The following is a 575,463-nucleotide window of genomic DNA, read 5'->3' as shown; positions in this document are numbered from 1 at the left end:
ACTAACTCGCTACTCACAATTCGCATCTAATTGGCTTGACGCGATAAAAGGAGAGTGCAATAGTCCCGTATCCCATTTGTGTAACATAAATACATGGAAACATTTCACCTGTAGTTACAGCCACTGTTAAATGTTTGTGTGTAAACATATAAAATGTTCTTTGGAAAACAAAAACCACCAGGTTCTTGCTGTGCGACTGACTTCTTTTTAAATATTATCTCAGAGAGGTTGGGCATTTGTATACATCACCGGCAGTGTACCCTCCCCACATGAGCTTTTAAATAAATTTGGAAGCTTTTAGACTCACGCCAGCAGCCATATGCTTTGACCCTTAGTCTTCATGGCAATTAGAGGTATGTACTTTTTCCCCATATAGTTACATACAACGTCAGACTTGATTGAAGATATGTATGTTCAGTGACGCAATGTGCGCTTGTCATACAGTCGTTCTCACCTTTCATGACAGCTGGATAGGAGCCATTCCCGGCTTCCTGAGTCATGTCTACACAAAGCTCCCTCCAGCCTGAACTTCGCCCCCGAGCTGCGGATAAAGTGACAGGGTGTATGCTGGTGCTGGTCGCCGGTGACTTTAGGTGCTGACAATTTCTTGCTCAGATGAAACGTTGGGACATTATGGTGCTGACAGGTGAATGTGGGGACAGTGAAAGGAGAGCAGGCAATCTAGGTACAGGCATAGGTCTCGGCCCTCAGTATGAGAGTCTCCGCTGCCTTCCCATGACATTTATCACATAAAATTCTCCGCCATATTCAAACTTCAGCGTAATTTGGTGGTTGCTACAAATTATCATCATAAAATAATGGTTCTAAGTTTATTTAGTTAAAAGACAGCTAAAGTAGAAGCTGATCCACTATAAGAGCATCCACAAATGGATACGTAAAAGTGGGGTAACTGCCGCACGCACTATGCTCGGAGAAGAGCGTGCGCCGGTCCACGTGGCCAAGTTTAGCTATGGGGCCCAGAATTGCACAGACCCGCTCCTATATAGTAGCATGTTTCTTCCATTCCTATAGAACACAGGTTCTCAAACTCGGTCCTCAGGACCCCAAACAGTGCATGTTTTGCAGGTCTCCTCACATAATGACTAGTGAAATAGTTAGCTGCACCTGTAGATCTTTTAAAATGTGTCAGTGAGTAATGAATACACCTGTGCACCTGCTGGGTGACCTGCAAAAAGTGAACTGTGTGGGGTCCTGAGGACCGAGTTTGAGAACCACTGCTCTAGAACATACAGTGATGTCACAGATGACTGCTGTGCCCAGACCTCCCCATCCTGTCATACAGTCTATGGAAGTTCTGCTGAGAAAAACACAGGAAACATGACTTTATCCTTAGACAGGACGTCTTAGTCCACAGAACACAACAGGAACCTCCTAGGGAATTGCTCTGTCTCCACTCAGGCTCCTTATCTGAGGCAGCCTCCACTTCCTTCAGCTGGCTTCCTGTCCTCACACAATCAGGCGGCCTCTCCCATCTGAGACTCCCATCACCCTAAAAGGCTTGGGAGAGCAGCTACATATACTGTCTGTACAGGTTGAGTCTCATATCCAAAATGCTTGGGACCAGGGGTATTTTGGATATCGGAATATTCCGTATTTTGGAATATATGCAAACCATATTGAAATGTCTTAGGAATAGGACCTAAATCTAACCACAGAATGCATTTATGTGTTATATACAGCTTATACACACAGCCTGAAGATAATTTTATACAATATTTTCAATAATTTTGTGGCTCAAAGTTTGTGTACATACATGAAATTTTTTTATGTTTCATATACACCTTATACACAGAGCCTGAAGGTCATTGTATACTTTTTATTTTTAATATTTTGTGCCTTAAACAAAGTTTTGTGTACATTGAACCATCAAAAATCAAAGGTTTCACTATCTCAGTCATGCCAAAAATATTCCGTATTTCGGAATATTTTAATATGGGAGACTCAATGTGTGTGTGTATATATAATATATATACATATATATATATATATATATATATATATATATACACACATACACACACACACTCACACATTAATCGTGTTTTTATTTCCTTTTCAACATGGCTAATTACCTAGGTATGACAGCTGCAGCAGGGTACACAGAATACCGTGAATAGTATCAGACATAAATGTAGTGGGTTTTTTTTGCCTTTTATCATCTAGATTAAAAGTATATAATACACGTCGTGTGTCATTAGACTCATTGGACCAGGGCTGGCCAAAGGGAGGGACAGGGGGGAGACACGTGCCTGGGGGCCAAGCAAGTCAGTGAGGCCTCACCCGGTGTGTTGACCTCACAAAGTCGCAGAGGGAGGAGGTTTCTCATTGGTCCCGGGATGGGCGGCTGCTTTGTGTGTGAGCCGCGGCCTGGTACGTAACAATGACCGGCGCTCATCAGTGTTTATGGTAAGGGTATAACTACTTCCGTATTAGAGTGTGTAATGTGCAGACCCTCCCCCTCCCTGAGGAGCTTGTGTAGGGGGCAAACAGGCTTGTCACTACTAGGTGTATCTAAATCTGCTAATGAGGAGGGACTCAGGGGACACTGTCTGAACTTCGTTTGGTTAGTCATAGAGAAATGACACTTGTGCACTGTGATATACGCTTCCTATATAGCAATGACAAATCAGCATATCTGGGGGATACCCCTGCTCCAAGGGAAGGCTAGTACACTTGCTGTATGTCAGATTGGAGAAGTGTTTGAGGGTCTCTCTCCTCTCATCCATCACCGCGGTATTAATGGTTAGAGAAGCTGCTATTATTTGTCTGCTTTCTCACCCCCTTTATTGTTTAAACATTTGGGCGGGGGCCATACATTGGGGGAATAACGAAGGAACTGCCCTCCCCTGCTAATATTCACATACAAGTCATCAAGTTGTTTTTGGACAGTGCTTGGTGCTCATTAGCACAATGTGTCTATACAACATAAAACTTGTTTGGATACAGTTGTATCCGCAATGCAGAGATGGGCCTCTCCGAGGGCGACGCAGAGATGGGCCTCTCCGAGGGCGACGCAGAGCCGGGCCTTCTCCGAGGGCGACGCAGAGATGGGCCTCTCCGAGGGCGACGCAGAGCCGGGCCTTCTCCGAGGGCGACGCAGAGACGGGCCTTCTCCGAGGGCGACGCAGAGACGGGCCTTCTCCGAGGGCGACGCAGAGACGGGCCTTCTCCGAGGGCGACGCAGAGACGGGCCTTCTCCGAGGGCGACGCAGAGACGGGCCTTCTCCGAGGGCGACGCAGAGACGGGCCTTCTCCGAGGGCGACGCAGAGACGGGCCTTCTCCGAGGGCGACGCAGAGCCGGGCCTACTCCGAGGGAGACGCAGAGCCGGGCCTTCTCCGAGGGAGACGCAGAGACGGGCCTTCTCCGAGGGAGACGCAGAGACGGGCCTACTCCGAGGGAGACGCAGAGACGGGCCTTCTCCGAGGGCGACGCAGAGACGGGCCTTCTCCGAGGGCGACGCAGAGACGGGCCTTCTCCGAGGGCGACGCAGAGACGGGCCTTCTCCGAGGGCGACGCAGAGACGGGCCTTCTCCGAGGGCGACGCAGAGACGGGCCTTCTCCGAGGGCGACGCAGAGACGGGCCTTCTCCGAGGGCGACGCAGAGACGGGCCTTCTCCGAGGGAGACGCAGAGACGGGCCTACTCCGAGGGAGACGCAGAGCCGGGCCTACTCCGAGGGAGACGCAGAGCCGGGCCTTCTCCGAGGGAGACGCAGAGCCGGGCCTTCTCCGAGGGAGACGCAGAGCCGGGCCTTCTCCGAGGGAGACGCAGAGCCGGGCCTTCTCCGAGGGAGACGCAGAGCCGGGCCTTCTCCGAGGGAGACGCAGAGCCGGGCCTTCTCCGAGGGAGACGCAGAGCCGGGCCTTCTCCGAGGGCGACGCAGAGACGGGCCTTCTCCGAGGGCGACGCAGAGACGGGCCTACTCCGAGGGAGACGCAGAGACGGGCCTTCTCCGAGGGAGACGCAGAGACGGGCCTTCTCCGAGGGAGACGCAGAGACGGGCCTTCTCCGAGGGAGACGCAGAGACGGGCCTACTCCGAGGGAGACGCAGAGACGGGCCTTCTCCGAGGGCGACGCAGAGACGGGCCTTCTCCGAGGGCGACGCAGAGACGGGCCTTCTCCGAGGGCGACGCAGAGACGGGCCTTCTCCGAGGGCGACGCAGAGACGGGCCTTCTCCGAGGGCGACGCAGAGACGGGCCTTCTCCGAGGGCGACGCAGAGACGGGCCTTCTCCGAGGGAGACGCAGAGACGGGCCTTCTCCGAGGGCGACGCAGAGACGGGCCTTCTCCGAGGGCGACGCAGAGACGGGCCTTCTCCGAGGGCGACGCAGAGACGGGCCTTCTCCGAGGGCGACGCAGAGACGGGCCTTCTCCGAGGGCGACGCAGAGACGGGCCTTCTCCGAGGGCGACGCAGAGACGGGCCTTCTCCGAGGGCGACGCAGAGACGGGCCTACTCCGAGGGAGACGCAGAGCCGGGCCTTCTCCGAGGGAGACGCAGAGACGGGCCTTCTCCGAGGGAGACGCAAAGACGGGCCTACTCCGAGGGAGACGGGCCTTCTCCGAGGGCGACGCAGAGACGGGCCTTCTCCGAGGGCGACGCAGAGACGGGCCTTCTCCGAGGGCGACGCAGAGACGGGCCTTCTCCGAGGGCGACGCAGAGACGGGCCTTCTCCGAGGGCGACGCAGAGACGGGCCTTCTCCGAGGGCGACGCAGAGACGGGCCTTCTCCGAGGGCGACGCAGAGACGGGCCTTCTCCGAGGGCGACGCAGAGACGGGCCTTCTCCGAGGGCGACGCAGAGACGGGCCTTCTCCGAGGGCGACGCAGAGCCGGGCCTACTCCGAGGGAGACGCAGAGCCGGGCCTTCTCCGAGGGAGACGCAGAGCCGGGCCTTCTCCGAGGGAGACGCAGAGCCGGGCCTTCTCCGAGGGAGACGCAGAGACGGGCCTTCTCCGAGGGCGACGCAGAGACGGGCCTTCTCCGAGGGCGACGCAGAGACGGGCCTTCTCCGAGGGCGACGCAGAGACGGGCCTTCTCCGAGGGCGACGCAGAGACGGGCCTACTCCGAGGGAGACGCAGAGCCGGGCCTTCTCCGAGGGCGACGCAGAGACGGGCCTTCTCCGAGGGCGACGCAGAGACGGGCCTTCTCCGAGGGCGACGCAGAGACGGGCCTTCTCCGAGGGCGACGCAGAGACGGGCCTTCTCCGAGGGCGACGCAGAGACGGGCCTTCTCCGAGGGCGACGCAGAGACGGGCCTTCTCCGAGGGAGACGCAGAGACGGGCCTTCTCCGAGGGCGACGCAGAGACGGGCCTTCTCCGAGGGCGACGCAGAGCCGGGCCTACTCCGAGGGAGACGCAGAGCCGGGCCTTCTCCGAGGGCGACGCAGAGACGGGCCTTCTCCGAGGGCGACGCAGAGACGGGCCTTCTCCGAGGGCGACGCAGAGACGGGCCTTCTCCGAGGGCGACGCAGAGACGGGCCTTCTCCGAGGGCGACGCAGAGACGGGCCTTCTCCGAGGGAGACGCAGAGACGGGCCTTCTCCGAGGGCGACGCAGAGACGGGCCTTCTCCGAGGGCGACGCAGAGCCGGGCCTACTCCGAGGGAGACGCAGAGCCGGGCCTTCTCCGAGGGAGACGCAGAGCCGGGCCTTCTCCGAGGGCGACGCAGAGACGGGCCTTCTCCGAGGGCGACGCAGAGACGGGCCTTCTCCGAGGGCGACGCAGAGACGGGCCTTCTCCGAGGGCGACGCAGAGACGGGCCTACTCCGAGGGAGACGCAGAGCCGGGCCTTCTCCGAGGGCGACGCAGAGACGGGCCTTCTCCGAGGGCGACGCAGAGACGGGCCTTCTCCGAGGGCGACGCAGAGACGGGCCTTCTCCGAGGGCGACGCAGAGACGGGCCTTCTCCGAGGGCGACGCAGAGACGGGCCTTCTCCGAGGGCGACGCAGAGACGGGCCTTCTCCGAGGGAGACGCAGAGACGGGCCTTCTCCGAGGGCGACGCAGAGACGGGCCTTCTCCGAGGGCGACGCAGAGCCGGGCCTACTCCGAGGGAGACGCAGAGCCGGGCCTTCTCCGAGGGCGACGCAGAGACGGGCCTTCTCCGAGGGCGACGCAGAGACGGGCCTTCTCCGAGGGCGACGCAGAGACGGGCCTTCTCCGAGGGCGACGCAGAGACGGGCCTTCTCCGAGGGCGACGCAGAGACGGGCCTTCTCCGAGGGCGACGCAGAGACGGGCCTTCTCCGAGGGCGACGCAGAGACGGGCCTTCTCCGAGGGCGACGCAGAGACGGGCCTTCTCCGAGGGCGACGCAGAGACGGGCCTTCTCCGAGGGAGACGCAGAGACGGGCCTTCTCCGAGGGCGACGCAGAGACGGGCCTTCTCCGAGGGCGACGCAGAGACGGGCCTTCTCCGAGGGCGACGCAGAGACGGGCCTTCTCCGAGGGCGACGCAGAGACGGGCCTTCTCCGAGGGCGACGCAGAGACGGGCCTTCTCCGAGGGCGACGCAGAGACGGGCCTTCTCCGAGGGCGACGCAGAGACGGGCCTACTCCGAGGGAGACGCAGAGCCGGGCCTTCTCCGAGGGAGACGCAGAGACGGGCCTTCTCCGAGGGAGACGCAAAGACGGGCCTACTCCGAGGGAGACGGGCCTTCTCCGAGGGCGACGCAGAGACGGGCCTTCTCCGAGGGCGACGCAGAGACGGGCCTTCTCCGAGGGCGACGCAGAGACGGGCCTTCTCCGAGGGCGACGCAGAGACGGGCCTTCTCCGAGGGCGACGCAGAGACGGGCCTTCTCCGAGGGCGACGCAGAGACGGGCCTTCTCCGAGGGCGACGCAGAGACGGGCCTTCTCCGAGGGAGACGCAGAGACGGGCCTTCTCCGAGGGCGACGCAGAGACGGGCCTTCTCCGAGGGCGACGCAGAGCCGGGCCTACTCCGAGGGAGACGCAGAGCCGGGCCTTCTCCGAGGGAGACGCAGAGCCGGGCCTTCTCCGAGGGAGACGCAGAGCCGGGCCTTCTCCGAGGGAGACGCAGAGACGGGCCTTCTCCGAGGGCGACGCAGAGACGGGCCTTCTCCGAGGGCGACGCAGAGACGGGCCTTCTCCGAGGGCGACGCAGAGACGGGCCTTCTCCGAGGGCGACGCAGAGACGGGCCTACTCCGAGGGAGACGCAGAGCCGGGCCTTCTCCGAGGGCGACGCAGAGACGGGCCTTCTCCGAGGGCGACGCAGAGACGGGCCTTCTCCGAGGGCGACGCAGAGACGGGCCTTCTCCGAGGGCGACGCAGAGACGGGCCTTCTCCGAGGGCGACGCAGAGACGGGCCTTCTCCGAGGGCGACGCAGAGACGGGCCTTCTCCGAGGGAGACGCAGAGACGGGCCTTCTCCGAGGGCGACGCAGAGACGGGCCTTCTCCGAGGGCGACGCAGAGCCGGGCCTACTCCGAGGGAGACGCAGAGCCGGGCCTTCTCCGAGGGCGACGCAGAGACGGGCCTTCTCCGAGGGCGACGCAGAGACGGGCCTTCTCCGAGGGCGACGCAGAGACGGGCCTTCTCCGAGGGCGACGCAGAGACGGGCCTTCTCCGAGGGCGACGCAGAGACGGGCCTTCTCCGAGGGAGACGCAGAGACGGGCCTTCTCCGAGGGCGACGCAGAGACGGGCCTTCTCCGAGGGCGACGCAGAGCCGGGCCTACTCCGAGGGAGACGCAGAGCCGGGCCTTCTCCGAGGGAGACGCAGAGCCGGGCCTTCTCCGAGGGCGACGCAGAGACGGGCCTTCTCCGAGGGCGACGCAGAGACGGGCCTTCTCCGAGGGCGACGCAGAGACGGGCCTTCTCCGAGGGCGACGCAGAGACGGGCCTACTCCGAGGGAGACGCAGAGCCGGGCCTTCTCCGAGGGCGACGCAGAGACGGGCCTTCTCCGAGGGCGACGCAGAGACGGGCCTTCTCCGAGGGCGACGCAGAGACGGGCCTTCTCCGAGGGCGACGCAGAGACGGGCCTTCTCCGAGGGCGACGCAGAGACGGGCCTTCTCCGAGGGCGACGCAGAGACGGGCCTTCTCCGAGGGCGACGCAGAGCCGGGCCTACTCCGAGGGAGACGCAGAGCCGGGCCTTCTCCGAGGGCGACGCAGAGACGGGCCTTCTCCGAGGGCGACGCAGAGACGGGCCTTCTCCGAGGGCGACGCAGAGACGGGCCTTCTCCGAGGGCGACGCAGAGACGGGCCTTCTCCGAGGGCGACGCAGAGACGGGCCTTCTCCGAGGGAGACGCAGAGACGGGCCTTCTCCGAGGGCGACGCAGAGACGGGCCTTCTCCGAGGGCGACGCAGAGACGGGCCTTCTCCGAGGGCGACGCAGAGCCGGGCCTACTCCGAGGGAGACGCAGAGCCGGGCCTTCTCCGAGGGAGACGCAGAGCCGGGCCTTCTCCGAGGGAGACGCAGAGCCGGGCCTTCTCCGAGGGAGACGCAGAGCCGGGCCTTCTCCGAGGGCGACGCAGAGCCGGGCCTTCTCCGAGGGCGACGCATATGAACACTGGGCAGGGAATTGAAAGATTTGGTATAAAACAAGAAGCACTAACTTTAACAATATATTTAGTAAAAGATACAAGGCGGCTAGAAAAATCCAAGGGAAACCCTGATACTTCCGTATTTTATTTGTGCCTCAAATGTACCTGTTGTGCACGCATTGGAAGCAGCCATTTTTCTGCGCTGAATCCTAATACAATAAAATGATAGCTAAAGTCTGATTGTTCTCTGGGCAACAACCCCACGTCTTCCCGTTCAACTGCTTTTTCTGTGCTACAAACCTGACACCAGACTCACTTGTCCTCTTCGTCTCTCTCAAGTAACTTGAATTTGTACTGAGTCCACTGTTGACACAAGTGCTTTCCTCCGTACACAGGGCGCGTTTCACTCGCCAAACAGTTGTGAGTAATTTGAGACAGTGCATGGGATGAATGGTTGGAATAATCCGCCCTGTATTTATAGTTACAGGTAGTTGGGAAGACAGCTCTCCTAGTCTAATCACTATTGTACTGTGCTTTGTAGGTTTTACATGGCGGCTGCCTTATTGCAGGATTATAACATTATAGAGATATTATGCAACTGCTTACCAGCAAATCTGAGATCTCTTCTTGCACACATAAAACCGCGCGTTAGAGACATTACTGTGCGCATTATATGCAGGCACTAATGAGCAGGGTTTGGTATTAGCGTTTCATCTTGCACTTTGATACCGGGATACGATGTTGGTGATAAGAAACTGACAAGACAGTCGGAAACTAATTCATTTCATAAAAATATTATATATTGTATCTCTTGTAGAAAAATTGTTAATTCTGTGTCTAAAGGGCCTATTAAGGTTTTTTTTTTCATAAAAAAATAATGTAGAAACTACCATTTCTGCATAATTATATGTATTATATGTCTTCCCGTACTAACAGACCAATGCAGGACATTTCACAGAAATCTCCAGCTGAAGACTAATTAGCGACTGCAGCCCCTATTGTCAATGGGGACGGCGATGACCCCTATGTACTGAACCCCAAAAGGCAAAGCTTATATGAGTTTGGCCCCGTTAGTTTACGCCATCTTCAGATGGCGTAAACCACTTTAAGCCTATGGAGGATTTACTCACAGGACAGAGATTTTCCGATCCCTCTCCTGCAGAATACATGGGTGCTCTGCCATAACAATATAGTTCATGCCTGGTCCATGTTAAATACCCCATATGCTAGTCTTATACAGACAATAGCATAATAGTTTGTGAACACCGCATGCTGTATACAGAGCAATGGTCTCTGCAGTTGGGCAATATAAAATACAACATAGGTATAATTTATAGGGACAAATATTTCCAAAGATAAAACGTCATATACTGTAGAAGTGGTGGCATGTAGTGGTGGCTGAGGGCAACGTATTCTCCTGGTCAGAGGCTGAATGAAACGTCCTTACACCAATTCTTCCCAAGCTTACTTGAAATGTCTTTTCTGCCCAACACCTGAAGCACATACATACATACATACATACATACAGTATAGGTCAATGGCATTAGTCACACTTAGCAATTCCTCTAGTGATATTGGGTCGCTTTCAGTGGCGGTTCTAGGGTTGGGCTAACAGGGCCATCGCCCGGGGCGCCGGCCCCTAGAGGGCGCCACTGAGTCCCCAGAAGGTACAAAAATAATAATCCCATAATATAAAAAAAAAAACCAGCACCGGGTAAGCCCCCCCCCCCCCCCCCCGCGTTGCCAGGCACCTGCTGATATTTGTTATCAGCGGGCACCCAGCTCCCTCCCTGCAGCGGCAGCCGAAGCTCACTCCAGAGCTCCGGCTCCCGCATAGAGCACTATGGGAGGGATGTCATGACGTCTCTCGCATAGATCCGTGGTGGAGCCGTGGTCGGACTGACGGCAGCGGACGCAGGAGCTGCGCCTAAGGTAAGTATTGTGTTTGTATTTTTTATTTTTCAGAAGGGAGGCATGGGGGCATTACTACTGGGGGCATGTTTATAAGGGGGCATTACTACTGGGGGCATGTTTATAAGGGGGCATTACTACTGGGAGCATGTCTATAAGGGGCATTACTACTGGGGGCATCTCTATAAGGGGTCATTTCTACTGGGGGCATTACTACTGGTGATATGTCTATAAGGGGGCATTACTACTGGGGGCACTACTATAGGAGGGACTAATGGGGGCATTACAACTTTGGGCACTACTATAGGGGGCACTCCTACTGTGGGCACTAATATAGGGGACATTATTACTGGGGCACTACTACTGTGGGCATTGTATTAGGGGCACTACTACTCAGTACTGTGGGCCTTGCATATAAGGGGCACTAATTTGGGCATTGTGTAATAATGTGTGACGTAAATTGAATTGGGGATACTGTATTATAAAGGGAATTACTGTGTGTGGCACAATGTAATATACAGGGCATTATTGCGTATGGGATAATGTGTTATACAGGGCATTACTGCATGTGGCATAATGTGTTATAAAAGCCATTACTGCATGTGGCATAATGTGTTATACAGGGCATTACTGCATGTGGCATAATGTGTTATAAAAGCCATTACTGCATGTGCCATAATGTGTTATAAAGTGCATTACTGTGTAAGACATACTGTGTAAGGCGCATTACTGCATGTGCCATAATGTGTTATAAAGGGCATTACTGTGTAAGACATACTGTGTAAGGCGCATTACTGCATGTGCCATAATGTGTTATAAAGTGCATTACTGTGTAAGACATACTGTGTAAGGCGCATTACTGCATGTGCCATAATGTGTTATAAAGGGCATTACTGTGTAAGACATACTGTGTAAGGCGCATTACTGCATATGCCATAATGTGTTATAAAGGGCATTACTGTGTAAGACATACTGTGTAAGGCGCATTACTGCATATGCCATAATGTGTTATAAAGGGCATTACTGTGTAAGGCGCATTACTGCACATGGCAATTATTCACTACAAGGGGAGAGCTTGAGGGAAGCCCAGCACCTTCATAAGTGCTGGGCACGCCTCACAGTGTGATGAATTGGGGGTGTTCCGCAAGGACACGCCCCCTTTCTGGAAGCACGTGTGCTTTCAGTGCGCGCAGAGGAACGTCATCTACAAAAAGTTTTTTTTTTTTTTTGTGGGGGGGGGGTGTGTGTGTGTGTGAACTTTCGCCCTGAGCTCCACAATGTCTAGAACCGGCCCTGGTCGCTTTGCATGGAGTGTGGGTGGAGCCAGGGTGTGCAGACATATTGTAATGAGATCAATCACAACCAAGCTGCACGTTGCTCCGCTCCCTCCACCACACTGCTCTGCAGCCTCAGTTTCTGGAGCAGAGCTGTTATATGCACAGTCCTATTATTACATATGGTGTCAGTGTGCTCCAAAATCAGAGCAGCGCCGCCTATGTACATCGGTACATACAGCTCTAAGCTCTTTCCACCATCATAGAACATCAATGTGTCTGCGAGTGTCCTTCTACATTTCCTATAATTATATGGCTCTATCTTTCTTCAGTGTATTTGTGTTTTCAGCAAAGCTTTTATATCATCTAGGCAGATTGCCTCATATGTCCTAATAGTCCCAATTTGTGTACCCCATAAACATTGAGTCCTATAGCAGTAAGGCTGCAGGGGGGGGGGGGGGGAGTGTGTTTGGGAGGGGGGTGAAATATGGCCCAGTAATTCTTAAACACATTTTTGGATGTCATGGTTGGAATTGGGGCCCTTTTCTTCTGGCATTTAGAGCTCGGTCTCTTGGTTTCCTGGCATGGACTACTCGAAAGCCTGACCCGCGACTAACTCAGAGGGCGAGTCTGGTGTAAATGTCGGCATAAATGGGATTCTCTCTCTGGAGACTGCATTATGTCAGGTCACCTTTGTACTTGTCCCCCAAGAATCGGTCATGCATAGTGAGGAGCCTATCCAGGGAAGAACTACAATTATATAATGGTCCAGTGTATGTGGAAAGTAGAATAGGCTCTCTATTACTAGAGACCTTATCCAGACAATTCACATGACACAGCGCCCCCTACCTGCAGTACATACCAGCTCATCCTGTTAGTCTCATCTGTGTCACAGCTATTCATGTCTAGCAGCTGGCCGTCCACAGGAACGCAGACCCTAAAACCTGCCCAATCCCTTTCTGTACAGCAGGTTCAGCCAACTTCATCACAAAAGGAAAAGGATCATTGTAGGCACAATTTAATAAATATAATAAAAAAAAACACCAGTGGGAGAAACTCCATTATCTGCATATACTGTATTGCCCTAGACAATGAAATCAACACTGCAAAAAGATTTTCAATTTGTTTAAAATAATAAAATTAGTCCCATTAGGGCAGCGGTCATGTAGCTTAAACTGCACCTTCGTGCCGCTGTGACATCATTGAGACACAGCCAATGGGCATGGATCTAAGTGACTGTCCCAAGTTCCAGCCCCTTTAACACTCATGCCTGAAGGAGAGAGAGGTGGTCAATTGTGAAAACTGGTGCACAAGTCCAAAAACTGTACAGAGGGCTCAGGTCTTTGGACCATCTCCAAAAGGAGAAGGGACCCGTTTCACTCCACATCTCCGGAGCCAAAAGGCCTCTCAGGGAGGAAAAAGGGAATCCTCAGGTCCCCTTTGCCGAAGCTAGCAGAGACCCCATGACATCGCTGACCCTGGGGCAATTGTGAAACCTGGTGCACAAGTAATAGCCGCCATACACCAACAACAGATTGCCGCGATCCTGCACCCCGGCATCTCTGGATCGGTGAAATCCAACATGTTGTATTTCACTGATTTGCCAAATCACGAGCAAAATATGATCGTGATTTGCAAATCGCTGAATTTAACATGTATCATTTCACCGATCCTCCAACGGATCGTGGAACATCGATGGCCGCCAGTCAGCATTTCCTACCGGCTCGGCTTTTCCAATCCCATCGAAGGATCCGGCGATCCTTCAGATAGTGTATGGGGGGGGCCTTAGCTCTGGATAACATTTGTTGTAACCATAGCAACCAATAAGTGGAATTGTGAAGCACAGGGTAGAAAATAAAAGACAACATGATTGGTTGTTACGGATCACAAGGTTTTCATACGTGTCGGTGAATTGTTCGGGAGGACAGCACACACTCCAATATGGGATTCATCATCTGAATGGAACATCCAGTATTATTATTATTATTTCCACAAATAAACGTATAAAGCTCAGATCGAGCTGAGATTCTTCACAGAGGGTCCAGAGGAAAATCCCCCATGAACACAATAACCCAATTTCCTCTGCGGATTATATTTGGGTGGGCAGCCATGCGTGAGCAGAGCCAGGGGCCTGGGAGGGAGAAGTTGAGGCTCTCTGTAAGAGCAGAAGTTGCCTCTGAGGAAGATGTAGAGGACGTCTCCTCATGTGCACAGGACACATTATTAGATCTTCAGCTCAGTGCAGAAATTCTTCTACTAAAATAATTAGAGGACATTTAAAATAACATCTTAATAGAAGATCCAAGTCTCTATGCAAAGATAAAAATAACATTGTTTACTAGCTCAGATTTAAATGGGCGGAAAATACAGAAATATAATTTTAACACTTTACTAGTTGAAAAAAATATGTATGAGAGAAAATAAATTAGGAACCAGTGACATCACTGAGAATGCAGCCTATACAGTCACTAGGAACCAGTGACATCACAGAGTGTAGCCTATCCATTCATTAGGAGCCAGTGACATCACTGAGAATGCAGCCTATCCAGTCACTAGGAGCCAGTGACATCACTGAGAATGCAGCCTATCCAGTCACTAGGAACCAGTGACATCACTGAGAATGCAGCCTATCCAGTCACTAGGAACCAGTGACATCACTGAGAATGCAGCCTATCCAGTCACTATTAGCCAGTTACATCAGAGTGTAGCCTAACCAGTCACTAGGAGCTAGTGACATCACGGAGAATGCAGCCTATCCAGTCACTAGGAGCCAGTTACATCAGAGTGCAGCCTATACAGTCACTAGGAGCTAGTGACATCACTGAGAATGCAGCCTATACAGTCACTAGGAACCAGTGACATCACTGAGAATGCAGCCTATACAGTCACTAGAAACCAGTTACATCAGAGTGCAGCCTATCCAGTCACTAGGAGCTAGTTACATCAGATTGCAGCCTATACAGTCACTAGGAGCTAGTGACATCACTGAGAATGCAGCCTATCCAGTCACTAGGAGCCAGTTACATCAGAGTGCAGCCTATACAGTCACTAGGAGCTAGTGACATCACTGAGAATGCAGCCTATACAGTCACTAGGAACCAGTTACATCAGAGTGCAGCCTATCCAGTCATTAGGAGCTAGTGACATCACTGAGAATGCAGCCTATCCAGTCACTAGGAACCAGTGACATCAGAGTGCAGCCTATCCAGACACTAGGAGCTAGTGACATCACTGAGAATGCAGCCTATCCATTCAAGGAACCAGAGTGGGTACATAGTGGACTGGCTGCATTCTCATGAATTATGGTTCAGTACCACAAATGGCGGTCTCCAGTTTATGCAGGTAACAGATAGGATATTTACTAAAAGAAACATTCAACATAAAATCTTGCAAAGAGATTTACAACCTAATTCTGTCTAGTAGGAAGATAGGGCCCTGGTTTATCACTGTGAGACTGCAATAACAGCCAACACTAACCTACAAACTGTAACATCTCAGCTCAGGGCTGGCTTCTCAGTGACAGGACGCTGGGCTGCCGAGACTTACAGCGAACCCAGGTGATTCAGGGGGGAGTCCAGGAGACTATGCCTGCTCGGATATAAATAATAGGTCCCCTCAGACAAGCCCCTTCCGTCTCAGTGGCCCTGGTAGGACGAGGCGTTAGGGCAATCAAACCAAAGCATTGCCTCCTCGGATTGTGCCAGGACTGCACCCAATGTCTGTATGTACCCTGTGCTGCCAGCTCCTAGGCTAGGAACAGGAGGTGGTGTCCTCTAGTTACATCTGTCAGAGGGCATTACCCACATTAACAGGCAAACACTGCACAAATACATACCCACATACACTCGCTGCACAGATATACACCCCCACCGACAGATTTATTGCTGAGACATACACCCCCCCATGAAGCAGATAAATACCACCACAACTGTCGGACATTGCACAGAACTTGCCTCCCCATTGCACAAAGCTACCCCCCACTGCCGGACATTGCAGAGAACTAATCACCTCTACTGGACATTGCAGAGAAATACCCCAACTGCCTGACATAGCATAGGAACACCCCAACTGCCAGACATAGCATAGGAACACCCCAACTGCCTGACATAGCATAGGAACACCCCAACTGCCAGACATAGCATAGGAACACCCCAACTGCCAGACATAGCATAGGAACACCCCAACTGCCAGACATAGCATAGGCACACCCCAACTGCCTGCCATAGCATAGGAACACCCCAACTGCCTGACATAGCATAGGAACACCCCAACTGCCGGACATAGCATAGGAACACCCCAACTGCCGGACATAGCCTAGGAACACCCCAACTGCCGGACATAGCCTAGGAACACCCCAACTGCCGGACATAGCCTAGGAACACCCCAACTGCCTGACATAGCCTAGGAACACCCCAACTGCCTGACATAGCCTAGGAACACCCCAACTGCCTGACATAGCCTAGGAACACCCCAACTGCCTGACATAGCCTAGGAACACCCCAACTGCCTGACATAGCCTAGGAACACCCCAACTGCCTGACATAGCCTAGGAACACCCCAACTGCCTGACATAGCCTAGGAACACCCCAACTGCCTGACATAGCCTAGGAACACCCCAACTGCCTGACATAGCCTAGGAACACCCCAACTGCCTGACATAGCCTAGGAACACCCCAACTGCCTGACATAGCCTAGGAACACCCCAACTGCCTGACATAGCCTAGGAACACCCCAACTGCCTGACATAGCCTAGGAACACCCCAACTGCCTGACATAGCCTAGGAACACCCCAACTGCCTGACATAGCCTAGGAACACCCCAACTGCCTGACATAGCCTAGGAACACCCCAACTGCCTGACATAGCCTAGGAACACCCCAACTGCCTGACATAGCCTAGGAACACCCCAACTGCCTGACATAGCCTAGGAACACCCCAACTGCCTGACATAGCCTAGGAACACCCCAACTGCCTGACATAGCCTAGGAACACCCCAACTGCCTGACATAGCCTAGGAACACCCCAACTGCCTGACATAGCCTAGGAACACCCCAACTGCCTGACATAGCCTAGGAACACCCCAACTGCCTGACATAGCCTAGGAACACCCCAACTGCCTGACATAGCCTAGGAACACCCCAACTGCCTGACATAGCCTAGGAACACCCCAACTGCCTGACATAGCCTAGGAACACCCCAACTGCCTGACATAGCCTAGGAACACCCCAACTGCCTGACATAGCCTAGGAACACCCCAACTGCCTGACATAGCCTAGGAACACCCCAACTGCCTGACATAGCCTAGGAACACCCCAACTGCCTGACATAGCCTAGGAACACCCCAACTGCCTGACATAGCCTAGGAACACCCCAACTGCCTGACATAGCCTAGGAACACCCCAACTGCCTGACATAGCCTAGGAACACACCAACTGCCTGACATAGCATAGGGACACACCAACTGCCTGACACATTCCAGAAAAATACCCCCAGTGCCGAACAAACTGCAGAAAAATACCCCCCAATACTGCCGGACAGATTGTAGGGCGTAATAGGAACAGATACCCACCAGACACTCCCAATGCCCACCATACACTGCCTAACTTAGGCCTAAATAGCAGGCACATACCACAAAATGACCCCACCATAAAAAAAATTGTGGGTGATGCATCACTGTACATTGGAAATGCTTTCCCACAACTGCCCAGCATGGTATCCACTTGTTCCCATATCCACCCCCCCCCCCCTCCCCCCCCTTATCATATTGTGCAATACACAAGGCATTAGTGTGTTTATGTTACCATACTGTCAGTGCGCATTACACATAACACTAACTAATGCCAGGTTGTAAGTGATAACCCCCCCCCCCCCCCTCAGTGTGAGAGCCAGTGAGCAGGGAGCACAGAGCAGGATGTAGTGATAACAAACCCTCCTCCTACAATGGGGGTCTCTGGGTAGGGTGCTGAACCTATGACTGTCACAGGAAGACTGGCTATACAGAGATTACATGAGCTTTATCTTGTTCCCGCACATCTGGGCAAGCTGAATTTGGCAATGGTGTTTACGCTTATTAAAAAGCCATTTTAGGGCAGATCATTTTCCAGTATGAAATGAAGCATTAGTTACTTTGTCAGGAAAAGATAAGAGGACAGATACCGGAGCAATTACAGTAGGGAAATGTTTTCTTTAAACTTCTGTAGTGCAGCCCAGATAGCAACAATTATACAACTTTGTGGCCATTTCATGGATTGTCCTCTTCAGGGGCCTATCCATTAGCAGATATAATGAACGATATATCGTTCAATCGTTCATTTTATCTGCTAATGGATAGGCCCTGAACGATGATAGATGCGCACTCCCGCGGACGATAAATCGCATCTATCATCTCTCCAACATGTTGGTCAATTATCGCATATAGCTGTACGATATTAGCAATATCTGGCAGTTTATATATGCGGTAAACAACAAATGACGAAAGATATTAGTAGCAGCTACAGAGCGCTGCCGAGAATCCACTCCCTGAATGATGTCATGCAATATCGTTCGCCAAAATCTGTCATTACATGACAGAGATCGTTCAACACAGCCAGCGGAATTTTCAAGGGATATCTTTTGTCTTTCAATCGCTCAGAAATACATCTGCTAGTGGATAGGCCCCTTTACTTTAGAGATATTTGTTCTACTATAGAGACGCAACTAAACAACGTCTGGGTCAATATTTATATCCCCCGGTACCTTACACCATACTAGTAACGGTCGGCAAATCGGCTGATCGTTACCATACACTAGCAATCTACAGCCCCAATTGGTAGGTAAAATTCAGCAACGTGATTTAGATTCCAATTTGGTGGAAATTGGCGAACCCCGTACATTGCAGATATTTTTACACAATCATCTGTAAAAAGGGGAATTGCCCCAAACGATTGCTGATGTATGGGTCCCATTACTGCGACAATGTGTGCGCCCATTTTCTATAGAATCATTGTAGCCTTTGGCGTTCGTATTCCTTTACGCTGCCATTGCAGGAAGCAGCCGGGAGAGCAATGGCGCCAATTATGGATTATTTTCTCTCCGTGGTCTTTCGGCCCCGATACAGGTAGTTAGTTTTCCAAACAGTAATTTCTTGTTTGAAAAGCATGGAAAAAAAAAAAAAACAATCATAGAAAGGGTTAATATCAGTGTAATGTAGCCTGGTCTTTACAAGGTTAACATCTGGGGCCAGGCAGCCCCTGCATTTACACCAAACCTCCAGCCCCCTCTATAAATAGTCTCTCTCCTATTATGTGAAATGTGCTGTCCTGCCTTCATTTAATATTCAACATGATCCGGCTATTAACCCACTTCTGCTCATTAGTAACTGAGGACATTTGCACTCTGCACAGTGTGTAACTTTCTGTGAGCAGTCTGCATGAACGAGAATGGCAGCTACACAGGATACATTTTATACGTGTTTTCTGGATGGGCTAAGAGTTGGCCAACGTCTCATACTGGGTGCAGAGTTCCCCCCCACTGCTGTACAAGTGCATACGGACAGACCTGACACAGGGCCTGATTCAGAGCCACTTGTTCGTTCCGAGCGATGTTTGCCCAACTGCGCATGCGTACGGATCGTAATACGCATGCGCGAACCACTTATTGCGGCCGAAAATCGTTTGCTCGCTAAATAGCGAATGCCTGCTAATATGAGTGACAGGAGGAGGCGTATGTGGGTGGTAACAGGGGAAGGTGCTTGAAAACGGGGAGTGGAGATCTGAACGCAGGCGTGCTTAAAGGTCAAAACGGGCGCTTTATGGGTGTGCATAATTAATACAGCAGCGTCATTGACCACGTCACTGGGTTATTTTATAGTCAGAACTGCTCGCATGATTGCGGTAGGAAAAACCAAAGACAAGAATAGCGAGCAGTTCATACGCTGGTCGATGTACTCGATTAATCTAATAAATAGCGGACATGACGTAGGATGCGAGCGGCCAGGGGGCGTAGTTTCCAAAAAAACGACCGCAAGTTTTGTTCGCTCGTTCAGACCTAGAGGCGTGAACAGACCTCAAAGAGCGAACGGTTCATTTGAATAGCCACCCCTATTTTCAGAACGAACGACCGCAAATAGCGTCCGGCTCTGAATCAGGCCCACAAAACCTTTACCGGGGGGCAGCAAAGCAGCCAGATTATTGCAGTGAACGGAAAGATCTCCTCCTCCCCTAGAGGTCAGACAGGAATATAGATCAGGGAAGTCCAATTAGTGGCCCCCTCGATGCTTTCTTGTGTGTCACTCACCGTCCTTAAAAGCTCTATATAGTCTGTATAAGATCTTTTCTTGGCCTACAGAACCTAAAATCCAGCCCCCTTCATGGAAACACTTAGACATGAGTGATTTTTAGGTGAGCCAGTCCATGCTACAGAGATAGTGCAAAGACCAGCACATTTACTGGCCTAGAAAGGGACATGACACATACAGGCAAAAAGGACGGCCGTCTTTACCTTTATCCATTCACATCATTATTACCCCATTTCCACCAAACGTATAACCCGGGATATTGCAGGGCAACCTGGGCTGAAGTTTGGTGTGAAAGGGGGGGGGACATAGGGGACACATGTACCGGGCCCCGAGACTGCGAGGGACCCCAGCATCCCCCCAGAATCCCTGGAGCCCAGTTCATGTGTCCCACTAGCCTCTGCTGTATTCAGCAGGAGACACAGGAGAGGGAGGCCGGCTGCCTGGAACAATAAAGTTCTGTTTTGACCCAGGTCAGTGCGTGTGAAATCATGACATCACGCCGTTGGGTCAGATAGAACAGGAGCAGGCTGCAGGTAAGTGGTGGTCGGGTGGTGGTTGTGGGGGCTGGGGAGACACGGTTCGGGTGTTGGTTGGGGAAGCGGGAGATGAATTGGCAGATGGGATGGATATGAAAGCACAGGGCTGGAGAAGCGCTGGGGCTGTGAGGTACAGGGGCTGAGGCTGAGAGACACCTGAGCTGTGAGACGCAGGGGCTGAGGCTGGGAGACGCAGGGGCTGAGGCTGGGAGACGCAGGGGCTGAGGCTGGGAGACGCAGGGGCTGAGGCTGGGAGACGCAGGGGCTGAGGCTGGGAGACGCAGGGGCTGAGGCTGGGAGACGCAGGGGCTGAGGCTGGGAGACGCAGGGGCTGAGGCTGGGAGACGCAGGGGCTGAGGCTGGGAGACGCAGGGGCTGAGGCTGGGAGACGCAGGGGCTGAGGCTGGGAGACGCAGGGGCTGAGGCTGGGAGACGCAGGGGCTGAGGCTGGGAGACGCAGGGGCTGAGGCTGGGAGACGCAGGGGCTGAGGCTGGGAGACGCAGGGGCTGAGGCTGGGAGACGCAGGGGCTGTGAGACATAGGGGCTGAGGCTGGGAGACACTGGGGCTGTGAGACATAGGGGTTGAGGCTGGGAGACACGGGCTGTGAGACATAGGGGCTGAGGCTGGGAGACACTGGGGCTGTGAGACATAGGGACTGGGGCTTTGAAACATAGGGGCTGGGTGGCCAACCTACATGCACTTTACCAACTGGAAGGTGACATGGGGCCCCAAAAACATGTGTGCCGGGCCCCGAAATTTCTGTTGCCGGCACTGTATCCAGGAATTCGACACGGTCCCGTGTAACGGTTATCCGACCCGGGTCACGCAAAAAGCCGCTGATTGGAGCACTCAGAGATGTCATCTCCAGGCGCCCAGACAGCAAGGCTAATTCTGCAGATGCAGGAGTCAGGGAGCTGCTGGCAATAAGGGGAGAGGGAGAGATCCGCAAACAAATGACAGGTACTGTACAAGATGCGACTATATCACAGGTTCTCAAACTCTGTCCTCAGAACCCCAAACAGCGCATGTTTTCCAGGTCTCCTCACAGAATCACAAGTGAGATAATTAGCTCCACCTGTGGAACTTTTAAAATGTGTCAACGAGTAATGAATTTACATGTGCACCTGCTGGGTGACCTGGAAAACATGACCTGCGTGGGGTCCTGAGGACAGAGTTTGAGAACCTCTGGACTATATACAAGAACAGTGCACAGATCCGGCAGCACTCAGGAACTCTGGGCTATACACGGATAACGTTGGCCCTGATTAATGCGCTGCAGTGAGCAGTCACCACCCACTTTTTATGTGCTCATCTTTGTAAAGCTGCAAAAACACACACACAAGTTGTGCAGGGTATACAGTGTGAACGGGGTCTACCCGGGAATAACCCGGGTCCAAGGTGCAGTGTGAAAGGGGTCTGACCCGGCTGTGACAAGGGTCGGAATAGTGTCCGATAATCGGGGTCAGATCCCGGAATTTTGTTGGAAAAGGGGTATTCGTGTTCTGTCCCGTTACTTCCCAAACACAATATTTCTCACTCAAAATGCCCAGCTATCGCTTTTTCTACGTTACAAGAAACCTCCTAAACTACCTGCAAGTTTCCCCCAGCATAAAAGCACACAATCCACTCTCACCTCAACATGGCATTGAACCAAGATGTCAGGGGAACACAGCTGTCAATCTGATGGCACAAATAGTGCTTTACACTGGCAGCCAGGATCCCCAGATGGGCAGAGTGACCCACCAGGGCATAAAACTTAATGCTGCTTGTCAATGACAACCTGCAAACAAGTTACAGAAGCTTTGGCAAAACCATCAATCTCTGCAACATGAAAAGTAAAGTATGTATGAGTGATGCTGGTGGTAGAGTATTGGAAAATATAACAGAATATTATATATTTAAATAGGACACAATATTTTATAGGGAGAGCTCTGTGGAATTTATATTGATTTAACCTGCAAAGTATTGCAGCATAGGGTGAACAAAACTGATGCAACTGTCATCCGTAGGTGATGTATAGATGGAGAAAATCACTTCTAATTGTATTTAACACTCACTATAAACATTGAATGAGCAAGTCTGCCATCTAGTGGATATATACCTAACTTCATGCAAGTGATTCCCCAGAAACAATTATACACAGTGTATTAGTACTCCGTACTCTTATAATAGATACAGAAAGGAGAGGCCTGCTCTCTCGGTCACACAGAAGAGGGCGAGTACATATAACAAATCGTTCACTTTATTTCTGATGACATCTTATACATTAACTCTTACAGTAAAAGGTTCGGTTACATAGCAACCTGTTGCCACTCATCGTCAGACACGCGACACATCGAAATTTCCTATCGCAACATTTGTCCATCAGAACTTTCTTGGTTTTATATTAAGACATATTTAAAAGCATTGGCCCAGCATTTAAGCTCAGACAGAACAAATGAGATATACACTGAATACTGCAATGAGAATATATATATATATATATATATATATATATATATATAAAATGGGAATAGATTTAAATATTGACACTATTAGCAGCTACCTCAAACACTGAAATACTCAGGACATTGCAAAGGACCGTCTTTAAAAATGGCAAAATTAAAATATATATATAAAAAAAAAAAAACACCACAAGAGAGGGGACACTAAAAGGTGAAGACGCGCAGTCCTCTATACACCGAGAAGAGATGAACTGTATGTAGAAATGTAACTTTTTGGTTGAGTACTGGGTCATTGCTAAAAATACAACTGCTTCTAAAACACAAACATTTAAGGAATCTTCTTCAGAAAAATATTTTGGCTAGAACCAGGGTTGCATAAAATTGGATTTTTAAAATAAATAATAATAATAATAAAAAAAAAAAAAAACCTGATTTGATTAAATAAGTTGTTTTAATTAAATTTTTTTTTTTTTAGTAAACGTTTAAGAATTTAAAACGTTTACTTAAAAAAAATTGTTTAAAAAAAAATCCTATTTAAATCCCAAAAAACTGATTTAAATCAAAGAAGTCAGTTTTTGATTTTTATTTTATTTTTTTTTAAATCCAATTTTATGCAACCCTGGCTATAACTGTGTTTATGCCGAATGAATGCAACATGGAACAACAGAGTGTAAAAGAAGATAAGACACATAAAAACAGCGTCACCCGATAACAAGAGTATAATAGTTTTATCAAGGGCGTGGGAACTTCATACACATAGATCTTGTATGAATTAAAAGTAAAATATAGTCATGGGTTTACCGGTTCATTGGCTCTGTCCTCATTGACCATTTATATAATTCATTATGATTACTCTACGTCTGTCTATTATTACTGGTGCAATATAGATCTCTATTAACGGACTTGTAGAAAGGCACTGGGAACGTGTTCAGATCCATACATGTTACACAGTATGAGGTTCTCCATAATCACCCGTGACCAGCAGCAAAGCCCCCAAGTTGAGGTATTGGAGTTTAACGAAAAGAGAAACATTTGTGGTACATACACTCCAGTTTACCAACCAAACCAGTCAAAAGGACTCTGCTTCTGATTACAGTGTAACGTGACCGGCACAACTCAAGGCCCACACCTTGTATGGGAAACACGACCTTCAGTCCAAGTCCCCTGAAGCGGCTTTTTGTAATGCCATAAAAATGTCAACTATTAAAAAAACACAAATAATTCAATACTTACTTTAATGATTAAAAAAAAAAGAATATGGCAAGACGGCTAAGAGTGAATACAGTACGTCACAGAAACAAAAAAAGTCTTTGCAGGCAACACTGGCTGGAAATAGTAAAAACACTTAATGGGTAAAAAACTTATCTAAAGTATATACACATTATCTAATTGGGCTATGACGGCGGCCATTTCGTCTCTCAAGGATGAACGTCATCATTCATTACTTTACTAGGTTTGATGACAACACACAAATAGATATGCAAAAATGAAACATTTAAAAAAAAAAATAAAATTACAATATTTCTTTGAAAATGAAAGTATAAGCTATGTCCAATGTGGAATGTACTTACAGCAAATACGTTATCAGGGCTCTACAATAAAATTCTTTTTATAAAAACACTATTTGCCCCCAAACATACAGCCCCGCTCGCCAAGGACAAGATCTTCAAACAGAGCGGGGGGACAATTCTTCCAAATATCAGACAGGCATTTTCAAATAGACCAAAAACTCATTCACATGTTCAACAGCAAACCCTGGCGGGGAAATAAAATTGGGCAGATGTCTGTAGAAGCCTAAAAGTCCTTACGAAGGACAAGATTCATTTGTTGAATTTTAAAGGGTACCCAATGGCTTTTTCCAGGCACTCTACTAAAGACCCCGCGGAAAGAAAGTCTCTCTCCACTTCAACAAACTTTATGTAGATGGTCTTAGGGGACACCCCAGGCTCCACCTTGCAGTTCTGCGCTAAGAATCCGTTGATACTAGCCCACTCTTTGCTTTGGTTCTTTATGGTGGACTGAAAATGGAAAAACAAGCACTGCTGTAACGTTATGCTCTCGGCAATTCCAAGGTAGCAATAGTTAATTTTAGGAGTTATTGTATCGGATTTCGAGGCAAGCGCTGTAGGACTTTCACAATTCCCATCATTGACTAAATCGACAACTGCGTTGTCAGCCACGGGCTTATTCCTCAGGTCCTCATAGCCGATGGCGTAGAGACCTGGGCACTTTGGAATACCACCAGGCAAGAGGTACTGGACTATGTCCCCCCCGATGGGCTTGGAGTGAGCTATGGGAATCCAGTCAGTCTCCATGTGCAGCTCCAGACACCGCGCTTCACTAATCGTAATTTCCAAAAACTTGTAATAAACATTTTTCCAATTCATCTTCTGCACTCTGGTCATAACCACCCGGCCTTCCGGCTTCTCCGGATTGAAGTACTCTCGCAGGCGCTTTCCCAGGGGAACTTGGGAACTTATTTCTGCATAATGGTATCGAATATCCTCTTTCCACCGCGTGTTGTAACCGATGCCAAAAATTGCTAGTTTGTTAGAGAGGTGCAACCTGGAAAAGTCTGTCCAGCTTTGAAAGAGCTCCCATTTCAGCTGGACGGACTCCAAAATGTGCATAATAGTCTGCAGAATCTCTCTTTTCCTGCAAATAGAATACATTCATTTTAAAACACACAACATATTGTGGACTATGTAGCAAGCATATTCAAATACTGTAACTTTTTACTATACAATTCAGAAAAATGTATTTACCATACACAGGGCCTGCCCCCACAATTACTGTCCACATTGCAGGTACTGACTGCCGGAGCTAGTGGCTTCCTACCGCGCCAGCACCATCCTCCACATCATCTATCTGACATCAGGGAATTCACGCTGCCACACGGGAAGCGATTAGAGCTGACAGTTTGTTCCCTGACATTATATGTGATGTGGCAGGATGGGGGGGGGACCTCTTATACCTTTACACAGTTCGGCTAGTTCAGAAACAGCACGAAGACAGCTTAGGCAGACTAAAGTACCCGTCAGCACTGTTTGATGGGAGAGTTGTGCAGAAAATATAATAGACTATAGAGAACAAAACAGAAGTAAAGGACATGCACTTTAAATTTAAATCAAAATGTAAGACTTTAGTAACTCAATTAAACTACTAAGCATATATAGAAATGGGCATCACAGCTGGATCTCCGCATGAATAACTGCCAACATCTAAGGAGTCACAGAGTCATTACAACAGGTGTAAAATTGGGATCCTAAATGGCTTAAAAGGATTGACAATGACAGCATAAATGGATTCATACTAGTTCAGTTACTATTTCAGTCTACCGTTAGTAACAATAGGATGACAATGGAATGACAGTCCCTGACAGTCCCCCCATCTCTTGGTTAGAGAATTTCAGCTCTTATGTTTTTATAAGGGTCATTTCTTTAGGATTCTTCACAGAGCAAGGAAACCCAACACAGAGCACTCCCATGGACAGCACCAAGCCAGAAGCTCTACCCGTAGTGTTCCAAACTGAAAGTGACCAGAGCAAACTGCTGGCATCTGACCTGTCACCAGGCACCGTGATTAGTAACTGCACCCTAGTATCATCACCCTAAGCAGGAGTCAGTAACCCCAAGCACACGTGCCAGATGTAGGATCGGATGCAGGGTTGTGCCGTTGAGCTGGTGAATGTGGGGGTGAGACCTGTGGGGTGAGGGAAAGGGTGAGGACCTGTGGGTGCATCAGATGACCGCCTCTGCCCTATGCGTGCATCAGATGACCGCCTCTACCCTATGCGGGGAGGTCACAGTCCGTGCGCTCCAGGGAGGGCCAGAGGAGGAAGTTTGCTGTCCAACTGCTTTGCATGGCCTCCAGTATAAAAGGGAAGGGTGAAATTTGGCTGACATGAGGAGGGCATTTACGCCTTTAAGCACAGGTATAGAAGGGCTCACACAGGAAACTCGGGCTCGTCATGCTTGTTTTTTTTTATGTCATTTATGCTGGTCTCATTTATTTTTACTACGTCTAAAGATTTTTTTAATTTTTAAACTTTTGTAACGCCCAATAGCGAAGAGCCTGATAGCTCTGCCCTGCACAATAACGATAGAAAATCTGGCGATACCTGGACCCAATACAGACGACACTGGATTTTAGAGTAGCAGGGTATAGTCTACCTGGACCTCCCGTACCCTGCCATTGGGCCTCCTCAGCACATAGATAATTCCAGCCATTACTCTACCATGAACAGGACAAGGGTCCCGTAAGTATTTTGTGCCCCTACGGTGGTCAGTCTTCGAGCGTGCAGGCTCCATCGAAAAGGAATGCAAAACGTTCACTTGAAATTATAGAGCCGCCACTCGGTAGTAAATCCCCGGCAGCCGATCGGCAAATGGCTAAGTAGTCATATATTTTATGGTTCCCCTTTTCATATACTCTCTAATTAAACTGAAATTGTGAAGAGGCCACTTACTGTATATCCTCCACAGAGTCTCTGTTCTTCGGGGGTCTCTTCGGAACACTGATCTCCTCTGAAAGAGAAAGATGAAGACGAGTCAGAGAGGAAAGAACGACAGAGTCTCTCACAGAAACACTGTAGCCTTCATGTCCCGATATTGGGGTGAACGTGATAAGTGTCCTAAGGTTGCTGCCACTACGCTCCACCTGAGCCCTATGACGGCACAGCAGCCACTATAATAAAACTGGCCTTAGACACGAAAATCATTTGCACTTTGAAACAGCGGCACAACGGAAATGATTCCATAATTCAAATCAAGGGGAAGTAATGAAAAACAAAAAAGTGCATTTTTAAAAAGGTAGCTCCCATTGCTCATTCCCTACCCCACCACCTTCCCCAATGCAGGAGAGGCCAACTAACCAATGAGACCTGAGCAAGTACCAGGCAGAAATGATTCACGAGTCAGCGGGACCCTCTCAAATTTTGGAGTCAGGCTCCGTACACTCCTGCAGTGGGCTACGACTGTGGTCAAACCTCGCAGAACACGGACAGAAGAGAGACGGTAGGGAGAACTTTTCTCTATGGTAAATTATTTACAATTATCTTGTGCCCGGTATAAGAGAGGTCTGCGTATAGATGCGGAAAGGATGAGTGTGAGCTACCTGGCAGAAACCGCTACACCTATTACTACAGGAAACATTTTATTCTTACCAATTGGGAAAATGCTTTTAGCTGTGAACCTGATCTTATATATTTTCAATTCAGCGATTGCTGTTCTTTAATATCCTACAGGGTATAAGCAAGATGAAATTCATTCTAGAGACGGAACTTGGAGAAATTGCAATTTCCTTATGTCTAGGAGCAGCCCGTTAGTTTCACACAAGACAAAGCGCAAAGCGAATAGAATATGACCACACACTTCCCTGCAATCATTTCTGTGACTTGTAGACTTAATAAGCACTGCAGCAGAAAATACCAATAAACTAAAGGATTTTGTCACCATTTTCAGCTCCTTCTCCTCCTATGTAAGAGGTGGGATTGTGTCTCAGTGCTCCTCTGCACCATCCCATATGCACGCAAACGTTCACTACCCCAACAAGCAGGCATACTAATATAGAGATAAGTGATAGGGGGAATAATATTACAGTACCGTCATTAGGGGGACACGGCAGTGGCTGCTTCTGGACCACCCAAGGCGCTAAAAGAAACAAAATATATATAGAGAAAATAAAGAAATGAAAATATACCTTGCATGATGGCTCAGAGCTTTGGGAAGCATTTTTCTGCATATAATTAATATTCATGAAAAATGTAAAATGGGCTAAAGGATTCCAGAAAAAGTTTAATTTTACAGAACATCTACCCCCTCCCAGGTTGGCCCCTCCCACTAACGCACCCCTGTCGGCACAGTCAGCTACCCCCTTCTCCAGGGCTCAGCATCATAGGGCGATGTAAAAGAGTACACCAACCATTGTAGCGATATTATCACGCTGACAGGACGACAATGGAGGCCGTGTGACCAGCGCTATCAGGGCACGGCATAAACCTACACCTCCTAACACCTCAGCAGGAGCCAGCTGCTCAGGGAATATCAGGGACTCCCAAACACTCAACCGTGGTTATGAAGCGCTTCGCAGTAATGACACTGTCAGCTGGCGTAACAATGTTTTACATGAGAATGATCGGCTAATTTACAGACACTTCGTGCACTACATATAACCAAATCTGCAATAGACAGAGCGCAGCCTCTGATGCAGGGCGCGGATGTACCAGCCAATCATACTGGGTCTCTGCACTCAATGGTCTAAGGCCCAAATGCACAGATACATTGGGTTACAATGAGCAAATCTGCATACACTTCCCTAACGTACAAGAGTCAGCAGCGACCTCACACATCAAATTGTTATTGGTCATTTTTTGTACTCTAAAAACACCAGGGGCCAAAGTTACTAAAAGTGAGAGTTTTTAGAAGTGACGATGTTACCCACAGCAACCAATCAGATACTAGCTATTATCTTCTAGAAGGCGCTAGTTAAAGGTTACCTCTCACTTTAGTGAATTTAGCCCCAAGAGTGTGGAAACTGGGTGATCCTTACCTTAGATATTCCTTTTAATGTTGTAATTAATGTGGTCTTTGCATGAATATATAGGAAAAGATCAGTGTACGCTGGAAAAAGGTTTGTTATGTACATCAGAGTGAATATTGCACTCCCCTTCTATTTATGGTAAAATTGCATTGGACAATATTGCACCGTTGCCCGTCAATTTCACCTTCACGCCGGCTGATGCCAGGGTTGAAATAAATGTCCAAAGCGAACAAAATCAGACTAAAGTGCCGGCCGTGAGGCTTTGCCGACTTAGCGTGACGCCAACAGCCTCACGCCAGTTCTCACGACTAAACACCTACCGTCAATCTCCGACTTAAATGCTTCCCGGTAAAGTAAACGGCGCGCTGAATTGAACCGCCCCCAAGGTGAGTAATGCACCAGACTATCGACGGTGACTATATCATATCCACACTGGTATACACAATGGTATCCATTTCTGTACATGTTCTTGAGAGCCATTGGGAAAGCAGCGGGAGATAGGACACCCCAGAAAATGTCCACCAACGACGGAGTGCGGTACAATAGCGTCCAATGGGATTTTACCATAAAAAGAAGCAGAGTGCAATATTTGCATCAAAATAGTTTTCCACTGTACACTATGGGGGTCATTCAGACCCGCTCGTGAGCGCCAGTACGCTCGCAAGCGGGTCGATGTTCCCCCACTGCGCATGCGCACGACGGAGGGAGCTCAGTCGTGCGCATGCGCGAGACCTGGCGAGCGACGGGCTCTCCATCGCTCCGGGTCTCGCACCAAAGGGGACGTGCTGTCGATGTTGATTGACAGCACGCCCCCTTTGGTGGGCGTGCCGGGGGCGCCTACCGTCTCAAGCCGGCCCCACTGACATCACTAGTGATGTCAGTGGGAGTGATTTTGGCTCTGATAGAGCCAAAATCACTCCAGGGCCTGCGGCAGCGAGACCCTACCGCAGGGTCTCCGTCGCAAGCCCGATGGTCGCGATGGTCAAGACCATCGCGACCATCATCATGGACGCTTGCTATAGCTGTGGGTGGTAACCCACAGCTATGCGATCGTCCATGAGGACGCTCCAAAAAAATGTAGGACGGCCCTGATTCAGAGCGAGCGCTCTGGTGAGAGCGTTCAGCTCTGAATCAGGCCCTATGATCATGTCTTATATTTCCCCATAAATTCAGCGATAGACAACATTAATATTGAAGAAATTTTAAGGAATAAATTAGGTTTAGGATGACCCCCAATTTTCCCATAAACTGTTAGGGCATAGTGGCTGATTTGTTCCCTTTGCTGATCCCCATCAGTCCCTCGGGCACTAGTCACGCTTGGATTTTCAGTAATCATTGAGTGTGTCTTCTCACCTTATATTTTTATAACATGCTAAACGCTACCTGCCCAAACTGCTTACATCTAACCGGGTGGCATTAGACAACGTCGTCCTTACTGGTTCTCCAACACACAGAGTAAGATCCAACCAGATTTGGTGCAATGGCATTTTATGATAAATGTGTAAAGGCCAATTTATATGTTCGACAACTCCCTGATGTAATGTGTGTTGCCAGCAGTTACACAACACACAGTATTTTGTGGCTGCATGCGCTTAATGGTGATAAGAAGCTACAGTCAGCGCTGCCCGCCATGTTCTGCCTAGTACATGACCGGCACACTAAAACAGAGGACCTGCGCGTGTGTTCGGTGGGAACCCCGTCTAATGATACTGGTGAAAAACACAAAAGGTGGCCGAGTGCATAGGAAGCCGATTCTAACCATAGTCCGGCTGTGAAACAAAGCAAAACTGGTAGGCGGCAGTAGCCGTAAAAACACTTCAGTTTGCGCCAGTTTTTATAACTACATTCAAACTGCGGTTACGTTTACACCCGCTATACACATACACACACATATACACACACACATATATACACACACCAGTGGTCCAGTAGAACCGTTGTTTCACTTTACACAGAGAAATGTTATTGGACAATAAACCTCTCTTATAAATCTTGTAACAAATAGAGACATTGTTGGGACACACTTTGGCAGAACTCACCTGGCTCTTCCGGCCTCTTCCCAATCTCTTCCACTGCCTCGTTGCCCGCGGTGAAGACTCCGGACTGCAGCTCTGTCTGTTTGCGTAGCTCGCCGGCATTGGGGTATGGCGCAGGTGCCAAGTATGAAATGTTAGATTTTTCTACTCCTGTGCAAGTGTGAGAATGTTTTATGCCATTTTCTGTTAACTAGACTACAAACGCCTTATAGGTAACACTATTTAGTTTTTTTTTTAAATAAAATACTGAAAACATGTGAATTAATATTCTGAGTAAAGTACAGTCTTGTAATGTAACCATATATAACAGGACAGCAAGTGGCCTGGATTCAGGATGGGGCGATGTTTATGCAGTTTGGATCTCTGTTATAGGTCAGACTATAGTAGGAAACAGACTAATCTGATCTCCCCATCTAAGAGAAATCCTGGTAATAGTGATAGCAGTTGGCATCTTACCCAAATCCTCCCCTGGGAAGCCTTGGACCTCCTGGCTGTGGTTTCCCCAGTCCTCCTGTGAATAGTCCTCCATGGTACTACCGTCCGATTCCATTTCCTGGTACAAGCCGCTGCTGTTGATGAGTACGGGTTGACAGGGCTGCGTGTCCCATCCCCCTTGTCCAAACACCCGCTCCAGCTGCTCAAACGTATAACTGCTCTTCCGTTTCCCAACACCGCGCTCTTTTACTCGGCTGTAGCACCGGCGAAGAGTCTGAAACAAAGAGAGAGTGTTTATAATACCCAAATCTGAGCTGTCCAGCGCTACACGGCACATCAGGAGACAGTGGCGAGGTATTCCAGGCGGCAGGAGCGGCAATGTACAGTAATACGGCTGCACTCCAGTCACACGCACTGCACAACGACACGCCATTGCTTGCAGAAATAACGAACGATAAACCATGCAATTTCAACAACGCGGTATTTATGTTGACAGCTGTTCTCTGTCTTCTTAAAACACAGTAGCCCCCTCTACTGGGGTCACAAGGGAAAATACAAGACGGGGGTAGAACCATAGCCCGTATACAGCGCACAGCGCTCTATTGGAAGCTGCGCAGGAACGCCCTGGCAGACAGGAATTTATTTTCTCGCTGGCTGTCATTTACATGAGTGCGGCCACTATTCTCGTATACCGTAAAAACCACTGTACAAATCACCATGCAGGATTTCAGCACTCTGACCCCATTTAAATGAACCTTCACCTTATGCTCAGCTAGAATTAGTTTATTGACTCATACCATCATTGGACTGATCACAGCAGCACAAAGTATTTTAGTCAGTATGCTTATCCCGTGAAAGGCAGCAACAGAGTTATGTACCGGAGTAAGTAGTGGCTTCCAGCTGCACAGAGTATATCAGGAGATGAGTGATGTGTTAAGCTGGCCATGCACCTGCACGACCAGCATTTACCCACGACTCACCATCCGACTCCCCGAAGCTCCCTGGCGGTCCCGGCAGCATATTTGTTGTTTTTCTGAGCACAGGATCTGTCGTATGATCGATCCTGTGCCTCACTAGGGAAACCGTCGTAGAAATTACTTGAATTGCCGCACGATGGATCGCATGAACAAAATAAACGGCACGATCTGCACACGATACGATGGACAAGATGTGCTGCACATCTGATCAGAAGGTCAGATTATAGGAGCTGCGGGAGCGCGCATCGGATCTCATCTTACTAAAATAATACACGATTTTCACAAGATCCATCGTATGACACGTGGAAAATCGGGCAATCGGCCCAAAATTGTGCAGGTGTATGGCCAGTATAAGTGAGGACAGGGCTGCATGTGACAGGGGCAGTGACATGATGTGAGGAGGGGAATGGAGGCACAGACTGATCATTATACAGTGGGAGGAGCAGGGTCCCCAGCAGCACAGAGTATGTCCGGAGGTGAGTGATGTGTCAGTGAGGACAGGGCTGCATGTGACAGGGGCAGTGACATGATGTGAGGAGGGGAATGGAGGCAGCAGGAAGCCACAGACTGATCATATATAGTGGGAGGAGCAGGGTCCCCAGCAGCACAGAGTATGTCAGAACATCAGTGATGTGTTAGTGAAGACAGGGCTGCATGTGACAGGGGCAGTGACATAATGGAGGCAGCAGGAATCCACAGACTGAGAGCTATATAGTGGGAGGAGCAGGGTCCCCAGCAGCACAAAGTATATCAGATATGTAGGGAGACTGTGGTGTCAAATGAAGTTTAGCGCATCCTGAAGGAAAAATAGAATAAATGCACTGAATTCAGGACACTGCTCAGGAATGGAAGTCAAACTTAAAGAGTTTTCATTAAGATTTTGGTTCTAGGCTCATAATATTCCTCCATCCTTAGAGAGTGCAACTTCAGGACTCCAAGGGACTTATTTACTGAATGTCAGGTTCTAAAACCCAGCTCTTCCGATCGTGTTTATGCTTGAAATGTAAGAGTGCAATGCTTTTACTAGTTATGCCTTGCTTGTAAAATCATTGCCATTTTAAATAAACATGATCAGAAGCATCAGATTTTAGACCCTAATGGCTTAATCAATAAACCCCCAGTTTCAATTTTAAAATGGACAGGCTGGAAGAATCCTGCATTATTCCAATATTGGAAAATATATCCACACCCTCCCATTAACCAATATATCCGCATTGAGCCACCCACCTTGTCCACCACTCAAGCTAATAGCGCCCCAGTCCTCAATGTCCAATGACTACACACATTTGCCAATGTTCCCAATCTTCACAGATACACGCCTGTCACACATCCCCGGGTGTTTGAAGCCTCTTCCATGGAGAGACTGGCAGATGCTGCGGTAATTGTTCATGACGGTTCACTTATATTTTAGGCTTAAATGTCAAAACTGCTTCCCGCCACACCTCTATCCGCTGCTCTGTCCCACCCAAATGTCACAACAGCTTCCCGCCCCCTCTCTATCCGCTGCTCTGTCCCACCCAAATGTCAAAACAGCTCCCCGCCCCCTCTCTATCCGCTGCTCTGTCCCACCCAAATGTCACAACAGCTTCCCGTCCCCTCTCTATCCACTACTCTGTCCCACCCAAATGTCACAACAGCTTCCCGCCCCCTCTCTATCCACTGCTCTGTCCCACCCAAATGTCACAACAGCTTCCCGCCCCCTCTCTATCCTCTGCTCTGTCCCACCCAAATGTCACAACAGCTTCCCGTCCCCTCTCTATCCACTACTCTGTCCCACCCAAATGTCACAACAGCTTCCCGCCCCACCTCTATCCTCTGCTCTGTCCCACCCAAATGTCACAACAGCTTCCCGCCCCCTCTCTATCCTCTGCTCTGTCCCACCCAAATGTCACAACAGCTTCCCGCCCCCCCTCTCTATCCGCTGCTCTGTCCCACCCAAATGTCACAACAGCTTCCCACCCACTCTCTATCCTCTGCTCTGTCCCACCCAAATGTCACAACAGCTTCCCACCCCCTCTCTATCCGCTGCTCTGTCCCACCCAAATGTCACAACAGCTTCCCACCCCCTCTCTATCCGCTGCTATGTCCCACCCAAATGTCACAACAGCTTCCCGCCCCCTCTCTATCCGCTGCTCTGGCCCACCCAAATGTCACAACAGCTTCCCGCCCCACCTCTATCCGCTGCTCTGTCCCACCCAAATGTCACAACAGCTTCCCGCCCCCTCTCTATCCGCTGCTGTCCCACCCAAATGTCACAACAGCTTCCCGCCCCCTCTCTATCCTCTGCTCTGTCCCACCCAAATGTCACAACAGCTTCCCGTCCCCTCTCTATCCGCTGCTCTGTCCCACCCAAATGTCACAACAGCTTCCCACCCCCTCTCTATCCGCTGCTCTGTCCCACCCAAATGTCACAACAGCTTCCCACCCCCTCTCTATCCGCTGCTCTGTCCCACCCAAATGTCACAACAGCTTCCCACCCCCTCTCTATCCTCTGCTCTGTCCCACCCAAATGTCACAACAGCTTCCCACCCCCTCTCTATCCGCTGCTCTGTCCCACCCAAATGTCACAACAGCTTCCCACCCCCTCTCTATCCGCTGCTCTGTCCCACCCAAATGTCACAACAGCTTCCCGCCCCCTCTCTATCCGCTGCTCTGTCCCACCCAAATGTCACAACAGCTTCCCACCCCCTCTCTATCCTCTGCTCTGTCCCACCCAAATGTCACAACAGCTTCCCACCCCCTCTCTATTCACTGCTCTGTCCCACCCAAATGTGACAACAGCTTCCCGCCCCCTCTCTATCCTCTGCTCTGTCCCACCCAAATGTCACAACAGCTTCCCGCCCCCCCCTCTCTATCCGCTGCTCTGTCCCACCCAAATGTCACAACAGCTTCCCACCCCCCCTCTCTATCCGCTGCTCTGTCCCACCCAAATGTCACAACAGCTTCCCGCCCCACCTCTATCCACTGCTCTGTCCCACCCAAATGTCACAACAGCTTCCCGTCCCACCTCTATCCTCTGCTCTGTCCCACCCAAATGTCACAACAGCTTCCCGCCTCCTCTCTATCCTCTGCTCTGTCCCACCCAAATGTCACAACAGCTTCCCACCCCCTCTCTATCCGCTGCTCTGGCCCACCCAAATGTCAAAACAGCTTCCCGCCCCCTCTCTATCCGCTGCTCTGGCCCACCCAAATGTCACAACAGCTTCCCACCCCCTCTCTATCCGCTGCTCTGTCCCACCCAAATGTCACAACAGCTTCCCGCCCCCTCTCTATCCGCTGCTCTGTCCCACCCAAATGTCACAACAGCTTCCCGCCCCCTCTCTATCCGCTGCTCTGTCCCACCCAAATGTCACAACAGCTTCCCGCCCCACCTCTATCCGCTGCTCTGGCCCACCCAAATGTCACAACAGCTTCCCGTCCCCTCTCTATCCGCTGCTCTGTCCCACCCAAATGTCACAACAGCTTCCCGCCCCACCTCTATCCGCTGCTCTGTCCCACCCAAATGTCACAACAGCTTCCCACCCCCTCTCTACATCTCCCTTGAAACACCTCTGGTGCAACAACCTCCAATAGCTCTCACAGTAGGTAAGTCCAGGTAGATGGGTAACACACCTATGGATAGGCGAGTATGGTGGTCAGGTTGGTGAGTAAGCCCCTTTAGAGGGCTTCTTTCCGTATAGTACGTTGTACCTACGTTACCCTTCTGGCACTTGGCGTGCGACCAACATTCCTAAATATTCTTGATTTAAACAATTTGGACAATTGTTCCTACACCTCATTACATTCCGTATCTCAAAGCTGAGCGCTTTGTGTTACTTACATCCTTCATACTGAATGGATACTGAATACTCACTGGGATTAAAATTATTCAATTCACTGTAAGCGAGACTTTACTCCAGAAGCCATTAATTGGTCAAGGAACAAGCACTCGCAGCGCACTGCACGAGAACACAGCACACTGACCCCTGACGCGTGCCATAGTGCCAGCATCTTACTGCTAGTCACCAACCCATTAACTTCACAGTCAACTGACTATTTTAAACTTGTAATTATGTATTGAATAAAATTTAAACTGTTGGAAATCAACATTATTGGACTGTTATTGGGCGCTTTGTATTTATAATACAGGTATAACACCCCCATGTACATAAATGTATAGATAGGGGTTAGTGTGTGTGACAACCCCTATATAATATATAGCAGATATAGAAAAATTTATATGTTATACAGGTTTAACACCCCCTGTATACACATGTATAGATGGTATGGGGTAGTATATATACATGCCCTGAATATTATACATGCCAGGTACAGATAAGTGTATATACTACAGCTTTAACATCATAACCCCTGTATAATATATAGCAGGTATATATAAATGTATATATTATACAGGTATAACATTCCCTGTATATACATGTATAGATGACACAGGGTAGTATATATAACATGCCCTGTATAATATATATGCCAGGTACAGATAAATGTATATACTACAGCTTTAACAACCCCTATGTAATATATAGCAGGTATAGATAAATGTATATATTATACAGGTATAACATCCCCTGTATACACATATATAGATGATATGGGTTAGTATAGGCGACATCCTCTGCGGCATAATATACAGATGTGTCCACATACATCTATCCTCCATGCGATACAAGTTGCGTTGCACATAACGCTTGAGTGCCATGTGACTTGGAAGCGCGAGTGTTTTTGTGCAACTTTTTCTATCCAAATGCATCTAATGCACACAGCAATGCGAATAGGACACACAAGCAGCTCCTGCTTAAAATTATATGTGGCGTGCCTATATTCTGTGTGACTACGGTTGTATCTGCATGGGAAATGCTATGTTACAGTGTCAGCAGCTGTATATGCATGTGAAATGCTATGTTACAGTGTCAGGGGCTGTATCTGCATGGGAAATGCTATGTTACAGTGTCAGGGGCTGTATCTGCATGGGAAATGCTATGTTACAGTGTCAGGGGCTGTATCTACATGGGAAATGCTATGTTACAGTGCCAATGGCTGTATCTGCATGGGAATTGCTATGTTACAGTGCCAATGGCTGTATCTGCATGAGAAATGCTATGTTACAGTGTCAGCGGCTGTATCTGCATGTGAAATGCTATGTTACAGTGTCAGTGGCTGTATCTGCATGGGAAATGCTATGTTACAGTGTCAGGGGCTGTATCTGCATGGGAAATGCTATGTTACAGTGTCAGGGGCTGTATCTACATGGGAAATGCTATGTTACAGTGTCAGTATCTGCATGGGAAATGCTATGTTACAGTGTCAGTGGCTGTATCTGCATGGGAAGTGCTACGTTACAGTGTCAGTGGCTGTATCTGCATGGGAAATGCTATGTTACAGTGTCAGGGGCTGTATATGCATGGGAATTGCTATGTTACAGTGCCAATGGCTGTATCTGCATGGGAAATGCTACGTTACAGTGTCAGTGGCTGTATCTGCATGGGAAATGCTACGTTACAGAGTCAGTGGCTGTATCTGCATGGGAAATGCTACGTTACAGTGTCAGTGGCTGTATCTGCATGGGAAATGCTACATTACAGTGTCAGTGGCTGTATCTGCATGGGAAATGCTACGTTGCAGTGTCAGTGGCTGTATCTGCATGGGAAGTGCTACGTTACAGTGTCAGTGGCTGTATCTGCATGGGAAATGCTATGTTACAGTGTCAGGGGCTGTATATGCATGGGAATTGCTATGTTACAGTGCCAATGGCTGTATCTGCATGGGAAATGCTACGTTACAGTGTCAGTGGCTGTATCTGCATGGGAAATGCTACGTTACAGAGTCAGTGGCTGTATCTGCATGGGAAATGCTACATTACAGTGTCAGTGGCTGTATCTGCATGGGAAATGCTACGTTGCAGTGTCAGTGGCTGTATCTGCATGGGAAATGCTACGTTACAGTGTCAGGGGCTGTATCTGCATGGGAAATGCTATGTTACAGTGTCAGTGACTGTATCTGCATGGGAAATGCTACGTTACAGTGTCAGTGGCTGTGACACGGTAATGTAGCATTTCGCATGGAAAGATACACCTGCAGTCACACACTAACTATAGGCATGCTTCATATTTTACTCAACAGAAACTGCTTGTGCGTCCCATGTGCTTTGCTGTGCGAATAAGACTCAACTGAAGGAAAAGTCGCACAAAAGCACGCTTGGCGCTAGCAAATCATGCCACGGCTTGGCACGACTAGGTTTGCTGTTTAATGCGCTAGGAAGTAAGAGATACCAGGTATAGAGTGTATATAACACACCCCTGTACATAGATGATATATGTGACATCCCCTGTATAATATATACTAAGTATAGATAAGCATGTATAATACAGCTATAAACACCCCTGTATATACGTATGTGTATATACGTATATGTATAGATAAGCGGTAGTACAGATGAGCTCACATACATCTATCCTCCGTGCACTACAAGTTGCGCCACACAACGCGGGAGCTTAGAGTGACTTGGTAGTGCTGAGCCTTTTTCGTGCGTCTTTTTACCTTCAAATGCGTCTCATTCACACGAGGTGAATAGATAGCACAAACAGCTTCTGCCGATTAAAATATTATGCAGCATGCCTATATTATCTGAGCGAGTGCGGGTGTATCTGCACGTGACATGCTACGTTACCGTGTCAGCGGCTATAACACTAACGTAGTGTTTAGCATGCAGATACACCCTCAGTCACACACAGAACATAGGCATGCTGAATAATATTTCAATCAGGAGAAGCTACTTGTGCTATCTATTCCCATCGTTGTGTGAAAAGACGCATTTGAAGGTAAAAAGACGCACGAAAAGACACTCAGCGCTACTGAGTCATGCCACGGCTTGGCGCGACTAGAGGGGCTGTTTAACGCACCAGCAGTACCCATCTGTATGTGTGACATCACATGTGTAATATATACACCAGGTATAGAGAAGTGTGTATAATACAGGTATAACACCACCTGTACACACATGTATAGATGATATGGGGTAGTGTATGTGACACCTCCTGTATAATATAGATACCAGGTATAGATAACTGTACTGTATATAACACAGCCTGTACATATATGTATAGATGATATGGGATAGTATATGTGCCATCCCCTGCTGTATAACATAGACACAGAGAAGTGTATATGCCACCCCCTGTACATACATGTATAGATGATATGGGGTAGTATATGTGACACCACCTGTATAATATATATCAGGTATAGCCAAATGTGTATAATACAGGTATAACAGCCCCTGTACATATGTGTATAGATGATATGGGGTAGTGTATGTGACACCTCCTGTATAATATAGATGCCAGGTATAGATAACTGTACTGTATATAACACCCCCTGTACATACATGTATAGATGATATGGGGTAGTGTATGTGAACCCCCCTGCTGTATAATATAGATAGCAGGTGTAGAGAAGAGTGACACCCCCTGTACATACATGTATAGATATGGGGTGGTATATATGACCCCCTGCTGTATAATATAGATAGCAAGTATAGAGAAGAGTGACACCTCCCTGTACATACATGTATAGATGATATGGGGTGGTATATATGACGCCCTGCTGTATAATATAGATAGCAGGTATAGAGAAGAGTGACACCCCCTGTACATACATGTATAGATGATATGGGGTAGTATATATGACCACCTGCTGTATAATATAGATAGCAGGTATAGAGAAGAGTGACAGCCCCTGTACATACATGTATAGATGATATGGGGTAGTATATATGACCACCTGCTGTATAATATAGATAGCAGGTATAGAGAAGAGTGACACCCCCTGTACATACATGTATAGATGATATGGGGTAGTATATATGACCACCTGCTGTATAATATAGATAGTAGGTATAGAGAAGAGTGACAGCCCCTGTACATACATGTATAGATGATATGGGGTGGTATATATGACCCCCCCCCCCGCTGCATAATATAGATAGCAGGTATAGAGAAGAGTGACACCCCTGTACATACATGTATAGAGGATATGGGGTAGTATATATGACCCCCTGCTGCATAATATAGATAGGTATAGAGAAGTGTGACACCCCCTGTACATACATGTATAGATGATATGGGGTGGTATATATGACCCCCTGCTGTATAATATAGATAGCAGGTATAGAGAAGAGTGACAGCCCCTGTACATACATGTATAGATGCTATGGGGTGGTATATATGACCCCCTGCTGCATAATATAGATAGGTATAGAGAAGTGTGACACCCCCTGTACATACATGTATAGATGATATGGGGTGGTATATATGACCCCCTGCTGTATAATATAGATAGCAGGTATAGAGAAGAGTGACACCCCCTGTACATACATGTATAGATGATATGGGGTGGTATATATGACCCCCTGCTGCATAATATAGATAGCAGGTATAGAGAAGTGTGACACCCCCTGTACATACATGTATAGATGATATGGGGTGGTATATATGACCCCCTGCTGTATAATATAGATAGCAGATATAGAGAAGAGTGACACCCCCTGTACATACATGTATAGATGCTATGGGGTGGTATATATGACCCCCCCCCCCCCCCGCTGCATAATATAGATAGCAGGTATAGAGAAGAGTGACACCCCCTGTACATACATGTATAGAGGATATGGGGTAGTATATATGACCCCCTGCTGCATAATATAGATAGGTATAGAGAAGTGTGACACCCCCTGTACATACATGTATAGATGATATGGGGTGGTATATATGACCCCCTGCTGTATAATATAGATAGCAGGTATAGAGAAGAGTGACAGCCCCTGTACATACATGTATAGATGCTATGGGGTGGTATATATGACCCCCTGCTGCATAATATAGATAGGTATAGAGAAGTGTGACACCCCCTGTACATACATGTATAGATGATATGGGGTGGTATATATGACCCCCTGCTGTATAATATAGATAGCAGATATAGAGAAGAGTGACACCCCCTGTACATACATGTATAGATGCTATGGGGTGGTATATATGACCCCCCCCCCCCCGCTGCATAATATAGATAGCAGGTATAGAGAAGAGTGACACCCCCTGTACATACATGTATAGAGGATATGGGGTAGTATATATGACCCCCTGCTGCATAATATAGATAGGTATAGAGAAGTGTGACACCCCCTGTACATACATGTATAGATGATATGGGGTGGTATATATGACCCCCTGCTGTATAATATAGATAGCAGGTATAGAGAAGAGTGACAGCCCCTGTACATACATGTATAGATGCTATGGGGTGGTATATATGACCCCCTGCTGCATAATATAGATAGGTATAGAGAAGTGTGACACCCCCTGTACATACATGTATAGATGATATGGGGTGGTATATATGACCCCCTGCTGTATAATATAGATAGCAGATATAGAGAAGAGTGACACCCCCTGTACATACATGTATAGATGCTATGGGGTGGTATATATGACCCCCCCCCCCCCCGCTGCATAATATAGATAGCAGGTATAGAGAAGAGTGACACCCCCTGTACATACATGTATAGATGATATGGGGTAGTATATATGACCCCCTGCTGTATAATATAGATAGCAGGTATAGAGAAGTGTGACACCCCCTGTACATACATGTATAGATGATATGGGGTGGTATATATGACCCCCTGCTGTATAATATAGATAGCAGGTATAGAGAAGAGTGACAGCCCCTATACATACATGTATAGATGCTATGGGGTGGTATATATGACCCCCCCCCCCCCCGCTGCATAATATAGATAGCAGGTATAGAGAAGAGTGACACCCCCTGTACATACATGTATAGAGGATATGGGGTAGTATATATGACCCCCTGCTGCATAATATAGATAGGTATAGAGAAGTGTGACACCCCCTGTACATACATGTATAGATGATATGGGGTGGTATATATGACCCCCTGCTGTATAATATAGATAGCAGGTATAGAGAAGAGTGACAGCCCCTGTACATACATGTATAGATGCTATGGGGTGGTATATATGACCCCCTGCTGCATAATATAGATAGGTATAGAGAAGTGTGACACCCCCTGTACATACATGTATAGATGATATGGGGTGGTATATATGACCCCCTGCTGTATAATATAGATAGCAGATATAGAGAAGAGTGACACCCCCTGTACATACATGTATAGATGCTATGGGGTGGTATATATGACCCCCCCCCCCCGCTGCATAATATAGATAGCAGGTATAGAGAAGAGTGACACCCCCTGTACATACATGTATAGATGATATGGGGTGGTATATATGACCCCCTGCTGTATAATATAGATAGCAGGTATAGAGAAGAGTGACACCCCCTGTACATACATGTATAGATGATATGGGGTGGTATATATGACCACCTGCTGTATAATATAGATAGTAGGTATAGAGAAGAGTGACAGCCCCTGTACATACATGTATAGATGATATGGGGTGGTATATATGACCACCTGCTGTATAATATAGATAGCAGGTATAGAGAAGAGTGACACCCCCTGTACATACATGTATAGATGATATGGGGTGGTATATATGACCCCCTGCTGTATAATATAGATAGCAGGTATAGAGAAGAGTGACACCCCCTGTACATACATGTATAGATGATATGGGGTAGTATATATGACCACCTGCTGTATAATATAGATAGTAGGTATAGAGAAGAGTGACAGCCCCTGTACATACATGTATAGATGATATGGGGTGGTATATATGACCCCCTGCTGTATAATATAGATAGCAGGTATAGAGAAGAGTGACACCCCCTGTACATACATGTATAGATGATATGGGGTGGTATATATGACCACCTGCTGTATAATATAGATAGTAGGTATAGAGAAGAGTGACAGCCCCTGTACATACATGTATAGATGATATGGGGTGGTATATATGACCACCTGCTGTATAATATAGATAGCAGGTATAGAGAAGAGTGACACCCCCTGTACATACATGTATAGATGATATGGGGTGGTATATATGACCCCCTGCTGTATAATATAGATAGCAGGTATAGAGAAGAGTGACACCCCCTAGATATGTCAGAGTGGGGGAGGGGGCACACAAAGCCCTGGCCCCGGTGTGAGGAGGGGGACGCTGCTGGCGGGCCGGGGATACAGTGCAGAGGAGCAGCCTCCCCCCCATTTACCTTCATCCTCTCCCGGCACTGGCTGGGGGTCCTCTCGTAGCCCAGCTCGGAGAGGGCCCGGGAGACCCGGTCGTACATGGCGGGCCCGGGGGCCTTGGTCCCGAAGATGGTGCCGGCCCCCTCCAGCTGCTGGTACCGCGCCTCCACCAGCCGCTCGTTCCCCCACACGGCGATGAGTGCGTTCGTCTCCGCCGGGGTCCAGGACATGCCCCGGCAGGCGGTGGAGAAGGACACGGAGGGGGAGGCTCCGCTCAGGCCTGGGGGGGCCGCGCCGCCGGTCACGCCGGCATTGAGGGGGGATGAGCGGCTGGGGGTGGACGGGTTGGACATGGAGCGGTTACCATCGCTGAGCCCCGGGGAGGGCGGCGATAAAACTTCGTTCTTCGGGATTTTCAGACAAGACGAAGCCTCGGACGGAAGCTCCGAATTACAGGGCGCCGCCATCTTCCCCCTTGTGTGCGGCCGGAAGTGACGTGTGGGGGGGGCAAGACCAAGGCCCACACAACTGAGGCGCCGACTGGGGGAGCGCTGGGTGGCTGGCATGGTCCGGGCGGGAGAGATCATGGGTGGCAGTCATGGCATTGTCTGCCATGAGCACCCGCCGGAGTCCTGTCACATCTAGCTTCGTACATAGCCCCGCTCCCCGTCATCGCACTGTATAGCCCTGTGCTGTGGCTCTCATGCCTATATACACGTGTATAATGACCTCTTTTACCTTATTTCACCCTTATTCATAGTCCTGCTTCCCACATTTACCTGACTATTTATATCCCTACACATGGCTATTTACCTCACTATATAACTGTGCTTGGCTCTATTTCCCATACTTGGCTCAGTATATTCTTATACATGGCTCTATTTCCTTCACCTACCTCAGTATATTCTTATACATGGCTCTATTTCCCATACTTGCCCCAGTATATTCTTATACATGGCTCTATTTCCTTCACTTACCTCAGTATATTCTTATACATGGCTCTATTTCCCTCACCTCAGTATATTCTTATACATGGCTCTATTTCCCTCACTTACCTCAGTATATTCTTATACATGGCTCTATTTCCCTCACTTACCTCAGTATATTCTTATACATGGCTCTATTTCCCACACTTACCTCAGTATATTCTTATACATGGCTCTATTTCCCTCACTTACCTCAGTATATTCTTATACATGGCTCTATTTCTCACACTCGCCTCAGTATATTATACATGGCTCTATTTCCATTACTTGCCTCAGTATATTCTTATACATGGCTCTATTTCCCACACTCACCCCAGTATATTCTTATACATGGCTCTATTTCCCACACTTACCTCAGTATATTCTTATACATGGCTCTATTTCCCACACTTACCTCAGTATATTCTTATACATGGCTCTATTTCCCACGCTTGCCCCAGTATATTCAAAAACATAGCTCTATTTCCCACACTTGCCCCAGTGGGATGCAGTCAGGAAGCCGACGGTCGCAATGCCGACCGCCGGCTTCCCGACTTTCTAATCCCGGCAAGGTACAAATGACAGGCGTCGAAATCTCGACTTCTGTCATTAGACCTACGCCGGGAGCCCGACACCTGGGCTTACCGATCGAAGGTAAGTCGGGCACGGACAGGGAGGGTTAGGTTAGGGGCTAACGGGGGGGGACTTAGGGTTAGGCATCCCTCCCCGGGAGACTAGGGGAAGGGGGGGTTTAGGGTTAGGCACCCCCGGGGGAGACTTAGGTTTAGGCTGCGGGGAAGGGGGGGTTAGGTTTGGGCACTTAGAGGGGGTTAGGCACCCCTAAAAGAGGGTTAGGGGGGGTAAAAAAAAGGTTAGTTAATACTTACCTTTTGTAGCTTCGGGATCTTCACCCCTGCTGGGCTTCCACTGTCGGGATTGGCCAGCGGTAAATCATACTGATTCCGCCCCAGTATCTTATACATAGATCTATTTCCCACACTTGCCCCAGTAAATTCTTATACATAGCTCTATTTCCGTCTCTTGCTTTATATTCTTATACATAGCTCTATTTCCCACACTTGACTCAGTATATTCTTAGACAGCTATTTGCCTCACTAAACAAAGCTGTATTTCATACTTCCTCCTAACTGTCAGCTGTGTTTGAAAAATGACAGTAAAGTTGGGTACACATTGGGTGATATATCGGCCGAATGGGCGACGATATGTCTGTGAAAGACATCGTACATAGATATATCTTATCTGCTCTGCAGTACAGTAGATGGGCCATATATCGCAGCATCTCCGACAGCCCAAATACTTGCTGCAGGAACCACCAGCGACTGACTGCTCAACTGGGCAGGCATTGAAATGCCTGCCCAGTGGTGATGTCAGGGAACACACAGCGAGCGGCTGATCGGTAAGTCTGTATAGTTTACCTGATTGGCTGCTGTGTTGGCGGATCCATCGGCACAGTGTGTACCCAGCTTTAGGAGCTGATTGGTTGGTACTTTATCTCTCCAAGGCTTAGTACATCTACCCCTATACATAGCTATATTGCCCACATTTACCTCACTATATTTTGATATATAGCTCTGTTCCTCACATTAATCCTTCTGTACCACAGGTTCTCAATCTTGGTCCTCAGGACCCCAAACAGTGCATGTTTTCCAGGTCTCATCACAGGTGAAATAGCTCCACCTGTGGATCTTTTAAAATGTTTCAGTGAGTAATGAATACACTTGTTCCAGGAGACCTGGAAAATGTGAACTGTGTGGGGTCCTGAGGACAGAGTTTGAGAACCATTGTTCTATCCACAAAACATGGAGAACTGGAGTTTAAAACCCCCTGGTCTACAGTTTTATGAGGATGTCCCGCTATCTTTTCTGACGGTGATTTTGAGACCAGACCCTTTGCCATTGCCCAGATTTTGGGACAAAGATGCAAAAGAACAAAGAGGGCCTGATTCAGAGATATTTTCACAGCTGAGCGATTATCGGTAAACTGTATGCATCTACATTGCACAGCGCATGCGTTAAGGTATATTACTGTCGTTGCTCGCAGTGACTTTACTCGCAGTGTGATTGACGGAGCGTTTGTGGCGAGTGGTGTCCTGACTGTTTTCAGCTCGTGTCACATCCTCACCTGCGATCCCGTACGCAGTGGAAATGGCTCTGGTACCTCAGTTCCTGCAGCCATTCTGAGTAGCCATAGTTATTTTATTATTACATTTTATTTATAGGGCGTCACAAGTGGTCCGCAGCGCCATACATACAGTAAAGGGTAGACAACATTACAGTAACCAACTTATAAACAGCACAAGTAACAATTAGCAACACAATTCTCCATACACAATAAAGCTGGGAAGGCGAAGGCTGTCATAGAAGTGCTAGAGAAGAAGGCTGTGAGACGGTGGGGAGGAGGACCCTGCTCCTAGGAGCGTATAATCTAGGGGAGACTGACAGGACATGAGGCATGAGTGTGTAGAGGGGGACCTGAGTGCATGAAGTAGGCGAGGTAGAGATGGCTAAGGCGGGAGGGACAGAGACTTGGTGATGGTTATGTGGTGGAAGGGAATGCCTTGATAAACAGGTGGGTTTTAATTTAGGCTTGAGAGCCCCCAAAGCCCGAGAATGTTGTGGGTTTGGGGGGTATGATCACACCCACCCCCCACAGGCAGAGTAAAGGAGACTGCTGCTGCTCAGTGGCAGCGAGCAGTCTCACTGGTCTCCCACTGCAGCCTAGCACACAGCAGCGTGTGCGGGGCTGCTGAAAGGTAAGGAGGGGGGGGGTGCCCTCTCTTGACGCCCCTGCCAACAGGTCCTGCAGCTTAGGTTAGCCACATGGGTGCTAAGCCTGCAGCCTTAGTATATTTTTATTTATGACATTGGTTGCAGTTTGCACTGTGTGTGCTTTAGCCCAGTCACCTGTATATGAGACAAATTGGAGTGTTTCTGGTAGGCTGGTAAACTGAGTCAGGCAACGAAATTCATCTGTTTGTATGTGACATCATCAACTATTGAAGGAGAGTGACAAGCAGCCAAATTCACAACATGACTGGTGCCCAAATTGCCAACTCTGCACTGGTCACCCATACAAGTGGGCAAGTTTACAGACCCAGCCTCTTGTATAATGTAAATGACTGGGTAGCGCCATGTAAGAAGCATTTCTGGTCTACTGAGCAATTTACAGTGATATATAAAATGATCGTCATCTTTATAGTTTTTTCACCTTAGAAGAGATAGACTCAGTATAGCCCCTATGCATCCGTATGTGTAAGGTCTGGTGCAATAATAGGTGTTTATTAAGATGTCTAAACCAAAGCCATCATGTTGAAGCTCTTGGGTAAGGCAAATGTCTTGTGTAGTCGTCTTACAGGTAGTGATCGTGTCTTGGGCAAGGATGTCACCTCAGACATTTCGGGCAAGTTATAAATAAATATTTTATATAAATATTAAGCATCCTATAAAAGTATGTGCAAGTGGACTGCAGCAGATATTGGAGATATTTGCTGCTGTCCCCTATTTTCGATCGCAAAGGCAAATTTGCTAAGCTTGGTCCGGATAGCTAACGCCATTGTAGCTTATAAAGTACAAAACACAACGTTTTCCAGGAGAGGGATCCAAATGATTATTTCTCAATACTATTCGCTTACACGTGCGTGGTCTGATGGCTGCGCATGTGCAGTATCTCGGCTGGGGTCTGAACTCATTTTATTCCTAACATTGCAGAGACAGACTCCTATCGGTGTCCCTGTATGTGACTTTTGATACATTTGAGCTTGAAACTTTGGGCCTGATTCACTGCGCATCGCTATTGCGATTACGCCCAGAGCTCGGCTGCAAAAATATGGTAATGAATGCAATTGCAAAGCCGTCGCACAGTAATACCTTCCAGTCCTGCGTATACATCGGGAACATCGACTAACATCAGCCCCTCACGCACAATTACAGCAGCCCTGACCTTACTCAGAAATTGCTAACCTCATTGTACACAGTGAGTACTCAAGCCGCGTATGCCGTGGCAGTGGCTAATTTATGCACGCTTATGCAACAGCGTTCAAACGGACAGGCACGCCTGCGTTTCTCTGACCACTCCCACATCACCTCCAGTCACTCACTCTGCGATGGCTTTCTTTCTGCATGAGTTATCGCAGTGCGATCACAATGCTAACTCACGCACACTATGGTGCATACTCATACGCATTACGCACCATCGACCGATCTGCCTACGCTGTTGCAGTTGTGATCCGTGATGAATCAGGCCCTTTATTTCTCATTATTGCGATATGCAGATGATAAGAAATTATATAATTGTCGGACCAGGTCCCGATAATTGGACAATATGTCCCTAAATGAGTAGACAAACTGATTAAGAATTGAGTTATAAACTATAAATGAGTAAAACCCGACCTCTCTGCTCTACACAAGATCTGCGTTTCTCATACACTCAAATCACATGCTCCCATTCACGATTACAGGACTTTTATCTGGCTGCACCCACTCTGGAATGCTCTCCCACGCACAATAAGGGGTATATTTACTAAAATGCGGGTTTATAGAAGTGGAGATGTTGGCCATAGCAACCAATCAGATTCTAGCTATTTTCTTTTAGAAGGTGCTAGATAAATGGTAAGTAGAATCTGATTGGTTGCTATGGGCAACATCTCCATTTCTATAAACCCACACTTTAGTAAATATACCCCTTGAAGGTATAGAGACTAGACTTTCCTCTAGTCTCTATACCTTCAAGCGTTCCCTGAAAACTCACCTCTTCAGACAAGCGTATCAAATTCCAGAAGCACCCACATAACCTCTATAAATTATTCTACCCAACTACTTCCCCCTATATACAGTCCACACATAACTTTACATATTTTCTCTTTCCACACTTTCACATCCTCCTGACCCCAGGCCAACATTACTGTGTGACTGGATCGTACATCCCATCAAGAGCCTCTGCAATCTGGCTGGACCGCTATGCAATATGTAGCACCTATCCTTGTGTATCACACTCCTATTTCCCTGTAGAGTGTAAGCTTGTGAGCAGGCCCCTCTTACCTCTATGTCTTTCTGTTATTACCTAGTCTTGTTTTATTACTGTTCCCAATTGTAAAGCGCAATGGAACATGGTGGCGCTATATAAGTAACCGATAATAATAGTGTGGCCTTACAGAAGCTTTAGAAAGCAGTTGGTGACACGGACATAGATGGTAATTCAATCTTTTGCAACCAGGTACTAGAAAGTCTTATTTTCATTCCCCATTAATAGGGCATACAGACTGACTAAAGAAATTGTAGATGATGGTGAAACTCTGTCAGATGTTATACCATCAAACTAATATTTTAATGCAGCAGAAGGCTTCTGTAGGAAATAGACACCTGCATGCATCTGCGATCCGAGTGCAGCACCCATAGTTTCTGCCTCTGATCACCATTGGTCTCGATAGTACAGGTTGAGTCTCCCATATCCAAAATGCTTGGGACCAGGGGTATTTTGGATAACGGAATATTTCGTATTTTGGAACAATTGCATACCATAATGATATATCTTGGGAATAGGACCCAAATATACACACAGAATGCATTTATGTGTTATATACACCTAATACACACAGCCTGAAGGTAATTTTATACAATATATTAAATAATGTGGCTCAAACAAAGTTTGTGTACATACATGAAATGAATTTATGTTTCATATACACTTTATACACACAACCTGAAGATAAATTTATACAATATTTTTAATAATTTGTGCCTTAAACAAAGTTTGTGTACATTGAACCATCAAAAATTAAAGGTTTCATTATATCGGCCATGCCAAAAAAATTCAGTATTTCGGAATATTTGGAAATGGGAGACTCAACCTGTAGCTGCTTTGGCCAGGCTGCGTAAGCCTGGCTGTCTGAACTGGACATCCAGGTCCAGGAAGTGTGCGTCCTACGATGCAGACCCTGTGCTCGGCGCACCTTCAAAACGGGCGACACTCCCCTGTTTTATAGAATGGTCATTATGTCTGGCCCCAAACACAGCAGCATGTCAATCATGCTGCGGCTAAGGGGGGATTAAATACCAGACCAGACACTGTAATATAGATTCAGAGCACAGTAATTCCAGGTAGCCAACTGGGTTCAAACAGCAATGCTGGCTGATGCTGAAGATCTGACACCTGTCTGGTGCATGAAGCAGGCTTAAGTAGTATGCAGAATGAACAGGTCCTGTCTGCATTTGGCCAAGGGCTTAAAGGATGGGCGTGCGCTCCCATTTTACCATTGCTGCTGAGTACTCCAAAGGCAGAGTGCCAGACCCTGGTAAATACCCCGGAAGGTACAGAGTGTGACAGTACACCCCCTCTTAAAGGTGGACTCGGGACATCGTAAAAAGGTCTTAGGAAATTGTAGATGGAACCTTCTCAAAAGAACAGGGGCAAAGATGTTTGCTGCATCCATCCAAGCACATTCTTCTAGGAGCCCCTGGTCTCTACACTCGACCAAAAGCTGAAGTCTCCCTCTGGAAATTCTGCAATCAGAAATTTGCTTGACTTCAAACTCGCACCTATGTTGGGTCTTGATCTCTGGTGGTGAACTAGGGCAGTAAGAGAAAGGATTAATAGTTTCCGCAGAAGATCTATTGAGACTTCCTTTGACTTCATCTAAGATTTTAGTAAGTAAGGGGTTTCTGTACTAAGCCTTGGATAGAGATAAAATGGATGGAGATTAAGTACCAACCAATCAGCTCCTAACTCACTTTACAGTGTGTGTTTGAAAAATGACAGGAGCTGATTGGTTGGTACTTTATCTCCATCCACTGTATCTCTCTCCAAGGCTTAGTACATAGACCCCATAGACATTTCTGGATCAAAGGATGGAGGAGAATAAAAAAAAAATCTTGGAAGAAGAGGATGGGCTCCATATTGACTTGATTGGAGCTTGGATCCGGAGTGGAGACAGGAGCAGAATGTGGGACCGTTTGCTGGTATTGAAAAGATGCCGGTCATAATGGGGTGTGACTCATGAATGGAGGAAGGTGCAGAAAGTTCAGACTGTGGTAATTGAGGGAGACGAGGTACGTCAGACACTGAAGCCGGGACTGGAGGCGTACGAGGACACAGAACCTTCAGGCATGGCAGGACCCTCTATCGGACAGGCAATGGGAGAATGCAATCTGGATGGCGTCAGAGGTGGAACGAGCTGGAATATAGGCAGAGAGATAGCAGGTTGGACCATGAAAGACTGCAGCAATGCAAACAAGGGAGCACAGTAACTAACACACAGCTAGGCTGTGTAACACGTTGCACTGGCAACTAAAGAGCCTCTTGACAGCCCTTTAGTACCCACAGGCAGTGCAGGATTGGTTGCTAGCCCTCCAGCCCAAGCTGCAAGCTTATTGGTTGAAATAGACATGTGACCTGAATCCAAGATGGCGGCGCCCAGTGATCGATAGCGCTGCTCAGGAATGCACTGCCTGCTGTTCTGCCAGCCACTCTGCCCGATCTCCAGGCCCAGGATCATCTCCAAAAGCCAGGACTCCTGCAGGTAGGGCCCAGCCAGAGGGTTCTGAGAAGTAGGGTCCGCGCTGCCCGCGGTCCTGGTCGTGACAGTACCCCCTCCTTTAGGAATGGCCTCCGGACAGTTTTTGAGTTTCTTCGGATTTTTGGAATGGAAATCACGGATCAGACGAGGAGCCTGAACATCATCTGCTTTCACCCAAGATCGTTCCTCAGGGCCGTAGCCCTTCCAGTCGAGAAGGTATTGCAGTTGACCATAACGGAACCTGGAGTCCAAAATTTGTTTAACCTCGAATTCCACTCCTCTCTCTGTCTGAATTTTAGGAGGCGAGGGTTAAGGTTTTGAGAAATCGATTGAGAATTAAAGGCTTTAGCAGGGAAATATGGAACGAATTAGGAATTCTAAGGTACAGAGGAAGTTTTAACTTGTAGGCCACAGGATTGATGATATCGGTGATAGGGAAAGGACCAATAAAGCGAGGGGCGAACTTCATGGACGGAACTCTGAGTCATAAACTCTGAGTCGAACACCTGATCGCCCACCTTGAGACTTGGAACGGCCATTCTTCTGTCAGCCCCAAATTTGTACCAGTGGGATGCTTTTTGAAGGGAGGAATGCACTTGAGTCCAGATCTTAGAGAAATTTTGTAGAGTTGTAGACGCGGCCGGAACATCGAAGATAGATAAGTCTTTAAACTCGGGTACTCTGGGGTGAAGGCCGTAGACGATGAAGAATGGAGTCTGTCCAGTGGAAGTGTGGTAGGAGCTATTGTGTGCGAATTCTGCCCATGGAAGGGAGTCGTACCAGTTGTCTTGAGATAAGGTCATATAAATCCTTAGGAATGTTTCTAAGTCCTGGTTCACTCTCTCGGTAGATCCGTTGGTTTGGGGATGGTATGTCGTAGAAAATTTTCATTTGACCTGCAGCATGGAACATAAGGATCTCCAAAATTTGGCTACAAACTGGACTCCACGATCAGAAACGATTTCTGCAGGGAGTCCATGTAGGCGAAAGATATGAAGAACGAAAAGTTGGGCCAACTCAGAAGCTGTGGGTAATTCTACCAAGGGAATGTAGTGTACCATTTTTGGGAAGCGGTCAATTACCACCCAGATAGTGGAAAAGCCCTTGGAGATTGGTAAACCAGTGACAAAGTCAATCGACAAATGAGACCAGGGTCGAGTCGGAGTGGAGAGAGGTATCAGGGCTCCTGCTGGTGGTTGTCTGGGTGTTTTATGCTGGGCGCATAGGGTACAGGAGGAAATGAACTCAGCAATTTTGGACTTCATGGCGGGCCACCAGTAGAATCATCGTAGAAATTCTAGAGTCTTGCAAATGCCGGTATGCCCAGCAAAACGAGATTTATGTGCCCAAGTAAGCAGAAGTTTACGAAGGGTAGGAGCAACGAAGGTTTTCCCAGGATGTGGGTGGATCTGGATGGAGGCAAATACCTTGGATTCCAGTACGGTGGTCTCTTTTAAAGCTTCAGAGGAGGTTCCAGAGGAAAAAGAACAGGAGAGAGCATCTGCCTTCTGATTTAAGGAACCTGGACGAAAGGTTAGGGTGAAATTAAATCTGGAGAATAAAATTGCCCATCTGGCTAATCGAAAGCTGAGACACTGAATGTTCTTTAAGAACAGTGAGTTCCAATGGTCGGTGTAGACAGTAATGGGAAATTGGGCTCCTTCGAGGAGGTATCACCACTCAGTAAAGGCTGCTTTGCCTGTCAACAATTCTTGTTCCCCGATTGGGTAATTCCTCTCTGCAGGCGAGAATTTTTTAGAGAAGTATCCACAAGGATGGATTCTGTTATCCTCAAATTTTTGCGATAGGACCGCTCCCACAGCTTCGGACGATGCATCTACTTCTACGAAAAAAGGACGATTGACGTCGGGCTGCCTTAGGATGGGTGCAGAAATGAATGCCTGTTTCAGCACCTGGAAGGCTGTTTTCCGCTTCAGTGAGCCACTGTGAGGGATTAGCACCTTTACGAGTTAGTGCCAAAATAGTCGCTACTAGGGTGGAAAAGCCTTTTATAAACCTCCTGTAATAATTTGCGAACCCCAAGAATCTCTGGACAGCTTTTAACAAGTTGGGGCGGGACCAATCCAAAATGGCTTGCACTTTCTTGGAGTCCATCTGTAATCCTGATCCAGAGATGATATACCCTAGAAACGAAATGGGGGGTACTTCAAATATGCATTTTTCCAGATTGCAATATAAATTATTCTCCCTCAGGCGAAGTAGGACCTCCTTCACATGTGAACGATGTTGAGAGAGGGAAGAGGAAAAGATCAGGATATCGTCTAAGTATACCATCACTGAAACATACAGCAAATCTCTGAAAATTTCATTCACGAACTTCTGAAAAACCGCAGGTGCATTGCAGAGCCCGAATGGCATTACCAGGTACTCAAAATGTCCATCTCTGGTATTGAAGGCGGTTTTCCATTCGTCGCCTGAACGAATTCTAATGAGATTGTACGCCCCTCGTAGATCCAATTTGGTAAACACTATAGCACCTTTGACATGGTCAAATAATTCAGTGATATGGGGCAACGGATACCGATTCTTCACTGTGATGTCATTCAGGCTCTGATAATCGATATAGGGTTGGAGGCCCCCATCCTTTTTTGACACAAAAAACAAACCGGCGCCTGCAGGGGAAGAGCAAGGGCGGATGAAACCCTTTTGGAGATTTTCTTGTATATATTCAGACATCGCTTGGGTCTCAGGTAACGACAGTGGGTATATCCAACCGCGAGGAGGAGTCTTGCCAGGAACCAGGTCAATGGGACAATCCCAGTCTAGATGTGGAGGTAATGCTTCAGCCTTGATTTTACAGAATACATCAGAGAAAGGTTTATAATAGATGGGAATCTGTGAACTTTCAGAGATTTGAACCTTTTTAATGGGTTTAATACACGGCAGACAAGAAACATAACAGGAATTCCCCCAGGACAGAACTTGCATGGAGCTCCAATCCATACGGGGGTTGTGCTTACATAACCATGGATATCCCAGAATAACTCTATGGGAAGCCTTGGGAATAACTATGAACGAAATGAGTTCGGTATGAAGAGCCCCCACACGAACACGAACGGGCTGAGTTTGTAAGGATACTGTGCCATTGATGATTTGACAGCCATCTACTGCTGATAAGGTGATGGTCTGGGTGAGGGACCTGACAGGAATTTGGAGTTCTTGAACCAGGTCTGCGGTCATGAAGTTCTCTGCCGCTCCTGAATCAAGGAGAGAAGAAACGATTTGAGATCCTTGTTTAACTTCCAATAGAATAGATAAAGTAGATCCGTTTTTACTGGGAGACAACGACATAACTCCTAACCTGGTGTCTCCGGGGCCAGTTAGGAACGAGGGTTTCCCGGACGCCAGGAACAGGTGGCAACCAAATTACCCGTCTCTCCACAATACATACATAAATTCTCGCGGCGGCGGCGTCTTTGTTGTTCTTCCATCGAAAGTCTGGCTCGATTAATCTGCATAGGTTCGTCAGCTGAGACTTCAGGTACAGAAGTAAAAGGGGGGTTAGTAGCTCGGAACCGTTCACCTCTGTTCTTTTCCGCCTGCCTCTCACGATAACATAGGTCTATCTTATTGCAGAGGGAAATCATCTCATCAAGCTTTGTCGGAAAGTTCCGAGTAGCGAGATTATCTTTCAGTCGATCAGAGAGACCATTCCAAAATGCAGAGACCAGGGCCTCCTCATTCCACTTTAGTTCCGAGGCCAAGGTCTGAAATTGTGTAATAAATTGGCTGACCGGCCGACTTCCTTGACGGAGACGCATAATTTCTGTGGAGGCAGATGAAGTTCTTCCCGGCTCATCGAAAATCCTCTGAAAGGACGCCAAAAAGTCGGTAGTTATTCAGCAAAGGGTCAGACCTCTCCCAGTCTAGGGCGGGACCGGACAGAAGGGAGACAATGTAGGCAACCTTAGATTTCGCGGTAGGGAATTTCGATGGTTGGAGAGAAAAATGGACGTCACACTGATTGATGAATCCGCGGCACATCTTCGTATTCCTGTCGAACTTGCTAGGTGTTGGTAGGTGTAAATGCAATGGGGAAGCCGGACCGGCAACAATCGGAGGAACTGGCAGATCAGCTGTTGCAGACATGCTCACCGTCACGAGGGAAGCCTGCAAAACGTCTTGTCAGAGAGACATGTTTTGTAGGATTTGTGCTAACTGAAATTGGGAGGCTTCTAGGCTTTCGAGCTGGCTTGCGATACCCTGTAGAAGGTCCGCACTAGAACCCTGTCCATTAGCCGTATCCATTTGGCCAGTGCAAACTGTCAGGACTTGATTGGAGCTTTGATCCGGAGTGGAGACAGGAGCAGAATGTGGGACCGTTTGCTGGTATTGAAAAGATGCCGGTCTTAATGGGGTGTGACTCATGAATGGAGGAAGGTGCAGAAAGTTCAGACTGTGGTAATTGAGGGAGACGAGGTACATCAGACACTGAAGCCGGAACTGGAGGCGTACGAGGACACAGAACCTTCAGGCACGGCAGGACCCTCTATCGGACAGGCAATGGGAGAATGCAATCTGGATGGAGTCAGGTGGAACGAGCTGGAACATAGGCAGAGAGATAGCAGGCTGGACCACGAAAGACTGCAGCAATACAAGCAAGGGAGCACAGTAACTAACACACAGCTAGGCTGTGTAACACGTTGCACTGGCAACTAAAGAGCCTCTTGACAGCCCTTTAGTACCCACAGGCAGTGCAGGATTGGTTGCTAGCCCTCCAGCCCAAGCTGATTGGTCAAAGTAGACATGTGACCTGGATCCAAGATGGCGGCGCCCAGTGATCGATAGCGCTGCTCATAAATGCACTGCCCGCTGTTCTGCCAACCACTCTGCCCGATCTCCAGGCCCAGGATCATCTCCAAAAGCCAGAACTCCTGCAGGAAGGGCCCAGCCAGAACGCTCTGAGAGGTAAGGTCTGCGCTGCCCGCGGTCCTGGTCGTGACACATATACTATGAAAAAGGGTGTTTTTGTGGAAGATTCAATGAAGTGGTTGTTGGCTTGAACTCCAGCCAAGACAAGAGACTTGACCCAGTTGTCTTAATTCGTAGTTGCATAGATTGTGAAGTAGGTCTGATTTTTGGCAGAAGAGAAATTTTAATTAATCTGTAGAATCTTACATAATGATTTCCAGAATTTGAAGTCCGATTGAACTACATGGTTCGAAAGTATTTCTTGAGAGCTTTTGTGGAGATGTAAACTATCTTAGATGAAGAGAACAGCCAGATATGAACTACTAGTGGAATAAAGTGAACACTTTTTAAAAATGATACACTATGACCCATATTTTGTTGCCTCTTACTGGGCTGATGAGCTGTAATGAAGTCCATGGCGAGATGTATATATGGCCTATTACAAATGGATAAACGGTGACGGGATGGAAGGGGTGCCTGTGGGAAGGAACCTTGTGTTGTGGTCAACTGAACATGGTGCTAGGAAATCTTTTACTTTTGTTGGAGACAGGGCCACCAGTACTTCCAACAGATGAGTGATAAGGTTTTTTTGGACTCCTGCATTGTCCAGAGAAGTAGGAGGAGTGAGCCTACTGTAAAAACTTTTTTATGTAACCCAGGAATTACAAAGGTTTTCCTGTATAGAAGAGTGGCAGAGAAGGTAGTTAACGTTGTAAGATGGCACCTTGCTTCAACTATGGGTCAAGTTTCTGGCGTGTCCGAATCTTCTGTAACCTATAATGAACCGAATAAGGCTTTTGTCTTCACTTGTCATCAGGTCTTTAAGTCAGGTTAAAGTGTGAAAAGAACAAGTACCACATTGCTTGATGGGGACTTCAAATGAGCATCTGAAGATACAAAGCAATTGTGGAAAGTGCAGACTGTCACCATAAAGTGGGATCCCTCATGCAAGTATCTCCACTCCTTAAGAGCGAGCTTCATAGCCAGGAGTTCCTTGTCACCAATGGTATCATTTATCTTTTGCGAAAAGAGAATATGTTGAAGATCACTGGGAGAGAAATGCTCCAGACCCTATGAAGGAGGCTTCCACCTTACAGAAGTAATGATGTAAAGTGTCAGGTGCTTACGTACAGAGGCTGTGGAAAAACCTTTTTCAAGCTCAAGAGACTTTTGGTGACCATACCTTGGGTTGACATTTTTCTAGTGAGAACGTTAATAGGTTCTATCAAGGTAGCGTGCCCTCGCAAAATTAGTGCAGTGTACTATATATCGATACAATTGAAGAGGCAAGTGGATGAATAGTCGCAAAGAAAGAGTTAATTGGCCTGTAGACTAGAAGATATCAGCCAATGCAGAACAGATTGTACTTTCTCAGAGTCTATTTGGAGACCAGACTCTGGCACGATATACCCTAGGAGCGGCATTCTATCCTGTTCAAATATGCATTTTTCTAACTTGCAGAAGAGTTGATGCTCCTGCAGATGAGACCGGACTTCTGCAAAGTAAGCGGGGTGTGAAGTGAGAGCTTCACAGTGGATGAGACACTAAAACGCATCAGTACAGTAGATTTCTAAAAATGTAATTAACATAATTTTGGAACACTGGTGGCATTTCAGAGGCTGAATGGCATCACCTGATATTCATAGTGGCCATCTTGAATATTAAGGGCAGTCTGCCTTACTTATATGGATAAAATGATAAGCTCTGAGGTAAATATCCCCATCCTTTTTCTTATCAAAGAAGAAGCCAGCTCCAGTAGATGAGGAAGGACAGATGAAGCATTGCTGGAGATTCTCATATGTAATCTGATATCGCCTGTCTCAGGAAGTGAAAGCAGATAACTCTCCCAAGTGCCTGAAGCTAGGATATGACGGCTTGCTGAACTTCCCCGTCGGTTGTGAATCGCCTTCCACCCAGATAATTCTTCAGTGGTCCAAAGAGATAGAAATCACTCTGTGCCAGGTCAGTGCTATAGGGAGGATGGTCCAGTACCTCACAATGGTAGCGTCGTAACAACTCATACGTGCGGTTGGCTGAGCGTGGCCTGGCATTATCGTGCAGCAATATGATGCCTGTTTGCAGCCAACCAGGTCATTTTAGATAAATTGCCCTTTGCAAATGGCTCAGTGTGTCACAATAGCAGACAGCATGCACAGTGTCTCCCTCGGTGAGGAAATCAACAAGAAGCACACCCTTGTCCCAAAACACGGTCACCATGACCTTCTTTGCTGATGGAGTTTTGAATTTCTTTGAAGGCGAGTACGATGCATGTTTCGATGTTGTGGATGCTTACTTCGCCTCTGGTGTCACATGATGCCCCCACGTTTCATAGCCTGTAACAATACGCTGCAGGAACTGCCCTCCCTCCTCATGGTATTGCATCAAGTGCATGAGAGACATTCTCATCCTATTGGTTTTTCCTCTACCCAAGTTGCTCATGAATGATGTTGTGCAGAGCACCCACTGAGATTTACAGTTCGTCAGCAATATCACTAACTGTACTTTGTAAGGCGCTGCGGAACACTTGTGGTGCCATATAAATAAATGATAATAATAACTGGAATGCGTCTGTCCTCCTGAATCAGACCTTCAATGCGGCACAAATTGTCATCTGTGGTGGACGTGCTTGGCTGGACGGATCGCTGCTCATCTTGTACGTCTGTCCTGCCGTTATCAAAGGAAGTGCACCAAACCGTGACATGACGTTATCGCTGTACACCTCGACAAGTTGGTGATGAATTTCAGCTGCTGATGTGCCCTTTAGAAGCAGAAATCTGATCACACTACGCACCTCAATGTCTAATCATGTTTCCGCCAGCTCCGCTATCAGCTGATGTTGGGACAGTGTGACTGATATGAGGCGCAGTCTAATGGCCCTAAAGGGAAGCAGTGGTCTACCTGCTCTGGCCTGGTGGGAAATTAGAATGAAATAGAGAACATTACACATGTGATAGATCTTGTTACCTTATTTATTGAACCACCCTCGTATATGTACTGGGCAATGCATAAAACAAGTATTAACAACAATAAGACAGATTTTTCTCATTGTCCTAGCTCTCCCTAACCAATCTCTGTGTTATTAATGCTAATAGTTTTCATTCAGCAGGGGCTGGTGAATACTTTAGGCAAATTGCAAAGTTTCACTTTGCCCACTTGGAAATGATAAAGTTGTGTTCATGGTCCTTAATCCTTCCTGGTTAAACCATTTAATTATCCCCTGTAATAGTTTACAATAAAAGCCTGGGGATTTGCTGCTGACATTGTTAGACCCCAAGTATGTGACAATTCAATGTATTACTGAGCAAACAATTCCCATTAACCCATTATAGCACCTAAGATCTGATCATCCCTCTGACCCCCCGGTCTGTAGCTAACAATAGCGACAAAGGGACTGACTGATTAATTCAGGCCAGATATAATTAGGTTGCATGCTTGTGAAGAGAATTTTTTAAAAAAAGCTATTAATTAGCCAAATTAGAGACAATCCAAATGATTTCCTCTGTCTTGTAGGGCATATCAGAAGCTATTATGCTGATTTTTTTTTTCAACGTGATAAACCATCATTAGGCATGCATTATTCTGTTACAATGAATAATGAAAACTACAAGTAATCATTACACCTCAATACAAGTACGCTATTCTCAGCACACAGAGAACTTTTACTGAACTTACCTCTACATGAGGTTAATGTTTCCCATTAGGTTAGTGTCTTTCTAACAGCATAGAGCTTCGTAATAGATTTATGTAACTATTTTTACAATTAAAAATACATAAACTTTTTTTTTTTTTTATTTAATTTTTTTTTTCCAAATTCCAAAAAACATATTCAAAATACATTAGAATATTAGGACAATGTATATTTGTATTTTAAATAATTCCCATTCTGTATCAGTTGATATTTTCTTTATTGTTTTACTAATAAATAGAAAAGGAATCTATACAACCGGTATGAACAAATCTTTGTTATCACAATGAGGGCCTGATTCTGAGCCGGACGCTTTTTGCGGACGCTCGTTCAGAAAAAGGGGCCGGCTATTTAAATTGAGCGCTCGCTCTTTGCGGTCTGTTGACGCCTCTATGTCTGAGCGAGCGTCTGAAACATGCGCTCGCTATTTTGTAAAGACGCCCCTTGGCCGCTCGCATCATACGTCATCTCCGCTATTTATTAGATTAATCGAGTACATCGAAGGGCGTCTGAACTGCTCGCAATTCTTGTGGTCGGCTTTTCCTACCGCTATCACTGCGAGCAGTTCAGGCTAAAAGACAACCAAGTGACGTAGTCGATGACGCTGCTTTGTTAATTATGCACACCCATTAAACGTCCGTTTTGACCGTTTGGCACGCCTGCGTTCGGATCTCCACTCCCCGTTTTCAAGCACCTTCCCCTGTTACCACCCACAAACGCCTCATTCTGTCACTCAAATTAGCAGGCCCTTGCTGTTTTAGGAGCGCACGATTTCCGACCGCAATGACTGGTTGGCGCATGCGCATTACGACCCATACGAATGCGCAGATGTGCGAACATCGCTCGGAGCGAACGAGCGGCTCTGAATCAGGCCCTGAATCCGCATTAGCTGAAATAGTAGTTAGTTATAGTTTAAAAACTGTTAGATGATGTTGAAGTTTATAGACCGATTTTACCCTGGAAATCATTTTATCACACACTAGTCATCTTACAAAGATGCAATATATGATAAAGTACTTATTCTTCTGTGTTAAGAAGTCCCAGCTTTCACAGCCCTTTATCTGAAATGTATGTTGATATAAGCAATAACTATGTGAGTGATACAGAAAATATTTAATGCGTCTTAGTCGGACAAAAGACTGTGACATAATCTTTCACCTCCCGTTCCACAATCACTCTGTATCATTAGCAGTAAAGTATAGTGACATTGAAGCAAATGACTGCTTTACACATCAAGATAATGAGGCAATGTGTATTATAAACTGTCCAGAAGTACCCCGTGTGTGTTGTGAGATGGGAGGACGAATTACTCCACAGCCTGCACCCCACTTTGCAGCTGCTCCCCTCCCCAGCGGAGATGACTGGCCTAAGGTGTTACTGCCTCATTTGGGAGAGGGCTCAGCTGGGGCTGCAGTTGATAAAAAGGTCCGTGGAGAGAGGACAGAACAAAAGACTGTCCTGATACAGTGGCTGAAGCATGGGGGGGAAATACATGAATGTGGGAACAGATGCTATGTAAGAAAGCTGACAGCTAAACAACCGCGGTGGGATTCAGATTTGCTTTAAATTAGATAATTTCTTTGTGAAGTTTAAATGTAACATAATAACCTCCTATTCTTCCTTACAGTCCCACTGGTTTTATTGTGTCACAAAGAACAAAATTAAAGTCCATTTCAAGAAATGAAAGGTAATTAAAATGACGTTAAGCTACCAACTATTCTTCTGATTCTGAAACCAGACATTATTAATGCCTATACAAACTCAAGCATCACATTACCTCTACATTAGTTAACTATATTAAAAACATTAAATGTATATTAAGGTATTTTGACTGAATCTGATGTTTGCAATACAATATAAATCTATTATATAAGTGACTTAAATTTTGTTTCTACATATGTACATTGGAGACAGGAGGGAGGCTGCGCCACATCTCTCCCCTCACAGTTCTCATTGGCAGTCTGCTAGACACCGCCACAGCTCCACTCCTCTCACATACCAACACCTGCAATGGCATGCCCACTCAAGCAACAGTGGGAGTGGGACAGAATTGAGATAGATTGGGGGAGCAGATGAAAAAGAAACGGGGAAGGAGGGAAGGCGATGAGACAGAAAGGGTGTAGGACAGACACACCAGTCAGTGAATTGAGCTGGCACTATCCCACACATGAGGCTGGAGAGACACGAGTTACATGATGCTGGAGAGACTCAGGAGGCTGGAGAGATGCAGGGGGCATGAGACTGTAGAGACACGGGTGGCATGAGGCTGGAGAGACATGGAGGTATGAGGCTGGAGAGACATGGGGACTTGATGGAGAGATGGGTGGCATGCTGCTAGAGAAACATGGCATGCAGCTGGAGAAACATGGGTAGCATGAGGCTGGAGAGATAAACCTGTGCATGAGGTAGAAGAAACAGGGTGGCATGAGGCTGGAAAGATAGGTGAGGCTGGAGAGACAGAAGGCATGAGGTTGGAGAGACAAAGGGGCATGAGGCTGGAGAGACATGGGGTGGCATGAGGCTGGAGAGACATGGAGTCATGGGGCTAGATAGACATGGGGCATGTGATAGGAGAGATGGGTGGGGGTATTAGGCTGTAGAAAAAAGGTGGCGTGAGGCTGGAGAGACACAGGGACATGAGGCTTGAGAGACTAAACATGAGGTAGAGACATGGGGGCATAAGGCTGTATATTTGGGGTGGCATGAGGCTGGAGATAGACCTGGCCATGAGGTTGGAGAAACACTGGGGTATGGGGCTGGAGAGAAACTGGAGCATGAGGTAGGAGAGACGGGCCATGAAGCTGTAGAAATTGTGGCATGACATTGGAGTGACAGGGTGGCATAAGGCTGGAGACACGGGGGCATGAGGCTGGAGAGACACATGGAGCATATGGCTGGAGAGGCATGAGGCTTGAGAAGTGGGGTCATTATGTTGGCGGGACATGTTTTGGCATGAGGCTGAAGAGACACAGACCTACCTGGGCATGAGGCTGGAGAGATACAGGGTCATATGGCTGGAGAGACACGGGCATGAGGTAGAAAAGACATGGCATGAAGCTGTACAAACGGTGGCATAAGGCTGGAGAGACATGGGGTGGCATGAGGCTGGAGAGACGGTGGGGCATGAAGCTGTATAGACAAATGGGGCCATGAGGCTGGAGAGACACAGGACTTTGAGGTAAGGGATGGAGAGCATGAGGCTGGAAATACACAGATGGCATAAAGCTGGAGAGGCACAGTGGGGAGGCATGGTGTTGGAGAGATGGTGGAGATATACATGAGGTAAGAGACTGGGTGGCATGAGGCTGTAGAGACAAGGAGTCATGAGACTGGAGAAATGAGCATGAGATAAGATACAGGGTGTCATGAAGTAAGAGAGACACGGCATAAGGATAGAGAGACATAGGTAGGGGCATGAGGCTGGCGAGACAGGACATTAGGTAAGAGAGACACATGGGGGATTGAGGCTGTACAGAACATTGAGGGATGGGGCTGGAGAGACACGAAGGCAATGAGATTATATGGCGGTCACAATAGCTAGCAATAAGGTACATGATGGGTCAAAAATCCTAGTAGATAGATGGATATAAATATATATATATTGCACCCTAGATTTGGAAGTGGTGAGTGCCGTGGATCCAAAAGGCACTGCTTAGACATGGTAGTAATCACACAAGTGTTTCTTTGTTTTGACATATACATCAATCTCAACAATAAGAGTTTTGTTACAGAACTAATTTTTAACAAGAAGAACTACAAATTGTTGTGCTCTAACACAATAACAAACTCCCCAGTGCTCCCCTCTACCTAGATGTCTGCTGCTGCTGCCTTTAACATCTGCATGCAGGTAAGACTGAACCCAAGTAACAAGCATAGCAATAAGCATGACTATTTATAGTATAGAAATGCATTTTTATATTTAGTGTAGGACTGACCAGAAAGGGAAGACTTCGGAGTGAGATGGTCAGTTTAATATGTATTGTAATCTATGGAAATAACATTCTCTGTATATAACAAAGAGCATAGCTGTAATATAGAGTACCGCATGAAATAACTCGCATGCAGGATGGATCCATGGAATCGTTGTTTACAGCAAATTCTGGGCCTGATTCAGAGCCGCAGCGAATGCCTGCTATTTTGAGTGACAGAATGAGGCGTATGTGGGTGGTAACAGGGGAAGGTGCTTGAAAACGGGGAGTGGAGATCAGAACGCAGGCGTGCTTAAAGGTCAAAACGGGCGTTTATGGGTGTGCATAATTAAAACAGCGTCATTGACCACGTCACTGGGTTATTTTATAGTCAGAACTGCTCGCAAAATTGTGGTAGGAAAAACCAACCACAAGAATAGCGAGCAGTTCATACGCTGGTCGATGTACTCGATTAATCTAATAAATAGCGGACATGACGTAGGATGCGAGCGGCCAGGGGGCGTATTTTTTCAAAAAACAACCGCAAGTTTGGTTCGCTCGTTCAGACCTAGAGGCGTGAACAGACCGCAAAGAGCGAACGGTTGATTTGAATAGCCACCCCTATTTTCTGGACAAGCGAGCGCTAATTGCGTCCGGCTCTGAATCAGGCCCTCTGACCCCACCACCTGCATGTCACAGCAGAAAGATTTGTCAGACCAGGCAAAAGTTTTTCCAGTCTTCACCTGCCCAGTGTGGGTGAGTTTGTGCCCAATGTACCCCCAGTGTCCTGTTCTTAGCTGACAGGAGAGGAACCCGGGGATCTGTAGCAGCAGGATCGAGATTCGACAAGCTGTGCGCTCGCAGATGCTGTTGAATGGTTCCTGTCTGGCACCACTCTGCGGTCACTTAGATCACATTTCTTCCCCATATTAATGTTTGAGCTGAACGATAACGGAACCTCTTGAACATGTCTGCCTGTTTTTATGAATTGAGATGCTGCCTCATGATTGGCTGATTAGATATTTGCATGAACAGGATTTGCCAATGAATGCAAAGTGTTGTTGAGTAACTATAGAATAGATTGTAGAAATAGTAACAATACTGATTACCATAGATACATAAAATATCAATTATGTTGATTGTGTTAAAAAATACCTTAATAGTCAGTACAGGGGTGTTTTAAGAGAGGAGAGGGTCCCTATGCAGGCTCAGTGCGGCCCCCTCCTCTCTGACAGCGCAGTAGATTCTAGATTGGTGCCAGAGTCTACTGCACATATGTGGGTTTCCGGGGACATGACTACTGCGCATGTGCAAGTCACCGGGAAAATGGGCGCCACGCTGCAGAGCAGTTATCTGCAACTGTACTGAGACATCCACTTTGGGCCTGCAGCCTAATCCTACCCCTGACACCCCCTGCAGCCTAAGCCTAACCTATCGCCCTAATCCTAACCCTCCAGGCAGTGCCTAACCCTAACCGTCGGCATCCTCAGAATGTTGACATTTCACAAGGTGACATTTCAGATGTTGACACTGTAAACATGCTCACATGCCGAGGATGTTGACATGGAGCCTGTCGACATGTTGAACCATTTTCACATTTTAATGTCGACATTGTTGTGTCAGCATTATGATTGCCGATATGGTTACTGTCGATCATCTGACTGGATACCGGATGAAGGCAGTGTCATATAAATGACAAAGAATATTAGTGACTGGGAAATAAAACTGCTAGTGAAATATGATATGTTGTAGTTGTATACGCTGTGAGCTGTTTTGGCAGTGTCATTAGTGGACTATGGTGGGCAGTGGCGGATTTTGGCTAGGGTCTGCGAGGCTGCAGCCCCCCCAGCAAAATCCACCACCTCATTATAGTCAGCAGTATTCGCAAATACGCGCTATAGTGCGTATTTTACCCGATGTCGGGCACTGGGGACTCACTTTTAGAAAGTTCCCGGGTCCCCGGGGACGTGCTGTGCTGTGGCCAATCCCTGACAGCTGGCTGCAGCACAGCGCGCCCCCCTGAGAAGGACTCAACGCTGTCTGTTAGAGCAGCCAATGAGAGTCAGATTGACTCTCATTGGCTGCTGTTGTGGAAAGCCATGCTGGGATCAAGTGTCTGATCACAGCATCGGCACAGCATCCGTGCCCGGCGCTGGGACAGTGTTTGTTCCCAGCGCCAGGTAAGCCACCATGGCGGGTACCTGGTGAAGGGACCGCCTGGTCCCTTCCACCAGTGTCGGCGGTAAAGTGGCGGCGGGCGACGCTTGGCTCCAGGTGCAAGCTGAGCGGAGCTCATTGCCCGGAAGCCAAGTAGCGGCGGCGGTTGTTTGGCACTGGTCGCGGTCCAGCAGCCAATAGGAGGCAGACGTGATGAGCCAATCGCGGCTCGCCGCATCATAGCCCCGCCCACTCGCTACGTCTTGTATAGACACTGCTGAGCGGGAACGTTCAATCCGGCGGCGGAGAGGAGGAGCGAAGACAAGTGAAGAGAAGAGCGGCGCGGCAACAGTTCCAGTGGCCGCGCAAGAGGCCAGAAGACGGCGCCGCTGGCCAGGATGATCCAGCGGCAGAAGAATGAAGCTGGGGACCGAAGAGGACTGCAGGGGTGGAAAGGAAAAGAGCTATCGAAGCTCCCCACCCGCAGGCTCTTCCACCGTACAGGTAGGTGGCCTTGGGCCACCGTTATTTACTCCTCCCTAGACCACCAGGGTTGTCGGGCACTAGGCCCGTGGGATATATTCAGGCAATAGGCATGCGGGTATATAGGTGGGCACAAGGCCCGGGCTACATAGGGGGCATTAGGCCCAATTGGAGGTGTGAGTGACCTGGGCATTATGCCCAGGTCACTAATAGGTGGACCAATACTGGGGGCAATGCATAGGGGGTAAACTACTGGGGGCAATGCATAAGGGGGAGATTACTACTGGGGGCAATGCATAGGGGGACTACTAGGGGTAATATAGGGGGATTACTACTAGGGGTAATGCATAGGAGGATTATTACTAGGGTAATGCATAGGGGGAATTATTACTAGGGGTAATGCATAGGGGGATTACTACCGGGGGCAATGCGTAGGGCGTCAACTACTGGGGGCAATGCATGGGGGGGGCTACTACTGGGGGCAATGCATAGAGGGACAAAAGGGCATAAATGTGCGGTATAACGTGTAAAGGCTGGGCACGGCTGTGTGGCATCATTTGTAAGGGCTATTACTGCATGGCATAATGTGTAAAGACCGGGCATTAATGGGCGGCATAATGTGTAAAGACCGGGCATGGCTGTGGCATAATGTGTAAAGACCGGGCACTGCAGTGTGGCATAATGTGTAAAGGGCATTAAGGTGCGGCATAATGTGTAAAGGCCGGGCATGGCTGTGTGGCATCATTTGTAAAGGGGTTAGGGGAGGTCTGAGAGGCATATGGGGAGCTCTAAAGCATAAATTATGATGGGACCCAGAAATGGTCAGGTAGGACCCCATTTTTTAAAGTGGAGGGTCCCTGGGACCCACATATTTTGTCACTCACTGCGATCACTAGTCAGTGCAGTCTGTGACAGCGCTGGCTAAACTGTGACTGGCAGTGGCTCCCTATTGGAAGCGCCACCTGCCAGTCACATACACAACACAACAGGCAGCTCCAGGGGGAGGTATCTCCCCCCCCCCTGCGACTGCCAGTCCAGGCTGCTATTGGCAGAGAGCGGCTTCCAGGAGGAAGCCGCTACTCTACCTGTCCGCCAGCCCTAACCGGCTCCTAGGGGCTGCAGACGATGCAGTCCTTTGGATGCCGGTGGCATGCGCGTGCATGGCTCCCCGCCACTAGTGTGCATGCGCTGTTCCCAGCTCCTGACAGATCATTTGCACAGGCATCGGGACTCGGCCAGGAGGAGCGGGTGAGTAATTGTAGCCTCACGATTTCAGAGGCGGCAGCCCCCGTCATCTAAGAGGGTAGGAGCCGCTGCTGATGGTGGGTAAAGAAACTGAACATACGTGACATGGATACATATAACATGCAAGAAGAATGAAACTAATGAAGAAAAATCACTGAAATAGATGTAATTATTAAATTTTTATAGATAAGGTTAATCTATATCTATAATAATGCTGTAATGGTTGTGTCTGTACATAGAAATGTTTTTGGAGAAATATACTCCTTGGGACTGTGGGCCTGATTCAGACCCGCTCACAAGCGCTTGAGCGCTCGCGAGCGGGCCGATGGTGTGCTCTGCGCACGCGCATCGGCCACACTGCGCGTGCGCAAGCCCCGGAGCGAGACAGAAATTCTCTCGCTCCAGGACTCACTACAAAAGCGGCGGCTTTCAACGGTGATCGACAGCTCACCCCGTTTTGTAGGCGTGGCGGGGTGGTGGCTTCACAAACGGAGGCGTTCCCATGCGAACGCCTGCCGTTTGTGGGTGGCCCCACTGACATCACCAGTGATGTCACCAGTGATGTCAGTGGGAGAGCTTCCGGCTCTATTAGAGCCCGAAGCTCTCTGGGGCTTGCGGCCTCAGGACCCTACCACAAGGGTCTCGTCGCAAGCCCCGATGGTCGCGATGGTCTTGACCATCACGACCATCATCCTGGCCACTCGCAATAAAAAAAAATTGCCCTGATTCAGAGCGAGCTCTCTTTCAGAGCGTCCGTCTCTGAATCAGGCCCTGTGTATGAACTAAGGAGACCAAAAATTTTTTTCAGAATTTTTGTTTGTCTGTTTGTTCCGGCATCACGCAAATATTACGGGATGAATTTAGATTGCGTTTTCAATATTGTATAGCTTAGTCACCTAGAAAGAAACTGAGGTATGTATTATCTTAATGTGACATCATGGAGAGGAGCAATAAAGGAGAACCAGACGCTTGCCTCCCCCTGTGTGCCATCAGCTAATTACAGCTGGCGCATTGGCAGGCAGTAGCAGACATGGATAGACAGCGCCAGCACAATTTGAATCTGGTGCCAGTCGCGAGCCAATTGGAGCTTGCGGACCGGCAGCCAAACAGGAGCCGCCACAGCTGATTGGCTGCCAGTCTGCGAGCTCTGATTGCCTCGTTACTGGCGGTGCTGTCTCTCCATGACTGCCTGCCAGTGCGCCACTGTTTGCAAGCATGTTAGCAAACAGGGGGGTCCTTTTCAGGATCAGTGGAATGGGGTTATAGGCGAGGACAATGTAAACAAATAAAGGCTGCAGATTTACTTCAGGGTCCAGTCTTCAACCCGGGCAACGCCGGGTATCCCAGCTAGTATACAAAATATACATTTATTGCACACCCGAATGCAAACAGTTATATATGTATGTAGTAACAGTTATATGCTATTTCACAGGAAAATCCAACTATATATTATGCACTAATCAGGCAGCTTATCTTGACTCATGAAGTTGCAGTATACATGTCAATCCAGTAGATGGCGCACCAAGACAAATACTACATATCATAGAGTCGCTTCTCATGTTACTTGCAACATTCAGTATTACTGTAGGTTCAGTAGCAACTGATTTGGGATCTACAAGATAGTGCAGCTGAACTCACTTGACTCTGCCCAAGTTATGCAACGGAACCCGATTTAAAGTCACCCCTCTACAGAGGAACCTACTGTAATTGAGGCACAGATTCTAACAGAATCTGGCGCAGGTGGTACTGTTTGTACCACAGATACCCCTTATCCCCAACAATTTTCCTTTTCAATTCAAGCAACTGTAGTTTCCAGTACGTGCCTGCTCCACTGTGACGATCAACAAGTCACAGGGACAAACTCTCAGGGCTGCAGGCGTAGATCTCAGAACCAGCTGCTTCTCGCATTGGCAGCTTTATGTGGCTTGCTCACGAGTTAGTAGCCCCAAGCATCTTTTTGTGTTAATCCCTGAAGAAAAAATTGCAAATATTATTTACAAAGACATTTTGTGATCAATGTCTACAATATAAATATACATCACAATATTAGATGCCACTACTGTCCTTGTAAAATCAGTTCCGCTGAGCAATAACAGACATCCATGCGAGCGAAGCTACAGGCAAATGCTAGTAAAACAATATTTAACCTGAAACAGTGTAATAGATGAAATGTATGAATAGATTATTGCTGAACCATCCATATACAGGGCACAGCTATGGGGTACAGCTCTCCATAACTACAACAGTCTTTGCTGGCATTTATGTCCCTTTGATGTGCGTCATTAATAAGACAAAGCACCTAATAGAATTTCTGGAGACTCTCATGGAATGGTGGTTATTTCAGCAGCTGGGGCCACAGGAAAGTTTAGAAGTATGTAGAACTCTCTCTGCGCCCATGGTGGTTATTTCAGCAGCTGGGGCCACAGGAAAGTTTAGAAGTTTGTAGAACGCTCTCTGCGCCCATGGTGGTTATTTCAGCAGCTGGGGCCACAGGAAAGTTTAGAAGTTTGTAGAACTCTCTCTGCGCCCATGGTGGTTATTTGAGCAGCTGGAGCAACAGGAAAGTTTAGAAGTTTGTAGAACGCTCTCTGCGCCCATGGTGGTTATTTCTACAGCTGGGGCCTCAGGAAAGGTTAGAAGTATGTACAACGCTCTCTGCACCCATGGTGATTATATTTCAGAAGCTGGGGTCACAGGAAAGTTTAGAAGTATGTAGAACGCTCTCTGCGCCCATGGTGGTTATATCAGCAGCTGGGTCCACAGGAAAGTTTAGAAGTATGTAGAACGCTCTCTGAACCCATGGTGGTTATTTCAGCAGCTGGGGCCACAGGAAAGTTTAGAAGTTTGTAGAACTCTCTCTGCGCCCATGTTGGTTATTTCAGCAGCTGGGGCCACAGGAAAGTTTAGAAGTTTGTAGAACGCTCTCTGCTCCCATGGTGGTTATTTCAGCAGCTGGGGTCACAGAAAACTTTAGAAGTTTGTAGAACGCTCTCTGCTCCCATGGTGGTTATTTCAGCAGCTGGGGTCACAGAAAACTTTAGAAGTTTGTAGAACGCTCTCTGCGCCCATGGTGGTTATTTCAGCAGCTGGGGCCACAGGAAAGTTTAGAAGTTTGTAGAACGCTCTCTGCGCCCATGGTGGTTATTTCAGCAGCTGGGGCCACAGGAAAGTTTAGAAGTTTGTAGAACGCTCTCTGCGCCCATGGTGGTTATTTCAGCAGCTGGGTCCACAGGAAAGTTTAGAAGTGTGTAGAATGCTCTCAGCGTCCATGGTGGTTATTTCAGCAGCTGGGGCCACAGGAAAGTTTAGAAGTTTGTAGAACGCTCTGTGCGCCCATGGTGGTTATTTCAGCAGCTGGGGCCACAGGAAAGTTTAGAAGTTTGTAGAACGCTCTCTGCGCCCATGGTGGTTATTTCAGCAGCTGGGGCCACAGGAAAGTTTAGACGTTTGTAGAACGCTCTCTGCGCCCATGGTGGTTATTTCAGCAGCTGGGGCCACAGGAAAGTTTAGAAGTATGTAGAACGCTCTCTGCACCCATGGTGGTTATTTCAGCAGCTGGGGCCACAGGAAAGTTTAGAAGTTTGTAGAACGCTCTCTGCGCCCATGGTGGTTATTTCAGCAGCTGGGGCCACAGGAAAGTTTAGAAGTTTGTAAAACGCTCTCTGCGCCCATAGCGGTTATTTCAGCAGCTGGGGTCACAGGAAAGTTTAGAAGTTTGTAGAATTCTCTCTGCGCCCATGGTGGTTATTTCAGCAGCTGGGGCCACAGTAAAGTTTAGAAGTTTGTAAAACGCTCTCTGCGCCCATGGCGGTTATTTCAGCAGCTGGGGCCACAGGAAAGTTTAGAAGTTTGTAGAACTCTCTCTGCGCCCATGGTGGTTATTTCAGCAGCAGTGGCCACAGGAAAGTTTAGAAGTTTGTAGAACGCTCTCTGCGCCCATGGTGGTTATTTCAGCAGCTGGGGCCACAGGAAAGGTTAGAAGTATGTACAACGCTCTCTGCACCCATGGTGAATATATTTCAGAAGCTGGTTCACAGGAAAGTTTAGAAGTATGTAGAACGCTCTCTGCACCCATGGTGGTTATTTCTGCATCTGGGGCCACAGGAAAGTTTAGAAGTATGTAGAATGCTCTCTGCACCCATGGTGATTATATTTCAGCAGCTGGGGTCACAGGAAAGTTTAGAAGTATGTAGAACGCTCTCTGCGCCCATGGTGGTTATATCAGCAGCTGGGTCCACAGGAAAGTTTAGAAGTATGTAGAAAGCTCTCTGAACCCATGGTGGTTATTTCAGCAGCTGGGGCCACAGGAAAGTTTAGAAGTTTGTAGAACTCTCTCTGCGCCCATGTTGGTTATTTCAGCAGCTGGGGCCACAGGAAAGTTTAGAAGTTTGTAGAACGCTCTCTGCTCCCATGGTGGTTATTTCAGCAGCTGGGGTCACAGAAAACTTTAGAAGTTTGTAGAACGCTCTCTGCTCCCATGGTGGTTATTTCAGCAGCTGGGGTCACAGAAAACTTTAGAAGTTTGTAGAACGCTCTCTGCGCCCATGGTGGTTATTTCAGCAGCTGGGGCCACAGGAAAGTTTAGAAGTTTGTAGAACGCTCTCTGCGCCCATGGTGGTTATTTCAGCAGCTGGGGCCACAGGAAAGTTTAGAAGTTTGTAGAACGCTCTCTGCGCCCATGGTGGTTATTTCAGCAGCTGGGTCCACAGGAAAGTTTAGAAGTGTGTAGAATGCTCTCAGCGTCCATGGTGGTTATTTCAGCAGCTGGGGCCACAGGAAAGTTTAGAAGTTTGTAGAACGCTCTCTGCGCCCATGGTGGTTATTTCAGCAGCTGGGGCCACAGGAAAGTTTAGAAGTTTGTAGAACGCTCTCTGCGCCCATGGTGGTTATTTCAGCAGCTGGGGCCACAGGAAAGTTTAGACGTTTGTAGAACGCTCTCTGCGCCCATGGTGGTTATTTCAGCAGCTGGGGCCACAGGAAAGTTTAGAAGTATGTAGAACGTTCTCTGCACCCATGGTGGTTATTTCAGCAGCTGGGGCCACAGGAAAGTTTAGAAGTTTGTAGAACGCTCTCTGCGCCCATGGTGGTTATTTCAGCAGCTGGGGCCACAGGAAAGTTTAGAAGTTTGTAAAACGCTCTCTGCGCCCATAGCGGTTATTTCAGCAGCTGGGGTCACAGGAAAGTTTAGAAGTTTGTAGAATTCTCTCTGCGCCCATGGTGGTTATTTCAGCAGCTGGGGCCACAGTAAAGTTTAGAAGTTTGTAAAACGCTCTCTGCGCCCATGGCGGTTATTTCAGCAGCTGGGGCCACAGGAAAGTTTAGAAGTTTGTAGAACTCTCTCTGCGCCCATGGTGGTTATTTCAGCAGCAGTGGCCACAGGAAAGTTTAGAAGTTTGTAGAACGCTCTCTGCGCCCATGGTGGTTATTTCAGCAGCTGGGGCCACAGGAAAGTTTAGAAGTTTGTAGAACGCTCTCTGCGCCCATGGTGGTTATTTCAGCAGCTGGGGCCACAGGAAAGTTTAGAAGTTTGTAGAACGCTCTCTGCGCCCATGGTGGTTATTTCAGCAGCTGGGGCCACAGGAAAGTTTAGACGTTTGTAGAATGCTCTCTGCGCCCATGGTGGTTATTTCAGCAGGTGGGGCCACAGGAAAGTTTAGAAGTTTGTCAAATGCTCTCTGCGCCCATGGCGGTTATTTCAGCAGGTGGGGCCACAGGAAAGTTTAGAAGTTTGTCAAATGCTCTCTGCGCCCATGGCGGTAATTTCAGCAGCTGGGGCCACAGGAAAGTTTAGAAGTTTGTAGAACGGTCTCTGCTCCCATGGTGGTTATTTCAGCAGCTGGGGCCACAGGAAAGTTTAGAAGTTTGTAGAACGCTCTCTGCGCCCATGGTGGTTATTTCAGCAGCTGGGGCCACAGGAAAGTTTAGAAGTTTGTAAAACGCTCTCTGCGCCCATAGCGGTTATTTCAGCAGCTGGGGTCACAGGAAAGTTTAGAAGTTTGTAGAATTTTCTCTGCGCCCATGGTGGTTATTTCAGCAGCTGGGGCCACAGGAAAGTTTAGAAGTTTGTAAAACGCTCTCTGCGCCCATGGTGGTTATTTCAGCAGCTGGGGCCACAGGAAAGTTTAGAAGTTTGTAGAACGCTCTCTGCGCCCATGGTGGTTATTTCAGCAGCTGGGGCCACAGGAAAGTTTAGAAGTATGTAGAACGCTCTCTGCGCCCAAGGTGATTATATTTCAGAAGCTGGTTCACAGGAAAGTTTAGAAGTATGTAGAACGCTCTCTGCACCCATGGTGGTTATTTCTGCATCTGGGGCCACAGGAAAGTTTAGAAGTATGTAGAACGCTCTCTGCACCCATGGTGGTTATATCAGCAGCTGGGTCCACAGGAAAGTTTACAAGTATGTAGAACGCTCTCTGCGCCCCCATGGTGGTTATTTCAGCAGCTGGGGTCACAGGAAAGTTTAGAAGTATGTAGAATGCTCTCTGCACCCATGGTGATTATATTTCAGCAGCTGGGGTCACAGAAAACTTTAGAAGTTTGTAGAACGCTCTCTGCTCCCATGGTGGTTATTTCAGCAGCTGGGGCCACAGGAAAGTTTAGAAGTTTGTAGAACGCTCTCTGCACCCATGGTGGTTATATCAGCAGCTGGGTCCACAGGAAAGTTTACAAGTATGTAGAACGCTCTCTGCGCCCATGGTGGTTATTTCAGCAGCTGGGGTCACAGGAAAGTTTAGAAGTATGTAGAATGCTCTCTGCACCCATGGTGATTATATTTCAGCAGCTGGGGTCACAGAAAACTTTAGAAGTTTGTAGAACGCTCTCTGCTCCCATGGTGGTTATTTCAGCAGCTGGGGCCACAGGAAAGTTTAGAAGTTTGTAGAACGCTCTCTGCTCCCATGGTGGTTATTTCAGCAGCTGGGGCCACAGGAAAGTTTAGAAGTTTGTAGAACGCTCTCTGCGCCCATGGTGGTTATTTCAGCAGCTGGGGCCACAGGAAAGTTTAGAAGTATGTAGAACGCTCGCTGCGCCCATGGTGGTTATTTGAGCAGCTGGGGCCACAGGAAAGTTTAGAAGTTTGTAGAACGCTCTCTGCGCCCATGGTGGTTATTTCAGCAGCTGGGGCCACAGGAAAGTTTAGAAGTTTGTAGAACGCTCTCTGCGCCCATGGCGGTTATTTCAGCAGCTGGGGCCACAGGAAAGTTTAGAAGTTTGTAAAACGCTCTCTGCGCCCATGGCAGTTATTTCAGCAGCTTGGGTCACAGGAAAGTTTAGAAGTTTGTAGAACGCTCTCTGCGCCCATGGTGGTTATTTCAGCAGCTGGGGTCACAGGAAAGTATAGAAGTTTGTAGAACTCTCTCTGCGCCCATGGTGGTTATTTCAGCAGCTGGGGCCACAGGAAAGTTTAGAAGTTTGTAGAACGCTCTCTGCGCCCATGGTGGTTATTTCAGCAGCTGGGGCCACAGGAAAGTTTAGACGTTTGTAGAATGCTCTCTGCGCCCATGGTGGTTATTTCAGCAGGTGGGGCCACAGGAAAGTTTAGAAGTTTGTCAAATTCTCTCTGCGCCCATGGCGGTTATTTCAGCAGCTGGGGTCACAGGAAAGTTTAGAAGTTTATAGAATGCTCTCTGCGCCCATGGTGGTTATTTCAGCAGCTGGGGCCACAGGAAAGTTTAGAAGTTTGTAAAACGCTCTCTGCGCCCATGGCGGTTATTTCAGCAGCTGGGGTCACAGAAAACTTTAGAAGTTTGTAGAACGCTCTCTGCGCCCATGGTGGTTATTTCAGCAGCTGGGGCCACAGGAAAGTTTAGAAGTTTGTAGAACGCTCTCTGCTCCCATGGTGGTTATTTCAGCAGCTGAGGCCACAGGAAAGTTTAGAAGTTTGTAGAACGCTCTCTGCGCCGATGGTGGTTATTTCAGCAGCTGGGGCCACAGGAAAGTTTAGAAGTTTGTAGAACGCTCTCTGCGCCCATGGTGGTTATTTCAGCAGCTGGGGCCACAGGAAAGTTTAGACGTTTGTAGAATGCTCTCTGCGCCCATGGTGGTTATTTCAGCAGGTGGGGCCACAGGAAAGTTTAGAAGTTTGTAAAATGCTCTCTGCGCCCATGGCGGTTATTTCAGCAGCTGGGGTCACAGGAAAGTTTAGAAGTTTATAGAATGCTCTCTGCGCCCATGGCGGTTATTTCAGCAGCTGGGGTCACAGAAAACTTTAGAAGTTTGTAGAACGCTCTCTGCGCCCATGGTGGTTATTTCAGCAGCTGGGGCCACAGGAAAGTTTAGAAGTTTGTAGAACGCTCTCTGCTCCCATGGTGGTTATTTCAGCAGCTGGGGCCACAGGAAAGTTTAGAAGTTTGTAGAATGCTCTCTGCGCCGATGGTGGTTATTTCAGCAGCTGGGTCCACAGGAAAGTTTAGAAGTGTGTAGAATGCTCTCTGCGCCCATGGTGGTTATTTCAGTAGCTGGGGCCACAGGAAAGTTTAGAAGTTTGTAGAACGCTCTCTGCGCCCATGGTGGTTATTTCAGCAGCTGGGGCCACAGGAAAATTTAGACGTTTGTAGAATGCTCTCTGCGCCCATGGTGGTTATTTCAGCAGCTGGGGCCACAGGAAAGTTTAGAAGTTTGTAAAATGCTCTCTGCGCCCATGGCGGTTATTTCAGCAGCTGGGGTCACAGGAAAGTTTAGAAGTTTATAGAACGCTCTCTGCGCCCATGGTGGTTATTTCAGCAGCTGGGGCCACAGGAAAGTTTAGAAGTTTGTAAAACGCTCTCTGCGCCCATGGCGGTTATTTCAGCAGCTTGGGTCACTGGAAAGTTTAGAAGTTTGTAGAACGCTCTCTGCGCCCATGGTGGTTATTTCAGCAGCTGGGGTCACAGGAAAGTATAGAAGTTTGTAGAACTCTCTCTGCGCCCATGGTGGTTATTTCAGCAGCTGGGGCCACAGGAAAGTTTAGAAGTTTGTAGAACTCTCTCTGCGCCCATGGTGGTTATTTCAGCAGCTGGGGCCACAGGAAAGTTTAGAAGTATGTAGAACGCTCGCTGCGCCCATGGTGGTTATTTGAGCAGCTGGGGCCACAGGAAAGTTTAGAAGTTTGTTGAACGCTCTCTGCGCCCATGGTGGTTATTTCAGCAGCTGGGGCCACAGGAAAGTTTAGAAGTTTGTAGAACGCTCTCTGCGCCCATGGCGGTTATTTCAGCAGCTGGGGCCACAGGAAAGTTTAGAAGTTTGTAAAACGCTCTCTGCGCCCATGGCGGTTATTTCAGCAGCTTGGGTCACAGGAAAGTTTAGAAGTTTGTAGAACGCTCTCTGCGCCCATGGTGGTTATTTCAGCAGCTGGGGTCACAGGAAAGTATAGAAGTTTGTAGAACTCTCTCTGCGCCCATGGTGGTTATTTCAGCAGCTGGGGCCACAGGAAAGTTTAGAAGTTTGTAGAACTCTCTCTGCGCCCATGGTGGTTATTTCAGCAGCTGGGGCCACAGGAAAGTTTAGAAGTATGTAGAACGCTCGCTGCGCCCATGGTGGTTATTTGAGCAGCTGGGGCCACAGGAAAGTTTAGAAGTTTGTAGAACGCTCTCTGCGCCCATGGTGGTTATTTCAGCAGCTGGGGCCACAGGAAAGTTTAGAAGTTTGTAGAACGCTCTCTGCGCCCATGGTGGTTATTTCATCAGCTGAGGCCACAGGACAGTTTAGAAGTATGTAGAACGCTCGCTGCGCCCATGGTGGTTATTTCAGCAGCTTGGGCCACAGGAAAGTTTAGAAGTTTGTAAAACGCTCTCTGCGCCCATGGCGGTTATTTCAGCAGCTGGGGTCACAGGAAAGTTTAGAAGTTTGTAGAACGCTCTCTGTGCCCATGGTGGTTATTTCAGCAGCTGGGGCCACAGGAAAGTTTAGAAGTATGTAGAACGCTCGCTGCGCCCATGGTGGTTATTTCAGCAGCTGGGGTCACAGGAAAGTTTAGAAGTTTGTAGAACGCTCTCTGTGCCTATGGTGGTTATTTCAGCAGCTGGGGTCACAGGAAAGTATAGAAGTTTGTAGAACTTTCTCTGCGCCCATGGTGGTTATTTCAGCAGCTGGGGCCACAGGAAAGTTTAGAAGTTTGTAGAACGCTCTCTGCGCCCATGGTGGTTATTTCATCAGCTGAGGCCACAGGAAAGTTTAGAAGTTTGTCGAACGTTCTCTGCGCCCGTGGTGGTTATTTCAGCAGCTGGGGCTCATTGCTAACGTTTGCTGTCTGACACAAAAGCTCATACAGAACTCTACGAGATGCAAGGGGTGAAGAATTTGCATTGCGCAGAGTTTTGCACATACTGTACTTTGCATTGGCGGCGATACTTACACTGGGATTACTTCTGCGTCATCCAGTTATGTACGTGTACCGGCCGCCTCAATACCTTAATTCAGCTACTGCAAAGTAATCACTAATAAGTACAAATGTGACACCTGAGATAAAGACATCCCCCCCGTCTGTCCCTGCACTTCTGTAAATGACAATAACAGGGTTTTCTTGACATTCTGCCATCTGCTGTCTGCTCTTAGTATTGCATTTGTTATGTATAGGGAAAATGTAATGTAGTGCTGTATCGTACAATATATCTTTTTGACGCGGTTTGGGACGATATTATCATACACATCGTATAGTTTGTATACCCGATCCGTCATTCCCAGCGGTCACAGCACTATATTGTATAGCACATACAGATCAGCATTCACCAGCTTGACGTCACTTGCATTTACTGTGAAGATTGGCACCGAACCTTGGCGTTGGATTGAACTGGCTGTGCCTTGAAGGCTGGGTTGCCTGTAGCACAATAACATTGCTACTCTCTATGATGATCATTGCAATGACAGATAGAGACACAATACATTGATTTTATTTTAATGAGTTAATGTAGATTATTGCTTATTGTTATATCTATAGAACAAGCATCTACCTCTATCTGCTTTTACTCACATCTCCCGGGGTATCTCATATAACTGGTGTCACTCTATAAGCAAGAACAGCGACATAAAAAGAGTTTGTGTATAGGAGGGGATTAGTATCTTACTACGTCTGATGATATATTGTCTGGATTATGTGGTCTGCTAGTTCTTTATCGGAGTGACCCAGGTGCACAGCAGATGTACCCACCAATTATTGTGCCTCAAGTCACCACCCCAGCGATGACCAATGAGGTCAATTCGTCAATATGCCAGGACACATATATAATACTGAGGAGGGGGTGAGAAGCGTTAGGTCATATTTTAAGGGTTAGAACTGTGATTGTATGCTAATGATTTATCTGCTCCCCTTTAATGACAATAAATATGCTCATAAAGGAAGATATGAAAAGTAACAACACAAGATATGTAATGATACTTTATGTTTCAGAAACATTTGGAAAATATTTAGTCAAAATCAACTTTATTTGCTTTCCAAAGTATTGCAAGAAAGCTCCCTGGTGCCCCCGTTTGAGAGATCCCCATGCATCACTATCTAATGCTATAACAGTATGGGATTATATTTATTTACATTTATTTATGTACCACCAGCATAATAAGGACTCTTATTAATCAAGGTCCGTGCTTAGATTTTGCATAGCATATTATAGAAGCTGCAGTTTGAAGCCCCATCTGGCTCCCTGCTGAGAGGGGGGGGGGTTGCTAGGGATCTTGCTGGATGTGTATAAATGAAAAGTAACAATGTTTTGTTTCTTATTTGTAACTTTTGTGGACTGTGGGCCTGATTCAGAGCCGGACGCTCTGACAAGAGCGCTCGCTCTGAATCAGGGCCCTCCTATCTAAAATTGAAGCGGCCTCCTGGCCGCTCACATAGCTGTGGGTGACCACCCACAGCTATAGCGAGCGGCCAAAAAGATGGTCGCGATGGTCAAGACCATCGCGACCATCGGGCTTGCGACAAGACCCTGCGGTAGGGTCTCGCTGCCGCAAGCCCAGGAGTGCTTTTGGCTCTATCAGAGCCAAAAGCACTCCCACTGACATCACCAGTGATGTCAGTGGGGCCGGCCCCAGACGGTAGGCGTTCCCATGGGAACGCCTCCGTCTGGGCAGCAACGCCCCCGGCACGTCCACCAAAGGGGGCGTGCTGTCACTCACCATCGACAGCACGCCCCCTTTGGTGCGAGACCCATAGCGACGGCTTGGCCGTCGCTATGCGGGTCTCGCGCATGCGCACAACGGAGCTCCCTCCGTCGTGCGCATGCGCACTAGGGCACCATCGACCCGCTTATGAGCGCTCAGCGCTCGCGAGCGGGTCTGAATCAGGCCCTGTGTGCAATGCAATGTGCTACCATGAATTTTGATTGCGCACATCCTCGAGAAGGTTGTCCAACATCGCTTATTTTCCTACGCACTGTTGGGCGCTGCCGTTCCGACCGCCCCAACAGTGCACTTGGTGGACATCGCCAAGCACTGAATTTCCCCCTAAGCTTCTAAGCTTCTGATGCAATACTCTGCTGTCTGAGAAATCCCCGGGGAACCTCCAATATGGGATCGTTAGGCACAAAACATGTGCTAGCAGACTCCCAACAACCTGCTTGGTGTCTACACACTTACAGGGTTATACCAGTGGTAATGCATATTGTATAATATGTATTATATATGTGCAGCACATGATTTGATTTGTGATTCATTTCTTTTATACATCCAGAAAAAAAAACACTTAATATGCAGATCTCTGATTTGCAGATCCTAAATTGTGTATCAAATCTGACAGCGGAGTCCAGGATGGGGTGTAGTTTGCAAATAGTAAACTGTAATTTAATTACATTGGAAAGTAGAGTTATATTTAATGTCATATGTATAATATAATATGAGCCACTAGAGGGAGCAGCATGAAGTCCATCAGATGGTACATAAAGGCATGACTTCTGTCTCACAGCATGAGTGTTATCATATAAACCAGGGGTGACCAACCAGTCAGACGCAAAGAGCCCAAAAATATCTGTAGTCAAGTTAAAGAGCCGATAGCATGCGCTAATGGTATCACAAGGCTACGCCCCATTTTTGTGCGCACGCTTTTGGTATGACATTTGCAGGAGCACCTGTAGCTGTGCACCTTATGCAGGGCCCCCTGTAGCTGTGCCCCATATGCAGGAGCACCTGTAGCTGTGCCCCATATGCAGGGCCCCCTGTAGCTGTGCCCCATATGCAGGGCCCCTTATGCAGGAGCACCTGTAGCTGTGCCCCGTATGCAGGGCCCCCTGTAGCTGTGCCCCTGATGCAGGGCCCCCTGTAGCTGTGCCCCTGATGCAGGGCCCCCTGTAGCTGTGCCCCTGATGCAGGGCCCCCTGTAGCTGTGCCCCTGATGCAGGGCCCCCTGTAGTCGTGCCCCTGATGCAGGGCCCCCTGTAGTCGTGCCCCTGATGCAGGGCCCCCTGTAGTCGTGCCCCTGATGCAGGGCCCCCTGTAGTCGTGCCCCTGATGCAGGGCCCCCTGTAGTCGTGCCCCTGATGCAGGGCCCCCTGTAGTCGTGCCCCTGATGCAGGGCCCCCTGTAGTCGTGCCCCTGATGCAGGGCCCCCTGTAGTCGTGCCCCTGATGCAGGGCCCCCTGTAGTCGTGCCCCTGATGCAGGGCCCCCTGTAGTTGTGCCCCTTATGCAGGGCCCCCTGTAGTTGTGCCCCTTATGCAGGGCCCCCTGTAGTTGTGCCCCTTATGCAGGGCCCCCTGTATTTGTTCCCCTTATCCGGGCCCCCTGTAGTTGTTCCCCTTATGCAGGGCCCCCTGTAGTTGTTCCCCTTATGCAGGGCCCCCTGTAGTTGTTCCCCTTATGCAGGGCCCCCTGTAGTTGTTCCCCTTATGCAGGGCCCCCTGTAGTTGTTCCCCTTATGCAGGGTCCCCTGTAGTTGTTCCCCTTATGCAGGGCCCCCTGTAGTTGTTCCCCTTATGCAGGGCCCCCTGTAGTTGTGCCCCAGCCCAGTACTTACCTCATCCGGTCCACGCTCTCAGGGATCCCGCTCCTGATGCTGCTGCCACGCTGACTGGATCTACCTAGATGCAGCAGAAGCGCAGGCTCCTCACATGTTGGGTGACATCATGACGTCACTCGCGCTTTGCATCACTGGGAACGCTGGCCTTTGAAGCGATCAGCGACCGGCGAAGTTCCAGTGGGGGTCTGCCGAACCAGGGGCCACATAAGAAAAAAAATAAAAATCCACATGCGGCTTGAGAGCCGAGGGTTGGCCACCTCTGATCTAAACAATAGGTTAATAGTACTTTGAAAAATATTGTTTCATAATAATTTTGACAAATATAACCATATTAATGTCTTTATATGTTTTTTTTTATTTTAAAGTGTCAAATAATTTAGCACATTTTTAAAAATTATATTAATAGGTAAAGAAAAAAAAACATCCTTTTAAAATAAATCAATCATGGAGAATGTAAGTATATACAATTAGGCAGCATAAATCAATTTCTGGCCGGGCAATGGGATTACAAAACATACTTGTCAGAGCTTCATCTCCTTTTGATAATGTTGAGGCTTCAAATGCCACGTCATTGTAGAGTCAAGTGGACGCATAGAGAGGTCAGGCCACCTCTGTCACTGTGATCGGGTCACGGCCCCAGACCCTGAGGGTCTGCGCTGTCCACTTTCCAGGCAGGACAATGGCAGAGCTGGAAGTGTGTGCTTAGGACGCCCTCCTGGTGAGATTGTAATTAGACCAGACTTAAAACAGAGGGGAGATTTCTATTGTCTCTGGGGCTCATTTCATTGGAGAGTTGATTAATGATGTTGGAAAGAGTAAATGAATATAGAGCTGAGGGGGACGACCACACAAACCTCATCTATATCACAGAGTCCCCCATGGGAAGTGTAGTGTGATCAGGAATAGTCTGACAGGAGCTGGCATCAGCTGGCTGATAGAGACAGACAGGAGAAACTTCAAAAACCTCTGCCAGTGTCTTAATGTGTGCAGTAATATTAACATGGCTAAATCATATACGCTCCAGGTTATTCCACCAGCTATGCTTCTAAATGATCAAATCTGTCTCTTTTACTGTATTTTAAATATTTCCACATTTATAAACTCCCCCCTCTGTCTACTACCAAGTCCGCCATACTTCCATATTGTTTTCTCACACTTCCACCATTCTCCCCCACTGCCACCATACTTCCCTCAATGCCACCATACTTCCCTACTGTCCTCTCACTCATCCACCCTGCTTCCCTATTGTTCTCTCACACTTCCACCATTCTTCCCCTACTGTCCTCTCACTCTTCCACCATACTTCCCTATTGTCCTCTCACACTTCCGCCATACTTCCATATTGTTTTCTCACACTTCCACCATTCTCCCCAATTGCCACCATAATTCCCTATTGTCCGCTCACACTTCCCCCATACTTTCCTACTGTCCTCTCACCCTTCCACCATACTTCCCTATTGTGCTTTCACACTGCCACCATACTTTCCTACTGTCCGTTCACTCTTCCACTAAACTTCCCTATTGTCCTCTCAATTTTCCACCATACTTCCCTACTGTCCTCTCACTCTTCCACTATTCTCCTCCCACTGCCACCACTCTTCCCTACTGTCTTCTCTTCCACCATTCTCCCCCCACTGTCACCGTACTTCCCTACTGTCCTCTCACTCTTCCACCATTCTCCCCCCACTGCCACCATACTTCCCTATTGTCCTCTCACACTGCCACAATTCTTCCCCCCACTGCCACCATACTTCCATATTGTCCTCTCACACTTTCACTATTCTTCCCATACTGCCACCATACTTCCCTATTGTCCTCTCACACATTCACTATTCTTCCCCCCACTGCCACCATATTGTCCTCTCACACATTCACTATTCTTCCCCCCACTGCCACCATACTTCCCTATTGTCCTCTCACACTGCAACCATATTTCCCTATTGTCCTCTCACACTTTCACTATTCTTCCCCCACTGCCACCATACTTCCATATTGTCCTCTCACTCTTCCACCCTACTTCCCTATTGTCCTCTCACGCTTCCACCATTCTTCCCTCAATGCCACTATACTTCCCTATTGCCCTCTCACACTGCCACCATTCTTCCCTATTGTCCTCTCACACTGCCACCATACTTCCCTACTGTCCTCTCACTCGTCCACCATACTTCCCTATTGTCTGCTCACTTTTCCACTATACTTCCCTATTGTCCTCTCACACTGCCACCATACTTCCCTCAATGCCACCATACTTCCCTATTGTCCTCTCACTTTCACTATTCTTCCCCCCACTGCCACCATACTTCCCTATTGTCCTCTTACACTGCAACCATACTTCCCTATTGTTCTCACACTTTCACCATTCTTCCCCTACTGCCACCATACTACCCTATTGTCCTCACACATCCACCATTATTCCCCCCACTGCCACCATACTTCCCTATTGTCCTCTCACACATCCACCATTATTCCCCCCACTGCCACCATACTTCCCTATTGTCCTCTCACACTTTCACTATTCTTCCCCTACTGCCACCATACTTCCCTATTATCCTCTCACACATTCACTATTCTTCCCCTACTGCCACCATACTTCCCTATTGTCCTCTCACACTCACTATTCTTCCCCTACTGCCACCATACTTCCCTATTATCCTCTCACACATTCACTATTCTTCCCCTACTGCCACCATACTTCCCTATTGTCCTCTCACACTCACTATTCTTCCCCTACTGCCACCATACTTCCCTATTGTCCTCTCACACATCCACCATACTTCGCTATTGTCCTCACTCTTCCACCATACTTCCCTATTGTCCTCTCACACTTCCACCATACTTCCCTATTGTCCTCTCACACTTCCACCATTCTTTCCTCAATGCCACCATACTTCCCTACTGTCCTCTCACACTTCCACCATACTTCCCTCAATACCACTATACTTCCCTATTGTCCTCTCACACTGCCACCATTCTTCCCTATTGTCCTCTCACACTGCCACCATTCTTCCCTATTGTCCTCTCACACTGCCACCATACTTCCTACTGTCCTCTCACTCGTCCACCCTACTTCCCTATTGTCCTCTCACACATTCACTATTCTTCCCCCCACTGCCACCATACTTCCCTATTGTCCTCTCACACTTTCACTATTCTTCCCCTACTGCCACCATACATCCCTATTGTCCTCTCACACATTCACTATTCTTCCCCCCACTGCCACCATACTACCCTATTGTCCTCTCACACTTTCACTATTCTTCCCCTACTGCCACCATACTTCCCTATTGTCCTCTCACACTTTCACTATGTCACAATTGGTGTCTGCGAGTTACCTGTCTCAGGTGGTGATCGGGTTTCAACGGAGGCCGGCATGACTGGAACCATGGGTGATGTAGATAGCTCTATTTACGAGACTTGTGTAGCAGTGAAAACTGCCTTTGATGATAAATGACAGGAACTGGAGGAACCGGACTGGGACCGGCAGGAAGACTTGTTGAATTGAACTGATGAGCTTGGAACTTGACTCTGGACTGGAACAACGTGGACTGAACTGAGGAGCTTGGAACTTGACTCTGGACTGGAACAACGTGGACTGAACTGAAGGGAAGTCAGGTAATGCTGAGACGAGGGCTAAACAGGGTAATCTGGAATTTCTATGACAAAGGCTGGAACTCAGGTGCAGGCTGGATTGGATAATAGGGAATAACAGGTTTCAGGAAGGAATGGGTAGGTTTGGGAATTTTAGGTTCAGGGAGGGAGTAGGTAGGTAAGAGGGGCAGGAGTCGATCCACAGCAGGAAGCAAGGCAGGGTGACACGATGCAGGTTCACAGAGTGCCAGGGACCAACCAGGAGTAGGACTAGCAGCAGAGCACAGGCCAGGTATTGCTGTAACAGGACGACTGGATGCCAGGTATTACTGGAGCAGGTTTTCGGGATGCACCAGGGGTTGCTGTCAGCAGATTTACTGGATTGCCAGGTTTAGCTGTAGCAGGTTTTCTGGAAGCACCGGGGGTTACTGCCAGCAGATTTACTGGATTGGCAGGTACAGCTGTAACAGGTTTTCTGGATTGCACCAGGGGTTGTTCTAGCAGGTTTCATGGATATACTTGAATGCAGAAACAGCATGAACCATACACCACAGGAAGACGAGATGTTCAGGCCCAGAATGCTATCAGGAGAGGATATATATATCATGGGTCTGGCAGCAATTGGTGGATACGGACAGGTGGTCTGGCAGTAGCATTCTGAGTGGTGGAAGGCACAACATGCAGAGGGAGTATTCATCTCTGCAGCTCTGAGAATCAGAACCACACCTGCAACTCCAATCAGGGCTAGCAGTGCGCACAGACAGGAGAGACCAGGTGCAATAATCACTGTGACAGGAATGCATAGAGAAGTCAGAGCAGATCCCCCAGGAGAACTACAAACACAGATCCATGGGACAGCTGACAGGGGTAAGTCTCGAGGCAAAAAGGTGACAACTAGACAGGGTCGTGACACACTATTCTTCCCCCCACTGCCACCATACTTCCCTATTGTCCTCTCACACTTTCACTATTCTTCCCCTACTGCCACCATACTTCCCTATTGTGCTCTCACACTTCAATCATTCTTCCCCCTTTGCCACTATATTGTCCTCTTACACTTTCACCATTCTTCCCCCATTGCCGCCATACATATGTGTACACAATACACCTATCCTTTTTGCGCCATATGGCATAACGTAGTTGCTTTACCATTGGTAACAATTCCTATGCTTGCGTACTTTTTCCTGAATTTTGCATCTAAGTGCCAAATTCAATCAGTTGTGAAAAGACGCTTTTGGCAAAAAGTGTTCGCCGATGCGATGTTTTTTTGCATATCGCGCTATCCTATGCACGTGCAAAAACTCCATAGGCAGATACCGTACCAGCAAAAAGTTTTCACCATCTCAGAGGCAGGTGGTAAAATGTGCAAAATCCCTATTTTTCTGTAAAAATTTGTCGACTTGGGGCCTGATTCAGAGGCGCTCGCTCTGAATCAGGGCGGGGTGTTTTTTTTGATTATTCCGGCCTCCAGGCCGCTCACTAACCTGTGACCATCGGGCTTGCGAGGAGACCCTGTGGTAGCGGCTCTAATAGAGCAGGAATCTCGTGACGTCAGTAGGGCCGCCCACAAATGGCAGGTGTTCCTTCAGGAATGCCTCCGTTTGTGCAGCCACCCCCCTCCCCGCCTACCAAACGGGGCGAGCTGTCGATCAACATCGACAGCCGCCCCGTCTTGTAGCGAGCCCCGGAGTGAGTGAAGTTCTCACTCGCTGCAGGGCTTGCGCACGCGTCGCGCATGCGAAGTGTTCCACCATCGACCCGTTTGCGAGAGCATAGCGCTCGCGAGCGGGTCTGAATCAGGCCCTTGGTTCAGAACCCTTTGGACACCCCTCTATTGACTAATTAGGCAAAAAAAATTAAGATTAGCTTAATTTCCCCTAATAAAAACATGTCATTTTTAGGATGAAAATGTAAAAAGTGTTGGAAAATGGGGCTAAAGTACTTGGTCTGGTATTTTGGGGGGCTGTATGGATGGTACAGGTGTTTTTTAGGGTATGCAGTCGGGAAGCCGGCGGACCTAATCACGACAGCCGGCTTCCCGACTGCTTAATCCCGGCGAGGGTTAAATGACAGGCGTCTTAATCTAGACGCCTGTCATTTTACCAACCCCGGTAGACCGGCGCCCGACATCCCGATCGAAGGGACACCGAGCGCGGATAGCCGCGGGGGGGAGGGTTAGGTTTAGGGTTCCCGGGGGGATTTAGGGTTAGGCACCCCACCGGGAGGCTAGGGTTAGGCTAGGGGATGGGGCGGTTAGGGTTAGGCACCCCAAGGGGGGACTTAGGTTTAGGCGGTGGGGAAGGGGGGTAAAGTTTAGGGACTTAGAGGGAGGATTAGGGTTAGGCACTGGGTGGGAAGGTTAGGGTTAGGCACCCCTAAGGGAGGGTTAGGGTTAGGGGGTAGAATTAGGTTAGACAATACTTACCTTAGGACGATCGGGATTTCTTCCTCTGCCAGGATGCCGCTGTCGGGACTCCAACCGCTGGGCAGGGGTCCGGCGGTAAATCATACCGATTCCGTTTTTTAGGATTGCAGGTGGCTGCAGCAGGTGAATTTTTTTATTTTTAAAAAAATGCACTTTATAGACACAAAAATATACTAGCACCCATTTTAATGTACCCCCAATTTAACTACAACTATATTTTTTTCCAAAAGAAATTTCTTTATATCATTTTTCCACACTTATACAAACATGCATATAACAGCCATTTGACTCACTTTAAGAACCCAAAATACTTTTTATTAGGGCTATTAATACACTTATATATTGATTTCCAGTGTGAGTTACGCTCTTTATGGGGTACAGACTGATTTCCACAAAATATGCTGTCCTTTTTCGCTTGTTTCGCCATTCGCAGTTTTCGCACATATACGTTTTCACCTGTTTCGCTTGTAGTGTAGTAAGTACTTAGGATTAGTATTTTTGTTGTAAAGGAGTTGGTATAAAGTTGAACATTAAGCATAACGCTGTGTGGCACGAGGCCTAGTGTGGGTCACTCGTATCACACTTCTGTCTATTGTCTTTTTACCCAGATTGCGTACTTTCTCTTGATTTTAAGTTGTTATAAGTACTAGGTACTTAGGATTAGTATTTTTGTTTCAAAGGATTTGCTGTAAAGTCACTTATTTTTTTTTTACTCAAATAGTTTTTATTAGAGAAAAAATGTTCCAGTACAAGTCCAAAAAACATTAATAAACAGTAGTTTACAATCATAATGGCAAAAATGTTACATTGTTTGTTGTAATATTATAAAATTAAATATGAAATAACATAAAATAAGAAGGGAAAATAATAAAGTCGCATGTTTTTAGAAAAAGTTGCATAGTACAGCTAAGTCATAAAGTGCGTGGGACTATTTGGCATGATTTGAGGATAGATGTATTTACACATCTGTACTTCCATATTGTCCTCTCACACTTCCGCCAATCTTACCCCCATCTTCACCATTTGTCCACTAATGCTCTCTGCCACTACACCATTTCTCCACCCCCCACTCACCTCTTACACTTTCTGAAGTGTCCTTGAAAAAAGTTGACTGATATGTCGATTTCAATTTGATACTTTTTCACATGTATTTGGAGAGTGCTGGTTATTTTCTGATTTCTACAAGTGGAGAAAAACTTTTTTCCATACCGTGCACCCCTCCTGTATATCCGAAAGTGGACCGCACAGTGATTCTTGTTCCAACATACACAAGGATTTACTACAAATACTTGTGTAACCAGGTCTGAGGAGGTGGGCAGCACACCCGCGGAATGCGTAACAGGTTTATCCTAGCTTTCCACATGCCAAATACAAGTTGATTTATTCCTATTCACCACTGTAACATCAGAACCATGCATCTATATTTGTGATTAACTTTTAATAAACTTGAAGCAATTTCAATTCAATTCAGTAGTACTGACTTTATACTTGGTAGAACCTGCATAGGGACTCTGTATTATTGGGTGCTGTTTTAAGCAGTCCTGTAGTTTGAAGGCTTTTGTATAGCCTAATATCTGGTGACGGGGTATAACACACATCCAATTTCTGGTGGTTTGCGTATAGCAGACCTCCGATCTCTGTTGTCTAGTTTATAGAAAACCTCCAGATTTATGGCTAGTGTATGACAGTCTATTGTAGCTAGTCTTATGCAGGCCGCCAATCTCTGGTGGCTAGTGTACAGAATACCTCCAGATTTATGGCTAGTGTATGACAGTCTTTTGTAGCTAGTCTTATGCAGACCTCCAATCTCTGGTGGCTAGTGTACCGCAGACATTCAATCTATGGAGCAGACCTCCAGTCTCTGGTTACTAGTGTATGACTGACCTCCAAGCTCTGATGGCTAAAATATAGTAGATTCTCTGCTGTCTTATGTGTAATAAACCTAATTACAGCAGACGTTTAGCCTTTAGAGGCCCTTATTCACTGGTGGCTAGTGCCTAGATCACTAGCCACTCTCTAGTGCTAGTGTATAGTTCACCTCCAGTGCCTGGTGGCTAATGTATAGCCGATCTCTGATCTCTAGTAGCTACCAGATCTTCAATCTATGGCTAGTGTATAGCTGAAATCTAGTGTCTGGTAACTAGTGTATAGGAGATCACCTTTATCTGTTGCCTGGTGTATAACAGATCTCCAACCTCTTTGCCAGTGCTGGCTAGTTTATACAGAAAGCCCCATCTTTGCAGGCTGGTGTATAGTAGACCTCCAGGTCTGCAGCAGACTGTCAATCTCTGAGGACTTGTGTATACATATGTCATGGCCAGGGTTTCTCGGCATGGTAGTCACCGGGTATTACCTGTGCGGTCGTTATGGCGAGGGGTCTCTGGCAGCGGTGCTGGTGTTTGGCAAGGGGCATTGGCTGCGCGTGGTTCTGTGCGGGCACATTGTCACTAGGCCTGGTAAGGTCTGGCGGTGTTTCCGTTCCATTGGCATGGGCGCCGCCATCTTGCCTGCGGCCATGTGATTCCGGCTGTCCAATCCCGGTAGGTCATGTGCTCATTCCAGCCAGTCACAGCGCGGCACTGAGTATTTAGGAAGGTCCAGAGCCTTCCTTCCTTGCCAGTGCAACGTGTTTCCCAGCTGCGGCTGAGAGAGGGTACCTGTGCCTTATCTGCCTGCCTGCCTGTTACACTATTAGCCTGAACCTTGCCTGCTCCAAGCTGCTGGACTTACCTTGCACCCTCCATATACCTTCTTACCTGCCTGAGTACCTGAACCTGCTGTTTCCTTGCACCTTGCTTCATTTCACTCCCAGCTGGACTTCACTACCTCTGCCTGCATCAGTTACAGCTCATCATACCTGCATTCAGTTACAGCTCATCATACCTGCATTCAGTTACAGCTCACCATACCTGCACTCTGTTACAGCTCATCATACCTGCATTCTGTTACAGCTCATCATACCTGCATTCAGTTACAGCTCATCATACCTGCATTCAGTTACAGCTCATCATACCTGCATTCAGTTACAGCTCACCATACCTGCATTCAGTTACAGCTCACCATACCTGCACTCTGTTACAGCTCATCATACCTGCATTCTGTTACAGCTCATCATACCTGCATTCAGTTACAGCTCATCATACCTGCATTCAGTTACAGCTCATCATACCTGCATTCAGTTACAGCTCATCATACTTGTATACTGGACTGTTCCTGCCTGTCAATATCTGGAAATATTCTCATTAACCCCCACTACAGTTATCAAGTGCACTTTAGTGCTATACCTGGACTTTTTATTTTGCCATTCCCATGTCTTCTAAGTCACTTATTAAAAACTCCACTTTTTCATTTAAGTCTGCTTCTGTGTCTGCTCCTATCACCACCCCGGGTCCACAACAAATTCAGAACCTCACAGCATACCTGTATGATACATATTCACCTTCAGCTATGCTCTGCTCTGAACCTTTCTTTTTACCCCAAGAGAGATGGTTTACTATACTGTTTCCTTTCTGACTCCATTAGCAAGCTAGAGTACCAGAGATTTCCGCTAGATGTTACGGGCAGCTCCAGGTGTCTCTTCCCCCTAATAAGCAAACAGCAGAGCAATAGATCTTTGGAATGTCAGACCCCCCCTCTTTTTGTCAATCTCTCACGCTTCCTAACAGGTTCCCCTATGTCACCTTCAATGGTAGCTTTTCCACCAGTCACCCCTCCTGCACTTTAATTTCTCTATCTATGCCTTGGTTGTGCTCACTGAAGGATTGCATATAACTAGTGAGGGATTAGCACTGGCAGTCTGAGGTGCGGAGTCTGACGGTTTCCCTGGTATTCACCATGGAGCACTGCAAGACAGTATGGACTTTGCTTGTGGGAGTCCGTAAGTCACGTCCCTCTAAAGTCCACCTTCATGTAGCTAACTGGGATTAGTTGAGGAGACCTGGAATCAAAATAAGGAATCAGAATCCGAAGGGAATCGTCAGACAAGCAGAAGGTCGAGGAACATTGAAGGAGCCAAAAGGCCCCTATTGAGTGAGTTGGTGAGAAAAAAAACAGTTTCCTGATGACATTTCCCCCTCTTAGTGGTGGGCTCTGAACACACCACAAATGCTTTATCTGAAAATTTGAAGTGCAAGTTCTTGGGATGAGGAGCATGAATTTCAGAAGCTTTACTCCAGGCTAGCTCTATGGGGCCAAACCTTATCCAGTGAACAAGTAGAGACTCTAGTTAGAGAACTTTAATTTGTTTTCATACTCCTCCTATTGGTGAACTTGAACAGTACAGGTGGAGAAGGTCTAGAGTAGGGGTAGACAACCCTAGGCAATAGTTCCACAAGTTGGCACTTTTCTTCTTTCTCCTTCCCTCACAGTGAGCACCCTTTTGGCAGACTATACCCTCTCTAAAATGAAGAACCAAAATGTGGCCTGCAAACCTAAGGAAACCTGGTCCCCCGGGGAGTGATCCACTGTTAGTTCTACTAACAGTCAAATAACATTTCAAAATTCTGAAGCCTTGCTTTGTCTCCAGACTACAAATGATCAACATATCCTCAGCAAATTAGCTTAAAAAAAAAAAGAGGACAGGACATGCTTAGTGCCCATCTATACATTTTATAAATGTTTGTGTATGTTCTTATTTTGGTGGCACTTTTTTGGCTTGTAAAGTTGAAAATCTAGCATCCATACAGAAAAATGTTGCCCTTGGTTTAGAGTACCTATTCAGGATCGAGGCCTCGAGCAGACACACATGGAAGGAATTCGGAATACGTAGTAAGGGTGGTAATTCCGACCAAAAGGCCACCGGATTTATTCTCTGGATGATTCTGCGGGGTCCGATGGAGGAAGGGGCACATTTAACACTTGGAACCTTGAGCCCGAGGAGGCATGTGGAGCACCAGACTCTGGGCCTAACTCCGAGGTGCCTCTTTTTACGCAACTACTTCTTTATGCTAATGACCTCGCCAATGGACTACCTACAGTGATGCCCACCAGCTGCGGAGCTAATCCTCAGATGTGCCTATCAAGACGCACCATGGGAGATTGCCCCAGCTCTATAGAGGCACAGAATCTTTGTCTGAGCATGGCCGTCAGTCTCAGTGCAACTGCAGCAAAATACACAGTCGCTGATCATGACAAGCCCGCAATGTCTGCCTCTGGCTAGCCAAGCCCCTGTTACCACCCAGCAATGCCCATTGAAATGGCCTCTCTCTGCACCCAAATTCATTCTGTGGCTCCCAGCGGTAACCATCAGGACACATGCACAGTGAGGCTCGGACGCATGCGCAGACTGAAAATATCAACCGCTTGCGTGTGCGGCATCGACATAGCGCGATCCTCTGATTCATGCCCTCTGGCTCCAATAGCCAGTTTTCCAGGTGCGTGGCCAGCCCATGAAATGGGCATAATTAGCACTTAACAAGTTCTAGTCTGCCTGATGCAAAGTGCAGTGTGTGTAATACAGAGACATATATAGGGCTAGCCATTACAGTAAGTGTTTAATGCGGCACTAGGGCCTGAGATGAATTTGCTTTTTGTTCCCGGGTGTGGGCACCATTCACAAGTATAAAGCTGGCCACACATCTAAAGATTATCTGTCCAACCAGCCAACTAGTTGATTGGTTGGAATGAAAATCTGGTAAGGTATACAATCAGCAATTTGCTCCCAAACACTGGAAAATGGACCAAAACTGTTGTTTGAACAAATAGTTTAGATCAAACATTTAACAAACTTGTCTGACCGACCATTTTCATCTGTTTTCTGGCATTTAGGAGCAAATTGCTGATCATCAGTTACTCCCATACGTTACCAGATTTTCATTCCAACCAATCAACAAGTTGGCTGGTTGGATGTAAGTTGATCTAGTGTGTGGCCAGCTTTAGTCCCCTGCCTTGCAGAGCAAGGTAGCGAGCCTTTGGGAGTGAAAGAATAATCTTCCCTAGATATATATGTACACCTAGGTCTTGTATACTGGATAGTATATGTCATAGGTTCTCAAACTCGCTCCTCAGGACCCCAAACAGTGCATGTTTTCCAGGTCTCCTCACAGAATCACCAGTTAATTAATTAGCTCCACCTGTGGATCTTTAAACTGTGTCAGTGAGTAAATGACTGCACCTGTGCTCCTGCAGGGTGACCTGCAAAACGTGACCTGTGTGGGGTCCTGAGGACCGAGTTTGAGAACCACTGGTATATGTAATACATTATTAATAATTAACACTTTAGATGGTAGTGTTTCCCAAACTCAGTCCTCAGTGTCTCCTAACAGTGCACGTTTTCCATATCTCTTAGTGGGTGCACAGGTGTAGTCATTATTGATACATTTTAAAAGATCCACAGGTTGTGCTAATTATTTCAGTTGTGATATTGTAATCTGTAAAACATTAACGATATCTATGAATGATAACGATATAGTTCAACGATAAATCGTTCATAGCGTTCAATTTTATACAGTGAACGACCAACGATGCGCGTTCCCTTATGGATGATAACGATATCTATGGTCGCCCGTACATGCAGGCCAACTTGGACGATTTCATCACAATTTACATGTTCAGAGATGTGGCAGGATGACTTCACTGAAGGGGGATCAAGTTTAAAATGTGAGATTTCTATATCCCATCAGAGATCCCTCCCCCCGTCTTTAAAAGGCAGGGCGCGGTTTGGGCGGTGGGGACATTGCAGAGCGAGTAGACGGAGAGCGCAGATGTGCATTGTGTATCAGTGTGCTACGCTGGATACAATTATATCTGTGCAAGTGGCAAATATCTGCAAGAGTCTTTAACAATTATATTTCTGACCAGCCAAATTACTTCTTAATGCCACCAGGATGGCAACATTTTCTAGGGAGAACACTGAATTATTATTATTTATTTATTAACAGTTTCTTATTTAGCGCAGCAAATTCCGTTGCGCTTTACAATTTGAATCAACATTAACATTTTACTGGGTTGTAATAGACATACATACATACAGTACATACGTAAAAGACATACATAAAGGTAAGAGGGCCCTGCTCGCAAGGTTACAATCTATAGGGAATGAATTATGCAATAGAGCATCGCTGCATTTACAGAGGAAAGGCCCATGCCAGAGGTTGGCCAGTCAAGAGAGAAATAATGATGCCACATTGGCCTTTTCAGAGACAATATTCCCCGGAAGCAATTCAAAGTGAATGGTGCACTGAATCCTTGGGATACCTTCAGATCTCCCTCATATATACAGAAGAATTTTATATCCTGTTTTGGGAAGCTACAGGAGCTTCTGGCGGTTGCTCTGTTGGAAGAGACCTTGTGCCAGATCTTGGAGAAATTGTATAAGCTGCAGTTGATTTTCTTTCTGCTTGTCTACTGGAGAAACAAGGTGCTTGTGTAAATCTTTAGGACACCAACTCCCAGCTGAAACCATTTATTTTTGTCCAGAGTATACTATCACAATTGTGATAACTGAAATATTCAATACAACGAGTGAGGGACTAGCGTTGGCCGCGTCGAGACGCGGAGACTAACAGATCCCCCAGTCTGCACCATGGACCAAGCACAAGGCGGTATGGACTTTACTGGCCGGAGTCAGAAGATTGCGACCCTCTAACTGCCTCCTGCTGTACATGTAGTCAGCTGGGATTAGTGGACAAAACAGGGAACCACAGTGCAGAATCAGGATTCAAAGGGAATGGTCAGACAAGTCGATCACAAGTTCATAATTAGAGAGACAGGCAAAGAGGATAGGTATACAGACAAGATAGCGGTGCTAAGGAAGAGGCAAGTTCTGGTACACAATATACTGGGATGTAGTTTGGAAGCCGACGGTCTAAATCCCGACCGCCGGCTTCCAGACGTTCTAATCCCGGCGTGGTACTAATGACAGGTGTCTAAATCTAGGGGGGGGGGGAGGGTTAGGTTTAGGGCTCCCGGGAGGGATTTAGGGTTAGGCACCCCCCCAGGAGAGTTAGGGCTAGACACCCTCGGGGGGAGGTTAGGGTTAGGCACCCCCCCAGGGGACTTATCTTTAGGCGGCGGGAAAGGGGGGGTTAGGTTTAGGCACTTAGAGGGGGGATTAAGGTTAGGCACTTGGGGGGAGGTTAGGGATAGGTACCCCTAAGGGAGGGTTAGGGTTAAGGGGGGGAATTAGGTTAGTGATACTTACCTTAGGGACGATCGGGATTTTCACCCTTGCAGGGCTTCCGCTGTCGGGATTTGAACCTGCGTCCGGCGGTAATACCTACTTCACCCAACATACTGTATCTGCTCAAACAGAAGCAAAGGAGTAAAATTAAGGGACCTGATATTCTGGCAGCATCTTGCTCCAATGAGGTTTATATAGGAGAATCTCACACTGGACCGCAGCTGAAGACAGGACCACCGGAGCTCTGATATACATCAATTGTAACTTAACAAAGTTATATATCACATCGAACCAATGCGATATATAGTGAAAAGTAACAATTCTATTTTCATTTTCTTCATGAATATACGCCACAGTTTTTTTCAAAACTTAAGGTCGAAAACATCCTCTATGCTGAAAACGGTCTAATGTGATCTGATTATTCAGAACTGGGATCAGCTAGTGATTGCTGGTCCTCCTTCACCCATCAAAAGAGCATCCTAAGCTGGTCAGGAAGATAAATGTATTTAGCCCTTGGCACGTAGGGGTGTATTCAGTGCATGTGTCTCACCCAGACAGCAGTAAGACATCATATATCACTAAGGTATCTACTAAAACACTCTAATAACTAACAAAGCAAACAAGCAGTTTTGTAATTAAACTATTTAAAAAAACATTATGTTGATATTCCACTTATATTTTTATTTGTAAAACTAATTTACAAACAGAAAATCTTATAAAAAAAATACTCTGGGGGAGATTTATCAAAGCTTGGAGATAGATAAAGTACCAACCAAACAGCTCCTAACTGTCATGTTACAGGCTGTCTTTGAAAAATGACAGTTGGGAGCTGACTGGTTGGTACTTTATCTCTCTCCACACTTTGATAAATATTATACGACGTGTGAATAAACCCTGGATATTGCCGTAAACATTAGGTGTGCCCAACAATGTTATTAACTAAAATAATTATTTGCACAAAGAGATGAAATAAAGTGTTTAGCGTTTTGCATTAGAAAGCTTTTTAAATTAAACAATCGCAGCTGTTTAAAATCTAAATAATAAGCGGATGGATTTGTAATTATGCGTCTCTAATTACCGGGGATTACTCCTTTCAGTGTGCGCTGTTGTGCTACGGGCATAAGATCACATTAATTCTCAGTATGAGATGATCTCTCTCATTAGACAACAAAAAGTGCTCTGGCGTCTGAATGGGGACGTTTAGGAAGTATTCTGTTATCCCTAATAATAAACAAACATGGCATTAAGCTTACCCCATTGTTTACAGAAAGAGTTTCTTTGTTGTTCACTTTATAATGTTCTACTTGATTTTTAACATCAAATAAATCATCTACTTACACCTCACAGTAAATAACAAACGGGAGCCCCTCACTCAAGCAATTATTAATGCCTCTGTAGTCTACGTAGCGACTTGGATGACTATTATTGTTAGTTATATTTATATAGTGCCAGCATACCCCACAACTCTTTACAATTGGGCCGTTCTGAAGGTCTCTTCATCGGGGTCTTCACACTGCTGATTCGCATGGCAGGTCCCAGCTTTTCATCCCTCCTGGTTGTGTGTGTTATCAGCGGACGCTCGGCTACTTCTCTCCCCCCGGCGGTAGCCGGAGGACGGAGCTCACTCCTGAGCTCCGGCTTCCAGGTCCCGCAGTAAACTATATTGGTGCATACACAAGGTCAGATTTTTCTTCAGATCTGAACGATAACGATTGAAAAAATCGTTCATATTTGAAGGAAAATCTGACATATCTGACATGCCTGAACGATGAACGATGCGCGTTCCCGATGGTCAGATAACGATATCTGACATCTGATGTGTTTGCAGTCAGACTTGGACGATTCCATTCATTTTAATGCAGTAAAAAATCGTTCAAATCTTTGGTAAAATCGTTCAAATCGTTCATCCTACAGATCTGACAAATCTGACCGTGTGTATGCTCCGTATCTAAGAAATGCCATAAATAATATGCATTGTCTTATAAAATAATGAGTCACACTTATAGCATACAATCAATCTAAATTTAAATGATTCTAATATGTACCTGGTTATATAAATCAGCTTACACACTATGGAATATACATCTATGTGTAAATAAATATAGTTGATTAGAGTCTATCATTAAACGTTCCATTGTATATTGTGCTGTATATATGGATTGGTTAGTTTTAGGTCCCTTATTTCTGATGATGTCCTACATAGAAAGCACAGCAAAGTGTTCAAATCTTTAAATAATCTTATTGGAGGTATAAAGTGGAAAAGTATATTTGGCAATCTTGGAACTCGGGCTGAGTCTCCTAATTGAAGGTGAAGTGCCTCCGATGTGACGGGATGATGGGCCGATATATATGATGACCACAGACCTCCTGCTGATCCCAGTTAAAGCATAAAGTAATCCCACTGAGTTGGATGTCCTTGGCCTGTGCTTGCTTTATAATATAGATACCGAGGCCCTGATTCAGAGCCGGTCACTCTGACAGAGCGCTCGCTGTGAATCAGGGCCGGTCTATAGCGGCCAGGAAGATGGTCGCGTTGGTCAAGACCATCGCGACCATCGGGCTTGCGACGAGACCCTTGTGGTAGGGTCTCATTGCCGCAAGCCCCAGAGAGATTTCGGCTCTAACAGAGCCGGAATCTCTCCACTGACATCGCTTGTGATGTCAATGGGGCCGGCCCCAAACGGTAGGCGTTCTCATGGGAACGCCTCTGTTTAGGCAGCCACCCCCCCGGCCCGCCCACCAAAGGGGGAGTACTGTCATTCAACATCGACAGCACGCCCCCTTTGGTGCGGACCCAGAGCGACGGATTGCCCGTCGCTATCCGGGTCTTGCGCATGCGCACAACGGAGCCGGCTCCGTCGTGAGCATGCGCTCTGGGCCACCATCGACCCGGTTGCGAGCGCTCAGCTCTTGCGACCGGGTCTGAATCAGGCCCCGGGTGTGTGCATCAGTACAGGATGGTCCTTCTTTGTTTCTGCGCACCAAAATATGTTGTAAAAGGTTGTCCAGAAGGTTGGATTTCCCCCATGCCCCGACCTAGGCGTCAGGGGAACGGGGAACTGCAGCAATCAAACTCAGATGTATGGGCACTTAATGCTGGGTACACACACTACAGATCGGTCAGCAGAGAACATTCCTTTATCCAAGCGGCCGATTGGTTAGCTATACACACTTACTCGCTCGATATGTCTGGCCTGACATCACACCTGGGTGGGCATTTAAATTTGCTGATCCAGTTGTGATGCCAGTGTCTGTGGTCCCTGCAGCAAGTATACGGGTGGTCCCTATCGACAAGTGTGTACCCAGCATAAGAGTTCATTGTTTTGCAGAAAGCAAAAACATTGTTGCAACAAAGACTTTTTTGTCTTTTTAAACTGAATTGATACTTAGCTGAAATCCTCAGCCAGAAAATACCTTAATATAGTCTTATTTTTCCACCAGAGGGCAGCAGAAAAGTTAATAGTGATACATTGCAAATAATCTTACTATAAATTTGGTTCTATTAATCTAAATAAAAATGTGCATAGCTATGACTTAGTGCTTTTATTGGTCATGCCAGTCTTACTGTGGTTCCATTTCGGGTGGGATCCTGTCCTGATCCACCAGTCACACTACGAGCTGTCCTGATTACAGCGAGGCATCCTAGCGGATTGTTATCATAATCTCGGATTGAAATGCAAATGAATTAACTTATTTTAAAGTTCTCATGACCTGCATTTGAAACCATTTTATTTACTCTTCAATGTCTGGTTAGTAGGATGTAATACAATTAGATAATTTAGTTTACAATCTCAGGAGTGGAAGGTGCACAGCTCGTTACTGGTTGTCTCCAGCCGGGGACATTAGATGATGGATATTTCTGTTCTTGTACAAATGAAGCGATCATACAATATGTCATCCTCATTTCCATAAGGTTTCCATATCTTTATCTTGGGGTATCCCATCCCCTGAAGTCTAATTCTTTGTTCAGTTCATATATTTGTCACTGGTGTCATTAAGTATTTACATAATAATTGTCATCACGGCCATTTGTCACTGATTCACACCCTAATTAGGTGTAAAAAAATGTTATTATTTTTTAATTGATATCTTTCTGTTTCAGTGAAGTTGATCATATTTTAAAACTATATTCTATACCAAAGAGAACAATCAGATTATAAATTATCAAATATCTAATTACATGCAATGGACTTAGTGTAGTCAATGTATCATGGTCTAGAACGTTACATATCACTGATATGGGTATAATAGTTTCAGTCTACAGACTCGGTCAGACAGTCTGGTGTAATCTTAGAGGAGTTTAGCCTGGTACAGATGGAGAACAGTTTATTGCAGCAAAGAGCATGCTGTGACCTAAAATGACTTATTTTTCTAAACTGATCAGAGACTGTCAAAACATTGCACAGATTTTCCATTGTAGCCATGGTACATGATTTGCTGCAATAAACTCCACCCCATCTGTGCATGGTGTCACTGAAGTTTATTGAAACAGATTGGGTTTAATCTACAAAACATGTAATAATAGTTAATTAACTGGAAATTGTAAAAACAAAATGCTGATCAGGGCCATAACAAGAGAGTGTGACAAAGATAAGGGCCATAACCAGGGTGCAAGGCCAAGGCGGGTGGCATGTTGGCTCCCCCTATAGCATTGTATACTTTGCGGGATAACTGGAAAGGCAACTTGCTGCAAGGAAGTGCCCCTTCTTCCTCCTCCTTGACTCCCCAACCCTTGTTGTGTGATGGTGCGGGTACTAGTGATCCAGGACCGAGCCTGTTGGGGGGCCCAGGCCAGCTGCTGAGGTTAATGAAGATCCACCTTTGCAGCGCTTCACTGGGCTACACATGGTATATTACAATGAGAGTTATGGTAAGAACTTACATTTGTTAACTCTCTTTCTTCGAAGTCCATAGGGTCCACAGGGAGATCCAGATCCATCACCTACACCCCAAGATCTCCCTGTTTAGCCTATGGACCCTGAAGAAGAAATTTTACTAATTGTAGCCCATAGGCTACAGCATCTACAGCAGGGGGCCAAACTTCGAAATGCTCAGGTTCTAAGAGGGCATGGTCAAATCCGGGAGACGCACCACGTCCCTTCTGAAAAAAATCTTTTTCTTCTTCAGGGTCCATAGGCTCCACAGGGAGACCTTGGGGTGTGGGTGGTGGATCTGGAATCCAGGTCCATCACCTACACCCCAAGGTCTCCCTGTAGACCCTATGGACTTCGAAGAAAGAGAGTTAACAATGGTAAGTCTTAGCAAAACTCTAATTTTACCCCAGCAGTGGGGTAAATATTACTAAATGCTGATGCGGTCATTTCACTCTGAGCACATCGCAAGGGGCCGGCTCGTCTCGGAGCCCCTGGCCCTGCTCATGCTATTTATTATATCTACATCCTGCAATACGGTTTTGGGTGCTAATATTGTGCCCAGATTACACTGCAAATGCGATTATTGTATAATGGGCCCCTTAGTGTGATAGGTATATAGAGATTTGCAAAAGCGAAGACAAGCTTTGACAATAGTTATAATGTGTATATATGTGGGGCATTTATATTGCCATGCAGCTGGCACTATGTGCAAAATGGGATTCGTCCACCTTGACCTCATTTATTTTCTGCTTCTCAAGAAGCATCCAGCTCTGCAACAATGACATATGCACCACGTTTACACCAGGAGAAAACCGAAACATTTGCACTTGGTATATGTCAGGGGTAACAATAGCATAGAGGCAGAAATGCAAAAAAAAAAAGTAGTAATGGAATTAAATGAATTACATTATCTATCCCTTTAATGGTCAAATGGGAATTTCCTTGACTGCAGCGTCCCAAATGCAAGTTTCCTTTTAAATAATGTAAATAGAGGACATTGCTACCAATTGTCGTAACCATCAGTGTGTATTTTGTAACAGACTGGAGCACCCACAAGAGAATCCTGATAGGCGCCTATGCGCCTGGGTCCACCACGGTTGCATTAATAAATGCAAAAGTCACATTTACCAATTAAAATATAATTATATACAAACAAAAAATACAAAATAAAAATAAATTAAATTCAATTAAATACAAATTACCATTGTCTCCTCCTTATACTAGCTACAGATGCAAAGACCAATCATGTGACTTTCGCAGGATCATGTGATGTGATAGGATATTATTAGTCCCCAGTCTCGTAAGATCACATTATTATAGTGATGTCATTTCCATTCTTATGAACTCTACAATTCTTCCCTGAGAATCACAGCTATTAGCCTATTCAAATGCCCAAAATACATCTATGCGCAAATTTACTTCTAACTACAAATGTTACAGATTATACTAAAGGTTAACATATTAATTTAAGAGCATAAACTATTTATTGCACATTATATCACACTTATGTCAACTACAAAGAAGGCAAAATAAACTGGTAAAGTATTTAGATAACAATAGACATGGCCTTGTATGGTGACTATATAATCTGTGTGTGTAAATTGCTGTGTCTGTGCCTTGCTGTGTAATAATAAGTGTGTTCTACACTAATTAGGGGGATTACATGGCAGTATTATCCTGCGTTACTGGTGGTCATGAATAGGGTGTTTGGACAAAACACTCCAAAGTTACAGTATCCTCTTCTTACCGCAAGCAAATAGCTGTGCTAAAAGACGTTAACCGCAGTCGGATATAATGTATTTGGACTGAAAAAAAAGCAATTGGATGCTCTGCTGGTTAGTTTACAAACCCAGCTGCCCCTGTGAATTGCTTATCTTGGTAACAATGGAGCCGGGACATGATAATTTGGTGTGTGATCACTGACACTCCTCCGTCTTTGTTCCCCCTTCAGACCTAATATCCCAAGCCCAGATGGGTTAATACATAATGCAGACATGCAAGTAATTGGCTCTCGCTCAGATATAGACCCCTGTCTCTGTGATCTGCTATTAGGGGTCAGGAAAACACCCCTTCCACCTAATTAAACACAGCTTTCAATCCTCCTTCCCAAATGATGTTCTGCCTCTGAAGTCACAAAGCACACATGAGCCTCTACCTGTTGCCCTCAGTCTAACTCTCTTTTGGGACGAAGATCTCCTCCTCCCTCAGGCAAGGCTGGTCCACGGGGGACCGACAAGTAATAAATTATGGCTGGATACTCTGAATTAAAAGGCAAAAATTGGCTGTTAATAAACCCCTGACTGGTTATTCATATCACTCAACATAAAGGCTTTATTGTGTAACGAACTGGCCTGAATACGGCTACACCGGGATTACACGCACTTCTCTTTGTTTGTTGACAAAGTAAACGCAATGTATTCATTTCTAAAGAGTTAATTAATCTGGAATTATTTGCACACTATTGTGATACAAATACAATGGGGTAAATTGTAACAGTGTACATAGATGTTATCTCAGTTATTTGGAATTCTGAAAAGAGCCTTTAAAAAAATCTGTTTTATTTATATCTCAGTCTATAATATCTTAGTTTATAATCCGGTCAGTAGTATCAGTGACAGCAGCGTGCAGGCGACGTTTGATAATATGGCATATTACGCAGGTGTTTAGCGCTACCAGTGGTGGGTGAGAAAGTACAATGGACCAGTAAGACCAGTGTGTGCCTCTATCCTGTGATAACAATGTATTATACATGAAATAACAAAGTACTTTACAATAAAAGGCCCCTTATTTATAACCCCCCCCCCCCCAAAGCAATGTTGTTGATTCCACGGGGCCCATTTATAATCATCTCATTTGCAATGCAATCTGGGCACGATATTACCGCCCATGATCACATTGCAAAAAGCAATCATAGCGCAGGACTGTATTAGTCCGGCGCTATGATTGCATAGCACTGGACTGTCCCTGCGAGGTGCCAGGAGCGCTTCCGGGGTTGCTGCGCATGCGCGGTCCCGACCCGCTGACTCCACATGTGCAGCCGCCATTGCCGGGGAGGGTTCCGGGGGGTAACCTCTCCCAGCTAATTATGCAAAGTGTAGCCCATAGGCTACAGCGGATAACTTCATATTCAGCTGCGGGGGCCAATCTCTGCCATGCTTAGCAGTTGGTAAATTTGGCAGCATCGCATCCCCCATAGAAAGCTATGGGGTAGGCGGCTGCCAGCGGTAATGGAGGGATCACAGGAGGTATCGGAATTGTCTGCTGCAGCCTCTCCTTCATACATCTGGGGGGAACTTAATATTTGCAGTTAGCCCCACCTAAATTGGTGTTTTCAGGGATTAAGACGCAAATTAACATCAAGAGTTGTGACCACATAAGCATTGCTCTCAGATCACGTTTTAGAGATATCAATGGTGGAGCACAGTTGGTTAAATCAAATTGACTGAGGCACTAATTAAGTCACTTTTGCTCAATTATGGATATCTCTTAAACCTGAACTGTTGGCGAGCTTTGAGGACCGCGTTTGGGAGTCTCTGCACTATGCCATGCTGCCTCCAGCTCACATTATGCTACAGTGTAGTGCCTCCAGTTCACATTATGCTACAGTGTAGTGCCTCCAGTTTACAGTATGCTACATTGTAGTGCCTCCAGTTCACATTATGCTACAGTATAGTGCCTCCAGTTCACGTTATGCTACACTGTAGTGCCTCCAGTTCACATTATGCTACAGTGTAGTACCTCCAGTTCATGTTATGCTACAGTGTAGTGCCTCCAGTTCATGTTATGCTACAGTGTAGTGCCTACAGTTCATGTTATGCTACAGTATAGTGCCTCCAGTTCACGTTATGCTGCAGTGTAGTGCTGCCAGTTCACATTATGCTACAGTGTAGTGCCTCCAGTTCATGTTATGCTACAGTGTAGTGCCTCCAGTTCATGTTATGCTACAGTGTAGTACCTCCAGTTCACATTATGCTACAGTGTAGTGCCTCCAGTTCACGTTATGCTACAGTGTAGTGCTGCCAGTTCACATTATGCTACAGTGTAGTGCCTCCAGTTCACATTATGAATCTCTACTGCTATTCACCTCCCTGAGATCTCATATCTGGTAACCTGCAGGCTGCAGCAGCATCTGTGAAGGAGCATCTGCCACACATAAGCCATAGATGTGTGCGCTCTGCTCCGAAGCAACTGCAGCTGTACAATCCGTATACTACTGGTTTTGACCCGACCAGATGAACAGTTGTGCTACAGATAGAGATCGATTGACATTGGTGAGCTTCAAACCTGTCTACCCAATCTCCTCTCCTGGTGGGTGGTACAGCCCGAGATCCAGTATCAGAAGTCTTTCATCATCCTTCTTACGTATAAGAAACAGAGGATAAGAAGCTTTTATATCATGAAGAGTTTTTGGAATGATGTTGGCATAGAAAATAAAGGTAGAAAGAAATGTTCAGAACTGATTGCTCCCCATTAATCCAGCCACACAGGCTTAGGTCAGCTGGGAGATGATTGGTATTGGCCTATGTCATCGTCACATCACACTAATGGGGCCCAGGGACATTGTGGCCATCCAGGTAATGGACCTGTGAGCCGAACGGCTGAATCTTATCCAATTTGGGCACCGACAGTTGTGTAGTGAAGTCAGACAGTGATGCTGTCACTCAGCACTAAGGTTCAGCCTGAGTGTGGTCAGCTGTGTAATAATAACCCGTGAACACTGTACATTATAGATTGTAAGCTCCACAGAACAGGAGGATGGAGCAGTGTCCCTGTATTCTTCAGAACCAACATGACGGTTTCCTCAACCCAAAGGGGAGAGCTGTGACGGTTCTGATATGTGCAATAGACTAATAATACTTAATTTTACATAATACAAGTAATACTGATGATCTTATCTGTAGTAACATGTCAACAAAGTTGCTACTAGGGTCAGCGTTTTATTTATTTCTACATTCTTTGGCCGTTACTGCCCTAATTGTATGGCATGCCGACGGATCAAATCCCAGCGGACCAAATACCGACAGTGAAAGACAGAAGAGTTAAAATGCCGAACGGGGCTCATAAGTCCCCTAACCCTCTCCTTATCTTAACCCTCCCTTAGTGGTGCTTAACCCTAAGACCCCCGGGGTGATGCCTAACCCTAAGACTACGGGCGTGGTGCCTAACCCTAAGACCCTTGGGGTGGTGCCTGACCCTAAGACCCCCGGGGTGGTGCCTAACCCTAAGACTCTCGGGGTGGCGCCTAACCCTAAGACTCCGGGCGTGGTGCCTAACCCTGAAACTCCCTTTGTGGTGCCTAACCCTAAGACCCTCGGGGTGGTGCATAACCCTAAGACTCTCGGGGTGGCGCCTAACCCTAAGACTCCCTTAGTGGTGCCTAACCCTGACTCCGGGCTTGGTGCCTCACCCTAAGACCCTCGGGGTGGCACCTAACCCTAAGACTCTCGGGGTGGCGCCTAACCCTAAGACTCTCGGGGTGGCGTCTAACCCTAAGACTCTCGGGGTGGCGTCTAGCCCTAAGACTCTCGGGGTGGCGCCTAACCCTGACTCCGGGCGTGGTGCCTAACCCTAAGACTCCCGGGGTGGTGCCTGACCCTAAGACTCTCGGGGTGGCGTCTAGCCCTAAGACTCTCGGGGTGGTGCCTAACCCTAAGACTCCGGGCGTGGTGCCTAACCCTGAAACTCCCTTTGTGGTGCCTCACCCTAAGACCCCCGGGGTGGTGCCTAACCCTAAGACTCCCCTGTGATGCCTAAACTTAACCCTCCGCGGCTAAGTGCTAGCGTTCCCCGCTAAACTACGATCGGGATAATGGCAAGTCAGGCTTTCGGCGTCTGGATTCTGTTAGGCGTCGGGATTTAGACATCGGTATCTAGATGCCTTTTCGGTCTTTAGCCGTCGGTATATCATCCGGCAGTATGGCGACTACATCCCGTCATTTATAGGTGAGACATTGATATGCAGCAGGTGCCGTGTTGCTGGATGTGGGAGGTCTGGTCATCCCTAATATCTATAATACTCAATGAGTCAGGGGTGCTCGCAGTGGCGATGTCTGACGCAAGCGGCCAATGCTGTCAGTCTGTGCTAGCGCTAAAGTTGCAAGCGTCCCACTGGTTACCGCCGGGAGACAGAACGATTATGGACACAGGAGGTGGGGATTATAGTGTGGGGTCCTGGGAGGTAACAGGGAGGTGGCTAGCCAGATGCGAGCGTGTCGCTGTCTAAAGACGCAGTTGCACTGACGCGTTCGCCCGTGTACAGGCAGCGAAATTGCTCTTACCATAGGACTGGTGCAATCTTTGCTTTTTCGGACGATGGTGCAGCGTTGATGCGTCTTAGTATGCGCCGCGACGGAATAGCACTGCAGCCAGTGGGCGTCCCCATAGGCTCAGAATCGGTCACAGCATTAGCATGCAGACGCCGTTGAAGAAAAATCCGTAGCCGCGGCCTCATCTGCGTGCGCCTCTTAATCAGGCCTATTTAATAATTGTAGTTACCCCTAGGGTTAAGTAACTTCAGTTCTGTTCCCTATTTTTATAACCAGTATAATCTTCGTCTTGGAGTGTCTTGTCCCTCAGGATGTAGTTTGGAAGCCGACGGTCTAAATGCCGACTGCCAGCTTCCAGACTTTCTAATAATTCCGGCGTGGTACTAATGACAGGCGTTAGGGTTAGGCACCCCCTGGGGGAGGTTAGGGTTAGGCACCCCAACTGGGGGACTTAGATTTAGGCAGCGGTGAAGGGGGGCTTAGGTTTAGGCACTTAGAGGGGGGATCAGGGTTAGGCACTTGGGGGGGAGGTTAGGGTTAGGCACCCCTAAGAGAGGGTTAGGGGGTAGAATTAGGTTAGTGATAGTTACCTTAGGGACGATCGGGATTTTCACCCTTGCCGGGCTGCCGCTGTCGGGATTTGAACCGTCGGCCATGCGTCCGGCGGTAATACCTACTACACCCTTGTCCCTCTGGTCACTTATCCGGCACTTACTCTGATCTATAATGTGCGTCCTGTTACTTCTGCATCATATACATTGGTAGTTTCCACCGTCTTTTGTAGCGATTCCTCCGGGGATGACAATCCGTCACACCTGACATTGCTGCACTTCACATGACGTTGCAGCTGAGCGTGGCAGCTGGGGCTCGGTAGGGCTCCTGCCAGGGACTGTTGGAAGGCAGGTTTGCCCACCGCGGATGGGGAAGGCTGGTGTCTCCTTTGTGTGTTCTGTGTAATTAGAGACAGCAGTATGGGCAGCTAAACAGAAGACTGCAGAGACAGCAGTGAGGATTAACGTGGGGCGCGGGCGGCTGTGCTCTGGGGGGGTTCCCAGTGGTCTTATATATATAAATTATTACTTGTATAAATACCATAGAACTCCTATTATACTGGCACATTCTGCTACACTGTATCTCCTTTGCTAAGAAGAAGCAGGGTGAGTCTGTAACAGTGAAGCCAGAAGATAATGAACCTATACAAATGCAGATTTTCCTGATGCAAATAAAATCTATATTATTGTCATGTACAGTATTTATCTTTTAAAGTACAGTCAGCTGAAATACTAATATTATTGGTAGTTTAGACAGAGGATGAGAAGGCAGATCCTTCATAAAGACAGTAAAAATAATCATTAAATCGCTTCCATCAGATTCTAGTAGAATGAGAACAAAAGAACAAAAACTCTATTAAAGTTCTTATGTGGGTTATTGCCGGCCTATGTTTGTACTCTGCTTGGCAGGTAATGGTTTTCTCAGGGGCGTAACTAGGTATCAGAAGCCCGTATAGCAAAAGTTTGTAAGAGCCCCTATGTACCACCCACTGGTAAAAAATGTATATGACTCATGTAACTTTGACAAAGAAGATGGACCCCCCTAAGCTCTGGGCCCCAGAGCCGCTGCACCCCTTGCACCTATGGTAGCTACTAGTTACGCCCATGGGTTTTCTTCTTACTTAAGTCGCACGCGGCCATTTAAATGTTTGGTGTAAAAATTCTGATTAGTGCCAAAATCTGAGCAGGAACACCTGGGGAGTGTGTAATACTGAAGTCTATATTGCACATTACTATGTACTATAAAAATATATTTAGTGACAGGCATGAGAAGCCCATTTGCCCATTTTTAGGATACTACTCTGACACGTGCCACAATGGTGGTGGCACCATATGGGACAACTAAATAAATATATACTATATCTAAATCAGGCGCAATTAAAATATTAAAGCAGTGGGTATTTTAACAACTGAATCATTAACTACACACCTTAACCACTTTGCAGCTCCCAATAAGATTTCTGGAGATCCTAATATAAACAAACATATAAAAAAACAATAGAGAGCGCAAAAGGTGGATAAGGACAGATTAATTTAATATATTAAGAATTGTTAGAACATACAATTCAACATAATTCATAAGTGTAAAAACACAAAATAGCCCAAGCAAAAAGGCAAGATTGATGCTTGAGATATATAATGGGAGAAATATAATAAAAAGATTTTATATGTATATATATATATATATATATATATATATAATATACACATATACAATTTCCTTTATGGGAAACACACAAAAATAAGCAGTCCACCAAAAAGTCTCTCAATAATCCGGTATGCTTGCCTATACATCCATTTGATATGGGACAAGGATATTTAAATGCCTCTGTTAGCCAATTGCTGATAGTATCTTTTGCCTCACTGCCATGAATGCACCTCACCCCCACTTATGAATTTTAATTACCAGTGGTATCCCGGAACAGCGGGAGGGGGGGGGGGGTCGGTGGGGTGCAGGTTCCCAGTGAATCATGCTCCCCTAGATGTTTTAGACAGCAGCCATCCCGATGTTGGTGGAGCCAGGTCTGTGGGAGCAATATGTCACGGCCAGTGGATGAAGGATCAGCGGCTAGCAGCAGCCAAGAATGGTAACTTAGTACACCATATGGGACAGCCTACAGGTGATAGGGTGGCATCGTACTAGTGTGGCGAATGAATTAATGGGCGAAAGAGATTGGGTTGGTTGCTGAGAGTAAAATGTCCAGATTACTCCCAATTGTGATCAGTGTTTTAAGAAAATCCAGATGGTAACTCCTTGTATGGCCAGACATGATCTCTCCTTCACTTTGCAGTATAGTACCTGGGCCAAGCTACGTCTGTGCTCTCTCGCTGGATAGAAGCCCACACTCTCGTTGGTAGCTGATGTTCTGTAGGGTTGTATAGGGCGGACAATCTGGCACCAGTTTGTAAAAAAATGTTCTGTAGGTCACTAATTATAAATAGACCCATGCCATCAGAGCCACTTATTAGAGTAGTTGCTCACTCAATCCAGGGTGGGAGACATCGGTCAATGAAATATAAACATTTATTTTAGTGCAAGTTATTCTACGTTTCTGCTCCTGGTCTGAGATAGGATTGTGGTGTTTCCTGTGGGAATGTCTCGCATTTTCTAGGAGTAAAGTCAGATTGAGGAGCTGCTCACCTACATTACTGCGGCCCAATGCCCTTCATGAAATCCACATAACCTATACATTTAAGGGACAAAGAGGAGGTGTCACCTGTGTATGTAAAGGAGTTGTCCCCTTTGGGAGAACTCTTGCTCTTTATGTCCTGTTCCGTACCAAACCCCCCCATGTAGCAATTTCCCCAGCTGTCTCATTATGTTACACTAACGTGTTACACTAACTAACGAGCATCTCCCAGTTACCTGATGATGGAAGCCAGTGCTGCTTATGTCAATGCAGCCATCATAGCGCACAGAGAAGACTGCTCCATCCAGTTCGATACGACAAAGCGGAATATAACACTTCTATTCCACTTGAATGACTCTGTTCTACTTGAATGGCTTGTAGTGTACAGAATGAGTGTTCCGGCTGTGTGAGTAACAGAACTCCCTGCGTCTTCTATCTGTGTGTCAGGTAATGGCAGGGCTGGAGGAAACACAGGGGGCAGGAGATAAAGAAGTAGATTTTCCTAAAGCGAAGAACCCTTTCAAATTTTTTATTTAATTGCTCACTATGTACTGTGCTGGGAGAGTGGTAGTATTATAAGGGGTCTCCACTTTGGGGAACATAGAATTCCATACCACCATATAAATCATAACACTTGAAAGGATGCATCCCTTAGTGTGTGTGGTGAGAGTAAGAGCCACTGCTTGGCATCACTGTGTAACCAAGCAGTGTACTTCATACCTGCAATAACTCAAGTGCTGATAAATAAAATAGCTTGTTCGCTTTCACCCCTCCCTAGAAAGTTTTGGGAGAGGTGGTTCTCTATCCTGCATGATTCTGATCTTGTGGAATCTGGCTGACAGGTTTGTCAATGTGATTTGATTTGAAGACATGCACTGTGCAGCTTGGGAGATTTGTAGACACGGACGGCCTGTCAAGTAGCAGCAGATTAAATGACATGCTCTGCATTAAAATTGTAGCTTTTGGTCTTTATCGCATCCAGTTAGAAAACAGTGCCTGATTCAGAGATGTAATACGGTATGTAGTTATGAGACCAGTGGACGCATGGCCGTCGGTCTCAATACCGACAGTGTAATCCCGGCAAGGGATCTAACATGGGCATCGAAATATCGACGCCTATGTTAATCCCGACGCCGAAACTCCGATAGGACACCGGATCGATCGTCCCAACGCCGGGGGTAAGTATCCACGTAGCCGGGGATGGGGAGGGTTAGGTTTAGGGACCCCTCCCGTGGGGACTTAGGGTTAGGCACCCCCCCTGGGGAGGGTTAGGTTTAGGCACTAAGGGGGGGAGGTTAGGGTTAGGCACTAAGGGGGGAGGTTAAGGTTAGGCACCCCTAAAGGTGGGTTGGGGGGGAGGGTTAGCAATAGTAAACTTACCTCTGCTGTCGGATCTCCTCCAACGAGCTGCCGGCGTTGGTATTTGAACCGCCGGGCTCACGTCCGGCGGTCAAACATACTGATTCCCTCTAATACATTATAGCTGTGGTCCCGCACGCGGCTGCTGTGCGAAATTATGCTGATACTGCAGCCGGTCGGAAATGTATTGAGACGCCCACCGGCTGCTTTGCAGATCCAAGCAAGCGTGTACAAAATGCGCAGCCGGCATTGCAGGTTATTGGATAATCGCCCATCTGAGTAGCCTTATGGTCATGCAGAATGGCCGCCTGAACTGAGATGTCGGAACCACTGTATCTGCGTACGGGAACGCAGATGCAGGTTACAACGCCCCTAACCCGAAAATGGCCGGGATACGCCTGTGTTTTTTGCCGAGGTTACCTACCCCAAATGATGCCTGACTGTCAATCACTTTGCAAAGAAATCCTCACTGCAAGCAGCATCGCAAAGGTATCCTGGCACGTGCGCAGTGCGACCCATGACGCATGCACATTAGACCAGTGATCGCTCAACTGCGAGAATATCAGAAAAGCGTACATCTCTGAATCAGGCCCACAGCCCAAAAGATGTAGGAAATGGTTTCAGATGACTATAACGGGGTAGGGACTTCATACAATAACAAGCGTCCCGGCTGTTCCAGAAGCGCAGTTTCCCACGTTGCTTTCCATTTGGGGCGCAACATGAGTACGGCTTGAAAAACACTTATCCACACGAGATGTTCATTTTTAAGTTGCAGCAGATTGTCAGGGAAACAGTAACCTAAGCAAATCTTCACGCCTTTATGAGAATGGCAATTATAGTAAGTGATCCTTTAGAATCACTCCAGCACCTGTGTCCATCGCCATGCCTGTATCTGGCTCCTCTGTCCAACGCCATGCCTGCATCTGGCACCTGTGTCCATCGCCATGCCTGCATCTGGCACCTGTGTCCATCGCCATGCCTGTATCTGGCTCCTCTATCCATCGCCATGCCTGTATCTGGCTCCTCTGTCCATCGCCATGCCTGTATCTGGCTCCTTTGTCCATCGCCATGCCTGCATCTGGCACCTGTGTCCATCGCCATGCCTGCATCTGGCACCTGTGTCCATCGCCATGCCTGTATCTGGCTCCTCTGTCCATCGCCATGCCTGCATCTGGCACCTGTGTCCATCGCCATGCCTGTATCTGGCACCTCTGTCCATCGCCATGCCTGCATCTGGCACCTGTGTCCAACTCCATTCCTGTATCTGGCTCCTCTATCCATCGCCATGCCTGTATCTGGCTCCTCTGTCCATCGCCATGCCTGTATCTGGCTCCTTTGTCCATCGCCATGCCTGCATCTGGCACCTGTGTCCATCGCCATGCCTGCATCTGGCACCTGTGTCCATCGCCATGCCTGTATCTGGCTCCTCTGTCCATCGCCATGCCTGCATCTGGCACCTGTGTCCATCGCCATGCCTGCATCTGGCACCTGTGTCCATCGCCATGCCTGTATCTGGCTCCTCTGTCCATCGCCATGCCTGCATCTGGCACCTGTGTCCATCGCCATGCCTGCATCTGGCTCCTCTATCCATCGCCATGCCTGCATCTGGCTCCTCTGTCCATCGCCATGCCTGTATCTGGCTCCTCTGTCCATCGCCATGCCTGCATCTGGCTCCTCTGTTCAACGCCATGCCTGCATCTGGCACCTGTGTCCATCGCCATACCTGTATCTGGCTCCTCTGTCCATCGCCATGCCTGCATCTGGCACCTGTGTCCATCGCCATGCCTGCATCTGGCACCTGTGTCCATCGCCATGCCTGTATCTGGCTCCTCTGTCCATCGCCATGCCTGCATCTGGCACCTGTGTCCATCGCCATGCCTGTATCTGGCTCCTCTATCCATCGCCATGCCTGTATCTGGCACCTGTGTCCATCGCCATGCCTGTATCTGGCTCCTCTATCCATCGCCATGCCTGCATCTGGCTCCTCTGTCCATCGCCATGCCTGTATCTGGCTCCTCTGTCCATCGCCATGCCTGCATCTGGCTCCTCTGTCCATCGCCATGCCTGCATCTGGCTCCTCTGTCCAACGCCATGCCTGCATCTGGCTCCTCTGTCCATCGCCATTCCTGCATCTGGCTACACCAACAGCTGCTCACAGACATCCTGAGGCTGGAGGTAAGCAGCGATTCCTACAGAATAACCTCACTATCAGGTCCGGTTATTTGGCTTGAAATGTCAGTGATTAATGAGTGTTTCTTCCTCACCTGGTCATCGCCACTCCAGCACCTGTGTTAGGCTCTCACTGCACTTGTGAAAACCAACGTGACTCTTTCTAAAAAAAAAATCACCAAGTTGTAATCAGGTCTATTGAACAAGAACATCGATGCTTTCAAGAGCAATGAGAACTAGCTGACTTGTGCAGTAAAATGAGAGGTTACTTGTGTAACTCGTGGTCAGAGTATTAGTGACAACACTATGAAATCCACCGACTCAGTAGGGTGGCAAAAAGAAGACAAGATTAGTTGAAAGATTTAAAGTCTTCGCTTATAAAAACAGCAAGGTGTGTTTCCCAAAGTCCGTAAAGAAAATGAAGCAGTTGCAAAAGCCAGTCTGCGCTAATGGTTAAAAAGATGCGTTACAGAAGGCGAATTCATGGAACAATCCATGGTGACAGCAGCTGAAGTCTTATGCCCCTATAATGGCCAGCCTTTTAGGGACATTTCTGTGTTGCTGAATGGATTGGTAACATTTAATATCACTGAACAAATAATGGATAAAGCACAGATGTTATTGGCGTGACAGGTAGCTGGCTTTATCTGTTCTGTTCAATAACTGAATTATTACTGGATATCTTTCCTCTTCATGATAATACAGCCAGTGAGAATATATTCAAAGAAATAAATGACCTCCTAAAAAAGTATGACCTTCCATTGTGAAAATAATACCCCCTTTTCCACTGCCGCAGTACCCCAGGTTATTGGCAGGTCTACCCGGGTCGCGACTCGGTGTAAAAAGGTCCTTGAAAAAAATCTGGACCTGGAAATCTGATTCTGGTCACTACCAGGGTTGAATATGGGAAGGACCCGGGTATCGGTGCTGTGTAAACCGCATGGCCCTGGTCACGCCTCAAACCAGCAGATTGGCTGGTCTCATTGGCGTTTGGAGATTACGGGCAAAATTTACTAAGCGTCGGGTTTTAAACCCCAGTGGTTTAGCGGGAAATTTGCAATTCGCAGATTTACCAAGGCCGAAACTGCTCCAAAACCACAGTCAAAACACATTTTAGAATAGAATAGAACAGGGCTAGGGCTAAAATTACTACGTCAGCGGTTTTGGTGTCATTTATAAACCGCCATTAAACCGCCACTAAACAGTCGTGGTTTTGAACCCGCCGCTTAGTAAAGTTTGCCCTCCATCATCTCCAATCATTCAGTTTAACACTGGAAGAGTTACACAAGACCCGGGTCCGGTGTAAACGGCTGGACCCTGGAAATAACTCGGGTCCAACCCCCGGTGTGAAAGGGGTAAAACCTGGATCCAACCTGTGCTCAGTGTTCCGGGTTGGAGCCGGGTTTTTTGTGGAATTGGGTGATTAGACAGACGGGGCTCCTGCAGTGACATGGGAGCTTAGTGGATGTGTGACTAAGCTGTGATTAATGGTGGGTACACACTACACGATATGCTCCCTGAGCGATATCGTGTAGTGTTGTCCCCGGCAGGCTGTGCTCAGTGTCGTTCCATGACATTGAGCACAGCCGCTGAACGATATCATTAACGATATCGTTCAGCGCCGGGCTCTCTCCCCCATTCCCCAACATGCAGCAACCTGACGAGATCGTCAGGTTGGCCTGCATGTCAGCCCGATGAACGATGACGACGAACGACCCGTGGGAACGCGCATCGTCGTTATCGTTCATCGTTTTGGGGTTAAAAATGGACGATAAAGTGGACGACTGAACGATAATGATATCGTTATCGTTCAGTCGTCCACTTTATCGCCCAGTGTGTACGCACCATAAGCTGTTCTCAGAGGATCCCTGGATTTCTTGTCAATGTTTTGAAGCGATTCTGGTTAATATTTTGAGAAATCAGATTTTTTTTTTTATTTAGAAAAGAAAGGACAGTCAGCAGATAAGTTGGATGATAGCGACTGGCTTCGAGATTTGCGCTTTATGGTAGATATTACAGGACATTTAAGCGAATTAAACTTGTGACTTCAGGGAAGAAATCAGATTGTTCCTGCAATGTATCACTGGCTTTTAAAACTAAACTCGATTTGACCCATAATCCTAGGATTATCAATGGTCAGGGACGCTTCCCCTGATAGCTGTCAGCATGCCTCCGACCTGAAGGAGTTACTTTCTTATACTGAAAGCAGGTGCTAAGATTTCCAAACACGTGCAGATGACGATTGCTCCTTACTTCGCTTTCCTTTGGTGATGGCAAGGCACATAGCCCATTTATTAATGATCGCATTTTGCGATGTGATCAGGGCATGCAGTACCGCCCATGATCGCATTGCAAAATGCGATCATAGCGGCCGGATGTATTAACCGGCACATGCAGGGAGCCCGTTCCTGCGATGTGGCCGGAGTGCATTCGGGACTGCACATGAGCCGCGCCCATTGCCGGCGGAGGGATCTGGGAGATCCCTCCACTGGCTGATATGCGGTAAGTCCCCATAGGCTACAGCGGCTAACGCTATCTTCAGACGGCGTTAGCTGCTGGGGCCAATATCGGGAATGCTTCGCATTCCGGATATTGATAGTTACATTTGGCAGCATCGCATCCCCCATAGAAACCCATGGGGGAGGCGGCTGCCAGTGGCAATGGAGGGATCTCCGATACCTGCTTCGGTCCCTCCCTTCATATATCCGGGGGATACTTAGTATTCGAGGTAAACCCCCGAAAACGTGTGTTTTCGGGGATTCTACCTCAAATATTGAATGATAAATGGGCCCCATAGTGACATCCAACGGAACTTGTAGAAATTCTGTGTGATTCATTACTGAAAGAAAGATATAGCCAAGTTGGTATCCCAGGTCTTTATTCATATTTGCCAAGCACATTTTCTGATATGCGACGGTCACATACCTTATTTCCGCTAATGAAAGCTAACAGAACAAGGGTTAAGAATGACACCAGCTGTCACCTGTACTGAAAATGACCCTATCCCAAAAACACAGCGCTGACATCAGCAAACTTGTTTCACAAAATATGGCGCCAGTTCCCTGGAAAGAGAACGTCAATTTCTAAAGACCCTTCCTCCAATTATAGTAGGAACCAATGTGTCAGAAATTATGGGTTGGGTATGTTATGTCGACTAGAACACTGCAGCCAATGTTGTCAGCACCACAATGTCGATCCTCGTTAAAGTGCTAATTAAAGCATTTTAATCATACTTACCGACATTCTTAAGCTGGCCATCCGCTATACAATTATCTGTCAGATATCTGTCCAATCTGGCTGGTTGGAATGAAAACCTGGTAATGTATGAGAGCCAATGACAATCGTCCATTTGCGCACAAACACTGGAAAATAGCCAAAAATGGTCGTTCAGACAAATTGGTTAAAACAAACAAATTTAACCAATTTGAACAATTTTTTTTTCCTTTTTTCAGTGTTTAAAACCATATGATCGATTGTCATTAGCATTTTAACAGGGTCGACATCATGGTGCCCGGATTATGGTGCCAACCAGTACATTGTCTCCGATATCTGCTGAGGTCCTTACAATTCCGACAACAGCCACAGCCGTCATAGGAAGCTGTCAGATTCACCACGTTTCTGGAACGTGTATATGGCGTTAGCCACTGTAGCCTATGGGATACATTTCGCTAAATTTAGTGGGAGAGATTTTCTCTGGGAACTTCCCCGGTAGTGGCCGCCGCACGTGCGCGGTCAGTGGATACAGGTGATTCCCACGATGTGAGTGACTTAACGCGTGGTGCATCACTTCTGTATATAAAGTGGGGTATTCCCAGGGTCTCAGGCCCGACTGGGGAATCCCCACTGCAAAACATTGAAGTGATACACCGCTAGCGTAAGAGACTCATTTAGCGTATCTTACACTATTAGCATAAATTACACAATATGCTGATTTATGGGCATCTTAATGTACCGGCAGCTCTTCATATTACGCAAATCTCTTATTTTTATATGGATATCATTTACGCCTATTTATTATGTTGTAAAATTCCATCCAACTACATGAATGTAGGGTTGCCGACCTCTGATGGTTACTGACTATTCTATATCTTTTTTTCTTTTTTTTTTTTATTAAAAGGAAACATGAAATACGTATAAAGGGCCTGATTCAGCAAGGGAGAGAATACATGCACTCGGCTGATGTTTTCGCACTGCGCATACGTACACATCGCACTGCGCGTTAGCGAACCAATCACTGCGGCCGGGTAATGGTTCGCACTGCACATTCAGTGCGTACGTAGACCCCTCCGATGTTGGCCGGCCGAAAACAGGCGAGCCTGTGCGTTGGGACGCCGTTACTGGGGCGTACCTAATTAAGGCAACGCGTCTGCATACGCAGCCAGACGACTCGATGCGCGCAGGAAGTGGCCAAAATCCTGCGCCAGGTCAGGTCATCCTCTATTGTGCTTCTGGGTCCGATGGTTCTCGATGTTACCGATGTTTGCGCTGGTCTGTGTACAGATTGAGCATTGTGCCGCGTATGCCGTGCGTATGCATTGATCAGCAGCGGCCAAGTGCGCGACTTGCTAAATCAGGCCCCAAGTCTTCTGAAAGAGGTAATTCCTCCAGGAGCTATACTGCCCATTACCACCCTCCTCCAGGAGCTATACTGCCCATTACCACCCTCCTCCAGGAGCTATACTGCCCATTACCACCCTCCTCCAGGAGCTATACTGCCCATTACTACCCTCCTCCAGGGGCTACACTGCTCATTACCACCCTCCTCCAAGGGCTACACTGCTCATTACCACCCTCCTCCAGGGGCTACACTGCTCATTACCACCCTCCTCCAGGGGCTACACTGCTCATTACCACCCTCCTCCAAGGGCTACACTGCTCATTACCACCCTCCTCCAGGGGCTACACTGCTCATTACCACCCTCCTCCAAGGGCTACACTGCTCATTACCACCCTCCTCCAGGGGCTACACTGCTCATTACCACCCTCCTCCAGGAGCTACACTGCTCATTACCACCCTCCTCCAGGGGCTACACTGCTCATTACCACCCTCCTCCAGGAGCTATACTGCCCATTACTACCCTCCTCCAGGGGCTACACTGCTCATTACCACCCTCCTCCAAGGGCTACACTGCTCATTACCACCCTCCTCCAGGGGCTACACTGCCCATTACCACCCTCCTCCAGGAGCTATACTGCCCATTACCACCCTCCTCCAGGGGCTACACTGCTCATTACCACCCTCCTCCAAGGGCTACACTGCTCATTACCACCCTCCTCCAGGGGCTACACTGCCCATTACCACCCTCCTCCAAGGGCTACACTGCTCATTACCACCCTCCTCCAGGGGCTACACTGCTCATTACCACCCTCCTCCAGGGGCTACACTGCCCATTACCACCCTCCTCCAGGGGCTACACTGCCCATTACCACCCTCCTCCAGGAGCTATACTGCCCATTACCACCCTCCTCCAGGAGCTATACTGCTCATTACCACCCTCCTCCAAGGGCTACACTGCTCATTACCACCCTCCTCCAGGGGCTACACTGCTCATTACCACCCTCCTCTAGGGGCTACACTGCTCATTACCACCCTCCTCTAGGGGCTATACTGCCCATTACCACCCTCCTCCAGGGGCTATACTGCCCATTACCATCCTCTGTAATAGGATCATGTTATCACATTGCTGTCACCCAGGCTGCAGAAGTAGGGCATGGGGGGGTCCATCCAGAGAGTTGCATGGTAATGCCAGTCTCGGACCCTTGCTGGTCTAACAGGGATGGTTATTGGGCATGTGTGCCTCTGGGGCTATTTACTAACATGGTTCAGATGAGCACATGCTGTATCTAACGCCTGAGCTTATTGCAGTGATAGTATTACATACACGCGCCCTCTTAGGTCTGAAGCTGCAGTACTGGGGAAGATGAGCCGGGATCCCTGATTACAGGGTGCAATGTACAGGGAGAGACAATCCTCTCCATTAAGGCGTAGAGGTTACCACCATCCATTGTGCCATTTTGTTCCTACGCAAAGCGATTATCCCTCCTAATTAGCATTACAAAATCTTTTTGCCTTTATTTACAATAATGACTACTGGAAAAAAAAAAACACGGCTGCGCTAAATGACAGACACATCCTCTAATTTGGATGCAAATGGGATGAAAACAGAGAGACTGATTATAATAATACAGGCCATAATTATCCCAATTTCTTCCCCAGATTTGCAAACATTAACTTGCCCTATAAATCCCGGGATTCATTATCGGCCCTATTTTATTTTGTGCAAATAATAAAATAAAAATAGGGGTCCAGCTTTGTAATTATCTGGAACAAACATATTAACTTGTTAGTGGGATTCCAATTGTTTCTCATTTGTATACTACTCTTTACTCATGAACTTTATATTAAGTGGTGTTTTGCTGTACAAAGTTAAAAGTTCATACGATAAGAGAGTTAAAAATACTTAACCAAAAATATATATATTCCCCTCCTTTATCCCTCAAAAAAAATAGGATCACAAAAAACAAGCCTGTGTCCCGATTCCTGCTCCTTCTTGCTGAGTACAGATTTCTAGTGTGAAGGGTATACATAGGGGTCACAAAGATTTGTACCCCGTGCCCTAAACCACAACAAATCTACTATCATGTGACTCCTCTGTGATGCGCCAATTGCTCACTCGCTGGCAGAGCCAGTAAGTAGTAAATAATGATATTCAGACACATCAGCTCACAGAGGTCGTGTCACGTGATAATGTTAATTCTAACACCCAGCGCCTGTCACAACCTGTCCAGTTCCTGTTTCCTGTCTGGGGTGTCGCTCTCTGCTCTGGGGCTTCTAGCATGCTCTGGTCTGTATCTCAGCAGTTTGTTGTATGAGCTGAGTGTGCTAGAAGCACCAGAGCAGAGAGCGACACCCCAGGCAGGAAAGAGGAACTGCACGGGGTGCGACAGGTGCAGGGTGCTAGAATCAACACTAAAGGTGCATACACACGTAACGATTTTTTGAACGATTAAACTGTAACGACGTCTTTATCGTTCAAAAAATCATTCAGTTCCTGAGTTATAACAATGAACGAAAATCGTTCAAGCGCGCCCCTGTTTGTAGTTTGTAGTTCATTTCAGACTGACCAACATAACGATTTTCATTAAGGGAAGGAACATTTTTCGTTCATCGTTGTAAAAATCGTTCATTACACTTCAAAAAATCGTTCACTTTTCAAGGGAAAATCTGACAGATAATCGTTGGTTACAAAATTGTTACGTGTGTATGCACCTTAAGTGATCTCTAGCAATGCCATGGCATGCTTTATATGGCTCTACACTTATACCGTGTACAATGTACTAACTTTCATATGGTTAGGTATTACACAAAGCACTATACATCCAGACTACTGGAGAGGATTCTATAGAATATGTAGTATTTTAGTAACTTAGGGCCTGATTCAGACCCACTCGCGAGCGGCTGTCCGCTCGCAAGTGGGTCGATGTTCTGGACTGAGCATGCGCACGACGGAGGGAGCTCCGTCGTGCGCATGCGCCAGACGCGATTAGCGAAGGAAAGTCCTTCGCTCGTTGTGTCCGATCAAAGGGGGCGTGCTGTCAATGTTGATTGACAGCACGCCCCCTTTGGTGGGCGTGCCTCCCTGACGGGGGCGTTCCCACGGGAACGCCTCCCGTCAGAAGCCGGCCCACTGACATCACTAGTGATGTCAGTGGGAGTGATTTTGTCTCTGATAGAGCCAAAATCACTCCGGAGCTTGCGGTTGAAAACCTCAACCGCAGGCTCCGGCTCGCAATTTCGATGGTCGCGATGGTCTCGACCATCGCGGCCATCACAATGCACGCTCGTATAGGCTGTGGGTGGTGACCCACAGCTATACGAGCGTCCAGGAGGACGCTCCATGAAAATGGAGCCCGGCCCTCATTCAGAGCGTGCGCTCTGCTCAGAGCGTACGGCTCTGAATGAGGGCCTTAGATCTTGTACTTCATACACTTACAGATAATTTATCTTCTATCGTCTTATATTTGTCTGTCTTTTGCTTGCCAATCCATGGATACTTGAAACAGATTTACTTATCTCTTATTTACTTGTTATATCAAAAACCCAAGAGAGACTAATTGTATATAGAAAGTCTCTGAGGCAGAGGCACTGGGGATGTAGCGTAGCTCAGATTCTTTCACTCAGACCACTGACCTCAGTTGGTTTTATTTATTTCTTTACACATTTAGGGGTCTATGTACTAAGCAGGGTTAGGAGACAGAGTGAAAAGTGATAAGGTACCAGCCAATCAGCTCCCAACTGTCATCTCACAGGCTGTGTTTGAAAAATGACAGTTGGGAGCTGATTGGCTGGTACCTTATCACTTTCTTATCACTTTTCACTCTGTCTCCTAACACTGCTTAGTAAATAGACCCCTTAGTTTTTTGTCATGATATTATTATGTATATATTTAACATTTGTGTTTCATTTTGAATTATTATTACCTTCAATAATTTTCTTCTATCGAGTTAATTTTGATTATTTCATTAAATAGCAGGTGAATAGACTTGTGTTTGTCTAGTTTCAGAAGCACTTAGCATAACATTAATCGTTCATTGTGTATAAATGAGTATAATTTATGATAGTATGAGTCGCTGTGTTATGGAGAGTGACCAGCTCACATTAAACATGAGACCGTGCCATCCCATACAGGTCCGGATATACTGCAGTGATTCCCATTAAGGTTATGTAGTGTCATCAAGAATGAGGACATACATAGGTCCTGTGTAATAGTATCTTAAACCTGTCCTCAGGTACAGTGCATGTTTTCTTTATCTCCTTTAAACAGACCAGGTTGTTTTACCTGTAAACTAAGATACCTGTTATGTTGAGACAGTCTTCAGCTTCCGTTTTTGGGAACCAGTGCTTTCAGTGGCTGACCACCTCCAAGATGTCTGCCTGCTTATTGTAGCGCTAATGTGATGCCTCTTGGCGAGCTTCGGGTGGCTCCTCTTTCCTTTGCGGTATCCGAACTATAGACAGTTATAAGGTCGACAATGTCTAGATAGACACCAGATATTAGACAGGCAATAGGTCGACAGGGACAGAATATTGACACAATAAAGGTTGACATGTACAAATGGATGACAGGGTCAAAAGGTCGGCACACAAATGGTTGACTTTTTTTTTGTTAGGGTTAGGCACAGGAGGGTTAGGGTTATGCACGTACCGGAGGGTTAGGGTTAGGCACTTTCTGGAGGTTAGGCACTTACCTGGAGGGTTAGGCACTTAAAGGAGAGTTAGTCAGTTACCGGAGGGTTAGACACTTACCGGAGGGTTAGGCACTTACCGGAAGGTTAGGTTTAGGCACTTACCGGAGGGTTTGGGTTAGGCACTAGAAGGGACTGTTAGGGTTAGGCACCAGAAGGGTAGGTTAGGTTTAGGCACCAGGAGGGAGGGTTAGGCACTTTTCAGAGGGTTAGGGTTAGGCATTTACTGGAGGGTTAGGCACTTACTGGAGGGTTAGGCTCTAGAAGGAACGCTTATGGTGAGGGCAGTAACCCAGACAGTTACGGTTAGGCACCAGAAGGGTGGGTTAGGGTTAGGCACTTACCGGGGGGTTAGGGTTAGGCACCAGGAGGGAGGGTTAGGGTTAGTCACTTACCGGAGGGTTAGCCACTTACCGGAGGGTTAGGGTTAGGCACTTACCGGAGGGTTAGGGTTAGGCACTTACCGGAGGGTTAGGGTGAGGCACTTACCAGAGGGTTAGGGTTAGGCACTATAAGGGACGGTTAGGGTTACTCAACAGAAGGGTGGGTTAGGGTTAGGCACCATGGGGAGGGTTAGGTTTAGGCACCAGGAGGGAGGGTTAGGGTTAGGCATTTACTGGAGGGTTAGGCACTAGAAGGGACGGTTAGGCACCAGAAGTGTGGGCTAGGGTTAGGCAACAGAAGGGAGGGTTAGGTACCAGAAGGGAGGGTTAGGCACCAGAAGGGTGGGTTAGGGTTAGGCACCAGAAGGGAGGGTTAGGATGAAGGTTATGTTTAGAAAACCATTTGTGTGTCGACTATTTTTGCGATTACCTTTTGACCCTGTTGAACATTTGTACCTGTCAACCTTCTTCCATGTCAACCTTTACTGTGTCGACATATTGTCCTTGTTGACCTTTTGTCCCTGTCGAACTATTGCCTGTCTGGTGTCTATCTAGACATTGTCGAACTTTTAACTGTCTATCTTTTATAGCGTAACCCTCCTTCGCATGCCCTGTGGGCAGTGGACAGGGTTGTTGTGAGTCTGTGCGGTTTCTCCTACCTCCTGTTGTGTGATTGGTGTGCGCCTCCTGGGGGCTGCATTGTGCTTGGTCCATTGCTCTGCCGGCTCCCAGTGTGTAATGTATGTGTAGGGCGTAAATTCAGTACACTCCAAAATCAGACAGGGCGCATCTCAACATTTTAAAAATAGGCAAGACGCGGTGCCCTGCCAATTCACCCTGGCAGGAACACTAGCTTTGTGACTTTTCTTTAAATTAGGAACCAGTCGTTCCATACATGAATTGAAGCTGTCACCTCCGCCAGCAGAGAGATTGTGATTAGCCGGTAAGTTTATAATAGAGACAATAGTACAGCTTTCTCTTAATTCCTCTGGTTTCATTTAAGAAACACTGATGCATTTCGTCAATTGGGCATTGACATTCTGAAAGATCTATCACATACTGTAGTGAGAAGCTCTGGCTCACGTGAGTGATATAGATCCTGAATTGTGTGATACTTGCAGATTAGTGCTTTATACCGTATAGCTATGTATCCACTGTCACACTGCACCTGATAGATTATCACAACTGTGAGTTTAAGTCCTAGGGACAACCCAGTAATGACCAACGCATAGCACTGCATGGCTGTCGCACCATTTTCCCGGTGACCTGCGCATACACAGTAGACTCTGGAACAGCGCTAGAGTGTAGTAGTGCCCAGAGTCTACTGCTGGACTCAGGGCCTGATTCAGAGCCGGACGCTCTGACAGAGCGCTCGCTCTGAATCAGGGCATTTTTTCTTTTTTATGGAGCGGCCTCCTGGCCGCTCGCATAGCTGTGGGTGACCACCCACAGCTATTGCAAGCGGCCAGGATGATGGTCGCGATGGTCAAGACCATCGCGACCATTGGGCTTGGCAATGTCAGTGGGGCCGCCTCCAAATGGCAGATGTTCCTTCGGGAACGCCTCCGTTTGGCCGGCCACGCCTCCGGCCCGCCTACCAAACGGGGCGAGCTGTCACTCACCATCGACAGCTCGCCCCCTTTGGTGCGAGACCCACAGCGACGGAGCGCCCGTCGTTATCCGTGTCTTGCGCATGCGCACGACGGAGCCGGCTCCGCCATGCGCATGCCCAGTGGGCCACCATCGACCCGGTTACGAGCACTCAGCGCTTGCGACCGGGTCTGAATCAGGCCCTCAGTGCGCTGCCGGCCACCGGGTAGAGAAGAGGAGGCCCTGGACAGATTCCTCTCTTAATACGCCCCTGCATGCAGGGTAAATACTGGCTGCTGTTGCATGTAGCCCACAAGCATTTTTATTCTGCAATTTCGATTTCAGTTTGGACACAGCCCTTCGCACATCTAAAGCTGGCCATACACCAGGCCAGCTTTCCTCCATTCATCCAGTTGGTTGGGTGGTTGGCTGGTTGATTGGAATGATAATCCAGTAATGCATGGGAGCAAATGACAATCAGCATATTGCTCCCAAACTCCAGGAAACACCAAAAAGGTCATTCAGGCAAGTTGGTTATATCTGTTTGATTTAAACAACTTGTCTGAATGACAGCTTTCATCCATTTTCTGGTGTTTGGGAGCAAATGGCTGATTTTCATTCCAACCAACCAACCAACCAACCAACTAGTTGGATGGTTGGAGGAATGTTGGTCTGGTGTATGGGCAGCTTAATGCTCTGTTCACATGTTAAAGCCCCCATACATCAGCAATCTGAAAACCACAATTGAACAATTTGAAGATTTATTGCCCAATCCTAGGATTTCCCAATCTAGCAATCTGCGCCCATACATTACAGATCTTTTTCAGTGATTTGCAGATCGATTGCAGCAAACACAGATCTGCCAATCTTGAAAGGATCCATCATTTTACTGGTAACGGTCTGCAAATCTGCTGATCATGTCCATACACCAGCAATCTACAGCCCCAATTCATCTGTGACATCCAACATGTTGGACAATCTGATTTAACAATTCCAATCACTTTTTGGTTGCAATCTGCGATCTGTGAAGCCTCATACATTGCAGATTTCTATACACAATCGATTGCAAATTGCAGAATTGCCACAATCGATTGCTGATGTATGGGGGCCTTAACTCTATCCCCAACTCTGTATCAAGCCCAGAATCATTAGCTCAAAAAGGAATCAATTTAAGGGACTCTACAAAAGTGAGACTATGAGACTCTGGATAGTACAAATGTATAGTCTGACACAGTCAGTCCCTAAGCGACTTAGCAATAGAGGAAATACTCTTGGGGTACATATTAGGACTCTGAGTTAATGACAATGGATTTTCCTCTTCCATCTCTGGTCAAATTACACTTAAGCAGCATCAGTGAACCCTCATCCAACCGTTCTCATAGCAACTGATTACTGCACCTGGACAAATTCCGATTTAATTAGCTGTTTCCAAGACAGATCTGAACTTTCGAGGTAATCCTTTAATTCTCACCAACATCTAATTATGTTTTCATAGTTCTTCCCCTAACACCAGACCACGGTGAGGCAGAACCCGTCACTCTTAACTCTGGGACTTTGATTAAAGTTTGGTTGAAAAGTTTACCAAATTTTCTATTGGTATGTACTTAGGGCCTCATTCAGTACAGACTGCAATTGCGATCGAAGCTGCGAATTCGCACGCAACGCAGCTGCGAAAATGTTCTAATGCTTGCCAAAGCACCGTCAGCATAGGGACGCCCACTGCTGCTTTCTCAACCTTGTTTTTCTGCGTATACATCGATACCATCGACGCACATCGGCCCATCACGCATCGGCCAGTTTGGAGGTGTCTTGCGCTCTGGATTTGAACCCTAGTATGTTAGGGACCTACCCGACAGAGGTTACCCGGATGTGGTGGGTAGGCCCATAACCTTGGCCAAGATTATGCCAAAAACCTCTATTCAATGCAGAAATTTATTTATTTATATACAATCAGTTAATTTGGAGTTGAGCACCTGTATTTCTTCTTTTTGTGCATATATCAATTGTCTCCATAGGTAGCACCTCCAATTATGTATATATACAGTCAGGTGCATAAATATTGGGACATTGACAGAATTTTCATATTTTGGCCTCTATTCACCACCACAATAGCTTTGAAATGAAACAAACAAGATGTGCTTTAACTGCAGACCTTCAGATTTAATTTGAGGGTAATTGCATCCAAATCAGGTGAACGTTGTAGGAATTACAACGGTTTCTATATGTGCCTCCCACTTTTTAAGGGGCCAAAAGTAATGGGACAAACTAAACAATCCTAAATCTATCTTTCACTTTTTAATACTTTGTTGCAAGTCCTTTGCAGGCAATTACAGCCTGAAGTCTGGATCGCATAGACATCACCAGACGCTGGGTTTCATCCCTGGTGATGCTCTGCCAGGCCTCTACTGCAAACGTATTCAGTTCCTGCTTGTTCTTGGGGCATTTTCCCTTCAGTTTTGTCTTCATCAAGTGAAATGCATGCTCAATCGGATTCAGGTCAGGGGATTGACTTGGCCATTGCATAATTCCACTTTTTAGCCTTAAAAACTCTTTGGTTGCTTTTGCAGTATGCTTCGGGTCATTGTCCATCTGCACTGTGAAGCGCCGTCCAATGAGTTCTGAAGCATTTGACTGAATATGAGCATATAATATTGCCCGAAACACTTCAGAATTAATTCTGCTGCTTTTGTCAGCAATCACATCATCAATAAATACAAGGGAACCAGTTCCATTGGCAGCCATACATGCTCACGCCATGACACTACCAACACCATGCTTCACTGATGAGGTGATATGTTTTGGATCATGAGCAGTTCCTTTCCTTCTCCATACTCTTCTCTTCCCATCACTCTGGTACAAGTTGATGTTTGTCTCATCTGTCCATAGGATGTTGTTCCAGAACTGTAATGGCTTTTTTAGATGTTGTTTGGCAAACTCTAATCTAGTCTTCCTGTTTTTGAGGCTCACCAATGGTTTACATCTTGTGGTGAACCCTCTCTATTCACTCTTGTGAAGTCTTCTCTTGATTGTTGACTTTGACACATATACACCTACCTCCTGGAGAGTGTTCTTGATTTGGCCAACTGTTGTGAAGGGGTTTTTCTTCACCAGGGAAATAATTCTTCTGTCAACCACCACAGTTGTTTTCCGTGGTCTTCCGGGTCTTTTGGTGTTGCTGAGCTCTCCGGTGCGTTCTTTCTTTTTAAGAATGTTCCAAACAGTTGATTTGGCCACACCTAATGTTTTTGCTATCTCTCTTATGGGTTTGTTTTGATTTTTTTCAGCCTAATGATGGCTTGCTTCACTGATAGTGACAGCTCTTTGGATCTCATATTGAGAGTCGACAGCAACTGATTCCAAATGCAAATGTCACACCTAGAATCAACTCCAGACCTTTGACCTGCTTAAGTGATAATGAAATAAGAGGGAATAGTCCACACCTGTCCAAGCTTTTGAGTTGATAGTCCCATTACTTTTGGCCCCTTAAAAAGTGGGAGGCACATATAGAAACCGTTGTAAGTCCTACACCGTTCACCTGATTTGGATGTAATTACCCTCAAATTAAATCTGAAAGTCTGCAGGTAAATCACATCTTGTTTGTTTCATTTCAAAGCCATTGTGGTGGTGAATAGAGGCCAAAATATGAAAATTCTGTCAATGCCCCAATATTTATGCACCTGACTGTATGTTCAAGTTGTGCAGTCTGAGGTCCATTTCCTATGGGGATGCTATGCTGGCAGATTTACCAAGTTCCAGAATCTATGGGGGATGCTATGCTGTCAGATTTACCAAGTTCCGTAATCTATGGGGGATGCTATGCTGTCAGATTTACCAAGTTCCGGAATCTATGGGGGATGCTATGCTGTCAGATTTACCAAGTTCCGAAATCTATGGGGGATACTATGCTGTCAGATTTCCCAGATTCCGGAATCTATGGGGGATGCTATGCTGTCAGATTTCCAAAGTTCCGGAATCTATGGGGGATGCTATGCTGTCAGATTTACCAAGTTCCGGAATCTATGGGGGATGCTATGCTGTCAGATTTACCAAGTTCCGGAATCTATGGGGGGTGCTATGCTGTCAGATTTACCAAGTTCTGGAATCTATGGGGGATGCTATGCTGTCAGATTTACCAAGTTCCTGAATCTATGGGGGATGCTATGCTGTCAGATTCACCAAGTTCCTGAATCTATGGGGATGCTATGCTGTCAGATTTACCAAGTTCCGGAATCTATGGGGGATGCTATGCTGTCAGTTTTACCAAGTTCCGGAATCTATGGGGAATGCTATGCTGTCAGATTTACCAAGTTCCGGAATCTATGGGGGATGCTATGCTGTCAGATTTACCAAGTTGCGGAATCTATGGGGGGTGCTATGCTGTCAGATTTACCAAGTTCCGGAATCTATGAGGGGTGCTATGCTGTCAGATTTACCAAGTTCCGGAATCTATGGGGGGTGCTATGCTGTCAGATTTACCAAGTTCTGGAATCTATGGGGGATGCTATGCTGTCAGATTTTCCAAGTTCCGGAATCTATGGGGATGCTATGCTGTCAGATTTACCAAGTTCCGGAATCTATGGGGGATGCTATGCTGTCAGATTTACCAAATTCCGGAATGCAAAACCATGTATGACCAGGAGTCCCGGGCACAGGAGCGAGGCGGCAGCTGACGCGGCCACTTTACTCCCTGCACATCGCAGGGAAGGGCTCCTCTTGGCCCTTTAGTACATTTGGGCGCTATGGTTGCATTCTGCAATGCCATCATGGGCGCTAATATCACACCCAGATCTCAATGCAAATGCAATCTTTCCCCTTATTTTTTCCAATATGTATATATATATATATAAATTATATATATATATATATATATATATGCACTATTGAGACCTCTCTTAGGGGCCTATTCATCACACTAAATGGTCCGGTAACCATGCGGAAACACTAGTTTCTGCATATTTAAGGTAACGGCCCATTCATCATCAGGGGTCCGACAGAACCGCCTGATATTCGGAGTTTGCCTGCGAGAACATGCACTATCTTCAGATGACGCTTGTTCTTGGAAGCCGGCAAAGGGGACAGGTAAGTATCGCTGCTACTTCCGTAGCATCGTTACTAATCGCAGGGACATCTGCTTTTCCGAGCAGCTGTCCCCGCACCGGAGCAATGATGAATTGCTCTGGTAATAAGTTTTCCCCGCGGCAAGGTGAATACTTCATCATCGGGGGCCATACGACCCCCGATGATGTAGAGGCCCCGTTTTTTTAATTTCCATTATACCGTAATCGTACTTAGCAGATTTAGAGCAGAACAAGGTGCACGGTGGACCAAGCTGCCCAGATTTGGTTGTTCGGTGACTGGTAGCTCAGTGGCTCATGACCGGACACACACATGCACATTACAGTCATTTTCCCCATGTATGGCACTACATAACCTTTGTGACACCTTAGATATAAATAATAATGATAATGTCTGATACAAATCTGATCAATCCCCAGTCTGATCACTCGGCACCAGTGGCGGGCTGGGCCGGGGGGCAGGGTGCCATGTGCCCCTCGGGCCGCAGCGTCATGCGGGCCGCGGGCCGGTGCAGTCTGTGTCACTGTGACACAGACTGCACCGCGTGTGTAGCGCTGACCGGACGGAGTTCGGTCAGCGCTACACAAGTGACAAACACACAACCTCCGGCTCCGGCAGCTGTATGTTTGATCAGCAGCCAATGAGAGTCTGTCAGACTCTCATTAGCTGCTGCTGCGCTCACTGCAGGAGCCCCTCCATCTTCCGACTCCCGCAGTGGGCAATGGGAGAGGCGTCATGACGTCATATGACGTCTCTCCCATAATGCAAAGCGGCCCGGCCCGGGAAGGACAGACGGAGGAGCGGATGGCGACGGCGGGAGCGGGGATTCAGGTAAGTGTTTTTTTTGTTTTTGTTTTTTATATTACGTGTGTCTACTGGGGGGGGTCTGGCACTACTGGGGGCACTACAAGTAGGGGACTACTACTACTGGGGGCACTACAAGTGGGGACTACTACTGGGGGCACTACAAGGGGGAGGGGACTACTACTGGGGACTACTAATACTGGGGGCACTACAAGGGGACTACTACTACTACTGGGGGCACTACAAGGGGGGTGGGGGACTACTACTACTGGGGCTACTACTATTGGGGACAGTATAAGGGGGGCACTACAAGGGGGGGACTACTACTGGGGGCACTACAAAGGGGGGAGACTACTACTGGGGGCACTACAAAGGGGGGGACTACTACTACTACTAGGGGCACTACAAAGGGGGGGGCTACTACTACTGGGGGCACTACAAAGGGGGGGGACTACTACTACTGGGGGCACTACAAAGGGGGGGACTACTACTGGGGTCACTACAAGGGGGGACTACTACTGGGGGCACTACAAGGGGGGACTACTACTAGGGGCACTACAAGGGGAGGGGACTACTACTGGGGGCACTGCATCGAGGGACCACTGCTGGGGGCTCTATATAAAGGGCAATACTGGGGGTACTGCATAGGGGGGAGACTACAACTGGGGCCACTATTTAAGGGGTATTGCATAAAGGTTACCACTATTGGGGGCACTGCATGGGGGGTGGACTGCTACTGGGGGCACTATATAAGGGGCACTGCATAGGGGGTACCACTATTAGGGGCACTGTATAAGGGGCTTACTACTGGGGGCACAAGGGGCACTGCACAGGGGGGAACACTACTGGGGGCACTATATAAGGGGCTTACTACTGGGGGCACAAAGGGCACTGCATAGGGGGGATCACTACTGGGGGCACTACTGGAGGCCTGCATAAGGGTGTTCTCTCCTGTGGCACACGGGGGCACTGCATATGGGCACTACGACAGGGGGCTGCCCCTAATCTTTATTTTCACCTTACATTAATCCCATATGGACCCATCTCCTCCCTGGAACACTTGAGGGGGGGGGGGTGCCGTAGCACGCACATTCTTCGGGCACCCTGGCTACACGCTACTCCTCTGCCAGGGCCGCCTGCATGCATTTGCCCCCCAGGCTAAAAGTTGCCAGCCAGCCCCTGCTCGGCACATGGTGGCCAGCCGTGGTCTGTGATATAGCAGGGGTCAGGGTTATGTATCATCACTATACAGCCCACACTCTACACCTGAGGAAAATGGTGTTTAGGCTTCTTCTAAGAATTCAACCCACCCGTTTCCCTGCATTGTGTTTATTACTATAACATGGCCAGAGACGCAATAAGTGATTGGCTTCCGGTGAAATATTAATTTGGTGATTATTATTATTATAAGAGTTTCTCATTTGGTTTTCTAGACCTTTCAACCTGAGCAGCGCAAGGAATCTTTATGGGTAATTCAGATTTAATCCACACTTATCCTCCTTTTGTCTCAGTAAAAGGAGTTTAGAATTCAATATTTTGACATCATTTTAACTCCATTAAACTTTAAAGAACCATATGCTGACATTTGTTCCTTTAAGTGCTGGGTGAATTCTGATTTCATCTGTCTGATTGTTCAGTTGACATAAACCCTGACTATTAATTGACCGGATTAAAACATTTGCATTTCCTTCGTATAATACACATTTGCTCTGCTTATTGTCATTTCAAGGCAGTGTTCTGAATATATTTGAATATATCCCTAAAACCCCTATTTAAGCTTAATGTATGAGGAGTGCGCCCTGGCCATTTACTTGCTGTGTATTTACTAATTGTTAGGTAAATAATTTCTCATCAGTAGCCCATACTTGGTGTTAATAAATTAAAATGGCCACACACCAGCTGATTACGCTGTATGACTCTAGGGCCCTATTTATCCTGCATTTTAAATGCTTTGGGGATATGATGCAATGGTATATCTATAAGGGGTGCAGAGTGTGCAATCCAGGGAGGTCCACACCGCATACCCTGCACCCATATATAGTTATACTCACCTTTCCGCAGGCTGCATAGTGCTGCTCTGCAGAGCTATCAGTAAAAAAAAGCACAGGCAAAATGGCCGCACCCATTTTTCCAGAGACTTGCCCATGCACAATAGAGATGTGCCATTTTCCCGGAGACCCACAAATGGAGATGGCCTTAGCTATTGGGGTCAAGCTCTGGGGTTAGCTAAAGGGATCAGCTCTGGCACACTTTGCTTTTCTGGAGCTTGGAAACCCATGGGTGCTCCGATCGAAGCTTGGGGGACTGCAGCAGGTAACTCCCATGTCTGTGGTGTCCTGCCCCCCTGCATACATTCAGGGGATGCCTGAAATTTGCATATATCTCCCGTAAACTGGTGTTTTCGGGGGTTATCCAGCAAATTTCTCGTGATGACTATGTCCCTCAGTGTGATCCTACTGCTCATCTCTGGGATGACCTTCATCACCGCAGAAACAGATAGCACTCATTTTACAAATTAATGTTGATCGAATCATTGGATGGCGGATGCCACAGGTGCAGCGTGTGACCGGATTTACTCATTCGTATGGTATCAGTCACCGATTTGTTCTCCAGATTTATACCCACAATGCAGCTGAATATAGACTGCTTCTCCAGCATGGGCACCCGGCTGAAGACATGGGTGCATTACTTGGGATTGTGACATGTCCACAGTCCTCGAGTTCCATGTCTAACGCCTCAGAAGCTCTAGGTCGCACCCAAACTTATTCCACTAAAAACACTCTTGAACTGCCACTTGCACCAGTAGTATGTGCAATTGACACCTATAGTCTGATTAAGACCCCATGAGCCCTTAGAAATAAAATTGTTTTAAACTCCCTTCCACCCTAAATGGGCACATCCACTAGCAGAGTGTGAAACGACTGCACGATTACTGCATTGTAATCGTGCAGTCGTTTCAGTCTGTGCTGTGCCCACACTGATCGATCATTCTTTCAGTGTAGGCGCCCTCCCTCATCCCCCAACATTGCCAATCTGTCGATATCGGCAGATTGACCAGCATGTTCGGGCGATGATAGATGTCAAAAATGACCAGCGGGAGCGCGCAACGCTGGTCGTTTTTGACATTTGCATGCCCGATTTATGCCCGATTAACGAGCGATTGAACTATAACGATGTCGTTATCGTTCAATCGCTCTGTTTAATCGGGTAGTGGATGTGCGCCTTAACTTTGTTATAATTAAAAAAATGCACCTCCAGAATAGGGTACAGTAATCCCTCAATCCCCAGTGATTCCAAGTAGGAGTCTACGGTGCCTAATGGGTGATCTGGCTCACCACAGTGAGTGTAGACTCAACTCCCACCTTCCCAGAAACTGGGACTGTCCCGTCTAATGGGGAAAATTGGGAGGTATTGTTTTTTATTTTCAGATCACTTTGAGGAAGAGCAAATAGATCAGTTCGGTTCACCTGGCGACCTGCAGCGATTTGCAAGGTAGCTGAGTGCGTGAGTCACTCGGGATAACTTCCCACGTGAAGAGAAATTGATAAAATCGCTGCCTTACTTTAAAATCCTGTATGATCTCCAATTCACTGCAATTGTTCCCAGAGAGAGCTGCTCATCGCTCAGACGCCTGCCTGAGAAGATGTTCGATTTCTCCGGTTATATATTAGGATTTCACTCAGGAAGCACAATCTCAGCATTTTATTTTCGGAATTATCGTATTTCCTCATCTTTGTATGCACAGCAGATAGCAGGGTCAGAATGACGAGCCAATTAATTAGCATTTAGCATGCTCAGATTAGCTCTGTTAATTAGCTAGAAAAAGATTTAGTCGAAAAGGACATATTTCAGTATAGAAGTACTTATGTGTCTTGTACCATGGTAAATCCAGCTGTTTGTATTCTTCTGCAGGTTATGGTACATGTTCATAAATAATGGAGAACCGAAATGCAGCAAAATACTGTATCAGCGGCCCAAAGGACATTGGGAAAACCATTGAAGCACTCGTTGAAAAAAAAAAGACCCCTGCAAAGTAAAAACATTGTGAGCTCTGTATATCAAACTAAGGGCCTGATTCAGCTTAGGACGGAATTGCAAAGATGCACGCAAGCTATAGATATATGATGTATGCACGCAGGCTATAGATATGGATGCACGCAAGCTATAGATATATGATGTATACACGCAAGCTATAGATATATGATGTATGCACGCAGGCTATAGATATATGATGTATACACGCAGGCTATAGATATATGATGTATGCACGCAAGTTATAGATATTTGATGTATGCACGCAGGCTATAGCTATATGATGTATACACGTAGGCTATAGATATATGATGTATGCACGCAAGCTATAGATATATGATGTATGCAGGCAGGCTATAGATATATGATGTATGCACGCAGGCTATAGATATATGATGTATACACGCAAGCTATAGATATAGGATGTATACACGCAGGCTATAGATATATGATGTTTACACGCAGGCTATAGATATATGATGTATGCACGCAGGCTATAGATATATGATGTATGCACGCAACCTATAGATATATGATGTATGCACGCAGGCTATAGATATATGATGTATGCACGCAGGCTATAGATATATGATGTATACACGCAGGCTATAGATATATGATGTATGCATGTAGGCTATAGATATATGATGTATGCATGTAGGCTATAGATATATGATGTATGCACGCAAGCTATAGATATATGATGTATGCACGCAAGCTATAGATATATGATGTATACACGCAAGCTATAGATATATGATGGCTATAGATATATGATGTATGCACACAGGCTATAGATATATGATGTATGCATGCAGGCTATAGATATATGATGTATGCACGCAGGCTATAGATATATGATGTATACACGCAGGCTATAGATATATGATGTATGCACGCAGGCTATAGATATATGATGTATACACGCAGGCTATAGATATATGATGTATGCACGTAGGCTATAGATATATGATGTATGCACGCAAGCTATAGATATATGATGTATGCACGCAAGCTATAGATATATGATGTATGTACGCAGGCTATAGATATATGATGTATACACGCAGGCTATAGATATATGATGTATGCATGCAAGTTATAGATATATGATGTATGCACGCAAGCTATAGATATATGATGTATGCACGTAGGCTATAGATATATGATGTATGCACGTAGGCTATAGATATATGATGTATGCACGCAAGCTATAGATATATGATGTATGCACGCAAGCTATAGATATATGATGTATGTACGCAGGCTATAGATATATGATGTATACACGCAGGCTATAGATATATGATGTATGCATGCAAGTTATAGATATATGATGTATGCACGCAAGCTATAGATATATGATGTATGCACGTAGGCTATAGATATATGATGTATGCACGTAGGCTATAGATATATGATGTATGCACGCAAGCTATAGATATATGATGTATGCACGCAAGCTATAGATATATGATGTATGTACGCAGGCTATAGATATATGATGTATACACGCAGGCTATAGATATATGATGTATGCATGCAAGCTATAGATATATGATGTATGCATGCAAGCAGCTTTTCAATTCCGTCCTTGCAATTATGGTAATGCAGCAGGAGACATCGCGCCTTTTGCGTGCATTACTTATCCATGCTGCATTGTACAACGCAGCATCGGACAAGCTACAGGAACATCGTCCTGCTAAGTGCCAAGCCGGTCGCCGCAGATGAGAGAAAGAGGTCGGGAAATCTCCATCAGCCGATGGAGATCCTGGCCTCCCCTCCCCCCCAATAGCGGCAACCGGAAACCGTCGCCCCCCCCCTTCTGCCAATATGCGTGTGGGATCACAGAACGGGTCAGGAGTTGGTCAGGAATCTGCGCAAGCAACTTAACATAAATTTACATACCTACCAGCCTTAAAATTGCCCTAATTGGAGAAGTGTGCACACAAGAAGGGGTCATGCCAGGGGTGTGTTCAGTGCTTCCAAAGTGCACGGCTCCACCCATTGCCCGAATCTTTACATAACAACACCCCTTCTGTCACAGTTTGTATTGTATATTGTGCTACCAAAACATTTGTTGTGAGCTCAGGTTACCCATATTGATAGGTTAGCCCAGCGCTATGACTCGGAGGTTCCAGAGTATCACACGCAGCAGATTAAGATGGATCCCTAGTGCCCAGCATAGTGTTAAATTAGCAGCACAAGTGTGCAAGTGTTGCCAGTGATTAGACCCATGCACCTTAGCAGTTATAGCGAGACTTCACCTAATAAACAGTACTAGGTGATTGTTCCTTGTTCCTACTGTGAACATACTACACAAAACCCCTGTTAGTGACTATGGGGCCTATTCATCATTACAAAAAATCGATTGAGGCAATTAGGTTTAGAATTATTATTATTTATTACCAGTTATTTATATAGCGCGCACACATTCCGGAGCGCTTTACAAAGAATATTTGGTCATTCACATCAGGCCCTGCCCCATTGGAGCTTACAATCTGTGTTCCCTACCACATGCTCACACACATACACACTAGGGATAATTTGTGTTGGAAGCCAATTAACCTAACAGTATATTTTTGGAGTGTGGGAGGAAACCGGAGCACCCGGAGGAAACCCAAACAAGCACAGGGAGAATATACAAACTCCACACAGTTAGGGCTGTGGAGGGAATCGAACCCATGACCTCAGTGCTGTGAGGCAGTAATGCTAAACATTACACCGTCTGTGCTGCCCAGAATGCGAATGGAGTTCTACATAATTACTGGAGGAATTAATAATTCCTCCTCCCCATCAGTATCTATTCCGAAAAGCTGTTTTTGCGATGACAGCTTTTCAGGAAATAGATACTTTTCCCTGCCTATACCTACCTTACCGCAGCTGTAATCAGTGCTCTACCTTACCGCAGCTGTAATCAGTGCTCTACCTTACCGCAGCTGTAATCAGTGCTCTACCTTACCCCAGCTGTAATCAGTGCTCTACCTTACCGCAGCTGTAATCAGTGCTCTACCTTACCGCAGCTGTACTCAGTGCTCTACCTCACCGCAGCTGTAATCAGTGCTGTACCTTACCGCAGCTGTAATCAGTGCTCTACCTTACCGCAGCTGTACTCAGTGCTCTATCTTACCGCAGCTGTAATCAGTGCTGTACCTTACCGCAGCTGTAATCAGTGCTCTACCTTACCGCAGCTGTAATCAGTGCTCTACCTTACCGCAGCTGTACTCAGTGCTGCGCATGCGGCGTTACGTGCAGCACTGATTACAGCTGCGGTAATACTTTTTTTTTTTCTTTTTTTACTTTACTGTGTTCTGCTGTGTCAGAGCCGGAACCGGAGGAAGGACCAGGGAGCGACGGAGCGAGGACCTGCCCAGCTAAAAGCAGGTATATCCCGCTGTACGCCACCTGAGAGTGGCGTATAGTAACACCATCAAATTCCGAAAAAACATAATTTCTAATTCCCATACTAATGTACTAATGTATGGGGAGTGTGGAAATTAAAGCAGACGGACTTAAACAGGAGCTATCAGTGATATCTCCTGTGCTAAGTGTGTTAATGAATACTAAAAAAAACAGTAAGGAAAAGATCCTTTAAATCCGTTACTTTAGTGTTAATGAATAGGCCCCTAAGCCTTTTGACCGTTGGCTAGACCTTGACAATCCTTCTTCCTGCTCCCTATTTGTGATTACTATGTACTGAACTTTCCTGACTTCTGACTGTGCTGTGCTTCACCCTTTTGCCTGCCTCATTGCAAACCACTGTGTACCGAATACTGAAACTGGATATTGTCTGATTGCGATTGTGACAGATCCCTAAAATCAGGACTGTCCCACCCATATCAGGACCCTTGGGAGATATGTTTTTCTTTTTTGTTTTTTTGACAGCTTACTAAATTTATAGGTTTGGCTGCTACAGACTTATACTGTAGTGTTAGGAAGATATAGAAGACTTCCTATGCTTGTAGGGTTTGTCTAGCAGTGTGTCAGGCTTCCTGGATGTAATTACATTGTATGGGTGTGCTCATTGCTGTGTCTTGATTTGTGTGTGTCATTACTGCGGGGTCGTGTTTTTGGTTACGGTTACTGTGACATCACATATTATGAGTGTGGTAATTTTGCTGTCGTGCGTTTTGGTTTTTGGCAAATATACTGCTGAATATCAAACATATATTATTATGCACTGGGAAACAGTACCTTGTATAAAGCAGCGGTTCACGATATTTTTGCTGGGACCAGAATTATATCCATTAATCATAGTTATGTTTTAAATGATTAACTAAATTCTTTTAAACTTACTGTTGTCTACAAATGAATTACATATATAGTAAAACATATAATAGATAGGGAATAGGAGCCTTGGAAAGAGTTGGTAACGAATCTCAGTCTAGTTAGCATGGCAGCCTTGTCTTAGGCCAGGTGTTCCCAACCACGGTCCTCAAGGCACACTAACAGTCCAGGTTTTAAGGATAGCCATACTTGAGCACAGGTGACTTAATTAGTACCTCAGTTATTTTGATTTAACCATCTGTGCTTAAGCATGGATATCACTAAAACCAGGACTGTTGGTGTGCCTTGAGGACCGAGGTTGGGAATCACTGTCTTAGGCTAAGAACCCCTGTTATACAATGGAAAGTGCCAGAAGAACCAGAAGTGATGATCATAATATAATATATAGATGTGTCCTCATACAAGCATGCATGGCATATTTAGGCTAGGTCAGAGGTTCCCAAACTCGGTCCTCAAGGCAGCCTAACGGTCCAGGTTTTAAGGATATCCATGATTGAGCACAGATGGTTGAATCAAAAGACTGAGGTACTAATTAAGTCACTTGTGCCTGAGTATGGATATCCATAAAACCTGGATCGTTAGGGTGCCTTGAGGACCGAGTGTGGGAACCTCTGACCTACCTACGCCATGTGGCTCGAGACGAGACGTGAGTGAGCCACACCGAACGGTTTAGAGTAGCGACCTGTTATTTGCACTACAGACGTAGCAAGACGCCACTGAATCTGTGCCAGAGACGCCGGGCTGTGACATTAACCGCACAGGAATTAATTTTAAATATGGGCAAAATCGCAGACGAAGCGAAACTTGGCATTGAAAAAAGCCGGTGCGTCTGCATCGTAGCGCTTCGTATACAGAGTCAGACTCAGCCGCACATCAGATGTACAAGTGTCGCACATCAAATGAATCAGCGCAGTCTTGTTAGGTCGTTTTGTTGTATTGCAGACATAGGCCCTCATTCAGAGCCGTACGCTCTGAGCAGAGCGCACGCTCTGAATGAGGGCCGCCCTCCATGAAAATGGAGCGTCCTCCTGGACGCTTGTATAGCTGTGGGTCACCACCCACAGCCTATACGAGCGTGCATTTTGATGGCCGCGATGGTCGTGACCATCGCGACCATCGAAACTGCGAGCCGGAGCCTGCGGTTGAGGTTTTCAACCGCAAGCTCCGGAGTGATTTTGGCTCTATCAGAGCCAAAATCACTCCCACTGACATCACTAGTGATGTCAGTGGGCCGGCTTCTGATGGGAGGCGTTCCCGTGAGAACGCCCCCATCAGGGAGGCACGCCCCCGGCACGCCCACCAAAGGGGGCGTGCTGTCAGTCAACATCGACAGCACGCCCCCTTTGATCAGACACAACGAGCGAAGGACTTTCCTTCGCTCGTCGCGCCTGGCGCATGCGCACGACGGAGCTCCCTCCGTCGTGCGCATGCTCAGTGCAGACCATCGACCCACTTGCGAGCGGACAGCCGCTCGCGAGTGGGTCTGAATCAGGCCCATATTCCAGCCAAAAATATACAATAAAAAAATGATCCATGTAATCGATCTCGAGTTGATCATTCTCAGGCATACCGACCATCTTGAGCAGGGGTGTAAATTCTGTGGGTGCAGGGACCACTTCCACCCGATCACCTCTCGCCGCATTACTGGCCGCGCAGTCAGTTCTGGAAACAGCCACAGTACTGGACATACAAACTTGAAGCAGCCTATGACCGGCTTCACAGCCCTAATGCTCCTAAGTTTTCGGGTAGTCCCCCGGACCCCTAGAAGAGTGGATGGATCTCTCACATTCCACCCACGTCCTTTTGAAGTGGGCAGGATGGGAAGAATAATACAGCGATTAGCGGGTCTGTAGGAAGGGGGCGGTCTGACGGTGAGATTCAATGAGAATAGCATCATTTTAGCCGAGCCCCCTACTCACGGTAGTTGCAGGGCCTAAAGTCATATAGGGGCCCATCCTAACTAAAACAACGATGGAGGTAATTAGGTTTAGAACTGGCATGGCGTTCTACCTAATTACCGGAGGAATCCATCATTCCTTCTCTCCATAACTATCTATTCCGAAAAGCTGTCATTTTTGCGATGACAGCTGTTAAGGAAATAGATACTTTTCCTTCTCTACTCTGAAGCTGGCCACAGACATAGCGATCTGCACATGATCAGCCGATGTGTACGATTTCCCCTGAAACTCTCCCCGGCAGCTCTGCACACGATCTGCACACGATTTGGTGCCCAATCTTCATACGATCTCTCCTGCATCCAGACTGTCACAGTGCATCGCCTCCTAGATTGTCAGATCTGCCCTACTGCACGGCAGATCTGACGATGCGATGTGCGAACAGCGGGGACGCGCATCGTGATCGTGAGTGGGGACTCACGATTTACTCAGGATTTGGCCATATCTTACACGATTTGTCCTCGTCGAAATCAGGTAAAAAATCGCCATGTGTGTGGCCAGCTTAATTTTCCGCAGCTGGAATCTGCGCTGCGCATGCGCTGTTACATCCATAAAACCAGCGCATGCGCAGCACTGCCTACAGCTGCAATATTTCTGTGTGTCCCCCCTACCCCTCCCCCCCCCGTCCCCCACTTACCTGCCCGCTGCAGCCGCCTCCGGCTCCATCTGCTGCTCTGACACTGTGTTCTACAGGCAGAACACAGTACAGTTTAGAACAAAAAAACTTTACTGTTCTCTGCCTGGAGAACACAGTGGGCCTGATTCAGAGCCACTCGTAAGCGGCAGCTCGTTCGCTCTGAGCGATGTTTGCCCAACTGCGCATGCGTACGGATCGTTATACGCATGCGCGAACCAGTCAGTGCGGCCGAAATTCATGTGCTCGCAAAATAGCGAATGCCTGATAATTTGAGTGACAGAAAGAGGCGTATGTGGGCGGTAACAGGGGAAGGTGCTTGAAAACAGGGAGTGGAGATCCGATCGCAGGCGTGCTTAAAGGTCAAAACGGGCGTTTTATGGGTGTGCATATTTAAAACAGCAGCGTCACTGACCACGTCACTGGGTTATTTTATAGCCAGAACTGCTCGCAAAATTGTGGTAGCAAAAACCAACCACAAGAATAGCGAGCAGTTCATACCCTGTTCGATGTACTCGATTAATCTAATAAATAGCGGACATGACGTAGGATGCGAGCGGCCAGGGGGCGTAGTTTCCCAAAAAACGACCGCAAGTTTTGTACGCTCGTTCAGACCTAGAGGCGTGAACAGACCGCAAACAGTGAACGGTTCATTTGAATAGCCACCCCTATTTTCTGGACGAGCGAGCGCTAATTGCGTCCGGCTCTGAATCAGGCCCAGTGTCAGCACAGCCACCGGAGCCAGAGGAGAGACCAGGGAGCACCGGAGGGAGCGGAGGAGGACCTGCCCACGCTGACAGCAGGTAAGTGTCACCTGCTATACGCCACCTGAGAGTGCCGTATAGTAACTCCATCAAATTCTGAAAATACATAATTTTCGGAATTTGATGAATACCATAATTTCCATACTAATGTACTAATGTATGGGGAGAGTGGAAATTAACGCAGGGGGACTTAGCAAGGAGATATCAGTGATATCTCCTGTGTTAAGTATCTTCATGAATACTAAAATAACGGTAATTAAGGAAAATGTCCTTGAAAACTTTATTTTAGTGTTGATGAATAGGCCCTATAGAGCCTGGCTCCACCTACATCCTCCCTGGGCTTCTCTGGATAAACCATGCTGCAATGCACTGGGTACAAATAATTATATACTGTATTTTGCATACAGGGTAAATATTTGCTGCTCCCAGTGGTGACACCCGGTGCGGATAGGTTTGTATTGCTTTTTACCGGGGCGCCAGCAAAAAAGGGGGCGCGACCTCACGGGTAGGGGGGCTCGCGGCCCAAACCCCCATTTTAGTCACTCCTGGGGTCCCGGAGATGTGGACAGCCTCTGTGTGCAAATATTTGAGTCACATATATAAAATAAAATTAAGCCAAAATATTGGATTTGGATGGGCTGATGTGGAATGAGTCCTTTGTGTGTTCATTAAAAATCGCTCCTACGCTCCCCTCTCCGCCCTCAGTTATCTCAGCAAAGCTTTGAACGCGTTTCTCGTGATCTCAGGAACTTGGTGACCCAAATTGTCTGTCGCACACCCCACGTATACGCTGGAGCCTCTTCAGCACACGTTTATTTTATTACGCAAATTTGCAGTTGTAGCCTCTAAACACAATCAAAATCCCATTGGACTGGATAGGACATCCTGATCGCCACAGCAGAATTTGGTCTAGCACATGTCCCCACGCGTCACTATGCTGACAGGCCATCGCGGTCTCCTGTCATTTGTACAGTATACCCATCCCGTTATAAAACACGTGGTTTATCATTGTAAGTTTTGTTTGTGTGTCGTCTTTCTTGCCAGTCCTGGCACTTATGTGTATTGTATATCTGGCAATCAGTCACCGTGGTCTCTCCCCGTCTCCTCTCCATCCGTCTTTATCATTCTGGCAACATCTGCATTAAAGTCTTCAGTTTCATCAGTGGTGGTGCAGCAGCCTAGAGTACTCTCCTTTCCTTCCCCAGGCCGGACAGCAGCCAGGAAAACAATACAAATGGTCATTAGCGGACAATGGATAAGAAATGAGAGTGGACAGAGGAGATAATGGTAGACAAGTCGTGTTTGTAATGAGAGCGGACACTAGCACAGTGGAGGGAAGTGTTGAGGAATCGATGGTGACATAAAGTAATAACGAGAGAGGAACAGAGCAGCAATGGTCTGCTGGGGAAAATGTACAGGACAAATGGCCCTGTCTGATCCTGCTTATGTGACAGACATAACGGGGTACATTTACTAAGATGGGAGTTCTATTTAAGATGTGATGTTGCCCATAGCAACCAATCAGATTCTACTTCTCATTTATCTAGCACCTTCTAGAACATAATACCTGGAATCTGATCGGTTGCTATGGGCAACATCGCTTCTTAGTAGAACTCCCATCTTAGTAAATTGACCCCTTACTGACTCTAGGAATGTGTGTTACATGCATAGTAAATCTGTGTAACTGGGATCATATAGAGGATAACTGGGCCACCAACAGCACATGGGTCATCTTCCAATCAGCAGCGCTGTGCCCGCTATCTGCCAGTCACATTATCTGGGCGCTTAATGTTATTAAGGTTGCAGTATTCAGCAAATGTGACCAAGTCACTGAGCAGGGTTCAGTGAGGTCCCATGAGGACACGATGGCCCCTATTTATTAATGCACGCTATTGCAATGCGGTCTGGGCATGACATTACTGTCCATGCATTGCAATATGCGATCACAGCGTCCGGATGTATCATCCGGCACATGCAGGGATACAGGCTCACGCTGACTGCACATGCACGGCCGACATTGCCGGGGAGGGTTCCGGAGGATGTTGCTAAATTTGGCAGCGTCATATCCCCCATAGAAATCTATGGGGGAGGCGGCTGCCTGCGGGAATGGAGGGATCAGAGCAGGTATTGGGGGATACTAAATATTTGTGGTTAACCCCTGAAAACGAGGGTTTTATCCCTCACATATACAATGATAAATGGGCCCCCTATGTGTAACATGAACAGCGGCAGGGCTAGTTATGCAGGTAACACTAGTAACTACTGGTCTATATATCAAGCAGTGATATCCTCTTTTTCCATAATTTTTGGCAGAAAAATAGGGGTTATCACTGCTTCCTGCTATTTATCAAAAGGAATAGCGCAGATAAATGTCAGTGACCTCTTGCAGTGTCCCCGCAGCCTGTTATGTGTCAGTAAGTTACCTGACTATGATATCTATCCTCATTGCAGAGTGTGAGATATATCAGTGACTTCTTGCAGTGTCCCCACAGCCTGTTATGTGTCAGTAAGTTACCTGACTATGATAAGCTATCCTCATTGCAGAGTGTGAGAGATATCAGTGACTTCTTGCAGTGTCCCCACAGCATGTTATGTGTCAGTAAGTTACCTGACTATGATATCTATCCTCATTGCAGAGTGTGAGATATATCAGTGACTTCTTGCAGTGTCCCCGCAGCCTGTTATGTGTCAGTAAGTTACCTAACTATGATATCTATCCTCATTGCAGATTGTGAGAGATATCAGTGACTTCTTGCAGTGTCCCCACAGCCTGTTATGTGTCAGTAAGTTACCTGACTATGATATATATCCTCATTGCAGAGTGTGAGAGATATCACTGACTTCTTGCAGTGTCCCCACAGCCTGTTATGTGTCAGTAAGTTACCTGACTATGATATCTATCCTCATTGCAGAGTGTGAGATATATCAGTGACTTCTTGCAGTGTCCCCACAGCCTGTTATGTGTGTCAGTAAGTTACCTGACTATGATATCTATCCTCATTGCAGAGTGTGAGATATATCAGTGACCTCTTGCAGTGTCCCCACAGCCTGTTATGTGTCAGTAAGTTACCTGACTATGATATCTATCCTCATTGCAGAGTGTGAGATATATCAGTGACCTCTTGCAGTGTCCCCACAGCCTGTTATGTGTGTCAGTAAGTTACCTGACTATGATAAGCTATCCTCATTCCAGATTGTGAGATATATCAGTGACTTCTTGCAGTGTCCCCACAGCCTGTTATGTGTGTCAGTAAGTTACCTGACTATGATATATATCCTCATTGCAGAGTGTGAGATATATCAGTGACCTCTTGCAGTGTCCCCACAGCCTGTTATGTGTCAGTAAGTTACCTGACTATGATATCTATCCTCATTGCAGATTGTGAGATATATCAGTGATCTCTTGCAGTGTACCCACAGCCTGTTATGTGTGTCAGTAAGTTACCTGACTATGATAAGCTATCCTCATTGCAGAGTGTGAGAGATATCAGTGACTTCTTGCAGTGTCCCCGCAGCCTGTTATGTGTCAGTAAGTTACCTGACTATGATATCTATCCTCATTGCAGAGTGTGAGAGATATCAGTGACTTCTTGCAGTGTCCCCGCAGCCTGTTATGTGTCAGTAAGTTACCTGACTATGATAAGCTATCCTCATTGCAGATTGTGAGATATATCAGTGACTTCTTGCAGTGTCCCCACAGCCTGTTATGTGTCAGTAAGTTACCTGACTATGATAAGCTATCCTCATTGCAGAGTGTGAGAAATATCAGTGACCTCTTGCAGTGTCCCCGCAGCCTGTTATGTGTCAGTAAGTTACCTGACTATGACAAGCTATCCTCATTGCAGAGTGTGAGATATATCAGTGACATCTTGCAGTCTCCCCGCAGCCTGTTATGTGTATCAGTAAGTTACCTGACTATGATATATATCCTCATTGCAGAGTGTGAGATATATCAGTGACCTCTTGCAGTGTCCCCGCAGCCTGTTATGTGTCAGTAAGTTACCTGACTATGACAAGCTATCCTCATTGCAGATTGTGAGATATATCAGTGACCTCTTGCAGTGTCCCCACAGCCTGTTATGTGTCAGTAAGTTACCTGACTATGATATCTATCCTCATTGCAGAGTGTGAGATATATCAGTGACTTCTTGCAGTGTCCCCGCAGCCTGTTATGTGTCAGTAAGTTACCTGACTATGATAAGCTATCCTCATTGCAGAGTGTGAGAGATATCAGTGACTTCTTGCAGTGTCCCCGCAGCCTGTTATGTGTCAGTAAGTTACCTGACTATGATAGCTATCCTCATTGCATAGTGTGAGATATATCAGTGACTTCTTGCAGTGTCCCCGCAGCCTGTTATGTGTCAGTAAGTTACCTAACTATGATATCTATCCTCATTGCAGAGTGTGAGATATATCAGTGACTTCTTGCAGTGTCCCCACAGCCTGTTATGTGTGTCAGTAAGTTACCTGACTATGATATCTATCCTCATTGCAGATTGTGAGATATATCAGTGACCTCTTGCAGTGTCCCCACAGCCTGTTATGTGTCAGTAAGTTACCTGACTATGATAAGCTATCCTCATTCCAGATTGTGAGATATATCAGTGACTTCTTGCAGTGTCCCCACAGCCTGTTATGTGTGTCAGTAAGTTACCTGACTATGATATATATCCTCATTGCAGAGTGTGAGATATATCAGTGACCTCTTGCAGTGTCCCCACAGCCTGTTATGTGTCAGTAAGTTACCTGACTATGATATCTATCCTCATTGCAGATTGTGAGATATATCAGTGATCTCTTGCAGTGTCCCCACAGCCTGTTATGTGTGTCAGTAAGTTACCTGACTATGATAAGCTATCCTCATTGCAGAGTGTGAGAGATATCAGTGACTTCTTGCAGTGTCCCCGCAGCCTGTTATGTGTCAGTAAGTTACCTGACTATGATATCTATCCTCATTGCAGAGTGTGAGAGATATCAGTGACTTCTTGCAGTGTCCCCGCAGCCTGTTATGTGTCAGTAAGTTACCTGACTATGATAAGCTATCCTCATTGCAGAGTGTGAGAAATATCAGTGACCTCTTGCAGTGTCCCCGCAGCCTGTTATGTGTCAGTAAGTTACCTGACTATGACAAGCTATCCTCATTGCAGTGTGAGATATATCAGTGACATCTTGCAGTCTCCCCGCAGCCTGTTATGTGTATCAGTAAGTTACCTGACTATGATATATATCCTCATTGCAGAGTGTGAGATATATCAGTGACCTCTTGCAGTGTCCCCGCAGCCTGTTATGTGTCAGTAAGTTACCTGACTATGACAAGCTATCCTCATTGCAGATTGTGAGATATATCAGTGACCTCTTGCAGTGTCCCCACAGCCTGTTATGTGTCAGTAAGTTACCTGACTATGATAAGCTATCCTCATTGCAGAGTGTGAGATATATCAGTGACTTCTTGCAGTGTCCCCGCAGCCTGTTATGTGTCAGTAAGTTACCTGACTATGATAAGCTATCCTCATTGCAGAGTGTGAGAGATATCAGTGACTTCTTGCAGTGTCCCCACAGCCTGTTATGTGTCAGTAAGTTACCTGACTATGATATCTATCCTCATTGCAGAGTGTGAGATATATCAGTGACTTCTTGCAGTGTCCCCACAGCCTGTTATGTGTCAGTAAGTTACCTGACTATGATAGCTATCCTCATTGCATAGTGTGAGATATATCAGTGACTTCTTGCAGTGTCCCCGCAGCCTGTTATGTGTCAGTAAGTTACCTAACTATGATATCTATCCTCATTGCAGATTGTGAGAGATATCAGTGACTCCTTGCAGTGTCCCCACAGCCTGTTATGTGTCAGTAAGTTACCTGACTATGATATATATCCTCATTGCAGAGTGTGAGATATATCAGTGACTTCTTGCAGTGTCCCCACAGCCTGTTATGTGTCAGTAAGTTACCTGACTATGATATCTATCCTCATTGCAGAGTGTGAGATATATCAGTGACCTCTTGCAGTGTCCCCACAGCCTGTTATGTGTCAGTAAGTTACCTGACTATGATAAGCTATCCTCATTCCAGATTGTGAGATATATCAGTGACTTCTTGCAGTGTCCCCACAGCCTGTTATGTGTGTCAGTAAGTTACCTGACTATGATATATATCCTCATTGCAGAGTGTGAGATATATCAGTGACCTCTTGCAGTGTCCCCACAGCCTGTTATGTGTCAGTAAGTTACCTGACTATGATATCTATCCTCATTGCAGATTGTGAGATATATCAGTGATCTCTTGCAGTGTCCCCACAGCCTGTTATGTGTGTCAGTAAGTTACCTGACTATGATAAGCTATCCTCATTGCAGAGTGTGAGAGATATCAGTGACTTCTTACAGTGTCCCCGCAGCCTGTTATGTGTGTCAGTAAGTTACCTGACTATGATATCTATCCTCATTGCAGAGTGTGAGAGATATCAGTGACTTCTTGCAGTGTCCCCGCAGCCTGTTATGTGTCAGTAAGTTACCTGACTATGATATCTATCCTCATTGCAGAGTGTGAGAGATATCAGTGACTTCTTGCAGTGTCCCCGCAGCCTGTTATGTGTCAGTAAGTTACCTGACTATGATATCTATCCTCATTGCAGAGTGTGAGAGATATCAGTGACTTCTTGCAGTGTCCCCGCAGCCTGTTATGTGTCAGTAAGTTACCTGACTATGATATCTATCCTCATTGCAGAGTGTGAGAGATATCAGTGACTTCTTGCAGTGTCCCCGCAGCCTGTTATGTGTCAGTAAGTTACCTGACTATGATAAGCTATCCTCATTGCAGATTGTGAGATATATCAGTGACTTCTTGCAGTGTCCCCACAGCCTGTTATGTGTCAGTAAGTTACCTGACTATGATATATATCCTCATTGCAGAGTGTGAGATATATCAGTGACCTCTTGCAGTGTCCCCGCAGCCTGTTATGTGTGTCAGTAAGTTACCTGACTATGATATCTATCCTCATTGCAGAGTGTGAGATATATCAGTGACCTCTTGCAGTGTCCCCGCAGCCTGTTATGTGTGTCAGTAAGTTACCTGACTATGATATCTATCCTCATTGCAGAGTGTGAGATATATCAGTGACTTCTTGCAGTGTCCCCGCAGCCTGTTATATGTGTCAGTAAGTTACCTGACTATGATATCTATCCTCATTGCAGAGTGTGAGATATATCAGTGACTTCTTGCAGTGTCCCCGCAGCCTGTTATGTGTGTCAGTAAGTTACCTGACTATGATATCTATCCTCATTGCAGAGTGTGAGAGATATCAGTGACTTCTTGCAGTGTCCCCGCAGCCTGTTATGTGTCAGTAAGTTACCTGACTATGATATCTATCCTCATTGCAGAGTGTGAGATATATCAGTGACCTCTTGCAGTGTCCCCGCAGCCTGTTATGTGTGTCAGTAAGTTACCTGACTATGATATCTATCCTCATTGCAGAGTGTGAGATATATCAGTTACTTCTTGCAGTGTCCCCGCAGCCTGTTATGTGTCAGTAAGTTACCTGACTATGATAAGCTATCCTCATTGCAGATTGTGAGATATATTAGTGACTTCTTGCAGTGTCCCCACAGCCTGTTATGTGTCAGTAAGTTACCTGACTATGATAAGCTATCCTCATTGCAGAGTGTGAGAGATATCAGTGACTTCTTGCAGTGTCCCCGCAGCCTGTTATGTGTCAGTAAGTTACCTGACTATGATATCTATCCTCATTGCAGAGTGTGAGAGATATCAGTGACTTCTTGCAGTGTCCCCACAGCCTGTTATGTGTCAGTAAGTTACCTGACTATGATATCTATCCTCATTGCAGAGTGTGAGATATATCAGTGACTTCTTGCAGTGTCCCCGCAGCCTGTTATGTGTCAGTAAGTTACCTGACTATGATATCTATCCTCATTGCAGAGTGTGAGATATATCAGTGACTTCTTGCAGTGTCCCCGCAGCCTGTTATGTGTCAGTAAGTTACCTGACTATGATATCTATCCTCATTGCAGAGTGTTAGATATATCAGTGACTTCTTGCAATGTTCCCACAGCCTGTTATGTGTGTCAGTAAGTTACCTGACTATGATAAGCTATCCTCATTGCAGAGTGTGAGATATATCAGTGACCTCTTGCAGTGTCCCCGCAGCCTGTTATGTGTCAGTAAGTTACCTGACTATGATATCTATCCTCATTGCAGAGTGTTAGATATATCAGTGACTTCTTGCAGTGTCCCCGCAGCCTGTTATGTGTCAGTAAGTTACCTGACTATGATATATATCCTCATTGCAGATTGTGAGATATATCAGTGACTTCTTGCAGTGTCCCCGCAGCCTGTTATGTGTCAGTAAGTTACCTGACTATGATAAGCTATCCTCTTTGCAGAGTGTGAGAAATATCAGTGACTTCTTGCAGTGTCCCCACAGCCTGTTATGTGTGTCAGTAAGTTACCTGACTATGATATCTATCCTCATTGCAGAGTGTGAGATATATCAGTGACTTCTTGCAGTGTCCCCGCAGCCTGTTATGTGTCAGTAAGTTACCTGACTATGATATCTATCCTCATTGCAGAGTGTGAGATATATCAGTGACTTCTTGCAGAATCCCCGCAGCCTGTTATGTGTGTCAGTAAGTTACCTGACTATGATATCTATCCTCATTGCAGAGTGTGAGAAATACCAGTGACTTCTTGCAGTGTCCCCGCAGCCTGTTATGTGTCAGTAAGTTACCTGACTATGATATCTATCCTCATTGCAGAGTGTGAGATATATCAGTGACTTCTTGCAGTGTCCCCGCAGCCTGTTATGTGTGTCAGTAAGTTACCTGACTATGATATCTATCCTCATTGCAGATTGTGAGATAAAAAACAAAACCTTATCATCTCCTTTAGGAGTCATTAGGGGTGATGTTTAGGCAACTCCCGTGTATGGTAGGGGATAGTAAGTTGCAGGGAGTTGTGGCAGTTCAGCACTCATTGAGCCTGTATGGAAGGTGAGGGCTAGTATCCAGTATCAGGGTCATTGAATTGACTTTGGGGGTCTATTTAATAAAATCAGCGATACACAATTGCATATTGTCAGCGTTTTGCTACATGTTCACATAAAATTACTCGAAGGGACATTACTATGCGCAATAAGGACCTGTCCCAGTGAGGAGAATACTGGCCTTCATTTACAAAAGGTGGTAAATGATACTTTCTGCAGAGTGTGCCTGATTCAGACCCGGTCGCAATCGCTGTGCGCTCGCAACCGGGTCGATGGTGGGCCAGTCGTGCGCTTGCGCGAGACCCGGATAGCGACGGGCACTCCGTCGCTCCGGGTCTCGCAACAAAGGGGGCGAGCTGTCGATGTTGAGTGACAGCTTGCCCCCTTTGGTGGGCGGGACGGGGGAGTGGCTGCCCAAACTGAGGCGTTCCAATGTGAACGCCTCCGTTTGGGGGCGGCCCCACTGACATCACGAGTGATGTCAGTGGTAGAGATTTCGGCTCTATTAGAGCCGAAATCTCTCTGGGGCTTGTGGCCACGAGACCCTACCACAAGGGTCTCATCGCAAGCCCGATGGTCGCGATGGTCTTGATCATTGTGATCATCTTCCTGGCCGCTCGCTATAGTTGTGGGTGGTCACCCACAGCTATGCGAGCGGCCGGGAGGCCATTCTAAAAAAAAGACCGGCCCTGATTCATATCGAGCGCTCTGTCAGAGCGTCCGGCTCTGAATCAGGGCCTGTGTGCATGTGTCTACCAGCACTTGCGTATAACTGGTGCTCCTTAGGGAGCGATGGACTACAGAGCAGACAGAGGACTGTCTCCTAACCTGCTCTTCTCCAGTGCAAGCGCCTAATTTGCCATTGAATGTAATTAGGAGGGGGGGGGGACTGCAGCCGATATTAGCTGCAATCCCCCATTTTCACTCGCAGTAGCAGACTCTATAGGTTACTATGGGGGCTGCTGTTTGAGAGTCACCACACTGCGCAATGCAAAGCATTCAGGAGCTTGGCCTCGGTAGCTAACGTCATCTTTAGATGGCATCAGGCATTGTAGCCTATGGGCTGCTTACCTCAAAAGTTACCGGGAGGGAGAGATCACTATAGTTACTGGGATAGGGATCTGTGTGCCCCATAGACAGGATATATAATAGCTGGCTGCAAAAAATATATTACCGATATGTGAAGTATATTATCTAACCATCAATTATATTAACTACTGCAGTCGTGATTTACAGCGTATATTACATACAGCAGCTGTGACATATATTATCCAATCTGTAGATAAAAAAAAAATCTCCCATCTGTGGTGCAAGCAAAAGTAACACATGGTTCCAAGTTTCTGGAACAATTTACTTGCAGGAACGGTGTTCTCTTTAAGGTACAGATGTTCACGAAATAAAAAGTCTGAATATTGTTATGTATCTGTGAAGAGGTATATGGAAATATCTCCAAATATCTATCATTTAACGGCACGAGGGGACATCTGTTTAATCTCATTATCCCCAAATAACAGCCAGGCATCACTTATCTAACCAGGGATGCACGGGCTGGACGCACATGTATCCCTATGTATCAGTCAATCGCAATGTTAGATACTTACAATGATCCTCAGATAATGGAAACGAGTACATTAGCAATCACCGGCCTGTCGCACAGATTATGTGTCCATTGCAGAAATATAATTACCAGCCTTGGATGGGGCTTATCCCAGATCCTTGCGGTAACTATAGAAAAGAATTGCTCAGTTATGTGACTGGGAGCGAGAATCCTCTTAATGAAACACCAGCGGCTGCGAGACACTTACATAAATCAATGCTGAGTATTGCGGAACAGGTTAGATTGTCAGCCTGCGCCCCAGCACTTAACTCTTCCTCTGCTCACGTATTAGCTGGGAGATGAAGCAATAGGAAAGTTTGGCCTCATGCACACGAGAGGTTAAAAACATCTGTTGCAGGTATTACATGTTCCCCGGATGCTATATGCTGGTAGGTTATTGGATTGTGACAAAAATTACCACTAGCGTGTACAGTATGTGTGTGCGCACATGTATGTTAGGAACTTTAGACCTTCCTCCAGTACAGTAGGGACTGAAACTAATTACCTATGTTCACTGTATAGTGCTGCTTAATTAGTGGCGCTATAGATACGATAATATAATAGTATATATATATATATAATATCGCATATACTGTATAGTGCCACTATTTTTCTGTATAAACAGGAAAATATGTATCACTCTCTACATAGTATAAAATAAATGTTTTAAATAGGGAAATAAGATAGTGCACCTGAAAAAGGGCCATGGCCTCATGGGGAAGGGCCAGGGAAGAGATAGGGGAGGCCAGGAGATGCTGGGGATAAATAGGGACATAATATAGTGCACCTGAGAGAGGGCCATGGCCTCATGGGGAAGGACCAGGGAAGAGATAGGGGAGGCCAGGAGATACTGGGGATAAATAGGGACATAATATAGTGCACCTGAGAGAGGGCCATGGCCTCATGGGGAAGGACCAGGGAAGAGATAGGGGAGGCCAGGAGATACTGGGGATAAATAGGGACATAATATAGTGCACCTGAGAGAGGGCCATGGCCTCATGGGGAAGGGCCAGGGAAGAGATAGGGGAGGCCAGGAGATGCTGGGGATAAATAGGGACATAATATAGTGCACCTGAGAGAGGGCCATGGCCTCATGGGGAAGGACCAGGGAAGAGCTAGGAGAGGCCAGGAGATGCTGGGGATAAATAGGGACATAATATAGTGCACCTGAGAGAGGGCCATGGCCTCATGGGGAAGGGCCAGGGAAGAGATAGGGGAGGCCAGGAGATGCTGGGGATAAATAGGGACATAATATAGTGCACCTGAGAGAGGGCCATGGCCTCATGGGGAAGGGCCAGGGAAGAGATAGGGGAGGCCAGGAGATGCTGGGGATAAATAGGGACATAATATAGTGCACCTGAGAGAGGGCCATGGCCTCATGGGGAAGGACCAGGGAAGAGCTAGGAGAGGCCAGGTGATGCTGGGGATAAATAGGGACATAATATAGTGCACCTGAGAGAGGGCCATGGCCTCATGGGGAAGGACCAGGGAAGAGCTAGGAGAGGCCAGGAGATGCTGGGGATAAATAGGGACATAATATAGTGCACCTGAGAGAGGGCCATGGTCTCATGGGGAATGGCCAGGGAAGAGATAGGGGAGGCCAGGAGATGCTGGGGATAAATAGGGACATAATATAGTGCACCTGAGAGAGGGCCATGGCCTCATGGGGAAGGGCCAGGGAAGAGATAGGGGAGGCCAGGAGATGCTGGGGATAAATAGGGACATAATATAGTGCACCTGAGAGAGGGCCATGGCCTCATGGGGAAGGGCCAGGGAAGAGATAGGGGAGGCCAGGAGATGCTGGGGATAAATAGGGACATAATATAGTGCACCTGAGAGAGGGCCATGGCCTCATGGGGAAGGACCAGGGAAGAGCTAGGAGAGGCCAGGAGATGCTGGGGATAAATAGGGACATAATATAGTGCACCTGAGAGAGGGCCATGGCCTCATGGGGAAGGGCCAGGGAAGAGATAGGGGAGGCCAGGAGATGCTGGGGATAAATAGGGACATAATATAGTGCACCTGAGAGAGGGCCATGGCCTCATGGGGAAGGGCCAGGGAAGAGATAGGGGAGGCCAGAGGATGCTGGGGATAAATAGGGACATAATATAGTGCACCTGAGAGAGGGCCATGGCCTCATGGGGAAGGGCCAGGGAAGAGATAGGGGAGGCCAGGAGATGCTGGGGATAAATAGGGACATAATATAGTGCACCTGAGAGAGGGCCATGGCTTCATGGGAAAGGGCCAGGGAAGATATAGGGGAGGCCAGGAGATGCTGGGGATTATTAGGGGCATACTATAGTGCCCCTTGAGAGAGCGCCATGGCCTCATGGGGAAGGGCCAGGGAAGAGATAGGGGAGGCCAGGAGATGCTGGGGATAAATAGGGACATAATATAGTGCACCTGAGAGAGTGCCATGGCCTCATGGGGAAGGGCCAGTGAAGAGATAGGGGAGGCCAGGAGATGCTGGGGATAAATAGGGACATAATGTAGTGCACCTGAGAGAGGGCCATGGCCTCATGGGGAAGGACCAGGGAAGAGAGAGGGGAGGCCAGGAGATGCTGGGGATAAATAGGGACATAATATAGTGCACCTGAGAGAGGGCCATGGCCTCATGGGGAAGGGCCAGGGAAGAGATAGGAGTGGCCAGGAGATGCTGGGGATAAATAGGGACATAATATAGTGCACCTGAGAGAGAGCCATGGCCTCATGGGGAAGGGTCAGGGAAGAGAAAAGGGGAGGCCAGGAGATGCTGGGGATAAATAGGGACATAATATAGTGCACCTGAGAGAGGGCCATGGCCTCCTGGGGAAGGGCCAGGGAAGAGAGAGGGGAGGCCAGGAGATGCTGGGGATAAATAGGGACATAATATAGTGCACCTGGGAGAGGGCCATGGCCTCATGGGGAAGGGCCAGGGAAGAGATAGGAGAGGCCAGGAGATGCTGGGGATAAATAGGGACATAATATAGTGCACCTGAGAGAGGGCCATGGCCTCATGGGGAAGGGCCAGGGAAGAGAGAGGGGAGGCCAGGAGATGCTGGGGATAATTAGGGACATAATATAGTGCACCTGAGAGAGGGCCATGGCCTCATGGGGAAGGGCCAGGGAAGAGATAGGAGAGACCAGGAGATGCTGGAATAAATAGGGACATAATATAGTGCACCTGAGAGAGTGCCATGGCCTCATGGGGAAGGGCCAGTGAAGAGATAGGGGAGGCCAGGAGATGCTGGGGATAAATAGGGACATAATGTAGTGCACCTGAGAGAGGGCCATGGCCTCATGGGGAAGGACCAGGGAAGAGCTAGGAGAGGCCAGGAGATGCTGGGGATAAATAGGGACATAATATAGTGCACCTGAGAGAGGGCCATGGCCTCATGGGGAAGGGCCAGGGAAGAGATAGGGGAGGCCAGGAGATGCTGGGGATAAATAGGGACTTAATATAGTGCATCTGAGAGAGGGCCATGGCCTCATGGGGAAGGGCCAGTGAAGAGATGGGGAGGCCAGGAGATGCTGGGGATAAATAGGAACATAATGTAGTGCTCCTGAGAGAGGGCCATGGCCTCATGGGGAAGGGCCAGGGAAGAGATAGGAGAGACCAGGAGATGCTGGGAATAAATAGGGACATAATATAGTGCACCTGAGAGAGTGCCATGGCCTCATGGGGAAGGGCCAGGGAAGAGATAGGGGAGGCCAGGAGATGCTGGGGATTAATAGGGACATAATATAGTGCACCTGAGAGAGGGCCATGGCCTCATGGGGAAGGGCCAGGGAAGAGATAGGGGAGGCCAGGAGATGCTGGGGATTAATAGGGACATAATATAGTGCACCTGAGAGAGGGCCCTGGCCTCATGGGGAAGGGCCAGGGAAGAGATAGGAGTGGCCAGGAGATGCTGGGGATAAATAGGGACATAATATAGTGCACCTGAGAGAGGGCCATGGCCTCATGGGGAAGGGCCAGGGAAGAGAAAAGGGGAGGCCAGGAGATGCTGGGGATAAATAGGGACATAATATAGTGCACCTGAGAGAGGGCCATGGCCTCATGGGGAAGGGTCAGGAAAGAGAGAGGGGAGGCCAGGAGATGCTGGGGATAAATAGGGACATAATGTAGTGCACCTGAGAGAGGGCCATGGCCTCATGGGGAAGGGCCAGGGAAGAGATATGGGAGGCCAGGAGATGCTGGGGATAATTAGGGACATAATTTAGTGCACCTGAGAGAGGGCCATGGCCTCATGGGGAAGGGCCAGGGAAGAGATAGGAGAGACCAGGAGATGCTGGGAATAAATAGGGACATAATATAGTGCACCTGAGAGAGTGCCATGGCCTCATGGGGAAGGGCCAGGGAAGAGATATGGGAGGCCAGGAGATGCTGGGGATAAATAGGGACATAATATAGTGCACCTGAGAGAGGGCCATGGCCTCATGGGGAAGGGCCAGGGAAGAGATAGGGGAGGCCAGGAGATGCTGGGGATAAATAGGGACATAATATAGTGCACCTGGGAGAGGGCCATGGCCTCATGGGGAAGGGCCAGGGAAGAGATAGGGGAGGCCAGGAGATGCTGGGGATAAAAGAAGAGGAAGCTACAAGTGATAATTATAATAAACAGGAAAACTGAGAGGCCCAAATAGTGCCCCCCTGCCCTGCGGTTGCCCTGTGCCATGGCACTGGTCGCACTACCCTAGTTACGGCCCTGGCTCAGCCTCGCCCACAGGTATCCGGCAATTGCAAGTTGGTGTTAGCAACACAGCAGATCACTCTCACTGGTTTGGCTCAGAGACGATGGAATGTGTGAGTGGAGAAACGGTAGATGGAGCCTCCGTGTGTCCTGCTTGCTGTTATGGCCGGTGGGTTGATGCCCAATTGAAGCAGCTTTATGTGGTGGGAGCCACTTCAATGACATACATACCTATTACGGCTCACAAATATAGTCGCGCCAGTCTCTTGGCTCATCTAGTCTGCCCTTTCTTATGCCTATCCCAATCATGTTTAAATTGCTGTATTGTCCTAGTCTCTTCTCACCTCTAATGGGAGGCTATTCCACTTATCCACTACCCATTCCATTAAGTAATGTTTCCTCAAATTTCTTTTGAACCTCCCTCCCTCCGGTGTCAGTGCATGTCCGGATGTTCTAGAACTTCTTTTCCTATGAAGAATGTCTCCCTCTTGTACTTTGTTATCTCTTGATATAGTTGAACGTTTCTATCATGTCCCCCCTTTCCCTTCTCTGCTACAAACTATACTTATTAAGATCATTTAGTCTTTCCTGGTAAGTTATGTGCTGTAGGCCAATCACCATTTTAGTTGCCCTTATTTGTACAGTCTCTAATATTTTTAAATCCAGGGCCGAAACTAAGATTTTTGTCACCCGGGGCAAGGCCCCCCTTCCTCCCCAGAACAAAAAAACCCAAAGAGGACGTTCTTCTGTGCACACCTCCAGCGTGCGCACTTACGAAAAGGGAGTCTAGTTTTGTGATACAGTAATGCCCCTTACACATTATGCCACACTGTAATGCCCCTTAAACATTATGCCACAGTAATGCTCCTTACACATTATGGCCCTCATTCAGAGGCAGTCGCAAGAAGCGACCGCTTGCTCTGAATGAGGGCGGGCGTTTGTTTTTTCTAGTGCGGCCTCCTGGTCGCTAGCTAAGCTGTGGGTTACCACCCACAGCTTAGCGACCGACCAGGTTGATGGTCAAGACCATTGTGACCATCGGGGCTTGCGACGAGACCCTAAGGACTCTGATCGAGCAGGAAGCTCCCCACTGACATCACTGCTGATGTCAGTGTGGCCGCCCACAAAACGGTAGGCGTTCCTTAAGGAACGCCTCTGTTTGTGAAACCCCCCCCGCCTCGCCTACAAAATGGGCCGAGCTGTCGAGTTTCTCTCTCGCACCGGGGCTTGCGCACGCTGCGTGTGGCCGCTGTGTGTGCGCATGACCATAACATCGACCCGGTTGCGAGCATGCAGCGCTTGCGACCGGCTCTGAATGAGGTCCTATGCCCCTTATAACACATTATGCCACACCGTAATGCCCCTTAAACATTATGCCACAGTAATATCCCTTACACATTATGCCCCTTATAACACATTATGCTACACATCATTGCCCCTTATAACATATTATACCACACCATAATGCCCCTTAAACATTATGCCACAGTAATAGCCCTTACACATTATGCCCCTTATAACACATTATGCTACACAGCATTGCCCCTTATAACATATTATACCACACCATAATGCCCCTTAAACATTATGCCACAGTAATAGCCCTTACACATTATGCCCTACCTCTTCAGCAGCCTCTTACCCTCCTCCTCTAACAGCCTCTTACTTTCCCCCTCTCCCCTCCATCAGCCTCTTACCTTGCCCTCCGTTTGCCTGCATCAGCAGGTGTTGATTTGGAGCCGCACTGGCAGGCAGCCGTTCGCAGCCCTTGAGAGACACAGCGCTGCTGTCATTCTAATGTGGCACTGGTCGCGATCCAATCGTAGCTCGCGGAGTGACAGCCGCTGCTGATCGGCTGCCGGCCCAAAAGCTCCAATTGTCTCGCGTCCGGCACCACATTAGAATGACAGCGACGCTGTGTCTCTCAAGGGCGGCTGCCTGCCAGTGCGGCTCCAAATCAACACCTGCAGCCACCTGGAACCCCCATCTCCTAGGTGCATTTGTCATGTCCGGGGCACGTGCCCTCCTAGCCATTTGTGGCCCTGTAATAGGAGATATGGCATCCAGAACTGAACACACTATTCAAGATGCGGCCGTACCAGTGACCTATGCGGGGGCATTATTACTTATATATTCCTGCTCCTGATTCCTCTCTCTATGCAACCAAGCATCTGACTAGCCTTTCTCATTGCTTTCCTGCTTTCATGTCATCTGAAACAGTGACTCCTAGATCCCTTCCTCCTCTGTAGTTTCCATTATAGTACCCTTGATAGTATATTCAGCCTTTGGGTATTCAAGACCCAAATGAGTGATAAAACTATAGTTGCCAAGTTTTTGACCATTCCTGCAGTCTATCTACTGTAGGTCCTCGATCGTTTGTTTTACCACTCCTGGTATGTCTACCCTGTTGCCTACCTTTGTGTCATCTGCAAAAAGTCATACTTTCTCTTTAATACCGTTTGCAATGTCACCAACAAAGATATTATAAAGCACTGGTCCAAGTACAAACCCCTGGGGTATTCCGCTGGTAACATTTCCCTCCTGTGAATACGCTCCATTTACTACAACTCTCTGTTTCCTATTCTGCAACCAAGTTCTTATCCATTCAACAATCTTAGAATCCAGTCCCAAGTTTTCAAGTTTATTTATCAGTCTGCGATGTGGAACCGTGTAAAAAGCCTTACTAAAGTCTAGATAAGCTACATCTACGACCCACCCTTATATCTATTACTTTAGTCACCCAGTCAAAAGAGTCAATAAGATTTGTTTGGCATGATCTCCCCCCAGTAGACCCATGCTGTCTGGGACCCTGTAAATTGCTGGATTTGAGATATTCCACCACTCTTTCCTTTAACAGTGTTTCCATTATTTTCCCTACTACTGATGTAAGGCTCACTGGCCGGCAGTTACCTGCCTTATCCTTGCTTCCACTTTTGTGCAGTGAGATTACATTTGCTCTTTTCCAGTCCTCTGGAATTACTCCTGTAGCTAGAGACTGGCTGAATACTTTGGCTAATGGTGTTATCAGCACCCCTTTTAGCAATTTTAGCATCCTCTGGATGTATCCCATCTGGCCCCATTGATTTCTCCATTTTCAGCTTTGTGAGTTCTGTTAGGACCTTCACCTCTGTAAATGTCCTCTGTAAAGGAGGGCCATGGCCTCATGTAAAGGGCTATCTCAGATGGCCCTTTCCCATCTCCTTCTGTAATGAATACTGAGCAAAAATATGTACACTTAATATATATTATATATATATATATATATATACACACTACATATATATGCTGTGCAGGGATGGGACAACCGAAAAGACTGTGGGCCTGATTCAGACCCGCTCGCGAGTGCTATGCGCTCGCAAGCGGGTCGATGGTGTCCCAGTGCGCATGCGCGAGACCTGGATAGCGACGGGCAAGCCGTCGCTCCGGGTCTCGTACCAAAGGGGGCGTGCTGTCGATTTTGAGTGACAGCACGCCCCCTTTGGTGGGCGGGCCGGGGCGTGGCTGCCCAGACGGAACGCCTACCGTCTGAACGCCTACCGTCTGGGGACGGCCCCACTGACATCACAAGTGATGTCAGTGGGAGTGCTTTCGGCTCTGTTAGAGCCGAAAGCACTCTAGGGCTTGCGGCAACGAGACCCTACCACAAGGGTCTTGTCACAAGCCTGATGGTCGCAATGGTCTTGACCATCGCGACCATCTTCCTGGCCGCTCGCTATAGCTGTAGGTGGTCACCCACAGCTATGCGAGCGGCAAGGAGGCCGCTCTGAAAAACAAGAAGGACGGCCCTGATTCAGAGCGAGCGCTCTGTCAAAGCATCCGGCTCTGAATCAGGCCCTGTGTGTGGGGGACTTCGCCAGGACAGCAGTTAACGCAACCACAGTCCCTGAGAATTTTTTTGCTGAATAGCTGGGAAAAGAATTGAGACTAAAAAAAATATTGTGTCGATGTTGCCCAAAAAATCTGCTTCCCGTCACTTGCCATTTCTTTGATTTATAATCTTCTGTCTGCAGATGCTAGCCTAACTCTCCCTCATTTTACTAATGTTTGGGACCGTGAGATTGGGGAGGAATTGGGTGAAGATAAATGGGGGAAAAAAATCTGATTAGCTCATGCCTGTTACTCCAGTGTTTGTGATGTGGAGAGTCAATATAAGTAGCTATCTCGTTGGTACAGATGCCCAGATACCCTTCCTAAAATAGGGATCGGTGTGCCTAATATTTGTTGGTGCTGTTCCAACAGCCTTCTTAACGTGCTCCACAATTGGTGACAATGCCCTATACTCCAACCCCTTTGGAAAGAGGTACTCAACTTATCTGCTAACATTTGGTGGGAATCGGTCCCTACGGACCCCATGTTTTGGTCGTTTCATCTTTCCTCCAGAGCTGTCTCAAAATATTAGAAATCCCTGTTGTGCCAAAGCCGCTAAATCAGTAATCCCAGTACGGAGGCGCTCCTCCTTTCCTCCATCAGTAATGGATTGGTGTAATAACATTGATTTTTATGTGGAAATGGATGAAAAATTTACTTTTGCCGATGGAGGCTTTGCGTCCTTCAGAGATACCTGGTTCTGCTGGATGGACTTCAAAGACTCTGAGGCCTTCAAAAACATCCTTTGCTCCAACCCCCTCTAGATTCTCTTGTTCTGACCTACATTGCGGACCCTCGGTTGTTGTTTGTTATGTCTCTTCTACAGCATTGCTTTCAACCTATGTGAGTTTCTTTTTTTGTGATTGGGTCTAGTTATTAATATTATATATATATCATCTGATTTGGAGCGAATTCATTCTTCTTTGTTGTTCCTATTCCTTTCTTTCTCTACTATTTCTTCCTCCCCTTTCACTTTTCCTCTCTTCTCTTTTCCCTATTGTCCTGACATTATTGTTTTTATTTTACTAGTCAGTTACAGTTTGTTTTTTTGATTATAATAAAATTATTATTAATGGAATTATTATTCCAGATGTTCCACAAGAGTTTGATATATAATGCAGTGTATCTGCACTTTCTGATATTTTTTTTTATCTATGACGGACTCGTTTTTGTTTCAGAAAATATGTAGGCTACTTATGTTTACAGTGCAAAGTATTCACAGCGCTTCACTTTTTCCACATTTGTTATGTTACAGCCTTATTCCAAAATGGAATAAAATCATTTTTGTCCTCAAAATTCTACACACAATATCCCATAATGACAACGTGTAAAATGTTTTGTTTTGTTTTTTTTAGATTTTTGCAAATATAATAAAAAAAACAACTAAGAAATAACATGTACATAAGTATTCACAGCCTTTGCCATGAAGCTCAAAATTGAGCTCAGGTGCATCCTGTTTCCACTGATCATCCTTGAGATGTTCATACAGCTTAATTGGAGTCTACCTGTGGTAAATTCAGTTGTTTGGACATGATTTTGAAAGGGATACACCTGTCTATATAAGGTCCCACACTTGATAGTGCATGTCAGAGCACAAACCAAGCATGAAGTCCAAGGAATTGTCTATAGACCTCCGAGACAGGATTGTCTTGAGGCACAAATCTGGGGAAGGGTACAGAAAAATATCTGCTGCTTTGAAGGTCCCAATGAGCACAGTGGCCTCCATCATCCGTAAATGGAAGAAGTTCGGAACCACCAGGACTCTTCCTAGAGTTGGCCGGCCATCTAAACTGAGCGATCGTGGGAGAAAGGCCCTAGTCAGGGAGGTGACCAAGAACCCGATGGCCACTCTGTCAGAGCTACAGCATTCCTCTGTGGAGAGAGGAGAACCTTCCAGAAGGACAACCATCTCTGCAGCAATCCACCAATCAGGCCTGTATGGTAGAATGGCCAGACGGAAGCCACTCCTTAGTAAAAAGCACATGGCAGCCCGCCTGGAGTTTGCCAAAATGCACCTGAAGGACTCTCAGACAATGACAAACAAAATTCTCTGATCTGACGAGACAAAGATTGAACTCTTTGGCGTCAATGCCAGGCGTTAAGTTTGGAGGAAACCAGGCACCGCTCATCGCCAGGCCAATACCATCCTTACAGTGAAGCATGGTGGTGGCAGTATCATGCTGTGGGGATGTTTTTCAGCGGCAGGAACTGGGAGACTAGTCAGGATAGAGAGAAAGATGGATGCAGCAATGTACAGAGACATCCTGGATGAAAACCTGCTCCAGAGCGCTCTTGACCTCAGACTGGGACGATGGTTCATCTTTCAGCAGGACAACGACCCTAAGCACACAGCCAAGATATGAAAGGAGAGGCTTCAGGACAACTCTGTGAATGTCCTTGAGTGGCCCAGCCAGAGCCCAGACTTGAATCCGATTGAACATCTCTGGAGAGATCTGAAAATGGCTGTGCACCGACGCTTCCCATCCAACCTGATGGAGCTTGAGAGGTGCTGCAAAGAGGAATGGGCGAAACTGCCCAAAGATAGGTGTGCCAAGCTTGTGGCATCATATACAAAAAGACTTGAGACTGTAATTGCTGCCAAAGGTGCATCAACAAAGTATTGAGTAAAGGCCGTGAATACTTATGTACATGTGATTTCTTAGTTGTTTTTTTTATTAAACTTGCAAAAATCTCAAAAAAACTTTTTACACGTTGTCATTATGGGGTATTGTGTGTAGAATTTTGAGGACAAAAATGAATTTATTCCATTGTGGAATAAGGCTGTAACATAACAAAATGTGGAAAAAGTGAAGCGCTGTGAATACTTTCCGGATGCACTGTATGCTACTTACTTTCTTATGTTAAAACCTAATAAAATATTTAGCACTAAAAAAATTTTGGACGATATCGGCACTGTTGCTGGATAGAGCCCCAAGCCCCAACAGTAACGCATGTGACGTACTTAAATGCACCGGCTCTGCAGCTAAGTACCCATGGAAACTGAGGTACAGTGCCTCATGCCTCAGTGGTGTCACCAGTTTCATGTGAATGTATAGACTGCGTCTGCCGGTTCAGCCCCCCTCCACTCACCTCAGCCATTAACTACATTTAACAATGCAAAAAGATTATATTTATTTGCGGGCGATGCTGTCAGCCAGGGATAACCTGCTTTACACATTAAGAAAATACGATTTTATTGCATTGTACATTATTTTATGGATAACATATTCCACCTCACCTCACACAAGTGCCATCTAAATACAATTACACAGGAGGCTCGGAGGGGGGTTTAGTCAAACAACAATGCTGTGTTATGAAGTGCAGGAGTAGGATATGGAGATGATAAAAGACGCAGACCCCAGACACATCTGTAAATGTTTATTCAGACTGAGGACGCTACAAAGGAAAGGTAAGAGCCCGGGATTCAATTACGCCGTCTGTGATTGGAATCAGCCGCAGCCCAGGCAGGTGGCTGCAGCTTCCTACAGGGAGTCAAGTGGCCTCCGGTTACCGCATCTGAGAAACCTGCAATATGCTTGTCACATTAATACGGGAACAAAGTCCCACTGCGTCTCGTTCTGTACCTGGGCATTCTGTCTCTTATGTTATTCCTCTGCTCTACTCTCCTTTGTCTACATCCTGCTCTGGGGTAGTTTTGCTATTTTGCTTCTCTCCCCGTCAGATTCAAATTAAAAAAAGAAACTGCAACAAATGAAACGGAACATTTGTGCAAAAAATAAATAATTAAACCTACAAAGCAAATAAATAATAAAGTACACCTGTGCATTGCACCATCTACTGTATGTATTGTTACTTGTTGTTGATACATTGCATATTCCTGTTTCTTATGGGTCTAACAAATACTACAATTGAGAAAAAAAAAAAACACCTCTGTCCTGGAGACCTAGCTGCCGGCATAGAGGGCATCATAGTGCTGGACTGGGGCTGCGCCAGGGCACAGGGGCATAATCACCTCCAGCACCTGTACAGCTGGTAGGAACCAGAGAGCGTGCTGCAGTAGTGGGGGCTGAAGGTCTCTAAACTGGTCGTCGCCAGTTACTGGTACACGCATATTATTTCAGCTTCATGTAATTAAGCAATGCTGATGATAGATGGGCACTAAGTAACATGGTGAATGAGCCCTTAATAGGAGCAGTTACTAGTCTTGCATAACAATATCTGGAAGTGGAAGAGTCGCGTATCCACTACTAGATGATAAATTGGACGATTGGAACGATAACGTTATCGTTCATCGTCCGCAATATCGTCCAGTGGATATATTGCCAACAACCAGCGATGCGCGCTCCCGCTGGTCGTTGACGACATCTTTCATCGCCCGTCTTTGCAGGGCAACATGACGATAGCGTTAGGTTCTGCAAGTACGGGGATGAGGGAGGGTGACGCAAGTACGGGGATGAGGGAGGGTGACGTCACGGAACGATATATCGTTCAGTGTGGGTGCTCAGTGTCGTTAACGACATTGAGCCCATCACTGCTGGGGAAACACTAGACGATATCGCTAATGGGGCATGAAGGACACACGGAGGGAAGGCAGTTGTAGGAGCCGATGTTTAAAGGGATGTGTCCAGCCTCCAGAGAGGTGTGGCCAGCCACCCCAGAGGCTTGGCTGACCATGATAGAGGACATAGCATGCAGACAAGATGGTCTGTTCATCCATGTTCCTGCTCTACCAGGTAACTGACTCTGTGATAGAGTAACAATGTATAATTCAAGTGCACTTTCTGAAACCTGAAATTAGAAGAGATGGGGCCCACGGGGCAGGGTCGGCTCTAGAGGTGTTCGACCAGTGCAGTCGCACAGGGGCGCCACCCATAAAGGGCGCACCCCTACCCCAACATCTCAATTTCAGCAGGACAGTAATGTCCCGCTGTTCCACCCGTGGGCCCGAAGTGGCCCACGGGTGGTCAAATTGAGAGGTTTGGGACCCCCACCGCCGCAGCTGTGCGGCGGTGCTGGGCCCCGGAGTCTGAATGGATGCTGCGCGCGTGCACGCGGCATCCATTCAGTGATGGGAGAGGGCTGAGGGAAGCCCAGCTAGTGAGGCTCCCCCCAGCCTGACATTATTTGGAGGTGTGCCATGCGGGCACGCCTCCAAATAACATCACATAGGGGCGTGGCCTATGGTAATTAGGCCACACCCCCATTTCGGTCACGCACAGCTGGAGGGTGAATATCAGGAAAGCAATGTAGATCACGCAGGGTGGTGTAGTGTGCTTGCAGTCAGTATAACACAATCAATAATATAATAAAATGTAGATTTCCTGATGACCAGGCAATATGCCTACATTGTGTGATGGCTGGCTGTGTTGTGGGGTTTCAGACCTGTCAGTAGTCCCCCTTATTTGATGTACGTATCCAGGGAAGTAAAAGGCATTTCTGGGCCCTGTAGCAAAAATGTGGGTAGGGCCCCCATGTACCGGTCATAGAGGTTTTAACAGGGAAGACTGGACCCCATTGCCAGAGGAGATGGCCATTTTGTGGGTGGGCCCAGTTTAATATTTATGTGAATTGCAGTGTCCTGCACTATACGTCACACATATACAGTACGTTAATATTTATGTGAATTGCAGTGTCCTGCGCTATACGTCACACATATACAGTACGTTAGTATTTATGTGAATTGCAGTGTCCTGCGCTATACGTCACACATATACAGTACGTTAGTATTTATGTGAATTGCAGTGTCCTGCGCTATACGTCACCCATATACAGTACGTTAGTATTTATGTGAATTGCAGTGTCCTGCGCTATACGTCACCCATATACAGTACGTTAGTATTTATGTGAATTGCAGTGTCCTGCGCTATACGTCACACATATACAGTACGTTAGTATTTATGTGAATTGCAGTGTCCTGCGCTATACGTCACACATATACAGTACGTTAGTATTTATGTGAATTGCAGTGTCCTGCGCTATACGTCACCCATATACAGTACGTTAGTATTTATGTGAATTGCAGTGTCCTGCGCTATACGTCACACATATACAGTACGTTAGTATTTATGTGAATTGCAGTGTCCTGCGCTATACGTCACACATATACAGTATGGGAATAAGTCACTCATCACTAAACATGGATATTACTGTCACCGAGGTTTTCAGTGACCATATAAAAGCACAGGCCAAGTGCATTATCCAGGTCACGGGTCTCCAAGGTGATTTCTAATATTCATATAAATTAGTTGGTTATTTTTTTCTAATGGACACTGAAGTAATAAGGGCTCTCTTTATACTAGTATTATATACAGGAGTGTACTATGTGTATGACTTACTTGTGTTTTTTATGTGTAGCTATTATGTGTTATATAACACATATAAATAAATTCTTGTACGAGATAACCATTCCCCAGTCTGTGCTATTATCTGTGATCTGCCATATAGAAACCCTTGACTATACGGAAAGCAGCTACCCTTCCACAAGTCGCTGTCTGTGGTGTACGGCATGAGATGTACCCCCCACTCGGAGTAAATGTGACACCCACCACTCAGAAAAGCACTTTCCACACAAAGATAATTACACCATAGTCCTAATTATCATGTTTACAAGCCCTACTTATTGTTATTACAGCACAGAAATGTTTACATGTAATTACAATTACTCCAACATAATGAATATTATCTCGGTGCATATCAATAGCAGAACAGTTTTGTCACAATCTGCTTAATTAGATTATATTGCCATGAAACCCAGGGTTTACGGACACCTCAGGTTTATGGATACAGTTATTTACTTTTATCTTTTTTTAAGATTATACCATATTCTTCATACAACCAAAAGTCAAGATTTAATGTAGCAAATAAGGCTGCATCATTTTTAATTGCGGGTATGGTCATGATAAATGTGGAAAGCTACGTGAATCAACATTGTAAGGGGTGTCCAATATTTTTTTGGATTGCCGTTTTAAGAAAATTGGTTTAAACATAGGGCCAGATTATTTTTTTCTATAGTGCAGTTAGCCTCCCAGCCAAAGTGAGGGGTCTTTGCTGAGGAAATCTTATTTTAACCAACACTAAAACTATTTAAAAAATTTATTTAAATAGACATATTTTTATTGATTGCAATTGTAATCAATGTGATGAGATGCTGTACTGATGCAAATAATTGAGATGTGACTGTGACCACATAATGTGCGTGATGTCAGGCAGGAGGTCTGTGGTTGCAACTCGCAACACGTCATGGAGATAGGGCAGGAGAGTTGTCAGTATGGATAGGTGAGTGAGGAGCCAGGACAGGAGAGATGGCAGTATGGATAGGTGAGTGCAGAGCCGGGACAGGAGATTTGGCAGTATGGATAGGTGAGTGAGTAGCCGGGACAGGAGAGAGGGCAGTATGGATAGGTGAGTCAGGAACCGAGACAAGAGAGATGGCATTATGGATAGGTGAGTCAGGAGCCGGGACAGGAGAGATGGCAGTATGGATAGGTGAGTCAGGAGCCGGGACAGGAGAGTTGGCAGTACGGGTAGATGAGTGAGGAGCTGGGACAGGAGAGTTGGCAGCATGGATAGGTGAGTGAGGAGCTGGGACAAGAGAGATGGCAGTCTGGATAGGTGAGTCAGGAACCGAGATAGGAGAGATGGCAGTATGGATAGGTGAGTCAGGAGCCGGGACAGGAGAGATGGCAGTATGGATAGGTGAGTCATGAGCCGGGACAGGAGAGTTGGCAGTACGGGTAGATGAGTGAAGAGCTGGGACAGGAGAGTTGGCAGCATGGATAGGTGAGTCAGGAGCCGAGACAGGAGAGTTGGCAATATGGATAGGTGAGTCAGGAGCCGAGACAGGATAGTTGGCAATAGGGAGAGGTGGCTTTCTTGCTGCCTCTGCAGCAATATATGTAATAGATATACCACTCTTGGGTATGTGGTCACGCTCTGATATACGCATGCCTTGGTGTGCAGCCGAGTGCGTTCAGCCACCCAACGTGTGCATAGCAGAATGCGACCGCACACCCAAGAGTGGTGTTCCTACTGTATCTTATCAGGTTAAGTGAATAAAGCAGTTGAACATTAATAACTACTGTCACTGTGGTTAATTTTGGAAAGAAATAATGTGTTGTACAGTGATTGTACTGGCAGGAAGTGCTTAATGCTTCCTCAGGGTCAGGGCTACCATGTCTGCTCACTGTCTGCTGAATTCTGAAGTGGCTGTTCCGGTAAGTCCTGTTCAAGTCCTTTGGTGAGGACTAATGTCAGGTCCATTGAGTCATGAAGTAATTTGAACATTTATTCAAAAATTGCTGTAAAAAATGTCTGTCAGTGAGGCAGTGATGTGTATGTCAGTGAGGCAGTGATGTGTATGTCTGTCAAACTGAGGCAGTGATGTGTATTACTGTCAGTGAGGCATTGATGTGTATGTCTGTCAGTAAGGCAGTGATGTGTATATATGTCAGTGAGGCAGTGATGTGTATGTCTGTCAGTGAGGCAGTGATGTGTATGTCTGGCAGTGAGGCAGTGATGTGTATTCCTGTCAGTGAGGCAGTGATGTGTATTACTGTCAGTGAGGCAGTGATGTGTATGTCAGTGAGGCATTGATGTGTATGTCTGGCAGTGAGGCAGTGATGTGTATGTCTGGCAGTGATGTGTATTCCTGTCAGTGAGGCGGTGATGTGTATTCCTGTCAGTGAGGCGGTGATGTGTATTCCTGTCAGTGAGGCGGTGATGTGTATGTCTGTCAGTGAGGCGGTGATGTGTATTACTGTCAGTGAGGCGGTGATGTGTATTACTGTCAGTGAGGCGGTGATGTGTATTACTGTCAGTGAGGCGGTGATGTGTATTTGTGTTGGTGAGGCAGTGATGTGTATTACTGTTGGTGAGGCGGTGATGTGTATTACTGTTAGTGAGGCGGTGATGTGTAATACTGTCAGTGAGGCGGTGATGTGTATGTCTGTCAGTGAGGCGGTGATGTGTATGTCAGTCAGTGAGGCGGTGATGTGTATTTCTGTCAGTGAGGCAGTGATGTGTATGTCTGTCAGTGAGGCGGTGATGTGTATGTCTGTCAGTGAGGTAGTGATGTGTATTACTGTCAGTGAGGCGTATTTCTGTTAGGGCTCTATTTACTACAATCTGTATATTGAATTCAGATTGTAGTGTGATATTAACGACTGAATTCGCATTGCGAATTCAGGCAATATCACAGGGATTTACTAATTACACTTAACTGCATGCTCCAGGACTCTGGTGATGTTCTCCATTCCTCCGGTCAGGTGATCTCCCACACTGCACTGGGACCCAATGATGTGTATGTCTGGCAGTGAGGCAGTGATGTGTATGTCTGGCAGTGAGGCAGTGATGTGTGTGTCTGTCAGTGAGGCAGTGATGTGTATTCCTGTCAGTGAGGCGGTGATGTGTATGTCTGGCAGTGAGACGGTGATGTGTATTACTGTCAGTGAGGCGGTGATGTGTATGTCTGTCAGTGAGGCGGTGATGTGTATTACTGTCAGTGAGGCAGTGATTTGTATGTCTCAGTGAGGCAGTGATGTGTATTACTGTCAGTGAGGCAGTGATGTGTATTACTGTCAGTGAGGCAGTGATGTGTATGTCTGTCAGTGAGGCAGTGATGTGTATTACTGTCAGTGAGGCAGTGATGTGTATGTCTGTCAGTGAGGCAGTGATGTGTATGTCTGTCAGTGAGGCAGTGATGTGTATTACTGTCAGTGAGGCAGTGATGTGTATTACTGTCAGTGAGGCAGTGATGTGTATGTCTGTCAGTGAGGCAGTGATGTGTATTACTGTCAGTGGGGCAGTGATGTGTATGTCTGGCAGTGAGGCAGTGATGTGTATTACTGTCAGTGAGGCAGTGATGTGTATGTCTGTCAGTGAGGCAGTGATGTGTATTACTGTCAGTGAGGCAGGGATGTGTATTACTGTCAGTGAGGCGGTGATGTGTATTACTGTTGGTGAGGCGGTGATGTGTATTACTGTTAGTGAGGCGGTGATGTGTAATACTGTCAGTGAGGCGGTGATGTGTATGTCTGTCAGTGAGGCGGTGATGTGTATGTCAGTCAGTGAGGCGGTGATGTGTATTTCTGTCAGTGAGGCGGTGATGTGTATGTCTGTCAGTGAGGCGGTGATGTGTATGTCTGTCAGTGAGGTAGTGATGTGTATTACTGTCAGTGAGGCGTATTTCTGTTAGGGCTCTATTTACTACAATCTGTATATTGAATTCAGATTGTAGTGTGATATTAACAACTGAATTCGCATTGCGAATTCAGGCAATATCACAGGGATTTACTAATTACACTTAACTGCATGCTCCAGGACTCTGGTGATGTTCTCCATTCCTCCGGTCAGGTGATCTCCCACACTGCACTGGGACCCAATGATGTGTATGTCTGGCAGTGAGGCAGTGATGTGTATGTCTGGCAGTGAGGCAGTGATGTGTGTGTCTGTCAGTGAGGCAGTGATGTGTATTCCTGTCAGTGAGGCAGTGATGTGTATTACTGTCAGTGAGGCGGTGATGTGTATTACTGTCAGTGAGGCGGTGATGTGTATGTCTGGCAGTGAGACGGTGATGTGTATTACTGTCAGTGAGGCGGTGATGTGTATGTCTGTCAGTGAGGCGGTGATGTGTATTACTGTCAGTGAGGCGGTGATTTGTATGTCTGTCAGTGAGGCGGTGATGTGTATTACTGTCAGTGAGGCGGTGATGTGTATTACTGTCAGTGAGGCGGTGATGTGTATGTCTGTCAGTGAGGCGGTGATGTGTATTACTGTCAGTGAGGCGGTGATTTGTATGTCTGTCAGTGAGGCGGTGATGTGTATTACTGTCAGTGAGGCGGTGATGTGTATTACTGTCAGTGAGGCGGCGATGTGTATGTCTGTCAGTGAGGCGGCGATGTGTATGTCTGTCAGTGAGGCGGCGATGTGTATTGCTGTCAGTGAGGCGGCGATGTGTATGTCTGTCAGTGAGGCGGCGATGTGTATGTCAGTCAGTGAGGCGGTGATGTGTATGTCAGTCAGTGAGGCGATGATGTGTATGTCTGTCAGTGAGGCGGTGATGTGTATTACTGTCAGTGAGGCGGTGATGTGTATGTCTGTCAGTGAGGCGGTGATGTGTATTACTGTCAGTGAGGCGGTGATTTGTATGTCTGTCAGTGAGGCAGTGATGTGTATGTCTGTCAGTGAGGCGGTGATGTGTATGTCTGTCAGTGAGGCGGTGATGTGTATTACTGTCAGTGAGGCGGTGATGTGTATTACTGTCAGTGAGGCGGTGATGTGTATGTCTGTCAGTGAGGCGGTGATGTGTATTACTGTCAGTGAGGCGGTGATGTGTATTACTGTCAGTGAGGCGGTGATGTGTATTACTGTCAGTGGGGCAGTGATGTGTATGTCTGGCAGTGAGGCAGTGAAGCGGTGATGTGTATGTCTATCTGTGAGGCGGTGATGTGTATGTCTGTCAGTGAGGCGGTGATGTGGCGATGTGTATGTCTGTCGGTGAGGCGGCGATGTGTATGTCTGTCGGTGAGGCGGTGATGTGTATTACTGTCAGTGAGGCGTTGATGTGTATGTCAGTCAGTGAGGCGGTGATGTGTATGTCAGTCAGTGAGGCGGTGATGGGTATGTTTGTCAGTGAGGCGGTGATGTGTATTACTGTCAGTGAGGCGGTGATGTGTATGTCTGTCAGTGAGGCGGTGATGTGTATTAGTGTCAGTGAGGCGGTGATTTGTATGTCTGTCAGTGAGGCGGTGATGTGTATTACTGTCAGTGAGGCGGTGATGTGTATTACTGTCAGTGAGACGGTGATGTGTATGTCTGTCAGTGAGGCGGTGATGTGTATTACTGTCAGTGAGGCGGTGATGTGTATGTCTGTCAGTGAGGCGGTGATGTGTATGTCTGTCAGTGAGGCGGTGATGTGTATTACTGTCAGTGAGGCGGTGATGTGTATTACTGTCAGTGAGGCGGCGATGTGTATTACTGTCAGTGAGGCGGCGATGTGTATGTCTGTCAGTGAGGCGGCGATGTGTATGTCTGTCAGTGAGGCGGCGATGTGTATTGCTGTCAGTGAGGCGGTGATGTGTATGTCTGTCAGTGAGGCGGCGATGTGTATGTCAGTCAGTGAGGCGGTGATGTGTATGTTAGTCAGTGAGGCGATGATGTGTATTTCTGTCAGTGAGGCGGTGATGTGTATTACTGTCAGTGAGGCGGTGATGTGTATGTCTGTCAGTGAGGCGGTGATGTGGCGATGTGTATGTCTGTCGGTGAGGCGGCGATGTGTATGTCTGTCGGTGAGGCGGTGATGTGTATTACTGTCAGTGTGGCGGTGATGTGTATGTCTGTCAGTGAGGCGGTGATGTGGATTACTGTCAGTGAGTCGGTGATGTGCATGTCTGTCAGTGAGGCGGTGATGTGTATTACTGTCATTGAGGCAGGGATGTGTATTACTATCAGTGAGGTGGCGATGTGTATTACTGTCGGTGAGGCGGCGATGTGTATTTCTGTCGGTGGGGCGGTGATGTGTATAACTGTCTGTGAAGCGGTGATGTGTATGTCTGGCAGTGAGACAGTGATGTGTATTACTGTCAGTGAGGCAGTGATGTGTATGTCTGTCAGTGAGGCAGTGATGTGTATTACTGTCAGTGAGGCAGTGATTTGTATGTCTGTCAGTGAGGCAGTGATGTGTATTACTGTCAGTGAGGCAGTGATGTGTATGTCTGTCAGTGAGGCAGTGACGTGTATGTCTGTCAGTGAGGCAGTGACGTGTATTACTGTCAGTGAGGCGGCGACGTGTATGTCTGTCAGTGAGGCGGCGATGTGTATTACTGTCAGTGAGGCGGCGACGTGTATGTCTGTCAGTGAGGCGGCGACGTGTATGTCAGTCAGTGAGGCGGTGACGTGTATGTCTGTCAGGGAGGCGGTGACGTGTATTACTGTCAGTGAGGCGGTGACGTGTATTACTGTCAGTGAGGCGGTGACGTGTATGTCTGTCAGTGAGGCGGTGACGTGTATGTCTGTCAGTGAGGCGGTGACGTGTATTACTGTCAGTGAGGCGGTAACGTGTATGTCTGTCAGTGAGGCGGTGACGTGTATGTCTGTCAGTGAGGCGGTGATGTGTATTACTGTCAGTGAGGCGGTGATGTGTATTACTGTCAGTGAGGCGGTGATGTGTATGTCTGTCAGTGAGGCGGTGATGTGTATTACTGTCAGTGGGGCGGTGATGTGTATGTCTGTCAGTGGGGCGGTGATGTGTATGTCTGTCAGTGCGTCAGTGATGTGTATGTCTGGGATGTGTATTACTGTCAGTGAGGCGGTGATGTGTATAACCGTCGGTGAGGTGGCGATGTGTATTTCTGTCGGTGAGGCGGCGATGTGTATAACTGTCTGTGAAGCGGTGATGTGTATGTCTATCTGTGAGGCGGTGATGTGTATAACTGTCAGTGAGGCGGTGATGTGTATTACTGTCAGTGAGGCAGTGATTTGTATGTCTGTCAGTGAGGCAGTGATGTGTATTACTGTCAGTGAGGCAGTGATGTGTATTACTGTCAGTGAGGCAGTGATGTGTATGTCTGTCAGTGAGGCAGTGATGTGTATTACTGTCAGTGAGGCAGCGATGTGTATGTCTGTCAGTGAGGCGGCGATGTGTATAACTGTCTGTGAAGCGGTGATGTGTATGTCTATCTGTGAGGCAGTGATGTGTATTACTGTCAGTGAGGCGGTGATGTGTATGTCAGTCAGTGAGGTGGTGATGTGTATTTCTGTCAGTGAGGCGGTGATGTGTATTACTGTCAGTGAGGCGGAGATGTGTATGTCTGTCAGTGAGGCGGCGATGTGTATGTCTGTCAGTGAGGCGGCGATGTGTATTACTGTCAGTGAGGCGGTGATGTGTATGTCAGTCAGTGAGGCGGCGATGAGTATGTCAGTCTCAGTGAGGCGGCGATGTGTATGTCTGTCAGTGAGGCGGCGATGTGTATTACTGTCAGTGAGGCGGTGATGTGTATGTCAGTCAGTGAGGCGGTGATGTGTATGTCAGTCAGTGAGGCGGTGATGTGTATTTCTGTCAGTGAGGCGGTGATGTGTATGTCTCAGTGAGGCGGTGATGTGTATGTCTGTCAGTGAGGCGGTGATGTGTGTTACTGTCAGTGAGGCGGTGATGTGTATTACTGTCAGTGAGGCGGTGAGTATTTCTGTCGGTGAAGCGGTGATGTGTATAACTGTCTGTGAAGCGGTGATGTGTATTACTGTCAGTGAGGCAGTGATGTGTATGTCTGTCAGTGAGGCAGTGATGTGTATTACTGTCAGTGAGGCAGTGATGTGTATGTCTGTCAGTGAGGCAGCGATGTGTATGTCTGTCAGTGAGGCAGCGATGTGTATTACTGTCAGTGAGGCGGCGATGTGTATGTCTGTCAGTGAGGCGGCGATGTGTATGTCAGTCAGTGAGGCGGTGATGTGTATTACTGTCAGTGGGGTGGTGATGTGTATGTCTGTCAGTGAGTCCGTGATGTGTATGTCTGGGATGTGTATTACTGTCAGTGAGGCGGCGATGTGTATTTCTGTCGGTGAGGAGGCGATGTGTATAACTGTCTGTGAAGCGGTGATGTGTATGTCTATCTGTGAGGCAGTGATGTGTATAACTGTCTGTGAGGCGGTGTGTGTATGTCTGTCAGTGAGGCGGTGATGTGTATGTCTGTCAGTGAGGCAGTGATGTGTATGTCTATGAGGCGGTGATGTGTATGTCTGTCAGTGAGGCAGTGATGTGTATGTCTGTCAGTGAGGCGGCGATGTGTATGTCTGTCAGTGAGGCGGCGATGTGTATGTCTGTCAGTAAGGCGGCGATGTGTATGTCAGTCAGTGAGGCGGCGATGTGTATTTCTGTCAGTGAGGCGGCGATGTGTATTTCTGTCAGTGAGGCGGCGATGTGTATTACTGTCAGTGAGGCGGTGATGTGTATGTCAGTCAGTGAGGCGGTGATGTGTATTTCTGTCAGTGAGGCGGTGATGTGTATTACTGTCAGTGAGGCGGCGATGTGTATGTCTGTCAGTGAGGCGGCGATGTGTATGTCTGTCAGTGAGTCGGCGATGTGTATTACTGTCAGTGAGGCGGTGATGTGTATGTCAGTCAGTGAGGCGGTGATGTGTATGTCAGTCAGTGAGGCGGTGATGTGTATTTCTGTCAGTGAGGCGGTGATGTGTATTACTGTCAGTGAGGCGGTGATGTGTATGTCTGTCAGTGAGGCGGTGATGTGTATGTCTCAGTGAGGCGGTGATGTGTATGTCTGTCAGTGAGGCGGTGATGTGTATTACTGTCAGTGAGGCGGTGACGTGTATTACTGTCAGTGAGGCGGTGACGTGTATGTCTGTCAGTGAGGCGGTGACGTGTTTGTCTGTCAGTGAGGCGGTGACGTGTATGTCTTTCACTGAGGCGGTGACGTGTATTACTGTCAGTGAGGCGGTGACGTGTATGTCTGTCAGTGAGGCGGTGACGTGTATGTCTGTCAGTGAGGCGGTGATGTGTATTACTGTCAGTGAGGCGGTGATGTGTATTACTGTCAGTGAGGCGGTGATGTGTATGTCTGTCAGTGAGGCGGTGATGTGTATGTCTGTCAGTGAGGCGGTGATGTGTATTACTGTCAGTGGGGCGGTGATGTGTATGTCTGTCAGTGAGTCAGTGATGTGTATGTCTGTCAGTGAGGCAGTGATGTGTATTACTGTCATTGAGGCAGGGATGTGTATTACTGTCAGTGAGGCGGCGATGTGTATTACTGTCAGTGAGGCGGCGATGTGTATTTCTGTCGGTGAGGCGGTGATGTGTATAACTGTCTGTGAAGCGGTGATGTGTATGTCTGGCAGTGAGACAGTGATGTGTATTACTGTCAGTGAGGCAGTGATGTGTATGTCTGTCAGTGAGGCAGTGATGTGTATTACTGTCAGTGAGGCAGTGATTTGTATGTCTGTCAGTGAGGCAGTGATGTGTATTACTGTCAGTGAGGCAGTGATGTATATTACTGTCAGTGAGGCAGTGATGTGTATTACTGTCAGTGAGGCAGTGATGTGTATGTCTGTCAGTGAGGCAGTGATGTGTATTACTGTCAGTGAGGCAGTGATGTGTATGTCTGTCAGTGAGGCAGTGATGTGTATTACTGTCAGTGAGGCAGTGATGTGTATTACTGTCAGTGAGGCAGTGATGTGTATGTCTGTCAGTGAGGCAGTGATGTGTATTACTGTCAGTGGGGCAGTGATGTGTATGTCTGGCAGTGAGGCAGTTATGTGTATTACTGTCAGTGAGGCAGTGATGTGTATGTCTGTCAGTGAGGCAGTGATGTGTATGTCTGTCAGTGAGGCGGCGATGTGTATTACTGTGAGTGAGTCGGCGATGTGTATTTCTGTCGGTGAGGCGGTGATGTGTATAACTGTCTGTGTAGCGGTGACGTGTATGTCTATCTGTGAGGCAGTGATGTGTATAACTGTCTGTGAGGCGGTGATGTGTATGTCTGTCAGTGAGGCGGTTATGTGTATTTCTGTCAGTGAGGCATTGATGTGTATTACTGTCAGTGAGGCATTGATGTGTATTACTGTCAGTGAGGCGGCGATGTGTATGTCTGTCAGTAAGGCGGCGATGTGTATGTCTGTCAGTAAGGCGGCGATGTGTATGTCTGTCAGTAAGGCGGCGATGTGTATGTCTGTCAGTGAGGTAGTGATGTGTATTACTGTCAGTGAGGCGTATTTCTGTTAGGGCTCTATTTACTACAATCCAAATATTGAATGCAGATTGTAGTGTGATATTAACAATATCACAGGGATTTACAAATTACACTTACCTGCATGCTCCAGGACTCCGGTGATGTTCTCTATTCCTCTAGTCAGGTGATCTCCCATACTGCACTGGGACCCGATCACCTTATGACTGGGCAGCAGTGCACTATGGGAGACCAGCTGACCGGAGGGGAGTCATCTCCGGAGGCCCGATCACCGGTCCCTGGAGTCAAGTAAGTAATTTTTTTTTTTACTATTTTTTTTTTCTGTTTTTTTACAGTAATCAGCTTGCGGTCTGTTTAGACCACACAGCTGATTACTGGGACCGACTCCCGGCTCTGCTCTCCCCGTTAGAGCAGGGCAGGAGGCCGGTAACCGGGGGAGACCCTGGGTAACGCCACCTCCAGGTGGCGTTATTGTCACAGGGCTTTCCCCGATATTTTTTCACATTTTATTTTTAGTAATTCTGGTTGGATCACATTTCTCATTACAATTATGGGAAATGCGATCTGCTTTACTAAAAATAAATGATACTTAGGGGTTGGAGAAGAATTTTACGAATTCTTCTCCAGTTGCCCTGTAATAACTATAGGTGATACTAAAATAATGTGAAAAGGGTTTGAAAACACAAAACAGCCCTTTTTCACTTTATTTTAGGAAAAATAATGTTAATAAATAGAGCCCTTAGTGAGGTGGTGATGTGTATTACTGTCTGCGAGGCGGTGATGTGTATTACTGTTAGTGTGGCGGTGATGTGTATTACTGTTAGTGAGGCAGTGATGTATATTACTGTCAGACTGAGGCAGTGATGTGAATGTCAGTGAGTCAGTGGTGTGTGAGGCAGTGATGTGTATGTCAGTGAGGCAGTGATGTGTATGTCAGTGAGGCAGTGATGTGTATTACTGTCAGTGAGGCGGTGATGTGTATTACTGTTAGTGTGGCGGTGATGTGTATTACTGTTAGTGAGGCAGTGATGTATATTACTGTCAGACTGAGGCAGTGATGTGAATGTCAGTGAGGCAGTGGTGTGTGAGGCAGTGATGTGAATGTCAGTGAGGCAGTGGTGTGTGAGGCAGTGATGTGTATGTCAGTGAGGCAGTGGTGTGTGAGGCAGTGATGTGTATGTCAGTGAAGCAGTGGTGTGTGAGGCTGTGGTGTGTGAGGTAGTGGTGTGTATGTCAGTGAGGCAGTGATGTGTATGTCAGTGAGGCAGTGATGTGTATGTCAGTGAGGCAGTGTTGCGTGAGGCAGTGATGTGTATGTCAGTGAGTCAGTGGTGTGTGAGGCAGTGATGTGTATGTCAGTGAGGCAGTGGTGTGTGAGGCAGTGATGTGTATGTCAGTGAAGCAGTGGTGAGTATGTCAGTGAGGCAGTGTTGTGTGAGGCAGTGATGTGTGAGGCAGTGATGTGTATGTCAGTGAGGCAGTGGTGTGTGAGGCAGTGATGTGTATGTCAGTGAGGCAGTGGTGTGTGAGGCAGTGATGTGTATGTCAGTGAAGCAGTGGTGAGTATGTCAGTGAGGCAGTGTTGTGTGAGGCAGTGATGTGTATGTCAGTGAGGCAGTGGTGTGTGAGGCAGTGTTGTGTATGTCAGTGAGGCAGTGGTGTGTGAGGCAGTGATGTGTATGTCAGTGAGGCAGTGATGTGTGTGTCAGTGAGGCAGTGGTGTGTGAGGCAGTGATGTGTATGTCAGTGAGGCAGTGGTGTGTGAGGCAGTGTTGTGTATGTCAGTGAGGCAGCGGTGTGTGAGGCAGTGTTGTGTATGTCAGTGAGGCAGTGGTGTGTGAGGCAGTGAAGTGTATGTCAGTGAGGCAGTGGTGTGTGAGGCAGTGTTGTGTATGTCAGTGAGGCAGCGGTGTGTGAGGCAGTGTTGTGTATGTCAGTGAGGCAGTGGTGTGTGAGGCAGTGAAGTGTATGTCAGTGAGGCAGTGATGTGTGAGGCAGTGATGTGCATGTCAGTGAGGCAGTGGTGTGTGAGGCAGTGATGTGTATGTCAGTGAGGCAGTGGTGTGTGAGGCAGTGTTGTGTATGTCAGTGAGGTAGTGATGTGTGAGGCAGTGATGTGTATGTCAGTGAGGCAGTGGTGAGTATGTCAGTGAGGCAGTGGTGTGTGAGGCAGTGATGTGTATGTCAGTGAAGCAGTGGTGAGTATGTCAGCGAGGCAGTGTTGTGTGAGGCAGTGATGTGTATGTCAGTGAGGCAGTTGTGTGTGAGGCAGTGTTGTGTATGTCAGTGAGGCAGTGGTGTGTGAGGCAGTGATGTGTATGTCAGTGAGGCAGTGGTGTGTGAGGCAGTGATGTGTGTGTCAGTGAGGCAGTGGTATGTGAGGCAGTGAGGCAGTGGTGTGTGAGGCAGTGTTGTGTATGTCAGTGAGGCAGCGGTGCGTGAGGCAGTGTTGTGTATGTCAGTGAGGCAGCGGTGTGTGAGGCAGTGAAGTGTATGTCAGTGAGGCAGTGATGTGTGAGGCAGTGATGTGTATGTCAGTGAGGCAGTGGTGTGTGAGGCAGTGTTGTGTATGTCAGTGAGGCAGTGGTGTGTGAGGCAGTGATGTGTATGTCAGTGAAGCAGTGGTGAGTATGTCAGTGAGGCAGTGTTGTGTGAGGCAGTGATGTGTATGTCAGTGAGGCAGTGGTGTGTGAGGCAGTGATGTGTATGTCAGTGAGGCAGTGGTGTGTGAGGCAGTGATGTATATGTCAGTGAAGCAGTGGTGAGTATGTCAGTGAGGCAGTGTTGTGTGAGGCAGTGATGTGTATGTCAGTGAGTGTGTGAGGCAGTGTTGTGTATGTCAGTGAGGCAGTGATGTGTATGTCAGTGAGGCAGTGGTGTGTGAGGCAGTGATGTGTGTGTCAGTGAGGCAGTGGTGTGTGAGGCAGTGATGTGTATGTCAGTGAGGCAGTGGTGTGTGAGGCAGTGTTGTGTATGTCAGTGAGGCAGTGATGTGTGAGATTGATGTGTATGTCAGTGAGGCAGTGGTGTGTGAGGCAGTGTTGTGTATGGCAGTGATGTGTATGTCAGTGAGGCAGTGGTGTGTGAGGCAGTGTTGTGTATGTCAGTGAGGTAGTGATGTGTGAGGCAGTGGTTTGAGGCAGTGTTGTGTATGTCAGTGAGGCAGCGGTGTGTGAGGCAGTGATGTGTGTGTCAGTGAAGCAGCGGTGTGTGAGGCAGTGATGTGTGTGTCAGTGAGCCAGTGGTGTGTGAGGCAATGATGTGTATGTCAGTGAGGCAGTGTTGTGTGAGGCAGTGATGTGTATGTCAGTGAGGCAGTCGTGTGTGACACAGTGTTGTGTATGTCAGTGAGGCAGTGGTGTGTGAGGCAGTGATGTGTATGTCAGTGAGGCAGTGGTGTGTGAGGCAGTGATGTGTATGTCAGTGAGGCAGTGGTGTGTGAGGCAGTGTTGTGTATGTCAGTGAGGCAGCGGTGTGTGAGGCAGTGTTGTGTATGTCAGTGAGGCAGTGGTGTGTGAGGCAGTGTTGTGTATGTCAGTGAGGCAGTGATTTGTGAGGCAGTGTTGTGTGTGTCAGTGAGGCAGTGGTGTGTGAGGCAGTGATGTGAATGTCAGTGAGCCAGTGGTGTGTGAGGCAGTGATGTGTATGTCAGTGAGGCAGTGGTGTGTGAGGCAGTGTTGTGTATGTCAGTGAGGTAGTGATGTGTGAGGCAGTGGTTTGAGGCAGTGATGTGTATGTCAGTGAGGCAGTGTTGTGTATGTTAGTGAGGTAGTGATGTGTGAGGCAGTGGTGTGTGAGGCAGTATTGTGTATGTCAGTGAGGCAGTGGTGTGTGAGGCAGTCATGTGTATGTCAGTGAGGCAGTGGTGTGTGAGGCAGTGTTGTGTATGTCAGTGAGGTAGTGATGTGTGAGGCAGTGGTTTGAGGCAGTGATGTGTATGTTAGTGAGGTAGTGATGTGTGAGGCAGTGATGTGTATGTCAGTGAGACCGTCATGTGTGACGCAGTGTTGTGTATGTCAGTGAGGCAGTGGTGTGTGAGGCAGTGATGTGTATGTCAGTGAGGCAGTGGTGTGTGAGGCAGTGATGTGTATGTCAGTGAGGCAGTGGTGTGTGAGGCAGTGATGTGTATGTCAGTGAGGCAGTGGTGTGTGAGACAGTGATGTGTATGTCAGTGAGGCAGTGGTGTGTGAGGCAGTGTTGTGTATGTCAGTGAGGCAGCGGTGTGTGAGGCAGTGAAGTGTATGTCAGTGAGGCAGTGATGTGTATGTCAGTGAGGCAGTGGTGTGTATGTCAGTGAGGCAGTGGTGTGTGAGGCAGTGTTGTGTATGTCAGTGAGGCAGCGGTGTGTGAGGCAGTGAAGTGTATGTCAGTGAGGCAGTGATGTGTATGTCAGTGAGGCAGTGGTGTGTGAGGCAGTGGTGTGTGAGGCAGTGTTGTGTATGTCAGTGACGCAGTGATTTGTGAGGCAGTGTTGTGTATGTCAGTGACGCAGTGGTGTGTGAGGCAGTGATGTGTATGTCAGTGAGGCAGTGGTGTGTGAGGCAGTGTTGTGTATTTCAGTGAGGTAGTGATGTGTGAGGCAGTGATGTGTATGTCAGTGAGGCAGTGGTGTGTATGTCAGTGAGGCAGTGGTGTGTGAGGCAGTGTTGTGTATGTCATTGAGGCAGTGATTTGTGAGGCAGTGTTGTGTATGTCAGTGAGGCAGTGGTTTGTGAGGCAGTGATGTGAATGTCAGTGAGGCAGTGGTGTGTGAGGCAGTGTTGTGTATGTTAGTGAGGTAGTGATGTGTGAGGCAGTGGTGTGTGAGGCAGTATTGTGTATGTCAGTGAGGCAGTGGTGTGTGAGGCAGTGTTGTGTATGTCAGTGAGGTAGTGATGTGCGAGGCAGTGGTTTGAGGCAGTGTTGTGTATGTTAGTGAGGTAGTGATGTGTGAGGCAGGGTTGTGTGATGCAGTTGTGAGTGAGGCAGTGTTGTGTATGTTAGTGAGGTAGTGATGTGTGAGGCAGTGATGTGTGAGGCAGTTGTGTATGTTAGTGAGGTAGTGATGTGTGAGGCAGTGATGTGTGAGGCAGTGTTGTGTATGTCAGTGAGGCAGCGGTGTGTGAGGCAGTGATGTGTGTTTCAGTAAGGCAGTGGTGTGTGAGGCAGTGTTGTGTATGTTAGTGAGGTAGTGATGTGTGAGGCAGTGGTGTGTGAGGCAGTGTTGTGTATGTCAGTGAGGCAGCGGTGTGTGAGGCAGTGATGTGTGTGTCAGTGAGGCAGTGGTGTGTGAGGCAGTGATGTGTATGTCAGTGAGGCAGTATTGTGTATGTCAGTGAGGCAGTGGTGTGTGAGGCAGTGATGTGTATGTCAGTGAGGCAGTGGTGTGTGAGGCAGTGATGTGTATGTCAGTGAGGCAGTGGTGTGTGAGGCAGTGATGTGTATGTCAGTGAGGCAGTGGTGTGTGAGGCAGTGATGTGTATGTCAGTGAGGCAGTGGTGTGTGAGGCAGTGATGTGTATGTCAGTGAGGCAGTGGTGTGTGAGGCAGTGATGTGTATGTCAGTGAGGCAGTGGTGTGTGAGGCAGTGATGTGTGTGTCAGTGAGGCAGTGGTGTGTGAGGCAGTGATGTGTGTGTCAGTGAGGCAGTGGTGTGTGAAGCAGTGATGTGTCTGTCAGTGAGGCAGTGGTGTGTGAGGCAGTGATGTGTATGTCAGTGAGGCAGTGGTGTGTGAGGCAGTGATGTGTATGTCAGTGAGGCAGTGGTGTGTGAGGCAGTGATGTGTATGTCAGTGAGGCAGTGGTGTGTGAGGCAGTGATGTGTATGTCAGTGAGGCAGTGGTGTGTGAGGCAGTGATGTGCTGCTTTTCTGTGAGCAGTGTGTCTCTGAGAGATGTTATTGTTTACACTTGTGGAGTGATTCAGCTGTGGCTCTGTGATGAGGCTCAGATTACAGTTGGAAGTAGACCCGGCAAGAGGTGTGCGGTCGTTGGGAAATAATGCACGGTCATGTGATCTAATGTGACCAATCATTTTAGTTTTATCTCCCTCAATATAACACACCATTTTATAATACATAATAATTGACAGAATTTTTAAGTCTATCTAATGAATCAGTGGCACCTATTATGCAATCATTCATAGCATAGAAAGAAGCACCGAGGGCCGTATTCAGAGGTGGATGTGGCTGCGTCTTTTGCTGGTCGCCCGTCTGCGACTTTATACAAATGCTGCTACTAATCCCTTCCCTGGTATACATACTGGTGTACATCTGTGCGTATGACTGCGCAAGGACTGAGACGCCCACTATGAGCACCTGTAGACTCTGTAATACCTCCTGCTGCGTATTTAGATGCCGCCATCGGTCGCACCATCGAAACTTGCACCAGCCCTGTGGCAGGTGCAGATTTTCTGTCTGAGTATGGCCCCCAGTGTGAGCGGCTGATCCTACAACTTCAGTGATACGCTCGCAGCACTCCCATACCACGCCCATAAGGCGGAGCCTCTCCATGTGTCTGTTCAGTCACCGCCCAGGAACGCCAGCACTTTCCAAGACATCCCTGATACAGTGCGTACAACAGCGTCTTTGTGTGTACACGCCGTAATGCATGCGCCATACAGCTTTATATGTATATTCCCACTTGTGTAATAGCAAGAAACCGCTCAACTCCTGGACCATCAGCATTGTGGGCCTCATTCAGATGCGGTCGTTAGCTGCAAGCGGTCGCTCTGAATCAGGACGACCGCTTGCATCCTGAACGGCCGCCTCCTTGTCGATCGTTAAGCTGTGGGTTAACACCCACAGCTCTAACGACCGACATGGGCGATGGTCGCGATGGTCAAGACCATCGGGGCTTAGGGTAGGGTCTTGGCACTCGTAAGGAGCTTCCTGCTTTGTTCGAGCAGGAAGTTCCACACTGACATTAGCAATGACTAGGAACGCCTCCGTTTGGCCGGGCACGCTGTCACTCAACATCGGCAGCTCGCCCCGTCTGCTACGAGACCCCTAACGACGGAGCACCCATCGTTAGCCGGGTCTCGCGCATGCGCACGACGGAGCCGGCTCAGTCGTGCGCATGCGCTGTGGGGCAACATCGAGTCAGTTGTGAGCACTCAGCGCTCACGACCGACTCTGAATGAGCTCCTGTATGTGTGTGTGCGTGTGTCTGAATCAGGCCTTGTATGTTTCGCTGCAAACCATAATATCATCTTTCTGTACGGCAGCAGGTCGGCAACTAACGGTGCATACACACGGCCAGATCTGTCACATGAACAATGAACGGTTGAACGAATTTTACCAACGATTTGAACGATTTTACAAATGATTTTGAACGATTTCAGATAGTATTAAAATGAATTAAATCGTCCAAATCTGACTGCAAACACATGAGATGTCAGATATCGTTATCTGACATGCGGGAACGCGCATCGCTCATCGTTGTAGGCTCACATGTCAGATTTTCTTTCAGATATGAACGATTTTTAAAATCGTTATTGTTCAGTTCTGACACAAAATCTGACGGTGTGTATTGCACCATTAGACATGAAATAATATTTATAATAACAAAGATTTTTTTTTTAAATATTGATATTTTCACTCCTGTAAGGCTTCATCCACAATGACGGCTGTAAAATGAAAAGTGCTAATTTTATTATTTCTTTGTGCATTGCTATTGCAGTTTTCTGAATGAGCTGTATTGTAATAACATCACCCTCTGTGGGTGTATATATGTATAACTCTCAGTATACAAGGATTCAGGACACAGGGCTCTCAGCCCTAGCTCAGGTCTGCACTTGATGTTTGTCATTGCTGTAAATTGCGGGGTATGTAAATGGTGCAGTATATATAAACACACACGTGAATTGATTTTGAAGAGTAATTGCTTTAAAGTCACTGCAGTCTTTCTGAGTAATTATCCTCAGAATAAAGCACAGTTTCAGCTGCCTCAGCCCCTGACTCTTATTGAGTTTAGGTTTCTGTGTCAGACACTAGATGCACTCAGATCATCCTGCACTTTACAGCCCTGTAATGACGCTATTTTGTATGCAAGGACATGAGACCAGGCTTTACCCTCATCAACATCCCACCTCCAATTCACTCCATCACTGCAATGTATCAGCGCCAAGAGCAGGCGTTAGGAAAGGAATCATTTGTGTCTCAGCGTTCCTGTTCCGTACGACTCACAAATAACCAGTTGCAGTTTTGCGCCATCCTGCATTCTCCAGATCGCTGCTGTGCCCGGTCTATAACCCCTGCCATATTAACAACAGGGTGGCCAGGGAGGTCGTCCAAATACCCCAAAAGTAGCTACTGTACATCACCAGCGTGGGGACCACTGTGGCATAATGTGAACTGGGGGTTCTGTGTGGCATAGTGTGAGCTGGCGGCACTACAGTGGGAATCAGTATGAATTACCACTGGACCCTTTGCCCGCAGTTCAAATCCCAACAGCGCGTGGCCAACAGAGGAAGAAATCCCGATCGTCCGCAGGCAAGTATTGACTAACCTAATCTACCCCCTAACCCTCATTTAGGGTGCCTAACCCTAACCTTCCCCCCCAGTGCCTAACCCTAATCCCCCCTCTAAGTGCCTAAACCTAACCACCCCTTCTCCGCCACCTAAACCTAAGTCCTCCGGGGGGTGCCTAACCCTAACCTCCCCCCGGGGGTGCCTAACCCTCCCTCCCCCTAGCCTAACCCTAACCTTCCGGGGGGGTGCCTAACCCTAAGTCCCCCCGGGAGTCCTAACCCTCCCCGTCCCCGTGCGGCTGTCCGCTGCGGCGCCCGGCATCAGCTCGATCGGGACGCCGGGCGCCAGTCACCCGACGTAGGGCAAATGACAGGCGTCTAGATTTAAACGCCTGTCATTCGTCCCTAGTCAGGATAACAGTGTCTGGAAGCCGGCGGTCGGCATTCCGTCCACTGGCTTCCTGAACGTATACCCTACAGTGTGTTTAACCCATTTGTGGTGCTGGGAGTATTTACACATTATGGGCAAAATTTACTAAGCGGCGGTTTGACGGCGGTTTCTATTCTATTCTAAACCCCGGCGGCTTGGTGGCAGTTTCTATTCTGTTCTATACACCGGGGGTTTGGTGGCGGTTTTGCAGCGGATTCTAAATGACAGCCATGTTCTATTCTATTCTAAAATGTGTTTTGATGGCAGTTTTGCAGCGGTTTTGGCCTTAGTAAATCTGCAGATAGCAAAACGCCGCCAAACCACAGTCACAACACATTTTAGAATAGAATAGAACAGGGCTGCAATTTAGAAACCGCCACCAAACCCCCGGGCTTTAGAACAGAATAGAACCCGCCACCAAACCGCTGGGGTTTAGAATAGAATAGAACCCGCTTAGTAAATTTTGCCCTATACCTTTTTAATACCGTTGCCAGGACATCATACATTTAATTTATTGGCAGGGCACCCCACATGTTAGTTGTCCTGGGGCCCCCACAAACCTTAATCTGGCCCTGTTTATAATATACAGCAGCATATATGGAGATCTCTGCCTATGGCACCACCAACCAGTATCACCAGCTCCTTTCTGGTGGGGGGAATAATTGCTCTGAGTATTTCTCCTATCCACCAGGCCTGCAAAATACCACATTAATTAGCAGAGATTGAGGATTAAAGTCACACTTCATTAACTGATTCGTATTCTGGGCAAATGTTGGGAAAAGAAAATGTTATTTATTTATTTTTTAAATGAAGGAGGTTTTCTGTATGAATATTCATCGCTTGCTCCTGTCCTGCGCTTGCTATTCCCATTATGTCATCAAAGGGACGTGGTAACTTTGTGTCTGGTATTTGTAGTGTAATTCAGAAGGAGGGAGGACAAGGGACCATTTTACCGGGGAGAAGGATCTACATGCGGAGCACTTTGTAATTTGGGGAGGGGGGAGGTCCAGCTCGGCACTTGCAGAGCCATCTCCTTGTGGAGTGATGAGTTTATCCTGTGAATGCAGATATTCTGCTGGTGCTGTAATAAGGGAACTTTCCCTGGTCTGCAGCTTCATCCTCTCATTAATATTACTCTGCTGGGGAGAAGGAGGACTGAGCGCTGGGCTGCCAGGAGCAGGACCCCCCGGGGGAGTGTTATTAATCCAATAATTAAACATTTATTGGTCCCAGCACCTGGCTTCTGCCTTTCCTGGCTGCCCCCCAGGGGACCTCCCATCACAGCAGCATTGGAAGCCAGGACACAGGGAGGGAGGGAGGAGTGAGCGGATCCTGGGGATGGAGCTCAGGTCTCACACAGACATCTGAAGTTATTCTGCAGGATTCCTGACAGATGCCTGGACATGCTGATACCTTGCAGGATAACGGGGCCCCTTCTTGTTACATAGCTTCTAGTAATTGGGGGGCCCTTCTCTGTATATCATTTCCACTAACAAAAAAGGGGGTGATATTTTCTGCCTAGGCGTTCAAGGAAAAGGGGGTGCTCTGTTTCTTCCTCCTCCCCCCCCAACCTTGGGGGTCCTCTCATCTACACACCTCTTCTCAATTGAGGGGTTCTGTCCTGTACCTTCTGCTTCCAGACTTGGGGCTATCTCTCCCCTGTACATTGGAGGGTCTGTCTTCTATACTCAGTGCTACCAGAAAGAAGGGGTGCTCTTCTGTAGCCTTTGCCACCAGTAAAGGGGTGCTCTGTCTCCCCACAGGTTGAGGAAGAGGGGTGCACCTGCCCCCTACTGCTACCCATCAGTATGCTACGCTACCTCCTAAAGACCCTTCTGCAGATGAACCTATTTGCAGATTCTATTCCAGGAGAGAATTCCAATTCCACAGACTTATTCTACCAATTTAACTCCTCGTTCTCCAGCTTCAACGGCAGCTTATTTGATTTCAGCAACCTGACCAGCTTCAATGGTAAGACATTTACCTTGTGTATGTTTCGGGGGGCTCTCACGGTGGGACCCCATCACTGCTTAGGGAGCTCATGTTACACTAGATTTATGTTTATTAAAAAATGGAAGTTACTTTGTGAATTATTCCACTTAGAGTCTATATCCCTCTAAATGTTGTAATTTCTATGATTAATCAATGATATAATGAATGCTGTGAAGTTTCTGTCAGGTTTATAATATTTTACCTGGGCACTGTCTGATACACCTGATGGGACCTGGGCACTGACTGATACACCTGATGGGAGCTGGGCACTTTCTGATACACCTGATGGGACCTGGGTACTGACTGATACACCTGATGGGAGCTGGGCACTGACTAATACACCTGATGGGAGCTGGGCACTGACTGATTTACCTGATGGGAGCTGGGCACTGACTGATTTACCTGATGGGAGCTGGGCACTGACTGATACACCTGATGGGAGCTGGGCACTGTCTGATACACCTGATGGGAGCTGGGCACTGACTGATACACCTGATGGGAGCTGGGCACTGACTGATACACCTGATGGGAGCTGGGCACTGACTGATACACCTGATGGGAGCTGGGCACTATCTGATACATCTGATGGGATCTGGGCACTATCTGATACATCTGATGGGATCTGGGCACTGATTGGTACACCTGATGGAATTTGGGCACTGGCTGATACACCTGATGAGACCTGGGCAATGACTGATACACTTGATGGGACCTGGGCGATGACTGATACACCTGATGGGACCTGGGCACTGATTGGCACACCTGATGGGAGGAGCTGGGCACTGACTGATACACCTGATAAGAGAAGCTGGGTGCTGACACAGCTGATGGGAGGAGCTGGGCACTGATTGATGCACCTGATGGGACCTGGGCTCTGATTGGTACATCTGATGGGAGCTGGCCACTGATTGGTACATCTGATGGGAGCAGGACACTGATTCCTACACCTGATGAAAGATGGATACTGATTTATACACCTGATGGCACTGAGCACTGACTGATATACCTGATGGGAGGAGCTAGGTACTGATTGATATACCTGATGGGAGGAGCTGGGCACTGAGTGATACACCTGCAGAGAAGAGCTAGGGATTGACTGATACATCTGATGGGAGCTGGGCACTGACTGATACACTTGATGGGAGCTGGGCACTGACTGATACACCTGATGGGAGCAGGTCATTTCCACTGACTGATACAGCTGATGGGAGCAGGTCATTGCCACTGACTGATAGAGCTGATGGGAGCTGGGCACTGACTGATACACCCCATAAGACCAGGGCACTGACTGATACACCTAACAGGAGCTGGACACTGACTGATACACTTGATGGGAGCTGGGCACTGACTGATACACCCCATAAGACCAGGGCACTGACTGATACACCTAATAGGAGCTGGGCACTGACTGATACACTTGATGGGAGCTGGGCACTGACTGATACACCCCATAAGACCAGGGCACTGACTGATACACCTAATGGGAGCTGGACACTGACTGATACACCTAATGGGAGCTGGGCACTGACTGATACACCTAATGGGAGCTGGGCACTGACTGATACACTTGATGGGAGCTGGGCACTGACTGATACACCCCATAAGACCAGGGCACTGACTGATACACCTGATGGGAGCTGGACACTGACTGATACACTTGATGGGAGCTGGGCACTGACTGGTACACCTGATGGGAGCTGGGCACTGACTGATACACCTGATGGGACCCGGGCACTGACTGATACACCTGATGGGAGCAGGTCATTTCCACTAACTGATACAGCTGATGGGAGCAGGTCATTGACACTGACTGATACAGCTGATGGGAGCTGGGCACTGACTGATACACCCCATAACACAAGGGCACTGATTGATACATGAGCACATAATTTTGGATGAACATTTTATGTTTAAGCTCATATATGCTAAGATACAGGTACAAATGACTGTTATAGTATTATAATTTATAATCTACTCATTACTGAGCAGTTAACTGTCTGATGGGAGCTGGGCACTGACTGATACACCTAACAGGAGCTGGGCACTGACTGATACACCTGATGGGAGCTGGGCACTGACTGATACACCTGATGGGAGCTGGGCACTGACTGATACACCCCATAAGACCAGGGCACTGACTGATACACCTAACAGGAGCTGGGCACTGACTGATACACCTGATGGGAGCTGGGCACTGACTGATACACCTGATGGGAGCTGGGCACTGACTGATACACCCCATAAGACCAGGGCACTGACTGATACACCTAACAGGAGCTGGGCACTGACTGATACACTTGATGGGAGCTGGGCACTGACTGATACACCCCTATAAGACCAGGGCACTGACTGATACGTGAGCACATAATTTTGGATGAACTGAGCCATGTCAGGTTTAAGCTCATACATGCTAATATACAGGTAACAATGACTGTTGTAGTATTATAATGTATAATGATATATATAATCTACTGATTACTGAGCTGTTAGCTGACAGCTGGTACATACTATCATTCTATTTCTTACTTTGGGCTAGTGGAGCAGATGTGTGACCCATTAATGTGTTTGATGTGTACAGTGTGAGTGTAATAAAAACTTTGTCATATAAAAGTGACTTTCTGTGCTGTAATATAAAGCAGTCCTGAGCACTGACTGACAATTATTATGAAACGCATCTTGCGATTCGTATTATAGTCCCTCTAAAAGTAATATATGTTTGTATTGTGTGTGTTATTTATTTTCTTAGTTTTGCATTCAGGCCTGAGCCTGCATTATGTACGCATGTACACTTATTACAGAGGACGCTTAGGGTCTGGCTGTGCCCCTTACACAGGACAAACTCCGAGCTGACATCAGCAAGGACAGTAATACTAAATGTGCTTCAATCCTGCCCACTAGTGGCTGCCACAAGTCACTACATCACTGAGCCTGGGAAAGTTTTTGAAACATTTGTAATTGAAGAAATGAATAACCTCTATCCGCATTTGTACAGCCCTCTACAGTTCCTCTGAGCCCTACTCCATGCACTATGGGCCTGATTCAGATACTGTATGTACTTACACTAAGGCAATGGCAGCCGCTGTGCGACAATATACTAACACTGGAAATGTAGCACCGGCAGCTGTGCGTGCAAACACACAACGCTGGTCGCAGATCCCTAACCGACCGTCTCAGTAGCCCGATGGCCTCACACAATGGCTGCGGGAATAGACACGCTGGTACCATTTTCTGCGTACGGAATGGCAGTAGTAGGCTGATACATGCCCCAAAAACGGTATTGACGCGCCTGCGTTTTTGGCACTACTCCCCGTAAACACCCCCAAACGGTCCCTGAATATCAATCACTTTGCACAGAAATTCTCACTGCGGGCAGCATTGCTAAGGTACCGTGGTGCGTGCGCTGTGTGACCGCGTAGGCAGCCAATAATCGCTCAGCTGCGTAAATATTGCCATCGTGCGCATCTCTGAGTCAGGCCCTATATCACCATCCAATCTCACTACTACTGTGACTTGTAAAATGGCCTTTCCCAGCACAGTCCGCAATGAGTGCCGCCGCCGTACGGGCGTAAGCTAGGGACGCACCTGGCGGGTTTCAGACACGACCCACAATTTTTATTTTCCTGAGAGATGAAACGATCCAGAGAACATCCGATTTCCGGCGTAGACACTGCTCTGTTATCCGTCCTATCTGATTGATAACTGTACTTAGAGACCATCGAGGTAATGTTACTAAATGCGCTGCGTCGGAAGGATCTCTGTACACGCTGCATCTGCGGCACGATATCGCCCTATTGCTACCGATAAATGTCGTGTAGATCAGATAAGCCAATCAGAGCGATAATTGTCCCTGGCTGCTGTGCACTCACTGTGCAGTAATCAGACCCAAGAATCAGTGTACACCCAGCTTCAGTCACCTCCCCATCCAGATATCCTCAGCTGCCCCCTCCGCCCTCCTTCTGCCCTCAGGATCAGGCTAATGTTCTCTTTAACCTGCTAAACCATTCACAGTTCTGCCCCATCCCACCTAAGGTTCTGAGCTCTGCCCAGTGTACACTACACACATCCCAATTCACCATCCTCACAGCCTCCAGTTACTGCCCGTCCACTCCACGTGTCACTGCCGGCTGCACAGTCATTACTGTACGTAGGGACTGGAGGGATTCTCTTTATTTTTTAGTTTGTAATGTGATGTATAAGCCTAGTAAGCACCTTATCTATATGCGGCTTGCTGTAGGTAAACCCCTAGTCATAGGGTTAGTGTGTAATAAAGGAGAGCTCCTGTCTGACTATTGCAGCCCTGTATACCTGTCCTCTGCCTCTTATCGCCCCCTTATTGCTGGTTGATCCAAATTGCCTGTGACATTGGCAGCGCTAGAAGTCCCTTCGTTCTGTCATTCTCATGTAAATGAAGCTTCTTCTATTATCGTCCTGACGTGAGGGTGACAAAAGTAATCAGGATGCTGCAATTTCTCTACAGTCAGAATTCAGATGTGATTTTATTATTAGTTGTTGTGTCACTGTGGATTCACTTTATTCCACTATTCACAGTGCCTGCAAAGGTTCCCGTCCTGTGGGACGCGTCTACCTGTGCTACACTATTCACAGTGCCTGCAAAGGTTCCCGTCCTGTGGGACGCGTCTACCTGTGCTACACTAATCACAGTGCCTGCAAAGGTTCCCATCCTGTGGGACACGTCTACCTGTGCTACACTACTCACAGTGCCTGCAAAGGTTCCCATCCTGTGGGACGCGTCCACCTGTGCTACACTACTCACAGCGCCTGCAAAGGTTCCCATCCTGTGGGACACGTCTACCTGTGCTACACTAATCACAAATCACAGTGCCTGCAAAGATTCCCATCCTGTGGGACACGTCTACCTGTGCTACACTAATCACAGCGCCTGCAAAGGTTCCCATCCTGTGGGACACGTCTACCTGTGCTACACTAATCATAGCGCCTGCAAAGGTTCCCATCCTATGGGACGCGTTTACCTGTGCTACACTAATCACAGCGCCTGCAAAGGTTCCCATCCTGTGGGATGCGTCTACCTGTGCTACATTACTCACAGCGCCTGCAAAGGTTCCCATCCTGTGGGACGCGTCTACCTGTGCTACACTACTCACAGCGCTTGCAAAGGTTCCCATCCTGTGGGACGCGTCTACCTGTGCTACACTAATCACAGCGCCTGCAAAGGTTCCCGTCCTGTGGGACACTTCTACCTGTGCTACACTAATCACAGCGCCTGCAAAGGTTCCCGTCCTGTGGGACACGTCTACCTGTGCTACACTAATCACAGCGCCTGCAAAGGTTCCCATCCTGTGGGACACGTCTACCTGTGCTACACTAATCACAGCGCCTGCAAAGGTTCCCATCCTGTGGGACGCGTCTACCTGTGCTACACTACTCACAGCGCCTGCAAATGTTCCCATCCTGTGGGACGCGTCCACCTGTGCTACACTACTCACAGCGCCTGCAAAGGTTCCCATCCTGTGGGACGCGTCTACCTGTGCTACACTAATCACAGCGCCTGCAAAGGTTCCCGTCCTGTGGGACACTTCTACCTGTGCTACACTAATCACAGCGCCTGCAAAGGTTCCCGTCCTGTGGGACACGTCTACCTGTGCTACACTAATCACAGCGCCTGCAAAGGTTCCCGTCCTGTGGGACACGTCTACCTGTGCTACACTAATCACAGCGCCTGCAAAGGTTCCCGTCCTGTGGGACGCGTCTACCTGTGCTACACTATTCACAGTGCCTGCAAAGGTTCCCATCCTGTGGGACACGTCTACCTGTGCTACACTAATCACAGTGCCTGCAAAGGTTCCCATCCTGTGGGACACGTCTACCTGTGCTACACTACTCACAGCGCTTGCAAAGGTTCCCATCCTGTGGGACGCGTCTACCTGTGCTACACTAATCACAGCGCCTGCAAAGGTTCCCGTCCTGTGGGACACTTCTACCTGTGCTACACTAATCACAGCGCCTGCAAAGGTTCCCGTCCTGTGGGACACGTCTACCTGTGCTACACTAATCACAGCGCCTGCAAAGGTTCCCATCCTGTGGGACACGTCTACCTGTGCTACACTAATCACAGCGCCTGCAAAGGTTCCCATCCTGTGGGACGCGTCTACCTGTGCTACACTACTCACAGCGCCTGCAAATGTTCCCATCCTGTGGGACGCGTCCACCTGTGCTACACTACTCACAGCGCCTGCAAAGGTTCCCATCCTGTGGGACGCGTCTACCTGTGCTACACTAATCACAGCGCCTGCAAAGGTTCCCGTCCTGTGGGACACTTCTACCTGTGCTACACTAATCACAGCGCCTGCAAAGGTTCCCGTCCTGTGGGACACGTCTACCTGTGCTACACTAATCACAGCGCCTGCAAAGGTTCCCGTCCTGTGGGACACGTCTACCTGTGCTACACTAATCACAGCGCCTGCAAAGGTTCCCGTCCTGTGGGACGCGTCTACCTGTGCTACACTATTCACAGCGCCTGCAAAGGTTCCCGTCCTGTGGGACGCGTCTACCTGTGCTACACTATTCACATCGCCTGCAAAGGTTCCCATCCTGTGGGACACGTCTACCTGTGCTACACTAGTCACAGCGCCTGCAAAGCTTCCCATCCTGTGGGACACGTCTACCTGTGCTACACTAGTCACAGTGCCTGCAAAGGTTCCCATCCTGTGGGACACGTCTACCTGTGCTACACTAATCACAGTGCCTGCAAAGGTTCCCATCCTGTGGGACCCTTCTACCTGTGCTACACTATTCACAGCGCCTGCAAAGGTTCCCATCCTGTGGGACGCGTCTACCTGTGCTACACTAATCACAGCGCCTGCAAAGGTTCCCGTCCTGTGGGACACTTCTACCTGTGCTACACTAATCACAGCGCCTGCAAAGGTTCCCGTCCTGTGGGACACGTCTACCTGTGCTACACTAATCACAGCGCCTGCAAAGGTTCCCATCCTGTGGGACGCGTCTACCTGTGCTACACTAATCACAGCGCCTGCAAAGGTTCCCGTCCTGTGGGACCCTTCTACCTGTGCTACACTAATCACAGCGCCTGCAAAGGTTCCCGTCCTGTGGGACACGTCTACCTGTGCTACACTAATCACAGCGCCTGCAAAGGTTCCCGTCCTGTGGGACACGTCTACCTGTGCTACACTAATCACAGCGCCTGCAAAGGTTCCCGTCCTGTGGGACACGTCTACCTGTGCTACACTAATCACAGCGCCTGCAAAGGTTCCCGTCCTGTGGGACACGTCTACCTGTGCTACACTAATCACAGCGCCTGCAAAGGTTCCCGTCCTGTGGGACACGTCTACCTGTGCTACACTACTCACAGCGCCTGCAAAGGTTCCCGTCCTGTGCGACACTTCTACCTGTGCTACACTAATCACAGCGCCTGCAAAGGTTCCCATCCTGTGGGACACGTCTACCTGTGCTACACTAATCACAGCGCCTGCAAAGGTTCCCATCCTGTGGGACACGTCTACCTGTGCTACACTAATCACAGCGCCTGCAAAGGTTCCCGTCCTGTGCAACACTTCTACCTGTGCTACACTAATCACAGTGCCTGCAAAGGTTCCCATCCTGTGGGACACATCTACCTGTGCTACACTAATCACAGCGCCTGCAAAGGTTCCCATCCTGTGGGACACGTCTACCTGTGCTACACTAATCACAGCGCCTGCAAAGGTTCCCGTCCTGTGGGACACGTCTACCTGTGCTATGGGTGCCTGCTATTCACATAGCACACAGCTTGTCCTCAGTTAAACTTTACCTGAGAATTCCCCAGGATTTATTATTATTCCGATTCACCCAGATAAGTGTCTTCCAGGAGATGTTGTCCCTATAAATTAATTGTTACATTGTTTATTTTGTTATTATTTCATTATTACCAGTTATTTTTATAGTGCACACTTATTACACAGCGCTTTATAGAGAATATTTAGCCATTCACGCCAGTGCAGTTTACAATCTATATTCCCTATCACACACTTAAACACTAGAGTTAATGTATCTGAAGCCAATTTACCTACCAGTATGTTTTTGGATTGTAGTTGGAAATCGAGGCTCCCGATAGTAAAGCATGCAAACATGGGGAGAACATACAAACCCCATGCAAACATGGGGAGAACATACAAACCCCACACAGATAGGGCCGTGGTAGGAATTGAACACAAGAGCCCAGTGCTGTGAGGCAGTAAGCTGACTATTGTGCTGCTGTGATTACTATGAACCAAATAAAGGACATATATCCCAGATCATCTAGAACCCTTGTCTGTACTGCTACTAATGCTTTTTAGTTGTGGCTTTGTGAAGTCAGTCACGTTGTGTTGGATTTATAAGGTATAAATTACACATATATGTATATTATTATTATATTTTTCTAAAATAATAAAAATGATACTAATACAACAGTCTTCATTATATGGAGACCTGAAATAGGGGGGGGATACTAATTACACCTGGTTATGGATAAAGATGTAAGAGAATTGTGCAGGGGCTGTACACTGTATACTCACAGCTCCATGTAACACTGATATATGTTCCTGTATTTCCTGGGGTCTTACATAACATTATACAAGTCTGCAAGTGATCTCACCATGCCCTACCCTGACCCCGGCCCGTGTTGTGCTCTAACCATGATACATGTGCTCTTTGTACTGAAGACAAATCACCCTGCTTAATAAAGGGAACATTAAACCCCATGAAGGGTTATCTGACAGCATTCATTAGATGGGTGCAGTGATGGATTGCTGCTGAATCCGTTTTATGTAGCTATTTACCACCCCCTACTGGCAAAGTATATTATTGCACAGCCTCTTTTTCAATTCATATGTTGTATATACAGCCCCTGAGTTACTACTGAAACCAGTTTAATCTAATATTTTATAGTACAATAATACAGTAATATAGGTAATGGACCTATGTTATTAATGTTACAGCTCTACCGTATGTGCACAGAACTGAAGTCTAACATATACATTGTTACTTTCAGAAATGTATCATGTAGCTTAGATAAGGACCATCTATCATATTCCATCTGACTATCTCATCACTGACAGGTTTATTGTTGCTGGAGTACTACCCAAAGTGCCTTATATACTGCTGCCCATCAGTGCCTTATATGCTGCCCATCAGTGCCTTATATGCTGCCCATCAGTGCCTTATATACTGCCCATCAGTGCCTTATATACTGCTGCCCATCAGTGCCTTATACTATACTGCTGCCCATCAGTGCCTTATATACTGCTGCCCATCAGTGCCTTATACTGCTGCCCATCAGTGCCTTATATACTGCTGCCCATCAGTGCCTTATATACTGCTGCCCATCAGTGCCTTATATACTGCTGCCCATCAGTGCCTTATATACTGCTGCCCATCAGTGCCTTATATACTGCTGCCCATCAGTGCCTTATATACTGCTGCCCATCAGTGCCTTATATAGTGCTGCCCATCAGTGCCTTATATAGTGCTGCCCATCAGTGCCTTATATACTGCTGCCCATCAGTGCCTTTTACTGCTGCCCATCAGTGCCTTATATACTGCTGCCCATCAGTGACTTATACCGCTGCCCATCAGTGCCTTATATACTGCTGCCCATCAGTGCCTTATACCGCTGCCCATCAGTGACTTATACCGCTGCCCATCAGTGCCTTATATACTGCTGCCCATCAGTGCCTTATATACTGCTGCCCATCAGTGCCTTTTACTGCTGCCCATCAGTGCCTTATATACTGCTGCCCATCAGTGACTTATACCGCTGCCCATCAGTGCCTTATACCGCTGCCCATCAGTGCCTTATATACCGCTGCCCATCAGTGCCTTATATACCGCTGCCCATCAGTGCCTTATATACCGCTGCCCATCAGTGCCTTATACCGCTGCCCATCAGTGCCTTATATACCGCTGCCCATCAGTGCCTTATATACCGCTGCCCGTCAGTGCCTTATATACCGCTGCCCATCAGTGCCTTATATACCGCTGCCCGTCAGTGCCTTATATACCGCTGCCCATCAGTGCCTTATATACTGCTGCCCATCAGTGCCTTATACTGCTGCCCAAAGTGCCTTATATACCGCTGCCCATCAGTGCCTTATATACCGCTGCCCATCAGTGCCTTATATACCGCTTCCCATCAGTGCCTTATATACCGCTGCCCATCAGTGCATTATATACCGCTGCCCATCAGTGCCTTATACCGCTGCCCATCAGTGCCTTATATACTGCTGCCCATCAGTGCCTTATATACCGCTGCCCAAAGTGCTTTATATACCGCTGCCCATCAGTGCCTTATATACCGCTGCCCATCAGTGCCTTATACCGCTGCCCATCAGTGCCTTATATACCGCTGCCCATCAGTGCCTTATACCGCTGCCCATCAGTGCCTTATATACTGCTGCCCATCAGTGCCTTATATACTGCCCATCAGTGCCTTATACTATACTGCTGCCCATCAGTGCCTTATATACCGCTGCCCATCAGTGCCTTATATACTGCTGCCCATCAGTGCCTTATACTGCTGCCCAAAGTGCCTTATATACTGCTGCCCATCAGTGCCTTATATACTACTGCCCATCAGTGCCTTATACTACTGCCCATCAGTGCCTTATATACCGCTGCCCATCAGTGCCTTGTATACTGCCCATCAGTGCCTTATACCTTATAAACCGCTGCCCATCAGTGCCTTATATACTGCCCATCAGTGCCTTATACCGCTGCCCATCAGTGCCTTATATACTGCTGCCCATCAGTGCCTTATACTATACTGCTGCCCATCAGTGCCATATACTACTGCCCATCAGTGCCTTATATACTGCTGCCCATCAGTGCCTTATATACTGCTGCCCATCAGTGCCTTATATACTGCTGCCCATCAGTGCCTTATACTATACTGCTGCCCATCAGTGCCTTATATACTGCTGCCCATCAGTGCCTTATACTTCTGCCCATCAGTGCCTTATACTATACTGCTGCCCATCAGTGCCTTATACTGCTGCCCATCAGTGCCTTATATACTGCTGCCCATCAGTGCCTTATACTATACTGCTGCCCATCAGTGCCTTATACTGCTGCCCATCAGTGCCTTATACTATACTGCTGCCCATCAGTGCCTTATATACTGCTGCCCATCAGTGCCTTATACTTCTGCCCATCAGTGCCTTATACTATACTGCTGCCCATCAGTGCCTTATACTGCTGCCCATCAGTGCCTTATATACTGCTGCCCATCAGTGCCTTATACTATACTGCTGCCCATCAGTGCCTTATACTGCTGCCCATCAGTGCCTTATACTATACTGCTGCCCATCAGTGCCTTATATATACTGCTGCCCATCAGTGACTTACAGTATACTGCTGCCCATCAGTGCCTTATATACTGCTGCCCATCAGTGCCTTATACTGCTGCCCATCAGTGCCTTATATATATACTGCTGCCCATCAGTGCCTTATATACTGCTGCCCATCAGTGCCTTATACTGCTGCCCATCAGCTCAGGGGTTATGCTGTGATTTCCTATGTTCTATATTAGTCTCTCTGCGCCCCCTGCTGGTTGGTTGTTCCATCAGGTGACTGATGTCTGTGCAAGATATGACTTTTACCTTAAATTCACTTATTTATTCCATGTGATGCTGATGGTTTTTCCCAATGACCTATTAGTGATGTTGTTTGATCATCTCTTGAGTTTCACCATTATTTTTGTCTATTTATTTGAATTTACATTTGAGGACCAGACCCATTTCCCCTCTGCGGTTATTGGTGGTTTCTGTACCCACTTGGGAAGAACACCTCTGTTCTGCAGCAAGAATGTATAAGGACACATCTGTATATCACTTACTATAATTGTGTACCTACAGTAACAGAGAGCACTTACTGACTGTCTCTTATCCTGGAGACAGTACACATGGGTCTGATACCAGAAAACCTGTCTCATCTATAGCCACCACCAGTTTATTCCTCCAGCCATATAGTTACAACGTAACAATACTTAAACTAGCGGTTCCCAAGCTGTGTGCCGTGGCACCCTGGGGTGCCTCGGGTCACTTGCAGGGGTGCCTCAGGTTGGTGATCTAGTACCAAATCAAATTATTTAGTGTAATGTAAATATGTGCCCAAACAGAAGCGTAAACCTGTCCCCATCACATAACTGACCCTAAGGATGACAGGTCAGCACCATTTACTTAATCTTTTTTTTTTTTTTCAGAATTTCTCAATAACAAACTTTTGGCTTAGGGGTGCCATGAAAACAATGCTGATACTCTAGGGCGCCGTGATTCAAAATAGTTTGGGAACCACTGGTTTAAACCCTTCTCCCGATACAGTATGCAGCCAGTTGTCACAGTTCGGCCAAAGTGGCACTGCTGCTATTTGTAATTACTATAATCAATCACATGTAAGTAAGTGGCCTGTTGCTTGTGCCAAAGTGTCCTAAACAGTGATCAGTTCCAGACAGACGTCACAAACTTTGTCGTGTGTGCAGCACACTACAGTGTAATGAGCTGAGCGAGGTGCTTTATATACTGGGTGCTGTGTCAGTGTATACACTATCACTACCAGGGAAACGTATTGTGAAGATAATGACATATGATACATATGATATTATCTACTTGCAATGGAGAATTTTACCACTCTGTTCTACGGCGTCCCCTGTCCTCCCTACCTTAATCTTCTCGTTCCCCCATTAATCTCTTGCTGCACTGATCACATTGAAATTACCAGAAAAGTTTATTCTTTTCAGTTAACCCACAATCTTTGATGGAATGACACTTTCCTCTGAAGTACAACCGGGATCAGTGTCCACTTAAATTAGTGACAATAGAAATGCACACGTCCTAACTCTTGGCTACATCAAAACTGGTAAAAAAAAAGAAAGAAAATAAATTGTAATTGGTTTGACAACCAGGACCCAGAGTGACCGGCTTCATGGAGAACAGTAAACTTCATCCTAGAACATGGCCCGGATTAGGTGCCCTTTCCGGGGGCAGAACAATAGACTTGCTCTGTCCTTTGTGGGTTGCGGAGAAGAAAAGATTTGAATTACTTAGAGTGAGATCTCGCCGCTGAAATGACCTTTCCTGAAACCTTTTCTTTACAGGCAACGCCGAAGAAATTATTGATTGTTTTTTATAAACCAGTCGTTAACGCTTTCACTGTTAGGAAGGTAACAGACTTGTCTTTCTAGATCAGGTACCAAGAAAAGGCCACATGCTCACATAGGTTGTACAGATCAGCCTTGTAGGGCTGAATAATATCAGATATCACCAAACCCAAGTAGTTCCTACCTCCCAACTGTCTTGGTTTCTGTAAGACCGTCTCAATTGTAGACTTCAACTGAGGTGTTTATGTGAAAACAAATGAGCTTCTCCCAAAAGTGGGAGTTCGGGTGAGATCAGGAGCAGGGCTTATTTTGCCCCCGATCTGCACGACTGAATGTGGCGGTGTCCTTCAGAGCAGTGATGGGTAACAGGCGCCTCTTCCGTTTTTCTCTGGCGGACTCGGCTCTTTCCCGCTTTATTGGTAGATTTGTTAGTTATGTGTAAGATGCCGGCTGATATGTTATTACTGAAAGGTGTCTCTTTCTTGGATTAAATGTATTGTCTTAAGTTATTAAGTTTAATGGTAATCATGTGGTCCCTTTAAAGGTTAAAGGGCTAGAGGGCCACATAAGGCAGCACCAGACGTGTATCAGGTGGGCTGTAACTGTGATTTAATGGCCAATCTTTGCATGTCTACTTAATGTTAATATGATTATTCTCACTGACAGGGTTAGGTGTTTGGTTGGGGCGTCTCCCTTGATAATTATGATGGGGATTTTGCTGTGGGTGTGGTGGCCAAGCAGGGAAAACACGGGAAGCAGGTACTCCGGAGATATCCTCACGCTGTATCCTGTCGGAGATGCCCTCACGCTGTCTCTTGTGGGATATGCCCTCACGCTGTCTCCTGTCGGAGATGCCCTCATGCTGTCTCCTGATGGAGATGCCCTCGCGCTGTCTCCTGTCGGAGATGCCCTCACGCTGTCTCCTGTCGGAGATGCCCTCACGCTGTCGGAGATGCCCTTGCGCTGTCTCCTGTCGGTGATGCCCTCACGCTGTCTCCTGTCGGTGATGCCCTCACGCTGTCTCCTGATGGAGATGCCCTCATGCTGTCTCCTGTCGGAGATGCCCTAACGCTGTCTCCTGTCGGAGATGCCCTCGCGCTGTCTCCTGTCGGTGATGCCCTCACGCTGTCTCCTGTCGGAGATGCCCTCACGCTGTCTCCTGTCGGTGATGCCCTCACGCTGTCTCCTGTCGGAGATGCCCTCACGCTGCCTCCTGTCGGAGATGCCCTCACGCTGTCTCCTGTCGGAGATGCCCTCACGCTGTCTCCTGTCGGAGATAACCTCACGCTGTCTCCTGTCGGTGATGCCCTCGCGCTGTCTCCTGTCGGAGATGCCCTCGCACTGTCTCCTGTCGGTGATGCCCTCGCGCTGTCTCCTGTCGGTGATGCCCTCGCGCTGTCTCCTGTCGGTGATGCCCTCGCGCTGTCTCCTGTCGGAGATGCCCTCGCGCTGTCTCCTGTCGGAGATGCCCTCGCGCTGTCTCCTGTCGGAGATGCCCTCGCGCTGTCTCCTGTCTGAGATGCCCTCGCGCTGTCTCCTGTCGGAGATGCCCTCTCGCTGTCTCCTGTCGGAGATGCCCTCGCGCTGTCTCCTGTCTGAGATGCCCTCGCGCTGTCTCCTGTCTGAGATGCCCTCGCGCTGTCTCCTGATGGAGATGCCCTCACGCTGTCTCCTGTCGGAGATGCCCTCGCGCTGTCTCCTGATGGAGATGCCCTCACGCTGTCTCCTGTCGGAGATGACCTCACGCTGTCTCAGTGCCAGGACGCATTCTCAGGAGTATTGGCTCAGCTGACAGAACAGCTTACTCTGCTGTGGGTATGGGCACCAGGTTCTCCAGATGGAATCTCACCGAGTCCCAGAGTATTTAAGTGTAGTGCGGACTGCAGTGAGAGCGGTCCGCGCTACAGAGTAACAAACACACCGCCGCCAAAAGCGGTGGTGTGTTTGTTATAGCAGCCAATGAGAGTCAGACAGACTCTCATTGGCTGCTGTGTCCATGGAGGGATCCGGGCTGGAGCTCACTCATGAGCTTCGTCTTCCGGCTCCCGCAGTGGGTGATGGGAGAGACGTCATGACGTCTCTCCCATAGTGCAGAGCGGGAGGACAGAGGAGCTGACGGCGGCGGGCGCAGGCGCGGAGATTCAGGTAAGTGTGTTTTGGGGTTTTTTTGTGTGTGTGTTTGTCTTATATATGTAAGGAGGGCCACTACTCGGGGCACTACTGGGGGCACTGTATATGGGGCACTACTGGGGGCACTGTACAAGGGGCACTGCATAGGGAGGACCACTACTGGGGCACTGCATAGGGGGACCACTAGTGGGACACTGCATAGGGGGGACTACTACTGGGGGGCACTGTATATGGGGCACTGTATATGGGGCACTACTGGGGGCACTGTGTAAGGGGCACTGCATAGGGAGGACCACTACTGGGATATTGCATAGGGGGGACCACTATAGGGGGCACTGCATAAGGGGACCGCTACAGGGGGCACTGCATAGGGGGGCCCAAAGCATATTCTTGCACCCGGACCCACCACTCTCTAGTTCTGCCACTGGATTGGATCATTATAGCAAATACCCCTCAGCAGTGTCGGAACTACCATTAGTTGGGGCATTACTGTGCATGTGCTGGACCTGCACACGCTAAGAAGGGGCGGCTTAGTCTGGTTTTTAGTGCATATTGGGGTTCATGAGGCTAGAGTGACATCATAGGGTCCTTAGCCACATTTAGCTGTGGGGGTCCATTGATGCACTGCACCGGCCCTGCCAGTACTCAGACTGGTGCGTTTAGGGCCTATCCAACCATTAAAGTCATTACTGGCGACGATCAGGTCCCGCGCTGTCATCTCCAGGCTGTACACCCGCCAGTCATCTCCCTGCCAGCCATGTCTAGTTCTGTGCATCCTGAATTAGAAATAAACTGATAGATCCCGAGCAGGGGAAGACGGGAATATCTTAGACATACAACACATGCTTTGGCATAAATCACGCATGTAAATAGTGTAGCTATTCTTGTATATTTCTGTATTTAGTTGCAATCCCCTTTACACATTGTATACTGTGCAGGTTACAGTCAGTCCCAGCTGATCTACAGCAATACATTTGTAAATAATATAATGCCAGCCTCCGATAAAGACTGTATGTTACTGTGATACACTGGTGTATATTTACGAATATAGGATAAAATAGGGATAATTTGCACTCTCAGTTCATTAAATTGCAGGTTACACCCGCCAGACATTTATGTCTCTCTTATCTCCTCTGATGGATATAAAATTACTACTTCTACATACGGTAAACCGGCCCCTGACTTGTTTACTGATCATTGATTTTCCAAAGTCTGATTAAGGGATTGTCATTGAAATGAGCCTGTGACTGCTGCAATCAGCCTGTGGTGAAGAGCTCTTGTGCTGGGTCCTCGCTGGCGGTGGCGCAAAGTATTGGGCGCTGACAGTCTGGCAAATTTCACCCCATTCTAATCAACACATCTATGGCCGCCCAGTAAATATATGTTAATAATATTCCCTCCTGGCTCATGACAATGTACACATTCTGTGTAATGGAGACGATTCTCAGAGCTGCTCACTTTACACTCTGCAGATGAAAGAGCTGATTACTACATTATTCCCCGAGCTGCCCACTTAGCATTGAAAAGCTCACCCCATGAATTGCCGGTGACCCTGCCCCCCTCCTAGTCTAGCGGCTGTTATTATAACACCATAAGTCACAGTCTGTACATGTTATTCCTAAATTAATTATCCAGTCTGCTTAACAAATCTGGAAATAAACCTTAACGGAACAAGTTGTCCGCCTTCAGACTATTGCAGTGTATTGATTTGTCCAAGTCTTCCTGCAGCTCTTAGTAAATATACTGCTGCTGTTTCTCTGGTCTTCTTCTGTGTCTTGTGCCAAAGACTTTATATCATCTAGGGAGAGTTGTTTATTTCCATTGTCTAGAAATAGGACGCAAAACTGCTCTGTGCATACAAATGCATTTCAGTGCACAGAGGCTGACCTGTATCATATCGAAAAGCAGCAACCAGAAACGACTGTATTGTGCCCTGATTATATAATGCTTTGGTGAAAAGCACAGATGGAAACCTATAAGCAGATATTAAAGATCACAAAATTAAAGTGAATTTAAGGTGATAATTCCTTTAACAGCAGAAATGAAAGGAGCAGTCTCTCCTTTACTATCTTTATAGGACTCGGTAGAGGTTCCTAGCTAACCTTTGAAGTCCTAGAAAGTTATTAGAAAGATTAAATCTGGTAAATAATTTCACATCGAGGCACCATTGTCTCCAGCCAGCCTGAGTTATACACACCAATATTATAGGGGTCTATGCACTAAGCCTAGGAGAGACCATTCAGCTCCGAACTGTCACTTTTCAGGCTGTGTTTTAAAAATGACAGTTAGGAGCAGATTGGCTGGTTCTTTATCTCTCTCGACCGCTCAGTACATAGACCCTGAGGTTGTTAGAGGTCCTTTCCCTGGGTCTAGCTGTGTGACTGAGGGGTCTATTCAGCAAAAGAGACGATGTTGCCCAGAATATTATCGGGCAACATCGTTACAAGTTTTTATCAATTATGATAAAATATGTAAGCTATACAGCAATATTTTGTGCAGGGACAGTGGTTGCGGTAATACGCTGTCCCCGCGATGTCACAGAAGGGATTGTTATTGGGATTCCGAAAACAATCCCTTCTGTTACTACTACTGCGCATGCTCAGTTATACGCTTGGGAACAGTGTCCGGGCCTCATTCAGAGGCGGTCGGAGGATGCAAGCGGTCGCTCAGAAACTGGGCGGCCGCTTGCATCCTGACCGCCCGACTCTGTTGCGGTCGTTAGGATGTGGGTTAACACCCACAGCTCTAACGACCGCCTTGGGTGTTGGTCGCGATGGTCAGAGACCATCGCGACCATCGGGGCTTACGACGAGACCCTAGAGTAGGGTCTCCCTTGTCGTAACCCCCGGAGAGCTTCTGGCTCTGTCTGAGAGAATTATTTAGGGTCACAGTAGTTGCCATGCTGTAAGATCGTCATAACCAGGATTGCAGTTATTACGAGTAGGGAGGGCGAATGTGTACCTACTACCAAGAGCAATGGCTACCTGGGATCATAGGTAATGAATGATGCATGGCTCCATCCCAGTGTGATAAGGGCGGACAGGCTCCCCACTGACAACATGGGCTATCCCCCCATGCTGCTGTGTGTTAGAAGATGCACATCGGTGAGCATACACGTTCTCCCCAGGCGTGGTGGTGGCTACAGCTGCTTGTTGGTATCTGTTTCTTATTCCATCTCTTTTATTCCCAAACAATCAGGATATTCTGTGTGGTGCAGTTGAGCTTGTGCTGCCCCCTAGTGACTGATACCAGACCTGCCGGCTTTCACATTTGTAATATGAGATCTTCCAAAGTCTACGGGGCAAATTTACTAAAGTGAGAGATTTTAGAAATGAGTTTTAGAAGAGATGTTGCCCATAGCAACCAATCAGATTCTTCTTAACATTTAACTAGCACCTCCTAGAAGATAATAAAGATAATAGCTACAATCTGATTGGTTGCTATGGGCAACATCTCTTCTAAAACTCACTTCTAAAAATTCTCACTTTAGTAAATGTACCCCCTACATCTCATTATTCATGTTCACTTTTATCATAGAACTAATCAGCCACAGATGCAGGTGGTCAGTGACCGGGGGTCCAGACAAGGGGTTATGGATTTCCTATCACGATATTGCCTGGGGGACATTTTTGTTTATTTATTGCTAATTAAGCTGTAAAAATACTGGTGAGTAAATGAAGACGCAGCACATTGTATCTTCATAAACAGAGGCTGCCGCCGAGTCGCAGCTAATTAGAAGATGTGCTCTGCGTGAATTGATTAATAGTCAGCCATCTGCTCTCCCCGGGCCTGCTGGTCACTGTGCACACTAATACCTATGGCTCGCATAGATGGGCCCATATAGGAAAGCTGCGTTATATGGCACACCGTACTTACACAGCTTCCCCATACAGTATTCCTCCTCCTCGCTGCGCTCTTTATCTGTACATTTATAATGACATTATGTAAGGCAGACATGGACCTGCCATCAGGGAGGTACTATACAGTATATTTTATTTTATTAGAAATTAATGAAATGTTTCTTCTAACCCGCAGCCCCCTTCCCATTGCTACCCCCTAATCTCTAGTATCTAACCCGCAGCCCCCTTCCCATTGCTACCCCCTCATCTCTAGTATCTAACCTGCAGCCCACTTCCCATTGCTACCCCCTCATCTCTAGTATCTAACCTGCAGCCCCCTTCACATTGCTACCCCCTCATCTCTAGTATCTAACCTGCATCCCCCTTCCCATTGCTACCCCCTCATCTCTAGTATCTAACCTGCAGCCCCCTTCCCATTGCTACCCCCTCATCTCTAGTATCTAACCTGCAGCCCCCTTCCCATTGCTACCCCCTCATCTCTAGTATCTAACCTGCAGCCCCCTTCCCATTGCTACGCCCTCATCTCTAGTATCTAACCTGCAGCCCCCTTCCCATTGCTACCCCCTCATCTCTAGTATCTAACCTGCAGCCCCCTACCCATTGCTACCCCCTCATCTCTAGTATCTAACCTGCAGCCCCCTTCCCATTGCTACCCCCTCATCTCTAGTATCTAACCTGCAGCCCCGTTCCCATTGCTAACCCCCTCATCTCTAGTATCTAACCTGCAGCCCCCTTCCCATTGCTACCCCCCTCATCTCTAGTATCTAACCTGCAGCCCCTTTCCCCTTTCTCACACTGTATCCTGTCGGAGATGCCCTCACGCTGTCTCTTGTTGGATATGCCCTCACTCTGTCTCCTGCCGGAGATGCCCTCACGCTGTCTCCTGTCGGAGATGCCCTCACGCTGTCTCCTGTCGGTGATGCCCTCACGCTGTCTCCTGTCGGTGATGCCCTCACGCTGTCTCCTGTCGGAGATGCCCTCACGCTGTCTCCTGTCGGTGATGCCCTCACGCTGTCTCCTGTCGGAGATGCCCTCACGCTGTCTCCTGTCGGAGATGCCCTCACGCTGTCTCCTGTCGGAGATGCCCTCACGCTCTCTCTTGTCGGATATGCCCTCACGCTGTCTCCTGTCGGAGATGCCCTCACGCTGTCTCCTGTCGGAGATGCCCTCACGCTGTCTCCTGTCGGAGATGCCCTCACGCTGTCTCCTGTCGGTGATGCCCTCACGCTGTCTCCTGTCGGTGATGCCCTCACGCTGTCTCCTGTCGGAGATGCCCTCACGCTGTCTCAGTGCCAGGACGCATTCTCAGGAGTATTGGCTCAGCTGACAGAACAGCTTCCTCTGCTGTGGGTATGGGCACCAGGTTCTCCAGATGGAATCTCACCGAGTCCCAGAGTATTTAAGTGTAGTGCGGACTGCAGTGAGAGCGGTCCGCGCTACAGAGTAACAAACACACCGCCGCCAGCAGTGGCTGCGTGTTTGTTATAGCAGCCAATGAGAGTCAGACAGACTCTCATTGGCTGCTGTGTCCATGGAGGGATCCGGGCTGGAGCTCACTCATGAGCTTCGCCTTCCGGCTCCCGCAGTGGGTGATGGGAGAGACGTCATGACGTCTCTCCCATAGTGCAGAGCGGGAGGACAGAGGAGCTGACGGCCCCCTCATCTCTAGTATCTAACCTGCAGCCCCCTTCCCACTGCTACGCCCTCATCTCTAGTATCTAACCTGCAGCCCCCTTCCCATTGCTACCCCCTCATCTCTAGTATCTAACCTGCAGCCCCCTACCCATTGCTACCCCCTCATCTCTAGTATCTAACCTGCAGCCCCCTTCCCATTGCTACCCCCTCATCTCTAGTATCTAACCTGCAGCCCCGTTCCCATTGCTAACCCCCTCATCTCTAGTATCTAACCTGCAGCCCCCTTCCCATTGCTACCCCCCTCATCTCTAGTATCTAACCTGCAGCCCCTTTCCCATTGCTACCCCCCTCATCTCTAGTATCTAACCTGCAGCCCCCTTCCCATTGCTACCCCCCTCATCTCTAGTATCTAACCTGCAGCCCCCTTCCCATTGCTACCTCCTCATCTCTAGTATCTAACCTGCAGCCCCCTTCCCATTGCTACCCCCTCATCTCTAGTATCTAACCTGCAGCCCCCTTCCCATTGCTACCTCCTCATCTCTAGTATCTAACCTGCAGCCCCCTTCCCATTGCTACCCCCTCATCTCTAGTATCTAACCTGCAGCCCCCTTCTCATTGCTACCCTCTCCTCTCTAGTATCTAACCTGCAGCCCCCTTCCCATTGCCACCCCCTCATTTCTAGTATCTAACCTGCAGCCCCCTTCCCATTGCTACCCCCTCATCTCTAGTATCTAACCTGCAGCCCCCTTCCCATTGCTACCCCCCTCATCTCTAGTATCCAACCTGCAGCCCCCTTCCCATTGCTACCCCCTCATCTCTAGTATCTAACCTGCAGCCCCCTTCCCATTGCTACCTCCTCATCTCTAGTATCTAACCTGCAGCCCCCTTCCCATTGCTACCTCCTCATCTCTAGTATCTAACCTGCAGCCCACTTCCCATTGCTACCTCCTCATCTCTAGTATCTAACCTGCAGCCCCCTTCCCATTGCTACCCCCTCATCTCTAGTATCTAACCTGCAGCCCCGTTCCCATTGCTAACCCCCTCATCTCTAGTATCTAACCTGCAGCCCCCTTCCCATTGCTACCCCTCTCATCTCTAGTATCTAACCTGCAGCCCCATTCCCATTGCTACCCCCCTCATCTCTTATATCTAACCTGCAGCCCCCTTCCCATTGCTACCTCCTCATCTCTAGTATCTAACCTGCAGCCCCCTTCCCATTGCTACCCCCTCATCTCTAGTATCTAACCTGCAGCCCCCTTCCCATTGCTACCTCCTCATCTCTAGTATCTAACCTGCAGCCTCCTTCCCATTGCTACCCCCTCATCTCTAGTATCTAACCTGCAGCCCCCTTCCCATTGCTACCCCCTCATCTCTAGTATCTAACCTGCAGCCCCCTTCCCATTGCCACCCCCTAATTTCTAGTATCTAACCTGCAGCCCCCTTCCCATTGCTACCCCCTCATCTCTAGTATCTAACCTGCAGCCCCCTTCCCATTGCTACCCCCCTCATCTCTAGTATCTAACCTGCAGCCCCCTTCCCATTGCTACCCCCTCATCTCTAGTATCTAACCTGCAGCCCCCTTCCCATTGCTACCCCCTCATCTCTAGTATCTAACCTGCAGCCCCATTCCCATTGCTACCCCCCTCATCTCTTGTATCTAACCTGCAGCCCCCTTCCCATTGCTACCTCCTCATCTCTAGTATCTAACCTGCAGCCCCCTTCCCATTGCTACCCCCTCATCTCTAGTATCTAACCTGCAGCCCCCTTCCCATTGCTACCTCCTCATCTCTAGTATCTAACCTGCAGCCCCCTTCCCATTGCTACCCCCTCATCTCTAGTATCTAACCTGCAGCCCCCTTCCCATTGCTACCCCCTCATCTCTAGTATCTAACCTGCAGCCCCCTTCCCATTGCCACCCCCTCATTTCTAGTATCTAACCTGCAGCCCCCTTCCCATTGCTACCCCCTCAACTCTAGTATCTAACCTGCAGCCCCCTTCCCATTGCTACCCCCCTCATCTCTAGTATCTAACCTGCAGCCCCCTTCCCATTGCTACCCCCTCATCTCTAGTATCTAACCTGCAGCCCCCTTCCCATTGCTGCCCCCTCATCTCTAGTATCTAACCTGCAGCCCCATTCCCATTGCTACCTCCTCATCTCTAGTATCTAACCTGCAGCCCCCTTCCCATTGCTACCCCCTCATCTCTAGTATCTAACCTGCAGCCCCCTTCCCATTGCTACCTCCTCATCTCTAGTATCTAACCTGCAGCCCCTTCCCATTGCTACCCCCTCATCTCTAGTATCTAACCTGCAGCCCCCTTCCCATTGCTACCTCCTCATCTCTAGTATCTAACCTGCAGCCCCCATCCCATTGCTACCCCCTCATCTCTAGTATCTAACCTGCAGCCCCCTTCCCATTGCTACCCCTCCCCTTCCTTCCTTAATTCTGTTTTCTAACAAAAACAATTTCAAAACCGTCCCAAAAATTAAATTTAAAATCATTTGAATTCAAAGTTATATCCCTTCCCAGTATGAGAGTTACGGATAATCGGGGTGATATACTACAGCTCTGGTCACTAAGAAGTCAACGGGAAATATAAAAATGATTAAACCTTTACTGTCACTCAGGCAAAGGATATTGGGACAATTTATTAAAGGGATTAAGGGCCTGATTCAGACCCGCTCGCGAGCGGGTCAATGTTTGGCCACTGCGCATGCACACGCCAGAGCCGGCTCCGACGTGCGCATGCGCGAGACCCGGCAAGCAACGGGCTCTCCGTCGCTACGGGTCTCGCACCAAAGCGGGGCAGCCGTCGATTTTGATTGACAGCTTGCCCCGTTTTGGAGGCGGGCAGGAGGGTGGCTGGCCAAAAGGAGGCATTCCCGAAGGAATGCCTGCCATTTGGGGGTGGCCCCACTGACATCACTCGTGATGTCAGTGGGGCCACCCCCAAATGGCAGGCGTTCCTTCGGGAATGCCTCCTTTTGGCCAGCCACCCCCCCTGCCTAATAGAGCCGAAAGCTCACTGGGGCTTGCGGGAACGAGACCCTACCACCAGGGTTCCGTCGCAAGCCCTGATGGTCGCGATGGTCACCATCACCTGGCCACTCGCAATAGCTGTGGGTGGTCACCCACAGGTAAGCGAGCGGCCAGGAAGCCGCACAAAAAAAAAAAAACCTCTCTGATTCAGAGCGAGCGCTCTTTCAGAGCGTCCGGCTCTGAATCAGGCCCTAAGAAAGCTGTTTTCACTGACTAGGAGTACTTTTTTTTATCGTACCTCCTTTTGCATGAAAGGGTTACTGTAGATGATACATCTGATAATATTTTTATGGTATATTTCTGCAATAAGTGATATATTGTTTGCAATTTTCTCATTCAAACATCTGTTAATACTGCTTTTTGCAGTGAAAACAGCTTAGTTAACGGGGCAATTTATTATTAAAGTCACCCAGCGCTTACGATAACAGGCTATAACGGCTGTGCGCAGCCATCGTGCCATGCATGTGTATACTTGCGGCTTCTGGAGAAGAATCTGTCGCCTGTAACTTCAGAACTTGATCACTTGCGAATAATGGGCACTGTGGTATCCTGCATTACTTATACCCCTTTTACACCAGAGCTAAAACCCGGGTTATTGCAGGGTTACCCCGGGTAGCTCCTTTGTGTAAAGGGGACAGAGTTGGATTTCCGGGTCGAGTGACTGGCAATCCAACCCAGGTAACTAGCAGGGTTTAACACGGGAATGACACATGAAACCCTGCAGTGTAAACGGCGCGATCCGGGTCACTGTGACCTGGATCACGCACATGCCGGCCGATTGGCCGGCTTCAGTGGCGCTTCGAGATTACGTCATCTCCAAGCGTCCACTTCAACGCCGGTAAAGCCGGGTCTATGCAGACCCGGCTCTGGTGTGAACGGTGCCGGCTCGGGAAAAGCCTGGGTCGGCGCCGGCTAAATTCCGGGTCTGATCCGGATTGGAACCCTTTTCCAACCTCCGGGTCAGACCCGGAATATAGGTGTAAATGCGGTATTAGCCAATCATAAGAGATGTCTTTGGTATTTACTGCGCTAAGCCGTTGGTAAATTGCGGGGATACTTAAATTACTGCTGTTTCCGTACAAGTTAAGGGGCCGATAAGCTTGATAAATAGCCCCCCCCCACAGACCAATAAAGCCCAAACTTTAAATTTTGAAACATGAAGGTAAGGCATAAGCACGCCGTTCAGTGTTACCCTGACTGCAGCACTGGTATAAAGTATTATCTTCCCCATTGCTTTGCATTACAGACATTAATGGACCTGCTTTTATGTATGCAGTTCCCATTGGAGTGAGAACATCCAGGACAGATGGGGGTTGTGACTCACTAGACCGAGGTCTGTAATTGGATGGCAGAATGTGGGTGTACCTGCAGCGAGTGGTACTTATGGTGAATGGGGAGGCCTGATGTTCCAATATTAGTGAGTCTCCCACATATAGGACCTCATTCAGAGGCGGTCGTTAGATGCAAGCGGTCGCTCTGAATCAGTTCGGCCGCTTGCATCCTGAACGGCCGCCTCCTTGTCGATCGTTAAGCTGTGGGTTACCGCCCACAGCATAACGACCGACCAGGTTGATGGTCGCGATGGTGATCACCATCGCGACCATCGGGGCTTACGACCAGACCCTAAGGTTGGGTCTGGGCACTCGTAAGCCCCAGGGAGCTTTCTGCTCTGATGGAGCATGAAGCTCCCCACTGACATCACTGATGATGTCAGTGTGGCCGCCCACAAAATGGTAGGTGTTCGTAAAGGAACTCCTCCGTTTTGGAAACCACCCCCCCGGCCCGCCTACCAAACGGGGGCAGCTGTCGATCAACATCGACAGCCGCCCCTTTGGTAGCGAGCTCCGGAACGACAGAGTTTCTCTGTCGCTCCGGGGCTTGCGCACGCGCAGTGCGGCCGCTGCGCGTGTGCGCAGGCCTAACCATCGAGTCGGTTACGAGCACATCGGCGCTCGCGACCGACTCTGAATAAGTTCCATAGTACTTAGCAATGCAGCTTGGTCTGGTGCTGTGCCTATGCTGAACGTTCAGTCGTTCAGTGTAGGCACATCAACCATCCCCTAACATGCTCAATCTGGCGATATCGTCTGGTTGACTAGCATGTTCGGGCGATGATTGATGTCGGAAACGACCAGCCAGAGTGCGCATCGCTGGTCGTTTCCGACATTTACATCCCCCGATGTGTGCCCTATTAAAAAACGATTGCCCAATTACGATGTCATACTCGTGCAATCGCTCTATGTTATCGGATAGTGGATACGCGGCATAAGATGGCTGTGCCCCTCTGTTGAGCCTCAGTGTGTATTTCAAACTGATATACGCTGGGTAATTAATGTTCCGTAATTAGACAAAGTTATTGCAGCAAGATACTTTGAGCCTGGGATACCAATATATGACCCAGATGTAAAGGTCAATATGCATAATATCGACCTTTACATCTATGAATGGAATTGTACCGGTAATCAGAAGATGTAGCTGGTCCTGCAGCTGCTGCTCTATCCACTTGTGAATGGTAACGCGCTTCGCTGCTCCTGTTTCAAACCCAACAATCGGGTACACAAACCTATAACCGTTCACTATAGGGAAGGAGCTACAAGAGCGCTATCTGCCTATGATAACAAAGTTTGTCAGAAGTTCTGTGAAAGGCAATTGCCAAAATAACTTTCACCCAGGGGAGAACGTGAGCTCAGCGGTGCAGGCCTTCTTTTTTTTTTTTTTTTGCATTAATTTTTATTTGATGTATGTAATGTTGGAATATAGCAACAGCTAGACAGCTAGAGTAATATTTTGGAAGCTATGCTGGAGTTACAGTAGGTGGCGCTGTGTCACAGATTATCACTGTGTGGTCCCTCTGTTGTGAACATAAAGGTGCCTGATTCAGGGATGCACGTTATTCGGATGTTCACGCAGCTGAGCGATTATCGGCCATCTGCTTCTGAGTCGCACTGCACACGCGTCAAGGCACATTACCGTAGTCGCTCACTGTGACTTGTCATGCTCAAAGTGATTGACAGTTAGGAGCCGTTTGGGGGAGTGGACGGGGAGTGGCGGCAAAAATAGCCGTTTTCGGGGCGTATCATAGATGGCATCTGCTATTCAAATCCCAGATAAAGTGGCACTGACGTCTCAGTTCAGGCAACCATTCTGCGCAACTATAGGGCTACTCAGGTGGGCGATAATTTATTTATTACCAGTTATTTATATAGCGCACACAAATTCCGCAGCGCTTTACAGAGAATATCTGACCATTCACATCAGTCCCTGCCCCAGTGGAGCTTACACTCTATATTCCCTACCACATGCTCACACATAGACATTAGGGATAATTTTGTTAACCTACCAGTATATTAGTGTTCCCTCTAGCTCCGGCGGCAGGCAGGGCGCCGGAGCTAGAGAGGGCAATCTTGTGCGCTCGCCGAAGGGGGCGTGGTTATGAAAAGGGGGCGTGTCTATAAGACGCGTCCCCTTTTCGTCGTACTTGGGGGCCTGCCCGGCGCTTACGGACATGCCGGGCAGCCCCCAACCCAAGCGCTGCAGAAAGGGAGAATAGATGCCGGGCGCATGCGCCCGGTGTCTATTCTCCGGCGGTAACTGGGTCACCGCATGTTTGTCCACCCGCGGGACACTGCGTCCCGCGGGTGAGAACGGCTCCCGCAGGCTGTTAGGGCAGGGCAGGGCGCCGTGCCCCGCTAAAACAACCTAGCGGGAACGCTAGTATATTAACCTACCAGTATATTTTTGGAGTGTGGGAGGAAACCGGAGCACCCAGAGGAAACCCACACAAGCACAGGGAGAATATACAAACAGGGGCGTATCTACCCATTGGCCAGGATGGCACTCGCCAGGGGCTCCGGCCAAATGGGGGTGCCATCCGGTAGTGCCACCAGCAGCCAATGGGTGGACTACCCCAGGGGCTGTGACCACCCACAGCTATTGCGAGCGGCCATGATGATGGTCGCGATGGTCAAGACCATCGCGACTATCGGGCTTGCGACGAGACCCTTGTGGTAGGGTCTCGAGGCCGCAAGCCCCAGAGAGATTTCGGCTCTAACAGAGCCGGAACCTCTCCACTGACATCACTTGTGATGTCAGTGGGGCCGCCCCCAAACGGTAGGCGTTCACATGTGAACGCCTCAGTTTGGGCAGCCACCCCCCGGCCCGCCCACCAAAGGGGGCGAGCTGTCACTCAACATCGACAGCTCGCCCCCTTTAGTGCGAGACCCGGAGCGACGGATTGCCCGTCGCTAGCTGGGTCTCGCGCATGCGCACGACGGAGCCGGCTCCGTCATGCACATGCGCTGTGGGCCACCATCAACCCGGTTGCAAGCACTCAGCCCAGAGTACACATGGCCTTTCTACTACGTTTTATTCTGGTCATTCACTGGTTCATAATCCTTAAAGACTGGGACGTAGACGCAGACTTAAAACATTGGGACACGGCATGCGCCTGGGAATCAGTGCCAGACCCTTTAGCTAGTATGCTGTTCTCCGAAGTCGCCTGAGACAGCAGCCGGGGTGTTCTCCATGCTGGGACACGAACATATAGAAAGCATAAAGACAAATCAATAATACATGTGAAAGAAGTACATAGCAATTATCTTACAGCGTTAGGGCTGTATATATAATTGGTGGCAGAGTGCTCTATATAGCTGCATCTATCAGTGATGCAAAATACAGCTTTCTGCTCTAAGGGCCTCATTTATCAACGAGTTTTATCATGCGCAACTAGTTTTAAAACTCATTGCGTATGATAAATGTTGCTCCAGCCAATCAGCACCCAACTGTCATTTTTCAAACAGATGACAGTTGGGAGCTGATTGGCTGGAGCACCATTTATCATATGCAGCGAGTTTCAAAACTAGTTGCGCATGATAAAACTCGTTGATAAATGAACCCCTAAATCTGCATACACACGTATCGATTTTGTTAATGAACGATTTTCGTTAACGATTTTCGTTCAGTTTTTCCTTTGAAAGAGTGAACGATTTTTTTTAACTGTAAATGAACGATTTTTTCAACGGTGAATGAAAAATGTCCCTTCCCTTAATGAAAATCGTTCAGTTGGTCAGTCAGAACGAACTACAAACGGGAACGCGCATGAACGATAATCGTTCATCGTTATAACTCAGAAACTGAACGATTTTTTCAACGATTGAACGATAACGGCGTCGTTATAGTTCAATCGTTCAAAAAATCGTTACGTTTGTATGCACCTTAAGAGGTGGTTTTCTCTGCCCCTCACCGGCAGCCTAACTCTACCAGCAAGCAGTTCAGGCAATATGTACAGCCATCATGAACACATAACCCAGGAGAGGCCCCTACATGACCTCTCCAGTTTTGCAGTTCCACCATAAAAGGGTATAGAGTAATGTTATCTGAAGATTGCCTTCTGACGCTTGATAAATAGGGCAAACACTGCCGTCCCCATAGCAGGGTGCATTGCTCATGAAAGTATCCTCCGACCACGGAGCCCATCCGTCTCCTTGTACCAGTCCCATGACAGACAGATAGCGCTATTTCATAGTCCCTGGTTATCTGGGGATGGAAGGAAATGCTGCATTTACTTTTCACATTTCCTCAGATGGAAAAATGATTGTGGTTTTATTAATATTGGCAGGATATGCCAGCTGTATATAGCGATTAGCATATCCTATTTAGTAGAGGATTCTGACATCTGCATGCACAATCACAGCGGCAGCGGATGCTGGGGGTTCCCTGTGATGTTGCCTTTCAGTCTTTATCAGCCCTAAATCAAAATATTTAATATTCTGCATTTGGTTTCCGCTAGGTTAGCACCAGGGCCGTAGCTAGGGTCGTGCGGCCAGTGCCATCGCACAGGGCACCGCAGGGCAGGGGGCGCTGTTTGGGCCTGTCAATTTTACTTTTTATTATCCTTCTCACTTGTAGCTTCCTCTTATTTCATCCCCAGCATCTCCTGGCCTCCCCTATCTCTTCCCTGGCCCTTCCCCATGAGGCCATGGCCATCTCTCAGGTGCACTATATTATGTCCCTATTTATCCCCGGCATCTCCTGGCCTCCCCTATCTCTTCCCTGGCCCTTCCCCATGAGGCCGTGGCCCTCTCTCAGGTGCACTATATTATGTCCCTATTTATCCCCAGCATCTCCTGGCCTCCCCTATCTCTTCCCTGGCCCTTCCCCATGAGGCCGTGGCCCTCTCTCAGGTGCACTATATTATGTCCCTATTTATCCCCAGCATCTCCTGGCCTTCCCTATCTCTTCCCTGGCCCTTCCCCATGAGGCCGTGGCCCTCTCTCAGGTGCACTATATTATGTCCCTATTTATCCCCAGCATCTCCTGGCCTTCCCTATCTCTTCCCTGGCCCTTCCCCATGAGGCCGTGGCCCTCTCTCAGGTGCACTATATTATGTCCCTATTTAGCCCCAGCATCTCCTGGCCTTCCCTATCTCTTCCCTGGCCCTTCCCCATGAGGCCATGGCCCTCTCTCAGGTGCACTATATTATGTCCCTATTTATCCCCAGCATCTCCTGGCCTCTCCTATCTCTTCCCCGGCCCTTCCCCATGAGGCCATGGCCCTCTCTCAGGTGCACTATATTATGTCCCTATTTATCCCCAGCATCTCCTGCCCTCTCCTATCTCTTCCCCGGCCCTTCCCCATGAGGCCATGGCCCTCTCTCAGGTGCACTATATTATGTCCCTATTTATCCCCAGCATCTCCTGCCCTCCCCTATCTCTTCCCTGGCCCTTCCCCATGAGGCCATGGCCCTCTCTCAGGTGCACTATATTATGTCCCTATTTATCCCCAGCATCTCCTGGCCTCCCCTATCTCTTCCCTGGTCCTTCCCCATGAAGCCATGGCCCTCTCTCAGGTGCACTATATTATGTCCCTATTTAGCCCCAGCATCTCCTGGCCCCTATCTCTTCCCTGGCCCTTCCCCATGAAGCCATGGCCCTCTCTCAGGTGCACTATATTATGTCCCTATTTATCCCCAGCATCTCCTGGCTTCCCCTATCTCTTCCCTGGCCCTTCCCTATGAGGCCATTCCCCCTTTTTTGGGTGCATTATGTCCCTTTGAAAAATTAGGGGGCGCCAATGCTCTTTCTGGCACAGGGCACCAAAAAGTCTAGTTACGGCTCTAGTTAGCACTTCTTCTGTGTGATCTAGTTTTCTACATTTATTCTTGTCAATGGGATTTCTGTCTGTTTAGCTGGCTCCCCATGTCACCATATTTATCCCACAAAAGGGCCAAATTGTCACTGCTGTAGGTGCCGGAGCGCAGGCCAAATCGCTGGATTGCTGTGACTGGCATTTTTCCTGTTGCCCGGTGCCATTGTCAGCTGTCAATGCTGGCATCACTTGATGGAATAGTCTTCTGATTGGACCGGAAAATTATTTAGACAAAATTTGATCTAATGTGAACAAACTACTTATTGTCATTTCTATGTTCAAACCTTTGACAGGTCGCTGTTCGAAAAAGTGACCATTTATGAAAAAGCTGCAGAAAGAAGGATTTTAAAGTCTTTTGTAGCCACAATTTGTAAAGAGAGAAAAAAATTCACACCTGAGATACCAGGCTTCTATGGCAATGCTGACATGGGCAGGCAGCTTCTATGGCAATGCTGACATGGGCAGGCAGCTTCTATGGCAATGCTGACATGGGCAGGCAGCTTCTACGGCGATGCTGACATGGGCAGGCTGCTTCTACGGCAATGCTGACATGGGCAGGCTGCTTCTACGGCGATGCTGACATGGGCAGGCAGCTTCTATGGCAATGCTGACATGGGCAGGCTGCTTCTACGGCAATGCTGACATGGGCGGGCTGCTTCTACGGCAATGCTGACATGGGCAGGCTGCTTCTACGGCGATGCTGACATGGGCGGGCTGCTTCTATGGCAATGCTGACATGGGCGGGCTGCTTCTACGGCAATGCTGACATGGGCGGGCTGCTTCTACGGCGATGCTGACATGGGCGGGCTGCTTCTACGGCGATGCTGACATGGGCAGGCTGCTTCTACGGCGATGCTGATATGGGCAGGCTGCTTCTACGGCGATGCTGACATGGGCAGGCTGCTTCTACGGCGATGCTGACATGGGCAGGCTGCTTCTACGGCAATGCTGACATGGGCAGGCTGCTTCTACGGCAATGCTGACATGGGCAGGCTGCTTCTACGGCAATGCTGACATGGGCAGGCTGCTTCTACGGCAATGCTGACATGGGCAGGCTGCTTCTACGGCAATGCTGACATGGGCAGGCTGCTTCTACGGCAATGCTGACATGGGCAGGCAGCTTCTACGGCAATGCTGACATGGGCAGGCTGCTTCTACGGCGATGCTGACATGGGCAGGCAGCTTCTATGGCGATGCTGACATGGGCAGTCTGCTTCTACGGCAATGCTGACATAGGCAGGATGCTTCTACGGCAATGCTGACATGGACAGACTGCTTCTACGGCGATGCTGACATGGGCAGGATGCTTCTACGGCGATGCTGACATGGTCAGGCAGCTTCTACGGCAATGCTGACATGGTCAGGCAGCTTCTACGGCAATGCTGACATGGTCGGGCAGCTTCTACGGCAATGCTGACATGGTCGGGCAGCTTCTACGGCAATGCTGACATGGGCGGGCAGCTTCTACGGCGATGCTGACATGGGCGGGCAGCTTCAACGGCGATGCTGACATGGGCGGGCAGCTTCTACGGCGATGCTGACATGGGCGGGCAGCTTCAACGGCGATGCTGACATGGGCGGGCAGCTTCTACGGCGATGCTGACATGGGCGGGCAGCTTCTACGGCGATGCTGACATAGGCAGGCTGCTTCTACGGCAATGCTGACATGGGCAGGCTGCTTCTACGGCGATGCTGACATGGGCAGGCTGCTTCTACGGCGATGCTGACATGGGCAGGCTGCTTCTACGGCGATGCTGACATGGGCAGGCTGCTTCTACGGCGATGCTGACATGGGCAGGCTGCTTCTACGGCGATGCTGACATGGGCAGGCTGCTTCTACGGCGATGCTGACATGGGCAGGCTGCTTCTACGGCAATGCTGACATGGGCAGGCTGCTTCTACGGCAATGCTGACATGGGCAGGCAGCTTCTACGGCAATGCTGACATGGGCAGGCTGCTTCTACGGCAATGCTGACATGGGCAGGCTGCTTCTACCTACGGCAATGCTGACATGGGCAGGCTGCTTCTACGGCAATGCTGACATGGGCAGGCTGCTTCTACGGCAATGCTGACATGGGCAGGCTGCTTCTACGGCAATGCTGACATGGGCAGGCTGCTTCTACGGCAATGCTGACATGGGCAGGCAGCTTCTACGGCAATGCTGACATGGACAGGCTGCTTCTACGGCGATGCTGACATGGGCAGGCAGCTTCTATGGCGATGCTGACATGGGCAGTCTGCTTCTACGGCAATGCTGACATAGGCAGGATGCTTCTACGGCAATGCTGACATGGACAGGCTGCTTCTACGGCGATGCTGACATGGGCAGGATGCTTCTACGGCGATGCTGACATGGTCAGGCAGCTTCTACGGCAATGCTGACATGGTCAGGCAGCTTCTACGGCAATGCTGACATGGTCGGGCAGCTTCTACGGCAATGCTGACATGGGCGGGCAGCTTCTACGGCGATGCTGACATGGGCGGGCAGCTTCAACGGCGATGCTGACATGGGCGGGCAGCTTCTACGGCGATGCTGACATGGGCGGGCAGCTTCAACGGCGATGCTGACATGGGCGGGCAGCTTCTACGGCGATGCTGACATGGGCGGGCAGCTTCTACGGCGATGCTGACATAGGCAGGCTGCTTCTACGGCAATGCTGACATGGGCAGGCTGCTTCTACGGCGATGCTGACATGGGCAGGCTGCTTCTACGGCGATGCTGACATGGGCAGGCTGCTTCTACGGCGATGCTGACATGGGCAGGCTGCTTCTACGGCGATGCTGACATGGGCAGGCTGCTTCTACGGCGATGCTGACATGGGCAGGCTGCTTCTACGGCGATGCTGACATGGGCAGGCTGCTTCTACGGCAATGCTGACATGGGCAGGCTGCTTCTACGGCAATGCTGACATGGGCAGGCAGCTTCTACGGCAATGCTGACATGGGCAGGCTGCTTCTACGGCAATGCTGACATGGGCAGGCTGCTTCTACCTACGGCAATGCTGACATGGGCAGGCTGCTTCTACGGCAATGCTGACATGGGCAGGCTGCTTCTACGGCAATGCTGACATGGGCAGGCAGCTTCTACGGCAATGCTGACATGGACAGGCTGCTTCTACGGCAATGCTGACATGGGCAGGCTGCTTCTACGGCAATGCTGACATGGGCGGGCTGCTTCTACGGCAATGCTGACATGGGCGGGCAGCTTCTACGGCAATGTTGACATGGGCGGCTGCTTCTACGGCAATGCTGACATGGGCGGGCTGCTTCTACGGCAATGCTGACATGGGCGGGCTGCTTCTACGGCAATGCTGACATGGGCAGGCAGCTTCTACGGCAATGCTGACATGGGCAGGCCTCTTCGGCTGTAGCGACATGGACAGACTGCTTCGGCTCTACTGACAAGGACAGGCTGTGTTGGCTGCGTTGGCTATAGTGACATGGACAGGCTGTGTTGGCTGTAGTGACATGGACAGGCTGTGTTGGCTATAGTGACATGGACAGGCTGCGTTGGCTATAGTGACATGGACAGGCTGCGTTGGCTATAGTGACATGGAGGCTGCGTTGGCTATAGTGACATGGACAGGTTGCGTTGGCTATAGTGATATGGACAGGCTGCGTTGGCTATAGTGACATGGACAGGCTGCGTTGGCTATAATGACATGGACAGGCTGCGTTGGCTATAGTGACATGGACAGGCTGTGTTGGCTATAGTGACATGGGCAGGCTGTGTTGGCTATAATGACATGGGCAGGCTGTGTTGGCTATAATGACATGGACAGGCTGCGTTGGCTATAATGACATGGACAGGCTGCGTTGGCTATAGTGACATGGACAGGCTGCGTTGGCTATAGTGACATGGACAGGCTGCGTTGGCTATAGTGACATGGACAGGCTGCGTTGGCTATAGTGACATGGACAGGCTGCGTTGGCTATAATGACATGGACAGGCTGCGTTGGCTATAATGACATGGACAGGCTGCGTTGGCTATAGTGACATGGACAGGCTGCGTTGGCTATAGTGACATGGACAGGCTGCGTTGGCTATAGTGACATGGACAGGCTGCGTTGGCTATAGTGACATGGACAGGCTGCGTTGGCTATAGTGACATGGACAGGCTGCGTTGGCTATAGTGACATGGACAGGCTGCGTTGGCTATAGTGACATGGACAGGCTGTGTTGGCTATAGTGACATGGACAGGCTGTGTTGGCTATAGTGACATGGACAGGCTGCGTTGGCTATAGTGACATGGACAGGCTGCGTTGGCTATAGTGACATGGACAGGCTGCGTTGGCTGTAGTGACATGGACAGGCTGCGTTGGCTATAGTGACATGGACAGGCTGTGTTGGCTGTAGTGACATGGACAGGCTGCGTTGGCTCTAGTGACATGGACAGGCTGCGTTGGCTATAGTGACATGGACAGGCTGCGTTGTCTATAATGACATGGACAGGCTGCGTTGGCTATAATGACACGGACAGGCTGTGTTGGCTATAATGACACGGACAGGCTGTGTTGGCTATAGTGACACGGACAGGCTGTGTTGGCTATAGTGACACGGACAGGCTATGTTGGCTATAGTGACATGTAATTCTTTTTTTTTTTTTTCAAATATTAAATTATTTAAAATGGCAAAGAATAAAAACACCTTTTCAGATGTTCTCCTCTGTCACTGCCATCCTTAGATGCAAAATTAAATGATCTGTCCCACGGACTCTACGGGGGAGAAAAAAAAAACATCTGAACTTTTTGGAAAAGTGGTTATTATTAGCGATAAACTTCTTCCTCGGGATGATATATTCTGTGTGCTATGGATTTATTTATTCAGAGCAGCTGCTGCCGTGCCTGGAACATGCGGGTATGAAATTTCCATTTCTCCGGATGATAATGAAAACGTATAATTTCATATGAAATCAGCACATGTCAGGGGCAAGGTATAAAGGAGAAGGGGCAGCTGGAAAAATCCGTCTGTTGCTTGTCCTGAGAAACAGATTGTAACATGAGCGGAGAAATGAATTCTCACACACAGACACTTAGCTGGATTCACACAACAATGAAGCTGTTTTCATGCAGGATGCTGGTTCCAGTCCTGAGCTCTCTGCCTGAATGTAAATGAACATGAATATCTCAGCTAGAAGAACCTGGAAGAGATAAGGACCTCATTCAGAGTCGGTCGAAGCGGCCGCACGGTCGTACGCCACCGATGTTCGCTATACTGCGCATGCGTAAAGTTCGCAATGCGCTTGTGCAATCTAGCTGCTACGATCAGAAATTTCTCTCTCCTTGACCACAGCCAGGTCGGTAGTTTGAGTGACAGGATGAGGCGTTTGTGGGTGGTAACAGGAAGGTGCTTGAAAACGGGGGAGTGGAGATCCGAACGCAGGCGTGCCTAATTATGCGAACGGCGTTTTATGGGAGCGCATACGGTTTATGGGAGTGCATAATTAACAAAGTAGCATCATGGCACATGTGATATGGGAGGTTTTTACACTGACATGATCTTAGAGCTTAAGAGAGGGTATGGTTAACCTTAAGCTCTACGACCAGTTCCGATGGTTCTTGATGGTCTCGATTAATCCTTATATGCCCGGAGATGACGTGTAATGTGTACGAGAAGGGGGCGGGTTTTTTTGTCTTCCGGTCGCTTCCTCCCCTTGGTCGGCTAGCTACTGATCCGAACTTAGGGACGCAACTTGCGAGGGAATCATTTGCATATCCGGCCCCTTTTCCCGTACGACCGTGCGGCCGCTTCGACCGACTCTGAATGAGGTCCTAAGTTCTAAGCTCATATAGAGGTCTGTAATGTTAAAGTGCCAGCGTCTTCAGATGTTCTGGTGGGAGCTGGCGCCATGTCTCACCTTACCGCCAGTTATCTTATTAAACCACATGCACCCCATGTCACAGGTATCTCCAGAATCCTCTTTGTAAAATCGAATGGATGTTATAGGTGATTAGGATTAACAGGCAATTGGACAACAAGATGAGGGTAGATAAATTAACTAAGACCTAAGGGCCTGATTCAGAGCCGCTCGTAAGCGGCAGTACGCTCGTTCCGAGCAATGTTCGCACATCTGCACATGGGTACGGTTTATAATACGCATGCGCGAACCAGTCAGTGCGGCCGAAAATCGTTTGTTCGCTATATAGCGAATGCCTGCTACTTTGAGTGACAGAAGGAGGCGTATGTGGGTGGTAACGGGGGAAGGTGCTTTAAAACGGGGAGTGGAATTAAGAACGCAGGCGTGCTTAAAGGTCAAAACGGGCGTTTTATGGGTGTGCATAATTAAAACAGCAGCGTCATTGACCACGTCACCTGGTTGTTTTATAGTCAGAACTGCTCGCAATATAGTGGTAGGAAAAACCAACCACAAGAATAGCGAGCAGTTCATACGCTGATTGATGTACTCGATTAATCTAATAAATAGCGGACATGACGTAGGATGCGAGCGGCCAGGGGGCGTATTTTTCAAATAAACATCCGCTTGTTTTGTTCGCTCGTTCAGACATGGAGGCGTCAACAGACCGCAAAGAGCGAACGGTTCATTTGAATAGCCACCTCCTTTTTCTGAACGAGCGAGCGCTAATTGCGTCCGGCTCTGAATCGGGCCCTAAGTCCATAGCATCACAGGGAGGTCAGGTGTCACATCAGTAAGGGGCCTCATTTCTTAAGTTGATTCCACCAAAACGGCAGTTTCCACATTCTTTAAGTAACTAGCCTATTATACAAGACTGAACGCAGGTACTCCATATTGAGGAATAAATATGTTCAAAAGTCAAAAGAATGGTCAAATTCCAAACAAGAGCCAGAGACAGGTGCGACACAGCAAGCAGAGGTTGGGAATGGCCATACAAGATAACGGTAGTGACACATCCAGGCACAGAGCCTCGCCTAATAATGGATTGCCAGCTCTGCGGTTTGTGTCGGAGTTTCGGCATCAGTGCCTTATTCTGTGCACTTCTGCGTAGGAATTTACATGTACCGTATATTAGCTGCTCAGATTGTCACGTGGACCCCACCCAACCAGGCAATGGTTGGTAAGTGCTGAATGCGTTGGCACCCAAGATGTAGGACCCTGATAGCGATCTAGACCACTTTTCAGTTTCAGTTCAAGTTCAGTTTAGAGAATGAAAACTTGACCAAATGAATAAGAGAGATCACCGCACTCAGGGCCTGATTCAGAGCCGGACGCTCTGACCAGAGCGCTCGCTCTGAATCAGGGCCGGCCTACCTAAAATTGGAGCGGCCTCTTGGACGCTCGCATAGCTGTGGGTTACCACCCACAGCTTATGCGAGCGTCCATGATGATGGTCGCGATGGTCAAGACCATCGCGACCATCGGGCTTGCAAAGAGACCCTTGCGGTAGGGTCTCGTTGCCGCAAGCCCTGGAGTGATTTTGGCTCTATCAGAGCCAAAAACACTCCCACTGACATCACTAGTGATGTCAGTGGGGCCGGACCCAGACTGAAGGCGTTCCCATGGGAACGCCTCCGTCTGGGCAGCCACGCCCCCGGCACGCCCACCAAAGGGGGAGTGCTGTCAATCACCATCGACAGCACGCCCCCTTTGGTGCGAGACCCCGAGCGATGGCTTCCCCGGGTCTTGCGCATGTGCACGACGGAGCTCCCTCCATCGTGCGCATGCGCACTTGGGCACCAGCGGGTCTGAATGAGACCCTCAGTGACATTTTCCATGTTGTAGATCGGAGCAGGATTATTGCGGAGGAAGTGAGACGACACAACGTTTCAGGGTTGTGGATAGATCCCTTCAGTAAATGTTCCCTGACGTTTCATTTACTACCCACGTCAGTGGCGTATCTACAATGGGTGCAGTGTGTGCAGGGCACACGGGCCCCCGAGTCCAGGGGGGCCCCACACGCACCACTCTGCACCCATATTATTTTAAACTGAACTGTCTGTGGTCCCGCGGCAGATGTCAGCGCCGCCGTGGCCATTTTTCCAGGTGTTCTGCGCATGCGTAGTAGACTCTGGGCACACTCTAGTGCCCGGAGTCTGCTAATGCTCCGGTGGCTGGCCAGCCACGTCAGTCGGCTGCTGGCCACCGGGAAGAGAGGAGGAGGCCCCGCACGGGTAGTGCACACGGGCCCCTTCCTCTCTTAAGACGCCCCTGACCCACGTGGACATTGATTGGTAATAGTAATCAGCCATATGACACCATGTAAAAACCTCCAGTACTTTCCTTATGCCCGCTAACAGCCTTCTATATGGTCCTATTAACCAAAATATTATTTTGGGGGGGGTCCGGGATGGTCTCCCCACTTTTTCATACACTTCTCCCAAGTCGCATGCTGTAGGGAATTTGCGCCCCCTCACTGTGAGTAGTGCGAGTTGGCCTTTCTGACTGGATTCTCGGGAGCCAGCATTCGTGCAGACAAACTCGCACTTGCAAACTTGCTCCTAATTGAATTGACCCCATTGCATGTGTCTTCCATAGATAATCCTGCTTTAACATAGTTTGTGAAATAGTATATTCTCTTATTTCTAAGTCATTCACCTGCTGAGTGTTTGGTTCATGGACTATGATTGTCCCCTTCAAGCAATACTATTTAATCATTGGATACATTTATTGTTAAGCTTGTTTTGTATTTTGTGCTGTAAAGGCAAATGTAAAGCACTCTGAGGACCTCATTCAGAGCCGCTCGCAAAATGCAAGCGCTCGCGCTGAATGAGGGCAGCCACATCTGTAAAAAGAGCCGGCCGCTCGCTAAGCTGTGGGTGACCACCCACAGCTTTAGCGAGCGGCCAGGTTGATGGTCGCGATGGTAAAGACCATCGCGACCATCGGGTTTGCGACGACCCGCTTGCGAGCGCTCAGGCGCTTGCGAGTGGGTCTGAATGAAACCCTGAGTCCTTTAGGAGAAAAGTGCTATATAAATAACAGTATTATTATAATTATTATATAATATAATGCAACATAGTACTGTCTCTCTTATGACCAGAGGGAAACAAACTCGATGGCAGAAAAACATCGGAAATAATTATAGATACCACTTTAAATTGCCTCAATAAAGACCAGTAAAATTAAGTATAATAAATAATAAATATAAATATATATATATAAAATTGTTATATCATGCAAAGCTTAAAATTAAAAAACATCAAACAAAACTATTCCTTTTAATGTAATATAGACAGTATACATTGATAAGCCACAAGCAGAGATACTGAGATCTGTATAAAGATTATGGGCTCTATTTATTAACATTATTTTTACTAAAATAAAGTGAAAAAGGGTCTTTTCACACCCCTTTCACATTATTTTAGTTTTCAGAATAAATACAGTGACAAGGTGCCGCGCATGCGCCGACCGACCGCCGCTACACCCCCCGCGACTCAGGTAAGTTTTTATTTTTTTCACTTTTTTTTTAGCAGAGATCAGCTTGCGGTCTGTTTAGACCACACAGCTGATCACTGGGACCGACTCCCGGCTCTGCTCTCCCCGTTAGAGCAGAGCAGGAGGCCGGTAACTGGGAGAGACCCTGGATAACGCCACCTCCAGGTGGCGTTATTATCACAGGGCTTCCCCCGGTATTTTTTCACAATTTATTTTTAGTAAATCCTAGGCAGATCACATTTCCCATTACAATTATGGGATAATTAGGGGTTGGAGGAGAATTTTTTACGAATTCTCCTCCAATTGCACTTAAGTAAATTTAGGTGAAACTAAAATAATGTGAAAAGACCCTTTTTCACTTTATTTTAGTAAAAATAATGTTAATAAATAGAGCCCTAAATGAGCTATTACATATAGGACCTCATTCAGAGCCGCTCGCAAAATGCGAGCGCTCACTCTGAATGAGGGCGGCCGCTTCTCTGTAATGAGTCGGCCTCCTGGCCGCTCGCTAAGCTGTGGGTGGCCACCCACAGCTTTAACGAGCGGCCAGGTTGATGGTCGCGATGGTCAAGACCATCGCGACCATCGGGGCTTGCGACGAGACCTTTGTGGTAGGGTCTCATCTGCCGCAAGCCCCAGTGAGCTTTCGGCTCTAATAGAGCCGGAAGCTCAGCACTGACATCACGAGTGATGTCAGTGGGGCCGCCCCCAAACGGCAGGCGTTCTTTCGGGAACGCCTGCGTTTGGCCAGCCACCCCCTCACCCCGCCTACAAAACGGTGTGAGCTGTCGATCACCATCGACAGCCGCCCCTTTTGTAGTGAGCCCCGGAGCAAGAAAATTTCTCTCTCGCTCTGGGGATTGCGCACGTGCAGTGCACAGGGCCTCAACATCGACGCACTTGCGAGCGCTCAGCGCTTGTGAGCGGGTCTGAATGAGACCCACAGTATAAAGCAAGCCGTGAATAAACACAATTATTAGCAGCAATATATAGGATTGTTCCTATATTAGGGAGCAGCAGCAGTGATGAGTCTGCTTAGTAAGCAAGGGCCAGTTACTGTTATTAGCACTAAGTACATTTCTGTTGTTTCATAGATAGTTATATACGATACCATATGAAATGAACCTCGGTACTCATGTTCCTATTTAGCAGATTAAGGGGCCTATTTACCATTAAATATCCATGGATATTAAGTATCCCCCAGATGTTTTATGGAGGGATCGCAGCAGATATCTCCTTTCGGAGCTCCTGTCCCTGTGGGTGCTATTTAATGCATCTGGGCGCTGTCATCGCATAGTGCAATGCAATCATGGGCACTAATATCACACCCAGACCGCAGTAATTATGCCATTATTGATAAATGGGCCCCTAAATATTCACCAGGTTGTAATCTGGATGGCTAGTGTCTCAATGAAGGGCTTATATATGGTGTAGGGTCAGGCTGGGCTGAGGGGCATGGTGCCGTCTTCCCCCCAAGCCAGCAAAATTTTAGTAATTCAGGGCCGCTCCGTACTCTAATATGTAGGGATGGACATCGACCATCGATGATTTGTACTCATCGATGGTTTATGTCTGATGTCATATGCTTTTACCATCGATGGTGAAGAACCAGATGGTTTCCCTCCATCGATGGTAAAGCATAACCATTTTTTTTTTCTTTTGCAAGCTGCCGAGACACTGAGAATAGCTCCGCCCCCGACAGCCGCAAAGCCCCATCCCCGGTTCTGATTGGCACATGGGCCAGTCAGTTAAAGAACATGGATGACCATTGGCTGGTGAAACCATTGATGGTCATCCATTGCATAGTTGGTCACCATCGATGGCCACTTGAAAAAATGCCATCAATGGTAACTACACCAATGTGGCCATCCCTACTAATATGTGTAAAGTGAACCTGCACTGGCTAACAGAAAATGGCTGCCCCCATAGCAGGCTTCAAAAAGATGGCCACCGTCGACCAATAGGGAGCCAGGTTTTCTTTCCCAGGAACCCAAGGGGCTGGAGTGGAGACTGAGTTGAAATAAGGTGCGGGCTTGTCAGGGGGGTTTGTCAGGACACCTGATGCCCATGTCTTACCCAGATTAACCACTGCTGCCTGTAAAGGAAGAGGGATGTTACATTCTGCTGGGACCACACTGACAGCAGGTAAGATAGCACTGAGCACACTAGTCCACAGGTTCCCAAACTCGGTCCTCAGGACCCCATACAGTGCATGTTTTCCAGGTCTCCTCACAGAATCACAAGTGAGATAATTATCTCCACCAGTGGAACTTTTAAAATGTTTCAGTGAGTAATGACTACACCTGTGCACCTACTGGGTGACCTGTGCAGCATTGGGCACGCCATAGTACTGTGCAGCACTGGGCACACCACCATACCCCGTCTGTCAGGCTGCACGGCAGATCTAGTGCCTGTGTCGGGCTGCACGGCAGATCTAGTGCCTGTGTCGGGCTGCACGGCAGATCTAGTGCCTGTGTCGGGCTGCACGGCAGATCTAGTGCCTGTGTCGGGCTGCACGGCAGATCTAGTGCCTGTGTCGGGCTGCACGGCAGATCTAGTGCCTGTGTCGGGCTGCACGGCAGATCTAGTGCCTCTGTCGGGCTGCACGGCAGATCTAGTGCCTCTGTCGGGCTGCACGGCAGATCTAGTGCCTGTGTCGGGCTGCACAGCAGACATGATATATCTTGTGTGCACACACGAGCTGACACATTTAACAATATATTGGGGTCTATGTACTTAAGGGGCCTCTCCATTAGCAGATAAATTTGAACGATGACCGATGCAAACTCCCGCGGCAGTTTATAAGCGGTGAACGACGAACGATATTTTTTATGAAAATTCATAGAAACGTAAAAAAAATCCGCTCCCTGAATGATGTCATGCAATATCGGTCGTCGTTTGCAAAAATCTGTCATGTACATGCCAGATATCTGTCACCGCAGCCCCAGGAATTTTCAAGGGATAAATCTTTTGTCTTTCACCGTGAGAGAAAGATCTGCTAATGGATAGGCCCCTTAAGCCTTGGAGAGAGATAAAGTACCAACCAATCAGCTCCTAACTGTCACTCTACAGGCTGTGTTTGAAAAATGACAGGAGCTGACTGGTTGGTACTTTATCTCCATCCACTTTAACTCCATCTCTCTCCAAGGGGTATATTTACTGAAGTGTGGGTTTTTAGAAGCGGAGATGGTGCCCATAGCAACCAATCTGATTCTAGCTACAGGTTGAGTCTCCCATATCCAAATATTCCGAAATATGAAATATTCCGAAATACGGAATAATTTTGGCATGACTGAGATAATGAAACCTTTGATTTTTGATGGTTCAATGTACACAAAGTTTGTCTAAGGCACAAAATTATTACAAATATTGTATAAAATTACCTTCAGGCTTTGTGTATAAGGTGTATATGAAACATAAATGAATTTCATTTCTGTACACAAACTTTGCTTGAACCACAAAATTATTGAATATATTGTATAAAATTACTTGCATTCTGTGTGTATATTTGGGTCCCATTCCCAATATATTTCATTATGGTATACAATTATTCCAAAATACGGAATATTCTGTTATCCAAAATACCCCTGGTCCCAAGCATTTTGGATATGGGAGACTCAACCTGTATTATCTTCTAGTAGGTGCTAGATAATTGATAAGTAGAATCTGATTGGTTGCTATGGGCAACATCTCCACTTCTAAAAACCTGCACTTTAGTAATTATACCTCCAAGGCTTAGTACATAGACCTCGTAGTTTGTTGGCTGTAGGAAGGATATACTGTATGTATCCAGCTTTTCTGTGGTTCGGCCATTGTGCTCTGAGTGTAATGTTCATTGTAACCCCTAGCAGCAGAACATGTGTACAGAATAATAATTACCTGTAAGATATGAGCCGGGCTCTGTGAGAGCATGGATTATATGTAACGGGGCAGTATGTGGTGGTTATTGTATATTGCTTTATATTTTTCACGTCACCAGAATAGTATCTGTCAGACAGGGCTAGTCGGTGATGTATTTGACTACAGTTTTTAATTTTTTTTCATGTATTTCATTACACATTGAAATCGCATCTCCGATAAAACAACTATTTTGCCGTTGCCGTGCGCTGGTAGAAAAGCCAGGGCCACGTGATTGCATTTGCCCCACAGGCTAAAAGTTGCCAGTCAGCCCCTGTGTAGGGTTCTCTCCGTGCCGGGTTCCTGGGACGAGCGATATGAGGTTACTTGGCGTGCCGAGTGAAGCCAGCACACTACAGGGAACTCCTGAAGCCGGTGCAGATCAGGGCTCCGTATCCCCAGCAGCGCCAAAAGCAGGAAGAGGTTTCAACAAGCACATCGAAAGTCCGCCACCATTGAGGATACATCGACCATTGGAAACAATGGACCTCATTCAGAGCCGCTCGCAAGCGCATAGCTTGAAATTCACTTGCTCCGGGGCTCGCTACAAACGGGGCGGCTGTCGATGTTGATCGACAGCTCGTCCCGTTTTGCAGGCGGGTCGGTGGGGTGGCTAGCCAAACGAAGGCGTTCCCGAAGGAAAGCCTGCTGTTTGGGGGCGGCCCTACTGACATCACGAGTGATGACATCACGAGTGATGTCAGTGGTGAGCTTCTAGCTCTATTAGAGCTGGAAGCTCACTGGGGCTTGCAGCAGACGAGACCCTACCACAAGGGTCTCGTCGCAAGCCCGATGGTCGGGACTATCGCGACCATCACCTGGCCGCTCGCTAAAGCTGCAGATGGTCAAAAAACGCCCTTCAGACCTACGAGCTGGTCTGAATGAGGGCCAATGTTCGATGTCTATCTCTATGATCCATTAAACATAGCCCTGCCATTGGCTAACACTATCTGCTTCCTCTCGTTACCATAACAGTAGCGTTGGACTGCTCAGTAGATGGAGCTTGAGAAGCTATAGGAGGTGATAAATTGTCTCATGAACATCAGCCTTTGAATCATTTTGCAGTGGGGCCCACATATGTCTGCTTACATCCCTCCTCTCCATCTTCTCCTCCTGGGCTGTTGGTCTTGGAGGCACCACAAGCAGCATGACGGTGGTGAATGTCTGATGGCGTGTGGGGTATCCGGCATAGGACACTTATCGCTGGAGGGAAAAGGGGTACGGGGTGTAATTCTCCTGTTCTCTGTGTCACCGGCCTCCTCGGAGTATTGGCACAGTGTGTATCTGAGAAGACTTGTATGAATGTTTGTGATGCTGATAATCGTGGAGCAGATCTGACGCGTTCTGCTGTAGATAAATATTCCCACATAAGGTTCTGTATCACCCTGTATAATGTATGCAGTCATTAGTGATATAAAGTGTGAATGCTACAAGACTCCCCTCATTATTCTTCTCATTAATATGGGGAGGCCGGTGTCGTCTTCCGCCATGCGATCACTTTGGCTGAAGATGGCCTCCCCTGGGGTACAGGGCAGAGTTTCTCAGCCTCATTTCCTAGTCAAGATTGGTGAAGGATTAACAGGAACTGGACTGAAAATGAGCGTAAATGTTAAGCTCTCCGGCTGCATATAAATCAGGCCGGTGTTAGGACGTGCGCCTCGGCATAACAAACACGTTACTGGGTGTCGCTGAGTGTGGGGCGTTCAAAACTCGCATATACTGTAACTACAGCGACAGCCGACTTGTTGCTTCATAGTCCAGATTCATATTCCGAACATCTGTCCTATAATGAAGCTTTGTGCTTATATATATACATACACACAGAATGCCTTATGCCCTAAACATTGTACACTATACAGAATGCCTTATGCACTATACATTATACACTATTCACTATACAGAATGCCTTATGCCATATACATTGTACACTATTCACTATACAGAATGCCTTATGCACTATACATTGTACACTATTCACTATACAGAATGCCTTATGCACTATACATTGTACACTATTCACTATACAGAATGCCTTATACCCTATACATTGTACACTATGCACTATACAGAATGCCTTATGCCCTATACATTGTACACTATTCACTATACAGAATGCCTTATACCCTATACATTGTACACTATGCACTATACAGAATGCCTTATGCCCTATACATTGTACACTATGCACTATACAGAATGCCTTATGCCCTAAACATTGTACACTATGCACTATACAGAATGCCTTATGCCCTATACATTGTACACTATGCACTATACAGAATGCCTTATGCTCCAAACATTGTACACTATACAGAATGGCTTATGCACTATACATTGTACTCTATGCACTATACAGAATGCCTTATGCACTAAACATTGTACGCTATGCACTATACAGAATGCCTTATGCCCTATACATTGTACACTATGCACTATACATTGTACACTATGTACTATGCAGAATGCCTTATGCACTATACATTGTACACTATGCACTATACAGAATGGCTTATGCCCTAAACATTGTACACTATACAGAATGGCTTAAGCCCTAAACATTGTACACTATGCACTATACACAATGGCTTGTGCACTATACATTGTACACTATGCACTATACACAATGGCTTATGCACTATACATTGTACACTATACAGAACGGCTTATGCACTATATATTATACACTATGCATTATACAGAATACCTTATGCCCTAAACATTGTACACTATGCACTATACAGAATGCCTTATGCCCTATACATTGTACACTATACAGAATGGCTTATGCACTATACATTGTACACTATGCACTATACAGAATGGCTTATGCCCTAAACATTGTACACTATGCACTATACAGAATGCCTTATACCCTATACATTGTACACTATGCACTATACAGAATGGCTTATGCCCTAAACATTGTACACTATGCACTATACAGAATGCCTTATGCACTATACATTGTACACTATGCACTATACAGAATGGCTTATGCCCTAAACATTGTACACTATACAGAATGCCTTATGCACTATACATTGTACACTATGCACTATACAGAATGGCTTATGCACTATACATTGTACACTATACAGAACGGCTTATGCACTATATATTATACACTATGCATTATACAGAATACCTTATGCCCTAAACATTGTACACTATACAGAATGCCTTATGCCATAAACATTGTACACTATGCACTATACAGAATGCCTTATGCACTATACATTGTACACTATGCACTATACAGAATGCCTTATGCCCTATACATTGTACACTATGCACTATACAGAATGCCTTATGCCCCAAACATTGTACACTATACAGAATGGCTTATGCACTATACATTGTACTCTATGCACTATACAGAATGCCTTATGCACTATACATTGTACACTATGCACTATAGAGAATGCCTTATGCCCTATACATTGTACACTATACATAATGGCTTATGCACTATACAGAATGCCTTATGCACTAAACATGTACACTATGCACTATACAGAATGCCTTATGCACTATACATTGTACACTATGCACTATACAGAATGCCTTATGCCCTAAACATTGTACACTATACAGAATGGCTTATGCCCTAAACATTGTACACTATGCACTATACAGAATGCCTTATGCCCTATACATTGTACACTATGCACTATACAGAATGGCTTATGCACTATACATTGTACACTATACAGAACGGCTTATGCACTATATATTATACACTATGCATTATACAGAATACCTTATGCCCTAAACATTGTACACTATACAGAATGCCTTATGCCATAAACATTGTACACTATGCACTATACAGAATGCCTTATGCACTAAACATTTACACTATGCACTATACAGAATGCCTTATGCACTATACATTGTACACTATGCACTATACAGAATGCCTTATGCCCCAAACATTGTACACTATGCACTATACAGAATGCCTTATGCCCTAAACATTGTACACTATACAGAATGCCTTATGCCATAAACATTGTACATTATGCACTATACAGAATGGCTTATGCACTATACAGAATGGCTTATACACTATACATTATACACTATGCACTATACAGAATGGCTTATGCACTTTACAGAATGGCCTATGCACTATACAATGTACACTATGCACTATACAGAATGCCTTCTGCACTATACATTGTACACTATGCACTATACAGAATGCCTTATGCCCTAAACATTGTACACTATGCACTATACAGAATGGCTTATGCACTTTACAGAATGGCCTATGCACTATACATTGTACACTATGCACTATACAGTGCTTTATGCACTATACATTGGACACTATGCACTATACAGTGCCTTATGCACTATACAGAATGCCTTATGCCCTAAACATTGTGCACTATGCACTATACATTGTACACTATGCACTATACATTGTACACTATGCACTATACAGAATGCCTTATGCCCTAAACATTGTGCACTATGCACTATACAGAATGGCTTATGCACTATACATTGTACACTATGCACTATACAGTGCCTTATGCACTATACATTGGACACTATGCACTATACAGAATGCCTTATGGACGATACATTGGACACTATGCACTATACAGAATGCCTTATGCACTAAACATTGTACACTATGCACTATACACAATGGCTTGTGCACTATACATTGTACACTATGCACTATACAGAATGTCTTATACCCTATACATTGTACACTATGCACTATACAGAATGCCTTATACCCTAAACATTGTACACTATGCACTATACAGAATGGCTTATACCCTATACATTGTACACTATGCACTATACAGAATGGCTTATGCACTATACATTGTACACTATGCACTATAGGGACGCGGGTCCCTATAGTTACCTGGTCGATATCGTCCAGGTTGGACTGCAACATGGGCGATGGTCATTATCATTATCAACCATCCGTGTCCACGCATTGTCCATCGTTTGGGGGTTGAAAGGGGCCCAAAAATGGACGTTATTAATGATACAACGATATGGTTATCGTTTATATCATCCTACAAAATTTGACCATGTGTATGCCCCATTAGTTTGTGTATTTAATGCAATCCTCGCTAAATAGCCTAAAGGCCCCCATACATCAGAGATTGATTGCAGCACTTTGCAGTCTATTGTATATAGAAATCTTTCCCTTTTTTAATCGATTACAGATTGCAGAATTGCCACTATCGATTGAAAAAGGGAAAGATTTTTATACACAATCGATTGCAAACTGCAAGATTGCTGCAATCAATCTCTGATGTGTGGGGGCCTTTACATGCTAATATTAATTACTGATGAGCATTTTTTTCTTTTTTATGGAAGAAAAAATGACACTGAGGTTTGTTTTTCGCTGTCTGACTTGATATTCAAGACTATTTGCTAATCCTCCTGGTGCTGAAATAATGATAGTTTTAATAATGATACAATTATGATAGTTATGATCCAGGGGCTCAAGGTACAATCGGGACAAAAGGGGTAGAAACACCGGTGATGGAACAAGCATTGTCTTGGAGTATGTGAATAACCCCTCTCTCACCTGCCCGCATAATATTTCATTCCAGGACTGAAGTGCTAAAGGATTAGAGAGGTGCAAGGGGGGAGATATCTCAGTTATAACTGTTCATCCCAGCTCAGCGGTCGGCTTCAGCACAATGAAAGACCTGGCGCTGGGAGCAGACTGAAGGCTTATTAATTAGCGACTTAATCTCCTACAGATAGGATTGTGAGAGGTGTCACTCAGACTGCCGGAAGGTGGGGGGGCTGCTGGCACGAGGCAGCAGGTAGCGAGCAAGTCAGTAACTCTGGGGGGATAACACATTTCCTTGGAAACACTGAGCACTGGGCAAATATTTGAATAATTTACCTTTCATCCTGCTCAGTTGCATCTCTCTGCCAACGAGGTCTAACGCCGGACGGCTGGTTTGGCAAATTAATAGACAGTTTAGGACAAGAGGAATATTGTGGAGTGCCAAGAGACGTACACTGCTGCGGTTTCCTTTGCCAAACGGCTCAATTTGCAGAAAACAAATAAGATATCGTTACACAGGTTTTGTTGAATAAATTGTCCCTGAACCGTTATCTTACGTGTTGCAAATTAATGAACCTCTGTATTATACTGTAAGCTAGAATGTGCTGTAACATCTCTCAAATGGGGCAATCTGATTTAGAGTACTGAACAAAATAGATGCTACATGTTGAAAAATAGCTTTACAAGAAGACTAAAGGCAAAAATATAAAGTGCAAATATAGCAAAATCATTCCTAACCCGTGCTCGCTAACCTTGCCCTGTGTAATAGCTCTGTGAGAAGATGGCACCCGCAGTACCTTCCCACCTCCTCACACCGGAATCGGTATGATTTACCGCCGGACGCTCGTCTGGCGGTTGGAATCCCGACAGCGGCTGCCCGACATGGGTGAGAATCCTGATCGTCCCTAAGGTAAGTATTCACTTACCTCCCCCCCTAAACCTAACCCTCAGGGGTGCCTAACCCTAACCTTCCCCCCAGTACCTAACTCTAATCCCCCCTTCCCCGCCGCCTAAACCTAAGTCCCCCCCGGGAGCCCTAAACCTAGCCCCCCCCCCCCCGTGTGGCTGTCCACGCTCAGCGCCCGGCATCACTTCGATCGGGGCGCCAGTCTCCCGGCGTCTGTAAAATGACGGGCGTCGAGATTTAGACGCCTGTCATTTAACCCTCGCTGGGATAAAGCAGTCGGGAAGCCGGCTGTCGGGATTAAGTCCCCCGGCTTCCCGACTGCTTACACTCACACCTGCTAGTTATTCCAACAAATAGTTCTGCATGTAAATTTAGTTTATATTAGACAATCCCTGGTTGATTAAAGCTAACATACTTCTTGTACTAGATTTGTCGTGGGATATAGGGATATAAAATACAGTACATCATTCCGTCACTAAATCCAATCCAGTAGTCTGTATGGTGCTTCCAAGTATTGTCCTAGTCTGTAAAGCCGCCATTCCACCCAACTATAGTAACACCTGGTGACTCTCGTTCTCTCTCATTAGTAGTAGTTTATCCCTGTAGTCTACAATGGGAGACCCTACCCTGTGGCGTAGAAGGAAGGTGTAATATTCCCTCCTTAATTCACTGCTCTAGATCTTGATGCTATTACTCTATCTTTAGTCTTTTTTGTTTTATCTAGAACAGGAGACGTCTCCACCTTTTAGCCCTAATGTAATCATCTAGTGTTTGTGCTGCTTGCCCTGTTATATGAAGTCACGATGGAGTCTCTGCATTACCACTAATTATGAATGCGTACTAACAGGCCATTAACAATACTTTTCTTTGCATTTATTATATGAATCCCCCATGAGAGTGTATTCCATATTTTAATTTACTGGAGTATCAGTACGAGTGCAGCAACCCAACCGCCCCCCCCCAGAAAATATGTTGCAAGTGATCCCTCCTAATCCAACAATTCATCCAATTAATTCCAGACAAATTCCACAGCAAGATAATTATCTTATAAATTAATAATTCACAGCCATGACTTTCCCTGTTACAGAATGAGGAACTGTCTGTAAACTGATGGAAATATGTGTGTGTACGGGTTGATGATGAAGCAGAGTTATTGTACTGTACACACCAGACCATGAACAGCCCAGATTCTTAACCAGTGGAGTGGTTTTTTGATGTTATATGAGGTACAGCCGTACTCACTGTTATACACACTGTGGCCCTGATTCAGAGTTGGACGCTCTGACAGAGCGCTCGCTCTGAATCAGGGCCGTCCTTCTCTTTTTTTAGAGCGGCCTCCTGGCCGCTCGCATAGCTGTGGGTGACCACCCACAGCTATAGCGAGCGGCCAAAAAGATGGTCGCGATGGTCAAGACCAGAAGACCAAGATGGTCAAGGCCAGAAGTAGTCAGAATTAAACTCCTACACAGAGCCGTACTCAGTACTTATATTGAATTGCAGGAAGCTGTAGCTGGAGCGACCCGGCATTTCAACCCTGGTCACGTAAAGGGTTGAACACGTGTTGTACCCGGCTCTTGATGCCGTGTGAACGGGTAACCCGGGTCCCAATCACTGCAGAGGAAGAGCTGGCCTACGATAAGAGTCCGTCGCAGGAAGCGGAGTCATGGCTAACACTTTGCGCCCTGGTTCGGTACCACTGCATGTACTGCCGGCCCCGCATGTGTCATATGGGGAAGACGGAGAGGGATCTGGAGGATCCTTCACCTAAAGAGTCTCCGATACTGTAGCCCATAGGCTCCTATAGGTTAGCACCATTTTTCAGATGGCGTTAGCTGGGGACCAGGCTGCTTCGTACAGCCGACAACATTGCCGCCCCCATAGAGACCTGCGGTGGCTATTTTGCTGTTGGAAATAGAGGAGATATCTGCCGCAGTCCCTCTTTCTTAAAATGATTTGCCTGTAAACCCGCCCCCCCTCCACCACCACCACTGACAATCGGCGTTTCCAAGGGGATATTCCACAAATATATATATATTTATTACATGTTACAATCTTTGATCAGGTTTTACACTTATCCTCAACGTACAAACCTCTGCTACAAGGGGCCTCATACAGATATAAACCTTTAAGTGTGGTTTCCTGATAAAGCATTTGGTATTGATATTAAATATATTGTGCCCCATGTTCTGTCACATCCAATTAGCGAGTGTACGGTTAGTGCAGGAAGCGTCCTGCGGTGATCTCTCTTACATAAAAGATCAGACGATAACGCAGGCCTAAGTCACAGATAGTACATACTTACTGATGTCTTCCATTCTAAGGTTTACATTAGAGATGTGCAATTCCATTTCACAGAAATCCGAGTTTCGTGAGTCTGTACAGATCCGAGTCGCAGTTCTAATCTCCTGAGGAGATCTGGATAAATCCGAGTCGCGTTTCTGATCTTCCAGTGGTTCGGAATTCGGATTTAAAATCCAAATTTCGGCTTTTGGATTGCGACAATTACATCATTTTTAGCTGTTTTAAAAACTTTTTATTATAAAAAAAATAAAAAAAATCCAGAACTAAAACACTTGAGGGAGGTTTTGAAAAACCAAAACAGGAAGATGTAACCAAAACCAAAACCTGGGGGGGTCAGCGCACATCTCTAATTTACATCCACTTCCCACTAGTGGTCACCAGAGACTCTGGGCCGAGGAATGATCCCTGCGTCCCTGTTCATTAAATGACATGATATGTATGACTGTGCTCATCACTGCGGAACCCATCGTCACCGCAATTTATCAAGAACATCTCATTGAGGGGCCTATTCATCAACACTAAAATAACGTTTTTAAGGACATTTTCCTTAAATAACGTTATTTTGGTATTCATGTAGCCACTTAGCACAGGAGTTATCACAGATATCTCCTGTGCTAAGTTCCCCTGCGTTAATTTCCACACTCCCCATACATTAGTACATTAGTACATTAGTACATTAGTATGGGGATGTGGAAATTGTGGTATTCATCAAATTCCGAAAATTATGAATTTTTGGAATTTGATGCAGTTACTATTCGCCACTGTGAGGTGGCAAATAGCAGGTGAAACTTACCTGTATCCACGTGTGCAGGTTCCCTGACGAGTCCCTCCGGCGCTCTGCTCCGTCCTCAGGCTCCGGAGGCTGGTCGGACATGTGTGCTCCCCAGCAGAGCACAAGAAAGTTTACACAAAAAAGGTTTTTGTTTTTTTCTAATCTGTCATGTGGTCTGCTGGGAAACCACATGACAGACCAGCAGGACGGAGCCGGAGGCTGCTGCGCAGACAGGTAAGTCTGGGGGGGGGGGAGAGGAGGAGGGGGGAGGGGGGAGGGAGGAGGGAGGTGGGGGGGGGTACGAAACTTACCGCATCTGTAGGCAGTGTTGCGCATGCACTGGTTTTACAGATGTAACAGCGCATGCGCAGCACTGTTTCCAGATGCGATAAGGTAGTGTAGAGAGGGAAAAGTATCTATTTCCCGAAAAGCTGTCATCGCAAAAATGACAGCTTTTCGGAATAGATACTTATGGAGAGGTGGAATGATGAATTCCACCTATAATTAGCTAGAACTCCATGAGAGTTCTAAAGCTAATTATCTCCAGAGAATTTTTCGGTTTAATGAATAGGCCCCTGAGGCCGCTGGTTATCTCCGAGCAAAGTGATAAGGGACTACTTACCTCTGCACCAGGCTCTGCACCATTGTCACACCTGTGAGCCGGCAGCCCAGGTCACTCATGCAGTGACTTATACACCCACATCTTACAGTCCTCCGTCCCAATAATAATGCGATATTCCTTTTATAAAACACACAGAAATCTGAAGAGATGACCTCAAAACTCATTTATACAGACATTATATCCTGGAGTTTATTTACATAGCATTATTTGTGTAGATATCAATGTGTCTTTATCTGATCCCTGGACTGTTCCTGTGATTCTTATGAAAATGTAAATTATCACCAGTAAATGTCTCCTTGTGCAGTAATGTGAGCCTGTGCTATTATCATTCTATAATCTACAATTCCTCTATTGCTCCTCGTTCCATGCGGTATTGTATTTGTCCAGGTTCTTCGGGCAGTAGAGAAACGAGATGTTATTTAGTGGTTTCTTATCTGAGTGTTTGTCAGTAATTCTGTATTTCCCTTCCAGCTTTTCTGGCTTCTACAAAGACTCGCAGAATAGATAAATTGTACAATCTTGGCTAATTCATTCTGATGCAGTGTCCGTTCTTATGTATGTGAATGCTGATTAATTCGATCCTCGCTGTAATTAGTGCCTGATTGACCCCTTTTGTGTGTATCCATCTGTGTGACTCTCAGACACCTCTGTCCCCCACCCCCGGGGGCTCGCCTCTCCCCTGCGCACAACTGGAGAGTGTTTGTATTCTGCGCCACACGTCTTTCCCTTTCATCTGCGATCAGGAATCCGAGCCTGTTACCGTTCAGTTATTGCACAGTTCCGAGTGCCAGCTACTGTCTCCTTCTGTACCCAACAAGTCCCCCTTCTCCCCCCTGGTGTCTGTGATCAGTGACAAAGTATACAACGGACTATCCCAGAAAGTACTGCTGCTGCTGCTGCAGAGGAATATTTCTATAACACAATGTGTGGAATATTCTGTTAACATCTTTTTATCAGGAAAACGGCTGTGCTATAATCTACATATTACAGAATATAAACATGCAAAGTTATAAACACATAATACATTTACAGCATATAAACCTCTTGCACTAAAATAGTTTACAAATCACTGTAACTGTTGACAAGGGCAATATACACACTGTGCCGCCATCTGTTGGCCACAAAGGGTACTGCCGCAGTGGTGAAGTAATGTTTTTAAAGTCTAGCATTATAATGCAAATGGTCTAGATAAAGCTGAAAGCACTTTCAGACAGCCATATATAGAGAATGTGGGTGGTTCCCAATCACCACGACAAGCTATTTAATGAGATCTACTTATACTGGCTCCCAGTAAAGACTTAACTCAGGGGTCTTCAAACTTGGCCCTCCAGCTGCTGTGGAACTATACATCCCAGCATGCACTGCCACCTTTTTGATATAACAGCATGCTAAAACTATGGGCCTGATTCAGAGCCACTCGTAAGCGGCAGCTCGTTCACTCCGAGCGATGTTTGCCCAACTGCGCATGCGTACGGATCGTTATACGCATGCGCGAACCAGTCAGTGCGGCCGAAATTCATGTGCTCGCAAAATAGCGAATGCCTGATAATTTGAGTGACGGGATGAGGCGTATGTGGGTGGTAACAGGGGAAGGTGCTTGAAAACGGGGAGTGGAGATCCGATCGCAGGCGTGCTTAAAGGTCAAAACGGGCGTTTTATGGGTGTGCATATTTAAAACAGCAGCGTCATTGACCACGTCACTGGTTTTTTTTTAAGCCAGAACTGCTCGCAAAATTGTGGTAGCAAAAACCAGCCACAAGAATAGCGAGCAGCTCATACCCTGTTCGATGTACTCGATTAATCTAATAAATAGCGGACATGACGTAGGATGCGAGCGGCCAGGGGGCGTAGTTACCCAAAAAACGACCGCAAGTTTTGTTCGCTCGTTCAGACCTAGAGGCGTGAACAGACCGCAAAGAGCGAACGGTTCATTTGAATAGCCACCCCTATTTTCTGGACGAGCGTGCGCAAATAGCGTCCGGCTCTGAATCAGGCCCTATGTGCAGTGCATGCTGGGATGTGTAGTTCCACAGCATCTGGAGGGCCAAGTTTGAAGACCCCTGACTTAACTAGATGGGTACATGCCTGGGGAAAGTTATTGTGGAAAATTTCCTATATTGCTGATATTTCCTGATCATTGTCCCCTGTGTTGTGCAGAAAGTAACCAGCTATGTACTTTGTAATGCCGGCATTTGTGACTGTGATAACGGCAATTATGGTCACAGTTAGAGGAATTGCAGTATTGAGCTGATCACAGTTGGACGTCCTGAAAATTGGCAATTTTAATACAGAAACCACTATATGGCCTTTTCTTGTTGCTGTCCGCATCGCCTGCAAATGTCATTCTTACAGTAATGAAGCCCACTGTTACAGGGGCACAATCGTCAGTTTGTATAATGTCTATACATAATGTGATGTTCATAGTACCACAGAACGTGGATGCAGTGGATGAATGCCTTTTTATTAAATTTTTTGTGGTTCCGTTTCTCTTGAAGCCCAGTTTCAGTTTATTTAATGGGAGCTGTGTCGGGTGATTACCTCGGTGTGTAATTCTCTCCCCCCGATGCTGCCACAAATGGTCCCTACCTGTCAATCACTCTGCGCATAAATCCTTACAGCGAGCGACAATGAAAAGGAAACGTGTCGCATTGACGGTGGCCCCGGCGTCTTACTTGAGACGCCAGGAAGTCCAGTGATATCTCAGAAGTCAGAATAGTGCGACCGATGTTTCTGTTCTTCGTCCGATGCTGCATTTTCAGACGCAAGGGGCGGGTCTGAGTGGACGTCTCTTTACAGTAAATGGCAGCTGCGACATCTGCATTACTTCTCCGATCCGCTGCGTAAGAACATGCAAAGCTGATGGCTGTCTCCTACAGAACGTAGTTACACCGCCTGTCTCCTACAGAACGTAGTTACACTGCCTGTCTCCTACAGAACGTAGTTACACCGCCTGTCTCCTACACAACGTAGTTACACCGCCTGTCTCCTACACAACGTAGTTACACCGCCTGTCTCCTACACAACGTAGTTACACCGCCTGTCTCCTACAGAACGTAGTTACACCGCCTGTCTCCTACACAACGTAGTTACACCGCCTGTCTCCTACACAACGTAGTTACACCGCCTGTCTCCTACACAACGTAGTTACACCGCCTGTCTCCTACACAACGTAGTTACACCGCCTGTCTCCTACACAACGTAGTTACACCGCCTGTCTCCTACACAACGTAGTTACACCGCCTGTCTCCTACACAACGTAGTTACACCGCCTGTCTCGTCCAGAACGTAGTTGCGCCGCCTGTCTCGTCCAGAACGTAGTTGCGCCGCCTGTCTCGTCCAGAACGTAGTTGCGCCGCCTGTCTCGTGCAGACACCGTGGGGTCCACTATATAAAATTTAGGGATGGCTTGGACCATCAATAGTCAGTCATCATAAATGGTCGATGGTTTAGCCATTGATGGCAGAGTCAGTGGTTCTCCGTCATCGATTGATGAGTGGGAACCGATTTATTTTTCTTCACGGGATGGAGCTTGACCCCCGTCCTCTGGAGGATGCTAAGCCCCGTCCCCTTTTTTCATTGGTCCGCGGCCTGCTGTGCCCCCAGCAGCTGTGGCCATCGAGGGCCGCAAACCATCGATGGTATTCACTTATGGACCCATAGATGGTAACAATTGATGGACATCCCTAATATTGTCTGAGAGAGCCAATCGTCCCAGCCTCTCACGGAATGTCAGCCAGGTAAGACCGTCTCCAATGCGCGGAGAGTTAGGTAATAAGCAGCTGGCTCTGTGACAATCAGTATATTCTACTCCCACCATCAATGTAAGCCAACACCCCCCTTACTGTGTATTGAACAAACATCGATGTATTTGATTCATTGATGTCCGTCCCTACTACTGAGTGTCCTTTAAATGACTGGTATTTCTGCCATTTAGCTGATTAGTGTAATCTATGTGCAACCGTAAGCCAGCGAGGAAAATGTCAGCGTGACATTTCATGGATGTAACATTGATAACAGACTAAGCCCTATAATTACAGCAGGGAAGGAGCAGATTTGTCTTTTTACTGCTAATCGATCTATAATTGTGTGAGGAAGAGTCCTGTGACATAATGTTCTGCATGCAACATGAGTAATAGAATCCATCGCTGTACAAAAGCGAGCAGATGGAGGCGCTATGTATGTGTGTGTGTATATAATATATAATGCAGAGGCGAGCAGATGGAGGCGCTGTGGGCCTGATACAGAGCCGCTCGAAAGCGGCCGCTCGTTCGCTCCGAGCGATGTCCGCACATCTGTGCATGCGTATGGGTCGTAAAGCGCATGCGCCAACCAGTCAGTGCGGTCGGAAAACGTGTGTTCGCAAAATTGCAAGTGCCTGCTAATTTGAGTGACAGGATGAGGCGTTTGTGGGTGGTAACAGGGGAAGGTGCTTGAAAACGGGGAGTGATGATCCGAACGCAGGCGTGCCAAACGGTCAAAACGGGCGTTTTAAAGGTGTGCATAATTAACAGCATCATCGACCACGTCACTTGGTTGTTTCTTAGCCTGAACTGTTCGCATGATTGCGGTAGGAAAATCCTACCACAAGCACTACGAGCAGTTCAGACGCCTTTCGATGTACTCGATTAATCTAATAAATAGCGGAGATGACGTAGGATGCGAGCGGCAAGGGGGCGTCTTTACAAAATAGCGAGCGCATGTTTCGTTCCCTCGCTCATAGAGGCGTCAACAGACCGCAAAGAGCGAGCGCTCAATTTAAATAGCCGGCCCCTTTTTATGAACGAGCGAGCGCAAATAGCGTCCGGCTCTGAATCAGGCCCTGTGTGTGTATATAATATATAATGAAAGTTGGTGGTGGTGCCACACCAACTGCCAGTGATGTGTGGCAGTTGGTGTGACTTCCCTAATTGAACTGTGCTGTACCCACAATGAGTTGAACAGGGGAAGGAAACATTTTAGCCCTTTTCGCCCCCATAGCAGTCAAATTTTGAAAAATATCTTAGTAGGTACCTACTGTATGTCACGGAAGGAATATACTCCTCGAACTACATGTTTCTAGGTCCAGGGGTTTGGGCTGGATGTTGAGGATTCAGAGCTGGACGCTATTTGCGCTCGCTCGTTGAGAAAAAGGGGCCGGCTATTTAAATTGAGCGCTCGCTCTTTGCGGTCTGTTGACGCCTCTATGTCTGAGCGAGTGAACAAAACATGCGTTCGCTAATTTGTAAAGACGCCCCCTGGCCGCTCGCATCCTACGTCATCTCCGCTATTTATTAGATTAATCGAGTACATCGAAAGGCGTCTGAACTGCTCGCAGTGCTTGTGGTTGGATTTTCCTACCGCAATCATGCGACCAGTTCAGGCTAAGAAACATCCAAGTGACGTGGTCGATGACGCTGCTTTGTTAATTATGCACACCCTTAAAATGCCCGTTTTGACTGTTTGGCACGCCTGCGTTCGGATCTCCACTCCCCGTTTTCAAGCACCTTCCCCTGTTACCACCCACAAACGCCTCATCCTGTCACTCAAATTAGCCACTCGCTATTTTGCGAGCGCTCGATTTCCGACCGCACTGACTGGTTGGCGCATGCGCATTACGACCCATACGCATGCGCAGTTGTGCGAACATCGCTCGGAGCGAACGAGCAGCCGCTTACGAGCGGCTCTGAATCAGGCCCTCAGTCAGTCAGGACATTTGATCCATATATATAAATATATAAAACTAACTGATGTACCCAGTTTCACCCGGGTGGGCCTTTAGATATAATCCCACACCTCTATAGTAATGCATCCCCTCCCTCACTGCTATAGTAAAACATTACCCTCCCTCACCTGTGTACTAACACATTCCATTCCCTCACCTCTGTAGTAACACATTTCTCTCCCTCTCCCGTGTTGTAACACATTTGACATTTACTCTTCCCTCATCTGTGTAGAAATACAAACCCTCCCTCATACCTGTAGTAACACATTACCCTCCCTCACCTCTGTAGTAACACATTCCCCTTTCTCACCTCTGTAGTAACATGTTTCCTTCCCTCACCATTCAAATAGTGGAGCCACACCAACTGCCACTGATGTTTGGCAGTGTATATGTGTGTGTGTGTGTGTGTGTATGTGTATATATGTATGTGTGTATATATATATATATATATATATATATGTATGTATGTATGTATGTATGTGTGTGTATGTATTTAGAAGAAACTTAGATATTTACAGTTAAAGATACATTTTACATGGATTGATCATAGTACTTTTATCCACAAAATATATCGGTAAATAGACAGCCAACATTACAATAACATTGCTACTATGATTCCTAGGTCATCAACCATTAATAAAAAGTAACTTCTCAGAAAATAGTTGCATAATACCTTCATCCACTCGCCCATTATTGTCTTCTGCTGTCCCTGGAGCCTCGTCCTCACGCTATGTGTTCTGTGGAATCTCCTGTTGGAGGAGAAAGCGATGTTTGCATTGTGACGTTACGCTTTATAGAGGAATAGCATGGGTTACATCATAGCTAATCTCCGCTATCTGCTAATTCAGGGCCTGATTCATAGATCTACGCAAACCCCATGGTACCTCTCCTGTTGTTGGGGGTCAGCGCATGCGCAGGACCCATTCAGCGCACGTTGTGCCCCCACATGATCGACATGCTGCGGCTGTCTGGCGTGTTTGGCTTGCGTTTTTGGAAACTGGGTCATGTTGCCCCCTTTTTCCTGGGACACCCTGGGCCAGGGTCTGCGCCTTCTTATGCAACCTTCCTGACCACGGCTGGGCAGGTGCGTTACCCATTCTGAGTAAGCCGATGGTCGTGATGGCACTCCTACCTGTGTCTTCGGATGCAGCTCTCGAAACGCAGATGCTGACAGGAGGCGTAAATATCAGTAACATCGACGCATATCGAGCGGCAGGTCAGACCAGCCGCAGACCCGGCAGCTCTCCTGACACGCAGAGGGCTCTCATGCTGCGTATGTAATCGCAATGGCTACTTTATGCACGCCCGTCTAACGGTGTGTAAATGGTCAGACACGCCTGCGTTATATTGACCCCTCCACACGTTACCTCCCCCAAATGCTGACTACCTGTCACTCACCTTCCCAATGGATCCTCTGTCCGTGCGGAATCATAGGACAATCACATTGCGTGCGCAGTGCGGCCTATCGCATGCACCATGTCAAACAATCGCTCGATCTGTGTAAAACTCGCTTTAGCGTCAATCTCTGACACCTCTATACAGGGACATATCTAAGCACGTACATATTGGGAGGCAGCATATATTTGGGTTTGGTGCGTTCTCTTTCCTCCTCCTCTATACCCCCTATTGCTCGTGGCTTGTTCCAGCAGTCAGTAGTATGACAGAGCATTGAAGTATAAAAGATTATTATAGACATAATACTTTGAGCGAGACTGTAATAGCTGGTTCAGTAAATATATCGCCAGCCTTGTCCTTTGTGTTCCTTCAATCCCAGTCACCCTAACAGAGTCCTCGTCAACCCCGCTCCAATGATAGACATCAAATAAATACACTCCCCATATCAAAGGCGACTTCAGTAGCGCTATCTGATGGTGCGCCCGGCTCACAGAGGTATGAGACACTAACAATCCATATTCACTATTGTTCCCATCAAGCCCAAGATTTCATTTATTGTCTGCAAGAAGAAACACGACAGAGCGAGAACTGAGCGGAGCGATCGATAGGAAGCAATCTGTACCGCGCCGCTCGTACAGCTTCATCTTTTAGCTGGAAGACATTGAACATTTCCCCTCGTTGTGTCATCAAATGTCTGTTTATTTCTGGGTTAGGAGATCGTGCGTTCACACAGCTTTGTTTTATAGTATTCATTTCCACACTGGGAATATTATATGTTTATTTTATGTTATAAGATATTGGTTTTAGCTCCAGAAATGTATTTTACTTTACAAATGCGCTGTTTTTATGTTGTTGTTTTTTTTAGTTTTTTGAAGGCATTTAACTTTTCACTGTGTTTTTTCATTTTGCCAGAAGTAGTAGTATTGGTTTTTTTTTTTGTTTTTTTTTACGGCGCTACATACTTTGCTCATCCCCATACAGGGAAGATACAGGTAACGGGGAAACTTGACACATCAAAGGTACAGGAAACGTAAATGTGTATTGTTGCAACAACACTTATAAGGGTGGCTGTAATTTCACAGGCAAGAGCGACACAGGTAATGGAGGGCAGCACTCAATGAGACTGTACCCAATGACGGGCGAGTACAACAGTTAGGGAGAGATTAATCAAAGCGCGGAGAGAAACAAACTACTAACCAAGCAGCTGCCATGTTACAGTCTGTGTTTGAAAACTGACAGGAGCTGATTGGTTTGTACTTTATCTCTCTCCAAGCTTTGATAACTCTCCCCCTTAGTCTCTGAAAGGGACTAGGACAGGCCTGGCCAACCTGTGGCTCTCCAGCTGTTGTGAAACTACAAGTCCCAGCATGCCTTGCAACAGTTTTAGCATTCCCTATTAGCAAAACTGTAGCAGAGCATGCTGGGGCTTGTAGTTTCACAATAGCTGGAGAGCCACAGGTTGGACAGGCCTGGACTAGGAGATGAGAAGCACTGAAAGCAAGAATAGTGCTGGGGATGACCCTGAGGAAGGCGTCTGAGAGAGCGGACATACTGACAGGAGGGCTGTACAATAGAAGGGGAACTGGGGAGACGGGAAGGTCAGGGGATGGGAGATTGAAGGGGAAGCCGTTAATAAAAGATGAGTTTTCAGTGAGCATTGGAAGATGGCGAGACTGGCTGCCGGTCTGACTTGGCGAGGGAGTGACTTCCCGAGGAGAAATCAGTGCAGGGGTGAGAGGAGGTGACCAGGTTGGGGTAGAGGCTGCAATCCGAGGAAGAGAGGAGGGAGTGTGGACAGAAATGAGGTCAGAGGTGTAGAAGGCTGCGGTGTATTAAGTCATGCAGCGTCCTATCAGATTAATAATTTGCCATATCCATGGTTTCTAAATTAAAAACTGCAGATAGAATGGAGGGAGGTGTGTGAAGGGGTGAGGGTGACGGGCCAAATTCTATTACATAGTCCTTACCTGGAGATGTTATTCAGATTCTTTTTCTGAAGATGTTGCTGTTCAGAACCTTATTAGAAGATGAAACTCAAAATCCATATCTGTAGTCGGTATCCAAAGTCGACTAAATAAAGCAGGAACTACTCAGAGAGTATCAATGTAGGACAAAATTAAACCACAATATGGCTGCCAGTAGCTGGGCATCCCATATATAGAGTTGTGACCTGCAGTGTGACATCACAATACATACAGGCAGCAGCTAGAGACGGCTGTAGCTGAGATCAGCATTGTGACATCACATTACATGCAGGTAGCAGCTAGAGATGGTTGTAGCTGAGATCAGCACTGTGACATCACAATACATGCAGACAGCAGCTAGAGGTGGCGGTAGCTGAGATCAGCACTGTGACGTCACAATACATGCAGGCAGCAGCTAGAGACGGCTGTAGCTGAGATCAGCACTGTGACATCACAATACATGCAGGCAGCAGCTAGAGATGGCTGTAGCTGAGATCAGCACTGTGACGTCACAATGCAAGCAGGCAGCAGCTAGAGATGGCTGTAGCTGAGATCAGCACTGTGACATCACAATACATGCAGGCAGCAGCTAGAGACGGCTGTAGCTGAGATCAGCACTGTGACATCACAATACATGCAGGCAGCAGCTAGAGATGGCTGTAGGTGAGATCAGCACTGTGACATCACATTACATGCAGGCAACGGCTGTAGCTGAGATTAGCACTGTGACATCACATTACATGCAGGCAGCAGCTAGAGACGGCTGTAGCTGAGATCAGCACTGTGACATCACATTACATGCAGGCAACGGCTGTAGCTGAGATCAGCACTGTGACATCACATTACATGCAGGCAGCAGCTAGAGACGGCTGTAGCTGAGATCAGCACTGTGACATCACATTACATGCAGGCAGCAGCTAGAGATGGCTGTAGGTGAGATCAGTACTGTGACATCACAATACACGCAGGCAGCAGCTAGAGATGGCTGTAGGTGAGATCAGCACTGTGACATCACATTGCACGCAGGCAGCAGCTAGAGACGGCTGTAGCTGAGATCAGCACTGTGACATCACATTACATGCAGGCAACGGCTGTAGCTGAGATTAGCACTGTGACATCACATTACATGCAGGCAGCAGCTAGAGACGGCTGTAGCTGAGATCAGCACTGTGACATCACATTACATGCAGGCAGCAGCTAGAGATGGCTGTAGCTGAGATCAGCACTGTGACATCACAATACATGCAGGCAGCAGCTACACATGGCTGTAGCTGAGATCAGCACTGTGACATCACATTACATGCAGGCAGCAGCTAGAGATGGCTGTAGCTGAGATCGGCACTGTGACATCACATTACATGCAGGCAGCAGCTAGAGACGGCTGTAGCTGAGATCAGCACTGTGACATCACAATACATGCAGGCAGCAGCTGGAGACGTCTGTAGCTGAGATCAGCACTGTGACATCACATTACATGCAGGCAGCAGCTAGAGATGGCTGTAGCTGAGATCAGCACTATGACATCACATTACATGCAGGCAGCAGCTAGAGACAGCTGTAGCTGAGATCAGCACTGTGACATCACAATACATGCAGGCAGCAGCTGGAGATGGCTGTAGCTGAGATCAGCACTGTAACATCACATTACATGCAGGCAGCAGCTAGAGATGGCTGTAGGTGAGATCAGTACTGTGACATCACAATACACGCAGGCAGCAGCTAGAGATGGCTGTAGGTGAGATCAGCACTGTGACATCACATTGCACGCAGGCAGCAGCTAGAGACGGCTGTAGCTGAGATCAGCACTGTGACATCACATTACATGCAGGCAACGGCTGTAGCTGAGATTAGCACTGTGACATCACATTACATGCAGGCAGCAGCTAGAGACGGCTGTAGCTGAGATCAGCACTGTGACATCACATTACATGCAGGCAGCAGCTAGAGATGGCTGTAGCTGAGATCAGCACTGTGACATCACATTACATGCAGGCAGCAGCTAGAGATGGCTGTAGCTGAGATCAGCACTATGACATCACATTACATGCAGGCAGCAGCTAGAGACAGCTGTAGCTGAGATCAGCACTGTGACATCACAATACATGCAGGCAGCAGCTGGAGACGGCTGTAGCTGAGATCAGCACTGTGACATCACAATACACGCAGGCAGCAGCTAGAGATGGCTGTAGCTGAGATCAGCACTGTGACATCACATTACATGCAGGCAGCAGCTAGAGACGGCTGTAGCTGAGATCAGCACTGTGACATCACAATGCATACAGGCAGCAGCTAGCGATGGTTGGAGCTGAGATCAGCACTGTGACATCACAATACATGCAGGCAGCAGCTAGAGATGGCTGTAGCTGAGATCAGCACTGTGACATCACAATGCATACAGGCAGCAGCTAGAGATGGTTGGAGCTGAGATCAGCACTGTGACATCACAATGCATACAGGCAGCAGCTAGAGATGGTTGGAGCTGAGATCAGCCACCCCCCCTGCCCGCCTCCAAAACGGGGCAAGCTGTCAATCACAATCGACAGCTGCCCCGCTTTGGTGTGAGACCCGTAGCGACAGAGCGCCCGTCGCTGGCCGGGTCCCGCACAAGCGCACCCCGCAACCGGCGTGCGCATGCACGAGCCCCGGATAGCGACGGGCAATCCGTCGCTCCGGGTCTTGCACCAAAGGGGGCATGCTGTCGATGTTGAGTGACAGTTGGCCCTTTTGGTGGGCGGGCTGGGGGGGTGGCTGCCCAGACGGAGGTGTTCCCATGAGAACGCCTACCGTCTGGCGCCGGCCCCACTGACATCACAAGTGATGTTAGTGGGAGAGCTTTCGGCTCTATTAGAGCCAGAAGCTCTCTGGGGCTTGCGGCCATGAGACCCTACCACAAAGGTCTCGTCGCAAGCCCGATGGTCACAATGATCTTGACCATCGCGGCCATCATCCTGGCCGCTCGCATTAGCTGTGGGTGGCAACCCACAGCAATGCGAGCGGCCAGGAGACCGCTCCATAAAATAAAAAAAAAACGCCCTGATTCAGAGCGAGCGCTCTTTCAGAGCGTCCGGCTCTGAATCAGGGCCATAATACACGTTTGCTACTGGGTATTAATAGTAGTGGAATACACTTTTTCAAAAGTCACGGCCTCTCCGTAGTTATTTGTGACAACAAAAGTGAAAAAAGGAACTCTGTTGTGTGAGTTTTATTAAATTTAAAACATAACTTTTAATATATAATGGTTTAATATATTTCTCTATCGCACTAGGCAAGTTTAAAGACATAGATTTGGAACTTTTGTACACACTATTCCTAACAGTAGTCCCCTTTGGGACTCACAATATATATACATACATACAGTACATACATAAAAGTAAAAATGATGGGATGTACGTTGTTTATACCTCCTAAATATCCGCAATCACAAGGCCGAAGGTTAAATGGATAACATGTAAAATGCCACCGTAGTAACTGTTTCCTCTATAATCGTACAAAACAAGATTTCAAACTTAAATAAGTCATTAATGTACGTTAGGAGGTGCTGATCCCCCCCTACCTCTCATCCAAAGGCGAAATATCAAGAAAAAATCTCAGATATGTATTAGGCTTCCATCACACAATTCCAAATTGCCCAGTTGATTACCTTAGTGCTGGAAAATTAGGATGCTCAGGGTAAAGAAACTGCTATTCCTCATTCTACTGCCCCTCACTTTGGCCAAGGGCTATCTATGAGGAGTGAGAGATTACTGGAAAGCAGGTTGCCCTTAGAAACAACAGTGTAATGGTGCGTACACACGGTACGATTAAAATGGAGGATATGCCGATAACGATATCGTTCATATCGTGCATTTTTCAGTGTCCGACCTGCGATGCGCGGGTACATATGGACGATATCGATATTGTCAGTCGCCCGAGCATGCAGGCCTACCTGGTCGATTATCGACCACATTACTATAGGAACTTGAAATCGTTGATTGCGGATCGTTATAGTCGCTGGTGAGTTGGTGATGTGCTGGATGATCAATATCAATCGTCCAGCACAACAATATAGTTTTCGTTGTCGATCGTCCCGTCTGTACGCACCATTACCGTGATATTCCTCCCATTTTAATTTCTGCTGTTAGGTCTTACTGACTGGCATTGCCCCTGTAATGAAAGAATTACTTAACTTGACATAATCATCAGTTAATAGAGGAACAGAAAAGAAGCTCAATGACAAAGATTTAAGGTATACAATTATTTTGTAGGCAAAAAAATGTATATTTATTCAGGATATGCCCATGCAATAGTCATATACTTTAATGCTGATCGGTTTAGCAGCAGGGGCGTATCTATAATGGGTTCAGTGTGTGCGGTGAACACGGGCCCCCGGGTCCAGAGGGGGCCCCCGCACTGCACACCCTGCACTTATAATGTTACTTACCTCTCCGGAGTCCTACATCGGCACTGGAAAATGGCTGCGGCGGACATTTTCCTGTCGTTTGCGCATGCGCAGTACAGGGAGAATGTCTGTCGCGGCTATTTTCCCCGTGAACTGTGCATACACTATAGACTCTGGGCACACTCTAGTGCACAGCTCAGTGCGCTGCCGGGCGGGGAGGAGGGGGCCCGTCCTCTCTAGAAACGCCCCTATTTAGCAGATATCTGCATATAGTAACAGTCAATACATACACTGTCTCTATCTTATGCTGGGCATACACTATACAATCAGTGTTCTCCCCAGAAATTTGTGAAATTGGTGATTCCAAATTTGCATAATTCACTGCAATATCCCTTAGACGTGAGATCACAAAAGTGTTTGTGCAAATAATGGTAAAAGCAAATGATCACATTCAGTGTAACAACATGTACTTTTAGTCCAAAAGGTCCTCAGATGTATGGGACTAGTTATTTGTAACATCTAAAGATACATATAATAAATACATGCGCATTAGTAGTACCACGAAATGTGCTTATGCAAAACAGTGGGTGAATCAATTTATCTGCCTTCATTAATATGGCAGTATGTACTTGTGATCTGACGCTGTATGTACTTGTGATCTGACGCTGTCGCTGACACCCATCCGTTGAGCAACGGTTGACACAATACTGTTACTAAATGCGATTAGTATAAACAAATATATAAAGTGCTAGTGCATGCAGTAGTCACTCTGTGACATGTATTTATTCTCTAATCCTGGGGCTGCAGATGATTAATACAAAAACACCATGGATTTCAAAATAAACATTTCAATCAAATACAATAGTGTTTAGGCTAAACAATGATGCAATAGATCGCTACTTATAATAAGTTGTTTGTGACTTTGTGCTTTTACAAATGCATTTAACTTCACAAATGTCAGAAGTGTGCACTTTTATGTTTGTAATAGAAACTGGCAGCCTCACGTTGGTAACAAGTGATTTATGCAGGCAGAACAAATGGAATTAGCACATGTAAATCAATGCCATAACTATAAATGGTACATACACAGAGATACAAACTTGATGTTTGCTGCTGCTGCCGACGCGTGTTTCGCCGATGTGGCTTGTTCAGAGAAAATAGTGTAGTCATTGCCTGATGATCACGCTATAACATACTTACCTACTTCAATTATCTCCTCTCCTGGAGAAGCTCGGAGAGGAGATGTAGAAGGACAGCTTTGGGGGGCGGGGCCAGGCTCTCCATGTCACTAGGCCCTGCCCACTTCACAGCTAAATTCTGCGATTCGCTGGTCCTTGGGGAGGGGGCAGGGCCAAATGATGGGGTTTGCCTGAGTTTAGCCCCGCCTTTCCATTTGGACCCGAGATTCTCCATATTATCTCCCCATTCTGCCAACTTCACTAGGAAGTGGGTGGGCTGCGGGAGATCCACCTAGTCTTCCGATGATGCAGGGGGCTACCCGAAAAAATCGTGAGACTCCCACAATTTACAGGAGACTAGGCAAGTATGTGTTATAACCAGACAATGACCTCCCTTTTCCCAGATATCTGGGGTGTTGGGTGTATAATGCCCAGGTCTAACCTATCTTAGGACAGATAGAAACATGGGTCCAGTCTTTTTGCTGTTTCAGAAAGGTGAGCTGGTACCAAAGCAAGAACCGCTTATTGTGTCTTGATGTTTGTTAGGGAACAAATGCACACTTCTGCTTTTAGTTCATTTTCTTGCAATTTCAATAATGGAAGTCCCCACTTTTCAGGCCATTTTGTGTAGGCTATTATTTGGCGTGTTGGGATAAGCAGACTAATGATACTTCTGAGAGTTCCTAGGTACAGGTTGTGTGGCTGCTGCATAAACAAACTACTGATGTGGATCATACACCCCCCCCCCAACTGTTCCAATTTAGAAATCATGGTCTCATTTTTCGGACATTGTCCCGCTATCCTACCTGCAGGGCACAGTGTCATGTAACGGGGAAGAGTTGGGGGGACTCTTACCGCAGCAACTAAAGCGTGCCGAGAGAGCATCGCGGGGAGTGCTGGGTAAGCCCCCATAGTGACGGAAAATGGGCTTGTGATGTGAAGCCATGACTCGTGAGTCAAGGACATGCCCTCTGTCCAGTCTACCAGCTCCAAAATATTGGGAGGTATATATTGATGATTCGATGTGACTATCACGAAAAGTGCCAAAATAGGCTCAGCACAGGAGTGAGATCACCTCCAGTAGCTATGGGGTTAATGCACCATTATCTGTCCTAATACCCAATGTAGAGCCCTCTTTTCTTTCTTTTGTTTATAGTCTATATGTTGTGTCATTTGTTCTACAAATACACAGTGCTTACAGATGAAGAAAATCAGTATATAAATAACATTATTCTTATTGCAAATATTTACATTTTGTATATTAAATAAAGGAAGCTGAGAAGTGGATTTGTTTTTACTTACTAAATCCAATAGTGACATCTTGTGGCAGTCTGTAAGAAGACACTTTTCCTGGGCCAGGTTTAGGTATCTATACGCCTGTGGGCCTGATTCACTACCGATCGCAACTGCGAATGCATTAGCGATTACGCAAGCAGTTCCACTGCGATATATGCTAATCCATTGTGATCACTGTGCCGCTGCAGCACAACATAAGGACGCCCACTTTACCTTACACACATCCGTAATGTTTAGCAAGACTGCAAAAACCATCGGTACAATCGAGTACCATCGCAGCCTCACGCACACTTGCACAAGTTCTGACCTTACTCAGTAATTGCTAACTTCCACGCACACGCTATGAGTCCTCAAGCTGAGTACGGCATCGCAGTGGATAATTTATGTATGCCCATGCAACAGCGTTCAAACGCACTGACATGCCTGTGTTTTCCCGACCCCCCCCCCGTCACCACCCCCCCAAACGGTGCTTCCTGTCAATCACTCTGCGTAGTCACTGAGATCGCAGTTCCGCTCGCAGTGGTTGGTTCGCGCACTGCAATGCATGCGCAGAATGCAACATTCGGCCGATTGCGTGCGTTATCGCAGTTACAATCGGTTGTGAATCAGACCTTATATTTGTAATACTCTGTAGATCTGGTAGTAACTTCCTTACAGGAATCTATCAGACCATCATGAATCAAACTAACTGAGGTGCAGCCAGGGATGCAGTGAGAGGCTGTCCTATTTGTGGAATATATATTATTGGGAGTCATATAGCGGGACTGTCTAGACGTTCTGCACTAGACATTTCCCAGCATGAGAAGAGATGCTGGGAAATGATGAGGTAGTTGCTGTTGTCAGTAGACCCTGGTTGGATTTTGTGGTTGGAGCATTGCGGCCTGTGTTTGCATGTTCAGTATGGAAGTGTTTTTCCCCGTGTGTAATCATAGTATTGCAAGTAACGCTTAGAAAGAGTTGGGCATTTAATGTTACCGTAACATGATTTTGTGTACACCGCTTATGTACTTTGTAAGGTGCTGCAGAACCCTTGTGGCACCATATAAGAAACAATAATAATAATAATAATAATAATATATCCACTGTGACAGTCAGATTAGGGGTCCCTCTCCTGGGTAGAGGTCTCCTTCCTTACACACACACAGCAGCAGGGAAGCAGCACACCAGTCTGGATGCGAGTACAAGCTGGTCGGCGCCAGTCTTTATTGTACAATGTCAGAAATAACATAAAGAAAACATAAACATAAATCTTAGCCCTGTCGGGGCACTAACTTCACAGGTGGTTCCCTCACTACCAGAACCTGGCAGGGCCTAATGCCCTCGCCAGCAACAAAGGTACAGCACAGTACTCACAGATAGGTTTTCCAAGTGTCTCTGAGCAAACTCCCTGTCTGCGCTCCCAGGTGAGACAATCAGCCCTCAACACATTAGGCTTATATTGGCCACTCTCAGGTGGAAAACTAACAAGCCTGTTACCAGGCTGCGAGAACCAAAACCTGGAGTGGCCGTGGGTGGAGCCCTCTCTCTCCTCTCACCCACAACCCCCAGGTCCCAAACCGGCTTTTCAAAAAGCCGAGACTCAAGCCTGCTACACTGCAGACTTTCTCCTGGGGGTTTAAAACACATAAGACAGGAATCTGGGACAAATGTACCTGCCACAAACCACTTTACCAGTGATCCTATCACACCACATAAAGGAATTGATTGCACTTTATAAACCAAATTTGGCAGAAAACCTTGTTTAATAATAGTAATAACATATATTCTATAATATGGTGCAAAATGATAATTGTGCTGTAACTCAGAGCAACCAGATATCTTCAGTCCAATGTGGTCAGACAAATTAAAAATGGCATCATATTTGTTGCTATGGCTCATACTATCTTAGTAAATAAGCTCATGTATCTTTGCAGACTAGACACAAAGCACATATTGATGATATATGTCCCATAGGTAAATTGAGGATTATTTTTTTATTTTATTTTTTTTTACTATGTGAGAATAAGTTCCACTTCCTCCTGCTTCTCTGTAATGTTTCTGACGCAGGAACTCGGCGGCTTCCTACTAATGTACACCAAATCAAAATGTTGGTTTTGCACCTTTTGATTATCATATGTTGTGTGCCATATCCCTGCTATATGTGCCACAAAGGGTTAAAAAGACCCCCCCGTTATATGACACGGTCCTCAGGGGTTATCGCTATTCTATGTACGTTTGATGGACAGCTGGGTGACTATGAAAGGCCTAGAAAGCTGCTGCCTGGTGCGTCCTAAGGATGCTCCATGTCCTCAGCCCTCTCGCTAGTCCCCACGGCGAGCTGCCCAGAGAGTCCTCATTACAATCCAGTGCTCCCAACTTGTCTAGCGGCCCCACCCCCTCAGTGTGATGTCATGATGTCACATGGGCACATTACAGCCTGGCTATGGCCCTGAATTTTCCGCAGTGTGGCCCTGATTCAGAGCCGCTCGCTATTTGCGAGCGCTCTCTCTGAATAAGGGTGGGGCCTTTTTTTTTTTTTTTTTTTGAACCACAGCCTCCAGGCCGCTCGCTAAGCTGTGGGTGACCACCCACAGCTTTAGCGGGCGGCCTGGCGATGTCCGCGATTATTGCGACCATCGGGCTTGCGACGAGACCCTTGTGGTAGGGTCTCATCCATCGCAAGCCGTACTACTGACATCACGTGTGATGTCAGGGCCGCCCACAAACGGCAGGCGCTCCTAAGGGAACTCCTCCGTTTGTGCAGCCCCTTTGCGCTCGCGAGCGGGTCTGAAACAGGCCCTGTGTACAGCCAGGCTACAAGGCTGCACATAGCAGGGAATGGAATACGTTTTCTAAGCGGCCTATTGAATACACCTAATTCTCTGGCAGTGATAGAGAATGAAGTTCCGCTGCAATTTATTACGACACAACTGCCTACCTTGTGGGATCTCTCAGCCTCTCTGGTTGCGTTACCCTCTGGCTTTGGGCTTTACTCTAATCAGAGTATCTCCAAAAATCGCGCATGTGCGGGTGGGAGAGCCTGTGCAGGTAGCAGTGGCACCTGCCTGCAGACTGTGCACGTGTGTGAGCCCATAATTCGGGACTGTCCCAGACATTCCGGCACCAATGAGAAGCTTGTCCATGCAGACATAATTTTAAAGGTCTTTTCTTGTTCAAAAGTATCTTCTCATGCAAAATGGGCGCAAGAGAATGATATAAAATAAATTTTGTAGTAAATATGTCACTGTGTGTTTTTAATTTGTTTATGTGGCTAAATCCAGCCTCTGACAATTCTAGAGGGATGATTGTGACTCTACCCAATAACCTTCCTAAGCTACTGTACCTCATTACCTCTTCTGTACACAGGTCAAACATGTTCTTCCCATACTCCAACCTCTGACTCCAGGTCACAATTGCTGCCAACATTGCTGTGTGACTGACAGGATCATAGAGCCCCCTAAGCACATATGTAGTACTTCCCCTCATGTATCACAATCCTATTTCACTATAGAGTGTAAGCTTCTGAGCCAGGCCCTCTTACCGCTCTGTCTGTCTCTTAACACCCAGTGTGGTTTTATTGCGGTGTTCCCAATTGTAAAGCACAATGGAATATGCTAGAGCTATATCAATGAATGTCAATAATGAAATAATAAAAAATGCAGCTCTGTAGTTATAACATTGTCCACAAGGTGGCAGCAGTGACTGTGATGAGCTTACAGGACATCAGCATGCACAGTCTGCTCTGTATTCTGCAATCTCTGCGGCCGCTCTGAGCCATTATTAATATGGAACATGCGATCACCGGGGAAATTAAATACAGTCTGAATCGTGGCGACATTAATTAAAGGCAAAATGTTTTAATATCGCTTTGTAATTAATATGGCAAATAATGGTATTATATCCTGCAAAATGTCATATGTAGATCAGATGCAGAAATCCGCACATCAGGGGCCGCTTATAAAGCATCTCAGCTATTCCATGTAGCAACACTGCAGTAGCCATATAGAAATGTACAGTGCTCTCTGCAGTCACAGCTATGATGTAGTAAAGACAACTGATAGAGTAAATGTTCCCCGATATGAGTTTGGCGCTGCATGAGTTGGGTTCCCAGGAGTGAATTTAGAAATGTCTGGGCCCCACAGCAAAATTGTGATAGCGCCCCTCTACGGACCATTACAACAGTCACACTTTGCGCCATGCATTGTCAGTACCCAGTAGGGCAGAGCAGTAACTGCATTGGCAGCCGTCTGCCACATTACCTGACAGTTATACCAGTATAGGGACTCGTCGTATGCCGGGTCACTTCACTCTGCATCCACTTGCCCTGATTGCTGCTCGTCCTGTCCCTGCACCCCCACCAGTGCTCTGCCCAACACCCCCCCCTCGCTCTGTACAATCCTAAACCCCCCCCCCCCCGTTGCTCTGCTGCCTCCTGTCCAGAGCCAGCATAGGCAAACTAAGCAAATGCCTAGAGCATCCACAATCAGCTCAGCTAATGGGCCAGGGTGATGGGTACTGTGATCTGTGCTGGGTGAGAGGCGCTGTGCTGTGATCTGTGCTTGGAGGGGGGTGCTGTGCTGTGATCTGTGCTGTGCTTGGAGGGGGGTGCTGTGCTGTGATCTGTGCTGTGCTGGGTGAGAGGTGCTGTGCTGTGATCTGTGCTGTGCTGGGTGAGAGGTGCTGTGATCTGTGCTGTGCTGGGTGAGAGGTGCTGTGATCTGTGCTGTGCTGGGTGAGAGGTGCTGTGCTGTGATCTGTGCTGTGCTGGGTGAGAGGTGCTGTGATCTGTGCTGTGCTGGGTGAGAGGTGCTGTGCTGTGATCTGTGCTGTGCTGGGTGAGAGGTGCTGTGATCTGTGCTGTGCTGGGTGAGAGGTGCTGTGATCTGTGCTGTGCTGGGTGAGAGGTGCTGTGATCTGTGCTGGGTGAGAAGTGCTGTGCTGTGATCTGTGCTTGGAGGGGGGTGCTGTGCTGTGATCTGTGCTGGGTGAGAAGTGCTGTGATCTGTGCTGTGCTGGGTGAGTGGTGCTGTGATCTGTGCTGGGTGAGTGGTGCTGTGATCTGTGCTGTGCTGGGTGAGAGGTGCTGTGATCTGTGCTGGGTGAGAAGTGCTGTGCTGTGATCTGTGCTTGGAGGGGGGTGCTGTGCTGTGATCTGTGCTGGGTGAGAAGTGCTGTGCTGGGTGAGTGGTGCTGTGATCTGTGCTGTGCTGGGTGAGAGGTGCTGTGATCTGTGCTGGGTGAGTGGTGCTGTGATCTGTGCTCTGCTGGGTGAGAGGTGCTGTGATCTGTGCTTGGAGGGGGTGCTGTGCTGTGATCTGTGCTTGGAGGGGGTGCTGTGCTGTGATCTGTGCTGTGCTGGGTGAGAGGTGCTGTGATCTGTGCTGGGTGAGAGGTGCTGTGATCTGTGCTGGGTGAGAGGTGCTGTGATCTGTGCTGTGCTGGGTGAGAGGTGCTGTGCTGTGATCTGTGCTGTGCTGGGTGAGAGGTGCTGTGATCTGTGCTGTGCTGGGTGAGAGGTGCTGTGATCTGTGCTGTGCTGGGTGAGAGGTGCTGTGCTATGATCTGTGCTTGGAGGGGGGTGCTGTGCTGTGATCTGTGCTGTGCTGGGTGAGAGGTGCTGTGATCTGTGCTGTGCTGGGTGAGAGGTGCTGTGATCTGTGCTGTGCTGGGTGAGAGGTGCTGTGATCTGTGCTGTGCTGGGTGAGAGGTGCTGTGATCTGTGCTGGGTGAGAAGTTCTGTGCTGTGATCTGTGCTTGGAGGGGGGTGCTGTGCTGTGATCTGTGCTGTGCTGGGTGAGAGGTGCTGTGATCTGTGCTGTGCTGGGTGAGAGGTGCTGTGATCTGTGCTGTGCTGGGTGAGAGGTGCTGTGATCTGTGCTGGGTGAGAAGTGCTGTGATCTGTGCTGTGCTGGGTGAGTGGTGCTGTGATCTGTGCTGTGCTGGGTGAGAGGTGCTGTGATCTGTGCTGGGTGAGCGGTGCTGTGATCTGTGCTCTGCTGGGTGAGAGGTGCTGTGATCTGTGCTTGGAGGGGGTGCTGTGCTGTGATCTGTGCTTGGAGGGGGTGCTGTGCTGTGATCTGTGCTGGGTGAGAGGTGCTGTGATCTGTGCTGGGTGAGAGGTGCTGTGATCTGTGCTGGGTGAGAGGTGCTGTGATCTGTGCTTGGTGAGAGGTGCTGTGATCTGTGCTGTGCTGGGTGAGAGGTGCTGTGCTGTGATCTGTGCTGTGCTGGGTGATCTGTGCTGTGATCTGTGCTGTGCTGGGTGAGAGGTGCTGTGATCTGTGCTGTGCTGGGTGAGAGGTGCTGTGATCTGTGCTGGGTGAGAGGTGCTGTGATCTGTGCTGGGTGAGAGGCGCTGTGATCTGTGCTGTGCTGGGTGAGAGGTGCTGTGATCTGTGCTGGGTGAGAGGTGCTGTGATCTGTGCTGGGTGAGAGGTGCTGTGATCTGTGCTGTGCTGGGTGAGAGGTGCTGTGATCTGTGCTGGGTGAGAGGTGCTGTGATCTGTGCTGGGTGAGAGGTGCTGTGATCTGTGCTGTGCTGGGTGAGAGGTGCTGTGATCTGTGCTGGGTGAGGTGCTGTGATCTGTGCTGTGCTGGGTGAGAGGTGCTGTGCTGTGATCTGTGCTGTGCTGGGTGAGAGGTGCTGTGATCTATGCTGGGTGAGAGGTGCTGTGATCTGTGCTTGGAGGGGGTGCTGTGCTGTGCTGGGTGAGAGGTGCTGTGATCTGTGCTGTGCTGGGTGAGAGGTGCTGTGATCTGTGCTGTGCTGGGTGAGAGGTGCTGTGCTGTGATCTGTGCTGGGTGAGAGGTGCTGTGATCTGTGCTGTGCTGGGTGAGAGGTGCTGTGATCTGTGCTGGGTGAGAGGTGCTGTGCTGTGCTGTGATCTGTGCTGGGTGAGAGGTGCTGTGATCTGTGCTGTGCTGGGTGAGAGGTGCTGTGATCTGTGCTTGGTGAGAGGTGCTGTGATCTGTGCTGGGTGAGAGGTGCTGTGATCTGTGCTGTGCTGGGTGAGAGGTGCTGTGATCTGTGCTGGGTGAGAGGTGCTGTGATCTGTGCTGTGCTGGGTGAGAGGTGCTGTGCTGTGATCTGTGCTGTGCTGGGTGAGAGGTGCTGTGATCTGTGCTGTGCTGGGTGAGAGGTGCTGTGATCTGTGCTTGGAGGGGGTGCTGTGCTGTGATCTGTGCTTGGAGGGGGTGCTGTGCTGTGATCTGTGCTGTGCTGGGTGAGAGGTGCTGTGATCTGTGCTGGGTGAGAGGTGCTGTGATCTGTGCTGGGTGAGAGGTGCTGTGATCTGTGCTGTGCTGGGTGAGAGGTGCTGTGCTGTGATCTGTGCTGGGTGAGAGGTGCTGTGATCTGTGCTGTGCTGGGTGAGAGGTGCTGTGATCTGTGCTGTGCTGGGTGAGAGGTGCTGTGCTATGATCTGTGCTTGGAGGGGGGTGCTGTGCTGTGATCTGTGCTGTGCTGGGTGAGAGGTGCTGTGATCTGTGCTGTGCTGGGTGAGAGGTGCTGTGATCTGTGCTGTGCTGGGTGAGAGGTGCTGTGATCTGTGCTGTGCTGGGTGAGAGGTGCTGTGATCTGTGCTGGGTGAGAAGTGCTGTGCTGTGATCTGTGCTTGGAGGGGGGTGCTGTGCTGTGATCTGTGCTGTGCTGGGTGAGAGGTGCTGTGATCTGTGCTGTGCTGGGTGAGAGGTGCTGTGATCTGTGCTGTGCTGGGTGAGAGGTGCTGTGATCTGTGCTGGGTGAGAAGTGCTGTGATCTGTGCTGTGCTGGGTGAGTGGTGCTGTGATCTGTGCTGTGCTGGGTGAGAGGTGCTGTGATCTGTGCTGGGTGAGCGGTGCTGTGATCTGTGCTCTGCTGGGTGAGAGGTGCTGTGATCTGTGCTTGGAGGGGGTGCTGTGCTGTGATCTGTGCTTGGAGGGGGTGCTGTGCTGTGATCTGTGCTGGGTGAGAGGTGCTGTGATCTGTGCTGGGTGAGAGGTGCTGTGATCTGTGCTGGGTGAGAGGTGCTGTGATCTGTGCTTGGTGAGAGGTGCTGTGATCTGTGCTGTGCTGGGTGAGAGGTGCTGTGCTGTGATCTGTGCTGTGCTGGGTGATCTGTGCTGTGATCTGTGCTGTGCTGGGTGAGAGGTGCTGTGATCTGTGCTGTGCTGGGTGAGAGGTGCTGTGATCTGTGCTGGGTGAGAGGTGCTGTGATCTGTGCTGGGTGAGAGGCGCTGTGATCTGTGCTGTGCTGGGTGAGAGGTGCTGTGATCTGTGCTGGGTGAGAGGTGCTGTGATCTGTGCTGGGTGAGAGGTGCTGTGATCTGTGCTGTGCTGGGTGAGAGGTGCTGTGATCTGTGCTGGGTGAGAGGTGCTGTGATCTGTGCTGGGTGAGAGGTGCTGTGATCTGTGCTGTGCTGGGTGAGAGGTGCTGTGATCTGTGCTGGGTGAGGTGCTGTGATCTGTGCTGTGCTGGGTGAGAGGTGCTGTGCTGTGATCTGTGCTGTGCTGGGTGAGAGGTGCTGTGATCTATGCTGGGTGAGAGGTGCTGTGATCTGTGCTTGGAGGGGGTGCTGTGCTGTGCTGGGTGAGAGGTGCTGTGATCTGTGCTGTGCTGGGTGAGAGGTGCTGTGATCTGTGCTGTGCTGGGTGAGAGGTGCTGTGCTGTGATCTGTGCTGGGTGAGAGGTGCTGTGATCTGTGCTGTGCTGGGTGAGAGGTGCTGTGATCTGTGCTGGGTGAGAGGTGCTGTGCTGTGCTGTGATCTGTGCTGGGTGAGAGGTGCTGTGATCTGTGCTGTGCTGGGTGAGAGGTGCTGTGATCTGTGCTTGGTGAGAGGTGCTGTGATCTGTGCTGGGTGAGAGGTGCTGTGATCTGTGCTGTGCTGGGTGAGAGGTGCTGTGATCTGTGCTGGGTGAGAGGTGCTGTGATCTGTGCTGTGCTGGGTGAGAGGTGCTGTGCTGTGATCTGTGCTGTGCTGGGTGAGAGGTGCTGTGATCTGTCCTGTGCTGGGTGAGAGGTGCTGTGATCTGTGCTGGGTGAAAGGTGCTGTGCTGTGCTGTGATCTATGCTGGGTGAGAGGCGCTGTGCTGTGATCTGTGCTGGGTGGGAGGCGCTGTGCTGTGATCTGTGCTGTGCTGGGTGAGAGGCGCTGTGCTGTGCTGAGATCTGTGCTGGGTGAGAGGCGCTGTGCTGTGATCTGTGCTGTGCTGGGTGAGAGGTGCTGTGATGTGATCTGTGCTGGGTGAGAGGTGCTGGAGCACAGCACAATGGGGGAAGGGACTACAGCCCAATGAGACCATGCACCTTCCGTGAGGCCACGCCCTTTTTCGGGATCCCACCGGGGAGTGGGGGGGCACCACCCGAAATCTTGCCTAGGGCACTAATTTGGCCAGGGCTTGCTCTGCCCCCGTCCTCCGTCTGCTCCCATACTTACCCCATGCCCGTTCCTTATTTTTTGAACGCTAGGTCTGTCCCGTCCCCCTCACAGTGGGATCCTTTGGAGGGGACGGCGCACATTCTGGCTTCCACGGCGCATGCATTGAGGAGACGGCAATATACCTAAGGAAATTATTACATAGAACTACAGTAATTTCATTATCATTACTTTCCAAACTTGTAGCACAGCCTGGATGAATGAATTACAAACACATCAGTACTGTACGGCACATTTCCCCTCTGTGACAGGACGTCTGGTTACGTGGACTCTATGGCTATAGTGGCACCCCTGTGGTTCTTCAGTTAAGTGCCACTTTGAGAATAGTGCAGAGTATGCTGTGGCAGAGAGAACCAGTGGGGGGAATTAAATTATGGGTGAATCCATTCGCCCGGCCGGATTTGCTCGGCAACCTCTACGCTTCGCGGCAGCGGGATCTCGCACAAAAGTGTTCGCTACCCCATAGGGTAGCGAGCGCTTTGGAGCAAATCGGGCGTTCAGCCGGCCAGGCGAAGGGTGCGATATGGGCTACCGTTGCCGGGATTTAGACGCTGCAGCAACGGCAATTTACACCATTTCCTGAGCGTGCCCATGTGTAGTCGATGACTGTACATGACATACGGTTATCTGATGATATCCCCATTCCGTAAGCAACAAGTCTCGGGGCTTATTCACACAACGCTAATGCGATTTTCAGCCGCTAACACCTGAAAGCCAGATAGAAAACAGGGTGGACGGTTTCTCTTGTATTCGTTCCCCTCATTTCATTCTTGGATATTAAGTCTACCTTTAAAATTTATTTTTATATCATTATCTCTTTTATAAAGCGCCACAAAGATCCTGTAACACTGTACAGGGGAATAAACTACAGACTAATACAAACAAGTTACCAATGTCACATGAATATGTATATGTAACACCCTTATTAGAAAAACGTTTTATTTGTAGTATTGTATGTCATTCAGTGCAAGCGCCCTCCCTCATCCCCGAACATGGCCAATCTATCGTTATCGGCAGACTGACCATCGTGATCAGGCGATGATTGATATCGGAAACGACCAGCGGGAGCGCACATTGTTGGTTGCTTCTGACATTATACTGGCCGATTTTATGTACGATTAATGAGCGATTGAACGATTACGATGTCATAATCTTTCAGTCGCTCTGTTTAATCGGCAAGTGGATACGCGGCTTAAGAACTCTTCTGTATCATATGTACTGTATAATCCTGGCACATGATTTTCTGCGCAGTCTTTGCGTATGACGTGCATGCTGGCACCAGTGTAAACCAGACTGGGACAGATATAAAACCTCAGACAGAGTTAAGTATTGGTACACTGGGTGCAACATATTCTATAACGCAAATTACCAGCCATAAGATCAGACAGGCAGTTACACATATACAGAAGCTGAATGATCAGTCTAAACATAGCCTAGACCAATATATCTTATACTGTATATAAGTGTCCTATTTTTCCTCCACTTCCCCTGGATCAATGCAAAAGGATTTAGAAGAGGTCGGACTTGATGGATTTTTGCCGTTTTATTTTTTTTAACCTTTAGAAAATTATAAATTCTAAATATAATAAAAATCCTCCTACTTACAAGTTCTTAAAGCGATACAACAAAGGCACTAATTCTCCACAAGGTGGCAGTACACTTACAGTGAGAAATGTTTTTATCATTAACATTGAAGATAATTCACTATAAATACTGTATGTTAAAATGTTCGACATTGAATCTGTAATTTGTGGTAATTTGCTTAATAGGATATTTTTAAAAATATTAATTACCTTGTGTTTATATTGACATTCTCTATAAGTAACACATGATACAGTGACTGTGTTGGGATTTAATATCAGTTCACAGAGGATCTTCATTTAATAGAGGCTTTATTAATAATAGGACTGATCTGGAGAGGGGAAAGTTTTGGTCCTTCGGGACCCTATACTGTGAACACACTCTATAAGTCAGTGTGTTGGGCCCCTCGGCAGCTAGCAGCCCCTTTGTATATAGCAGGGGTTCCCAACCACGGTCCTCAAGGCACACTAACAGGCCATGTTTTAGGGATAGCCATCCTTGAGCACAAGTGATTTAATTAGTACCTCAGTTATTTTGATTTAACCATCTGTGCTCAATCATGGATATCACCAAAACCAGGACTGTTAAGGCCCCCATACATCAGCAATTGATTGCAGCAATTTGCAATCGATTGTGTATAAAAATCTTTCCCTTTTTCAATCGGTTGTGGCAATTCTGCAATCGATTGAAAAAAGGGAAGATTTTTATACACAATTGATTGAAAATTGCAGAATTGCTGCAATCAATTGCTGATGTATGGGGGCCTTAAGTGTGCCTTGAGGACCGAGGTTGTAAATCACTGGTATATAGAGTATTGAGTCACAGCACGGAGGTGTCGTTATTATATCCGCGCTATCTCTGTATAGGCTGTAGAACCTGCGCTGTCACCATCTTACAGTTGGAATGAATATACTTATAGAAAAGGTCACACCCGTCCCCTACTCCCCCTGAACGTCCAGGAGACCCCAGATTAAGGTCGTATCACCGCAGGGCCATAGTAGCGCAGTCCGTGGCAATAAGGAATCTTTATTCACCAGGATGTGATGACATCATTTCCTGCTTCGCCCTCTCAGCTGCTGTATTGCGCATATGCCAACGCACATCAGCGCAGGCACCAGCCAGGAACCTATGGGGGCTGCGGATGCTGTCGGAAATGGAGGGAGATATCTGCAGGGGTCGCTCCATATTACATCTTGGGGATACTTTAATAATAATTTGTGAGTATCCACGATATATTTTAATGAATAGGCCCCCAAATGAGGCGTCCATTACACTTCAAGCACAAGCCTGGAATACACAGTATTTTCCAGGAGGTGGCGCAATAGAGCAATTTGGTTTTTCACCTATTTACCAAATAACACATTGGGCACAGCTATACCGTAGTGGACAGAACACCAGAAACTATAGATGCATTTAAGCCCACCACATAGATTTTCACGCTATTTTAACCCGTTCCCTGTGCTGAGCCCATTTTGGCATCTTTGGGCTCATCAGATTCCGACTTCATTAGCAGAACTTTTTAATGCCTATTTTTTTTTTCCTTACATACTTTGCATTTACAGTAACTACTTGCAACTATTATACAGTAATTATACAGCAACTATTATACAGTAACTATAGCAACTATTATACAGTAACTATTATACAGTAACTACTTGCAACTATTATACAGTAATTATACAGCAACTATTATACAGTAACTACTTGCACCTATTATACAGTAACTATTTACAGCAACTATTATACAGTAACTATTTACAGCAACTATTATACAGTAACTACTTGCAACTATTTACAGTAACTATTTACAGTAACTATTATACAGTAACTATAGCAACTATTATACAGTAACTACTTGCATCTATTATACAGTAACTATTATACAGTAACTATAGCAACTATTATACAGTAACTACTTGCAACTATTATACAGTAACTATTATACAGTAACTATAGCAACTATTATACAGTAACTACTTGCAACTATTATACAGTAACTATAGCAACTATTATACAGTAACTATTATACAGTAACTACTTGCAACTATTATACAGTAACTATAGCAACTATTATACAGTAACTACTTGCAACTATTTACAATAACTATTTACAGTAAATATTTACAGTAACTGTTATACAGTAACTACTTGCAACTATTATACAGTAACTATTATACAGTAACTGTAACAACTATTATATAGTTGCAAATGATGGGTTAGAACTGCGCTCTGCTGTATGGGCAGATGGGATGTGAGATGTATTGTTTGTGTCGGGGTGCTGCACCTTCCTAAAAGCAGGAGTACCGGGTCCTATGTAACGATATAATGGGGTAGAGGGTGCGGAGGGTGCGCTCGCCCTATGGGTGTAATGCTGGAGTAATAGTGTGTTGTGGTCTTTTGTGTTCAATGTTGTTTGTGGAGTGATGGGGTGTAGGGAGGGAAGGGGGTCTAATGGACTGGAGGTGGTGGGTGAGGAAATGAAGACAGAGGCAGAAATGGGGGCCAAAGGGTTTATTGGAAAAAAACAGTACTAATCCTGTTTGGTCCCAGGCACCCAGGTGGGGTGAGCGATCCACTTGGGGGTGTGTGTGGGTGGAGACTGGGGAGGTGAGTGGACCCTTTTAGGGGGCTCCTTTCCGTGCAGTTCAATAGACCGGCACGTTACCCCTGCTGGACCTTTGGTCAACAGTCTTAGGATGTCTCGGGGGGAGGGGAGTGGTGGGTTGGCAGCGGGTCTGGCGGTTGTGGATGTACACCCTGGCGGCGTCCCGTTCAGGGGTATAAGTCTCGGAGTCACTTACCTACCGGTAGGATTTGTTGGTGAAAAAGGCTTGGGCTGCTGGTAGCTGGTGTTAGTTTCCTTTTGCAGATGCGGTGTTGGATGGCTGTTGCGGTGTCAGCGGTTGGAGGAAGCTCTGTGTGTGGTAGTGGCTTGCTGGTGCACTGTGGGGCTTGGTGCACCGCGTTGCTGGCGTTCTGTTCCCGCTGCCTGGTGGGTGCCTGCTGGTGTGGATCGCTTAGGGATTGCTGCTGGACGAACAGCTGTGAGTGGAGCTGGTGTTGGTTGCTCCCAGGGGGCGGTGCGTGGTCGCCTGGGTCTAGCAGGTGGAGTGGTGATCAAGAGGGGTGCGAAGGGCTTTGCTAGGTGTGATGCCCAGCGCGGCCCTGCGGGTGGTGGGTAGAGAGGGTTCTGGAAGCAGCAAGGCTCGACCGAGTTCTCCGCAGGAATGAAGAGCTCTGGTGTAAGCTGGCTGTGGTGTCAGAATGTAGGGGGTCTCCAACGCGTTTCGGCAGGGGCTCTGCCTTCTTCAAGGAGGTAAGAAGTGTGGCTATGCATGTGTGAGGTTTAAATGTGGAACTTCCGGGTTCTGTGTTTGTCAGGTGGTGGAGATGACCAATCAGGGCTAAGAGTGGGTGTGGCCCATGTATCTGATAGGTCGTGGGTGATTGTGCGAGGCTAAGCCTGTGGTTGGGTGATAACGTCACGTGGTTTGGGCAGCCAATGGTTTACTGTGCAGCTGTGGTTGTGTTAGCTGGAGCTCGTGTCTGGGTGCATATGTGGCTGCTATGGGGATTGTGACCGGCTGTGAATGGTCAGCGGCGGTCATGTGGTGTCGGCAGCCAATCGTGTGCTCTGCTGGTGTGGGTGTGTATGCTGGGGCTGGTGTGCTGCTGCATAATGCATTAAAGCACACCAGCCCCAGCATACACACCCACACCAGCAGAGCACACGATTGGCTGCCGACACCACATGACCGCCGCTGACCATTCACAGCCGGTCACAATCCCCATAGCAGCCACATATGCACCCAGACACGAGCTCCAGCTAACACAACCACAGCTGCACAGTAAACCATTGGCTGCCCAAACCACGTGACGTTATCACCCAACCACAGGCTTAGCCTCGCACAATCACCCACGACCTATCAGATACATGGGCCACACCCACTCTTAGCCCTGATTGGTCATCTCCACCACCTGACAAACACAGAACCCGGAAGTTCCACATTTAAACCTCACACATGCATAGCCACACTTCTTACCTCCTTGAAGAAGGCAGAGCCCCTGCCGAAACGCGTTGGAGACCCCCTACATTCTGACACCACAGCCAGCTTACACCAGAGCTCTTCATTCCTGCGGAGAACTCGGTCGAGCCTTGCTGCTTCCAGAACCCTCTCTACCCACCACCCGCAGGGCCGCGCTGGGCATCACACCTAGCAAAGCCCTTCGCACCCCTCTTGATCACCACTCCACCTGCTAGACCCAGGCGACCACGCACCGCCCCCTGGGAGCAACCAACACCAGCTCCACTCACAGCTGTTCGTCCAGCAGCAATCCCTAAGCGATCCACACCAGCAGGCACCCACCAGGCAGCGGGAACAGAACGCCAGCAACGCGGTGCACCAAGCCCCACAGTGCACCAGCAAGCCACTACCACACACAGAGCTTCCTCCAACCGCTGACACCGCAACAGCCATCCAACACCGCATCTGCAAAAGGAAACTAACACCAGCTACCAGCAGCCCAAGCCTTTTTCACCAACAAATCCTACCGGTAGGTAAGTGACTCCGAGACTTATACCCCTGAACGGGACGCCGCCAGGGTGTACATCCACAACCGCCAGACCCGCTGCCAACCCACCACTCCCCTCCCCCCGAGACATCCTAAGACTGTTGACCAAAGGTCCAGCAGGGGTAACGTGCCGGTCTATTGAACTGCACGGAAAGGAGCCCCCTAAAAGGGTCCACTCACCTCCCCAGTCTCCACCCACACACACCCCCAAGTGGATCGCTCACCCCACCTGGGTGCCTGGGACCAAACAGGATTAGTACTGTTTTTTTCCAATAAACCCTTTGGCCCCCATTTCTGCCTCTGTCTTCATTTCCTCACCCACCACCTCCAGTCCATTAGACCCCCTTCCCTCCCTACACCCCATCACTCCACAAACAACATTGAACACAAAAGACCACAACAAACTATTATATAGTAACTACTAGCAACTATTATACAGCAACTATTATACAGCAACTATTATACAGAAACTATTATACAGTAACTATAGCAACTATTATACAGTAACTCTTATACAGTAACTATAGCAACTATTATACAGTAACTATAGCAACTCTTATACAGTAACTCTTATACAGTAACTATAGCAACTATTATACAGTAACTCTTATACAGTAACTATAGCAACTATTATACAGTAACTCTTATACAGTAACTCTTATACAGTAACTATAGCAACTATTATACAGTAACTCTTATACAGTAACTATAGCAACTATTATACAGCAACTCTTATACAGTAACTCTTATACAGTAACTATAGCAACTATTATACAGTAACTATAGCAACTCTTATACAGTAACTATAGCAACTATTATACAGTAACTCTTATACAGTAACTATAGCAACTATTATACAGTAACTCTTATACAGTAACTACTTGCAACTATTATACAGTAACTATTTACAGCAACTATTATACAGTAACTATAGAAACTACTATACAGTAACTTCTTGCAACTACTATATAGTAACTATTTACAGTAACTATTTTATAATCCACAGCTTGAACGCACTGTTGTTCACTTGATGTTAAGTTATAGGCGCATTAGTTTTTAGGGGCCCCAGGGCAGCTAACTTGTAGGGGCCCCTACCAATAAAATTGTGAAAATTATATACTGATGTTATTAAAAAGCATAATGTGTAAATATTCCCATCACCTCAAATGTGTAGAACACGCTGTAGTGCCCCTAGCTCACATTATGCCACACAGAACCCCCAGCTCACATTATGCTACACAGAACCCCCAGTTCACATTATGCCACACAGAACCCCCAGTTCACATTATGCCACACAGAACCCCCAGTTCACATTATGCCACAGTGCCCTCCCCCTCCCCCGTGCTGATAATGTAGCTATGTGGGGGCACCCCCTTTCGTTAAGCTGGCACTGCGATACTGACGCTATCCGTTTTGTATGGGTGCCCCTGGCATCGCCAACCACTACTTATGTGATTTCCCAACTGGGAGAACAAATATTCATTTAATACTTTTATTTACATAAATGTTTCTTTATTTGGTGATCATGATCATCTTCCAAATGTTGGTGTCCTTTCTTATTTAACCAAGGAGAACCCCTCTGTTATATACATTAATGTCATTTATTGCCTGCTGAGTGTGAAATGAGGGATACCTTCATGTTACAGGGGACTTTTCTGTACCAGTTGAGGGGACCCCCAAGTTTTCCTGAGCCAGGGATCAGGCGATTGATCTTTCCTCTATCACTGATGTTCTCACTGCTTGTTGCTTTGGGGTCACGTTACCCCATCACGCCGCCGCGCATTTCTGGATACAGCACTAGAAGGAACCCATCCATCACGCTGGTCCGTTTTCTTGTACCTCTATAACTGTAGTAGGGCAAGTGGGACTCACACTTTACAGCTGTGGGATACATGAACAGCCTGAGTCTCACTTGTCCTTAGCAACCAAGTGGTGAAGCCGTCCACAAACATTTCCAAACAGACTCGCGCTTCAAATTGTTTGTTTCAAAATATAAAGACGAAAACCGGTAATATAGCACCGTGACATGGCTTCCAGTCCCAAAGCCTGGGAAATGCAGCAGACAGACTATGGAAGCTGCAGGCCAGCAGGTATATGGGTTATAGACCTCCCAATCTGAGCTGGGAAAGGAGGAGAACCCGGCCAGCACAGCAACAAATACCCAAACACATTATTATCATTATCCTTTATTTATATGGCGCCACAAGGGTTCTGCAGCACCTTACACAGTACAGAAACAAATGAGTACACAAGAAAACTGTTATTAACACTACAAACAATGCAGGACAAGTACATGATTTATACACATTGCTGCATAACACCTAAATAAGCAGCAGGGTGTCCGCAATCTTAGGTGCTGCTGCAAATCAAAGTTAGGCAAGGAGAAGCACGTGAGGGAAGAGTACCTCAATGTTTTATTGTTATGCATTTAGTGACAGTTATTATATAGCGCACATATTCCGCAGCGCTTTATAGAGAATATTTGGCCATTTATATCAGTTCCTGCCCCAGTGGAGCTTACACTCTATATTCACTGTCACATGGACACACACACAGGTAACTTTGGTGATTATCATACAAAAACTGCTGTTTTTGTATGATAACTGGGGCCAAAAGGCTTGAGAAATAGGCCCTGTGATGAGGCTACACACAAAGGGAAAAGCTAAATAAGAATATCACAAAAAGAATATTTGGTGTCATTGCGACTGCTTTGTTCTGCGTCACTCACAAGAACAGACAGCAGGGGGCGCTGTGACTTTATTTTTTTAATCTTGAGAGATATTTGTACGATCGCAGTTTGTAACGTGTGATGCCCAGCACAACAAAGACCAGTTACTTGGTATAGATATAGATAGTATAAAATAGGAAAGCGGTCTGTAAGACTATGAACCGTAAAATATAAAATCAGGCCCGGTAATGACTGGTTAATTTGAGTCTTGTCCTCTTTGGAATAGGAGTGTGTATGTAGAAACACATGTATGACGCTGTATGTACCATCGTCTTGTCTGCTCATTCATACAGTTGGGGAGATAGGACTGGAGAATTACTGTATGCCGCTTGTTTAATGATGGGGAGATTGGGCGAGATGAGGGAGAAGGGTTTGGGGGGGGCTTTAATTTTCCAGCCTGTATCAGAGAAATGACGGTTTAAGGCCTAATGCTTAGTTGCAAGTAATGCGCTCGCAATTCCAGCTGCTTCCTGCTGTCGGAAATGCCATGCGAGCCCGATGTGTCTGCCCCATTCCTGAGAGCAGCCCCCATCACTGGTATCGGCATTTGCACCAGTTCCTTCCTTGGTGGAGAAGATCCCACTAAGACCCAGATTTATCAGCGAGTGACATTCCTCTTATCACTCCTTACTGATATTATATGGGGCTCCAACCAATCAGCTCCTGTCGTGTGTTTTTTGAAAAATGACAGTGAGGAGCGGATTGGTTGGGGCACCGTTTAAAGAGCGATAACAAGAATGTCACTCGTTGATAAATCTAGGCCTGAGTCTGATGGACCTCTGCATACACACAGCTTGGACGAGGGCACTTCTCTGTGCAGCGCCCATGCCATGCCCATGGCAAATATATTCTACGTGTAAAAGCCCAGGAGCCACCCAGCAGCGCCCATCCAGATGCAAGCGAGAAGTGACCGAGATGCAGGCGACTCGGAATCGCTGTTTGCGAAAAATCGCTTTCAGAATTAGTTGGTTACTATTGGTTAAAGCAGCTTGTCTGCACAGTTCACTCATGGGTGAAGTTGGGTGGGTAGACAGCACGCCCCTCCCCATTATATTCTGCCACTGCCAGGCCCATAAAACGCTTGTGTTCCGTCTCTGGGCTCCCATCCCTCACAATATATTGTGATGTGATCAATGTCCGACAAACCCGGCCAGGCGGATTCACATACTCACTGGTGTAAGCAGTAAACTAGCAACGACTATAATACACCCCATAGCACACAACCAACAGGCTGCTCTACCCTTACCCCTCTCTTTCATGCTGCTCCCAGCTGGTATTGCAGCTTTTATTGCCCTGCCTCTAGATCAATAATTCTCCCATCCCCACCCGGATACAGGGAGTAGGGACATTATTCACTGACCGGCGGCTGTGTGGAGAGCACAGAGATCCCTCACTAGTGTGTCTAGGGGAAAACAATCCTATGCTGTATATATATTACCTGCCACCTGCTATAGGCAGTGCTCCCCCTAGATCACAAGCCTACTAGTGCCCTTATACAAACCAGAAGCATCCAGCTGATTTATATCTTGCTCCATTTAAATACAACTCCTGGGGGAATCATTCACTTTAATTGCAGAATAACAGAAATAAGTCACCGTGGTTATAAATTTGTTTCTGTGCTGGAAACGCTGACTCGGGCTGGTAATAATACCGGGCTTCCATTACTCTCTATTCACTTAAATTATTACCTGTCATTTGCCAGTAATTCCGGCACTCGCTCCACAATGCCGCCTGTGTGTGATGAGTGTTAGCAGCAAGGTGCAGTCTGGCCATTCAGCCTTCTAACATATGGCTGTAATTTATGTTCCCGGACATGTTGGGCCCTGGTGCAGAGCGTCCCTTCCGCAGGTGCTCCCACATTGCACGCACCGACCGAAAATACAGATGTTCACCTGTATGCAGGGTCGTGCACCATCATTGTGGCCAGGCGGCCCCTATCATACACGTAATTTGATACTCGCCATCATAATACGTGCGCACTGACGGCTGCAAGCATGAGAAATGGACAGATATTAGATAGTAGTTTATTTTGTGTGGGACAACCTATAATGGGAAGAATACTGTTTACAAGCAGCGTAATAGTCCGGTGGTATAGCTGGCAGGCGCACTTTTTATACCGTCGGGTTTTGTGGCGAGTTATCGCTTAGCGCAGGTTCTGGGGTTAGTCTCCTCCAGTGTAATGTATCAAACTTTGGAGAGAGAGAGGGAAAGTAGCAGCTAATCGGCTTCTAACTGACAATTTTCAAACACAACCTATAACATGACAGTTAGAGGATGATTGGATGGTACTTTATCTCTCTCCAAGGTTTGATACATCTCCCCCTCTGTCTGGGCAGCTGAAACTGTTATCTCCCCCGGGTAGCGGACAGGCTGTGAGATCTCCATGGAAACCACAGGCACCAGATATCGCAAAAACAATATTCTCAAAGTATTAATGCAAAATAAGAGAAGAGCTGGGAACGCTGACTGCACGAAATTCTCAATGTGGAATATATTTGAGGGGAATTGCAGTAGTTGTACTAAATGTTCTAGTCCTTGGGTTATAGAGCCGCAGTCTGTTCCGCAGTTCTGTATAATATATGGCATTCTTCCACCCATATTGCATACCTCCCAACATCAAAGGTGTCTCAGAGTGTGTGGGCACAGCAAAATGTGCGTATGCTCAGTGCCTCCAGGGGGCGTATAAAACAAAACACAGAAATGACATGTTTTATGTCACAGGCTGAAGCAATGCGGCACCTCCCTAACATCCCTGCAAATCGGGACAGACGTCCTGACCACAAGTCAGTCCTACAAAACTGGGACGGTGGGAAGTATCTGTATTACAAGGCCTCCTATTTCTGTTGGGGGGTTTTATCTGTAGAATGTACAGTATGACACCTGTCCTGTACTTCTACTGTCAGTATAGTGCCCCTATATTACACCTGTCCTGTACTTCTACTGTCAGTATAGTGCCCCCTATATTACACCTGTCCTGTACTTCTACTGTCAGTATAGTGCCCCCTATATCACACCTGTCCTGTACTTCTACTGTCAGTATAGTGCCCCCTGTATCACACCTGTCCTGTACTTCTACTGTCAGTATAGTCCTCCTATATTACACCTGTCCTGTACTTCTACTGTCAGTATAGTGCCCCCTATATCACACCTGTCCTGTACTTCTACTGTCAGTATAGTGCCCCCTGTATCACACCTGTCCTGTACTTCTACTGTCAGTATAGTGTCCCCTATATTACACCTGTCCTGTACTTCTACTGTCAGTATAGTGCTCCCTATATTACACCTGTCCTGTACTTCTACTGTCAGTATAGTGCCCCTATATCACACCTGTCCTGTACTTCTACTGTCAGTATAGTGCCCCCTATATTACACCTGTCCTGTACTTCTACTGTCAGTATAGTGTCCCCTATATTACACCTGTCCTGTGATTCCACTGTCAGTATAGTGCCCCCTATATCACACCTGTCCTGTACTTCTACTGTCAGTATAGTGCCCCCTATATCACACCTGTCCTGTACTTCTTCTGTCAGTATAGTGCTCCCTGTATCACACCTGTCCTGTACTTCTACTGTCAGTATAGTGCCCCTATATTACACCTGTCCTGTACTTCTACTGTCAGTATAGTGCTCCCTGTATCACACCTGTCCTGTACTTCTACTGTCAGTATAGTGCCCCTATATTACACCTGTCCTGTACTTCTACTGTCAGTCTAGTGCCCCCTATATCACACCTGTCCTGTACTTCTACTGTCAGTATAGTGTCCCCTATATCACACCTGTCCTGTACTTCTATAGTATAGTGTGTGTATGTGTGTGTGTGTGTGTGTATATATATATATATGTACAGTATAGTGCCCCCTTGTTCTTATTGTCGTGTTCCCCAAACCATTCCTGTACAATTTTTGCAGCGTGGCCGAGTACATTATTCTGAATGAGGGAATACCGTTGAAGCATGAAGGGGTGTACTTGGTCTGCCAGTGTGTTTAGGTAGGTAGTATGTATCAAAGTAGCATCCATATGATTGCCAGGATCCAAGGTTTCCCAGCAGAACATCACCCAGAGCATCACACTGCCCCCCGCCAGCTTGCCTTCTTCCCATAGAGTATCCTGGTGCCATCTCTCCCCGGGTAAACGACGCACATGGTCATCCTCATGATGTCATAGAAAACGTGATTATCAGACCAGACCGCCTTCTTCCATTACTCCACGGTCCAGTTGTGATGGTCACGTGCCCATTGTAGGTGCTTTCGACAGTGGGCAGGGGTGTGCATGGGCGCTCTGACTGGTCTGCAGCTGCGCGGCCCCCGTACACAGCAAGCTGCGATGCCCTGTGTGTTCTTACACCGTTCTATCATAGCCAGCATTAACTGTTTCAGCAATTTGTGCTACTGTAGCTTGGTCCCCGACACGCATCAATGAGCCTTGGGCTCCCCGGACCCTGTCACTGGTTCACCAGTTGTCCTTCCTTGGACCACTATTGATAAGTACTAACCACTGCATACCAGGAACACCCCACAAGGCCTGCCGGTTTGGAGATGCTCTGACCCAGTCGTCTAGTCACCCTTGTCAAAGACACTCTGATCCTACGTTGTCCAATTTTCCTGCTTCATCAACTTCAGGAACTGAGCGATCAGTTGCTGCCACATATATCTCTTCACCTGTCCGTGGATTTAATGTTCTGGCTGTGCAGTGTACATCAACGATGGTGCCATAGACGTCGCATTATGCGATGACCATCACTAATCTGAATCCGCGATGTGCGGATCTTGCGATCCTGCACATCGCCGACATTGCTGGAACAGTAGCCGCTTCACTGCGCATAACCCGCGACCGTACCAGCTCAGGGTTAGTAAATGGAGACCACAAGCGCCTGTCACAAATCCATTTCCATTGTGTATAATAAACCCACAGCAATCTCTCTTCCATGAGGGGCTCGTCGCGGGGATTATACCGAACTGTAAACATAAGCATAAACCATCACTGACGTCTGCTTGTCGCAAACAAAACATCACATATTAATAATTACATCCGGCCACAGACCTCGCATCTGATTCTCTGGCTAATACTTTATGTGCAGAACATTGACAAGTATCCACGGATCAGAGCCCGGCTGTAATGGAATATGACAAAATCCTGATGGAAGACAGAACAGAGTTAGGATTCAGATAAATGTCGCTCTCCGGCTATTGCGTTACTTCACCACTATCCCGGCCTCTCCTGATTGTCAATACGTTCTGGAGAATCTAATCACTGCCGGCTGTTCTGTACAGCGGAGACTGGGACCAGCAGCAAGGTCACTGGGACATGCTGAGTATGCTGACCGTCTTACTTTAACTATTGACAATCGAACTCCCAAGAGCGTAGCCCCCCCTCCCAGATCTCGCTCCTGTTAGACCCTCCCACTATGTGTCATTGCGCAGCAGGGGATGGGGCCAGGATACATACATATATGTATGACTTTGTATTCACCGTATATTACGGAATAAGGGCCTTATTCACAGATTGACGATATTGCACAGCCATAAGGAATCTAATGCAGCGTCCATAGATGCTGCTTTGGATCACCATAGCAACCATCAGTCATGATGGCGGCCGGCTAGGCTGCTTAAGCTGAGACTTACTCAGCCTGGCTGACTGACATGGACAGCCGGGTCCAGGAAGTCTGCGTCCGCCCAACGCAGCCCCTGGGCTCGGCATGCCTCCAAAACGGAAGGGGCGACCCCCCCCCCATGTGGAAGAACAGTTCCGGTCACCGCTCCCCCTCCTCAAACGCCAAGCATGTCAGTTATTCTCGGCGTAGATGGGTTTGCGAGCTCGCAGCAGCCGTTGTGCACAGAACGGGTCCTGCGCCTGCCCTGCGCTCACCCACAAACATCGGAGAGGCACGCTAATCATCGGGTTACCGTACAGCACTGAATCAGGCCCTGAATCCACTTTGATCCTTTCACTGTTCGTAAGAAAAAAAAATAAAAAATTTGAAAAGTGGGTGAAGTACATGATTAAGGGGTCTATTTACTAAGCAGTGTTAGGAGACAGAGTGAAAAGTGATAAGGTGCCAGCCAATCAGCTCCTAACTGTCATTTTTCAAACACAGCCTGTGAGATGACAGTTGGGAGCTGATTGGCTGGCACCTTATCACCTTTCACTCTGTCTCCTAACACAGCTTAGTAACTAGACCCCAAAGTCTCTGTAAAGTACAGCTTACTGTCACAGTCTGCGGATTAAACTTCTTCCAGACGAGTTTTTTTAATTTTCTTTCTGTTTTGCGGGATTCCCCCTCTGACATTGGTGGGTGCGACGACCAGTAGTTCCCTTCGTTTTAATTCTCGCTGCAGCTGATAAATGCACCTTTACTGCACAATGACCCGAAGGAACATTTTGCTGATGTTTTTCTGATCATTTGTGGAACGACGGCTACAATGACAATGTGATTAGAAGTAGAATATCCCGTCCCCCATAGCAATTTAGCACCTGTACCCTCCTGACCGTCCTCCTCTCCGGGCTGCGGTATCCGTGGTTTTGCTGGGAGTGTCCTGGACAGTGAGAAAAGCTGGAGGCTTCATCAGGATGAAAAAAGTTGTTCAAACCCGCAGAACGTATTCCCCAAGAGACCCTTCTGACAGGAGTATGATGAGGGCCTGTGGGTATGTAAGTGGCCTGTGATCGCCGGGCTCCGAACACCTCCCTGTCATTCCTGGCAGCCCTCTTCTTTCAGTCGCTTTTGATTCATTTGAATCCAGACTCTTTCATCTAGCGGAGAACAAAAGTCAGGTTCTTGTAAATTCCCCTCCCTGCACCCTCGCAGGAGGCTTTTGATGTTCCAAAGAATTTGCCAGTGAGCAAGGCGGGAGACAGTCAGGAGACACCTCAACCTCTCTGCATTGAAGAATAACCTCTCCCTGATGCTCTGCAAATGATGTTGCGGGGAATTATTCCTGAAGCGAACGTACAAACTCTCCAGAAAAACCATTTATATGTAAAGAGAGAGATGGGATGTATCGGTGCTCGGAGAAGCAATGTCGAGAGCCGTCAGCCCCACGCTGCTCGCAATCAATTTCCCACAGAGCAACCAGGAAAAGGGCCGGGAGAATACGGCCTGATATCTCATTTATCTTTGGGTCTCTTCATTACCTAAAACATCAGAACAGTAATGTATTCATCTCTGCATATGTAACCGCGGGCAGATGATGATGATGTTACGGCAGCGCTGTGTATTCTGCAGCGCTGACTTATGTAGATACAAAGGTGATTATTCCGGGACTATTATTTCTGAGACCACGCTTCATAAATGCATCATCCAGACAAAACAATTCAGCACCGGCGAAAATACGTGGTCAGATTTAAGGAATCCTGTAACAGATGGAGGCCTGCGATACGACTGCCGGAGTTTAGACTGCAATGTACCAAATTCGCACATTACTGTTCAGTGGACATTTTGGTTGTTCCATCCAGACTATAAGGCAGCTTCCATAGCTGCATGTGTGCGCCTAAATAACCGCCAACTCAATCAGTGATGGGTAATGACTGGAATGACCTCAGTTAGCTCCAATGGGATCCAGGCAAGCAGCCTGTTGTGCCTGTGTATGGGCAACGTACTGTAGGAAAAACAGGACTTTGGGGACTATTTATCAAGGATTATTTGACGGATAACCCCCCAAAACACCGTTTTTTGGGGGGAGGGGAGGAGAGGCTGCAGCAGATATTAGAGATATTGTTCGATCCTCTGTTTTCAATCGTGAAAGCCAACCCCGTAGAAACCTGCGGAGGCTGCATAATTGACGAATTTACCTAGTGCATTCTTCAAGATTTGCCACAACATTAGCTGTTGTACTGTAGCCTATAGGCTACGGTCCGCAAAAGTTGCCCCCTACACTCTCCACTCACACATGCGTGGTCAGCACTGGGCTCCTGAAGGAGAAAGGATTGCGTTACGTCACTTCCATCACATTGGCTCTGTCACTAGGGGCCTGACTCAGAGGCGCTATTTGCGTGCGCTCGCTCTGAATCAGGGCGTCCCTATATTTTTTTTTTGACCAGCCTCCAGGCCGCTCGACCAGCTGTGGGTGACCACCCAGAGTGTGTGCGTGCTGCCTGGCGATGGTCACGATTATCGCGACCATCGGGCTTGCGAGGAGACCCTGTGGTAGGATCTCAGGTCTCACAAGCCCGAGTGGATTTTCTGGTCTAATAGAGCTGGAAGTCCACTACTGACATCACTAGTGATGTCAGTAGGGCCGCCCCCAAACGGCAGGCGTTCCTTTGGGGACGCCTCCGTTTGTGCAGCCTCCCCGCCTACAAAACGGGGAGACGGGGTGGCTCACTCGCTCCGAAGCTCGCGCACGCAATGGCCCACCATCGACTCGGGTGATCTTTCATTTCTTATATATGCAAATTATTTTGCAATTGATCCATTTTTATTTTAAAATTATTTAATATGTGCACCTTCTACTCCCTTAGCTGACATGCATGATTAAATGAAAGTTTGATTAGCGTATAGTCAGTATTATAAATGAAAAATCGCATATATATTAAATAATGTGGTATATCAGAAGACTATAATTCACTAAGAAATCAGTCAGGAAACTATGCTCCTTGCAGACATGAGACATGGGTGAATGGGTAAACTTGTAGCCACACACGGCCATGCCTCCTCCGAGTGAGGAGAGACGCCGGCCGGCCCCTTGACCTCAGATGTGCTGCTCAGTAACGACACACTGCTGAGAATAGAAAAGCCAATTATGGGCTCCTGGCAGTGTAACTAGCAGGTGGAGAGCCGGGTCCCAGAGCCCCGTAGCAGAACCACTCCCTGTAGCTACGCCCTTGGTCTAGATAGATAAAGACTCTAGACATGAAGTTGTGTTAGGCTGGCAAAGCATATGCGAGCATTCATAAAATATATTTTGGAAGTAACAGCACCAGGCCATAGATGATCACTAGTACAGGGGTGCGTCTCAGTCACTCAGAGAGGTTTACAAATGCTGAACTAATGTGCCAGATGTGCACAAAACCATAGCTGCCAATCAGACACTTCCTTTCATTGTCTAACTTTTTTGGCAGAGATAAAAGCTCATTGCTGATTGGTTGCTGTGGTCCACTGCGAATGTTGCACCTAACTGCAATGTCCGTAAACAGCTCAGTGATTGATGTGAGTAAAGTCGACCGCACGGTCATATTAAGGATTAGTATTGAGTGAGCGCTAAGAGACTCTTCCAGCGTCACAGGGGTCTCTGTTATTGCAGTCAGAAGAGGACCTCATGCAATTTCAGCAGTCTATGGTCATCTGCCCGCACGAGCTGCGTCGTCCGGTCCTACAGACTTTGCCGTGTCTTTGGCCAACATAACAGTGACCTAACTCTATTATTAGTAAATGGTGGTGTCAGAAAACTTCATAACCCCTTGTGGTAGAAGCACTGGTAAAGTGGTCAATGGCAGGTAAGTTTGTTCTAGGTTTTTGGCCTATGTGTTCTAAAAAACCCCAGGAGAAGTCTGTTTTGTAAACAGACCAGAGTGTCAGTTTTTGTAAAAGCCAGTTTGGGTCCTGGGGGTGTGGATGTGAGGAGAGGGAGGGCTCCATCCACAGGCCACTCCAGGTTTTGGGCCTTTCAGGCTGGTAGCAGGCTCATTAGGGCTTCCACCTGGAACTGGCTGATTTAAGCTGGGTTTGTTTGTGGCTGAGTGTCTCACACCTGGGGGAGCTGGCAGTTAGCTTGTTCAGAGACACTTGGTTAAAACCCTGTAAGTACTGTGCATGTGTTTTGTTGATGGTGAGGGCAATAGGCCCTACCATTGGTATAGCAAGGGAATCTGCTGTGTAGTTAGTGCCCAGCCGGGCTAGGACTTATGTTTATGCTTTTGTTTATATTTTTGTGTGTGGCACAATAAAGACTGGCGCCGACCAGTTTGTACGAGCTTCCCAGACTTGTCACCTGTTTCTACGGCTGCTGTGTGTAAAGAGGGAGTCCATCTACCCCCGGAGAGGGACCACTATCCCAACTGTGTCACACCCTATAAACCAGGTCTCGTGCGGGACATAGACTGAGCAGATGCATATGGGAGTTAAATACGATAATGAGACAGATTTATACGGTGTCCGATCAGAAAGAAAACAATCCAGTTACTTCTTTGTTCTGTTTTTAAGCATCTGGAACCAAAACATGAAACAGTTTTACATATGCTACACATTTAAACTTTAATTTCCAAATTACTTTCTGGCCTGTCATTACTTGGAGCGCTGGATCCATGTGGGTTACAGGCCCGGTATTGGCCCAGCGTACAGGCAGGAGTGGGGCGATGAGGACAGGATGTTAGTGTTCTCTTTACAGCTTTCATTTGTAAATGAGCACAATGTTCTGCACATGTAAGCCCTTGAGTAGGGATCATGTATAAGGCTACATCCCCACCGGCACGCGCCCTTGTTTTATTTGAATGGTAATATGCGTTTTCGAGGCAACTCTTTCGTTTTCAGCTGCAGACTCTAGAGCAGGGGTGGCCAACCAGTCGCATGCAAAGAGCCCCAAAACATCTGTATGTATGTCATAGAGCCGAGATCATACGTGCTCCGAAGGTGCACATGCAAAAAAGGGCGTGGTCAGCTATGTCACACTCCTGGTATGATGTTTTGTAGGAACATGTAAAAGTGCATGCACACAATCACCATGTAGGTGACTATAAATGGGAAAGAAAAAGCCAGAACAATAAAAAAAAAACATTGAAAAAAAAAGTTCCACATAAAATACACTGATAAAGCCACATCCACTAAAAAACCCCCAAAACATTCACATAATACAATCCAAAACCCCCGTGTGTCACTCCAGTAGCCCCCCCATGTGTCACTCCAGTAGCCCCCCCCATGTGTCACTCCAGTAGCCCCCCCATGTGTCACTCCAGTAGCCCCCCCATGTGTCACTCCAGCAGCCCCCCATGTGTCACTCCAGCAGCCCCCCATGTGCCACTCCAGTCACCCACATGTCACAAATATAATGAAAAAATAGATTGGCTCTGTCGTCTGTAACCGCATCCTCCTCGTGGCTGCAGGTTCAGTAACAAGTTGAGCACCGCCTCCTGTTTGCGGTGTGACATCAGCACATGGCCCATACTGTACATGCCTCCGGAGTGGAAAATACTGCTGCAACAAAAGAAGAGCCTCCTCTGAACACAGTTGTCGGTGTCAGTCAGGGGAGCCGCATTAGAACAATGGAAGAGCCACAGGTTGGCCACCGCTGCATTATACAGTGCATAAGGAGAGCAATATGTACATATACAGTCAGGTGCATAAATATTGGGACATTGACAGAATTTTCATATTTTGGCCTCTATTCACCACCACAATGGCTTTGATATTAAACAAACAAGATGTGCTTTAACTGCAGACTTTCAGATTTAATTTGAGGGTAATTACATCCAAATCGGGTGAACGGTGTAGGAATTACAACGGTTTCTAGAAGTGCCTCCCACTTTTTAAGGGGCCAAAAGTAATGGGACTATCGACTCAAAAGCTATTTCATGGACAGGTGTGGGCTATTCCCTCATTATTTCATTATCAATTAAGCAGGTAAAAGGTCTGGAGTTGATTCTAGATGTGATATTTGCATTTGGAATCAGTTGCTGTCGACACCTAATATGAGATCCAAAGAGCTGTCACTATCAGTGAAGCAAGCCATCATTAGGCTGAAAAATCAAAACAAACCCATCAGAGAGATAGCAAAAACATTAGGTGTGGCCAAATCAACTGTTTGGAACTTTCTTAAAAGAAAGAACCCACCGGAGAGCTCAACAACACCAAAAGACCCGGAAGACCACGGAAAACAACTGTGGTGGATGACAAAAGAATTATTTCCCTGGTGAAGAAAAACCCCTTCACAACAGTTGGCCAAATCAAGAACACTCTCCAGGAGGTAGGTGTATATGTGTCAAAGTCAACAATCAAGAGAAGACTTCACAAGAGTGAATATAGAGGGTTCACCACAAGATGTAAACCATTGGTGAGCCACAAAAACAGGAAGACCAGATTAGAGTTTGCCAAACAACATCTAAAAAAGCCATTACAGTTCTGGAACAACATTCTATGGACAGACAAGACAAAGATCAACTTGTACCAGAGTGATGGGAAGAGAAGAGTATGGAGAAGGAAAGTAACTGCTCATGATCCAAAACATACCACCTCATCAGTGAAGCATGGTGGTGGTAGTGTCATGACGTGGGCATGTATGGCTGCCAATGGAACTGGTTCCCTTGTATTTATTGACGATGTGACTGCTGACAAAAGCAGTAGAATGAATTCTGAAGTGTTTCGGGCAATATTATATGCTCATATTCAGTCAAATGCTTCAGAACTCATTGGACGGCGCTTCACAGTGCAGATGGACAATGACCCGAAGCATACTGCAAAAGCAACCAAAGAGTTTTTTAAGGCTAAAAAGTAGAATGTTATGCAATGGCCAAGTCTAGCCCCTGACCTGAATCCGATTTAAGAATGCATTTCACTTGATGAAGACAAAACTGAAGGGAAAATGCCCCAAGAACAAGCAGGAACTGAAGACATTTGTAGTAGAGGCCAGGCAGAGCATCACCAGGGATGAAACGCAGCGTCTGGTGATGTCTATGCGTTCCAGACTTCAGGCTGTAATTGCCTGCAAAGGATTGCAACAAAGTATTAAAAAGTGAAAGTTAGATTTAGGATTGTTTAGTTTGTCCCATTACTTTTGGCCCCTTAAAAAGTGGGAGGCACATATAGAAACCATTGTAATTCCTACACCGTTCACCTGATTTGGATGTAATTACCCTCAAATTAAATCTGAAAGTCTGCAGTTAAAGCACATCTTATTTGTTTCATTTCAAAGCCATTGTGGTGGTGAATAGAGGCCAAAATATGAAAATTCTTTCAATGTCCCAATATTTATGCACCTGACTGTATGTCCAGGGCAGTGCTAGGTTCCTCTGCTGCTCCCCCAGACTCCCGGACTTGCCCCCATGCTCTGGAATGGTGCCCACATCTGAAATAAAAACATTCAGCCCAGGCAGGATGGGTTACTGTGATTACTGGTCCTGTATATGGGGGAATTATGACACACAATACACTATGTATGACACATATAATGGGTTACTGTGATCGCTGGTCCTGTATATGGGGGAATTATGACACACAATACACTATGTATGACACATATAATGGGTTACTGTGATCACTGGTCCTGTATATGCTGGAATTATGACACACAATACACTATGTATGACACATATAATAGGTTACTGTGATCACTGGTCCTGTATATGCTGGAATTAGGACACACAATACACTATGTATGACACATATAATGGGTTACTGTGATTGTTGGTCCTGTATATGCTGGAATTATTACACACAATACACTATGTATGACACATATAATGGGTTACTGTGATCACTGGTCCTGTATATGCTGGAATTATGACACAATACACTATGTATGACACATATAATGGGTTACTGTGATCACTGGTCCTGTATATGCTGGAATTATTACACATAATACACTTTGTGTGACCATATTAAAGCTGGATAAGTGCTAATTATGCCCTTTTCATAGACTGGCCACTTCTAAATCAAGCATTTGGAAATCCCCTTTAGAAGTCCTGCATTTGCCACTGGGGATAGTAATCTGGTTCATGATATTAGGTAACTTCCAGAGCTGGAGGTTCTGTCCTGTAATGTTCCCCTTTCCCATGAGGACCAGGCCGTCCTTCAGACTAAACCATATTTTAAGCCAAAAGACACTGGCTGCCCCGCCCCTTCGCTCCTGCTCTGCTCTGTGATTTGTTGTATGATGCTGGAGGAGGATGTCGTATGATGCTGGAGGAGGATGTCGTATGATGCTGGAGGAGGATGTCGTATGATGCTGGAGGAGGATGTCGTATGATGATGGAGGAGGATGTCGTATGATGCTGGAGGAGGATGTCGTATGATGCTGGAGGAGGATGTCGTATGGTGCTGGAGGAGGATGTCGTATGGTGCTGGAGGAGGATGTCGTATGATGCTGGAGGAGGATGTCGTATGATGCTGGAGGAGGATGTCGTATGATGCTGGAGGAGGATGTCGTATGGTGCTGGAGGAGGATGTCGTATGATGCTGGAGGAGGATGTCGTATGGTGCTGGAGGAGGATGTCGTATGGTGCTGGAGGAGGATGTCGTATGGTGCTGGAGGAGGATGTCGTATGGTGCTGGAGGAGGATGTCGTATGGTGCTGGAGGAGGATGTCGTATGACGCTGGAGGAGGATGTCGTATGACGCTGGAGGAGGATGTCGTATGACGCTGGAGGAGGATGTCGTATGACGCTGGAGGAGGATGTCGTATGACGCTGGAGGAGGATGTCGTATGACGCTGGAGGAGGATGTCGTATGACGCTGGAGGAGGATGTCGTATGATGCTGGAGGAGGATGTGGTATGGTGCTGGAGGAGGATGTTGTATGATGCTGGAGGAGGATGTTGTACGTACTTTTCCTCCTTTTTGTTTGCTCCTTTGCATCCTGTTCTGTGGGGCTTGGTTAAACAGGTGAGGGGCATAGAGGGTGAGCAGCTACAGACAAATTTAAATTGCCCACACTTCTGTATCCAGACTATCCCTAAATGTCTCCATTGTCCTCCAATGGGCTAAAAAGAAAAGGATTTATCACATGCAACAGTTTAGACCAAAATGACAATTGTTCTCGGAATGGTTCCCCCGTTCCTTGTTGTCCGTTCTGCAGAAAGTCAAGGAAAAATGTTTAACCTGACTCCGCGGTTTGGGCATCGTCTGACTGTAATCTCTGCATCGGTTGTGTAAAGCTGGCCACACACTAGACCAACTTACATCCAACCAGCCAACTAGTTGATTGGTTGGAATGAAAATCTGGTAAGGGATGAAAGCAAATGACAATCGGCAATTTGCTCCCAAACGCTGGAAAATGGACAAAAACTGTTGTTTGAACAAATAGTTTAGATCAAACATTTAACAAACTTATCTGACGACCATTGTCATCTGTTTTCTTGCATTTAGGAGCAAATTGCTGATCATTAGTTACTCCCATAGGTTACCAGATTTTCATTCCAACCAATCAACTAGTTGGCTGGTTGGATGAAAGTTGGTCTAGTGTGTGGCCAGCTTAAATGGTAACAGGTTGGGAAAGGATACCCGTAAGAACATGTATCCAGAATAAGCATAGCCAGAAGCCAGGCAGCTGTTTGTGTCAGGACAACGCTAAGCCAACCATTCCTCCAAGCCGATTCCATTGGCTAATGCAGAATAAGGAATTGCGTTGATGGCATCTGACCAGGAATATGACTTTGGCCACAAAAAAAGTAGGCGTGGTTTGTATAGATAAGGGCGTGGTCTGCAAAAACTGGACTCCGCCTCATTTGTCCCAGCTTTCCATTCGAGAATCATGAGCAAAAATGAGGAGCTTGCACTCGCTTTCAGGTATATGACCCTCCGAGACCGCTATGTATTATGTTTTGACGCTGCTTATATGTATTAACTTTGGAATTGGTTCAGTTTTCTAAGAATTAACATAAACTAATCAGAGAGCCGTTTAATTAAACACATCTATTTCTTCTGATTAATCTCAGCCACAAATGATCATTTCCGCCTCCCACATCTGCTGAGTCATGTAACTAATAAGTTATCCCTCTAATTGTGAATAACCCTGGAAGCACCTGAGTGGGTGTAAATGAGTCTATGCCCCATATTCTGTGGTATAGACTGGGACCATGTGTGATTATACAGTACCTGCCTGCGTTCTCCTGTATCCCCTGTACTGTACACAGCTCTGAGCAGTTCTTACCTAGTAATTAAATATGCAAATGCTCCTTAATTGTCATTCAGCTGAGCGTTGAGGTGTCATCTGTGCTCGTAGCTCCTTCTGTCTGTCTCATGTCTCGTTCTTCACTTGGTGGGATTAAGAAGGGGGTCGCAGCTTGTAGAGGTACAGTATGTACCTCCCAGCTTTTCACGTGGATAAAGCCGGCAATCTGCCAACATTCCCGATCAGAGTCCAGCGAAATTTCGGTACTGGTTTAAAATTCGATTGAATTTCATTGGCGCGATGGCCACAGACATGTTCACGGTACAATTGTCATTAGAACCTGATCCATTCATGGTTCACCATTTGGAGATCATGTTCGCAGTTCGACAATCATATTCAAGATGTTACTAGTTACATATTATTTTTAATGAATATTGTATTTGACCGTAAATTGAGGTTCGACAATCGCAAATTAAGAAACTGACAAAATGGAGCAATTTGAGATAGTCGTAGACACACTGGTCGCGTTTGCTGGACTCTCAAATGTTGTGTGATTTTACTTTTTTTTTAGATATGGCTAAAATTCAACAATATTGTAAAACTTTCAAATTTTAGTTTAATCAAATTGGATTGAGTCAGGACGCGGCTGCTTCAGGCACCTCTATTCCTAATTGAAGTTTGCCCATTGTTTTGTAAAGAATAATAATAATTATTATTATTAATAATAATTTGTAAGGTACCACATTACTCCAGAGCGCCACACAGTGGGAGGGGAAAAAAAAAACGCATGGGAAATAAAAAGTAAATGCAGAAACAAAAACAAAGAGTAGGGAGGGCCCTGCTCGTGAGAAAGCTTACATTTTCCCGGGCTTCTCTTTGGGCCAAAACAAAAAGATGATTTTTATTTTGTTGGTGATTAAGAGCTTATTGTGAGTGTTTTTCTTTTTTTTTAATCTAACAATATTTTAATGCGTTATTTGCTGTTTTAGTGGGCATCAGTTTAGGAACCCTTATCCATAATACCGTTGTGGAACTACATGTTCCTTCATGCACGGGCTAAGCAAGTATCGGCATGCACTCAGACACTTGCTGTCAGGGCACGCTGGAATTTGTAGTGCCACAATAGTTGGCAGTAAGGAGCTGCAGAGACCAAATCAAACTTCCTGGGAGTTTTTCGGGGGAAGTGGGCGGAGCATGATGTCGCAATTTGCTATGGATTGTGTCGTACTGTAATATCCCCGCCACCCCCAGCCCCATAATGCTAGGAATCGCTGTGGGTGTTGCATCTCATCATGCCTGGACGTCAGGCACATTCATTGAATTAGGAGAGTGGAACTTTGATTATAGAAGACTGCACTGATTACATGTTCACCAAAGGTTCCACTTATTGCAGCAAACTGTATGTGTCAGTGTGTATCTCTGCTTCTTTTTTAATTTACTTTTATTATTGTATATTTTTAAACTTGTGCATTTTAAGGGATGATCTATCCATGACCTTCCTTTATTTTGGATGGTGATTGTGACCTCAGAGTTCCATGATGTAAAGCGTCTGAATTAGTGGAGAGGTCTGATGTCATCATGTCGTGTGTGTGTGTTAGCAGGAATAACTGTGACCAACACCAGGAGTTACCTGGAATTGCTGTACGGACTGGTTCCTGTATACAGTCACAGAACTCCTAATATCCTTATTGTTAATGGTAGGGGATACATTAGTGCATACATTAGCCACGCTAGCGCTGTGTGGTTTACCCTTATTATTGAGTAGTGGCTGTCACTTTCCTGGGCTGTATGTGGTGCACTGTTTGTGTGTTCAGCAATGAGTACATCATACCGCGTGTCTGACAGCCGTGTATATGAGCTATCGCTGACCCATCCATCAATGTGTATCTCACGCTTATAGATATAAGGGGAGATGACTGAGACCGCACGTTGGAAAACAGATCTCTGCCACCACTGGGATTTGTCGGGCAGTTTGCTGAGAACCTCTGACCTTTGCCCCAATGCCAAATATTACATTTTGGGTTATTTCACCAGGGAAATAGGGAAAAGGTCAGACATGAAATGAGGAGGTTTTTCTTCCACCCCAACTCTGCAAACTCTATTAGGAGGAGAACTGTCACCTCCGCAGGAGGATTATGCAGAGCACATGCAGAAGGGTGTCGTCCTGCCATCTGTCACTGCTGCCGTGTTCTGCACAGCTGTAATCGCAGTGTTCCGTGTTCCTGTCATGCTCCGTCACTCAGAGACATCACCGCGGTACATCAGGGAGTTCCGTCTGAGCGCAACATGGCTAATGGTGATCTTTAATGTGCCCGGATAATTATTGCTTCGTGTAATGAGTTATGTAAGCAATATTTCCACGACACGTTAATGTACCACGTACGGGAAAATGCACCCTAGAACTACAACTTACTGTAGTTATCCATATGATTCCTATGATAAATGAATAAAGCTTCCTTCAGTATGTATAATAATTTGCCTCACAGGGGTCGTTCTAAACCCAATTTGTCTGTAAAGGAATGTATATAAGGGAGGTAAATGTACAGTAAATGGTTTGGAGGTCCCCAATAGAGAGGGCTAAATTTACAAAGCGTCGGTGGCCACTTCTCGGCTTTGGAGCTGAAAATTTAAAGCGGCACTAACAGTCCGTATAAAGCATGCTGGTCTTTACACTGAATGTTAGGGCCACTTTAAATTTTCAACTCCAAGGTGCTGCATTCATAATGAAAATAAATATGGCTGATTAAAAATGGCAAATACAGCGCCTTATTCGGAGCTGGTCGAAAATACAAGCTGCAGCTCTTCCAGCAGCACCTTGCTCTCTTATATGTCTGGTCGTTAAAATTGTAGACACTTTACTCAAGTTCAAAAAGACCGACATCCAGGTTTATAATGATGGTAAACTTCACCAAGATCAGGTGACGCTGGCTTCACACTTCATTAGCAAGGAGTGATTCTTGTGAGACTGAGGGGTCTATTCATCATCATTGCTACGGCGCAGAGAACGCTGATCCGAAAATCAGCTGTCTCCCCGAAGCGCTTTCAGTGCTCTATTCTGTGCAGTGACGCTAGTGCTACAGGTCACGCGTGCACACAAAAGTTCCGTCTTCCGGCGGAAGGAGCCGGACAGAGGTGGATCCCTCTTCACAACCTGGCACTCGAGCTGCGAACGGAATCAAACGTCATCCGAAAATGGCGAATGCTCCCGCAGTCGAGCTCCGAAATTAGTGTGTTTCCGGAGCTTGATGAATTCTGTTCCCATACTAGTGTATGGAGACAATGGGCCATTCCGCGAGAGAACTCTGTGATATCTCCTGCTTTACCTTGATGAATGGCCTGGACACTTTCTACAATTGCAGGAGAAAATTTTCTTTTTCACCTGCTTTTGTAGAAATTAAGGGCGGTATTCAATTAGTTTCGCGTACGTGATAAAGCTCCGCCTGCCGGACTTTTCGCCTACATTGCGACTTTTGAACGCGGAAACTTATCGTGAGCGTCCCCGATATTTGTCGTATTCAATTCCAAAAGACGAGAAAACGCGTCCCGGCGAATGTGAAACAGGCGAAAAGTGTTGTCAGAATTGGGGAAACCAGCATCTCACCCCCAAAAAGATGCACTACTGTTGGGGTTCAATATAGATGTGCCCGAAAAGCCCTAATGAAGCTATTTGGGTACTTAAGTTTAGTGTCTTTGCACAAGTGGTGAAGAATGGCATTAGGCAGTAATTTGGGAGACCAAGCATATTCTAAAGTCGCTAAAAGAAAGTTTTATAAAAAAACTTAAAAAACGCACCTGCAATCAAAAACACACCTCACCCATACTTGCAGCCCCCCCCCAAAAAAAAACCTCCCCCACAAATATTACATTTTTGTAGTTTTATGTTTGTACCCCCACTTTGCACTTTTTCACCCCCAAATTCAAACTACTTTTAAGGGGTGCTCACTTTTTTTTTTTTTAGGGATTTTTTACCCAGTATTCCTTGGGGGGGGGCAGTCCCAAGGGTTCTGAGTGGTTTCCCCGCCTTTGCACCCCAAAATAACAAAACTGCACTTTCTTTTCTCCTGCTATTCAGAGGCGAATCTTTTTCGCGTATTACATTGCATTGACTTTCCGCATACGCAAAAAGCATTTGGAATTGAATACGGAGATAAGTTTCCGACTGGCGAAAAGTCGCAATCGGCGATACTTTTTTGCGGATCGCAGCTTTTCGCTTCTAATTGAATACGACCCTAAGTGATGATGAATAGACCCCTGAACCTCTAACAGCAGACTGGATGCTGGGGACTCACTGTTTTAAACCTAGATATACGTGTTTTTGAACTTTAGGAAAGTGTTTAAGTTTTTAACTACTCACAAGTGTGCGCTCTCTGCCCTTTATCCGAAAATATTCTTTCATTTCACGATAATTCAAACACTGGGGGGCGCTGTTACCATGTATGGAGATACCACCATAGTATTTCGGCTGACACTTGCTATTACTTTATGTAAAACTGAATAACAAAAAATTTCCCTAAACTAACAAGTTGGTGTTTTCCCCACATGTACCGGTGTGAGCCTCTACGTGTGTATGCAGAATGTATACTACAGCTTACTACATCCGTGTGTGTGTGATAAGCGGGCGATTACCGTCCAGAACATCCATGGCTTAGGGGGATATCTGGATAGCCTTAAATGGCATTTTCTGCAATTGCAAATCGCTAAAAACAATAAAAAAAAAATAGAGGACAAAATGCATCAGGACTATGAATGAGAAACATGTGGAAAACTAGATGAAAGTCCCCACATCTGTACACGAGGACACGCTAAGGCCGAGAATAGGAAGACATGCCTCAGGCAGGGAATTAATTGATTCAAGAATAGTGATCTCCCTTTTTTTGCATAAATTAACCGGGTTCCTGTCACTCTGCACAATCCTTTCTGATGCACCTAACAGATGTACGCTGACATTTGTGTCCTGCGGTTCATGTTTAAAATTTGCATAACGAGGTGCATTGATTTGTATTTAATTGATTAGCTTCAGCAAGTGATGTTCGTTATTGCAGCTCTACCTGCTTCATTAAAAATGCACAAGTCACTGCTGGACCCCGTGAGGAGCAATTAGAGGAAGTAATCAGTTAAGTTGGCGACGCTAGCCGTTTATCCACCTGCAGTTTGCGCCATGGTCTACTCTAGTGTACAGTTTGAGATTGTTCCTGCATGAGAGAAGGGGCTGTCTGTGCTGGGTAGAGGGGGTTCAAATTTAACTGATCCGAATATCCCAAACGTGGTACAATCATCTATAGACCCCGGGTTTAAATGTACAGTTTGGATTCACCGTAATTTCATTTGTGTTTATAAATATATTAATTTTAGAGCTCTGCTTGAATAATATTTTTAAATAATGAAAAACCCCAACTTTTTTTTTTTATGTGACTTGTGATCAGCACTATTTACACGTTCCAGGTTCTTATGTGACCTGTGATCAGCACTGTTTATGTATTACAGGTTGTTATGTGACCTGCGATCAGCACTGTTTACACGTTTCAGGTTCTTATGTGACCTGCAATCAGCACTGTTTACACGTTCCACGTTCTTATGTGACCTGTGATCAGCACTGTTTACACGTTCCAGGTTCTTATGTGACCTGCGATCAGTACTGTTTATGTATTACAGGTTCTTATGTAACCTGTGATCAGCACTGTTTATGTATTACAGGCTCTTATGTGACCTGTGATCAGCACTGTTTACACGTTCAAAGTTCTTATGTTACCTGCGATCAGCACTGTTTACACGTTCCAGGTTCTGGTGAGACCTGTGATCAGCACTGTTTACATGTTCTAGGTTTTTATGTGACCTGTGATCAGCACTGTTTACACGTTCAGGTTCTTATGTGACCTGCGATCAACACTGTTTACATGTTCCAGGATGTTATGTGACATGCGATCAGCACTGTTTACACGTTCCAGGTTCTTATGTGTCCTGCGATCAGCACTGTTTACATGCTCCAGGTTCTTATGTGACCTGCGATCAGCACTGTTTACACGTTCCAGGTTCTTATCTGACCTGCGATCAGCACTGTTTACACGTTCCAGGTTCTTATGTGTCCTGTGATCAGCAGTGTTTACATGTTCAAGGTTCTTATGTGACCTGTGATCAGCACTGTTTACACATTTCAGGTTCTTATGTGACCTGCGATCAGTACTGTTTACATGTTCCAGGTTCTGGTGTGACCTGTGATCAGCACTGTTTACATGTTCTAGGTTCTTATGTGACCTGTGATCAGCACTGTTTACATGTTCAGGTTCTTATGTGACCTGCGATCAACACTGTTTACACGTTCCAGGTTCTTATGTGACCTGCGATCAGCACTGTTTACACGTTCCAGGTTCTTATGTGACCTGTGATCAGCACTGTTTACACGTTCCAGGTTCTTATGTGACCTGCGATCAGTACTGTTTATGTATTACAGGTTCTTATGTAACCTGTGATCAGCACTGTTTATGTATTACAGGCTCTTATGTGACCTGTGATCAGCACTGTTTACACGTTCAAAGTTCTTATGTTACCTGCGATCAGCACTGTTTACACGTTCCAGGTTCTGGTGAGACCTGTGATCAGCACTGTTTACATGTTCTAGGTTTTTATGTGACCTGTGATCAGCACTGTTTACACGTTCAGGTTCTTATGTGACCTGCGATCAACACTGTTTACATGTTCCAGGATGTTATGTGACATGCGATCAGCACTGTTTACACGTTCCAGGTTCTTATGTGTCCTGCGATCAGCACTGTTTACATGCTCCAGGTTCTTATGTGACCTGCGATCAGCACTGTTTACACGTTCCAGGTTCTTATCTGACCTGCGATCAGCACTGTTTACACGTTCCAGGTTCTTATGTGTCCTGTGATCAGCAGTGTTTACATGTTCAAGGTTCTTATGTGACCTGTGATCAGCACTGTTTACACATTTCAGGTTCTTATGTGACCTGCGATCAGTACTGTTTACATGTTCCAGGTTCTGGTGTGACCTGTGATCAGCACTGTTTACATGTTCTAGGTTCTTATGTGACCTGTGATCAGCACTGTTTACATGTTCAGGTTCTTATGTGACCTGCGATCAACACTGTTTACACGTTCCAGGTTCTTATGTGACCTGCGATCAGCACTGTTTACACGTTCCAGGTTCTTATGTGTCCTGCGATCAGCACTGTTTAGGTTCTTATGTGACCTGCGATCAGCACTGTTTACACGTTCCAGGTTCTTATGTGACCTGTGATCAGCACTGTTTAGGTTCTTATGTGACCTGCGATCAGCACTGTTTACACGTTCCAGGTTCTTATGTGACCTGTGATCAGCACTGTTTAGGTTCTTATGGGACCTGCGATCAGCACTGTTTACACGTTCCAGGTTCTTATGTGACCTGCGATCTGCACTGTTTACACGTTCCAGGTTCTTATGTGTCCTGCGATCAGCACTGTTTACATGCTCCAGGTTCTTATGTGACCTGCGATCAGCACTGTTTACACGTTCCAGGTTCTTATGTGTCCTGCGATCAGCACTGTTTACACGTTCCAGGTTCTTATGTGTCCTGTGATCAGCACTGTTTAGGTTTTTATGTGACCTGCGATCAGCACTGTTTACACGTTCCAGGTTCTTATGTGACCTGTGATCAGCACTGTTTAGGTTCTTATGTGACCTGCGATCAGCACTGTTTACACGTTCCAGGTTCTTATGTGACCTGCGATCAGCACTGTTTACACGTTCCAGGTTCTTATGTGACCTGCGATCAGCACTGTTTACACGTTCCAGGTTCTTATGTGTCCTGCGATCAGCACTGTTTACACGTTCCAGGTTCTTATGTGTCCTGTGATCAGCACTGTTTAGGTTTTTATGTGACCTGCGATCAGCACTGTTTACACGTTCCAGGTTCTTATGTGACCTGTGATCAGCACTGTTTAGGTTCTTATGTGACCTGCGATCAGCACTGTTTACACGTTCCAGGTTCTTATGTGACCTGCGATCAGCACTGTTTACACGTTCCAGGTTCTTATGTGGCCTGCGATCAGCACTGTTTACACGTTCCAGGTTGTTTTGTGACCTGCGATCAGCACTGTTTACACGTTCCAGGTTCTTTTGTGACCTGCGATCAGCACTGTTTATGTATTACAGGTTCAGCACTGTTTACACGTTCCAGGTTCTTATGTGACCTGCGATCAGCACTGTTTACACGTTCCAGGTTCTTATGTGTCCTGTGATCAGCACAGTTTAGGTTTTTATGTGACCTGCGATCAGCACTGTTTACACGTTCCAGGTTCTTATGTGTCCTGCGATCAGCACTGTTTACACGTTCCAGGTTCTTATGTGTCCTGCGATCAGCACTGTTTACATGCTCCAGGTTCTTATGTGACCTGCGATCAGCACTGTTTACACGTTCCAGGTTCTTATCTGACCTGCGATCAGCACTGTTTACACGTTCCAGGTTCTTATGTGACCTGTGATCAGCACTGTTTAGGTTCTTATGTGACCTGCGATCAGCACTGTTTACACGTTCCAGGTTCTTTTGTGACCTGCGATCAGCACTGTTTACACGTTCCAGGTTCTTATGTGTCCTGCGATCAGCACTGTTTACACGTTCCAGGTTCTTTTGTGACCTGCGATCAGCACTGTTTACATGCTCCAGGTTCTTATGTGACCTGCGATCAGCACTGTTTACACGTTCCAGGTTCTTATGTGTCCTGCGATCAGCACTGTTTACACATTCCAGGTTCTTATGTGTCCTGTGATCAGCACTGTTTAGGTTCTTATGTGACCTGCGATCAGCACTGTTTACACGTTCCAGGTTCTTATGTGACCTGTGATCAGCACTGTTTAGGTTCTTATGTGACCTGCGATCAGCACTGTTTACACGTTCCAGGTTCTTTTGTGACCTGCGATCAGCACTGTTTACACGTTCCAGGTTCTTTTGTGACCTGCGATCAGCACTGTTTATGTATTACAGGTTCTTATCTAACCTGTGATCAGCACTATTTACACGTTCCAGGTTCTTATGTGTCCTGCGATCAGCACTGTTTACACGTTCCATGTTCTTATGTGACCTGCGATCAGCACTGTTTACACGTTCCAGGTTCTTATCTGACCTGCGATCAGCACTGTTTACATGTTCCAGGTTCTTTTGTGACCTGTGATCAGCACTGTTTACACGTTCCAGGTTCTTATGTGACCTGCGATCAGCACTGTTTACATGCTCCAGGTTCTTATGTGTCCTGCGATCAGCACTGTTTACATGCTCCAGGTTCTTTTGTGACCTGCGATCAGCACTGTTTAGGTTCTTATGTGACCTGCGATCAGCACTGTTTACACGTTCCAGGTTCTTATGTATCCTGCGATCAGCACTGTTTACACGTTCCAGGTTCTTATGTATCCTGCGATCAGCAGGGCTGATGAGACATCAGACAGCCCGTGGTAGAGGAGGGGTTGTGGCCAAATGTGGAGGCATGGCTATGCCACACTCTGCATACAGTTACCTGTGAAACACTGAGCAGGGGCTGTTGCTCAACTTCTCAAGCTGGCTCGGGCCCAGGTAATCTGTACGTGCCCCAAACCCCTCTCTCAGCACCCCTGGTGATCAGTGCTATGTACGTCCAGATTCTTACGTGACATGTAATCAGCACTATTTATGCTTTTCAGGTTCTTATGTGATTTGTAGTCCGCACTATTTACGTGTGTCAGGTTCACCATTCACCAACAAATGTAAAAACAAAAGTTTCAATACTTCAGTTCGCACAGGATCAATTTTTTTTATTGCAGACACGTGAGCTGACTCGATGGTTTGAGAACTGGCTGAAACATGGTCAAACCTGTTTGACTGTCACGATTTAAGTGAACAAAAATGAGTGAACGTCACCCTCTTGGATATATTCACAAGATGGCTGCTGCCACTGTGTGTAGGCGGCAGGGACAATTCTAACCTAAATAATACAAGTTGTTCAAGCGGGAAAATAAATCTTGTACAGTCCCATATTTATATAAAGGGACCCCACAGCTTATGTAGCTGCCGCCATTTTATACCGCCCTGTGTCGCGTCACTCTCTTACTAGATCAGAGTCAGACAGGAAGTGTGAAGTGCATATGGAAAATACTCCCCCCCCCCCCCCCCCCCCTATGATTTACCTCAGATCTGTAGGTCCGATGAGTGGAGTTACCTACGGGCGGCGGCAGTATATCACCCTGGACATTACGTGTCTATATGATACGTTTATACAGGTTGTTGCAGTTTTGTTAGATGTCAGAATTGTGCTGCCCCCTTCACCTTCAGACACGTCCCCTCCCGCCCGGTTATTTCCTTTATGTCACACACGCTACGTATAGCTGAGGATCTTTGACCCCCAGAGCTATTGAGTTGCAGCATAATCGACATCTGTTCCATCTCGAACAACATGCGGACACATTAGCGATGCGGACGAGACACATTTACATTAAAGCCAATAATTTGTACGTGTGGTGCTGATTGAGCCATCGCTGCTTTTCACCCTGGTGTTAGCTGGTAACCACACGATACGTGTCCTGATAGACTGTCACACTGTATGCGCTATAGGGGCCCTGCCACTCCTAGAATGAGTATCTGTGACCCCAGCAGCGCTCGTCAGGCAAATCTTCGCCCCAGGATCAACAGCGATCAAATTAAGACTTTTTGGTGGCCTATTGGGGGAGGGGGAATACCCACAAATATGAAGGATCTCCTAGATGTACCATGGAGGGACTGCACGAGATATCTGCTGCAGTCCCTCCACTTCCGAAAGCAGAAGCAGCACCCGTAGGTTTTGTTTGGGGGCTGCGAGGCATTCCGGAGCTTAGCCCCAGCAGCTAGTTAGTCGCCTATGGGCTACATCATAACATTTATCTCTGCTGCTGCCCACTCGCACATTCCCTGACGGCGCAGTACCGCAGCAGTTGACCGAAGTAGAGAGTAAAGTGACCACAGAGCCCCAGTCCCGGCGAATAAGTAATGATACATTCAGGCATATAAAGGTTCCTTATTTTCGAGGCCAGACTGTGTAAATTAATAAATAGACCACAATGATACCTGTGAAAAGTGATCTCTGCTCTACAGAACGTTGGACTGCATTGCCCAGTATTATCCAAGGACGACAGGGCTTTGCTAAAGTGTTACAGCGTCCCCGCACCTTTACACTCGTACCTCTGCAATATGTGCAAAGTGTGTTCTGTCATCTCCATCTCAGGAAGGCAATAACAGACAAAGCCAATGAAAGAAATACTACTTCCCCTCCCTCACCTTTGTAGTAACACATTACCCCCACTCACACCTGTAGTAACACATTCCCCTCCCTTGCCCGAGTTGTAACACATTCCCTTCCCTCACCCCATAGTAACACATTTGACAATCCCCTCCCTCACCTGTTCCATTTCCATCTCACCACTTCAGTAACACATTAATCCTTAATCTCTATAGTAATGCATAACTGCTATAGTAACACATTCCCCTCCCATACCTGTGTAGTAACACATTCCCCTCCCTCACCTCTATAGTAACACATTCCCCTCTCACTGCTGTTGTAACACATTCCCCTCCCTCACCTGTGTAGTAACACATTCCCCTCCCTCACCTGTGTAGTAACACATTCCCCTCCCTCACCTGTGTAGTAACACATTCCCCTCCCTCACCTTTGTAGTAACACATTCCCCTCCCATACCTGTGTAGTAACACATTCCCCTTCCCTTGCCCGAGTTGTAACACATTCCCTTCCCTCACCCCATAGTAACACATTTGACAATCCCCTCCCTCACCTGTTCCATTTCCATCTCACCACTTCAGTAACACATTAATCCTTATTAATCCTTCATCTCTATAGTAATACATCACTGCTATAGTAACACATTCCCCTCCCATACCTGTGTAGTAACACATTCCCCTCCCTCACCTCTATAGTAACACATTCCCCTCCCTCACCTCTATAGTAACACATTCCCCTCACTGCTGTTGTAACACGTTTTCCTCTCATACCTCTGTAGTAGCGCATTCCCCTCCCATACCTGTGTAGTAACACATTCCCCTCCCTCACCTGTGTAGTAACACATTCCCCTCCCATACCTGTGTAGTAACACATTCCTCTCCCATACCTGTGTAGTAACACAATCCCTTCCCTCACTATTCATATAGGGGAGCCACACTAACTGCCAATGATGATTGGCAGCACTGTGTGTGACAGGTGGTGTTTGAATATGCAGCCATGATGAGACAGTCAGTCAGGACATTGTACAGGGGAAGGAAACAATAGATAGATATTCAATAGATATGTAGATAGATATTAGATATGTAGTTAGATATGACAGATAGATATGAGAGAGATTGATATAGATATATACGAGATAGATATGACAGATATTAGATATAGATAGATATGAGATAGAGATATAGATAGATGATGAGAGAGAGATATATAGGAGGTAGATAGATGTGAGAGAGAGTTTGATATGAGATTGATATGAGGTAGATAGATATGAGATACATATGAGGTAGATAGATATGAGGTAGATAGATGGATATGAGAGAGATAGATATGGGAGATATTGATTCCTACCTATCTATACACCCTAAATGTCGCTATTTAACGTTATAAGCCGCACAAGAAATAATTGCTTTCCAGACTTTGACTGTGGTTCCAAAGCACAAAAAGATATTATTCACCAAAAAGCAGATAGTTACACTCTGTTATCTAAATACAATTAGCGCAAACAGATTATACAATCACTAGGTACAGCCGAATACATACGCATGCGCTCTGAATCCAGGTTCCCGGCATCAACTATGAAACCTCCGTCAACAGCAAAGAAAAGATGACTGACTAGCAGATTCAGGGAGCTTGCATATAAACCCTTGCAGAGATAGGCAATACAATAGAACAAGTTGGCATAATCCCATTGGTTCTTCTTTCTGGTTCTCCTGTTACGATGCAGTTCATAGGTAAGTTTGTATTGTAATATAGTTCAGCCTCCAACAGCTTTGTGTCAGTTTTCCCACCGAAGAACAAATCTAAACTGGCTAATAAACATTACATTACAGAGTACATTTCAATGCCTATCTCTCTATGATCCATAATTCCCAGACACGTGTTGCGATTTCTTTGCCGATGGAACCGGAAGTCTGCAAATACACAGTGGTTCAGAATGGCACCAAACATGGTCTGCTTATCATGTACTAAACCTGAGATCTTAAATAGTCACTTTATTACATAATTAATAATGGATATAACCTTGGATATTAACCTTAATGCTGGGGAACCTTTCATATGTAAGTGTGCAGTGTGTAAGTGTAAGGATATTAAGAAAATACGCTAGTTAGCGTTGTGCATCTACGTGTTTGTGGAGTACACCATGGTACGTGTTTTGCAGGGTTAATCATATTATATGTTTTAGTAACTGTCTGTATTTATATAATGAGGACTTTTAACATTGTTCTATTGCGTGGGAATTGCACGACGCAAAAAAAAAATAGCATCGCCGTATGTACTTATAATATGTGAGATTCACTAAAATGGCGTGGGCGGGCAATCGCAAAATGGCGTCTTGTTGCCATTCGCAAAATGGCGTCGCGCAGGTTTTAATTTTAACAGATTCTGTCTCAGCCAATTATCCGGCTTCGACAGAGAGATGGTTAGCAGGTGACCGTAGCCATATATGCATTCACCTCGCCCACCAGCAATCAGAGAGGTCTGGCGTACCTTACCGATCCGGCCCAGTATTACAGGGGAAGCAGAGTATTACTGTGAGATTTGGTTTTGTAGTTTCGGAGATAAAGGGCAAAATTTACTAAGCGGCAGGTTCTAAACTCCGGCGGTTCAGCAGCGGTTTTACTATCCACAGATTTACTAAGGCCAAAACCGCTGCAGAACAAGTATTAGAATAGAACAGAACAGGGCTGTCATTTAGAAAACGCCGTCAAACCCCCCGGGGTTTAGGACCCGCTGCTTAGTACATTTTGCCCGTTGTGATAGGGGCTATTGCTGAAAGAGCATCAATGTGCCTTTGTTACAGGTGATAACGGGCTGTACACAACTTGCTCTCTCTATGTAATAATAAGCTGGACAAGCTGTATTGATCTTGGAGGAAGGAGTATAGGACATCGGCTAATGGCATTTAATAATTTAATGTCCTCTCTTCCATCGGATTATAAGGGCTCTGGCCTGGCGTGTTTGGAGGATGGATGGGGATCACTGACGCAGAACAGTCCGGAGCTTCCATTTATCACATCTAGATAATTTCTCTAAGATGATGGAAATTTCATTTCACTGATACCTTTGTGTCGCTGCCAGGGGAAGCAGGTTAATAGCCTAAAAAAGAGGTATTCAGTTACTCCTCATAACTATCGCTGTCAGAGGCAGCCGTCATGTATGGCAGCGAGATAACATGCCTAATATTACCTAATTATGCCCCAGTCTGTGTGTTCAGTGTTGCATTCCTGCAGCAGATCCCATAATCAAATATTCATCCTCGCAGCCTGTGGACGGCTGATTATCCCGATAACCCGCTGGGCCGCGCTGAAGCACTAAAGTGCCGAGGCTGTGAATTAATTCCGCATCTGGAAGACAAACTTTAATATGCTCATAAAGCAGAGTGTTCATCGAGCGCCAACATCCGGTCCTCCGTCGTCTTCTGCTTAGTTACAACGTAAAAAGGCGACAGCTGTGCTGTTATCTGCTGCTGCTGCTTTAAAGGGTTTCCTAATGGCCTTATCCCAAAATGATCTGTTCTTTACTGTACATAGGCACAATTCTAACACTAAGGACCTCATTCAGACCCGCTCGCTAGCGGGTCGATGGTGAGGGCCTGCGCACACGCAGTGCTCGCACTGGGCGTGCGCATGCCCCGGAGCGAGTGACAAATGCACTCGCTCCGGGGCTCGCTACAAAAGGGGCGGCTGTCGATGTTGATCAACAGCTCGTCCCGTTTTGTAGGCGGGGTGGGGGGGTAGCCAGACAAACGGAGGCGCCATTTGTAGGCCGCCCTACTGACATCACCAGTGATGTCAGCAGGAAGCTACCTGGGGCTTGCGGTAGACGAGACCCTACCACAAGGATCTCGTCGCAAGCCCAGATGGTTGCCATCACCTAGTCACTCGCCAAAGCGGCGGGTGGTAACCCACAGCTTAGCGAGCGGCCGGGGGCCGCCTTTCAAAAGAAAAGCGGCCGCCCTCATTCAGAGCGAGCGCTCGCTTTTTGCGAGCGGCTCTGAATGAGGTCCTGATGGTAAGGCTACCCCGAGGAAAGTGACACGTTGGTATTAGGTGGGCGCTATCGGGCACATGAATGATTCTTTTTGAGTGTAATAGTATTTGACTTTAATTAAGACTTTATATCCACCCAGTGGCTTTGCGCCCACAGTTTTAAGGCCGATCACGAAGGGTTACTCATCCGGTCTGCCAGTTGGTATTGTGAGTTGGCAGGATCCTGGGCTTGGGGTACGGTGTGGCACAATGGATAAGTGCACTCACCGGTGAGCTCATTGCACAGAGCTGAATACACTTTGTGTTTGAATGATCGTTGTCTCTGTGTGATAGAAGCCGCTGTGCGCATCATTCCCATAATCTGCTCTTCATTCAAAGTCCCATGGCCAGATCTCCCCACATCTCCTATTACAGTCATGCAGCAATCAGTAACGGCACATCGGAAGCTTTCATCCTGCGCAGAAGTTATCAAACCTGTTTTAGTACATTGCTGATGAATATGCTGCATACAAAGTGCAATCTTTTCACAATGAATAAATTAATATACTGAATGCAGATGAGATATATATATATAACTTCATATTGCTCAGGAAATGACCTCACTTAATTTACTAAATACACTCAGAATCGGAGCCCTGGGAATGGCCGCGGAAGATTACAGGGGGATCACAATTATTATTATTGTCCTTCATTTATATGGCGCCACAAGGGGTCTGCAGCGCCTTGCAAAGCACATAAACAAACAGTATGAACGATGCAATAAAAAAAGGACTTACAGTGCCGAAAATTGCAGAACCTGGATGTGATTTATAAACATTGTTGCATCACAGTCATTATACCCAAATAAGCAGTGACAGCCGCACACCCAAGGCTTAGGTGCTGCTGTAAGCAGTGGGGAGGAGAAGCACATGAGGGAAGAGGACCCTGCTCATGAGAGCTTACACTCTAAAGGGGAGGGGCAGACAGGTGTGACACAGTGGGGAGAGACCGCAAGCAAGGAGCTGTGAGTTAGGATGGGAGCTGGAAGGCTTTGATGAAGTAGTGGGTCTTGAGAGCCTGTTTGAAGTTTTGCAGAGAGGTGGAGAGTCTGATGGGTAGAGCGAGAGAGTTCCAGAGGTAAGGAGCAGCATGGGCAAAGTCTTGTAGCCGAGAGTTTGAGGATGTACTCAGTTGGGAGGAGATACGGCATTCAGATGTGGGACGAAGAAGGTGGGTGGGAGTGTGAAGGGAGAGAAGGTCAGATATGTAAATGGGAGAGGATTGGGTGAGGTCTTTGTGAGTGTAAGAACCTTGAATTGGGTTCTGAAGGGGAAGGGGAGCCAGTGGAGGGCTTGTAGGGGAGGAGAGGTAGATGTAGAACGTTTGGAGAGGAAGATGAGCCGGGCAGCAGCATTGGGGACAGATTGGAGTGGAGAGAGGTGGGAATCAGGGAAGCTAGATAAGAGGAGGTTACAGTAGAGGAGATAGCTGTGCTGTCCATATATAATGAAATTATGTGAAGTGAGGTTATGCAGAAGGCTGGTAAGATGATCAGCTCAGTCTTAGACATGTTAAGTCTAATAAATCGCTGGGACAGCCAGGAGGAAATAGCAGACAGACAGTTGGAGTTACGAGTGAGGAGAGAGGGGGAGAGGTCAAGTGAGGAGAGAGATCTGGGTGTCATCAGCATAGAGATACCGGAGGTTAAGGGGCCTATTCATCATCGAAGGCCGTATGGCCTCCGATGAGGAAGTTTTGAACTCGCAGGGGGGGGGAAAGTGACACCGGATCAATTCATAAATGCTCCGTTGAGGGGACAACTGCTCCGAAAAGCAGTTGTCCCCGTGGTTAGTTACTTACCCGCTCCCCGTTGTACCGGCTACGCATGCGCAAAGCTGCCGGGGAGGTAGTGAGGTTGCGGCGGAGAGATCTGCTCAGATCCCTCTTCGCATCGCCGGAACTCCTTCCCATAGGAAGGAACGGAAATCTGAGAACAAGCACCGTCTGAAGGTGACGCTTGTTCTTGGCAGCAAACTCCGAAAACTTTCAGTTTGCTGAATACCAAGGGGGTCCTATCTGATCCCTCATGATGAACGGCCCGATAACTTAAATATGCGGAAACTAGCGTTTCCACATGGTTACCGAGCCATTGATCGTTTGATGAATAGGCCCCTGAAAGAGATGATGAGCAAGAACAGAACCTTGGGGACACCTACAGGTAGTGGGAATGGAGGAGAAGTGGAGTCATGAGAGGAGACGGTCAGAGAGGTAGGAGGACAACCAGGAGAGGGGCAGTATTTGGTGGGAGAAACCCCAACACTCTATTCAATGTGATCATAATGTGGGAGTGCATCTGTCATTCTCTGTTCAGCTCAGTGTTACTTCTGTACTATTTGCAGCAAGTTATGTTGTGATATTATTCCTCCCCCCATCTAAAGCTGCATTACCACCTAACTTTAACATTTTATTTATTTATTAAGTTACTTATAAAGCGCAGCATATTCCGTTGCTCTTTACAAAAGGAAACATGAATAGAACAAAACTGTAACACACAGATATATAGGTAGGAAGGCCCTGCTCGTAAGCTTACATTCTATAGGGAAGTAGGCACTGATACACAAGGATAGTTGCTATATATATTGCAATTTTGGTCCAGCCAGACTGCAGAGTTTCTTGGTGGGCTGCATGATCAAAGTAACATAGGATTGTCGTCCAAATATCAGGAGGATGTGAAGGAAAGACGATGTGTGAGGTTATGTGTGGACTGTGAAAGGGGATGTAATTAGACATGGAAGCTATGAAGGTTATGTGGGCGGTTCTGGAATCTGATAAGCTTGCCTGAAGAGGTGAGTTTTCAGGGAACGCTTGAAGGATTGGAGACTAGAGGAAAGTCTTATTGTGCGTGGTAAGGCATTCCATAGAGTGGGTGCAGCCCCAAGAAAGTCCTGTAACTGTGAGTGGGAGCAAGTAATGAGTGGGGAAGAGAGACGCAGATCTTGTGCTGAGCGGAGAGGTCGGGTTGGGAGATATTTTGAAATGTTACTAACCTGCTTCTTCTAAAATGTCACTAACCTGCTTCTTCTAAAATGTTACTAACCTGCTTCTTCTAAAATGTTACTAACCTGCTTCTTCTAAAATGTTACTAACCTGCTTCTTCTACTCCCCAAAGCCTCAGGGGCTGCACCTTGCAGCTGTTTTCGCCAAGAATCCTCTGTTTCTCTGTGATTTAAAGTTGGCAAAACAGTTAATTACATAGGGACCAATCAGAAGATGCAATTTTTGTGATTGCGACTCCTGATTGGTTTTCCCTCTTACCTTATCCCACAGCATCACACTGCCCTGGTATTCGGCTGCGTCTCTGTAGCAGAACATGGAGTCCTGGCAAATATCTTCATGGAGCAGCAACCAGGCTCTGGGTTAGGAAAAGGTGCAAGTTAGTAACATTCATCATTTAAGTGGTAACAAAGCTTTACATTTACACATAGGACTGGGGCATAATTGTAAAGCCCTGCGCCAGGGGTGTGACAATTCCCAGCCACACCTTCTGTTCAGAGAGACAAAAATATTTTTATTTCATAAATCATAAAGGAGAGATTTAATTACTCGGTGATGAGTGTTAATAAGATGCATTATCTGGATCTGTTATAAAAGCACAAAGATAGTGTCAGTGTCGCCGGAGTAATTAGAGACTTAAAAGCTTCGACTTGAAATGTAATTATCATCTCTCGTCTCCAAGCATCGGTAAGATGCAATCAGCGCCTGCTGTAATCCGTCTGACGTTCGTGTGTTCTCATGGAAAACAAAAGAATTTTACAAGTGTGTCTCCGATATCTCCAGAGCGGGGTTATATCTCACAGGTGTCTAATGAGGGAGATGGAAGCACTTTATTGGTTTATACATCTTTATCGTCTGATCTCAAGATGTAGAAAAAGATTAAAAGCCCATCGTCAAATGGCAGACCCTCATTCCTGAGCGCACGGCGCCATCGGTTATACTGCGCGCTGTCATCGGGTGCAAGAGGGCGGCTCCACGCGGTTACAGAGGGGGGGATGTGTCTATTACCCAGTGTCTGGGCCTAATCATTTCACATTGTTTGAAATTCTGTTTATTAAGTTAAGCTGGCCACACATCTAAAGATTATCTGTCCAACCAGCCAACTAGTAGATTGGTTGGAATGAAAATCTGGTAAGGAATACAATCAGCAACTTGCTCCCAGACGCTGGAAAATGGACCAAAACTGTTGTATGAACAAATAGTTTAGATCAAACATTTAACAAACTTGTCTGACCGACCATTGTCATCTGTTTTCTGGCATTTAGGAGCAAATTGCTGATCATCATTTACTCCCATACGTTACCAGATTTTCATTCCAACCAATCAACAAGTTGGCTGGTTGGATGTAAGTTGTTCTAGTGTGTGGCCAGCTTTATATTTGTTCTTAAAATGTTTAGGTTTAAAACCTAAAACGACTGACGGGACGTCCACTACATCCCGATTGTTGGTTTACAGTACTAACGTGAGTGGGAACGAAGGAAGGGTGGGGGAGGGGGGCTGAGCGTATGCTAGAAAGTTAATAAGAAAGATGGCGACTGTTACTGTCACTTTGTGGATAGAGATAAACAGCTGGTTACAGGACTTGTTCTCTGTTTGTAATACAATCATTTGATCTTTTTTATGTTGCGCTTTAATTATCTGTAAATGAAAACCAAATGATGGCATTTCTGGCCGGGCGTACGCACACATACTGTACACCATGGAGGGGAGAATAACACGGTACAGATGGTGGAAACATGGACAATCATCCCAGGCTTGGATTTGTGGAAAAGCCCCGTAAGCCTGAGGCCCATAGCGGCGATCTGCTTTGTTTCTCTTTGTGTTTATCTTATTTTACATGTTAATGGTTTTGTGAATTCAGGCCTGGTCGTCCGTCATTAGGAGGCCTAGCTGTCAGAGGGTGGGAAGCCCAATTGCTGTCAAAGTATGGGTATTTGAATATATATATATATATATATATATATACAGTTATACAGTTCAAGAGGTCCGGCACTCCAAAATACGATACAAGTTCCTTTATTTCCCTGGTGGTCTGTGTGGTTTTTTATAAGGGAGTGCTGCACCTTAGCTGCATATATATATATAGCCTGCTATCTGAAGCGCACGTGCGCTTATCACCATAGAGTGATGTCATAGTGGTAAGTTAACCCTTACTGCTCCGGGTCAGTATCGCTCAGCAGCCCGCTAATAGTGGGTGTGTGCGGTCTTGATCACAGCAAATGACCCTTATCGCTACGTTTTGATGAACAGGAGCCTCATGAACCTGTCTATGAAAGGAAGATGACCCCTTACTCTGGCAAAAATGACATATTCACGGGAGTTGAGGCTCTTTCTTGCCTATTAAAAGGTCACCACTGGTGATACTAATAACCAGGCTTTCACGGTAAAAGCATAGAAAAGCCTATTTACAAAGAACAGCGATATTCACTGATGCCGAGTGGTAATGGTTACCTTACCACTATCCTGCACCAGTATGAGGGTATGTGTGTAACGGGAAGCCCATACCTGGGCACATGCCACTGGTGTGCCGACTGTGGGTGCAGGCGGTGTGGTGCACATGGGCACATTTAAAACAAAAAAAATAAACTACCACTGAATATACTTACCTTACGTCTGCTGCTGGGAAAATGGGTCTGGCGGCGTTTTCGCCATTTTCCCGGAGAGACGTGAGCATGCACGGTAGACTACGGCACAATGCAAAATCTACAGTGCGCATGCTCACATACAGGCACCTGTAACCGCTTCCCCCGGGCTCCTACCACCAGCACCTGGCACCGCTTACTTATGTGTATGTGTGGCCATGCCACTGCAAGCATTTGGAGGTCATCGAATAGAAGTAAATGCCGCCATTTCTCCCGGCAAGATAAGGTTTACTTAGCTCCAAGTTTCCCTCGCTGAAGGGGGCTTGGGAATATCGCAACATACAAGACGGTCCTGAAGGACACTCCTGTCATTACGGATACAAACGCCACGGTCATCGTGGTACATCTCTATCAGGGCCACAGCGTCAGGAAACCAAAATTACATGTAACCTGTCAATCAATAGGGAATGGTGAATTGTGCCCATCCTTAATATTAGCCACACAGAATCAAAGTATCGATCTGACTTCACACACAACGCTTTCCTTTCTTACGTAATCCATCCCTAGAAAACTCCAACATACGATATAACATCCCCTGGAGTGCATTCAAGCTAAACAAAGGTGATTGGTGAATGACCACAAAGAACCTTCCACTGAGGGCAGGATATTACCCACGTGCCTTCCGCTGTCAGAATGTCACCAAACAAATCCATTAGCAAATCGCAAAGCCTTATAGGTCAAATACATATATAATAATTGTGCAGTCCATACATTTAGACATAGATTCTACAATTCTAATTATGCAAATCTAAATTGATTAAATATTAGTCTAAATGTTAAAATGCATGAAAACATTTCCCAGCATTTGAATTAGTTTGAAAGCAGCGTTTCCCTAGTCCCAGCGTCCAGCGCTCACTGCACAGTATTACTTCACATGTTCCATGCACTTGGTCTATATCTCACTATCTGTATATATCTATAGCCTGCACAAATGACCATCTACACAGTATCACTTCATGTGTTGTATGTGCTGAGTGTAGATCTCAGTATCTGTGTATAGCCTGTATGTATGGGCATGTGCACAGTACCACTTCATGTGCTGTATGAGCCGGGTGTAGGTCTCGGTATATATCTATAGCCTGTATGTATGGGCATGTGCACAGTACCACTTCATGTGCTGTATGAGGCGGGTGTAGGTCTCAGTATATATCTGTAGCCTGTATGTATGAGCATGTGCACAGTACCACTTCATGTGCTGTATGAGGCGGGTGTAGGTCTCAGTATATATCTGTAGCCTGTATGTATGGGCATGTGCACAGTACCACTTCATGTGCTGTATGAGCCGGGTGTAGGTCTCAGTATATATCTATAGCCTGTATGTATGGGCATCTGCTCAGTACCACTTCATGTGTTGTATGAGCCGGGTGTAGGTCTCAGTATATATCTATAGCCTGTATGTATGGGCATGTGCACAGTACCACTTCATGTGCTGTATGAGGCGGGTGTAGGTCTCAGTATATATCTGTAGCCTGTATGTATGGGCATGTGCACAGTACCACTTCATGTGCTGTATGAGGCGGGTGTAGGTCTCGGTATATATCTGTAGCCTGTATGTATGGGCATGTGCACAGTACCACTTCATGTGCTGTATGAGGCGGGTGTAGGTCTCGGTATATATCTATAGCCTGTATGTATGGGCATCTGCACAGTACCACTTCATGTGCTGTATGAGCCGGGTGTAGGTCTCAGTATATATCTATAGCCTGTATGTATGGGCATGTGCACAGTACCACTTCATGTGCTGTATGAGGCGGGTGTAGGTCTCAGTATATATCTGTAGCCTGTATGTATGGGCATGTGCACAGTACCACTTCATGTGCTGTATGAGGCGGGTGTAGGTCTCAGTATATATCTGTAGCCTGTATGTATGGGCATCTGCACAGTACCACTTCATGTACTGTATGAGCCGGGTGTAGGTCTCAGTATATATCTATAGCCTGTATGTATGGGCATGTGCACAGTACCACTTCATGTGCTGTATGAGCCGGGTGTAGGTCTCAGTATATATCTATAGCCTGTATGTATGGGCATCTGCTCAGTACCACTTCATGTGTTGTATGAGCCGGGTGTAGGTCTCAGTATGTATCTATAGCCTGTATGTATGGGCATGTGCACAGTACCACTTCATGTGCTGTATGAGGCTGGTGTAGGTCTCAGTATATATCTATAGCCTGTATGTATGGGCATGTGCACAGTACCACTTCATGTGCTGTATGACCCGGGTGTAGGTCTCAGTATATATCTATAGCCTGTATGTATGGGCATGTGCACAGTACCACTTCATGTGCTGTATAAGCCGGGTGTAGGTCTCAGTATTTATCTATAGCCTGTATGTATGGGCATGTGCACAGTACCACTTCATGTGCTGTATGAGCCGGGTGTAGGTCTCGGTATATATCTATAGCCTGTATGTATGGGCATCTGCTCAGTACCACTTCATGTGCTGTATGAGCCGGGTGTAGGTCTCGGTATATATCTTTAGCCTGTATGTATGGGCATGTGCACAGTACCACTTCATGTGCTGTATGAGCCGGGTGTAGGTCTCGGTATATATCTATAGCCTGTATGTATGGGCATGTGCACAGTACGACTTCATGTGCTGTATGAGGCGGGTGTAGGTCTCAGTATTTATCTATAGCCTGTATGTATGGGCATGTGCACAGTACCACTTCATGTGCTGTATGAGCCGGGTGTAGGTCTCGGTATATATCTATAGCCTGTATGTATGGGCATCTGCTCAGTACCACTTCATGTGCTGTATGAGCCGGGTGTAGGTCTCGGTATATATCTATAGCCTGTATGTATGGGCATCTGCTCAGTACCACTTCATGTGCTGTATGAGCCGGGTGTAGGTCTCGGTATATATCTTTAGCCTGTATGTATGGGCATGTGCACAGTACCACTTCATGTGCTGTATGAGCTGGGTGTAGGTCTCGGTATATATCTATAGCCTGTATGTATGGGCATGTGCACAGTACGACTTCATGTGCTGTATGAGGCGGGTGTAGGTCTCAGTATATATCTATAGCCTGTATGTATAGGCATGTGCACAGTACCACTTCATGTGCTGTATGAGCCGGGTGTAGGTCTCAGTATATATCTATAGCCTGTATGTATGGGCATGTGCACAGTACCACTTCATGTGCTGTATGAGCCGGGTGTAGGTCTCAGTATATATCTATAGCCTGTATGTATGGGCATGTGTACAGTACCACTTCATGTGCTGTATGAGCCGGGTGTAGGTATCAGTATATATCTATAGCCTGTATGTGTGGACATGTACACAGTACCACTTCATGTGCTGTATGAGGCGGGTGTAGGTCTCAGTATATATCTATAGCCTGTATGTATGGGCATGTGCACAGTACCACTTCATGTGCTGTATGAGCCAGGTGTAGGTCTCGGTATATATCTATAGCCTGTATGTATGGGCATCTGCACAGTACCAATTCATGTGCTGTATGAGCCGGGTGTAGGTATCAGTATATATCTATAGCCTGTATGTATGGGCATCTGCACAGTACCACTTCATGTGCTGTATGAGTCGGGTGTAGGTCTCGGTATATGTCTATAGCCTGTATGTATGGGCATGTGCACAGTACCACTTCATGTGCTGTATGAGCCGGGTGTAGGTCTCGGTATATATCTATAGCCTGTATGTATGGGCATGTGCACAGTACCACTTCATGTGCTGTATGAGCCGGGTGTAGGTCTCGGTATATATCTATAGCCTGTATGTATGGGCATGTGCACAGTACCACTTCATGTGCTGTATGAGGCGAGTGTAGGTCTCGGTATATATCTGTAGCCTGTATGTATGGGCATGTGCACAGTACCACTTCATGTGCTGTATGAGGCGGGTGTAGGTCTCAGTATATATCTGTAGCCTGTATGTATGGGCATGTGCACAGTACCACTTCATGTGCTGTATGAGCCGGGTGTAGGTATCAGTATATATCTATAGCCTGTATGTGTGGACATGTGCACAGTACGACTTCATGTGCTGTATGAGGCGGGTGTAGGTCTCAGTATATATCTGTAGCCTGTATGTATGGGCATGTGCACAGTACCACTTCATGTGCTGTATGAGGCGGGTGTAGGTCTCAGTATATATCTGTAGCCTGTATGTATGGGCATCTGCACAGTACCACTTCATGTGCTGTATGAGCCGGGTGTAGGTCTCAGTATATATCTATAGCCTGTATGTATGGGCATGTGCACAGTACCACTTCATGTGCTGTATGAGGCGGGTGTAGGTCTCAGTATATATCTGTAGCCTGTATGTATGGGCATGTGCACAGTACCACTTCATGTGCTGTATGAGGCGGGTGTAGGTCTCAGTATATATCTGTAGCCTGTATGTATGGGCATGTGCACAGTACCACTTCATGTGCTGTATGAGGCGGGTGTAGGTCTCGGTATATATCTATAGCATGTATGTATGGGCATGTGCACAGTACCACTTCATGTGCTGTATGAGCCGGGTGTAGGTCTCAGTATACATCTGTACCACTCCTCTTCTCTTTGAAGCTGAAGCAAACACAGGATTTGTAGAGGGTTTCCAAATCCTTCATATTGAAACAAAACACTAAATAAAACGAGCGACTTTCTGCTCTCCTGCACACTATGAGATGCGCTCATGATGCGATATTGTGAGTAATCTCCCCTGAACTCTCCCCGGCAGCTCCCAGGCTCTCCAGGACACGTTATGATGCTAAAACGTGTCTAATCCGACTACAGATCAATCCTCACAAAATCGTGTATGCGATTGGCAGACCTTGCCTGCAGTAGGCAAGATCTGAAGATTCGTTGTATGACCAGCGGGTACGAGCATCGGCATCGTGATCGGACACTCCCAGTTCGTACATATTTTACATGATTTGACGTTCCGATGCGTCAAAATCTAGAGAATCGTGTAAAATTTCGTCTAGTGTGTACGTCTGTAGTCTGCATCAGACATTTTTTTTTTTGTAGTCAATCAGTTTGGGAATAAGTTGGGTTGAGCCAAGAAGTGTTGCTTATTTACATAATGCTAAACATGATCTAATAACCGGTCATTAATATTCATGAGCACTCATCCAGCGCAAAGTCTTCATACAGAGGCAGCTACGGAGGAGTCTTCACATTCTACCAAATGACTACAACTCCCCGTAATTAATATTAATCTCCCCTCACTCCCAATTGCTGTAAAAAAAAATTATGAAATGAGTGTTCTAGTTACTCACCTAATGGTTCACATCAATAAGCCGCAGAGCCGCACAGACCGTGTATCTCCAACATTTATAGATCAGGAGCCACAAAAGTACATGAGTATAATACACAAGGGCTAAGTAACATCAGTGATGGGGGATATGTATTGATAATTCCGGTGTTCATTATAACGTAGGTACATGCTCCCCCCACGGTGCACGCCTGTGTATCTGTGAAACCTTTTTTTTTATTGTTTTTTTTTTTCTATCTAATTGTGCATAAATAATTGTTTTCCTTAATATTACACATACATGCACTGTTGTTTCTTTACATTAATCTAGGTGAGAGTTGGGATGTAGTAATCTACTCCTCTGCGGTAGGGATGGTCATCTGTGGGTGAACCATTGATGGTGCCATTCATGGTGAACATCAATCACATTAAACTAGCAACGGTGAATCATTGATGGCTGCACCCATCATTGGCCATGACCGCTGTGGAGACTAATATATATAAATAAGAGATGACAATAATAATTATAGATGCTATAGGGGTAGATGTACTGAGCCTTGGAGAGGGATAAAGGGGTCTATTTACTAAGCCTTGGATGGAAATAAAAAGAACGGAGATAAAGTACCAGCCAACCAGCTCCTAAACACAGCCTGTGACATTACAGATAGGAGCTGATTGGTTGGTACTTTATCTACCCCATATTGTGAATTGTACAGCACCACTACTGGCTCTACTGTACGCTGCATCCAATGCTATTCTGCTTGCTGCATGTATTCATATCTTTTGAACAGATGCTTTTAAAATGCAGATTTATTTTGGAGGGTGCCGAGGGGGAGAGAAGTGCACACACAGAGCCCCCATCTTCCCAGCACATGTAGGAGAGAAGTGCACACACAGAGCCCCCATCTTCCCAGCACATGTAGGAGAGAAGTGCACACACAGAGCCCCCATCTTCCCAGCACATGTAGGAGAGAAGTGCACACACAGAGCCCCCATCTTCCCAGCACATGTAGGAGAGAAGTGCACACACAGAGCCCCCATCTTCCCAGCACATGTAGGAGAGAAGAGCACACACAGAGCCCCCATCTTCCCAGCACATGTAGGAGAGAAGTGCACACACAGAGCCCCCATCTTCCCAGCACATGTAGGAGAAAAGTGCACACACACAGCCACCATCTTCCCAGCACATGTAGGAGAGAATTGCACACACAGAGCCCCCATCTTCCCAGCACATGTAGGAGAGAAGTGCACACACAGAGCCCCCATCTTCCCAGCATATGTAGGAGAGAAGTGCACACACACAGATCCCCCATCTTCCCAGCACATGTAGGAGAGAAGTGCACACACAGAGCCCCCAACTTCCCAGCACATGTAGGAGAGAAGTGCCAACACAGAGCCCCCATCTTCCCAGCACATGTAGCAGAAAAGTGCACACACAGAGCCCCCATCTTCCCAGCACATGTAGGAGAGAATTGCACACACAGAGCCCCCATCTTCCCAGCACATGTAGGAGAGAAGTGCACACACAGAGCCCCCATCTTCCCAGCATATGTAGGAGAGAAGTGCACACACAGAGCCCCCATCTTCCCAGCACATGTAGGAGAGAAGAGCACACACACAGAGCCCCCATCTCCCCAGCACATGTAGAAGAGAAGAGCACACACACAGAGCCCCCATCTCCCCAGCACATGTAGAAGAGAAGAGCACACACACAGAGCCCCCATCTCCCCAGCACATGTAGAAGAGAAGAGCACACACAGAGCCCCCATCTTCCCAGCATATGTAGGAGAGAAGTGCACACACAGAGCCCCCATCTTCCCAGCACATGTAGGAGAGAAGTGCACACACAGAGCCCCATCTTCCCAGCACATGTAGGAGAGAAGCGCACACACAGAGCCCCCATCTTCCCAGCACATGTAGGAGAGAAGTGCACACACAGAGCCCCCATCTTCCCAGCACATGTAGGAGAGAAGTGCACACACAGAGCCCCCAGCACATGTAGGAGAGAAGTGCACACACAGAGCCCCCATCTTCCCAGCACATGTAGGAGAGAAGTGCACACACAGAGCCCCCATCTTCCCAGCACATTGGGCTCCCTAGAAACTGTAAATGTTGAGGCTTGTACATTTGTAGTTATTATTATTGTTTTATTTCCCTGCAGTTTGAGCTGAATGAACAAGTGTGCTTGTTGTCTGGGTAGGAAGCCCTCAGAGAGCCCTGGAGGGGCCCATGCTAGTCAAAAATAAAAGGTCTCCTTTGGGATGTGCGTTTCCATCTGCCGCTCTGTGACCTTCCTCCGGGGAGGAGATGCTCAAAGACTCTCTGATTCTTGGCTCAATTAGACAATTGTTGCAGCTGACCAGGTCATTGCCGCAATGTCATTAGTCCTGAATATCTCACAATTCGCGCAGACTAAAGATTGGCGCAGTACCGTAATGGGAAAACTCAATCGATGATCTCTGTTTCAAAAATAGGGACTGAGATTGAATTAAGAAGGGAATGAAATGTAAAATCTATCTACGAATAACATGTAGTACGCTGTGCAGGCCGCCATTTTGTGGGTGAACCACCTTTCTTAAGAAGGCAGTTTGTCAAGTCACTTCTTACTAGTGCCATCATTGAGGCATGAGGCAAGAAATACCTCTTTCCTTACTGCCATTTGTTTATAGTGAATTGATGGAATGGAAATGGCTGCCAACACAGTGGGGCTCATGCTGAGTTGGCCACACAGTGCATCATTTTGCTTCCCATTTAAATTATGCAAATTTGTACTGTGCATGCTTAAAAGAAAAGCATCCCCCTGCTCTGTATGCAGATTTGGTGCATATACGCCTCCTTGTACTGGGAGTGTTCCCGTAGGTGTGAGCAGACGCAGCAGGCCTGCACCATCCAGCAATGTAAGGCTAAATGCTGATTGGTGTATGGCTTTGGCTGTCCACCAATCACAGCGGTGGGATGTCTTCACACACTGATTGGTGAAGGGCTGGAGCTATCCACCAATAAGAGTTCAGAAGGCTGATGGGAGGGTGAGTAGGTAACATATTATGGGTCGCCCCTATCAGATGCTTGTTTGCCCCCTGCCCAGGCTGAAAGTAGCCAGACTCACCCTGATTGGCCGATTGCGGATTTACTTCTGACTTACTTTCCTCATTGCTTGCGCCTTTATTATATGTCTTTATGGGCCTGTGTTTCAATACATTCTTTGCTTTCCTCTCATTTGTATACGAGAAGGCACGTTATACCCGCTGTATTATAGGGGAGCATGTTATTTATATTGGGAGGCAATCGGGAAGCCGACGGCCTATATACCGGCAGCCGGCTTCCCGACTGTCTTATCCCGGCAAGGGTGAAATGCCGGGCATCTAGATGTAGACGCCCGCATTTCCCCGACGCCGGGAGACAGGCGCCCGGCATCACGATTGTAGTGATGCTGAGCGCCGCGAGCGGACAGCTGCGGTGGGGGGAGGGTTAGGTTTAGGGCTCCCGGGGGGGACTTAGGGTTAGGCACCCCCCCCGGGAGGGTTAGGGTTAGGCTAGGGGGAGGGAGGGTTAGGGTTAGGCACCCCCGGGGGGACTTAGGGTTAGGAACCCCCCCCCGGGGGACTTAGGTTTAGGCAGCGGGGAAGGGGGTGGTTAGGGTTAGGCACTTGGGGGGGAAGTTAGGGTTAGGCACCCCTAAGGAGGGTTAGGGGGGTTAGGTTAGTGGATACTTACCTATCCACGATCGGGATTTCCAGCACTGTCGGGCTTCCGCTGTGTCGCACTCTGCTCCTGTCGGGCTGCCGCTGACGGGAATCGATCATACCCATTCCATTTATATTAAACCTAATCGCAAATGCAGGTATTGTGTACACTCAAAATAGCCTATATAGTAGCACACTTTGCTCATGACCTGGATGAGTGTATCTGGATGTATCTATGTCAGACGTACACCTGGTGCATCTTCACTTTCCCCGACTCGCTGCTTTTTGCACGCAGATTTGTAGAACTTACATTTTGGAGAGACGTGAGTCCATCTCTCACCAGCCCCCCTGTGTGCAGGTGTCGTGCCCACTTCAGAGAGCAGAAAAATGGTGCAAGGTTTCTAAACTCTCTCGGTGTCATGTCAGAGCGCTGCCCGGGGTATGACATGAAATCCAGGACGCTTACCATGGCTGCGGGGCGTTATATCACATTACTGCCTATGTACTGTGTACTGGAAATGGCATCTCATGTTATCAGCGCTGTGTGAGTGCGTCCTCATTCCTGGCTTCTACCTGATGATAATGCTGGTGGGGGTCCAGTGAGGGCAGCGGACGCACGGGGCAGGGGCAGCTATTTGGCGCAAGCATTTTGCTAAGGATTCGATAAAGCAGGCGGCAGACCCTGCCCTCCCTGTCTGGGGTCAGTGTATGGTGATATATGGGTGCAGCCATGGCATCTGGCAGTCACATTTGGTAAAGAGATGAATGTATGTGGCACATACTGTACATCACGCGGCATTGGGTCCTATTTATTCATTATTGGTTTTTAGACCCAATAATTATTATTTCTTATTGCAGCAAAGGATGTATTAAAATACACAAGCATCCACTATCGGAGCCCTTCCCTGTGATGTGTAACAGTGATTACATCCGCATCAGTTTCTGGGGCCGGCCGCGCTACTGTGCATGAGCGGCCTGCTGACAGATCTCTCTCCTAGGGGCCAAGCTTGCTAAATTCACCAGCAGCCCAGTACAAACCTATGGCTCTGCTTTTGCAGTAAAAAATGGGGGTATCGCAGCAGATACAGGGCCTTATTCAGAGATGTACGCTAACCCGATGGTTAGCGCACATCTCCGATGGTGGGAGGACTCCGTCTGCTCGCTCGCAGTGTCTGTCAGCCACAGCTGAGGTGTATGGGAGGCGGAGCAGGGGAATTCCCTGGCAGCGTTCCTGGACACTAGGGCGCGTCGCCCCCAATTTCCAGGAGGGACGAGGCCAGAGTCTGCATGGGTGCACGCGTACTTCCTGGCCTCGCAAGCTGTCAGGACCTGGCCAGGCTGCGGGAAGCTTTAGCTCCCGCAGCTTGGCCGTAGGGTCAACAATCGCGAGCGATCGTTGCAGTTGTTCTGATGGCGACCCCAGGCTGGGATCGCGCAGATGCAGCGAGGAGGTGTGTGATGCCCCCTTCTGCATTTGTATTTTAGATGGACGGAATTACACCGCCGCTTGTGTGCGGCTCTACGATCCTTCATTGTGCATTATACAAACCACAGGAAGCAACCCAGGGTGAGGGCGACACACAGCGAGATATACCCCACATCTGGGGTACACGGGACAAATATGGAGATATATTCCGCATCTTTGGTCAGGAGAACATACATGGATATATACTCCATATCTGGGGTAGACATGACATACATGGAAATATACCCCATGCCCGGGGTAGACATGACATACATGGAAATATACCCCATGCCCGGGGTAGACATGACATACATGGAGATATTAAATTAGTGATGCCCTTTTCTGAATAAATCATTTTGTGGCCCATTTATCAGTAATCACTCAATATGATCTGGGTACGATATTAGCGCCCATGATGGCATTGCAGTATGCAATATTAGCGGCCGTGATGGCATTGCAGTATGCGATATTAGCGCCCATGATGGCATTGCAGTATGCGATATTAGCGGCCGTGATGGCATTGCAGTATGCGATATTAGCGCCCATGATGGTATTGCAGTATGCGATATTAGCGCCCATGATGGCATTGCAGTATGCGATATTAGCGCCCTTGATGGCATTGCAGTATGCGATATTAGCGCCCATGATGGTTTTGCAGTATGCGATATTAGCGCCCATGATGGCATTGCAGTATGCGATATTAGCACCCATGATGCTATTACAGTATGCGATATTAGCGCCCATGATGGCATTGCAGTATGCGATATTAGCGCCCATGATGGTATTGCAGTATGCGATATTAGCACCCATGATGCTATTACAGTATGCGATATTAGCGCCCATGATGGTATTGCAGTATGCGATATTAGCGCCCGTGATGGTATTACAGTATGCGATATTAGCGCCTGTGATGGTATTACAGTATGCGATATTAGCGCCCGTGATGGTATTACAGTATGCGATATTAGCGCCCGTGATGGCATTGCAGTATGCGATATTAGCGCCCGTGATGGCATTACAGTATGCGATATTAGCGCCCGTGATGGCATTGCAGTATGCGATATTAGCGCCCCTGATGGCATTGCAGTATGCGATATTAGCGCCCATGATGGCATTGCAGTATGCGATATTAGCGCCCATGATGGCATTACAGTATGCGATATTAGCACCCATGATGGTATTGCAGTATGCGATATTAGCGCCCATGATGGCATTGCAGTATGCGATATTAGCACCCATGATGGTATTGCAGTATTCGATATTAGCGCCCATGATGGCATTGCAGTATGCGACATTAGCGCCCATGATGGCATTGCAGTATGCGATATTAGCGCCCATGATGGCATTGCAGTATGCGATATTAGCGCCCATGATGGCATTACAGTATGCGATATTAGCGCCCATGATGGCATTGCAGTATGCGATATTAGCGCCCATGATGGCATTGCAGTATGCGATATTAGCGCCCATGATGGCATTGCAGTATGCGATATTAGCGCCCATGATGGCATTGCAGTATGCGATATTAGCGCCCATGATGGCATTGCAGTATGCGATATTAGCGCCCATGATTGAATTGCAGTATGCGATATCAGCGCCCATGATGGCATTGCAGTATGCGATATCAGCGCCCCTGATGGCATTGCAGTATGCGATATTAGCGCCCATGATGGCATTGCAGTATGTGATATTAGCGCCCATGATGGCATTGCAGTATGTGATATTAGCGCCCATGATGGCATTGCAGTATGCGATATTAGCACCGAATATATCACATAGCACATGCTGGGATAGGGGCCCTGGAAGGAACCCGTCCCTGCCATGTGCTCAGCGCTCTCCTCACTCACCTACTGGCCCTCCTGCGCTTGTGTGGTCTACAAACCCCGCGTGTGTGGCGGCCATTATCGGGGGAAGGGGGGGGGTAGTTTTGCAATGCGTAGCCCTTAGCCTGAAGCGGCACAACCTAGCTGCGGGGGCCAGCATCACATTCCCCATAGGAACCTATCTGCGGGGGCCAGCATCACATCCCCCATAGGAACCTATCTGCGGGGGCCAGCATCACATCCCCCATAGGAACCTATCTGCGGGGGCCAGCATCACATCCCCCATAGGAACCTATCTGCGGGGGCCAGCATCACATCCCCCATAGGAACCTATCTGCGGGGGCCAGCATCACATCCCCCATAGGAACCTATCTGCGGGGGCCAGCATCACATCCCCCATAGGAACTTATCGGGGTTGTGGCTTCTGTCTGAAATGGAGGGATACATCTGGGGGATACGTCATATTATGTGCATCGCCCCGAAAGTGCTGCAAATATTTAATGCTAAATGGGCCCCCAAATCTCATACAGAGTTGAGCCTGGGATGCGGTGTCTGCCATAGTCAGGTACACCCAGATAGAGCCACCATTCAGCCTGTCCCACATGGTACCAAGGGCCCATTTATCAAAGTGCATTTGAGATAAATTTCCCGAAAACACCTGTTTTCGGGGGTTTACCTCAAATACTTAGTATCCCCCGGATGTATAAAGGAGGGACTTATATCCGATACCTGCTGCGATCCCTCCATTGCCGCCCGCAGCCGCCTCCCCCATAGGTTTCTATGGGAGATGCGATGCTGCCAAATGTATCAATATCGGGAATGCTTCGCATTCCCGATATTGGCCACAGCAGCTAACGCTATCTAAAGATAGCGTTAGCCGCTGTAGTCTATGTGGACTCACCGCATATCAGCCGGCGGAGGAATCTACCAGATCCCTCCGCCGGCAATGGGCGACGCTCATGTGCAGTCCGTGGGACTGCGCATGCGCAGAAGCCCCGACTGCCCTCCGGAGACATCGCAGGGACGGGCTCTTTCCGGAGCCCGTCTCCCTGCATGTCCCGGATAATACATCCGGCAGATAGGATCGCATTTTGCTATGCGATCATGGGCGCTACTGCATGCCCTGATCGCATTGCAAAATGCGATCATTAATAAATGGGCCCCTATATCATTGCTACAGGAAATACTAAGGGGTCTAGTTACTAATCAGTGTTCGGAGACCGAGTGAAAAGTGATAAGGTACCAGCCAATCAGCTCCCAACTGTCATTTTTCAAACTCAGCCTGTGAGATGACAGTTGGGAGCTGATTGGCTGGCACCTTATCACTTTTCCCTCTGTCTCCTCAGACTGCTTAGTAACTAGACCCCTAACAGGCACATTCTGTGCCGCTCACTTCTCACCTTGTGCTCGCAGTGCGTCACAGGCAGGCACATGGCCGTCACCGCCGCATCAATATTTGGCTGCCTTTCATGAACACGTTTCCATAGCTCTTAATATATTAAACACAGTTTACCAGCCTTTAATTAATTCTCTGTTACTATTAAACATGGGAAATTCATGAGATCCTCTGCGTATTGAAAGGCAAATGAGTCCTCAATGACCTCTGCATTGACGTGAATGCTAAACGAGAATCCTGACTGTCAGAGCTGGTGTCCCGGCCAGGATTAGCGCAGTTTCCTCCCGTGCTGTATATACAGACCCTTTATGTGCTGCAGGTATGACCTCACCCGCCTAACGTCCATGTAAGACGGGCATGTTCCGCCATTGTCCGCAATGTATGCTTTCCTGGCACTGAGAGTAGATCTCCGGATTCAAATTCATGGGTCTTGATCTTTTTGTATCAGAGGTTTTACACCATAGACCCCGAGGGAGATCTATAACGGCCATTTATGCTGCAATTGCGAAATGCACAGATTTTGCACCAGTTGCTTATTACATGAGTCCCTTGTAAACCTCCAATATGTAACAATGTCACATAAACTGCCGGATATTTACTCCTAGCTCGTGCCAGATCCCCATTATAAACACAATATCAAACATCCTTAGAGCTTTAATGAAGACGTACAGCACTGTCAGCCACATAAAATGTGATATTTGGCTCCGAGCAGAAGGCCGCTCTGCGTGCTGGTAATCTTCTGTAGGCCGGGGTCCCGGCATCTTCCCTGGATGTGTGACAGTAGCGTAGGTCATTAGGGTGGCTGGAACTGTGCACTTCAAACAGAATAATTTGAAGGAAATGATATGTTTGGGAGAGCGGTTTGCAAGCTGAGCCACTCTTTGATGTACACAGAGTATGTACATTTCCACTTATTAACCATCTGGATAGCTTGGAATAATGTCGGAAGACCCAATTAAATGCCTTCTCCCCCCCTTCCCCCTGAGTGCTATGCATTTTTTATCCGGGGTGTTAGAACTCCCTATCATGCTATCAAAATGATAGCAACAACAGGAAGCCTCTATCACAGGAGCTGTCATTCGCTGTAATGGCTAATTTCTCAACTTCATAGATATATTGCTGTGAAGAGGCACCGATGATGGACAGCAGCAAAACTGCATATCTGTCACTGTACATCCGCGCCTTGTTCATACCGGTGTTTGTGTCATTGTGATTTAATGTGCGTCCCTCACTCTCCACCGTTGTCACAATCCCCATGGTGTCTCGTGGAGGAGCTGGTTATGGATTTAACAGGCTGATTACACCGAACTGATCAATGGCGGAAGTTATAGTGTTATAAATTCACTTTGTGTTGCAGAGGAGAGGCTCCGCTTTTACAGAATCCTTAATGCGCCACTAGACTAAGAGGTACTGTGTGGCCTTTCAAATCTGCGTTTTCACATATCCAGGCACAATTAACCAGTACCGTACATCATAAAGTACTCACCTAAGATTGTATAGCTCTAATTTTGTTATGATAAATAACACAATATTCCACTTTGTCATTATTAATTCAACTCAAAGAAGCCATGATCGGTAGTATGTGGAATCACAATTAGCAGCCATAACTATAATTATTAGTAAAGCGCCAACATATTACGCAGCTCTTTACAGGGAATGTTTAATCATCCACTCGTGATGTCAGTGGGGCCGCCTCCGGTTGGCCAGCCACCCCCCCTGCCGCCTCCAAAACGGGGCAAGCTGCCAATCATAATCGTCAGCTGCCCCGCTTTGGTGCGAGACCCGTAGCGACGGAGCGCCCGTCGCTAGCCGAGTCTCGCGCATGCGCACGTCGAAGCCAGCTCTGACGTGCGCATGCACAGTGGCCAAACATCGACACGCTTGCGAGCGCATAGCCCTTGCAAGCGGGTCTGAATCAGGGCCTGTGTTCCCTTCCTCACGGACATACCAATGTTAATTATCCTTAGAAGCCAATTAACCTGCTGTATGTCTTGGAGTGTGAGAGGAAAGCACTAATACAGGGAGAACATACAAACTCCGATAAGGCCCTGACTGGTATTGAACCCATGACCCTCAAACGCTGTGAATTAGCAGTCTTAACCATTGTGTCATCGTCCGTTTTCTCCATGAGTTTATCAGTCTCTTATATCACATTTCAGGGATTTCGGTGTACTTACCCCTTACTCCGCGGCTTCTGTTCATTGATGTTAGGGGCCATTAGTTTATGCGCTAATTTCTTTCATTTCTACCAGAGCATCACAAAGGGGTTGTGGTCTGTCCTTTGACTTGGTCATTCCAGGTCTATGGTTCTTTTCTTTTCCAGCCATTCAGGTGCAGATTTGCTGCTTAGAATCATTGTCCTTTTTCCTGATCCAATTTCGGCCAAGCCTCAGTTGTCAGACAGATGGCCTCACATTTTCTGCTCGGATACCCTGATATAAAGAGGAGTTCATGGTGGGCTCAATGATTGCTAAGTGTCCAGGTCCTAAGGCTGCATAACAACCCTCAATCATTACCCCTCCACAGCCGTGATGGTGGGTTCTGAGGTTCTTTATGGTGATTGTGGTTCTTGGGTTGTTTCTTATTCTGCAAAACTGGTGCTATTCATTTACACCAAGTCCTCTGCTCTCTAGTGTCTATAGGACATACATAGGGGGAGATGTATCAAAAAGTGGAAAGAGCGGAGAAGTCGCCCATAGCAACCAATCAGGTTCGAGGTAGCATTTATGAAATACATTCTATAAAATTAATAGGTTGACTGGTTGCTATGAGCATCTTCTTCTTTCACTGATTGATACATCTCCCCCAGGGGGGCTTAAGTCATGTGTTTCAACCAGACACAACTTTGTAAAACTAGTGGGGCCCAAATTCCCCGTTCAGCCAGGGTTAGGGGATTGGAGAAATCCATCATGTTGCACAATCTCGAATCCAACACAAAAATGGTCGGAAACCCTGTGTTAATTTTCACCGATTACCCTGACCGATCGGCGATCACCCATGTCCGCGGATCGGCGGTTTTGAACACCAGTTGGCAGTTCGGATCGGCGTTGGCAAAACGGGAAATCAAGCCGTAGATGTATGGCCCCTTATAACCCTGCAATGTTTTACTTTTTGTAGAGAAGTGTCTATCTCATGGCCATCATCCCATGGAAGTCCTACTCGTTCAGTCTGTGTCTGAAGGTAGCGTTCTAATCTCTGGCATGTGTTCTGCTAATGGATCCCTGGTCCCCTGCAAATAGCTTTTTGGAGAGAAGGGCCTATCTCCTGGCCATCATCCCATGGAAGTCCTACTCGTTCAGTCTGTCTCTGAAGGTAGCGTCCTGATCTCACGTGTGTTCTGCTGATGGATCCCTGGCGTCCCCTGAGTGTAGCTGTTTGGATCATTTGCGATTTGCTGAAACATCATACTGTCTCATCTATGGGTGAGGTTCCCGAGGTGCCCACTCCCCTGCCGACTGTGTTCTTCATCTATAAATCCTCTTTCTCAAAGTAGAATGATGGATTTACTATTATTTAAAAGCAGCCAAAGGTTCTATTTTTATATAGAGGTGTTATCACTTCCTGGTGACCTAGTACCGCATTGCAATGACGCAAATTACCTTTATACGGACATGCAATAGGGCGCGCTTTGCTCGCACACAGCGTCTGCAGCCAACAAACAATTCAAATGTGTTTTGTATTTAACAATGAAATCCAGTATTTGTATTTTCTCTTATCTGTTTATATTTATTAATATGTTTATATTTTATTTTAGTAGAATAAAAAATTCTTAAACATATCTCATTTTGTGTAAATACAAGAGGAAGGTTCCCCCCTTATTAGAGCTTTACTACTTCATTCAGTTTCTATTGTGATGAATTCTGTTTTGTTACTTTGTTATAGTGTTTGTGTATTTCTTATCAGCAGATGTAATAAATTGCAGTAACAATGTCATTATCTCCCATATTCCTGATGTTGCAGTTCTCCTAGCGGGTGAGCTCTGCAGCTTTTAGTGTCTGCCCGGATCCCAGCAGTAGATGAATGCCCGGGTGGGCAGTAACAAGTCACTTTGATGCTGCGCCATAAAACGTGCTCTGGAGGGAACGCTTGGTGGCGCAGCATACTATAAATGAGATATTACATATGAAGGGTTTATTATGATACATAAAATACAAATATGGTATTTGCGGACCAGGCCCAAAGCAATTAGGTAGGAATAAGTGTAATTTCATACATCTTTTACAAGTGTTAACAGCTCCTCGAGGAGACATAAAGTAACTCGTGCTCTTATTTATGTATAGTATACGGCACTCCCATACACGCCGGACGGTCAGGCCAGTGTATATCTTAAGCTTTGTCGCTGGCTATGAAGGGTTGTCAATATCAGTCGTGTTAATCCAAATTCCGTATTGTGCGCGGGGTATTGTTATGCTTGGAATGTAAAGCGACTACTTGTTTGCTGGTTTGTTATGGACTAGCTACCGGGGGCCAAGCTTTGGAAATCCGGCAATAAAGCGTCACGCATCGAAAGCTTTTGCGGTAGAAAACAGCGCATCAGAACAGGTACCACCAATATCTGGTGCGGACCCTTTTACATACATTCGGGGGATTCTTAGTATTTGGGGCAGCTCCCTTCCCCCCCCCCCCCAAAAAAAAAATAAACAAGAAAAAACCACTGATATACTGCAAATATTCATTGATAAATAGGCCCCAATGTGAGAATACTCTACTCCTGCTTTTCTCATTTATTTTCCAAACTCTGCACTGTTATTATTTCACTAGAGTTCAAGGAAATGTTGAGAAATATATATTTAATTATTTATATGTGAATATTGCTGGTGTTTTGTGCATGGCAACATTATTTATATGTGTGTGTGTGTGTGTGTGTGTGTGTGTGTGTGTGTGTATATATAAATATATCTATATAGATATATTTGTGTGTGTGTTTTGTGTACAGCAATTTGTACTTTAGTCGTAGAGTTCTATAATAAATATTTAATTCCCAGAAGAAGAGAAGACTTCAGTTTTAAGCCATCTGACAGATGTGGATGGACTCAGCTCCCACCCTCCCATTACAGGACCAACAGCGGAGTCATGGATTTTAAACAAGCTTTTCCCCTGCTGACTATTAACTCAGAGAACGGAGCGCTGCGCGCCCGGCGATCGTACGTGTGTAACGAGGAAACCAGCATTATACATTATTCAGGCACGATTAAAAATTAAAACAGCTGAATTATATTTTTATTTTATTTTTTTTTACACACAGCTCCATTAAGTACACAAATGAGCACAGTCTCAGCATTGTCACTACTCCAGGTCTGGTTTCCATAAATATCATCCCCCCCTCCCCCAGCCATGAGCCAGCATATGGGGGCTGCACTTTTATAACGTTGTGTTATGGGGGAATATGCGTTTTGTGTCTTCTCACTTCCCGGCATCATCGCACTTAATAAATCCTTTAACAATTTGTCAGGAGAAAGTGGCTGGTAGAAATGTGTTCAGTAATAGAGGCAATTACTCAGTTTGTGATTTACCTCGGGAAAGTGAATTTATGCCTAGAAATACCTGAGCTTCAGCCTTTCCTTCGGGAGCACAGCGCCAATCTGCGGGGCCAGTCACGTACGGTTTTCGCCATTGCAGCCATTTGTACGGGTACAGGCTTTGCACATCAATGTGGCGATGACAGGCCGGGCAGATCAGGGCGTTTCTCGCTTTAGGACAGCTTTCTCTAAAAATTAGATTTTATGGGGCATATTCAATTCGGTGCGAAAAGTCCCGTACTTTTCGTATACGCCAGATTTTTCACGGGCATCGCTGGTTTTCCATGGCAAAAAGTGTCGCGCTCGTCCCCGCTTATCCCGTATTCAATTAGAAATCTGCGAAAACGGGACCCGGCGAATTCAGACTTGGCGAAAAGTACTGTCAGAGTTGGGGAAATCCACCTGACACCCCCCAAAAGATGCACTGATATTGGGGATCACTAGATACTGTGGGGTACTTAAATGCTATCAATAGCTGCTAATTAGCGTCTTTGCACAAGTGGTGAAGAATAGCATTTAGCAGGTTTTTTGGAGAAAATAAGTAGTCCCAGCAAATTTGGGGTACATGAAAATGTGGGGTAGCATTTTTTAAAGTTGCTAAAGTGAAGTTTTAAAAAAACTTAAAAATTCCACCTGCCGCAAACATCTGCAAACTTAAAACCACCTGGGGCATACTTGGGGGCCTCCCTGGAGTCTATTTCGCTAGTTTTTATGTTTGTCCCCCAACTTTGTACTTTTTTGCCCCCTTTTTTAGTAATTTTTTGGGGTGTTCTTAAGGGTTTTTTGTTTTTTACTTTTTTTGATACAGTTTACCTGTAGGGGCTGTCCCAAGGGTGCAGGGTGGTTCCCGCAAGTTTGCAGGCCAAAACCCCAATTCTGCACTTTTTTTCGCCTCCTTTCATAGGCAAATCTTTTTCGCCTATTCCAATGCATTGACTTTCCACAAAAAAGTTTTTGGAATTGAATACGGGGATAAGTTTTCGCCTGGCGAAATGACGTCCCGGGGAAACTTTTTCACAGAAAACGTTTTTTTTGCACCTAATTGAATACGGCGCTATGTTACAGGATGAGATATCCAGAGATTGTGAAGAAACTTTCCCGGTTTAGAACCCTGGAACCTTTTATCCCCCTCATTACAGTATATAGTGATTTATTATTATCTTATAATAAGGGTTCTGCAATGCTGTGCATTGGCACAGAACATACAACCAGATTACACGGGTACGAGTAGGGGGCCCGTGTGCGTCCTCCCTCTGGGCTGTTCCCCCTCTCGCCAGAGCCTACTGTGCATGCGCTGATCTCCGTGAAAATGGCGTCAGCGCCATTTTGCCAGTGATTAGTGCTGCGTCGGCGCAGAGGTAAGTATAGGGGTGTGCCGTGTGTGATCTATGGAACCAGGGGCCCATACACACTGCACCCCCTGTACCCACTATAGATACGCCCATGGGTACTTGGTGAAAATATTTAAGGGAAAATTTCATTATCTAGAGGATGCACCAAAGTGGTGATAATAGGGGGATTTGTTTGTTCTTCTGATCTGTACATTTAAATATATACATCATAACTGTGCCATATATGATGGGGCTATATAAATAGTACATGGGCCCGTATTCAATTTGAGGCGAAAAGCCGTTTCCGCGGGTTTTAGGCGAAAACTTTTCGCCGATGACTTCATTTTCGCCTGTTTTGATTTTACTCTGTATTCAATTTGAAAGACTTTCTGCCTAGGCGGAAAGTCAATGCAATGTACTGGCGAAAACGTTTCGCCTATGAATAGGCGGTAAAAAGTGCAGAATTGGGGTTTTGGGTGCAACGTTGCGGGAACCCCCGTACAGCCTTCAGACAGTCCCCCAAAGGTAAACTGTGTCAAATTTTTTTTTAAAAAGTCTTAAGAACACCCCAAAATTGAGCTGGGGACATTAAAAAACAAAAAAAAGTTGGGGTACAAAGTTAAAAACCAGGTGTTTTTTTGATTGCAGGTGCTTGCGGCAGGTGGTTTTTTCATGATTTTTTCAAATTAATTTAGCAACTTTTAAATATGCTGACCCCCATTTTCAAGTACCCCAAATTTGCTGGGATAAGTTAATTTCAACAAAAAAACCTCCTAAATACTATTCTGCACCACATATTAAAAAACGCTATTTAGCAGCTATTGAGCCCGTTTAAAAACACCAAATACCTTCAGCAAGCCAAATCGGGGGGTACCATAGGGAACCCCATGTCAGAGCATCATTTGGGGGGTGTCAGGCTGATTTCCCCAAATCTGACAGTACTTTCCGCCTTTTCAATTTTCGCCGGGTCCTATTTTCGCCTACTTTCAAATTGAATACGGCAATACGCGTGATACTTTTCCACCTGCAAAACAGGCGAAGTAGGCGGAAAGTCCGGGGAGGCGAAAAAGTATCGCGGGTCCACTCTAATGGAATACGGCTCATGACTTGAAATAAGTATGTTGATTCAGAACACAGTGCAGTTAGTAGGTAATAGGCTCTATGTCACCACCTTTTGGCTGGATGTTGTACTGCATCTGCTGCGGATCTGCTCATCAGGTGACTGATTTATCATATACCCCAGATCAGCATTCGGAAAACTCTTGCAGGGACCTATGTTTTCATAAGAGCGGATCTATAATGGGTGCTTGGTGTGTGTTGTACACTGGCCCCTGAGTCCAGTGGGGGCCACACTAGACACCTTACACCCATTCAGTAGACTTGCCTACTGCGGTGGCTGCCTCGGAAGACACATCTGGGAAAATGGCACCATGCACAATAAAGGAAACGGCACTGGCACCATATTTACGGAGAGATGCGCAGTAGGCGCGGTGCGATCAGACACTGCACACAGGTACCCTCCCCTCGTAAGATGCCCCAGGATCACTTTACTTCCAGGTTCACAACCGGCAGAGCTACTTGTGCGGGCATGCGCCAGTGTTCATTACCGAAGAGGGATCCGGAAAAGTATTTTTCGATGTGTAGGCACCAATGCGACCGACAATCCCAGGGCCGACATATCGGGCAGTCCCTACTACACACGGGGCAATCCGCTAACGAGCACCCAATATGCCGCCCCCCCCATATCGCTACATGGGATCGTCGGCCGCTTCGCCTGAACTTTGGAACATGCAGAAAGATCAGACGACGTGACCGGCGACCCCACGGAGCGCGTAATGCACGACATAGTGCATACACACTGAACGATATTGCTGATTTATCGTTCCCATCCGTCGGATCGTTAGCAATATCGTTCCGTCTGTAGGGGCCTTAAATGTTCTAAACATTCTCAGCGGCTACGTTTTATAGTGAAGTGAGAAAGCGCTGCCCAGCGAGTGCCCGGCGTACTGGTATAAGTCACTCTGCTGGTCAGATCTTACTGGGTGAACGGGCATAGAGGGACGTTTTGTCTGTAATAGAAAATCTGACTCAGATGGCAGCCAGAACTCGTACGACCCAATGTAACACCCCTTCATCACCGACCCCACCTCAAATCTACGACCAAGTAGTTCTGCATTTCTCTTCCCCAATTCATGTAAACCCATCTTTGTAATCCTGAAAGACTGCGCAGCCTCCGCTCGTGTAATATCCGTCGTCCCCACAGAGCCCAGCACACGCCAGAGATAAGGGAAGATGAATTCATTCTCACACAAGGTCAAAATCAGCTTCCCCGGCAGCGTCTCCTCTCCGCCCTTATCCATCTTGTCGCATGCGGCTGATTTATGCGTACACATCACTGAAAGGCTCACTTAGTATAGTAACATAAATGACACTTTATTGAGGGTTACCCTCCAGTGACCAGCAGCAGCAGCCGCAGCCTCTGATAGGATCGGACTACCCAGAATCCTCCGCAGCAGAGCCAGGGATAGACCAGCGCTGTTTATTTGCACATATCATCGTAACAGGCTGTCACTGAGCCTCGTCAGCGGTAACCTTTCTGATATTCGGCAGAATTTACTTCTCCACCAATGATTTAATACTGGCAATCCATCCTTGTCGTCTTTCTTTCAGTGTTAAATTTGCAATTATGCCGGTCTAATTATTACAGGGCAAAAATCTCAATATCCATCTATCTTCGCTAGAGATCTGCTTTCTCCCTGCACATCAAACGGCGAGTTCCGAGGTGGACGCAGAAATACCCGCTGCTGCGTCTGCTGGCGGTCACCTATCCATGACGTTGTGCGAATACCACTTCAAAGTCCTTCTCTTGTGTACGTCCGTGTATCCAAATGTACAGGGACTAAGACTCTCTATATCAGCGCTGTAATACCGATTATGGCGTCCTTAGACGCCCCCGTGGAAGCTTACACCAGTCCTCTGGCAGTTTCCCCCGTCAGAGTCTCGCCTCCTGTGTGAGCAGATTAGTGACTGAGGGCCTGATTCAGAGCCGGACGCTATTTGCGCTCGCTCGTTCAGAAAAAGGGGCCGGATATTTAAATTGAGCGCTCGCTCTTTGCGGTCTGTTGACGCCTCTATGTCTGAGCGAGCGAACGAAACATGCGCTCGCTATTTTGTAAAGACGCCCCCTGGCCGTTCGCATCATACGTCATCTCCGCTATTTATTAGATTAATCGAGTACATCGAAAGGCGTCTGAACTGCTCGCTATTCTTGTGGTAGCATTTTCCTACCGCAATCATGCGAGCAGTTCAGGCTAAAAGACAACCAAGTGGCGTGGTCGATGACGCTGCTTTGTTAATTATGCACACCCTTAAAACGCCCGTTTTGACCGTTTGGCACGCCTGCGTTCGGATCACCACTACCCGTTTTCAAGCACCTTCCCCTGTTACCACCCACATACGCCTCATTCTGTCACTCAAATTAGCAGGCCCTCACTAGTTTGCGAGCTCACGATTTCCGACCGCACTGACTGGTTGGCGCATGCGCATTACAACCCATGCGCAGATGTGCGAACATCGCTCGGAGCGAACGAGCGGCCGCTTACGAGCTGCTCTGAATCAGGCCCTGAGTACACAATTACATTCACCGACACACCAGGGATACTCACATAACACGTCCATAAGACGGACCATCTCCGAGCGTACGCCGTGACACCGCCCAGAATCGCTCACTACATTGTCAATACATTTCTCGCTGCCCGCTTCTGAAATCGCAACTGCCACTCTGTACGGACACAACAAGGATGTCTGCATGTTGCAAATTATACACGAGCGCATTAGCAAAAAATCGCTCCACTCCATTGGTCATCGGCAGCATGCCCACCGCTGATTCAGGCCCTAAGGGTGGTGAAATATGCCAGGTTTCGCTGCTGCTAGCTGTAACATGAGTCACTGCAATCCTGCTCTACCCTGAGTTGGTGATGTGAATGAAAATGCTTTAGTCTTACAATAAAGCATTTTTTCAATACCCAATATCTATTATTATTATTATTATTATTATATTTATAGCTATTTTTAACGATTACTGTTTTTATATAAGTTGAACTGAAAGCCCACGTCTGTCCGTTTCTCAGTACCACTGCGTCTGTGTGCGTGCGCGCATAAACTCAGACTGGCTCCTTAAAGCAGTAAGTTAACCCCTAAGTCAGTGGTTCCCAAACTTTTTTGAATCACGGCGCCCTAGAGTATCAGCTTTGTCCTCACGGCACCCCTAAGCCAAACGTTTGTTATTGAGAACAAAATGTAGTGAAGTGAAGTAGATTGTGTTGACCGGTCATCCTTAGGGTCAGTTATGTAGTGGGGGAGGACAGGTTTGCGTTTCTGTTTGTGCACATATTTATATTACATTGACCCTAAATAATCTGATTTGGTGCTGGACCACCAACCCGAGGCACCCCTGCAAGTCTCTCGAGCACCCCAGGGTGCCGCGGTGCACACTTTGGGAACCACTGTCCTAAGGGGGCAGTGAAGTCCGCAGCCTGTCTTCAAGCTGCGCATGGGCGGAGAAACCACACCTGACATAGGGCTGGTGCAAGTTCCGACGGTGCGACCAATGGTGGCGTCTAATGACGCAGCAATTAGTATTACAGCGTGTACTGATGATGTAAGCGGGCGTTTCAGTCCTTGCACAGTTGGACGCACAGATGTACACAAGGGAAGAGCTTTATAGCGGCATCTGTATAAAGTCTCAGACAGGCGACCGCCAATAGACACAGCTGCGAGCGCTTCTGTGTCCAACCCTGAATCAGGCCCTGTATCTAGCGCTTATCTTTCAGTGGTTTCTATGTTTGGGACCCACGTCATGTGGCTGTGCAAGCCCGATTACATCACAGCTGTGAGGCTCCCGATGAGGTCAGGGCTGTGAGGCTCCCGATGAGGCCAGGGCTGTGAGGCTCCCGATGACGTCAGGGCTGTGAGGCTCCCGATCACATCACGGCTGTGAGGCTCCCGATGACGTCAGGGCTGTGAGGCTCCCGATGACGTCAGGGCTGTGAGGCTCCCGATGACGTCAGGGCTGTGAAGCTCCCGATGACGTCAGGGCTGTGAAGCTCCCGATGACGTCAGGGCTGTGAGGCTCTCGATGAGGTCAGGGCTATGAAGCTCCCGATGACGTCAGGGCTGTGAGGCTCCCGATGAGGTCAGGGCTGTGAAGCTCCCGATGACGTCACGGCTGTGAGGCTCCCGATGAGGTCAGGGCTGTGAGGCTCCCGATGACGTCAGGGCGGTGAGGCTCCCGATGAGGCCAGGGCTGTGAGGCTCCCGATGACGTCAGGGCTGTGAAGCTCCCGATGAGGTCAGGGCTGTGAAGCTCCCGATGACGTCAGGGCTGTGAGGCTCCCGATGACGTCAGGGCTGTGAGGCTCCCGATGAGGCCAGGGCTGTGAGGCTCCCGATGAGGCCAGGGCGGTGAGGCTCCCGATGAGGTCAGGGCTGTGAGGCTCCCGATGAGGTCAGGGCTGTGAGGCTCCCGATGACGTCAGGGCTGTGAGGCTCCCGATGAGGTCAGGGCTGTGAAGCTCCCGATGAGGTCAGGGCTGTGAGGCTCCCGATGACGTCAGGGCTGTGAGGCTCCCGATGAGGTCATGGCTGTGAGGCTCCTGATGACGTCAGGGCTGTGAGGCTCCCGATGAGGTCAGGGCTGTGAGGCTCCCGATGACGTCAGGGCTGTGAGGCTCCCGATGACGTCAGGGCTGTGAGGCTCCCGATGACGTCAGGGCTGTGAGGCTCCCGATGACGTCAGGGCTGTGAGGCTCCCGATGACGTCAGGGCTGTGAGGCTCCCGATGAGGTCATGGCTGTGAGGCTCCCGATGACGTCAGGGCTGTGAGGCTCCCGATCACATCACGGCTGTGAGGCTCCCGATGAGGTCAGGGCTGTGAGGCTCCCGATGAGGTCAGGGCGGTGAGGCTCCCGATGAGGTCAGAGCTATAAAGAAATTAAAAAAACAAAACCCATATAAGTAACTAATTTCACCTACGTCTCGTCTATTAATACCAATGCAAGTATGGCGTAACGCAGTAGACCAGTCTCTCGCCCAACTGCTACATCCATCCGTGAATGATTTTACTGGAGAACAGACAGTCGCACAATAATGCAGATTCAATAACGCTTTGTGACTGAGGCGGAGGGATTATAAATTCTGCAGAAGAAACTAATAACGCTACGTACGACTCGCTATCAATAACTGGAAAATGCCACGAGAAGTAGATTTAATTATAAAAACTGCCAGATGTTTACATGTAATGGGATTAGTGACATTTTATTTTACTTCAACTGAGCAAGAATTGTGTTTTGTTCTTTTTCCTTTTGTGCGACGTTCATCATCTTTATATCTTCCTCCCGGGGGCTAAAATGTGGATCTGTGTCTATTCCGCGCAGCCGATGATAATGTGCGATAACGAGCAATCTGCTCTCCCAGGTTCTAAAGTGTGCTTCTACATCTGTATACTAAAAACCTCTGCTGACAGAGCATGCTGGGGCTTGTAGTCCCACAACAGCTGGGAAGACACAATTTAGCTAAGCCAGCTTTGCTCTTCTGTGCATGTGCAGGGAACTGGGGTATGTTCTGGATCTGAAGCCCAAAATCGGTGCTGGCCCCCACGCATGCTGTGAATCGCTGAGCGAGGCTGGCATAGTGGTTGGGCTGGCATCACCCCCTCCTCATCTCCAGGCACAATAAGGGCCCCTGTGACCCCTATAGCTCTTCCTCCTTCTCTGTAAATAACATATATTCAGTGATTTGTTTTTTTAATTCTTTAGTTGATTGAATTTATACTGACTCCGGAAACATTTAGGTCTCAGGGTCCCTCTGTAGACCCTCTGGACTAATAATCATGGAGGGAGAGTTTCAGATTGGATTATGTAGTTTACAAACAGACCAAGGGGGGTATCCAATTAGCCGTGGTAATTTACCGTGGCTAATTACCCCGCCCGGGCTATTCAATTAGCCCCAATGCTGGCACTTATTGGGGATTTTTTGTTGAGCCAAATCCCTGATCAGAAGCTATTTCTCCCGATCGGGCAGTGAAAATACATTGCTCCGGTACTTTTCGTGGATCCTATGTCTTTTCATGAGAACAACAGAACATTTTCAGGCGTAAAAAACGGGATTTAATTGCATAGCATGAAAAAAAAAAATTAAAACCGCGAAAAAGACCCAAACATCGACGAAAAAAAAACCTGGGGTTTTTTTTTGGCCTCAGAAAATTTTTCGAAGCTAATCGAATACCTCCCCTTAAATGTTTATTTGTGAAGTGACCTGGTACCTTTCATAAAAATATTTTTACAGCCCCCAATCTGGTTTTCAGGTGTCATTTTTTGTTCCGTTTAATTCCAAAAAGATCTCGGCTCTAACCCGTTCATCCTCATCGTAGGAAGAACGTGATCCAGCCGCCTCTAATTTATAATTGCCTAATTAATCTCGCGTGCCCCGTGATAACAGCCGCAGATTCAATCTGGAATTTATAAGTGAATATAGATTTTCCTCCTCCGCATTATAATGTAAATGATCCTAATCCGCGGCCGGCCATCTTGCTGATATGAATGATTTGTAACCAAATAGTATAGTAGTTTTCTTCTCCTCGCCTGGGTTGGAATTCTCTAATTTCCCCAAGGAAGGTCTTCGCCGTCCCCAGCACACACCATAAAACCCTCTATGGTTTCTGAGGCTGGGTGTTTGATTACCTTTTGCAGCTGAAGAAAAAGTGAAACATGACATGTTACCGTGCAGGACGATGTCTGCGCCTTCCGCCAGAGCGTCTTATTTTTCTAGGCTACATAATTAAATGCAGTAATTCAGCCAGGAAGCAGCCAGTCAGTAGAAACCCGCTCACGTATGTTGGGAAATGTAATGAATGTAAATCGGGTAGTGTCAAATGTACTGAGCAAATAAAACCGCATAGTAATAGGCCTGTTATTAATCAGGTCACAGCTACATTTTGTCTAGAACTCAAGTGAAGGCGGGCGGGTAACAGAGTGCAAATATCCCCAATATAATAGCCCCGCACAGTCATAAAACGGAAATGTGGAATTTAATTTAAGAGCAGCCTTTCGTTCATTGGGTTCCGAACCCCAGGAGCGGAGCAGGTGATATCATTTTAAGTGTACTTAATATATATATATATATATATAAAGCATTAACGCAATCCTAGGGGAAATAGTACTCTATTAATAATTGAGGTCTATTTTCGCTGTGGTTGGTATATTCTTGGTAAATAATGTAGGCCCCAGTCGTTTGTATATCAACTGCATACTTCCATATACATGAGTCCTACAACCGGGCGGGAACAGGAGCCTATAGGGGCTGAATTATGGTGGGAAGTGGGGAGGGGACTTTGTTACGCAAACACGACACTACAGCGGCATAGCGCCATTCCTCCCAGCAGTTATGACGTCAGGACGGTCCTCCTACGCGGACACAGAAGAGCAACGTGACCTTGTGACAATACATTGTAGTTTGGGGGATACGGTCTATGGTTCTAGTCCAGGTAACGCCTGCCGTAAAACAAGCTCAATTTCTTTGACCAAGGCGCTGTATTTTTTTGGCCGTTGATTTTCTGTTTCCGCGGGTTTTATCTGTGAGTGTTTATAAAAGTCTCCATAAACCTGGACAATGTAACAATAAGACACAAGCATGAAAGTATTCTGAACGATAGTCATGTATCTAAACTTAGGGAACATCAGACAGTAATCTGGATCTTACTGTACATATATATTATATATATATATATATATATATATATATATATATAGTTTCATTCCTTGTCACTACTCCTCTGTGTGATGGTATTCTCCATACGTCTGTGTTATTTTGCTATTATTATTTTATTTCTCAGGCTTTTCCTTTAAGTAGAAATTGGATTTCTCTTTTCCCTGATCAATATTAATCTATCAGGCTCTCCACGCTGAGGAGCGCGGGTTCATTTCACATCAGCATGCAGGAGCAGAAGGGTTTTATAGAAATTAAATGGATGAATATTCATGGCTTTCGCCTCCAGGGAACTTCCCTTTCAATCCCCTGTCTTGAGATGTAATTGTAAGGGAAAAAGCTGAGCTGGGGAACACGCTAACAGACGGACAGTTGTTATGATATAGACTCGTCTCCGGATAAATCTGCCGCCGTTCGCATTACACTTACTGCCGGTTTTCCTTATTGCTCTCTCCCTCGTCTGGCGCTTTGTCCTGGGCCCAGTTGAGCAGCTTTGTACCGTACATGTCATAGCGAGCAGCTCGGTGATAAATTGCTTTGTCTCCCACTTTAAATACACCTCCCTTCAGCCATCACTCCTTTAATTAGATCAATTAGGTGCAGGCACATGCTCCTATATTGTGCCACCGCCTCGCGCGTCCCAGGGAGGGGGCAATGACTACACTACTGCCAGTGTCTGACCTCAGACTTCTCCATTCCTACTTTCCGTGCAGGCGATTAAAGTCACAGGCAGCCGAGGGCTTCTGGGGGCCCCGGAGATTCTGCTTTAATCTTTACAGAGATCCTTTAGGGGGAAAAAAAAAAAACCCAGGCCTTAGACGCTGAGAACTTACTGGTTCCTATCTCAGGGGTAAATTTACTAAGATGGGAGTTCTATTTAAGAAGTGATGTTGCCCAGTGACATATCTATAATGGGTGCAGTGTGTGCAGGGCACACGGGCCTCCCGGATCCAGGGGCCCCGCACCGCACACTGCACCCATTTTATTTTAGACTTACCTGTCCGTGGTCCCATGTCGCGTGTCTGCGCTGGTCAGAACACCGGAAAATGGCCGCCGCGGCCACTCTAGTGCCCGGAGTCTACTAAGGTTCCGGTAGCTTTCTAGCCGCGTCAGTCGGCTGCCAGCCACCGGGGAGAGAGGAGGGGGCACTGCACAGGGAGTGCACACGGGCCCCCTCCTCTCTTAAAACGCCCCTGATGTTGCCCATAGCAACCAATCAGATTCTACTTCTCATTTATCTAGCACCTTCTAGAAGATAATACCTGAAATCTGATTGGTTGCTATGGGCAACATCACTTCTTAATAGAACTCCCATCTTAGTAAATGTACTCCTCAGTCTTAGCTCAAGTCTGCTTAATATTAAATGCTGTTTCTGAATGCATTATACGGGGAAGAATGATAAAAAGGAAATATGCCATTTTGATCATTAATCGGTAATTGGCTGGGCTCGATGATATTTCGTTTTCAGTAACCATTGTACGACGATACGACCAGATCAACAGCACCAGCCTGTGTGATAAATGTTTCTAGCGTGCTTTTGCATGGCTCGGCCTGTACTGTTTTTCACCTGGTTGCAAGGAATTTGCGTTAGAATCAGTTTAGCGTAATTAAGAAGGAGCGTGATCTGCAGGTGTGAAATGCTTGCTAACAGCGGCACAACAGGGAGTCCGTATAGTTAGACGAGATATTCTGATGCTGTCCCACAGCTACTGAATAAACTTTGATCGATATGAAAAAAAAGGAGATGAAATCATACTTGCCGACACTCTGGGGTGGCAGACAGGTCGGCACAGCGGGGCGAGGGGGGGCATGGTGCATCATGGAGGGATGCTTGGCAGTGACCTGATACAGCATTGGTGGAGGGGCGGGGATTGTGTGACCGCGCAATGGTGGACCCGCACCCGCTACACAAACCCGGGATTACCGGCATTGTTGAGCACTGCGAATCGCGTCATCGGCCCCCTGCTGCGGAGGTGTGTGTGGGGAGGGGGGGTTGCGATTTTTGGGAGCCTTCCGCCTGTTTCGGGAGAGTAGGCAAGTATGGATAAAACACATAAATAAAACCATACATCTCTAGTATAGGGTCCTGGCGTGTGGACCTCTCGATAGCAGCCCAATATCAGGTCCAAGAAATAAATGGGTTTGAAAAATATCTCTCCTCAGTATCTAGCTGGAACCTTCCTCAGCCCCCTGATTCCCTGGTAGTCACTGACGCTAGGCCCCGTTTCGGTGATAACTTTAAGTAGCATCTGGCAGCGCGATGGCACAAGTCATTCATTACAATTACAGGGACCCCCGGTGATGCTCTCCGTGGCCAATAAAACTCCCAGCGAGGACACACACGTTACATTCAGCTGGGTGACAATGAAGCATGGCATTGCTGGATCATCTCTGTAATGCTCCTGGCAAGATGAGGAGTGCCATTACTTTGCTAATTTCCCATAACACAGACTGTAATCAATCGGTTCCCAGTATTCCTTCTGTCATGTATCCGCGTCCCCTGCCTGGGCTCCCCTCACATTACTGCTTCTGCGCAGACAACATTAATCGCATGTGTAATGATCCCCACACACGCACAATGCATTTCTTCTCCTGCGATCATTTAATAAAGGTATCAGTCTTTCTCCATTACGAGTGGGGGGGGGGACATTGTGATTGAAATTGAATGATCCTCTGTAATAAAATAAAATGAAATGTACAGTATGCTGATTCTGTATGAAGACGTTACTTTGGCATCTGTGGGCCTATGGCCTTACTACAATGTGCGTGTGTAGTAATAACCATGTGTGGTCGTATTTCTAGCTGCAACTTTCATTTGTTCACAGTGGTTATAATTTATTGCCTCACTTCACTGGGATCATTAGATTCCTGTACAAACCCTGTTTGTGTGGAGTTTGTATCTTCTCTTCTCCATACATACTGGCAGGTGTGGGGGAGGGCAATTACACTAATCTCCAATGGGGCAGGGATTTATGTGGGTAACCAGTATATGCTGTACAGCGCTGCGCACTAGGCATGTGCTATATAAACAATAAGGGGGTAAATTTACTAAAGTGAGAGTTTTTAGAAGTGAGTTTTAAAAGTGATGTTGCCCATAGCAACCAATCAGATTCTAGCTATTATCTTCTAGGAGGTGCTAGTTAAATGTAAAGTAGAATCTGATTGGTTGCTATGGGCAACATCACTTATAAAACTCTCTTCTAAAAACTCTCACTTAAGTAAATTTGCCCCTAATAGTGATAATTTATTTAAAAATAACAGCAATAGTGGCACAAAACCGTAAGTGCCACCTTACAGCTATGGGAGAACAGTGGGCCTGATTCAGAGCCGCTCGTAAGCGGCCTCTCGTTCGCTCCGAGCGATGTTTGCCCAACTGCGCATGCGTACGGATCATTATACGCATGCGCGAACCAGTCAGTGCGGTCGAAATTCATGTGCTCGCAAAATAGCGAATGTCTGATAATTTGAGTGACAGGAGGAGGCGTATGTGGGTGGTAACAGGGGAAGGTGCTTGAAAACGGGGAGTGGAGATCCGAACGCAGGCGTGCTTAAAGGTCAAAACGGGCGTTTTATGGGTGTGCATAATTAAAACAGCAGCGTCATTGGCCACGTCACTGGGTTATTTTATAGCCAGAACTGCTCGCAAAATTGTGGTAGCAAAAACCAACCACAAGAATAGCGATGTACTCGATTAATCTAATAAATAACGGACATGACGTAGGATGCGAGCGGCCAGGGGGCGTAGTTTCCCAAAAAACCACCACAAGTTTTGTTCGCTTGTTCAGACCTAGAGGCGTGAACAGACCGCAAAGAGCGAACGGTTCATTGGAATAGCCAGCCCCTATTTTCTGGACGAGCGAGCGCTAATTGCGTCCGGCTCTGAATCAGGGCCTTTGTTCCTAATGATGCCTGGGATTAATATAGTTTGTAAAATTTGAGGTTGAAATTAACACCTGTAGTTAATAAAACGTACGGTTGGTTTAACACCCTTTAGTTAATTAAGCATAACATCATCCTGTAGCTAACACAACTCTGAGTTTAAATTTAACACCATCAAATTAATTAACATGAATTAACATATATTTATGTTTAGTTGTCTCTCCTCATTCCAGCCGTACCACACCAGGAGCGTGATTCAGAGCCGCACGCTCCTGCTCTGCGTTCGCAAGCGGCCCGATGTTCGGCGTACGCGCATGTGCTCGCTTCATTCATTCAACGCGTGCGCGAACTACACATTGCGATCGCAACCCTCTCGCTCGCCCAGCAAAGGCAGCTCAGGGTAATGAGTGACAGGAGAGGCCGTTTGTGGGTGGTAACAGGGGCAGGACACTAATAACGGGGGGTTGGAGACGCGAACGCAGGCGTGCCTGAGTGTTTCAACGCCGTTTTAAAGGCGTGCATAATGAACAGGCAGCGTCTTAGTACACGTCACGCCTTTTTTTTTTTTACACTGATTTCCTCGCAATGCTTGCGTTAGGGTAAAGCAACCTCAATCGCTGCGTTAGCATCCGATGGTGCTCGATGTACCAATGTTTTAATACACTTCCTGGAGACAACGTGGTGCTGGTGGGCGGCTCTGCCTGTGCGATTGGGCGTACGCTCAGACAAAGTGGCCGCTCGCTAAGACATGGTGGGCGTGCTTATGCCTTGGTGAGCGATCGCTTCCCGTGGCATCACTTTGACAAATTTGCATACGCATTCAGCGAGTGTACACAGATAGTGAGCGGGTCTGAATCAGGCCCCATGTACCACGTAGCTGCACAGGAATCCCACTCACCAATGGTTGCCGTATTATTACCTTCCCCCTCTTCATTGCTGACACCTTAATGTCCTCCTACAGTGTCTTGATGGAGTCTCAGAATGAGACTGCAGACATTTGAGTTACTGCAACATCACAACCCTGTTCTGTATCCCCCAATCCACACAGCGCAGTGCCAGTCCTGCACAGCCAGTCTGCACCGTAGCCCAAGGTCTGCTATAGGGATGGCCAGCTAATGGTTCACCATGAATAGTCTCCATCAATGGTGCCATTGATACTGTCCATTGACATCAGGAATCCGTCAAGGGAAAACGCTGATCACTACTCTGGGACATGCGGCTGGCCAATCAGAAAAAGAGGGTGGGACTAAGCGATGTGCGATATGGGGGGAGGCACAGCAACGTGCATCAAACAAAAAAAATAATGGTCACATCACCATCGTATCGCTAACATCAATGGCTGACAAACATAAGACCTCCACAATCGATGGCTATTCCATGATGAGGGTTGTACGATGGTTCTGATGTTGGGGTGGAAATATTTCATCCTGTGCTGACCCTCCGAGTCACAGTAAATAATAAGTCACAGTAGGGTCTGATTCAGAGGTTGACGCCGTGTCGATGTCGCACGCAGGTGGCCGATGTTGAAGTCTGCGCATGCGTCCCGGTGGATACGGCAGGGAAGGCGCAGAACGAATTGGATGCAAGAGCAGTGGATCGCACTAGGTGCTCCTGGGAAATAACGTGGCGGTGGCTAGCCAGGCACGGGTGTGTTCGTTGACAGCACCTGCATGTAAAGAGGCCGTAGCGCTTACACTGGACGCCGTGATCAGATGGGGTAACTGCACCTGACATAGGACTGGGGCAACTTTTGATGGTGCATCTACGTACGCACCGTGGCAGATTAGCTTCGCTGCAAGTGAGGTGGTTTTAGTACATTTATGGGGAGGGGGAACACTTTGTTTTTACTTGTAAATTGCAGCCTGGTCATTGCCCCTCTCCCATGACAGCTTGGTGCCCTGGTATTAGCCTTGCAGGCTACAGCTGACGATGACGAGCGGCTGCTGGATGTATATAGTAGATGAATTATTATCCAGTATAAACATGTGCCATGGGGCGATGGATAGGGAATGAAGCCTCCTCCTCCCTATCCGTGCAATGAGGGATCTGTGTTACGGCTTCTCATACGTTACCCTTATTCTCCTGCTGGGAATGTGGCGGGCCTGTGACTCTCTCTGGGCTGTACCGAGCTCTCTATTGTATTATTCCATCACTTCACTAATGCACATCAAATTCCTTCCAGAATTCCTCCCTGGTAATTACTCTGCGTCCCGGGGTAGACTTAGACAACAGATGCTTTCTATTCCAGTGGCAACTCCTGACAAGTTTGGAGATAATCAGGACTTAACCTTGTAAATGTTTATCCTATTCGGGGGTTATTTCGTTGCACGGGATCCATTTGTCTCTCGCTGGCCCACAAAAATGACTCTAAAGTAGCCAAATATATTTTGTCAGGTTCCATTAGTGCAAATTCCCACATAGCTTTTCAGATAAGTTCCTATGTCAGGGGGATAACCCTCCACCTACACACTGTGTGTAATCTGTGCAAGGGAGCAAGCGGTAACATGAGCAATTCCCACACTTATTATTATTTAACAAATATATATTCTTTCTTCGCCATTATCCACAGCGTGCTGGAAGTCCTGTAGCAGCTATGATGCTATACATAATTCCGCTGTTGTCACACTCTGATGGGGGGGGGGATTATGTCAATCAATGTGATTACCAAGGAGGCGGGGCTAGGCAGCCATGGGTGGGACAGTGCATTATAACGCAAGGGGGAGGAGACAGTTCCATGGGACAACTGCAAAACCATTAGGAATTTGCAATTGCAAGATTTATTGTATTGCTTTGAGGACCATGTTTATACGTAATACCCCCAAACATCTCCAGGCAAAAAATACATTTTATACACTGAAGTCCTAAAAGTCATGGGAGAGATGCCTAGTATCGTGTAGGAAGCCAGGCGAAGTGCAACAACTTGACGTGGAGAGATGTTGACCCATGCCTACAGCTCTCTGATATTTGTAGGTGCAGGATCTTGGGTGAGAATGGACCTCTCCACCACGTTCTATAAATGCTCGATTGGGTTCATGTCAGGCAAACGTGGTGGCCACACCATTGGTCGGAAAACATTCCAGAATGCTCCTTGAACCAACTCTGAACTTGGGACCAATGACATGGTGCATTATCCTGCTGGAATATTCCATCATTGTAGGGGTACATGGTCCATGAAGGGTTGCAAATGGTCATTAAGCAATGCAACGTAGAGGTTACTGTTCAATGTGGTGTTCAGGCGGACCAGTGGACCCAACGCATCCCATGTGAACACCCCTCACACCATTATGGAAGCAGCACCAGCCTGCACAGTGCCTTGATGACAACTGGGGTCCATGGCTTCAAGGGATCTGCGCCAGACCCGAACCCTGCCATCAGCCTGAAACAACTGGAACCATGACTCATCGGACCATACCACGTGTTGCCAGTCCCCCAAGGTCCAATTAGCGACGTCACAAACCTAGGTGAGGTTCTGTATCAGATATTGTACTGTTCATAGGGGCACTAGGAGGGTCTTCCGCTCCCATATCCCATGGAAGCTAAAGAATGCTGCACTGACCTGCCGGATATGTATCTGGTGCCTCCTGCATTGAATGTGGATGTGATTTGAGCCAGTGTCGCTTGTCTGTTACCACGAACAATTCTGGCCAGATGCCGCAGGTCACGATCATTAAGCTCCCATGGTCGGCCACTGTGCTGTCCAAGTGGTAATACCTTCCTTGAGGTATTCCTGGTACACACGTGACACCGTAGATTGAGGGATATTTGAATGTCCGCACAACTTCGGAAATGGAATGTCCCATCCGTCAGGCACCCACTTTCATGCCCCATTCAAACTCTGATAATTTCACATTGCCTTGCCATAAGCAGCCTTGCTGGTCTTCAAAATGACTCATGAGATAGTCCAATTCTATTTGCGGCATTGATGGCCCAAATATACCATAAAACGTGTTATGAAGCCCATTGGGGTAATGAGCAGGGTCCGGGAGACTGACATTCTCTTCCGGAAGTGCAGGAGAACTTCTAGAAACAAGAGTCTCCTGTATAATCCTGGAGCGTAAACTAGTATGCACTGCCTCTGCTTTATGCAGAGCAGGGATGGGGAACCTCAGGCCCGGGGCTGTATGAGGCCCCCGGAATCATTTGGACTGCCCCTCTGAGCTTATTTCTGGTAACCTCATCTGGATAGCAGGGTGCGTATAATGGCCCCATGCAGCCAGAATCTATGCCGCAGTGCCTCCTGGAGCATCTGGAGGACGCTTCATAGAGTCACACCGCTGCCCTTACAGCTCCCTGGAGCATCCTCAGGATGCTCCAGGCATTGCTGTAATCACTGGCGATTGTGGCCCCGTCCATGTGTGTCATCACATGGAGGGGGCGTGGCCTGCAACGGGCCAGCAAATTAGATTATATATATATCAAAATGGCCCTCGGCAGAAAAAAAGGTTCCCCACCCCTGATGCAGAGGAACGATTACTAAGGTGAGTTTCTTGTTTAATATAATCATAATAATGCATCTTCCTCATTCCTAGGTCACAGTTTCTCTGTGGGTATTTAATTTCCCATTGGCATGCTTAATTACTCTACATGCAGCGCAGAAGATTGATCATAGTACTTTATAAATCTATTTACATTCCTTCTGAGGACAACACGGGAGAATTAAATTGTTTCCATTCTTCTATGGAAAATGCTCAATAACCGTATTTACCCTCTTACAACAGGCGCTCAGTGAAATCCAATATTAATAAGTAAAATAAATTTAGCGTGGAGCTGGAGAGCGGGAAATGTAGGTGGTGATAGCGGCGCGATCGTGACTGAATCAATATGACAATGGGAGCAGGTTGGCACAATAGAGGCCTGTATACAGCATTTTCTGTACCGTGTCCTCCTATCCAGGCCCACTATACATAGCAATGCAATGACTGAGACATACTTTCTCTTATTATATGACTGAAGCAATGGGCAGAGGTAAGGGAGAGGTGCCAGCTGCGCTGTGAGGGCAAAATACAACAAAAATTTGCTCAGGAAAAAAAAGACACTTGTGAAATGTTATCTTGCATGGCAGACCAGACCACCCTGTCCTACACCGATGAGCACTAACAACCATGAATCTATGTCTGCAAGTGGAAGGTCTGCATCACTAAAGCATGTCAGCCCAATCTCCTTGTCAGCAGTGGATTCTAGAGCATGACTTTATGTCTTAATGATTCCATCTCAGGAAGTACCCGGTGAAGTGATTCCAAGTCATAGATGGGGAGGGTTGCAGAGGCTGGTGAGAGGTAGATCTGGGGGTGCAGAGGCTGGTGAGAGGTAGATCTGGGGGTGCAGAGGCTGGTGAGAAGCAGATCTGGCGAGTGCAGAGGCTGATGAGAGGTAGATCTGGGGGTGCAGAGGCTGGTGAGAAGCAGATCTGGCGGGTGCAGAGGCTGGTGAAAAGCAGATCTGGGGTTGCAGAGGCTGGTGAGAGGCAGATCTGGGGTTGCAGAGGCTGGTGAGAGGCAGATCTGGGGTTGCAGAGGCTGGTGAGAAGCAGATCTGGGGGTTGCAGAGGATGGTGAGAGGCAGATCTGGCGGGTGCAGAAGCTGATGAGTCAGATCTGGGGGCTGCAGAGGCTGGTGAGAGGCAGATCTGGGGGGTGCAGAGGCTGGTGAGAGGCAGATCTGGGGGGTGCAGAGGCTGGTGAGAGGCAGATCTGGGGGGTGCAGATGCTGGTGAGAGGCAGATCTGGGGGGTGCAGAGGCTGGTGAGAGGTAGATCTGGAGGGTGCAGAGTCTGGTGAGAGGTAGATCTGGAGGGTGCAGAGGCTGGTGAAAAGCAGATCTGGGGTTGCAGAGGCTGGTGAGAGGCAGATCTGGGGTTGCAGAGGCTGGTGAGAGGCAGATCTGGGGTTGCAGAGGCTGGTGAGAAGCAGATCTGGGGGTTGCAGAGGATGGTGAGAGGCAGATCTGGCGGGTGCAGAAGCTGATGAGTCAGATCAGGGGGCTGCAGAGGCTGGTGAGAGGCAGATCTGGGGGGTGCAGAGGCTGGTGAGAGGCAGATCTGGGAGGTGCAGATGCTGGTGAGAGGCAGATCTGGGGGGTGCAGAGGCTGGTGAGAGGTAGATCTGGGGGCTGCAGAGGCTGGTGAGAGGTAGATCTGGAGGGTGCAGAGGCTGGTGAGCGGCAGATCTGGGGGGTGCAGAGGCTGGTGAGAGGCAGATCTGGAGGGTGCAGAGGCTGGTGAGCAGCAGATCTGGGGGGTGCAGAAGCTGGTGAGAGGCAGATTTGGAGGGTGCAGAGGCTGGTGAGTCAGATCTGTGGGGTGCAGAGGTTGGTGAGAGGCAGATCTGGGGGGTGCAGAGGCTGGGGAGAAGCAGATCTGGTGGTGCAGAGACTGGTGAGAAGCAGATCTGGGGGTGCAGAGGCTGGTGAGAGGCAGATCTGGGGTTGCAGTGGCTGGTAAGAGGCAGATCTGGGGTTGCAGAGGCTGGTGAGAAGCAGATCTGGGGGTTGCAGAGGATGGTGAGAGGCAGATCTGGTGGGTGCAGAAGCTGATGAGTCAGATCTGGGGGCTGCAGAGGCTGGTGAGAGGCAGATCTGGGGGGTGCAGAGGCTGGTGAGAGGCAGATCTGGAGGGTGCAGATGCTGGTGAGAGGCAGATCTGGGGGGTGCAGAGGCTGGTGAGAGGTAGATCTGGGGGCTGCAGAGGCTGGTGAGAGGTAGATCTGGGGGCTGCAGAGGCTGGTGAGAGGTAGATCTGGAGGGTGCAGAGGCTGGTGAGCGGCAGATCTGGGGGGTGCAGAGGCTGGTGAGTGGCAGATCTGGGGGGTGCAGAGGCTGGTGAGAGGCAAATCTGGAGGGTGCAGAGGCTGGTGAGCAGCAGATCTGGGGGGTGCAGAAGCTGGTGAGAGGCAGATTTGGAGGGTGCAGAGGCTGGTGAGTCAGATCTGTGGGCTGCAGAGGTTGGTGAGAGGCAGATCTGGGGGGTGCAGAGGCTGGTGAGAAGCAGATCTGGTGGTGCAGAGGCTGGTGAGAAGCAGATCTGGGGGTGCAGAGGCTGGTGAGAGGCAGATCTGGGGGGTGCAGAGGCTGGTGAGAGGCCGATCTGGGGGGTGCAGAGGCTGGTGAGCAGCATATCTGGGGGGTGCAGAGGCTGGTGAGAGGCAGATCTGGCTGGTGCAGAGGCTGGTGAAAAGCAGATCTGGAGGGTGCAGAGGCTGTGAGAGGCAGATCTGGATGGTGCAGAGTCTGGTGAGCGGCAGATCAGGGGTTACAGAGGCTGGTGAGCAGCACATCTGGAGGGTGCAGAGGCTGGTGAGAGATCTGGAGGGTGCAGAGTCTGGTGAGCAGCAGATCTGGTGGGTGCAGAGGCTGATGAGAGGCAGATCTGGGGGTTGCAGAGGCTGGTGAGTCAGATCAGGGGGGTGCACATGTTGGTGAGCGGCAGATCTGGAGGGTGCAGAGGCTGGTGAGAGGCAGATCTGGAGGGTGCAGAGGCTGGTGAGAGGCAGATCTGGGGGGTGCAGAGGCTGGTGAGAGGTAGATCTGGGGGGTGCAAAGGCTGGTGAGAGGTAAATCTGGGGGTGGAGAGGCTGGTGAGAGGTAGATCTGGAGGGTGCAGAGGCTGGTGAGCGGCAGATCTGGGGGGTGCAGAGGCTGGTGAGAGGCAGATCTGGAGGGTGCAGAGGCTGGTGAGCAGCAGATCTGGGGGGTGCAGAAGCTGGTGAGAGGCAGATTTGGAGGGTGCAGAGGCTGGTGAGTCAGATCTGTGGGGTGCAGAGGTTGGTGAGAGGCAGATCTGGGGGGTGCAGAGGCTGGTGAGAAGCAGATCTGGTGGTGCAGAGACTGGTGAGAAGCAGATCTGGGGGTGCAGAGGCTGGTGAGAGGTAGATCTGGGGGCTGCAGAGGCTGGTGAGAGGTAGATCTGGGGGCTGCAGAGGCTGGTGAGAGGTAGATCTGGAGGGTGCAGAGGCTGGTGAGCGGCAGATCTGGGGGGTGCAGAGGCTGGTGAGTGGCAGATCTGGGGGGTGCAGAGGCTGGTGAGCGGCAGATCTGGGGGGTGCAGAAGCTGGTGAGAGGCAGATTTGGAGGGTGCAGAGGCTGGTGAGTCAGATCTGTGGGCTGCAGAGGTTGGTGAGAGGCAGATCTGGGGGGTGCAGAGGCTGGTGAGAAGCAGATCTGGTGGTGCAGAGGCTGGTGAGAAGCAGATCTGGGGGTGCAGAGGCTGGTGAGAGGCAGATCTGGGGGGTGCAGAGGCTGGTGAGAGGCCGATCTGGGGGGTGCAGAGGCTGGTGAGCAGCATATCTGGGGGGTGCAGAGGCTGGTGAGAGGCAGATCTGGCTGGTGCAGAGGCTGGTGAAAAGCAGATCTGGAGGGTGCAGAGGCTGTGAGAGGCAGATCTGGATGGTGCAGAGTCTGGTGAGCGGCAGATCAGGGGTTACAGAGGCTGGTGAGCAGCACATCTGGAGGGTGCAGAGGCTGGTGAGAGATCTGGAGGGTGCAGAGTCTGGTGAGCAGCAGATCTGGTGGGTGCAGAGGCTGATGAGAGGCAGATCTGGGGGTTGCAGAGGCTGGTGAGTCAGATCAGGGGGGTGCACATGTTGGTGAGCGGCAGATCTGGAGGGTGCAGAGGCTGGTGAGAGGCAGATCTGGAGGGTGCAGAGGCTGGTGAGAGGCAGATCTGGGGGGTGCAGAGGCTGGTGAGAGGTAGATCTGGGGGCTGCAGAGGCTGGTGAGAGGTAGATCTGGGGGCTGCAGAGGCTGGTGAGAGGTAGATCTGGAGGGTGCAGAGGCTGGTGAGCGGCAGATCTGGGGGGTGCAGAGGCTGGTGAGTGGCAGATCTGGGGGGTGCAGAGGCTGGTGAGAGGCAGATCTGGAGGGTGCAGAGGCTGGTGAGCAGCAGATCTGGGGGGTGCAGAAGCTGGTGAGAGGCAGATTTGGAGGGTGCAGAGGCTGGTGAGTCAGATCTGTGGGCTGCAGAGGTTGGTGAGAGGCAGATCTGGGGGGTGCAGAGGCTGGTGAGAAGCAGATCTGGTGGTGCAGAGGCTGGTGAGAAGCAGATCTGGGTGTGCAGAGGCTGGTGAGAGGCAGATCTGGGGGGTGCAGAGGCTGGTGAGAGGCCGATCTGGGGGGTGCAGAGGCTGGTGAGCAGCATATCTGGGGGGTGCAGAGGCTGGTGAGAGGCAGATCTGGCTGGTGCAGAGGCTGGTGAAAAGCAGATCTGGAGGGTGCAGAGGCTGTGAGAGGCAGATCTGGATGGTGCAGAGTCTGGTGAGCGGCAGATCAGGGGTTACAGAGGCTGGTGAGCAGCACATCTGGAGGGTGCAGAGGCTGGTGAGAGATCTGGAGGGTGCAGAGTCTGGTGAGCAGCAGATCTGGTGGGTGCAGAGGCTGATGAGAGGCAGATCTGGGGGTTGCAGAGGCTGGTGAGTCAGATAAGGGGGGTGCACATGTTGGTGAGCGGCAGATCTGGAGGGTGCAGAGGCTGGTGAGAGGCAGATCTGGATGGTGCAGAGGCTGGTGAGAGGCAGATCTGGGGGGTGCAGAGGCTGGTGAGAGGTAGATCTGGGGGGTGCAAAGGCTGGTGAGAGGTAAATCTGGGGGTGGAGAGGCTGGAGAGAGGTAGAGTTGGAGAGTGCAGAGGCTGGTGAGAGGCAGATCTGGTGGTGTAGAGGCTGGTGAGAGAGCTCTGACCTTACTCAGGAATTGCTAACCTTCCGGTACACAGTGAGAGCTCAGGCTGCGTAAGGCATCGAAGTGACTAATTTATGCACATCCCTGTAACGGCGTTCAAACGCACTGGCACGCCGACCACCCCCCTTTTACTGACCTAAATGATTTGAAGCCTAGGTTGTCTAGAGTCATGAAAGTCTGGACTCCTACCAGATTACTGTCTTCTTCTGGATCTACTCTGCTACTCGTCGCTCTATTCACAGCTCTACTCCACTACTCGCCGCTCTATTTTGCTACTCGCAGCTGTATTCTGCTACTCGCCACTCTACTCTGCTACTTGCCTCTCTATTCACCGCTCTACTCAGCTACTCGCTGCTCTCCGGCAAACTCGCCGCTCTACTCCACTACTCACCGTGCTACTCACCTCTCTACTCACCTTACTCTGCTACTCCATGCTCTACTCTCCTACTCACCTTACTCTACTACTCACCACTCTACTCTCCTACTCGCCTCTCTACTCTGCTACTCGCCTTATTCTGCTACTTGCTGCTCTACTCCCCTGCTTGCCTTACTCTGCTACTCATCGCTCTACTCCCCTACTCTGCTACTCACCACTCTAAACCCCTACTCGCCTTACTCTGCTACTCACCACTCTACTCTGCTACTCGTCTTACTCTGCTACTCGCTGCTCTACTCCCCTACTCTCCTTACTTCGCTACTCACCGCTCTACTCTCCTGCTCACCTTACTCCGCTACCCACTGCTCTACTCCCCTACTCACCTTACTTTGCTACTCATCGCTCTACTCTCCTACTCACCTTACTCTACTGCTCACTGCTCTACTCTCCTACTCACCTTACTCTGCTACTCACCACTCTACTCTCCTACTCAACTTACTCTCCTACTCACCTCTCTACTCTGCTACTCGCCTTATTCTGCTACTCGCTGCTCTACTTCGCTACTCACCGCTCTACTCTGCTACTCTCCTCTCTATTCACCGCTCTACTCCGCTACTCGCCGCTCTACTCCGGCAAACTCGCCGCTCTATTCCACTACTCACTGCTCTACTCCACTGCTCACCTCTCTACTCTCCTACTCACGAGTAGAGTGGTGTAGCAGAGTACAGCTGCGAGTAGCGGAATAGAGCGATCAGTAGCAGAGTAGATCCAGGAGAGGACAGTTATCTGGTAGGCGTCCAGACTTTCATGACTCTAGACAACCTAGGACTTCAAATTTATATGGAGCCACAAGTGTTCCGCAGCGCCTTACATAGTACATAAACAAATAGGTGACCAGTGACTTGCAGTACAATACAATGCAGGACGAGGACATGGATAATATACATTGCTGCATTAGCGACCATAACACCCACATAAGCAACCAAGTGTTAGGTGTCCTAGTGGGGAGTAAGAAGTAGATGAAACTAAAGTAGGGAGAAGCACAAGAGGGTAGAGGGCCCTGCTCGTAAGAGCTTACATTCTAAAGGGGAGGGGCAGACAAAAAGGTGTGACACAGATGGGGTAGATAGGAAGGAAGCAGCATGTAGCAGTAAGTTAGGATGAGAGCTGGAAGGCTATGATAAAGTAGTGGGTCTTGAGAGCCCGTTTGAAGGATTGTACTGGTGGAGAGTCTGATGGGGAGAGGGAGAGAGTTCCAAAGGTGGGGAGCAGTGTGGGCAAAATCTTGGAGGCGGGAGTGGGAGGAAGTAATCAGTTGGCATGAGAGGCGGCGTGCATTTGTTGAACGAAAAGGGCGGACAGGAGAGTGAAGGGAGATGAGGTCAGAGATGTAAATGGCAGAGGAATGTGTGAGGGCTTTGTAAGCGAGTGTGAGAACGTGGAATTGGGTTCTGAAAGGGAAGTGGAGCCAGTGTAGGGCTTGTAAGAGAGGGGAGCCAGTGTAGGGCTAGAAGGAGAAGGGAGCCAGTGTAGGGCATGTAGGAGAGGGGAGCCAGTGTAGGGCATGTAGGAGAGGGGAGCCAGTGTAGGGCTTGTAGGAGAGGGGAGCCAGTGTAGGGCTTGAAGGAGAAGGGAGCCAGTGTAGGGCATGTAGGAGAGGGGAGCCAGTGTAGGGCATGTAGGAGAGGGGAGCCAGTGTAGGGCATGTAGGAGAGGGGAGGCAGATGTAGGGGAGGGGAGGCAGATGTAGGGCATGTAGGGGAGGGGAGGCAGATGTAGGGCATGTAGGGGAGGGGAGCCAGTGTAGGGCATGTAGGGGAGGGGAGCCAGTGTAGGGCATGTAGGGGAGGGGAGCCAGTGTAGGGCATGTAGGAGAGGGGAGGCAGTGTAGGGCATGTAGGAGAGGGGAGCCAGTGTAGGGCATGTAGGGGAGGGGAGCCAGTGTAGGGCTTGTAGGGGAGGGGAGGCAGATGTAGGGCATGTAGGAGAGGGGAGCCAGTGTAGGGCATGTAGGAGAGGGGAGCCAGTGTAGAGCATGTAGGAGAGGGGAGCCAGTGTAGGGCATGCAGGAGAGGGGAGCCATTCAAGCATTCAGAAAATTATCTTTATGGTTTCTCATAACTGTATTAATTATTTGGCTTATTTACATAAAGTGCTTGTATGTATGTGCGTTTGTTTGTGTGCGTGCGTGTGTGTCCCCTCTCTGCGGCTAGGACTGCACAAGCTATTTTCAGTCTCTGAAATTAAATCTCATTAGAGTAATCATTTAAGAAAACAGTGGATTTTATGCAATTAATCTCAGGAGATTAATCACCCCAAATGAAAAAAAAAAAAGCCCTTTCCATGTTCACTCTATTTTAATGAGCATTTCCTGACCACAATCGCCTAATGCCTCCTGAATTAATCGCTCATCCCATTAACCATATGGAAGAGATTAATCTACTGAAATTAATGTGAGGCGATTAAATGGCAGCATTGTGTAACCGTGGGAGATCGCGGCACTACACTACACATATTACACATCGCTTGTGTGTAGCAGAGCGTGTAGGAAACGTCTGAGGTCACATGACTGGGAATCACCCACATAGCCCAATCCTCACTGCACACCTCTGTGTTTTCTAAATAAAAAAAGGAAAACTGTCAATTAAAACAAATATGCACCAGGCAGGGAGTACACTGCACCGGGCAGGGAGTACAGTGCACCGGGCAGGGAGTACAGTGCACCGGGCAGGGAGTACGCTGCACCGGGCAGGGAGTACGCTGCACCGGGCAGGGAGTACAGTGCACCAGGCAGGGAGAACACTTCTTTACTTCTTTGGGATCTAGCTACGTGTTGTAATTTACATACCTTAGAGGAAATAATGAGTCCGTCCAGTCTTGTTTGTATTAGCAGAGTATAGCAGTGTGCGCCTGGGTACATGACCAATTGGCAGAGTATAGTGGAGTGCACCTGGGCATGTGACCTATTAGCAGAGTATAGTGGAGTGCACCTGGGCATGTGACCAATTGGCAGAGTATAGAGGAGTGCACCTGGGTATGTGACCTATTAGCAGAGTATAGGGGAGTGCGCCTGGGCATGTGACCTATTAGCAGAGTATAGCGGAGTGCGCCTGGGCATGTGACCTATTAGCAGAGTATAGAGGAGTGCGCCTGGGCATGTGACCTATTAGCAGAGTATAGAGGAGTGCACCTGGGCATGTGACCTATTAGCAGAGTATAGAGGAGTGCACCTGGGCATGTGACCCATTAGCAGAATATAGCGGAGTGCACCTGGGCATGTGACCTATTAGCAGAGTATAGGGAAGGGCACCTGGGCATGTGACCTATTAGCAGAGTATAGAGGAGTGCACCTGGGCATGTGACCTATTAGCAGAGTATAGAGGAGTGCACCTGGGCATGTGACCTATTAGCAGAGTATAGCAGAGTGCACCTGGGCATGTGACCAATTGGCAGAGTGACCAGGACTGGTCACTGTGGTCCATAACTTGATAGATGGTATGATGTAAATATATGTATATACATATACACTGACTGTGTACTGGGCCCTGGGTGTACAGGATGATACGTGAGCTGTGCAGCAGAGGGTCTGGTGGTGCCTAGTCCACACGTGATACAGCTTATCCAGGTTTCAGGTTTATTTAACCAGGTAGAACAAGTGGCACAGGGATGAACAGGTAAAATGACAATGATGGATCAGCCTAGAGTGTAAGGGTATTGCAGGGTGTTGTAGTGCACCGGTTGGCAGGATGGTGTATTCTTCGGTGGTTATTGCGCTATGCCCGTTAGTAATTGTGGTGGTGGTGGTGGTACAGGGTAATTGCAGTACTTTGTGGGGCTTTATGTGGCTCTTATGGCTGGGAGTCTCAGAGCCGCACGTCCAGCCTCCTGGAATGCTGAGCAGGGCGCCAACAGGGTGTGTATGACGGAGGTCAGGCCTCTTACTGAGCATCAGCCGGTCCTAGAGACCGCCAGCTCTGCTGCTATATGGATTGAGGCAGCGCTGAGTTCAGTGGCGTCAGTTCTTACCAGACGCCCGGAGGTAAGTTATCATTTAGTGCCCCCCTATCCCCCATATTCACAGCCCTAAATGGGGTGAATATATTGTGAGTGATGGAGGAGGTGCCCCTTCAGTGCTGGCGCCCGGCGGCAGGCGCCTCCATTATCTCCCATACTTCTGCCCCTGGCTGAGTTTGTTCATCCAGCAGTTTGTTTATAACAAAGTTCTTTATGTGAAGCCGTATAATGTAATGACTTGTAGAGGGGTACGCCTTCGGCTCAGAGATGCCTTTATCCAAATTGAATTTTTTGTAAGGAGAGGAAAATCTGATTAGTTTGGACACTAGGGGCGCTTTCCCATTTAAGTCTGTGACTAATGCTTTCATATATAAATTCTCGGGTCAACCTGGCTCAGGCCCGGGACACTCAGCACGGGTTACACTTAGGGGGACGACCCGGATTTTTCCCGGGTCATCCCCCTTCACAGTGGACCCGGGTTTTGCAGTGACCCGGGTTTTACGGCATTCAGTGGGCATTTGGAGATGATCTCATCTCCAAGCGCCACTGTCCCCGGCTAATCAATTTGTTTGAGGCATGACCCGGGCCAACAAGACCCCGGTCGTACCTTACACACTTGAGCCGGGTTGTAGACCCAGGTTGCAAGTCCCAGGAAAAACCCTGCCAGCTAGCAGGGTCCCGGACCCGGGACTGTCAACCTGGGGTGCACCTTACAGACATAGGCCAGACCCAGGTTGATGCGCGTTCACACACAGAAGCCGGGGTTTTAGGCTGGGTATGATACTCCTTTTCAGACTTTGGACCTCATTCAGACCCACTCGCAAGCGGGTCGATGGTGGGGCACTGCGCACGCAAGCCCCGTAGCGAGTGAGAAATTCACTCGCTCCGACTCTCGCTACAAACGGGGCGGCTGTCGATGTTGATTGACAGCTCACCCCGTTTTGTAGGCAGGGAGTGGGGGGTGGCTGGACAAACTGAGGCATTCCTGAAGGCCATTTGTGGGCGGCCCTACTGACATCACTCATGATGTCAGTAGTGAACTTCCTGCTCTATTTGAGCAGGAAGCTCACTGGGGCTTGCGGCACACGAGACTCTACCACAAGGGTCTCGTCGCAAGCCCGATGGTTGCGACCATCGCAACCATCACCTGGCCGCTCGCAAAAGCTGTGGGTGGTCAACCACGGCTTTGCGCACGGCCAGGAGGCCGGGTTAAAAATAAAAAAGCGGCCGCCCTGATTCAGAGCGACGCTCACTTTTTTTGCGAGTGCCTCTGAATGAGATCCCTTGTCCCGGGTTGTTTCTTATCACACACGCCAAAATCCCGGGCCGATGTGCGTTCACGTGCAAAAAGCTGGGATTCTGGTGTATGTGTGAGAGGGGCATAATATTACATTGTACTGTTAGCTGGGCAGTGAATTCTGGGGGTCATTCAGACCCGCTCGCGAGCGTGTTGCCCCACTGGGAGCTCCGTTGTGCGCATGCGCGAGACCCGGATAGCGACGGGCTCTCCGTCGCTCCGGGTCTCGCACCAAAGGGGGCGTGCTGTCGATGTTGATTGACAGCACGCCCCCTTTGGTGGGCGTGGCTGCCAGACGGAGGCGTTCCCATGGGAACGCCTACCGTCTGAAGCCGGCCCCACTGACATCAGTAGTGATGTCAGTGGGAGTGCTTTTGGCTCTGATAGAGCCCAAATCACTCCAGGGCTTGCAGCAGCGAGACCCTACCGCAGGGTCTCCATCGCAAGCCCGATGGTCGCGATGGTCTTGACCATCGCGACCATCATCATGGACGCTCGCATAAGCTGTGGGTGGTCACCCACACCTATGCGAGCGTCCAGGAGGACGCTCCATTTTCATGGAGGAGGGCCCTGATTCAGAGCGAGCGCTCTGGTCAGAGCGTTCGGCTCTGAATCAGGCCCTCTGCTCATTGGAGGAAATGACCATTTAGCATTTATTTTTGTTTTGTTCTTTATCATTTCTACCATCAAAAATTTTATTAATTTGCGGTTCCCTTGTGAAATTAAACTGGAAGCTCTGCCCGGCTGAATCGCAATATACAGCAAGCTCGGGGGGGCGCGCGATTCAGTCACGAGTGATGTGCCTTTCCATCGTCTTTGGAACGGCAGCCAGGCCCAGCAGATCTCCCCCAGCATGTTACGTGCATTTGGGAATTGTAGGGTGCTTGCATCACCAGAGACCAATGTTGGGAGCTATGGTGTATGAGTGTTTATTAGTGGCTGTGGGTAAGGTGTGTAGGAACAGCAACGTTATTGCTATAATATATACAGTTTAGTTTTTTTGCAGCGACCCCCTACAGAAAGTCATTATGATTTATGCAGCATTAGATGGGATTCATACAGGTGGATAGATTATAATGTTACATTATTCTAATGATGCTGTCTTTGGGTGGGTGCTGGGGGTCACCTATTACACCACATTAGATAGCATTTTCCAAGGCATCCTTATTACTTTGTGCAATTTTGTCCAAACCTAAATTGTTCTGGGAATTACAGGCAGCCTCCATCACGTCTGACCTGTGTGATTCCAGCCGTGTGTTCTGCGCCCGTCTTCCAGGACTCTGCTGTGAGAGTGAATAATTTAAAGTATAATCACACTGTAGGGTGGGTCGGGGGGGGGGCTCCTAGACAGGATGAAAGGGGGGGATCTATCAGATGCGACGGCGGAGGAGCATTGTGAATTCCTGGAGACTGTAACATTCTCATTTGTACAGAGACTGGAGCAGATGTGCTGTTTGCTCTGCAGCCAGATTAGGCCGGCAAGAGGTGCAGTAATTACCTTTCTCAAATATTTGAGATGTCCTTGTTCATCGCCGGCGGATTGGATATTTACCTGTTATTGAGAATGAAATCTCATCTCCGCCAGTGACAAAGAGAATCTGAGTCTAATTTACTGAGCCTGGAGGAAGAAAGAAATGTAACAAACAGCACAGTGGTAGATGTATTCAGCTGGAGAGGGGGTAAAATAAATGAAGTAGTAATGTACTGCACAGAATCCTAATGCCCACAGATGGGCCGGCAGAAGGGAATCGCTCTGTATGAGAGTCTTTGTTTGGGAAAAGGAGCTTTTCATCCAGGGCCGCCGTTAGAAAAGTTGTGCCCGGGTGCCAATGGGGCACATTAGGAAGTTTGCACCCCATCTGTTCGGGTGGTGTTGTGGTTGTGCCTTTATGGCGTGCCGTGCAGGTCGTCCTTGGTACCTGCAATCCCCTGCCCACAGCTTGGTGTGCCCCAGGTTATGGCAATCCAAGGGGGTGACTGCTAATATCACTGCTCAGAGCCAGCATGAAGTACATCATTCACTGTAATTCTGCCTAAGGGTCCCTAAAGTGATATAATCAGTGCTGGTGAATGCCCTGGGTGTGCCCTATCTCTTCATTAGGAGGGGAGGAATATTTCATATGTACGTTAAACTTCCAGTGATCTTCCCTTCTAACAAATAGAAATCAGCTTGTCTGAGACTGAAATTGCTGATACCAGAGTACAATAGCTGGGCTCAGACAATGACTAACATCTGCAATGCCTCTGACACTACGAACAGATACATATGTTTTCATGCAATTAACAACCTGTACTTTATGTTTAGTAGACACAGTACTACCCATAGCTCTGAAGACTAAACACGTATCCTGCACTGACAATGAGGGGTGAGCTAGAGGGCGTTGAGCCCTGTTGCTGGTGAGGGGGCTTTTGTGTTTACATCACACTATACATGAAATAGGGACACCTCTTTTATGATAAGCTATAGTGATCAGCAAAAGATACAAGATCATCGTTATCGCCACTTTTCATAACTAGCCCCCAGCACGGTTTTTAGTTTGATCACACACCAAATTCGCCGTCCAAACCATAGTCTGAGCCATACTTGCCTACTTTTGAAAAGCATGTCAGGGAGATTGTGAAAGCGGCACCTATGAGCGTGGCGGTAAAGTGGGCGTGTACTGCGACATCTGAGAGTCGTGTCCTACATGTGATGGGTGTGTACTGCTACATCTGAGAGGCGTGTCCTACATGTGATGGGTGTGTACTGCTACATCTGAGAGGCGTGTCCTACATGTGATGGGTGTGTGCTGCTACATCTGAGAGGCGTGTCCTACATGTGATGGGCGTGTGCTGCTACATCTGAGAGGCGTGTCTTACATGTGATGGGCGTGTGCTGCTACATCTGAGAGGCGTGTCTTACATGTGATGGGCGTGTGCTGCTACATCTGAGAGGCGCGTCCTACATGTGATGGGCGTGTGCTGCTACATCTGAGAGGCGCGTCCTACATGTGATGGGCGTGTGCTGCTACATCTGAGAGGCGTGTCCTACATGTGATGGGCGTGTACTGCTACATCTGAGAGGCGCGTCCTACATGTGATGGGCGTGTACTGCTACATCTGAGAGGCGTGTCCTACATGTGATGGGCGTGTACTGCTACATCTGAGAGGCGTGTCCTACATGTGATGGGCGTGTACTGCTACATCTGAGAGGCGTGTCCTACATGTGATGGGCGTGTACTGCTACATCTGAGAGGCGTGTCCTACATGTGATGGGCGTGTACTGCTACATCTGAGAGGCGCGTCCTACATGTGATGGGCGTGTACTGCTACATCTGAGAGGCGTGTCATAAAACAGACTTAAATTCAAATGTGAACAAGCCCCAAAGCAGTTAGTAAGATCTGCTTGTTGAAAATACACCAATACTTCTCAGAGAATGTATGTAGCCAGAGGGATCATTGTGTCTTATACCCAATGCAGGGAAATGATACTCATGATCCTATTTGAATGTATATCTCACTGTTTTTTTTAATATATAACAGTTTCATAATGGGGTAAAGTGCAATCAGGGAGACAGGGAGATTGCTGCTATGTCAGGGAGTCTCCCTGACAATGAGGGAGAGTTGGCAAGTATGGTACCGTTTGCTAGGCTGCGTTCGCACGTACTTTAGCTTGCCGATGTTTGCAATGTGCGCATGTGCGTATAAGTCGCAGTGTGCGTGCGCAAACTAGTCCATGCGATCGGGAAGTGCTCGCTGTGCATAGTCACATCGCTAGAATGAGTGTCAGGATGAGCCGTTTATGGGTGGTGATGGGATGGTCGATGAAAACGGGGGTGTGGTGGTGTGAACGCAGGCGTGTCTGAGCGTCTTAACGCCGTTTCAGAGACGTGCATAATTCAGATGCAGCGTCATAATACACGTCACATGGCTGAATTACACACTGCAGCACTCGCAGTGCTTGCGGTAGGGTATGGTCAGCCACAAGTGCTGCGTATGGGTCCGATGGTACTCTGTTACCGATTGTTGCATACACTTCCTGGAGATGACGTGGGAAAGTGGGCGTTTAAATACACACTGCGATCGCACGCCAGGACATAGCGGGCGTGCTAATGCCTTGCCGTGTGATCACGGGATTTGCATATTTTGGCTGCGTGCGAACGCATCTAGCGAGCGGGTCTGAATCGGGTCCTGAGGGCAATAAGCGCTCATTAGGAATGTTCTCTAATATATTTACCAACATTTCAAATGTGTAATTTAGGACCCTGCCATGTGTCTAGATCAACGTTTCCCAAACTCATTCCTCAGGTATCGCTAACCGTGCATGGTTTCCATGTTTCCTAGTTGGTGCACAGGTGTATTCATTACTCAATTGTGATTCTGTGAGGAGACCTGGAAAACATGAGATGTTAGTGCTCCCTGAATGAGTTTGGGGAACACTGGTCTAGAGCATTTGAAATGCTAGGCCTTCCCCAAAACTCCAGAAAAAATACTGCGACTGACGGGGGGAGGGGGTTCTCTTATATTGGGACAGCAAGGAGATATGACTGTGACTGTAACGCTGTCACCCTATGCTGTACCTTTTATATATCCTTTCCTAATTGTAATCTATCCAAGGTCTTCAAACACCTGCCTGCATCTTACTGTACACAGGGCCTGATTCAGACCCGCCCGCGAGCGCTATGCGCCCACGTGCGGGTCGATGTTAGGCCACTTCGCATGCGCACGCCGGAGCCGGCTCTGACGTGCGCATGCGTGAGACCCGGCTTGCAACGGTCGCTCCGTATCTCTCACCAAAAGGGGACGGCTGTCGATTTTGATCGACAGCTCGCACCGTTTTGGAGGCGGGCAGGGGGGGTGGCTGGCCAAACGGAGGTGTACCCGACGGAACGCCTGCCGTTTGGGGGCGGCCCCACAGACATCACGAGTGATGTCCGTGGTGAGCTTCCGGCTCTGTTTAGAGCCAGAAGCTCACTGGGGCTTGCAGGAACGAGACCCTACCGCAAGAGTCTCGTTCACCTGGCTATGCGAGCGGCCCGGAGGCCGCACCGACAAAAAAAAAAAAAACGCCCTGATTCAGAGCGAGCGCTTTATGGCTTTCAATAAAAATAGGTGGAAACTTGAAAAATATCCTTACAATGCTCCACTGCAAGGACTGCAGCGAATCCAGAACAGATATCAGGTCTGTTGTGCCCGGGATGTAGTTAGGAAGCCGACAGTCGAAATGCCGACCGCTGGTTTCCTGATTGTCAAATCCCAGCAGGGGTCTAATGATAGGCGTTGAAATACCGACGCCTATTATTATCCTTACGCCGGGAGCTCGGCAGGCGCGGACAGCCACCCGTGGGGGGATGGTTAGGTTAGGGACTCCCGGGGGGGACTTAGGGCTAGGCACCCGCCCGGGAGGGTTAGGCTAGGGGAAAGGGAGGTTAAGATTAGGCACCCCCGGGGAGGGTTATTGGGGGGGGGGGGAGGGATAGAAATAGTTGATTTAATTACCTTGTCGGGATCTTCACTACCGGTCTTCCGGCGTTGGGTAAATCATACTGATCCTCTCTCACCATAGTATCAGGAGAACCAGTCAGCGTGTCTGGCAATACCCTAATTTGGGGCTGTAGAGAGCATTTACCTGTCTGTTACAGCACAAATGAATTTTATGGTGCTCACCTTGTTACATTACTGAGTAACTTCTGTGCCAATGGCCAATAAAACATCAAAAGACAAAAGGTCAATAGGAATGCGAATCTCTTCCCCCTCCTTTTATAACTCCTTAGCGATCAGCCATTTTGTTAGCTAACGAGACGATACTTTGGGGGTTTATCTGTTTCCTGCACTTCTGGTGCCCTCTAATTTGTGCATTTTCTTTCCCACAACTGCAGAGGGTTTTACAGATGGTGCAGAGCACTTCCCAAAACAGACATATAATATATATATATATATATATATATATATATATATATATAACACTTCCACCAAGTTCAGCTTGACCGTAAAAAAACAGCTCTGGAGATGAAAGCCTGGAGGATTATAGCAGGTCTCTTAGTTGCAGTAATGCATAGAAAAAGACAGCAGTAACTCTTCTATGACTTCTAGAGTATACAGGAAATTTACAGGAGTAAAGCTGGGTACACACTATAACATGTATAGGATATATATATCGTTCCAATGCAGATCGGAATGATATAGCGTACACATCATATAGTGTGTACGCGCGATCGGTCGTTCATGGTAATTTATCGTATCATCCCATTTGCTGTGCTGCACGTCAGATGGGACGATGCAATGAACGATGTAGTGCAGTAACATGCAGCATGAAGTTGGGGGTGGAGAGATGGGGTGTAGAGGAATTGGGAATGGAGAGATGGGGTACAGAGCAGTTGGAGGTGGTGTGCAGAGGAGGTAGAGATGCAGATATGGGGTCAGAGGAGTTGGAGGTGGTGTGCAGAGGAGGTAGAGATGCAGATATGGGGTCAGAGGAGTTGGGGTATAGAGAGGTGGGGTGCAGTGGAGTTGTGGTGTAAAGATACGGTGGAGTTGGAAAGAGTGTGCAGTGGCGATGGGGGTGGAGAGATGGGGTGCAGAGGAGTTAGGGAAGGAGAGATGGGGTACAAAGCAGTTGAAGGTGGTGTGCAGAGGGGTTAGAGATGCAAATATAGGGTCAGTGGAGTTGGGGGTAGAGAGATGGGTTGCAGAATAGTTGGAGTGGAGAGATGGGGTACAGAGGAGATGGAGGGATGGTGTGCAGAGGAGGTGGAGTGGGGGTGTGGAGAGATGGGGTATAGAGGAGTAGGAGGTGAAGAGATGGGGTGTAGTGGAGTTGGGGGTGGATAGATGGGGTATAGATGAGTTGGAGAGATGGGGTGCAGAAGAGTTGAGCTGGAGAGATGGGGTACAGTTGAGTTGGGGATGGAGAGATGGGGTACAGAGGAGATGGAGGGATGGTGTGCAGAGGAGGTGGAGTGGGGGTGTGGAGAGATGGGGTATAGAGGAGTTGGAGGTGAAGAGATGGGGTGTAGTGGAGTTGGGGGTGGATAGATATGGTATAGATGAGTTTGAGAGATGGGGTGCAGAAGAGTTGAGCTGGAGAGATGGGGTACAGTTGAGTTGGGGATGGAGAGATGGGGTGCAGAGGAGTTGGGGGTGGAGGGAGGGGTGCAGAGGAGTTGGGGATGGAGAGTTGGGTGGATAGATGGGGTGCAGAGGAGTTGGGGTGGAGGGATGGGTGCAGTGAAGTTGGGGCTGAAAATTTGGGGTGGGGGGATGGGGTGCAGAGGAGTTGGGGTGAAGAAATGGGATGTAGTGAAGTTGGGGGGGTGGAAAGATGGGGTATAGAGGAGTTAGAGAGATGGGGTGCGGAAGAGTTGGGTGGATAGATGGGGTGCCAGATGAGTTGGGGTGGAGGGATGGGTGCAGTGAAGTTGGGGATGGAGAGTTGGGTGGGGAGATGGGGTGCAGAGGAGTTGGGGTGAAGAAATGGGATGTAGTGAAGTTGGGGGGTGGAAAGATGGGGTATAGAGGAGTTAGAGAGATGGGGTGCGGAAGAGTTGGGTGGATAGATGGGGTGCCGGATGAGTTGGGGTGGAGGGATGGGTGCAGTGAAGTTGGGGATGGAGAGTTGGGTGGGGAGATGGGGTGCAGAGGAGTTGGGGTGAAGAGATGGGATGTAGTGGAGTTGGGGGGTGGAAAGATGGGGTATAGATTAGTTAGAGAGATGGGGTGCGGAAGAGTTGGGTGGATAGATGGGGTGCCAGATGAGTTGGGGTGGAGGGATGGGTGCAGTGAAGTTGGGGATGGAGAGTTGGGTGGGGAGATGGGGTGCAGAGGAGTTGGGGGTGGAGGGATGGGTGCAGTGGAGTTGGGGATGGAGAGTTGGATGGGGAGATGGGGTGCAGAGGAGTTGGGGTGAAGAGATGGGATGTAGTGGAGTTGGGGGGTGGAAAGATGGGGTATAGATTAGTTAGAGAGATGGGGCGCGGAAGAGTTGGGTGGATAGATGGGGTGCCAGATGAGTTGGGGTGGAGGGATGGGTGCAGTGGAGTTGGGGATGGAGAGTTGGGTGGGGAGATGGGGTGCATAGGAGTTGGGTGGGGAGATGGGGTGCAGAGGAGTTGGGAGTGGAGGGAGGGGTGCAGAGGAGTTGGTTGGAAATATGAGGTATAGAGGACTTGGAGAGATAGGGTGCAGTGGAGTTGGGGATGGATAGATGGGGTGCTGAAAATTTGGGGTGGGGGGATGGGGTGCAGAGGAGTTGGGGGGGTGGAAAGATGGGGTATAGAGGAGTTAGAGAGATGGGGTGCGGAAGAGTTGGGTGGATAGATGGGGTGCCAGATGAGTTGGGGTGGAGGGATGGGTGCAGTGAAGTTGGGGATGGAGAGTTGGGTGGGGAGATGGGGTGCAGAGGAGTTGGGGGTGGAGGGATGGGTGCAGTGGAGTTGGGGATGGAGAGTTGGGTGGATAGATGGGGTGGAGGGATGGGTGCAGTGAAGTTGGGGATGGAAATTTTGGTGGGGAGATGGGATGCAGAGGAGTTGGGGGTGGAAAGATGGATGCAGTGGAGTTAGGGGGTGACTGGATGCATCGGAGTTGTGGATAAAGTAGCAGGACATACACATGAACAAGTGTGACTATTGGTTCAGTTTATATCCAATATTTATTGTTGCCCACTAATCTGCTAGCCACTTATTATTTAGTGTTATTAGATATTTCACCGTTTATTAATGCCTCGCTTTAGGGCAGTGGTAGCCAACCCTGGTCCTCAAGAGCTACCAACGGTGCATGTTTTGCAGGTCTCCTCACAGAATCACAAGTGATATAATTAGCTCCACCTGTGGATCTCTTCAAATGTGTTAGTAATGAGTACACCTGTGCACCTGCTAGGTGGTCTGGAAAACGTGAACTGTTGGTAGCTCACGAGGACCGAGGTTGGCTACCCCTGCTTTAGGGTTACAGGAGCAATTTATAGTATTTAGTGGTTTCCCAGCGCATTAGAAAAGACCTGTCCCAACACTTCTTCTGTCGAACCGTCTTTTCCTGGGATAACGATCCTGGGCTGGCGCTCTCTTCTTCTCAGCAATTATTCTTTCTATTGGCATGTGTGATGTTGCCTAGCAACATGTGCACTCAATATGTGGCATGGTGAGTCCCCTCCCCCACCTCCCCTGCGATTACACCTTAATATCCAGATGCTCTGCGTAGCTAAGGGAGCACAGGACAAGTCTGGAGAGGATACAATGTGCTGCCACAATATAATGTCCAGTGACCATATAAATATGGGCCAAGAATGTCACAGAACACATGGCTTCCCTATACTTCCAGCATTACTGCCTCACATAGGAACCTGATCTCAGTCCCTCTCAGCTGTTAGGTTGTAGAAAAGGGGTAAAACTAATTTTGTAATTAATATTAAATGCACCCAATTAAACAAAATACTGTCATATCCACCGACATGAATAATTAGTTGTGTCTCCAAAATTTTACTAAACCATCGGATAATTATTTACGGAGTATCTACATCTTTTAGACAATAACGTTCGTGTATGAAAAAGTGATATTTGATGTAAATGAAATCTCACTTTTTTATACAGGAATGTTGTTTTTGGCCCAGGGTTTCCATCTGGTTCTTCTGTCAAATGCTAGATGGGCCGATGATGTGATGGGCCGCTCCCCCCATGTCTGTCTGCTATCGGCTTTAGTCCAATTTTGGGGCTGTTCCTGTTCTCTGAGTATGAGAGAGTCTGTAATTGGAACAGGGCAACTAAATGCTTGGAGCTGATCTGTTATTTATTACAAACCAGACTACAGATGTTTCCTCGTTCACCTAGAGTTTTTGCACCATATGGTGAGAGCCGCAAGGCACGAATAAGACACCGCTCCACGGATAGATAGTATCAGCCTTTCGCATCTTAATGTCTTTTTCTCACACCAAGACTTGTAGTGTTCTGGGGACTTAGGATTTGCACGTCTATCGCCACCGTGGCAGCGTGAATTCGCCCAATTCTGCATGGTGGGATGCCTGGCATGACCCTGTCATATCGTCCCCCGGACTCTTGCCTCTCTTTCTCATATTAGCGTCTTTTCGCACTGCCACTCCACGCAAATCCACTAGCGTTTCACAGAGTACACGAACCTTGTGCTGTATCTCGTTGGCAGTGTGAGGGGGGGAGAAAAAAGGCAAATTCAGTAAATTATTGAGTGAAAAAGACACTTGGCACGACTTAGTAGTATTTTTTATGGCGTGCCAAACAGGGCTATTTGGCGCGACTTAGATAGATGTATTTGGGCACATCTGTATCACAATGATATCACAAAGTGCCTCAGTGATGTCACTGAATACTGATTTAACCCACAAAATTGCTGCCTAAGCAGTGGCTACCTCCAATTTCCCGTAGTTACAGTAACCACATAGTTGGGTAAATCGCAGTATTACATCATACACGGGGTCAGCGATAGGATGATGCAAATTGATGAGAATCGTGTCATCACTCTCCACGTAATTCCCATTTTACTAGTAATTGGGTAAGATGAGGGCAAACCTGCTCTCTTGGGCGTTCAGGGAACTCTGCAAAGAGTCTCTGTAAAACCTCCTCTACGTTCTAGATCTTCATTGTGTTATTATGTACTGCAGGTATTTCTACTAACACTACTCTGCTTGTGTATTGCTAACAATTTGGTTTTGTTCATCTTTCAATCCCGTTGTACGGGACACATAGTGACACACCCTACAAGTGGCACAGCCTGAGGATTTGCGGCAATGAAGATGGTCTTTGTTGGGGGAAGATTGGGTATGAATGTGAAATCGGCCTCTTTTCATGCTCTCTGGCTCTGGCGTTTCACGGTTCATAGATTCTTGTGATCAATTAACTTTTGCTTTCAAAAACTGAAAGGAGCAGGAAATCAGTCTGCCTCTATCAGGGCTATCCTTGAGGAAGTGCCTGCCCCCTTTCTCCAGCATGTCAGTAAAGGATGAGACCCCCTCCACGCCTCACCGTCCTATTTAATTATTCCCTGAGATAAGAAGCCCCTTCCTTTCACCAGAAATATTCATTCCGCTGATTTCTGACAGCACAGACTTTCCTCAGACGTCTCATTACCGCTGACTTTGTCAAAAAATTAAAGATGCATTAAAGTGTAAGAGAGAGAGGATAATTCAAGGTGAACCCAGATAGTGCGCAATAGCCTGGTAATTACAGTGTAATATCAGCGTTCATTATTCCCTGATGCTTGTGCTACATTACTGTATATGTACCGTATATGTATACTCTACCATACAGGTGACACGCAACAGCTGAGCGCTGCACGGTTATCGTAGCAGAACGTGGAAACCACCTTTATGAGCTCCATATTGCTGTACGTTTCTGAAAGCTTTGTAAAAGCGCTCCCCATCCTCCTGTTTTTTGTTTTTAATGTAACCCTTATTATTTGAAAAATCTTATTAAAAAACAATGTTGAATACAAATAGGATCACTTCAACACAAATGGCCAAAACGTCAAGTGAAAAAAAAATTACTGGTTGCTATGGGCAACACCACCTTGTACCTTATACTATTACACCTGTTTCCTAAACATCCCTGTGTACGTATTGTCACTGTGCAGTTTCCTCAGGCTCTGTAATGCAGAATTACTACCGTAGTGTGTTTGTACATTGATTCTATAAATAAGTGATGATCAGGACAGAAAAATGGTGCAATCAGCATTGATATTGTGACAACACGATGTAGTGAGGGCCAGTCGGCTACATTATTATTGCAGGATCATTACATATTTTTGTGCCATTATTTGTCCATCTGTGACTTTTCTTAGTGTAAATGTCTGCAGAGCAAACAGGAACGCCAGGAGCTCTGGATAACCGGGGTTGTTTAGTTAGGGAAAGGAGTAGATGAGCCAAGTTGGTTTTACAGTTCATTGTTTTCAATACAGTGTTTGAACAGGAAACGTTTGTACTGTAAAAGAAAGTAAAATATAAAGTGAGGAGTGTGGACAAACGAGAGACTCGGAACCCCCTGTGGGTCACTAAACACTATCTACATGTGTACAGTAGACATACAATAGCTGTGCAAGTGTATGTACATATACTGTAACACACCACTTGTATATCCCTCGCCTAGTAACATTACGCCTCACATCTCCCAATAAACAAACTGCGCTCTACTGCATAGGTCATTCCACGGGTAACCTCCGCGGATATGGAGAACATTTCTGTTCTGCAATTATGTTATGTTCTTCTGCACTGATGAGATCTGACAAGTTGGAAATAGTCTGTGTGCAAGCTGGGTGTGTGGCCCTTTAACTGGCTGTAGCCATGACCAAAGCCAGCTGTCGTGGGCACTACTGGGTGCGGGTAAGCGAATATTGGTGTATCTCTACCCCAGAATCCTAAGGCGAGGATAATCCTTTATACTTTGGGTTCATTCTGATTGTTATAAAGTGGCTATGAGAATAGGAATACCTGCTATTATTATCAGTAGGCTCTGACTGCATTATTTATCATACAGGGCTCTCCCTGGGAGGGTGAGAGGCCAGAGATCAGGGCTATTGAGCCATGAAGGTTGTCTATGGTTTAACCACCTTATATAAATGGCCAATAATGAGAATTATGTCTACGTTTTACTCCACACAGTGGACCGAGTGCTCCGGTTTCCTCTCACACTCCAAAATCATACTGGTAGGTTAACTGGCTTTTGGAAAGAAAAAAAAAACCCTAGTGTGCATGTATGTGGAATATAGAGTGTAAGCTCCCCGGGCCAGTGACTTGATGTGAATGAGTGATATAGTCCCTGTAAAGCGCTGCGCAATATGTGCGCGCTATATAAATAACTGTTAATAAGTAAATAAATAATGGTGATCTGGTCATGTGACGCTGCCGGGAGAGTGTCGCTGCCTTGGCTTTGTGGATCGCCCAGTCACCGGAGACACGTGTCAAGCATTGGATTCCTGCAGTTCATCATAGAGCTGCAGGTACAAGGTGATAATGACCCTCCCCCATCCTCTGACAGCTCTCTGCCCTCCTGTCACATTAACCCATATATGACAAAGGCTGGAAACCAGTATACTGTAACTGGAGGAAGCGAATTAGCATTTTCTAAATTCCTCTCCACTCGGAAGGAAGTCGATAAAATACCTGAAAAGGAGATTTCGGTGTTGGGAGCTCCGTGTGCACAATACAGATAGCAGCAGTGGTTCGGTTACTGGCCCAGCCCGGAAATTATTTAGGCGCCAATGTATCAAGCTGATTTTTACATAAAAGTATGCAGAAACTGCAGTTTCCGCATTTATGCAGTGTTCCTATGTACTAACAGCGCAGTGCAGGAGATTTAACAGAAATCTCCGGCAATGTGCTAATTAGCACTTCAAATCGCTGTCCCCATTATTATGAATAGGGACTACGATCTGACCCCTATGTACTAAACTCCAAAAAGTGAAGCTTCAGATAGTGTAAACTTCTGTAAGCCTATGGAGGCTCCAGATCTGAGAACAGGGAAACTCGGCCAATGTAATAGAATCTGAGAACAGGGAAACTCGGCCACTGTAATAGAATCTGAGAACAGGGAAACTCGGCCATTGTAATAGAATCTGAGAACAGGGAATCTCGGCCAATGTAATAGAATCTGAGAACAGGGAAACTCGGCCAATGTAATAGAATCTGAGAACAGGGAAACTCGGCCAATGTAATAGAATCTGAGAACAGGCGAAACTCGGCCAATGTAATAGAATCTGAGAACAGGGGAAACTCGGCCAATGTAATAGAATCTGAGAACAGGGAAACTCGGCCAATGTAATAGAATCTGAGAACAGGGAATCTCGGCCAATGTAATAGAATCTGAGAACAGGGAATCTCGGCCAATGTAATAGAATCTGAGAACAGGGAAACTCGGCCAATGTAATAGAATCTGAGAACAGGGAAACTCTGGCCAATGTAATAGAATCTGAGAACAGGGAATCTCGGCCAATGTAATAGAATCTGAGAACAGGGAAACTCGGCCAATGTAATAGAATCTGAGAACAGGGAAACTCGGCCAATGTAATAGAATCTGAGAACAGGGGAAACTCGGCCAATGTAATAGAATCTGAGAACAGGGAAACTCGGCCAATGTAATAGAATCTGAGAACAGGGAATCTCGGCCAATGTAATAGAATCTGAGAACAGGGAAACTCTGCCAATGTAATAGAATCTGAGAACAGGGAAACTCGGCCAATGTAATAGAATCTGAGAACAGGGAAACTCGGCCAATGTAATAGAATCTGAGAACAGGGAAACTCGGCCAATGTAATAGAATCTGAGAACAGGGAAACTCGGCCAATGTAATAGAATCTGAGAACAGGGGAAACTCGGCCAATGTAATAGAATCTGAGAACAGGGAAACTCGGCCAATGTAATAGAATCTGAGAACAGGGAAACTCGGCCAATGTAATAGAATCTGAGAACAGGGAAACTCGGCCAATGTAATAGAATCTGAGAACAGGGAAACTCGGCCAATGTAATAGAATCTGAGAACAGGGGAAACTCGGCCAATGTAATAGAATCTGAGAACAGGGAAACTCGGCCAATGTAATAGAATCTGAGAACAGGGAATCTCGGCCAATGTAATAGAATCTGAGAACAGGGAAACTCGGCCAATGTAATAGAATCTGAGAACAGGGGAAACTCGGCCAATGTAATAGAATCTGAGAACAGGGAAACTCGGCCAATGTAATAGAATCTGAGAACAGGGAATCTCGGCCAATGTAATAGAATCTGAGAACAGGGAATCTCGGCCAATGTAATAGAATCTGAGAACAGGGAAACTCGGCCAATGTAATAGAATCTGAGAACAGGGAAACTCGGCCAATGTAATAGAATCTGAGAACAGGGAAACTCGGCCAATGTAATAGAATCTGAGAACAGGGAAACTCGGCCAATGTAATAGAATCTGAGAACAGGGAAACTCGGCCAATGTAATAGAATCTGAGAACAGGGAAACTCGGCCAATGTAATAGAATCTGAGAACAGGGAAACTCGGCCAATGTAATAGAATCTGAGAACAGGGAAACTCGGCCAATGTAATAGAATCTGAGAACAGGGAAACTCGGCCAATGTAATAGAATCTGAGAACAGGGAAACTCGGCCAATGTAATAGAATCTGAGAACAGGGAAACTCGGCCAATGTAATAGAATCTGAGAACAGGGAAACTCGGCCAATGTAATAGAATCTGAGAACAGGGAAACTCGGCCAATGTAATAGAATCTGAGAACAGGGAAACTCGGCCACTGTAATAGAATCTGAGAACAGGGAAACTCGGCCAATGTAATAGAATCTGAGAACAGGGAATCTCGGCCAATGTAATAGAATCTGAGAACAGGGAAACTCGGCCATTGTAATAGAATCTGAGAACAGGGAAACTCGGCCAATGTAATAGAATCTGAGAACAGGGAATCTCGGCCAATGTAATAGAATCTGAGAACAGGCGAAACTCGGCCAATGTAATAGAATCTGAGAACAGGGAAACTCGGCCAATGTAATAGAATCTGAGAACAGGGAAACTCGGCCACTGTAATAGAATCTGAGAACAGGGAAACTCGGCCAATGTAATAGAATCTGAGAACAGGGAATCTCGGCCAATGTAATAGAATCTGAGAACAGGGAAACTCGGCCAATGTAATAGAATCTGAGAACAGGGAATCTCGGCCAATGTAATAGAATCTGAGAACAGGGAATCTCGGCCAATGTAATAGAATCTGAGAACAGGGAAACTCGGCCACTGTAATAGAATCTGAGAACAGGGAAACTCGGCCACTGTAATAGAATCTGAGAACAGGGAAACTCGGCCAATGTAATAGAATCTGAGAACAGGGGAAACTCGGCCAATGTAATAGAATCTGAGAACAGGGAAACTCGGCCAATGTAATAGAATCTGAGAACAGGGGAAACTCGGCCAATGTAATAGAATCTGAGAACAGGGAAACTCGGCCAATGTAATAGAATCTGAGAACAGGGGAAACTCGGCCAATGTAATAGAATCTGAGAACAGGGAAACTCGGCCAATGTAATAGAATCTGAGAACAGGGAATCTCGGCCAATGTAATAGAATCTGAGAACAGGGAATCTCGGCCAATGTAATAGAATCTGAGAACAGGGAAACTCGGCCAATGTAATAGAATCTGAGAACAGGGAAACTCGGCCAATGTAATAGAATCTGAGAACAGGGAATCTCGGCCAATGTAATAGAATCTGAGAACAGGGGAAACTCGGCCAATGTAATAGAATCTGAGAACAGGGGAAACTCGGCCAATGTAATAGAATCTGAGAACAGGGAAACTCGGCCAATGTAATAGAATCTGAGAACAGGGAAACTCGGCCAATGTAATAGAATCTGAGAACAGGGAAACTCGGCCAATGTAATAGAATCTGAGAACAGGGAAACTCGGCCAATGTAATAGAATCTGAGAACAGGGAAACTCGGCCAATGTAATAGAATCTGAGAACAGGGAAACTCGGCCAATGTAATAGAATCTGAGAACAGGGAAACTCGGCCAATGTAATAGAATCTGAGAACAGGGAAACTCGGCCACTGTAATAGAATCTGAGAACAGGGAATCTCGGCCAATGTAATAGAATCTGAGAACAGGGAAACTCGGCCAATGTAATAGAATCTGAGAACAGGGAAACTCGGCCAATGTAATAGAATCTGAGAACAGGGAAACTCGGCCAATGTAATAGAATCTGAGAACAGGGGAAACTCGGCCAATGTAATAGAATCTGAGAACAGGGGAAACTCGGCCAATGTAATAGAATCTGAGAACAGGCGAAACTCGGCCAATGTAATAGAATCTGAGAACAGGCGAAACTCGGCCAATGTAATAGAATCTGAGAACAGGGAAACTCGGCCAATGTAATAGAATCTGAGAACAGGGAAACTCGGCCACTGTAATAGAATCTGAGAACAGGGAAACTCGGCCAATGTAATAGAATCTGAGAACAGGGGAAACTCGGCCAATGTAATAGAATCTGAGAACAGGGGAAACTCGGCCAATGTAATAGAATCTGAGAACAGGGAATCTCGGCCAATGTAATAGAATCTGAGAACAGGGAATCTCGGCCAATGTAATAGAATCTGAGAACAGGGAAACTCGGCCAATGTAATAGAATCTGAGAACAGGGGAAACTCGGCCAATGTAATAGAATCTGAGAACAGGGAAACTCGGCCAATGTAATAGAATCTGAGAACAGGGGAAACTCGGCCAATGTAATAGAATCTGAGAACAGGGAATCTCGGCCAATGTATTAGAATCTGAGAACAGGGAAACTCGGCCAATGTAATAGAATCTGAGAACAGGGAAACTCGGCCAATGTAATAGAATCTGAGAACAGGGAAACTCGGCCAATGTAATAGAATCTGAGAACAGGGAAACTCGGCCAATGTAATAGAATCTGAGAACAGGGAAACTCGGCCAATGTAATAGAATCTGAGAACAGGGAAACTCGGCCAACTCGCATGTTTTTAGACTAAAAAAAAACTCTTGCGATTTAAATTCTCATCCAGATGTTTTCCCATTTTGAAGATAAAACTTGACCAGATTACTGCTAAGCTCTCACCCTATTACATTTGGCCCATTGTCTGTATAAGTAGTTCTGTGACTATCTATCGATCTATTTCATATCCAGCGCTTAAAGTGGTCCTAAAGAAGTGGTGGAACTCACTCCCCCCCCCTTCGGAGCTTTATATATATATAGCTACTGGCTCGGCACTCTTCCTCCATTAGTAATACTTGGGTGCCCTCCGCAAATAATACAGACAGCAGACGAACGGCAGCGGCACTCGCAGTGAATGATCACAATAACCGGGTCACCAGACCACAAATATTACTTCAGCGTAAATATTTGTGGTCTGGTGACCCGTTATTGTGATCATTCACTGCGAGTGCCGCCGCCGTTCGTCTGCTATATATATATATAAAAAATGAGTCCTCAGAAAAAATCCCAAGTCCACGCACGGCACTACTGTATCAAAAAGAACTTTTATGTAGTAGAAATACAAGTTAATATATGTTGCAAATATCCAGCATTAAAGCAACGTTTCAGGATCCCTCCGGACCCCGTCCTCAGGCTGCTGTGATGTTAATAATGTCTATCAGCAAAAAAGTATACAGGCAATATCTACAAAATACAACTTGTCCTACCTTTATGTGCTGTATCACCTCGTGCTTGCCAATCCCGGAGACGGGCCGCGCTCACCTGTCCTTCCGGACGCCCTCCGATGACGTCAGCGCTACTCGTCGGATCGTTGCTAAGCAACACCGACGCTGCCTCTGTCTCCGGGAAATGGCTGTAAAAAGCAAAAACATGTGTATAAAAGACATGACACAATCTCCCTCTAGGGTATGTCCTATATAGTGTCATGCCCATCAATATATATATATATACAGTAAGCTACTATGTAGAGACGCTGTCAGACATGAAAAATGCAGGGATAAGTAGTTCGACAAAAATGATCACCTGCTATGAATGTGATCTAATGCATGCAAGGAACTAATATGACTATGTGTAAAGTAAATATAATTGAGAGACAGTGATACATATGCATAATGGCACATAATAGAAATCAAGTCGGTTAAACATTAACACAGACTAATAAGACTATGCATTATATAGTCAAGGTTGCATTATTACTGAAACACATTCCAATCTATCTTCTCGTTTAGTCCCGCTGGATGCAAAGAGTTCAATTTATATATCCATTTGGATTCCAATTTTAAAAGCAGCATGTTCCTATCACCTCCCCTTCTAAGTGGGGGAACTTGATCGATTATTTGGTATTTTAGAGATGTCAATGGATGTTGTTTCTCTTTAAAATGTTTTGCCACAGGTTGTTCCACTTTTGTTCCAGTAATATAATAAGGTGTGGTCACACAATGGTATTCCCAGTTCAAATTATGCCGCATGGGAGCACGATCTTCACATTACACCGCACATAGTGCCCCTGATTCACATTACATCACATAGTAGTGTCTCTTATTCGTGTTATGACACACATTAGTGCCCCTTATACACAATGCCCACAGTAGTAGTGCCCCTAATACACATACTGCCCACAGTAGTAGTGCCCCTTATACAATGCCCACAGCAGTAGTGCCCCTTATGCAATGCCCAATGTAGTGGTGCCCCTTATTCAGTGCCCCTAGTAGTGGTGCCCTTATGCAGTGCCCACAGTGGTAATGCCCCTTATGCAGTGCCCACAGTGGTAGCGCCCCTTATGCAGTGCCCACAGTGGTAATGCCCCCATTAGTAATGCCCACAGTGGTAGTGCCCAGTAGTAATGTCCGCAGTAGTAATGTCCCCATTATTAGTGCTCCCAGTGGTAATGTCCCCATTATTAGTTCTCCCAGTAGTAATGCCCCCATTAGTAGTGCTCCCAGTGGTAATGTCCCCATTATTAGTGCTCCCAGTGGTAATGTCCCCATTAGTAGTGCGCCCACTAGTAATGCCCCCATTATTAGTGCTCCCAGTGGTAATGCCCCCATTATTAGTGCTCCCAGTGGTAATGTCCCCATTAGTAGTGCGCCCACTAGTAATGCCCCCATTATTAGTGCTCCCAGTGGTAATGCCCCCATTATTAGTGCTCCCAGTGGTAATGTCCCCATTATTAGTGCTCCCAGTGGTAATGTCCCCATTATTAGTGCTCCCAGTGGTAATGTCCCCATTATTAGTGCTCCCAGTGGTAATGTCCCCATTATTAGTGCTCCCAGTGGTAATGCCCCCATTATTAGTGCTCCCAGTGGTAATGTCCCCATTATTAGTGCTCCCAGTGGTAATGTCCCCATTATTAGTGCTCCCAGTGGTAATGTCCCCATTAGTAGTGCGCCCACTAGTAATGCCCCCATTATTAGTGCTCCCAGTGGTAATGCCCCCATTATTAGTGCTCTCAGTAGTAATGCCCACATTATTAGTGCTCCCAGTAGTAATGTCCCCATTATTAGTGCTCCCAGTGGTAATGTCCCCATTATTAGTGCTCCCAGTGGTAATGCCCCCATTATTAGTGCTCCCAGTGGTAATGCCCCCATTATTAGTGCTCCCAGTGGTAATGCCCCCATTATTAGTGCTCCCAGTAGTAATGCCCCCATTATTAGTGCTCCCAGTAGTAATGCCCCCATTATTAGTGCTCCCAGTAGTAATGCCCCCATTAGTAGTGCGCCCACTGGTAATGCCCCCATTATTAGTGCTCCCAGTAGTAATGTCCCTTACACAATAAGAAACACACAATACTTACCTTAAGCCCCGCTCCTCCTGCATCCGCTGCCATCCCACTGCTGCTTGGAACTATGGGAGAGATGTCATAACGTCTCTCCCTTCAACCACTGCGGGAGCCAGAATGCGGAGCTAAGGAGTGTACTACAGCCTCCCGCTGCCGCATTAGGGAAGGAGCCGGGCATCCGCTGGTAAGAAAACCTCAGCAGGCGCCCAGCCAATGGAGTACGCAGCAGCGGCACCTCTCCAACCCAGAACTTCCCTGTGACGCAGAGCTGGCTGAGCGCATTGTGCCACTGTCACTGGCCAGGTAAGGTGGGATGGAGGCCAAATAGGACTGACAGAAGGCACTTCCGCACCGTTCTGACCCACTTTAACCCCTCTGTCTATCTATCTATCTATCTATCTATCGCATATCTGTCTATATTATCAATATATCTCCTATCTATCTATCTATCTATCTATCTCATATCTATCTATCTATCTCATATCTATCTATCTATCTATCTATCTATCTATCTATCTATCTATCTATCTATCTATCTCATATCTATCTATCTCATATCTATCTATCTCATATTTATCTATCTAGCTATCTATCTCATATCTATTTATCTATCTATCTTATATCTATCTCATATATATCTCATATTTATCTATCTAGCCATCTATCTCATATCTATCTATCTATCTATCTATCTATCTCATATCTATTTATCTATCTATCTCATATCTATCTATCTATCTCTTATCTATCTATCTCTTATCTATCTATCTATCTATCTATCTCATATCTACCTATCTATCTATATATCTATCTCATATCTATATATATATCTATCTCATATCTATCTCATATCTATATATCTATCTATCTCATATCTATCTAGCTATCTATCTCATATCTACCTATCTATCTCATATCTATCTATCTATCTATCTCATATCTATCTATCTCATATCTATCTATCTATCTCATGTCTATCTATCTCATATCTATCTATCTATCTATCTATCTATCTATCTCATATCTATCTATCTATCTATCTATCTATCTATCTATCTCATGTCTATCTATCTCTTATCTATCTGTCTATCTATCTCATATCTATCTATCTATCTATCTATCTATCTATCTATCACAGATACTTTAGAGTGACTCTGGTTCCTGTGTTACATAGACCCTGGGCTTCCAGCCTTTCTCCATAGTATGATAGTTACTGTTTATCGCTGAATACATGTCACATGAGGAAAGGTACCAATCGCTCACACTATCACTGCCCCGGGCATCGCCATCTGTGCCAGGACAGACCAGCAGAACAGGCCACTACTGTGACCGTTCCAGTGCTTCCAGTTCTGTACAGGTTAATAGGCATGGGGGGGGGGGGGGGTCTGGGGCACAGCTGGTGGATAAACATTTTGCCAATTTACACCTGAAGGAAAGGATTTTTTTTTTCTGTTTACTAATTAAAAATAATAGGTGGATAAAACAATTAGAAGCCAACCTAGGGAGTAGGACCGTAATGGGGACGCAGCATGGATTACTGTCACTGGTTATGATGGGTGATGGGCGGTTAAAGGTCTTAATATCTGCGCATTGAAAATAAAATTCCAAAACTAACGCCCAAAACCGCATTGCAATATGTGATAATACTGCCCAAATGTATGAGATGGCACATGCAGGGACAGGGGGTCTGAGAGGATCCCGTCCCTGCGATGTGCTCGGGGTGAAGTATAGAAACCTATGGGGGCTGTGGCTGCTGACGGAAATGTAGGGACTGCTGCAGATATCGGAGATTGCGCCGATTGTGTGTTATGTATCCTACTAGTCATCTATTTACCCCATGAGCTGCCAGTGGGGGAGGTCCGGCATCATGATCCCTCCGCCATTACTGGAAGTACCGGAGCACACCGCAGTTCCCATACAATTTATGGGGACGTTATGGTTGTGCCGTTTACCATGCTCTGAAGACTTAAGGGGCCTGTTCATTATCACTAATGGGTTAATTCCGCTAGTGTTTCCGCAAGTTTTTAGTAATGGGTCCGTTCATTATTTGGGGACCGACGGGGCCGCCTAAACTTCGGGAAACTGTGAAAACTGAAAGCTTTTGGAGTCTGCCTGTAAGAACCAACGCCATCTTCAGATGGCGTGGGTTCACCGGGCCCTACGACTTCCTATGGTAAGGAGCGCTGGTCACGGCACAAACATGAGCTCAAGTCAGGCTGGGGAAGGGTTAAGCGTCTGCTGTCCCCACACCAGAACAATGCTGAACGGCCCAGGTAGTTCAGCATCCACCCCACCGCTACTCGTTGCTAGCTGGATACTTATTTATACCGCTTTTATAACGAAAAACCGTGTCTGACCCGGAGGTTGGAACAGGGTTCCAATCCGGATCTGACCCGGAATTTCCGTTAACACCGAACCCGGCTTTTCCGGCGTTGAAGTGGATGCTTGGAGATGACGTCATCTCCAAGCACCACTGAAGCCGGCCAATCGGCAGGCATGCGGCACGATCCAGGTCACCCTGACCCGGATCGCGCCGTTTAGACTGCAGGGTTTCACTGGTTATTCCCGTGTTAAACCCTGCAAGTTACCTGGGTTGGATTGCCGGTTCGATTGACCCGGCAATCCAACCCTGTTCCCTTTTACACCATGGAGCTACCCGGTGTAACCCTGCAATAACCCGGGTTTTAGCTTTGATGTTAAAGGGGTATAAGTGAATAGGCCACTAAAAAGCTTCATGGTCTGACTACGATAGCTAAGGCCACTTTCTTTATATGCATTAGCCTGTTCTTTCCTATGGCAAGGGCTCTCGTAGCGCCATCCATGTACATCCCTCCGGCTCCCACAATACGGGACAGACCACCGCAGTGTAAACTTTCGCTGCTGCTGTTACCTCGGATTCCCTGGGATAACAGCCGCAGAAATCGCTCCGAAAAATATTTTCCTCTCATTGCAAATCGTGTTAACAAAGATGATAATGAATTGATAAATGGGCCCTTACGTAACCTGATACATGGGCGATGCGTGAATGAGAATTCACCTGTGGAATGAAGTCGCTGTCTCTTGTCGAAGTCTTTCCCTAATGACAGAGCAGCAATCTTCAGCTATTACACATCACACAGGAGCTGTGAGCTGAGATATAATTGATCTCTACAATTTACGTTCTAGAATATGTTTTTCATTATATGCCTGTTTGCGCTGAAGCTCCCCTGCTGTTTTGTACAATCAGTTATATATCCTGTAGGTGTCACTGTTGCTATTGCTGTCTATGCTGGGGTATATCCAGTGATTAAACTCTTTCCTCAGGCAGCAACATGCTAAAGAGTACCAGCATCAGGACACAGCACTAAATACAATCTCAGCTATGTACATAAGCTACTCTTATGTCCGGTTGTATTTAATTTTTCACATTTAACTTTTAAGAATTGTCCTTAGAAAGATTTAATTTGTTGCAAATATACAGTTGCACACTGAGTGCTTTCATCTTCCACAGATAAGGAGAACAGAATATCATCAGCCTAATTCTAATTCTTCTCCTGAACGAGCAGTGCCACAGCCCATAGCCGCTGTGAGGGTCTCATTCTGCAGGCTCTAGCCTCTGTCTGTAGACTGCAGGTGCCTGTGCCTTTAAATATGCAGAGGGAGGAGGGATAGCTGCCTGACACACAATGGTGGGGGGATCACTCTCCCCTCACTCAGCCCTGTGCTTGGCAGAGGGGAGGCTGTAGTGTGTGTGTGTGGCTGGAGGCTGGATAATTATCTGATGTGCCTGGAACTAAGTAGTGGGATCTAAAGCGTCAGCTCCTGGGTCCCAGCTGGGCTCAGCTCTATGAGGACGGGGCAGAGTGTGGATCTGGGGGACAGGATTATTGCTCAGGACTTAGCGGAGCTGGGACATTGCATGGATGGAGCAGCAGATGTCTGGACTGGGAAGTGACTACTAGTATCCTGGAGCTGTTCTTATACATCTTGCACTTTATCTTGTGGGATTGGACAAGGGAAGGAAAAGATCTGTCCTGGATTACAGTGGTTCCAAGGGAAGCAGAAAATGTGGATTGTTTGTAAGACCTTTCTGTGGATTGTCCCTGTGTACATCTGTCCTATTCTAGGTAAGATAAGGTGTAATTATTCCAGATAAAAAGCTCTTCACTAAGACAACAGATGTGTTTTCCAGTATGACCAGTTCCTTACTGGTTCCATCCTTATTTTGCTTCCTTTTATCACTGGCATGGTCCATTTGGGCTCGGGTGTGTGTTCTTCTCCTGGCAGACCCCCGTCTTACACTTGGCTTTAGCTCTTTAACTGGTTATCTCAACTACAGGACAAAACTTTTCCTGGTACCCCCAGCTCAGCAGGTGTGTAATAAACCAGACTGAGCCCTATTCTCAGTGCCGGCATGATTTATGGGTGTGCAGTCCTGAATAGATGGGGGTGTTTTCCCTAAACTTCTGTGGCTTTGTCTAATTTCTAAACCTTTATTTATGGTGAAAGAATGCGGGCCCAATGGCTATCGCTGCCGCCCTGCAGACCCCTACCTAGAGGCTGTGCCAGGGAGCGCTTGTGGGTCCGTTAGATGGTTACATGCACGTTATAATTATTATTAGCCACAATGGTAAATGGGAAGTCGGCAATGGAGAGTGATATTCCAGTTACCTGACATCTCTCGGATCACCGTTTCTCGGTGTACAGGAGGATACGCCGTGTGTGAAGCCAGGGCCAGGACAGGGTGGGCAGGAGTGGCATTTTCCTGGGTATAACCAGACTTCAGGATGCGGGTCCATCACTGGCACACAGGTCTGCTAATGAAATCATTAATTCACTGGCTACACAGGTTCTATACCCTGCGCCTCAGACTGATACAGGGTGGGCTGCGAGTTTATTCCCCTCCAGCGTTCCCACGCCCACTCAGGTGTCATAGGAAAGTGGTAATGGGGGGGCGGGCATCTTTTTCTTAAGACAATGTTAAAGGAATGGTCTCCTGCCCTTTTACTTTCTCCGTGTGATGATATGGGTAAGAGGGAATTTTGGAATACCTTCTCCGGCCAAGGACTGGCAATCACTAAGGCCACCCACCTGTATATACAGTGCTGGCAGGTCCTAACCTGTATATTGTAGTGACCTGTGTGCAGCCCAACAAGTTTTAATTGGTGTGTACGGTACTAAGAGTGTATTACAGAAGGGACATGTACAAAGTACAGTGCATTCCATAGGGATCTCACCTGTGTGTACAGTACTAAGAGTGTATTACAGAAGGGACATGTACAAAGTACAGTGCATTCCATAGGGATCTCACCTGTGTGTACAGTACGAAGAGTGTCTTACAGAAGGAACATGTATAAAGTACAGTGCATTCCATAGGGGTGTCACCTGTGTGTACGGTACTAAGAGTGTATTACAGAAGGGACATGTACAAAGTACAGTGCATTCCATAGGGGTGTCACCTGTGTGTGCAGTACTAAGAGTGTATTACAGAAGGGACATGTACAAAATACAGTGCATTCCATAGGGATCTCACCTGTGTGTACAGTACTAAGAGTGTATTACAGAAGGGACATGTACAAAATACAGTGCATTCCATAGGGATCTCACCTGTGTGTACAGTACGAAGAGTGTATTACAGAAGGAACATGTATAAAGTAAAGTGCATTCCATAGGGGTGTCACCTGTGTGTACGGTACTAAGAGTGTATTACAGAAGGGACATGTACAAAGTACAGTGCATTCCATAGGGGTGTCACCTGTGTGTGCAGTACTAAGAGTGTATTACAGAAGGGACATGTACCAAATACAGTGCATTCCATAGGGATCTCACCCGTGTGTACAGTACTAAGAGTGTATTACAGAAGGGACATGTACAAAATACAGTGCATTCCATAGGGATCTCACCCGTGTGTACAGTACTAAGAGTGTATTACAGAAGGGACATGTACAAAATACAGTGCATTCCATAGGGGTGTCACCTGTGTGTATGGTACTAAGAGTGTATTACAGAAGGGACATGTACAAAGTACAGTGCATTCCATAGGGGTGTAACCTGTGTGTACAGTACTAAGAGTGTATTACAGAAGGGACATGTACAAAATACAGTGCATTCCATAGGGGTGTCACCTGTGTGTACAGTACTAAGAGTGTATTACAGAAGGGACATGTATAAAGTACAGTGCATTCCATAGGGGTGTCACCCGTGTGTACAGTACTAAGAGTGTAATACAGAAGGGACATGTATAAAGTACAGTGCATTCCATAGGGATCTCACCCGTGTGTACAGTACTAAGAGTGTATTACAGAAGGGACATGTATAAAGTACAGTGCATTCCATTAGGATCTCACCCGTGTGTACAGTACTAAGAGTGTATTACAGAAGGGACATGTATAAAGTACAGTGCATTCCATAGGGATCTCACCTGTGTGTACAGTACTAAGAGTGTATTACAGAAGGGACATGTACAAAATACAGTGCATTCCATAGGGATCTCACCCGTGTGTACAGTACTAAGAGTGTATTACAGAAGGGACATGTATAAAGTACAGTGCATTCCATTAGGATCTCACCCGTGTGTACAGTACTAAGAGTGTATTACAGAAGGGACATGTATAAAGTACAGTGCATTCCATAGGAATCTCACCTGTGTGTACAGTACTAAGAGTGTATTACAGAAGGGACATGTACAAAATACAGTGCATTCCATAGGGATCTCACCCGTGTGTACAGTACTAAGAGTGTAATACAGAAGGGACATGTATAAAGTACAGTGCATTCCATCAGGATCTCACCTGTGTGTACAGTACTGAGGACCACACTGCAGAGTACTTCATAGAGCAGTGGTTCTCAAACTCTGTCCTCAGCATCCCAAACTGTTCATGTTTTCCAGGTCTCCTCACAGAATCACAGGTGAAATAATTAGCTCCTCCACCTAATATTTGTAGTGAGTAATGAATACACCTGCTAGGTGACCTGGAAAACGTGAACTGTTTGGGGTTCTGAGGACCGAGTTTAAGAACCACTGCCATAGGGAAGTCACCTATATGTACAGTACTGGGGTGCACACTGTGAATACCGTACAGTGTAATCCATAGGGACCTCACCTGTGCGTACAGTACCGTGGACCACACTGTGTATACATTACAGGGTATTCCTTTGGGAACTCATCTGTGTGTACAGTACTGAGAATCTCACTGTGTATACCGTACAGTGTAATCCATAGGGACCTCACCTGTGTATACATTATACAGTATTGCATAGGAACTTCCCCTGTGAGGGCCCCACTTTGTGTACAGTACAAATTATTCCATGGACCCAATAGGTGTGTGGAGTACTGAACGCCCTATTTTGTATACAGAACAAACCATTCTATAGGGACCTTGACCATATGTACAGTATTGCTGTGTATACAGTACAGAGAATTCCATCGCCATTGTGTGAATAGTATTATCATTATTATTATTATCATTTATTTATATGGCACCACAAGTGTTCCACAGCGCCTTACATAGTACATAAACATAGTACATAAGGTGACCAGTGACTTACAGTATAATACAATAAAGGATGAGGACCTGGATAATATATATTGCTACATTAGTGACCATAACACCCACATAAGCAACAGAGCAAAGTAACCAAGTGTTAGGTGCCCTGGTGGGGAGTAAGAAGTAGATGAAAGTGAAGTAAGGAGAAGCACTAGAGGGGAGAGGGTACAGGTTATTCCACAGAGCACAGGTTCTCAAACTTTGTCCTCGGGACAGCACACAGTGCATGTTTTCCAGGTCTCTTCACAGAATCTAAAGTGAAATAATTATAACCACATGTGGATCTTTTAAAATGTGTAATGACTACACCTGTGCACCTCCTGGGTAACCTGAAAATGTGACCTGTCTGGGGTCCTGAGGAGCGAGTTTGAGAACCACTGCCATAGAGGCTTCTCCATATGTATATTGTGCAGAGCAGTCTATAGAGACCTTTCCTTTGTATATCATATGAAGGGCTCCACTATGTATACAGTACAAAGTATTCCATAGGGACCTCACCTGTGTATACAGTACTGTGGGCCCTTCTGTGTATACAGTACATGGTATTCTTTAGGAAGGTCATCTGTGTGTACCGTACTGGGGGTCCTGTGTGTACAGTGCAGAGTAATATACAGAGATCTCATCTGTGTGTGCATTATTGAGGACCCCACTATGTATACAGTGCAGTATATTCCATAGGTACCTCACCTGCGTGCACAGTACAGAGTATTCCATAGGGACCTCATCTTGTGTGTACAGTACAGAGTATTCCATAGGGACCTTGCCTGTGTGTACAGTACAGAGTATTCCATAGGGACCTCATCTGTGTATACAGTGCTGTGGGCCCTACAGTGTATACAGTACATGGTATTCCTTAGGAAAGTCATCTGTGTGTGTATCGTAGTGAGGGTCCTGCTGTGTGTACAGTACTGAGGGTCCTGCTGTGTGTACAGTACTGAGGGTCCTGCTGTGTGTACTGTAGTGAGGGTCCTGCTGTGTGTACAGTACAGAGTATTCCATAGGGACCTAATATGTGTGTACTGTACTGAGGGTCCTGCTGTGTGTACAGTACTGAGGGTCCTGCTGTGTGTACAGTACTGAGGGTCCTGCTGTGTGTACTGTACTGAGGGTCCTGCTGTGTGTACAGTACTGAGGGTCCTGCTGTGTGTACAGTACAGAGTATTCCATAGGGACTAAATCTGTGTATACAGTGCTGTGGGCCATTCTGTGTATACAGTACATGGTATTCTTTAGGAAGTTCATCTGTGTGTACCGTACTGAGGGTCCTGCTGTGTGTACAGTACTGAGGGTCCTGCTGTGTGTGTACAGTACAGAGTAATGCACAGATATCTCATCTGTGTGTGCATTATTGAGGACCCCACTATGTACGGTATACAGTACAGAGTATTCCATCAGGAGCGCATCTGATGTGAATGACTAAATATTCCCTGTAAAGCGCTGCACAATATGTGTGCGCTATATAAATATCTGCTATAAATAATGAATCCGTGTATACAGTACTAAGGTCCTTTTTGTATAGAAATGGCTGAAATACTGTTGGCTCCGCAGGCGCTGAGCAGGCGTGTGGGCGAGTTCTGTCACACTGTACATACTGTGTTGGGACCAGCACTGACGGTAGTGAGGACTCTGCAGGGACGAGGGCATGGCGCTATTGATGCCTCAGCTGAGACTGCACTCAGGGGAGACAGCTGGGACCGGCCTCTGTAACCTGATGGGACCCGTTTGTACTCTGCTTTCTTTGAACTTTCTGTCAGACACAGGAATTAGAGAGCTGAAGTCTGAGAATTAATGGCTGCATCGCAAATAGCTGCTAAGTGGTCTAAAAATGGAGGGAGCTGTGTGTAAGAGGCCGCAGGGGTCACTCTATTGTCATCTGTGAGGATTTTACCCCAGGGGCCCGTGAGACACTCCGCGGTTTTCCTGGCCTGGAGTTGGAATTCTTGGCTGTAATACAAACCGCACAGTGTTATTACAGCCAGCGCCCATCTGACACCTTGACAGATATTTCTCTGCTCCTGAGAAAAGTAACAGGTTTAAGGTTATAAAAGTCAGTCAGGAGGTGGCGGAGTCAGATAAATGGGAAAGTAACTTAGGGAAATGTGACTGTCAGATTTACCCCAGACAGTGGCTCTTCCGCCCAGTTCTCCGTCGTAAAGATGTAACATACATGATGCAATGCGATTCAATCTGCCACTTACACCTGCGCTCCATCCTCCAGGTTGTACAGGGAATGGGTATGAAGCCTGACGTCTGCAGCCCGAAGGGAGAAGATCCCAACACGGCAAGTCAGTACCCTATCCCTGCCCCTTCTTCATCCCCCTAACCCTAACCCTCCCTTATTGGTGCCTAACCTCCCCCCAGGGGTGCCTAACCCCGCCTTACCGCACCCCAAACCTAACCCTCCCGTGGGGGAACCTAACCTCCCCCCTAGGGGTGCCTAACCCCGCTACGCTCCCTAAAGCTAACCCTCCAGAACCTCCCCCCTGCGGTTTACACTAAGGGCACCCGGACTTACCTTGTTCGGTCCAGAGACCTTCGGCATTCTGGTGTCGGGATTAAGATAGGTGTTGGAATTTCAATGCCTATCTTGAATCCAGGGGCGTTTTAAGAGAGGAGGGGGCCCGTGTGCACTCCCCGTGCGGGGCCCCCTCCTCTCTCCCTGGTGGCTGGCACCCGACTGACGCGGCTGGCCAGCCACCGGAGCATTAGCAAACTCCGGGCACTAGAGTGTGACCTCGGGACGCGGGACCTCGGACAGGTAAGTTTAAAAAAATATGGGTGCAGTGTGTGCAGTGCGGGGCTCCCCTGGACCCGGGGGTCCGTGTGCCCTGCACACACTGCACCCATTATAGATACGCCACTGCTTGAATCCCTTGTCGGGATTCGGATGTCGGTATTGAGACTGGCGGCCGCAACATAACTACTTCCTGTTTTACAGGCCCTTTCAGCTGGAGGTCAGGTCCAATGGGCAAGAAGGGGGAGGGGAATAGGGTATTATCATGGACCAACCCCTGCAGCCCATTGACACCTTTAGTAACGTTTCATCACTGTGTTATTATGAGGAAAATCATACCCTCGAGCAATGGAGGACTAGGGATGGACATCGATGGTCAATGTTGTATCAACATCAGTGTTTTTCTTGTTATGTTAGTGGTTCCATCGTTCGATGGCGGCTTTCCGATAACGGCTGCCATACGCTCACAATGTCCATCCGATGTTATAATACAGCTGAATTCAGCGGGTTGCTATTGCGCGAACCACTGCAATGTTTGTTTTTTTCTCATCGAATTTCGATGGCAGAAATCCTTTCTGAGGACTGGAGTTGGGTAACTCTGGGCTGGTGTGTGTTAGCACAGCCCACAAAATGGCCGCCTCCATTACACCACGTGCAAGCAGCTCGAAAGTGTAGCTAAAGCTCCCCATATAAGGGCAGCTTACTCTGACTTGTCACTCTTTTGTCTCAGAAAAGCATAAGCTCTTTGTACAGCGCTATGGTAATAATGATGTACTGTCTTTTGCTGCTCCCTACACAGTGGGTGGTGGTGTGTATGTGTGTGGGGGGGTGGGTGATTGTGGATGTGTGTGGAGCAGAAGATTTTGTTAGAAGCCGTGTCCTTGGCGCGTGGGCACGTCACGAGCAGAGATTTCCCTGACAGCCAAGCTGTTCTGTCTGTCATGAATATGTATATACACTAATCGCTTTTACCCTCATAAATTCTCATTAAGTGCCCGGAAGAGCCATATAATTGGCGTAGACATTGATCCCCATTAGGGCTACGTTTTGTGATGAATCGCGGCTTTAGGGGCTGTTACCGGGAGAATGAGGCACTTTGCCGGAGTTTGAGGGACCGGCTAATGATAGGAAGCCAGCTGACCCAATTACGCCGAGATTTTACCTACATTATTTTATACCAGAGCGACAGAAATCTGACAGCCTTCAGTACAGAGGCAGCGCGGTGCCACAATGGAAAGTGTTGCCCATTCCAAAATTGCAGAGAGCTGCCAGTTAGAGCAAGCAAGCCGAGCTGGCATGGGGAAATAGCTCATTACTTATTACTATTGAAGACACGTTGAAATGTGCATTTATGAAGCATGAATATAAATACGCTGTTAGGCCTAAAACCGCCACACATTGGCCTATTCTGCTGCCCGTCCTGCACAACCGCGCCGGTGTCTGGTTTGGTTGCACATGTACAGTCACAGTGTAACATGTGCCACTACTTGTACTTAATGGCTAATCAGCTGCTGGGAAGGACAAAAAGATGAAATCACAAAGCAGGACGATTTAGTCTTTCTAGTAAACAGAGGTATGCCAGGATATTTGGTCAGTTGCAATCTCTGTTTTTCAGGTGATGTTTTTTATGTCTTTCCTGAATATAATGGATGGATTTACATGTAAACTTGCTGTGACATCATTAGTCAGTCTTGGGGCCTATATATCATTAAATATTTGTTTCATATTCCCCGAAAACACCAGTTTTTAGGGGATATTAAGTGTCACCCCAAAGCATGAAGGAGATATCTGACATCCGATCCTGCTGTGGTCTCTCCATTTCCAACACTAGCAGCAAAGCATTCCCGAGTTTGGCTGACGCCATCTGAAGATGGCGTTAGCGGGATGTAGTCACCATCACGGCGGTCAGAATACCGGCTCCAAAATCCCAACTGGTGGGATCCCAATGTTCAGCGTTAGGCCCTAGGGGGTGGGTCGGGGTTGTGCTACGGAAGGGGGGGGGGGAGGGTCAGGGTTGGGCTGCGGAAGGGGGTTAAGGTTCGGCTGAGGGAAATGTGGGTCAGGGGTAGGGTTAGGGTTGGGCTGCGAGAGGTTTAGGGTTGGGCTGAGGGAAAGGTGGGTTAGGGGGAGGGTTAGGGTTTGGGCTGAGGGAAAGGTGGGTTAGGGGGAGGGGTTAGGGTTGGGCTGTGGGAAAGGTGGGTTAGGGGGAGGGTTAGGGTTGGGCTGAGGGAAAGGTGGGTTAGGGCTGGGCTGAGGGAAAGGTGGCTTAGGGGGAGGGTTAGGGTTGGGCTGAGGGAATGGTGGGTTAGGGGGAGGGGTTAGGGTTGGGCTGAGGGAAAGGTGGGTTAGGGGGAGGGGTTAGGGTTGGGCTGAGGGAAAGGTGGGTTAGGGGGAGGGTTATGGTTGGGCTGAGGGAAAGGTGGGTTAGGGTTGGGCTGAGGGAAAGGTGGCTTAGGGGGAAGGTTAGGGTTGGGCTGAGGGAAAGGTGGGTTAGGGGGAGGGTTAGGACACTTACCTACTTGGGTCGGGATTCTGACTGTGGGGATGCCGCTATCTGTATTCTGGCCGCGGGGATCCCTTACCAAACCCGCTGTAGCCTATAGGCCACACTTCGCAAAAGTTAGCAGGCTCTTATACTTCATTTATATACTGTGGTACCTGTCATGGAGTCACATTGCAACGAAGGCATCCAATAAGGATTTGCCCGGTCAGCATTGCTTATATCGTACATAGAGAAACTTCTTCTAATCCCGTTTCCATTTCTTACCTATCATATAAAGTAATGGTGAGTATCTGTCTCTTTAAACTGCTGGAATGATGCTTAATCTGTCATCTTCCCCACGTTTCATGAGATGGGAAGAGATGTAATAGGCGGCTCAGAATTAAACCAGGAGTCCTAGTACTGATTGTATGGTGCAGACACTGTAGTTTGTGACGTGCCGCTGTGATGTACATTAAGTATCACGCATATAATGTGCTAAAACACACAGGTATGGGACAAGCCAAGAAAACATCACCAGAGGTAGCAGAGCGGCCTTTATATAGCCCACTGCAGGAGACACAGGTCCACTGTCATTAAAAGGGGCATATCGGTTACTCACCCTCCCCCCAGTGTAGAGAATGTGGCTCTATCCCCTGTGTTCAGCTATTTGTCACTCTCTAGTCAGTCCTGGATCGGGTTGCTGAGTCCTCGTTCTGCGCCCCCAGCACTGAGGATAATACGTTGCAGGAACTTGATTCTGTTACATCAGAAATGTGTATATATCACCTTTATCTGTCAATCATCCTACAAAGGGTGTAAGAGCAACATGGCACCGGCTTCTAAAGGAGCATACACAGTAGACTATATGCTCCCTGAGCGATATCGTGTAGTGTTGTCCCCGGCAGGGTGTGCTCAATGTCGTTCATGACATTGAGCACACCCGCTGAACGATATGATTAACGATATCGTTCAGCGCCCGGCTCTCTCCCCCATTCCCCAACATGCAGCAACCTGACAATATCGTCAGGTTGGCCTGCATGTTTACCCGATGAACGATGATGACGAACGACCTGCGGGAACGCGCATCATCGATATCGTTCATCGTTTTGGTGTTAAAAATGGACGATAAAGTGGATGACTGAACGATATCGTTATGGTTCAGTCGTCCACTTTAATCGCCCAGTGTGTACGCACCTTAAAGCTGCATACACACACAATGATTTTGTTACCAACGATTTTATGAACGATTTTCTGTCAGATTATCTATATGTGTAATGAACGATTTTTTTTGATCTATAAACGATTTTTGCAAATTAACTTAATGAAAATCGTTGAGTTGGTCAGTCTGACTGAACTACAAACGACAAACATGAACGCACATGAACGATAATCGTTCATTGTTTTAACTCGGTGAAAATTTTCTTTCAGCGATTGAACGATAAACGATATCGTTAACAATAATCGTTCAAAAAATCGTAGTTTTTGTGCATGATGCATGTAAGGGGGGGGGTCTTTTGTCATATGAATTGTAATTGTATGTTATTTTTGTTTTCACTTGTATATGCTTTGCAGCACATTTCTATTACCATTGTTATTATTGATTTACCAAACGCCAACATCACTAGCAGCGCTCTAGGCAGAAAGTGTAACGTTTGCACCGACAGACGCAATGGGAATGATGACCCTGCACCCTTCTCATTCTGCGCTTTTCATCCATGTTTTCCTATAGTCAGGGGGTTGTTTATATTCATCTGCCATACAGCGGGGAGATCCAGAGAGCACCTTTATGTGTTCCCCCCAGAGCGAGACACATTTTGATATATAAAATAGTGGTAGTAGTAATAAATAATGCCACCAGCCGGTTTTGTCGGCCGTATCGATGATTGGTTCATGGAAATATTGTCAATATCAGTTTTTACCAGGAACCAGTGATCTCGCCAAAGCAAGATGGGCAAAAGTTGATGTATGCCACCAATACCTCGCTCTGAGGTGACGCTATCATCGCGGTAAGCCGTGGTGATATCCTGGCACCTGGATCTGCGGCCGGCATGCTGGCCGTTGGCACGGTGCATGAAGATTTCAGCAGTCGTTCTTGTATGTCTATGTGAAGGTGTTGGCTGCTCCCAGGGGAAGTGACATATTTTGCTGGTAGTTTTCTTGCTCGTTTCATCAAACGTCTGTTTGCGTCTCCATAAAACTCCCCGGGAAAGGCTTATTGGACGTGACAGCCTGTAACCAGTGTCAGATCTTCTGCAACTCATCCACAATGCAGGACCCAGCTCATTAGCTGAACTCAGCGGCAGAGGACACCTCCAGAACGCCGACCACCGCACAGTCAGCATTTTCCTCAGTGCTCCGGGGCAGACATCCACCTTGTGTCCACCCTGCAATCTAGTTATTGGGCAGTACCTTTTATGCTGACCATCGATGGTGCTGGTAGATCTCTGGGTGTGATCAGGCATAGGGGTCACAGTGACGAAGGTGATAGGGGAAAACCTAGGAGCAATGACTTTTATTTCCATCTCATGTCTCAGAACCATTCATTAGGAGCTAATACCGAGTTGAACTTGTGCAAATGCGCCCTACACATACTCGCAATGATAACGGGCGCATATTCAGCAATGCAGTCTTGCGCAACTCTAGCGCTTGCATGCCCTTACGACAGGTGTGGGTGGATAGGGGAGGGAAGAGGCGGCCTGGTGTAGGCCTTGTACAGTAATGATAGGTGCAAATACAAAATGATGGTGACTTGGCATTAATTAGATGTATACTGCCGTTGCGGAGGTGTACAGATTTCAGGGGTACTTACATCTTCAGTTGATGCCCTCTCAATCATGGTACAAACCCAATACACTGGAGCGGTCTGTGCACCCATTGTTGTGTCTGGTGTAACACTATTAAGGAGCTATTTTATCATTGGCTGCTCTGGGCCATATGGATCTGCAGATCTCTAGTGAGGTTGGTAAATAGTTTTTTTCTGTTCCCCTGCAAAAGAAGAAGAAGATAAGGATTCCTGAGGGTACAGAGGGCCTGATTCAGACCCGCTCGCTAAGATGCATACCCGCGCTGCTGGTGATGGTATGCAGTGTGTATGCATTGTGCGCGTGCGTATACATCACAGTGTGCGTGCGCATACCTTAGCGAAAGTTCACAATGCATTCGCTCGCTGCACATAGACAGCCCAGCAGAGTGAGTGACAGGAGAAGCCATTTGTAGGCGGTAACAGGGGCTGGCCATTAAAAACGGGGGAGTGGAGGTGCAAACGCAGGCGTGCCTGAGCATCTCAACGGCGTGTTAGAGGCGTGCATAATTATAAGACAGCATCATAGTACACGTCACCTGGCTGGTTTTTACACTGAAGTGCTCGCAGTGCTTGCGGCAGGGTATGGTCAACCTCAAGCGCTGCGATCACATCCGATGTACCGATGGTTGCATACACTTCCTGGACATGACGTGCACAAGTGGGCATCTTAAAGCAGGCTGGTGGGCGTCTGCATACACTGTGCATACATGCCGACAATCTGGCTGCCGCTTCCGGGAGGGAGCAGCCAGATCGGCATTACTGGGGGGAGTGGCCAGCAGACGGAGGCGGGGCCGGCAAGATGAGAAGTTTTTGCGGGCGATGCGGGGCCACGCGAGCCTGTCTTTTTGGCCCCGCCCCCACTACACACTGCCGATATTACAGGCAGTGTGAAGTGGGGGGCGGTGCCAAAATGACGCAAATCGCGTCACCGCCCCCCTTCGCTGCCGGGAGGCATGCGGTGGGACATGAGGGGTCGGCGGCAGCCGGGAGACTTGCCTGCCATCCCGGGAGGTCGGGAGCGGCACCCGATTTTCGGGAGGCTCCCGACCAAATCAGGAGGGTAGGCAGGTATGACACTATGTGATCGCTCTCTAAGAAATAGTGGGTGTGCTAATGCATTGCTGTGCGATAGCATTCCCTACGTAATTTGCATACACATCGTGCGAGCGATCGCATCTAGCGAGCGGCTCTGAATCAGGCCCAGAGTCTATATGATTTTTTTTGCGCATTTTCTAAATATTACATTGTTAGTGAAACATTGGAGGAGATATATCGCTAGTTTGGTGTCACATTATAACTTTGTATTATGATTTATTTTTTTCCCTTTCGATTGAATGACAGCGCATGTTGGTGCCAGTAAAAAAAAGCAAAGCAAAGCATTGACTGACTGTAAGTAATGGATGTTGTATTGCACACTCAGCAGTAACGATCTCAGTACTGTGTCTATAAGAATGGACATGAAATCGATTTCATTTGCTGATGTTTTCGCTGAACTAATGGTAGAATCGTCCTGTGTTAGGGCTAAATTGTTCTTAGTTTATTCTGTTGTGCTTTCAGACCTCGGACTAGATTTAGTCCTTTACCCTTGATAAGAGGCTTTGTATGGCTCTCGAACTGTTGTGGAACTACAACTCCCAGCACACCCACTTATTCTGTCTGGCAGGGTGTGCTGAGATCTGTGGTGCCACAATACCCCGAGTCACATGTAGCCAGATCCTGCATCTTACCATATGATGGACCAGAAATACAGAATGCCCACTTGCTGCTGGACGCCTGCTCTGTGCACTGGGAGAGGCCATAGAATATTGGTCATATTTCCAGTATGTGTGGCCCTATTTTCTCAGCTGCTGATTATATAACGTGAGGTTGCCGGGAAGTCTCTTGCACTTACAGCAAGTATCTTTATCTAGTTAGGTTATTGCAGGGTGTACGCTGCATTCTCTGCAGGGATTGGATTCCATCTCTTAATCTACTTTGTTGTGGCTCCAATTACGGAGAAAGCCCTGTGTAATGAGCCACTAGGTCCTCTGGCCTGCTGGAATAACAAAGCCCAGAGCTGACACTTACTCTGCAGAGGTCACAGGCGGAGGCTGAAGGTGACTATTAGTGGATTTGGAAAGCATTGCCATAGCTGATGAGCTTCCTGTTACCCTGCTAATTCTTATGGGGATAGTGTGTAAATGTATATCCCAGAGCTGCTTTAAGAATCTCGCCAACGCTGCTATTTTATTTACACTCCACATTTAATTGCGCCAAATTGCAATTTCCACAAGTAAAATGGAATGGGTGTCGTAGCGCCTTAGTCATGGTAGTGGTTTCTTAAAACGGCGTCCGCAGCATTTTAGATAAACGTCCAAAGCGCTGACTAAAGACGCCATCCAATTGAATACATTATGGGGCTTATTTATCGATCAATTCAGCTTTTGAAATATGCGGAATCTACTGTTTCTGCAATGTTTAACGGCAGGACTAAGGGGTCAATTTACTAATGTGAGTGTTTTAGAAGTGAGTTTTAGAAGAGATGTTGACCCTCATTCAGAGGTGGTCACAAGAAGCGATCGCTCTCTCTGAATGTGGGCGGCCGCTTCTTTTTTTTTTTTTAGTGCGGTCTCCTGGTCGCTAGCTAAGCTGTTGGTTATCACCCACAGCTTAGTGACCGACCAGGGTGATGGTCGCGATGGTCAAGAGCATCGTGACCATCAGGGCTTGCGACGAGACCCTAAGGTTGGGTCTCGGCAACCGCAAGTCCCAGGGAGCTTCCTGCTCTGATCGAGCAGGAAGCTCCCCACTAACATCACTGCTGATGTCAGTGCGGCCGCCCACAAAACGGCAAGCGTTCCGTCAGGAACGTCTCCGTTTGTGTAGCCACCCCCCCGCCCCGCCTACAAAACGGGCCAAGCTGTCTATCAACATCGACAGCCAGCCCTTTTGTAGAGCGCTCCGGAGTGAGAGAGTTTCTCGCTCCAGGGCTTGCGCACACGCAGTCCGGCCGCTGCGTGTGCGCAGGACCAAAACATCGACCCGGTTACAAGCGCTCAGCGCTTGCGACCGGGTCTGAATGAGGTCCGTTGCCCATAGCAACCAATCAGATTCTAGCTATTCTCTTCTAGATGGCGCTAGTTAAATGTTAAGTAGAATCTGATTGGTTGCATTGGGGCCCCATGTCCCGGCCATTCATATGAATAAATTTGAACAAAAAAAGAATGTGGCGATAAGAATTCTTCATTTTAAGGGGGCACACCACATATTATAATAAATATACCCCATATATATAATGTGCAGACCCTGTGACGCAAAGCGTATTAATGAGTTAGAAAAGCGCGGCAATACAAAGGCTGTACATTAATGTGCTAGCGCTTCAGGAGCTGGAGGAGCGCCAGCGAGACATCACTATACAATGGCGACTCAGTCAGCATGCATTACAGATTGGGTGACTGGGAAGCCCCTCCTCCCGCGCAGCAGTGCAAGCAACTCAGAAATGCTCATTCACTGTCCGCCGTGATACGGAAATGGCGAACGCATGCGAGGAGATCAGACCACACTCCGCTCTCCCCTGGGTGTAGGTGCTGTGTGGGGAAATGTGTTCTGACGTATGAACAGCGTATTTCCAATAAATCCCTAATATAACATACGTATCCCCTGCACCATTACTTTCCTGCTCTGCCAGATTGCTGGGTGAGTTGTAGCGTAGACAAGTACAGTATGCCCTACACCCAGCCAGTGCCCGTATAAACTATGCCAGCCTGGGAACAGGACCACAAAAGCATGTACTGTGGGGATTGTCAATGAGTGTTTCATTATATTCTGTACCAAATTAGCCAGAAATATTTGTACTTGAATATATTTGCCAGGAGTGTATAGTAATCACACATGATCGAGTACAGGTTATATAGCTCACTGCAGTGCTGGCATACTGTGATAATGTAGGAGATATAAGGGCCTATGGGCCTGATTCAGACCCGCTCGCAAGCGGGTCGATGTTGGCCCAGTGCGCACGAGGGAGCCGGCTCCATCGTGCGCATGCGCAAGACCCGGATAGCCCCGGGTCTCGCTACAAAGGGGGCGTGCTGTCGATGATGAGTGACAGCACGCCCCCTTTGGTGGGCTTGCCAGGGGCGTGGCTGCCCAGACGGAGGCGTTCCCATGGGAACGCCTACCATCTGGGGCCGGCCCCACTGACATCGCAAGTGCTCTCGGCTCTGATAGAGCCGAAAGCACTCCAGGGCTTGCGGCAACGAGACCCTATCACAAGGGTCTCGTCGCAAGCCCGATGGTCGCGATGGTCTTGACCATCGCGACCATCTTTTTGGCCACTCGCTATAGCTGTGAGTGGTCACCCACAGCTATGCGAGCGGCCAGGAGGCCGCTAAAAAAAAACAGAGGGACGGCCCTGATTCAGAGCGAGCGCTCTGTCAGAGTGTCCTGCTCTGAATCAGGGCCTATGTATCAAGATGATTTTTTTCATAAAATGATGCAGAAAATGCAGTTTCTGCATCATTTTCTGTTTTATTGCTACGTACTAATAGCACAATGCAGTCGCTTTCACAGAAATCTCCGGCAAAGTGATAATTAGCACTTCAGATCGCAGTCTCCATTATTGTCAATAGGGACTACGACCTAACCCCTATGTACTATGAGTTTAGCCCCGGTACTTTACACCATCTTCAGACTGTAAACTACTGTAAGACAATGGAGGCTCCACGGGCAGGAGAATCTCTCCCCCCGCCGTCCCCGGAAGCTGACAGTCTGCGCATACGCAGCGTCAGCTTCCCCCGGAGAAGGATTTCACTTCATAAATATCAGGGATATAACTTGCAGGGACATTGGTTACCACAACCGCTGTCCCTGTGAGCTCCCCTTGGTACATAGCGGGGATATTCTCATTAAAGATGAAACTATTCCCGGCGAGATGGATACATAATAAATTATTAGTACATAGACTCCCTAGTTATTATGTACCACGCTGTCCTTCCTGTGTCTATACACACTGATTATTATTGTGTTTGAATTTCTGTAGTCTGTTTGCTAATAAATAATTCCCAGTGCTGACTCGCTTCATTTCTTGGCGGCAGCCGCTTTTGGTTTTGTGGCGTGATGATAATGAGCGGGGGTTTGCCAACAACCGAATAACAAGTGGGCAGTCGGATATGTTTACATTGCACTGCAACTCCCAGCATGGCACAGAAACTGAACTCATGTATTTGAAGTAATCATACAGAAATCATGAGGCATGGTACCGGGCTCTGGCCCTGATTCAGAGCCGGACGCTCTGACAGAGAGCTCGCTCTGAATCAGGGCCGTTCCTCTGAAATTTAGATCGGCCTCCTGGCCGCTCGCGTAGCTGTGGGTGACCACCCACAGCTATAGCGAGCGGCCAAAAAGATGGTCGCGATGGTCAAGACCATCGCGACCATCGGGCTTGCGACGAGACCCTTGCGGTCTATCAGAGCCAAAAGCACGCCCACTGACATCACTAGTGATGTCAGTGGTGCCGGCCCCAGACGGTAAGCGTTCCCATGGGAACGCCTCCGCCTGGGCAGCCACGCCCACAAAAGGGTGCGTGCTGTCACTCACCATCGACAGCACGCCCCCTTTGGTGCGAGACCCATAACGACGGCTTGGTCGTCGTTATTCGGGTCTCGCGCATGCGCACGACGGAGCCGCCTCCGTCGTGCGCATGCGCACTTGGCCAACATCGACCCGCTTGCGAGTGCTCAGCGCTCGCGAGTGGGTCTGAATTAGGCCCTCTGTCTGTGCATGCTGCATTACCCAGATGCTGAGAACCACACGCCGCTCACGGACCAATGACTTTAGGCTGTCGCTACCGAGCATTGCGTGCACAGCAAGCAGGGGTTGTGCCGCGCAATTTCCATACAGTAGGGATTAAACGCTGAGCATTAAATACAACTGACAGAAGGAGAGAAGTTGTACTGTGTGAGAAGAGTCAGATAATTACCATGATCACGGAGGAGTAGCTACAGTATATAATGTACAGCGTCCATGCATGGAGGACAATAATAGATCCTTACAGCTACATACAAAAAAAGAAGTTGTACTGTGCGCCTGTAAGGTAGGAAGACGCACGTAGGGCCTGATACAGTGCTGTACTCTGCGCCAATGTATTCGCAGTTGAGCAATTATCCGCCGTCTGTACATGCGTCAAGTTACATTACCGTAGTCGATCGCAGCAAATATATTTATTGGCAGCCTGGGGCGTCTCAATACCTATCCCGGCGGCTGCAACATTTGCCTACGTTCGCCCAGCAGCTGCGTACGGGATCTCAGCAGTAGCGTTCATCTCTGAATGGGGCCCATAATCGGGGTACATGGTACATGCGTTATTGGGGTGTTGTGCTTCGGGTGTGAGGGTCTCCTGTTGTTATTACTTCATGTTGTGGAAAGTCAGCGCCGAACGCTTGTCAGATGCTTCCTTTGCCTTCAGTCCCAGTCTCTGGAGTCCTCGGATACGGTATACAGTATATTTGGACAGAGTGTTGGAGAACCTCCACCTCGGTAGATGCCAAGGCCAGGCCATGTGTATGACTGAAGCCAATGAGCTGCTGGCTGACATTCCTCCTCTGGAATACTGGATAGGGGATGGAGGAAGCGAGGGGGGGGGCCGTGGGGTACCAGCTTACATACTTCTCTTGTGCTATGTAAACAGACTGCGGCCCTGCACTTCATTCCTTCAGGATGGTGGCTCATTGTATGCAGGAATAGCAGGAGTGGGGCCTACTCACAGAAAAGCAATTCATAGTGTAGCCTGTGGTCCTGTAGGTTGTACATCACTCTTGTGTGTTCAGTGCGGGCGGCCGTACGATGGGGTGTAGCTTGTTAGGCGGGGAGGGGGTACTGGGTGCAACATGTTATATAATTATAAAAAATATGAACCTTTCCTCCTGTCATGCTTTGCACAGCAAAGGCAGCCATCTTGTGTCTTCGGGGGCCAATATTCACAACACTGCAGTTTATTCTATGCAAAATACACAGCTCAATGAGGCGTGAGGCACTTTGCACCTCCTGCCTCATTGTAGTCACTAGGACCTAATGAACTGAATTTCGGTACAGAACATGTTGGTAAAAACAGGTGCAGTGTGCGATCTGCAGGGTGTTCTCTGTATCAGGTGAGAGACTCATTAAATCCTTTTTATCTGACATCTCCGGGTCACTGGGAACTGATCCCTCTGTAAATGATCCGTTCTGCATTCCAGTACAGTACTGTAATATAGCCCCAGGCGTGACAGAAAGCGCCCACCTTCTGCTGCATGACGTGACTCACATGTCCGCTACATAGTACATAGCATATCGAACTGGTCTGCAAGATTGTAGCAGTAATTCATCTCTCTGGCAATACCTTTATACATTACAAATAACACTGCTTTGGGACTTTGTACATTATATATATATATATATATATATATATATATATATTATAGTAAATGCAGCCCTTTGCATGAGAGATATAAACCATGCTGGCCTATGCCTTCCATACACGCGGGATTGTACATGTCTGGTTCTAGATCCATCTCGCAAGATGAGAATGCACATATAACAGTTTCTCTTTTTGTGCTATAATCCATTTGCAATCAATCACATAACCGCTTACAGGAGACTGCTAAAAGCTGCCATCTGGTTGCTATGGGTTACAGTACATCACTGCTATAAGTATCATGTGTGATAACACAGCATGGTGGATTTTGCGTAGTAAAAGCTGTATAGGTATTAATTGCTTATAGTGGAATGGCGGGGTGTAATTCGGTATAGTAATAATTACTTATAGTGGAATGGCGGGGTGTAATTCGGTATAGTAATAATTGCTTATAGTGGAATGGCGGGGTGTAATTCGGTACAGTAATAATTACTTATAGTGGAATGGCGGTGTGTAATTCGGTACAGTAATAATTACTTATAGTGGAATGGCGGTGTGTAATTCGATACAGTAATAATTACTTATAGTGGAATGGTGGGGTGTAATTCGGTATAGTAATAATTACTTATAGTGGAATGGCGGTATGTAATTCTGTACAGTAATAATTACTTATAGTGGAATGGCGGCGTGTAATTCGGTACAGTAATAATTACTTATAGTGGAATGGCGCTGTGTAATTCGTTACAGTAATAATTACTTATAGTGGAATGGCGGGGTGTAATTCGGTATAGTAATAATTACATAGTGGAATGTCGGTGTGTAATTCGGTACAGTAATAATTACTTATAGTGGAATGGCGGTATGTAATTCTTTACAGTAATAATTACTTATAGTGGAATGGCGGTATGTAATTCTGTACAGTAATAATTACTTATAGTGGAATGGCGGGGTGTAATTCGGTACAGTAATAATTACTTATAGTGGAATGGTGGGGTGTAATTCGGTACAGTAATAATTACTTATAGTGGAATGGCGGTGTGTAATTCGGTATAGTAATAATTACTTATAGTGGAATGGCGGGGTGTAATTCGGTACAGTAATAATTACTTATAGTGGAATGGCGGGGTGTAATTCGGTATAGTAATAATTACTTATAGTGGAATGGCGGGGTGTAATTCGGTACAGTAATAATTACTTATAGTGGAATGGCGGGGTGTAATTCGGTATAGTAATAATTACCTATAGTGGAATGGCGGTGTGTAATTCGGTACAGTAATAATTGCTTATAGTGGAACGGCGGTGTGTAATTCGGTACAGTAATAATTACTTATAGTGGAATGGCGGTGTGTAATTCGATACAGTAATAATTACTTATAGTGGAATGGCGGTGTGTAATTCGATACAGTAATAATTACTTATAGTGGAATGGCGGTGTGTAATTCGATACAGTAATAATTACTTATAGTGGAATGGCGGTGTGTAATTCGATACAGTAATAATTACTTATAGTGGAATGGCGGTGTGTAATCGGTACAGTAATAATTACTTATAGTGGAATGGCGGGGTGTAATTCGGTACAGTAGTAATTACTTATAGTGGAATGGCGGTGTGTAATTCGATACAGTAATAATTACTTATAGTGGAATGGCGGTGTGTAATTCGATACAGTAATAATTACTTATAGTGGAATGGCGGTGTGTAATCGGTACAGTAATAATTACTTATAGTGGAATGGCGGGGTGTAATTCGGTACAGTAGTAATTACTTATAGTGGAATGGCGGTGTGTAATTCGGTATAGTAATAATTACTTATAGTGGAATGGCGGTGTGTAATTCGGTATAGTAATAATTACTTATAGTGGAATGGCGGGGTGTAATTCGGTACAGTAATAAATACTTATAGTGGAATGGCGCTGTGTAATTCGGTACAGTAGTAATTACTTATAGTGGAATGGCGGTGTGTAATTCGGTATAGTAATAATTACTTATAGTGGAATGGCGGTGTGTAATTCGGTATAGTAATAATTACTTATAGTGGAATGGCGGTGTGTAATTCGGTATAGTAATAATTACTTATAGTGGAATGGCGGTGTGTAATTCTGTACAGTAATAATTACTTATAGTGGAATGGCGGGGTGTAATTCGGTATAGTAATAATTACTTATAGTGGAATGGCGGGGTGTAATTCGGTATAGTAATAATTACTTATAGTGGAATGGCGGGGTGTAATTCGGTACAGTAATAATTACTTATAGTGGAATGGCGGTGTGTAATTCGATACAGTAATAATTACTTATAGTGGAATGGTGGGGTGTAATTCGGTATAGTAATAATTACTTATAGTGGAATGGCGGGGTGTAATTCGGTATAGTAATAATTGCTTATAGTGGAATGGCGGGGTGTAATTCGGTACAGTAATAATTACTTATAGTGGAATGGCGGTGTGTAATTCGGTACAGTAATAATTACTTATAGTGGAATGGTGGTGTGTAATTCGATACAGTAATAATTACTTATAGTGGAATGGTGGGGTGTAATTCGGTATAGTAATAATTACTTATAGTGGAATGGCGGTATGTAATTCTGTACAGTAATAATTACTTATAGTGGAATGGCGGCGTGTAATTCGGTACAGTAATAATTACTTATAGTGGAATGGCGCTGTGTAATTCGTTACAGTAATAATTACTTATAGTGGAATGGCGGGGTGTAATTCGGTATAGTAATAATTACATAGTGGAATGTCGGTGTGTAATTCGGTACAGTAATAATTACTTATAGTGGAATGGCGGTATGTAATTCTGTACAGTAATAATTACTTATAGTGGAATGGCGGTATGTAATTCTGTACAGTAATAATTACTTATAGTGGAATGGCGGGGTGTAATTCGGTACAGTAATAATTACTTATAGTGGAATGGTGGGGTGTAATTCGGTACAGTAATAATTACTTATAGTGGAATGGTGGGGTGTAATTCGGTACAGTAATAATTACTTATAGTGGAATGGCGGTGTGTAATTCGGTATAGTAATAATTACTTATAGTGGAATGGTGGGGTGTAATTCGGTACAGTAATAATTACTTATAGTGGAATGGCGGGGTGTAATTCTGTACAGTAATAATTACTTATAGTGGAATGGCGGGGTGTAATTCGGTACAGTAATAATTACTTATAGTGGAATGGCGGGGTGTAATTCGGTATAGTAATAATTACTTATAGTGGAATGGCGGGGTGTAATTCGGTACAGTAATAATTACTTATAGTGGAATGGCGGGGTGTAATTCGGTATAGTAATAATTACCTATAGTGGAATGGTGGTGTGTAATTCGGTACAGTAATAATTGCTTATAGTGGAACGGCGGTGTGTAATTCGGTACAGTAATAATTACTTATAGTGGAATGGCGGTGTGTAATTCGATACAGTAATAATTACTTATAGTGGAATGGCGGTGTGTAATTCGATACAGTAATAATTACTTATAGTGGAATGGCGGTGTGTAATTCGATACAGTAATAATTACTTATAGTGGAATGGCGGTGTGTAATTCGATACAGTAATAATTACTTATAGTGGAATGGCGGTGTGTAATCGGTACAGTAATAATTACTTATAGTGGAATGGCGGGGTGTAATTCGGTACAGTAGTAATTACTTATAGTGGAATGGCGGTGTGTAATTCGGTATAGTAATAATTACTTATAGTGGAATGGCGGTGTGTAATTCGGTATAGTAATAATTACTTATAGTGGAATGGCGGGGTGTAATTCGGTACAGTAATAAATACTTATAGTGGAATGGCGCTGTGTAATTCGGTACAGTAGTAATTACTTATAGTGGAATGGCGGTGTGTAATTCGGTATAGTAATAATTACTTATAGTGGAATGGCGGTGTGTAATTCGGTATAGTAATAATTACTTATAGTGGAATGGCGGTGTGTAATTCGGTATAGTAATAATTACTTATAGTGGAATGGCGGTGTGTAATTCTGTACAGTAATAATTACTTATAGTGGAATGGCGGGGTGTAATTCGGTATAGTAATAATTACTTATAGTGGAATGGCGGGGTGTAATTCGGTATAGTAATAATTACTTATAGTGGAATGGCGGGGTGTAATTCGGTATAGTAATAATTACTTATAGTGGAATGGCGGGGTGTAATTCGGTATAGTAATAATTACTTATAGTGGAATGGCGGGGTGTAATTCGGTATAGTAATAATTACTTATAGTGGAATGGCGGGGTGTAATTCGGTATAGTAATAATTACTTATAGTGGAATGGCGGGGTGTAATTCGGTATAGTAATAATTACTTATAGTGGAATGGCAGGGTGTAATTCGGTATAGTAATAATTACTTATAGTGGAATGGCGGGGTGTAATTCGGTATAGTAATAATTACTTATAGTGGAATGGCGGGGTGTAATTCGGTATAGTAATAATTACTTATAGTGGAATGGCGGGGTGTAATTCGGTATAGTAATAATTACTTATAGTGGAATGGCGGGGTGTAATTCGGTATAGTAATAATTACTTATAGTGGAATGGCGGGGTGTAATTCGGTATAGTAATAATTACTTATAGTGGAATGGCGGGGTGTAATTCGGTATAGTAATAATTACTTATAGTGGAATGGCGGGGTGTAATTCGGTATAGTAATAATTACTTATAGTGGAATGGCGGGGTGTAATTCGGTATAGTAATAATTACTTATAGTGGAATGGCGGGGTGTAATTCGGTATAGTAATAATTACTTATAGTGGAATGGCGGGGTGTAATTCGGTATAGTAATAATTACTTATAGTGGAATGGCGGGGTGTAATTCGGTATAGTAATAATTACTTATAGTGGAATGGCGGGGTGTAATTCGGTATAGTAATAATTACTTATAGTGGAATGGCGGGGTGTAATTCGGTATAGTAATAATTACTTATAGTGGAATGGCGGGGTGTAATTCGGTATAGTAATAATTACTTATAGTGGAATGGCGGGGTGTAATTCGGTATAGTAATAATTACTTATAGTGGAATGGCGGGGTGTAATTCGGTATAGTAATAATTACTTATAGTGGAATGGCGGGGTGTAATTCGGTATAGTAATAATTACTTATAGTGGAATGGCGGGGTGTAATTCGGTATAGTAAAACAGATGAATATAAAACATTCTGCAGACAGAACTTTATTTGCATTGATTATTGTCAGTGGGATCTGATAGTCACATTCCAGGGTCTCTGGACGGTACAGAGCATTATCATATGTAGCTCACACTATAACAGTACCGCACACACTGTCACATAGCGAGCTACTGCCAGACATGGGAGTATTCACGTTTCTTTCAAGGAGACCTAAAAGGAACAGAATTTTTTTCCTAAGTCGCTCTTTAGTATATTGGGCTCGATTCAGACCCGCTCGCTAGATGCGTTAGCACGCAGCCAGCTCATATAGAAATCCAGCCAACCCACAGCAAGGCAGGCGATCGCACGGCAAGGCATTAGCACGCCCACTATGTCTTAGCGTGCGATCACATTGTGTATGCAGACACCCACCAGTCTGTCTTAAGACGCCCACTTGCGCACGTTATCTCCAGGAAGTGTATGCAACCATCGGTAACATTGGGTACCATCGGATGCATACGCAGCACTTGCGGTTGACCGTACCCTACCGTAAGCACTGCGAGCACTTTAGTGTAAACTGCAGCCAGGTGACGTGAACAATAACGCTGCCTGATAATTATGCACGCCTCTGAAACGGCGTTAAGACGCTCAGACACGCCTGCGTTCACATCTCCACTCCCCCGTTCCTAGTGGCCAGCCCCTGTCACCACCCACAAACGGCTTCTCCTGTCACTCAATCAGTTGGATATCTATGCGCAGCGAGCGAATGCTTCCTGATCTCTCGGTCTGGTCCGCGCACTGCAATGCGTACGCACGCGCAGATTGCAAAAATCGGCTGGGTGCGTGCGAGCGAGTCTGAATTCGGGCCCATTGTCCGAAATATGTAGGGGAACCCGATATATTATTTATCCCGGAGGGCTGACGTACATTCAGTAACGTTATACATCTTAGGTCTGTGGAGGACATCGCAGAAAAGCCCATTACGGCCTGCATCTGTGCTGCCATAGAACGCCACAAATTCATAATAAATCTGGATAACTTGGCCTGTGTGCCCTATCACACAGGCTTCCATGATACTGAGCCTGACATCGCCCCGCCAACAGTAAATCAATGTGTCAGCCTTCAGCTGAGCTGAAGTTTTATTGAAGAAAAAAAAATTCTTCTTTTTTTTAAAAATTTTTTTCTTTTTGAGGTCAAGCCTCGCCTGACAGCAAGTTGGAGAGAGGGAGCTGTGTAACCACAAGGTCGTAAATCATTCTCTCTTTCCACATTGTCTCTTATCCCCTCCCAGGAACCGACAAAATAATTCTTCATGAACTGAAGTGTAACCTCCAAAAACAATAAGACCCTAAAATGAGGAGAAATGCTACAATTAGATGGAGCCGCCTCTAGGTAACATTATTCCTGCTCTCTCCCATGTCTCTTCCTCCTTTTGTCAGTCATTGGGAACGTTGTCCTTCACCACAACAACAACAGGAAAAAAAAACTTTTTGCACCCTAATCTGCGAGCGCATTTGCAAATGAATTCCCAGGCTCGGCCAGGAGAGATGCTGCAAAGGCCGCTGGGTAGTGGGAGAAAGGGACTCATTGTCCGGCCGCCTTTTCTTTGGCAACGGTGGGATCAAGACAGATTAGCTGTTTTTAGGTGCTTCTTTAAGATGAGATCTATAGCAACTGTTGGGGGCAGGATCAGAATGTGAAAGGGGGCCATAGGACGGTGACAATGGGGCAAACCCAAACCATTGGGAATTTACATGGCAGAGCAACAATGTGGGTCAGCTAATCAGTAAATTCCGTGGTATGCTGGAAATAAAGGAGGTCATGGGGGGCCTGGACTTTGTGTGACTCATTGGGAGACCTTTAAAACGTCCACCTCATGTTCCGCTGAAAAGCCAATTGCCCCCCCCCCCCCCCAATCTCTGTTTTATAAGAGTGATTTACGCAGAGGAGCTAGAACACATGGTGTTTTATCCCTATAGCTGGAATTTCTGTATTTCCCATCCTATCGGACACTCACAACCTGCGAGCAGAAGGCGCGGGCGCCATGCTTAGAGAGAGCAGGATGTGACTACTTGTGGATGGGGTCAGCAGTGTGTGTGTGGGGGGCAATCACTAAAAGGTCCATGATGTAAGGCAGGTTTATATTAGCAGGATAAGCTTGGAGGCATTTATGGGCCGTGGGCCTGATCCAGACCCGGACGGTATCTGGAATGCGTTCGCTATTGCCGATGTGTGCTAATCTGCACATGCGCGAAATACACAGTGCGTTCATTGATCGCTCGCTCGCTCGCCCAGCCCAGCAGACTGAGTGACAGGAGAGGACGTTTGTGGGTGGTGACAAGGGCAGTCCAGTAAAAACGGTGGGTTGGATTTGCGAACGCAGGCGTGCCTGAGTGTTCTAACGCCGTTTTAGAGGCGAGCATAATTACCAGGCATCGTCATAGTACACGTCACATGCCTTTTTTTTTTTCACTGATTTCCTCGCAATGCTTGCGGTAGGGTAAAGCAACCGCAAGCGCTGCGTTAGCATCCGATGGTGCTCGATGTACCAATCTTTTAATACACTTCCTGGAGATGACGTGTCGCTGGTGGGCGGCTCTGCCTGTGCGATTGGGCGTACGCTCAGACAAAGTGTCCGCTCGCTAAGACATGGTAGGCGTGCTTGTGCCTTGGCGAGCATTTGCTTCCCTTGGCGTCACTTTGACAAATTTGCATACGCATCGCGCGAGCGGGTCTGAATCAGGCCCCATGAGCTGTATTTTTGTGCATGACTGGTATGGCCGCTCCTGCTCCTGAAAGACTGGAGGAAAATGAACTATGGAGAGTATTCTATAATATTGGACTAAGCAGAGAATGGACGTAAACTGTCCTTAAAATCCTCTGGCAAACCCCAGAGCTGTGCGTTACATTGCCATTGACCGCAGGAAGCTGTCGCTGCTTTGTGCCAACCATCATGTGCAACCTCCGGAGGGTAATCACTGCCCAGCCCAATGGCTAGCCCTGCCCTGGACGTGCATTCAGGCTGTCCAGGAAGCTCCAATAATATTATTACTGACAGTTACTTATTCAGAGAAAGCATGTTCCGTTATGCTTTACAATTGGGACTAGGCCCAGAGTATTATACTCATTCACAAATCAATGAGAGTACAACGGTGGCAGGGGTTACCCATGTTCAGTTTCATTATGTTCTCAATGTTCCACGTTCTCCTGGGAATTTCTTTTCATATGAGACTATGCACAAATGTTATGTGTTTAACGGCGGCTTTGGAAAATGTGACTTTTTTTTTCTCGTCTGACCCTGGAATTTCATTTTCCTACAGTGACTCAAGTGAGCGGATTATTGAGAGGTGCAATTAGGCGTAGTGTCTTTTACTGCTGCCAAGTCAGGCAGGTAACCTCTACAATCCTCTGCTGCCTAATTGGCCATCATGATTTGCATCTTTCTGTTGTGAATACCACCCTGGGGTCTGCACTCAGCAATTTCCCTCCCGCAATGCAAAATAGTTTCCTCTCTGCATCCAGCCAAGGCTCAGTCTCCCTGCACAACGGAGGCAGAGAGGGTCTCATTAGCAAACAGGTTCCTGGGTCTCCCAGAAAGAATGTGGGGCCCGCAGCGCTCCATTGCCTTCAGCCCGTGAGACCCACACAAAGGAACAGGTTACACTGAAACAAAGAGGCTCGGAATTAAAGCTGGACGCACACCGTCATGTAAGTAATGTTTTCACGGTGTAGCTTACATATAAATTATTAATGCAAGATGAGAACAAACTGAACGTATCCAGCAGAACTTACTCTCAATGCAAATATGTCTGCAGGAATGAGCTGGGAATTAAGGGCCTGATTCAGAGCCGCTCGCTATTTGCGGTCGTTCGTTCTAAAACAAGGGGTGGCTATTCAAATGAACCATTCGCTAATTGCGGTCTGTTCACGCCTCTAAGTCTGAACGACCGAGCAAAACTTGCGGTTCTAATTTTGAAAAATACGCCCCCTGGCCGCTCGCATCCTACGTCATGTCCGCTATTTATTAGATTAACCGAGCACATCGAACAGCGTATGAACTGCTCGCAATTCTTGTGGCTGGTTTTTTCAACCGCTATTTTGCGATCAGTTCGGGTTAAAAAAAAAACAAGTGACGTGGTCAATGACGCTGCTGTATTAATTATGCACTCCCTTAAAACGCCCGTTTTGACCTTTAAGCACGCCTGCGATCTAATTCCACACCCCCGTTTTCAAGCACCTTCCCCTGTTACCACCCACATACGCCTCCTTCTGTCACTCAAAATAGCAGGCATTCGCTATATAGCGAACAAACGATTTTCGGCCGCACTGACTGGTTCGCGCATGCGTATTACAATCCGTACGCATGCGCAGATGTGCGAACATCGGACAGAACGAACGAGCGGCCGCTTACGAGCGGCTCTGAATCAGGCCCTAAGACCGGAGACCAAATATCTGCCCCCCAAAATATCCCTGCATGTCAGTGTCGCTATAATGAGTCACGCTGAGTCATAAATGTGCGGCTTATATTTATTTATTACCTATTATTTATATAGCGCAGACATATTCCGCAGCGCATTACAGGGAATATCTGGCAATTCATATCCATCTATAGCGACTGCTGGGGAGCAGGATCCAATGGCGCTTACAATCTATACTCCATACCAAATGGACACACGTATACATATTTTTATTCATTAGCAAATTTATATTCATTTTTTTTTTTTTTTTCATAATAACATATAGTATGTACGGATAATATCAACATTTTGCATTTACACCGTGACTATAGCAACGCCCATTTGTATTATTAAATCCAAATATGCAGGGGATTGGGTTTCTCTCTCTAGGTTATATTCCACAGATAATATTTAGATCTCCGTCATTGAAGGGGTGTATATCGCCCCCATAATGCCGGGTGTTAAACCAATATCCAGGTCATTAGTGGTGTATTGTGCTGCGGAAACCCTGTGCAGCTATTAAAGTGTTAACAAGCGACATAACCCGCGTGTAACTGATTTACTACGCCTGACATGTATGTAAGCGGTGTGCTCGGCGTTTCCTAGCTGTGTAAATATCCATGGCTGCAATAATGGGAAACGTCATAAGAATCCTAATACAGCCTTGTGTATTTCCAGAGCCATCCAAGCGGCGCTGAGCTGTGTGTGCATCTGCGCCGGATACTGTGAAGAAAGGAGTGTATGAAAGGACGGTATTATAGCTGCAGAACGCCTTTATATCAGACGCACTAGAGATCGCACGGTCAGCCTAATGCAGGAGCTCACTGTCAATTATCTGCCGTTTACCCAGGAGACGTACACTGTATTCTGCTGCCAACCAGCACGATATAATTGATAAGGCAGATGGACCCCTGGGTGGATGTCCTGATACTACGCTGCAGCTACTAACCGGCGCCACCTCACTCATTAACCTGACCAAGGATGGAAACGTTTATAAAAGCGGCCTTATATGATTACGGTGCAAAATAGTTCTGCAGAGAGAGGTACTGGCTGCAACTGCCCCACATAGAAAATGATAGTGTCGGCATTGATACTGTCGACTTTTTGACTTCAGACCATAAACTCTGCACTGATGCCAGAACCCTATATCATGACCTTAACTGCATAGGATGTATTACTGCTGTTGCTACTTAGGGCCCGAATCAGACCCGCTCGCTAGATGCTTTCGCACGCAGCGAAAGTATGCAAATCCCGCGATCGCACTGCAAGGCATTAGCACGCCCACTATGTCTTGGCGTGCGATCGCGGTGTGTATGCAGATGCCCACCAGCGTCTTAAGACTCCCACTAATGCACGTCATCTCCAGGAAGTGTATGAAGCCACCGGTACCATCGGAAGCGAACGCAGCGCTTGTGGCTGACCATACCCTGCCGCAAGCACGGCGAGTGCTTCAGTGTGTAATTCAACCACGTGACGTGTACTATGACGCTCAATGTTAATTATGCACGCCTCTGAAATGGCGTTAAGATGCTCAGACATGTCTGCGTTCACACCACCACTCCCCCGTTTACATCAACCAACCCCTGTTACCACACACAAACGGCATGTCCTGTCACTCAGTCTAGCGAACAGACTATGGGGGTCATTCAGACCCGCTCGCGAGCACAGGACGCTCGCAAGCGGGTCGATGTTCCCCCACTGCGCATGCGCACGATGGAGGGAGCTCCGTCGTGCGCATGCGCGAGACCCGGCGAGCGACGGGCTCTCCAACGTTCCGGGTCTCACACCAAAGGGGGCGTGCTGTCAATGTTGATTGACAGCACGCCCCCTTTGGTGGGCGTGCCAGACGGAGGCGTTCCCATGGGAACGCCTACCGTCTGGGTCCGGCCCCACTGACATCACTAGTGATGTCAGTGGGAGTGATTTGGGCTCTGTTAGAGCCAAAATCACTCCAGGGCTTGCGGCAGCGAGAGCCTACCGCAGGGTCTCCGTCGCAAGCCCGATGGTCGCGATGGTCTTGACCATCGCGACCATCATCATGGACGCTCGCATATGCTGTGGGTGGTCACCCACAGCTATGCGAGCGGCCAGGAGGCCGCTCCATTTTCATGGAGGAGGGCCCTGATTCAGAGCGAGCGCTCTGGTCAGAGCGTTCGGCTCTGAATCAGGCCCTATGTTTAAGAGGCAATCGTATGGACTAGTTCGCGCACTGTGATGCATGCGCACATTGCAATCATCGGCTGGCTGCGTTTTTGATACTGGATGAAACGTTGAGGAAAGTCTCACTGCGCACGCGCGAGCTGCGATTTTACACGTATTTCACAATGTCTATATGATCGCAAGGTCCTGAGCAGACCACTGCGATCCATCCATGTTCCTGGCTGGAGTCTGGGAAGTGGCTGAAAGAGTTTGCGAAAGGACCATGGGCGTGTTATGGGAGTCCCGGGAGGGGGGGGGTCTGCGATTGCTGCTCCATTTCAATCGCACAACAGTCTCAGAGGCCAGGACTTACTCGAGGACGTGTTGTGCGTCCGGTGTTGCGTCGATGGTGGTGTGTTCTCAACCCGCAGATAGAGGAAGTGGGTGTAGCAGCATTTGCTCGGCCCGTCGCACGCTATCTTAGGCGGAGTCTATTAGCTGGCATGAGGCCCTTAATAAGCAAATATTATGATTTTTCTCGCTGTATGCCTACCAGTAACTTATAACTTGTAAGGACAAGTGTCTATGAAAGCGCCAGTTTTTCGGCAACAAGTACTTTTATAGACGATTGGCTGCAGAGATCCAGCTCCGCCCCCTTGTCGCACAAATAAAGTTCCTGTAGATTATACTTCAAAGTATCAGCAGTAATATTTGCAGCATTGGTTGGTGACCACGTCTTTGAGCCACCACAGATGGAGTATTGTGTTACAGTGTGTGTATAGTTATTATTGCGTACTTCTTACAAAGTGTGACTTTGCTGCTTGCTGATGGGTAATATAATAAGTTCCGACACTGAATGCTAATGTATGTCTCGTGGTGACAGGCGTGCAAACATTTTACTTTACACCCCGGGCAGTAATATCTGTCTCTGTGACTTTGAAGTGTAGTTGCTGTGACGGCCTGGAACCATTTCCCCGTGTTGTGTTATTAAAATCCGCGCTGTTATTTTTCACTCGCTACTCTTTCCCTCGCTGTCACACAACACATTTCACGCACTGCGAGCATGGATCATTTTGCGATGACCTAATGGCAGGATGATCTGCGTGTGACATTAATTACAGTATGAAATGTGTCAGGGTTATGGTGAAGAATGTGTTTTGTCTTAATTGCATTTCACATCTAGTTTATTTGCTCTGCCGTGTGTGCACAACAGCGATGAATTTGCTCAGCGCGCCGCACACGTTCCGCTCTTAAACCACTTAGCACAGGCATCATCCCGTCCGAGAGACGCATCTGGCAGGTTGTGGAGCAGAGACCACCCGCTCGTGCCTGGTAAACCGGTGGTACGAGTTTCAAAATAAGTCCCACCCACTGCGCTTTGCTAATTTACCATCAACGCTGCAATTGTTGCGTGACCTACAGCAGCCAATCAGCAATCAGACTTGACTGTTACGTTGCAGGTTTTATTCTTGTAACCCGGTGTATTTCCATCCATGATCAGAGAAGCCGCCAAGTTCTACGTTGGTTTTTATTTTATTTCCTGATTACATAATACCAATGACGGGATTATTATGGCCTTTGGGGTGTCGCGGTTACAGGGCCCAGAGATGAACCTGACCACCTCACGTGGCACAGCTGCAGTAGTCTTCGAACTGCCATCACCCTCTGCCAGTGTCACCGTTAATGTATCCATTTATTTGTATACACTACACACAATAAATATCTATTAAAACAATAGTATGCGATGAGTGCTAGGTATTCTCTCCTAAAGACAGCAGGATTAAACGACAAGTTGAATTAATCGCACGTCTTGCTGGCAGAGACATGCCCATGGCTCTACAACCCGGCGGGAATTTGCCAATGCTTTTCTGGGTCACCATTGCTATAGTTGCTGTTACCTAACTGCGGAAAGTCTTGCTAGATATATACAGTTAAGCCGCTGTCCCCATAAGATCTACGGGGGCGGCCGTAATCAGCTGCAGGTGGGATAAGATATTGCGGAATCGCAGCGATAACCCGTTGATAAATGGCCCAAAGCCTATTTTCTGGTGATTTTTTGCTAGAAAACTGTCTTTTCACTGCTTCATAAATAGAGGCCTATATAGTGCGCATAGTAACATCGGTGGCACGAGGAGGAGGAGCGAGCGCGCAGCCTGGCAGGGATCCCCCTAGAGCCGGTCTTGGATGGCGTTGGCTATCAGAGACGAGCTAATCTTTTCGCATCTTGCTAAATAGCCCCATTCTGCCATCTCCATAGAGGGACAGCAGCATTTTAGGGAACTGTCATTAATAGATGTGATGCCTGATTTTGTCATCATCCTGCGTAAGACATACTTGCCTACTTTTGAAAAAGTATTTCAGGGAGATTGTGAAAGCAACACCTACGAGCGCGCGTTAAACTGGGCGTGTACTGCTACATCTGGGGGGGCGTGTCATAAAATTGATTTACATCCACATGTAAATGAGCCCCAAAGCTGTTAGTAAGATCTACTTGTTGATGAAAATATACTGATACTTCTCAGAAAATGCCTGTAGCAGTAGGGATCATTGTGCCTTATACCCAATGCAGGGAAATTATACTAATGATCCCATTTGAATGTATATATCTCTATATTTTCTTTTATAGAACAGTATCATAATGGGGGTAAGGTGAAATGAGGGAGATTACTAGACTCTTCAGGGAGACAGGGAGATTGCTGCTATTTCAGGGAGTCTCCCTGACAATGAGGGAGGGTTGGCAAGTATGGCGTAAGATGACGTTTTCAGATCCTTTACGGTTTAGACCTCATTCATAAAGAGGCCACATAAAGCCGCTACAAGGGAGAGCAGTTTCCCCAAGTTCTATATATTGTGCTGCTGGGACCATTCAGACCTCTGTATATATAGGCAGGAAAGTGCCTGTGACCTGTGCATCCTGACCGTCGCTGGGGTCCTGCTGGAGGGCCGGGGGACGGATATTGGGATTGTCTGGAGGTCTTTAATAGAAATGAGAAGAAATGCTTCTCTTCTGCAGACCATTATAAATAAAGGATGATCATGAATAGAAACACTGACTGAAATGCCTGATTTCTGTAGGGATTGATCTGTCTTCCTGGAGCCAGATGGAGCTGAGTGATGTTAGTGTACAGGGCAGCGGGGGGCCGTGTTATTAGGTTACACATGGACAGCTGAGAGGGGGCTCTAGCAGGCCGACTGCTGGGCGATGTCACCAGAAATATGTCAGGTTAAATGGGCTTTTACATTCATGGCTTTATCTGACCCTCTGCCTGGATTCACCCTTTGCGGAATGTGTGAGATATGAAAGTGACCATTATGCAGGCGGGCATCTCACCCCCCTCCTGCACAGCGTGAGTGCAGAGACCTCTGCCAGGTGATCCGGTGTGTGTATATCGCACCATCCCCACCGTCTCTGCGGGCGACAACTTTCTCATTAACTTTCCTGTTTCCGGTGACTGAGCAGTGGTTACAGCCCTGTATCCCCAACTCGGCCAAAGGCCACTTCTAACTAAAATGTGATAAATCTGCTGTTTTCTTACATAAAGCTGAAGCCCTGCGCCCCGGCCAGATTTGTTATGTCTGTAAACTTCCTAAAAGCTGCAGGACACAAGCAGAGGCCGGGATCTCTCGTTGTGCGGGATTTGTACATCCAATGTATGACTGCGCACAATACTGTGCCGACAGCAGAGTCATCTCATGTCCGACACTGCTAATTACTTTATCTACTAGACTGACACCAATTCATTATGTAGTAAATTGCCTGAATATCTCTCTAAATTTTATTCCACTGCTTCTTTGCTTCCTCCCGCAGGGTACAACCAGATTATTCTTCACTACTCTACATATATTCTCCATTACCCTACATATATGTATATACAATGTTATCTGCACCTCATAACATCATCTGTTATCATCCATTCTACTGAGTATGTGATGTCACAAGGTAGCTCCTCTGAATATGTGATGTCACAAGTTAGCTCCTCTGAATATGTGACATCATAAGTTAGCTCCTCTGAATATGTGACATCACAAGTTAGTTCCTCTGACTATTTGACTTCACAAGTTAGTCCCTCTGACTATTTCACTATGCAAGTTAGTTCCTCTGACTATTTGACTTTGCAAGTTAGTCCCTCTGACTATTTGACTTTGCAAGTTAGTCCCTCTGACTATTTGACTTTGCAAGTTAGTCCCTCTGGCTATTTGACTTTACAAGTTAGCTCCTCTGACTATTTGACTTCACAAGTTAGTCCCTCTGAATATGTGACCTCATAAGTTAGTTCTTCTGAACATCTGACATCACAAGTTAGTTCCTCTGAATATCTGACATCACAAGTTAGTTCCTCTGACTATTTGACTTCACAAGTTAGTCCCTCTGACTATTTCACTTTGCAAGTTAGTTCCTCTGACTATTTGACTTTGCAAGTTAGTTCCTCTGACTATTTGACTTTACAAGTTAGCTCCTCTGACTATTTGACTTCACAAGTTAGTTCCTCTGAATATGTGACATCACAAGTTAGTTCCTCTGAATATCTGACATCACAAGTTAGTTCCTCTGACTATTTGACTTCACAAGTTAGTCCCTCTGACTATTTGACTTTACAAGTTAGTTCCTCTGACTATTTGACTTCACAAGTTAGTCCCTCTGACTATTTGACTTCACAAGTTAGTCCCTCTGACTATTTGACTTCACAAGTTAGTTCCTCTGACTATTTGACTTCACAAGTTAGTCCCTCTGACTATTTGACTTCACAAGTTAGTTCCTCTGAATATTTCACATCATAAGTTAGTTCCTCTGAATATTTGACATCGTAACTTATTTTCTCTGAATATGTGACATCATAAGTTAGATCCTCCTGAATATGTGACATCATAAATTAAGTTCTTTGTATATCTGATGACATAAGCTGGTACTTCTATTCGCCCTCATTAACCGCCGCAGTGAATTCCGCTTCTCGTGACTATTGTTTCTCCCCGAGTCACAGACGCCCTCTGTCTACGCTCTGCTGACGTTTACTGACTGGGAAATAAATCCGGTCAATTTTATTTCCTTTCTCAAGCAGCCCCCAAAATAGTCACCGGCCTCCCAACCAGCCAGACTTTACCCTCTTACATCTCATGTACAGCAATAATTTGGCCTCATAACTAACCGATCTTCTCAATGTTATAGAAATAACTTATCACTAATTAAGAATAGAAATATGTTGCTGTATTTTAGGAGGTTTACAAATATAATCCCAAATCTGTTCCAGTTTGTCAGCTTCCGCCTACCAGCCAGTAGGTGACCATTTCAGCTCTCGGCTTACAGAGCCCTGGAATAAACCTGGCCTCCTCCTTGGGTTTACAGTAAAATATTCCATTTGTCTTATACACACAGATATATATATCTCAGGCCTTAATGTAATTGCCCAGTAATTTATATGATATGCACAGAAGCCTCCAAAGCCCCTCGCGTTGAGGTTTCCGAAGAGGGGGCTGGCGTGGGTTGGGGGTAGGTGCGAGGATGGACGGGAGAGTTGGGATGATTACTTGAAGCCTCTTCTGTACTCTGCGCCGTACTTTGGAAACTGCCATTATTAATAAATGACATCATTATGATTTCCCTTCCGATCAATAACGTGCCAGAGGCTGAGGTTTCAGTGTCCATCGTATCTCTCCTTACATGCGGCTGTACATTATCCCCTCGCCCTGTACCGGCTGCTATAGCGGCTTTCCTGCTCGGCACTTGCTTTCTGCTTGTTACAAATCAATATTGCTTTGCTTGTATTATGTTACACGCTGCCAGATTGTAAAAGTATTTAACACACTGGAACTTTACCAAATCCCCATTTTATTGGTTCATACCGGGGTTATATTTCATTATTTTTTTTTCTTAATGGGAGAGTCCAGGAAGTGTTTTATTATATTTTATTATCTCTAAGTAAGCCGACTGATCAAACCCACCGCCCCTCGCTTCCAGTGCTCTCCATGGCCCCAGCCCCCCACTGCCAGACGAGGTGATGCAAATACGTCTATGGAAATAATTCAGCCCATGGGTAAATATTTATAATATGTAAATTATTATTAGTATGCAAATGAGAGACACTGATGTACAAAGGGAGCAGATTGCTGCCTCTCACCTCCTAGACTTCATAAGAAAGAAAAAAAAATCTGCATCTTAATATAACAAAAAAGTAACAATAAAGAGTAATAAGGATGTAGTGAAAATCTTAGCGCTTAGAGGGTTATTATTGTCAGATTTCCTTCAGTATTATTGATTTGTACATGCCCCCCCTGCAACTGCTGCAATAAACTTGTGAGGTTGAGGTGAAAATCTATCTATTATTATTATTATCCTTTATTTATATGGCGTCACAAAGGTTCCGCAGCGCCTCACTCAGTACATAAATGAGCACACAAAAAAGGACATGGTTTATACACATAGCTGCATAACACAAGCAACCAGGTGTTAGGTGCCAATTAGGGAGTTAATAGTAAATGAAACTATAAGTAGGGATAGGAGAAGCACATGAGGGACGAGAGACTATCCATTTACTGAGGTATGAGGCATCACAGAGGTATGAGGCATAGAATTAACACTGCCTCTTGCTTTGAGGCACAGAAACATGGCTGCCTGCCCTCCATGGAAGGCGAAGGGCACGTTATTATTATTATTACCAGTTATTTATATAGCGCACACATATTCCACAGCACTTTATTTTTTAATGGTAATATCTGACCATTCATATCAGTCCCTGCCCCAGTGGAGCTTACAATCTATATTCCCTACCACACGCTCACACACACTCTAGGAGTAATTTGTGTTGGGAGCCAATTACCCTACCAGTATATTTTTGGAGTGTGGGAGGAAACCGGAGCACCCGGAGGAAACCCACACAAGCACAGGGAGAACATACAAACTCCACACAGTTAGGGCCGTAGTGGGAATCGAACCCACGACCTCAGTGCTGTGAGGCAGTAACGCTAACCATTACACCGTCTGTGCTGCCCCACATGATAGCGGATGCTTTGGTGCAGGGCAGGAGGACCCATTATTTAATGATGGAGTTATCCAGCTCTCCCTGCCAGTGTGTAAGCTCGGCAGGAGGCAAATTTGTCTTCTTAATGTGACGCTCTTCGCTGCTAATGAGGCAGATGGATATATGTGGAACCAGCTCAGGTCACGTTGGGGATGGCTTGCTTGTTCAATAAGGCCTGAAGCAGCTATTCCCCCCCATGTAACTGACCAAACCTTCCCCTTGTCTCTGTGACTGGCCCCTCCAGAGGCTGCTGGCTGGGGCTCCTCCAGCTCACCAGTGGAACAAGGGGATGTCATTGCCTACAGACATGGCAGCTTGACTTATTTATTGATGTCAGACGGCTCAGCTTCAATTTGCCAGAATGGGGTCAGGAAGGGCTTGGCCTAGTGCTCCGAGGGTTGTAGGCCCAGCCGACCACAGACTTCACTGAAAGGAGTAATCATGTTAGAAAATAAAGGCATTTATTTAAGGCTGTTTGTTTTTCCCGTTACAGTTTGACAACGCTGATACGCTGTCGCTTTGGAGCATTGCAGCCGCAGATTGTTCAATTTATTTTCTGCAAATGCAGGATCCGGGCTACCCACTGCGTGCCTCATGCCTCAATGATGTCACTGATTCCCAGCGTGTTGATAGGCTCCCCTGTATTAGATACTACTGTGGTGGGTTGGGGGTCAGTACTACTTTAAGGGTGGGCTATTACAGATGGCGTCCTAAATCAGCGACTTTAAGGAAATAATATTTACATAGAGCTGGGGTTGTGGGTCCTATCATTGCTCTTCTGTCTGTACAGCATTTAATTAGAACATTTCTGAAGTACGGGTTGCGGAACAGCACTGTAGACGACATTTGGGGATGGGATAGATATCACGCCATATGGGAAAACTGCAAGCATCACACTTGTTCTTGGTGATTAAAATTTCTCCAGCTAGGAAAATGCAATATCTGCTCAATTAGAAAGGCCTGTTGCCTTCCGCCCACCTCTTTTCTAATTACATGTGTAGCTGGAATTGATTGAAATAATTAACTGCGTTCTATATTGATTGTATTTTATTAAACCTGATTTCATAGCCTCACAAAATAATACAGAGACACTTCGGAAGTATCAGAATTATCCCCAGTGGATTGCCGTGATCAGAATGATAAAATCTAGTCCACTATACTGAACTTGTTAGACCTAATTTTAAAACCCTACAGAATTCGGTAGAAAAGGCACGAGCAGGAACGTGTTCGCCTTACGATGGTCACCATATTTTTAAAATATAGAAAAGTATTTTATTATTTTTTTATTATTTTTTTTTTGCAAATATTACGTTACCGTGTAGGTGGGATTTTATTGATAAGTGGGGTTGTCGAGGTGGAGTTTGGGCGGATCATTAAGGGGGTTATTATTTTGTCCCGATTTTTGCATGGCTAAATATTGTAAGGTATGGCTAATAATAGGAGAGGTTAGACAGCTCGGAGCCCCTTGCGAGGTGCGCTCAGCTTTGCAGGGGAAGGCAAATACAATATTTCATTTTGCAGAGGAAGATGATTAAAATGAAATCCATTTTACGAGAGGTCCTCCCTGCGCAGAGCCATTGTCACTCCTAAATAGGCCCCGTATTGATGTAGTGAGCATTTAGTACTTATTAAATAAACACGCTTGAATTTACATTATTATTTCTCTGAAGTGAGTTATTAGCGCACTTTTGCCCGTCCCGTTGTGCGCCAGCTTTGCGGTAATGATAGCAGAGCTGGAAATTCATGCTGTACACAAGTTCTATAACCTGCAGGTGCTAATATGTAGAACTTTCCATTCATTATAATGCACTAACAAGAACTGTCACATTAACCATATACCGCCTCCTCCATTTGCAGAAAATTCGCTTTATCATGTAAACGTGCTGCCAGGGGTTCCCAACCACAGTCCTCAAGACACACTAACAGTCCAGGTTTTAAGGAAAGCCATAGTTGAGCACAAGTGAATTAATTAGTACATCAGGTATTTTGATTTAACCATCTGTGCTTAAGCATGGATATCACTAAAACCAGGACTGTTATACCCCTTTTACACTAGAGCAAAAACCTGGGTTTTTGCTGGGTCTACCCTGGTCGCAGCTCAGTGTAAAGGGGTCCCTGAAAAATAACCCGGGTCAAGTGACCTGGGAATCCAACCCAGGTAGGTACCAGGGTTGGACCGAGGATGGACCTGGGTAATGGTGCGGTGTAAACGGCACGACCCAGGTTATATGACCATGGTCATGCCTAAACTGAGCTGATTGGTGGTTGTGGAGCAGTCACCTCCCACTTTTTATGTCCTCACAGGTTTAGCAGGGCAGACCTGGGTCCAGTGTGAACAGGGCTGACCTGATCGAAAGTGCAGTGTAATACCTCTTTTCCACCAAAAACCCAGGTCCAACCTGGGTTTTTGGACATGGTTCCAACCCTGGTCAGACCCAGGTCAGACCCATTTACACTGCACCTTTGATCTGGGTTACTCCCAGGTCAGCCCTGCTAAACCTGTAAGGTCATAAAAAGTGGGAGGTGACTGCTCCAAAAACCACCAATCAGCTCATTTTAGGCATGACCCAGGTCAGATAACCCGGGTTGAACCGTTTACACTGCACCATTACCCAGGTCCATCCTGGGTCCAACCCTGGTAGCTACCTGGGTTGGATTGCTGGGTCACTTGACCCAGGTTATTTTTCAGGGACCCTTTTACACTGAGCTGCAACCCGGGTAGACCCAGCAAAAACCCAGGATTTTGCTCTGGTGTAAAAGGGGTATAAATGGGGTCTGACCTGGGTTAGAACCATGTCCAAAAACCCTTGTCGGACCTGGGTTTTTGTTGGAAAAGGGGTATTAGTGTGCCTTGAGGACTGAGGTTAGGAATCACTGGTCTATGGCCTCAAAATAACTTGCCAAAGTCAAATTACTTTGTGTAATTAATTATTCTAATCCACTTAGAAACTTAGAAAGTATTTACAAATCCTGGGTTAATACTTCTGCAGGGATTATGTGTTTGTACTGTGCTTGCAGCAATGTCTTGGCTGTGTGTAATCTATGTATTGTACAGGTCTTATGACAGATATGTAATAATAATACATGCTGTACTTCCATATAATAATAATGATAGGACTATCGGTTCTAGAATTGCAGAGTATAATGCTGTGTCCTGTCTCCCTGTATATGAGATCTGCCGTCATAAAATAACGTATTCTGTCATTTCTCAGTGTCCCGTATAAGGAAGATATTGATGATGTTTTCTGGTTCCATGTGTTTCAGGATCCCGCCCTCGCCTGGAAGATTTCCCCCCGCGCATAGTCGAGCACCCGTCGGATCACATCGTCTCTAAGGGGGAACCGGCCACGCTGAACTGTAAAGCGGAGGGTCGCCCCACGCCGATCATTGAGTGGTATAAAGATGGGGAGCGAGTGGAGACCGACAAGGATGATCCCCGATCACACCGGATGTTGCTGCCCAGCGGTTCCCTCTTCTTCCTCCGTATTGTACACGGGCGGCGCAGTAAACCGGACGAAGGGATTTATATCTGTGTGGCCCGAAACTACCTGGGAGAATCAGTCAGCCGAAACGCCTCCCTGGAAGTCGCACGTGAGTGTTGTGTCTGGGGCTCCCTGTGGGTTTCCAGCTCCTGATGAATAACCTGTACGGGGAACCTTATTAGAACCCCGCTGAAGGGTGTAAATGTGGAACTAGCAGCCTGTGCTATCGCAGTGAGGCACAGCCTCATGAGGGACACTGTACTAGACTCTGCAACTGGGGCAAGCACTGAAGATAAGTCACTATCCATAAGGGGCTTGTGCTATACGGCTGTGTACGTGGTTATTGTGTGGAGTGTAACTTACTTTTGTTAGTGTGCTGCACTGTATGACGCAGCGTGAGGCCCAGCGCACTGAATTGTAGGTGCACTCTGTGGAGGCAGAGAGATTGTTTCTGGCTATGAACTTGCAGAGGTTGTAAATGTTTAATATGTGCATTAGGTACCAGCAGCTAAACCCCAAACGGAGTGTTAGTTTCATGCCCTCTGTCCTCGGGGTACCGCAGGTCTTCTCCCCGCTCATCAGAGTACGCTACATCCGCACACATGGCTGGACAGCTCTGAGCGTCTGCCGGGGGGTTTCCTACTTTGTACGATTGATGAAATTCATACATTTCCCCCCAAAAATGAGACAGGTTACAGGGCGCTGCGCACCAGCTTATCATCTATAGAATAACAATATAAATGGTAGAGAGAAGCGCACAGGCCACAGAACTAACCTGAATTGTGCAGATCTGATCTATAGTAACTCTACTATAATACACTACATAGGCAAACGCAGGGGGGGTTTCCGTCTGCCTGGAAACTTCCCTCCCCAGCACACACATGACCATAGTAGAAATAGTAATAGAATAGAATGTTACTAGTGTTGCATGTTTTTCTCAGTATCACAAATTAAATAATTAGCAACACCTGTGGATCTTTTAACATGTATCAGACAGTAATATATAACCTGTGCACCAAAGAGGAGATATGGAAAACATGCACTGTTAGGGATGCGCTGCTATAGAGCCCAATATATACATATATGTCCAGGGCAGTGCTAGTAGGTTCTTCTGCTGCTCCCCCAGACTCCCGGACTTGCTCCAATGCTCTGGAATGGTGCTCACACATCTAAAATAAAAACATCCAGCTCAGGCAGGATGTCCCTACTGCCGCATCTACTGGCTTACTGTGATCGCTGGCCCTGTATATGCCTGAATTATCACACACAATACACTTTGTATGACGCATATTAAAAACTGGTTGAGTACTAATTCTGCCCTCTTCATGGACTGGCCACACTCACTCTAAAACATACATGCCTACCCTCCCGGTTTTCGCGGGAGGCTCCCGATTTTTCAGGTAACCCCCCGCACCCCCGGAAGGGTAGGCATTTCTCCCGATTTCTGCCCACTTCCTAGTGAAGTGGCCAGAATGGGGAGAACTTCCGCGGCAATCGCGGGTCTCTGTGTAGGGGGCGGGGCTTAATTATGCAATTCTGCACGAATCACGTCATTTAGCCCGCCCCTTATGCAAATTTACGCCAATCGCGACAATTTACCGCGAAGGGGCGGGGCCTAATGACGCAAGATGCCAGGCCCCGCCCCCATCACGACCCGATCTTTCTCCTCTCCCCAAGTCTCCCGCAACAGCTAAATACAATGTAGGCAAGTATGCTCTAAAATCAAGCATTTGGAAACCCCCTCTAGAAATCCTGCGTTTGCCACTGCACTATAATGCACAGTCACAGACCTCCACTTCATCTGCTATCTATACATAGTATTAAATAAGGACCCCAGTAGGCGTCTGTCTGTGTGTGTGTGTGTGGGGTCATCTTGAGACCCACTAGACGGATTTTGATGCAGTTGTCACTATTCTAGAGAGCAGGGGTCTCCAACCCGTAGCTCGCCGTCTTAATTTTGGTAGCTCTCCTAGCTGCAGTACTGCCGACTAAACTAGGAGGAAGTGACCTCTGACACGTGATCCCCTGTGGTGTCGACGCCATGGGTGGAGCCACAGGGAAACACGTCAGGTGATTGCCGCAGCTGTGCTTCCCTGTGGTTCCACCCACGGCGTCTATGACCGTCAATTGTTCGGTTATTAGCCAGATTTTTTTTCTACAATTTTAGTAGCTCTTCAGGAGGTTTCATTTTACTAAAGTAGCTCACACCTCAATTAAGGTTGGCGACCACTGATCTAGAGCATGTGTGGAGGAAGCTTTAGGTGTTTGACACATTAATGTATGACACAAGGAAAAAAACGGGCGTCTGAGCGCTTTCTTGGCTTACGCTGCCTAAACCGATAAAGATCTATCACAACGATGGACTTTATTTTATACCATGTAGAGATTGAGAAGTATTATCCGGTTTCTCCAGAACAGTTGTTGTACGTTCTGATTACTGCTACAAAATTTAAGTTTTTAACTTTTTTTTTTTACCGTTCCTATTTAATTTATGTGACAAATCGATTCGTTAATTTCAATCGATTCCAATTGCCGGTAAGAGTCGGCTTTGGCATGACAGTCACGTAACGTGGCCGGAGTTGAACTAACTGGAGGCTGTTTTGCTCATGGATAAGGACGTGGCCCTTTTGTGTATCACGTCAAAATGAAATCTTTTTGTATTGATGTCTGGTGGAAAAACGACTAATGTCGTCTACAAGGCGATCTTCTAAGACCTTGGTTATCGCTGTAAATTCCAAATTGATGCCTTGCGTAGTGGGACGAGTCGCTATAGTATCTAATAAGGACACGTGTGGTTCCTTTGCTATTGTGGAACTGTATAGCCGACATGCCCTTCTGGTGTTTTGCTGCTAAGTCATGCTGGGACTTGTATTTCTACAGCGTGTGGGGAGCCATTAATAATAATAGTAATGATAATAATATTAATAATAATACAACAGGCGAGGAGCAGTGGATAATATGTCCGTGACTGGCAGAGAAGCTGGAATCAGTTCAGCCTCCAGCGCAGGGAACGTAGCACATAGAAGACTGATAAAAGGGATAGAAATCTCATCCCCCCATAAGGACGGTAAGATGCCATTGTGGCTGATGGACCTTTTATTGATCTTTTGCACAGTAACAGTCATTTTCTGTGCAGTCTGCTGCTCTTTTCATCTGTCTGCCGGCTCCGGATGAGTGAGTGAGCCCCTCTCTATTCTCTCCCAGAAGTTTATCAGCGCAGCTTCAGAGATCCACGAGACGTTTCCCCAGAGGAGCTCATTTTATTGCACGCTCACCGGGGTTAAATGAGAAATTTTATATGACATAAATCAGCTTTGGCCGAAAACGTCTGGAATAGCTGGGAGACTAGTAAATGTTTATAAATGTGCTGAAAATGAACATTTAGGAGAGCGAGCGTTTTCCCGATCGCCGGGGCCTGGAGAATCTAATAAATGAATGGACCCATCCGATGGGTTCAGTGTCAGCAGAGTTTTGTATTAGGCCTTATTTTCAAGACATGTTAGTGAGGTCTCTATAGAATCGGGATCTGAATCTTTAGCGCACGTATTCGGTAGTGCTCCGTAATTGGCGAGATCACAGGCCGGGGCAGGCATTGGAAGGCGAGAAGTAAGGACTGTCCAGGGGGGGTCAGAAGAGAAAAGCACAGGTGATTCTAGGACAGGGTCTAGACCTCTCTATAGCCTCTCACCCACCGTTAGTCATTTTACACGTTTTACTAGCATTTTCAACCCTACTGCAAAACGTGTAGCCTGGGACGACCATGGAACCCATTGCGTTTGACAGGTCTTTTCTTTCTCGCCTTTACTTGGGTTAGAGAACACAGACGGATTGCCAGTGGGTACCTTGCCTGGAAAGCTGGCCAGGCGCGCACTTGTGGGCTGTGCAGTTGGGGGGATTGCCATATGTAGTGTGGTGGGGAATATAATATGTCCCTTATCACTGCAGGATATTACAGGGAAAATGGCAGATAGCTGATATGAAATATAAGAAGCTGACATACAGATTTGGTCTTTGTATAATGAATATTCTTATGCGCGACATAAGACCGGACGCAGAATGATGGTCCATGCAATGACAGTGGTAGATTAGCTGATGTATCGTGTTGATGATGATGATGAGGAGGCGTCCTAGGCAGCCATTGTGGCTCTGTCTGCATTCAGTCCACAGGCCAGCTCATTAGAAGTGTCTTCCTACTGTAGCTTCCTCTTGGGCTATCTGTCTGCAGATCTATCCCATCTCCTACAGACAGTTCCGTGTGTCGCCATCAATCAGCTACAGGGGGGTCAGAGGTCGCCATTGTCGGCTGACTGTCCCTGGGCTCGGTCTGACCTCTCCCGGGCTGGGCGATGCTATCAATTGGATTTTTTATTGTCTTTGTTGCAGAGATAAGAAAACACAAATTGTGGCCCTGTTTTATTGGTTATGGGCATTGGCGGCTATATATGTATTATACACGTGTGATGTCATGGGTCGGCATTTAGGATAGGCTATGTATTTTAGTGTGGTCTGTAGGGAATGCGGGCGTCTACATCTAGACGCCCTGCATTTCACCCTTGCCGGGATATGACAGTCGGGAAGCCGGCTGCCGGTATTTAGGCTTCCCGATTGCTTCCCGTCTGTAGGGGATGCGAGTGTATAGATCATACAGGTAGGAATAGATCATCTGATTATCATTGGATCCATTTCTGTCTTTATGTATCATGTAACTGCGCAGTCTATCAGATCAAATAAGCCCCAGGCATTCACTGTAACCTCTGTGAATTGTGACGTTATCGAATAGAATTATTTTGCAGTAAGCCCCCCCCCATAATATGTGTAATATAACTGTTATTTGCTTGTTCTACATAAATATGATAACGCCGATGGTGCCGCCATCCAGATGGGCTCACTGTATGTTTCCTTTGTGAGATTTTGTCTGTAGAGGTAGGCGCAGGCTGGCACAGGAACATCCATGTAAATAATACACCCCCCTCCCCTGGCAGGGTGACCAGACCGCTGCCCAATAATCTATAGCACTCTGACTGTGTAACATACGGGGTCGGAATCTGTATTTTGTGAGTCTTAAAAAATATATATATATATATATTGTCCTAGCCCAGAGAATATCCGGTGACCAATTTGAAGAGCTATGTAGGGATCTCCTCAGCAGAGCGGCCATATTGCAGCAGGGAATCAGTGGTGCCGCAGATTGCAGGGTGAGATGTAATACACTGTCCCAGTGAGTGATGACTGCTGTTACCCACAATACACATATATATCTCCATGTCTGTAATCTCTGTATATTTATCTCCTCTGACCTCTGGGACCTGTAACCTCTGTGGCTTCTGCTGAGGTGACTACTTTGTCTTCACTAATGTGTCATGGGGGTAAAGATCTGCAAACAGACAGGGCGCAGAGAAGGGGAATCCTCCTGTGTGTGTCACCTAGAGATTAATGAGGAGCTGTGACCGGGACATGGAGCTGCCTCTCACTAATGGACATTACAGGACACGTCTATAGCCTGCCAGGTGATCAGGATCACCCTACACCTGTAACCGCACCTTCTGATGTAACCACCCACCCAGGGGCTACGGTCGTCTGCTGCTCCTCTTACTTATTATATAGCACATGATCCTCAGATGCATTATGTGCGTCTTTAATCAGCTGGATGTTTATTTTATATACAGTCTGTTCATGTATTCTGACAGTCAGTGGTCTAATATATACATTTATATATACAGCAATAGAGAAAACATGAAGTAAAACCACAGACAGGGAGGGAAGAGAACAGGGACAGTGATTTGGGAAACTCGCTGTAGCTAGCGGCAGTAGGCAGTGATGAGATATAGGGGGGATCAGGAGCCCTCAATGATTCTGTACCCATCGCACAGTAGAAGAGGACAAGGGGCACTGGTGGCATGATAGGCCGTGACCGGGAGCTGACAGTCTAATGCAGGGGTCAGGGAACTTTTTTGCCTTTTACCCCAAAATATATTTAGATACGCCGAAGTTACCCCCTTGATTTGAAAGGAAGGAAATCATATAGTAGTGCCCCCATAGTTATGCCCCTGTAGTAGTGCCCCCATAGTTATGCCCCTGTAGTGCCCCCATATAGTGCCCTTGTAGTAGTGCCCCCATAGTTATGCCCCTGTAGTAGTGCCCCCATATAGTGCCCCTGTAGTAGTGCCCCCATAGTTATGCCCCTGTAGTAGTGCCCCCATATAATGCCCCTGTAGTAGTGCCCCCATATAATGCCCCTGTAGTAGTGCCCCCATAGTTATGCCCCTGTAGTAGGGCCCTCATATAATGCCCCTGAAGTAGGGCCCCCATATAATGCCCCTGTAGTAGTGCCCCCATATAATGCCCCTGTAGTAGTGCCCCATATAATGCCCCTGTAGTAGTGCCCCCATATAATGCCCCTGTAGTAGTGCCCCCATATAATGCCCCTGTAGTGCCGCTTGTACAAAAAAAACACTTACCTTAATCCCCATTCCTGCATCCGTCATGACATCTCTCCCATAGTGTGCATGGAGAGAGGCGGAAGCTGGAGTTCAGAAGAGAACTCCAGCCTCCGGCTAACGCGGTGCTGCAGGGAAGGAGCCGGGCGCCCGCTGGTAATAACATCTCAGGGGGCGTCCGGCTTAGAGCCTCCCTGCGGCACAGCCAGGCATGCATATGAATCATTCTATATTATATAATGATTCATATGCATGCCCGGCTGTCCGTCCATTACCCCCAGGAATTTCATTTTTACCCCATGTGGGGTAATTTACCCCTGTTCCCTGGCCACTGGTCTAATGGAAGAGCTGGAGGGTGGAGAGGTGAAGGGAGCCACTGAGAGAGACGTTAGGGGGCGAGCTGGTGGCCTTTAGTAATAAGCTGTGATTTTAGGGCACATCTAAAGCTGGGGAGACTGGTGGAAAGCCTGACTGGGCGATATGTAAGTGGTGGGAGACTGGTTTATAAGTGACTGTGAGGTGTTTGTACTGGATTTGGAGCCCGACTAGAGGGGCAGAAGCCATATGGGGGGAGAGGAAAGTTATAGGATCGCCAGCGTAGAGGGACTGAAGTTGGGACAGGCGAGCTGGTAGTCACCTATAGTTATGGGTTTATACAAGGTACATAGTAGCATCATACTCCGGACACGTCTTCAGACACTTATTTTATTCATTTCTGAAATTAATTCATTGATTTCTTCTGGATTCTGTATCTTGTTGTAAGAATTAAAAAGTATGCCCTAATATATGTGCCGGTACTACGTACCGCTGAGTATTATCAGAAATAAGCACCGGAACTACAGTATACACCTATACCTTTCCTCTGCCTCTCCTATATATCTATGTACTCTTCCTTTCCTATAGATCTATACACCTATACCGTACCTCTTCCTCTCCTATAGATCTATACACCTATACCATACCTCTTCCTCTCCTATAGATCTATACACCTATACCTTTCCTCTTCCTCTCCTATAGATCTATACACCTATACCTTTCCTCTTCCTCTCCTATAGATCTATACACCTATACCTTTCCTCTTCCTCTCCTATAGATCTATACACCTATACCTTTCCTCTTCCTCTCCTATAGATCTATACACCTATACCTTTCCTCTTCCTCTCCTATAGATCTATACACCTATACCTTTCCTCTTCCTCTCCTATAGATCTATACACCTATACCTTTCCTCTTCCTCTCCTTTAGATCTATACATCTATACCGTACCTCTTCCTCTCCTATAGATCTATACACCTATACCTTTCCTCTTCCTCTCCTATAGATCTATACACCTATACCGTACCTCTTCCTCTCCTTTAGATCTATACACCTATACCGTACCTCTTCCTCTCCTTTAGATCTATACACCTATACCGTACCTCTTCCTCCCCTATAGATCTATACATCTATACCGTACCTCTTCCTCCCCTATAGATCTATACAGCTATATATTTCCTCTTCCTCCCCTATAGATCTATACAGCTATATATTTCCTCTTCCTCTCCTATAGATCTATACACCTATACCTTTCCTCTTCCTCTCCTATAGATCTATACATTTATACCTTTCCTCTTCCTCTCCTATAGATCTATACATTTATACCTTTCCTCGTCCTCTCCTATAGATCTATACATCTATACTGTACCTCTTCCTCTCCTATAGATCTATACATCTATACCGTACCTCTTCCTCTCCTATAGATCTATACACCTATACCTTTCCTCTTCCTCTCCTATAGATCTATACACCTATACCGTACCTCTTCCTCTCCTTTAGATCTATACACCTATACCGTACCTCTTCCTCCCCTATAGATCTATACATCTATACCGTACCTCTTCCTCCCCTATAGATCTATACAGCTATATATTTCCTCTTCCTCCCCTATAGATCTATACAGCTATATATTTCCTCTTCCTCTCCTATAGATCTATACACCTATACCTTTCCTCTTCCTCTCCTATAGATCTATACATTTATACCTTTCCTCTTCCTCTCCTATAGATCTATACATTTATACCTTTCCTCGTCCTCTCCTATAGATCTATACATCTATACTGTACCTCTTCCTCTCCTATAGATCTATACATCTATATCGTGCCTCTTCCTCTCCTATAGATCTATACACCTATACCGTACCTCTTACTCTCCTATAGATCTATACACCTATACCTTTCCTCTTCCTCTCCTATAGATTTATACATCTATACCATACCTCTTCCTCCCCTATAGATCTATACAGCTATGTATTTCCTCTTCCTCTCCTCTAGATCCATAAACATATACCTTTCCTCTTCCTCTCCTATAGATCTATACATTTATACCTTTCCTCGTCCTCTCCTATAGATCTATACATCTATACTGTACCTCTTCCTCTCCTATAGATCTATACATCTATATCGTGCCTCTTCCTCTCCTATAGATCTATACACCTATACCGTACCTCTTACTCTCCTATAGATCTATACACCTATACCTTTCCTCTTCCTCTCCTATAGATTTATACATCTATACCTTTCCTCTTCCTCTCCTATAGATCTATACACCTATACCATACCTCTTCCTCCCCTATAGATCTATACACCTATACCTTTCCTCTTCCTCTCCTATAGATCTATACATCTATACCGTACCTCTTCCTCCCCTATAGATCTATACAGCTATATATTTCCTCTTCCTCTCCTCTAGATCCATAAACATATAGCTCACATCTTCCTCTCCTTGATCTAACCATGATTATCTCAATCGTACCCCCTATTCTACCAGTATACAGAGAGCAAATCTCTCCCAGTACCCATTGCTTTCCCAGTAAACAGAGCATATATCTCATATTCTTCCAGTATACAGATAATTTATCTCACCCGTACCCCCTATTCTACCAGTTTACATTTCAAACATCTCCCTTGTACTCCCAGTATACACAGCAAAGCTCATACCCATACCGCCTGGTCTCTCAGTATACAGTGTGAAGCTCCCACCTGGACCCCCTGCTCTCATCATCCGGACCCCCTGGTCTCTCGGTATACAGAGCGAATCTCCCACCCAGACTCCCTGGTCTCACCACCCGACCCCCTGGTCTCTCAGTATACAGTGTGAAGCTCCCACTCGGACCCCCTGATCCCTCAGTATACAGTGCAGATATCCTACCCAGGCCCCCTGGTCTCACCACCCGGACCCCCTGGTCTCTCAATATACAGTGCAGATATCCTACCCAGGCCCCCTGGTCTCACCACCCGGACCCCCTGGTCTCTCAGTATACAGTGCGAATCTCCCTAGCAGACCCCCTGGTCTCACCACCCGGACCCCCTGGTCTCTCAGTATACAGTGCGAATCTCCCACCCAGACCTCCTGGTCTCCCAGTATACAGGGAGAGAAGCTACCCCCCAGACCCCCTGGTCTCCCAGTATACAGGGAGAGAAGCTCCCCCCCGGACCCCCTGGTCTCCCAGTATACAGGGAGAGAAGCTCCCCCCCAGACCCCCTGGTCTCCCAGTATACAGGGAGAGTAGCTCTCCCCCAGACCCCCTGGTCTCCCAGTATACAGGGAGAGAAGCTCCCCCCCAGACCCCCTGGTCTCCCAGTATACAGGGAGAGTAGCTCTCCCCCAGACCCCCTGGTCTCCCAGTATACAGGGAGAGAAGCTCCCCCCCAGACCCCCTGGTCTCCCAGTATACAGGGAGAGAAGCTCCCCCCCCCCGGACTCCCTGGTCTGCCAGTATACAGGGAGGGAAGCTTCCCCCACCCCCCCGGACCCCCTGGTCTCCCAGTATACAGGGAGAGTAGCTCTCCCCCAGACCCCCTGGTCTCCCAGTATACAGGGAGAAAAGCTCCCCCCCAGGACCCCCTGGTCTCCCAGTATACAGGGAGAGAAGCTCCCCCCCCCAGACCCCCTGGTCTCCCAGTATACAGGGAGAGAAGCTCCCCCCCAGACCCCCTGGTCTCCCAGTATACAGGGAGAGAAGCTCCCCCCCAGACCCCCTGGTCTCCCAGTATACAGGGAGAGAAGCTCCCCCCCAGACCCCCTGGTCTCCCTGTATACAGGGAGAGAAGCTCCCCCCCAGGACCCCCTGGTCTCCCAGTATACAGGGAGAGAAGCTCCCCCCCCCCCGGACTCCCTGGTCTGCCAGTATACAGGGAGGGAAGCTTCCCCCACCCCCCCCGGACCCCCTGGTCTCCCAGTATAGAGCAGCTGTGGGCTGTAGATGGTGGGGCTGATAACAGATAGCTGCTCCCAGTAAATAGCTTTGCCCAGTAATGATTTCCTCCCCTCATGTGAGTTTATAGCTGTGATAAAACCCATCCATCCCGGACACTTTATTGTGTTTACAAATGTTCTTCACACTCCACTGAGTTCTTTATGTATTCACCAAACTATTACAGCCAATATTTAGCTCAGCAGATTCCCTGATAAGAGTCTGTGTATATATATGTATATGGTGTTTGTGTATAAACAAGTGACAACAATGGGCGACATTAAATCCAGAAGATAAAATGTCTCTTATCTGGCAGAGTAATGATTCTGGAAATGGAGACATTTGTGTTTGTCATGAAATAAATCTTCCTGGATCAGTTGTTTAACAATATTATTAGATAGGTGGTGAGGCCTCTGCTTATGTGGTTACTTTGTATACGTTTTTTATTTTGTATCTATTGTTTATTATAAGGGTCTGTCTATTTAGAGGCTGCTACTCTATAAGTGAGATGATAACAGCAGCTGACAAACATAAATCTACATAAGGAACGTAGTATAGCTGAAGACATCTGATGGGAGCTGTGATTGTGGGGAAATGATTGTCAAAGCTGCACTGTCGCCTACATAAAATATTTTACCAATGTGCCCCTCACCCCATATGGTGCCCCTCACCCCAGCTGGTGCCCTGGGGCTGCTATATGTGGCCTTATTTTTAGCTGGGTCTCAAACCCATTTATTACACCAACTTAATATCATACTGCCTACTTTCCCCGAGTACTTAGGAGACTCGCCATCCGCAGAGAGTGGCCTGTTACTGTTCCCCCTGCTCACCTGCGCTGTTCAGTTTTGAAGTGAGAGGGGACAGAGCAATGTATAACCAATCAGGTAATGTACTGCCTTCAGCAGCACAGAGTATATCAGGAGATGAGTGATGTGTCAGTGAGGACAGGGCTGCATGTGACAGGGGCAGTGACATGATGTGAGGAGGGGAATGGAGGCAGCAGGAAGCCACAGACTGAGAGTTATATAGTGTGAGGAGCAGGGTCCCCAGCAGCACAGAGTATATCAGGAGATGAGTGATGTGTGAGTGAGGACAGGGCAGCATGTGACAGGGGCAGTGACATGATGTGAGGAGGGGAACGGAGGCAGCTGGAAGCCACAGACTGAGAGTTATATAGTGTGAGAAGCAGGGTCCCCAGCAGCACAGAGTATATCAGGAGATGAGTGATGTGTCAGTGAGGACAGGGCTGCATGTGACATGATGTGAGGAGGGGAATGGAAGCAGCAGGAAGCCATAGGGGGGTATTCAATTTGGTTCGAAAAGTCTGGACTTTTCGCATGCCGGACTTTTCGCTCCACATTGGAGGTTTGGCAGGGCTCATGCCCGCTTATCCCCGTATTAAATTCCAGAAACTGCGGAATTGGGATTCGGCAGAAAGGCAAGTATGGAAAAAATCTGAGAATTTTTGGGAAATTATCCAGGGACCCCCCTAATGATGTCCTGACATGGGGGATCACTATGGGTACCCCCGTTTTGGTCTGCGGAAGTTAAGTAGAGTTTTTAAGCAGCCGCGGCAGGTGCATAAATGCGCCTGTGAAGAAGGGGTAGAGAACAGCACTTCGTTGGTTTTTTTCTTTTGCAAAAAAACCCAACTAATTGGGGTACATGAAAATGGGTGCAAGCATATTTTTACGTTTTTAAAATTCTTCAAAAATGCACCTGCCGCTACTACCCGCATTCTTCAAAACACCTGCCGCATACATGGGGACTCAAAAAAACTTTGTTCCCCTTTTTTTTTTGTTTTTAAACCCAAAATTAAACTACCTTTTTTTGGGGTGTCCTGAACGCTTTTTAAAATTTTTTTAACATAATACTTGTAGGGGTCTCTCCCAGGGGTGCAAGCTATTTTTTTTTTTTTAAGCCTGCACCCCTAAACCCCAAATCTGCACTTTTTTTTCGCAATGTAAACCATGGTGAAAAGTTATCCCCGTTTTTTAACAAAGACTTTTCGACAGGGGGAACAGTGTTTGAAATTGAATACGGGGATAATTCAAACAGGCGAAAATGAAGTTTTCGCCTCAAATTCAATACGGCCCTTAGACTGAGAGTGGAAGGAGCAGGGTCCCACAGCAGCACAGAGTATATCAGGAGATGGGTTAGTGAAGGCAAGGCTGCATGTGACAGGGTAGAGCCAATATACGAGAAGGATAAACCGGAAACCTAGAGAGTTATATAGTAGAAGGTACAGGTTCTCTGCGCAGCACGGGTAGGAATTTGAGGCCCCTATGGAATGGGTACCAGAAGATTGTGGATTTAAAAATACATTTCCAGATTACCCTCCTTGTCAGCAACCCAAAGTAAAGTGAAGCTGTTGCCTTTTCAGAGCGGAGACAGACATTTATAGGCTGCACATTATCAAGTCTGTCCGCTCACTAGGATTGTCTTGGCGGCAAGAATGACACCCAGACAGCGCACCTGAGGTATAGAAGAAAGGATGGCGTTGGAGAGAGAGAGAAGGGGTGTGAGCGGGGCCTCGGAGGGAGATGACCAGTGTCTTCCCCAGTGACATTACTATTGTTACTAGTAAAGTGACAGGTTTCATTTGCATGAATGCTGGGTTACAAAATGGCCGCCCACACACATAAGTACCACAGTGCTGATGTCAGGCATGGGTGCTGCCAGGCTTTCTGAGGTAAACATTATTTTGTGTGGAAAGACAGGCCAGGCACTAGCTCAAAGTGCCATCCAGCCATTATAAAATGGGGAGTATTTATTGATTTTCTGTCACTGTTAGTCCATTACATGGACAGGATACATTTAAGTAATTTGAATCATTGCTGGAGTTGCATCAGGCAGGGATTCATTCCTGGCGTCTTCCAGACAGCGAGTAATTGGGAGCGCTCCAGCCCGCTTCACTCAGTTTTATTATTTGAAGATTTTTCTTTCACAAATGAGTCCGGAAAGTACTAATTATGGCATCTCTGCTGTATAGAGAGATATTTATTTCCAGTGTCCCTACCAGAGATGACAGACTGGACGCGGGACAGAGTCCTATCTACATGGAAACATGCAGATATTGCAGGGGATTAATGTCACTGTAGACAGGTTTTACAGCTACTAATAAACCCCTGTTTTTAGACCTATCATTAGGGATGGGGAGTCCTCAGACTCTAGGACCACCCAGTGTTAAAGTGCTGTCGTCCCAGCAAGGAGAAATGTCACAGAGCTAGTTTAAATGACGCCTCTCGCACCAGAAATGTCTCTTTTCACGGCTAATGCTGTCTCTATGCTTCCCATTCTCACATGTATATTATTGACTGATTTTAAAAAGCTCCTCTATAATGCATTGTTAGACACGATCGCAATGTAATGTCCGTAATGCCGCAGACCCTGGGGATTGTCACGTTGCAGGGGCAAAAATGCCGATTTATTTTACAGGCCGCATATGTGAGGATTATGTCTCATTTTAGACAAAGATGGTCCTAAATAATAGGACCAGGAAGGTGGGTGCCTGTATGTGTGAGCAGCTTGCCCTCTGACCTGGTTGTCTGGGTAGCAGCGTGTTGTGCAGCTTTACGCAGTAATTTAGAAGTCGGTTATCTGATATGCTATGTGTTGCCATTTAAGCTTTTTGTCCCATATTTGACTTTTTCTGATTATAAGGGGACCTGGGAACAATTTATTACATTTAAACCTTTTAATGTGGTGACCATAACCCAGAGGGGCCGGTGTAGCCCGCTACCTCTAATGGCAGTCCCGTCCATTGGGGTTACAGTCACAGATAGCACTGTTATATGTAATACGCTAATATGGCTGTTGGTGTTTTCTCCCTGAATTCCTGCACATGACCGATCATTGCACCGACCTGTATCTGGGGGGCTATCTCCAGAGATTATTGCCGTCTTAGATTAAAGATGGTTTAGGTCTCTTGTGATTTGCATATAATTAATCACCATTTCCACTGGTGGGTGAAATTGATGTGTTATCTCTTCAAATTCATATTCAATCACAGAGTAATAGAAGAGATAAATGATCACTCTAAATTCAGTGATTTGTGCAGAAGGGCCTATTTGCATCCCAGAGTAATTCGCTGCTCGCTGCCTGGACTCGCGTTTCTGCTCCTCGCCATTTATATAGAGGGGTTAGTCTTAATTGAAATAAACAGGTTTGTGTCTGTTAATATAAATTGTGATTCTTATACTAAGACTCAGCATTTAGACTCCAGTCAGCCTTTCATAAAGCAAGGTATTATTGTAGTCAATGAATATAGAGAGAATCCCTGTGTTATACATATAATATCTATCTAATGCAGGGGTGGGGAACCTTTTTCCATCCGAGGGTCATTTTAACATATATAATATTATTCGAGGGCCCGGTGCAGGCCACGCCCCCTTCATGTGATGTCACACGGAGGTGAGACCACAATCGCCGGTGATTACAGCAATGCCCGGAGCATCCTCAGGATGCTACGGGGAGCTGTAAGGGCAGCGGTGTGACCGTCTGACGCATCCTAAGGACGCTCCAGACGGCACTGCTGCATACATTCTGGCTGCAGGGTGCCAATTAGGCACCCTGCAGCCAGATGATGCTAGCAGAAAAAAATCTCAAGGGGCCGCACCAAATGAATCCGGGGTTTTATACGGCCCCCGGGGCTGAGGTTCCCCATCCCTGATCTAATGCATGCGTGGCTACTTACCCTATCTTGCTTCCAGGACAGGTGTAAGGTAGGCAGGGCATGATAATGCCACTTGTGTTATCAGGTGATCAAGGTCTACCCACAGTGAGAGACCGGAGGGTCTTTCCATATGAAGTGGACCAATTTTGAAGATCCTCCTCACCTGCTGATTGTGTAGGTGACAGTTGCACCCATTCCCACTTTGAGGGCCATAGTTTTGATACTATGTTCTCCAAAGTTAGGCCGGGTCCACATCAGGCGGTATATTGGACGATATATCGTTCCAACGCGGATCAGAACAAAATATCGTTCATATCACTCAGTGTGTACCATCAATCGAGCGTTCACATGTGTCATCCGCGACGTCGTCCCATCTGATGTGCTGCGCGTCACATGGCACAACTTCTCAGACGACGGCATGCAGGTGAATGTGGGACAGAAGGCTATATTACGCGGTTGTGCAGTGTGTACGGCCACCTTATATATCTTCCATCAAGAGTCTGGTCGGCTGGGATGCACATCGTTCTGCCAAACTTCATGTAACATTGTATCAAAATTGGAGATGGTCCCCTGGTCCACTTTGACATGGAATGGCCCAAGAATGTAATGACGCTACTCACTTCATCACTACCCCGCCACTTGTTGAGGCAGGGTGGATTTGTTCTGGTCCCTGCGCACCTTACCCCAGGTAAGGGGTCTCTGGCATAACTGCCTGATCCATGTGGTCTCCTGCTAATTCCGGAGTCTCTAGGACATAACAGGAGAGCAAATAACTATGATCAGCTTCATGGTTTGCATACAAACAGTTGCTCACTGCATGCTGCTGAGTGCTGGTATGCTCATACATGATAACATGGACAGGTGGGACCAAGTGTTGTATTTTTATTTATTTTTTTTAAACTTGGGTTGCAATGTCAGAATATTTTAGCTCCATGCCGTACCCTGGGACATTCAGCTGGAGAGGGTAGCAAAAATACGTCAAACAGGTTTTTGGTGGTAAATACGGGTCACACTGAGCCACCCAAAACTATTCCCCAGTTATTTGTCCAATTCAGACCCAATACTCTAAGCAAGGTTCTGTGCTAGGAAGGTTGGGGGATATCCGGTATGGACATCACGCCCCTCACAATACTGCTAATACAGATTGTTCCGTCATAGTTAGTAGTCGTGGCGTCCGACTTGTACCACACATCATTCACTCAATGTGAGTCCTCCTCTAGTTACAGCACTCACTGTACTGGCTGGAGATTATATACCTATAAAGCCCCTGGGGAAGGAGGAGGAGGGGGGAGTTACGCTATTTTCAAATGCCTTTGGCAGATATAATTGTAGCTCTTTGTTGCTGGAACATGAAGTACAGGCTTCAATACATAAACATTATAATAACTATTTATACACCGGAACACGATGAATGAGGTTTCTTCAAACGATCCACTTTTTTAACTTTAGAATAAAAGTTCTCTGCAGAAATAACATATCCTGGATGATTGGAGTGTTTAGCTGGGGCCAGCGGTTACCAGATTATAATCAGTTTGTGCGTGTATATATATATATATACTGAATATATATATATTATAACGGCAGACTCTTCCCTTCTCTAGCTCCAGTCTGGAGAGCGATGCTGATGGGAGATGGATTGTGTGGTCACTGTCCCAGGCTACTTACATTACAGAGGTTATATTACCGTATAATAAATCATTCCTGGCTGTCTGTAAACGTGTGCGAATGTTCCCAGGTTTTACACATTAGGTCACTGGTTCCCAAACCTTCCTCAATCACAGCGCCTTAGAATACGCACATCTTACCTCCACGCGCTACAAGTTGCGATAAACATCTTGAGCGGCGTGTAACTCCGTTGTGGCGAGCGTCTTTTTGTCTAACTTTTTACCGTCATAGGCGGCTTATTCGCACAGTGATGCGAATATGTGGCACACGCAGCTTCTGCTGATTAAAATGATGTGCAGCATGTTCTGTGTGCGCCTGCCGCTGTATCTGCGTGCGAAATGCTACGTTACAGCGTCAGCGGCTGTGACTAGAAGGGCTGTGTTACGCGCGAGAAAGTAAGATGTATGGGGGGGACATCTGTTTCACGGCAAGCCTAGGCCAAAAGTTTCTCATTGAGAAATTCAGCAAAAATTATTACATTTAATTAAATTATCCTTATATATCACCCTAAAGGCCCCCATACACTGTGCGATATAGCAGCCGATCCGACGGATTGGTACGATATCCCTGCTATATCGTACCGTGTCTGGGTATGATATCGGTCAGTGTGCGCTCTCGTGGGATCGTATATCGCTCCTCCAGATCTTTCCGCATGTTCAGTTGATCTGGGGGAGCGATGAACGATCCCATGCAGCGCTATCGCTCCATGTTTGGGGACCACCCGATATGTCGGCCATCGGATCGGCCGTCGCACCGCTAGGTACATATCGCACCGTGTATGGGGACCTTTAGGGTCACTTATGTGGTAGTGGACAGGGTTGTGCTTCTGCTTGTCCACACATTTTAGGCCTGGCAGCTGGCATCGCAGGGTTTGCCTATCACATTGACCATAAATAATTGGATTTGGTCCTGGACCACCAACATGTGGCACCCGGTGCCCTGCTGTGGCACTGGCACCAAGTTTGGTAATCTCTATATCTGGCACGCACACTCATAGTTAGCCAATAGGGACTGGAGCATTTGCATGTCTCCGCCCATATTACCTGCATTGAGGAGTAAATGGCATAGCTTTTGGTTGTGCCAAGCCATGCGGTCTTTAGCAGGAACACGTGAATAACGTCGTCCTCAATATAACTGCAAACTACCTAACATTCATTTAGTTTAACTTCCTGTTATTGAGTCAAGCTTGACATTAGCATACTAGTGCCTGTACTGGCATATCGCAAGGCGCGTAATGTAACAGTATAAATAGAAGATAATATAACATTGCTGGACAGGTAATATAATAATGAGGACTTTGGGAGTAAATGGAAAGCAGAGGTAAAGTTACCCATTAAGCCAAACTAAAAAGTAATATATATTTTTTTGGCATCACTTATCCCTTGAGGCACACCAGAACTAGGAGAAGACAGGATAATAGGGGTCAGTGGGCTTCTCATCACCCCAGATGTGTGCTCCATACCAGGTAGAGGAACAAAGGCATCACTAGGAATCTGTATCCCCTGACAGTAAGTTGTGGGGCCTCCTTGTCCCTTATTTTTTGTTCTCTCTGCCTCCACTAAATGTCCTCCACCATATAAACCACAGGGTACACAGTGCCCTATCTCAGACTGATGAAGTCTAGAATAACTGTTACAAGCTGGATACCAGTAGTACAGGGTCCTCCAAAAGAAATCTATAAGGAGAGATTTGGATACCTCCACTCAGGATACCTAATTTGTTGTCTGTGTTACAGAATTTTTTGTTTGAGAAAGGGGCGTGCGAATAACGTATCGTCGGATGGGCCACGTATATTTGCCAGATACAGCGAGGAAGATGTTCATTGCTGTGTGTGCCACCCCTTGTATTTACAGGTTGAGTCTCCCATATCCAAAATGGTCGGGACCAGGGGTAGTTTAATAATTGCATATCATAATGAAATATCTTGGGAATGGGGCCCAAATATACACACAGAATGCATTTATGTGTTATATACACCTTATACACACAGCCTGCAGGTCATTTTATACAATATTTTCAATAATTTCGTGGCTCAAGCAAAGTCCGTGTACAGAAATGAAATTCGTTTATGTTTCATATACACCTTATACACAAAGCCTGAAGGTCATTTTATACAATAGTTCTAATAATTTGTGCCTTAGACAAAGTTTGTTTACATTGAACCATCAAAAATCAAAGGTGTCATTATCTCAGTCATGCCAAAATGATTCCGTATTTCGGAATATTTGGATATGGGAGACTCAACCTGTATATCCAAACCATAGCATTCCGGATGAAATCAGTCTGCATGACACTGGCTGGTTACTGCCCTTACAACAGTTTAGTGGTGGTGAAGAATACGCGTCCTCCGTGTGCCTTGGGGATATGAGGCGACAGGCGTTTCCTATAAGTATAGCGATCGCGATGAAGACCTGGAAAATTGACATCCTTCCGTCCTTAAGACTGTCGCTCCTCCGACGTAACGGCACTAAGTGATTAGTGCGCACATTGTCTCGTCTGGTTGCTGGTCATGAGTTTTACATCAACTGATAACTCTCTTAGTGTGAGCTGAATGGAAGCTCTGTGACTTGGCTGACTAAGAGACGAGCCTAAGCCGTTATCTTTATGAGAATTGGTAACAGACAGTGTATCAGAGGTGCATGAAGCGAATGTATTTCCTCGTGGGATATAGGAGGCTGATTCATCTCCGCCGTCTCCTAGGCCTCGTCATAGATACATCAGACATTTCTCATGCTCTGTGTGACGCATTCCGTCTGCATAAAGAGCATTTATCCCTCTTCGCTGTCAGTGACCGCAGATCTGCCTGCATATAGCATACTCTCCCGGAATGTCCGCCAGACTATCCACCCTCCAGAAACCTGCCCATGTCCCTATTGAAGTGGACGGGGCCTTGACAACGAAATTCGGTGTGAATTGCGCCATTTCCGCCTACAAAATGGGCACGTTGACCGTTTTTTTGTATACTTTTTTAAATGTGGATAAATTACTTTTTATATATATGTATATGTGTATATATATATGTATGTATATATATATATATATATATATATATTAGGGGTGAGCGGGTTCGGTTTTACTCGGTTTTACCCGGATCTTTTTATTGGCTGTCGCCGAACATGTGTTTTGGATAGCGAATGAAATCGAGCCAAAGTTGCGGTAAAGTGGCGATAAGAACCGAGTAAAACTGAGTAAAACCGAACTCGCTCACCCCTAATATATATATATAATATTGTGACACAGTCGGGATAGGGGTCCCTCTCCTGGGGTAGATGGACTCCCTCTTTACACACACAGCAGCCAGAGAATCAGGACACAGTTCTGGGGTTCTCGTGCAAGCTGGACGGAGCCAGTCTTTATTGTACCAGACACATGAACAAAATAAAACATAAGCAAAATCCTAGCCCGTCTGGGCTCTAACTAGACAGTAGGTTCCCTCACTATCAGAACACTTAAACAAGTTCACGTTCACAGTACTTCCAGGTTTGTAACAAACAGTGTCTCAGAGCAATCTAGCCTGCGGGCCTGCTCTCCCAGGTGGTAGACACTCAGCCACAACTAAACCCAGCTTATATCAGCCATTTCCAGGTGCAAGCCCTAATGAGCCTGCTACCAGGCTGAAAGGCCCAACACCTGGAGTGGCCTGTGGATGGAGCCCTCCCTCTCCTCACATCCACACCCCCAGGACCCATTCCGGCTTTTCACCAAAGCCGACATTTCTAGTCTTCTCCTGGGGGTTTCAAAACACATAGGACAGGAATCTGGGACACACATAGAAGCCATTACAAACTTTTCCAGTGCTTCTATAATATAAATATATATATATATATATATATATATATTATTTGATCAACTTGCCCTTTATATTTGGATACCTGAAACTCCTGACGCCTCCCAAAGGTGTGTAGTCATAAATTCGACATTCAGAATGTTCACAGACGATTTTAGGTTTAGGATTAGATCACAAGTAAGGCAATATTGCAATGCGACATGCCGACTGCTGACGGTCAACTTTCCAGCAATATTTACATTGTGTCAGTGTCATATGTCGCCATTCTGTCCATGTTGACATTTTGTTGTCAAAACTCTGAATGTCGACTTAATAAAACACACCCCACCCAAAGAGCTGAACTTCACTATAATCTTCCTTTGAAACAAATCAGCCACAGTCATATTGCCGACATTGCATTCATTTTTTTTTTTTTTTTTTGGGCAGAGGCTCTCCACTCCAGTTCTCAAATACCCCCCAACATGCCATGTTTTGTGGATTTCTTTAATCATGCCCATGTAAGTTACATTATCCCATCTGCTTCCCCAGACAGAAATCCTCAACACGTGACCTGTTGTGGGTACCTGAAGGCTTCTTATGCTGGGTACACACTTGTCTATATATCGGTTGTTCGGCTGACGAATGATCTATCACCAGTGCATCGGCGGATGTGTACACACCGGATATGTTTGTGAACGATGTCATTCACAGAAATATCGGGTCAGACCTGCAGCTTAGACAATGCCAATATATAATGCAGATATATTGGCACATCTGCATTGTTTACGGGTGACCCACCGACCTACCATACACTGGCTGCAGGGACCGCCGACAGTTACATCGTCATCACGACTGGATGGGCAAATTTAAAAGCCTGCTCAAATGTGATGTCTATCCAGACATGTCGAGCGGCCTACAGTCTATGAAACTCTCAGACTGTAGGTTGCATTAACACAGTGGTCGGGGAACAGGGGTAAATTACCCCACATGGGGTAAAAATGAAATTCCTGGGGGTAATGGACGGACAACCGGGCATGCATATGAATCATTCTATAATATATAATGATTCATATGCATGCCCGGCTGTGCCGCAGGGAGGCTCTATGCTGGACGCCCGCTGAGATGTTATTACCAGCGAGCGCCCGGTTCCTTCCCTGCAGCGCCGCGTTAGCCGGAGGCTGGAGTTCTCTTCTGAACTCCAGCTTCCGCCTCTCTCTATGCGCACTATGGGAGAGATGTCATGACGTCTCTCCCATAGTTCCTCGGAGCAGCCGGGCGGACAGGACGGCGGCGGCTGCAGGAACGGGGATTAAGGTAAGTGTTTTTTTTTGTACAAGTGGCACTACAGGGGCATTATATGGGGGCACTACTACAGGGGCATTATATGGAGGACATTATATGGGGGCACTACTACAGGGGCATTATATGGGGGCACTACATGGGGGCACTACTACAGGGGCATTATATGGGGGCACTACTACAGGGGCATTATATGGGGGCACTACTACAGGGGCATTATATAGGGGCACTACTGCAGGGGCATTATATGGGGGCACTACTACAGGGGCATTATGTGGGGGACATTATATGGGGGCACTACTACAGGGGCATTATATGGGGGCACTGCTACAGGGGCACTACATGGGGGCACTACTACAGGGGCATTATATGGGGGCACTACTACAGGGGCATTATATGGGGGCACTACTACAGGGGCACTACATGGGGGCACTACTACAGGGGCATTATATGGGGGCACTACTACAGGGGCATTATATGGGGGCACTACTACAGGGGCATTATATAGGGGCACTACTGCAGGGGCATTATATGGGGGCACTACTACAGGGGCATTATGTGGGGGACATTATATGGGGGCACTACTACAGGGGCATTATATGGGGGCACTACTACAGGGGCACTACATGGGGGCACTACTACAGGGGCACTACATGGGGGCACTACTACAGGGGCATTATATGGGGGCACTACATGGGGGCACTACTACAGGGGCATTATATGGGGGCACTACTACAGGGGCACTATATGGGGGCATTACTACAGGGGCATTATATGGGGGCACTACTTTTAGATTTCCTTCCTTTCAAATCAAGGGGGTAACGTCGGCGTATCTAAATATATTTTGGGGTAAAAAAGTTCCCTGACCCCTGCATTAAGATCATCAATCTTGTAGCACTAGGTGGACATGTTGTAAGAGCATAATACTTTGTAACCAATGGAGACTGGATTTGTCAGGACCATCCAGAGAATAATGTGTGGGACACTGAAAGTCACCTATGAGACTTGAGATAAATCATCATGTTTACAGCCTGCTTTGTGTCTCCTGTCAGTCACACACTTCCCTGCATTCACAGCCAGGAAATGTATAAGTAACAATGCATGGAGAAGGGCGTTGCCATTCCGTGTCGTTTCCTACACTTTGGGTGACATTAAGGCCACAGCGCTCCTTCATTTTACATAATCTAACAAAGGAGGAAGAATCATTTGTACAACGACCTTCTATAAACTCCTGTGCGATGTCAGTGCTTTGAAGTTGAGCAGCAGTTTATGGCTGGCCATTGTTTAGCTATGCCATGAATACAACTATTAAGAGACATTATACTGAAGGATTACTTGCTATAGGACTCTTCCTTCTGAATAACATACAGTGTCGCTCACGTTTGAAAGATGCTGTAAAAGCTTTTCTGGGACATTTCTGAAAATCGGGGTACAGGAAAATTTGGCGTTTTCTAAACTCGACTAAAAAGTTGCAGTATGAATAAGTTTGGTCGCTGTGAACCTCTCCGCCAATTTTCTTGCACCAGTACCCAAAAATGCCTGCTACCGCCTGTTCATCAAGGCTGCCAACAGCTAGCTAAGGGGGGGGGACAATAGAACGATGTGGGTCACTATATGTTACCCATGTTATGCTTTCACTTTTTTATTTATTTTTTTAACTGGTCTGGGTACCCCCCAGCTGCTGCGGAACTTCACGTCCTAGCGTGCCGGAGCAGTATATGGCGGCCCCTATAGCATATTTGTATTAGTATTCATTGGCACCTGTAATGTTATCACATGTACATCTGCTGGGGGCTCATTCCTGTGCGATGAGCAAATCAATATCCAAAACTTTTATCACAGCAGCTAGGTGTATCTGTCACTCTATGTTGTATTTGTAATTTAAGCCTCAGTATTGTTACATATTGGTTTCCATAGCGCCATAGGTTATTTTCTTTCTTTTGTTGTTCCGTGCGATGAGCAGTCTGTGATCTGGGGTAATAGAACCCCGCTGTGATGTTAGAGGTTGGGGGTGAGCGAGGTCCAACGCTAGGAGCAGACGTGGAAGAGGAGGACAAACCTTATAATGTCTGCTGTATATGTATTTACCTTTTATTTTATCTGGTACCCTACACACATGAATGCATTAAATATTGTTACTTTATTAATGTGGTGATGTCAGAACGAGAATGATTCATATGGTTTCTGTATGAGGCCTTGTACAGATGGGCACTGAATAAAAGCTGCTAATGATGACAATATTGTACATCGTGCTCGCTGTCGGTAACGGTTTAAGCATTCAAAGCGCGTTCTCTCATCCGTCCCACGGCATGGTGTAATTACGGAGCGTAGCATACGCATTTACTAAGCGTTCCCACGTTATATTGCACCGAGCGTTAACACTCATCCTCGCTGCAGCCACCGTTAGCACTGAAGCCGTGATAGCCGTTGTCCGTGAAACGTTGCTGGCTTTGGGCGGAATTCAATTCTTTTCATCCCCTATCGCGCCCGACGGAGCTATTCTATTCTTGCTCCTGTCGGGCGCGATCAGTTGCCAAGCGCTACATTTCAGCTCGCAGCCCCTGGGGGATGAGAGCTGAAATGTGCGAAAAGTAACATGTTTGGGCGCCCAAACATCACTTTTCGCGATCACGCCCACCACTTTGGTCAGGGTTAGCCGTTTTACGCGGCTAAACCCGACCACTTTGGGTGCGATCAGTGTGAAACGCTGGCACAATTGAATAGCGGCCCGCGATCTCCTGTCACTTTAGACGGGAGATGCGGGCCGCGAAATCAATTGAATTCCACCCTTTGCGCATATGCTCTATGCAGCAACTGTATGTAGGTGCTGTCTCCTATTTACAAGTGGGCTCGGATCACAGCTGGGGGAGCAGGTTTCAGGTGGCTTCTATAATAGACCCCAAAAATAGCAATCAAAGAACGGAGGGGCGTCTTTATGTAGCAAATAGCGCTTGCTACAGATTACACTGTACAACAAATTAATACTTTTAATTTGTGTCCTTTCTAAAAATAGTCATACATTACTAATAGTCATACATTACTAATTTGAGGTCAAGAAAAACTAAAATGATTTCAGAATGTTTTTACTAGCTCTATTTTTGAGCTACACTACTTACACTATACTGTATGTACATTAGTAATATAGTCATAGTGAAAAGCTATTTTAAAATAATCTGATATTTTCTTGATTGAATTAAAACTGTTATTTATTTTCTATCAATCACAACTAAGAATACAAAACGAAATAAACATACAGCATAGGAAACAAACATACAGCATAGGAAACATACAGCATAGGAAACATACATACAGCATAGGAAACATACAGCATAGGAAACATACATACAGCATAGGAAACATACATACAGCATAGGAAACAAACATACAGCATAGGAAACAAACATACAGCATAGGAAACATACAGCATAGGAAACATACAGCATAGGAAACAAACATACAGCATAGGAAACATACATACAGCATAGGAAACAGACATACAGCATAGGAAACAAACATACAGCATAGGAAACATACATACAGCATAGGAAACATACATACAGCATAGGAAACACACATACAGCATAGGAAACACACATACAGCATATCACACATACAGCATATCACACATACAGCATAGGAAACATACATACAGCATAGGAAACATACAGCATAGGAAACAAACATACAGCATAGGAAACAAACATACAGCATAGGAAACAAACATACAGCATAGGAAACAAACATACAGCATAGGAAACATACAGCATAGGAAACATACAGCATAGGAAACAAACATACAGCATAGGAAACAAACATACAGCATAGGAAACAAACATACAGCATAGGAAACACACATACAGCATAGGAAACAAACATACAGCATAGGAAACACACATACAGCATAGGAAACACACATACAGCATAGGAAACAGACATACAGCATAGGAAACACACATACAGCATAGGAAACACACATACAGCATAGGAAACACACATACAGCATAGGAAACAAACATACAGCATAGGAAACATACATACAGCATAGGAAACATACAGCATAGGAAACAAACATACAGCATAGGAAACAAACATACAGCATAGGAAACATACATACAGCATAGGAAACAAACATACAGCATAGGAAACAAACATACAGCATAGGAAACAAACATACAGCATAGGAAACACACATACAGCATAGGAAACAAACATACAGCATAGGAAACATACATACAGCATAGGAAACACACATACAGCATAGGAAACAGACATACAGCATAGGAAACACACATACAGCATAGGAAACATACATACAGCATAGGAAACAAACATACAGCATAGGAAACATACATACAGCATAGGAAACACACATACAGCATAGGAAACACACATACAGCATAGGAAACACACATACAGAATACGAAAAACAAACATACAGCATAGGAAACAAACATACAGAATACGAAACAAACATACAGCATAGGAAACAAACATACAGCATAGGAAACAAACATACAGCATAGGAAAGTACTATGTAATATAGTGGCCTATACATGGGGGAGCTTTCTCTTGTCGCTTGTACTCCTCTTCTGGGGCCATCTCTTGTCACTGTCACCTACCCTGATATCTTTGTACCATTGCTGAGATGTCTTGGTGGAATCGCTCCCTATGCTGTCACTCAGTGCACCACAGTTACCTTGTGGGGGTAATCCCGTGAATCGCATATATTTGAATAGGGGAGGGGACAAATAACTGATTCATTTAATTGGGTCATTAGGCCCCGCCCCCTCTGCGCAGAACGCAGATTGCTGGTAAGATTCTCTCCATTCTGCCCACGTCACTAGGAATACCCCTACATCGTCGTAAATGGGCTATATCTCAGAGCTCAGAGCTAACTGAGAGTTGTAAATGTCATATTCATTCTTTACATGCTGACATCAAATAGAAGTAACTATTTTCACATCGGAAACATTGTCATTGTTGTGCAGTGTTATTGCATCAATCGTTCAGGAAACGGTAATAATAGATGGTAAATACATAATATGCGTTTTTATGTTTATATGTTTTATTTCTACTTCAGGGTCCATAGGGTATCCACAGGATACCTTGGGGTATAGGTGTGACGTCAGTCGCAGGGCACCAAAGAGTTAAGCTTTCAGCCTCCCAGGATGCACTAGGTCCCCCTCCTATACCCCGCCCCCGGGCCAAGGCACCTCAGTTTAGTTTGGTGCCCGGCCGGAGTCGGGTGCACCTGTTGGAGTGGGGGCTAGAAGAGCCCCTGAAGCTTATTCTTCATGCAGCTGTGGCTGCACATCTGGATGAACAGCATGGACAGTCAGTCCTGACGTCCATGCTGTCTTCCCTACACCCCGCCGGTACCAGAACGCCGGTACTGATCCGGGGATGCTGGTGGGCGTCTGGGGTCACAGCTAGCGGTGACCCCAGATGCTCCGGACCATGGCCGGATTCAAGGGGGACAGAGGTAAGCAGCGGGGTCCCGCGGTGGGTCCCCGCTGATCACATGGTCCTAAGTCCCCAGGCAGGGGGCTCCCTGGGGACTGGCTGCAGCGTGGAGCCAGGCGACCAACCTGCGCTTCCACTACCCCCTGGGACAGCGGACCGCAGCAGAGCGGTAGCGCTGCGGCGTCCCAGGGGTTAAATGCATGCCAGGGGAGCGCGCCTTCCCTGTCTCACAGCCGGCGCCTCCCCCGCTGCACACAGCCCTCTCTGCATGCTGCCGACTGGTCCTGTGGCAGCGCTCCTCCCCCAGGCCAGCCTCCTCTCTGCTCCTCGGCGGCCATCTTCTCCAGAACGCATGGTGAACGCTGCTGGAAGCGCTGGACGGAAGCATCGTGGTCTGGGTCCCCCCGCATACCTCTCCTCCGCTGTGGTCAGGTCTGTGTATGCAGCGCTGTGTCCTACCAGGCCCTGTGTCTGTGTAGTTGAGTGATCAGCGCTGTTAGTGCAGGAATTGTTATTTTTCTGCATTGTATGTGACTGTGCTAGCGCTGCTGCCTGTAATCTTTTCTTCTCTAAACTGTCAGCTTTATTACTGTCCCTGTTCTTTCTGCTAAAGCCCTTGCGGTGCGGTGCTGCAGGGTGGTCTCTCGCCTATTTAATACTTAATTGGTGAGAGAGGTCACATACGTGGTGCCATCATGTCTGAAAGTGATTTTCCCCTCCGGCTACAGTGTACCACGTGCAAAGTACCGTTAGCGGAGGGGGAGGGTAGCGCGGAGGGCCTTTGCCGGCAGTGTTTGTCCATGGCGCGGCCTATTACGGTTACAGCACCGGTACAGGAGCCGCCCTGGGCTTGTTTCGCTCAGGCGTTAACAGCTTTAGTGGGCCAGTTAGCTCCGCAGCCCGCGTTTACTCCGATGGGTTTGTCCCAGCAGTCTGTGGTGTCGTCACCCATGCAGGGGTTCCCACGACAATTGGTGGTACCCCACAGTCTCCCTATTTCCCCGCTCCCGGGTTCTCAGGAGCCAGCGTGGGTTAACTCCCTGACGAGTTCTGTACAGCACTTGTCGGATGTGTTGCAAGGGGAGTCTGTGATGCGGTCTCATAAAAGGCCGGTGGCGTCTCTGTCCGCTCCTTATGAGGATGACGAAGGGACGTCTGATGATGGGGAGATTCTAGATCCTTACGATCAGGAACCTCTCCATACTAAGGACGCTGATGCGAAGTCCAAAGTATATATTCCTGGACTTATTCGGGCGGTCCGCACAGCCTTGGTGATTGAGGACGAAGTTCCCCCAGCGGCTAAATCTAAGTATGCCTTTTTCAAAGATGTGAAGGGCGATGCCACAGTCTTTCCTCTTTCGGGTCAGTTGGTGGACCATTTAGAGGAGGCGTGGAAACAACCTGGCAAAAGATACCAGCCGCAGAGACGCCTGGCGGTGGCTTATCCGTTCGCGGATAATTATTTTGCGAAGTGGGAATCCCCTCCACAGGTGGATTCTCACGTGACCCGTCTTGTCCGTAGTGCCACATTGCCGATGCCATCCATGTCCTCCCTTAAGGATGCTACGGACCGCAAGGTAGAAATCTGCCTGAAGTCCGCTTATTCCCTTGCAGGGGGGGCAGCACGGCCGGCTATGGCCATTTGCTGGGTTGCCAGAGCGATGGAGCGCTGGGCGGATTCATTAGAGGCTTCTTTTGAATCCGACTGTCCGGCCGATCAGGCGGAGTTGATTGGCAATCTCCGTGATTCGGCCACCTACATCAACGAGGCGGCTCTAGACATTAGTACTCTGGTGTCTAGAATTTCTTCAGCAGCGGTAGCTGCTCGTCGCACCTTGTGGCTGCGATCCTGGAAGGCGGACGCAGATTCCAAGAAAGGTCTGGAAGCGTTGCCGTTTACCGGAGAAGTTCTCTTCGGTCCGGATCTGGATAAGATTGTGGCCACGCTGGCGGCAGCCAAATCTGCCTGTCTCCCGTCGGCCGCTGCTCCTTCTGGTTCGGGACCATCGTCCTTTCGGTCATCTAGGGCCCAGGGCAGGCCCAAACCACAGTCGTTTCCTCGACAGGCTGGCCCTAAGAAATCGGTCAAGCCCCGGAAGCAGGCATGGAGTACCAGACGTCCGGCCCCCAAGCCAGATGGCAAGCCTGCGGCCTGACGGTCCGGGCCTCCCTTTGGGGGATCCCAGGGTGGGAGGCCGCCTGCTACAGTTCGCCCAGTGTTGGTCGACCACTACGACAGACACTTGGGTTATGGAGGTGGTTTCCCACGGATACGCCCTCTCCTTCCGGCACAGACCCCCGGCTCGCTTCTTCACCACGGGTCTCCCATCAGACCGGAACAAGGCTACGGAGCTGCGGAAGGTATTGCACACTATGCTCCAGGCTGGAGTTATAGTGGCGGTTCCATTCTCCCAGAGGGGCCAGGGTTTCTATTCAAATCTATTTTTGGTACAGAAACCCAATGGGTCATATCGTCCGATTCTCAACCTCAAAGCACTCAACAAGTCTTTGCGGGTCCCGAAGTTTCGGATGGAGACCCTACGGTCCATCATTCTGGCGCTGGAACCTGGGGACTACTTGGTGTCATTGGACATACAGGACGCTTACCTGCATGTCCCTATTCTTTGGCGCCATCAACAGTTCCTCAGGTTTGCAATCAGCAGCGACCACTTCCAGTTTCGGGCGTTACCTTTTGGCCTGGCAACAGCACCACGTGTTTTCACCAAGGTGATGGCGGTCATGGCGGCTTCTCTGCGGCTGCAGGGAGTCCGCATGTTGCCGTATTTGGACGACCTGTTATTGGTGGCAGGATCTCCAGAGCTCCTGTTACGCCACTTGGACCTGACCATTGCACTGCTGCAACGGCACGGCTGGCTAATCAACTGGCAGAAGTCCACTCTAATCCCGTCTCGGAGGATTCTGCATCTTGGAGCCTTATTGGACTCGGGACAGCAAAGGATCTTCGTGACGGAGGACAAGATCTCTGCTTTACAGTCAAGGGTGCGCAGTTGTCTGCACAGCCGCCGGGTGTCCTTACACTCGGCGATGAGGTTACTGGGCTCCATGGTGTCGGTGTTCGACATGGTGGAATACGCCCAGTTTCACTCCAGACCTCTGCAGCACCTGATCCTGTCCAAGTGGAACGGGCTGACTCAGTCTCTGAAGTCCCAGACGATTGTGCTCACCCAGGAGGTTCGCCTGTCCCTTACGTGGTGGTTACAGACGACCCACCTCAACAAGGGACGTCCGTTCTGGGTTCCAAATTGGGTCCTGTTGACAACGGACGTCAGTCTTCGGGGCTGGGGAGCAGTTTCGGGTCCACACTTGTTCCAGGGCAGGTGGACGCCGACAGAAGCGGAGCTTCCAATAAATATCTTGGAACTCCGTGCGGTCTTCAATGCTCTCCAGCAGGCACAGCGGTTTCTCCAGGGTCGCCCGGTGCAGGTCCAGTCGGACAACGCTACCACCGTGGCCTACATAAACAGGCAAGGAGGAACTCGCAGTCGGGCGGCTCTCGTAGAGGTCTCTCGGATCCTGGTTTGGGCGGAGCGCAATCTTCCGGCCATATCAGCGGTCTTCATCCCGGGAGTGCTCAATTGGGAGGCGGACTTTCTAAGTCGCTAGGACGTTCATCCGGGGGAATGGTCCCTGCACCCGGACGTTTTTCAACTACTGGTGGACAGGTGGGGTCTTCCAGAAATCGACCTCATGGCGTCCCGGCACAACAACAAGTTGCCGGTGTACGGGTCTCGCACAAGAGACGAAGGGGCGTCTCTGGTGGATGCTCTGTCCGTCCGGTGGACGTTCCGGTTCGCATACCTGTTCCCTCCGGTCTCCCTTCTTCCACGGGTAATCTGGAAATTCAAACAGGAAGGAGGGACGCTCCTGTTGATAGCTCCCGCGTGGCCCAGACGGCACTGGTTCTCAGACCTTCAGGGTCTGTCCGTGGACATTCCTCTGCGGTTGCCGCTACGACCGGACCTTCTGTCTCAGGGTCCTTGCCTTCACCCGGACCTGACTCGGCTGTCTTTGACGGCGTGGCTGTTGAGACGGCCATGCTGAGGTCCCGGGGGTTTTCCAGCTCTGTGGTGCGTACCATGTTACGAGCTCGGAAACCGTCTTCCGCGAGGATATACCATCGCGTGTGGCATACGTTCTTCCAGTGGTGTCGACCGAGAGGTTATGCACCGCGGGAGTTTCGTCTGTCTCGGATTCTCGCCTTCCTGCAAGCGGGACTAGATCATGGGCTTCGCCTTGCTTCTTTGAAGGTACAGGTTTCGGCCCTATCTGTCTGGTTTCACCGTAGGATTGCTACAATCCCGGATGTGCGCACCTTTATGCAGGGTGTTCTCCGCATTCAGCCGCCCTTTGTTCCACCTGTGGCGCCTTGGGATTTGGCTGTGGTCCTGAGGGCTCTCCAAGGACCGCCGTTTGAACCACTGGGCTCAGTGGATCTTAAATGGCTAACAGCTAAGACTGTTTTCCTTCTGGCCATTGCTTCGGCCAGACGTGTTTCTGAGTTAGGGGCTCTTTCTTGTAGACCCCCTTTCTTGGTTTTTTATGGGAACAGGGCAGTGCTCCGCACTCGGCCCGAGTTTCTTCCCAAAGTTATTTCCCAGTTTCATATTAACGAGGAAATAGTTGTTCCGGCCTTTAACTCACCGGGTCTTTCCGTGGGTGAGGCCTCTTTGGATGTTGTGCGGGCCTTAAGGACTTATGTTGACCGCACTTCTTCGTTTAGGAAGTCGGACGCTTTGTTTGTCCTCTTTGGCTTCCGTAAAAAGGGTTGGCCTGCTTCAAAGCAAACTTTGGCAGCCTGGATCCGTATGGCTATTTCTGAAGCTTATCTTCATGAAGGCCTACCGGTCCCTCCTTCTCTGAAGGCTCATTCCACTAGGTCTGTGGGTCCTTCGTGGGCAGCTCGACGTGGTGCCTCGGCAGTTCAGATCTGCAAGGCTGCTACGTGGTCTTCTGTCCATACCTTCGTGAGGTATTACAGGTTTGACACCTTCGCCTCTCAGGATGCTTCCTTCGGGCGGCGGATTCTCCTTTCTGCACAGGAGCGTCCCCACCCTTAAAGGATACTGCTTTGGGACATCCCCAAGGTATCCTGTGGATACCCTATGGACCCTGAAGTAGAAAATATGAGATATGGTAAGAACTTACCCTTGTTATCTCTATTTCTACGAAGTCCATAGGGTTCCACAGGACTCCCGCCCTGTCGCACCTGTGCTGCAGATGGGCTTTGCTCTGGTCACCGGTTTTCCGTCTCCCTCTGGTGAGAATGTGATTCTTGTATGTGTCCAGATCTTTGTTCTCTCTCTTCCTTCTCCTCCTCCGGCCTATGGCTTGGTAACTAACTGAGGTGCCTTGGCCCGGGGGCGGGGTATAGGAGGGGGACCTAGTGCATCCTGGGAGGCTGAAAGCTTAACTCTTTGGTGCCCTGCGACTGACGTCACACCTATACCCCAAGGTATCCTGTAGAACCCTATGGACTTCGTAGAAATAGAGATAACAAGGGTAAGTTCTTACCATATCTCATATTTTTTCTTTGCTGGTTATATAGTAGACTGATTAGAATGTATACGGTTTGTATCTTAGCAGCACTATTTCCCTGTATTTTGTGAGTGATCATCCCCATCCTGTCCTAATGCTGAATAATGTGCTTTTATTTATTGTCTATGGGGCATTAGTTGTGCAAGTTAGAAGGCAAACCCCCCCCCCCCCCCCCCCGGCCCGCTCTGAGCACTGGAAACTGCCTTAGATTTAGTCTGTTGCTATATTAGGAGCCCCCCCCTGCTCCGGCCTTGTCACTGATGACTGATTGCATTGTGTGAAGTCACAGTTGTGTGGACCGCCGTGGCTCTCATACTATGGGGTTTGTGTCTCTAGCAGGGGGTATGGTCCCTCTAAAGACCAAGCTTGTAAACAGGTGGTGAGAGGAAGTTGCTGCAATGAATGACTCCCCCATCTGGGGCCTTTGTAATACTCGGCCTCAGTGGACCAGAAACCAATAAACAGTGCTCGTCATTGGGTCCCCGGAGGGTAATAGATTTGCCGGCCAGATAATACGTTTAATAACAACTGTAAGGTATATAAGTGTCATATGTAACACCCAGGGAAATGAGCATTTATGTAGCATTATAGCACATACTTTTATTTAGTAAATCTTCTACCCGGATCGAAGTCCATTATAAATCTGTTATAAATGTTTATTTAATGTGCAATATAGTGATACTTACTGTTACATTCCTAGTACACTGTTGATCTAGATGGTAATAACACAATAAAAACAAGTGCACAGGGGAATGCAGTTTCTCCCAGAGAACAATCTGATGTTTCTAAACTGTGCTAGAACATTGAGCCATAATCTGGTTGCTACGGGTTACACCACCTGTTTATTTTACCCCGTCACTAGTTTTCTTATCTGTCCTTAAATAACTTTACATGTCAGGCTGGTATCTCTCAGTGGTCGCAGGCTGTGTGGCAAATGGTATACAATCGGGAAGCCGGCTGCTGGAATCCCGACAGCCGGCTTCCCGACTGCTTTATCTCGGCGTGGGATAAATGACCGGCATCTATATCTAGACGCCTGTCATTTCCCTGACGCCGGGCGTCGCGAGCGGACAGCCGCGGGGGGGGGGACGGTTAGGTTTAGGCCACCCAGGTGGGACTTAGGGTTAGGCACCCCCCCGGGAGGGTTAGGGTTAGGCTAGGGGGAGGGAGAGTTAGGGTTAGACACCCCCCCCCCGGGGGAATTAGGTTTAGGCAGCGGGGAAGGGGGGGTTAGGGTTAGGCACTTGGGGGGGAGGTTAGGGTTAGGCACCCCTTGGAGGGTTAGTGTTAGGGGGGGTAGGTTAGATTAGTTGATACTTACCTTACCATGATCGGGATTTCCAGCGCTGTCGGCCTTCCGCTGCCGGGATCTCTGCTGTTTTGTCGGGCTGCCGCTGCCGGGATTCGAACTCCCGGCCATGCGGCAGCCAGGATATCATACCGATTCCGTGGCAAATGTCCATAGACTGGCACCGGTCAGTGCAGGTGACTCCCGAATTGGAAATACAATATATCAGTCACATAGGCAAGAAACTAAGATCTGTGTACAGATGAGTCCACATACATCTATCCTCCATGTGCTACAAGTCGCGCCACACATAACGTGGGAGCTCCGCGTGCCTTGGTAGCGCCGAGCGTATTTCATGCAACTTTTTACCTTCAAATGCGTCTTATTCACACAGCGATGCGACTAGATAGCACCAGCAGCTTCTGCTGAATAAAATGATATGCGGCATGCCTATATTCTCTGTGTGCGACTGCGGGTGCATCTGCATGTCAGCGGTTGTAACACTGTAACGTAGCGTTTCGCATGCAGACACCCGCAGACGCACACAGAACATAGGCATGCCGTAGTGTTCCCGCTAGGCTGTTTTAGCAGGGCTCGGCGCCCTGCCCTCCTTCTGGAGGGCAAAAAGCGCCCCGCCCTCACAGCCTGCAGGTGCCGTCTTCACCCACGGGTCGCAGTGTCCCGCGGGTGGGGAAATGTGCGGGGACCCGGTCACCGCCAGTGAATAGACGCCGGGCGCATGCACCCGGCATCTATTCTCCCTGTCAGCAGCACTTGGGGGCTGCCCGGCGTGTCTGTAAATGCCGGGCACGCCCCCAAGAGTCACCAAAAGGGTGACGCGTCTTATAGACATGCCCCCTTTTCATTGGCTGCATCCCCTTTTTGTGTGCGCGCGGAAGTGCCTTCTCTAGCTCCGGCGCCCTGCCTGCCGCATATCATTTTATTCAGCAGAAGCTGCTTGTGCTAGCTCTTCACATCACTGTGTGAATAAGACGCATTTGAAACTAAAAAGTCGCGCAAAAAGACGCTAGGCGCTACCAAGTAACGCCACAGCATGGCTCGATTAGAAGCACTGTTTAACGCGCAAGAAGGTTAGGCGAAATGTATGTTTCCTGGCATTTACAGTGGTCCTGAGCCGCCTTGTATCATCTGAAGTTCACAATAAAATATTTTGTGACCGCGCTGTTGTGCGAGTAACTTGACTACTGTACATGTTGTGCGTGTGTGACGTTCTCTTACCGGCTGCAGACTTAGTGTAAGTAATCCCCCTGTAGTTCCTTTTCTGCTCTTCCCATCAGCCATTAATCTGGAAACGTAACACCCCGGGCAGTAAGATTTATGGCGAGCGTGCACCTGAGAAGTGTAAATCACCCCCTGGGGCAATAAAGGGGCTGGTTACACCATATCCTGCCAGTAAATGACTTGTGAGTGGGTGGTGCACGGAGATTTCTGTTTCTCTGAAATATTTTTATATCAGACCCGATAATCCTCCCTCTCCGCCATGATACTGATAATCCACAGCTCACAGATACAGATGAGAGGTGCTGATCGCAGTTACTAGCCCAGGGTGGCTAGCGGCATCTTGCCATAAGCTGCCCCTTCCAATGAATGCGCAAGTCGTTGTATTCTAATATATTATCTAATAACGTACAACATGTTCTCTAATTAGATAGAATCTATATTAACTTAAGTTCAGGTTAAACTAAACATAACCTGTCGGGCAGTGTCGAGCAAGGGCCTCAGAGGTGGCGCAGGACTTTATTCTAGACGGGTAATTTGTTGAGTTATTTCAACGTTTGCGTCAACAAAATGACAGATCTGCCGGATATTGATTGCGTTACCAAATCCATCAGATCTTTATAGGGCATGGTGGCGTTCAAAATGGCACCAGAGGATCACCGCAACCCCCATATGTGTGGCCATGTCTGACTGCGCTGCCAGGCTGTGATGACGCTGGAAGTAGTCCAGTTGGGCAGCCAAACAAATGTGCTTTGGCCACGCCATGTTAGAGGCCAAATGATATGAGGATCCTGTCACAAGGGTGCCAGATTCCCATTTCACATGTCAGATTTTACGTTTCCCTGGTACAGAATCTTGTGATCCAGTGATCCAGGAGGTTCCGAAAACCTTAATGGGACAAAAATGTCTGTACGTGTGAACTTGTCACTGCGGATCCTCAAATTATTTTAAATAGTCTGAAATTCGATCGGATTTGCTTGGCTGGATGATCTCAGTGTTGGTTGCGGTATTTGAATTAGTGTTGGGCCAGTTCGATTTGGCTCCTATGTTGTCTGTTTAAGCTTAAATAGGAATGATGTATAGTATTTTGTATTAATTTGTATCCATTCGACCATTTTGTTCACTGTTCATTCGGAAGGTCATTAAATATTCTGTATAATGTAATTACTTAAGCTGAAATGTTCACCTTGCCCGATTTTAGCTACCCTATTGGGTCTTGATGAGACAAAGTTAAGTTACAATTTTATTTTACTATATTATTTTTTTTTCCCAGAGTACCTCATGTGTAGATAGCCTACATGCTGATACAAAGGGTTTAGCAACATAAAACATCCAATTGATTCCCAAAATAGGCGACCTCCCGGATGCCTGAGAGAGTCTGTTATCTCCTAGAAGCTGGGACAAAAGTGGAAGGCGGAACCCAGCAAGGGCACGCAATTTGCATGATCGCACTACTGAGGGTGTGGAATTATGATGCAAGTTGCGTCATTAAGTCCTGAATTCAAGGAACGTTCCTTGGCGTCTCCCAGAGGGATCTTTAACCTCCAGTTCATCACCTGTTGCTTTGCGTGTGCTCAATATACACTACAAGTTTTGTGTGTTTTAACACTTTTCTGGTGTTTTAAAACTTCCATGGATTTAAAATGAAAATTTCCTGGTCCTTTGAAAAAACAAAATAAAAAAAATGGTTATTTGACTACACTCACAATTCTTATGAGTAATAGGTCTATTACAGTATCAAATAATCCTTATTGTACTGACATTATTAAGCTGAAACTCTGCAGCATTCCAATTCGACATAGATGGTCTATATTGGGAACTAGCCCATGCCATCCCCTCCCCCGCCCCCCTCTTGGGGTATGATCCGATTGTCGGATGTTAGCTTGACGAGCCATTTTTGCTTGTTGGGTGCTGAGGGGAAAGCACATTGTTTGCGATTCACATTTGCAGCCTGATTAATTTCCATATCAGGTTACTTTTGCTGTTGCTTTTCCTAAGCCAGTTTTGCTATGCGGTGCCAAAAAGCCACACGTGTCAAACAGCAGGCATGTGTCTGATTCGTGCCACGCCGTTCGCAGAGGAACCCACTAAATCACTTCTGGAATCTCTATCATCTCCTGTCAGATATAGAACGACACGTTTATGTTATTATCCGTAGGTTGAGAATCGAGAGGGGTCTGTAATTCTGAGCATTCCAAGATAAACTGGCTCAGTATGTTTCCGTTCCGTCTCTACGCAGCGCCGCGCTGCTACAGCGGTCAGATATTAAATGTTATTACACGCTCCTGGGTAACCATTTTTAGTAGAGACCCACAGAGAATGACTGTGTTCTCATGCAAGTATTTCTAGCATTATGTCATAGACTTAGCTTACATTAATATCCCAAGTATTTTAGGCTATTTTCAAGGGGACTTGGATAAAAAAAAAGTGTTTTGTGATCTCATATTAAGGACGTGTGTGCAGATGTGACAAATCCTGTGTTCTTCACTGTTACATGATCCACGGTGACTGTTCCAAGGATGCGGAATAGATGTGATAATTAGTGGATCTGCCCTCGGACGCCGTGGCTCTGGCGGCACAATCTGATAGAGAACATTGAGGGATAATTATGAACACTCGTTTTTCTAATACCTCATGTAATCAGAGAACTGACCCATGTTCCAGTACAATAGCTATAGAAATGTTCCATCTGGAGATGAATGAAAGTTACAGAATTGTTACTTATGCCTCATTCGCAGTTGTGGGGACTGTACCTTCTCCCACTGTCTTTGTGGGGCCTGTACCTTCTCCCACTGTCGTTGTGGGGCCTGTACCTTCTCCCACTGTCTTTGTGGGGCCTGTACCTTCTCCCACTGTCGTTGTGGGGCCTGTACCTTCTCCCACTGTCTTTGTGGGGCCTGTACCTTCTCCCACTGTCATTGTGGGGCCTGTACCTTCTGCCACTGTCTTTGTGGGGCCTGTACCTTCTCCCACTGTCTTTGTGGGGCCTGTACCTTCTCCCACTGTCTTTGTGGGGCCTGTACTTTCTCCCGCTGTCTTTGTGGGGCCTGTACCTTCTCCCACTGTCTTTGTGGGGCCTGTACTTTCTCCCACTGTCTTTGTGGGGCCTGTACCTTCTGCCACTGTCTTTGTGGGGCCCGTACCTTCTCCCACTGTCTTTGTGGGGCCTGTACCTTCTGCCACTGTCTTTGTGGGGCCTGTACCTTCTCCCACTGTCTTTGTGGGGCCTGTACCTTCTCCCACTGTCTTTGTGGGGCCTGTACCTTCTCCCACTGTCTTTGTGGGGCCTGTACCTTCTCCCACTGTCTTTGTGGGGCCTGTACCTTCTCCCACTGCCTTTGTGGGGCCTGTAGCTACTCCCACTGTTGTTGTGGGGCCTGTACCTTCTCCCACTGCCTTTGTGGGGCCTGTAGCTACTCCCACTGTTATTGTGGGGCCTGTAGCTACTCCCACTGTTGTTGTGGGGCCTGTACCTTCTCCCACTGCCTTTGTGGGGCCTGTAGCTACTCCCACTGTTGTTGTGGGGCCTGTAGCTACTCCCACTGTCTTTGTAGGAGTCCTCCTGGCGCTCTAGTTTCCTCTCTCACTCCAAAAAAAAACATTCTGGCAGACAAATTTGGCTTCTGGACAGCGGACACTGTTGTGTGTTTCTGCTACGGATATCATTTTGGAACCTCCGCTGGGCAGGGACTGATGTACCGGAATCATTGTTCGGATTGTAGAGTGCTGCTGAATAGGTTGGCATTACATAGATTATTATCATAATCCCATATAGTGTCTGTCTTAAATCTGTTCCATATATAAGATATAATAAGGAACAAATAATAGATCAAAAATACCCTGTGCCCCCTTAAACTCAATAGAGTATTCACCAATACATATGTAAAGAATTAGGACAGCTGCATCACAATTCGGGGAAGTTATCCGTGTATACCGTATTCGCCACCACACAGGTGATCAAGCTTAGTTTGATTATTTACGCCCCCGTTTTGTCCCTTTCAAATTGAAAATGTTGTCTTTGTTTATCACAGTTTGTACCAAATGAAACCTTACTCTCTTACACTTACGTTTTTTAATAAGAGCTGCAAAAATGGGTAAAAATATGGAATATTCAGGAATAAATACCGTGTGCCTAGTAACCTGTGCTAATTGTCCAGTTGAGACGCAGCATTTAAGATTCTGATCTGAGAGGAGTTAATATAAGATCACTTACAATTGCTATATGTATTATGGTCTCTGGGGACGCTGTCGTATTACCTCACATTGTGTCAGCTGGAAAGAAAGAATTTTTGTTTAGTTTTTGGAGCACTTGATCAGCGTCCCAATCATCTGGCAGAGGTCTAAATATATTTGCCAGGCAAAGTGGTTTGTAATTGGAAGCTAAACAAACAAGCGTAATGCTCTCTGCTCCCAGCAGCTGTTGTCCTGTCTCCAGAATACACCGACTTCCTGCTGATCTCAGGGAATATCTCAGAGCGTCCTGTGTACATTATGCAGGAAGTTAAGGGATAGAACGCGGGGTCTGTACCGGCATTTATCATCATGTCGGCAAAAGCAGAGACTAGGCCAGTGTGTGTGAGCCAGTCCGCCCCGAGACTCGCATCGTCCCTCTCTGACCTCTAATAAAGTACCAACCAATCACTTCCTGTCATTTTTCAAACACAGCCTGTAAAGTGACAGTTAGGAGCTGATTGGTTGGTACTTTATCTACGTCCACCTCCGTCTGTAACTTTCAGGAATGCACAATGGACCCCAAGCTTATTTTATGATGCTGGTTGTTACATATTAATATGGACATCAGAGTAAGGGAAGGACAACTGTGAGATATTCACGGGCAAAATTAAAAGTGTTCAATAACCCATAGCAACCAATGAGTCATTAGCTATAATTGTCCTAGTGCGAGTTAGACAATGAGGGGGGATGTCCGGTTGGTATTGGTTAATGCGCATTTGCAACATTGTCTTTGCTAGTAAGTAACGCCATTATCTTTCTAAATACTATGGGTGATTGGTGCTGCGCCTTCAGTAGCAGCGGATCTGAGAAGTTATGTAAATGATGCTGTTGTCGTCTTTTGAACTGACAACACCAGATCCGCTGCATGTGACCGAAGACACAACTTTGGGAACATCGCACTGGCAATCGGGCATCTGTGCAGCCCTAAGGTTGTACAGGTTGCCCACCACACCTTATCTGCGGAGGCCAGTGACTGGATGCAGACTATGGGAGTCCATTCCAACTGATACGTGACCGGACGTATCCAGTTTCCAGTATGTGGCTAAACTGGCTATAGCCCCGGACATTTAACCATCAGGACTAATTTTAATGTGTGTGGCCATCTTTAGACCATGCCCCATCCATCATCTCATACTTGTCAAGTGTGCGTTGAGTCACATAAATGCTAACATTATTATTCTTCTTTATTTATATGGCACCATAAGGGTTTTACAACGCTGTACAAAGTACAACTTATTTAATGAGTTAGTAGTGGACAGAATTGCAATTCCACCCTTCAAATGCAGCAAGAGGTCTCTGACAGCGATCCCAGCACTACGACCAAGATCGCAGGCTGGGAAAACCACTGCGACGAGCTGGTGGACGGCGCTGGTCAGCTGAGCAAGCCTCAGGCTGCCCGGCTTGCGAGGCCAGGAAACCTCGCACTACCCCTTAAATGCACATGAGCAGAACGGGTCCCGCGCAGACGAAGATGCTGCGTTCAGCATTGAAGGCTGAATCAGCCCCTTGGTACATACATCCCAGTGCTGGAATCTACAGTCAGATATTCGCTATTATCCTCATTTCCATCACACTGTTGCTGGTATCGCAGTGGTCCCGTTGGTTCCCAGGACTGTACATCTGTGTTCTGATTATTACTTATTTTTAGTTTGTTCCGCTCTGTTCTAGAAACTGAAGACAAACGTCATTTTTCAGGCATCAACATCCTGAAATGTCTATGGAGGCTAATTAAAGGGATTTTAATTTTCCCGGACACCCCCCTCTCTTCCACCCGCTTAGTTTTTGAAAAGCTTTACTTATTATTAGATTAAAGTAATCCTCTTTATCTGGAGGATTTCACCTATATCATTAAGCCAGGCGCACATTACCAGTCAGCCAGTAATGAGCTTAAGTCTTCACGGTCAGGCTGTTAAACAATCAGAGGTTCAGAGGGCGGAAGAAGCTCAGCGATGGTAGATGGAGCGTTCGCGGTGGGCCGAGTACCTGTAGCGCCGTCTGTTAGGCCCCATTACTGCGCCCTGCAAAGTACTACAGAAATACCATGCCAGATCCAAAGCAATGTGAGATTGTTTATGGCGTTCACAACTCTCGTCACTTGGGGCTCTAGCCGCCATTACACGCGTTCACACCACCTAGACGGCGTCATTGAATTGAGTTCCGCACAACACATGAAAGTGCACATACACCGCTCAGAAGCTGGGACATACAGACACGAAAGCTACTGTAATAGGCGCTGACATCCTAGATTAACACACGTACGAATCGGGGAAACAATATCGTAGCGGCAGCAAGACCTTTGCGCTATTGCGTCATTGAGCTGGACCAAAATTCCGATTCATTTAAGCAGAGGGTGAGACATTTGTGCAACTCTGGCTGCTTTATTCCTGTAACTGGACTTTTATATTTTGTATTCCATTTGTGTCTACAATGAAAACGAATGTTGACCTTGCTTAATGCTAATGTTATTCTTCATAATTGCGTTATACCAGTAAACTTGTCCGGCCCGTGTCACCGGTTGCTATCTGATTGTGTTGTACTCTAGACAAAGTCACCTTTGTTCCTGTAAGAGCGCGCCGGCTCTAATTGAATTCACCCATCTTAGCACTTTGCAGCGACCTCGTGTGCTCTGCGTGTTCTGTACGCAGGTTATGAAAATGGAGTAACGGTACAGCGCTGGCTATCAGCGTCGATGAGCATTATCGGGAAGAATCCTTCCAGCAGGGGAACTGGAAATGACGCACCTGTGGGGCTGATTCAGATTGCACGCAAATGTCATCGCAGCTGGGATCTCTTACGGATTCGCAATTGCAAAAATATGTTAATGAGCCACTCGCCGTCCAGTACTTAGACGTCCACTGAAAGCATCTCACATGCGCCGCTGATGTACAAAACCGAAAACATGGAATGCTCATCAGGCGGCCATCAGCCTTCTGAGTAAGTCTCAGCTGCCGCAGAGAGAGCCGGCGCTATGGAAAATGTTTAAAGTTACATTGGCCGCACAGTTAAAATTCTTTAAGTAGCATTAAGGAGCGTACACACGACACGATATGCTCCCTGAGCGATATCGTCTCGTGTGTCCCCAGCAGGGTGTGCTCAGTGTCGTTCATGACATGGAGCACACCCGCTGAACGATACCATTAACGATATCGTTCAGCGCCGGGCTTTAATTTGAGGGTAATTACATCCAAATCAGGTGAATGGTGTAGGAATTACAATGGTTTCTATATGTGCCTCCCACTTTTTAAGGGGCCAAAAGTAATGGGACTATCAACTCAAAAGCTATTTCATGGACAGGTGTGGGCTATTCCCTCGTTATTTCATTACCAATTAAGCAGGTAAAAGGTCTGGAGTTGATTCTAGGTGTGACATTTGCATTTGGAATCAGTTGCTGTCAACTCTCAATATGAGATCCAAAGAGCTGTCACTATCAGTGAAGCAAGCCATCATTAGGCTGAACAATCAAAACAAACCCATCAGAGAGATAGCAAAAACATTAGGTGTGGCCAAATCAACTGTTTGGAACATTCTTAAAAAGAAAGAACGCACCGGAGAGCTCAGCAACACCAAAAGACCCGGAAGACCATGGAAAACAACTGTGGTGGATGACAGAATAATTATTTCCCTGGTGAAGAAAAACCCCTTCACAACAGTTGGCCAAATCAAGAACACTCTCCAGGAGGTAGGTGGATATGTGTCAAAGTCAACAATCAAGAGAAGACTTCACAAGAGTGAATATAGAGGGTTCACCACAAGATGTAAACCATTGGTGAGCCACAAAAACAGGAAGACCAGATTAGAGTTTGCCAAACAACATCTAAAAAAGCCATTACAGTTCTGGAACAACATCCTATGGACAGATGAGACAAAGATCAACTTGTACCAGAGTGATGGGAAGAGAAGAGTATGGAGAAGGAAAGGAACTGCTCATGATCCAAAACATACCACCTCATCAGTGAAGCATGGCGGTGGTAGTGTCATGGCGTGGGCATGTATGGCTGCCAATGGAACTGGTTCCCTTGTATTTATTGATGATGTGACTGCTGACAAAAGCAGCAGAATGAATTCTGAAGTGTTTTGGGCAATATTATATGCTCATATTCAGTCAAATGCTTCAGAACTCTTTGGACGGCGCTTCACAGTGCAGATGGACAATGACCCAAAGCATACTGCAAAAGCAACTAAAGAGTTTTTTAATGCTAAAAAGTGGAATGTTATGCAATGGCCAAGTCAATCCCCTGACCTGAATCCGATTGAGCATACATTTCACTTGATGAAGACAAAACTGAAGGGAAAATGCCCCAAGAACAAGCAGAAACTGAAGACATTTGCAGTAGAGGCCTGGCAGAGCATCACCAGGGATGAAACCCAGCGTCTGGTGATGTCTATGCGTTCCAGACTTCAGGCTGTAATTGCCTGCAAAGGATTTGCAACAAAGTATTAAAAAGTGAAAGTTAGATTTAGGATTGTTTAGTTTGTCCCATTACTTTTGGCCCCTTAAAAAGTGGGAGGCACATATAGAAACCGTTGTAATTCCTACACCGTTCACCTGATTTGGATGTAATTACCCTCAAATTAAATCTGAAAGTCTGCAGGTAAATCACATCTTGTTTGTTTCATTTCAAAGCCGTTGTGGTGGTGAATAGAGGCCAAAATATGAAAATTCTGTCAATGTCCCAATATTTATGCACCTGACTGTATATATATATATATATATATATATATATATATATATATACACACATACATACATACACACATACACACATACATACATACATACATACACACACATAGACATAGATTAAGTGGGAAGGCACTCCAATATATAGAACAATGTCCCCAGTGCCCTCTGTTAGGACTCCCCACCCGGATTGTGTTTCCAAACACTGCGGCACTCGGGTAAATAAATCACACCTTGGCACAGGTAATATCCACGTTTTGGAGCTTGACTGTATTGCTCCATCATCAGGGCATACACTGATGATGGAGCAATAAAGTCAAGCTCTGAAACGTTGGATATCACCTGTGCCAAGGTGTGATTTATTTACCCAAGTGCCGCTCTCTCTATTAAATAAAATGGCCTTTGATAAGAATACAGATCTTTTTATAGTCATCATATATTCACATAGTTGAATAGAGTTTTTTTCTTTATAACTTATGTACAGCTGGAACATGTTACTTTTTTTTTTTTAACCGACAACGTGATTCGGCGCCTGGTACTTAGCGTAAAACAAAGGGTTCGGCTCATTTAATAACACAAATGGAGGGCAATGAATGGCAAGATGCTGCAGGTGAGAGATCGTGCTCCATTTGTACTGTGCAACAGGGATGAGCGAAAAGGCAGCAACATTTTTTATTTAGAGGAAGTCAGAGAGGCTGGAGCTGCGCTGATACAATCTCTGTGTGTTTGTGTCGCTATTCCACAGAATTCCACCGGATTGTATAATGAGCATTTCGGCTGAGTCTATAGTCTGTTGTGTTTATTCTGCCAGGCGGTGCGGATGTAGGGGGACGGGGGACACGGGGCCAAATTCTGCCGGTATAACGTGCACATTTCTGAATAAGGAACATACAATTCCGGAATATTTGGGCTCATCGTCATCAGTCACACGTCATACTAATGTTATTTATAAATGATTTGTAATGTGCCCCTCTGTACAACAGTGGGAACCAAGCATTGTACTGGTAATACGATACCATCCTAACGTTTCTTCATGCAGAATCCCTCCAGCATTCCCACCCAACGCTCAATAGGAAAGACCCTGCACCCTGCTATATCTGGCCCTATTAGGATCTCAGTCTGGACCCCCACCCCCACCTTTTGATCTCACAAAGGTATTGTTTTGAAAGGAAACCAGGAGTAGAGAATAGATGTCTGACATGAATAGGAGGGAGGGTGAGGCCATGCCCACACGTGCCTGAGTGTACTCCCCGCAGGAGGAATCCCTGTGATCTCAGACTCTCTCTCTGTTTATTTAAAATTTCATTCACACAGTCAATCAATTTAATCATTTATTTTCCTTGCACAGAGTGGGTGCAGGTGCTGGGGGTAATCCATTCATCCAGGAGGGCGGGCATTGTCTCTGAGAGCAGACCAGGGCAGAGAAAGCCTAAATCATTAAACCCACAGTTTATTAATATCGTTATTTTTGTCTTATCGCTACAGGATTTTAGAGTCTGAAAATAAAGTGAAAAAATAAATGATAAAAACATACACACAACAGTATTGTCTTCTAGTGAGTTTTCCAGCATTAGACACTACGGTGTAAACGCACAATGGGCACTCGTTCAGACTTGTACGCAGACCCGATGGTTTGCGTACAAGTCCGCTTGCAGGGGGACTGCTCATGTGCATGACCCGTTGTGCGCTTGTGCATAACGTATCCTGCGAGATCGCCTGCAGTGCCCCCTAAGCCGCAGCATGTGGCCGTTTAGTGGTGGGGCGGTGACGCTGACAGTTTTACAAAACGGGGGCCTCTCGCCCCTGTCTTATAGGCGCGTCGAGGCTAGAGTTTGCGTCTTCCGACACAGACGTCCTGGACCCGGCTCAGTAGTACCGGCGGGTATTCTGAGCAAGGTTAGGTGCTTCCTACTTCATTAGTATATTTAGGGTTTGGACGTAGCAGCGATGCTTATAGCGTAGTATTACTCAGGCCCAGCGTAGCTCACAGGAGTTTAGTTGCTGTGGCAGAGAGCATCCTAGTGCCCGGCCCAGTGTAGCTCACAGGAGTTTAGTTGCTGTGACAGAGAGCATCCTAGTGCCCGGCCCAGTGTAGCTCACAGGAGTTTAGTTGCTGTGACAGAGAGCATCCTAGTGCCCGGCCCAGTGTAGCTCACAGGAGTTTAGTCGCTGTGGCAGAGAGCATCCTAGTGCCCGGCCCAGTGTAGCTCACAGGAGTTTAGTCGCTGTGGCAGAGAGCATCCTAGTGCCCGGCCCAGTGTAGCTCACAGGAGTTTAGTTGCTGTGACAGAGAGCATCCTAGTGCCCGGCCCAGTGTAGCTCACAGGAGTTTAGTCGCTGTGGCAGAGAGCATCCTAGTGCCCGGCCCAGTGTAGCTCACAGGAGTTTAGTTGCTGTGGCAGAGAGCATCCTAGTGCCCGGCCCAGTGTAGCTCACAGGAGTTTAGTCGCTGTGGCAGAGAGCATCCTAGTGCCCGGCCCAGTGTAGCTCACAGGAGTTTAGTTGCTGTGGCAGAGAGCATCCTAGTGCCCGGCCCAGTGTAGGTCACAGTAGTTTAGTTGCTGTGGCAGAGAGCATCCTAGTGCCCGGCCCAGTGTAGCTCACAGGAGTTTAGTTGCTGTGACAGAGAGCATCCTAGTGCCCGGCCCAGTGTAGGTCACAGGAGTTTAGTTACTGTGGCAGAGAGCATCCTAGTGCCCGGCCCAGTGTAGCTCACAGGAGTTTAGTTGCTGTGACAGAGAGCATCCTAGTGCCCGGCCCAGTGTAGCTCACAGGAGTTTAGTTACTGTGGCAGAGAGCATCCTAGTGCCCGGCCCAGTGTAGCTCACAGGAGTTTAGTTGCTGTGACAGAGAGCATCCTAGTGCCCGGCCCAGTGTAGCTCACAGGAGTTTAGTCGCTGTGGCAGAGAGCATCCTAGTGCCCGGCCCAGTGTAGCTCACAGGAGTTTAGTCGCTGTGGCAGAGAGCATCCTAGTGCCCGGCCCAGTGTAGCTCACAGGAGTTTAGTTGCTGTGACAGAGAGCATCCTAGTGCCCGGCCCAGTGTAGCTCACAGGAGTTTAGTCGCTGTGGCAGAGAGCATCCTAGTGCCCGGCCCAGTGTAGCTCACAGGAGTTTAGTTGCTGTGGCAGAGAGCATCCTAGTGCCCGGCCCAGTGTAGCTCACAGGAGTTTAGTCGCTGTGGCAGAGAGCATCCTAGTGCCCGGCCCAGTGTAGCTCACAGGAGTTTAGTTGCTGTGGCAGAGAGCATCCTAGTGCCCGGCCCAGTGTAGGTCACAGTAGTTTAGTTGCTGTGGCAGAGAGCATCCTAGTGCCCGGCCCAGTGTAGCTCACAGGAGTTTAGTTGCTGTGACAGAGAGCATCCTAGTGCCCGGCCCAGTGTAGGTCACAGGAGTTTAGTTACTGTGGCAGAGAGCATCCTAGTGCCCGGCCCAGTGTAGCTCACAGGAGTTTAGTTGCTGTGACAGAGAGCATCCTAGTGCCCGGCCCAGTGTAGCTCACAGGAGTTTAGTTACTGTGGCAGAGAGCATCCTAGTGCCCGGCCCAGTGTAGCTCACAGGAGTTTAGTTGCTGTGGCAGAGAGCATCCTAGTGCCCGGCCCAGTGTAGGTCACAGGAGTTTAGTTGCTGTGACAGAGGGCATCCTAGTGCCCGGCCCAGTGTAGCTCACAGGAGTTTAGTTGCTGTGACAGAGGGCATCCTAGTGCCCGGCCCAGTGTAGCTCACAGGAGTTTAGTTGCTGTGGCAGAGAGCATCCTAGTGCCCGGCCCAGTGTAGCTCACAGGAGATTAGTTGCTGTGACAGAGAGCATCCTAGTGCCCGGCCCAGTGTAGGTCACAGTAGTTTAGTTGCTGTGGCAGAGAGCATCCTAGTGCCCGGCCCAGTGTAGCTCACAGGAGTTTAGTTGCTGTGGCAGAGAGCATCCTAGTGCCGCGCCCAGTGTAGCTCACAGGAGTTTAGTTGCTGTGGCAGAGAGCATCCTAGTGCCCGGCCCAGTGTAGCTCACAGGAGTTTAGTTACTGTGGCAGAGAGCATCCTTGTGCCCAGCCCAGTGTAGCTCACAGGAGATTAGTTACTGTGGCAGAGGGCATCCTAGTGCCCAAGTTCTTGGCTAAATTAAATGGCGTCAGTGTAGAACGTAAAAGCTCTCGTTTGACTTATTATGGTTATAATGTAATGTACTGTGCTCTGTAATATGATCTAAAATGATGTATAATCTAATATTGTGGCAGAGAAGAAAGCTATACCAGGTTCTAGTTTGTGACAAACGAGTATATATCACCAGGGGTCATCGCAGTGAATTACGTGTTCCGTGCACAGGATTTATTGTCTGCTTATTGTAAATTATATTTGGATTGGTTATTATATCTGAGTTTATTATATGGGTTGTTTAGTATAAATGGATTTATTATGTATAGTTTTTTTTTTTAAATTTGGTGTTATTGTAAATGTATATTTAGGGGATAACTGCTGCTGCATTAGAATATTCGCTGGACGGTTATTGCACATACGCTTCCATAAAGCTTTGCAATACGTCCATCTCTCAATCAGGCCGCTGTACTTTAATAAGGGACCTATTTATCAAGCCCTTTAGTTTCTGCATAATGTTATGTACTCCCACTATATACTAACAGCAGGCTTGCCTACCCTCCCGATTTGGCCGGGAGCCTCCCGAATAAATAATTTTGGAGCTTGGCCCTGTAGGTTTCCGCCATCCTCAGATGGCATAAACAGCTTGTGGAGGCAATCTCAGATCTTTCGCTGCGCAAATGTGCAGTGTCAGATTCCCCAGAGGAGTCTTTCACAATATCCCGCTGAAGTAACTCGCAGGGACAGTGGTTATCCCTACTACTGACCCTGCAAGTTAACTTTAGTACATAGCAGGGATATTTTCTTTCGAAATTAACATTTCTGTCGCAATACACTTAATAATCATGGCAATGCCGCAATGATTAATACATAGGCCCCTAAATCTTTATTCTTTTTTTTGCACTCTTCATTTCTCTCTGTTAATTTGAGGTTACTGACGTCACAGTGAATTCAAGACAAGGCTATAAAAATATGTCTTGTGCAGTTTTGGTGGGTTCCTTAAAGTAAAGCGACCCACCTTAAAAAAACCTTGATTATTATGGTAGGTTTGTTCATTTTCATTGCCCTTATGCCGGCCACGTGGACGATTTTGCCATTCGTCCTTGGCATCTGGTGCCAATGTACTGTAGATGGCCCCCACCCCTATGGCATAGTTCAATGGGTAGAATCCACCCAAAAAAATTCATCCACGACTCATTGAATAGAAATGGAACATTAGAGATCATATAATTTTATTAGTTACAAACCCTCATTGCTTATGACAGTAATTGAGAGTAAACCCAGTGGCCACCTCTCATTCCTTCTTCTCTGGGTCCTATCTGTAAATTTTATCACTTTTCCCCTTAATTAGTAATTCTCCTTCCATGTATGAATTAGTCATTCTCCTTCCATGTATGACTTAGTCATTCTCCTTCCATGTAGGAATTAGTCATTCTACTTCCATGTAGGAATTAGTCATTCTCCTTCCATGTAGGAATTAGTCATTCTCCTTCCATGTAGGAATTAGTTATTCTCCTTCCATGTATGACTTAGCCATTCTCCTTCCATGTATGAATTAGTCATTCTCCTTCCATGTATGACTTAGTCATTCTCCTTCCATGTAGGAATTAGTCATTCTCCTTCCATGTAGGAATTAGTCATTCTCCTTCCATGTATGACTTAGTCATTCTCCTTCCATGTAGGAATTAGTCATTCTCCTTCCATGTAAGACTTAGTCATTCTCCTTCCATGCATGAATTAGTCATTCTCCTTCCATGTAGGAATTAGTCATTCTCCTTCCATGTAGGAATCAGTCATTCTCCTTCCATGTATGACTTAGTCATTCTCCTTCCATGTATGACTTAGTCATTCTCCTTCCATGTAGGAATCAGTCATTCTCCTTCCATGTAGGAATTAGTCATTCTCCTTCCATGTAGGAATTAGTCATTCTCCTTCCATGTAGGAATTAGTCATTCTCCTTCCATGTATGAATTAGTCATTCTCCTTCCATGTATGACTTAGTCATTCTCCTTCCATGTATGAATTAGTCATTCTCCTTCCATGTATGAATTAGTCATTCTCCTTCCATGTATGACTTAGTCATTCTCCTTCCATGTATGAATTAGTCATTCTCCTTCCATGTATGCGGAGGAACAAGCTACATGAACAGGAGTTAGGAGCCAGCAGCAATGATCAGGCCGGGCGGACTTCTCGATCGCAGATCATTTATCATCAATGCGGGAAAACCTGCTCCGTTCCATATGCCGCCAGCCCCCGGGCCGAGTCGCCACTCGTAAATCAGATTTATCCTCCGTTATGAGAGACTGTAGAGGGAACGGCAGCACAATGTAAACCTGGTCTTTGTTAGACTAATACGCATATTGCGAAGGGTCTCAGCCACAAATCAGGTACCTGTTTTATTTCCTTTTTCACATCTGATCATTTAGAGTATACTCCGCAGTTACAGAGACAGCCCTCACAGCCATAAATCAGGATACAAATATACTGTACATGCTCAGAGACCGGGATTGAGGTAGTCGTTATATGGCGCTGCTAGTGTGAGTATGATATTGATGGGAGAATAAAGAGGTTGCCTTTGTCTCAATAACGTTCTAACGTATATAGTCCAGCGATGGGCAACAGGCGGCCCCCCAAGCTGTCACCAGCGGCCCCCGGTTCCTTCCTGACTTGTATGGTATATATTGTAACACTTGTCTAAACTTCCTGCTGTTATGTTATTACATGTACTGTATAAATGTATCATTTTCATTTATAACTGAGATTCAGGGTAATGTGTGGCCCTATTGAAGGTTAGAGGGCCCCCAATAACTGAAGCGAATCTCGTTACCTATCACTGCCCTCAACCAAACGTAATATTATTTGACTTAAAAATATTTGTAACCCGCTCAGGGTCTCCATGCACCTCTTCCTGCAAACTCATTGCCTGACTGAGGGTTACTGATATAATATCTTTGCTATGTTACGTTATTTCCTAGTGAGCGTATTGAGCAGCGGATGGGACACGGCCTGCTCGGGGGGCCTCTGAAGGAATGCCTCAGCCTGTACCCCCCACCATAGGACATTATTCCCCATGCAAGGCAGCACGATGGATCCCCAGGCTGTGGGATCCATCTGCTGGATGTGGGCGCTAATGATGGTTGCTCCCTAGAACAATGTAACATTATTGATCCGCATGTAATCTCCGCATATGACCTTCAGCTCTTCCCCCGGCTTCTGTGTGTCCTGTGACTAAAGCGATGACTTCATGTGACCAGATAAATATTCCATCCACGTACACCTGACCGAGCGCACGCTGTCTGGATTTATACACATTCGTGCTGTGGGGCTTATTTACATGATGTGCTATAACAGCGGCAAGCGCAGGGGGTGTGGCGCTGCGTTTCACATCATCGTGTCTCCACCGCTCTCTCCACGCTATGCTGAAGCCGACCCTTGCGCCGCTTGTGTGGTTTTATTTGGGAAATGATCATGATGCGGGAGGAGGACCGATTACACACACGGGAGTCTGGGAGGGTTCCCCGAAATTTGTGAGACATTCCAGCGGGAGAGAAGGCAAGTATGGCGGTAACCCATAGCTTACACTCAAATACCCACTTACCCTAAGCAGTGTTAGGAGACAGAGTGAAAAGTGATAAGAAAGTTATAAGGTGCCAGCCAATCACCTCCCAACTGTCATTTTTCAAACACAGCCTGTGAGATGACAGTTAGGAGCTGATTGGCTGGCACCTTATCACTTTCTTATCACTTTTCACTCTGTCTCCTAACAGTGCTTATTAAATAGACCACTTCGTCTTAGTAATACGTAAAAAATAAAAAAGTTTCTTCAAATCTTACAATAAAGCAGGAAGGAGCTTTGGGGTTGAAGGTCCACATTAGAGCCCCTAGGGCAGCCCCCTGCCTATCAATGACTGAGCAACACAGAACTGTTCTAAGCCACAGTCTGGTTACTATGGGTTACAGCTCATCCTCGCACGTTATAAAAGGATCACACCGTAAATTACATTTATTCTGAGCCTTCTTCCATCTGAGGCACAGTGGGACCACGAAGAGGCCAGTTATGTGACATTTTCTAGTTTTACTTATCGCCTAATTTCACCAAAATCTGAATTTGGAGAGAAATTATATTGTTAATAATCCCATTTTGTATATTAAGCTGAATGGCCATGAAAGTGTCTGTATATATAAAGTTGACAATGCAAAAGGTTGTGATGGTAAGTACAATAGTGGTACACAGTGCTATAATAACACAATACTATGATGGTGACAGCACCAGGACTGTGGGTAACCATGGCAACCAATCAGATAAGCAAAGCAATTATCTGGTTATTTCCTTTACTGCGACTTACAAAACTGCGGCTTCCTCACGTCTGACCTCCTCACCTTACAGCTTCTAGAGGTCTCTTCCCATCACCTGATTCCATTGCAAACTCTGGGGAGAGAGCCCGATATTGCTTATATCACTGTACAACAAATTAATACTTTTCATTTGTTTCCTTTCTAAAAATAGTCATACATTACTAATTTGAGGTCAAGAAAAACTAAAATGATTTCGTTTTTACTAGCTCTATTTTTTGAGCTACACTACTTGCACTATACTGTATGTACATTAGTAATATAGTCATAGGGAAAAGCTATTTTAAAATAATCTGATATTTTCTTGATAGAAAATAAATAACAGTTGTTTTAATTCAATCAATCACAAATAAGAACACAAAACGAAACAAACATACAGCATAGGAAACAAACATACAGCATAGGAAACAAACATACAACATAGGAAACAAACATACAGCATAGGAAACAAACATACAGCATAGGAAACAAACATACAGCATAGGAAACAGACATACAGCATAGGAAACAGACATACAGCATAGGAAACAGACATACAGCATAGGAAACAGACATACAGCATAGGAAACAAACATACAGCATAGGAAACAAACATACAGCATAGGAAACACACATACAGCATAGGAAACACACATACAGCATAGGAAACAGACATACAGCATAGGAAACACACATACAGCATAGGAAACACACATACAGCATAGGAAACCGACATACACCATAGGAAACCGACATACAGCATAGGAAACCGACATACAGCATAGGAAAGTACTATGTAATATAGGGGCCTATACATGGGGGAGCTTTCTCTTGTCGCTTGTACTCCTCCTCTGGGCCATCTCTTGTCACTGTCACCTACCCTGATTTTTTTGTACCATTGCTGAGATGTCTTGGTGGAATCGCTCCCTATGCTGTCACTCAGTGCACCACAGTTACCTTATGGGGGTAATCCCGTGAATCGCATATATTTGAATAGGGGAGGGGACAAATAACTAATTCATTTAATTGGGTCATTAGGCCCCGCCCCCTCTGCGCAGAACGCAGATTGCTGGTAAGATTCTCTTCATTCTGCCCACGTCACTAGGAATACCCCGACATGGTCATAAATGGGCTATATCTCAGAACTCAGAGCTAACCGAGAGTATTAAATGTCACATTCATTCTTTGCACGCTGACATCAATTAGAAGTAACTATTTTCACATCGGAAACATTGTCATTATTGTGCAGTGTTATTTTCCACATTGCAATGGTTTCCAGTCTGAGGGTCCTATTCATCAACACTAAAATAACGTTTTTAAGGACATTTTCCTTAAATAACGTTATTTTGGTATTCATGTAGCCACTTAGCACAGGAGATATCACAGATATCTCCTTGCTAAGTTCCCCTGCGTTCATTTCCACACTCCCCATACATTAGTACATTAGTACATTAGTATGGGGATGTGGAAATTGTGGTATTCATAAAATTCCGAAAATTATGAATTTTCGGAATTTGATGCAGTTACTATTCGCCACTGTGAGGTGGCGAATAGCAGGTGAAACTTACCTGTATCCACGTGTGCAGGTCCCCCGACGAGTCCCTCCGGCGCTCTGCTCCGTCCTCAGGCTCCAGAGGCTGGTCGGACATGTGTGCTCCCCAGCAGAGCACAAGAAAGTTTACACAAAAAAAAAAAGTTTTTTTTTCTAATCTGTCATGTGGTCTGCTGGGAAACCACATGACAGACCAGCAGGACGGAGCCGGAGGCTGCTGCGCGGGGGGGGGAGGTGAGCGGAGGGGGTCGGGGGGGGTACACAAACTTACCGCATCTGTAGGCATTGCTGCGCATGCGCTGGTTTTACAGATGTAACAGCGCATGCGCAGCACTGTTTCCTGATGCGATAAGGTAGTGTAGGCAGGGAAAGTATCTATTTCCCGAAAAGCTGTCATCGCAAAAATGACAGGTACCGGAATAGATACTTATGGAGAGGTGGAATGATGAATTCCACCTATAATTAGCTAGAACTCCATGAGAGTTCTAAAGCTAATTATCTCCAGAGAATTTTTAGGTTTAATGAATAGGCCCCTGAGTGCCCTGTGTATGCCCACACTAATTACTATAAGCCGATATCCAATAGCAATGAATGTGCCACATACCTCAGGTTACAGAAAGTTTATACTTTTTGAATTTCTATTAAACACTTTTTTTTTTTTGTTTATTTACTACAAGTAAATGTTCACATATTGGTCACGCTGATGGCTTAGAATCATTATCCATTGCCATAACATTATCCATCTGAACTAACATTAGGCTCTACCTGTTGTTACAAACAATAGAGGGAGTTTTTTCGGGGTCTGAATCAAGTTTGTAGAAATGCAGCCGGTCAGGTCCCCAAAAGTACAGATGGGTCCGTCACATGATCATCCAAATTTTACCCCAATTATTTAGGCATGAGGCTCTGAGGGCTACTGGCCACATTTGCATTTAGGTGCAAGGGAGACAGTATAATCAAACATCTGCCTGGTTGCTGTGGTTCACGGCAAATCCATAACCACAAAGCAGTGTTTGTAAGGGCCCCTCACTCACTGTATTGCTGCTTTTATCCTGTCTGCACAGACTGACCAGGCCCAAGTGCTCATTTAGGCCTCACTGCCCCAGGAATGCATTGCAGGTGATATTTTAATGATCAGTAGCAGCAGTAGAACATCTTTATCACCGATTTCTTTAGTAAATAGGACTGATTGTGTAACAGTGTATTATGACTGAGGATATAGTGTTATTAGTGTGTTGGGTGGATGGTGGGGGTGGCCCGGCTGGCTACCTATTGCTATTATCCATAACCGGCAGCACTGCCTATAGAACATACGGATAGGAGACACTCCGCAGACACTTGTATTTCTCATCTCGTTATTGCAGTCAAGGTGGAAGCCAAAAGGTCAGTGTCACAATCCGGGGATACCTCGAGGCCGGAGCAGGGATTGCCACAAGCCCCAATTAGGTTACAGCCTAATAAATATTGAACCAGTATCCAGGGACTACACAGGATTTATAGTCTGATGTACTTATCATTTGCAGTAACAGGGGAAAATCTATCCCATTTAGAAATAACTATGTATGTATTTATGCTTTTTCTATAACCTATATACAACATAAGTCATTCTAAATAGACTTCTACTATCCTCGTGTTCTGGTTTAATAATGGGCTGGTGTCTGTGCCCACGGCGGCTTATCTTATGTGAGATTAAACAGGACAGCGCCCCCAGTGGGAGAATGAAAGAACAGTTGATTGGCTTTACATCTCAGACTCTACTAAACAAATGTAAGGGAGTATTTATTGGCTTACTTATATATTTATACGGTGCTAGCATATTCCGTTATGCTTTACAATTGGGAACAAGACTGGGTAATAGACAGAAGTAAGAGGGCCCTGCTCGCAGGCTTACACTCTATAGTATTTCATTATGTGCCGAGCTACTGCAGCTACAATTCTATATCCGGTTCTATGCACTATAGGTGTGAGCTGGCGAGCCGCACCCTGCTACCACTTTATTGTAAAGCTCTGTGCTCTTATTAACGATCATAGCGATACACAGTTTATTAAATCACCCCCATTCCTAGGGTTTGTAAACCAACCTGCAGTTTATTAATGTATCAGACACGTAAATATTTTACCTGCGCAACGTGACGGGCAGTTTCTCATTTGCTTTTCTTATAAGTATCGCCGTAGAATTCATCTCGCTCCGTCATACAATTTCCACCCCCTGGGCAGCTTTCTCCCAGCCTGATCGATCAATAACCTTCCCCCTAACAAGTTTTCCTTTTATGAATGTAGGGATATGGTTATGATAGATGGCTGCTGTTTCTGCGAATCCACGCAAGTGTACATTGGCCCTGATTCAGAGCCGGACGCTCTGACCAGAGCGCTCGCTCTGAATCAGGGCCCTCCTCCATTAAAATGGAGCGTCCTCCTGGACGCTCGTATAGCTGTGGGTCACCACCCACAGCATATACGAGCCTCCAACAAGATGGTCGCGATGGTCTTGACCATCGTGACCATCGGACTTGCTAGTGAAACCCTGTGGTCGGGTTTCTCAACCACAAGCCCTGGAGTGATTTTGGCTCTATCAGAGGCAAAATCACTCCCACTGACATCACTAGTGATGTCAGTGGGGCCGGCTTGAGACGGTAGGCGTTCCCATGGGAACGCCTCCGTCTGGCAGGCACGCCCCCAGCACGCCCACCAAAGGGGGCGTGCTGTCAATCAACATCGACAACACGCCCCCTTTGGTGCGAGACCCGGAGCGATGGAAAGTCCTTCGCTCGCCGAGTCTCGCGCATGCGCACGACGGAGCTCCCTCCGTCGTGCGCATGCGCAGTGGGGACCATCGACCCACTTGCGAGCGTACTGCCGCTCGCGAGTGGGTCTGAATGACCCCCATTATACATACATTACATATATAAGACACAGGCGCCCGTCTGGCATTTTTCACACTTCTATCTTTACGTCATGGCATCAGAATGGATTTAGGGCCTGATTCAGAGCTGGACGCTATTTGCGCTCGCTCGTTCAGAAAAAGGGGCCAGATATTTAAATAGAGCGCTCGCTCTTTGCGGTCTGTTGACACCTCTATGTCTGAACGAGCAAACGAAACATGCACTCGCTATTTTTAAAAAAACGCCCCCTGGCCGCTCGCATCCTACGTCATCTCCGCTATTTATTAGATTAATCGAGTACATCGAAAGGCGTATGAACTGCTCGCAGTGCTTGTGGTTGGATTTTCCTACCGCAATCATGCGAGCAGTTCAGGCTAAGAAACAACCAAGTGACGTGGTCAGTGACGCTGCTTTGTTAATTATGCACACCCTTAAAACGCCCGTTTTGACCTTTAAGCACGCCTACGTTCGGATCTCCACTCCCCGTTTTCTAGCACCTTCCCCTGTTACCAGCCACAAACGCCTCATTCTGTCACTCAAATTAGCAGGCATTCGCTATTTTGCGAGCACACAATTTCCGACCGCAATGACTGGTTCGCGCATGCGTATTACAACCCATACGCATGCGTAGTTGTGCGAACATCGCTCGGAGCGAACGAGCGGCCGCTTACGAGCGGCTCTGAATCAGGCCCTTAGTCGGAAATTTTTGTCATTGATCGACACCAACTACCCCGTACTGTCAAAACCTTTTTCTGACCCATAGCTGGTGGTATGTGCCATGGCAAGGGCACATTTACGTGCAGTGACGGGTGTCAGCCTATCTGAGTCTCTCTACCTCCCTCAGCCACCATCCGGGCTCTGCCACTCTCTGCCGTATCACTGTAGTTCCGTCAGGTTGGTCTGTAGGTGATCTGCAATTCTCAAATCATTCCTGAGGCTCTCCATGGACTGTGGGCCTGATTCAGAGCCGCTCGTAAGCTCTGAGCGATGTTCGCACAACTGCGCATGCGTATGGGTCATAATGCGCATGCGCCAACCAGTCATTGCGGTCGGAAATCGTGCGCTCGCAAAACAGCGAGGGGCTGCTAATTTGAGTGACAGAATGAGGCGTTTGTGGGTGGTAACAGGGGAAGGTGTTTGAAAACGGGAGTGGAGATCCGAACGCAGGCGTGCCTAACGGTCAAAAGGGCGTTTAATGGGAGTGCATAATTAGTAAAGCAGCATCATCGACCACGTCACTTGGTTGTCTTTTAGCCTGAACTGCGCGCAGTGATAGCGGGAAGTAAATCCTACCACAAGCACTGCGAGCAGTTCAGATGCCTTTCGATGTACCCGATTAATCTAATAAATACCGGAGATGACGTATGATGCGAACGGCAAAGGGGCGTCTTTACAAAATAGCGAGCGCATTTTTCGTTCGCTCGCTCGCTCAGACATAGCGGCGTCAACAAACCGCAAAGAGCGAGCGCTCAATTTAAATAGCTGGCCTCTTTTTTGGAACGACCGTCCGCAAATAGGGTCCGGGTCTGAATCAGGCCCTGAGGCCCTGGGCTTTTGGACATTGATTATAGAAGGAAAGATAAATATAGATAAACACATATATATTGTCCCCCTATGTTCTCAATTGTTACATCTGTCATCCTGTCTGTGGTTCTGATTACACTGATGAGAGTAAATACGGAGCAGCTACCAATGACCCGTTATTAGTTACATACATTGCCGGGAGCACTCAGGGCCTGAGGAGGAGAGAGGTAATGAGCTATACATTATATTGCATGTGTATATAATATATATATACAGGATCATTGCCTCGCTGCAGTCACACCTATGGCGTATCCTCTATTCTCGCACTACGCTGATTAATTCTACACACGTTGTGGTTGTCTGTTTATAGGTAACCGTTAAAATGTACAAGTGACTGCGCTGACGCAGGGAGTTTGCGCTTGTGCGTAGGAGATAAGGGATCTGGTTCTGTCTCCCCCCTCGCTGTTATGGGGCTGCTGAGCCATCCAGGTATTAATGATGCCGGAATAATACAACATGGGTATATATATATATATATATTTATATATATATATATTATAGAATCCATCAGCTATAAGGGTTTGGGATCAGTACAATGTATGTGTATATGGCAATGTAATAATGATCCTGAATGAAGTGTACTCACACTGTAACCGTCTGTACTGTATATAACATCAGCAGCTTGTTCCCACACACTAATTGAATGTACAGTAGAGGTGCCTGATACAGGGGATTGACACAAAGGTCAGATCATCTTCCCAGAAATTGAATTACGGAGTAGACAGTGAGCGCGGTCGGTGACATGCTGACACGCGAGGCTTTTCCTCTCCGAGGTGAGCACTGGAGGCTCCAATTTGTTATCTGCAGGAGTCAGTGGGGTATTACGGATATACGTGGGAACGTTGTTCCTGCTCAGACACGAGTGACGCTGGCACAGGCTGCCATGTTTCTGCGCTGGTGGGAGGTGATGGTCTGACAGCCAATTAGCAGAATGGTTATAGCAGACTTCATTATAGAGGGTTTGATTAGTAACATTCAGTGCATAGCAGTGACTCTACCACCCAAATTGTAACATCCTCGTACAGTAAATACACTGACACCTGGGGTCCCAGGGCATTGACACACTGACACCTGGGGCCCCAGAACAATGACACACTGACACCTGGGGGTCCCAGTACAATGACACACTGACACCTGGGGTCCCAGTACAATGACACACTGACACTTGGGGTCCCAGGACAAGGACACACTGACACCTGGGGTCCCAGAACAATGACTCACTGATAGTCGGGGGTACCAGGACAATGACACACTGATAGTCGGGGGTACCAGGACAATGACACACTGACACCGGGGGTACCAGGACAATGACACACTGACACCTGGGGGTCCCATAACAATGACACACTGACACCTGGGGTCCCAGAACAATGGCACACTGACACCTGGGGCCCCAGTACAATGACACACTGACACCTGGGGTCCCAGAACAATGGCACACTGACACTTGGGGTCCCAGTACAATGGCACACTGACACCTGGGGTCCCAGGACATTGACACACTGACACTTGGGGGTCCCAGTACAATGACACACTGACACCTGGGGTCCCAGTACAATGGCACACTGACACTTGGGGGTCCCAGTACAATGACACACTGACACGTGGGGTCCCAGAACAGTGACACACTGACACCTTGGGGTCCCAGTACAATGACACACTGACACTTGGGGTCCCAGTACAATAAGACACTGACACTTGGGGTCCCAGGAGAATGACACACTGACACCTGGGGTCCCAGAACAATGACACACTGACACTCGGGGTCCCAGAACAATGACACACTGACACCTGGGATCCCAGAACAATGGCACACTGACACCTGGGGTCCCAGAACAATGACAAACTGACACCTGGGCTCCCAGAACAAGGACACACTGACACTTGGGGGTCCTAGGACAATGACACACTGACACCTGGGGTCACAGTACAATGACACACTGACACCTGGGGTCCCAGTACAATGACACACTGACACCTGGGCTCCCAGAACAATGACACACTGACACTTGGGGTCCCAGGACAAGGACACACTGACACCTGGGGTCCCAGGACAATGACACACTGACACTTGGGGTCACAGTACAATGACGCACTGACACTTGGGGTCACAGTACAATGACGCACTGACACCTGGGGCCCCAGTACAATGACGCACTGACACCTGGGGTCCCAGTACAATGACGCACTGACACCTGGGGTCCCAGTACAATGACGCACTGACACCTGGGCTCCCAGAACAATGACGCACTGACACTTGGGGGTCCCAGGACAAGGACACACTGACACTTGGGGGTCCTAGGACAATGACACACTGACACCTGGGGTCCCAGGACAATGACGCACTGACACCTGGGGCCCCAGTACAATGACGCACTGACACCTGGGGTCCCAGTACAATGACACACTGACACGTGGGGTCCCAGGACAATGACACACTGACACCTGGGGTCCCAGTACAATGACACACTGACACTTTGGGTCCCAGGACAAGGACACACTGACACCTGGGGTCCCAGGACAATGACACACTGACACTTGGGGTCACAGTACAATGACACACTGACACTTTGGGTCCCAGGACAATGACGCACTGACACCTGGGGGTCCCATAACAATGACGCACTGACACCTGGGGTCCCAGAACAATGGCACACTGACACCTGGGGCCCCAGTACAATGACACACTGACACCTGGGGTCCCAGAACAATGGCACACTGACACTTGGGGTCCCAGTACAATGGCACACTGACACCTGGGGTCCCAGGACATTGACACACTGACACTTGGGGGTCCCAGTACAATGACACACTGACACCTGGGGTCCCAGTACAATGGCACACTGACACTTGGGGGTCCCAGTACAATGACACACTGACACGTGGGGTCCCAGAACAGTGACACACTGACACCTTGGGGTCCCAGTACAATGACACACTGACACTTGGGGTCCCAGTACAATAAGACACTGACACTTGGGGTCCCAGGAGAATGACACACTGACACCTGGGGTCCCAGAACAATGACACACTGACACTCGGGGTCCCAGAACAATGACACACTGACACCTGGGATCCCAGAACAATGGCACACTGACACCTGGGGTCCCAGAACAATGACAAACTGACACCTGGGGGTCCCAGAACAAGGACACACTGACACTTGGGGGTCCCAGTACAATGACGCACTGACACCTGGGCTCCCAGAACAATGACACACTGACACTTGGGGTCCCAGGACAAGGACACACTGACACTTGGGGGTCCTAGGACAATGACACACTGACACCTGGGGTCCCAGGACAATGACGCACTGACACCTGGGGCCCCAGTACAATGACGCACTGACACCTGGGGTCCCAGTACAATGACACACTGACACGTGGGGTCCCAGGACAATGACACACTGACACCTGGGGTCCCAGTACAATGACACACTGACACTTTGGGTCCCAGGACAAGGACACACTGACACCTGGGGTCCCAGGACAATGACACACTGACACTTGGGGTCACAGTACAATGACACACTGACACTTTGGGTCCCAGGACAATGACGCACTGACACGTGGGGTCCCAGTACAATGACACACTGACACTTGGGGTCCCAGTACAATGACACACTGACACTTGGGGTCCCAGGACAAGGACACACTGACACCTGGGGTCCCAGGACAATGACACACTGACACTTGGGGTCACAGTACAATGACACACTGACACTTTGGGTCCCAGGACAATGACGCACTGACACGTGGGGTCCCAGTACAATGACACACTGACACTTGGGGTCCCAGGACAAGGACACACTGACACCTGGGGTCCCAGGACAATGACACACTGACACCTGGGGCCCCAGTACAATGACGCACTGACACCTGGGGTCCCAGTACAATGACGCACTGACACCTGGGGTCCCAGTACAATGACGCACTGACACCTGGGGTCCCAGTACAATGACACACTGACACCTGGGCTCCCAGAACAATGACACACTGACACTTGGGGTCCCAGGACAAGGACACACTGACACTTGGGGGTCCTAGGACAATGACACACTGACACCTGGGGTCCCAGGACAATGACGCACTGACACCTGGGGCCCCAGTACAATGACGCACTGACACCTGGGGCCCCAGTACAATGACGCACTGACACCTGGGGTCCCAGTACAATGACGCACTGACACCTGGGGTCCCAGGACAAGGACACACTGACACCTGGGGTCCCAGGACAATGACACACTGACACTTGGGGTCACAGTACAATGACGCACTGACACTTTGGGTCCCAGGACAATGACGCACTGACACGTGGGGTCCCAGGACAATGACACACTGACACCTGGGGTCCCAGTACAATGACACACTGACACTTTGGGTCCCAGGACAAGGACACACTGACACCTGGGGTCCCAGGACAATGACACACTGACACTTGGGGTCACAGTACAATGACACACTGACACTTTGGGTCACAGTACAATGACGCACTGACACTTTGGGTCCCAGGACAATGACGCACTGACACGTGGGGTCCCAGTACAATGACACACTGACACCTGGGGTCCCAGGACAAGGACACACTGACACCTGGGGTCCCAGGACAATGACACACTGACACCTGGGGTCCCAGGACAATGACACACTGACACTTTGGGTCCCAGTACAATGACACACTGACACCTGGGGTCCCAGGACAATGACACACTGACACCTGGGGTCCCAGGACAATGACACACTGACACCTGGGGTCCCAGTACAATGACACACTGACACCTGGGGTCCCAGGACAATGACACACTGACACTTTGGGTCCCAGGACAAGGACACACTGACACCTGGGGTCCCAGAACAATGACACACTGACACTTTGGGTCCCAGGACAAGGACACACTGACACCTGGGGTCCCAGGACAATGACACACTGACACCTGGGGTCACAGGACAATGAAGCTGTGACTTAAAGCCAGACGTGTCGCAACTGTTTTTGGGGGGTGTCTCAGACTGCGATCCTGTAAGCCATAAAAATGGCTCCAACGTCTCAGTACACGCGGTCATTCTGCGCAACTCTAGGGTTGATTAATGAAGGACCTGCAACCGATGCTGTCTTTGTATGCAGCCATGATGTCGCCAGTGGGCTGCGAAATTTGCATATATTCACACAGCAGAGGCACCTCTGAGACACTCACACAGCACAGGGAGGAGAGGCACCTCTGAGACACTCACACAGCACAGGGAGGAGAGGCACCTCTGAGACACTCACGCAGCACAGAGAGGAGAGGCACCTCTGAGACACTCACACAGCACAGGGAGGAGAGGCACCACTGAGACACTCACACAGCACAGGGAGGAGAGGCACCTCTGAGACACTCACACAGCACAGGGAGGAGAGGCACCTCTGAGACACTCACACAGCACAGAGACGAGAGGCACCTCTGAGACACTCACACAGGTAGGAGAGGCGCCTCTGAGACACACAGCACAGGGAGGAGAGGCACCTCTGAGACACTCACACAGCGCAGGGAGGAGAGGCACCTCTGAGACACTCACACAGCACAGGGAGGAGAGGCACCTCTGAGCCACTCACACAGCACAGGGAGGAGAGGCACCTCTGAGACACTCACACAGCACAGGGAGGAGAGGCACCTCTGAGACACTCACACAGCACAGGGAGGAGAGGCACCTCTGAGACACTCACACAGCACAGGGAGGAGAGGCACCCCTGAGACACTCACACAGCACAGGGAGGAGAGGCACCTCTGAGACACTCACACAGCACAGGGAGGAGAGGCACCTCTGAGACACTCACACAGCACAGGGAGGAGAGGCACCCCTGAGACACTCACACAGCAAAGGGAGGAGAGGCACCTCTGAGACACTCACACAGCACAGGGAGGAGAGGCACCTCTGAGACACTCACACAGCACAGAGAGGAGAGGCACCTCTGAGACACTCACACAGGTAGGAGAGGCGCCTCTGAGACACACAGCACAGGGAGGAGAGGCACCTCTGAGACACTCACACAGCACAGGGAGGAGAGGCACCTCTGAGACACTCACACAGCGCAGGGAGGAGAGGCACCTCTGAGACACTCACACAGCGCAGGGAGGAGAGGCACCTCTGAGACACTCACACAGCGCAGGGAGGAGAGGCACCTCTGAGACAATCACACAGCGCAGGGAGGAGAGGCACCTCTGAGCCACTCACACAGCGCAGGGAGGAGAGGCGCCTCTGAGACACTCACACAGCACAGGGAGGAGAGGCACCTCTGAGACACTCACGCAGCACAGAGAGGAGAGGCACCTCTGAGACACTCACACAGCACAGGGAGGAGAGGCACCACTGAGACACTCACACAGCACAGGGAGGAGAGGCACCTCTGAGACACTCACACAGCACAGGGAGGAGAGGCACCTCTGAGACACTCACACAGCGCAGGGAGGAGAGGCACCTCTGAGACACTCACACAGCGCAGGGAGGAGAGGCACCTCTGAGACACTCACACAGCGCAGGGAGGAGAGGCACCTCTGAGCCACTCACACAGCACAGGGAGGAGAGGCACCTCTGAGACACTCACACAGCACAGGGAGGAGAGGCACCTCTGAGACACTCACGCAGCACAGAGAGGAGAGGCACCTCTGAGACACTCACACAGCACAGGGAGGAGAGGCACCACTGAGACACTCACACAGCGCAGGGAGGAGAGGCACCTCTGAGACACTCACACAGCGCAGGGAGGAGAGGCACCTCTGAGACACTCACACAGCGCAGGGAGGAGAGGCACCTCTGAGACACTCACACAGCGCAGGGAGGAGAGGCACCTCTGAGCCACTCACACAGCACAGGGAGGAGAGGCACCTCTGAGACACTCACACAGCACAGGGAGGAGAGGCACCTCTGAGACACTCACGCAGCACAGAGAGGAGAGGCACCTCTGAGACACTCACACAGCACAGGGAGGAGAGGCACCTCTGAGACACTCACGCAGCACAGAGAGGAGAGGCACCTCTGAGACACTCACACAGCACAGGGAGGAGAGGCACCTCTGAGACACTCACGCAGCACAGAGAGGAGAGGCACCTCTGAGACACTCACACAGCACAGGGAGGAGAGGCACCACTGAGACACTCACACAGCGCAGGGAGGAGAGGCACCTCTGAGACACTCACACAGCGCAGAGAGGAGAGGCACCTCTGAGACACTCACACAGCGCAGGGAGGAGAGGCACCTCTGAGCCACTCACACAGCACAGGGAGGAGAGGCACCTCTGAGACACTCACACAGCACAGGGAGGAGAGGCACCTCTGAGACACTCACGCAGCACAGAGAGGAGAGGCACCTCTGAGACACTCACACAGCACAGGGAGGAGAGGCACCTCTGAGACACTCACACAGCACAGGGAGGAGAGGCACCTCTGAGACACTCACACAGCACAGGGAGGAGAGGCACCCCTGAGACACTCACACAGCACAGGGAGGAGAGGCACCTCTGAGACACTCACACAGCACAGGGAGGAGAGGCACCTCTGAGACACTCACACAGCACAGGGAGGAGAGGCACCCCTGAGACACTCACACAGCAAAGGGAGGAGAGGCACCTCTGAGACACTCACACAGCACAGGGAGGAGAGGCACCTCTGAGACACTCACACAGCACAGAGAGGAGAGGCACCTCTGAGACACTCACACAGGTAGGAGAGGCGCCTCTGAGACACACAGCACAGGGAGGAGAGGCACCTCTGAGACACTCACACAGCACAGGGAGGAGAGGCACCTCTGAGACACTCACACAGCGCAGGGAGGAGAGGCACCTCTGAGACACTCACACAGCGCAGGGAGGAGAGGCACCTCTGAGACACTCACACAGCGCAGGGAGGAGAGGCACCTCTGAGACACTCACACAGCGCAGGGAGGAGAGGCACCTCTGAGCCACTCACACAGCGCAGGGAGGAGAGGCGCCTCTGAGACACTCGCACAGCACAGGGAGGAGAGGCACCTCTGAGACACTCACGCAGCACAGAGAGGAGAGGCACCTCTGAGACACTCACACAGCACAGGGAGGAGAGGCACCACTGAGACACTCACACAGCACAGGGAGGAGAGGCACCTCTGAGACACTCACACAGCACAGGGAGGAGAGGCACCTCTGAGACACTCACACAGCGCAGGGAGGAGAGGCACCTCTGAGACACTCACACAGCGCAGGGAGGAGAGGCACCTCTGAGACACTCACACAGCGCAGGGAGGAGAGGCACCTCTGAGCCACTCACACAGCACAGGGAGGAGAGGCACCTCTGAGACACTCACACAGCACAGGGAGGAGAGGCACCTCTGAGACACTCACGCAGCACAGAGAGGAGAGGCACCTCTGAGACACTCACACAGCACAGGGAGGAGAGGCACCACTGAGACACTCACACAGCGCAGGGAGGAGAGGCACCTCTGAGACACTCACACAGCGCAGGGAGGAGAGGCACCTCTGAGACACTCACACAGCGCAGGGAAGAGAGGCACCTCTGAGACACTCACACAGCGCAGGGAGGAGAGGCACCTCTGAGCCACTCACACAGCACAGGGAGGAGAGGCACCTCTGAGACACTCACACAGCACAGGGAGGAGAGGCACCTCTGAGACACTCACGCAGCACAGAGAGGAGAGGCACCTCTGAGACACTCACACAGCACAGGGAGGAGAGGCACCACTGAGACACTCACACAGCACAGGGAGGAGAGGCACCTCTGAGACACTCACACAGCACAGGGAGGAGAGGCACCTCTGAGACACTCACACAGCACAGGGAGGAGAGGCACCCCTGAGACACTCACACAGCACAGAGAGGAGAGGCACCTCTGAGACACTATTGTATTTCCCTATGTAAGCTGTCACCATTGTGCACGGTGAGTAGAGCCTCTTCAATATGTCACATTCTGATACCATCTCTACAGTTTCAGTTTGTGCATCTTGCTCCTAAATTGATTTAGCACAGAGACAGATTATGCAGGAACTGCCCTGCGGGAAACCAGCGATAATACAGCCTATGGTGACAGGAGATGTGTATATAATACTAACTCTGTCCCGGGTCTGTTTCTGTAGACATTACAGCAGGAGAGTCCCATGAAATAACATGTGTTGGGTAAAGTGCCCTCTGCTCCTAATTTCCACCCCCAGCTACTTGGTATGTCGGCACTGTTGCCTGTTGCCATGGTTACGGTGCTGTTATTGTGTGGGTATATTTCCGATAATTCCTTTCCTACTACACACACACATTGCAGGGAGAACAATAGAGGAAACGTGTTATATTGTGGGTAACATGAGATGGGTCCAGGTCTGCACAGCTAGGATATGCTGCTGTTACTTGTAAGCCTGTAATATCGGAATTGGCAGTATTGGGCTTATTAGAATAGACCGTCCAATAAACCCTAAGCTGCACATATGTCAGGTTACCGAATCTGTGTCCAATTTGGCCAACCACGTGGCCTACCAAACTGACCAGACCAGGCCCGGTCGGCACTTAAAGGAGTGCAGGCAGAACTTACCGGCTTGTCGGTGCAGTCAACCAATGAGGACACACAGACTGTTTTGGGTTGGTTCGGGCCAACGCGCAACCTGATTCAGACCGCTAGGATGCGTTCGCATGCAGCCTACCGATGTTTGCAATGTGCGCATGCGTACGCATCGCAGTGCGCATGCACGAACCAGTCCATGCGATCGCCAGTCGATCGCCCCTTGTGCATAGACGCCTTGCTAGCTTGAGTGACAGGACGAGGCGTTTGCGGGTGGTGACGGGTTGGTCGAAGGAAACGGGGGAGTGGTGGTGCGAACGCAGGCGTGCCTGAGCGTATCAACGCTGTTTCAGAGGCGTGCATAATTAAGATGCAGCATCATAGTAGACGTCACTTGGCTGAATTTTACACTGAAGCACTCGCAGTGCTTGCGGTAGGGTATGGTCAGCCACAAGTGCTGCGTATGCATCCGACGGTGCTCGATGTTACCGATGGTTGCATACACATCCTGGAGATGACGTGGGAAAGTGGGCTTCTTAAGACAGGCTGGTGGGCGTCTAGTTATACCCCACGATCGCACGCTAAGACATAGTGGGCGTACTTATGCCTTGCCGTGCGATCGCGGAATTTGCTGGCTGCGTGCGAACGCATCTAGCGAGCGGGTCTGAATCGAGCCCTGTGAGCGCTGCTTATGTGCCAGATGCCACCCAAGTCACCCGCATTGTGTGTATTTTTGCCCATATGCAGAGTTGTGCGCATCTTTGCGTCAGGCCCCTATCCGTACGTTTAGTTTGCAGATCGTTGTCCTCTCTGAACATTGCCCTTTTACAGCCCAGTGCGGGTGTGACTGAACTGCCAACCACTGTACCCGTAGTTGCGTATGCCAGGTGGTGATAGAAGACGCGCTCCGCAAACTGGCGTATGGTCAACTCTGCATGAGCCCTTATTTTGCGAAGTTTTATCTATGATCCATCTATATATATATATATATATTGCAAAACAGACTGGATGAAGCTGTTGGTAGAATGTGTTCACACAGCGCTGATACTGTGATTTACACGGACTGATCCTCTGTAATCCTCCCTGCATTATTCATCCTGTACCCGGGCACGTGTAGGGTGAAGGAGCGGAGCCGGTGGAAATTGGCGTTATGCTGGATTCGCTAGGAAGGCGACACTCGTATTAATCACTTTGCAGAGGTCCTGCTCTTTGGCAGATCACAGTTTTGCCAGTGGAGACTGTATAATTTGTTTTAATGAACAATTATATCGGGAACAGGAAACCTTATCTGTCTCATTGTGACACAGCTGGATTTAAATAAATCAATTTATTATAGCAGAGAAGGAACACCTAATATCATACTCCGCCATGGAACTAATGCCTCACCTCTAGATAAAGAGGCGGAACACCTTGAGAAAGTCTATTACGCTGAGGCTTTTAGGACAAAGGGCAAATTACATTTTGCATTGTCTCCTGATAACAGTGACTTCCAATTGGCCCCTAGTTCCTGCCTGTAATCGCAGTGGACCATTGGCAGGGGGGATATCTCCCAGCAGCTATGCACTAACAACACATCATGTTACATAATGATATATTGTTTATAAGTAAGGCTTTGCTCAATGTTGTCTCTGTCTCCTGGAGATATATGTACATATCTTAGTATGTGTAATAAAGTGTGTTGTCCACACACAGTGAAGGTAGTCATTTTGTGGACTGAACTAGTATTCATGATAACACAGCCCATCAACTAGGATCTATTGAGGCACGAGGCACATTGATAACCTACTTGAAGCATATATATATATATATATATTTATATTTATATAACACATAACTGAGGCTTTAAGTACATAAATTGCACTTCACTGAGAAATAAGGCACATCACTGAATATTGAGGCACATATGTTGCATATTAATGAGGAATGAGGCACATATATCGCACATCACTGAGACATATGAGGTACCTACAGTATGTTGCACATCCTGAGACATGATGCACATATATAGCAAATAACTGAGGTATGAGGCACATATATTGCACATCAGTGGGGCATGAGGCACATATATGGCATATAGCTGAGGAATGAGGTACGTATATTGTACATCACTTAGTAATGAGGCACATATACTATTTTCATATCAATGAGGTACCTATGTTGCACAGCACTGAGGAATGGGGCATATATAGTGCATATTATTAAGGTGTGATGCACATACATGGAACATATGTGGAATGAGGCACATATACTGCACATCCTTGAGGCATGAGGTACTTATGTTGCACATCCCTGTGTCTTGAAGCACATATAATGCACATAAATGAGGCATATGTAGTGAATATTACTAGGACATGAATCGCATTTATTGAACATCTATGAGGAATGAGGCACATATATTGCACATCCCTGAGGTATGCAAGTATAGTAGCAGAGGACATTTTGCTATAGGTGATTAGCCAATGTGCTCCTTTGCTGTGTTACTTGCTTTATCATCTTGTCAGAATTATATGTTCGTCACCTTACTGCCCACACACAGGCGGAGTCGTTCAGTGTCTCCTGCCTCAGGCGATCAGTGCCTCCTGCCTCAGGCGATCAGTGCCTCCTGCCTCAGGCAATCAGTGCCTCCTGCCTCAGGCGATCAGTTCCTCCTGCCTCAGCCAATCAGTGTCTCCTGCCTCAGGCGATCAGTGCCTCCTGCCTCAGCCGATCAGTGTCTCCTGCCTCAGCCGATCAGTGTCTCCTGCCTCAGCCGATCAGTGCCTCCTGCCTCAGCCAATCAGTGTCTCCTGCCTCAGCTGATCAGTGGGCCTGATTCATCACGGATCGCAACTGCAACAGCGTACGCAGATTGGTCGATGGTGCGTACTGTGCATGCGTAAACACCGCAGTGGGCGTGCGTGAGTTAGCATTGCGATCACTCACGCAGAAAAAAGCCATCTCCGAGTGAGTGACAGGACGTCAGCGTTTGGGGGTGGTGACGGGGGAGTGGTCAGAGAAACTCGGGCGTGCCTGTCCGTTTAAACGCCGTAGCATGGGCGTGCATAAATTAGCCACTACGACCGCATACGCAGCTTACTCACTGCGTACAACGAGGTTAGCAATGTATGAGTAAGGTCAGGGCTGCTGTAATTGTGCGTGAGGGGCCGATGTTACTCGATGTTCCCGATGTATACGCAGGACTGCAAGGTATTATGGATGTGAGATAGCGGTAATGGGCGTCTCTATGCTGGCTGTGCGACGGCTTTGCGATTGCATTCATTTGCATATTTCTGCAGCAGACCTCCGTGCGTTATCGCAGCTGCGATCGCAATAACGATCCGTACTGAATCGGGCCCTGTGTCGCCTGTCTCTACCGATCAGTGCCTCCTGCCTCAGGCGATCAGTGCCTCCTGCCTCAGCCCATCAGTGTCTCCTGCCTCAGCCATGCAGCTGGTCTCGAGTGAACGGATTGGCTGACTCTTGGCTCAGGCTGCAGAATGGCTGTCTCTTGTGTAGGTGACTGTATAATGTATACTGCAGTTCATCGTCCATCTGTCAGGGCTTCTCTATAGGACATTATTGCTGCTCTCACAGCCTGGACAGGTCACAGCTCTCACGTAAATGACATTTCTGTGGGAAGTAGCCAGATGTAGGACAAATCCCTGCAGCAGCCATCGCCTGGGATCCTTCCAATAATTAGCGCTCACTTTATACTTGTATCTAGGGTTATATATACGAGGACTGTGAATCATGTGAGATCTGACTCCTGTACCGCCTGGCGACACGCAGCGCTTAATTCTGAGTCAGGCCCTAAGCGGCTGCAAGTGCCTGCGCCTGCCGCGGCCTGCTTACTACCTTACGCTAATGCGGGTTTCCGTACAGTGTCATGCTTATGGTCGCACAACCCATAAATGATGGCGGCTGCAGACGGCAAACAGTGGGTCCCGCCGTTTTACGTTCGCAGCCGCCATCATTAGTATTGGCACTAACACCAGCTACATTCTAGGTGCAAGAGATCCGTCAGAAACCGCTGTCCCTACTCCGTACGCACGCCTCAATCTAGCACACGAGTCTGGCTACACACCCAGGACACTTCCAAGACATTTCTACGAGACGGATCTTTTCTGTTAACAAGAAACGCTCATCTGGCGTACGGAGAGAGCCACCCGGCCGCTCCCTTATCTCCTTCATATTGCATATGCATGGTACGGCGCAGTCTGCTGATAACCGCGAGAAGCGTCCGCAGTCAGATTTGCATCCGACTTAGAGCCGTAATCAATTTGAGCAGACCCGCGATACTTTTCCAAAGCCTGGACTTTTCGCCTACATCGCGTGTTTTGTAGGCGGAAAAGTATCGCGCACGTGTCCGCTTATCCCTGTATTCAATTTGAAAAATAAGCAAATACGGGACCCGGCGAAACTTGAACTGGCGGTACTGTCAGATTTGGGGAAAGCAGCCTGACACCCCCCAAAAGATGCTCTGACATGGGGGTTCCCTATGGTACCCCCCGATTTGGCTTGCTGAAGGTATTTGGTGTTTTTAAACGGGCTCAATAGCTGCTAAATAGCGTTTTTGTATAAGTGGTGCAGAAAAGTATTCAGGAGGTTTTTTTGGCAGAAAATAACTTATCCCAGTAAATTTGGGGTACTTGAAAATGGGGGTCAGCATATTTTAAAGTTGCTAAAGTTAAGTTAAAAAAATCGTGAAAAATCCACCTGCCGCAAGCCCCTGCAATGAGAAAAACCACCTGGGGCGTACTTAGGGACCCCCCTACAGTCTAGTTCGTTAGTTTCTAACTTTGTCCCCCAACATATTTTTTTTTTCGCCCCCAAATTCAAAGTGATTTTTTTGGGGTGTCCTCAAGTGTTTATTTTTTTAAAAATTACGCAGTTTACCTTTGGGGGACTGTCTGAAGGCTGCACTGGGGTTCCCGCAACGTTGCACCCCAAAACCCCAATTCTGCACTTTTTTTCCGCCTGCTATTCATAGGCAAAACTTTTCCGCCTATTACATTGCATTAACATTCTGCCTAGGCGGAAAGTCTTTCAAATTGAATATGGCGGAAAGCCAAAACAGTTGAAAATGACGTCAACGGCGAAACTTTTCCGCGGATTCCGGCTTTTCGCCTCAAATTGAATGCGGGCCTTAGAATCAGGCGGCCGTCAACCAGCTCAGTATCCCTGTCCCCGGTACAGTAACCTGGAGAGTGTGTTACCGTCACAGCCTCACACCACAGCCATTGCCTGATCACCCCCAATTCACCTGGAGCTGGTGACGTCACTGAGGCATGAGGCAGCGCATTACAGTAATAGAACCCGCAGCAGCCTCTGGCTCCCAGGGGACTCGTACAGTACAATCAGCTCATCCCTCATTGTCAGGACTTTGCAGTGTTTATGGGGCTTCCTTACTGATGTAATAAAGACTAGTGCTCGCTTCCCTCAGCTGTCTTGTAGGTTCTTTCCAGAAAGCTAATTAGATAAGTGGTCAGCACAATTGGTCCATCAGCCGAGTGACCGGTTGTGGACAGATGTGCAGTGACCGGCTCAGACCTGTCAGGAAGTGTTGCTGGGGCCGCTCGGTGGATTTGACTCTTTGTGCAGCAGATGTCCCATACGGAGAGCATAGGTCAGATGTACATTTATCAGGGTCTTCCAGCAATAAAACATAATTAAATTACATAAGATAATTAATAAAAATAATCTGTTGGGGAAAAAAAAAAAATCAACATTATTTTCTGTTTCTGTACAAATTTCTCTGGTGTTTTCTAGTGGCAGCACCGCCCTGCTCTGATAGATGGTGAGGGTAGGATGTGTGTAACATGGGTACTCTGCCCTGCTCTGATAGATAGTGAGGGTAGGATGTGTGTAACACAGAGGGACTCTGCTCAGATAGATGGTGAGGGTAGGATGTGTGTAACACAGGGGACTCTGCTCTGATAGATGGTGAGGGTAGGATGTGTGTAACACAGGGGGACTATGCTCTGATAGATGGTGAGGGTAGGATGTGTGTAACACAGGGAGACTATGCTCTGATAGATGGTGAGGGTAGGATGTGTGTAACACAGGGGACTCTGCTCTGATAGATGGTGAGGGTAGGATGTGTGTAACACAGGGGGACTCTGCTGCGATAGATGGTGAGGGTAGGATGTATGTAACACAGGGGGACTCTGCTGTGATAGATGGTGAGGGTAGGATGTGTGTAACATGGGTACTCTGCCCTGCTCTGATAGATAGTGAGGGTAGGATGTGTGTAACACAGGGGGACTCTGCTGTGATAGATGGTGAGGGTAGGATGTGTGTAACACAGGGGACTCTGCCCTGATAGATAGTGAGGGTAGGATGTGTGTAACACAGGGGGACTCTGCTGCGATAGATGGTGAGGGTAGGATGTGTGTAACATGGGTACTCTGCCCTGCTCTGATAGATAGTGAGGGTAGGATGTGTGTAACACAGAGGGACTCTGCTCAGATAGATAGTGAGGGTAGGATGTGTGTAACACAGGGGACTATGCTCTGATAGATGGTGAGGGTAGGATGTGTGTAACACAGGGGACTCTGCTCTGATAGATGGTGAGGGTAGGATGTGTGTAACACAGGGGGACTATGCTCTGATAGATGGTGAGGGTAGGATGTGTGTAACACAGGGGGACTCTGCTGCGATAGATGGTGAGGGTAGGATGTATGTAACACAGGGGGACTCTGCTGTGATAGATGGTGAGGGTATGATGTGTGTAACACAGGGGGACTCTGCTGTGATAGATGGTGAGGGTAGGATGTGTGTAACACAGGGGGACTCTGCTCTGATAGATGGTGAGGGTAGGATGTGTGTAACACAGGGGGACTCTGCTGTGATAGATGGTGAGGGTAGGATGTGTGTAACACAGGGGGACTCTGCTGTGATAGATGGTGAGGGTAGGATGTGTGTAACACAGGGGGACTCTGCTGTGATAGATGGTGAGGGTAGGATGTGTGTAACACAGGGGGACTCTGCTTTGATAGATGGTGAGGGTAGGATGCGTGTAACACAGGGGGACTCTGCTCTGATAGATGGTGAGGGTAGGATGTGTGTAACACAGGGGGACTCTGCTCTGATAGATGGTGAGGGTAGGATATGTGTAACACATGGGGACTCTGCTCTGATAGATGGTGAGGTTAGGATGTGTGTAACACAGGGGGACTCTGCTCTGATAGATGGTGAGGGTAGGATATGTGTAACACATGGGGACTCTGCTCTGATAGATGGTGAGGGTATGATGTGTGTAACACAGGGGGACTCTGCTGTGATAGATGGTGAGGGTAGGATGTGTGTAACACAGGGGGACTCTGCTCTGATAGATGGAGAGGGTAGGATGTGTGTAACACAGGGGGACTCTGCTCTGATAGATAGTGAGGGTAGGATGTGTGTAACACAGAGGGACTCTGCTCAGATAGATGGTGAGGGTAGGATGTGTGTAACACAGAGGGACTCTGCTCTGATTATTGGTGAGGGTAGGATGTATGTAACACAGGGGGACTCTGCTCTGATAGATGGTGAGGGTAGGATGTGTGTAACACAGGGGGACTCTGCTCTGATAGATGGTGAGGGTAGGATATGGGTAACACAGGGGTACTCTGCTCTGATAGATGGTGAGGGTAGGATGTGTGTAACACAGGGGGACTCTGCTCTGATAGATGGTGAGGGTAGGATGTGGGTAACACGGGGGACTCTGCTCTGATAGATGGTGAGGGTAGGATGTGTGTAACACAGGGGACTCTGCTCTGATAGATGGTGAGGGTAGGATGTGTGTAACACAGGGGCACTATGCTCTGATAGATGGTGAGGGTAGGATGTGTGTAACACAGGGGGACTCTGCCCTGCTCTGATAGATGGTGAGGGTAGGATGTGTGTAACACAGGGGTACTCTGCTCTGATAGATGGTGAGGGTAGGATGTGTGTAACACAGGGGACTCTGCTCTGATAGATGGTGAGGGTAGGATGTGTGTAACACAGGTGGACTCTGCTCTGATAGATGGTGAGGGTAGGATGTATGTAACACAGGGGGACTCTGCTGCGATAGATGGTGAGGGTAGGATGTGTGTAACACAGGGGCACTATGCTCTGATAGATGGTGAGGGTAGGGTGTAACACAGGGGGACTCTGCTCTGATAGATGGTGAGGGTAGGATGTATGTAACACAGGGGGACTCTGCTCTGATAGATGATGAGGGTAGGATGTGTGTAACACAGGGGGACTCTGGTCTGATAGATGGTGAGGGTAGGATGTGTGTAACACAGGGGGACTCTGCTCTGATAGATGGTGAGGGTAGGATGTGTGTAACACAGGGGTACTCTGCTCTGATAGATGGTGAGGGTAGGATGTGTGTAACACAGGGGCACTATGCTCTGATAGATGGTGAGGGTAGGATGTGTGTAACACAGGGGGACTCTACCCTGCTCTGATAGATGGTGAGGGTAGGATATGTGTAACACAGGGGTACTCTGCTCTGATAGATGGTGAGGGTAGGATGTGTGTAACACAGGGGGACTCTGCTCTGATAGATGGTGAGGGTAGGATGTGTGTAACACAGGGGAACTCTGCTCTGATAGATGGTGAGGGTAGGATGTGGGTAACACAGGGGGACTCTGCTCTGATAGATGGTGAGGGTAGGATGTGTGTAACACAGGGGGACTCTTCTCTGCCCTGATAGATGGTGAGGGTAGGATGTGTGTAACACAGGGGGACTCTACCCTGCTCTGATAGATGGTGAGGGTATGATGTGTGTAACACAGGGGACTCTGCTCTGATAGATGGTGAGGGTAGGATGTGTGTAACACAGGAGTACTCTGCTCTGATAGATGGTGAGGGTAGGATGTGTGTAACACAGGGGTACTCTGCTCTGATAGATGGTGAGGGTAGGATGTGTGTAACACAGGGGTACTCTGCTCTGCTCTGATAGATGGTGAGGGTAGGATATGTGTAACACAGGGGTACTCTGCTCTGATAGATGGTGAGGGTAGGATGTGTGTAACACAGGAGTACTCTGCCCTGATAGATGGTGAGGGTAGGATATGGGTAACACAGGGGACTCTGCTCTGATAGATGGTGAGAGTAGTATGTGTGTAACACAGGGGGACTCTGCTCTGATAGATGGTGAGGTTAGGATGTGTGTAATACAGGGGGACTCTGCTCTGATAGATGGTGAGGGTAGTATGTGTGTAACAGAGGGGGACTCTGCTCTGATAGATGGTGAGGGTAGGATGTGTGTAACACAGGGGGACTCTGCTCTGATAGATGGTGAGGGTAGGATGTGTGTAACACAGGGGGACTCTGCTCTGCCTTGATAGATGGTGAGGGTAGGATGTGTGTAACACAGGGGACTATGCTCTGATAGATGGTGAGGGTAGGATGTGTGTAACACAGGAGTACTCTGCCCTGATAGATGGTGAGGGTAGGATGTGTGTAACACAGGGGTACTCTGCTCTGATAGATGGTGAGGGTAGGATGTGTGTAACACAGGGGTACTCTGCTCTGATAGGTGGGATATAGTGCCGTCTGGGGTTACTCTGCTCTGATAGGTGGGATATGGTGCCGTCTGGGGGTACTCTGCTCTGATAGGTGGGATATGGTGCCGTCTGGGGTTACTCTGCTCTGATAGGTGGGATATGGTGCTGTCTGGGGGTACTCTGCTCTGATAGGTGGGATATGTTGCCGTCTGGGGGTACTCTGCTCTGATAGGTGGGGTACTGGGGGTACTCTGCTCTTATAGGTGGGATATGGTGCTGTCTGAGGTGACTCTGCTCTGATAGGTGGGATATGGTGCCGTCTGGGGGTACTCTGCTCTGATAGGTGGGGTACTGGGGGTACTCTGCTCTGATAGGTGGGATATGTTGCCGTCTGGGGGTACTCTGCTCTGATAGGTGGGGTACTGGGGGTACTCTGCTCTTATAGGTGGGATATGGTGCTGTCTGAGGTGACTCTGCTCTGATAGGTGGGATATGGTGCCGTCTGGGGGTACTCTGCTCTGATAGGTGGGGTACTGGGGGTACTCTGCTCTGATAGGTGGGGTACTGGGGGTACTCTGCTCTGATAGATGGGATATGGTGCCGTCTGGGAGTACTCTGCTCTGATAGGTGGGATATGGTTCCGTCTAGGTGTACTCTGCTCTGATAGGTGGGATATGGTGCCGTCTAGGTGTAATCTGCTCTGATAGGTGGGATATGGTGCCGTCTAGGTTGTACTCTGCTCTGATAGGTGGGATATGGTGCCATCTGGGGCTACTGTGCCCTGAAAGGTGGGTGATGGGGACACTGGGACATGCCTTTCTGTATCATTCTGCTCTGATAAAATGTTTCTTTCTTGTTCCAGTTTTAAGAGATGATTTCCGTCAGGCTCCCAGTGATGTGGTGGTAGCAGCCGGAGAACCAGCGGTAATGGAGTGTATTCCACCCAGGGGCCACCCTGAACCCACAATATCCTGGAAAAAAGAAAATGTCCGCATCAGTGACAAGGACGAGCGCATCACGGTGAGCCGACTCTGGGCGCGTCTGAAGGTCTCACACTAGTGAGAAGAGTCATTGTGGCCTCCTCTCTGGTACAGTCACGTTGTACCGGAATCCCGCTCCCTCCAGCCATGACTGTCCTCACCTAATGTCCCAAGTGCTGAGATCTTCAACTAACGTGATGGTTTCCCCTCTGCTGGTGTGTTATCCGGTACATACAGAGCCGTAGCCATATCCTTATGGGATGTAGTCCGGAAGCCGACGGTCTAAATCCCGGCCGCCGTCCGGCTGTAATACTTACCACACCCATCCTTATATATGGCAGAAGTTAGGAGCGTATAAGTGCTCTGTGACACTGGTTCCATGGTCTTCCCCAGCCATGACCTCAGACCAGTGCACGTCCCGTGCTGTGTTCACTCCCTACAGTGACTCCTGTCTGTCCCCTTCCCGGTAATGTCGCCCTTGTATGCCGTGTTAATTATCAATGCTTGTCGGTCATTATGTGGTCCGATGCGCTGTCTGGCTGAGTGATAATATCTTTGTACATTTTAGATCCGGGGAGGAAAACTGATGATTTCCAATACCAGGAAGACAGATGCCGGGATGTACGTCTGCGTGGCGACAAATATGGTGGGAGAGCGAGACAGTGAGCCGGCACAGCTGGTGGTCTTTGGTAAGTGCCGCGGAATTGTTGTGCGAGAAATCTCACTCATGGTCAGGAAGTGATTCATCCTGCAGATAGGACAGGACTGAGGACATGTGTTATGTAGGAGAAGAATATAAAGACTTATTATCCTGAGACTCAAACCACAAAGCAGGGCGTCACATTCCTGCTGCTTCCCATGGCAAAAGAAACGTTTATTTCCCAACAATTAGTAATTATGGATGTATCAATTTACAAAGCCTCGGCCAGTGTCACTGCTGTGTCTATATCTGTATCCTCCTTACTGTAATACAATCCATCCCAGTATTGCCAGTAATTATGGCCTGTATACTGTCCTTTCCATCCATCCCAGTATTACCAGTAATTATCACCTGTATACTGTCCTTTCCATCCATCCCAGTATTACCAGTAATTATCACCTGTATACTGTCCTTTCCATCCATCCCAGTATTGCCAGTAATTATCACCTGTATACTGTCCTTTCCATCCATCCCAGTATTACCAGTAATTATCACCTGTATACAGTCCTTTCCATCCATCCCAGTATTACCAGTAATTATCACCTGTATACTGTCCTTTCCATCCATCCCAGTATTACCAGTAATTATCACCTGTATACTGTCCTTTCCATCCGTCCCAGTATTGCCAGTAATTATCACCTGTATACTGTCCTTTCCATCCGTCCCAGTATTGCCAGTAAGTATCACCTGTATACTGTCCTTTATATCACCCAGACAAGGGACATCCATGGGATCTGCAGCTGCAATGAATAAAATGACAGGATCCATATTTTTTTTTCAAATGGGAATATTGTCCTCCCCTGAGATCCCCGGCTTGGGCTGTCCAGCTTGGGGTGTTAATGCTTTTTCCCTGGAGACCCGCTGTGGCATTACACCCCGGTCAGTTTGGGTCCTGTGCTGGTTTTAAATATAGGGAGACCCCTTTTCATTTTTCCCCCTATATTTAAAACCAGGACTGGCCATGTAGCCAGGTGCTGGTTCCTAAACTATGGGGGAACCCTACACGTTTTTTGTTCCCCGTAATTTTAGGAACCAGGACTAGCTGAGCAGTCTGGGGCTGGTTATGTCTTTTGGGGGGGGACCCAATGTCATTTTTTTTTTAGAAAAACACTTTAAATTAGGTATACATCAAATCACACTGATCTGTGTATGTTTCCGCAAAACTCGCAGCTCAGCAGGTAGAGTGTTGAAACTTCACTTTCTCTGTGAGTTTGCTACAGTCCCACCCGATATTGTAATCTCGATTCTTGCTGAATTCCCGAGTTGCATCTTTTTCATGAAAAGTACTTCCGAGGTTGCCTGGTGGTGAGTTGATTCGAGTTTGCAATTTCACCGAAATTTTTCAGTAAATTTGCGAGATGAAAAACATGCCTAAACTCACACGAGATTGTCATCTCGACCAAACTCCAATTTTCGGAAATTTACCCCTGGGTCTTAGTACATATGCCCATAAGTTTCTAACTGTCCCTTGGAGTCTCCATTGCCCTAAACTGTGCATGGCTGAGATGAGGCAGGTCGGGAGTCTCTGTGTATTGGGGACATGGCATGCTGAGACATCATGTTAAATGCTGTGGTTCCCTTTACACCGTGTGTTTTCTTATTGGCAGAACGCCCCACGTTTGTTAGAAGACCCATAAATCAGGTGGTCTTAGCAGATGACATTGTGGACTTTCACTGTGAAGTCCAAGGAGACCCGGTACCTACTGCCCGCTGGCGAAAAGAAGAGGGAGAACTACCCCGGGGAAGGTAATTTGATTATCAATGTTGTAAATCTTGTTCAGGACATTTTATATACTGGTCTGTAATACAGTAATTGAACCAAATGTGAATTGCAGGTATGAGATTCGCAGCGACAACACCCTGCGGATCTCGCGCGTGACCGCGGAGGATGAAGGAACATACACCTGTATTACAGAAAACAGCGTTGGCAAATCTGAGGCTTCCGGGTCGCTTGGGGTTCACGGTAAGACCCGATGCCAGTGTGGTCACCACATACTATTTAAATCCCGTCTTTTACCTCTCAACCCCTCACATGTCTACTAAACCCAGTGCCTCCATCTCCCAGACAGTCCTACCAAATCCCACAATGGTCCCGTGTGCTAGTTACGATTTAGCCAACCCTTGATCTGCATGATTCATAGCTATCATCCCTGTATTGTATGTTAAGTGATAATAGTTCTATGTTGCACACGTGCAGTTCACCGTTAGTAAATCCATTTGTGTAACTAGCGTGTACCGTGTGTAAATCTGTTCACGTGTTGTCACACTTTAATTCTCTTGCCATTTTTTGAGTTCTTGTTTTTCATGTAATCATTTTACAGCATTTTAAACCAACCAAACTCATCCCATGCTTTCTTTTTATTTATATTCACGTTGTTCCAGTCGGCCCATTCTGTAAGTATCCATTTCACGTCATTTCATGCATGGCGGGCAGGCGGGCGGGCGGGCACATCAGATATTGCTGCTGTTTTGCATGTTCTTTTTCCCCAAAGTTTAATTCCCCTGGAGACAGATCAGTAGGCAGTCTCGGAAGTCTGTCCAGTTTTGTGGCCCAAGGTCGATGATCCCTTCTAAATGTGGGTTTTTGGAACCAGCTGTACAAAGTAGAAATCAGCATTCTGTTCCGTCCTCAGCGTTCTTGATCCGTCCTCGGCGTTCTGTGTCATTGCGATGTTACAGGGGGTTGTTACAACACTGCATGTACAGGGGAACATTACAAAGCCTTAGTCAAACAATGTGGGGTCTTTTTGGGGTCAAATCTTTCTTACCGGTGATACATGTAAGAAAATATATTTCCTGACGTCTGCAGTGATCTGTGGCTAATCCAGATGGGAAAGATCGTTTGTGTTGCAATCTGCAACGATTTCCTGTATGTTATAGCAAGGTGATCACAAGTTGCATAAAATGATATTAATAAAAAGGGCAGTCCTGTTATGGGAAGCGGTATGAAATACCGCCGGCCGCATTGCCGTGAGTTCGAATCCCGGCAGCGTGAGGCAGACAGCTGGAGAGATCCCGGCAGCGGCAGCACGACAGCGCTGGAAATCCTGATCGTCCCTAAATAAGTAGTTACTAACCTAACCCCCCTAACCCTCCTTAGGGGTGCTTAACCCTAACCTCCCCCCCTGTGCCTAACCCTAAAACCCCCTCTAAGTGCCTAAACCTAACCCCCCCTTCCCCACTGCCTAAACCTAAGTCCCCCGGGGGGGGGGGTGCCTAACCCTAACCTCCCCCCGGGGCTGCCTAACCCTAAACCTAGCCTAACCCTAACCCTCCCGGGGGGTGCCTAACCCTAAGTCCCACCGAGAGCCCTAAACCGAGAACCCACGGTTGTCCGCACGCAGCGCCTGGCATCCCTTCGATCGGGAAGCCGGGCGCCGGAAAAATGACAGGCGTCTAGATTTAGACGCCTGGCATTTAACCGTCGCTGGGATAAAGCAGTCGGGAAGCCGGCTGTCGTGCTTACGTCAGCCGGCTTCCCGATTGCATCCCCTGTTATCATAGGATTATCATTGCTCCCCATAGGTTCAGCACAGTAGCGCCCCATACAGAGCCGTAGTCATGGCAGCTCCTAGCGAGTACATGTGATTGTAGGTCTGAGATAATTGAGTACAAAGGAAACAAATTACATTTACTGTAGATTGAAAATAAGTGTTTTCATGTTGCTGGCTTAGATCCAGTGTAACCACCAGACCGACAAATGCGGGACCTGGAGAGACCAGTATTGTGAGGACGCTTAGGTCCTTAGAGAAATAATGACATCTTGGAAACTATAAGAATAAAGTCAGTAAGGAATGCAGAATGGTACTTTATGTGCTGTTATCTGGATCCACCATGGTCCGTGCTGGCTATTACAGCTCCACATTGTATTCCTCTTGCTGCTACAAAAGTGCAGGTTTTTAGAAGTGGAGATGTTGCCCAGAGCAACCAAGCAGAGTCTAGCTATTATCTTCTAGAAGGTGTTAAATAGAATCTTACTGGTTGCTATGGGCAACATCTCCACTTTAGTAAATATACCCCTGTAAGTCTGAATCAGCAAGGCTGAATGGGTGTCGGTGCCCCACCCCCCCCGTGTATGAGTGGATGGTTCATGTGGGTGGGGCATTGACGGTATGCAATCGGGAAGCCGACTGCCTAAATACCGGCAGCCGGCTTCCCGACTGTCATATCCCGGCAAGGGTGAAATGCCGGGCGTCTAGATGTAGACGCCCGGCATTTCCCTGACGCCAGGAGACCGGCGCCCGGCATCCCGATCGTAGTGATGTCGGGCGCCGCGAGCGGACAGCCGCGGGGGGGAGAGTTAGGTTTAGGGCTCCCGGGGGGACTTAGGGTTAGGCACCCCCCTGGAGTTTTAGGGTTAGGCTAGGGGGAGGGAGGGTTAGGGATAGGCACCCCCCCGGGGGACTTAGGTTTAGGCAGCGGGGAAGGGGGTGGTTAGGGTTAGGCACTTAGAGGGGGGATTAGGGTTAGGCACTTGGGGGGGAAGGTTAGGGTTAAGCACCCCTAAGGAGGGTTAGGGTTAGGGGGGTTAGGTTAGATTAGTAGATACTCACCTATCCACGATCGGGATTTCCAGCGCTGTCGGGCTTCCTCTGCCGGGATCTCTGCTGATGTCGGGCTACCGCTGCCGGGAATCGAATCGCCGGCCATGACACCTGCTCCATCTGTTTCAAAAAGACAAAAAAAGTGGGATGTGTGGCTTTGGACTGTCATGGTCAGATCCTCCCCTGAGCAATTTGGTGGCCTAGGCAAGACAATGGCACCGCCAAGCATTGTGTTCACCATCACACAGAGACTACTACACAGCTTCAGCTCTTTCAGATTTGTTTAGGGTTTAAAGAAACCAAATGCACAAAAAGCAGAATTGGGACTACAGCGGTGGCCTAGACCTTCGCCTGTATGGCGTCAGCCCGGGGGCGCCAATGGATCCAGCAAACCGCGCATCCACCCCGAGTACAGTTCTGTGTCCCAGATCACTACATTCTGAGCTTTGGGGTGACGTTATAAAGATCTGTTACACAAACTTACAGTGCATATCCCTCAGCAACCTGATGCACGCTGTCATACCACACCATGCAATGCTGCAAATACCGCAAAGCACCCAAACACCTAGTACTACACAAAGGCAATGATGTTATTAATAAGAACGGCATCTTTCCATGGTAAATTCCAGACCGTGCTCTGTCATATTGTACCCGGACAGGTAATAAGCAGCCAATTTCCTGCCTGTGCCAGCCCGGCTCTTCTTATCAGCTGCAGAACGGGGGTCCTGATCTCCTGTCTCAGGTCCCTCTCAGCTCAGCCGTCTTGTTTGAAGTGGGAACGAGTCTGGGGCCGGATAGGAGAATACAATAATCTGACCGGTCCTGTTAATGTCCCGCAGAGCTCTTTGAAGCGAAGTGCAAGTTTATTTATGAGGAATTAGGTCTCCTCTGAGAGGCTCATCCTCTTGTCCATGACACTTACTGGCTTCCCTAATATCTGTACGCCCCCCCCCCCTACCCCTAACAACCATTTCATGTGAGTGACCGAGAGGGAAAACGTAATAAAATGTACAAATGTTCATGGTTATTGGGACTTCTTCTCTCGCTCACAACATGAAGCCAGAATGGTTTTATGAATATTTCAAATACCCCGTTTAAACATGGACCTTCTGGGAGCTCTTCAGCGTAATGCAGGGAGGGGAGAGCGGGGGATAAAATCCTATCCTTGTAACCAAGTGCTGGTAATTAGGCGCAGGATGACCACCAGCCTCCCAGCTGCGTAACGTGTAATATTTACAATAAGGTTCCTCTATTACAGCCGGGGATAATATAGGCGTCGTCCCCACCAGTATTGGGGCATTTGTAGTATTGTATAACAGACTAAGGGCCGAGGTGTAACAATACTGTAATCTATCACCCACAGATATTCAATATAGAAATAATTCTTTCCAGTTACTAACATGACCATAGTACCCATGAGCTCCCTCCTTGCGTTGTAACGTATTAGTGAACCCAGGCGTTCAGCAAAACCGAAAAAAGGACTAAAAATAAGTATATTATATGTTTAACTTATTATGCTCTCTTGGGGATGATCGCTAGACGTTGGGACAGAGCTGTCGGCTCATCCTCCCTGTCGGCTCATACACAGGAAATCACTATGTACAGTACTGATCAATTCTTCTGTTATTTACTAAAGGATCTACTCAGGCAATGTGGGCAAAGTGCTGGTATTTACTAACGGACGAGGATCTTGGTACTGTGTGTTCGGTCACACCAAGACCCTCGTTACTGATATGCCTGGATCAGTGATCTATTACTGCATGTTGTGTATGTTCAGAATAATGTGTAACTAAACTGACATTATTGTGGGGGACAAAAAAATCTTAATATTTACTAAATGATTTTCTCCTTCTTCCTCTCCGTCTACCTCCAAACCCCTTTCCCTGCCAGTGTTCCATATGTATAATGGATCTTTGTACAGAGTGTTTTGCTGGGTTACTGCAGCCAATTTCTTCTTCATTAGGCAAACCTGATTTGAAACGTTTATTGATCTCATGTTGGGGTATTAGTTTCCTGATGACGGACGGAATGGCTGCCATTTATAGAACACGCCTAACATGTAGGATGACCGGATGAAGCGGTAGCCGTGTTTGCATCTTGTACTGTCTACTCAAATTTTCATTCACTTCCAGTCCCACCCCAGCTGGTGACCCGACCCCGAGACCAGATTGTAGTGCAGGGGCGCACAGTGACCTTTCAGTGCGAGACCAAAGGGAACCCACCACCCGCTGTGTTCTGGCAGAAAGAGGGTAGTCAGGTAAGTGGGTATTTTGTTACATGGATTACAGACTGAGGGATATATGTTGTTATACACAGGGTTTTATGTTACCATCGCTCACACAGGGGGTAAGGCTGGAAAGGTTCAGTTTTCTGGCAATTGTAAATTAATAGTATCGCTGGATGTAACATTGGGGACAGCAGTGCAGATATTATATATGGGGTGTAACACAGCAACCAGTCAGATCTCTCCATCAGTCTAGTCCAAATAAAAGTCACATCTTATGCTGCCTAATTAAAATCATCATGATACAATAAGTACCAGTTTTTAGAAGCTGCCTGAAATTGCCTGTTGAAACAGAAATGTGGCTGCTATTTGACAGGCTGTTAACTCATTCTCTTCAGCAACCATTGAAATAAAATGTGAACTGTACAGTTGTTGCTAAGGAGAGTCCGTTCTTAACAACCATATAGCAGCTACAGTACATTTCACAGTTTTCAAGAGGGAATTTCAGACATAGGTAATCCCAGGCATATAGTCCTAGTGCATTGATTGCTGGGTATTAGCAGTTCCCAGATAGGGGGGAGTGCCTGGCGTCCTCCTCTTGTCCAGACTTAGAGGGCTATTTATGAAGCAGTGATAAACTCTTTCCCTGTCTTAGCCAGAGAAATGGGTTATCGCTACTTTCTCCAAATTTAGCAGAGAAAACCGATGCGATTTTACAAGCGGCCCTGCATTGCTAAATAGCGCCACGTATTCAAATCTGTAATGCTACGAAAAATGGCGATATAGATGTGCAGTTAGCGCGGGGGCTTCATGAATAGACCCCTAAGTTACTACTAAAGAAGTGCAGTAAAGCTGCAAGACTTTGATTTTTAGTAATGAGCTGCTGTATACAGGGCAGGTATACATATATATCATTATGCTGTGTGCATTTTAGGTAGAATATATATGTTTATACGTAAAATATTAATGTGACAGACAAAGTAGGAATCCACACACACAGCCCATAAAAATCTTGCGTTTCCCGATGACGTCAACTGGTAACCTACTTACATTCCCATGAGTGTCAGGTCAGCGAGCAAGATGTCCGCCCCCGCTGTGTGTAGGTGACTGGGGGCACTCTGACCCATACACTCACAGAGGTTGTGTTTCGGTCAGGTCAGAGATTAACCACCCAAGAAGTCACTATAGTGAAGTGTTTACAAAAGAAATGTGACCCCCTCTGCTCTCCTAACTAGTAAAGGTCAGGTGGTCACTAGACTAGTTACCTGTTACATGAGACGTCAGGATAACCTGAGACGGGCTGATCCCCTTATACAGTCACTCTGTCTTACTGTATCATTTTACAGTGATTTATTGTTTAATCTGTGAGCTGTAAATTAATGCTCAGAACCTTTTACTGTTATTTTTTGGATGTACAGCCCCACGTTTCCCTTGTACCTCTCATGTAGCTGGTTCTAATACAAGTGATGAGGTTTCCTATTATCGGGGCTGTTACCAGGACAAATAAACAGAGAGAGACGTATAAACTGGAGTGGTGGGGGCTGGAATTCACCTTTTACTGTCCCATAATATATCAAGTAAATAACCAGAACTCTCCAAAGTAAACGTCAGGTTGTGTATCCAGGCTCAAAGCACAAATAGGGGGCTGACCTGGTGGGTTGCTGCCCCTCCGAGGCCTGTGTCACCCCCTGTAATGAACCTGCTTAATAAACAGACTTTGCCTGTGTCAGTAAGTAGTATTTGCTGTGAGGTCCTACGGCCTTTTGTGGTGGGTGTACATGGGGGAGAGAGGGGCACGGTGGCCGCCCGCGGGCCTAATGCCCTCTGTCTCATGGTATATAGATGGACAGGGTAAGAGGGGGTATAGGGCCTGATTCAGAGCCGGACGCTCTGACCAGAGCGCTCGCTCTGAATCATGGCCCTCCTCCATTAAAATGGAGCGTCCTCCTGGACGCTCGTATAGCTGTGGGTCACCACCCACAGCATATACGAGCGTCCAAAAAGATGGTCGCGATGGTCTTGACCATCGCGACCATCGGACTTGCGAAGGGAAACCCTGCGGTCGGGTTTCCCAGCCACAAGCCCTGGGGCACGCCCACCAAAGGGGGCGTGCTGTCAATCAACATCGACAGCACGCCCCCTTTGGTGCGAGACCCGGAGCGATGGGAAGCCCGTCGCTCGCCGGGTCTCGCGCATGCGCACGACGGAGCTCCCTCCGTCGTGCGCATGCGCAGTGGGAAACATCGACCCACTTGCGAGCGTACTGCCACTCGCGAGTGGGTCTGAATGACCCCCATAGTTTGCAGGTATGTGTATAGTGGAAGTCTATCTAATAAATACATCAATTATAATGGATATTAATAAAACAGCGCACGTTCATGTTTTAGGGGGTTTGAAGGCTTAAGCTGCATACACACACAGCAATTTCGTAAATGAACGATTTTAGTAAACAATTTTCGTTCATTTTTTCAAGGGAAAAATGAACGGAAATCAATTACTAAAATCGTTCATTTACTAAATGTAATGAACGATTTTTTTTTGAACTACAAACATTCTTTTGCATATTCCCTTACTGAAAATCGTTGAGTTGGTCAGTCTGACTGAACTACAAACGTGAACGCACATGAACGATAATCGTTCATCATTTTAACTCAGAAAGTGAACGATTTTTTCAACGATTGAACGATAAATATCGTTATCGATAATCGTTCAAAAAAAAATCGTTGGGTGTGTATGCACCTTTAAAACTCATCCGACTGAATACTGTATCATCTGTATCCTGCATTGTAACATCATTTAGTTAATAGGAAAACAGCTTGATATAAACAAAGAAATATCCTCACTAATTACCCAGAGACACATGCACATCGCAGCCTTATTAATATGGTGATATTTAACGGCATTCTATCCTCAAAAAGACGTCTCTCCTTAATTATGTAGTGCAGTAGAATATTTATGTAGTTTTATGCTACCTGTATGCTGGGAGCAAGCCTAAGGGGCTGCGTGTCCCTCCTCTTAGTCCACTGTTCTATGTTCTCAGGTCATTAAAGGAGCCCGTACAGAGGGCCTGATTCAGAGCCGCTCGTAAGCGGCCGCTCGTTCGCTGTGAGCGATGTTCACACAACTGCACATGCGTATGGGTCGTAATGCGAATGCGCAAACCAGTCATTGCGGTCGGAAATCGAGAGCTCGCAAAACAGCGAGTGCCTGCTAATTTGATTGACAGAATGTACCATTTGTGGGTGGTAACAGGGGAAGGTGCTTGAAAACGGGGGAGTGGAGAGCCGAACGCAGGCGTGCCTAACGGTAAAAAGGGCGTTTAATGGGAGTGCATAATTAGTAAAGGAGCGTCATCGACCACGTCACTTGGTTGTCTTTTAGCCTGAACTGCTCGCAGTGATAGCGGTAGGAAAAACCTACCACAAGCACTGCGAGCAGTTCAGATGCCTTTCGATGTACCCAATTAATCTGATAAATACCGGAGATGACGTGTGATGCGAACAGCAAAGGGGCGTCTTTACAAAATAGCAAGCGCATTTTTCGTTCACTCGCTCGCTCAGACATAGAGGCGTCAACAAACCGCAATGAGCGAGCGCTCAATTTAAATAGCCGGCCCCTTTTTTGGAACGACCGTCCGCAAATTGCGTCCGGCTCTGAATCAGGCCCAGTGTCTGTCTGTTTCTGTCTATCCATGTCCCTTTTATCTCTTTATCTCTCTCTCTCTGTAAATATCCATACAGATTGTATTATTTTATGTTTTCAGATATTGCTGTTCCCCAGCCAGCCCCCGCAGACGGTGGGGCGATTCTCTGTCTCTCCCAGCGGGGAACTGACCATAATCGATGTTCAGACAGGGGACTCGGGTTACTACATGTGCCAGGCGATTAGCGTGGCCGGGAGCATCTTGGCGAAAGCTCTCCTGGAAGTGGAAGATGGTAGGAAAGTTTAGATATACTTTATAAATAACCTATTTTATCAGTGACTTTAATACAAGGTGCTGTCTCGCTGTGACTGTCTGACTGTCTCCGGGAATCTGTGACACTGAAACCTTCCGCCACAGATCAATGACCCAAGGTTTCAGTGTCTTTTACATTCAGTTATTCACGTTCTCTTCATTGGCATTGCGCTTATCTAGAAGGTGATAAAATACCACGGAAACCATTTACCGCTTTACTGCAGATTAGTGAACTAACATCCGTATTCATCCGCACAATGGTGCTAGTTATTGCAAAGTAACATCATTTACACTGGTTAAATATCTGCCAGAACACACACATCACCAGATCCTGCCAGCTGCCATGCCAGCCTTACATTAATGCACTTACTGTACCCACAGAATAACTAACAATATATAGAGTCCGATATACAACTGAGAGCTGAGAGTGATAACACTAAGGGGTCTGTTTACTAAGCCTTGGAGATAAAGTACCAGCCAATTTGCTCCTAATGCAATGTAACAGTTAGGAGCTGGTTGGTCAGTACCTTATCTCTGTCAACTTTATCTCCATACAAACCTTAGTAAATAGACCCCTATGTATTATATCATCTTCCTAACAGCACAGAAGTGCTCTGGAGGACTCTCTCATGGGACCTCCATTCTACATCATTGGGTGTCCTCCCTGCCCTTCTGCCCCCTTCTCACTGGCTTGGGCACGCAAACTCTACCCTTTCCATTGCTTCTTGCACCCTATTCCAACCTGAAAACCCCTCTAAATCACAGCTTTGACCTACCATATTCTCCACTCACTCACTGCCCATCCCTCCCATCTGTCTCCCTTACCTGTCCTGTATATTGTCCTGTCCCTATCACTTTAGACCGCGACTTTGGCCTAACTGTCCTCCTGGTATCGATCCTGTCCTTATGTACCGCTTTGGACCTCCTCCACTCCATCCCACCCCTTCTGCTGGCCTAGCCCTACAGGAACACCAACTGACTCCATGTAAGCTCCGGTTTCCTCCTCTCCAGATCGACATTAATCAAGGCATGGATTTGGTCTAGAACTTCTGGATATCCCCCATATCCACTCCTCCACAGATGTAATATGTCCCAAGACTGAGTTTGTGGTCTTTCATCCTCCTTGTGTCTCCATCGACAACACCACCGTCTCCTCAGTTCTTTAAGTCTGCCTGGACATCATCCTTAATTCAGTCTCTTACTTACTCCCCACATTGTCACTTACTCACTCCTGACGGTTCCATCTCCGGCACATCGCCAGAGTTTCACTCCCTTGACACTGCCAAAACAGTTATAACACTCTCATCTCATCTATTGCAAGCTTCTTCACTCTGGTCTTCCCCTTGAGCCCCTCTCTCCTCTTCAATCTCTCCTTAATGCCTCTGCTAGACTGATCTTTCTTTCAATGCCACTTTGTTTCTGCCTCCTGTGTCTGCCACTCCCTCCTTTGCCTCCCCATGCCCGAGAATTCATTATAAACTATTCGCACTCGCCTACAAAGCTCTTACACCCTCCTACATCTCCAACCTCCTTTCCTTCCACACTTCCTCTAACCCTTTCTGGCCAGCAGATGACCCAACTGATTACCGCCTCTCACTGCTGTCTCCAAGTCTTCTCCCGTGCTGCCCCTAACCTACGGAATGATCTCCCACAACCCCCATTGCTTCACATTCTCCCTCAGTACTCGCCTATTCACGTTAGCCTTCCAAATCTCTGTTCTGTATACCTGCTCCGGAACTGCGTTGCGCCCTATAAGTTAACGCTAATGATCACTTTACATTAGAGTAGTTCTGTTGTTTATATCATCTAGATCTCTGTAATGATATAGTCCTTCCATTATTTGCAGTCTTATTACAGACTAATTATAGTGTCAGGTTTTTATTCCATGAAGTCTCCTCTTGAAGGCCATGCCGGTCCTTGCTGAAGGCTGTTACATTATACAGCACAGGAACAATGGTGTTGGGCGCTCACATTTGCCGTTCGTTCATTCATTCATCTCTTTGATTGCAAAAGAAAACCAACCAAACGAGCATCATAGCTGTAATGAAAGCGATATGTACATTTACCTTCTGGCCAAACGCAAATCTCCCGCTCGCTGCTGTGTAACCTTGTCAGTCCGACAGTGTAAACTTCATTGAGAATGTATGTCTAGCGCATAGAGAAACCAAAAGTATTTTCCTTTTATGTCAATTCTGCAATCTGCTGCCCCTTCAGATGGTGTCCACTCAATAAGCCTATTATTCTGGAGCGTCTCTTAGTGTCAGTATAAGCCTCCCAGCAATAGACACAGAGATATTGATCCGCTGCGGGTACTGGCGCCGGGCGGGAGGTATTACAGAATGTAGCTTAGTGATTACAAAGCAATTGCCCAGACGCACACGGCAGACTCGGGCGCTGTATGAGCTGGTGGACAGAATTTAAGGGTATGCGCCAGAGGTGTAATTTACAGCCCACTCTTCATAAAGTGCTTCTCATTTTCTTTCTGCTCAGAGAAACTTTGCTATTTACTAAATTGCTGAATAGTTTCTGGGAATATAAATGTCTCTCAGAATTGTTTTTTACGGTAATTCAAAGGCTGTATCTGCTTCTGGCTGCCTGTACATGTTATCAGATGAATTCTATGCAATGTATATAAGCACATTTCAGTGTATGGCTCCCAAACCCTGTCCTCAATGCTCCCTAACAGTCCAGGTTTTAAGGATATCCATGCTTCAGCCCAAGTATCTTTCATTAGTACCTCAGTTAGTTGGATTACACCATCTAAGCTTGGCTATTCTGTAAACCTGGTTAGGGTGCCTTGAGGACTGGGTTTGGGGAAACCCTTGTGTATGAGACAGGGATAAAGGTGTGTCTGCACTGGACTAGGGTGCCTAGTTATAATGCCAACACTGGGGCTATTACATACGTATTATGTATGCCATTACAGATGTATGCTATTATGTATGCTATTACATATGTAATACGTATGGTGGTTCCAAGTTCTCACTTCAGAACATCTACAATTAGGACTTGGGCGCCTAATGATCAAATAAATCCAAATAGATAGATTTTTGGGATTAGTTTTAAAAAAGAAGCTTCATCCTGGCCAGTAGGATGTTTTTGCCAGTAGGATGTTTTTGCCTAGGTAGAGGAGTGTAGTTGGCTGTTAAGCTTTGACCCACTTGGGGATAGGTGTACAGGGTGGGGGTTGGTCTTTTGTTAGTTAGGGTTTGTTACGTATATCCTGTATATTTTGTTCCTTCTTCTGTTTATGGCACAACACTTGTACTATTTATATTAGGCTTTATGTTTTTACATTGTAACCTGATGTAGGAAATGACCGTTTGGTGTGGGATGGTTAGTCCTTTACCTTTTCCCATGTATCTGGTGTTATTTTGGGGTGTAATTCCTATTTTTGGCGTGATCCTCCTATGTAATTTTAACACATTTGGATTTACCTTAAGACCTAATTTGAGTGGCAAGGGCCGAAATGGCGCTGTATTGCTTGAAACTTTTTACTACTGTGGGTCATAAGGAGTGGGCACGTAAGGGGTGGCAACAAAAGGATTGGGCACGTAAGGGGTGGCAACATAAGGATTGGGCACGTAAGGGGTGGCAACATAAGGATTGGGCACGTAAGGATTGGGCACGTAAGGATTAGGCACATTTACCAGATACATCCTTCTTACACTTGTTTAGATGTAATATGCTTGGATTATATCCCCATATACTATTAGTATTCCTATTCAGCAGTCTGCTGGTGTGGGCACTAGCCGAGCGTTCGCCTAGGTTATGGTATCACTTCCTTACAGTGTATGATTACATTATTGCTGGTTATTATGATGTATGTGATTTTGTGTTGACATACAGTATGCGCTGTGCTTTTTTCTCTTGCCCCCATATATGTGCATATATTCTGCCCTCCGATTTCCTTATTGTTCTGTATGTGTGCTGTGTAAAAGCTTTCTATAAATAAAATAAATACAAGAACAAAACATTTTTTTTCCTGCATTGCCCCTCCTTATCGCCAGCCTTAGATGGTGATAGCGATCGGGACACGTGGCAATGCCTATAGACTTGCATGGGAAGCTCAGAGAGAGCATTTGTTACTCTGTGATAGTCACTGTCAGCGGTAGCCTTTGGTAAATATAACTAGCAGCCGTTTTTGCTGGAATTAGGGCTATATCTGCTGGCTTTTCGGGTCTTGATACATAGGCCTCTTGCCATATTACAGTGCAGCAAAAAACACGACCGATGCCAAATGTACATCCTGGAAATATCTTTGAAACGTTGTTCATTATTGGGCTAATAAATTATCCTTATAAAGGAGAGAACGCTGATTTAAGGGGATTTACATGTTCAGCTTGTAAATGTCTTCAAGTACCTTTTACTACTTACAACAATACCTTCTGACTGCTTTCTGTGCTTCCCAGCCCTGTCTTTATATCATCAAGCAGAGTCTCTTTTCATAGCCCAGGGGTGCAACACAATACATTTTTTGCAAGAAGGAAATTAGTAATTATTTTTTTAAATCCCCTCATCACCGGCACTTCCCTGCATGTAGCACATATAGCAGTGTGATCTGACTGTGCTAGGTGTATTCCTCATCACCAGCACTTCCCTGCATGTAGCACATATAGCAGTGTGATCTGACTGTGCTAGGTGTATTCCTCATCACCGGCACTTCCCTGCATGTAGCACATATAGCAGTGTGATCTGACTGTGCTAGGTGTATTCCTCATCACCAGCACTTCCCTGCATGTAGCACATATAGCAGTGTGATCTGACTGTGCTAGGTGTATTCCTCATCACCGGCACTTCCCTGCATGTAGCACATATAGCAGTGTGATCTGACTGTACTAGGTGTATTCCTCATCACCAGCACTTCCCTGCATGTAGCACATATAGCAGTGTGATCTGACTGTGCTAGGTGTATTCCTCATCACCGGCACTTCCCTGCATGTAGCACATATAGCAGTGTGATCTGACTGTGCTAGGTGTATTCCTCATCACCGGCACTTCCCCGCATGTAGCACATATAGCAGTGTGATCTGACTGTACTAGGTGTATTCCTCATCACCAGCACTTCCCTGCATGTAGCACATATAGCAGTGTGATCTGACTGTACTAGGTGTATTCCTCATCACCGGCACTTCCCTGCATGTAGCACATATAGCAGTGTGATCTGACTGTACTAGGTGTATTCCTCATCACCAGCACTTCCCTGCATGTAGCACATATAGCAGTGTGATGTGACTGTGCTAGGTGTATTCCTCATCACCAGCACTTCCCCGCATGTAACACATATAGCAGTGTGATCTGACTGTGCTAGGTGTATTCCTCATCACCGGCACTTCCCTGCATGTAGCACATATAGCAGTGTGATCTGACTGTACTAGGTGTATTCCTCATCACCAGCACTTCCCTGCATGTAGCACATATAGCAGTGTGATGTGACTGTGCTAGGTGTATTCCTCATCACCAGCACTTCCCCGCATGTAACACATATAGCAGTGTGATCTGACTGTACTAGGTGTATTCCTCATCACCAGCACTTCCCTGCATGTAGCACATATAGCAGTGTGATGTGACTGTGCTAGGTGTATTCCTCATCACCAGCACTTCCCCGCATGTAACACATATAGCAGTGTGATCTGACTGTACTAGGTGTATTCCTCATCACCGGCACTTCCCTGCATGTAACACATATAGCAGTGTGATCTGACTGTACTGGGTGTATTCCTCATCACCAGCACTTCCCTGCATGTAGCACATATAGCAGTGTGATCTGACTGTACTAGGTGTATTCCTCATCACCAGCACTTCCCTGCATGTAGCACATATAGCAGTGTGATCTGACTGTACTAGGTGTATTCCTCATCACCAGCACTTCCCTGCATGTAGCACATATAGCAGTGTGATCTGACTGTGCTAGGTGTATTCCTCATCACCAGCACTTCCCTGCATGTAGCACATATAGCAGTGTGATGTGACTGTGCTAGGTGTATTCCTCATCACCAGCACTTCCCTGCATGTAGCACATATAGCAGTGTGATCTGACTGTACTAGGTGTATTCCTCATCACCAGCACTTCCCCGCATGTAGCACATATAGCAGTGTGATCTGACTGTACTAGGTGTATTCCTCATCACCAGCACTTCCCTGCATGTAGCACATATAGCAGTGTGATCTGACTGTACTAGGTGTATTCCTCATCACCAGCACTTCCCTGCATGTAGCACATATAGCAGTGTGATCTGACTGTGCTAGGTGTATTCCTCATCACCAGCACTTCCCCGCATGTAGCACATATAGCAGTGTGATCTCACTGTGCTAGGTGTATTCCTCATCACCAGCACTTCCCTGCACGTAGCACATATAGCAGTGTGATTTGACTGTACTAGGTGTATTCCTCATCACCAGCACTTCCCCGCATGTAGCACATATAGCAGTGTGATCTCACTGTGCTAGGTGTATTCCTCATCACCAGCACTTCCCTGCATGTAGCACATATAGCAGTGTGATCTCACTGTGCTAGGTGTATTCCTCATCACCAGCACTTCCCCGCATGTAGCACATATAGCAGTGTGATCTGACTGTACTAGGTGTATTCCTCATCACCAGCACTTCCCTGCATGTAGCACATATAGCAGTGTGATCTGACTGTACTAGGTGTATTCCTCATCACCAGCACTTCCCCGCATGTAGCACATATAGCAGTGTGATCTGACTGTACTAGGTGTATTCCTCATCACCAGCACTTCCCCGCATGTAGCACATATAGCAGTGTGATGTGACTGTGCTAGGTGTATTCCTCATCACCAGCACTTCCCCGCATGTAGCACATATAGCAGTGTGATCTGACTGTGCTAGGTGTATTCCTCATCACCAGCACTTCCCTGCATGTAGCACATATAGCAGTGTGATCTGACTGTACTAGGTGTATTCCTCATCACCGGCACTTCCCTGCATGTAGCACATATAGCAGTGTGATCTGACTGTACTAGGTGTATTCCTCATCACCGGCACTTCCCCGCATGTAACACATATAGCAGTGTGATCTGACTGTACTAGGTGTATTCCTCATCACCAGCACTTCCCCGCATGTAGCACATATAGCAGTGTGATCTGACTGTACTAGGTGTATTCCTCATCACCAGCACTTCCCTGCATGTAGCACATATAGCAGTGTGATCTGACTGTGCTAGGTGTATTCCTCATCACCAGCACTTCCCTGCATGTAGCACATATAGCAGTGTGATCTGACTGTGCTAGGTGTATTCCTCATCACCAGCACTTCCCTGCATGTAGCACATATAGCAGTGTGATCTGACTGTGCTAGGTGTATTCCTCATCACCGGCACTTCCCCGCATGTAGCACATATAGCAGTGTGATCTGACTGTGCTAGGTGTATTCCTCATCACCAGCACTTCCCCGCATGTAGCACATATAGCAGTGTGATCTGACTGTGCTAGGTGTATTCCTCATCACCAGCACTTCCCCGCATGTAGCACATATAGCAGTGTGATCTGACTGTGCTAGGTGTATTCCTCATCACCGGCACTTCCCCGCATGTAGCACATATAGCAGTGTGATCTGACTGTGCTAGGTGTATTCCTCATCACCAGCACTTCCCTGCATGTAGCACATATAGCAGTGTGATGTGACTGTGCTAGGTGTATTCCTCATCACCGGCACTTCCCCGCATGTAGCACATATAGCAGTGTGATCTGACTGTGCTAGGTGTATTCCTCATCACCAGCACTTCCCTGCATGTAGCACATATAGCAGTGTGATGTGACTGTACTAGGTGTATTCCTCATCACCAGCACTTCCCCGCATGTAGCACATATAGCAGTGTGATCTGACTGTACTAGGTGTATTCTTCATCACCAGCACTTCCCCGCATGTAGCACATATAGCAGTGTGATCTGACTGTACTAGGTGTATTCCTCATCACCAGCACTTCCCCGCATGTAACACATATAGCAGTGTGATGTGACTGTACTAGGTGTATTCCTCATCACCAGCACTTCCCTGCATGTAGCACATATAGCAGTGTGATGTGACTGTACTAGGTGTATTCCTCATCACCAGCACTTCCCTGCATGTAGCACATATAGCAGTGTGATGTGACTGTACTAGGTGTATTCCTCATCACCAGCACTTCCCCGCATGTAGCACATATAGCAGTGTGATCTGACTGTACTAGGTGTATTCTTCATCACCAGCACTTCCCCGCATGTAGCACATATAGCAGTGTGATCTGACTGTGCTAGGTGTATTCCTCATCACCAGCACTTCCCTGCATGTAGCACATATAGCAGTGTGATCTGACTGTGCTAGGTGTATTCCTCATCACCAGCACTTCCCCGCATGTAGCACATATAGCAGTGTGATGTGACTGTGCTAGGTGTATTCCTCATCACCAGCACTTCCCTGCATGTAGCACATATAGCAGTGTGATCTGACTGTACTAGGTGTATTCTTCATCACCAGCACTTCCCCGCATGTAGCACATATAGCAGTGTGATCTGACTGTACTAGGTGTATTCCTCATCACCAGCACTTCCCTGCATGTAGCACATATAGCAGTGTGATCTGACTGTACTAGGTGTATTCCTCATCACCAGCACTTCCCCGCATGTAGCACATATAGCAGTGTGATGTGACTGTGCTAGGTGTATTCCTCATCACCAGCACTTCCCTGCATGTAGCACATATAGCAGTGTGATGTGACTGTACTAGGTGTATTCCTCATCACCGGCACTTCCCTGCATGTAGCACATATAGCAGTGTGATCTGACTGTGCTAGGTGTATTCCTCATCACCAGCACTTCCCTGCATGTAACACATATAGCAGTGTGATCTGACTGTGCTAGGTGTATTCCTCATCACCAGCACTTCCCTGCATGTAACACATATAGCAGTGTGATCTGACTGTGCTAGGTGTATTCCTCATCACCAGCACTTCCCTGCATGTAGCACATATAGCAGTGTGATGTGACTGTGCTAGGTGTATTCCTCATCACCGGCACTTCCCTGCATGTAACACATATAGCAGTGTGATGTGACTGTACTAGGTGTATTCCTCATCACCAGCACTTCCCTGCATGTAGCACATATAGCAGTGTGATCTGACTGTGCTAGGTGTATTCCTCATCACCGGCACTTCCCTGCATGTAACACATATAGCAGTGTGATCTGACTGTACTAGGTGTATTCCTCATCACCAGCACTTCCCTGCACGTAGCACATATAGCAGTGTGATCTGACTGTACTAGGTGTATTCCTCATCACCGGCACTTCCCCGCATGTAGCACATATAGCAGTGTGATCTGACTGTACTAGGTGTATTCCTCATCACCAGCACTTCCCTGCATGTAGCACATATAGCAGTGTGATCTGACTGTGCTAGGTGTATTCCTCATCACCAGCACTTCCCCGCATGTAGCACATATAGCAGTGTGATCTGACTGTGCTAGGTGTATTCCTCATCACCAGCACTTCCCTGCATGTAGCACATATAGCAGTGTGATCTGACTGTGCTAGGTGTATTCATATCACCAAATTAGTTTATGCTGTACTATGACATTTTCCTGTGCATGGCCTATTATCGGCGTAACCGAGCACGCAGCGGAGGATCGCAGACGGGTGTGTTACATGTGCTGCGTTGCAGTCTTTATTCCCACTTGGGTGGCTGTAATTTGGAGCTGTGATAATATGAGCTTATTACAAGTACATGTAACATAAGAGCTTTATACATATTCATGCAGAGTCCTGCTGCCACCAGTGATGGTATTTTGCTGCTAATTCTACAAACCCATCCTGAACTGACCTCCTAATCATCTAATATATATATATATATATATATATATATATATATATATATATATATATATAATTTTTTTTTTTCATTTTCAACTTCAAGCAGATATGGAAATATTTAGCAGTTGGCCTGTTTTGTAGTTCCAGACGGGTCTCGCAAAGTGCTTAATTAATTATTCCTCTCCCGAGACGGTTTTATTAAGTTGCGGAGGAAGTGCTGACGGGTGAAATCCTCTCCCTTCGGCTGTGGATGAGGATTGCTTCACGGACAGTTTGTTAAACCAACACCATTAATAGTTATTGCTCGAGATGCCTGGCGCATGTTGCAATATAACAGATCGTTGCTTAATCATTGATCTCCATGTCTCCTGCTAAAGGTATCTGTTGTTTTGCTGAGCGAACCATGTTAATTTAGCCAAGGCTGTCTCCATGTAAATCAATGGGTAAATTAGAAATTGATCTAGCCTGAGACTACAGATGTTTTAACTCTTGAGTTTTTTTCGTGTTTGGATCGTTTTAAATGGTTATTTTCTCCCCCCCGTCTGTTTATGTATCTTCAGCAACGTCCGATCGAGTTCCACCGATAATCCGCAGAGGACCCTCCAATCAAACACTGGCCGTGGACTCGGTGGTACAAATGCAATGCCATGTATCTGGAAACCCGCTGCCGAGCACGCATTGGCTGAAAGACGGGCAGAGGGTTGGGGGCAATGACCCTAGGGTCAGCGTACTGGATAACGGGACTCTGCAAATCACCCATCTACAGGTCAGTTCCTCAAGTTCCTCTTTTCTGCGTAGATGTCGAGGAGAAAAATAATATAATAATAATCCTGATAAACTCTACAATTAACATGGGTTATAAGTGAGATTCTTAGTACATGTTTGGCCAAAAATATTTGCCCATCCATCATGTCAAGGTAAACCCCGTCAGATGGGTCCCTAACACCCCTAATACTGACACATTTTGGGGCAGATGTACTAAGCACTGAAAAGTGATAAACTACCCACCAATCAGCTCCTAACAGTCATTTTTCAAACACCGCCTGTAACATGGCAGTTAGGAGATGAGTGATCGGTAGTTTTTCCCCTTTCTAGAGCTTAGTACATCTCCCTCATATGTCATTGTTCTTGGTACTTAGAGTGTGCACCTGCATTATCTGTCCCCCTGCATTGTACTACAAGTCTCAGCATGGTAGCAGCTCTTATTATGTTTAATATTAGGGTGTGCAATCCAGGCCCCATACCCCTTTCCACTAACAGGCCATCCCCCAAGGGTTCGGATTGTGGTCTTGCAGTTTGGTCACAACCGTATGTTGGGATAGTGAACAGTGATCCTGGAGGTCCGAAGCCTTGTGGTCAGCATCAGCCGAGCACCCACCCATCTAGATGACATAGAGCGAACTGACACTGACATGTACATTACCGAGCCGTAATAAATGCTCATTTAATTATCACTTAATGATCTGCATGATTAGAGGTGAACATTCAGCTGCTTATATAAATATTAATGATATGCCTGATAAGGAAATAAGGTGTCACTGCTCGTTAGTACTGATTTGCATCAGTGATGATAATGATGAGTGTATTGATAAATGGAGGACTGAGGTTGTGCTGTAATTGCCCTTTATTCAGTTTTAGTGCAGGAAGCAACGCGGGTGCCGGGGATGTAGGATTCCATGAAACACTTTTGGGGGTGAGGTGCCCTCGGTATTTCGGCCATGAGGCCCAATACAGAGTTGCACGCAAGGCGGGCGCATTGCGTGCACTGAGGACAATACTGGTATATGCCCATATGCAGACTTATTCTATGCATCCGCAACGCCCTATTCATACACTTGGCTACATAGCCGCCATTATTATCAGTGCGCACTTCCACCAGCGTGATCCTTAGTGCATGAGATCTGTCTGAGAACGGGCGGATCTCTGCGTGCTCGCAGTTCTGACCACACTACGCTTAGCCTGTGGACCTGTGGACGCACCATTACTACCCAGTTAAGGCCTTTTCATCTGCAAGTGAAGATGTGACTGAGTTACAGTGTCTCGGATTCACCGGTAGATGTGCGCACATGCTGTGCCGTCTATAAAACTGATGCCAGCGGCAACACTTTGTCATTGTCACGGAGGCGCCCACCAATCACAGTGATACAGAGTTCATATAGATCGCTGCACGCGCCCAAATCATCGCTACGTTTTTCCCCAAAGGACCGGATGCATCATTCCAAGACGCAGAATATTATTGTATGTTATCGGCGGATTCATACCCAAATCGCTTTTATTAATACATTTAATTTGAATATGTGAAAATGGCCGTCCTGAGATATCAGCTCACGTACGAGTGATTGGCTTTATACCGGCATTCCGTACCTGCGATAATATCTGCATTACTTCTAGGGTTCTTTGTATAATATACAGAGAATAGTATCAGTAAATATGTATTTTTATCTATCTACTCCAGACTATTTACAATCACAGTTCTGTATATTAGTTTGGCTGCACTACATTGTTTTGTGGGTTTTTTAAATTCATTTTTTAACACTAGTGAAAGATAGCGGCAGCGCCGATAGTTGTGAGCGGCTCGTAAATAATTGTGCCCGTCAGAGATGAGATTCCAGGCGTTGGTGTACACTGCGTCATGGCGGTCTCAGCACGCTGGTGACTGGCAGCGTGATGTGCGCCGGGCCTCGGGTGCAGGAATGTTGGCAGAGGACATTGAAATCACTGTGTTATTTATTTATCATTCAGGAGGGGGGGGGTCTGCGTTCCCCCCCCCCGGCTGTGAGACTCTGAACTCTGGCTGCCCTGTAACGCTGTGTGCAGTAGACACGGACCATACATTTTTAATCCAGGACTTGCAAATGATTTTACTGTAGCTGTGCTTGATCTGATGAGAACCTGCTAAATATTTTACAGCCAGTCAGGACGAGGATTGCGATGGGGAATTAAAAATTCATTTTTGTTTTTCTAAAAGGAAACGCAGACGGCAGAGCCTGAAATATAGTGATCTAATAACCGTCTATCTCATACATAATACCTATATGATATCGCAAATCTATATTATGTATCGAATAACTCATATCTAATACCTATCTGTTATCATATATCTATATTATGTATCTAATAAACATCTATCTCATATTATGTATCTAATAACTTACATAATATAGATTTATGATAACAGATAGCTATTATATATATCTAATAACTCATATATAATACCTATCTGTTATCATATATCTATATTATGTATCTAATAAACATCTATCTCATATTATGTATCTAATAACTTACATAATATAGATTTATGATAACAGATAGCTATTATATATATCTAATAACTCATATATAATACCTATCTGTTATTGTATACAGGTTGAGTCTCCCATATCCAAATATTCCGAAATACGGAAATTTTTTGGCATAACTGAGATAATGAAACCTTTGATGTTAGATGGTTCAATGTACACAAACTTTGTCTAAGGCACAAATTATTACAAATATTGTATAAAATTACCTTCAGGCTGTGTGTATAAGGTGTATATGAAACATAACTGAATTTTATATCTGTACACAAACTTTGTTTGAGCCACAAAATTTTTGAAAATATTGTATAATGTGACCTGCAGGCTCTGTGTATAAGGTGTATATAACACATAAATGCTTTCCGTGTGTTTATTGGGGTCCCATTCCCAAGATATTTCACTATGGTATGCAAATATTCCAAAATATAGAATATTTCGATATCCAAAATACCTCTGGTCCCAAGCATTTTGGATATCGGAGACTCAACCTGTATATATATTATGTATATATAACTAATATCTAATACCTATCTGTTATCGCAAATCTATATAATGTATCAAATAACTGTCTATCTCATACCTAATACCTATCTCTTATCACTAATCTATACTATATATCTAATAACTCATATATAATACCTATCTGTTATCGCAAATCTATATTATCTATCTAATAACTCATCTAATACCTATCTGTTATCGGATATCCATATTATGTATTAATAACTCATATCTAATACCTATCTGGTATCATATATCTATATTATGTATCTAATAACTCATATCTAATACCTATCTTATCATATATCATTATTATGCATCTAATAACTCATATCTAATACCTATCTGTTATCGGATATCCATATTATGTATCTAATATCTCATATCTAATACCTATCTGTTATAGATCTATATTATGTATCTAATAACTCATATCTAATACCGATCTGTTATATATCTATATTATGTATCTAATAACTCATATCTAATACCTATCTGTTATCGGATATCCATATTATGTATCTAATATCTCATATCGAATACCGATCTGTTATAGATCTATATTATGTATCTAATAACTCATATCTAATACTTATCTGTTATCCGATATCCATATTATGTATTAATAACTCATATCTAATACCGATCTGTTATATATCTATATTATGTATCTAATAATCTCATATCTAATACCGATCTGTTATATATCTATATTATGTATCTAATAATAACTCATATCTAATACCGATCTGTTATATATCTATATTATGTATCTAATAACTCATATCTAATACCTATCTGTTATATATCTATATTATGTATCTAATAACTCATATCTAATACCGATCTGTTATATATCTATATTATGTATCTAATAATAACTCATATCTAATACCGATCTGTTATATATCTATATTATGTATCTAATAATAACTCATATCTAATACCTATCTGTTATATATCTATATTATGTATCTAATAACTCATATCTAATACCGATCTGTTATATATCTATATTATGTATCTAATAACTCATATCTAATACCGATCTGTTATATATATATATATATATTATGTATCTAATAATAACTCATATCTAATACCTATCTCATCCATCTAGGTATTGCGAGATTCTTATATATCTGTCTATCTCCCGTGTTAAATCTTATCTGTCTATGTAGTATATCATAGGTATAGGACTGTATGACCTATATGTATGTACTCTGGCGAATGTAAATACTATCTCATATCTTTACATCTGTAGTTGTTCATCAGTGTTTGTCTAGTAAACACCCCATTTATAAATGGACTTTTCATGTGTGACCTGAATGCGAGGAGCGCCTTCCTCAGATCTGCTACTTCCACAAACCTGGCCGACCTTGAATTACAAACACGCCGTCATGTTACAAACCTGTTTGATGTCTGACTCATCTGTACAAGAACCTTTTGTGTTCATCAAAAGCTCCTGTTCAAACAGCGGCTCGGAGGGCTCTCCTCCTTTTCATGTCCGGCCGGTGAGAACGTGAGCTGTTTGTCTTTCCTATTGTCCCTGAGACAGGTATGTGTACCTGATCCGTCTGACGGCTGCTGTTACAGGGATCTAACCGACCGTGGTAGTCTCGGCTTCTGCGCTGGGGCTCCTGGGTACGCCCGCTGTATATACCTTCGCTGGGAACGTCTCTGAAATGGGAGGAAAATATCCAGGGACCCCTCAGTTTCCATTATAGATTTCTCAGACTAGCTCTACTTTTTGCTCCAAGGAGACCTAGGGCTTGATTCAGACCCGCTCGCATATTGCTCGCTGGCAAAAAGTGGCCGGATATTTAAATTAAGCGCTCGCACTGCGTCTCGTAAGGACGCCCTCTATGTCTTAGAGAGCCCCGGCAAAAAGCGCTCGCTAGTGTATAAAGACGCCCCCTTGCCACTCGCAACACACGTCACCTCCGGTATTTGAAGGATTAATCGGTAACATCGAGAGCCAACGGAGCTACTCGCAGCGCTTGAGGTAGACCTTACCCTCTCGCAAGCACTGTGAGCAGTTCAGGGTAAAAAGCAACCAAGTGACTTTGCTAATTATGCACACCCATTAAACTCCGTTCTGACGGTCAGACACGCCTGCGTTCGCAACACCACTCCCCCCGTTCACGAGCACCTTCCCCTGTTACCACCCACAAACGGCGCAATCTGTCACTCATTCCACCGGGCAGTCTTTTCAGGGCGTGAGCAAAATCCGATCGCTTGTACTAGTTTGCGCACGTGCACTGCAACTTATATGCATGCGCAGACGGGCAACCATCGCTCAGAGCGAGCGAGCGCTACTTAGCGTCCGGGTCTGAATGATGCCCCTAGGCCCCTGTTTATGCTGATTTGGCGAGGCGGACACAGAAATTGCAGACTGCCTATATAACTATTTTAGTCAGAGCGGTGAGGAGGAAGATCTACCCCACTGTCTTCTACAGGCTCATTTACTACAGAAGTGGTGTTACCTGAACTGGTAAAATCAGCAGATAATTAAATGAGCATAGTAGTAGTAACAGAAGCATAGATGGTGCTGGTCGCTGACCAATGTGGTCCCGGGAGATTGCAGACTGGAGGCATGTGAGCGATTAGGATATTCACCTGCTCTCTAGGATTGTCAGGGAGACTCACACATTTCGGGGCGCCCTCCTGGGAGAGTAGACCTGGATCCTGCTGGCCTGCTCTTTTGTGCTTTACTCCCACCCTAGTATCAGGCTTCAAATAACAGATTTATATAAACATTTCTACATCATTTAGGGGTCTATTTACTAAGCAGTGTTAGGAGCTGATTGGCTGGCACCTTATCACTCTGTCTCCTAACTGTCATTGTTCAAACACAGCCTGTGAGATGACAGTTAGGAGCTGATTGGCTGGTACCTTATAACTTTTCACTCTGTCTCCTAACACTGCTTAGTAAATAGACCCCTTAATAACAGCAATTACACGGGTCATATGAAGCACCCCCATTGCTCTGATCTCTCCAGATAATATCTTTACCTATAGGTGGGGGGTTATAATGCCCACCACACGGCCGCTCCGCTGCACTGATGGAGGGATTAGTGCTGTACTGTCTGTATAGCCTATTAGTGCAGGAGTGAGGGGGGGGGGGGGGGGTCGGCAGAGCGTTGCTGACAAGTGCATAAACCACCTCACTAACACTCAGGTACTAACATCGCATTTATCTGCGCAATTTGCACTTATTCGCCGCCGCTGCTGCTGCTGCTATCACCAGACAATTATTTTTATTTTCTAAATTACGTTAGAAACAATAGAGAAAAAAAATGTGATTTAGGGAAAATGCTGCACCTGGATATTAATAAATAATAGAAAGGACTTTGCTCAGAATGAAATCTGACCATATCTCCCCAATGACTTCCCTGCACAGAGAGAGAGCACTGAGGTTCTCGTCCCTTCGCTGCTAGTCTTGTTATAGTCTCGCATTAAGCAGGAGGCCCAGCGATCTGTAATGTAGGCTCCTGGGAGCAGCAGCAGCAGGTGATGAGATGAGGTCCGCTGGGAAAAGCCGCCAGAATTCCCAGCTGTGGGTGACCTCTGCGCCTGCTGGCCTGTCCCCGGGAGGGATTCCGCTGGCAGGTGGAATCTATATTTATAAGTCGCACAGGCGGAGGGGAAGCTGCCCTGACCTCTGCTCTCTAATAGCGAGAGTGACACTGAGCAGTAAAACCCTCTCGCCCCGTCCTCTCTGCATAATGATATGTTCCATCTGCCAGCATTTCAGGAGACGGCTGGGAATCCTACCTGTGTGATTTCCGGGCATGTATGTCATAGACTGCGCCCTGCTGGCACAACACGTCAGAGACGTATGCCAGCCGCAAGGACCAGACCGGTGTGTTACAGCATGGCATAGCCGTGCCGCACCCTAGACCTGCACTGCAGGGTAAAATGCAGGGTACTCATGAATTACTTACAGGACACGCCGGGCACGCTAAATATTTGCTGAAAAATTGATGCAGAGAGTCAGCGGGGAGTGAAATCCTCAACGTTACTCGTGTTCCGTCATTGTGTCAGAGCCAGAAGGTTAATGCAACTCCTGTGTTTCTGAGCAGCTAATGGCATCATCTCATCGCAGCAGCTCTGCGGCCGGGAGGCAATGTGTCATATGGAGGCCGGGAGGGGGGTGTGGGGCTGGGCTCAGTGCTATGCTTTACCTGAGATATTGGGGGCACCCAGGCACTGGTTCTGAGGTGGGTGCAAAGCAAAAAACAAGTAACTGTGCACCTGGGCAAACCATGTTGCAATGCAAGGGGGGCAAATAAAATAATTATTGTACATGTAGGGTAAATACCGACTGCTTCTGCATGTAGCCCACAAATGCTGGGCAGCCTTATTCTTACACTGCAGTTTAGATCTGAATCTGGACACACCCCTCCCAAATCTAAGGCTGCCCATCCACTAACCCAGGGGTGGGGAACCTTCTTTTCTGCCGAGGGCCATTTGATATATATAACATTATATGCGGGACGGGTCCGGGCCACGCCCCCTCCATGTGACTTCACACGGGGGTGGGGCCACAATCAACTGTGATTACAGCAATGCCCGGAGCATCCTGAGGATGCTCTGGGGAGCTGTAAGGGAAGCGGTGTGACCATCTGAAGTGTCCTAAGGACGCTTCAAGCGGCACTGCTGAATAGATTATGGCTAGCAGAAAAAAGCTCTGAGGGCCAGACCAGATGATTCCGAGGGCCTTATAAGGTTCCCCATCCCTGCACTAGACGATTAAGTTGAGTGGTTGAACGATATCGGTATTGTTCAATCGTTCATAAATCGTTTGCAAAAATGTCTAAAACGATCAGCAGTGCATGCTCCCGCTGGTCGTTTAGACATCTATCATCGGGCAAACATGCTGGACAACTAAACATGCTGGACAACCTGACGATAACGTCAGGTTCAGCATGTTAGCAGATGATTGATGAGCCTGCACTGAACGACTGCTCGTTCAGTGCAGGCTCATCACAGACTGACCAACGACTACACAATTACAACGTCGTAATCGTGCAATAGTTTTGAGGTCTGCTAGTGGATGAGCAGCTTAACTCTCTCTGCACAGTTTATATCTGCCCCCTGCAGGGCAGTTTTACCAAGGGGCAAAGTTACTGTCTCCTTTGTGCTTTGCTCCCAGCTCAGACACAGCTCCCTAAAGGGGCCCATCCATTTGCCGACTTTCTGCACGATGTGACCAAAACCAGGAGGTTGGTCAGAACGTGCAGAAAGTCTGCTAGTGGATAGCCGGCAAGGACCAGCGATGCGCGTGCACGCCGGGTCCTTGCCGACCCCGACTATCTATTGAACATGTCGGTCAACATTTATTTATTAACAGTTTCTTATATAGCGCAGAATATTCCGTTGCGCTTTACAAACATTAATAGAACAAAACTGGGTAATAACAGACAGATATATAGGTAGGAAGGCCCTGCTCGCAAGCTTACAATCTATAGGTAAGAAGCTATCCTTTGATACATTAAGGCATATAGATATATTGCTGGGTTGCATGGGCGTTCAGATGTGTATTTAGCTTTATATTGATAACATACTGTTGAAATATCCATATAGAACATAATCCTCATCTAAACAATCTAATACAATTTCTAATAACAAGACCTTTTCATGTCTGGCTCTATTGAGTCATGTATGTATATATGTATATATATATGTATATATATATCACATCCGTTAAAAGATAAATCCTTGTTTTAAATCCTACAAGAATGAATTGTGATTGTCACCTCCTTCGGTACCATGCAAAGCAACATAATTAATTACATGTCTGCATTAATGAGTTTACGTTCTGGTTTAACTCCTTGTACACATTCAGGCAAATCAGACCTCCCAGAATTTCAGACCCAAGAATGGGAGTGACTAAGCGTCGTTGGGGGCATGTCCTGCACTCCGCGCAGTGCTGGGCTCCCCCATAGTTACCTCCCCTAAAAACACCCTTTCATTGGCACAAGCACAACCTACGTCATGTGAGGTCATTTTACTACCCATGATATTTAAGCAAAATTTAAATAGGAAAAAAAATATCTTATTAAACTATAAAACAATATAGCATTTGGCAAACTAGGAAGTAATAAGGAGCTTATCTAATAGTGTGTTCAGCATTAGAAAGTTCTCAGGAATACAGTGCAGCAATCGCTACCTGTGGTATACAGGTCCCTTCCTTACCAGCTAGTCCCAAATCCATAAGTACTAACTGTCCCGATTCCAGGACCATTGGGAGGTATTTTCCCTTCAGGGTCACTGATGGCAATGAAGGGGTGTTTTTAGGGAAGGGGACTGAGGATGGCCTTCAGAAACGTTGGGCACACCCCACCATGATCAAGTCCTGTGTTATCTTCTGTGGCAGCTCCTTGTCTTGTTAACGTCTGTGTTAAATTGTCCATAAATCTATTGAGAACGCGATCAATACCTGATGAGATTTATCAGAAGAATGTACATAGACAGACTGTCCTGAATGGCAGATCTCACTGCAAGACTCTGTGCCATATGCTAAGAGAGTTGTAAGAGCTCATTGAATTTAATTGCATTGCGTCTGTGCGGACCCTTAGCTATGTTATTGTAGATTTGGCGCATTGAACCCAGTGAAATTCATATAACACAATTAATTTCCGTCTGGTCTACTGATTTGCGATTACGATAGAAGTTACTATTGTACTTTTATGTCCCCAACGTATGTACAAAAAGTAGTGTATGTTATATGAGTGATATTGTACAAGTTATCAGTGTTATAATGGCTGTTACGTTTTAGGTGACAGATTCCGGAGTCTACGCCTGTGTTGCCACAAGTTCTACCGGGGAGACAACCTGGAGTGGTTACCTAGCGGTTCAAGGTAACTACAGTCCGCATTGGGTGTCGGTAGTCCTCACTGTACTGTACATCCGTTATTTAAGCTCCATTAGGCTTTCTTGGCTCAGTCCCTTATGATTTGCCAGCAGTCTTTATAGAACAAATATGTGGTAATGGGAGAGGAAACAGTCACTTGTATTGCCCGTGTTGTGCAGTTATAGAGGTCCATATAAACACTTTCATGTGTCCGATATAAGCTGTGCAAAGGAGCCGTCACACTAACTTTACACTATCTTATAATCAGTGCACAGGGGTACAGTTCTTTAGGAAGATCAAGATTCAACTGTAGCCACAATGGATGAATTAAAAGCCAGTGGTTGTAAAATGTCTGTTTGCTTAACGGGTAACTGACCTAAAATGGGATATGTGTAAAACGAAATAATTATGCACTTTGACAAAACTTTCTGGAAGGTCATGAGGTAAATTGGTGTTCTGCCTGAAATTGCCTGATTAAACACTGAAACATACAGTTGCTGGCACCTGACACTCTGCAACCATGGCAACAGGCAAATGCAGTCCACAGTTTGTTTCCATGGTTACAGCGGTTGCTCAGAAGGGTCAACTCTTAAGACTCTATCAATTGTCAGCAACAATGAATTTCTTTGTTTTTAAGTCAGTATTTCGTGTCTGTAATCCTATTTCAGTCATCAGAAATGTTTGTAGCACCGGAAGTTGTAAAATAAATTCTAATTTGGAAACATCATTGTTGAGTGGTGTTACCCTATGAGGCCGTGTTACTAATGTCTCTGCCCCATCGTTTGAAGACTGTGTCTGTTTTTGCCTTTAAGAAAAGGGTTCTCTGATAAACGTGCAGCCTTCCGAGCCAAGTCTGGTCCCTGGCTCCCCCTCCAAACCTCTTGTCACCGATGTCACCAAGAACAGCGTCACCCTGACATGGCAGCCAAACCCCCAGGCTGGGAGTACTCCCGTTTTATCTTACATCATAGAAGCATTCAGGTAAAGCCCTTTAATAAGTATTATTCTCTGCAACTACTATCTGCACTGTTGTTGTAATGCTCTGTTTGCTTAAGGCAATAAAATCCGCTGTGCTATGGCTTTTGTTATAATAACCTATATTACGGAGATATTGGTTGGCCTGGGCAGGGCTGGCTGTCGGGGCAGATTGAGGCTTGTAGTACTACAACAGGTATAGCGACTGTGGGTGTCTATGCCAGTGATAAGACAGAAATGGGCAACTCTATGAGAATCTATATCCCCAGCACACAAACATATGTCTATTTTATTATGTAGCAATATATGTTACCCATGTCCTGGTCCTGTATTGTATTGTTCTGTAAGTCGCTTGTCTACAACTTGTTTATGTACTTTGTAAGGCGCTGCGGAACATTTGTGGCGCCATATAAATAAATGATAATAATAATATACTTTGGAGGAAACAAACCTAAATAAAAAAAAAACGTTCCTTTATTTTAATTTAGTTTATACATTGAAGTTCTGCGCCATAGTTTGGTATTTCAATGAACGACATTGCTACAATAAAATGGAATCCTGGCCCTTGGGGCTACTGACTCTTTGCCCTAGTGCTGGGTCAGCGGTTTTCATAAAAAAACATATTGCTGCTGCGTCCACCGTATTGGGCTGGCTGCGAGCATCTGCTTTGTGCCTCCCCGAGATTTATGTTGAGTGCAGGTGGGGAACAGATTAGTCAGCAACACGGAGGAGGGAAAATATAGCATAAATCAGGATGTAGTGTGAATCGTGGAAGGGCTGGGAGAGGAAATACACCAGGCTGACACTGCGATGGCCCCCCTAGGACTGTCAGCAGAAAAGTTTTAATAAGTTCAGGTCATGTGACACAGAGAAATCATACACTGGATGTAAGAGCTATGTACAGTGACTAATCTATGGTTGGGCCATGTGCAGGCTGAGGAAAAAGTTATGATTAATACTTATTTTAATTGTATTGTACTAACCACCGATCTGCGCAGGTATTCTCATTGCCTTATGTAGGAAGGCGGGACAGTGCTATTTATAAATTCATAGACGCCACAGACTTCAGCCCTCCTAGCGCTGTGGACTCTTAGAGCCGTGCATAGACCGTAGCGCTGTGGAAGAGCTGCCTGGCATTAACCGTACTGAATCCATGTCTGATGTGTCTAACCTAATGCAGCCAATCAGCCGGGAGCACCTGGCAGACCGTGGCCGACGACGTGAAGGTTGAGAAGCACACCGTGATTGGCCTGAACCCAAACACCATTTATCTCTTTATCATCCGAGCTGTGAACTCGTACGGCCTCAGCGACCCCAGCCCCATATCAGAACCTGTGCGCACTCAGGGTAAGTCCATCGAGCAAGGGCGCAGGGGGATTGGTCCTGAAATGATTCTATTACAGTTATTGTGAATACAGTGATGATGCCAGGATTGTGCGATGACCAGCAAATGACTATTCTGTGACCAGTAAGGAAGATAAGATGAACTTGGATACACATCATCCTGGTCATATATCCGGGTCTGTGCAAAATCAAGGGGGACACTGTCTCCACCCCCAAAACAAATACTATAATCGTAGCTGAACATCCTCTATACACACTGGTCACCTGCTAGTCTGGCCAGTGTAGACAGAAATGGACTTCTGGTACAGTTTGGCATCTACTGACCCCCAATGAGCGCTGATCAGATTTTATTTGGTGCCGGTGGGCCAATAATCTGGATGCCAAATGACCAGATCTGCCCCATTTGGTCCATCCCTGTTTGGAGTGAAAATGGGCACAGATCTGGTCTCTTAGCAGACGTGACACATGTGACCAGCGCTAGGAAGGTGCTAGTGGCTGTAAATGGGTATTGGGGCTAAGGAACAGACATAGAAACAACAGACCCCATTACTTGTATTTTTTTTTTTTTTTAAATCGTTTATTAGTTTTATAGGACTAGATATATAAAATAGTATTACATCTCAATGTACATAGGGGTAATTCAGACCCGCTCGCAAAGGGGTCGATGTTTCCCCACTGCGCATGCGCACGACGGAGGGAGCTCCATCGTGCGCATGCGCGAGACCCGGCGAGCGACGGGCTCTCCATCGCTCCGGGTCTCGCACCAAAGGGGGCGTGCTGTCGATGTTGATTGACAGCACGCCCCTTTGGTGGGCGTGCCTGCCAGACAGAGGCGTTCCCATGGGAACGCCTACCGTCTCAAGCCGGCCCCACTGACATCACTAGTGATGTCAGTGGGAGTGATTTTGGCTCTGATAGAGCCAAAATCACTCCAGGATTTGTGGCTGGGAAACCCTACCGCAGGGTCTCCGTCGCAAGTCCGATGGTCGCGATGGTCAAGACCATCGCGACCATCTTTTTGGACGCTCGTATATGCTGTGGGTGGTCACCCACAGCTATACGAGCGTCCAGGAGAACGCTCCATTTTAATGGAGGAGGGCCCTGATTCAGAGCGAGCGCTCTGGTCAGAGCGTCCGGCTCTGAATCAGGCCCATAGACTCTAGAGATAAACAATAAATCTCTAATACATAACAATTGTACATATCAAAATATAAAATAAACAACAAAAGTAAGAAAGGTTCTTCTATGTTATAATAATTGAAGAAAACAACCTCATAAATTGCAATAAAGCTATAATAGAATAACTGTAATATAGTAAAAGAAAAAGGTAAAGAGATAAAGCAGAAAAATAGGGTGACTAAAAAAAAAAAAAAAAAGGGAAAAGATGGGGAAGGGAGAAAAAATATAAGTAAATATAAGCGAGTCGGGGGGACAGAATAATAACGGAAAAAAAGTAAATAAATCAAATAAAAAATAATGAATAAATAAAGAGAAAATAACGAAACCGGGTAAAAATTATGAATGATAGTTCACGTGAGGCCAGGAAGGGTAATCGCCTGAGAGGAGTACCAGGAGGACCAAATAGAGTGAAACCTCTCCACTGAGCTATTCAAAAAACTGGTAGTGTACTCCATTTTAGATATAAACCAAATTCTGTTCAAGAGTTCTTGACGAGTTGGAGTATCAGTTTTTCCCAGTTACGTGCTATCTGATACTTAGCTGCACATGAGATGTGAAAAATCAATTTGTTCGTATTTTTAGCCATTACTTGTATTTTGATTCATGCTCTATGTAGTACGATAGGACTCTTTGTAAACATGTATATATGTGAAAGGCACAGGATTTCCAGCATAACGAGGAGTAATCATTTGTGCACTTTATAGATGTCAGTCCCACACGACAAGGCGTCGATCATCGCCAAGTGCAGCGCGAACTCGGGGAGGTCGTAGTTCAGCTCCAGAAGCCGATGATCCTCACCTCCTCCACCGTGCAGGTCACGTGGACAGTAAGTCTCATTCTACCCCTAAATAACCACGGCTGCCAGAATCATGTATATATATAATCCTCCACGGCGCTGTACAATGGGGGACCGGAATACATCTTTGCTCTTTGGTGCAATAGGCTGGTAGTGGTGCAGTTTTTAGACAGACTAAACCTATTAGTGGGACAATGACAGGTGCAGGTTCCAAAAAGAAACTGAACAAAAGGAGTCGGGAAGCAATAACAGTACATCAATGAGGAATTCCAGTGCACCTGCGGTGTGAGCTGTGACAACCAATCAGGTGTCGCCTTTCATTCAGCTCACAACACTAAACTGCTAAAAGCTGGAATCTTATTGGCTGCCGTGGATTACAGCACTCTTTGCACCATATTATTAAATCATATGTGATGACCTCTGGGATATGTGCAGGGGGGGGTTACAAATTCAGATGGTGACGATCTATGCGTCCATCACTGAGCGCTGACGCATTTTACGTCGCCATGCATTTGGGATAATGCAAAACACTTATCTTCACCCCCTCATCCCTCGCCACAATTTCACTTTATCTCTCTCCAACCAAAGCTTGGTGCATCTCCCCCACAGTGTTGTACTGTGAGAAGAGTGACAGCGAGGCCATCAGACCTGTCAGATAGTATTGTCATCACTAGCGATGCTGAGAACGTACCGGTTCTGGGAATAGTTTGTGGAATGGTTGCAAAAGAATAGCTGAGATGTCTGCGGTCATACATTCTGATCAGGCGAAATAATAATCATCATCCTGTTCAGTGCGACAACTATTACATTTTAACCGTGAATATTTTACGTATATATATATATATATATATATATATATATTTCAATATATTCACTTGAACCATAAATTCTAGTCGGGGATCGTTGGCCACAAACAAGGCCATGGAACAGGTGAGACTCCATCCAATTTTGAACGTTTCCGCGCAGGTCTTAGTCGCTATATGTGAATGCAGGAAGCGGGCTGACGCCATTACTTTGTGCACTGAGGACTATCCTATCCTCCCCGGCATTACGCTGCCTTTCATGCTGTTACGGAACAAAGGCAATGGCAATAATTAGCTATTCGTCACCAAAATGCCAGCCATTACATTCCCCCGATGCAGGGCTCAGCCATTGTAATAATATGCTTTAAATCAATATCTTCCTTTGACGCCAGTTGTTGGTGAAGTCTCCCATTAGTGTCCCTGTTGTCCTTGGCAACCAAGGCGAATTCCAGCTAATCAAAGACCGCGGACCCCTAAGTGAATCTTGACACCCTTCCCCCCCCCAGGCAAAATGTGCAGTTTTATCAATTCGGATCATGTGATTCTATTATCAGCGATTAGTGCAACATCTCAACTTATGTTTATCTGATATGTTATTGACGTTTCTAGGTTTTTTTTCTAATCGCGAACGTTAATTAAACATAAAATAGGCCTGGTAAAATGATGAAATTTGCGCGCATAATGTACAGGTCAGTTTATCACATGTAACCGCTCTTAAGTGTTCTTAGTGCTTTGAAGGGGAAATGTCTATTCAGCTTTGCACCCCAGGGGAGTGTTTATTAGGGGCGAGTTAGGAAAATCCTCTATGAATGGAAACAGCTCAGTATTTGTGTTCCTTATAATAAGTGTGATTTAAATGGTATGAGATTATCAAATTGGTAGATGTGTCGCGGTAACCCTGTCCGTACAATTACCGGCTTTGTCTTGCGCACAGCGCGGCGGAGTGAGGAGGGTGTTCAAGGAGACGAATGAAACAAAACAGCTATTTAATCCTGTCATTTCCAGGGTCTTATCAGCATGGAGACATTGTCTTGTTTATTATTACTTATGAGTCCGCCCTATTAATGCGGCACTAAAAGAAACACGCGGATCATTATATATATCGCCTCCATCCCAGTGCGTGTTATTCCTGGAACTGCTGCCAAGTGATGCCGAAACAAAAATAATTAAAAAGAAAATACTAAACTCTATGATTCACAGTGTATTCCAGCTCAGTATGCGTCATTGGGGGCTCTTAGAAGGGCCAGTGGGGCTTATTGCTATATATCATCGGTTTTTCTTTGTCTTATTTTCCAACCAGTAAACTTTTTGGGTCTTGTTGATACAAAATATAATCTTGGATAGCCCACATTTTGTTGTGGGCACATTTTTTTAGTGTTTATTAATACGATTTTCATAAAAAAAAAATTTATATATATAGAATTTTTTCTTTTTTTTTTTATTATCATCCTATTTCCAACTATTAAATCTATATAATTTTTTTTTTATTTTTTTTAATTTAAAACACATTACTTCCGGGAATATGAAATGTGTAACTGAGATCTGTTCTAGGAAAGTGTATTAACAATGCTAGAACAGTATTAAAATATTGTTATTAATGGACTTTTAATTGCATAATTAGGATAAAAAAAATAATGACATGGTAGTTTAGAATAAGGGAAAGTGGTATTAAGAAAAATAAGCCAGTATAATTTAAAAATAAATAAATTGTCGGCAGATATTAAGAAATGGTCGTGGATTGTGATCAAACATTTAATAATGGTCTTAATTAAAAAGTAAAAAAAAGTTTGAGAGCAATTTTGTCGAGTTGTTTTTTTTTTTGTTTGTTTTTTCAGCTTTGCCATTTTAAGACTGATTTTCTGTTTAACGTTATTGCAGTGTAACCTCCCACGTGTGCAATACATGTCCCTGCTGGCGTGTGTTCCATACATGCATAAACTAATCTCTTCTCACTATTTGCAGGTGGATCGCCAAGCTCAATTTATTCAGGGGTACCGGGTCATGTATCGCCCCAAATCCAGCATTTGGGTGGTGCAAGACGTCAAGTCCCCCTCTGAACGCAGCACCATCCTGGTAGATCTGAAGAGAGGCCGGGAGTATGAGATAAAGATTCGCCCTTATTTCGACGAGTTCCAAGGAATGGACAGCGACGTCCTGCTGGTCCGCATGCCGGAAGAAGGTAGCGGGGAGATTGTAGTGTGAAGGGTGTCAGGTGGCTGTGAATGAGGTGACAACAGACTGGAGACCCGCTAATTGGAAAGCTCTTGGGTCCACGCTGTGGATGGAAGTAGTTAGAGATGATAAGAGGAGATTGGGAGTGTCGGCTTATCACGCTGTGTCACACGTAATCCGCTGATAGATAGGAGCACTGGCAGTGTATGCATAGTGTGGAGGTTTCTCTGATGTTGTGTAATAAGTCACTTTAGTGTGTTACTGACACACAGAGCTGTTATATGAAATATCTGTGGGAAGCGTTGTGATGTTATAGACTTACAGCGGCTATAAAAAGTGTTCATCCCCCTTATACATAGTAATAAAATGTTATATGTCTCTGATGGGTACGAAGCACAGTTTGCGGTAATAGGACAGGGCCATTATTTTTGTAACGTACCCCCTGCAATACTTGTTATTAGCACATAGATAGCTAGATGTACACATATACATTGTATGTATAGCAACAACAGAGCCGACCTTTATGGTCACCTGCCAGATCCAGCGGCAACGCGTGATCCGACGTAGTATCATTAGCGCCATCAAACGATGACCATGTGCGCTCAACATCACGCCAGGTTTATTTTATTATTTGATAAACTGGGGTTTGTGACCAGTTAGATTTAAAACAGCCTAAATGACCGTCATGAGCGTACAGGCAAATGTATTTAATATGAATACACGGGACGAGACACGTGAGCAAATTGTGATCCCATTGTGCACTTACCACCAGCGTTGTGTTCCGAGTATATGGAGTATTTTGTTCTGATCAGGTAATATGCTGACATGGGGGAATAATAATACATATAATGGGTCTGGTCTGTCTGAGCACTGACTGGTGACAGATACGGGATGATTCTGTGATCAGGTAATATGCAGACATGGGGAAATAATAATACATATAATGGGTCTGGTCTGTCTGAGCGCTGACTGGTGACAGATGTCGGGATGACTCTGTGACCAGGTAATATGCAGACATGGGGAAATAATAATACATATAATGGGTCTGGTCTGTCTGAGCGCTGACTGGTGACAGATACAGGATGACTCTGTGATCAGGTAATATGCAGACATGGGGAAATAATAATACATATAATGGGTCTGGTCCGTCTGAGCGCTGACTGGTGACAGATGTCAGGATGACTCTGTGATCAGGTAATATGCAGACATGGGGAAATAATATAATGGGTCTGGTCTGTCTGAGCGCTGACTGGTAACAGATGTCGGGATGACTCTGTGACCAGGTAATATGCAGACATGGGGAAATAATATAATGGGTCTGGTCTGTCTGAGCGCTGACTGGTGACAGATGTCGGGATGACTCTGATCACGCAGGATGCTGTATAGTGTGAAAACGACTAAACGATTTCTGTCATTCCTAGTCCCCAGCGCAGCGCCGCAGTCAGTCGCTGTGGTCACGGTGGGAACAAGCAACAGCACCAATATCAGCATCACGTGGGAGCCACCAGCCGTGGAGCACCAGAACGGGATTATCCAGGATTATCGGGTGAGTATAACGCATATTATAAAGAATGTTCATGTAGAGGATGACGTGTCTAACAAGCTGAATAATCCAGCGTCTCTCAATCATTTCGTGTCACGTTCCCCCCCCCTTTAATTAATTTACTTATGAGCATGAGTTATAATTGCTGCTGATTATTGTGTAATAGTATAACGCTCCCGTGAACAGGAGAGACCGGGGACGCCAGCACTGACGCACAATCTTCTTGTTTTGACCCCAGATTTGGTGCTTAGGAAATGAATCTCGTTACCATATAAACAGGACAGTGGACGGCACAATGCACAGCACCGTTATACGGGGCCTCGTTCCTGGGATTCTTTACCGCGTTGAAGTTGCTGCGGCAACAAGTGCTGGATTCGGAGTGAAGAGCCAGCCAATCACCATCCAGATCAGTGAGTGTCTGACCCGTGACCTGGTGCTCTGTACATGCGTGACCTGGTGCGGTACCAGTAATACCGTCTGCTCTTCTGTCCTGCCCAGAAGCGTCTTCCGATCACGTTCCCGTTACCAGCGCTGATAACGTCAGTCTGACGGAGCAGATCACGGACGTGGTGAAACAGCCGGCATTCATTGCGGGCATCGGTGGGGCTTGCTGGGTGATCCTGATGTGCTTCAGTGTCTGGATATACTGCCGCAGGAAGAAGAGGAAAGAGCTGAGCCACTATACAGGTATCGCCCGCGGTATACTGTGACAGTCAGTGATAACAGGGAGAAATGCAATAACGGGACCAGTGACACAAAGCGATGACAGTGACTGGACCAGTGACACAGTAATGACAGTGACTGATGCAGTAACGCACAGTGATGACCATACCAGTGACACAGCGATGACAGTGACGGGACCAGTGACACAGCGATGACATTGACGGGATCAGTGACACAGCGATGACAGTGACACAGCGATGACAGTGACGGGACCAGTGACACAGCGATGACATTGACGGGATCAGTGACACAGAGATGACAGTGACGGGATCAGTGACACAGCGATGACAGTGACGGGACCAGTGACACAGCGATGACAGTGACGGGACCAGTGACACAGCAGTGACAGGACCAGTGACACAGCGATGACAGGACCAGTGACACAGCGATGACAGGACCAGTGACACAGCGATGACAGGACCAGTGACACAGCGATGACAGTGATGGGGCCAGTGACACAGCGATGACAGTGATGGGGCCAGTGACACACGGAGGTGACAGGACCAGTGGCACAGCGATGACAGTGACGGGACCAGTGACACACAGCGATGACAGTGACGGGACCAGTGACACACAGCGATGACAGTGACGGGACCAGTGACACACAGCGATGACAGTGACGGGACCAGTGACACACAGCGATGACAGTGACGGGACCAGTGACACACAGCGATGACAGTGACGGGACCAGTGACACAGCGATGACATTGACGGAACCAGTGACACAGCGATGACATTGACGGAACCAGTGACACAGCGATGACAGTGACGGGACCAGTGACACACAGCGATGACAGTGACGGGACCAGTGACACAGCGATGACATTGACGGAACCAGTGACACACAGCGATGGCAGTGACGGGACCAGTGACACACGGAGGTGACAGTGACAGTACCAGTGACACAGCGATGACAGTGACGGGACCAGTGGCACAGCGATGACAGTGACAGTACCAGTGACACAGCGATGACAGTGACGGGACCAGTGACACAGCGATGACAGTGACGGGACCAGTGACACAGCGATGACAGTGACGGGACCAGTGACACACAGCGATGACAGTGACGGGACCAGTGACACACAGCGATGACAGTGACGGGACCAGTGACACAGCGATGACAGTGACGGGACCAGTGACACGCAGAGGTGGCAGTGACGGCCAATGATGGATTTATGACACTAACCTATTTCTCTCCTTGTTCTGTAGCCTCCTTCGCCTACACCCCAGCAGGTAATTGCACATTTCCCCCTTATAATGTGATCATGGTTTATATCTGTACATGTTACTGAGTCACCTAATCAGGTCTCCTCCTTATTTCCAGTGTCTTTTCCACATACAGATGGGTCCAGTCACATAGCTTCCAGGTAAGACGGGTCACACCTGCACAACATGTAACACAACTCCCAGGTACCTGTACACAACATGTAACACAACTGCCAGGTACCTGTACACAACATGTAACACAACTCCCAGGTACCTGTACACAACATGTAACACAACTGCCAGGTCTAAGGGGATTACATGTACACAATATGTAACACACATATATACATGTAACAACTGCTAGGTCTGAGGGGATGATACTGTATGTAGACTACATGTCACGCGTGTTCTATGATGAGATCAGTGTTGGTTACCTGATACATGTCTGTGTCCCGCAGACCTGGAATCCTGGCCACCAGCGCATCCAACTACCCCTGGCTGGCCGACTCCTGGCCGGCAACCAACCTCCTGAGGAATGGCAAGCCGAAGGAGGCCGCCGTCACCTGCTGTCCCGGCAATCACAACCCCGCAGAGAGATACTATAACGGTGAGCGATAACACCCATTCCTCCCAGCACTGTACAGGACACATTTATAGGTTACACACCCCGCAGAGAGATCCTATAACGGTGAGCGATAACACCCATTCCTCCCAGCACTGTACAGGACACATTTATAGGTTACACACCCCGCAGAGAGATCCTATAACGGTGAGCGATAACACCCATTCCTCCCAGCACTGTACAGGACACATTTATAGGTTACACACCCCGCAGAGAGATCCTATAACGGTGAGCGATAACACCCATTCCTCCCAGCACTGTACAGGACACATTTATAGGTTACACACCCCGCAGAGAGATCCTATAACGGTGACTGATAACACCCATTCCTCCCAGCACTGTACAGGACACATTTATAGGTTACACACCCCGCAGAGAGATACTATAACGGTGACTGATAACACCCATTCCTCCCAGCACTGTACAGGACACATTTATAGGTTACACACCCCGCAGAGAGATACTATAACGGTGACTGATAACACCCATTCCTCCCAGCACTGTACAGGACACATTTATAGGTTACACACCCCGCAGAGAGATCCTATAACGGTGACTGATAACACCCATTCCTGCCCCAGCACTGTACAGGACACATTTATAGGTTACACACCCCGCAGAGAGATCCTATAACGGTGACTGATAACACCCATTCCTCCCAGCACTGTACAGGACACATTTATAGGTTACACACCCCGCAGAGAGATCCTATAACGGTGAGTGATAACACCCATTCCTCCCAGCACTGTACAGGACACATTTATAGGTTACACACCCCGCAGAGAGATCCTATAATGGGGACTTATAACACCCATTCCTCCCAGCACTGTACAGGACACATTTATAGGTTACACACCCCGCAGAGAGATCCTATAATGGTGACTTATAACACCCATTCCTGCCCCAGCACTGCATTGGACACGTTTAAGGCTAATGAGGAGGATACCACGGACTTGTATGGTCGGATTCGCTCACTTGTTGCTTTGTTCCACACTCATTACAGATTTCTGGATTTTTCCTACAAAGCGATCAGTGCTGAAACTGGAAAGTGCCTAAAACCTGGCCTGTTTTTATTCATTTCTGAGAACATGATCTATACCTATCGCCTCATATTTACGACTGGTCTCCACAATAACACTACACTTGTCCAGAACAGGTTATGGCTATTTACCTTAAAGGTGCTAGATCATTGCAGGAAATAAAGTTACACGGTAGAGTAGCCGGTTCCAGTACACCTTGCGATCACTCAGTGTAATCCGGGGCTCTGATTATTCTATACATTCCACATCACATAGTGACGTCTGCTGGGAACTCCTATAGCAGCACAGAGATCATTGCAGATATGCTGATAAATCTCAGATCGAGGAAAGGGGTTTGTGTAATGACCCCATACGTATACGTGCTGCTCATCGCTAATAATGGACATGGTAGGTGTAACACAGGCGTTTGGAATTATTTCACTACAGATGCTGGGATCTCAAACTACATTGCTCAGACGGAGAAATTTGGGACTGGTGTCTCGGATGGTCCCATCTACAGCACCATTGATCCCACCAGTGATGACATGAGGACCTTTAATGGTGCTTTCTCCCAACACACTACTCCCTATGCCACCACCCCTGTTGTACCATACGGAGGACAGAACCTGCGGTCTCCGGAATCGGAGGAAAACGCGTGGAACGCCCAACCTGGAACCTCCGGGATCCTGTACGCCCAGCCCGAACGAAACAAAGCTGAAAACGGTAATTACAAATATTCCATAGCCATAACCTAATCCGTCCCTACGCTGTGATCACGATGGCGCAGTCCAGCCACCCGTCAGTATGTAGGGGGTACATTTGTTTAGACAGCCGCCCAGTTCATACATAATTATCTATAAAACATGAGTGTGAACGGGTTCCGGCCTATAAACTGGTGCCAGGCTGCTCCCATTAAACTGCTTTTGTTCTTCTTTGTTTCAGTGCCCAAGTCTGGAAAACAGAAATCTATGGGAAAACCAGTTAAAACCCCTTCTCTGAACTGGACAGAAATTCTGCCGCCTCCGCCGCCAGCCAACGAGCTGAACCAGTTCCAGGACGAGGACTCTGATATGGAAATGAAGTAAGCGCTCACCCAGCCCCTGACTGTGCCAGCACCTGCTTATGTTCCCGTGCCTGCCAGGAGATTGCTGGCATCCCCTCCAGTTTGTTTATAGTCGGCTCTAATGTAAGATGTTTGTAAATCTGGACTTCATACAATAGCGGGCCGCGTTTCCCCTGGGGCGCAGAAAGGCGACAATGCACATTTCTATTTATCGTATGCAACGTTCCAAATGAATTGTTGCTGTAGGAATGTTACATAACGATTATAGACAGCCAACTTGTATTGTTCTCATTGTGTAGCTCAGACACGGAGGAATGGTGCCCCCCGTTGCCGGAAAGGACCTATTTGATGGAGAATATTCCAGAAGATTGCCCCCCTCCTCCTCCACGTGGGGAGGCCTCCTCTCCAGCTCAGTCCTATGGGCAGCAGTCCACGGCCACCCTAACTCCGTCCCCCCGGGAGGAGATGCAGCACTCAGGGGAGATCCCCAGGTTACAACAGTTCGAGCTTCCACCTCATCCAAGGTGAGAACCCAAACGGTGCATCTGGTTAGCGACCCTGAGGTCAGAGAGGAGGATACGGCAGGCACAAGCTCTGAATGGATAATCCGCCATTTAAAAGTGGGATTTTTTTTGTGTTCTACCCAAAAGCAATGGTCCACTGTACAGGAGAGGGTCTGTAGTTCTTCAATCTCCACAGGAAATATAGAAAATACCTATAAAAGGTACTGACTGGTGCCTCGCAGGTTACACTAAATATTTGGTTCTTCCTCACCCCAGTGCTGGCGAGGGTCCTTCCTCCATCTATAGGGGACATTCCCTATGAGTGCAGCCTTCTAGCATAAAATCAATGCCCTTCTAACCAAGGTGACCAGCATTACAATCACTTAAAACCCGCTGTCCTTCCTTGGGGAACTCGCCGGCGGAAGCCTAGACAAGGCAACGGCGAAGCGGACTAGCCAGATCCTCCGTGCAGGTAATGTGCCTCACAGCCTCCCATTGGAAGCGGATCAGCCATCTAACCATACACATGGTCATTAATGAAATCTGACTGCAATGGAAAAAAAACACAGCAGAACTTACTAACAAATGCTCCCAGGCATGGTGTATGCTTTTAACAAGTGCCCTCCTCCACTTTGTCCACCCCCTTGGGGTCTATCTTTTGTTCTGAAGCTTGCTTACGGTACAGGTTTTCAGTATCTCCATATTTCATGCACCTGCTCCTAGGTATACCTCATTGCTCTCCTTGTACCCTATCTCCTGGTGAAATTCTCCCCCTCCCTGACCCACCCTTACTGAAGCGTATTTATGTTATGTTGCACACATTTGAACAATGTGGAATCTGTACAATGCCGGAGACCGTGAAATCACGCAGGGCCTCCATGTTTGTGACGTTTCCATCTCATCGCCACTGTGTGTCCGACCTACTCTATTAGGTGTGGTGACAAAAGCTTTATAATAAAAAACACCCCCAACAAACACTGGATTTAAATCACAGAAATACAGTATTTAGCGTAGAAGCTCATATGGCTGTAACAAAGGGTTTATGGTGACTGAGGATATATTACAAGTTAGATATTCCCTCATTATTGTCGCATCTTATTATGTGAGGTTTTCTTTTTTAACATAAACTGAAATGGAAGTATTGTAAAAGGGTCTCTCTGTCTTTATTCTCCTGTGTAGGAGGATGCCCTCGGGATCAGTCCCCGTCCCGAGAGCCCCCAGCCCCCCTCTGACACAGAGTAATCCCAGTCTCCACACAATGGCAGAGTGTGGCGAGGTACCGCGGCACGGGCACAGGCGGAACCTCAGCCAGAATCCAACGCTCAGCGCAGAGAACGTCAGTTTTCCCAGCACAGGTGAGTACCAGAGAGCTGCGATACAGTATGTATGTGTCATACAGCAGGCGAGCACCAGAGAGCTGTGGTACAGTATGTATGTGTAATACAGCAGGCGAGCACCAGAGAGCTGCGATACAGTATGTATGTGTCATACAGCAGGCGAGCACCCGAGAGCTGCGGTACAGTATGTATGTGTCATACAGCAGGCGAGCACCAGAGAGCTGCGGTACAGTATGTATGTGTCATACAGCAGGCGAGCACCAGAGAGCTGCGGTACAGTATGTATGTGTCATACAGCAGGCGAGCACCCGAGAGCTGCGATACAGTATGTATGTGTCATACAGCAGGCGAGCACCAGAGAGCTGCGGTACAGTATGTATGTGTCATACAGCAGGCGAGCACCCGAGAGCTGCGATACAGTATGTATGTGTCATACAGCAGGCGAGCACCCGAGAGCTGCGATACAGTATGTATGTGTCATACAGCAGGCGAGCACCAGAGAGCTGCGGTACAGTATGTATGTGTCATACAGCAGGCGAGCACCAGAGAGCTGCGATACAGTATGTATGTGTCATACAGCAGGCGAGCACCAGAGAGCTGCGGTACAGTATGTATGTGTCATACAGCAGGCGAGCACCAGAGAGCTGCGATACAGTATGTATGTGTCATACAGCAGGCGAGCACCAGAGAGCTGCGGTACAGTATGTATGTGTCATACAGCAGGCGAGCACCCGAGAGCTGCGGTACAGTATGTATGTGTCATACAGCAGGCGAGCACCCGAGAGCTGCGGTACAGTATGTATGCGTCATACAGCAGGCGAGCACCCGAGAGCTGCGGTACAGTATGTATGCGTCATACAGCAGGCGAGCACCCGAGAGCTGCGATACAGTATGTATGTGTCATACAGCAGGCGAGCAGCCCTGGCCATAGGGACATAGAGCACCACATACTGTACCTAGCAATGACGGCAATCACCGGCAATGCAATGGTCATATTCCTTCTTATTATATCAAAGAATAATAATTGTTGCTGATAAATATCTTTTGTTGCTGTGACCTGTGTGATATGAACCCCCTCAGCTTACTAGAGGCTGTAATAAATTTCACAAAAGTTAGGAATCTATGTGTTCAGTCTTCATATGTGTAACATACAGGAGTGACACACACAGTACGGGATTAAACCTGTGCTATCTGCTATGCAGAATTCCTGGCTAGTAATCTGCTTCTGTGTTACCCAGTGTTATACGTGTTATTCAGTGTTATACGTGTTATTCAGTGTGTTTATTCTCGCTGTGCACCCAGGAAAACCGCAGCCCGTCTCAGCGGACAATCCCAGCGCTACGCCCGGACCAAAACTGAAAGCCAGCAAGAAGTCAAAGTCCGGTCACTATCGCAGGGAGGCAAAGCAAGGAGGTTCGAGCTTCCCTTCCTTCTCGGTTATTAGTTGGGGTTCATGACTTTACACTATAGTGGTGTTGCTCTGGGGAGTGTTTATAAAGTAGAGCAGTGTATTTCAGTCATGTTTTAAAAATAAAAAGTGAACTCAAAATTATTGTTTTTTTATACAAACAATCAATAGACCTCTCTAATTTAGTGCCAATATGCTATTTACCTTATAAATGACCCCAGACATTGCACTGTGACTCCTGACCACGCCATGACATGAGTGCATTACATGGCCGCTGCCTGCCGGGAGTGTGACATGAGTGCATTACATGGCCGCTGCCTGCCGGCAGTGTGACATGAGTGCATTACATGGCCGCTACCTGCGTGCCGGTAGTGTGACATGAGTGCATTACATGGCCGCTGCCTGCCTGCCGGTAGTGTGACATGAGTGCATTACATGGTCGCTGTCTGCCTGCCGGTAGTGTGACATGAGTGCATTACATGGCCGCTGCCTGCCTGCCTGCCGGTAGTGTGACATGAGTGCATTACATGGCCGCTGCCTGCCTGCCTGCCGGTAGTGTGACATGAGTGCATTACATGGCCGCTGCCTGCCTGCCTGCCGGTAGTGTGACATGAGAGCATTACATGGCCGCTGCCTGCCTGTCGGTAGTGTGACATGAGAGCATTACATGGCCGCTGCCTGCCTGCCGGTAGTGTGACATGAGAGCATTACATGGCCGCTGCCTGCCTGCCGGTAGTGTGACATGAGAGCATTACATGGCCGCTGCCTGCCTGCCGGTAGTGTGACATGAGTGCATTACATGGCCCCTGCCTGCCTGCCGGTAGTGTGACATGAGTGCATTATATGGCCCCTGCCTGCCTGCCGGTAGTGTGACATGAGAGCATTATATGGCCCCTGCCTGCCTGCCGGTAGTGTGACATGAGAGCATTACATGGCCGCTGCCTGCCTGCCGGTAGTGTGACATGAGTGCATTACATGGCCCCTGCCTGCCTGCCGGTAGTGTGACATGAGTGCATTACATGGCCCCTGCCTGCCTGCCGGTAGTGTGACATGAGAGCATTATATGGCCCCTGCCTGCCTGCCGGTAGTGTGACATGAGTGCATTACATGGCCGCTGCCTGCCTGCCGGGAGTGTGACATGAGTGCATTACATGGCCGCTGCCTGCCTGCCGGGAGTGTGACATGAGTGCATTACATGGCCGCTGCCTGCCTGCCGGGAGTGTGACATGAGTGCATTACATGGCCGCTGCCTGCCGGCAGTGTGACATGAGTGCATTACATGGCCGCTGCCTGCCGGCAGTGTGACATGAGTGCATTACATGGCCGCTGCCTGCCGGCAGTGTGACATGAGTGCATTACATGGCCGCTGCCTGCCTGCCTGCCGGTAGTGTGACATGAGTGCATTACATGGCCCCTGCCTGCCTGCCGGTAGTGTGACATGAGTGCATTACATGGCCGCTGGCTGCCTGCCAGTAGTGTGACATGAGTGCATTACATGGCCGCTGCCTGCCTGCCGGTAGTGTGACATGAGTGCATTACATGGCCGCTGCCTGCCTGCCGGGAGTGTGACATGAGGGCATTACATGGCCGCTGCCTGCCTGCCGGTAGTGTGACATGAGTGCATTACATGGCCGCTGCCTGCCGGTTGTGTGACATGAGAGCATGACATGGCTGCTGCCTGCCGGTAGTGTGACATGAGTGCATTACATGGATGCTGCCTCCCGGCAGTGTGACATGAGAGCATTACATGGCCGCTGCCTGCCTGCCGGTAGTGTGACATGAGTGCATTACATGGCCGCTGCCTGCCGGTAGTGTGACATGAGAGCATGACATGGCTGCTGCCTGCCGGTAGTGTGACATGAGTGCATTACATGGTCGCTGCCTGCCTGCCTGCCGGTAGTGTGACATGAGTGCATTATATGGCTGCTGCCTGTCTGCCGGTAGTGTGACATGAGAGCATTACATGGCTGCTGCCTGCCTGCCGGTAGTGTGACATGAGTGCATTACATGGCCGCTGCCTGCCGGTAGTGTGACATGAGAGCATGACATGGCTGCTGCCTGCCGGTAGTGTGACATGAGTGCATTACATGGTCGCTGCCTGCCTGCCTGCCGGTAGTGTGACATGAGTGCATTATATGGCTGCTGCCTGTCTGCCGGTAGTGTGACATGAGAGCATTACATGGCTGCTGCCTGCCTGCCGGTAGTGTGACATGAGTGCATTACATGGCCGCTGCCTGCCGGTAGTGTGACATGAGAGCATTACATGGCCGCTGCCTGCCGGTAGTGTGACATGAGAGCATGACATGGCTGCTGCCTGCCGGTAGTGTGACATGAGTGCATTACATGGTCGCTGCCTGCCTGCCGGTAGTGTGACATGAGTGCATTATATGGCTGCTGCCTGTCTGCCGGTAGTGTGACATGAGAGCATTACATGGCTGCTGCCTGCCTGCCGGTAGTGTGACATGAGTGCATTACATGGCCGCTGCCTGCCGTTAGTGTGACATGAGAGCATTACATGGCCGCTGCCTGCCGGTAGTGTGACATGAGTGCATTACATGGCCGCTGCCTGCCGGTAGTGTGACATGAGAGGATTACATGGCCCCTGCCTGCCGGTAGTGTAATATGGATGACGGACCCTCTGGAGCAGTAATGTGATGTCAGGACCTCTCATATCACTGAACATGGCAAATCTCTCTCCTTAGGTCCAGATTCCGGCCTTGTATCACTTACACAATTTGTGTTTTATATTGGTCCTTTAAATGATTTGTATTCTTCATTAATGATGCAGTTTAATAACAGCTACAGTACATTGGGATTAGAAGGGTCCGACCATGACACTGTAACTAGTCAGCTATAATAACATAATGCCGGTAGCAGCACCTGGACAGTCCCGCTGCTGTGTAACAAATGTCCTGCTCCCCTGATCTATTCCTGCAGCAGTATGTGCCCTATCCCGCCTGCACACAATGCAGTATTTCCTACATTGCTCCTTCCTACACAGACCGGACACTAGGTGAAAGATATATACACCAATACAACCCCCAAAATTTATCAGCCCCCCTCCCTTGGGGAGAGAGCATAATTAAAAACCACTTGAAATCCTATCTCCTCCGTCCTTTGCATCTGAATGTAATTAGCAGCTCACAGCTCTCACTTAATGGATCCTATTTGCCAGGGATTCAGTTTCTTTTTAAATGGGAATTTGGGGAATTTGGAGCCGGCTGAGCTAAACTGGAGATTACAGGGATTTCCTGCTGAACGTTGGGAGGAATAGAAGATTGTGCCAAGAGGAATGTTCCCCAGTAATGTAGTTTTTCCTTATTACAGACATTTCTGACCCTAGTCCTAAATAATAAGAGGCCATAAATCAATTGGAGAGAGTAATATATACACTCAGCCATTATTAGCAGCTACACATTACTATTATCTCTCTGACTCACATCACAGATGATTAACCTCACTAATACGGATTAGCTGGCTCTGGGTAGTATCAGCATTATCCAGACAGACAACATTCCAGCTGGGGTGTTAAGGAGGATCTGGTCAGCCCATGGTTAGTGTTAAGCTGTATACACACACACGTAAAGATTTTCTGTCCAACCATCCAACTAGTTGATTGGTCGGAATGAAAATCTGGTAAGGTATGAAAGCAAATGACAATCAGCAATTTGCTCCCAAACGCCGGAAAATGGACCAAAACTGTTGTTTGAACAAATTGTTTAGATCAAACATTTAACAAACTTGTCTGACCGACCATTGTCATCTGTTTTCTGGCATTTAGGAGCAAATTGCTGATCATCAGTTACTCCCATCAGTTACCAGATTTTCATTCCAACTAATTAACTAGTTGGATGGTTGGACAGAAAATCTTTACGTGTGTATGCAGCTTAAAGGAGGATCTGGTCAGCCCATGGTTAGCGTAAGGAGGATCTGGTCAGCCCTTGGTTAGCGTAAGGGGGATGTGGTCAGCCCATGGTTAGCGTAAGGGGGATGTGGTCAGCCCATGGTTAGCGTAAGGGGGATGTGGTCAGCCCATGGTTAGCGTAAGGGGGATGTGGTCAGCCCATGGTTAGTGTAAGGAGGATCTGGTCAGTCCATGGTTAGTGTAAGGGGGATGTGGTCAGCCCATGGTTAGTGTAAGGGGGATGTGGTCAGCCCATGGTTAGTGTAAGGGGGATGTGGTCAGCCCATGGTTAGTGTAAGGGGGATGTGGTCAGCCCATGGTTAGTGTAAGGAGGATCTGGTCAGCCCATGGTTAGTGTAAGGGGGATGTGGTCAGCCCATGGTTAGTGTAAGGGGCATCTGGTCAGCCCATGGTTAGTGTAAGGGGCATCTGGTCAGCCCATGGTTAGTGTAAGGGGGATCTGGTCAGCCCATGGTTAGTGTAAGGGGGATCTGGTCAGCCCATGGTTAGTGTAAGGGGGATCTGGTCAGCCCATGGTTAGTGTAAGGGGGATCTGGTCAGCCCATGGTTAGAGTAAGGAGGATGTGGTCAGCCCATGGTTAGTGTAAGGAGGATGTGGTCAGCCCATGGTTAGTGTAAGGAGGATGTGGTCAGCCCATGGTTAGTGTAAGGGGGATCTGGTCAGCCCATGGTTAATGTAAGGGGGATCTGGTCAGCCCATGGTTAATGTAAGGGGGATCTGGTCAGCCCATGGTTAGTGTAAGGAGGAGGATGTGATCAGCCCATGGTTAGTGTAAGGAGGATCTGGTCAGCCCATGGTTAGTGTAAGGGGGATCTGGTCAGCCCATGGTTAATGTAAGGGGGATCTGGTCAGCCCATGGTTAGTGTAAGGAGGAGGATGTGATCAGCCCATGGTTAGTGTAAGGAGGATCTGGTCAGCCCATGGTTAGTGTAAGGGGGATCTGGTCAGCCCATGGTTAGAGTAAGGAACACACAGACCCAGGCTAATTGCAGAAATTGGCCAACTAGATTTTCCACAAAGGCCTAAAACTGGGGAACCACTATAAGATTTTACCCAACGTTGCTAACGACTAGGCCGATTCATAGCGACCAAAACGATTCCGGAAATGAGCGATACAGCGTACACGCTGGCCAATAATCGTTTAGTTCTAAACAATCTTTTCAATCCAAAATCGTCTCAGATATTGTACTTTCAGGCTGGAAAATGCTAATTAATTATAATAATGGGCTGTACTGAATGTACAATACAGGAAGAGCCAATGACAGCAAAACTACGGGACAGACAGCAGTGGCTGGTGTCAATATAATGTGGTTTAAGACCTACCATCGGGCCCTGGCGCTGCTTACACACCAAACAATTCTCTAGCCAAACTGACTATTATAGCCACGTCGGGCCCAGCTGGCGGCTATAGCCACGGCGGGTCCAGCTGGCGGCTATAGCCACGGCGGGCCCAGCTGGCGGCTATAGTGGGGGTCACACGTGGGTTCCTTAGACATTATGCTCATGACCACCGTACATAACCCATAATGATACAGTAACAGTTATTATTATAGCTCGCTCTGTGCACCCTTATTTTAGCAGCATATTCTCTTGTTTTGTGCAGATCTCCCACCACCGCCAGAGCCCCCTCCTGCTGATGAAGAGATGAGCTCCCCCCGCATAGAGTGCTCCACCTCATCCCTGGAGAGAGATGCAAGCTCTGTGTCCTCTGTGGAGAGAAGAACCGCCATGGGAAGAGGAAGTGCGACGCACCCGCTACACCACAGAGAAGGTAACCGGGGCGCTCTCTCTGACCAATTAAATATTGCGCACTAGACGCACCTCTGCTGTGACGCGGCTCGGCACGCAGTATTCATCTATGCGCACCTCTGCGGTGACGCGGCTCAGCGCGCAGTATTCATCTATACGCAGCTCTGTGGTGACTTGTCTCAGCGCGCAGTATTCATCTATACGCAGCTCTGTGGTGACTTGTCTCAGCGCGCAGTATTCATCTATACGCAGCTCTGTGGTGACTTGTCTCAGCGCGCAGTATTCATCTATACGCAGCTCTGTGGTGACTTGTCTCAGCGCGCAGTATTCATCTATACGCAGCTCTGTGGTGACTTGTCTCAGCGCGCAGTATTCATCTATACGCAGCTCTGTGGTGACTTGTCTCAGCGCGCAGTATTCATCTATACGCAGCTCTGTGGTGACTTGTCTCAGCGCGCAGTATTCATCTATACGCAGCTCTGTGGTGACTTGTCTCAGCGCGCAGTATTGATCTATACGCAACTCTGTGGTGACTTGTCTCAGCGCGCAGTATTTATCTATACGCAGCTCTGTGGTGACTTGTCTCAGCGCGCAGTATTTATCTATACGCAGCTCTGTGGTGACTTGTCTCAGCGCGCAGTATTTATCTATACGCAGCTCTGTGGTGACTTGTCTCAGCGCGCAGTATTCATCTATACGCAGCTCTGTGGTGACTTGTCTCAGCGCGCAGGATTTATCTATACGCAGCTCTGTGGTGACGCGGCTCAGCGCGCAGTATTCATCTATACGCAGCTCTGCGGTGACTTGTCTCAGCGCGCAGTATTTATCTATACGCAGCTCTGTGGTGACTTGTCTCAGCGCGCAGTATTCATCTATACGCAGCTCTGCGGTGACTTGTCTCAGCGCGCAGTATTTATCTATACGCAGCTCTGTGGTGACTTGTCTCAGCGCGCAGTATTCATCTATACGCAGCTCTGTGGTGACTTGTCTCAGCGCGCAGGATTTATCTATACGCAGCTCTGTGGTGACGCGGCTCAGCGCGCAGTATTCATCTATACGCAGCTCTGCGGTGACTTGTCTCAGCGCGCAGTATTTATCTATACGCAGCTCTGTGGTGACTTGTCTCAGCGCGCAGTATTCATCTATACGCAGCTCTGCGGTGACTTGTCTCAGCGCGCAGTATTTATCTATACGCAGCTCTGTGGTGACTTGTCTCAGCGCGCAGTATTTATCTATACGCAGCTCTGTGGTGACTTGTCTCAGCGCGCAGGATTTATCTATACGCAGCTCTGTGGTGACTTGTCTCAGCGCGCAGGATTTATCTATACGCAGCTCTGTGGTGACGCGGCTCAGCGCGCAGTATTCATCTATACGCAGCTCTGTGGTGACTTGTCTCAGCGCGCAGGATTTATCTATACGCAGCTCTGTGGTGACTTGTCTCAGCGCGCAGTATTCATCTATACGCAGCTCTGTGGTGACTTGTCTCAGCACGCAGTATTTATCTATACGCAGCTCTGTGGTGACTTGTCTCAGCGCGCAGTATTTATCTATACGCAGCTCTGTGGTGACTTGTCTCAGCGCGCAGTATTTATTTATACGCAGCTCTGTGGTGACGCGGCTCAGCGCGCAGTATTTATCTATACGCAGCTCTGTGGTGACTTGTCTCAGCTCGCAGTATTTATTTATACGCAGCTCTGTGGTGACGCGGCTCAGCGCGCAGTATTCATCTATACGCAGCTCTGTGGTGACTTGTCTCAGCGCGCAGGATTTATCTATACGCAGCTCTGTGGTGACTTGTCTCAGCGCGCAGTATTCATCTATACGCAGCTCTGTGGTGACTTGTCTCAGCACGCAGTATTTATCTATACGCAGCTCTGTGGTGACTTGTCTCAGCGCGCAGTATTTATCTATACGCAGCTCTGTGGTGACTTGTCTCAGCGCGCAGTATTTATCTATACGCAGCTCTGTGGTGACTTGTCTCAGCGCGCAGTATTTATTTATACGCAGCTCTGTGGTGACGCGGCTCAGCGCGCAGTATTTATCTATACGCAGCTCTGTGGTGACTTGTCTCAGCTCGCAGTGTTTTTCTAGACATAAATAATGCTTGCTGTTCTTGTATCTAGATGAAGAAATCATTCCATACAGTAAACCCAACTTCCTGTCCAGGAGTCAGCTCTCTAGTAATTGTTCCACATCAGGAAGCGGCTCTTCTCGGGGGTCAGCAGGATCCAGGGGTCACCCCTCTGGAAGAAGCAAAACCGGAGACCGGAAAGAGGTACTGCTTAGGCTGTTAGAGTGATGAGTGGCGTGCGTTACCGGGGAGATGGCGGGGATTCTGCGTTAATTGCTGGAGAGCATTGCCCATTGGTTATTTGTTGGGATGGGAGCACTAAAAAAAAAAAAAAGTCGATAAGCAATAGGTGATCTTAGGAAGGAAATAATCAGTAAGATTAAAGCTTTGTATACTAGTGCTTATGTATTATAATTCCAATGCAAGCCGTCACACGTTCTGTATCAGAAACCTCAGCCCCTGGACCAAATGTGGAATCAGACTCCCAAAGTACTTCCATCAAACTTCTCTTCTATCCATGTGGGGGACACTAGAACACCGAGATATAAAGGTGCTGCACAGGACACGTTTCAATTTGACTCCAAAACGTTGAGATACTCTCTTTCCATATCCTTGTAGCCGATCGCTGATTTTTAGGTCTGGCTTCAGCAGCTTTTTTAATTTGTTCACCTTATTCTAGAATTTATTTTATTTTTACTATCAGTAGCACTCCCGGCACCACGACGGCTCTGGAATCCCTGGAGTGGGCTGAGGAGGGGTACCACAGAGGGACATGCCTTCGGGAGGGAGGGACCTGTAATTACTGGCCCGGGAACCTTGTCCCTCCAAAGTCATCATGACCTCCACCACAGTACCTGACAAGCCAGCTTGGGTTCAGTGCCTGGCAAAGTCAGTGCTTGGTTAAGTTTTCATCATCTTTGGAAAGGATCATGGAATCTTCAATCACTTCTAAAATGATGATGCGTCAGGATCATGAGGGTTCTTTAGTGCTTGGATGGGATCAGACTCAGGTTTTCCTCAAAGGAAAAAGGTGAGGTGACTGGAGACTCTGACCGTGATGTATCTGGATGAGATCCCAACATCCCATTAATCACGGGGCATAAGATTTCAGCCTCGGTATTCTTGGCATGCCATGCCTGCTTCACTCAGGAGCTGGGAGACAAGAGTCCAGAAGAATCTTAAATTTTTCTAGGGATGTCTTACTCTGTCCTGAACTGGATACGATTATTTACCTGCCCACTGGGGTAAAGAGTTCCCTTTCTACCAGCCCCCAGACCTAATAGACCTTGGCTTCTCTCCTTTCATTTCTCAGGTAAAGCTCTGAGTCAGACTTTCAGAGGGCAATCTTCCACTCCTCATGGAGGCCAGCAGAGAATATAGCAGACTTGTTCATCCAAAGCCACCTGACAAACGTTTGGCATGACAGGCATGCCGCCTACCTGTTTCATCTTCCAGAACTGGTGGTTAGGATTCACCTCAGAGGAATTGGAAGACAGGATTACATCATAGATCTCCTTAATGGCCAGAGAGATCAGATATTTGTTTTATCATTGTCTTTCTTGGAGGCAGAGCCATGCACCAGTCCTGGATTACCTCAGGTGTAGTGGTCCAGTCCCAAAAGAGATATTTTTTATATCTCTAATCTCTTCTTGGTCCAGAAGCCAGACAGCTCCTGCCAACCCATCCTGAAATCCCTAATCTGAAGGTGGAGTTAGCAGATGCCATATGGTTACCTTGGAACATTCAACCAATTTACCTTTTCCCTCAGGTTGCAGGGCTTCCGTGGGTACTGAAGGTGGTAAAATGAGAGGGCGTTCAGATGATTCTGGTGGTAGCTGACTGTCCAAGGTGGTCATGGTACACAGACAACTTGAGCATGACAGAGGGCCCATCATGGCATCTGCCTTCAAAACTAGATCTGTTATGTCAGGGGCCCTTTCTTCATGTTTAGCTCTGCTGGCTTTAATGGAAAGGCTGATGAAGCCATTATCCTCAGTGCTTCTCTGGCAGAGTGCTTCACACCATGCTCAAACCTTGGGAGCCAGTTTCAGCCTAAAATGACCACAGAGGACTTTAATCTCCTGGTTTTAAAGAAAGAACGTGTTTCATTACCTTATCTTTTCAGTTGGCCATGTTTCTGCTATTCTAGAAGAAGCTCCTTGAAGATTTGGGTTTTATCCCCCCCAGTTTTCTTTCAGAGAGAATGGCCTTTTTTTCCCCCAGAAGTGCAGACCTTCTTCCAGGGAGTAATGCATGCGTCGCCTCCATACGTCTCCCACTTGCTCCTTGGGATCTGAACCTGGTGCTAATATCCGTACTGCAACCTCCCTTGGATTCAGTGGATTTGAAGTTCCTTACTTGGAAAGCCACTTTCCTGTTGGCTTTCCCCACACCTGGAGCCTCTATCAAGTAGGTTTCCTTTTCTCTTTCTCGTCTTTCATGAAAACAGGACTGTTCTGTGGACTAAACTTTTCTTTCTGTGCGAGGTGGTCTCCAAGTTCCACTTAAATCTGGACTTTGTGATTCTGGCTTAGAACTGGGTAAGTCTCCAGAAGGAGAGGGGTCTCTTCACTCTGAGGACGTCATCAGGGCTGTGTAGACCTACAGTATCTCTGTATGTCCTGTGAGGTGTGGACCACTCTCTCTGTAGGACCTGGGAGGTGTGGACCTCTCTCTCTGTTGGACCTGGGAGGTGTGGACCTCTCTCTCTGTAGGACCTGGGTGGTGTGGACCTCTCTCTCTCTCTGTTGGACCTGGGAGGTGTGGACCTCTCTCTCTCTCTCTGTTGGACCTGGGAGGTGTGGACCTCTCTCTCTGTAGGACCTGGGAGGTGTGGACCTCTCTCTCTCTCTGTTGGACCTGGGAGGTGTGGACCTCTCTCTCTGTAGGACCTGGGAGGTGTGGACCTCTCTCTCTCTCTGTTGGACCTGGGAGGTGTGGACCTCTCTCTCTGTTGGATCTGGGAGGTGTAGACTTCTCTCTCTCTCTCTCGGCTGGACCTGGGAGGTGTGGACCTCTCTCTCTCTCTCTGTTGGACCTGGGAGGTGTGGACCTCTCTCTCTGTAGGACCTGGGAGGTGTGGACCTCTCTCTCTGTAGGACCTGGGAGGTGTGGACCTCTCTCTCTCTCTGTTGGACCTGGGAGGTGTGGACCTCTCTCTCTCTCTCTGTTGGACCTGGGAGGTGTGGACCTCTCTCTCTGTTGGACCTGGGAGGTGTGGACCTCTCTCTCTGTAGGACCTGGGTGGTGTGGACCTCTCTCTCTCTCTGTTGGACCTGGGAGGTGTGGACCTCTCTCTCTCTCTCTGTTGGACCTGGGAGGTGTGGACCTCTCTCTCTGTAGGACCTGGGAGGTGTGGACCTCTCTCTCTCTCTGTTGGACCTGGGAGGTGTGGACCTCTCTCTCTGTTGGATCTGGGAGGTGTAGACTTCTCTCTCTCTCTCTCTGCTGGACCTGGGAGGTGTGGACCTCTCTCTCTCTCTGTTGGACCTGGGAGGTGTGGACCTCTCTCTCTGTAGGACCTGGGAGGTGTGGACCTCTCTCTCTGTAGGACCTGGGAGGTGTGGACCTCTCTCTCTCTCTGTTGGACCTGGGAGGTGTGGACCTCTCTCTCTCTCTCTGTTGGACCTGGGAGGTGTGGACCTCTCTCTCTGTTGGACCTGGGAGGTGTGGACCTCTCTCTCTGTAGGACCTGGGTGGTGTGGACCTCTCTCTCTCTCTGTTGGACCTGGGAGGTGTGGACCTCTCTCTCTCTCTCTGTTGGACCTGGGAGGTGTGGACCTCTCTCTCTGTAGGACCTGGGAGGTGTGGACCTCTCTCTCTCTCTGTTGGACCTGGGAGGTGTGGACCTCTCTCTCTGTAGGACCTGGGAGGTGTGGACCTCTCTCTCTCTCTGTTGGACCTGGGAGGTGTGGACCTCTCTCTCTGTTGGATCTGGGAGGTGTAGACTTCTCTCTCTCTCTCTCTGCTGGACCTGGGAGGTGTGGACCTCTCTCTCTCTCTGTTGGACCTGGGAGGTGTGGACCTCTCTCTCTGTAGGACCTGGGAGGTGTGGACCTCTCTCTCTGTAGGACCTGGGAGGTGTGGACCTCTCTCTCTCTCTGTAGGACCTGGGAGGTGTGGACCTCTCTCTCTCTCTCTGTTGGACCTGGGAGGTGTGGACCTCTCTCTCTCTCTCTGTTGGATCTGGGAGGTGTGGACCTCTCTCTCTCTCTGTTGGACCTGGGAGGTGTGGACCTCTCTCTCTCTCTGTTGGACCTGGGAGGTGTGGACCTCTCTCTCTCTCTGTTGGACCTGGGAGGTGTGGACCTCTCTCTCTCTCTGTTGGACCTGGGAGGTGTGGACCTCTCTCTCTCTCTGTTGGACCTGGGAGGTGTGGACCTCTCTCTCTCTCTGTTGGACCTGGGAGGTGTGGACCTCTCTCTCTCTCTGTTGGACCTGGGAGGTGTGGACCTCTCTCTCTCTCTGTTGGACCTGGGAGGTGTGGACCTCTCTCTCTCTCTGTTGGACCTGGGAGGTGTGGACCTCTCTCTCTCTCTCTGTTGGACCTGGGAGGTGTGGACCTCTCTCTCTCTCTCTGTTGGACCTGGGAGGTGTGGACCTCTCTCTCTCTCTCTGTTGGACCTGGGAGGTGTGGACCTCTCTCTCTCTCTCTGTTGGACCTGGGAGGTGTGGACCTCTCTCTCTCTCTCTGTTGGACCTGGGAGGTGTGGACCTCTCTCTCTCTCTCTGTTGGACCTGGGAGGTGTGGACCTCTCTCTCTCTCTCTCTGTTGGACCTGGGAGGTGTGGACCTCTCTCTCTCTCTCTCTGTTGGACCTGGGAGGTGTGGACCTCTCTCTCTCTCTCTCTGTTGGACCTGGGAGGTGTGGACCTCTCTCTCTCTCTCTCTGTTGGACCTGGGAGGTGTGGACCTCTCTCTCTCTCTCTCTGTTGGACCTGGGAGGTGTGGACCTCTCTCTCTCTCTGTTGGACCTGGGAGGTGTGGACCTCTCTCTCTCTCTCTGTTGGACCTGGGAGGTGTGGACCTCTCTCTCTCTCTCTGTTGGACCTGGGAGGTGTGGACCTCTCTCTCTCTCTCTGTTGGACCTGGGAGGTGTGGACCTCTCTCTCTCTCTCTGTTGGACCTGGGAGGTGTGGACCTCTCTCTCTCTCTCTGTTGGACCTGGGAGGTGTGGACCTCTCTCTCTCTCTGTTGGACCTGGGAGGTGTGGACCTCTCTCTCTCTGTTGGACCTGGGAGGTGTGGACCTCTCTCTGTTGGACCTGGGAGGTGTGGACCTCTCTCTGTTGGACCTGGGAGGTGTGGACCTCTCTGTTGGACCTGGGAGGTGTGGACCTCTCTCTCTGTAGGACCTGGGAGGTGTGGACCTACTGTGCATGGCAGATGTCCTTTGGGTTGTTGAAGATGCAAACTGGAGGTAGGCCAGCAACAAAGCATCAAACCGTTGCCAGGTGGATAATGTTGGTATTCCATCAGGTTTACATTGGCTCAGGTAAGCCTTTTCCTCCCTGGTTGGTGCAGCTCAGGGCCGCAGCTGAGCAGCTGTGTCCAGTGCCACTTGGTCTTTAGTACACTTTTGCTAAATTCTAAAGATTCAACAAAGAAACAAAAAATGGGCTTGTTATACTTACGTTAAATATGTTGTCTCTCCTTTCTCGTGGTTCTCATTCCTTTTGTCCATGTTGTAGAACTTTATTCTCTCTCTCATTATGTTATCTCTCTCAAGTCACACGGAGCTCCCGCATTATGTGTGGCGCATAGAGGATAGATGTATGTGGACACATCTATAAGTTACTGCCAGTCTACAGGGGTATAGAGGGGGAGGACAATGAACATTTGGATGCCATAGAGGCTACGCTGGAGCCAGGGCAGAGTGTTACAGTGTTCCCCAATGAACATACGTATAAAATCACATTTTATTTCCAGCAGGTCCAGCCTGTGCGCGTGCACTTATATCATGCGTACCATGGCTTCCTGTAATAATATCTAGCTGTGACATTACAATAACTAGGTGCGTCCCGGCTCTCACAATCAGTTTCAGTCAGCCGATGTGTTGTCTCCTCTCTTCTCGCTGCTCAGCGGATGCGATTAGTACGAATGAGACTGGTGCAGAGTTTCATCAGCTTTAACTCTTTGAGTTGATTGATAACATGAAAAGTATTGTTCTGTTTTCAGCACTATAATATTATTCAGTAATAATGGGAAATGTGGCTCATTCATTCCATGTAACTCACTCAGGAATGTACATCGGGCAGGATACAGGTATCATTGCTGTCACTTTAGGTCTCCTATATGTGGGGTTTCCACATAGATTCTTATCTATGTGAATCTGTAGGGTGTAATATTTACTTAATGGAAGCACCCATATTAAATAACAAGCTCTCGGCACTGTTATTGGTTTTCTCTAACGAGATACATTGCAGGGAGCAGTTCTACAGAATGACACACTGGGTATCTCAGTGACAGGTCCTATAGACAGATTTCCTCTGTGTCACCTATAGCGAGACACCGCTATCTGCTGACATCTAGCCTGTGTGTGTCTATAGGATCCAAGGGGACAGGCCTTGTCCTTTACCAGGGCTGTAAACAGAAGCCCCCAGCCCTTTGTAGCGGAGGGGACTGCACTCAATAGCAGATCTGGTTACGGCCTCCTCGCTCCAGGACATGGTCTGTGCGCTCGGGTTACTCAGCGCTTTTCCCAACAGCAAAAAGACCCTTTTTCATCTTCATTAAAATCTCAGCAAAATGAACTTCAAAAGATCCTAAGAGTTAGGGGGCATCTCCCGGCATAGAGACGCTGGGAAACCCAATCACACTGCTCCGGAAAACAAACCTCCTGTGTTTCCCAAGTGAAATATTTGCTTTTCATGCCCCTTGCTGTAGGTGACAGGGAACGTGATGGATTTATCTCTGGCTGGGGAGGATCAGGTTATTGGGGGAACTCTCACCCAGCTGCATTCAGGTGCTGGCCTGTGCATGAGATACACAATAAGAAAACCCAGCTCCCTTCCCTGGAACAAGCCGTCTCTCAACGATGAAGATTTTACAAACAAAATGTGCAACGGTCACAAATCCTAAAGTTTTCACATAAAACACAAAACGTTCTCATCATTGCTGCAGCCTGACGTTTGCAGGAGTCCCTATTTTAGTTGTTGCAATAAAAGCACCGTTTCGTGAAATTGGCCCTTAATGTGATACAGAATAAAAACGGTATTAGATTACAATGCTACAGGCTGTAACCCTTCAGGAGTAATTAAAAGTACGCCGTAAAGTTGGGAATTTAATTATCCGGGAAACAGGGATTAGTAACAAGATGTTTTAATGCTCAGAGCAGACGGATCACTTACAATTATCTCCCGTTTCCCCCGATAGACGGTTTAATTCTGCATTATAGGGAGCAGTTATATACTGGATTTTTGCCATCTAATAATGTATAACATGTTACGTTGTATCCAGGTTGTGTTGGGATTCTTGTACTTCTCATTATACATCTCAATGACGACCAATGGGTAACGTGATCCCCCTGTCCAGCAGAACGCAGATAATTAGTAGTAATCTCATCTGCCTTTGCCCTCAGGCCCCAGAAGCCCCCTCTTAGGTTTCCGTCTATTCAGGCAGCTGCCCCCTGATTTACGGTTATTGCAGAATTACAGTGTCACCGTGATGTCACAGCGCCTCAGTGTCCGCGCTGCATCACGCTCCTCCTTACTGTGTACTGCAGATGGGACCCCCAAATAAATCATCTGCACCAGCTCGGAAGCTATGCTTTCCTGCAGCGCAGAGGCTTTCAGGATCACTCCTGACAGCAACATTCTATCGATCATAACGGAGAACGATCAATGCTTTCTGCCACTGGCAGCAGAAGCAGAACTGGGTGGGGGCATCAGAAAGTTGTCACAAGTGAATTAACCTGTTAACTTCTTTTTGACTTTTAAATGATGTGCCCATTACGTACCCAGAGGAGGAAGCCATTATACAAGGAATACTAATGATATAGATGTCTGTTACATCAGTACGAACGTGTCACGTGATGTCTCTAGTTCCTAGTGACTTGATAGGATGAATATTGATTTAACCCACAAAGTAAAAAAAAATAAAATACAAACAAGACAGAACCAAACAGGCGCCGATAACAAATACACAAATGACAGGACACCCGCAGCAGAGACTCAGGGGTTAAAGGTCTTCTGTGTACCCCAAGTTTCAGGCCTGAAGCACTAAAGAGTGGGAGGAGGGTCAGGACAAGGCCTGTGCTTTCCTTGGGGACGATGATGATGGATCTGTCCCATCTCTGCCCCATTGGAGCCAGATTATGAATGCGGTGTGACTATGCATCCAATGGTTCCCTATGGGCCTAGGTGGCACCACATGGGGGGATGTGACCTCATTGCTGTCTGCAGTCCTAAGCAGTGAGATAAGATGGCTACTGTAACATATATATATATATATATATATATATATATAATATGATCAGGATAATGATATTATACATATAATCACATAATACAGACTACGCAGCACCCATACATGTACCTGCCAGACTTGTATCTTGGTCATTGACTATGGGGTCTATGTACTAAGCCTTGAAGAGAGATTAAGTATCCACCAATTAGCTCCTAGCTGTCATTTTTGTTTTTTTTTTGTTAAAAACACCGCCTGTACAGTGACAGGAGCTGATTGGCATGGTACTTTGGGGTCTATTTACTAAGCCTTGGAAGGAGATAAAGTGAACAGAGATAAAGTACCAGCAAACCAGCTCCTAATTGTCATTTTTCAAACACAGCCTGTGACATGACAGTTAGGAGCTGATCGGTTGGGACTTTGGAGTCTATTTACTAAGCCTTGGAAGGAGATAAAGTCCCAACCAATCAGCTCCTGTCATGTCACAGGCTGTGTCTGAAAAAATGACAGTTAGGAGCTGGTTTGCTGGTACTTTATCTCCTTCCAAGGCTTAGTAAATAGACTCCAAAGTTATCTCCATCCACTTTTTCTCTCTCCGTAAGATGCAGGTGAAGGGCGGCTACAACCTTATCTCTTGTATTACACATCCCCCGTTATAGGTGTAGCCGCCCTTCACCAGCATATTACACATCCCCCGTTATAGGTGTAGCCGCCCTTCACCAGCATATCACACATCCCCGTTATATAGGTGTAGCCGCCCTTCACCAGCATATCACACATTCCCGTTATATAGGGGTGGCCGCCCTTCACCAGCATATTACACATCCCCCGTTATAGGTGTAGCCGCCCTTCACCAGCATATTACACAACCCCGTTATATAGGGGTAGCCGCCCTTCACCAGCATATCACACATTCCCGTTATATAGGGGTATCCGCCCTTCACCAGCATATTACACAACCCCGTTATAGGTGTAGCCGCCCTTCACCAGCATATCACACATTCCCGTTATACAAGTGTAGCCGCCCTTCACCAGTATTCACCGTACTCGGCGTAAATCACGTCCTGAGCTAAACTCTATAACCACAGTGATCTCTCAGTCTCCCCCCCCCCCCCTCTATAACCACAGTGATCTCTCAGTCTCCCCCCCCCCTCTATAACCACAGTGATCTTTGTCTCCCCCCCCCTCTATAACCACAGTGATCTCTCATTCCCCCCCCCCCCTCTATAACCACAGTGATCTCTCAGTCTCCCCCCCCCCTCTGTAACTGGGATGAGAAATGACTGATCACTTTCTGTTATTCCCCCCCAGGAGAAGAGATGAAGAGACGGCCGCTGGGGACACAACGCTTCCTGCCAACGCCTTCTATAAGGAAATATTTTGTCAAAGACACTTTAAAACTTTTCCAGTATTTTCCATTGTTATTTATGGACCTTTTTCTGGACCTTTTGTTGTTTTTTTTCTTATTTTCCGTGTAAATAATGCGCCTGTTTCCTGGGACCAGGCTTTCTGGAAACTGGAGAAACGTACTATATTTATAAAGTGAGAAAAGCAAGTTGTACATTAAGATTTTGCTGTTTTGAACGTGCCAAGTTTTCTAGTAAGTATGATATGTTTGCACTCATGCGTGTACAGAACGACATGACAGAAAAAGCACAAGGCTTTGTTGCATGTGGCTCCCTCACAGAATAAGAGCCGGAGAAAGCCTGCCGTGTACGTGCGCAGAAATCAGGCCGCAGCTGGCAGGACATGACGGTGGCGACAGGAGACTTCAGCCGTTACACAAGTTCCGCTTTTTACAGATGACAAAAAAGGTCTCTCCACCCAAAAAGTTCATATTTAAAAGAAAAAAAAAAATGACCGGAAGCACGCGGGAGGAGGAGCCTAATGTGACGGCAGTTAAGGAGAACCGTCCGTATGATCGACAGCTTCTAGTCTACCACGAGTGTCATTGTTCCACTGCGCAGGCCGCGTCCTGTGACGGCACTTGTGATAGGCCGGACATTACATTTTCTATGCTACAAATAAAGATTTTTGCTAAACATTCCAGCAGGTCCCTCATTACGAATCGCGCTCTGGCCGGGATAGGGCCTCATTTATATGCAAGAAGGCCGGGTGTGACCTGATAGCAGAGTATAGAGGTGACGGCAGACTGTGTGTGACCTGATAGCAGAGTATAGAGGTGACAGCAGGCTGGGTGTGACCTGATAGCAGAGTATAGAGGTGACAGCAGGCCGGGTGTGACCTGATAGCAGAGTATAGGGGTGACAGCAGGCTGGATATGACCTGATAGCAGAGTATAGAGGTGACGGCAGGCTGGATATGACCTGATAGCAGAGTATAGAGGTGACAGCAGGCTGGGTGTGACCTGATAGCAGAGTATAGAGGTGACGGCAGGCTGGGTGTGACCTGATAGCAGAGTATAGGGGTGACAGCAGGCTGGGTGTGACCTGATAGCAGAGTATAGAGGTGACAGCTGGCTGGGTGTGACCTGATAGCAGAGTATAGAGGTGACAGCAGGCCGGGTGTGACCTGATAGCAGAGTATAGGGGTGACAGCAGGC

General features: G+C 47.4%; 2 protein-coding genes across 7 annotated transcripts; one reads left to right on the top strand and one right to left on the bottom strand.

The window, feature by feature from the left end:
* Window positions 1–22,739: 22,739 nt before the first annotated feature.
* Window positions 22,740–44,695, bottom strand: MSANTD2 (Myb/SANT DNA binding domain containing 2). 4 transcript variants are annotated; one of them, XM_088481801.1, is made up of 6 exons: window positions 44,146–44,695; window positions 31,992–32,244; window positions 31,539–31,685; window positions 28,563–28,610; window positions 27,428–27,485; window positions 22,740–25,614 (listed from the first exon to the last, which is right to left on the bottom strand). In XM_088481801.1, the coding sequence occupies exons 1-6, from the start codon at window positions 44,686–44,688 to the stop codon at window positions 24,780–24,782; spliced, it is 1,884 nt and encodes a 627-aa protein (XP_088337927.1). In that variant the 5' UTR covers window positions 44,689–44,695; the 3' UTR covers window positions 22,740–24,779. The 4 variants fall into 4 exon arrangements, with proteins under 4 accessions (XP_088337927.1, XP_088337928.1, XP_088337929.1 ...); XM_088481802.1 differs by lacking the exon at window positions 28,563–28,610; XM_088481803.1 differs by lacking the exon at window positions 31,539–31,685.
* A 145,433-nt stretch (window positions 44,696–190,128) lies between these two features.
* ROBO3 (roundabout guidance receptor 3) lies at window positions 190,129–574,947 on the top strand. Of its 3 annotated transcripts, none has more exons than XM_088481800.1 (28): window positions 190,129–190,330; window positions 429,036–429,362; window positions 508,052–508,209; window positions 508,738–508,858; window positions 510,477–510,615; window positions 510,705–510,832; window positions 515,546–515,670; window positions 519,401–519,572; window positions 529,961–530,166; window positions 539,985–540,066; window positions 540,872–541,040; window positions 542,215–542,381; window positions 544,262–544,383; window positions 547,119–547,335; window positions 548,750–548,874; window positions 549,110–549,281; window positions 549,370–549,558; window positions 550,804–550,827; window positions 550,919–550,961; window positions 551,259–551,407; window positions 552,889–553,164; window positions 553,384–553,522; window positions 553,804–554,028; window positions 555,187–555,362; window positions 556,647–556,757; window positions 562,282–562,449; window positions 564,551–564,702; window positions 574,212–574,947. In XM_088481800.1, the coding sequence occupies exons 1-28, from the start codon at window positions 190,168–190,170 to the stop codon at window positions 574,221–574,223; spliced, it is 4,257 nt and encodes a 1,418-aa protein (XP_088337926.1). In that variant the 5' UTR covers window positions 190,129–190,167; the 3' UTR covers window positions 574,224–574,947. The 3 variants fall into 3 exon arrangements, with proteins under 3 accessions (XP_088337926.1, XP_088337925.1, XP_088337924.1); XM_088481799.1 differs by lacking the exon at window positions 190,129–190,330 and adding an exon at window positions 232,627–232,767; XM_088481798.1 differs by lacking the exon at window positions 190,129–190,330 and adding an exon at window positions 387,843–388,241.
* The last annotated feature ends 516 nt before the right edge of the window (window positions 574,948–575,463 follow it).

The sequence above is a fragment of the Taudactylus pleione genome, unplaced genomic scaffold (assembly GCF_031769625.1).
Source record: "Taudactylus pleione unplaced genomic scaffold, aTauple2 ptg000278l, whole genome shotgun sequence".
NCBI lineage: Eukaryota > Metazoa > Chordata > Amphibia > Anura > Myobatrachidae > Taudactylus > Taudactylus pleione.
Note: the sequence above shows the minus strand (reverse complement) of the source record. Positions and strands in the feature narration are given on the sequence as shown.

Coding starts and splice junctions, on each gene's coding strand:
- ROBO3 (XM_088481800.1), top strand. CDS start 190,168: ATGCTACGCTACCTCCTAAAGACCCTTCTGCAGATGAACCTATTTGCA. Junction 540,067..540,871: donor TGGTTACCTAGCGGTTCAAG/GTAACTACAGTC, acceptor TTTGCCTTTAAG/AAAAGGGTTCTCTGATAAAC. Junction 553,165..553,383: donor ACGAAACAAAGCTGAAAACG/GTAATTACAAAT, acceptor TCTTTGTTTCAG/TGCCCAAGTCTGGAAAACAG.
- MSANTD2 (XM_088481801.1), bottom strand. CDS start 44,688: ATGCCAGCCACCCAGCGCTCCCCCAGTCGGCGCCTCAGTTGTGTGGGC. Junction 32,245..44,145: donor AGTGCCGGGAGAGGATGAAG/GTAAATGGGGGG, acceptor TCTTTGTTTCAG/ACTCTTCGCCGGTGCTACAG. Junction 31,686..31,991: donor CTTCCCAGGGGAGGATTTGG/GTAAGATGCCAA, acceptor ACACTTGCACAG/GAGTAGAAAAATCTAACATT.